General features: G+C 44.6%; 3 protein-coding genes and 1 long non-coding RNA gene across 13 annotated transcripts; 3 read left to right on the forward strand and 1 right to left on the reverse strand.

Moving 5' to 3' along the window:
* Positions 1-14,637: 14,637 nt before the first annotated feature.
* LOC141095754 (guanine nucleotide-binding protein G(T) subunit gamma-T1-like) lies at positions 14,638-60,776 on the forward strand. 4 transcript variants are annotated; one of them, XM_073582047.1, is made up of 3 exons: positions 14,638-14,779; positions 58,718-58,816; positions 60,324-60,776. In XM_073582047.1, exons 2-3 carry the CDS (start codon positions 58,721-58,723, stop codon positions 60,447-60,449), a joined length of 222 nt encoding a protein of 73 aa, XP_073438148.1. In that variant the 5' UTR covers positions 14,638-14,779; positions 58,718-58,720; the 3' UTR covers positions 60,450-60,776. The 4 variants fall into 4 exon arrangements, with proteins under 4 accessions (XP_073438148.1, XP_073438149.1, XP_073438147.1 ...); XM_073582048.1 differs by lacking the exon at positions 14,638-14,779 and adding an exon at positions 40,721-40,739; XM_073582046.1 differs by lacking the exon at positions 14,638-14,779 and adding an exon at positions 58,426-58,632.
* Positions 60,777-99,188: 38,412 nt separating this feature from the next.
* Positions 99,189-199,507, forward strand: LOC141095756 (probable acyl-CoA dehydrogenase 6). Of its 6 annotated transcripts, none has more exons than XM_073582053.1 (10): positions 99,191-99,344; positions 114,319-114,514; positions 129,339-129,459; positions 177,471-177,600; positions 182,679-182,785; positions 185,450-185,617; positions 189,862-190,035; positions 191,462-191,623; positions 194,340-194,490; positions 199,217-199,507. In XM_073582053.1, exons 2-10 carry the CDS (start codon positions 114,356-114,358, stop codon positions 199,308-199,310), a joined length of 1,266 nt encoding a protein of 421 aa, XP_073438154.1. In that variant the 5' UTR covers positions 99,191-99,344; positions 114,319-114,355; the 3' UTR covers positions 199,311-199,507. The 6 variants fall into 6 exon arrangements, with proteins under 6 accessions (XP_073438155.1, XP_073438156.1, XP_073438154.1 ...); XM_073582050.1 differs by having other exon boundaries at positions 99,193-99,362; XM_073582051.1 differs by lacking the exon at positions 99,191-99,344 and adding an exon at positions 114,094-114,188.
* A 4,456-nt stretch (positions 199,508-203,963) lies between these two features.
* On the reverse strand, positions 203,964-213,052 carry BET1 (Bet1 golgi vesicular membrane trafficking protein). The gene is made up of 3 exons (XM_073582056.1): positions 212,840-213,052; positions 206,917-206,973; positions 203,964-204,720 (listed from the first exon to the last, which is right to left on the reverse strand). The coding sequence occupies exons 1-3, from the start codon at positions 212,960-212,962 to the stop codon at positions 204,565-204,567; spliced, it is 336 nt and encodes a 111-aa protein (XP_073438157.1). The 5' UTR covers positions 212,963-213,052; the 3' UTR covers positions 203,964-204,564.
* LOC141095758 (uncharacterized) lies at positions 212,952-359,103 on the forward strand. 2 transcript variants are annotated; one of them, XR_012233467.1, is made up of 4 exons: positions 213,037-213,089; positions 331,443-331,481; positions 354,371-354,399; positions 357,272-359,103. It is a non-coding gene; the product is annotated as an uncharacterized lncRNA (long non-coding RNA). The 2 variants fall into 2 exon arrangements; XR_012233468.1 differs by lacking the exons at positions 331,443-331,481; positions 354,371-354,399; positions 357,272-359,103 and adding exons at positions 238,131-238,163; positions 246,980-247,379 and having other exon boundaries at positions 212,952-213,089.
* The last annotated feature ends 214,442 nt before the right edge of the window (positions 359,104-573,545 follow it).

Here is a 573,545-nt window from a genome sequence, read left to right on the forward strand (position 1 = left end):
GATATTGAACAGAGCCGGCCGAAGACCAGATCAAGGGTGTTACCGTCCTTGTGTGTCTCAGAGGTTGAAAGCTGTGAGAGGCCTAGAGAGGTGGTTAGTGATAGAAGCTGGGATGCAGATGTGGAAGTAGGGCTGTTAATGGGGATGTTGAAGTCTCCCAGGATAAGGGTTGGAAGTTCTGAGGACATGAAGTGCGGCAGCCAGGCTGAAAAGTGGTCAAGGAAATGGGTGGGTGAGCCTGGGGGCCGGTATATGACCGCTACTCTGAGGGAGAGGGGACGGAACAGCCTGATGGTGTGGACCTCAAAAGAAGGGAATAAGAGTGATGGAACTGGGGGGGATGACCTGGAAAGTGCATTGTGGGGACAGGAGTATGCCGACTCCACCACCATGTCTGTTTGTGGGTCTCGGGTAGTTAGAGAATTGTAAGCCACCGTAGGAAATGGCAGCAGGAGAGACAGAGTCAGAATCCTGAATCCAGGTTTCAGTGAGGGCCAACAGATTAAGAGAGTTGTTCAGAAAGTAGTTGTGCAGGAAAGGAAGCTTGTTACAAGCAGACAGTGGATTCCAGAGGGCACAATTAAAAGATGTAGATGAGGGAGTGCAAGTAATATTAATAAGATTATTATGGTTTTGATATGAGGTAGGGTAGGGATAGAGGTTGGACCAGGGTTGGGGGAGATGTCCCCTGAAATCAGTAGGAGTAGGAAGATAAAGAGGAAATAGTTGTTGGAATTGTAAGTAGTTTTTTTCTGCGATGTGTTTGGACAAGATGGGCTGAAGTTTCTCAGGAAGGTGAGGAGTGCATGGGAGCTGTACATGGGAAAGGGAAATATAGAGGGGCTGATGTGTATGAGTCGTGATGGAGGTGGGATAGGGTGGTGAATGTGGATGCAAGGGAACACAGGAGGATAGAAATAAAGCACATGGTTAAAGGGGAGAGCAAAGTGTGGGTTACCTGTCTCCTGCCCTGACTAACTGCCATGTATAACTGCCATTTTCCTGATGCTTAGCTTCTGTGATACTTTGCTTACGCAATTCTTGCGTGCTGCACCCCACACTGTGTGCTTCCCCTTAGGAACTACTACATATATAGGCCACACTACAGGGTCAGGAGAGAGGGATTGTGGGAGCTGGTTGGGTTTAATTTGGCAGCTGGGGCCAGCACACCAGGGGATGGTTAGATGATCAAAGGCACTAGACCAGGCTGTGTCAATATGCTATAGCATCTTCAACCTGATAAGATCTAGAGAGGCTCCAGTCACAGATCTAAAGCAGCAAGTATTACATACAGTGCAACAAATGAATTATACCAAAACTTTAGCAAGCACATTAAAATATGCAGCAAAATGGTAAAGCAGCAGAAGTATGGAGTTGTACCATTAGGATATATTGCAGCAGAAAAGAGAGGCAGCAGAGGTGGGAAGTTGAACCATTCAGGCTGCTTGCTAGCAGTGAATGGAGTAAATACCTGTGTGAAAAGAGAAGATGAATGTTAATTCCATGCCATGTATAACTGCCGTTTTCCTGATGCTTAGCTTCTGTGATGCTTTGCTTATGGGATTCTTGCATGCTGCACCCCACACTGCGTTATAATTGCATAACTGCACCATTTTGCCGCACTTGGAATTTTTTCCTCATTTGTCAGTACAGGTGCGTCTCACAAAATTAGAATATCATCAAAAAGTTATTTCAGTTCTTCAACACAAAAAGTGTAACTCATATACAGTCATATGTTAAAGTTTGGGCACCCCTATTAATGTTAACCTTTTTTCTTTATAACAATTTTGGTTTTTGCAACAGCTATTTCAGTTTCATATATCTAATAACTGATGGACTCAGTTATATTTCTGGATTCAAATGAGGTTTATTGTACTAACAGAAAATGTGCAGTCTGCATTTAAACAAAATTTGACGGGTGCAAAAGTATGGGCACCCTTATCATTTTCTTGATTTGAACACTCCTAACTACTTTTTACTGACTTCCTGAAGCACTAAATTGGTTTTGTAACCTCATTGAGCTTTGAACTTCATAGCCAGGTGTGTTGTGAGTTCATTTTCCCCTTCACCGTCGATGTCTGATGAACTCCCTCTTCGGGTGAAGGAAGGTAGTGAGGCTGATTACCAAACACCTGATCTGGTAGATGATCACTGGGTAACAGGAACTGCTGACTGGATATAAGGCAGCCGACGCCCTTCTGAGTCGCTGGTGATTTCTCTGCTGGATTCTTGGAGACCAGTCTGATTCCTGCTTCCCAAAGATAAGTTTTTGCTCTGCTATTGAACTTATTAGTTTTGTTTTGTTTACCTTGTTTTTTGGAGTTCAGCCATCCCCGGTCGGGGGTGTGCTGAGTTCCATTTTTGTCTCTGATCAGTTTGTCTCTTTGCTCTGTCTTCAGAATTTACCTGAGTGCTGATATGGTCATTTTGAAGTCCTAGCGACTTCAGGGCCTGTTTTTCCTATCAGACGGTTGGGACATTTTTTGGTAGGGTTTTTTGCGGATTGCAGACAGCAGCTTTTCTATCCTGTCCTTTTTAGTTAGCTTGGGCCCCATCGTTTGCTCAACCTATCTTTCTCTCTGTGTTAGTGTTTTCATCTTGCTTCACCGTCATTATATGTTGGGGGCTGCCTATTGCTTTGGGGTCTGCTCTGGGGCAGTTTAGATTTCCCCTTTCTTTCTTTAGGCCTATTTAGTTCTCTGGCTGTGATCGAGGGGTCTAGGGCATCGTAGGAAACCCCCACGGCTACTGTTAGTTGTTGTGGATAGGATCAGGGGTCTGCAATCCGATAGCTACCAACCTCTCCAGTTTTCTGGACTTAGCTTGTATTTTTGTTTTTTTCCTCCTTCGGTGACTCATTCATAACACAGGTGTATCAAATCATGAGAAAAGGTATTTAAGGTGGCCACTTGCAAGTAGTTTTCCTATTTGATTCTCCTATGAAGAGTGGCATCATGGGCTCCTCAAAACAACTCTCAAATGATCTGAAAACAAAGATTATTCAACATAGCTTTTCAGGGGAAGGATACAAAAAGTTGTCTCAGAGATTTAACCTGTCAGTTTCCATTGTGAGGAACATAGTAAGGAAATGGAAGAACACAGGTACAGTTCTTGTTAAGCCCAGAAGTGGCAGGCCAAGAAAAATATCAGAAAGGCAGAGAAGAAGAATGGTGAGAACAGTCAAGGACAATCCACAGACCACCTCTAAAGACCTGCAGCAGCATCTTGCTGAAGATGGTGTCACTGTGCATCGGTCAACAATACAGGGCACTTTGCACAAGGAGAAGCTGTATGGGAGAGTGATGCGAAAGAAGCCGTTTCTGCAAGCACGCCACAAACAGAGTTGCCTGAGGTATGCAAAAGCACATTTGGACAAGCCAGTTACATTTTGGAAGAGGGTCCTGTGGACTGATGAAACAAAGATTGAGTTGTTTGGTCATGCAAAAAGGCGTTATGCATGGAGGCTAAAAAACACAGCATTCCAAGAAAAACACTTGCTACCCACAGTAAAATTTGGTGGAGGTTCCATCATGCTTTGGGGCTGTGTGGCCAATGCCGGCACCGGGAATCTTGTTAAAGTTGAGGGTCACATGGATTCAACTCAGTATCAGCAGATTCTTGACAATAATGTGCAAGAATCAGTGACGAAGATGAAGTTACGCAGGGAATGGATATTTCAGCAAGACAATGATCCAAAACACCGCTCCAAATCTACTCAGGTATTCATGCAGAGGAACAATTACAATGTTCTGGAATGGCCATTCCAGTCCCCAGACCTGAATATCATTGAACATCTGTGGGATGATTTGAAGCGGGCTGTCCATGCTCGGCGACCATCAAACTTAACTGAACTGGAATTGTTTTGTAAACGGGAATGGTCACAGATACCTTCATCCAGGATCCAGGAACTCATTAATAGCTACAGGAAGCGACTAGAGGCTGTTATTTTTGCAAAAGGAGGATCTACGAAATATTAAAGTCACTTTTATGTTGAGGTGCCCATACTTTTGCATCGGTCAAATTTTGTTTAAATGCAGATTGCACATTTTCTGTTAGTACAATAAACCTCATTTGAATCCAGAAATATAACTGAGTCCATCAGTTATTAGATATATGAAACTGAAATAGCTGTTGCAAAAACCAAAATTGTTGTAAAGAAAAAAGGTTAACATTAATAGGGGTGCACAAACTTTAACATATGACTGTATTCTACAGAGTCATTACACACAGAGTGATCTATTTCACGTGTTTATTTCTGTAAATTAACTTTTTGATGATGTTCTAATTTTGTGAAAAGCGCCTGTATATTTTACGATAAAATGAATGCTTTTAATCAAAACACTGACCGCTAAAAAAAGAAGCTGGCAACTTTGTTGATTGGGAAAAAAAAAGTTGTGACTTTTGGAAAAAAAGAGGAAAAAAAGGGAAAGCTCAAAAATAAAAAGTGGGGTTATTAAAGAGGTTTGTCACAATATAATGTGCCCTGACTGGACAACGCAGGGGGCAAAGTTATACCCCCAATTGATTACACCCAGTTGTAAAATTTGTTTACACATTTTTTAAGGAATTCCAGAAGTCAAGTTTAAAAAAAAAAGATGCTCCAGATTTTCATTAAGGAAACAATAATTTACTAAAACACCCATATCAGAAGAGCTGACAGGCCCCTTTAGCTAATACTAGTATGTTCTCGTGTGGGAGGAACGGCCCCCGTCGAGTGTCCGGGCCGAAAACAAAGGGAGCCGTCATCTAGGTTCTGGGGGACAGAGTTCGGGGACGGACCGTTGTGACAGACAGCTGGGCTGGGGGAGGGACCAGTATAAAGGAGGCGGGGAATTCCCGGGACGATGAGTCAGCAGACCGGGACAGAAGCAGCAGGAGACCTTGGGAGCGACTGAGAGCCAGAGAGACTTACCAGTGCCAGGGGAGACGCTCACGGAGGACATCAGAGGGACGGCTTTGGGACGACCGTCCGAGACCCGCTGCCGCCTTACCTCAGCCCGTGGCCGTTGCCGCCTCGCCTCAGCCCGTGGCCTGCCGGTGGTCGCTCGTGGCCACTGCCACCTCGCCCCAGCTTGCGGCTGCGGCCTGTCTCCCGCCACCCACAGCCGCCCTGCTCTCACCCGTGGTCGCCGCAAGTCCAGTGCCTTCAGCGGTCACCACTGTCCCGCTCCGGTCCGCGGCAAGGGCTGAGCCTTTGCTCACCGCGGAGTCCCCGTCACAGCTGCTGGTTGCATAGATGGCCTATCACCCGCCACCCCGCATTGCTGCCGCTTTCCCCAGTCCAGGGGCAGTGACCCATCCATCCAAGGACTCTGCCAGGGCCTGTGGGGCTCCAGTGTCATCAGCGCGCTGGAGCGCGCGAAGACTTCGTCAACGCCTCAGCAACTGGGTCAATCATTCCGTAGTAACAACGTCAGTTTTTCCTCATGTGAACAGTCTTTTAATTCACCTACTACTTCTGAGGGTTCAATGGACTCTAATCGGGTGTTACCTTTAACATCAAATGCAAAAAACGATCAAAGAAAACAAGGCGAGGTGGACGTCGACGTAAGAAGAAAGCATCAATATGGTCTGCGGAATGTGAATCATTGGAGGAAATAAACGGTAACATTGCTGCATCTGATGAGTTTACAGTTATAAACATTTCAGCTACCATACTGAGTGAAGCTCAGCTGAGCATTTTGAAGAGAGGACTTTCCTTTGTTCCTACATGTAGAGGGGATTTGTTTCAAACATTATGTGATGTCAATCGATTCGTGCGATTATTAACAGTTAAGAGACATTTCTTTACTCCTGATTCTGGTATTGGTAATCAGTTCTCTGATATATCATCCTTGAGTTCAAACAATGTTGATTTGTTACCACTTGCTGCTCCTGTTAGAGATCAAATTTTGTTTGACATGTTGTCTAGTTTGGAGAACACAAATCAACATACAGCAGTACAATGTGACACAAATGTACAGATATCTAACCCCACTTTTTACCCCCTGATATCTAGAGTGCCCATTATGGATACTTTCCAGAGGGCAATAGAACGTGATGTTAAATCTCTGTTGGATTCAGATGTGCAGTCTTGTATGAATTTATCTGTAATTGAGCAGCATGCGCTTCATTTACTAAGTAAGAACCAACATATAGTAGTCCGCCAATCAGACAAAGGGGGGTCAGTGGTGATTCTAGACTCACTACTATATCGCAATGAAATTTTATCCATGTTATCTGATATTAATACATATCATCCTCTCAACAATGATCCTACAAGCTGTATTCAGCAGGGTTTATCTGTGATTTTGCAGGAGGGTCTTGCTTTGGGAGTATTGGACAAGCGCATGGCTGAATTTTTTTATGTGGATAAACCAGTGTGTCCTGTATTTCACGCCTTACCCAAAATTCATAAAGGCGTGTTTCCTCCACCTTTCAGGCCCATAGTGGCCGGTATTGGAGGGGTTAATGAAAAACTCTCCGAGTGGATAGACAGAAAATTACAACCTTTGGTTTTGAAAACACCAGGTCACATTAGAGACACCAAACAGCTTCTGCAGGCACTTCAGGAGGTTGCATGGGGGCCTCACCACACATGGATAACATGTGATGTTGTTGCTCTATATTCATGTATACCTCATGATTTGGCATTATCTGCTGTTTCCACCATTTTGACTGAAGAAAGTAATTTCAGTTCTGATCTTAAAAAATTTATCATTATGGCGTTACAACATCTTTTGAACACCAATTTTTTCAAATTTGACACTAAGTACTATCTTCAGGTGTGTGGCTGCCCGATGGGGTCAAAATTCTCTCCTACTCTGGCCAACTTATATATGTCCTTTTGGGAGAACAAATATATATATACTATGGATAATCCCTATTTAGACAATGTATTGTGGTGGGGGAGATACATTGATGACGTGATCCTACTGTGGTTTGATCGTTGTGATGTATCTCCCTCTCCTGGCATGCTTAAGTTTTTTGAGTATATTGGGACTAATTCTTTGAATATTAAATTCACCCACGAAATACATGGCATTTGTGCCACATATCTGGATGTTAAAATTATGGGAGATGTCAAAACGGGGAATATAAATACTTCCCTATATAGAAAAGATACCAGTGGTAATGCCATATTGCATGCGGATAGTTGTCACCCGCCACATGTGATACGAAATTTACCGTTGGGTGAATTAATCCGTGCCAAAAGATCATGCTCTAATGACGCTCTTTATGAATCCGAGCGTCGTAAAATTTGCACCAGGCTATCAAAAAGGGGTTATAAGAACTGGATGTTAAACAGGGCTATTAAGAAAGTGGATAACAAAACTAGGAGTAGTTTATTGCAGAATGACATGGTACACACTAATCAAAATAAAAATATTCCCACTTTTTCTACCGCTTTCAGTTCAGATTACAAGGGTGTTATTAAAATCATAAATAAACATCTTCCCTTACTGCATCAAGATCCAGTCTTATCGCAGATATTGGCTGGTGGACATAGGTGTGTTCCAAAGAGAGCTAAAAATTTGAGTCATTTTTTGTCCCCCTCATTGTATTTGTCTGATTGCACTAAACCTACGTGGTTAAATTACTTGGGCAATTATAAGTGTGGTGAAAAATTGTGTGGTTTGTGCCGCTATATGGATATTACAGATAGATTTGTTAATTTTAGTACACAACAAACCTACAAAATTAAAACCTACATGAATTGTAACACCACACACTAAGGCTACTTTCACACATCAGGTTTTCGGCGTCGTGCTGTGACGGATCCGGTTTTCTGCCGGATCCGTCTTTTTCTTGACAGACAAAACCGGATCCGTCTCATCCGGTTCATCCGTTTTTCTATCCGTTTTTCGACGGATTACGCCGGATCCGGTTTTTAAAATTGACCCTTGTGGCCTTCCGAACGGGATTGGCTACTGGAAAACTATATATAGCATGTTCCTACAGCCCTTCTTTGACAGGATGTAGAGGAGAAAGTGCAGGTTGGAGAGAAGAGCAAGTTACTGGCGAAGATGGATGTTGTCATTGGAAATATTTTGAAGAATTTGGCGGATTTTACAGCGGAGGCGAATCGTTTGAGGGTGATTGTTCTGGAGAAGGAGAGAGCGAGACAGCAGCGCATCAGGCATCGTAGACGACGTTTGTGGATCCACCCCATCACAGCCAAGAGAATGACGCGTGGGGTCTAATCTACACTCTGCATGGACCTTCGACGAAACCCGGATAAATTTTTTGGATATGTTAGGATGAAAATGGAGAATTTTGATTACTTGGTGGAGCGCATTGCACACCTCATAAGAAAAGCGGACACCTATTGCCGCTTCTCTGTTTCACCCGCAGAGCGTCTGATGGTGACTTTAAGGTAAGCCACATTTATTGGATATGATCGCATCAGAGCACACTTTCACTGCAATCTTGTTGGTGGTAGTTTGTATCTCCAAGTGTTATAGGTCAGTTTTGGTATGTAATGCTGTGATTTAAAACTAATTTATTGTTTTTTAATTCCCCACAGATTTCTTGCAACTGGAGAATCCCTTTCGTCACTGCATTTCCAGTACAGACTCGGGATTTCCACCATATCTGGAATAGTGAAGTACACATGCCGTGCACTGTGGGACTCCTTAGCTGAAGAGTTTTTACCAGAGCCCACAACAGAGAGGTGGATTGAAATTGCTGACAAGTTTCAACAGATATGTCAGTTTCCCAACTGCTTGGGCGCTGTGGACGGGAAACATATCCGCATTGTAAAGCCAGCTGGATCGGGATCGGAATATTTCAATTACAAGAAATATTTTTCAATTGTCCTCATGGCCATCGCTGACGCGGAATACAAATTTATTGCGGTTGATATTGGGGCCTATGGCCGCTCCAATGACTCTCAAGTTTTCAAACTGTCTGCCATGGGGCGTAAACTGTATGGAAACACCTTCCAGTTCCCACCACCTAGACCGCTGCCGCAAACATCTGGTCCACCTATGCCATTTGTCTGTGTAGGGGATGAAGCCTTCCAGCTGTCAGAACACCTTTTGAAACCGTACTCTAGCAGAGGATTGACAAGACCAAAACACATTTTTAATTACCGCCTCACAAGAGCAAGAAGAATGGTTGAATGTACCTTTGGTATTCTGACAGCCAAATGGCGGGTCCTATTGACTGCGATCAACCTCAAGACAGAAACTGTGGACGAGGTGATCAAAGCGTGCGTGGTACTCCACAATTTTGTTATCTGCAAGGAACCCATTTCCATTGAGGACACCTCTGAAGAAACCACCTTGCAAGATTACCATGACATTACCACTAGAAGTTCTGTGACGGTTTCAGTAATGAGGGACAATTTTGCACTATACTTTATGTCACCTCAAGGCAGAGTACACTGGCAGGATGACAGAGTGTGAAAGATTTGTGCCCTAACCAAACTTGTGTACCTTCTGTACCAACAGTATATACCTTTGCCAACCAAAGTTGGCTATCTTGTCATGGTCTCTATTTTTAGCTTTAGGCCACAGGTGTGTACCTGGTTGTGTTTTATGCAAAGTATTTCACCTTTTAACAAAAGTTGTGTACATTGTTAGGAAATCACCAACAATAAACACAACTTTTTAGGTGAAATACTTTGCTTCAAACACAACCAGGAACACAACTGTGGCAAAAAGCTAAAATTTACCCACAGTTATATACCTAGTTTTGAATACCATTTCACCTTTTAAATGCCCTGTATTTAACCTTTTTCGCCGCAGAAAGAAATGACAGACAACCAGTGTAAAATAATTTAACTTTTATTGAAAAATGTTTTTTTTAGTAAACTTTTTTAAAATTTTAATAAACTTGTTTAATAAAACTTTGAAACTATAAAACTGAAACCATAAAACTGGTCATTTTTATTTAAATACACACATTATAATTCTGTGTAGTGTGTGGTGGAAATACTGCTGTAGGGGCTGCGGGACACTTCGACACTGGGAGTGTGGAGAGAGGACTGGGATCGTGGTGGGGAAGGAACAGTTAGAGGTGAAGGTGTGGAAAAAACTACAGAATGGGTGGACATGTGGGAAGCAGAAGAGGTGGTGGGTGGTGGAGTGGAGGGTTGGGCAGGGACTGTAGGAGCAGATGATGTTGATGGCAAGTTGTATGGGGAAGGAGTTTGGTACGGGGCAGGTTGCTGGAAGTGGGGAGATGTCTGGTACGGGGCAGGTTGCTGGAAGTGGGGAGATGTCTGGTACGGGGCAGGTTGCTGGAAGTGGGGAGATGTCTGGTACGGGGCAGGTTGCTGGAAGTGGGGAGATGTCTGGTACTGGGGAGGTTGCTGGTACTGGGGAGTTTGCAGGTACTGTGGAGGTTGCTGGTACTGGTGAGGTTGCTATTGCTGGGGAGGTTGCTGGTGCTGGGGAGGTGGATGGTGCTGGGGAGGTGGATGGTGCTGGGGAGGTGGATGGTGCTGGGGAGGTGGATGGTATGTAATAGGAGGGGGAGGATGGAAAGTGGCTGGAGGTGGATGGTATGTAATAGGAGGGGGAGGATGGAAAGTGGCTGGAGGGGGTGTAGATGTAATAGGAGGGGGAGGATGGAAAGTGGCTGGAGGGGGTGTAGATGTAATAGGAGGGGGAGGATGGAAAGTGGCTGGAGGGGGTGCAGGTGGAGGAACTACTGTGGTGGGAGGAGGAGGTTGGGAGGTAACTTGCTGGAGAGCAGCGTGGCATGAATGCATTACATGCATCTGCTGGGCAGGAGAGAGCGTTTCCATGCGCTCCACAACAGACCTGAAAAAGGTGTGGTTTGGCGAAGATCTTGCTTCTGAATGCATGGTTTGCAGAAGTGTCTTCACCTCCAGAATGCTGGAGTTGATCTGCTGATAGCCTGCGGAGATTTGCTCTGACAAGACTTTTAGACAGTTCTGGAAAGATGCATTCAGATGCAAGAACTCTGGCGCATAAGTCTTTTCCTGACCCCTCTGCCGCTGCCGCCCAGTACCCGCAGGTGTACTAGAGGTGGCAGGGGCAGAAGGGTGGGGTAAAGGGAAAGCGATCTCCTCACCAGCAGCTTCATGTAATGTAGGCGGCCACGATGCTCCTGTGCTGGTGGATGGGACAGATGGGTCGAATGTGTTGGAAGGCTGGGAAGGTGCAGATGTACCGGGGCGGTCGAAGTGTCCCTCGGTGCCGGTCTCCTCAGGGATCGCCTCAGAAGGGTCCAATCGTGCCGGCTCCCGAGTGCTGCTCACTGTGCTGTGGAATAAAGAGAAAAAAAAACAATTAAAATACTGACATGGTATGGCCCTGGCTGAAAAAAAAATTTACATCTAACATTTTTTTTCACATGTGGTGTGTAATATTTACCTTCTGGTGACCATTGTTTCCCGGAGGAACGACAGGGCTTCTGCGTACTTGTACTTGCTCCTGCGTCCTCCAGATCCACTCGGGGCCCGCATCTCTTTATTGAACTCCTTCTTGAAACGATCTCTCACAGACCGCCACCGATTCACAATTCTGTTCCCTGAAACGAGAAAGGAGTGGTTAGTATACAACATCAGTGTTTCCCAAACTCCAGTCCTCATGGTCCCCAGGGGTCATGTTTTCAGGATTTCCATAGTAAATAGAAATCCTGAACACATGATCCGTGGGGACCACGAGGACTGGAGTTCGGGAAACACTGGTTTAAATCAAGCAACCGGTACTGTATATACTTACGCTCTGTAATCTGGGCCCGAACATCGAGGTCCTCCCAGCGGCCCACAAGGAGCGAACAGATTTCCTCCCAGAGTCGTCGGGTAACGATCAGGTCAGCGTGGCGGCGGTCAGCCATATTCCAGAGCGGCTCCCTTTCTCTGACGAGATCGATGAGGCGGTCCACATCAATCCCTCCATCCTCAACGTCAGAGTCGGGAGCACGCTGTGAAGGCTGTTAAAGAAAAAGACAAAAATAACATAATTAGCCTCCACAAAAGAAATGAAATAAAAAGTGCAAAAAAACAAAGCAAAAATATTTATACTTACACGCTGGTGACCGCCGCGTTGCTGTCGCCGACGACCCTGGGAGGCACTGCGAGGACCTCTTGGCCAAGCACCAGATTGGGAAGACTAGAGAAGAAAACAAAAAAAGTTATGTCTTTGGATGTAGGCATTTGTTTGCTGTGTGTGGTCTGCAGAACATTGTTTTCTATGTGTTGTGTGTAGTGTGATGTTGTGTTTCTGCGTTTGATGCAAAAAACTTACCAATTGTGAGCCCACTCCAGGTGTCTGTCCACCCCTTCCTTCTTCTTCTGGGAGCTCCTCTTCATCTTGTGATTCCTGTTTTGAAATAAAAGGCCATGAATAGACATATATTACAGAGATGATGGATTTTGGAAATAAAAACTTACCGTCAAACGCTGACGATGCGAGGGAGGGCTCCCAGAAGATGATGGGTCTTCCTGGTGGCCACACTCCATGCCTGTGGGTGGTGTTCCAGCTGCTGCCATTGCTGCTGCTGCTGCTGCATCTATTGGGCGGTTGTTGAATAAAGAGAAACAAAGGGCCAATGAATATATTGATATTCAATAGCCCTAGTTTGGAGGAATGGGTGATTTGATAATTACCGTCTCTCATCTGCTGCTGGACTCCCCTCCCGTTGTTCAGCATGCTGCTCCAATTGGGGTGGTGGTGGTGCTGATGGTGCTGCTGCAGATGTCTCCTGCCTTCTCCTGCGCCTGGTTGCTGTCTTGGGTGGCATGTTGGGTGTGGCTGTGGGTCCCACTGTCTTGCTTTTATATATGTCTTGTGGGCAGAGCTACTGAGCATGCTCAGACCAAAAAACCGGATCCGGCCGCCGGATCCGGCTTTCGCCGGATCCGGCGCATTGCGGCGCTCATAGGCTTTCATTGTGTGAAAAAGCCGGACGTGCCGGATCCGGCGTGTCCGGCTTTTTCACCGGAGACAAAAAACGTTACAGTAGATGTTTTTTCCAGACGCCGGATCGCGACACATTGCGACACATTGCCGGATCCGGCGAAAACCGGATGAAACGCATGGCCATCCGGCGCGATCCGGCGCAAATGCAAGTCAATGGGGGGGAAACCGGATCCGGCATTGCATTTCGCCGGATCCGGTTTCTGTCAAAAGCGCCGGATCGCGCCTGACGGCGAAAACCTGATGTGTGAAAGAGGCCTTAGTGTATATGGCAGAGTGCACATTGTGCAGTTTATATTACATTGGCTGTACCACACGCAGCCTGAAGAGGAGACTAAGTGAGCACATCACCGCTTCTAATCCAGAGTCTATGTCCAGTCGTAGGAATGTGTCTGGCTTGTCCAAACATTTCCTTGAAATACACAAGGGTAATTTATGCAGTCTTAAAGTTAAGGGAATAGAACGGGTATTGAAACCCCCCAGAGGGGGTGACTGGGAACATTTACTACACTGTCGGGAAGCCTTCTGGATACTTGCGCTTGATGCACGATATCCGCAAGGTCTAAATTATAGAAATGATCTTATGTATTTCTATTGAGTGCTGAGATTTTTGCTGTTTTTTATTATTTTTTTTATTTTTTTTTTTTTTTGTCATGTGATAGTTGCTATGTATTTATGCATTTATACGTGTGTATTGCACATGTTTTTATTTATTCTATGTCTTGTCCATTGTTGTATTGGTCTTTTCCTTTTTTTTTTTCTTTCTTCTTGCAAGGGAGTGACTCCACCAGTGATTTGAGGGCTTAGTTGTCTGCCTCTTTGATTATACACATATGTGGAGTCCCTCTGCTGATTAGGAATGTTTATAATCATTTTGTGAACTGTTTTGTTTCATGTCTCTGAGGAAGAACCTGGTGTAAGGTTCGAAACGCGTCAGGCGTGGGGGGTCTGTTTTCCCCTTTATGGTTTTATCATGAAATTATGTGAATAAAACTTATCGTGGATTTTATTAAGTCTCCAGTGCCGGATCTTCCTTCTCTCTAGATGGCCTATCACCCGCCACCCCGCATTGCTGCCGCTTTCCCCAGTCCAGGGGCAGTGACCCATCCGTCCAAGGACTCCGCCAGGGCCTGTGGGGCTCCAGTGTCATCAGCGCGCTGGAGCGCGCGAAGACTTCGTCAACGCCTCAGCAACTGGGTCCAGCGACTACTGCGCCGAAAGACCACCATCCCGAACGGCGAGGGACGTCTGGATGGCTAAGTTGACTATATACTTTAATTAAGGACCCGTAGTCGGCCTTACTGCGGCCCTATAGTGACCGGCTACTGCCGGAAGTAGTCGTGTTCTACCCGTTTGAGTTTGCTTGTATACATTAGAGCCCCTGCGAGGGCAATCCGTGTTACCCCTTTTTGTTGATCAGGCCGTGACTGAGGAAAGTTCCCTCTGGTCTTATAAACGTTATTATAGAAAGCACCAAATTGTCTCGCGACTTGTCACTGCATCCTGCGTACCTGCAAACCCCACATTCGTTCTCATTTTCCACCACTTTTCGGGGAGTGAGAGGCTGCAGTGACATCCTGGTCCAGGTGACTCAGGAAGATGGGTCCCGTCTGACAGATTTGGACAGGATGGAGATAATCCGCACTTGGCAGCAGATGTATATTTTTAATTATTTTATTACTTTATTGTAGTAATAAAGTAATAATGAATATACCTTTCCTGCTGTCTGTGAATTATCTTCATCCTTCCCAGATCTGCCAGCGAGCGGGAACTAACTGTATTTTGCTTGTATTCCTAACACTGCTCTGACGACTGACAGTCATCCAAGACTACTGAGTCCCCGAATCCCGGTCTGTATACAAGGGTCCAACACTCTGGTGCCGGAGTTTGCACAGCTGTTTCAGGTGAGCAGATATTTCATCATCGTTAAGTCTTTTTATATTTTGCATGGTAGGAGCATCTTGTGAGGTACGGTATTTTATTTTTATGCTTAGAGGAGCTATAAATGATTCCTCTGCTACCACCATGATTATTCAAAGTTCAATTGAATACAAACCCAAAGATTGTAAGGAGACATTTGATTTTGAAAGGAAAAACAAATGATACCGTTTTAGGAATAAATTGTATTAATAGAAGGATTCTCCTCCATAAGTTACAAAACCATATAGTGCCTATAATTATGTTTACTAAATACCCTTATTATTATTACCTTAATGTATTATTTGCAGTTTATTTTTTATCTTATTTTAGGATATTTGTGTTTTTTTGTTTTGTCTTCTTTGTGTAATGGTCTTGTGTTTAATATGCACTTACATTGTGCATACACATTAACTTACTTTCCCAGTTCAGATTGCAGTTTTTTATTTATTTCAGTGTGCATTCTGTGCATATAAGGGTGTGACCGCCCCTTTTTCTGAGCTGGGAAAACCATCCTGTCTGGCCTAAGCTTTTACTAGTGGTTCAGTCGCTCGATCCTTGTTCACATTCACATCACTTGGCAAGTGGAAAGGTTTTAAATACTAGAGTAGGACTGTCCCACAAGGGTTGCAGTGACGTGGCGGGAATGCTTGCACATCATTTTGATCAAAATTATGTTTACTAAATACCCTTATTATTACCTTTATGCATTATTTGCAGTTTATTTTTTATCTTATTTTAGGATATTTGTGTTTTTTGCTTTGTCTTCATAGTGCCTAACCTGTAAGTCAAAGTCTGACCCATAAAAAAGCCTTAAAATATAACAGTTCAATTCAGCCAAGCGACTCACCCAGTTGGGTGTTTTAGGGTTGTTCTGTCTGCACCGCTCTAGTTGATTGACAGGTCGCTCCCTATGTTTACATGTGGCAGATGCCTGTCAAGTGGAGTGATGAGGGGAAAAGGTGGCCAGTGGCAGCAACGGACTAGTCTCTCCATATGAGCACACGTAGGAGATGCCTGTCAGGTGGAGTGATGCAGGGTAAAGCTGGACAGTGGCAGCAACAGACTAGTCTCTCCATATCAGCACATGTAGGAGATGCCTGTCAAGTGGAGTGATGCAGGGAAAAGGTGGCCAGTGGCAGCAATGGACTAGTCTCTCCATATGAGCACACATAGGAGATGCCTGTCAGGTGGACTGATGCAGGGAAAAGCTGGCCAGTGGCAGTACCGGACTTGTCAGGTCTCTCCCTATGTGCACATATAGTAGATGACTATCAGCTGGAGCAATGAGGGGAAAAGCTGGCCAGTGGCAGCACTGGACTAGTCAGGTCTCTCCCTGTGTTCACATGTGGGAGATGCCTGTCAAGTGGAGTGATGTGGGGAAAAGTTGGCCAGTGGCAGCCCGGACTAGTCAGGTCTCTCCATATGAGCACACGTAGGATATGCCTGTCATCTGGAGCGATGCGGTGAAACGTTGGCCAGTGGCAGCACTGGACTAGTCAGGTCTCTCCCTATGTTCACATGTGGGAGATCCCTGTCAACTGGAGTGATGCGGGGAAACGTTGACCAGTGGCAGCACTGAACTAGTCAGGTCTCTCCCTATGTGCACACATAGGATATGCCTGTCATCTGGAGCAATGCGGTGAAAAGCTGGCCTGTGGCAGCAACGGACTAGTCAGGTGTCTTCCTATGTGCACACGTAGGAGATGCCTGTCAGCTCAACTCTAGAGATGAGGGGAAATGTTGGCCAGGGGTAACGACAGACTATTCAGGTCTCTCCCTATGTGCACACATGGGAGATACTTGTCCACTGGAGCGATGCAGGAAAAAAGCTAGCCAGTGGTAGCTCCAGACTAGTCAGGTATCTCCCTATAGTCCCTGGTCGGATCTCCAAACTATGTTTTTTTTCTAATTGTCCCAGAATTTAAGAGAAAAACATACCTGACTGCAATTGTGCAATTGTATCAGCTAAGCATTCATGCATTCTCTATGAGAGAGCCACTGCATCGCTGGCAGCAACTTATCTGTCAGGGAGCAAAAAGGTTGACTGTTGGGAATCCAAGATGTCCACAGACATGTTAGACTTTTGTCCAATCCGCAGATGTAAGAAGGTTCGGACAAAGTTAGTCTAATATGTATATATATATATATATATATATATATACAGTGCCTACAAGTAGTATTCAACCCCCTGCAGATTTAGCAGGTTTGATAAGATGCAAATTAGTTAGAGCCTTCAAACTTCACACAAGAGCAGGATTTATTAACAGATGCATAAATCTTACAAACCAAAAAGTTATGTTGCTCAGTTAAATTTTAATCAATTTTAAACATAAAAGTGTGGGTCAATTATTATTCAACCCCTAGGTTTAATATTTTGTGGAATAACCCTTGTTTGCAATTACAGCTAATAATCGTCTTTTATAAGACCTGATCAGGCCGGCACAGGTCTCTGGAGTTATCTTGGCCCACTCCTCCATGCAGATCTTCTCCAAGTTATCTAGGTTCTTTGGGTGTCTCATGTGGACTTTAATCTTGAGCTCCTTCCACAAGTTTTCAATTGGGTTAAGGTCAGGAGACTGACTAGGCCACTCCAACACCTTGATTTTTTGCCTCTTGAACCAGGCCTTGGTTTTCTTGGCTGTGTGCTTTGGGTCGTTGTCTTGTTGGAAGATGAAATGACGACCCATCTTAAGATCCTTGATGGAGGAGCGGAGGTTCTTGGCCAAAATCTCCAGGTAGGCCGTCCTATCCATCTTCCCATGGATGCGGACCAGATGGCCAGGCCCCTTGGCTGAGAAACAGCCCCACAGCATGATGCTGCCACCACCATGCTTGACTGTAGGGATGGTATTCTTGGGGTCGTATGCAGTGCCATCCAGTCTCCAAAAGTCACGTGTGTGGTTGGCACCAAAGATCTCGATCTTGGTCTCATCAGACCAGAGAACCTTGAACCAGTCTGTCTCAGAGTCCTCCAAGTGATCATGAGCAAACTGTAGACGAGCCTTGACATGACGCTTTGAAAGTAAAGGTACCATACGGGCTCGTCTGGAACGGAGACCATTGCGGTGGAGTACGTTACTTATGGTATTGACTGAAACCAATGTCCCCACTGCCATGAGATCTTCCCGGAGCTCCTTCCTTGTTGTCCTTGGGTTAGCCTTGACTCTTCGGACAAGCCTGGCCTCGGCATGGGAGGAAACTTTCAAAGGCGGTCCAGGCCGTGGAAGGCTAACAGTAGTTCCATAAGCCTTCCACTTCCGGATGATGCTCCCAACAGTGGAGACAGGTAGGCCCAACTCCTTGGAAAGGGTTTTGTACCCCTTGCCAGCCTTGTGACCCTCCACGATCTTGTCACTGATGGCCTTGGAATGCTCCTTTGTCTTTCCCATGTTGACCATGTATGAGTGCTGTTCACAAGTTTGGGGAGGGTCCTAAATAGTCAGAAAAGGCTGGAAAAAGAGATAATTAATCCAAACATGTGAAGCTCATTGTTCTTTGTGCCTGAAATACTTCTTAATACTTTAGGGGAACCAAACAGAATTCTGGTGGTTTGAGGGGTTGAATAATAAATGACCCTCTGAATAAACTTTTCACAATTTAAGAAAAAATTAAACAAAGAAATAACATTCTTTTTTGCTGCAGTGCATTTCACACTTCCAGGCTGGTCTACAGTCCAAATGTCACAATGCCAAGTTAATTCCGAATGTGTAAACCTGCTAAATCTGCAGGGGGTTGAATACTACTTGTAGGCACTGTATATATATATATATATATATAAGTAATTTCTTACTTAGTAGTCCGTGCTCATATTTGTAGGATCGGGATTACAAGGCTCTGCTTACTTGTAATCTGCTGCATCATTCCTGACATGTTAGAACCAGAAGGTTGGCACAATATCATGCTTAATATTACAAACTATTAAAGAAAAACAAGCTATTCCAATGAAGAAACAAGTAGCAATACGCCCGGAATAGGTGCCAGGATATCAAGGAGAGAAACACCAATGAGCATTTTTACTGCTTCCCTCAAGAAAACAATATAATGTCCAAACAGCTCCGAGAACGTTGTCCATACTTGAGACCATTGTAGACCTCACCAACAAGAACTTATGTGATTTATAGGGGCTCTCGTAGTGGACACAAGAACTTCCAAGGACTAGGAACACTTTTCCTTCCCTGAGAAAACCTTGGATGCCTCAACTGTTGAGCCGCCCAAATAGATAATCCATCAACCTAGACATTCATGGGGGTTTGTACATCTTCCACAATTAATGGGGAACTGTACACAATCAATCATCAACATAACTCAATTTCCCAGAGTTTTCTGACATAATTGAGATTTTCATATTTTATAAAAAGCACAAAAATTTTCCAATATTAGTTGAAGGAGTGATCCCAAAAGCAAAACTTATTAGTAGTGATGAACTAATCTTTTGATATTTCAATTCGCAGGGTTTGATACATTTATCCAAAAAATTAGTTTCACACTACTGCAAAGCCTCCAATTGCCCTTAAACGATGTGTATAACACTCTGAGGTCTCCTGATTCTAAACCCATTGTCATAGTACCCTCACCATAGGAACAGAAGCTAACTCCGTAGTAATCAACAGCCTGTTTAATAACACAGGACAATGACAGACTTTTCTTTTTTTTTTTTAAATAAAAAAAATGGTCCAAAAATTATCCCACTTAGTCATTTGTGATCAGGCAGACCATTCTGTGAAGAACTATGACTCAAACTGACTGAGTCGCTGACAGAGGTAACATCATTCTACTGTGACAGAGGCGAGTGATGGGCCAAATATTACATAATGCCTTTCACTTGCTCCACACTAATACGACTGCCAGAGGCAAAGGAGGCTAATTGTGACTTGTGCTTAGTAGTATTACTGCCCTGATCACTATTGGCAGTAATGGTGCTGCTGCTAGTGTCTCACTCATTCTTAGCCGAGTTATGTTTTTTTCTTTACATTTCTCCACTATTGATAATACCATATATTTTGTAAAACACTTGGATTAAGGCAAGGGCTACATGATTTCATGTCTCAGAAAAGTTATGCGACAAATACATCTGTGAAATGTGTCTGCAACGAAATGTGGCAGCAGTGAATGATTATCAAAATGGCCATCATGACGACTAAGCAGCTCTGCAGGAATCATAAGATATAGTACAACTTGCAAGTTGGCAGTTATGGTGTTTCCTTTGCTGTCGCTGGCTATCTTGCGGTGAGTTCTCCTTCAATGGAAGTCTTCAAACAGAGGCTGTACAGACATCTATCTGAGATGGTTTAGTGATACCTTCATTGAGCAGGGGGTTGGACACGATGACCTTGGAGGTCCCTTCCTATTCTAACGTTCAAGGATTCTATGATCTTCTGCCAGTGTTGAACAATTATCATGCTGCCATGGCCGGTACAGGCTTCAGCTGAGAACTAACACTGTTGAATATTTTCATGAATAATCAACATAATCCTGACAATTTATCATCTTAGTGTTAGAAGTGCACGGGGCATTATCAAATGATTTAATGTGAAAAAAACAAACCTTGTGGAATATTTGGATTGTAGAATTATTAATCATGGTCCTCTTTATTCTTCTCTTACGTCACCAGCCCGGTTTTGAACGAGACCCAAGAACATTATGATCACCTGCAAAATTCCTCCCTCTTAAGAGTTTGCCCTTTTTTGTTCTGAATCGACCTAAAGTGATATCTGTATGTAATAAGTGGAATAGTCATGAGCTGGAATATCCTGCATTACGCATGTACAGCGCCTTAAAAAGGTATTCATTCCACATTTTTTCACGTTACACCCACAAACTTAAATTTATTTTATTGGGGTTTTCTGTGATATACCAACACAAAGTAGAAAGTGTTTGTGAAGTGTAAAGGAAATGAGACATGGTTTTCTAGATATTTTAAAAATGTAAATTTGAAAATTGTGAGGTGCATTTATATTCAGCCCCCTGAGTCAATGCTTTGTAGGATCACCTTTGGCTGCGGTTACTACAAGTAAAAGTTCTGGTACTTTTTTCTTTACCTTGTAAGTTTGAAATTAGAGTAGAATCAAAGAACGTTAGAGTCGGAAGGGACCTCCAGGGTCATCGTTTCCGACCCCTCAATGCAGGAGTCACTAAACCATCTCAGACAGATGTCTGTCCAGCCGCTGTGTTAAGACTTCCATTGAAGGAGAACTCATCACCTGTAATGGCAGCCTGTTCCACTCTTTGATCACCCTCACTGTCAAAAAGTTTTTTCTAATATCTAATCTGAGTAACTTACCAAAGTAACTAAACCTTTGACACTTTTATTTATACTTTTGTGTAATTTTATTTGCAAGCAGATCTGTGGGGGTCCGGGTACTGAGACCTCTACCAGTTACTCAGAGAGGTACAGAACTCAGGTGATAGAGTGCACACAGACCGGACTGAAGAGGACGGATACAATAGAAAGCAGTGTATGATAAAATATAAATGGGAAGCATGTTAACATGTCCCACTGCACAAGGAGTTTGTATGTTCTCCCCCGTGTTTGCGTGGGTTTCCTCCGGGTTCTCCGGTTTCCTCCCACATTCCAAAGACATACTGATGGGGAATCTAGATTGTGAGCCCCATCGGGGACAGTGATGATAGTGTGTGCAGACTGTAAAGCGCTGCGGAATATGTTAGCGCTATATAAAAATAAAGAGTATTATTATTATAAGGCCCATTCTTCAGTTATTAATCATGCGTTATTAGTCATGCAATCACCAACTCAATGGCAGCCGGTCACCTATCTAATGTATATGACGGCAATTTCACACAAATCTCCTTCCAATGACCCATACACATAAGATAATATCCCACATTTATTTTAGCGATTTTCCTGAGGTTGCCCATATAATTAACTAGCTGTAATGTGACAACGCCTACGCCCTACCACCACGCAGTATACAGTGACATGTGCTGCCCAGGTGGGAGCAGATGTGGAGGCCATTCCAGCCAATGACTCAGAGGACAGATGTAAAATAGGATCTTATAACAAAGAGTCAGTAACGGGACAGTGATCCCAATATAATCCCTGTATCACCGCACAGAAGACCGTGAAGAGCTGGAATGTTGGCACAGAGAAAGAAAAAGAGTCAGCAAATAATGCAGAAAAGTATTGCATGACCCAGAAGACCTAAGGGAAGTATTGGTAGAGGCTCCATGAGCCATGGACAGGGCAGAAGAATGGGGTCAGGGGGTGTTACAACGGGCTGTTAGAAATCAAAGTAGAAATTGATACGAAACCCATTGAGCACACGGATGCGGTAACCATTCTCCTGCACCCAACTTGGTCCCTCTCACCATGGAATTCGGCATTGCCCCCAACTCCATCCAGAAAGCAAATGAGATATCCCACTTTTTAGCAGCTTTATATGAAACTTGCCCCTCTCAGCCTGAGCCATCCCAAAAATTTGCTGGAATTGTATTTGAAAAATCAGGATATTCCGGCAAATTTTGGACTTTTGGCAACAGTAACAAAGTTTATCAATTTTGCCTGGAGAATTTCTTTAAATAAGGGCATCGTTCACAAGGCAAGTCAGAGTCCACGTCCATAAACTCAGATATGATGTTGAAGCTATGCCATCTAATGGTTTATGGTCCAGTCCTTGGTGTCCAGTGGTTTAATGTCCTGTTATCAGTGGTATATATAGAAAAAAACAAGGGGCTCGGTAGCAAAGGTGAAAATGGACCTTATGTTATGGTGTCCCCCAACTCTCTGACCCCTGAACTTTACACTAATATCGCAGTTCTTCTCGCCAAGACTTATGATGTTACATTAAAAATATGTCCTATGAATAGTCCTTCTCTAGTCAGTGTGGGTGTACTTTTGGAAATCCTCTCCCCTGATTACATTTTTTTTTTAAAATGAACTGTGCTTTACACATTCTCTTAGGTCCATCACTGAGTCTTATCCTCCTGCAATGCTGAAGTCACACAACAGCGCTGCAGCCAATCGCTCAGCTCCGTAGCTCTTCTTGTGTTGACACCACAGAGTAGCTGAGCTCAGTGATTGTCTGCAGCGCTGCAGACAATGTGATGTCAGCTCTGCACACAACAGACATCAGGAGCAGTGGCAGAGACTCAGTGCTAGACCAGGGGAGGGTGAGTAAGACATATTAAAAAAAGCAAATTACAGCCAGGGGACTGGGGAGCAACCTCTGTGATGCTTAAATAGTGGCAAATTGTGAGCCCCAGTCCATTTTTTTTTGTAGTTCTCACAGCTCATGTAACAATCATGTACCAACAATGAATGTACAGTAGACAACACGAGTCTTGCGGAGACACGATCCTTCTCTGAATTTAGCATGAACGTAACATTCCTACAAATTCTTTGTGTCATCTATAGCCCCATTCTCAGCATTAATTATCATCGGGTAATTAATCTTCACCGTCGTACGAATCGCACAAGATGTCAGAGTCTCTCCCTGAGATCATGCAAAACATGTCCCTCCAGTTGTAACTAATCTATAATTCCTAGGAAAGCGTGAAACATTATGTCAGCAGTAATTGTAGAGAATTAAAGGGGATGTCCAGGAATAGAAAAATATTACTCTTTTTTCAAAAACAACACTACACTTGTCCATATGTTAGGACCTGAGTTTTCGCGGATAGCACTCATACCTATGATATTCTATGGTGCTGTGCATATGTCCGATTTTTTCCTCAGACCCAGTGATTCGTGAAAAAAAATCGGAGACCTGTCCAATTTTGATCCAAGGGGTCGGATCAAAATCAGTAATACGTCCGTGAAAAAATTAGGTAACATTTTTTAAAAAAAAAGTAATCGATGAGGTCCAGGTGTTATCTAAACCAACCAAGATTTGGGGTAGATGACCTTGTTCAGACAGTGATCTACTATAGTGATGCAGAAGGTATCCAAATTCTGCTTGTCATGCTGTGACTGTTCGTGATTAGGGAAAGGGGCCCAGCACTGTCCCTAGAGCTGGGGCCCTAACTATCCCTGCATCCGAAGGTACCTCTAAAGGTGAGGAGGTTTGGGTCACCAGCCTTACTGTTCTCCTATAATATAAAGCTGTCCCCTCCCCCTCCCTGGAGGCCTGTGACAGGTATATTGGTGTATAAACATGTAAGACAAGCAGGGAAAACAAAAAGCAGCTTACATACTAAAACACTCACCAAGGGTAGAGAGGAATAAAGGAAAGGAAAGAAAGGTACTAACCAAGTGGGAATAGGACAATGGAGAACCCATACACATAAAAATAGCATACAACAATCTCCAGCAGCAACTACGAACTCCAACTTCAGCAAGCCAGGAAGTAAACTTTCACAGGCAGGGATGAGAAGGTCTGGCCAGGTTTTATAGAGTGAGGAAATGAGCAGATCAGGAGCAGCTGTGAGATGGAGCTGCATGTCTCTAACCAGCATTCAAGGAGTTGTTAACCTCGTAAGAACCAAAAGAAAACAAAGTCCTTTTAATATGAGGAACAAAACACACAGGCTAAATGGAAAACCTGTGATTCAAAATACGTAATAATCGCCTGACCCCAGATCTCCCAGGAGGACGTGACACATTTATGATTCTACTGTAATGATAAAGTCTTGTTTCACAAGGAAGAGAACCCATCAGCTCCACTTTCTGCAAAGTCTTCTACGTTTTCCAACTTTTTTTATTATGATTTTTTCTTTTTAAAGGACTTTTCCAAACAGGGGGGAAAAAACATTTCCCATAACTTGTCAGCCATTATTTTCCAAAATAGTGGATCAATATTTGTAGAAAATTCCATCTTAGTGCTGAAAAGCTAATTTAGTGGTGTAAATGAGGAAGGACTTTGATGGCTGTTATGTCAAAAGCAGACATAAAAATTATAAAATAAAATTAGCATTCACCCTGTAGTAAGTATTGGAATAAATAGTAATAATACATGTAAATAACATAGTGAAAATAGCTGACACTGTTGTGATCAAAAAAGGGTAAAGGCTATCCCTCTATGACAAGGTGTACCCAAGCCGAGCGGTCCTATCTCTACATCTTGATCCCCTGGTTGTGTACCTAGGATCTACATCATCACATGCAATTTTCATGTCAGAGTAAAAAGAACAGTGCATAAGAGTATCCGGTCAGTGACCGGGGGACCGTGAGTGGTGGAACTCTTATGGGCGCGCACTATGGCTCTGGGACAATTATAAACAGCCCTATGAGGCTTGCAGATTGGGGAACATTACTAATTGCATCTGCATCCAATAATTTGCACAATCTGCGTCATTTCCTTGTCATAGAGGAGTCTATCAAATCAATATTGCACTCAATATATCACAACCTTTTTTTTTTGTATTTTTGCCCAAATGTTAAAAGTTACAAAAAATTCACATAATCTAGACCAGTAAGTAGTACTTGTCTTCAAAAAGACACGGAGCAAAAAATGTTTCTGTTGCTTAAAAAGTCACAATTTGCACCAAATTCAACATTAACTTGCGGCATTTGACACATGGAACTCCCAGTGTACTAAGTTTCTTAAAAATTGCATTGGTGTAATTTGTGCCCAATTTTACAATTAAAGGGGGTTGTCTTATCTTCTTCATTCACAAGTGCACCGCTCCTCTGTCTCATGCCGGCTGGCGATGCACTCCTGAAGATTGACAGTTTGGGTCACCGGCATGGCTGAACTGCTGGTGCAAAATTTGATAAATATGGATTGGAAGAGTTGAAAGGAGAACACAGCACTTTAGAAGTGGCCCAAATAACTTCATCATTAATAAATGTTAGCCATTGTCTTCTCTCAGGGGCGGCAAACAGGGGATGCCTCTATTTTCTAGATCAGTTGAAATCTCAGATGTGAATGAGACCCCCTATGGGACGTATAAGTATACTATCGATACTTGGCCAATAGTAGAATCTGACTGTGTGGCCCCTGAAACAGAGCTTGATGGTATCATCTCTTTAAACCATAGTCACCAGTTGACCAAATGTGTAGTTATGGGTACGGGGTCACATTGAGGCCGTAGCAGGGCCGGACTGGGACTAAAATTCAGCCCTGGCATTTGAAGTTACACAGGCCCACTAGTCACATGGTGACTATAGAGTTGAGCGAAACGGGTCGAACAATTTCAAAAGTCGCCGACTTTTTGCAAAGTCGGGTTTCATGAAACGAAACCCGACCCTAGGATGAGGTCGGCCACGAGGTCGGCGACTCACGCGCCAAAGTCGCGTTTCAAAAGTTTGTTTAGCGCTCTTTTTCAGCCAGTCAGGATCCACGGACACTGTGGGCAACGTGATGACATAGGCAGGGGTCACCACCATCTTTCAGAAGGGCATGCAAGTGATTGGCTTGCTTTGGTGGGCGTCACAGGGGTTATAAAAGGGCGTGCACGCCGACCGCCATCTTACTTCTGCCGATCTTAGCATAGGGAGAGGTTGCTGATTCTGTAGGGAGAGCGTTAGGCAGGGAAGAAGACAAAAAAACTGCTTCTGCTGCTAGCGATTTTGCCTGTACAACACACCAGTCACTGTGTGTGCAGTGCAAGGGGAGGCTATATTGTGGTGGATCAGCAGTGTTGGTTGTTAGGCTGCCTTCTAAGGCTTCCTGACAGCTGCATTGCTGTTTCCCCACTGCTCTGCAAACTGCTTTTTTAAAAGCAATCCCAATTTTTTTTTTTGTCCTGCTGAGGTACTGAGCGTGCATTTATTCACACCATACAGCGGTGTACGCTCCTCACACAGTACCGTGTAACGGCTGTTATCACAGCCACATTGAAGCTATCTGTGTGTCACTGTGGAAGGATAAGTGGAGGACTTGTTCCGTTCTTACAGACCTACACTCTAGGGAGATTCCTATTCTGCCCAATTCTACAATTCACTTATTTCACACCTGTGCCAGCGAGCCTGTGACATAGCGCTCTGATATTCAGTGGGCCTCACACAATCCAAAAGTGTCCAATGTCCACAAGTGTCTGCAGAAATTAAAAATCTCCCTTATCCTGTAGTCACTTTTTTCACACCTGCTGCCTCGAGCCTGTGACATAGCGCTCTGATATTCAGTGGGCCTCACACATTCCAAGTGTCCAGTGTCCACAAGTGTCTGCAGAAATTCAAAATCTCCCTTATCCTGTAGTCAATTTTTTCACACCTGTGCCATCGAGCCTGTGACATAGCACTCTGATATTCAGTGGGCCTCACACAATCCATAAGTGTCCAGTGTCCACAAGTGTGTGCAGAAATTCAAATTCTCCCTTATCCTGTAGTCACTTTTTTCACACCTGTGCCATCGAGCCTGTGACATAGCGCTCTGATATTCAGTGGGCCTCACACAATCCAAGTGTCCAGTGTCCACAAGTGTGTGCAGAAATTCAAAATCTCCCTTATCCTGTAGTCATTTTTTTCACACCTGTGCCATCGAGCCTGTGACATAGCACTCTGATATTCAGTGGGCCTCACACAATCCATAAGTGTCCAGTGTCCACAAGTGTGTGCAGAAATTCAAAATCTCCCTTATCCTGTAGTCATTTTTTTCACACCTGTGCCATCGAGCCTGTGACATAGCACTCTGATATTCAGTTGGCCTCACACAATCCATAAGTGTCCAGTGTCCACAAGTGTGTGCAGAAATTCAAAATCTCCCTTATCCTGTAGTCACTTTTTTCACACCTGTGCCATCGAGCCTGTGACATAGCGCTCTGATATTCAGTGGGCCTCACACAATCCAAGTGTCCAGTGTCCACAAGTGTCTGCAGAAAATCTAAATCTCCCCTGTCCTATAGACACCTTGTACCTTGTTTTACATTACTATATAGTTTGTTGGATTTTGTCTACATTTCTACCAAAAATGAGGAAGGCTGGTGGAAGAGGCCGTGGAATTGGGCGGGGGTTGGCAGCTGGTAATGATGGTGTTGGTGGTGGATCTGATGGTAGTGGCAAAAGCAAAATAGTACCGAATGCAGCAGGTGTTGAGCCTGCGTCATCGTCTGGCACCATAAGGCTTCGAAGGCTTAGTTTTCTAGGAGTTGGCAAACCGCTTTTAACGCCAGAGCATCAGGAAAAAGTTTTGTCTTACATTGCTGACTCAGCCTCCAGCTCTATCGCCTCCTCTTCTGAAGTTGTAAAAAGTAAAAGCACTGAGTCGTCATTGGAGGCTCATGTTCATGAACCACACCTTTCCTTGTGTCCTTCACCCCAACCAAGATTGAAGGATGACGCAGGCCATACTACTGATTACTCCATGGAGCTGTTTTCACATACCATGCCTGGATTTTCAAGTAAAATGGTGAATTACCCAGGCCAAGATGAATCTGACATGGAGTGCACTGATGCACAGCCGCTGATAGATGATTCTGCTGGTATATTCACTCAGAGCACTACATTGTCCTCGCAGTGTACAGAGCCAGATTCTGACCCTGATGAGACTCAGGTGCCCCTTCCCGCACACTATACCACCATACACGGTACACAGAGGAAGGTGCACATGACATTGAAGAGGAGGTGATGGATGACCCAGTTGTTGACCCAGATTGGCATCCATTGGGGGAAGAGGGTGCTGCTTCCAATAGCTCAGATGAGGAGCATCCACAGCAGACATCGACATCGCAACAGCTGTTATCTGGCAGGCCCGGAGCACTCCAAAGACAGGTTCCAAAAATCAAGAGTGGCTGGACAACTTGTCCAGAGGGTCAAAACATCACAGCGTGCTAGGCCGCAAAATGTCTGCCAAAGTAGGAAGAGTGCAGTGTGGCACTTTTTTGAACAAAATCCTCATGATCAGGCCAAGGTTATCTGTAAGAAGTGCGCAAAGACCTTTACCCGAGGGAAAAATCTGAAAAATTTGAATACCAGTTGCATGCTTAGACATTTAACCAGCATGCACTTGCAAGCGTGGACACAACACCAAACCTCAAGTGCCACATGTGCAACTGATCACAAAGAAGGTAGTCAGCAACGCTACATTGTTTCCCCCACTGTAAGCCCACCGGTTAGCACAGCAGCAAATGTTGAGGTGTCGTTGCAAGGCCACAGCAGTCAGGGAATCCCAATGTTATATCAACGAAATACTGAATCTAGGCCATCAGAAAGAACACCAACTCCATCACCATCATCAACCCTCTCTCAGTCCGCCCTGTCCACCGCTACTTCCACCATATGCAGCTCTCAAGTCCAGCTCACCCTCCCAGACACTATGAGTAGGTCAAGAAAGTACTCAGTCTCTCATCCGCGTACACTGGGTTTGAACGCCCACATTGCCAAACTAATCTCGTTTGAGATGATGCCCTATCGGTTGGTGGAAAGCGCAGCTTTCCGCGAACTCATGGCCTATGCAGTACCACGCTATGACCTACCCAGTCGCCACTTCTTCTCTCGCAAAGCCATCCCAGCCCTCCACCATCATGTGAAAGACCGCATTGTCCATGCACTCAAGCAGTCAGTGAGTGGAAAGGTGCACCTCACAACTGATGCATGGTCCAGTCGGCATGGCCAGGGCCGTTACGTGTCCATCACTGCGCACTGGGTTAATGTGGTGGATGCAGGGTCCACAGGGAACAGCGGTGGTGGGACAGTGCTGCCTAGCCCATGGTATAGGAAACAGTTGGCTGTAGGCATTCCACCCTCCTCCTCCTCCAGAAGCGAAAGCTCGTCCACAGAGCGCAGTCGTACGAGCACTCCATCTGCAGCTGCCACTGTTGCACACGAGGTGTCCCCCTATCGAGCAGCTAGTGGAAAGCGTCAGCAGGCTGTGTTGTAGATGATGTGTTTGGGCGACAGACACACCGCCGAGGTGCTGGCCGAGTACTTGAAGCGACAAACTGAGTCATGGCTGGGCAGTGTACATCTTGAGGCAGGCAAGGTAATTAGTGATAACGGCCGTAATTTTGTGGCAGCCATAGCCCTTTTAAAACTCAGCCACATACCTTGCTTGGCTCACACCTTGAACCTGGTGGTGCAGTGCTTCCTCAAAAATTATCCGGAGTTAACAGCCCTGCTCCATAAGGTGCGAAGACTGTGCGCACACATCCGCCGGTCGCCTGTACACTCCGTTCGTATGCAGAAGCTGCAGCGATTGCTCCACTTTCCCAACCACCGCCTCATTATCGACATTGCAACAAGGTGGAACTCCACCCTGCACATGGTGGAGCGGCTGTGCGAGCAGAGGCAGGCCATAATGCATTTGTGGGAGGATACACGGCCAGGCACTTTGAGAGCAGACATGGAGTTGACAGACGTGCAGTGGTCGAAGCTGAAAGACCTTTGTAAAGTCCTTCAGTGTTTTGAGGAATGCACACGGCTGGTAAGCGCAGACGACGCCATCCTAAGCATGAGCATCCCACTTATGCGTCTGCTCATGCAAACTTTGACGCAATGTGATAAAACACTCCGGGATCGCCTTTGCTGGGGTCAAAGGTCACGTGCATTCAGCATGAAACTCAGGCGCAGAGCGGGGATTCGTGTATAACTGACCCTGGGTCAGGTTTATTAACGGTGAAAGCAATGCAAAAGGAAATAAAACATAAAACAAATCCTTGCCTGTCCGGCACTAACTAAACAATGGACAACCTAACTACCAACTGGCGGGCTTCTCCCGTCCAGCCAAACCACAGTTGCAGTGGGCACTGCTTCCACTCACGTGTGTGTCTCTCACACAGACAGGCTCTCTGTGTTCCCAGGCTGAGACACTCACACAACCACCTTGCATCCTTATATATCCACCTCCCATTATCCATTAGTAAGCAGGTGCGATACTGACCAGACTAGGCCACATAGGAGAGGAATCTGGGCGAGATATACCTGCCCTCATCCACTATTCCCACATGATTCTCACATATCCCCCCCTTCTGCTCAGACCACTCTGGTCGAGCAATGACACCCGCCAAACAGTGCACTCGGGACAGGGCATCTGCATTCCCCATCTGTACCCCTGGGCGGTGCTCCACCGTAAAAGTGTAGGCCTGCAGGGCCAGGAACCACCGGGTCACCCGGCTATTCCGTTCCTTGTTCAAGTGCATCCATTTGAGAGGGGCATGGTCAGTGATCAGCCTGAACTTTCGGCCCACCAGGTAATATTTGAGGGCCTCTAGAGCCCACTTAATGGCTAGGCACTCTTTTTCCACGACTGCATACCTTTGCTCGTGTTTATTCAGCTTCCTGCTGAGATAGAGGACTGGGTGTTCCACTCCGTCCCTCACTTGTGAGAGTACGGCCCCGATACCGGTATCAGAGGCATCCGTTTGTACCACAAACTCGCTGCGGAAGTCTGGAGTCACCAGTACGGGCTGAGAGCAAAGTGCCCGTTTTAGGCTATGGAAGGCTTCTTCAGCCGCTAAATTCCATTTAATCATGACGGAGTCTTTCCCTTTTGTAAGATCCGTCAGGGGGGTAGCGATGGCTGCAAAATTGGGTATGAACCGGCGATAATAACCGGCGATCCCCAGGAAGGCTTGCACCTGCTTCTTGTTGACAGGTTGTGGCCAGTCCTGAACCGCCTGAATCTTATCAACCTGGGGTTTAACAACACCCCTCCCAATTACATACCCCAAATACCGGGCTTCTTCTAGCCCGATGTGACATTTCTTGGGGTTCGCGGTTAGACCTGCCTCCCACAGGTCGTCAATCACAGCTTGTACTTTCTGGAGATGAGTCTCCCAGTCCAAGCTGTAAATGACAATGTCGTCCAAATAGGCCGAAGTGTACCGCCTATGTGGCCTCAGGACTCGATCCATCAGTCTCTGGAAGGTCGCTGGTGCTCCGTGCAGTCCAAACGGCATATACACATACTGAAATAGACCTTCTGGGGTAGCAAATGCCGTCTTTTCTCTGGCAGCCTCCGCCAGAGGGATCTGCCAATACCCCTTTGTTAGGTCTAGGGTCGTAATATACCGGGCTTTTCCTAACCGATCTATTAACGCATCGACCCGGGGCATAGGGTAGGCATCAAATTTTGAGACCGCATTGCAGAACCGGATGGTGCCGTCCGGTTTAGGAATTAGCACAATCGGGCTGGACCACGCACTGTGCGATTCCTCAATGACTCCTAACTCTAACATTGCCTTCACTTCTCGGGAAACGGCTTCACGGCGCGCTTCCGGGATTCGGTAGGGCTTTACGTGAACTGTGACACCAGGTTCCGTTACGATGTCATGTTTCATTAGCATAGTCTGCCCGGGTTTTTCTGAGAAAAACTTTTGGTTGTGAAGTAGAAACTGCCTGACTTCCGTCTTTTGCCGCTCCGAGAGAGTCTCTGCAACCCGTACCTCCGGTACGGTATGCGAGCAGACAGGACGGGCCAGCTCCGCTGACAAGGCAGACCGAACCTTCCAGGGCTTTATCAGATTTACATGATAAATCTGCTCAGGTTTCCGTTTACCTGCCTGGTATACTTTGTAGTTTACTTCACCAACTCTTTCCTTGATCTCAAAGGGGCCCTGCCACTTTGCCAGGAACTTACTGTCCACCGTGGGGACCAGGATCAACACCCTATCTCCGGGTGCAAACGTACGGATCTTGGCGCCCCTATCATAGATTCTTTTTTGGGCTCCTTGAGCCTGTATCATGTGTTCTTTGACGATAGGCATAACAGCCGCAATACGGTCCTGCATTTGTGTGACGTGATCTATCACTGTTTTAAATGGAGTGACCTGACCCTCCCAGGTTTCTTTTGCAACGTCTAACAGTCCGCGAGGACGTCGGGCGTACAATAACTCGAAAGGCGAGAATCCCGTGGAAGACTGGGGTACTTCCCTGATGGCAAAAAGCAAATACGGAAGTAAATAGTCCCAGTTCTTCCCATCCTTGTCTATCACCTTTCTCAGCATCTGCTTCAGAGTTTTATTGAACCGTTCGACCAACCCGTCTGTTTGAGGGTGATACACGGATGTGCGTAACGGTTCGATTTGTGACAATCGGCAGAGCTCCTTCATTATCCTGGACATAAAGGGGGTCCCCTGGTCGGTGAGTATCTGTTTTGGTATACCGACCCGACTAAACACATGCACCAGCTCCTTGGCAATCGTCTTGGTGGCCGTGTTACGCAAAGGGATGGCCTCCGGGTAACGAGTGGCATAATCCAAGATGACCAGGATATGTTGGTGTCCACGTGCAGACCGTGGAAGGGGCCCAACTAAATCCATCCCAATCCTCTCAAACGGGACTTCAATAATAGGTAGGGGTAGCAAAGGGCTACAGAACCGGGGCTTAGGTGCAGAGGCTTGGCAGTCAGGACAAGACTCGCAATATACACGAATATCGTGATGCATGCCTGGCCAAACAAAACAGTGTAATATCCTTTCGGTGGTTTTCTGGACTCCCAGGTGACCTCCCATCACATGTCCGTGGGCCAGGTCCAGGACCTGCCGCCGGTAGGGTTTTGGCACGACTAATAGTTGCACCGTATCTTCCCCTTTTTTCTCTATCTGATAGAGTAAATCATTCTCCAGAACCATGTAAGGATATGCCAGCCTAGAGCCAGGTTCTACGGGCACCCCATTTATCACTTTCACATTTGTCCTAGCCTGAGAAAGGGGTAGGATCCTTTATTTGCTTGCTTTGGAAGTCATCTTTCTGAACTTCTAAATCCGGCAAACGGGGAGGTGGACGGCTGTCAGCCTCCTCCTCTTCCCTGGTCTCCTCATTATCACCCGCCCTGACTGAAATCGGGAACTGCAGGTCATTTCCCGCAGACTCTTCCCCCGAGTCTTCCAGGGAGACCTCTTCCAGGGATTCGGGACCCACACGCGCCCTGGGAGAAGAATCATGTACACTATTACCCGAGGGCATCAACTGATTCTCCCACAATTGCCAGAAGTGGGGAAAATCCCGGCCCAGGATAACATCATGCAATAACGCCGGGACGAGTCCCACTTTATGTTGCACAGACCCATAGGAAGTTGTAATCCATATGACTGTGGTGAGGTACGAACAGGTGTCTCCATGCACACACGTTACAGAGAATTTGTCTGATGGCCCAGTCGGGGCTGGCACCAGACTGGCCTTCACCAGAGTCACCACACTTCCCGAGTCTAACAATGCCACCACATTTTTGCCATCAACAGTTAAATCACACAAGTGTTTTTCCACATCCTTTTGACCGGCATTCACACTCACTACCCGTGCAACCATAGACATGCGGTTTTTAGAGTCTGTGACGTCGCACTGCATGGGTTCAGTAGTGACCGGACAGTTCGCAGCAATATGTCCCATCTCTTGGCAGCGGAAACACCTAACGGGCCCCTTGCTTAGACCATAGTTCGTTACTCTCGGCCTCGCAGTGCGGGCAGTCCCGTTTTCCTCCCCCACTGTCTTAGGGATTTTTCCATCTCCCCTACTCCCTGGAACAGTCTTACCGGTTCCACGTGGAGACGATGAAGAACGAGGTGGGGTAGCGTCGTCTCGGAGTCCTTCCGCCACGGAGTAACGTTCAACCAGATCCACCAGTTGATCTGCCGTCGTAGGATTTCCATGGCTTACCCACTTCCTCAGGGCTGGCGGTAGAGCTCTCAGGTACTTGTCCAGGACGACTCTCTGGATTATCTCTGGCGCTGTCAACACCTCGGGTTGTAGCCACTTCTTCGTCACGTGGATCAGGTCGAACATCTGGGACCGCGGTGGTTTATCCGGCTGATAAGTCCATTGATGCACTCTCTGTGCCCGGACAGCGGTCGTCACTCCCAGCCGGGCCAAGATCTCGGCTTTCAATTTGTCAAAGTCCTGTGCAGCTTCAGGTTCCAGGTCATAATACGCCTTTTCGGCCTCACCGGAAAGAAACGGGGCAATCAGGCCGGCCCATCGTGCCTTCGGCCATTTTTCTCGCACCGCCGTCCGTTCAAACGTGGTCAGGTATGCCTCGACGTCATCATCAGGCGTCATTTTCTGCCAGTACCGACTCACGTGAATCACTCTCGACTCGGCTTCCAGGTTAAGCTCAGGTAAGCTTGCCAAGCGCTGCGCCACCTGCTGGAGAAGCGAACGATCGGTAGCTGTCATGTCCACCAACTCCTTCAGCTGGGCCATCATCACCCGATTTGCTTCTTGCTGGACGGCGGTGGACTGTACCAGCGCTTTCACCACGTCCTCCATGCTCATGCTTGCAACGTGATGCCCGCATTCTCCACCACAATGTGATAAAACACTCCGGGATCGCCTTTGCTGGGGTCAAAGGTCACGTGCATTCAGCATGAAACTCAGGCGCAGAGCGGGGATTCGTGTATAACTGACTCTGGGTCAGGTTTATTAATGGTGAAAGCAATGCAAAAGGAAATAAAACATAAAACAAATCCTTGCCTGTCCGGCACTAACTAAACAATGGACAACCTAACTACCAACTGGCGGGCTTCTCCCGTCCAGCCAAACCACAGTTGCAGTGGGCACTGCTTCCACTCACGTGTGTGTCTCTCACACAGACAGGCTCTCTGTGTTCCCAGGCTGAGACACTCACACAACCACCTTGCATCCTTATCTATCCACCTCCCATTATCCATTAGTAAGCAGGTGCGATACTGACCAGACTAGGCCACATAGGAGAGGAATCTGGGCGAGATATACCTGCCCTCATCCACTATTCCCACATGATTCTCATAGCACCTTAAGGAGCAGGCGTCTGCAGCCAATGTTGACGAGGAGGAAGAGGTGGAATCCTTGATGACATTCAGCCATTGTCTGCTCAGGGACCTCTCCTGGACGAGTTGGAGGAAGAAGAGGAGGATGATGATGGGGATGATTACTTAGGGGAGGAGGATGCATCTCGTGGGGCAAGTGAAAATGTTGGCGTGGCAAGGTCTGGTACAGGGTTTGTGCGTGACTGGAGGGATGTGGATTTGCCAGAAAGTGGCGTTGGAGACAGGGGTTTCATGACAATGTTGTGGACTGATTTTTCAAGTACCGCTCACACAACTGGTAATACAGCATCGATGGAAAGTGACAGGAGACAGCAGTTGTCAACTATGGTTACAAACTACTTTTCCTCCCATATCAATGTTCTCCCACACAGGTCATTCCCCTTTGACTATTGGGCCGCTAAACTGGACACCTGGCCTGAATTGGCACAATATGCCTTACAGGAGCTCGCTTGCCCAGCTGCAAGTGTGCTATCGGAAAGAGTCTTCAGTGCAGCTGGATCAATCCTGACAGAAAAAAGGACCCGTCTGTCAACCCAAAATGTGGATGATCTAACCTTCATTAAAATGAACCATGCATGGGTTTCCAAGGATTTTGTCCCACCTTCCCCTGATGACACATAGGGTGACAGAAAAATGGCTTGCTTTGGTCCACCTCTTCCTGGGACTTGACCTATTTCGCCTTTTGCATCAGCTGAATGTCCAACATCAACATATGCCACTTTCTAAAACTCCCTAACTGTGCTGCCTCCCCCCCCATGGCCGGGGTCACCACCTAGCGCACGACACCATGCGAGTGCCGTTGCCCTGGACAGATGGGTAGGCCGACTCTTGGGCGCGGGCACTGGGTCCCTCATAGTGCAATCAAGTGTCTCTGACGGTGGTGGTGCACACCCGCCGTCAGACACACCGCCGTACTATGAGGGGCCCAGTGCCAGTACCGACGCCCACGAGTGGGCCCCCCTTGCTTGGGCAGGGCCCCAGCATTTGCAATCTTTACCTCTCCCTGCTCCTCCGCTGTGTAGTCTGGGCCGTCAAATCCATACTGTGCCTGACACCGTCTGAGCCTGCCTCCTGATGTATAGACATATCTTTTGAATGTGTACGCTATCCATACATGTTATCCGGGGATACGGTACCCTTTCTCACCTTTGTGCAATCACGTGCAAGCCATACTGGGCCTAACACCGTCTGAGCCTGCCTCCTGATGTATAGACATATCTTTTGAATGTGTACGCTATCCATACATGTTATCCGGGGATACGGTACCCTTTCTCACCTTTGTGCAATCACGTGTAATCCATACTGGGCGTGAGAACAGCTGGCGAGCTGTTAAGCAAGCTACAGCACCTGTGGTTTGCACACGTAAGTTTTTCATTTTTTCAGGAATGACGGTTAGGCCTAATTCCGGAACTGCGGTTGACCTGCACTTACTGGGAAATCATCGTTCGCGGGTAATAATTGTAATCAGTGATCCCCATCACTAACGTTGTTCAGCGGGTTATCTGCACCTGTATGCGACAAACGCTGGCCTTTTCAGTGTAGCGCACATGCAGCCACGGACATGTAAGGGCATGACACACCAGTTATTGGCCAATCTCATGTGCCAGAGCCTCACGTGTCCCTCTAGTAAGCCGGTCTCGGACAGCGGGGCATGACGGAGTCTCGTTCGTTAACGGAATTAAGCTTGCAATGTGTGCATCTGTTCTGTAGCTGGCATGGTTGAGGTTTCCCAGGTGGAGTCGAATTTAACCGTAGGCTCCACTCCTGGTGGTGCCCTTCTGGACATTCCTTTAAGGTTCAGCTTTGCAACCATACTGCACACGTAAAACAAACACTTTGCCTTCATGAACGCTGTTTGGAGGGTCATGACTCGTGGGAATAACGCCGCCCAATCAGTTAACCTGCTAGAGAGATCCTTCGTTGCTCTCAAGCATGACATCACACTCCCTAGGAGGAAGGTAATGCCACTGTGGCGACCGTACTCCTGGGGGCGACACAAGTGCACTTATGCCCAGCCACTGCTCGATGAATCTGCTGATACATTGACCCAGACCACTACATTCCCCTCGCACGCTACACGGCCTGAATCTGACCCTGATGAAACTCAGGTTACCCTTCCCATATACAGTTCCATCTTACACGGTGACAAAGAGGAAGCTGCAGATGAAAGTGCAGGTTCGGCCCACCCGCCATCAGACACACCACCGTACTATCAGGGGCCCTGTGCCAGTGCCGTCGCCAACGAGTGGGCCCCCCCTGCTTACCCAGGATCACAGCACTTGCAAGGTTGAAATACTGTGCAGTGAGATGGAGGATGGGGACGACGAGGAGTCCAGACTAGTACAGGGATTCCCTAGCGAGGAGACTTATTTCATTGTTTTCAATGTTGGGACAGCAATTTTTGGGGAGCACTATACTCTGGAGAATGATAGATGGGGCCCACCATACACTGGAACATTCCAAAGGTGGACATCAGACACTGGAGCAGCATGTACAGGGCCCATTATACACTAGAGCATTAGAAATGGGGCCCATTATGTTTGGAGCATTATTTGGGCCCATAAGACAGTGGAGCTTCATCCATGGGGACCAACATATACTGTAGCATTATGTGGAGCTCATCATATACTGTTTCAAATATTATATGGGACCAATGATTCTGTATGGAGAAATAGATGGGCCTCGTCATGAGATGTAAAAAGTGAAGTATTTTTCATTGTACTATACCGCTATTTCTCTGCCGTATCGGAGCATGATGAGTTGTGGTATGTGTTAAAGGGGCGCTCTTTCGCCCAGGGCACATGAAAACCTGGAGACAGCTCTACCCCCCCACAACTTTAGCCAAATAACCCCCATTTTTCAGTGCGTAACTTGTATTATGAAGTTAATTAAGGTTGACCAGCTTAAGTAAGAAGAATTGATGCTTTTGGCATTCAAATGGGCACTGTAGGTGTGTTTCCTGTCCTCCTCTCACTGCCGACTTTTATTCCCCATTGACTTACATTGGGTTTCGTGTTTCGGGACGACCCCGACTTTTCCCTATAATCGGCCGATCTTGCTCGACCCGACTTTTGGAAAAGTCGGGTTTCACGAAACGAAACTCGACCATAAAAAAACAAAAGTCGCTCAACTCTAGTGACTATATAATATTTTTGTACAGTTGTAGGTTACAAGACTGAGAGGAGATTAACACGACTATATAACATGTAGTCAGAGCTGTGCCCAGTATTTCAGCTCAGTCCTATTTATTGCTTTTAGTTGCAGTACTCCTCCCAAAGCTCTGTCCCCTTTTGTACGCACGGTGACAGAATTCCTGGCAGAACTGCTATCCATTGGGCAACCAGACCCCCTGGTCATAGCCGCCCCTATCATATCTCCCAACTGTTGAAGAAGGGAAAGAGGGACAAAGACTGCGGCGCCACGCCCGGCCACATCCATTTCGCAACTAGTCACACCCATGTCCACGCCTAATCGCACCCATTTAGCACTGCTGATCACACTGACTGATACTGAGGGCACAGTGGCTGGCATTATGGGCACACTGACTGGCACTAAGGAAGAGAGAAAACAGAGAGAAAAAAGAAAAAAGAGAGAGAAAGAAAGAACAGAGAAAGAAAGAGGGGAAAGAAAGAAAGAACAGAGAGAGACAGAGAAAGAACAGAGAGAGAAAGACAGAAGTAAAGAAAAGAAAGAAAGAACAGCAAGAAAGAGAGGAAAGAAAAAGAAAGAGGGGAAAGAAAGAACAGAGAGAGAGAGAAAGAAAAAAGAAAGATTAGAGAGAGAAAGAAAATAAAGGAAAGACAGAACGGAGAATGAGAAAGAAAAAGAGAGAAAGAAATAAAGATTCTATAAAGATACGGTACTATAGCAGCCCGGCTCCCATTGTAATGCCCACCTGAGCCTCCCGGTGCAGGACATATCATGATCCGCTCACATGGCCGGCATCCCCGATTCCAAGGCGATCCTGCTGTCTGCGCTGTCGGAGGAGGACACGGCGATGGATCTGAAGCATTCCTGGTTCCGTCACAATCTCCTCAAGAAGTTATCTCATTTCCGGTCAGCTTTCAGCACATCACTTCAGACGGAACATCATGTGTGAGTTTTAAAATGCTCCTCGGGGCTCCGCCGTGTTCCCCTGTGTCCGTGGGAAAAGTCCGCTTTGTATGCTTCGTACACACTTGACTCCGCTCCGTAAACATATGGCTCCACTCCGTACACACACGGCTCCGCTCCGTACACCAAGTACCCGTGCGGCTCCGCTCCGTACACCTCGTACACACACGGCTCCGCTCCGTACACTTCGTACACGCGGCTCTGCTCCGTAACCTCATATACACACGGCTCCTCTCCATACACTTCATACACACACGGCTCCGCTCCGTACACCTCGTACACGCGGCTGTTCCGTAACTTCATATACACACGGCTCCTCTCCATACACTTCTTACACACACGGCTCCGCTCCGTACACCTCGTAAACACGGCTCCGCTCCATACACCTCGTACATGCGGCTCTGTTCCGTACACCTCGTACACACGGCTCCGCTCCGTACACCTCGTACACACACGGCTCCGCTCCGTACACTTCGTACACGCGGCTCTGCTCCGTAACCTCATATACACACGGCTCCTCTCCATACACTTCATACACACACGGCTCCGCTCCGTACACCTCGTACACGCGGCTGTTCCGTAACTTCATATACACACGGCTCCTCTCCATACACTTCATACACACACGGCTCCGCTCCGTACACCTCGTAAACACGGCTCCGCTCCATACACCTCGTACATGCGGCTCTGTTCCGTACACCTCGTACACACGGCTCCGCTCCGTACACCTCGTACACGCGGCTCTGTTCCGTACACCTCGTACACACACGGCTCCTCTCCGTACACCTCATACACACACGGCTCCACTACGTACACCTCGTACACACACGGCTCTGTTCCGTACACCTCGTACACACACGGCTCCGCTCCGTACACCTCATACACACACGGCTCCGCTCCATATACCTCGTACACACATGCGGCTCCTCTCCGTACACCTCGTACACACATGCTCCGCTCCGTACACCTCATGCACACACAGCTCTGCTACATCTACCCTGTAAACCCCTCCTGACCCCACACATATTTTCCTCATCCAGCACCATGACAACCAGCACAGCAGAGTCTTGCAGACACCAAGAGGCAAGGCTGAGCGCACAGGACCTGTGATGAGGTCACAGGAGGGGCGGGGTCAGTGGGTCACATGATCAGGGGTCTGGACAAAGGCTCCTGATCATGTGACCCCTGACTCTTCCCCTCCTGTGACCTCATCACAGGTCCTGTGAATAGAGAAGAGAGCAGGCAAGCGACGCTGTGAGTGGATGTGGTGCGTGGGGGGGCGTGGCAGCTTATCTCCCTGCAGTGCGGGAGGGTTGGAAACTATAATCGCCGTGCCCGCAGAGGGCCAGCGGCAGGAGCAACAGCCAGGCCAGTGGCTGCATCAGCTGGCAAGCGGCCCACATGACAGCGGCCCAGCGGGAAAATGCCCGGTTGGTTATATTACCAATCTGGGCCTGGGCCGTAGTGCCTAAGGGAACTCAAAAGGCCTCTTTGGCACAGAAGACACTGGCATGACAAATGATCCATGGTGGGTTGGAGGGTGTTAGAAGACACATTGTGGCCAAGAAACTTTGACTTTCCAGTTGACCCAATGTATTCATTACTTGAAAAGTATTTCTTGAGTCATAGCTGAGAGCAAAACTTCCAGTCAGTCAAGATGCGGTCATAGGCAACCCATGATTTCACGTGGACAGTAGCAGAAATTCTAGATAAAGGACCAACGTATGTGGTTCATCTAGCGGCACAGCAGGGGAACCTCTGTCGAAATCTAGCATTAAGATGGATTACTCTTTTACGACCCAGCAAACCACAAAAATTCCTGAGGGTCCATCCATAGTACTTAAAGGGATATGTAGCCCAAAAAGTGAAAAGTTATCCAAGTATGTGTCCTAAGAATGAGAAAAAAACACAGAATAAGCAATTCTAAATGAAATTAATTTTATCTTAGGCACCGATTGCCGTCCGAGGCCTCTAGGGGCTGCTGTTCTCTTAATTAGATTCAAAAATAGTCAAAGTAATTATCTGACAGCGAGAAAGAAAAAGAGCGAGATCGTATCATATAAATAGGCAGGGAGGCCAAGGGAGGAAATCATCTGAGGCCAAACACGTAACGCCGTGGGAATCTGAAGAGAACAGGAGAAGGTTCGGGTTATAGAGGACAAGGACACAGAGGCGCAAATAATCCAGCACCTTACAGCTCCACAGGTGTCATAAGAGCCGAACCGCCGGGGGTGATACGTTACAGAAAGAAATAAGACCTTTATCAAAGCCAAGGCAGGGGAATAGGCTTGAAAAGAAAATTCTAAAATTGCTTCTATATCAAGTGCAAAAGATAATTGGATGAGCACAGAAACAATCCTCAGCAAATATAAACTTCTTTTTTTTAAAGGGTATGTGCACACATTGAGTAAAGTTTCCGCACCATTTCTGCACCTCTTGGCCTGGAAAAGTGGAGCTGCAAAAACACTCGTTTTTGGTGCATTTTTGCCCGATTTGAGTCGAAAAAGGCAGGACAAAAACGCACAGAGAATTGACATGCTGCAGATTATTTTCTGCACCAAATCTGAGAGTCAAAAATAAGCAATGTGTGCAAGGCACGTCAGGTTTGTCATTCACTTTGCTGGCATCAGGAATGCTTCGGGTTTTTCTAGAAAATCTGCATGGCAAAAACGCACCAAAAACTCACCAAATCTGCAATGTGTGCACAAGCTCTTACTAATATAGATTGTAGCTTGCGAGCTAGGCGCTCACTCCTCCTGTAACTGTTGAAATGTGTTACACTGTATTGTTTTTATTGTCTGTACATGTCCCTACTTGATTGTAAAGTGCTGCGGGATATGTTGGCTCTATTGAAGTAAAAATGATTATTATTATTATTGTTATTAATGAGCTATGTCACTTGCCATTAATATATATATATATATATTTTTTTTTAATTCAGTGTAAATGCCGCTGTTCTCCTGAATACGGCGATGTCTTTCTTTTGTTCCTGCGTCTCTCTGTTCCTGAGATATGGCCTCCTCTTCCTTGTATATAAATCTAGTCTCTTTAGGAAGTGGGTGTGGTCTTCAACTGTTCCCTGTGGGCGCTTCTTGAGGAGCACGCCCATTTGGCTAAAATACAAGATTTATAGGCAGTGAAGAGGGGACCATATCTTAGGAACAGATAGGCACAGGGACAAACTAAAAACAATACCGAATTCAGGAGAACAGCAGAATTTACCCCAAGTAAACAAAAATAACATATTTATGTCAAGTGACATCCTAGAGTGCACAGGAGGACCATGCCATCCGCGGAGGTGAAGATTGGCTGTATAATGGCTGCCATGCTTCAGTTCTGATTAGCCAGGAAAATCAAACTTGCCAATTCAAGTCTCTGGACCCGTGAAAAAAATGGGACCGCACTCGGATGACATCAGGGATCTTTTTGTTTTTCGATGACCGTTTGATAGGAGAAGATTCATAAACTTCCATTGTATTTTTTTTTCTTGAAAATGTAATGAAACTCAGACCAAACTATGATGGTCAAGAATGACTCTGATGAAACTCGGACCAAACTATGATGGTCAAGAACGAATCTGATCAAACTCGGACCAACCTACGATGGTCTAGAACGACTCTGATGAATCTTGAACCAAACTATGATGGTCAAGAATGACTCTGATTAAACCTGGACCTAACTATGATGGTAAAGAATGACTCTGATGAAACTCAGACCAATGTATGATGGTAAAGAACAACTCTGATGAAAATCGGACCAAACTATGATGGTAAAGAACGACTCTGATGAGAGTCAGACCAAACTATGATGGTCAAGAATGACTCTGATGAAACTCGCACCAAACTATGATATTCAAGAATGAATGATGAAACTTGGACCAAACTATAATGGTCAAGAACAACTGTGTTGAAACTAGGACGAAACTATTATTGTCAAGAACGACTCTGATGTAACTCGCACCAAACTATGATATTCAAGAATGACTGATGAAACTTGGACCAAACTATAATGGTCAAGAACAACTGTGTTGAAACTCGGACGAAACTATTATTGTCAAGAACGACACTGATGAAACTCGGACCAAACTATGATGGTCAAGAACAACTTTGACGAAACTTGGAGCAAACTATGATGGTCAAGAACAACTCTGATGGAACAGAGTCTGATGACTTTGATGAAACTTGGATCAAACTATGATGGTCAAGAATGACTTTGACAAAACTTGGACCAAACTATGATGTCAAGAACGACTCTGGTGAAACTTGGATCAAACTATGATGGTCAAGAACGACTTTGACGAAACTTGGACCAAACTATGATGGTCAAGAATGACTTTGACGAACCTTGGATCAAACTATGATGGTCAAGAATGACTTTGACGAAACTTGGACCAAACTATGATGTCAAGAACGACTCTGGTGAAACTTGGATCAAACTATGATGGTCAAGAACGACTTTGACGAAATTTAGACCAAACTATGATGGTCAAGAATGACTTTGATGAAACTTGGACCAATCTATGATGGTCAAGAACGACTTTGACGAAACTTGGACCAAACTATGACGGTCAAAAACGACTCTGGTGAAACTTGGATCAAACTATAATGGTCAAGAACGACTTTGACGAAACTTGGACCAAACTATGATGGTCAAGAATGACTTTGACGAAACTTGGATCAAACTATGATGGTCAAGAATGACTTTGACGAAACTTGGACCAAACTATGACTGTCAAAAACGACTCTGCTGAAAACTCGGACCGTCTTTTTTTTTTCTTTCAAAAACAAAATCATTAACGTCTGAATGAGCCTTAAATTACAGCTGGATCCTACCTGCCCTTTATATTAGCAGAGTTACGCCTTGTCTTTGCAGATGGGCACACACAGTTTGGTCAACTTGTGAGCGAAGTATTTTATGAGTATAGTCTATATGGCAGTAATGCAGTTTACATTCCATATATTCAGTGTTCACATACACCTCGGTGCACACAGTGACTGCCACTCTCTTTGGTGAGTATTTATCACATTCACAGCAGTTTGCGCCTGTTCACATTTAACTTATCTTTTCAGATTTGTTTTTTTTCCATATTACATCATTATTACAATGAATGTTATGATTATTGGTATAGACTTGTATCTTGTCGATTAAGGGACTTGTTACATTCTATGATGAACTATTGATCATTCTGAAAACTGATTAATTCGTCATCGCGGCCTGTCTGCTCCCACCTCTTTTTATGCACCATCCTGTTGACAAGGCCACTTTCAGAGCTTGTCGTACAACAATGAACAATATCCTGCGCAGGTCATCGACATAACCGCCCACACCGTGCCACTCCTTGCATGGTGTGTTTAATAATTACCAACCGTATTCCACGAGTTATTGTGCAGCGACGTAAAACTTAACTCTATTTAGTGACCTGCACACATTCCCTGGCAGTGAAATTCCTTTAATCCGGCTTCTGATAATCTGACGCTCCTTTCCAGCGCAAAACTGTATTATCATTTGTGATTTCATTAGACCGTAAGCCAAAATATAAACATTTAATATCCTAGCCCTTGTTGATTTTTTATTAAAGGCGTTAACCAAAATTAAAGAAGCCCGTTATCTTTCAAAAAATGGCGCCACACTTGCCTACTGGTTGTTTATGGTATTGCAGTATATCTCCATTCACATTAATGTAGAAAGCTGCAATACCACACTCAATTGGTTCCATTAAAAAAAAAATAATACTTTTTTCTACTTTACTTGGTAAACTGATTAAAAACATTTTCAAAATTGATATCATGTTTACTCCTTCACCCATTGACCTCAGCGATATCCCCACTGCAAATACAATATGTCTACAGATGCGTCTGCCATTACCTTTGCACAAATTTAGTTTAAAAAGTCTGTCGAGTAATGGACAACTAAACAAAATTCAAAAAGGTTATGAGTTGATATTGATGCAATATTTTGCCAATATTTTAGTATTTTTATCTACTGTAATAATATTGACATTCTCAGAATTCTACATTAATAGGATTTCTTTCATCTGTGACACATGTGGCTAATTAGAAAATGTCAGCGCACTGTGTCCTCGGCTTTCGCTTTTTCATCTGTGACATAGATATCACTCACTGACAAATAGAAGATTTCGGCATACTATGTCCTCAAAATTCACGTTTTCATTTGTGATGTAGGTATCACTCACTGCTAAATAGAACATTTCAGCATTCTAGTTTCTTGGTATTTCCCTTCTCATCTGTGACACAGATAGACTTCACTGCCAAAAAGAAAATGTTAGCATGCTAGGTCCTTGGCATTCAATTTTTTATCTCTCACTGCCAAATAGAAGATTTAAGTATATTATCTCCTCAACATTCACTTTTTCATCTGTGACATAGGTATCACTCACTGCCAAGTGGAAATTTTCAGCATACTAGGTCTTCATTATTCACTTTTTGCATCTGTGACACGGGTAGGAGACAGTGAAATTGTCAGCCTGCTCGGTCCTTGGGATTCACTTTTTTTTCATATGTGATGCTGGTGCCATTCACTGTCAAATGGAAGATTCCAGCATACTATCTCCTTGACAATTACTTTTCCTATCTGTGACACAAGTAGGGTTCACTGCAAATAGAAGATTTCAGCCACTTTGTCCTCGGCACACACAGGAAGGGCGCCCTGACAAATAGAGAATGTCAGCATACTGCAGCGTGTCCTAGGCATCTACATTTTTCATCTGTGACCCAGGCAATGCTCACTACTTAATAGATGCTGTCTGTATACAATGTCCACAATATTGCATTTTTACCATCTGTGACACCAGTAGCTTTCACTGTGTTTTTTTTTGCATTTGTGACAAGCAGGGCCGGCCCGAGAGATTACGGCGCCCTAGGCGAAACTATTTTGTTGCGCCCCTACTATTCTTGGCAGTAGATGAAAACTTGGGATATAAATTTAGGAGCAAAATAAACCACAACAACAATGATTAATTAACTCTCTCCTAACTCTTTCATCTTCTGAGAAGTCGTATAGGACAAATAAATACAAAGTAATCAATAACACAAAACAAAAACGACCATAGGTAATTAAAATTTTTGTTTCCTTTTTTTTTTTTTTTTTTTTTTTTAAAAGGATGACACTAAGTCACCGAGATTAATTTGTTTAGCAACTTCAGATTCTATCGAAATTGTTGCCAACCCAACCAACCTCTCTTGCGTCATATTTGCCCTTAGATATGTACACTTTTCTTTCCATCCCTAAAACTTTTTGCCTTTTGAAAAGATTTTTTATAATTTTTTCTATTTTTTTCTCTGGCGCCCCCTTTGGGTCGGCGCCCTAGGCGGCCGCCTAGTTCGCCTATACGTTCGGGCCGGCCCTGGTGACAAGGCCAAAACTCGCCGAGGGGAAATATTACCAGCTTGTCACCTTTAGCTGCAACTGACGTGAAAGCAAGCAGGAGATTTAAGGTGCAAAGAAAAAGAGAGACGGAGACATATTTCTATATAAAGGGAAAGTGTTGGGTTTTTTCATTTTTGAATGAATAATACGGTAATTTGTTATGTAATCAATTATTTTTAATACAAAATTAAATGTTGTGTTTTAACATTTCTTTATTATTTTTTTTCTGCAGCCGCTGAGCGGATGAGATTTTTATTTGCTGAGCATGATACTTACACACAGCAAATATGGCAGACCCTGTACATAGGAGACTGTGGTCAGTGTCCTGCTGCATCTCCTACACTGTGGCTGCCAAAGCTGTGAACTGGACAAACTGGGGGGGGAGCCACACATCATTTGATTGTAGCCCAGAGCTGTGCTTTAAGCCTGTTACCGCTCACAAAGTGTTCTGCGGAAAGCTGTGATAGGTCCGGGCTGTGGAGGTGAGCGAAGGTCAGAAGCCATACCTTGTACTACTAATCCCAGGCTATTGAGCTGTTCTCACCACTGAAAGAAGTTACCGCTGGGGAGGGATCAGATAAGGGTTAAGATAGGAACATTGCAAGGTACGAGACCCAGGCATCTCCACCATCTGGGGTAATCTGGTGGACAGGGATAGCCTTGGGTGCCGCTAGTTCGAGGAATCGGGTAGTTGCCCACAGTCCCTTTTCACAATGTGACACCTCCCTTATCCTTTTGCAAAAGCCCAGGAGAGGAGGAGAAGAGTGACATCAGACACATGTGAGAAGATCCCTCCCACATTTACTGCAGTCGTAAGGCGAGCTAGCACTACACTAGGTTTTCTTGGCAACTTTCAGCAGCTGCTCCACCTAGTGTTTAAAAGTGGAAAATTGCAAAACTTTTTAAATTATTTTTCATACTTTATACCATTAAAAAAGGTTATTTTTTTAAATAAAAACTTTAATAATTCACTTTAAAGTATGGAGTCTATTTGCTGAGCTTTTGTAGCAAAAACTGAGCAGAAACTCAATTTTTTTTATGAGTTTTAAGTTTTGGAGGAGGATTTGGAGAATTTCCGCTCAGTTTCTGTACCAAAAGTTCCTTGAAAAATTCACATGGCCTAAGTCTGGGTCGGGGCAGACAGAATTCTAGGAATAATCAGCATCAGAGGAGACAATGTTCAAAAAGGTTTTGCTGGTTATATCTTTGTTTCCATCTCACTGATTATTCTTTGAGACAAGCATAACTTAAAATACTGGGAAGAATTGAGAGTATTGACCCGTAACCCCCTCCCCTCCGTAGAAAAACTTCCTGCACTCCCATCTAAATGATAAGTCATAAGAGATGAAAGCAAAAAAATGACCGTATGACATCAAAGCGGAAAAAAAAGTTTGAGCATTGTTAAAAGTTTTTGTTAATTATTTTATATGGATAATTTTGCAGCTGAATTGTCTCTAGGAACCTGCTCTTATCTCAGTGAATGCGGAGTTGTGAGTAAACCCTCGGGGGATATTACAGTAAAGTTATGTGGAAGAAAGGGAAAAGGAAGTATTTCATTACGAGTCAGGAAAGTTCCCTGCCCCCACACCACATCCTCTGAGACAAAGCTGTGGTGGAGTCCGGTGAGGTCACGGCGCTGGTATAATTAGCCAGCAGCTGTCACAAACAAAACATTATTCAATGAATGCGAAAAAGATTCTACCATATCTTACCCATTCGAATCACATCATCACAAAATCTCGATTTGTCCAAATTCCTTTTTTTTTTCTTTGTGATTTGCTGTGAGTAGAACCCAACAAAATGGCAGCTGCAATTTTTCTGGATGATAATGTGGTAAGGGCCAGGATTGGGGGGTGGTCCACTGCTTACCGCAACCAGACGATGCAAAGACGAGACGGAGGCAGATTTCAGTTGTAACAGGTCCGAGTTTATTGGCCGTCCTCCTGACGACCGTAGCCATACACCCAGCACCTTTACAGCTCTCCGTATTCAGGCCCGGGTATCTTCACCTTCCTTCACTCGAAGTGACGTTCCTTGCAGATCTTTCGCTGGGGCTGTCCTAGACCTATCTACCGCTTGCGCTTCATCTACCCGAGGTCGTCGTCCAATCGGTACTCCCGGGGCCTCGTCTGTCCTGCGGTTCGTTGTGTCAGGGCCACCCCCCTGACTGTCTCCTCCTGTCAGTCCCCTGGTCGAGCTCTCCACCGTCTTCAGTCTTCTGTACTGAGTCTCTTCCACCTGAGCTCCTCCCGGGACTAGCATAGCCTGGAACCCCGTCCTGTCCTATTTATCCCCTTTCTTGGGAATTCCCCTCCTGGGTTCCTATCTCCCCACACCCCATGACTAAGCGGTTTCCTAAGCCCTAAGCTGATGTCAAGTCCTGAACTACGCTCCCCCCTGCCATCTTGTGGTCAATTCTAGGTATTGCACTCCCTTTTCCATCTACCCCCAGCTGTCTCCCTTCTGTCATTATTACTACCATCCGTCTCCAGTGCACAAACCATCCCTCCTCCCTCCAGTCAAGTCCGTCCATCAAATCACCTTCCCCACAATAGGAAGGGCCCTCCCTAGATGTGTTCCACCACCGCCGGTCATCCTATTGGCTTTTCTATCTTCTGTCCATCCTCTGGCCACTTCCAGTTGGGTTTTTCTTTCATTCAATACATGGGGCACGAGGTATGTGAGTGACGCGACCACAGGTGGAGCGACGCATATCAGTGATGTGCATTGTGCCACGTCATGGGTAGACTCTGCTTGGAACAAAGATAGAAGATGGAAGAAAAAGATAGAAGAGACATGCACGGGGAGGGCGGCGTAATGGTAGAGTCAATGCACATCAAATATATTTCATGGAAATCAAATTTACCCCTTTAATTTGAGAAATTCAGACAGAACCGAATTTTGTGAGATTCCCTCTCTTTATTTTCTCGTAAAGCAGTGGATTATCGTAATAGCAAATCGTTTCAGACTGTACATCCCTAGAAGCAAAAGTGAGCCCTGCTGTTGGGATCTTCTGCAACAGAATAATAATGTAGGAGAAACCCAAAAAACATCAGCGTTTTTGTCACATTTTATTAGGTAAAGAAAACAAATAATTGTATTGGTATAATAATAATAATAATAATAATAATAATAATAATAATAATAATAATAACATAGCAATAAATAATAATAACAATAATAAAAATAAAAAGTAATAGCAACAATAATAAATATTAATAGTATGAATAATACAACTAAGAATAATAATACTAAGAATAATAGATACCAATATTAATAATAAAAACAACAATAATAAAAAATAATATTGATAGTAAGAAAAAACAATAATATAAAAATAATAATAGCAACAACAATAATAGAAATCCATAATAGTAATTGTAATCAAAATTTGGTATTATTTGTCTACCATTTTATTATTATTAATATTAAAAAGTAGAAAAATTATACCAGCTTTGATTTCCAAAATAACAATGTCATACAATGCCCAAATAATAGTACTATAAACGAGATAAGACCTAATGACACCAACTACAGTTCATAAATCACAATCTCCTAAGTTTAGAAAACTGTAAAGTCATAGCAACAAATTAACAGATATAACAGCAGACAATGATACGACATGAAAATAAAACTACAATACAGTGTCCAAATAATTCAGCAGTTCAGTGTCCATGTACAGTACAGTCATGGCTGAAAGTGTAGACAATTGTTACAGAAAATGAGGAATTTCTCCCATAAAAATATTGCAATTTACACCTATTTTGATATGCACCCTGTTTATTTCCTTTGTGTGAATTTGAGAAACATAAAAAAAGAGAGAAAAAAAGGCAAATTGAACATAATTTCACAGAAAACCCCGAAAATGGGCCAGACAAAATTGTCACCTTTCCAAAATTATGGGTAAAAAACTTTGTTTCAAGCATGTGATGTTCTTTCAAACAGAACAGGTGAGGGTAATATGAAAATCACACCTGAAACCAGATAAAAAGGGGAGACGTTGACTCAATCTTTGCATTGTGTGTCTGTATTGTGCCACACTAAGCATAGAAAACAGAAAGAGGAGAAGAGAACTGTCTGAGGACTTGAGAACCAAAATTGTTGAAAAATATCAATAATCTCAAGGTTACAAGTCCATCTCCATAGATCTTGATGTTCCTTTGTACACAGTACGCAATATAATCAAGAAGTTTACAGCCCATGGCACTGTAGCTAATCTCCCTGGCAGAGAAAAAATGAAGAAGGCTTGCAATGCAAGATAGTGGTAGATAGGCAGCCCCAATCAAGTTCCAATGAAATTCAAGCTGGCCTTGTGGCTCAGAGTGTATCAGTGTCAGTGCACCATTTGAATGAAATGAAACACAGAGACATAAAAAAGTTAGACTGCAGCTTGCCAAAATGTACGTAAGTAAGCAGAAAATCCTTCTTGGAAAGTGTCTTGTTGACAGACGAGACCAAGATAGAGTTTTTTGGTAAAGCACATCATTCTACTGTTTACCAAAAACAGAAGGAGGCCTACAAAGAAAAGAATGCAGTACCTACAGTCTAATATAGTGGAGGTTCAAAGATGTTTTTGGGTTGTTTTGCTGCCTCTGACACTGGGTGCCTTGACTGTGTGCATGGCATCATGAAATTTGAATATTACCAAAGGATATGGGGTGGCAATGTAGTCCTCAGTGTCAGAAAACTGGGTTTGCGTTCTAGGTTATGGGTCTTCCAGCAGGACAATGACCCCAAACATACTTCAAGAAGCCCCCAGAAATGGATGGAAACAAATGAATCCAGATCTACATCCCATTGATCACCTTTGGAGAGACCTTACAATTGCTGTTGGGAAAAGGCGCCTTAAAATATGAGAGACCTGGAGCAGTTGGGAAAAGAAGAATCGTCCAAAATTCCATTTGAGAGGAGTTACAAGCTTGTGGATGGTTATAGGAAGCGATTGATTGCAGTTATTTATTCCAAAAGGTGTGCAAACGAATATTAAGTTCAGATTGCCAACGATTTTGTCCGTCCCATTTTTAGGGTTTTGTGTGAAATGATGTCCGATTTGCCTTTTATTCTCTGGGGTTTTTTTCTGTTTTTTTTTGTGTGTGTTGCTCCAATACACATAAAGGAAATAAACCTGTGTATAACAAATCGTGTGTAATTGCAATAACTTTCTGGGAGAAATATTTACTGTAATTTTCTGGGACAATTTTCTGGGACAATTTCAAGGGTGTCAACACTTTCGGCCATGACTGTATTCCTGTTAGGTACCAGACAGATAACAATGATCAACATGATGAAACCGTAAAGCCACAGTATCCCAACCGGTCCGCTTGCTGACAAATTTTATTTTTGTCCTTTTCACTTCTTCCTCCTCTTCTCCGAAGCGCCACAAACATTTTTATTTTTCTCCCAAGATCGCCATGAGAGGGCTTGTTTTTTTTTGCAGGATGAGTTTTAGTTTGTATGACACAATTCATTTTATCGCATAATGCACTAAAAAAGGGATGAGATATTGAGATATTATGAAAAAATAAGACTCAGACCTAGGCTTCGAGGATCCACATCACAAAGCAACCCGATATAACAGCAACGTTTTCCCCCAAAACTCCATTCCAGCAGATCACAAGTCTTTATCCAGGACCCTCCGTCCTCTTTATTTACCTTGCATCACATGAACTATCAGAAGTGTGTTCTCTCTGGAAAGTCTCATTCCTGATGCCTGTGAGTCAGGGCTGAAGTTCTCCATATCTATGGAGGTGACACTGCGGCCTCCTCACACTCCGAGCCATGGACATTGACACGGCCGTGAATCACATTTCTTGTCTCCGACCATCTGGTTCCTTCCAATGATCCCACAATCAGTTATTTCTTTTAAGCATCTGTATCTCTGTGACCACAACCATCTGAACGCTACAGAGAGAGGACCTCACTGGTCGGGGGTCCCCAGGGGACCCATATAATGATACTACTTGCTCCCTCCTCATCCTATCGGGCTGTTGGAACGTTTCCTTTTGAGGAGTTATATTGTCTCAGTTGCTTCTGCCCATGGATGAATATAGAGGAGAAAGTTCTCATAATAAAGGGATATTCCTAAGTGATCAGTGGGGGTCTGACCTCGGGGACACTTGTCCTGAGAAAGAAAGGCCCCTGCAAAAGCATCCGAATATCTGTATACAGTCTTCAAGATAAAAATGAGGTCCCTTATAGTGTCATTCAATAGCATTTTACGACAAGAAGAATTTAGGTCTAACAGGGCTGAATCATTCTCCAGGGGCCTGAAGCAGTGAGTCTCTGTTATATATACACATTTATAAAACCAGTCTCCCCTTGTGTTACATGCAGTATAACAACCCGCTCTCCATGGAATAAACTGCACATATTTTACGAAGCATTGCTAAAAGATTCTGGAGGCGTCTGTGGGAATTTTTGCCTCTTCATCCAGAAGGTCAATTGTGAGGTCTCATGTTGTTGGGGAGAGGCCAGGATCACAATCTCCATTATTGATTTGGTTTAAGGCTGAGGTCCCGGCCCTGAGGGACAGATAAGGGTCTACCCCAAACTGTTCCCACAAAGCTGAAGCTACTATTGTTCACAATGTCTTGTGCTGAAGATTAAAATTTCCCATCACTGGAACTAAGGATCTGAGGCCGCCCCTTGATAACATTACATAGCATCATCCTCCTCCACCATCTGTACAGGGGGCACAATGCAGTCAGGGGGTAACGTCCTCCTGGGATCACCAAACCCAGACTCCTCCATCAGATGCAGATAGAGAAGTGTGATCCGTCACTGCACAGAACACGTCTCCTCCAGAGTCCAGTGGTGGCGGCTTTACACCATTCCATCTGACGCTCAGCATTGTGCTTGGTGATGTACGGCTGCATGCAGCTGTTTGGCCATGAAGTTCCCAGCGGGGGGCGCACTGTTTGTGCCAATACCAGAGGAGGTCTGAACTCTGCAGTTATAGAGTCAGCCGAGCATTGGTGACTTTTCTGCCCTCTGCTCCTCAGCCCCCCCCCCCGCTCTGTTACATTTCGGGGTCTCCACTTCGTGGCTGAGTTGCTGCGGTTCCTTCCATTTCTCAATAATATCACTCACAGGTGATGGGGGAAGATTCAGCAGGAAGAAATGTCATAAACGGACTTGTTAACCCGGGGGCTCCTATTACAGGACCGCGCTGGGATCAGTGAGCATTGGACCATCAGATGATCTGTCATAAGCTAGACAGCATGGCAGGGGGCCGGAGGTTATATACAGAGGGCCGGATGTTATACACTGGGGGTAGGGGGGTGGATGTTATACATTGGGGGTAGGGGGGTGGATGTTATACAATGGGGACTGTAGGAGAAACCTGAATGTAGTGAGTAATAATAATACATTTTATTTCTATAGCGCTGACATATTCCGCAGCACTTTACATTTCAGAGGGGACTTGCACAGACAATAGACATTACAGCATAACAATAATCACATAGATCATAACAGACGTAAGACGTGAGCCTCGTATATATGTTATGAATCTAGCATACTGCACCCCTCCTCTGTCATGCCTTTTGGGCAGGGTCCTCACTTCTTGTCTGTCACTTTGTACCTTGCTTTGTTTTGCTACACATGATAATTAGAGTGTTCTCCTCATTTTCGTCTGTACATCTCGCTGCCGTTACCGGTGCTACATAACGTCCAGTAGCAGGGGCCCTCCAGCAGATTTACACACATCTATATTTGTTTTGCACTAATCTGGATTAAGGCGTCTGCTTATTAGATGGATTAGTTGGTGATGCCCATGTGACCTAATTTAACGTCCCTTAGAAAGGACTTAAGCAACTGATACTAGTTGTATATCATCGAGCTACAAGTCTCATCCTGCTCTATAAGACTATTAGCTCCATGGCGGCTAAAGAGCCCAATCATTACCCTACTGTGAGGACATGGTGAACATTGAGGAGAAATCATCGCAAATGTCAGATGGTACAAATAAGAATATTATGGAAATATCCAAAAATAACATTTTTTTCTGCTTCGATTCACATTTGAATTAAGGAAAATGTTCGGCAGGATGGGTTTCATTTTTCTGGATTCAAAAGGGCCGTACAGGGAAGGAAAAAAGTAATAATACTGGTCCCTCTCTTGTCTTCTTCGGTGACGATACAAGTGCAGTCTTCCACTTCATCCTCAGACCGGCATATTTGCCGTCTCCTTTATTAGAGAGGTGGCAACGTCCTGACATGCAACATGTGATGTGTGAGCAGACGCCAGAGATGTTGGGTGCCTTAAAACATTAAAGTTGACAAATATGATAGGGTTAAAGAGGTTGTCCACTATTTTTACATTTATGCCCCTTCCTCAGGATAGGAAAGAAAACTTGACTGACCAGCAGTGGATACCGCGTCGCTGATGACTGCTCTCCGGCACCCCCACCCACCCAGGTACTATTTGATACAGGCTCCATGCCCAGCACCTAGTACATGACCAGTCACATATAAAGTGACTGTGGTGTTACTCCTATTATTGCACTAAACACGAATAACTACTATACAGCAGTCTGTTACTGATGAAGGCCAGTGAGGCTGAAACGTCTATTATTTTCTGGCTGGATTAAAAAATCCCAAAAATATTCTAGAAGTTGAGTGCCAAGTTTTTTTTATTATACATGTATGGTGTGGAGCCCTACTTGAGCACCTTCTGAAGTAGTGCATACGTTGTTTTTCCATCCTCAGGATAGGACATCAATGTCTGATTGGTCGGGGTCCGGCACTCGGCAATCTCGCTGATCAGCTGTTATCAGTGCAGGCAGTGGCTGCCAGTCGGAAGTGCTCACTTGCGGAGCGAGGCCACCTACTTGTAGTGGCCGCCGCCAAAGGGTACTACACATCCACCTCCTATTGAATTGAATGGACCCGGTGACTACAAGTAGACGGCCAATCTCCGCAAGCAAGCGCTTCCGGATGGCTTCCGCCGCCTGCACCGATAACAGCTGATTGGCAGGGATGCCGAGTGATGGACCCCGGCTGATCAGACATCTTGAGGCTAGGGCATCAATGTAAAAGTAGTGGACATCTTCTTTAAGCCCACATGATGAGATCAAGCCTCTGATGGCACCAGCCTGGCGCAAGACTCTGTGTCAGGATTAACCTTTTTTTTACCTAAGAAAATTCTATAAATGTACATTTGATTCTTGAATTTTCTGTCCAAATTCAAGAATCGTTCAAATTCGAATCTTACCAGATTTGCTCCTCAATAATATTAGGTTAAAACGTTATCTCTTGGCATTTTAATAGAAAGCAAAAAAAATTGTATTAATAATCTTGGGAATATCTTGACCAGTTGTTCTTAACACTTGCACTTTATGTTTGGATTATGCACCTACACTCACTGGCCACTTTATTAGGTACACCATGCTAGTAAGGGGTTGGACCCACTTTTGCCTTCAGAACTGCCTCAATTCTTCGTGGCAGAGATTCAACAAGGTGCTGGAAGCATTCCTCAGAGATTTTGGACCATATTGACATGATGGCATCACACAGTTGGCGCAGATTTGTCGGCTGCACATCCCTGATGCGAATCTCCCGTTCCACCACATCCCAAAGATACTCTATTGGATTGAGATCTGGTGACTGAGGAGGCCATTTGAGTACAGTAAACTCATTGTCATGTTCAAGAAACCAATCTGAGATGATTCGAGCTTTATGATATGGCGCATTATCCTGCTGAAAGTAGCCATCAGATGTTGGGTACATTGTGGTCATAAAGGGATGGACATGGTCAGCAACAATACTCAGGTAGGCTGTGGCGTTGCAACGATGCTCAATTGGTACCAAGGGGCCCAAAGAGTGCCCAGAAAAAATTCCCCACACCATGACACCACCACCACCAGCCTGAACCGTTGATACAAGGCAGGATGGATCCATGCTTTCATGTTGTTTACGCCAAATTCTGACCCTACCATCCGAATGTCGCAGCAGAAATCGAGACTCATCAGACCAGGCAACGTTTTTCCAATCTTCTACTGTCCAATTTCGATGAGCTTGTGCAAATTGTAGCCTCAGTTTCCTGTTCTTAGCTGAGAGGAGTGGTACCCAGTGTGGTCTTCTGCTGCTGTAGCCCATCTGCCTCAAAGTTCGACGCACTGTGCGTTCAGAGATGCTCTTCTGCCTACCTTGGTTGTAACGGGTGGCAATTTGAGTCACTGTTGCCTTTCTATCAGCTCGAACCAGTCTGCCCATTCTCCTCTGACCTCTGGCATCAACATGGCATTTCCGGCCACAGAACTGCCGCTCACTGGATTTTTTTTCTTTTTCGGACCATTCTCTGTAAACCCTAGAGATGGTTGTGCGTGAAAATCCCAGTAGATCAGCAGTTTCTGAAATTCTCAGACCAGCCCTTCTGGCACCAACAATCATGCCACGTTCAAAGGCACTCAAATCACCTTTCTTCCCCATACTGATGCTCGGTTTGAACTGCAGGAGATTGTCTTGACCATGTCTACATGCCTAAATGCACTGAGTTGCCGCCATGTGATTGGCTGATTAGAAATTAAGTCTTAACACACAGTTGGACAGGTGTACCTAATAAAGTGGCCAGTGAGTGTATATTACTTTGTGACCATATGAAAATGGATTACTTGTTGTATGTTTTTTTGATTTAACAGGACTGGCACTAGGCACTTTATTATTTTTTTGTTGCTATTGTAAATATACCATAGTATATTCATTTGATAAGGTCACTTGTTAATATAGAGTCTGCAACTGCATGTGCTACTTCTTTTGGTATTAAGAACCAAAAGAATCATGAAGGAGTTTACAGTCCATACTTGTATAAAAATATATCAATTTATTAAACACATGCCAAAAAACGTAACGATACACATATATATAGACGAAGGATCAGATAGTGATGGCTAAGGTCATTCAACAAAAAATATATAAAATGCTAAAGTGCCAACATTGTATGTACACAACTATGGGGGCACAATATTAGATAACCTGCCAGCACAATCATATGCAAAACTGGCATGTATCAAATAGTACTCAAAGTGCTTACCCATAATTTGTACACGCAGGACCAAAGCCTCCCGCCACCGACGCGCGTTTCGCTGCTCTTTCTAAAGGTGCGGCTTTTGGTATTATCATTGGCCCTTGTGTTCAGCCCCCAGCCATTTTTATCCTTTTTGAGAATATTCCTTGTGATCATATGAATTTTTTGCCTATGCCTCTTTAGCTCTATTAATGATATGGGATGGTGAATATTATATATCTATTATCAGTGTAGTTTCTGCTTGAAACACTGGGTCCCTTAGGTGAATTGGAGAGTCTGAGCAATTAGATAATAGATAGATAGATAGATAGATAGATAGACAGACAGACAGACAGATAATAGATAGATGTCTTATTCTATTTGGAGATAATGACCAGTTTTTTTGTAGATTTTTTTTTTGTAGATAGGTAGAGAGAAAACAATAGAGAAAAATAGAATGGAAGCAGCACTCCAATGAAAATAAGTGAAAAAGTGGACTTTATTCACTTTATTCCCCCAGATACATGGATAGACAGGTTGGTATTGTTGTAGCAGGGGGGGCATTTACTTTCAGGGGCTGCAGCCATGAAGCAGAGCGATCTGGAGGACCCCGGGCCCCCGATTAGCTGAGATTAGCCAGGATTATGCAGATTACACAGCTCAGTGCTATTGTTTTAGAGGCTTTGGGGAAGGTAGACAGAGGAGGCTGGAGCAGAGGAAGCGGCTACTTCAGGGAGTTCAGACCACTGAGGCACAAGTAAGTCATGTAGGGAGCTCTACATGCTATGACCTGTTCCAGAAAAACTTCCTCAGCCTATATTGTACCTTTTTTCCCCCATCAGAAAATGCCGGTCATCAATATAGAAGATCTAACAGAAAAAGATAAATTAAAAATGGAAGTTGAACAACTCAAGAAAGAAGTGAAACTGGAGAGACAACTGGTAAGTGGAAAGCTCCTGCTGAGAAAGAGCAGAAAGAAACTTTGCAAACTTTGTAACCAGATGTAGCAGAGCTGAATTTGTCATTTAGTTTTTTTTTTTTTTGTTATTATTATTGTTTTTTTTTGTTGACTGAAATTTTCTGAGTTGCACAAATCCGAAAAGTTTCTTTCTGTTTCAACAGTAAAAGACCGATAAGATATGGCGATAACATGACTGCTCATAGACTCGGCTCTGCTTCATCCACAGTGTGCACAGTCTGGGATCTACACTTGTTTTTCCTGTAATGAGAGATAAATGGAGGATTCTGTGGTTTCAGCAAGTGACGTGGGAGCTCGGGAAGATAGGAGGGGAGGCAACTGGGGGGCAACACCTAGGAAATGGCTTCATGATTGACTTTACCTGGAATAGAAGGGAGGCTGCGGTAAAAGTGGAACACTGTGTGTGCAGGTGTAGGAATATATGATAGATTGATAGATAGATAGATAGATAGATAATAGAAAGATATCTATTTATTATCTATCTATTATCTATCTATCTATCTATCTATCCGTGATCTATCTATCTATCCATCATCTATTATCTATTTATTATCTATCTATCATCTATTATCTATCTAATAGATGATAGATAGATAATAGATAATAGATGATGGATAAATAGATAGAGTAATAGATAATAGATGACAGATAGATAGATAGATAATAAATAGATAGATAATAGATAATATATGGCTGATAGAAGATAGATAATAGATTTACAGATAGATAATAGGTAATAGATAGATATAGATAGATAATAGATGATAGATACATAGATAGGTAGATAATATATAGATAGATAATAGGTAGATAATAGATAGATAGATAATAGATATGTATCCATTCTCAGTCATGACCCAGCCACAGACCAGAACATTTAGGACCTGATTCATCATTGCCTTTGTGCCTGTTTTTTGTACAGTTTTGCACCTTTTATATTTGCATTATATTCATTATTGTATTTTTAGAAGTCTATTTTCTATGTGTCTCTCGCTTACTTTTTTGTTCTTTTCCGCTCTCTGGTTGAGTTTAGTGATTCCAGATATTTTCGACTGATTCATCAACTCCTCCTTTTAAAAGTTGCAAAATTTGGCACAATTCCACCCCTGTCCTCTCCTGGTGTGTTTTTGAGTACTCCAGTATTTTGGTGCAATTTTTTCAAGATGAGATACTGGTGATCTACTTGAATAAAAATGATTTTTTTTTTGTTTTGATGGGGGTGGGGTGGGGGCAAATAGTACCAGTGGTCCCAGTTGACCATAAGATCACCGGTTTGAGAACCCTTATAAACAAACCCCCTATACCTTAGCTTCCTAGTCCTCTGTGTGACATAGGGGAGTTAATTGAAGTTTGGGTAAAGTTTTCCTTTTTTTTTTTTACAATTTATGAAAACTATTTTAGGACATATACACATTCAGGAAGTCTTTTCTTCCACCAACCTGACCTTGATCATGTGTTTCTCCATTAAGGTTTCCAAAATGTGTGAAGAAATTAAGGCATATATTGAAGGTAATTCTGGAGAAGACCCTCTTGTAAAGGGAATTCCAGAAGACAAGAACCCATTCAAGGAGAAAGGTGGTTGTGTCATTGCCTAAACCCCACATTAGGACTGGTTCCTTCAGTCAAGCGATGGTGTAGATGTCTTTCTTGGCTCTCCTAGCACATGTACATCACCCAGTGAAACACTTTGTGGAATCTGGATGAAGAACATTATTATTTAATTTCCTACTGCACTCTGCGAGAACTAGCACCGACCTTGGGCTTGCGGCTCACAAAGAATGTTCTGAAACAAAAAAAAAAAAAATCTTGGCTCTAAGTGTAACATGCCACTGTATGAGCCGCGCTAGATCGTTTTCATAAAATGCGCGTTTGTTGATCCAATTAATTCCTTTTATTTTAGAATAAAACTTGATACTCTTGTATGGTTCTTGTTGATGTATTTGAACCTTCAACGGAGCTCTGATATAGCTCTGATTTCCTGCTGCATGAGTCAGTGTACGGTGAGGGGCAATGCAGCTGAGTTTAGCTGCGTCACATTATAAACCCTTCTCTCATCTCTCCACTTATCATAGCGCTGTCAAGCCTTGACAGAAGGGGCCGGAGAAGAGGAAAAAGGATCCAGAGAGAGAACTTAAAGGCATGGAAATTACTATGTATTATTGCTTATCCAGCTTGAGCAGGAGACAAATGAAAAAACTATAACTGATAACCCCTGGTAACATATTACTTAGTAAAGTCTGAACCCAGGGCCTAGGTGACGAGGATAGATGAAACTTGCTAACCTGTTTCTATCATAAAAAGAGCGGGGAGGCAGGATAGGGAAACTACTTCTGCAATTAGCAACTCCCTATTTGACTTGTGGTCCACCATGACAGCCCTGATCTCATGGCAAAGCGATTACAAGTTGCCCTTAGCACAACAGACATTTGTGGCTCTTCTCTGGTTAGGCAGTGTGGAGGAAGGATGCAATGCAGCAGAGGTGATAGTGCTATTAGAAGAGGAGAGCTGATAGAGGGGTTTGTAATGTAACATAGCTGAACTCAACTGTTCTGCCATTTCCTCCACATAAACCTTATTTGAAAGGTGTTTGTCATCTGTGCTTCACTCCCAGCATTTTCTAATCATGCAGGAGGTGAGACCAGGAGATCATATCTGTATCCTGACCTTACATCTTACACACTGAGAATTCTGCTCACAGCTACGGCGGTGGCCTGTTTTTCTTTCCTTTGAGTGTTGCTGCCTGCATATGATTGGTCAAAATCATGCAGGGAGAAAAAGTACATCATGCAGGGAGAAAAAGTACACGCCCACAGTGAGAACTGTCAGATATCATCCACTTGGTCTTGTTGCTGAAAAATGTTATATTCTGTCTTTATGCTAATGATTTCTTCCAGGCTCCGGGGAGTACGATGCCTGGAAGAAATCCCTGACTCCTGACTTCATTGTAATACTACCCCCCTCCCATGTACGTCAGTTACAGTCCCAGAATCTCGCGCCTGCGCCCTGCACTTTCTCCACAATACATACCTCTTCCTCCCTTCTGTGGTCACTGCATCCAGGGATCTTCTGCAAAGCCAACTTCCGCTCCAGTGACATCTGGTTTGCGCGCCAGTAAGGTGCTCTCCCCATTTCCTCCCTGCACATTCCATAGTGCCTGCGCAGAAGATCCCTGAATGCAGTGCCCATAGAACGGAGGAAGAGGTACATATTGTGGAGAGAGTGCAGGGCGCAGGTGCAGAATTCCGGGGCCAAAACTCACACTGATGGGAGAGGGGTAGTATTACAATGAGGACAGGAGGCAGAAATTTCTTTCAGGCACCACATGCACCGGACTCTGGAAGAAATCATTAACATAAAGAAAGAATATAACATTTCTCAGCAACAAGACCACTAATATGAGGCAGACAGGTAGAACAAGTGTAACATTTCTATTATCTGTATGCCCATATTAATAGGTCACATACGTCCTGGGGGGGGCGACAGATTCCCTTTAACCAGTTTGGGCCATTGCTGATAACTCTTCACACAAGCATTTAAAACGCAACATACAATTTCCTGTACAGCTGTCCCTCACATCACAGCAACCACGGCCATGATGTTTGTCCACATACCTCAGTTTTCCCCACAATACTGTATATTTGTGTTCTTTTTAAAGTGATAAAGATAAAACTTGCTGAGACTCGTGAATCACCCTCCTCATAGACTCATGTGAGAAAGTTCAGGACATCTCTCACGACCTTCTGCTCTCTAAAATCATTACAGCCGTCCTGTTGTACATTCAGGATACATTGTTCCCAGGCATTAATAGTTGGATCCTGTGTGTGTATAACTAAGATATCCTGGTCCTGTAGGTCACTCTCCCAAGGCTCCAGGAAGCTGACAAATGTGGAATGGTTTGGTGATGACCTCCCACTGGAGAGCTGCTGGTCATTCCACTACTGAAAGAAAATTATTGTAAAAGAAATCTAATTTTATCTCCTATTTAAAGGTGTTACAGTAAAGTATCAGTTGTATTTTTCTGTACAGGGGCAGTATTATAGTAGTTATATTCTTGTACATAGGGGCAGTATTATAGTAGTTATATTCTTATACATAGGGGCAGCATTATAATAGTTATATTCTTGTACATAGGGGCAGCATTATAGCAGTTATATTTTTGTACTTAGGGGCAGTATTATAGTAGTTATAGTCTTGTACATAGGAGCAGTATTATAGTAGTTATATTCTTGTACATAAGGGGAGTATTATAGTAGTTATATTCTTGTACATAGGGGGCAGTATTATAGTAGTTATATTCTTGTACATAGGGGAAGTATTATAGTAGTTATATTCTTGTACATAGGAGTCAGTATTATAGTAGTTATAGTCTTGTACATAGGGGCAGTATTATAGTAGTTATATTCTTGTACATAGGAGCAGTATTATAGTAGTTATATTCTTGTACATAGGGGCAGTATTATAGTAGTTATATTCTTGTACATAGGGGGCAGTATTATAGTAGTTATATTCTTGTACTTAGGGGCAGTATTATAGTAGTTATAGTCTTGTACATAGGGGCAGTATTATAGTAGTTATATTCTTGTACATAGGGGCAGTATTATAGTAGTTATATTCTTATTCATAGGGGACAGTATTATAGTAGTTATATTCTTGTACATAGGGGCAGTATTATAGTAGTTATATTCTTGTACATAAGGGCAGTATTATAGTAGTTATATTCTTGTACATAGGGGACAGTATTATAGTAGTTATATTCTTGTACATAGGGGCAGTATTATAGTAGTTATATTCTTGTATATAGGGGGCAGTATTATAGTAGTTATATTCTTGTACATAAGGGCAGTATTATAGTAGTTATATTCTTGTACATAGGGGACAGTATTATAGTAGTTATATTCTTGTACATAGGGGCAATATTATAGTAGTTATATTCTTGTACATAAGGGCAGTATTATAGTAGTTATATTCTTGTACATAAGGGCAATATTATAGTAGTTATATTCTTGTACATAAGGGCAGTATTATAGTAGTTATATTCTTGTACATAGTGGACAGTATTATAGTAGTTATATTCTTGTACATAGGGGCAGTATTATAGTAGTTATAGTCTTATACATAGGGGCAGTATTATAGTAGTTATATTCTTGTACATAGGGGCAGTATTATAGTAGTTATATTCTTGTATATAGGGGGCAGTATTATAGTAGTTATATTCTTGTACATAGGGATAGTATTATAGTAGTTATATTCTTGTACATAGGAGCAGTATTATAGTAGTTATATTCTTGTACATAGGGGCAGTATTATAGTAGTTATATTCTTGTACATAGGGGCAGTATTATAGTAGTTATATTCTAATACATAGGGGCAGTATTATAGTAGTTATATTCTTGTATATAGGAGCAGTATTATAGTAATATTCTTGTACATAGGGGCAGTATTATAGTAGTTATATTCTTGTACATAGGAGGCAGTATTATAGTAGTTATATTCTTGTACATAGGGGCAGTATTATAGTAGTTATATTCTTGTACATAGGGGCAGTATTATAGTAGTTATATTCTTATACATAGGGGCAGTATTATAGTAGTTATATTCTTGTATATAGGAGCAGTATTATAGTAATATTCTTGTACATAGGGGCAGTATTATAGTAGTTATATTCTTGTATATAGGAGCAGTATTATAGTAGTTATATTCTTGCACATAGGGGCAGTATTATAGTAGTTATATTCTTGTACATAGGGGCAGTATTATAGTAGTTATATTCTTATACATAGAGGCAGTATTATAGTAGTTATATTCTTGTATATAGGAGCAGTATTATAGTAATATTCTTGTACATAGGGACAGTATTATAGTAGTTATATTCTTGTACATAGGAGGCAGTATTATAGTAGTTATATTCTTGTACATAGGGGCAGTATTATAGTAGTTATATTTTTGGACATAGGGGCAGTATTATAGTAGTTATATTCTTGTACATAGGGGCAGTATTATAGTAGTTATATTCTTATACATAGGGGGCAAAATTATAGTAGTTATATTCTTGTACAGAGGAGCGGTATTATAGTAGCTATATTCTTGTACATAGGGGCAGTATTATAGTAGTTATATTCTTGTACATAGGAGCAGTATTACAGTAGTTATATTCTAGTACATAAGGGCAGTAATATAGGTAATTATATCCTTGTATGTAGGGGGCAGTATTATAGTAGTTGTATTCTTGTACATAGGGGCAGTATTATAGTAGTTATATTCTTTTACATAGGGGGCAGTATTATAATAGTTATATTCTTATACATAGGGAGCAGTATTATAGTATTTATATTCTTGTACATAGGAGCAGTATTATAGTAGTTATATTCTTGTACATAGGGGCAGTATTATAGTAGTTATATTATTGTACATAGGGGCAAAATTATAGTAGCTATATTCTTGTACATAGGAGCAGTATTACAGTAGTTATATTCTTGTACATAAGGGCAGTATTATAGTAGTTATATTCTTGTACATAGGGGCAGTATTATAGTAGTTATATTCTTTTACATAGGGAACAGTATTATAATAGTTATATTCTTATACATAGGGAGCAGTATTATAGTATTTATATTCTTGTACATAGGAGCAGTATTATAGTAGTTATATTCTTGTACATAGGGGCAGTATTATAGTATTTATATTCTTATACATAGGGGGCAAAATTATAGTAGCTATATTCTTGTACATAGGAGCGGTATTATAGTAGTTATATTCTTGTACATAGGGGCAGTATTATAGTAGTTATATTCTTTTACGTAGGGGGCAGTATTATAGTAGTTATATTCTTATACATAGTGGGCAGTATTATAGTAGTTATATTCTTGTACATAGGGGGCAGTATTATAGTTGTTATATTCTTGTACATATAGGCAGTTATAGTAGTTATATTCTTGTACATAGGAGCAGTATTATAGTAGTTATATTCTTGTATGTAGGGGGCAGTATTATAGTAGTTATATTCTTGTACATAGGGAGCAGTATTATAGTAGTTATATTCTTGTACATAGGGAGCAGTATTATAGTAGTTATATTCTTGTACATAGGGGCAGTATTATAGTTGTTATATTCTTGTATGTAGGGGGCAGTATTATAGTAGTTATACTCTTGTACATAGGAGCAGTTTTATAGTAGTTATATCCTTGTATATAGGGGGCAATTTTTATTATAAAAGCCAAACATAAATACAATATAATGAAACAAAAATCATCCAGCATTACAAAACACAAGTCACTTAGGTAATATATGCACAAGCACTAAATAATCAGATCATATTCATAAATAAATTAAAGTGTCCACACCTGGGGGAAAAATAAATAAATAAATAAATCATATTTCCTAACTGAATTTTACGCTTCTCCATAACGTTATGTTTCCTGGATTCCTTCCAACTTCCAGTGATTTTATCCACCGGAGTTCTGACATAACCTGATTGGCGGCAGCGGTGTGATCGAACAGCTCATTGTGCAGCGACACCCGGGTTATCATGTGCCAGTGATAGTATTTGATGACACTGATTATAATGTACATCGTCTCTCTGTCTATGTCACTAACAGTGGAGGGGACACCATAGATTATGTCGGGATACTTTAGGGTCCGCAGTCTGGGGATTTTTAGATTAGCTGACACTTCCTCCCAGATCTTCCTCCCTCCCCAGCAATCACATATAAAGTGCTCCATAGTCTCCTCCTGCTGACAACCAATGGGACAATTCCAATCAGAGACACACAGATGTTTCAGGTTCCCTCTGACAAAGAGCCGACTATGCAGTGAAAGCCAAGTGACATCAAACAGTTTAGGAGGAAGCCGTTTCCCATTTAGGAACCTAAGGCTTTCCTGCAGGGTGGTGGTGACAAAATCTCTCAGGGCCAGTGGAGAGTAGAAGAAAGTCCCACATACACGAGCATACAGGTCTCTTCTCGTACTGCTCTCAATGTAAGACTTCTCCAGTCCCCACCTCCTAACACACTTCAGACCGTAGTCCAGATACTGGGGGAGGTGGTCACCTGTCCATCTCCTCCTCTTGAGACTGCCGCCTCGCACCCAAGATTCTGCGAAAGGCAATATCCAGTACCTGATACTATTTACCCACAGGGAGCTACTGTTTGAGTCCATGTTCCCAAAATTCACCTTTAGAAACAAGGAGTCAAAGAAAACCCTTGGATTCAACATATCCAGCCCACCCTCTCTCCGCCGTAGGCACGTTATTCCCCTTTTGATTAGGTTCAACCTATTCCCCCACAAGAGCCGGAAGAACAGGCTGAAGAGCCTCGCTGAGAAAGATTCTGGCACAGGGAAATGACAGAGACATACAAGAAAACGGGGACCAGGTGCGTCTTCAACATTGTGACCCTTTCTCTGTAGGTCAGCCTCCAGTTCGTCCATTGCTGAACCTTTGCATTTCCGGTTTCCAATTTCTCCTCCCAATTTAGCGTGGCATTATCATCTCTCCCAAATTTAACCCCTAGGATCTTAATATGGGTGGAGGCTTTGGCAAACTGCGGAAGATCAAAGCTGGGCTCAGTATCTAATGTCCACAGAGCTTGACTCTTTTCAAGATTGACAAGAGACCCGGAGGCCTCTGAGTAGCTTCTGATGGACGCAGATAACATCTGCACCTCCCGAGGATTGGAGATCACCAACGTCACATCATCCGCATAGGCAACAACATTCAGAGTCAGGCAGTGGGGGACCGGCACCCCCTGAAAATTGCACTCCTGCAGTGACCTCAGAAATGGGTCTAGGGCAAAAACATACAGGAGCGGACTCAGTGGGCAGCCCTGCCTCACCCCCGCCACAACTCCAAAAGTGTCACCCTGCCAACCATTAATCAGAGGAAAGCTCACCGCCTCTCTGTACGTCTTCAGCCAATCCACAAATTGTCCCGGAATACCGTACTTTGACAAAGTGGCCCACAGATAGTCATGATCGACCCTGTCAAAGGCTTTAGCCTGGTCCAGACTAACAACATATCTCCCACACCGCAGAGCTTTACATCTCTCAAACATCTCCCGTATCGAGATGACTGCTCCAGAGATGTTCCGCCCTTTTACTGTGCCAAACTGAGAGCCTGCCAACAGTGCCGGGGACAAACAGACTAATCTAGAAAATAGGATCTTTGCCAGAATCTTCCTGTCCACATTCAAGAGGGCAATCGGCCTCCAGTTCTTGATGTCGCTCGGCTCTTTACCTTTAGACAGCAGAATTAGTGAGGACACTCTCATGGATGGAGGCATCAGGTGATTTTCTAGACAATTTCTATACACATCCACGAGGATTGGAGCCAGGAGGTCTCTGAATTTCTTATAAAATTCTGCCGTTATACCGTCTGGACCTGGTGCCTTCCTCCACCGCTAATTCTGCTGTCAAAGGAGAAAAGTCCAGATCATTAGTATCAGGCACTGGAGTTGCCTCCAAGAATTAAGCCATCTCATCTTTATCCAAAACTTTCTTCTGAAATAAGTCAGCATAGTAAGATCTCATAGTAAGAATCCTGCAATACACCCTGGGAGTCGGTGAGACCCGTGAACATTTTTTTAGCCACCCTCTCCCTGCAATTCTCAAAGGGATCAGGGGCCCCTAAGGACCCATAATCCCCTTCAAGAACCAGGGAGGTATACCTGCTATACTGATACTGTCTTAACTCAGATTTCAGCCGGTCGATCTTCACTTTGTTATCCCCGACCGCTGAATACAGTGACTCCAATTCTTTGCGCAGCTTTAGGTACTGGCTGTACTTATTCCTCCCTTTATTAACTGACAGTCTCTTTAAGAGGGATCTGATATCCTCCTTGACATCCTCCCACCAGTCAGTCATGTTGTCATAGAAGTCAACCCTGAAAACCACAGAACAGAGGAAAAAATCCTCCAATATTTGAGAAAAAAACAGGCAGAGATGCTTACTGTATAGACAGGCCTCAATACAAATGCACTATCAGGGTGCAGCGGACCCAAGTAAAATGGCAGCTGCACAGGTGCAAAAATACCAAATGAGACAGCCAGCCTACAATCAGGGATTGGCCGTGTGGCACACCAGTGCAAAAAAATAATCCGTATGAGGCAATGTTCACACAGGGAATGTAGAGCATATGGTTCACAGCCTCTTAGTAACACCATATAGGGGGCTGCCCAGTGCTAACTGTAATGCATCCCGTGTGAACAGAGGCCACAGTTTACAGAACCATTTGGGCCAAACTGCACCCTGAAAGGATAAAAAGTGCACAAAACATATAAATATATGTAAGGTATTGGTTAATATTATGGCCATAATACGTAAGCTGGCAAACCGCATCAACGTTCCTTACACTTGCCAGTCCTACTGTAACATGAAAACCACAGAAGCTGGATAAGGGAGTGAACACGGGTCTGAACATCGGCATCATCCAGGAGACTGGAATTGAGCTTCCACAACCCTCTACCAATGTCCGGACGGTTAGAGGAACCCAAAGAGAAGCACAAGGCGAGGTGATCAGAGTAAGGGACGACCTTCTCACTCAGGGCGCCGACAGCCTCAGTAGGACTCACAAAAGTAAAATCTATCCTACTGCTCCTGTTAGAACATGAATATGTGAATTTTGGCTGTCGATCACCCTGTGTGAAACCGTCAGTCAGTCCTGCCTGCATTATGATGTTATGTAGGACCTTACCGTCCCTGGTCACTGTCCTGCCTGAGGAGCTGTCACCTGATGTCATTATGGCATTAAAGTCCCCCGCCATCACCACTGGAAGAGAAGTGAAGAGGTAAGGCTTGACGTCATTAAACAGCTGGATCCTGTCAGTCACTGTCTGTGGCCCATAGATGTTAAGAAGCCGGAGTCGCCTCCCATAGATAGTGACTTCTAGGACCAGACATCTTCCCATGGCCACCTCCGTCATCCTATGCACAGTCACATCATTGGTGTTAAACAGGACAGCGACCCCCAGGGGCGTATCTAGGGGGGGGCAACCGGGGCAGTCGCCCCGGGCACAGCCGGCAGGGGGCGCAGTCCGGGCCGCCTAATGCAGCGGTCCGCAGTGTCCTCCCTGGCAGCTGTGTTCTGCCGCCCCCCTGGCCTGAGAGTCGGCGGTCTCTCTGTCAGCTGTCAAGCTGACAGCTGGCGCAGAGAAGGTGCGCGTGGCGGCTCCCAGGGAACAATTGTACTGGCATCTGTATAGACGCCAGTACAATTGCATCTCTGACCGCCGGGCCAGCGTGAATGTCATGTGATCACGCTGCTGACGTCACTCCCCGAAGCCCAGAGTGAACGCTCAGCGCTGGTGGTAAGTGTGCTCCAATGTGGATCTGAAGAAACCACCGAAGATGGGGGTGTTAATGTGTGGCGATGGGGTTAATGCGTGGGGGGGTTAATGAGTGGAGATGAGATTAATGTGGGGATGGGGATTAATGTGTGGGGGGGTTAAAGAGTGTTGATAGGGTTAATGGATGGGGGTTAATGTGTGGGGATGGGGGTTAATGAGTGGGGGGGTTACTGTGTGGGGGGTTAAAGAGTGGGGATGGGGGTTACTGTGTGGGGGTAAAGAGTGGGGATGGGGTTAATGTGTGGGGGGGTTAATGAGTGGGGATGGGGGTTAATGTGTGGGGGGTTAATGAGTGGGGATGGGGGTTAATGTGTGGGGGGTTAATGAGTGGGGATGGGGGTTAATGTGTGGGGGGTTAATGAGTGGGGATGGGGGTTGTTGAGTGGGGATGGAATTAATTTGTGGAGGGTTAATGAGTGGGGATGGAATTAATGTCTGGGGGGTTAATGAGTGGGGATGGGGGTTAATGTGTGGGGGATTTGGAGTGGGGGGGTACATAATGTGTTGGGGGATTTGGGAGTATGGACGGGGGGGTTAATGAGTGGGGATGGAATTAATGAGTGGGGATGGGGGTTAATGTTTGGGGGGGTTAATGAGTAGGGATGGGGTTAATATGTGGGGGATTTGGAGTGGGGGGTACATAATGTGTGGGGGGGATTTGGGAGTGGGGATGGGGGTTATTTAATGTGTGTGAGGGATTTGGAGTGTGAATGGGGGGTTATTTAATGTGTGTGAGGGATTTGGAGTGGGGATGGGGGGATTTAATGTGTGTGGGGAGATTTTAGGACACAGAGTATGTATGAGGAAACAGTATGGGGGTTGGGTGCAGACAGTATGGGGAGCGAACGGGTTAATGTATGTGGACACAGTATAGGGAGTCAGGGGTATGTGTGAGCAGACAGTATAGAGAGTGAGGGGGTAAATATATGATGAGACAGTATAGTGAACAGAGGGATGTTAGAGGAGGGAGGGGAATAGTGTGAGGCCACAGTATATTGCAGATATTTTTATTTAGGGGCATTATAATGACACTTCTATCTTTAAGGGCATCATGTGGAGATTTGCTGCAGAAGACCGGAGAAGATGGAAGTCTGCAGAGACAAGATGTGGATGAGAAAACTCATCATGGAGTTTGGACAAGAAGAAGAAAAGGAGACTGACTCCAGAGACGACGTCATCTATAAGGTACTTGGATGTAAATGTTATTTGTGCTACTGACTTATTCTCATGTTTTTATTTGTTAGGAACATTAAAGGGGTTGTCCAGGTTTGTACGGAGTCTGCAGTCATTGTATGTGACTGCAGACTTCTGAATTCTCACAGTGCTCACTGAACGCTGTTAGGATTCTCTCATGCTGGTAATTTACATACATGCGGTCACATGCTGACTAGACATGTGTGGCCTCACTCAATGAAAATGAACGGAGCGAGGCCGGGCACGTCTAGTCGGAGTGTGGCCAGAAGTATATAAATCACATACTTGTGCTGACATGACTGTACATTGGCAAGGGAGAATCCTAAATGTGTGCAGTGCATTCGTTGTGAGAATTCAGAAGCTGCAATGTCAGAATTCAGCTCTGCAGGTTCCAGTAGCCATCACATAGACACTTCACTCATATGCGATTTTCATACTTGACAACGAGCTTCTCTTCCTGCTTACAGTTTTTTACTGAACATTGAGAGCATTAGGGAGAGCAGCTCGTGGGTACATGGCTAAGAGTGCAAGTCGCATATGTACTTGGGGGGGGGCGCAGAACCAAATTCTTGCCCCGGGTGCCAGGAAGCCTAGATACGCCTCTGGCGACCCCGGCGCAAGGCTCCACAGCCAGTGACCAGAAAGAAGGACCAGAACGCCATTCCCTCTCAGCCTCACTCATAAGCCTCAGAGATGTCAGTTGTGTCTCCTGCAGGAAGATGACATCTGTGTCCAGATATGCGAGATGTTCATACACCGCGTGTCTCGTCCTCCTCAGCTTAATGCTATTCACATTGCTCGAGGTCACTGTCAATGAGAACCCCGCCATCACAACACAATATAGAAGGAGCAGAGTAACAGCCATCATCATGAGTCAGAGATGTTCTGTCCACCACTGGTGTCCATGTCAGACTCTACCTGAGGGTCCACAGATAAGGGCTTCCACTTTGGCGGGGGATGCTCCTCTATGTCCCTGTCACACTCAGCATCAACTTTCCTCAACTCTTCCTCATAATTGTCACCATTGGACTCAGATAAAACTCCATACTTGTTGGACACGACCATCACTCCTGCTGAATTCTGAACCTTCTTACTAGCACTCTGACCAGTGTCATATTCTGCCTCAGGTTTACGGGAGGATGTGTTCTTTTTCTTCCTGTTATTTTGATTAATGCTCCAGTCATCAGATACAGACAGCGATTCTGAAGGGGGGGCTATCTGAGGCTGCTGGACCTGATGGACGACCTCCATGTTCCCCTCTGCACCCTGCTTCTCTGGTGCTACATGAGTGGACTCCCGGTGGGCGTCTGAGCTGGTCAGCATCTCTCCTGACATTAACTTCTCCTCCCCATGTGTCCCTGCCACCACATCCTCATCCTCCTGAGCCTCTGCCCCTGCCATCACAAACTCATCAGGGAAGACTCCAGCAGATGTTGTGCCAGGCGTCTGGACAGTCCCTGTGAGGGTGGCCCATCCTACCACAGAGGTTGCACCTGACGTCCCGGCAGTCTGCAGCGACATGGCCGATTGCCCCACACAGACTACACTTCACCACAGTACAGGCGTTAGCCAGATGACCTTTCCCACCACATTTAAAGCACTTTCTGGGTTGCCCAAGATAATAACACCTTCCCTTCTCCCTCCCAATGAAGAAGGAGTTGGGTAAGTGGGCAGTGATGTTATCATATTGCCGCAATTTTACCAAGACCCGCCACCCCATTGTCCAGATACCATCCTCATCTCTGACCTTGGTGAGTCCAGAGACGAGGTCACAGTGTCTCCGGAGCCACACCTCGATGTCCTGTGGAGGAACGGCCTCATTCCAGAAGGTGATATTCACTGTGACAGTGTCTGGCCTGGAGATAGGAACCAACACAAACTTATTCCAGCCCTCAGCATCTCTGAACTTGGGGTAATTAGCCCAGAATCTATCCAGGTCAGACATGAGCTTGAAGCTGACCTCGTAGCCCTGCCTGACCTGAAGATTAGACACTGCCAGTATCTCATTTGCCACAAACCCCATCTGGCCGCAGAGCAGCTCTCTCACCACATACCTGCGTTGTGGCAGATCCTCCTTGGCACCTATGTACAGTCATATGTAAAAGTTTGAGCACCCCTATTAATGTTAACCTTTTTTCTTTATAACAATTTTGGTTTTTGCAACAGCTATTTCAGTTTTATATATCTAATAACTGATGGACTCAGTTATATTTCTGGATTCAAATGAGATTTATTGTACTAACAGAAAATGTGCAATCTGCATTTAAACAAAATTTGACCAGTGCAAAAGTATGGGCACCCTTATCATTTTCTTGATTTGAACACTCCTAACTACTTTTTACTGACTTCCTGAAGCACTAAATTGGTTTTGTAACCTCATTGAGCTTTGAACTTCATAGCCAGGTGTATCAAATCATGAGAAAAGGTATTTAAAGTGGCCACTTGCAAGTAGTTCTCCTATTTGATTCTCCTATGAAGAGTGGCATCATGGACTCCTCAAAACAACTCTCAAATGATCTGAAAACAAAGATTATGCAACATAGCTTTTCAGGGGAAGGATACAAAAAGTTGTCTCAGAGATTTAACCTGTCAGTTTCCACTGTGAGGAACATAGTAAGGAAATGGAAGAACACAGGTACAGTTCTTGTTAAGCCCAGAAGTGGCAGGCCAAGAAAAATATCAGAAAGGCAGAGAAGAAGAATGGTGAGAACAGTCAAGGACAATCCACAGACCACCTCCAAAGACCTGCAGCATCATCTTGCTGCAGATGGTGTCACTGTGCATCGGTCAACAATACAGCGCACTTTGCACAAGGAGAAGCTGTATGGGAGAGTGATGCGAAAGAAGCCGCTTCTGCAAGCCCGCCACAAGCAGAGTCGCCTGAGTTATGCAGAAGCACATTTGGACAAGCCAGTTACCTTTTGGAAGAAGGTCCTGTGGACTGATGAAACAAAGATTGAGTTGTTTGGTCATACAAAAAGGCGTTATTCATGCGCTGTATTGTTGACCGATGCACAGTGACACCATCTGCAGCAAGATGATGCTGCAGGTCTTTGGAGGTGGTCTGTGGATTGTCCTTGACTGTTCTCACCATTCTTCTTCTCTGCCTTTCTGATACTTTTCTTTGCAAAAACCAAAATTGTTATGAAGAAAAAAGGTTAACATTAATAGGGGTGCCCAAACTTTTACATATGACTGTATTTAAACCGCACCACATTAATACGTTTGAATGTCTGGCCGGTATACCTGGTGCTGGAAGTGAAGGATGGGGCGCCGCGGCTCCAGGCATTCCTGGGGGGCACCTGCCGGGTCACACTGGGCTGACTGACAGGGAGAGGGCCTGCAGCAGGGGGGGCTGTCACACCTTGTGGACTAGATGGCAAAGGGGGATAATCACACATATCATGCACATTATCATAGCAGCATCATTATCATCAGACAGTGCGACGTACATTACAGAATGTGAAACCCCTCCAACCCCCGACCCCATGGGCACAGCATCCCCAGCCACAGTCTGTGCCTCAGCCTCATCAGCACAAACAGTCTCACAAATCCTGTCCTGCTCCTGTGTGGGGCATTCTGGGACCTGTGGTGCCTCTGCTGGAGTCTGCAGTGTGTGCTCCTGTTCACACTCGGCTGCCTCAGCCTCATCAGCACAAACAGTCTCACATACACTGTCCTGCTCCTGTGTGGGGCATTCTGGGACCTGTGGTGCCTCTGCTGCAGTCTGAAGTGTATGCTCCTGTTCACACTGAGCTGCCTGCTGCTGCAGTTGTTTTCCCTCCTGGAAGCATAAGCGGGCAGCCTGTAACACTGGCCGTGTCCGCTGCTGGGGTGTCCCGTCCTGAACATCAGGGGTCCTGGCCTCTACAGCACAGCCCTGCTTATAGGAGGCGAACCGCTCGCGGTTCCTGTAGGTCTCTGCCAGGGGCCCCATGCTCTCCAGCACAGATTCAGTGTCCTGCACAACACTCGCCAGCTGTACACCCAGTGTGTTCAGTCTCAGGTCATAGGCATCATTACTGGCAGGATTAGTGGTCTTCAGGCTATAGATGAAGTCTACCTCCATTTGCAGCGCTTTTTTTTGCTGCTGTAACTCACCCAGTTTTCGGACAAGTCCCGGTATCTCATCCGCTAGCTGCAGCTCGGGTGCACGCGCCGGCCCCACAGGCTTAGTCTTGACCACGGGTACAGGGGTTTTGAAGACAGTCTTGTGCGGGTCCACCACGGATGGTTTTGTGGCTCCTTGGCTGGATGCAGGCTCCGCAGCAGGGTTATCGCTGCCACCTGCCTGTGACCGTGTGCGTCCTGACCGCGCCATACTGCCATGCTGCTGTAGGTTCTCCTGCATTGTCTGCCTTTCCAAAGACGTCCGTCTCTGCCTGGGAGCAGGAGAGGTGATCTGCACAGCTGGGGCCGATCTCACCTGTGCACCTGGCAGGAGCTGCTTACCGACTGGGGAGCTACAAGACTTCACATTCAGCTGGTTTCCATAACTCACAGACATTTTTCCTTCTTGCTTCTTTGCTGGAACTGGAGGTTTTCCTCCCAAAACTTTACTCACAGCTTTTTCCTCATTCACCGAACTGCTGCAGCTTTGACTCGCTGCATTCACTCGTCTTACAGTGGCTTTGGGATTAACATTCCCATTGGTAGAAGCCTGGGAGGCTAGTCCCAGTGTAGGCCGGGAAGCCTGGGCCTTGCCTGGGGAGCTTCCCCGCCCAGGGTGGCTCCTCCCCAGGCTTGCTCCAGACATGAGGAGATCCACAAAACATAACCTCACGGCTAGGAGGCAGTATTATAGTAGCTATATTCTTGTATATAGGAGCAGTCTTATAGTAGTTATATTCTTGTACATAGGAGCAGTATTATAGTAGTTATATTCTTTTACATAGTGGCAGTATTATAGTATTTATATTCTTGTACATAGGGGCAGTATTATAGTAGTTATATTCTTGTATATAGGAGCAGTATTATAGTAGTTATATTCTTGTACATAGGAGCAGTATTATAGTAGTTATATTCCTGTACATAGGGGCAGTATTATAGTAGTTATATTCTTGTACATAGGATCAGCATTATAGTAGTTATATTCCTGTACATAGGGGCAGTATTATAGTAGTTATATTCTTGTACATAGGGGCAGTATTATAGTAGTTATATTCTTGTATACAGGAGCAGTATTATAGTAGATATATTCTTGTACATAGGGGAAGTATTATAGTAGTTATATTCTTGTACATAGGGGTCAGTATTATAGTAGTTATATTCTAGTACATAGGAGCAGTATTATAGTAGTTATATTCTTGTATATAGGAGCAGTATTATAGTAGCTATATTCTTGTACATAGGGGTCAGTATTATAGTAGTTATATTCTAGTACATAGGAGCAGTATTATAGTAGTTATATTCTTGTATATAGGAGCAGTATTATAGTAGTTATATTCTTGTACATAGGAGCAGTATTATAGTAGTTATATTCTTGTACATAGGGGCAGCATTATAGTAGTTATATTCTTGTACATAGGGGGCAGTATTATAGTAGTTATATTCTTGCACATAGGGGGAGTATTATAGTAGCTATATTCTTGTACATAGGAGCAGTATTATAGTAGTTATATTCTTGTACATAGGAGCAGTATTATAGTAGTTATATTCTTGTACATAGGGGCAGCATTATAGTAGTTATATTCTTGTACATAGGGGGCAGTATTATAGTAGTTATATTCTTGCACATAGGGGGAGTATTATAGTAGCTATATTCTTGTACATAGGAGCAGTATTATAGTAGTTATATTCTTGTACATAGGGGCAGTATTATAGTAGTTATATTCTTGTACATAGGGGCAGTTTTATAGTAGTTATATTCTTGTACATAGGGGCAGTATTATAGTAGTTATATTCTTGTACATAGGGGCAGTATTATAGTAGTTATATTCTTGTACATAGGGGCAGTATTATAGTAGTTGTATTCTTGCACATCGGAACAGTATTATAGTAGTTATATTCTTGTACATTGTGCGCAATATTACCGTATCTATAATAATAAATGCCCTAAGCAACTTCCGGTTGTAACAACTTCCGTCCAGTTGTAACCGGTGACGACACCGCTCACCTCTTTCCATGTTAACCCTCAACACACACACTCCTCTCACCTTTCACCAACTCCACTCACTCTTTCACTCCACATACGACCCTTTCTCTCACTCCGTCTCTCATACTCACGCCGTCATCGCCGCTGATCCACGATCCCCGACATCTTCTTCCGCCGGCGCCATCCTGGATGCAGACGTCCTCCACGCCGGCGACATGTTCTTGCGGCGACGCCATTTTGGATCGGCAAAATCCTGCGATAGTCAAGATGGCATCGCCGCAAGAACATGTCGCCGGTGTGGAGGACGTCGGGATCCAAAATGGCGTCGGCGAAATATCGCAATATTTCGCCGACGCCATTTTGGATCCAAACGGCATCCACGTCGGCGACATGCTCCTGCGGCGACGCTATTTTAGATCCGCGAAATCCCGCGATACTCAAGATGGCGTCGCCGCAAGAACATGTCGCCGGCGAGGATGACGTCGGGATCCAAAATGGCGTCGGCGAAAACTCGCGAGGTTTCGCCGACGCCATTTTGGATCCCGACGTCGTCCACGCCGGCGACATGTTCTTCCGGCGACGCCATCTTGACTATCGCGGGATTTCAAGATACTCAAGATGGCGTCGCCGCAAGAACATGTCGCCGGCGTGGACAACGTCTGGATCCAGGATGGCGCCGGAGGAAGAAGATGTCAGGGATCGTGGAGCAGCGGCGATGATGGCGTGAGTATGAGAGACGGAGTGAGAGAAGGGGTCGTATGTGGAGTGAAAGAGTGAGTGGAGATGGTGAAATGTGAGAGGAGTGTGTGTGTTGAGGGTTAACATGGCAAGAGGTGTGATGCTATCGCATCCTCTCCATGCGATAGCATCGGGCCGTAATCTAGTATTAGATATTTTTCTTTACATGTAGGCAGTATTGTATCACTTGTATTATCGGTGGTGATAATGCAGTCATTTTCCTGTTTATATTGTATATTTTATTGAAGTTAGTGATAGTTTGATGAAGATTTTGTTGCACCAAACTTTGATGTCTGGAGCAATGACAGTAAAGCTTAGGCCTCTTTCACACATCAGGTTTTCTGCTTCAGGCGCGATCCGGCGCTTTTGACTAAAACCGGATCCGTCGAAATGCAATGCCGGATCCGGTTTCCCCCCCATTGACTTGCATTTGCGCCGGATCGAGCCGGATGGCCATGCGTTTCATCCGATTTTCGCCGGATCCGGCAATGTGACGCGATCCGGCGTCTGGAAAAAATGGTGACTATAACGTTTTTTGTATCCGTCGAAAAAGGCGGACACGCCGGATCCGGCGTGTCCGGCTTTTTCATACAATGAAAGCCTATGAGCGCCGCAATGCGCCGGATCCGGCGACAGCCGGATCCGCCGGCCAGATCCGGTTTCTTTGGTCTGAGCATGCTCAGTAGCTCTGCCCACAGGACATATATAAAAGCAAGACAGTGGGACCCACAGCCACACCCAACATGCCACCCAAATCAAGAACCAGGAGCAGGAGAAGGCAGCAGACATCTGCAGCAGCAGCACCATCAGCACCACCCCAAATGGAGCAGCATGCTGAACAGCGGGAGGGGAGTCCAGCAGCAGATGAGAGACGGTAATTATCAAATCCCCCATTCCTCCAAACTAGGGCTATGGAATATCAAGATATTCATTGGCCCTTTGTTTCTCTTTATTCAACAGCCGCCCAATAGATGCAGCAGCAGCAGCAGCAATGGCAGCAGCAGAAACACCACCCACAGCCATGGAGTCTGGCCATGAGGAAGACAGCACATCTTCAGGGAGCCCTCCCTCGCATCGTCAGCGTTTGACGGTAAGTTTTTATTTCCAAAATCCATCATCTCTGTAATATATGTGTATTCATTGCCATTTATTTCAAAACAGGAATCACAAGATGAAGAGGAGCTCCCAGAAGAAGAAGGAAGGGGTGGACAGACACCTGGAGTGGGCTCACAATTGGTAAGTTTTTTGCATCAAACGCAGAAACACAACATCACACTACACACAACACATAGAAAACAATGTTCTGCAGACCACACACAGCAAACAAATGCCTACATCCAAAGACATAACATTTTTTGTTTTCTTCTCTAGTCTTCCCAATCTGGTGCTCGGCCAAGAGGTCCTCGCAGTGCCTCCCAGGGTCGTCGGCGACAGCAACGCGGCGGTCACCAGCGTGTAAGTATAAATATTTTTGCTTTGTTTTTTTTGCACTTTTTATTTCATTTCTTTTGTGGAGGCTAATTATGTTATTTTTGTCTTTTTCTTTAACAGCCTTCACAGCGTGCTCCCGACTCTGACGGTGAGGATGGAGGGATTGATGTGGACCGCCTCATCGATCTCGTCAGAGAAAGGGAGCCGCTCTGGAATATGGCTGACCGACGCCACGCTGACCTGATCGTTACCCGACGACTCTGGGAGGAAATCTGTTCGCTCCTTGTGGACCGCTGGGAGGACCTCGAAGCTCGGGCCCAGATTAAAGAGCGTAAGTATATACAGTACCGGTTGCTTGATTTAAACCAGTGTTTCCCGAACTCCAGTCCTCGTGGTCCCCACGGATCATGTGTTCAGGATTTCTATTTACTATGGAAATCCTGAAAACATGACCCCTGGGGACCATGAGGACTGGAGTTTGGGAAACACTGATGTTGTATACTAACCACTTTGTCCTTTCTCGTTTCAGGGGAGAGAATTGTGAAGCGGTGGCGGTCTGTGAGGGATCGTTTCAAGAAGGAGTTCAATAAAGAGATGCGGGCCCCGAGTGGATCTGGAGGACGCAGGAGCAAGTACAAGTACGCACGAGCCCTGTCGTTCCTCCGGGAGACAATGCTCACCAGAAGGTAAATATTACACACCACATGTGACAAAAAAATGTTTAGATGTAACTTTTTTTTTCAGCCAGGGCCATACCATGTCACTATTTTAATTGTTTTTTTTTTCTCTTTATTCCACAGTACGGTGAGCAGCACTCGGGAGCCTGCACGATTGGACCCTTCTGAGGCGATCCCTGAGGAGACCGGCACCGAGGGACACTTCGACCGCCCCGGTACATCTGCACCTTCCCAGCCTTCCCACACATTCGACCCATCTGTCCCATCCACCAGCACAGGAGCATCGTGGCCGCCTACATTACATGAAGCTGCTGGTGAGGAGATCGCTTTCCCTTTACCCCACCCTTCTGCCCCTGCCACCTCTAGTACACCTGCGGGTACTGGGCGGCAGCGGCAGAGGGGTCAGGAAAAGAGTTATGCGCAAGAGTTCTTGCATCTGAATGCATCTTTCCAGAACTGTCTCAAAGTCTTGTCAGAGCAAATCTCCGCAGGCTATCAGCAGATCAACTCCAGCATTCTGGAGGTGAAGACACTTCTGCAAACCATGCATTCAGAAGCAAGATCTTCGCCAAACCACACCTTTTTCAGGTCTGTTGTGGAGCGCATGGAAACGCTCTCTCCTGCCCAGCAGATGCATGTAATGCATTCATGCCACGCTGCTCTCCATCAAGTTACCTCCCAACCTCCTCCTCCCACCACAGTAGTTCCTCCACCTGCACCCCCTCCAGCCACTTTCCATCCTCCCCCTCCTATTACATCTACACCCCCTCCAGCCACTTTCCATCCTCCCCCTCCTATTACATCTACACCCCCTCCAGCCACTTTCCATCCTCCCCCTCCTATTACATACCATCCACCTCCCCAGCACCATCCACCTCCCCAGCACCATCCACCTCCCCAGCACCAGCAACCTCCCCAGCACCAGCAACCTCCCCAGTACCAGCAACCTCCCCAGTACCAGCAACCTCCCCAGTACCAGTAACCTCCCCAGTACCAGCAACCTCCCCAGTACCAGCAACCTCCCCAGTACCAGACATCTCCTCACTTCCAGCAACCTGCCCCGTACCAGACATCTCCCCACTTCCAGCAACCTGCCCCGTACCAGACATCTCCCCACTTCCAGCAACCTGCCCCGTACCAGACATCTCCCCACTTCCAGCAACCTGCCCCGTACCAAACTCCTTCCCCATACAACTTGCCATCAACATCATCTGCTCCTACAGTCCCTGCCCAACCCTCCACTCCACCACCCACCACCTCTTCTGCTTCCCACATGTCCACCCATTCTGTAGTTTTTTCCACACCTTCACCTCTAACTGTTCCTTCCCCACCACGATCCCAGTCCTCTCTCCACACTCCCAGTGTCGAAGTGTCCCGCAGCCCCTACAGCAGTATTTCCACCACACACTACACAGATTTATAATGTGTGTATTTAAATAAAAATGACCAGTTTTATGGTTTCAAAGCTTTATTAAACAAGTTTATTAAAATTTTAAAAAAGTTTACTAAAAAAAACATTTTTCAATAAAAGTTAAATTATTTTACACTGGTTGTCTGTCATTTCTTTCTGCGGCGAAAAAGGTTAAATACAGGGTATTTAAAAGGTGAAATGGTATTCAAAACTAGGTATATAACTGTGGGTAAATTTTAGCTTTTTGCCACAGTTGTGTTCCTGGTTGTGTTTGAAGCAAAGTATTTCACCTAAAAAGTTGTGTTTATTGTTGGTGATTTCATAACAATGTACACAACTTTTGTTAAAAGGTGAAATACTTTGCATAAAACACAACCAGGTACACACCTGTGGCCTAAAGCTAAAAATAGAGACCATGACAAGATAGCCAACTTTGGTTGGCAAAGGTATATACTGTTGGTACAGAAGGTACACAAGTTTGGTTGTGCACAAATCTTTCACACTCTGTCATCCTGCCAGTGTACTCTGCCTTGAGGTGACATAAAGTATAGTGCAAAATTGTCCCTCATTACTGAAACCGTCACAGAACTTCTAGTGGTAATGTCATGGTAATCTTGCAAGGTGGTTTCTTCAGAGGTGTCCTCAATGGAAATGGGTTCCTTGCAGATAACAAAATTGTGGAGTACCACGCACGCTTTGATCACCTCGTCCACAGTTTCTGTCTTGAGGTTGATCGCAGTCAATATGACCCGCCATTTGGCTGTCAGAATACCAAAGGTACATTCAACCATTCTTCTTGCTCTTGTGAGGCGGTAATTAAAAATGCGTTTTGGTCTTGTCAATCCTCTGCTAGAGTACGGTTTCAAAAGGTGTTCTGACAGCTGGAAGGCTTCATCCCCTACACAGACAAATGGCATAGGTGGACCAGATGTTTGCGGCAGCGGTCTAGGGGGTGGGAACTGGAAGGTGTTTCCATACAGTTTACGCCCCATGGCAGACAGTTTGAAAACTTGAGAGTCATTGGAGCGGCCATAGGCCCCAATATCAACCGCAATAAATTTGTATTCCGCGTCAGCGATGGCCATGAGGACAATTGAAAAATATTTCTTGTAATTGAAATATTCCGATCCCGATCCAGCTGGCTTTACAATGCGGATATGTTTCCCGTCCACAGCGCCCAAGCAGTTGGGAAACTGACATATCTGTTGAAACTTGTCAGCAATTTCAATCCACCTCTCTGTTGTGGGCTCTGGTAAAAACTCTTCAGCTAAGGAGTCCCACAGTGCACGGCATGTGTACTTCACTATTCCAGATATGGTGGAAATCCCGAGTCTGTACTGGAAATGCAGTGACGAAAGGGATTCTCCAGTTGCAAGGAATCTGTGGGGAATTAAAAAACAATAAATTAGTTTTAAATCACAGCATTACATACCAAAACTGACCTAACACTTGGAGATACAAATTACCACCAACAAGATTGCAGTGAAAGTGTGCTCTGATGCGATTATATCCAATAAATGTGGCTTACCTTAAAGTCACCATCAGACGCTCTGCGGGTGAAACAGAGAAGCGGCAATAGGTGTCCGCTTTTCTTATGAGGTGTGCAATGCGCTCCACCAAGTAATCAAAATTCTCCATTTTCATCCTAACATATCCAAAAAATTTATCCGGGTTTCGTCGAAGGTCCATGCAGAGTGTAGAATAGACCCCACGCGTCATTCTCTTGGCTGTGATGGGGTGGATCCACAAACGTCGTCTACGATGCCTGATGCGCTGCTGTCTCGCTCTCTCCTTCTCCAGAACAATCACCCTCAAACGATTCGCCTCCGCTATAAAATCCGCCAAATTCTTCAAAATATTTCCAATCACAACATCCATCTTCGCCAGTAACTTGCTCTTCTCTCCAACCTGCATTTTCTCCTCTACAACCTGTCAAAGAAGGGCTGTAGGAACATGCTATATATAGTTTTCCAGTAGCCAATCCCGTTCGGAAGGCCACAAGGGTCAATTTTAAAAACCGGATCCGGCGTAATCTGTCGAAAAACGGATGAACCGGATGAGACTGTCTGTCAAGAAAAAGACGGATCCGGCAGAAAACCGGATCCGTCACATCCGGTTTTACTAAACATTTGCCGGATCCGGCGTTCCGGCACGACGCCGGATCGCGCCTGACGCCGAAAACCTGAAGTGTGAAAGTAGCCTTAGATTGCACGTCCAGTGTTGATTTCCAATCCGTAAGTATGTCCCTACAGCTCAGAATCTTCATGGAGTTATCTGATAATGTTCGGACAAGTATAATATCATCTTCACTTTACAGGACACCAATCAGTCAATAACTGAAAAGACTGTCCGAGCGTGGCCGCGATAATTGCACAGGTCATAGTTTATCCTTGTCTGGGATTTCTGCATGTTAAATTAAACAGAAGCCGTAGTGTGATTACTAATCAGCTCTAGAAGGACGTTTGGCCGATATTCCCTCAGAGACAAAACAAGGCAGATTTGAAGGTGCGGAGAAAAGTTTGGTGCATTTTTTTTTTTTTACAGAAAAAATGCTTAGGATTCATCAGTGAATGAAAAAATAAATGCTGACAAAAAGCAAATTGTCCTTGTTCCATTGATCTACTTTTCAGACAAAGTTTAACACAATGGGGCAGATGTATGAAACGACAAAAATAATAAGACCAGCGATATAAAGCAGACGAGATGACATAGCCCTCTCATAAAAAAAAGACTAAAATGTTTTTTTATGAGGTTTTCTGGCTTACGATTGCTTGAAACATCACAAAATGTTTGCACAGTTTTACAAAGTTTACAACTTTTGTTGTTTTTATCTCATTCCTAGGAAGCCGTGAAAATTTTGGTAACAGTGAACAGGAGCTCGGGTTGGATGTCACTGTGCAAAATATGGCCAAGAAATTCATCATAATTCATGCCACAAATGTCATGTGAATTTCAATGGCTCACGGCCGTGGAAAAATGTGCAAGATTGATAACATTTCTTTCCCTTCAGTGATTGGCTGCAGCGCAATCGACGTCACCTCGGCACCTCAGATAAACCGGGAGCAGCCGGAGACTCAAGTAGGGTCAGGTAGGGCGAGTAAAGCACAAGTTTGTTTTTTGTTTCACACTTTTAAGAGGTGCACGCCTCATGAGTAATTTGATGCATATTAATCCGGCGCATCTTCATAAAAACTGATGGGCAAAAGCCCAAAACCCCAGGCCCAAGTTTATTGGCTATTATCCATATCAAGGCTCTGTAAAGGTTTGAACATTGACTTATAGGATCATTACTTCCAGGTGGAGGCACTACAAATGTAATTTTATTTTTTTATTTTACAGAAGCTGATTTGTAATGTTTTTATTCCATGGAGTAGAAGGTGAACCTATTGGTACAAGCTGTGCAGCCGTGAAGGACCAAAGAGGTAAGGAGAGCCATGTCTCCATCTAAAGCAGGTGGGATTGTACAGTGTGATGATGTATTGGACTGCAAAGGGCCCATATACTGTTCTTACACAGGGGTCTCTTCTGTCTATGTCTGCCCTTGCCATGGAGCATTGGCAGTAGGCCTCCAGAAGAGTTAGCGGCCCACCCAAAACTTTAACCCCTTTACAACATCGGGCGTAATAGTACGCCGATGTCGGACTCCATCCCTTTGATGTGGGCTCCAGCGGTGAGCCCGCATCTTTCTAACAGCCGGGGGTGGAATCGCGATCCACCCGCGGCTATTAACCTGTTAAATGCAGCTGTCAAACTCTGACAGAGGCATTTAGCATGTGCTTCCGGCAATCGCGGCGAAAATACGCCCATCGGTGACCCCCGTCACGTGATCGCGGGTCACCGATGGGTCGGCATGACAATCAGAGGTCTCCTGCAGATTGATATAAGCGCCACCTAGTAATTCTCCTATAAATCTGCTATATAAAGGCGATCTGATCATCACCTTTATGTAGCAGAGTCGATCGGGTTGTGGCAGCTTCTATTGAAGCATGCAAAAAGTAAAAAAAAGTTTTTAAAAATATTAAAAAATATATATATATATTATATATATATATATACTGTATATTATATATATATATGTAAAAGTTCAAATCACCCCCCTTTCGCCCCATTCAAAATAAAACAATAAAAAAATCAAATATACACATATTTGGTATAGCTGAATCCAGAATCGCCAGATCTATCAATATAAAAAAAGGATTAACCTAATCGCTAAACGACGTATCAAGGAAGAAATTGAAAACTTCAGAATTACATTTTTTTCGGTCACTGCAATATTGCATTGAAATGCAATAACGGACGATCAAAAGATCGTATCTGCATCAAAATGGTATCAATAAAAACGTCAAAAATTAAGCCCTCACCCCTCCCGAGATTTTTTTTTTTTTAACAAACTTTGGAAATTTTTTTCACCACTTAAATCAGAAAGTAACTAGACACGTTTGGTGCCTACGAACTCGTAATGACCTGGAGAATCATAATAGCAGGTCAGTTTTAACATTTAGTGAACATGGTGAAAAAAAAAACAACTGTGGGATTGCGCTTTTTTTTTTTTGCAATTTCACCGCACTTGGGAATTTTGTTCCCGTTTTTGAGTACACGACATGGTAAAACCAATGGTGTCTTTCAAAAGTAAAACTCGTTCTGCAAGAAACAAGCCCGACATGGCCATTTTGACCAAAGAGTAAAAAAAAGTTATGGCTCTGGGAAGAAGGGGGGCAAAAAATGAAAATGCAAAACCAAAAATACGTCTGGTCGTTAAGGGGTTAAGTTTATTTTAGCACTGTAGTGCTCCGCTTTGGAGAAAAGTATTGGGCCCACTTTTTAACTATTGAATTCAGGGATTTTATCTGCGATCGTCCGGTGGTGCAGAGCTCACTGATCCCACCGCGGTAACAAGTCCGTTCATGACATTTCTTCCTCCTGAATCTTCCTCCATCTCTTCTTATTGAGAAGTGGAAGGAACCGCAGCCATGCAGTGGAGACCCCGTAACAATACAGCGCGGGGGGCCGAGTGCTGAGGAGCAGAAGGCAATAAAAAAAAAATTGCAGTAATTGCTCTTTAATATAAATCAATTAGAGGGACTCGGTGGGGGGGGAGGGTGCGAAGAGTTGTGTCACTTAAGTTGCATTTACTACTCATTTCACACTAAACCTGCTAGTTCAAGGTATTTTTTACAAAATTTGGCAGCTGTGGTTATATGAGAGCAGAACGCACCATAACATTGCATATGTTCAATAATAGCAAAGTAAAACTAAGCATCACAGAAAAAAATACAATGGAAAGTTCCCAGGACTCAGCATGAAGGAAGTATGGAGCATAACCCTCATCCTTTGCTGTTTTTGAGGTACCATCTGGAGCCTGAAGCCTAGGGAGTGACCAGCGAGATCTTCCTCCTGCTGACCCAGTCATGGGTAAAGCATGACCTTCATGGCTTCCTGTGGATAAAATGTATGGGTTATCCTTTCATCATGTGTATACAGACATGTACTCGGAGATCCATGCTGCTGCTGGTGTCTTTCAGGTTCCTGTTAAATACTTGTGGGCTCATAAAAGTTAATACAGGCCATATGTTCTGTTCGGTAGAGGTGTGAGTAAATGAGACGCGAAACGGGTCAGTCGTGGTTCGCACCCCCTGTAATCGAGGTCAAAGTCCAGTGGATCAAGGTCAACTAGTAAACATGGTCTCTTACTAGAACTGGTGGGAACTTCTAGAAATATGAGGGTATAATAGGAGTGTTGTCGGTGCACCGATTCCTCTGTTGTTGCTTGGTTTTCCTGGTTTGGCTGTTTTTGGTTCTGTCCATGTTGAATTGTCAGTGAAGGTTTCCAGTTGTGTTTGAGTTGCTGCGGTGAAGGGTCTTATGTGAGTGATGACGGCGCGGAGAATGAGGCGACAATGGTTCTTAACACCAATATATAATAATATATATTATGTACTTAGCACCTACAATACAATCTCAAATGTAAAGAAAATACAGTGAATTACGGCAAGTTAAGAACACAGTAATACGTCTAAAGCAGGGTATTTATACAATATCATTTACACACTGCTGCTTTATATTCACAACTAGGCAACTATTGTTCTCAGTAACGTCTTGGTCCTCATCCCTTAACATATGGTACGTCACTAATGGGCCCGTCGCCATCACCAGTCCCAAAGCAATATGAAGCGCCATACAGGCCCCATCATAAGTCTACGTTATTCCGCTTTAACCAGCAAGTCCCGTATCGATGACTCACTTGGCACACCCAAACGCTGGCCACTTCTGTTTCCTGAAGCATGGCCCCACTCTTCCCCCCCCTGTACCATACATTTGCGCCATGAGGTGAATTTCATACAAATGTCCCTCTCCAGCGGACAGATTGCCTCTCCCATATCTGGCTCTGCTCACATTACAAGCATCGACCAACTTGGGTCTCTCGTCCCCGAGTCTAGTCTCTTAGGTCTTCACTCAGGTCTCGTTTCTCAGGTCTTCACTCATGTCTGATCTCTCAGGTCTTCAATTGTGTCTGATCTCTCAGGTCTTCACTCAGGTGTGGTCTCTCAGGTCTTCACTTGGGTCTGGTCTCTCATAATAGCGGTTTTAAGCCAACTCCACTGCTCACACAACCATCCTGCTTCAGGTCTAGCTGTCTTGGCCTTGCTAGGCCTTTTATAATTACTAACTGCACCACAGCTGTCACCTGGCGTCTCCCGCACATCTCTTCCCTCAGGGAACGTATACTTCGCTCTTCAGTTCCTACTAATGTAGTATTCTCTGCCTTTTCTTTTCATCTTTGGTCAGCAGATTATTATTATTTATTTATATAGAACCATTAATTCCATTGTGCTGTACATGAGAAGGGGTCACATCAAAATGCAAATATCACTTACAGTAAAGAAACTAACAATGACAGACTGGTATAGAGGGAAGAGGACCCTGCCCTTACGGGCTTACATTCTACAGGATTATGGGGAAGGAAACAGTAGATTGGGAGTTGCATTAGCGCCGATGGCATTGAGATGGCCGCGTGGTCATTGCAGGCTGTAAGCTTTCCTGAAGAGGTGGGTTTTCAGGTTCCGTTTGAAGGATCCAAATGTGGTGGATAACAGGACGTGTTGGGGCACAGAATTTCAGAGGATGGGGGATATTTGGGAGAAATCTTGGGAGGCGATCGGGTGTGGAGCGGATAAGCGTTGAGTAGTCTTGGGAGGACCGGAGATTACGTGAGGGAAGATATTGAGAGATTAGTTCGGAAATAAATGAAGGAGAAAGGTTATGGATGGCTTTGTAGGTCCGTGTGAGTAGTTTAAACTAGATACGCTGGGAAATTGAGAGCCAGTGAAGGGTTTTGCAAAGAAAAGAAGCAGGAGTGTAGTGAGGAGAGAGATTAATAAGTCAGGCAGCAGAGTTAAGGACGGACTGGAGGGGTGTGAGAGTGTTAGAAGGTAGGTGTCAGGATCCTGTCAGCGCCGACGTGCAGCCTCCGCTGAGCAGGGACTCACCCGCACTGTAGGGGGGCCCAGGGTCAGGTACAGCCTGAAAGTACAGATACACAGGACCTGTGGACGCTGAGGTTAGCAAGCAGTCACAGGACCTACGGTCATGTGACTGCAAGGGGGCGGGGCTTAGCGTCCTTCTTTCAGAGATGGCAGGACACTATACAGAAATACTCAGAGTCAGGCAAAACGGAGATCATACACAGACATATCAGTAAAGTACCAGGGATGAGACAGAATGGATAGTCAGGGCCAAGGAGAAGTCAAAACCAAACAGACATAGAAGGTACCAAGCAGAATCCAAAGCGATATCCAGAGAACAGACCGAGTCGTACACAGAGAATCAAGTAACCAGAACACAGCACAAACACACTCAGGGGTCACCACACAATGCCAAGGGCAAGAGTATAACTGACGGGGGATGGGAGCTTCCTGAGGCTATAAGAAGCTTTCCCAGAACCAATGAGAGGCCACCATAATAGGTCCCAGGTGTGCAGGTGAGAGTCTGCACTGAGATCAAAACATTAACCCCAGAAGTGCCGGTCACCCAGCACTGGTATCATGACAGTAGGTCACAGAGGAGGATGTTGCAGTTGTCAAGGCGGAAGATGATTAGGGCATGTAAAATCATTTTGGTAGAGTGAGGGTTGAGGAAATGACGGATTATGGAAATATTTTTGAGCTGGAGGTGACGAGAGCTTGGATGTGCGGTGTGAAGGACAGAGCAGAGTCAAGGGTTACTCCGAGGCAGCGTATTACTGGGATGGGGAAAGTGTGACTTCATTTATTGTGATAGATCAGATAGGGAAGGTATGCGAGATGGAAGAAAGATAATTAGTTCAGATTTGTCCACATTGAGTTTGAGGAAGCTATGACACTCTGGGCAAGCAGATGGCAATATACACTTGCAGACATTAATGTGTGTGTCTTCTCACTTATTCACACGATTACATGAGGATCTCTTCTGCGAAAGTCTTGACCAGGACATTGTCTCAACCTTTTGACCAGTTCCTCACTTGTTTCTGGTTCACTAGTGGATGCTGAAAGCTGTCACCACAGCTCTTGCTAAGTCACCACAGTGCCTCACAAGAACATCAAACACATTCTCTGGCCTCTTCAGGTTCTTACTCAAATACTTCCCCCAGAAGACAGCTTGCCTCTAAGGTACGGTGTGTTAGGCGTCAGATTTCTGTCAATGCACAGCGAGAATCCCGAGCCTTACTTCCAGCGGTCTCCCATTCCTCTCCTGCCGCAGAGGAGGTTGCTCAGCAAACTCATCGGTCCAGGAGCTCTGCCCAGACCAGCTCCATGGGTTTGCTTGCTGCTGCCACCTCTGGCACAACTATGGCAATACATTCGGCTCAGCAGCGAGATTCTCCAGGGACTAAGTTCCCATGTCGGGCCACTGAGCATGCCCATGGAGTGATCTCCCATTGGAGATCGAAGGTCATGTGCTCAGGTCCTGCTCCTGTTCGGATTGGCCCATCCGAGAAGCCAGGCAGGTCCTGGACGCTCGCGGCTATAAAAGGTTCACATGGCCGCTCGGCCATGCGCTAGGATAAGACTGTATTTACAGACTATGTGGAGTGAGTGATGTATGCACGTATGATTGTCTCTGGTGAATGACTCATTCAGAAACCCCTACCCTTGGAAGGCATGTGTTGTGCAGCCTAGCCTGCTAGCGCCCAGGCTTAGGCGTAGGTAGATCAGAGGTTGAGTCAGGCATCTGTCCTCACCAGGGACTTGGCATGCCTCAATGCACATGCTCCATAGCCAGCGTCTATAGCGGCGTTCGCAGCTTTATCATCTCCCTTCTGTCGGGCAGGGCCTTGGAGTGGGCCACCCCGTTGTTTGAGCGTGGGGATCCCCTGGTACAGAGTGCCACCCATTTTCTGGTCACTTTGAAGCAGGTGTTCCTGGGGCCTCGGGTCACGCACGACACTGCAGTACAGTTGCTGGCCTTAACCCAAGGTTCGTCTCTGGTCAGTCAGTATGCCATCCTCTTCAGGACTCTGGCCTCAGAGCAGGAGTGGCCAGACAAGGTTCTCATACCTATTTTCTGGAGAGGCCTGGCTGACCATGTCAAAGACGCCCTGGCCACCAGGGAGGTGCCTACCACCTTGGAGGAGCTCATTATGGTCTCCACCAGGATAAACATTCGCTTCACTGAGCGAGGGCTGGAGCGCACCAAGTCCCGCCAACAATTTAGATTGGCTCCAAACATTGTTAGGCCGCTGGAACCCCTCAGTCAGCCGCCTGAGCCTCCAGAGGCCATGGAGGTGTCTCGCACGGGGTCCAGGGCCCGGTCAGCGCGGGTACCTTCAGTCTGCTTCCATTGTCGGCAGACTGGGCACCTAGCTAACCAGTGCCCACAGGGTCCGGGAAATGCTCCCATCTAGTGGTGATCAGAGGGGGCCTACTAGACACAGCGACTTTCTCCTCCAAGCTCCTGTCTAAAGGGGCGTTAGAATTGAATTCTTCCACTCTGGTGGTGGAGGTTTGTGTGGACTCTGGAGCGGAGGGCAATTTCATGTCATCTGCCTTCGCCCTACAACACGCAATCCCTCTGGTCCTGCTACCTCAGCCAGTCACTATCAGAGTGGTGAATGGTGCTACTCGCCCATCCCAAATCACCCACCAGACGGCTCCACTGAGACTCTCACTGTCTCCTTCCCTTCAGGAGATGCTGTCTCTTCTGGTCATGCTCGAAGGTATCGACCAGGTCCTCCTAGGAGTTCCCAGGTTACGAGCTCACTCTCCTCACATAGAGTGGTCCTCGGGAAAAATCCTCGGTTGGAGCAAGTCCTGCGAGGGAGGTGTTTGAGGGACTGCATACAGGTCGCTACCTCTGAGGTTCCCGCAGATCTCGCCTCGCTTCCCAAGCCTTACCAGCAGTATGCAGACGTTTTCTCCAAGAAGGCGGCGGAGACCCTTCCGCCGCACTGCCCTTACGACTGTCCTATTGACCTCTTGCCCGGTGCTGAGCCTTCCCGGGGTCGAGTCTACCCTCTATCTCTCCCAGAGACAGAAGCCATGTCTCAGTATATCAGGGAGAATCTGGCAAGAGGATTCATTAGGAAGTCGGTGTCTCCGGAGGGAGCGGGATTCTTCTTTGTCCAAAAGAAGAATGGTGAATTACGTCCGTGCATCGATTACAGGGGTCTTAACGCCATAACCGTTAAGAACAAGTATCCTCTACCCCTGATATCGGAACTGTTCGATAGGCTACGGGGAGCGAGAGTGTTTACTATGCTTGATCTGCGAGGAGCCTATAACCTGATTTGCATCCGTGAGGGGGACGAATGGAAGACGGCATTTAACACCAGAGATGGGCACTATGTATACCTGGTGATGCCCATCGGGCTATGTAATGCGCCAGCCGTCTTCCAAGACTTTGTGAACGATATCTTCCAGGATATGCTTACCACCTCGGTAGTAGTCTATCTGGACGATATTCTCATTTACTCTCCAGATATCGACTCCCACCCGAGAGATGTTCGCAAAGTTTTCGATCTCTTGCGGGCAAACTCCCTTTACGCCAAGTTGGAGAAATGTGTGTTTGAGCAGGAGTCCTTGCCTTTCCTGGGCTATATCATCTCGGCCCAGGGGTTGGCCATGGATCCTGCCAAACTACAGGCGGTGATGGATTGGCAGGAGCCCCATTCTCTCAAAGCAGTGCAGCGCTTTATGGGGTTCATAAATTACTATCGCCAATTCATCCCCCATTTCTCAACTTTGGTAGCGCCCTTGGTAGCCCTCACCAAGAAGGGTGCAAACCCCAAACTGTGGTCGGAAACTGTCTCCAAGGCCTTCGCCGCCATTAAATCCCACTTCGCTAGCGCTCCCATTCTACATCGCCCCAATGTAAATAAGCCCTTCATTCTGGAGGTGGATGCCTCTTCCGTCGGTGCTGGAGCGGTCCTGTTCCAGAAGGACTCGCAAGGTCGGAAGCACCCATGCTTCTTCTTCTCTAAGACCTTCACACTGGCGGAGAGGAATTATTCCATCGGGGACAGGGAGTTGCTAGCAATGAAGCTGGCCTTCTCAGAGTGGAGACACCTCCTGGAAGGGGCTTGCCATCCTTTCCAGGTGTTCATCGACCACAAAAATTTGGTCTATCTACAGATTGCCCAGCAGCTGAATTCTCGCCAGGCCAGATGGTCCTTGCTCTTCTCCTGATTCCATTTCACCCTGCATTTTCTCTCCGGGAAGAATGTCCGGGCCAACGCTCTTTCTCGCTCCGTGGTGTCATCAGAGGAGGAGGAGCCTCTGCTGATAGTTCTATCGGAGAGTCTGAGGACCGTGGCTCCGGTTGCTCTCGAGTCGGTACCTCCGGGCAAGACTTTTGTCCCTGCCCATCTGCGACCGGAGGTCCTCTCTTGGGCTCATTCGTCCAGGGTGGGGGGACATTTTGGGACCAAACGAACCTCTGATCTCCTGGCGAGGACGTACTGGTGGCCGCATATAGTTCGTGACGTCAGGGACTACTTTATATTCAGACATATGTCTCTTGCGCCCAGAATCGGTCCTCTCGGCAGCGGCCCGCTGGGTTACTCTATCCCCTGCCGGTTTTGGACAGGCCCTGGGAGATGTTCGGTATGGACTTTGTGGTGGGTCTGCCCAAGTCCAGTGGCAGCACCGTCATTTGGGTGGTCACCGATCATTTCTCCAAGATGGTACATCTTGTACCACTCTCTCGGCTACCTTCGGCATGGGGCCTGGCAGCGTTGTTTATTAAACATGTTTTCCGTCTACACAGCATGCTGGACAAGATTGTCAGCGACCGGGGTCCTCAGTTTGCTTCTCGGTTCTGGAGAAAGCTCTGTTCTCTGCTCAGTATTGAGCTAAATCTCTCCTCGGCCTATCACCCCGAGACGAATGGGTTGGTTGAACCAACCAGACCCTGGTGACATACCTGCGACATTTTGTCTCGGCCAGGCAGGATGATTGGGCATCTATGCTGCCGTGGGCGGAGTTCGCCTTGAACAACGCTGTGGCCGACTCCACCGGTCAGACTCCATTCCTCCTAAATTACAGTCAGCATCCGCGCGTTCCCGTGCCCATGCCCGTGTCATCCACCGACTCTAGGGAGGCAGACTGGGCGGTGGAGGCACGTGACATTTGGGATCGCACGCAGGATGCTATTCGGGCCTCCAAGGAGAGAATAAGGTCCTCCGCTGATACTCGCCTGTGCCCTGCTCTGACCTTCACCCCTGGCGACTTATTGTGGCTCTCCGCTCGAAACATCAGGCTGTGAGCGGAATCCGCACCGCGCTATGTTGGCCCTTTCAAGGTCCTCGAGCAGATTAACCCTGTGGTCTACCGTCTGGCCCTTCCACCACACTTGGCTATCTCGGACACGTTTCATGTGTCTCTCCTTAAGCCGGTTCACATGTCCCGGTTTTCTGAGCCATCCGCCGGGACATCAGACCTGTCGTCTGATGAGTTTGAGGTCAATGCCATCGTGGGATGCAAGGTGATGCGGGGCAAAAAGTTTTACTTGGTGGATTGGAAGGGTCATGGTCCAGAGGCTCGGAACTGGGAGCCGGTGGAGAACATCCACACTCCTTTTCTCATTGCGGAGTTTAAGCAGAGTGAGGCCCCAGGAGGGGGGGTAATGTTAGGCATCAAATTTCTGTCGCTGCACAGCGAGAATCCCGAGCCTTACTTCCAGCGGTCTCCCATTCCTCTCCAGCCACAGAGGAGGTTGCTCAGCAAACTCGTCGGTCCAGGCGCTTTGCCCAGACCAGCTCCGTGGGTTTGCTTGCTGCTGCCACCTCTGGCACAGCTATGGCAATGCATGCTGCTCAGCAGCGAGATTCTCCAGGGACTAAGTCCCCATGTCGGGCCACTGAGCATGCCCATGGAGTGATCTCCCATTGGAGATCGAAGGTCACGTGCTCAGGTCCTGCTCCTGTTTGGATTGGCCCATCCGAGAAGCCAGGCAGGTCCTGGACGCTCGCGGCTATAAAAGGTTCGCATGGCCGCTCGGCCATGCACTAGGATAAGACTGTATTTACAGACTATGTGGAGTGAGTGATGTATGCACGTATGATTGTCTCTGGTGAATGACTCACTAAGAAACCCCTACCCTTGGTACCCATGTGTTGTGCAGCCTAGCCTGCTAGCGCCCAGGCTTAGGCGTAGGTAGGTCAGAGGTTGAGTAAGGCATCTGTCCTCACCAGGGACTCGGCACGCCTCAGTGCATGTGCTCCATAGCCAGCGTCTATAGCAGTGTTCTCGGCAGTGACGCCGCGCGCTCAGTGGGCCTAGAAGGACTCTAACCCCGTGTCCTTGGGGTAGAGTTCTGTGGCCGTACACTGTGCGCTCTTTTGGCCGGGCTCTGTGAGCTTAACAGGATCCGGCATCTACGTTCAGCGGTTTTGCGGCTCTGCGCATTAACAGAGTTCGCCCCTGTTCACACTGGGTGACGTAACACATGTGTGACTGGTTTCACACCGCTAGATTCTCCCGCCATTATTTAGCAGCAGTGTACTACCTCTGCACGGTGGACCCCGGGCTGCGAACGCACCTACTATTATTTTATAATTTGGTGCGTTCCGCCAGCCCTAACATGGTGTTAAGGGTTAGGTGAATAAAAATCCAATTTAAACATCACTGCATAACTGTAAGTGCGAGTTTACACCTTCAGACTTGTTTGACGATCGCGGCCATTTAATTGCGTGGTTAGACAAAGCAGACCATGCTTAGGATGAGCACAGATCCATAGTCATACATGTTGACATAGGCTGCCATTGTTCTCAGCAGTACAGGCTCTGTTTACACTGAATGGCGTGCTGCCGAGAATGATTATTTCTAAGCTTGCTTTAAAATAATTTCTCTAGACAAGCAAGTGGTTAGCTCATTCGTCTGGTGGTCGGCACTCAAGATTATCATGAGACGAGTGTTACTAGGAATGTACTGTCCCAATTATCAGCCAGTGTAGATTGAGCTTAAAGGGAACTTGTCAGGTCCAGAAATGTGATTTACCTGCATATATAGGGTTATTCTGTCTGGCTGATTTACAGGAACAGCGACTACAGGAAGAATATTAAGTTTTATCCTACTTAAGCCACTCGATTCTAGTCATAGGGTCGGTGCAGTCTCCAATCGCTATACCGTGATCACTGTAAGCAGTCCCTAAGACTTTGACAGCCTGCTCTACAATGAGTGTGTGCAGCACGTACAGTATATGTATGTGTGTGCTTGCAGAGCTGGCTGTCAGTCAATATGCCGGGGAGTGATTATAGCGACTTTGTAGTGATTGGAGACTATTATCGTTCCCTGCACCGCCCTGATGACTAGAGCCAGGCACCCTTCCCCATAGCCGCAGCTTCAGTAAAAAAGGCAGACATTAGTTTAACAATATTTTCAGATTAACCCTATATTTGCAGTTACAGTTGTGGCCAAAACTATTGACACCCCTGCAATTCTATCAGATAATACTCAGTTTCTTCCTGAAAATGATTGCAAACACAAATTCTTTGGTATTATTATCTTCATTTAATTTGTCTTAAATGAAAAAACACAAAAGAGAATGAAGCAAAAAGCAAAACATTGATCATTTCACACAAAACTCCAAAAATGGGCCAGACAAACGTATTGGCATCCTCAGCCTACTACTTGATTGCACAACCTTTAGCCAAAATAACTGCGACCAACCGCTTCCGGTAACCATCAATGAGTTCCTTACAATCCTCTGCTGGAATTTTAGACCGTTTTTCTTTGGCAAACTGCTCCAGGTCCCTGATATCTGAAGGGTGCCTTCTCCAAACTGCCATTTTTAGATCTCTCCACAGATGTTCTATGGGATTCAGGTCTGGACTCATTGCTGGCCACCTTAGAAGTCTCCAGTGCTTTCTCTCAAACCATTTTCTAGTGCTTTTTGAAGTGTTTTTTGGGTCATTGTCCTGCTGGAAGACCCATGACCTCTAAGGGAGACCCAGCTCTCTCACACTGGGCCCTACATTATGCTGCTAAATTTGTTGGTAGTCTTCAGACTTCATAATGTCATGCACACGGTCAAGCAGCCCAGTGCCAGAGGCAGCAAAGCAACCCAAAAACATCAGGGAACCTCCGCCATGTTTGACTGTAGGGACCGTGTTCTTTTCTTTGAATGCCTCTTTTTTTCTCCTGTAAACTCTATGTTGATGCCTTGGCCCAAAAAGCTCTACTTTTGTCTCATCTGACCAGAGAACATTCTTCCAAAACATTTTAGGCTTTTTCAGGTAAGTTTTGGCAAACTCCAGCCTGGCTTTTTTATGTCTCGGGGTAAGAAGTGGGGTCTTCCTGGGTCTCCTACCATACAGTCCCTTTTCATTCAGACGCCGATGGATAGTACGGGTTGACACTGTTGTACTCTCGGACTGCAGGGCAGCTTGAACTTGTTTGGATGTTAGTCGAGGTTCTTTATCCAACATCCGCACAATCTTGCGTTGAAATCTCTTGTCAATTTTTCTTTTCCGTCCACATCTAGGGAGGTTAGCCACAGTGCTGTGGGCTTTATACTTCTTGATGACACTGCGCACGGTAGACACAGGAACATTCAGGTCTTTGGAGATGGACTTGTAGCCTTGAGATTGCTCATGCTTCCTCGCAATTTGGTTTCTCAAGTCCTCAGACAGTTCTTTGGTCTTCTTTCTTTTCTCCATGCTCAATGTGGTACACACAAGGACACAGGACAGAGGTTGAGTCAACTTTAATCCATGTCAACTGGCTGCAAGTGTGATTTAGTTATTGCCAAAACCTGTTAGGTGCCACAGGTAAGTTACAGGTGCTGTTAATTACACAAATTAGAGAAGCATCACATGATTTTTCGAACAGTGCAATACAAAGGAAACATGAGTTCGTTTTGGAATCCTGGGATAATTTTACTCAGGGCAACCATTTATAATTCTTCACAGTAGAGGAGAGGTAACGGTTTACAGGCACACAGCTACGACACAGTTCTGAGCTGGAGTTGATCACACAGAATCATTTCTCTTCAAGCAATGCTTTATCAACATATATGAAAGTCTCTTCACAGATAACATCTCTTCACACACAGTGTTTTAACCTAAGCAGAACTGTCCCTTGCTCATGCAGTGAGGTTGGGTGAGGGGGATGAGTCCGGTTCTCTAGCTCTCTCACTTCTATCTTAAGGTAATAAAGATGCTCCTGGTTGTCCTGACTGCTTCTATGATTACAGCAATCGCTTCCTAGGAAGAACTGGTCTATACAGCGTGCCTGACTTCAGTCTGACAGTACACTCTCTAGCACACACCTTACTCTTGGATGTCCAAGACACAATAACAGCTTTCCCAGTTTCCCCTGGGGCTGAGATAACCACACCCTGTGCTTTAACCATTTTGACCCCTATAGCTGCTGGATGACTCAAAATCAACAGTGCAGCTTCTGTCACATAGATGAATAGTCTGGAGTTAACACTTTATAGGAAAACCAAACGTCCTCTCTGTGTGTCTCTTCCTTAACAAAGAGATGCAAAGGAGCAGGTAAAGTGAGCTGCCCCCGCACCTTGTATCTCACAATGGGAAATATAAATGTAATATTTCAATTCCATTCCTGTAGTAAAACAGAATCAAAGCAATCCGCCATGTGTGATATCGGTAATCACTTCTCTGGTTTCAAGCGCTGGGATTTTCAGCCTTGGAAAACACAAGAAATATAACAACAACCCAATGATGGATATGCCATAGTCATGTTTGCAGGATGGTATAAAATTAGTTTGGAAACATGGTGGACATATTATTCCACTAGTAGGATCCATGGGAAAATATGATATACAGTAAAATAGAAGTATATGCAATGGAAAAACGAAGGATTTAATCCGTCACACCCATTCTGGTAGAAATGTTGAAGTTTATTAGTTTATGCTAAAACATGTTTTAGCATGAACTATTAAACTTCACAGATTTTACCAGGATAGGTGTGCCTTTGTTTATTTCTTGCTGCTTTTTTCCCTGTGAATGTCAAAGAGCTAGACATTGACCCGTTTAATGCTAGAGAGCCAAGGGTGCGTGTGTACTGGTGTATATTGGTGGGTTACCCAGTGTAGGCGTCTCGCTGGTGTAGCAAAATGTTGAGTTGTGGCATCAAGAAGTTTGATGTGGAGGAGTGAACCGATTTTGGTGAGTGCTCATTTTCAGGTGAGTAAACAAATGATTTTGAGAAGCACAGTAACCCTTTAAGGCACAGTCAGACGGCCGTAATAAATCAGACTGAGATTGTAACACAATGTATGGACTGGCTGGCGGCTCTCCCGACATGAAAGTGACAGCTGTATAGAACCTTCGGTTGGGAGAGTCGCACTGTGTACCGATCTCGGCCTGATTTATATGGCCGTCTAATTACGCCCTTATAGTGACAGCCAAAGGGCAATTTGTGACATAGAATGTAATTCCATTTAAAGGGTTCCTTTTTATAAGGGATTCTTTAAAAACTGGATGCAGCTAAAAGGATAAAAGATATATTCACCATGGGAATTTGCTTCTTACTCTACGAGTTACGATGGTCTCTCCTGGATCTGAAGACATGATGTCCTGACTACCAGGCTCCTGATCTTGGAGCAAATTAACAGCCGCGGTAGTCAGGTGTCTCGTGGTCATGACGTCATTGCTAGCGGCCCACCGGAGACCTACAGAGAGGCAGCCCTGGAGAGGGCAGCGGATTCCCGATTTTCTTTCCTCTACTAATCCCATTCTAGTCACTTTCGTTTTTTTAAACAAATTGACAACCCCCTTCAATTTTATTATGTGTCCTACACGCCCGTAGCACTAGTGTTTAGGAGCACCCCATTTGTATTCTGGACTCTCTCAGAGTTGCTCCATGTAAATGAACGACACACTCTTTGTGATCACCGATGTTACCAGCAATCATTTAACAACCTATCCTGATATTGGCAGTCTGAACTTTACGAGGCAACTGAACCTTAAACCTAGTGAGGGCCATCTCACACGTCCAGATAATTCCGGTACCAGAAAAAAACAGTACCGGCGCTATCCGATAAGTGGTACCTCCATGTGGCACATGTGTGGCAACCGTGTGCCGCATCAGGATCACATGGACGGCCGCTGGGGAAGAAGCGCTACAGTAAGCGCTGATCCCTGGTGGCTGGTGCTGAACGTGTCATTGTTCTCTCCTGCTCTGCCGGCAATAGCGAGCAGGAGAGAATGAATGAAAGAAAACCCGACGTGGGGTCCCCCTCTGTTTGTGAACCAAACCGGCAAAACTCACAGCTGGGGGCTGCTATTCTCAGGCTGGTAAGGGGCCATTGATCTTGCCCCCCCGAGCCTAATAACAGCAGCCCCCAGCTGCCCAGAAAAGGCACATCTATTAGATGCGCCTATTCTGGAGCTTTGTCAGGTTCCTTCCACTTGCCCTGTAGTGGTGGCAAGTGGGGTCATAAGGGGTTAATGTCACCTTTCTATTGTAAGGTGACATTAAGCCCAGATTAGTAATGGAGAGGTGTCAATAAGACACCTCTCCATTACTAATCTTAGAGTTATTCAAGGATTAAATAAACACCCACAATAAGAACAAAGTCTTTTAATGAAAGAATACACTACACACAGTGTTTAAAGCTTTATTATACTCCTAATTCCATATCGATGCCATCGTTCTCCTGTAAAAAATAATAAAATAATAAACCAACAATATCCATACCTGTCCGGAGATCAGTACTGTCCCAGGGCGTAATCCATCTCGGGGGGTTAATCAGTTTACAGGCGGAGCGAAGCTAATGCGACTTCTCCAACTGTAAACAACTGGGGAATGAATGGAAGCAGCGGGCGCAGACTCAGTGAAGAGCGGTGACCAGCCTGAGAATAGCAGCGCCAGCTGTGAGTTTTGCCGGGTTGGTTCACAAACAGAGGGGGACCCCCACATCGGGTTTTCATTCATTCTTCTCTCCTGCTTGCTGTTGCTGGCAGAGCAGGAGAGAAGAATGACCGCTGCATTCAGCTCCAGCCACCGGGGAACAGCGCTTACAGTAGCGCTTCTTCCCCCGCGGCCGTCCGTGTACACGGAGGACAGTGTGAACTGTTCTCCGTGTGCTGTGGTCAGCACGTTTTGTGGACCATGCGCTCTCGCAAACACTGACATGTCTAGGTGTTTTGCACACGGACCGTGTGTCCTTGAAAACACGCTGATATGTGCAGAGACACATTCATTTAACCCCTTCACCCCCAAGGGTGGTTTGCACGTTCATGACCGGGCCAATTTTTACAATTCTGACCACTGTCCCTTTATGAGGTCATAACTCTGGAACGCTTCCATGCATCCCGGTGATTCTGACATTGTTTTCTCGTGACATATTGTACTTCATGTTACTGGTAAAATTTCATTCAAATAACTTGCATTTATTTGTGAAAAAAACGGAAATTTGGCAAAAATTTTGAAAATTTTGCAATTTTCCAACTTTTAATTTTTATGCCCTTAAATCACAGAGATACGGCACACAAAAAACTTGATAACTAACATTTCCCACATGTTTACTTTACATCAGCACAATTTTGGAACCAAAATTTTTTTTTGTTAGGAAGTTATAAGGGTTAAAAGTTGACCAGCGATTTCTCATTTTTACAACACCATTTTATTTTTAGGACCACATCACATTTGAAGCCACTTTGAGGGGTCTATATGATAGAAAATACCCAAAAGTGACACCATTCTAAAAACTGCACCCCTTAAGGTGCTCAAAACCACATTCAAGAAGTTTATTAACCCTTTAGGTGCATCACAGGAATTTTTTTGAATATTTAAAAAAAATGAACATCTAACTTTTTTTCACAGAAAAAATACTTCAGGTTCAATTTTTTTTATTTTACCAAGGGTAACAGGAGAAATTGGACTGCAAAAGTTATTGTGCAATTTGTCCTGAGTACGCTGATACCTGATTTGTGGGGGGGAACGACTGTTTCGGCGCATGGCAGAGCTCAGAATGGAAGGAGCGCCGTTTGACTTTTTCAATGCAAAATTGGCTGGAATTCAGATCGGACGCCATGTCACGTTTGGAGAGTCCCTGATGTACCTAAACAGTGGAAACCCCCAACAAGTGACCCCATTTTGGAAACTAGACCCCCCAAGGAACTTATCTAGATATGTGGTGAGAACTTTGAACCCACAAGGGCTTTACAGAAGTTTATAACGTACAGCGGTACAATTAAAAAATCATATTTTTTCCACAAAAATGATCTTTTCACCCCAATTTTTATTTTCCCAAGGGTAACAGGACCCTAAAAGTTATTGTGCAATTTGTCCTGAGTACGCTGATACCCCACATGTGGGGGTAAACCACTATTTGGGCGCATGGCAGAGCTCGGAAGGGAAGCAGCGCCATTTGACGTTTTTGGCTGGAATTGAGATCGGACATCATGTCGCGATTGGAAAACCCCTGATGTACCAAAACAGTGGAAACCCCCCACAAATGACACCATTTTGGAAACTAGACCCCCTAAGGAACTTATCTAGATGTGTGGTGAGAACTTTGAACCCCCAAGGGCTTCACAGAAGTTTATAACATAAAGCCGTACAATTAAAAAATCATATTTTTTCCACAAAAATGATCTTTTCACCCTCAATTCTTATTTTTCCAAGGGTAACAGCACCCTAAAAGTTATTGTGAAATTTGTTCTGAGTACGCTGATACCCCACATGTGGGGGTAAACCACTATTTGGGCGCATGGCAGAGCTCGAAAGGGAAGCAGCGCCATTTGACGTTTTTGGCTGGAATTGAGATCGGACACCATGTTGCGATTGGAAAACCCCTGATGTACCTAAACAGTGGAAACCCCCCACAAATGACACCATTTTGGAAACTAGACCCCCTAAGGAACTTATCTAGATGTGTGGTGAGAACTTTGAACCCCCAAGGGCTTCACAGAAGTTTATAACATAAAGCCGTACAATTAAAAAATCATATTTTTTCCACAAAAATGATCTTTTCACCCTCAATTCTTATTTTTCCAAGGGTAACAGCACCCTAAAAGTTATTGTGCAATTTGTCCTGAGTACGCTGATACCCCACATGTGGGGGTAAACCACTATTTGGGCGCATGGCAGAGCTCGGAAGGGAAGCAGCGCCATTTGACGTTTTTGGCTGGAATTGAGATCGGACACCATGTCGCGATTGGAAAACCCCTGATGTACCTAAACAGTGGAAACCCCCCACAAATGACACCATTTTGGAAACTAGACCCCCTAAGGAACTTATCTAGATGTGTGGTGAGAACTTTGAACCCCCCAGTGCTTCACAGAAGTTTATAACGCCCGGGCGTGAAAATAAAAAATTCGTATTTTTTCCACAAACATGATCTTTTAGTCACCATTTTTTTTTTATTTTCCCAAGGGTAACAGGAGAAATTAGACCCCAAAAGTTGTTGTCCAATTTGTCCTGAGTATGCTGATACCCCATATGTGGGAGAAAACTACTGTATGGGCACACGTCGGGGCTCGGAAGGGAAGTAGTGACATTTTGGAATGCAGACATTGATGGAATGGTCTGCGGGTGTCATGTTGCCTTTGGAGAGCCCCTAATGTACCTAAACAGTGGAAACACCCACAAATGACGACATTTTGAAAACTAGACCCCCTAAGGAACTTATCTAGATGTGAGGTGAGCACTTTGAACCCCCAAGGGCTTCACAGAAGTTTATAATGCCAGGGCATGAAAATAAAAAAATCATATTTTTTCCACAAACATGATCAATTAGTCTCCAATTTTTTTATTTTCCCAAGGGTAACAGGATAAATTGAACCCCAAAAGTTGTTGTCCAATTTGTCCTGAGTAAGCTGACACCCCATATGTGGGAGAAAACTACTGTATGGAACACACGTCAGGGCTCGGAAGGGAAGTAGTGACGTTTTGGAATGCAGACTTTGATGGAATAGTCTGCGGGTGTCATGTTGCCTTTGGAGAGCCCCTAATGTACCTAAACAGTGGAAACACCCACAAATGACCCCATTTTGGAAACGAGAACCCCTAAGGAACTTATCTAGATGTGTGGTGAGCACTTTGAACCCCCAAGGGCTTCACAGAAGTTTATAATGCCCGGGCATGAAAATAAAAAAATCGTATTTTTTCCACAAACATGATCAATTAGTTCCCAATTTTTTCATTTTCCCAAGGGTAACAGGAGAAATTGGACCCCAAAAGTTGTTGTCCAATTTGTCATGAGTACGCTGACACCCCATATGTGGGAGAAAACTACTGTATGGACACACGTCGGGGCTCGGAAGTGAAGCAGTGCCATTTTGGAATGCAGACTTTGATGGAATGGTCTGCGGGTGTCATGTGCGTTTGGAGAGCCCCTGATGTACCTAAACTATTGAAACTCCCCACAAGTGACCCCATTTTGGACACTAGACCCCCCCACGGAACTTATCTAGATGTGTGGTGAGCACTTTGAACCCCCAAGTGCTTCACAGAAGTTTATAACGCTCGGACGTGAAAATAAAAAAATCATTTTTTTTCCACAAAAATGATATTTTTGCCCCCAATTTTTTATTTTCCCAAGGGTAACAGGAGAAATTGGACCCCAAAAATTGTTTTGCAATTTGTCCTGAGTAGGCTGATACCCTACATGTGGGGGTAAAACACTGTTTGGGCGCATGGCAGAGCTTGGAAGGGAAGGAGCACCATATGACTTTTTCAACTCAGAATTGGCTGGAATTGAGATCAGACGCAATGTTGCATTTGGAGAGCCCCTGATGTGCCCAAACAGTGGAAACCCCCAATTCTAACTCCAACCCGAACCCCAACACACCCCTAACCCTAATCTCAGCCCTAACCCTAGCCCTAACCCTAACCCTAACCCTAGCCCTAACTCTAACCCTAATGGAAAAATGGAAATAAATACATTTTTTTAATTTTATTATTTTTCCCTAACTAAGGGGGTGATAACGGGGGGTTTGATTTACTATTTATGGCGGTTTTTATGTTTGGCGGCTGTCGCACGCTGAAAGACGCTTTTTATTGTAAAAATAGTTTTTGCATCACCACATATTGAGAGCTATAATTTTTCCGTATTTTGACCCACCGAGTCATGTGAGGTCTTATTTTTTGCGGGACGAGTTGACGTTTTTATTGGTACCATTTTCGTGCACGTGACATTTTTTGATCGCTTTTTATTTCGATTTTTGGGACGCAGAATGAACAAAAACCAGCGTTTCATGAATTTCTTTTGGGGGGGTGCGTTTATACCGTTCTGCATGTGGTAAAATTGATAAAGTGGTTTTATTCTTCGGGTCAGTACGGTTACAGCGATACCTCATTTAGGTCGTTTTTTTATGTTTTGTTGGTTTTATGCAATGAAAACTATTTTATATAAAAAATAATTATTTTTGCATTGCTTTATTCTGCGAGCTATAACTTTTTTATTTTTTCGCTGATGATGCTGTGTGGTGGCTCATTTTTTGCGTGACAAGATGACGTTTTCAGCGGTACCATGGATATTTATATGCGTCTTTTTAATCGTGCGTTATTACACTTTTTGTTTGGCGGTATGATAATAAATCATTATTTTTTGCTTCGTTTTTTATTTTTATTTTTTAAGGGGTTCGCTAAAGGGGTTAACTAATGGGACAGTTTTATAGGGCGGGTCGTTATGGACGCGGCGATACCTAATATGTGTACTTTTATTGTTTTGGGTTTTTTTTATTTTCAAAAAATGAATTTATTGGGGAATATTTTTTTTTTTTTTTACTAATTTATTTGGCGATTTTTTTAAAATTATTTTTACACTTTTTTTTTATTTTTTTTTACTTTATTACATAGTTCCAGGTGGGACATCACTGTCCTGTGACAGATCGCTGATCTGTCACATCACAGATCACTGTGACAGATCAGCAATCTGTCACAGGCATTGAAGAAGACTTCCTCTTGCCTGCGCTTTGCAGGCACTGAGGAAGCCAGCTTCCTGCAGGCCCCCGAAGGCCCCCGTCGCCATCTTGGATTCGGGGGCCTGGAGGAAAGGAGTCCCCTGCAGCAGCGCTGCACATTGCGCTGCCGTGGGGGGCTCAGGGAAGCAAGGAGGGAGCCCACTCCCTGCCGATGCTTCCCTTTAACTCCTGGTACACCGCGATCGTGTTTGATCGTCACATTGTGCCGGGTGTCAGCTGTGATAATCAGCTGACACCTGGCCGCGATCAGCGGCGCTCACCACGTGGGCGCCGCTGATCGCGGTAGACGTATTATCCCGTCCATGGGCATAGGGGCCCGGGTCCCATGGACGGGATAGTACGTCTCATGTCGGGAAGGGGTTAAAGTGTCTACATGTGTCAATGTCTCCGGTACATGAGGAAACTGTCACTACATGTACAAGAGCCACTGACATGTGAAACCGGCCTGAATGGGGGGGGGAATCAACTCTATACTACTTAGTCAGGACACTGGCAGGACGTCAGTTGACTTTTTCCACGAACGACAAGTTGCATGACACCAAGCCTGATATAGGAGAGACCAGGAAAGTATTCCAGAGATCCATTTTAATTATTGCCATATGGAGCTGGAGAAAAACCTCTTTATAACATCTGAGCCACTGACAGATCCAAAGTTTCATAGAAAAGGACTTTGAGTGTTTTATGTCTACCGACCGAGGTCTGGTCCATGGTTGTGATGCCTCCACGAGGTCTGAGGAGCACATTGCTTAACTGATGTAGAAAGACATAAATTTATGCGACACATTCATCCCAGATCTGAGGGGGGTAACAAGTTGCCATTAGTTTGTATTCCAGACTCTTCTGTCTTTTTAGGATGTGAAGTTTCCTTCCAATAGCAGCAATTTCATGTCCATAATTGTTTGATCAGGGCTACGAAAATGTTTGGCCACAGGTAGATCTATTCTTTTTTTTTTTGTTTTTGTTTTTTTGTTTGATGATAAGAATCAATCCCTCTCCTAATATCCCACAGATATAAGAGACAAGAGAGATAAGGGAGCAGAACCGAGCTTACTACAGAGATAAGGGAGCAGAACCGAGCTTACTACAGAGATAAGGGAGCAGAACCGAGCTTACTACAGAGATAAGGGAGCAGAACCGAGCTTACTACAGAGATAAGGGAGCAGAACCGAGCTTACTACAGAGATATGGGAGCAGAACCGAGCTTACTACAGAGATAAGGGAGCAGAACCGAGCTTACTACAGAGATAAGGGAGCAGAACCGAGCTTACTACAGAGATAAGGGAGCAGAACTGAGCTTACTACAGAGATAAGGGAGCAGAACCGAGCTTACTACAGAGATATGGGAGCAGAACAGAGCTTACTACAGAGATAAGGGAGCAGAACCGAGCTTACTACAGAGATAAGGGAGCAGAACCGAGCTTACTACAGAGATAAGGGAGCAGAACCGAGCTTACTACAGAGATAAGGGAGCAGAACCGAGCTTACTACAGAGATAAGGGAGCAGAACCAAGCTTACTACAGAGATAACGGAGCAGAACCGAGCTTACTACAGAGATATGGGAGCAGAACCGAGCTTACTACAGAGATAAGGGAGCAGAACCGAGCTTACTACAGAGATAACGGAGCAGAACCGAGCTTACTACAGAGATATGGGAGCAGAACCGAGCTTACTACAGAGATAAGGGAGCAGAACCGCGCTTACTACAGAGATATGGGAGCAGAACCGAGCTTACTACAGAGATAACGGAGCAGAACCGAGCTTACTACAGAGATAAGGGAGCAGAACCATGCTTACTACAGAGATATGGGAGCAGAACCGAGCTTACTACAGAGATATGGGAGCAGAACCAAGCTTACTACAGAGATAAGGGAGCAGAACCGCGCTTACTACAGAGATATGGGAGCAGAACCGAGCTTACTACAGAGATAACGGAGCAGAACCGAGCTTACTACAGAGATAAGGGAGCAGAACCGCGCTTACTACAGAGATATGGGAGCAGAACCGAGCTTACTACAGAGATGGGAGCAGAACCGAGCTTACTACAGAGATAACGGAGCAGAACCGAGCTTACTACAGAGATATGGGAGCAGAACCGAGCTTACTACAGAGATATGGGAGCAGAACCGAGCTTACTACAGAGATAAGGGAGCAGAACCGAGCTTACTACAGAGATAAGGGAGCAGAACCGAGCTTACTACAGAGATAGGGGAGCAGAACCGAGCTTACTACAGAGATATGGAAGCAGAACCGAGCTTACTACAGAGATATGGGAGCAGAACCGAGCTTACTACAGAGATAACGGAGCAGAACCGAGCTTACTACAGAGATATGGGAGCAGAACCGAGCTTACTACAGAGATATGGGAGCAGAACCGAGCTTACTATAGAGATATGGGAGCAGAACATAGCTTACTATGTCTACTACAAGATACAGAAACAGAACCAAGCTTATGGCATACATATTGTACCAGAATCTAGATTACTACATCAATACGCTACCAGAACCAAGGTTACTGCTTAGATATGGTACCATAACTGAGCTTACTTACAAACGTACATACAACTCCAGAAACACAGACATGTAAACACACAGTATGGCAGTGGAATTGCTAGGGTCATTAAAGATCAAGGGCCCAAGCCGCAAAGTGCATGTCTCCCCATAAGACCAACCTTTAGCCATTTAAAATAGCATGTATATATAATTGCAGTACACCACTGTTGCTACCCAAAAACACACAATGTAAAGACCAATATGATCAATATTACTACTATAAAAGGCCAAAACAATACGGCTGCACAATGCCCACTACTATCACCACCACACCGCAAATAATATAATATGACCATTACCTCTACATAACAGAACACTCTATACAAAGACCAATGACACCACCATACACCTTCTACTACAAAATGACCGAAACACATAAAGATGTTACTAAATAAATTAAAAAAATAACAAAAGCTACTAAAAAGAGCACTAGTCCCACCTTACAGGAACCGTATATTGGTAGATACCAGTCGAGGAGAACACACACATGATTACAGTCAGGGCTGCCACTAGAAATTTTCGACCCCCTTGAGACTCCACCCAGGCTCTACCTCAGTTCCACCTCCACACCTCGAGCCTTCCACAGTCCCACCGCCCGCTCTTGGAAAAAATCATCTTCTACACCACGTCCTCACCAATCTGATATTAACAGTTCCCATCAAACATCAGATCACATACATAACCAGCAGCTTTTGTTTTGACCAAAAGAATTTTTAAGCCACCACCACAACAAGGTAAACTCTTTTGGCCGGGCCGTATTTTACTCTTACCTATTAAACATTTCCTAAAATATCCAATACTCTTTTTAGGTTTATTTTTATTTATTTTTCTTTAAGGAAATGAGTTGCATATATTTTTTAGAATGACCATTAATACCACATACAAGGGACAAAAACTGTCACACCATGACCAGACCATATATTACCACCACATAGCGACCGAATAATACCATATAAAAGGAACAAATACCTCCACACCATGACCAGGCTACATATTACCATCACATAATTACCAAATAATACCACATACAGGGAGAAATACCGCCACACCATAACCAGATCACATACTACCACCATATACAGTAGTGACCGAATACTACAATAATACAGATCATTAATAAAATAAAACACACAACACTAATGCCATTATACACAGGAGCTTTGTATATACTGTATAGTGTACAGATGACACAGAGATCACCAGTGACATTATACACAGGAGCTCTGTATATAGTGTCAGTGTACAGGTAATACACCGATCACCGGTGACATTATACATAGGAGCTCTGTATATAGTGTCAGTATACAGGTAATACAGGGAGGTAATACAGGGATCACCAGTGACATTACATACAGGAGCTCTGTGTATAGTGTCACTGAACAGACAATACAGCGATCACCAGTGACATTATACACAGAAGCTTTGTATATAGTATCAGTGTACAGATAATACAGTGATCACCAGTGACATTATATACAGGAGCTCTGTATATAGTGTCAGTGTACAGGTAATACAGTGATCACCAGTGGCATTATACACAGGAGCTCTGTATATAGTGTATAGTGTACAGGTTGTACAGTGATCACCAGTGACATTATACATAGGAGCGCTGTATATAGTGTCAGTGTACAGGTAATACATTGATTACCACTGACATTATATACAGGGGCTCTGTATATAGTGTCAGTGTACAGGTAATACAGTGATCACCAGTGACATTACACACAGGAGCTCTGTATATAGTGTCAGTGTACAGGTAATACAAGGATCACCAGTGGCATTATACACAGGAGCTCTGTATATAGTGTCAGTGTACAGGTAATACAGTGATCACCAGTGACATTATACATAGGAGCTCTGTATATAGTGTCATTGTACAGGTAATACAGGGATCACCAGTGGCATTATAAACAGGAGCTCTGTATATAGTGTCAGTGTACAGGTAATACAGTAATCACCAGTGACATTATACACAGGAGCTCTGTATATAGTGTATAGTGTCAATGTACAGGTAATATAGTGATCACCAGTGACATTATACACAGGAACTTTGTATATAGTGTCAGTGTACAGGTAATACAGTGATCACAAGTAATATTATATACAGGAGCTCTGTATATAGTGCACAGTGAACAGGTTATAGTGTATAGTGTCAGTGTATAGGTAACACACTGACTCACCAGAGAAGTCTCTAGCTGAAGTCCATCATCTTTGCTTTTCTTTTTTATGCAGCGCAGACCACCATCATTTCTTTCAGCCAGGACTCGTCTCTGCATAAAACAACACAAAGTTACCTAGAGCACCGCTTCCAGAGCAAATTCCCCATTTTTCCCTTCTTCTACACTACACATCTAAATACAGACGTGCACCCACCATTAATATATAATTAGTTATTATGCAATCCACCATTCCAAACATAAATTATAATTTACCACTGCGCCCCATCAACAATAAATAGCAATTTCCCCACCTAATATATACATACTCTTCCTCCAATTCATTACCAGCCACTGCATCCTCAACGTCCCCCACTATGTGCCTCCCGCTCCCCCAATTCATTATATTTACATGCCCCTTCCGCCCCAATTCATTGTCATGTCTTCTCTCTCTTCCACCCTCTATTCATTATTAATTGCTCTCCCCCCACATTCAATACATCACTTACTTCCATCACCCTGAAAATTCATTATTTGCTCTCCCCCAGGTCCTCATTTGTTCTCCCCATCCCCCACCTTTAATTCAATTACTGTCCCCCGTCCCTTACTTCATCATTCGCTGTCCCCCTTCTCTTCATCATTTGCAGTCCCCCATTTTCCCATTTCATCATGTGTAATGTGCAGTCCCCTGTCCCCTCCCTCACATCATCATATGCAGCCCCCTCCATCATTTGCAGCCCCTTCCAACATTTGCAGGCCCCATTCCATTATCATTTGCAAATTGCAGCACCCCCTCCATCATTTGCAGCCCCCTTTATCATTTCCAGCACCCCCTCCATCATTTGTAGCCTCCCTACATCATTGGCAGCCCTGCTTTCATCATCTGCAGCACCCCCTCCATCATTTGCACTGCAGCACGCCCTCCAACATTTGCAGCCCAGTTCCATCATTGGCTGCCCCGCTTTCATCATTCGCAGTACCCCCTCCATAATTTGCACTGAAGCACCCCCTCCATCATTGCAGTCCCCTCCATCATTTGCAGCCCCCCTCCTTCATTTCCAGCCCCCCCTCCATCATTTGCAGGCTCTCTCCATCATTTGCAGCACACCCATCATTTCCAGCACCCCTCCATCATTTGCAGTCCCATTTTATCATTTCGAGCACCCCATCCATCATTTGCAGCCCCGCTCCATCATTTGCAGCCTCCCTCCATCATTAGCAGCCCCCTCCTTCATTTCCAGCACCCCCTCCATCATATTCAGCCTCCCTCCATCATTTGCAACCCCCCTCCTTCTTTTCCAGCACCCCCTCCATCATTTGCAGCCCCCCTCCTTCATTTCCAGCACCCCTCCATCATTTGCAACCCCCCTCCATCATTTCCAGCACCCCCTCCATCATTTGCAGCCCCCCTCCATCATTTCCAGCACCCCCTCCATCATTTGCAGGCTCTCTCCATCATTTCCAGCACCCCTCCATCATTTGCAGCCCCACTTTATCATTTCGAGAACCCCATCCATCATTTGCAGCCCCGCTCCATCATTTCCAGCACCCCTCCATCATTTGCAGCCCCCCTCCATCATTTCCAGCACCCCTCTATCATTTGCAGCACCCCCTCCATCATTTCCAGCACCCCCTCCATCATTTGCAGCCCTGCTCCACCATTTGCAGCCCCCCATCCTTCATTTCCAGCACCCCCTCCATCATATGCAGCCCCGCTCCATCATTTCCAGCACCCCCTCCATCATTTGCAGCCCCCTCCATCATTTGTAGCCCCCCTTCATCATTGGCAGCCCTGCTTTCATCATTTGCAGTACCCCCTCCATAATTTGCACTGAAGCACCCCCTCCATCATTGGCAGCACCCCTCCATTATTTGCACTGCAGCCCCCTCCATCATTGGCAGCCCCCTCCATCATTTGCAGCCCCCTCCATCATTGGCAGCCCACTCCATCATTTCCAGCATCCCCTCCATCATTTGCAGCCTCCCTCCATCATTGGCAGCCCACTCCATCATTTCCAGCGCCCCCTCCATCATTTGTAGCCCCCCTTCATCATTGGCAGCCCTGCTTTCATCATTTGCAGTACCCCCTCCATTATTTGCACTGCAGCCCCCTCCATCATTTGCAGCCCCCTCCATCATTGGCAGCCCACTCCATCATTTCCAGCACCCCCTCCATCATTTGTAGCCCCCCTTCATCATTGGCAGCCCTGCTTTCATCATCTGCAGCACCCCCTCATCATTTGCACTGCAGCACGCCCTCCAACATTTGCAGCCCAGTTCCATCATTGGCTGCCCCGCTTTCATCATTTGGAGTACCCCCTCCATAATTTGCACTGAAGCACCCCCTCCATCATTGGCAGCCCCCCTCCATTGGCAGCACCACTCCATTATTTGCACTGCAGCCCCCTCCATCATTGGCAGCCCACTCCATCATTTGCAGCCCCCTCCATCATTTGCAGCCCCTCCATCATTTGCAGCCCCTCCATCATTTGCAGCCCCACTTTATCATTTCGAGCACCCCATCCATCATTTGCAGCCTCCCTCCATCATTTGCAGCCCCCCGCCATCATTTCCAGCACCCCTCCATCATTTGCAGCCCAGCTCCATCATTTGCAGCCCCGCTTTCATCATTTGCAGCCCCCATCCTTCATTTCCAGCACCCCCTCCTGTGCGATGTCTGGGGCCCCTGTACAATGTCTGAGGCCCCTGTGCAATGTATGGGGCCTCGTTCTTGAGTATATCACTCAATCCTGTGCGATGTCTTGGGCCCCTGTGTGATGTCTGGGGCCCCTGTACAATGTCTGAGGCCCCTGTGCAATGTATGGGGCCCCTGTGCGATGTCTGGGGCCCCGTTCTTGAGTATATCACTCAATCCTGTGCGATGTTTGGGGCCCCTGTGCGCTGCCAGGGGCCCCTGTATACTGCCTGGGCCCTTGTGTGCGGCCTGGGGCCCGTTCGCTGTCTCTGCCCCCCCCCCCATGTGCTGCCTGGGACCCCGTTATTCACTATATCACTCAATGGTTCTGAAAAGCCTAAAAAATCTGATCTACAGCAGCTGGGGTATATTCTGGCCCAGAGGGGTATAATCTGGCCTAGGCCACTTTAACCCCGGCTATATTCTGGGCGGGGGGTTAATCTGGCCTGTTACACTGGATACTTTCTTCTATAGAAGAGACCAACCGGGTGTCTCTATCTGTCCTTCTGTACTGCATCTAAAGAAGTGAAAGAAAGTAAAAGTTTCTGCACTCCCTCCCCCATTGTGCAATACAGCCAGTGGCCATGTCACCAGTAAGGCCCCCTGCTTTGTGCAGAGTTTATATGGGCGGACCAGTGATTTGCCGGAAGTGGAGCCTTGGTTACTCTCTACAGTGAGTGCCTGAAGCTGAATCCAGACATTGATTGTATTATACAAAGTGACAACTGAGCTAACTACAATTTGTATCAGTCACGGCACATGTGATAGACGTGTGTGTGAATGATTGTGTCCTTTGTTTGCAGGTCATAGTCCCCGGCACAGATCACTGTGGCTGCAGTTATGGCTCTTAGACTGTGCTCCTGGCAGCTTTTGAGGTGCAGATCGGGATTTCCATGCAGACTCTTCTCACTATCAGCCCCCGCCAGCCAGGCAGGCAACCAGGCTGTGAGCGTCCTGTATACCCCGGAGCACGATGCAATAAGGCAGTCACTGAGAAAGGTACAGCTCTCCGCCGTGGCCTTGTATACACTTACATTTTTGTAAAATAACCAATATTTTTTTAGAAATTAGCAGAAAGATTTGCAGCATTTAGTAAGACATGACTTGTGGACCTGGGTCCTGAGAACTTCCTTGGACGGCACTCGAATGCCGGCATCCTGGGCGGCCCCGGTGTTTACAAGGTTCCCGTGACATCATGATTTAACATCGCGCTGCTATGTAATGACATCGACTGGATCCAGGGCCGGTTTTAGGCAAAGTGGGGCCCTAGGCAAAGTTTAAAATGGGGCCCCAAATGCTAACATACTGCACATCACACAGAAGCATTTCGGTTGTATTTACATGCACTGAGTTCGGGCCGCTAAATGATCGTCAAAATTGAAGTTGTTCAATGCTTGTTTCCCGGCCTCTTTCCACCATCTGAGAAAGAATGATGGGAACAGAACGATCACTAAGGGTGTGTGCACACGTTGCGGTTTTTGCTGCGGTTACGCCGCAGTTTCCATGCAGTTTACAGTACAATGTAAACCTATGGAAAATCAAATCCGCCGTGCACATGCTGCGGAAAATTCCGCGCCGATTTGCTGCGGTTTATTTTCCGCAGCATGTTACGTCTTTTTTGCGGGACCGCAGCTGCAGTGTATGTTCCGGGACATACAAATCAATCTCTCTCTCTCATTCACACTGCCAAACCGCACTAGAACCTGCATCAAATCCGCTGTACACATGCTAGGAATCCGCAGAAAAAATGCATGTGTTTTACCCTGCAGTTTCTGCCAAGAGATATGGATTCTCTGCAGAAAAAGCCGCAGACTAATCCGCAACGTGTGCACACACCCTAAGGGTGGTTTCACATTAGCGTTTCAGGCCGCAGCATCGGCCTGCACACGGCCGCCGCTAAGCCCCGCCATCTGCCGCGCCTCCTCCAGTAGCTCCGCCTACGGGCGCATGACGCTGCATGCGTCCTGCGTCCCCTATCTTTAGCACTGGGGACGCAGGCCGTGCGCAGATATGCGTTTGGCGGCGCATGCGTCCTTTTGACGGTGCGCCGACCAGCGCCAAACGCAACCTGTTGCAATTTGGTGCGCTCGGCGCACCGTCAAAAGGACGCATGCACCGCCAAACACATACCTGCGCACAGCCTGCGTCCCCAGTGCTAAAGATAGGGGATGCAGGACGCATGCAGCGTCATGCGCACATAGGCAGAGCTACCAGAGGAGGCGCGGCAGGTGGCGGGGCTTAGCGGCGGCCGTGTGCGTCCCCAGTGCTAAAGCGTCATGCGCCCGTAGGCGGAGCTACCGAAGGAGGTGCGGCAGAGAGCGGGGGGCTTAGCGGCCTGCAACGTTAATGTGAAACCACCCTAACAGATCACCATACAGTATCATGTTATCAGCAGGACATCTACAGTTTACACCCCATAGTCCTCCATATAATATAATCTGCCCCAAAGTCCTCCATATAGTATAATACACTCCTTATAGCTCTCCATATATTAAAATACACTGCTCAGTCCTCCATATAGTATACTACACTCCTCATAGCCCTCCATATATTAAAATACACTGCTCAGTCCTCCGTATAATACACTCCATATAGTATAATGCACCGCCATAGTCACCCATGTAGTACAAATCACTTCCCATAGCATAATGCACCCCATAGTTCTTCATATAATGTATTCCCCATAGTCCTCGATACAGCATAATGCAGCCCACATATAGTATAATGCTGCCACCCCACAGAGTATAATGCAGCCCCGCCATACAATATAATGTAACCCCCATAGAATATAATGCAGCCACTCCACAGAATATAATGTAACTCCCCATAGTATATAATGCAGTCCCACCCCCCATATAGTATAATGCAGCCCCTCCATAGAATATATGGCAACCCCCTCATGGGATATAATGAAGCCCCTTATATAGTATAATGTAGCCCCTCCATAGAATACAATGTAGCCCTCCTCATATAATAACTATAATACAGCGTCCCCCATAGAATATAATACAGCCCACCTCCCCATAGAATATAATGTAGCCCTTCATATTATTTAACACAGCCTCCCCCTATAGAATATAGTGTAAAATGTACCCTACATGGTATATAACACACCGCATAGTATACAGCCCAGCCCACCATGGTATACAGCCCACCATGGTATACAGGCTGTATACCATGCTGGGCTGTATAATACAGCCCAGCATTGTATAATATAGCCCGCCCAGCATGGTATAATACAGCCCAGCATGGTATAATACAGCCCAGTATGGTATAATACAGCCCAGCATGGTATATATCCCCCCAGCATGGTATAATACAGCCCAGCATGATATATAGCACCCCAGAATGGAATAATACAGCCCAATATGGTATAATACAGCTCAGCATGGTACTGTATATAGCCCCCCCCAGAATGGTGTAATACAGGCCAGCATGGTATAATACAGCCCAGCATGGTATATAGCACCCCAGAATGGAATAATACAGCCCAGTATGGTATAATACAGCCCAGCATGGCATATAGCCCCCCAGCATGGTATGATACAGCCCAGCACGGTATATAGCACCCCCCAGAATGGTGTAATACAGGCCAGCATGGTATAATACAGCCTAGCATGGTATATATCCCCCCACAGAATGGTATAATACAGCCCAGCATGGTATATAGCCCCCCCAAAATGGTATAATACAGCCCAGGACGGTATAATACCGCCCAGCATGGTATATAGCCCCCCCAGCATAGTATAATACAGCCCTGCATGGTATATAGCCCCCCCAGAATGGTATAATACAGCCCTGCATGGTATATAGCCCCCCAGAATGGTATAATACAGCCCAGCATGGTATAATATAGCCCAGCATTGTATATAGCCCCCCCAGGCTGGTATAATACAGCCCAGTATGGTATATAGCCCCCCCAGCATGGTATAATACAGCCGAGCATGGTATGATACAGCCGAGCATGGTATATAGTCCCCCCAGAATGGTGTAATACAGCCCAGCATGGTATATAGCCCCCCCCCCAGCATGGTATGATACAGCCGAGCATGGTATATAGTCCCCCCAGAATGGTGTAATACAGCCCAGCATGGTATATAGCCCCCCCAGCATGGTATAATACAGCCCAGCATGGTATAATACAGCCCAGCATGGTATAATACAGCCCAGCACGGTATATAGCCCCCCCAGAATGGTATAATACAGCCCAGCATGGTATATAGCCCCCCCCAGCATGGTATAATACAGCCCAGCATGGTATATAGCCCCCAGCACGGTATAATACAGCCCAGCATTGTATATAGCCCCCCCAGCCTGGTATAATACAGCCCAGCATTGTATATAGCCCCCCCAGCCTGGTATAATACAGCCCAGCATGGTATATAGCCCCCCCAGCATGGTATAATACAGCCCAGCATGGTATATAGTCCCCCCAGCATGGTATAATACAGCCCAGCATGGTATATGGCCCTCCCAGCATGGTATATAGCGCCCCCCCAGCATGGTATATAGTCCCCCCAAAGTGGCCCCACAGTCTAGTACTCGCACTGATTTAAAAAAAAAAAAAAAAAACAACACTCCTCACCTTCTCCTCATGCCCGCGCTGCTGGCTGCTCCTGTCTCCTCCTGCACACAGTGAGAGCGCGATGACGTCATTGCGCCCCCGCTGTGTCAGAGGCAGAGCGGGGAATGATGGGAGAGGGAGCGTCAGCTGACGCTCTCTCCCCCATCACTGCCTCCTTCAGTGCAGCGGCGGGAGTCGGCGCTGGGGGCAGGCGGGCCCTCCTGCCTCACAGGGGCCCCATAGTGGCTGTGTGATGTGCCGCTGGCTGGGGGCCCCTGGAGGAGCGGGGGCCCTAGGCAGCTGCCTGGTCTGCCTGCCCATAACGCCGGCCCTGACTGGATGTCCAAAACCCCAGAGGTGCCCAGGATGCTGGCACTCAAGTCCCAATCCATCCGGCTAGCACTAAGTACCAAGGTGGACACCTGTCCAATTTCCTGCAAACTGCCTCGGCCGCCACTCAAATACTGACATCCTGGGTGGCGCTGGCATTTATAAGGTCCCTAGGACATCATAATCTAGCATAGCATCATTATGTCATGACATCATGGGGACTTAGGAAACACTGGGATCCAGACATTCCAGTGGCAGCCAAGGAAATTTGCCGGATCGGCTCTAGCTGCCACAAAGTTCTAGCATGGATATCTAAACAGGGTCCTGCGGACTTCCTTGGTCGGCACTTGAATGCTAACATCTCGGGCACCTTTGGTGTTTCCATTGTCTGTTCAATGTCATGACATCCCAGTGCCATGCTAGAGCATGACATCTCAGAGATCATGTAAACGCCAGGAAGCCGGCAATCAAGTGCCAGCTAAGGTGTTTCTCCAGACCCTGATCCGGCTGACAATGTGGACACCTGACCAGAGTCCTGTGAACTACCTTGGCTGGCACTCGAATGCCGACATCCTGGCACCTTTTGCGCCTCCATGGTCCCCTTGATATCATGATATCATAGTGCGATGCTAGATCATGACATTGTAGGAACTGTGAAAACGCTAATGCTACCCAGGATGCCGGTATTTGAGTGCCAGCCATATTATATGTCCCATTAAGGGCAAACTGGTCTAAGCATTGGGTTGTAATGAGTGAAATCTCCGGTAAAAATCTGCTCCGATTTTGCATCAATTTTGCTAACACTGTGAATGAATGGGGTTTTATTGAAAACCTATACACTAACATTGTGCAGAACTTTGAGACAAAATTCCCCAACCAAGACACCAAGGGCTTGATTTATTATTGCTTTTGAGCCTTTTTTTGTGTGTTTTTTTGCCTGTTCTTTATTTGCACCATATTGTTCTTTTAATTTTCACCCTTTTAAATGTCTATTTTAGGCTACTTTCACATTAGCGTTTTTTTTGCACTGCGCTGCGTGTGCAATCCAAACGCATACAAAAAACGCATCAAGCGTTTTGCATGCGTTTGCTTATTTTATGCGCATGCGTTTTAACCAGTTTGACTCTTAAAATGCATGCGATTTTAAATGCTGACGTGCGCATGTCCATGCGCACGCCTGCATTCCCATAGACTGTAATGTGGGGGTTTTTGCGCATTCCGTACACATTTGTGCTCATGTGTTTTTTTGACTCAGGTTGGGCGCACAAAAAATACAACAGGGTGCGTCCGGCGCACATAGCCGCACACTGCAAAAAAACGCATGCGCACAAAAACGCTTACAAACGCTAGACAATGCGCACCCATGTTAAACATAGGGGCGCTTTGCGCATGTACACGCATGATGCGCTGCACTAAAAAACACTAGTGTGAAACCAGCCTTACATGAGTTCACCAGTTTTTTTTTTTTGTTTTTTTATGTGAACGAAGTTTGGGGTTTTCAGATCTTTTCTCTGGTTCATCAATTACGACTTTAAAAAAAAAAAAAAAGTTTCAACATTGTTGCACAAATGTGCTCCGGTCCCCACCGGCTCCCTCGGAGACATTTCATGTTGTATGCCAGATGTTTTTGCACAGATGTTTCAACATTTGAGCGCAACATTAACTTTTATAAATGCCTAAATTTTAGTGTATTTTTGATAATGCAGAATTTTTATGAACCCGTGAGCACCATCTTGGATAACTTGGAGCACAAAACATTAACGAATTCCGTAAGACTAGTAAAAAAGAAAAGAGGTGTGGAAAAAACAAGCACAAATGATGGAAAATCTCTGAAAAGGGGATGCGACTTGCATGGGAAGCAGCTTTGAAGTTTATCAGTGGTTTGAGGAGATGACACGTACGGGCATATCCTGACTTTCTCTACAGAGGAAACTGTCACTATGGCCAGTGTAAATATTTTCCTTACAGAACAATACACATACTGGGTCAGATTCATCAAGATTGTTTAGGAAACTGTCTTTGCTTCCCAATCACAGCCCAGCTTTTATTTTAATAATAGTGCTGATTGTGTTATTATTGCTAAATAGTGATAAAAAAATTATCTTTACAAAGGGGGTGTGACTCACAGGATCCTCGGGGGCGTGACTTTAGAAGCGCTGCCCATTTACCATTTGAGCCACGCCCACTTTACAAAGACAATAAAAATTAGCCTGCATCTCTGGAAGCGTATGATGGATTTTAAAGAAAAATCAGAAGACTTAGGGGGAATAAAATAAGAGCAGAAATTGCACACTTTTGTCTGGTGACAGGTCCTCTTTAAAGGACTCAACAACTCCTTTTTTACAGGCTCTCAGCATCTACCCCTGGCAAAGATACTTAGCGCTTAAATTGCTTCTGGTCACATACGACTCATTTTGCCAGTTAGTCATTACTGATGTCCTCACCCAGAGGGGCAGCTTAATGGTATATGGTATAATGCAGGAGAAGGGAAAAAAAATCAGTGAGCGCTGATCTATCGGCTCCATATAAAGGGACGTGAATCAGGAGGCGGCCGAGGAGCGGGAGGAATAAATGGGCACAGAAAATAAAACAATGGAGACAGCAGAGGACTGGATAGATGGAAGTCAGGGAGGATGACAACACAGAACTTGTGTCTTATCCCATCAAGAAATCTGTCTAGGCAAAAATAGACAATTTATTCAATGCTGCTGTCCCCCACTGCTGTCATAAACCACTGTCCCCCGCCGCTGTCAGCCACCACTGTCATCCACACCTGTCACCCTCCACTGCCATCAACTGCTATACCCATCACAGTCACCCACCCCTGTCACTCCCACTGTTACCCACCACTGTCACTCACCGCTGTCACCTCAACTACCACCGCCAGTCACCCACCGCTGCCATCCACCACTATCACCCACCACTGCCACCCACCAATAGTCCCCTCACAATTTCCTACAGTCCCTGTAGACTCTACAGTGATAACCACAACCAGATCACTGGCAGTCATGTCGTTAGCTGTCTGCTCTGTGACACATGGACCTGGTCATACTGCTCTCTGCTCCCTATTAGGCATAAGGCCGCCCTCCTCTGTTCCTCACAAGCTTCTCTGCCACCATCGACCGACCACCTTTTCACCACCTATGCAGCCAAAGCCTTCTAGTCTCCCCTCCTCTTTGTTCTTCCAGTCCAGCATCACAAGCAGTAAGTCCTGACTCTCCATCAATGGTACCAGACCTTCTCCTTACATGAGTCATCCACAACTAGATTCTTCATGGGCTGCGCCATCCCCCTGCACCACCCCAGGACCTGTCACCCAGAAGACTATTGTTTCTTCTATCGAGTCACAGCAGCAAACATGCAATGGTGCTGCAGGTTGCGAAGGCCGATCTCCACCGGATCGACCACAAATACTATCTACACAGCGCTCCATGTTGGGTTGTGCCTTAAGAATTAATTCTAAACCAATCAAATTTGTTTAGTATTTCCCCAAATTCACAGATTCTTGGAAATTTTTATGGATTCGACTTGTGCGAGTTCAGCATAACTGCAGCCAGTTGGTTTCAATTTTTGTGGATTCACCCCCTCCCCCTGCTGCTCCAGCTTCCCGCCGGTCCTCTTCTCACATCCTCGCCTTCTCTTCACTCGGCACTGGAGCATCCAACGCCCACTAGGCCTCGACAAACAATATGACATCATGATGTGCAATGAGACAACTCAAATCAATATTGCTATGTGGTGTCCTTACATTTAGGACACTAATGTGCCGGATTTGAGGACAACTCATCCACTGATCTGTGTGCTGTGCTGTGGTAAGTGGTGCAGCCACAGATGTTTGAAGAAAGTGTTGGCTGGAAATATGCAAATGTAACAACCCTGCTGGCATCACTGCATGGCCTCCCATCCCCCGCACACCAACTTACTTTCTGCTTCAAGCCATGCTGTGAAATCTGTCTGTTGCCAGTCCTGTGCTCTGTGCCTCTGCTCTCCATGTTTCCTGACTGTGTGTATAGGGGGCGGCGCCTGAACGCTCTGGTTCTTATGCAGTCAGGGTGCACCTGTGTAATATGTCCCTGACCAATCACCTAGAGCCCTTGACTATTTAGTTTCGCCACACCCACTGACCTGGGCCTGTGCAATGTCTATACTCAGTTAGTATCTTGCTGCTGAGGAAGCCAGGCCCTGTTCTGTGTATCTCCTTCTCTGTAGGAATACTCTTAGTCTCGCTTTGTACCTTGTCCGCCTGCCAGGAGGCAGAATATCCTGGCCCTTGAGTCTTGTTCCCTGAGTCTCTGTCTGAACTCAGTTTTACCTCTGTCTGTCAGTCTCCTTGTCTGTGGTTCCTTCTCTGCTGTGTCTGTCCTTGAGTCCTCCCTAGCCGCTCTGCCTGCACGGCTCCCTAGCCGCTCTGCCTGCACGGCTCCCTAGCCGCTCTGCCTGCACGGCTCCCTAGCCTCTCTGCCTGCACGGCTCCCTAGCCTCTCTGCCTGCACGGCTCCCTAGCCTCTCTGCCTGCACGGCTCCCTAGCCTCTCTGCCTGCACGGCTCCCTAGCCGCTCTGCCTGCACGGCTCCCTAGCCGCTCTGCCTGCACGGCTCTCTAGCCGCTCTGCCTGCACGGCTCTCTAGCCGCTCTGCCTGCACGGCTCTCTAGCCGCTCTGCCTGCACGGCTCTCTAGCCGCTCTGCCTGCACGGCTCTCTAGCCGCTCTGCCTGCACGGCTCCCTAGCCGCTCTGCCTACTCCACACTCCAGCCTATATCCGTACCTGCACCTCCTGTGTGAACAGGTCCAAATCCTGTTCCAACATACACCACTCCTTCCTGCCTACATCTGCTGTGTGAACAGGTCCTTACCTGTCCCTTCTCATACCACGCCCGCCTGTCCTGTGTCTCCAAGCCGTGCCCGCCTGTCCTGTGTCTCCAAATCGTGCCCGCCTGCCATTGTATCAAGCCGTGTCCGCTTTCCCTGTGTCTCAGCCTGCTTGTCACTCACACCTGTCCAGGTGTCCTGTTCCCGAGTGGGATCAGCAGCCACAGCCAGACACCACCCGACAGCTACCTGCTGCACAAGCCTGACCTCACCATCAGAGGCTCCAGCGAAGACCGAGGTAGCTGCCGTAGTCATGCCCCTTCCAGGGTAGCCTGGTTTGTGGCACAGTGGGGCCACAACCCCCCGGCTCACGCCATTCAGCCAAGGCGTGAGCGTGACAGCAAACAAGGGTCAGATAACATTTGCATGTAGAGTAGCTGTAGACTGAAATCATTTTATTGGTGGTAGCACCTCCTGATGAAACCACTATTTCCTAGCGGTGAAACGCGCATCGAGGCCGCTCTTTGCCCTCACCTCCATATGCACCATGACCACAGGTAATTTATCTATATATAATTATTTTATCTATAGCCATGTTTTACTCTTATCTAATGCAATACTTCTTATGCCATAAGCATGGTTGCAGTGTTGTGAGGTGTATATATGTAGATCCTTTACTTTAAACACATTTAAAGGCTCAGTCAGATATAATTCTATAGATAATTATTTACAGCCTTATGTTTGTGATTCTTATGATTACCCAGATGGTCTTTGACAAAAGAGGTGCAGAATAGGGAGGCAAAGAGCTTCTTGTGCTTCTGTCCCATTAGAATCTGTGTTACTTCCAATAGATCTTTATCTTAGGCCTGTTTCACACATCAGGTTTTTCCCATCAGTCAAGATCCGCCAATTTTTGTAAAAAACGGATCCGCCAAAAAAGGGGCGGATCCGTTTTATACACCCATAGACTTACATTATTGGCGGATCCCGACTGACGGTCGTCCTTCACACCCGTTATTGTACGGATCTGCCAAGATTTTAGTGGCTCCCGGGCGGATGAGACGGACCCTGCAACTTTTTTTTGCAGTGACGGTCCACTATTTTCACTCCGGGAGGCAATTTAACCCTTGACTACCATCCTGGGAGCCGCTAAAATCTCTCTCTCCCCGCGCTGATATCTTCTCGCGGCCATCTCTGCTATGCCGCGAGATCGCGCCGATCTCTTCTTGCGCCCATCTCTGCAATCGGGAGCGGGTTCCTTTAAATTCTAACCTTCCCCGGATCCGTCCATCCGCCACTCCGATGACACCCGTTGCTGTCAGTCCGCCTGCGGATCCATTTTCCGCTATTTTGGCGGATTTCGACTGACCTTAAAAACTGATGTGTGAAACAGGCCTTACCTGTGTCATTAGGTGTAACATTGTATCTTATGATTGGTAAATGAAATGTTTTTGATATTTGTATTTGCAATCATTTAGATCCCAGTATCTCTTTGTTGTACTCATTAGGCTTCATATGACTTTTATTCATGAGGGGATTATATTTGTTTTGAGAGGATTATTATATGTATGAACATTTGCATGTACAGTAACTGTAGCGTGAGCTCCCGGAATTTTATTGGTGGGACTATCGCTCCCCAGTATGACACTAATTATATCTCTGGTGGTGTAAGGAAGTAAATGTGGTAATGTCTGCATCCCTGGTGGTCTAGGGAAGTAAATGTGGGACTGTCTGTATCCCTGGTGGTCTAGGGAAGTAAATGTGGGACTGTCTGTATCCCTGGTGGTCTAGGGAAGTAAATGTATTAATGTCTGTATCCATGGAGGTCTAGGGAAGTAAATGTGGTAATGTCTGTATGCCTGGTGGTCTAGGGAAGTAAATGTGGTAATGTCTGCATCCCTGGTGGTCTAGAATGGAGTACTGGTCACTATTTTGTTCCTGATAAGCATGGGTTTAGTTACAGGTACCTGGACACTGATTGTGACTGTCACGCTGATTCTCCTTATGTGGCAGCCTGACTATAAGGGTCAGTGACTCTTGACCACCAGGGTCCGCATTGTGGCAGAGATACATTCTGTACTTGTGCTCTCCCGTCCACCTGGTGCCTGATCTCATTTCTGTAGAATCTTCTCTGGGGACTTTTCTCTTAGTGAAGCTGCAGTATTTCTCTGATTCCCCGTGTGCCTGGGGAGTGACGGGCAGCGCCGTCCCCCGGTGTAAACCTCCTGACAACATTCACTCCAGCTTTCCTCCACTCACCTATAAATAGTGCAGGGAATATGGCTGTCGCCGACTGGAAGGTGACTTGTCAAAGGAGACAAGGTGAAAAATGTCGAGGGAAAACATGGAAAATTATGCAAAATTAATATTGTGCCATCTGCATGGGCTTCTGGAGCGCGGCGCTGTCAGTGGCATCTGGCACTTCAGCAGGAAAGACTAAAATATTCTTCGTTAAAACTTAAATATATCCTGACCTGCAAAGAATGAAATATTCTCCCTGACGAAATGATAAAGTGTCATTATGATAGTCTGGCATTTATAGGCCGCGGTGATGCCGGGATGTTAGATTACCGGCCCAAACAGTCATTCTACTTTCATGGCGTCATAGTTTATAAGGTTGAATTTAATAATCTTAATCCTATCTATTACACTGGTCAACAGCATTTTTGGTGCCAAAGATATTTCATCGAATTTAGGGTATTTTTGGGGTGCTGATTCTGAATATGTCATCAGTTTTGCCAGATTGGCTCAAGTTTTTGAGATTTTTGGTATCTTATTTATAGCACTTGTTGGTAAATGCGACGCATCATCTCATTAATTTCTTTGGATTAGTACTTGAACTGAGCAGTTCTCAATATAGTTTTGTGTTAATTAGTGTTCTAAAAGTTTGTTCATAGCTTGATTTTTGCACTAACTTTATGTTGTTGTCTGTTTTCCAGTGAAAAGCATGAACTCATCATGAAGAAGTTGTCTTAACGATCCAGACTCATTCTGTTACATTTGTGGTGAATATACACTGCCAAAACATAGAAGAAACATAACACACTTCGTAAAAAAAGTGTATTTTGCCTATTTTGGGGTTATGCTTGGGGACCAAGACAAGTTTTGGGCACCACACATAGTGTGCAAAGCATGTATCGAATTATTACGAAAATGGAGCAAAGGACAAAGAAAAAGCTTCAAATTTGGTGTTCCAATGGTGTGGAGAGAGCCAAAAAATCATCATGATGACTGTTATTTCTGTGCAGTGCAAGTGCAAGGATTCAATAAGCATAAGAAACGAAAATGGGAGTAACATGGAATCTGCAAGAAGGCCTGTCCCTCATTGTGAAGATGTGCCTGTACCTGTGTTTACCATAAATAACAGTCATCATGATGATTTTTTGGCTCTCTCCACACCATTGGAACACCAAATTTGAAGCTTTTTCTTTGTCCTTTGCTCCATTTTCGTAATAATTCGATACATGCTTTGCACACTATGTGTGGTGCCCAAAACTTGTCTTGGTCCCCAAGCATAACCCCAAAATAGGCAAAATACACTTTTTTTACGAAGTGTGTTATGTTTCTTCTATGTTTTGGCAGTGTATATTCACCACAAATGTAACAGAATGAGTCTGGATCGTTAAGACAACTTCTTCATGATGAGTTCATGCTTTTCACTGGAAAACAGACAACAACATAAAGTTAGTGCAAAAATCAAGCTATGAACAAACTTTTAGAACACTAATTAACACAAAACTATATTGAGAACTGCTCAGTTCAAGTACTAATCCAAAGAAATTAATGAGATGATGCGTCGCATTTACCAACAAGTGCTATAAATAAGATACCAAAAATCTCAAAAACTTGAGCCAATCTGGCAAAACTGATGACATATTCAGAATCAGCACCCCAAAAATACCCCAAATTCATTAAAATATTTTGGACACCAGAAAAAAAATTTTTTTTCGTTGACCTGTGTTATCTAACATGTTAATCCAGAAGAAAAGCAAAAGCGCCATGAGGCAGATGCTAATTACCTCACATTAGGGGAAAAATTATTTTCAGACACGTGGCAATCAGACTAGTTCCCTGGATCAGCGCCCCATCACAGGATCTACTGCCCGTAACCTGTAATATCATATTTATCAACAAAGGCATCCGGACCCTCACTGAATATTTACAGTGTACTGACTATTACAACATCAGGTGGCAGAGTTCCATAGTATCCCTGCTCGTACAGTAAATAATCCATAGTGTAACTGCTTGTACAGTAAAGAATCCATAGTGTAACTGCTTGTACAGTAAAGAATCCATAGTCTCACTGCTCTTACAGTAAAGAATCTATAGTCTCACTGCTCGTACAGTAAAGAATGCTGTCTCACTGCTTGTACAGTAAAAAATCCATAGTCTCACTGATCTTACAGTAAAGAATTCATAGTCTCACTGATCTTACAGTAAAGAATCTATAGTCTCACTACTCGTACAGTAAAGAATCTATAGTCTCACTGCTCGTACAGTAAAGAATCCATACTCTCACTGCTCTTACAGTAAAGAATCCATACTCTCACTGCTCTTACAGTAAAGAATCCATAGTCTCTCTGCTCATACAGTAAAGAATCCATAGTCTCTCTGCTCATACAGTAAAGAATCCATAGTCTCTCTGCTCATACAGTAAAGAATCAATAGTCTCTCTGCTCATACAGTAAAGAATCCATAGTCTCACTGTACAGTAAAGAATCCATAGTCTCACTGCTAGTACAGTAAAGAATCCATAGTCTCACTGCTCTTACAGTAAAGAATCCATAGTCTCACTGCTCATACAGTAAAGAATCCATAGTCTCTCTGCTCATACAGTAAAGAATCCATAGTCTCTCTGCTCATACAGTAAAGAATCAATAGTCTCTCTGCTCATACAGTAAAGAATCCATAGTCTCACTGTACAGTAAAGAATCCATAGTCTCACTGCTAGTACAGTAAAGAATCCATAGTCTCACTGCTCTTACAGTAAAGAATCCATAGTCTCACTGCTCATACAGTAAAGAATCCATAGTCTCACTGCTCTTACAGTAAATAATCCATACTCTCACTGCTCGTACAGTAAAGAATGCATAGTCTCACTGCTTGTACAGTAAAAAATCCATAGTCTCACTGATCTTACAGTAAAGAATTCATAGTCTCACTGATCTTACAGTAAAGAATCCATAGTCTCACTGCCCTTACAGTAAAGAATGTATAGTCTCACTGCTCTTACAGTAAAGAATCTATAGTCTCACTGCTCTTACAGTAAAGAATCTATAGTCTCACTGCTCGTACAGTAAAGAATCCATACTCTCACTGCTCTTACAGTAAAGAATCCATAGTCTCACTGCTCTTACAGTAAAAAATCCATAGTCTCACTGCCCTTACAGTAAAGAATCTATAGTCTCACTGCTCTTACAGTAAAGAATCTATAGTCTCACTGCTCGTACAGTAAAGAATCCATACTCTCACTGCTCTTACAGTAAAGAATCCATACTCTCACTGCTCTTACAGTAAAGAATCCATACTCTCACTGCTCTTACAGTAAAGAATCCATAGTCTCACTGCTTGTACAGTAAGGAATCTGCATCTGTGATTATGATTGTTATTAACCCAGTTACACATTTTCTCCTAGTCCCGTTACTCTCATTTTACATATTCAAAATTTTGTGTGGCGCCGTGTCAAACGCCAGTTTCTTCCTTCTGTTTTTGGTTACTTCAGGTGCAGTTATTTGATCCTTGTTGCCTCCTACCTGCAACCGACACTGGCGCTCTGTAATTCACACTTAATGGATAGAAGTTAGCCCATAAATAACCATTGTCTCCCCTTTTAGAGTTTTCTGGGCAGCTGACATTAACTCCTAAGCTGCTGCAGCGTTAGCACGGCTCAGCACTAATCACAGACACACAGCATGCACCGAATACATTGCTGGAAATTACCAGACAAACCATAAACAAGTGCACTGAACATAAATCCTCACGAGGGCTCGGAGCAGAAACATCTCACAGCTCAATAAAATAAAATGAGATTGACTACAGATACAACAAGTTTCACAGGGTATAGCAATTCTACGGGGCAAGAAAAAGAATGAAAATAATTTTGAATTCTCTTCCTACAGATAATAGACACGGAAATTAACCCTTATGTAGATCAGTGGGAAAAAGAGGAGCAGTTTCCAGCTCATCATGTGTTCAAAATTCTTGGACAGGCTGGGATGCTGGGAGTGAGCAAGCCGACGGGTAAGAAATTGTAGAAGAGACGATTATGGTTATCTATCTATCTATCTATCATCTGTCTATTATCTATCAATATTGCACCCTTTTCCCAATTCTCTACAAATTAGTGGCTATATACCAATTTTCCCGAATTTGCACAAAGCAAGTCACAAAAACGTTGGATTCAGTAGAATCTAAATATTATGTAAAAATGTAATGTAGCAATCTCTAGTGTTCTCTCAATCACCAGAGTCTTTGGTTTTCTCTGCTCATTATCCTTTTTATATCTGGAAAACTTTTATATTTATAAATTATTTCTACGTTCTATTCCATGAGCATCCAGCAATTTATAATATCTGGTAATCTGGCACTTTCCGGTTACAATGGATGATGGAATCTTTCGGGACATCATTTTCTGTTTTTCACCCATTTTGAACGAATTCTCCATCGCAGTCGTTCCGACTTGTACGTAAAGAACATTCTGGATGAGCAAAAGCACAAATCACTCCGTAGATCTCTCCGACGGGGACGTCGTCAATGTAGCGGCCTCATAGTTTGCTGGACAGACGCAGCGGACTGTGCACAGGGGATTTGCTGCAGAGATGATGGGGATTTTCTGTGATATATGAACCATATGTGACAGGAGGTTGCATTGAGTAATTGAGTGATGAGTCTTCTCCCGCTGATGTCACCACAAACAGATAAGTCTCACAAATCCGGTTACATCCACAATGCAGGAAAAATGCCGACAAAGCTAAAAGTGCCGTAGATTATAAGATAAAAAGGATTACACCGAGCACATTGTTATCCGGAGACTTCAACCCAGTGACCAGCCCAGATCTCCTCACGTCTATCTTTCTCTCTGTCTGTCTAGCTTATCAATTATCTACAGTATCACACAAAAGTGAGTACACCCCTAAGTGAAAATGGCCAAATTGTGCCCAATTAGCCATTTTTCCTCATGTGACTCATTAGTGTTACAGGGTCTTAGGTGTGAATAGAGAGCAGGGGTGTAAATCTGGTGTTATCGCTCTCACACTCTCCCATACCGGTCACTGGAAGTTCATCATGACGGCTCATCACAAAGAACTCTCTGAACATCTGAAAAAAAAAAAGTATCATTGCTCTACATAATGATGGCCGAGGCTATAAGATCGCCGACACCCTGAACCTGACCATGCAGCGGTGTAACAAGACAGGTCCCACTTAAAACTGTCCTCGCCATGGTCGACCAAGGAGATCGAATGCGTCATATCCAGAGGTCGTCTTGTCACAATTGACGTAGGAGTGCTGCCAACATTGCTGCAGAGCTTACAGGGGTGGGGTGTCTGTCTATCAGTGCTCAGACCATACACCGTACACTGCATTAAATGGGTCTGCATAGCTGTCGTCCCAGAAGGAAGCCTCGTCTAAAGATGATGCAGAAGAAAGCCCACAATTAGTTTGCTGAAGACAAGCGGACTAAGATTACTGGAGCCATATCCTGTGATCTTATGAGACTACAAGCAGACTAAGGATATAGATTACTGGAACCATATCCTGTGATCTTATGAGACTAAGATAAACGTAGTTCGTTCAGATGGTGTCAAATGTGTGTGTTGACAACCAGATGAGGAGCACAAAGACAAGTGTATCCTGCCTACAGGCAAGCATGGTGGCAGGAGTGTCATAGTTAGGGGCTACATGAGTGCTTCCAGATGTGGGGAGCTACAGTTCATTGAGGGAACCATGAATGCCAACATGTACTGTGACATGTTGAAGTAGAGCATGATCCCTTCCCTTCAGAAACTGGGCCACAGGCCGGTATTCCTACATAACTATCCCAAACACACCTCCAAAATGACCACTGCATTGCTAAAGAAACTAAGGGTAAAGTTTCTGGACTGGACAAGCATGTCCCCAGACCTTAACCTTATTGAGCATCTGAGGGGCATGCTCAAACAGAAGGTGGAGGAACAAAAGGTTTCTAGCATTCACCAACTCCATGATATCGTCATGGAGGAGGATTCCAGTGGCCACCGGTGAAGCTATAGTGAACTCCATGCCCATGAGAGTTAAGGCAGTGCCTGAAAATAATGGTGGGCACAAAAAATAATGACACTTTGGGCACAATTTGGACATTTTCACTAGCGGTGTACTCAGTGGCGTAACTACAAAGTTATGGGCCCCAGTGTGAACTTTCAAATGGGGCCCCCCCCATGACAAAATACATGCACATCTACACCTCGTACATACGCGGCTCCGCTCCGTACACCTCGTACACACGCGGCTGTGCTCCGTACACCTCGTACACACGCGGCTCCTCTCCGTACACCTCGCACACACACACACGGCTCTGCTTCGTACACCTCGTACACACACGGCTCCGCTCTGTACACCTTGTACACACGCGGCTGTGCTCCGTACACCTCGTACACACGCGGCTCCGCTCCGTACACCTCGTACACACGCGGCTCCGCTCCGTACACCTCGTACACACGCGGCTCCGCTCCGTACACCTCGTACACACGCGGCTCCGCTCCGTACACCTCGTACACACGCGGCTCCGCTCCGTACACCTCGTACACACGCGGCTCCGCTCCGTACACCTCGTACACACGCGGCTCCGCTCCGTACACCTCGTACACACGCGGCTCCGCTCCGTACACCTCGTACACACGCGGCTCCGCTCCGTACACCTCGTACACACGCGGCTCCGCTCCGTACACCTCGTACACACGCGGCTCCGCTACATCCACACTGTAAACCCCTCCTGATCCCACACATACACTTGCCCTCATCCAGCACCATGACAACAGCACAGCAGACTCCTGCAGACACGGAGGCCCCTGATCATGTGACCCTTGTTTCCTCCCCTCCTGTGACCTCATCACAGGTCCTGTGTGCGCAGAAAAGAACAGCCTAGGACGTCATTGCAGGCTGTGGGGGGCTGCGGCGGGTCTATCTGGTAGGGCGAGGATGGGGTGCATGGGCGGGCGTGGCGGCTCAGTGCAGTGCAGGAGGGAAGAATAGACTCCTGGGCGGGGCTCGGGGGGGGGGTCAAAAACAGGACTGTCCCGCGAGAATTGGGATGGTTAGGAAATATCATGGTCTGACCTGCCGGGCCCCTGACTCCCCCCAGGCCCGGTCGCAGTGGAAACTTCTGTGACCCGTAGTTACGACCCTGGGTGTACTCACTTTTGTTGCCAGCTGTTTAGACATTAATAGCTGTGTTGAGTTATTTATAGAACACCAAATTTAAACACTGAGGGGTGTACTCACTTTTGTATCTATCATATGGCAATGTTTCGGTTTCACAGGTCTATATGTGCCAAAAGTTAATACAATCATGTTACAATTAACTAAATATATGAACAATTTCATATGAATATTCCAGTGATTAAACAGTGTTACTATTATACATACAGTCATGGCTGAAGGTGTTGGCACCTTTGAAATTCTTCCAGAAAATGAAATATTTCTCCTAAAAATTATTGCAGTTACTCATATTTTCTTATACACATGTTTATTTCCTTTCTGTGTATTGGAGCAATCCCAAAATAGAGAAAAAAATTACAAATTGGACATCATTTCACACAAAACAACAAAAATGGTCGGATAAAATTGTTGGCACCCTCAACTTAATATTTGGTTGCACCATTTGGAATAAAAAAAAGTGGAATCAATCGCTTCCTATGACCGCCAACAAGCTTCTTACACCTCTCACCTGGAATTTTGGACCATTCTTCTTCTGCAAACTGCTCCCGGCCTCTCATATGTGAAGGCGCCTTCTCCCAACAGCAATTGTAAGATCTCTCTCCACAGGGGATCAATGGGATTTAGATCTGGACTCATTGATGACCACTAAGCCTATGCTAAAGCTTTTGTGCTGCGAAACCCAGCCTCCTCTGTGTGTGGTGGTTGGACATCTTATTGGAGCAGGGATAAGTACAACATATAAGACAGTCGTGGGAATCAGCACAGCCACATCTGCTAAATGTTAAAACTTCTGTATCAAACAAAATGCTAAGAATTACTCAAGTCACTCTGAATTTAATTCTCCATAAACATGAAATAATATCAGATAATTCTGCTTTTTTTTCTCTACTTATGAGCCACTTCTTTCCTACCACTCTCATTCCTGAATTTACCATCCACGCTGAAAAAAACAGCTTAATCCTCATGGACTGTCAACACAGTGAGGTGTTAGTTTACACCTCCAATTATTCTCTATGAAGTTCGGAGAGGTGAGAAGGAGAGAGAAGCAGGATGAGGAAACAGGCAGAGAGAGAGAGACAGCAAGATCGTGCTGAGCTTTCTAGTGAGTCTCTTACCTCACCACAGGGCTGGATTCCCATCTACACTGCTCAATAGTGCTGTATATTATTTTGCTCCATGTTACTGCTGCTGTTTCTGTCTGAATGCTAACTAAGAAATGAAGAGCAGGAATCCCTCTCTATGTGCTGAATATGGTTGAGAATTCTGTATATTGTATGATCTCGATTGATACCTGCCACTAATGAGTCAGGAAACCCTGTCTAAGAGGGATTTCCTCCTACTATGAGATGAGACCAACGGAGAACTGCTAACAGGGAGTGGGTCCACATTAAGGGTTTTATTAAGTTACCGTCTGATTATCAGGAGATGAATGGAGATAGAACTAAGAAGTTCACCCATTAGTTATTACTATGTTCTTACTTACGGAGAAGTCCCAAAATAAGAAAAAAAAACTCCTGTTGTAGATTTAGAAGGTTTCAATTTAAAAAAAAAATTAATCCATTAATTTCCGTTTTTTTTTTTTTTTTTGCTTACACGGTCATTCAGCAAGAAAACAACTGATGTTGCTGTTTATCCTTCCCACACATGAGCCCAGAGGTGAACTACATAAGTACGTCCCGTCATTTCTGGAACTCCAGTAATGTCTTCTGGAAAGTTAGTGTCAGGAAGATTGATGTGCAAAAATAAAGTCACCCCCACAGGCTCAGGCTGCACCTTGTTAAAAAAAAAAAAAAAATATATATATATATATATATATATATATATATATACAGTTGTGTGAAAAAGTGTTTGCCCCCTCCTGATTTTCCTATTCTTTTGCATGTTTGTCATACTTACATGTTTCAGATCACCAAACAAATGTAAATATTAGACAAAGATAACACAAGTAATCACAGAATGTAGTTTATAAATGAAGGTCTTTATTATTATGGGAAAAAGAAATCCAAACCTACAGTGCCCTGTGTGAAAAAGTGATTGCCCCCTAAACCTAATAACTGGTTGGGTCGCCCTTAGCATCAACAACTGCAATTAAGCGTTTGCAATAACTGGCAATGAGTCTTTTACAACACTCTGGAGGAATTTTGGCCGCTCATCTTTACAGAATTGTTGTAATTAAGCCACATTGGAGGGTTTCCAAGCATGAACCGCCTTTTTAAAGTCATTGCACAGCATCTTACTCGGATTAACCCCTTAATGTCTAGTGACGGACAGATTCCGTCATTGGACCCCTCCCCCTCTTTGGTGCAATGAGCCCGCACATTTTCCGGGACATGACAGCTGATCTGATCAGCTGTCATGTGCCCGAAACAGCTGCAGGTGGAATCGCAATTCACATGTAGCTGTTCACATGTTAAATGCCGCTGTCAAACTCTGACGGGCATTTAACATGCACACGTAGGAAGCGTGTCATTACCTCCTCCCGTCGGCGCCCGTGTCACATGACCGCGGGTCACTGATGGATTGGCATGACAATCCAGGGTCAGGAGAACACCCCTCTGTGGTTGTCATTGCTGTATCGCTAAGCGCGCTGCCTGGTGGTCGGCGCTCATAGCAAGTGAGTATTTCTGCTACATGGAGCAGGGCTGCAATAAAACAAGCCATCACATGGCCATTTTGATCAAAAAATAAAAAAGTTATGGCTCTGGGAAGAAGGGGAGCAAAAAATTAAAATACAAAACCAAAAGTACCCTTCATCATTATGGGGTTAAGGTCAGGACTTTGACTAGGCCACTCAGCTTCTGCTTCTCCACGCCTTGGCACCCCATAAACAATTAGTGTCCCGGTTCATTAGTCTCGTGCTCCGCATTGTACTCACTTGCAGGCCAGATGCCTCCGCTGCATCCACGTCCTTAGGTCCAGGATTAGCTGCACACACATCAGGGGACACCTGGTTCATTATATCAAGTTCAACTTTAATGGACAGTTCAATTACATCAGCCTTTAAAACGCAGTATTGGGCACAACATCCTCCAATTCCATTTTCATCAGCACAGTACACTTCGAGCTGTTGCTTACATTCAGCTCGGACTATCCCTAAGCTTGTTCCTTCTGTCAGTGACTTCCCATCCAACACCACAGCACTCCCGAGATCTGTTACATTTCCCTCACGCATTTCCCCATCTGGCTTCCTCTGTATGGAAGGGATTAAGGCACGCTTTCCAGTGCCTAATTCAGGCCATAGGTCCCAAACATTACATGGAAAGTTCGTAGGAAATTCGGTATGACCTGCTGCCAGAATAATATGTAGTTCACATGCCTCCAGCCCACTGCCACTTGATCTTGATAGGAACCTCACACACTAACTCAGATTGACTAAACCATGAAATACTACCCCTGGTAACTTGATCATTCCTCCTTCTCTCCTGGGCTGATCCCAAACATTTAACTTGTATAGTACACTAAAAAGGCCCATCACTGCCTATCTGCCCAAATGTTCCTTTATATCACTAACTAAACCATGTTCTATACTGTCCCTAACCCTGAGCTGAGCTGAGTGTACCAGGCTACCTCAGGCATTACCAATACAGTACCCACACAGGAGCATCAGTACCTATAACACTCCATGCACTTTACATTACATGTTACGCATTTCCCCTCATACAATAAAACGCACTAAAACGAAGTCAGTATTCACACCACAATTGCCGTCTTCAGGGGCAGGTATATGACAGTCTTTGTCACACCCTTACAAGAACATGGTACCACAACAAACCTGCCGAGAGAGGGCCGACCACCTAAACGCTCAGCCCTGGCAAGGAGGGCATTAATCAGAGAGGCAGCACAGACACCAAAGGTAACCCTGGAGGAACTGCAGAGTTCCCAAGCAGAGACTAGAGTATTTTTCCATCCCCAATAAGCCGTACACTCCATAGAGGTGTCCTTTATGAAAGAGTGGTCAGAAAAAAAGACTTTAATTTCACACAGAAATTGTAAGGTTGGTCTTAAGTTTGCCAAGAGACATGTGGGAAACCCTCAAATGTGTGGAACAAGGTGCTATTGTCAAATGAGACCAAAATTGAACTTTTTGGCCACCAAGGTGAGCGCTATGTCTGACAACAAGCCAACACATCTTAAGAACACCGTACCCACAGTGAAACATGGTGGTGGCAGCATCATGCTGTGGGGATGTCTTTCAGCAACAGGGATAGGGATTATTTTCCAAATCGAGGGGAACATGGATAGCGTGAAATACAGGGATATTCTGGAGCAAAACCTGTTTCAGTCAGTCTTGTGATTTGAGACAGGGGCAGAAGTTCACCTTCCAACAAGACAATTACCCATAGCATACTGCTAAAGCAACACTTGGGTGGTTTAAGGGGAAATGTGTAAATGTTTTAGGGGTGGCCTAGTCCAAGCCCGGACCTTAATCCAAAAGAGAATCTATGGTCAAACTTGAAGATTTCTGTTCACCAGAGGAAACATCTAACCTGAAGGAGCTGGAGCAGTTTTGCATTGAGGAATGGGCAAAAATCCCAGTGGCAAAATATAGAAAGCTTATAGAGACTTATCCAAAGTGACTTTCAGCTGTAATTGCCACAAAAGGAGGCTCTACAAAGTACTAACTTTAGGGGGTGAATAGTTATGCTAATGAAGTTTACAGTTTTGTCCTATTTGATGTTTGCTTCATAAAGAGAAAACCAAATGTTTATACTTGTAGGCATGTTCCGGACATGAACTGATTAGAGTTGAGCGAAACGGGTCGAAAAAATTCAAAAGTCGCCGACTTTTGGCAAAGTCGGGTTTCATGAAACGAAACCCGACCCTAGGATGAGGTCGGCCACGAGGTCGGCGACTTACGCGCCAAAGTCGCGTTTCAAAAGTTTGTTTTGCGCTCTTTTTCAGCCAATCAGGATCCACGGACACTGTGGGCAACGTGATGACATAGGCACGGGTCACCACCATCTTTCAGAAGGGCATGCAAGTGATTGGCTTGCTTTGGTGGGCGTCACAGGGGGTATAAAAGGGCGTGCACGCCGACCGCCATCTTACTTCTGCCGATCTTAGTATAGGGAGAGGTTGCTGCTGATTCTGTAGGGAGAGCGTTAGGCAGGGAAGAAGACAAAAAAACTGCTTCTGCTGCTAGCGATTTGGCCTGCACAACACACAAGTCACTGTGTGTGCAGTGCAAGGGGAGGCTATATTGTGGTGTATCAGTGGTGTTGGTTGTTGGGCTGCCTTTTAAGGCTTCCTGACACGCTGGCATTGCTGTTCACCCACTGCTCCGCAAACTGCTTTTTTAAAAGCAATCCAATCTCCCTTATCCTCTCGTCACTTTGGTCACAGGCAGCTGTGCCATCGAGCGTGTCACATAGCGCTCAGATATCAGTGGGCCGCACACAATCCACAAGTGTCCACTGTCCACAAGTGTACGCAGAGATTCAAAATCTCCATTATCCTCTCGTCACTTTCGTCACAGGCAGCTGTGCCATCGAGCATGTCACATAGCGCTCAGATATCAGTGGGCCGCACACAATCCACAAGTGTCCAGTGTCCAAAAGTGTACGCAGAGATTCAAAATCTCCATTATCCTCTCGTCACTTTGGTCACAGGCAGCTGTGCCATCGAGCGTGTCACATAGCGCTCAGATATCAGTGGGCCGCACACAATCCACAAGTGTCCACTGTCCACAAGTGTACGCAGAGATTCAAAATCTCCATTATCCTCTCGTCACTTTGGTCACAGGCAGCTGTGCCATCGAGCGTGTCTCACAGCGCTCAGATATCAGTGGGCCGCACACAATCCACAAGTGTCCACTGTCCACAAGTGTACGCAGAGATTCAAAATCTCCATTATCCTCTCGTCACTTTGGTCACAGGCAGCTGTGCCATCGAGCGTGTCACATAGCGCTCAGATATCAGTGGGCCGCACACAATCCACAAGTGTCCACTGTCCACAAGTGTACGCAGAGATTCAAAATCTCCATTATCCTCTCGTCACTTTGGTCACAGGCAGCTGTGCCATCGAGCGTGTCACATAGCGCTCAGATATCAGTGGGCCGCACACAATCCACAAGTGTCCACTGTCCACAAGTGTACGCAGAGATTCAAAATCTCCATTATCCTCTCGTCACTTTGGTCACAGGCAGCTGTGCCATCGAGCGTGTCACATAGCGCTCAGATATCAGTGGGCCGCACACAATCCACAAGTGTCCACTGTCCACAAGTGTACGCAGAGATTCAAAATCTCCATTATCCTCTCGTCACTTTGGTCACAGGCAGCTGTGCCATCGAGCGTGTCACATAGCGCTCAGATATCAGTGGGCCGCACACAATCCACAAGTGTCCACTGTCCACAAGTGTACGCAGAGATTCAAAATCTCCATTATCCTCTCGTCACTTTGGTCACAGGCAGCTGTGCCATCGACCGTGTCACATAGCGCTCAGATATCAGTGGGCCGCACACAATCCACAAGTGTCCACTGTCCACAAGTGTACGCAGAGATTCAAAATCTCCATTATCCTCTCGTCACTTTGGTCACAGGCAGCTGTGCCATCGAGCGTGTCACATAGCGCTCAGATATCAGTGGGCCGCACACAATCCACAAGTGTCCAGTGTCCAAAAGTGTACGCAGAGATTCAAAATCTCCATTATCCTCTCGTCACTTTGGTCACAGGCAGCTGTGCCATCGAGCGTGTCACATAGCGCTCAGATATCAGTGGGCCGCACACAATCCACAAGTGTCCACTGTCCACAAGTGTACGCAGAGATTCAAAATCTCCATTATCCTCTCGTCACTTTGGTCACAGGCAGCTGTGCCATCGAGCGTGTCACATAGCGCTCAGATATCAGTGGGCCGCACACAATCCACAAGTGTCCACTGTCCACAAGTGTACGCAGAGATTCAAAATCTCCATTATCCTCTCGTCACTTTGGTCACAGGCAGCTGTGCCATCGAGCGTGTCACATAGCGCTCAGATATCAGTGGGCCGCACACAATCCACAAGTGTCCAGTGTCCAAAAGTGTACGCAGAGATTCAAAATCTCCATTATCCTCTCGTCACTTTGGTCACAGGCAGCTGTGCCATCGAGCGTGTCACATAGCGCTCAGATATCAGTGGGCCGCACACAATCCACAAGTGTCCACTGTCCACAAGTGTCTGCAGAAATTCTAAAACTCCCCTGTCCTATAGACACCTTGTACCTTGTTTTACATTACTATATAGTTTGTTGGATTTTGTCTACATTTCTACCAAAAATGAGGAAGGCTGGTGGAAGAGGCCGTGGAATTGGGCGGGGGTTGGCAGCTGGTAATGATGGTGTTGGTGGTGGATCTGATGGTAGTGGCAAGAGCAAAATAGGACCGAATGCAGGAGGTGCTGACCCTGCGTCATCGTCTGGCTACATAAGGACTCGAACGCTTAGTTTTCTAGGAGTTGGCAAACCGCTTTTAAAGGCAGAGCATCAGGAAAAAGTTTTGTCTTACATTGCTGACTCAGCCTCCAGCTCTATCGCCTCCTCTTCTTCAGTTGTAAAAAGTAAAAGCACTGAGTCGTCATTGGAGGCTCATGTTCATGAACCACACCTTTCCTTGTGTCCTTCACCCCAACCAAGATTGAAGGATGACGCAGGCCATACTACTGATTACTCCATGGAGCTGTTTTCACATACCATGCCTGGATTATCAAGTCAAATGGTGAATTACCCAGGCCAAGATGAATCTGACATGGAGTGCACTGATGCACAGCCGCTGATGGATGATTCTGCTGGTACATTCACTCAGAGCACTACATTGTCCTCGCAGTGTACAGAGCCAGATTCTGACCCTGATGAGACTCAGGTGCCCCTTCCCGCACACTATACCACCATACACGGTGACACAGAGAAAGGTGCACATGACATAGAAGAGGAGGTGATGGATGACCCAGTTGTTGACCCAGATTGGCATCCATTGGGGGAAGAGGGTGCTGCTTCCAATAGCTCAGATGAGGAGCATCCACAGCAGACATCGACATCGCAACAGCTGTTATCTGGCAGGCCCGGAGCACTCCAAAGACAGGTTCCAAACATCAAAAGAGTTGCTGGACAGCTTGTCCAGAGGGTCAAAAGATCACAGCGTGCTAGGCCGCAAAATGTCTGCCAAAGTAGGAAGAGTGCAGTGTGGCACTTTTTTGAACAAAATCCTCATGATCAGGCCAAGGTTATCTGTAAGAAGTGCGCAAAGACCTTTAGCCGAGGGAAAAATCTGAAAAATTTGAATACCAGTTGCATGCTTAGACATTTAACCAGCATGCACTTGCAAGCGTGGACACAACACCAAACCTCAAGTGCCACATGTGTAACTGATCACAACGAAGGTAGTCAGCAATGCTATATTGTTTCCCCCACTGTAAGCCCACCGGTTAGCACAGCAGCAAATGTTGAGGTGTCGTTGCAAGGCCACAGCAGTCAGGGAATCCCACTGTTATATCAACAAAAGACTGATTCTAGGCCATCAGAAAGAACAACAACTCCATCACCATCATCAACCCTCTCTCAGTCCGCCCTGTCCACCGCTACTTCCACCATATGCAGCTCTCAAGTCCAGCTCACCCTCCCAGACACTATGAGTAGGTCAAGAAAGTACTCAGTCTCTCATCCGCGTACACTGGGTTTGAACGCCCACATTGCCAAACTAATCTCGTTTGAGATGATGCCCTTTCGGTTGGTGGAAAGCACAGCTTTCCGCGAACTCATGGCCTATGCAGTACCACGCTATGACCTACCCAGTCGCCACTTCTCTCGCAAAGCCATCCCAGCCCTCCACCATCATGTGAAAGACCGCATTGTCCATGCACTCAAGCAGTCAGTGAGCGGAAAGGTGCATCTCACAACTGATGCATGGTCCAGTCGGCATGGCCAGGGCCGTTACGTGTCCATCACTGCGCACTGGGTTAATGTGGTGGATGCAGGGTCCACAGGGGACAGAGGTGGTGGGACAGTGCTGCCTAGCCCACGGTATAGGAAACAGTTGGCTGTAGGCGTTCGACCCTCCTCCTCCTCCTCCAGAAGCGACAGCTCGTCCACAGAGCGCAGTCGTACGAGCACTCCATCTGCAGCTGCCACTGTTGCACACGATGTGTCCCCCTATCGAGCAGCTAGTGGAAAGCGTCAGCAGGCTGTGTTGCAGATGATGTGTTTGGGCGACAGACACACCGCCGAGGTGCTGGCCGAGTACTTGAAGCGACAAACTGAGTCATGGCTGGGCAGTGTACATCTTGAGGCAGGCAAGGTAGTTAGTGATAACGGCCGTAATTTTGTGGCAGCCATAGCCCTTTCAAAACTCAGCCACATACCTTGCTTGGCTCACACCTTGAACCTGGTGGTGCAGTGCTTCCTCAAAAATTATCCGGAGTTAACAGCCCTGCTCCAGAAGGTGCGAAGACTGTGCGCGCACATCCGCCGGTCGCCTGTACACTCCGTTCGTATGCAGAAGCTGCAGCGATTGCTCCACCTTCCCAACCACCGCCTCATTATCGACATTGCAACAAGGTGGAACTCCACCCTGCACATGGTGGAGCGGCTGTGCGAGCAGAGGCAGGCCATAATGCATTTGTGGGAGGATACACGGCCAGGCACTTTGAGAGCAGACATGGAGTTGACAGGCGTGCAGTGGTCGAAGCTGAAAGACCTTTGTAAAGTCCTTCAGTGTTTTGAGGAATGCACACGGCTGGTAAGCGCAGACGACGCCATCCTAAGCATGAGCATCCCACTTATGCGTCTGCTCATGCAAACTTTGACGCACCTTAAGGAGCAGGCGTCTGCAGCCAATGTTGATGAGGAGGAAGAGGAGGAGGGAATCCTTGATGACATTCAGCCATTGTCTGCTCAGGGACCTCTCCTGGACGAGGTGGAGGAAGAAGAGGAGGAGGAGGAGGAGGATGATGGGGATGATTACTTAGGGGAGGAGGATGCATCTCGTGGGGCAAGTGAAAATGTTGGCGTGGCAAGGTCTGGTACAGGGTTTGTGCGTGACTGGAGGGATGTGGATTTGCCAGAAAGTGCTCCTCCACCCAGCACTCGCAGTGCATCATTGACACCGGGAACATTGGCCCACATGTCAGATTAGAATCATAGAATCATAGAATCATAGAATCGTAGAGTTGGAAGGGACCTCCTGGGCCATCTGGTCCAACCCCCTGCTCAAAGCAGGATTCGCTAAATCATCCCAGTCAGATGTCTGTCCAGCCTCTGTTTGAAGACTTCCATTGAAGGAGAACTCACCACTTCTCGTGGCAGCCTGTTCCACTCATTGATCACTCTAACTGTCAAAAAGTTTTTTCTAATATCTAATCTGTGTCTCCTCCCATTCAGTTTCATCCCATTGCTTCTAGTCTTTCCTTGTGCAAATGAGAATAAAGTTGATCCTTCTACAATGTGACAGCCCTTTAGATATTTGTAGACAGCTATTAAGTCTCCTCTCAGTCTTCTCTTTTGCAAACTAAACATTCCCAAATCCTGCAACCTTTCCTCATAAGACAGGGTTTGCAGACCGGTCACCATTCTGGTCGCTCTTTTCTGAACTTGCTCCAGTTTGTTGATGTCTTTTTTAAAATGTGGTGCCCAAAACTGGACACAATATTCCAGATGAGGTCTGACCAAAGAGGAGTAGAGGGAAATAATGACTTCACGTGATCTAGACTGTATGCTTCTGTTAATACATCCTAGAATTGCATTTGCCTTTTTTGCTGCTGCATCACACTGTTGACTCATATTCAGTCTGTGATCTATTAGTATACCCAAGTCTTTTTCACATGTGCTGTCACTTAGCCCTATTCCTCCCATTCTATATATGTTTTTTCCATTTTTATTGCCCAGATGTAGTACTTTGCATTTCTCCCTGTTAAAAACCATTCTGTTAGTTGCTGCCCACTTCTCCAGTTTATTTAAATCTTTTTGAATCCTCTCTCTCTCTTCTCTAGTATTAGCTATCCCTCCTAGCTTTGTGTCATCAGCAAATTTAATCAGTTTACCCTCAATTCCTTCATCTAAATCGTTGATAAAGATGTTGAACAATACAGGGCCCAGGACAGAGCCCTGTGGTACCCCACTTGAGACATTCTTCCAACTGGATGTGCAGCCATTTACGACCACTCTTTGGGTCCGATCACTAAGCCAGTTATGAATCCACCTAACAGTTGCCTTGTCCATTCCATACTTAATCATTTTTTCAATAAGGATTGTATGAGAGACTTTGTCAAATGCTTTGCTGAAGTCAAGATATACTATATCTACAGCATTTCCTTGATCCACCCAATCAGTGATACCGTCATAGAAGGAAATTAAGTTAGTCTGACATGACTTATTAGTTACAAACCCATGCTGACTCTGTTTAATCACTTCATTCTTATCCAGGTATTGACATACATGTTGTTTAATAATTTGTTCAAAGATCTTTCCTGGTATAGAAGTCAGACTCACCGGCCTATAGTTACCTGGGTCCACCTTCTTCCCCTTTTTGAAGATAGGAACAACATTTGCTCTTCTCCAGTCTTCTGGCACTTCTCCTGTTCTCCAAGAATTTTCAAAGATTATAGAGAGTGGTTCATAAATTTCTTCTGCTATCTCCTTCAGTACTCTGGGGTGTAATTCATCTGGACCTGGAGACTTGAATTCATTTAGGCTAGCTAAGTGTTTCCTCACTATCTTTCTGTTTATAGATATCCTGGATTCTTCTATTCCCTTAATAGGACAGTGAATAACAGTTGATGTTACATTTCCTTTCTGAGAGAAAACAGATGCAAAATAGGAATTTAAAAGTTCAGCCTTCTCAACATCCTGTCTTACCATTTCATCATTTTCATCCTGTAAAAATCCTATAGCATCTTTGACTTTTCTTTTACTTTTGACATATCCCCAAAATCCTTTATTATTGCTTTTGACATCTCTTGCAAGCCTCAATTCATTTTCAGCTTTAGATAATCTGATTTGTGCCCTGCAGGTTCTGCAGACAGCATTATATTCTTCTTTAGATATGCCTCCCTCTTTCCATTTTATAAACATTTTTTTCTTCCTTTTTAGCATGTGCTTAAGTTCTGTGTTCATCCATCCTGGTTTCCTTAACTGCTTCCTATTCTTCCCTCTTTTCGGAATTGTTAACAACTGTGCTTTGAGAATTTCATTTTTCAAGATTTCCCATCCTTCCTGGACATTTTTGTCTTTAAGGATATCCAGCCATTGGATCCCTCCAATTCTCTTTCTGAATCCCTTAAAATCTGCCTTTCTGAAATCTAACCTTGATGTCTGAGTCTTCACAGGTCTTCCGCCTCTAGTTATCCAAAATTCTAAAATAGCATGGTCGCTACCTCCTAGGGTCCCAGCCACTTTTACCTCCTCAACCATTTCCTCCCTGTTTATAAGGATTAGATCCAAGGTAGCAGTTCCCCTTGTTTTCTCCCTTACCTTTTGGAAGATAAAGTTGTCAGCAAGAGAGGATAAGAATTTCCTTGACCTGTTAGTTTTGCCTGAGAGAGATTCCCAACAAATGTCTGGATAGTTGAAATCTCCCATGACAACTATGTCATATTTTTTGGAGAACTTGGCCATTTGATGCATAAAGAGTTCATCCATAGCTTCAGCTTGCACAGGCGGCCTGTAGTAAATGCCTACAATGGTGTCCTTTCCATTGTTCTGTCCTTGTATTCTTACCCAAACAGTTTCCACAGAACTCCCAGTCTCTGAAGCTTCAATCTCTGTGCAGATATACGCGTTTCTAACATACAATGCGACACCTCCTCCTCGTTTATCAAGTCTGTTTCTTGCAAATAAGTTGTATCCTTCTAGTCTTGTATTCCAATCATGTGTATTGTCCCACCAAGTTTCAGTGATTCCAATGACATCATATTTCTTTTCCTGTGTTAGTAGTTCCAATTCTCCTTGTTTGTTGCCCATGCTTTGTGCATTAGTATAGAAACATTTTAGTTTGTGATTGGTTTCTCTTTCTCCAATATTTTTATTAATTAGATTCTTTTGTCTTTGTTCTTCCTTTCCACTTCTAATAGCAGAGTTCTCAATAGCATTTGTCAGGTGTATGGCTTTTTCTGGTCTTTTGCTTCCCTTCCCATGTTGTTCTAGTTTAAAGCTCTCCTTACAAGTGTAGCAAGGCGACTTCCAAATACATGTTTTCCAGTCTTCGTAAGGTGCACCCCATCTCTAGCAAGTAGTCCATCGTATAAGTAGTTCACTCCGTGATCCAGAAATCCAAATCGTTGCTGACGGCACCATCGACGTAGCCAGTTATTCACCTGCAGAATCTTATTCCACCTCCTTGTTCCATGGCCATCCACTGGGAGGATGGAAGAGAAGACCACCTGCGCTCCCAGTTCTTTCACTTTCTTGCCTAAGTCTTCAAAGTCTCTGCAGATGGTTTCCAGGTCGTTTCTTGCAGTGTCATTTGTCCCCACATGTAGTAGCAGGAATGGGTAGTCATCTGTAGGTCTGAAGAGTCCTGATATCCTGTCAGACACATCTTTAATTTTTGCACCTGGAAGACAACACATTTCTCTTGAAGTTATATCCGGTCTGCAGATAGCGGCCTCAGTTCCTCTCAACAGGGAATCCCCCATGACCACCACTCTCCGTTTCTTCTTCACAACATTTTTCTTTCTCCATCCAGGAGGACTCTGAAGGCGTACAAGGTTGCTGCTTGTTGGCAAAGTCTTATCCTGATGTATTTCTTCATTGTTTTCCTGCGTGAGAGCCTGGTACTGGTTTCTGAGCAGTATGGGTGCTGACTGCCTCCTGATCCTCCTGCTTCTCTGGGTCACATGTCTCCATTCCTCTGTTTCTTCAGGTGCACTTCGAATTTCTTCTCTTTCTGTAACATGAAGAGATAATTCTGCTCTGTCCAAGAACTCTTCACCTTCCTTAATGATCTTCAACGTAGCTAACCTCTCTTCGAGATTTTGCAACTTTTCCTCCAACAGGGACACAAGCTTGCATTTGTGGCATGTGAAGTTTGGCTTTTCCACTGGTAAGTCTGTGAACATGTAGCAAGAAATGCAGCTCACCAAATGGCTCCTGGCCTCTTCCATCTTGAGATTTCTTAAAAACGATGAAAGATGAGCCCAGATTCGCGCGGTTTTTCCGATTTCCTCTTTTCAGCTGCAACGGCCAAAACCCAGTGATCGTTGAGCTCGCGGAGACTCTTCACTTATCCCAGAAGGCACTGGGAATATGCAAATGATCTCCTCAAGACTCTTCCCCTGGTTTTCCGATTTCCTCTTTTCAGCTGCAACGGCCAAAACCCAGTGATCGTTGAGCTCGCGGAGACTCTTCACTTATCCCAGAAGGCACTGGGAATATGCAAATGATCTCCTCAAGACTCTTCCCCTGGTTTTCCGATTTCCTCTTTTCAGCTGCAAGATTATGCCTTGCGGATCCTAAAAAGGGACCCCCGCATTGCCAAAATGATGAACGATGACGACTACTGGTTGGCCAGCATCCTGGATCCACGCTATAAAGGCAAATTACAAAACATCATGCCACAGGAGAACCTTGACCTAATATTGGCTAATAAACAAGCAACTCTGGTAAATCGGTTGCTTGAGGCATTCCCAGCACACAGCAGCGGTGATGGTTCTCACACGAGCCGTACGGGCCGGGGGCAGCTTGGCAGAGGTGTTCGTGGTGCACACAGCAGAAGTGGCGTTGGAGACAGGGGTTTCATGACAATGTTGTGGACTGATTTTTCAAATACCGCTCACACAACTGGTAATACTGCATCGATGGAAAGTGACAGGAGACAGCAGTTGTCAACTATGGTTACAAACTACTTTTCCTCCCATATCGATGTTCTCCCACACAGGTCATTCCCCTTTGACTATTGGGCCGCTAAACTGGACACCTGGCCTGAATTGGCACAATATGCCTTACAGGAGCTCGCTTGCCCAGCTGCAAGCGTGCTATCGGAAAGAGTCTTCAGTGCAGCTGGATCAATCCTGACAGAAAAAAGGACCCGTCTGTCAACCCAAAATGTGGATGATCTAACCTTCATTAAAATGAACCACGCATGGGTTTCCAAGGATTTTGTCCCACCTTCCCCTGATGACACATAGGGTGACAGAAAAATGGCTTGCTTTGGTCCACCTCTTCCTGGGACTTGACCTATTTCGCCTTTTGCACCAGTTGAATGTCCAACATCAACATATGCCACTTTCTAAAACTCCCTAACTGTGCTGCCTCCCCCCCCATGGCCGGGGTCACCACCTAGCGCACGACACTGTGCGAGTGCCGTTGCCCTGGACAGGTGGGTAGGCCGACTCTTGGGCGCGGGCACTGGCACAGGGTCCCTCATAGTGCAATCAAGTGTCTCTGACGGTGGTGGTGCACACCCGCCGTCAGACACACCGCTGTACTATGAGGGGCCCAGTGCCAGTACCGACGCCCACGAGTGGGCCCCCCTTGCTTGGCCAGGGCCCCAGCATTTGCAATCTTTACCTCTCCCTGCTCCTCCGCTGTGTAATCTGGGCCGTCAAATCCATACTGTGCCTGACACCGTCTGAGCCTGCCTCCTGAGACATATATTTTGAATGTGTACGCTATCCCTACATGTTATCCAGGGATACGGTACCCTTTCTAACCTTTGTGCAATGACGTGCAATCCATACTGGGCCTAACACCGTCTGAGCCTGCCTCATGCTGTATAGACATATATTTTGAATGTGTACGCTATCCATACATGTTATCCGGGGATACGGTACCCCTTCTAACCTTTGTGCAATGACGTGCAATCCATACTGGGCCTAACACCGTCTGAGCCTGCCTCATGCTGTATAGACATATATTTTGAATGTGTACGCTATCCATACATGTTATCCGGGGATACGGTACCCCTTCTAACCTTTGTGCAATGACGTGCAATCCATACTGGGCCTAACACCGTCTGAGCCTGCCTCATGCTGTATAGACATATATTTTGAATGTGTACGCTATCCATACATGTTATCCGGGGATACGGTACCCCTTCTAACCTTTGTGCAATGACGTGCAATCCATACTGGGCCTAACACCGTCTGAGCCTGCCTCATGCTGTATAGACATATATTTTGAATGTGTACGCTATCCATACATGTTATCCGGGGATACGGTACCCCTTCTAACCTTTGTGCAATGACGTGCAATCCATACTGGGCCTAACACCGTCTGAGCCTGCCTCATGCTGTATAGACATATATTTTGAATGTGTACGCTATCCATACATGTTATCCAGGGATACGGTACCCTTTCTAACCTTTGTGCAATCACGTGCAATCCATACTGGGCCTAACACCGTCTGAGCCTGCCTCATGCTGTATAGACATATATTTTGAATGTGTACGCTATCCATACATGTTATCCGGGGATACGGTACCCCTTCTAACCTTTGTGCAATGACGTGCAATCCATACTGGGCCTAACACCGTCTGAGCCTGCCTCATGCTGTATAGACATATATTTTGAATGTGTACGCTATCCATACATGTTATCCGGGGATACGGTACCCCTTCTAACCTTTGTGCAATGACGTGCAATCCATACTGGGCCTAACACCGTCTGAGCCTGCCTCATGCTGTATAGACATATATTTTGAATGTGTACGCTATCCATACATGTTATCCGGGGATACGGTACCCCTTCTAACCTTTGTGCAATGACGTGCAATCCATACTGGGCCTAACACCGTCTGAGCCTGCCTCATGCTGTATAGACATATATTTTGAATGTGTACGCTATCCATACATGTTATCCGGGGATACGGTACCCCTTCTAACCTTTGTGCAATGACGTGCAATCCATACTGGGCCTAACACCGTCTGAGCCTGCCTCATGCTGTATAGACATATATTTTGAATGTGTACGCTATCCATACATGTTATCCAGGGATACGGTACCCTTTCTAACCTTTGTGCAATCACGTGCAATCCATACTGGGCCTAACACCGTCTGAGCCTGCCTCATGCTGTATAGACATATATTTTGAATGTGTACGCTATCCATACATGTTATCCGGGGATACGGTACCCCTTCTAACCTTTGTGCAATGACGTGCAATCCATACTGGGCCTAACACCGTCTGAGCCTGCCTCATGCTGTATAGACATATATTTTGAATGTGTACGCTATCCATACATGTTATCCGGGGATACGGTACCCCTTCTAACCTTTGTGCAATGACGTGCAATCCATACTGGGCCTAACACCGTCTGAGCCTGCCTCATGCTGTATAGACATATATTTTGAATGTGTACGCTATCCATACATGTTATTCGGGGATACGGTACCCCTTCTAACCTTTGTGCAATGACGTGCAATCCATACTGGGCCTAACACCGTCTGAGCCTGCCTCATGCGGTATAGACATATATTTTGAATGTGTACGCTATCCATACATGTTATCCAGGGATACGGTACCCTTTCTAACCTTTGTGCAATCACGTGCAATCCATACTGGGCCTAACACCGTCTGAGCCTGCCTCATGCTGTATAGACATATATTTTGAATGTGTACGCTATCCATACATGTTATCCGGGGATACGGTACCCCTTCTAACCTTTGTGCAATGACGTGCAATCCATACTGAGCCTAACACCGTCTGAGCCTGCCTCATGCTGTATAAACATATATTTTGAATGTGTACGCTATCCATACATGTTATCCGGGGATACGGTACCCCTTCTAACCTTTGTGCAATGACGTGCAATCCATACTGGGCCTAACACCGTCTGAGCCTGCCTCATGCTGTATAGACATATATTTTGAATGTGTACGCTATCCATACATGTTATCCGGGGATACGGTACCCTTTCTAACCTTTGTGCAATGACGTGCAATCCATACTGGGCCTAACACCGTCTGAGCCTGCCTCATGCTGTATAGACATATATTTTGAATGTGTACGCTATCCATACATGTTATCCGGGGATACGGTACACTTTCTAACCTTTGTGCAATCACGTGCAATCCATACTGGGCCTAACACCGTCTGAGCCTGCCTCATGCTGTATAGACATATATTTTGAATGTGTACGCTATCCATACATGTTATCCAGGGATACGGTACACTTTCTAACCTTTGTGCAATCACGTGCAATCCATACTGGGCGTGAGAACGGCTGGCGAGCTGTTAAGCAAGCTACAGCACCTGTCCAGACAAGTACAGGGATTCCCTAGCGAGGAGACTTATTTGATTGTTTTCTATGTTGGGACAGCAATTTTTGGGGAGCACTATACTCTGGAGAATGATAGATGGGACCCACCATACACTGGAACATTCCAAAGGTGGACATCAGACACTGGAGCAGCATTTACAGGGCCCATTATACACTAGAGCATTAGAAATGGGGCCCATTATGTTTGGAGCATTATTTGGGCCCATAAGACAGTGGAGCTTCATCCATGGGGACCAACATATACTGTAGCATTATGTGGAGCTCATCATATACTGTTTCAAACATTATATGGGACCAATGATTCTGTATGGAGAAATAGATGGGCCTCGTCATGAGATGTAAAAAGTGAGGTATTTTTCATTGTACTATACCGCTATTTCTCTGCCGTATCGGAGCATGATGAGTTGTGGTATGTGTTAAAGGGGCGCTCTTTCGCCAAGGGCACATGAAAACCTGCAGCCAGCCCTCCCCCCCCCACAACTTTAGCCAAATAACCCCCATTTTTCAGTGCGTAACTTGTATTATGAAGTTAATTAAGGTTGACAAGCTTAAGTAAGAAGAATTGATGCTTTTGGCATTCAAATGGGCACTGTAGGTGTGTTTCCTGTCCTCCTCTCACTGCCGACTTTTATTCCCCATTGACTTACATTGGGTTTCGTGACGACCCCGACTTTTCCCTATAATCGGACGATCTTGCTCGACCCGACTTTTGGAAAAGTCGGGTTTCACGAAACGAAACGCGACCCTAAAAAACCAAAAGTCGCTCAACTCTAGAACTGATGCAAACCCTCAAAAATCCAGTGAAATTCCAGGTTGTGAGGTTGCAAATCATGAAAACTTCTAAGGGGGAATACTTTCGCAAGCCACGATAGATAGATAGATATGAGGAGATCTGAGCTGGCAGATGGGTGTGTGTATATGTATGTATATATAATATACCGTATTTATACCGTATTTTTTGGACCAGAAGACACACCCCAGATTTTCAGAAGAAAAATAGGGAAAAAAATTAATGTGTCAAATAGGGGTCCGTCTTACAGTCCGAATTCAGCTTACCCGGGGGGTGGGGGGATCAGCAACGCTGGTGGAGCGGGGTCACAGGGGGTGTTCAGTGGTCCGGCGATATGGCTCCCATTCCAGGCTGGTGCAGCAGGTTCGGCGGTGGTGCACAGGGCTTCACCAGCATCTTGCAAAAGCCCGGAGTCCCCGCATATCCATTGCTGCGATGCGGTGGCCTCCTGGAAATACCATGCCAGGCTGGTGTGGCAGGTTTGGCTGTGGTGCTCTGTGGTGCGACGGGCACCGCTGGCATCGTGTGAAAGACCGGAGGCCCCGCATATTCATTGTTGTGATGCGGTGGCCTCCAAGAAAATGGCTGCCGGGGGCGGCGCATCCTCAGATTGAGATTTCGGCAACGATACAGCACCAATTCTTAAAGCTTCGAGAATGAAAAGTAAAAGCTTGAGTAATAATTTGGTGCTGTATAACGAAGATGAGGATAGGGCACTGAATGCTGGGGTCCCACTACGGGGGTAGTCATCAATCTCAAAAACGGGGGGGGGGGCACATGTTACATCAATAATGAATGGAGAAGAAATTTGCATGATTGAACTCCAGTCTATTCTCCAGGGATCGAACTCCCATCAATAAGCAAGTGTTACCTAACCACAAACTTGGGGATAACCCTTAAAGCCCTGTATATAGCCCTCCCAAATAAAAAAATAAATAAAAAAAATCAAAGGTGCGAGATTACTTTTAAAAAAAAAAAAGTAATAATGTAAATTAAAATAGTTTGAGTTCAGTTTAAAAGTTTTAAAAAAGTTTTAAAAAGTTTGAGTACAGAATAAACCTAAAACTGAGAATAAATGAAACAAATGTGAAGAGATAACAAAGACCACAGAATTATTTATCATGACCTCCAACATGGAGAAAAAAAGAAAATAATCTATATCTGACATTTCGGGTTTGGTTTGGATACAACTTCATTGTTGTGATGTATTTTACAGCCATCCTGTAATGAGAGAAATATGTTCTTCCTATCTTGCTTCCAACTATCCGGTTTCGTTTTTCTTGGCCGTCAGACGATCTCATCTTTTGTTCTTCCGATCCTGTTATTTTCTTCGGTCAAGTGTCAGCGGTTAGAGGTGTATAAAGCTTCCTTTACACTCCGAATATTTGTACCCAATGTCAGAACATTTTTATGATCAAAGGAAACATCTGCGAACATCTGATACAAACGCACAGAATAAACGTAAAGAAATAAACAAAAATTTAAAAAAGGTTAAAAAAAAAAAAATTAGAGTTTAAAAATAAAACAAAAAATAGGTAGAAAAGATGATTACAATTTATAAAGGAAATAAAAGTGTAAAATAAGAAAATTGAAAATGTGAGAAAAGCACATAGCAAAAAAATATATAAAAATAAGAAAAATGAAACAAAAATGTGAGAAAAGCAGAGTAAAAAACAAATCAAAGTGGTAAAAATAGGTAAAAACAAGTATAAAAAATAAAAATTCTCGTTACAAAAAATGAATAACTTTTATAGTGATTTATGCAATAATAATAATAAATTATGGGTAGAAAGCAGGAGAATGTTTTCTGATTTTGGGCTTCACTGATGCTTTGAAACATTACATCACCATCCAGGTGTCAGAAACATGAGCCAAAAAATATGGTTCACTCCTCTCATCGCTCCCTCCGAGGCTTATGAATATGGAAGATGACAATCTGCACTGGATATTATACAGCCAAGTATTATATAAAGATGGAAGAGATTGATATAATATGCAGGAGGGGAGATACAGAGATCTCAACATGCAGGGTGGATTTACTAACATTCATATCACAGCCTTAGACTGAAATGCGTCGGGATAACAGGGTAGACAGGATAGGTGATCACCTGTGTATTCATGGGGTCTTACTACCACCGGGACCCCCAATGATACTGAAAATGGAGGTCTGAAATACCCTGTCGGAATTTAAACTTTTTTTTATGTTTCAATGTTTGTAAAAGAAAAAATAAAGCTTTGCAGCAATGGTAGTAGGGGCGGAAGGGCTGTCATTTTGGAGATGCATAGGTCTGCATAAGAGCTGTAAATGCAAAACGGTAGGCATTTCAGTTGAGATCTATTTGCAAAGCTGATTCAGTTTTGAAGGTGTAGATACTCAAAAAATAAGTTCAGCATCTGTCAGAATCTTATTCAGGGGGAGAGCCTTCTCTAATTTTTGGTACAAATCTTTGATTTTTTTTTTTTTTTTTAAATATATCTAAATGATAATCTAATACGAAGCTCAAAATCACCTGCAAAGTCCTAGGTTTAAAATATAATATTCCAACTGTTTACTGCCACCACTAGGGGGAGCACAGGAGCTTACTGCATACTGTGTTATCATTGAGTTCAATGTATAGGCAGGATGCAGTAATCTTCTGAGCTCCCCCCTTGTAGTGAAGGCTGGAAGTTATTTTAATTTTTTTTTTTTTTTTTTTTTTTAGTCCCTTGGGTATACAGGAGATTAGGAGTTGTGTATCACAAAATTAAAGCTCTGACTGCTAGAAAATTTTATTAAATTGATGAACGATTAAAAAAAATGTTTAGTTTCGAACTATAATTTATTTTAAATTAGACAACATCAGAATTCAATCATCTAACCCTGCCTGTAAGTTATATGAAATTAAGAAAAACAAGGGGTTAAATTAATTTTCACAAAAAAATGAAAAAAATCCTAATAATTTATTACGTTTCATAAAATTAGCTAACTGCCACCTCACTCACTGCGTGGACTTTACAGCGGACTAAAAGAGGGTAATTGTCTTCAATGATCAGTGAAAGGTCAGGTATTTCCAAAGAGACTGAGTCAGGAAAATAATAACAAAAGCAAAACTTTCCCCTTTGTGGTGCGCAGTTCTTTTCTCGCTGTCATTTATGCATTTGGCCTTGAAACGCGTTTCATTCATTTGTTTCTGGTGTCACTTTCTTGTAACATATTCTATCATTGAAGAAGAAATTGATTTTATGGAGTTTACGGTGCTGGGATTTTGCTTTATTGTGTTTAGCGGATGATGGGAAAATCCATTTGCTTTTATGTAGCGGACTGGTTTTACCTACTTTGTGTGATTTACTACAGAGCGTGTTGGGAAATGGCCAGCGGCAGCCGCAGCCGGTCTCCTGCTCATTCGTACTTCTTGTACTTCTTCGCTTTCATCCTTATCTTCAGAGTGCAGAATCCTATAAAAAGGCTGCAACCGGATATAAATGCATCTGTACAGCTAGGGTGGGCACACTGATCTTACCCCGGGCCGTGGGGAGCTACAATTCCCTGCATGACCCACCATTTGGGTTTTTTTTTGTTTTTTTTTTGTGGGGGGATTTATTTCAGCCATTTTGCTGGATTCTGAAGACCAGGAGAGGGTAACTAAACTATTATGTGCACCACTCCCAGTCCCACTGCCACACCAGTCCTCCAGTCGGCTCATCTTCAGGCAAGGATGGGCACACTGATCATACTGGGCTATGGGGAACTACAATTCCCTCATAACTCACCATTTGAGGGTGTTTTGGGGGATTTAGTTCAGCCGTTTTGATGGATTCTGATGTCGAGGAAGGGGTAAAGTAAACTATTATGTGCACCACTCCCAGTCCGGTCCCATTATCACACCAGTCCTCCAATCAGCTCATCTTCAGGCTTCTCCAGCAAGGACGGGCACCCTGCTCTTACCTGTAACTGGAGAACTACAAGTCCCTGCATGATCTACCAAGTGTGTGATATCTGTGTGGACACATTGATAGATTATAGAATAGTGTCCAGAGACAGTGCACTTCTAAGCCAGGGGTGCACAAACTTTTCTAGTTCATGGGTCTAGATAAGAGAAAATTCGATTTGTAAAAAATCAAATTTCCCCAAAAATTCACATCTGAATTTTTTGTGGCTTCAATTGAGCCATTTTGCTGGATTTTGAAGACCAGGAAGGGGTCACATATACTCTTATGTGCACCACTCCCCATTCCTGTCCCACTGCTGCACAAGTCCTCGGCTCATCTTCAGGCATCTTCTTCTGTACATTTTTAGGTCTTCTTTCTCCTGGTGCTACCGTTCACTAGCCCCACGTGGTCAAATCGGGTGCAGCACACGTTACTAACGTCAATGATGGGCAACACATCCCACGTGATTGTGAGGCTCCTTATGAATGGCAGCGCCAAAAGAGAGACGACCTGGAAGCTGTAGGTAGAAGAAGGCGGCTTAGGAGAACCCAATCAGAGGTACAGGCAGGGAAAGGACACGTATGGAGGATGGACGGGGAGAGGGGAGTATCGAGAATTTTTTTTTTTTTTCTTAAACCTACCTGGAACATTAGATGCACAATCAATTCAATGCAAATTAAGCAAATGTGCCCAAAATAAAATTTTGTGAAACTTGCTCAATTTTAAGAGAGCCACATTGTCAGATTGCACCATTCCCTACGGCCACGACAAAACTTAACGGGTTATTTCCATCTCAGTACGTGAAGTTGCATCGCTAGTATATGTAACCTCTTACTGATCGCAAGGAGGTCCAACCTCTGGAATCCCACCAACCCTGAAAATGAAAATACAGAAACACTGCATCCCTCCACCCTACGGTGCTGCTCTCCGATCCGTCGAGCTGCAAAGGTTGCGCAGCCAGCTCCATTCACTTAAAAGGAGCAGGTGGGTGGTACCGCCAAGGTGTAGAGGAAAAATAAGGCAGGGAATGCAGCGCTGCAGATGGGTGGGGTTCTCAAGGTAAAACGCCAGCAATCGTTAAAAGGTATTTAAGGTGTTTCCTAACACTAAAAGTTAGGAGATAACTTTCTGGTTGGCACAGATCCTAAGAATAGGTCTCCATTGCCATGAAGGGAAGAAAGGGGGTTAAAAACAATTTTATAACATGTAGCTTTCCTCATCTATTCTTTAACACCACTTCCTCCGTAGCTTCCCAGTCCTCTGCCCTTTACTTGTGCTAAGACCATTCTGAGGTCTGAGATTGGCCTCTCATGGTCACTTAGGGATCGAAATAAATCTGACTCTGATTTTGATGAATTTGTGACAATAAAACACTGAAAATTTCAGATTTTGATGTAGCTGAAATTCATAACAAATTGTATTCATTTATTAATCAATTTACTAGAATCAGCTGAGATTTCTATGTCCGTTGGTGCTCGTATTCTTCATGACCCCACAGTTCTGCTCTGTGTGTTCTGAGAACCTTGTGGGTCCTTCTCTTTCCTCCCGTCAAGAGGGCGTGTCTCTGCACTGTCAGCACTGATTGGATAATGTCAGACCAGGCAGGGACACACCCCTAACTAGTAACACATGGGACACACAGCGACACACCCCTAACTAGTAATACATGGGACACAGCGACACACCCCTAACTAGTAACACATGGGACACATAGGGACACACCCCTAACTAGTAACACATGGGACACACAGGGACACACCCCTAACTAGTAACACATGAGACACACCCCTAACTAGTAACACATGGGACACACAGCGACACACCCCTAACTAGTAACACATGGGACACACAGCGACACACCCCTAACTAGTAACACATGGGACACACAGGGACACACCCCTAACTAGTAACACATGGGACACACAGGGACACACCCCTAACTAGTAACACTTGGGACACACCCCTAACTAGTAACACATGGGACACACAGCGACACACCCCTAACTAGTAACACATGGGACACACAGGGACACACCCCTAGCTAGTAACACATGGGACACACAGGGACACACCCTTACCTAGTAACACATGGGACACACAGCCCTAACTAGTAACACATGGGACACACAGGGACACACTCCTAACTAGTAACACTTGGGACACACAGAGACAAACCCCTAACTAGTAACACTTGGGACACACAGGGACACACCCCTAACTAGTAACACATGGGACACACAGGGACACACCCCTAACTAGTAACACATGGGACACACAGCGACACACCCCTAACTAGTAACACATGGGACACACAGCGACACACCCCTAACTAGTAACACATGGGACACACAGCGACACACCCCTAACTAGTAACACATGGGACACACAGGGACAAACCCCTAACTAGTAACACTTGGGACACACAGGGACAAACCCCTAACTAGTAACACTTGGGACACACAGGGACAAACCCCTAACTAGTAACACTTGGGACACACAGGGACACGCCCCTAACTAGTAACACATGGCACACACAGGGACACACTCCTAACTAGTAACACATGGCACACACAGGGACACACTCCTAACTAGTAACACATGGCACACACAGGGACACACTCCTAACTAGTAACACATGGGACACACAGGGACACACCCCTAACTAGTAACACATGGGACACACAGGGACACACTCCTAATGAGTAACACATGGGCCACACAGGAACAAACCCCTAACTAGTAACACATGGGACACACCCCTAACTAGTAACACATGGGACACACAGCACACAGCCCTAACTAGTAACACTTGGGACACACAGGGACACACTCCTAACTAGTAACACATGGGACACACAGCAACATGTAGCTTTCCTCATCTATTCTTTAACACCACGTCCTCCGTAGCTTCCCAGTCCTCTGCCCTTTACTTGTGCTAAGACCATTCTGAGGTCTGAGATTTTCCTCTCATGGTCACTTAGGGATCGAAATAAATCTGACTGTGATTTTGATGAATTTGTGACAATAAAGCACTGAAAATTTCAGATTTTGATGTACCTGAAATTCATAACAAATTGTATTCATTTATTAATCAATTTACTAGAATCAGCTGAGATTTCTATGTCCGTTGGTGCTCGTATTCTTCATGACCCCACAGTTCTGCTCTGTGTGTTTTGAGAACCTTGTGGGTCCTTCTCTTTCCTCCCATCAAGAGGGCGTGTCTCTGCACTGTCAGCACTGATTGGATAATGTCAGACCAGGCAGGGACACACCCCTAACTAGTAACACTTGGGACACACAGGGACACACCCCTAACTAGTAACACATGGGACACACAGGGACACACCCCTAACTGGTAACACATGGGACACACAGCGACACACCCCTAACTAGTAACACATGGGACACACAGCGACACACCCCTAACTAGTAACACATGGGACACACAGCGACACACCCCTAACTAGTAACACATGGTACACACAGGGACACACCCCTAACTAGTAACACATGGGACACACAGGGACACACCCCTAACTAGTAACACATGGGACACACAGGGACACACCCCTAACTAGTAACACATGAGACACACAGGGACACACCCTTAACTAGTAACACATGGGACACACCCCTAACTAGTAACACATGGGACACACAGCGACACACACCTAACTAGTAACACATGGGACACACAGGGACACACCCCTAGCTAGTAACACATGGGACACACAGGGACACACCCTTAACTAGTAACACATGGGACACACAGGGACACACCCCTAACTAGTAACACATGGGACACACAGGGACACACCCCTAACTAGTAACACTTGGGACACACCCCTAACTAGTAACACATGGGACACACAGCGACACACCCCTATCTAGTAACACATGGGACACACAGGGACACACCCCTAGCTAGTAACACATGGGACACACAGGGACACACCCTTACCTAGTAACACATGGGACACACAGCGACACAGCCCTAACTAGTAACACATGCGACACACAGGGACACACCCTTAACTAGTAACACATGGGACACACAGGGACACACCCCTAACTAGCAACACATGGGACACACAGCGACACACCCCTAACTAGTAACACATGGGACACACCCCTAACTAGTAACACATGGGACACACAGGGACACACTCCTAACTAGTAACACATGGGACACACAGGGACAAACCCCTAACTAGTAACACATGGGACACACCCCTAACTAGTAACACATGGGACACACAGCGACACACCCCTAACTAGTAACACATGGGACACACAGCGACACACCCCTAACATGTAACACATGGGACACACAGGGACACACCCCTAACTAGTAACACATGGGACACACAGGGACACACCCCTAACTAGTAACACATGGGACACACAGCGACACACCCCTAACTAGTAACACATGGGACACACAGCGACACACCCCTAACATGTAACACATGGGACACACAGGGACACACTCCTAATTAGTAACACATGGGACACACAGGGACACACCCCTAACTAGTAACACATGGGACACACAGGGACACACCCCTAACTAGTAACACATGGGACACACAGGGACACACCCCTAACTAGTAACACATGGGACACACAGGGACACACCCCTAACTAGTAACACATGGGACACACAGCGACACACCCCTAACTAGTAACACATGGGACACACCCCTAACTAGTAACACATGGGACACACAGGGACACACTCCTAACTAGTAACACTTGGGACACACAGGGACAAACCCCTAACTAGTAACACTTGGGACACACAGGGACACACCCCTAACTAGTAACACATGGGACACACAGGGACACACCCCTAACTAGTAACACATGGGACACACAGCGACACACCCCTAACTAGTAACACATGGGACACACAGGGACAAACCCCTAACTAGTAACACATGGGACACACAGGGACAAACCCCTAACTAGTAACACTTGGGACACACAGGGACAAACCCCTAACTAGTAACACTTGGGACACACAGGGACAAACCCCTAACTAGTAACACTTGGGACACACAGGGACACGCCCCTAACTTGTAACACATGGCACACACAGGGACACACTCCTAACTAGTAACACATGGGACACACAGGGACACACTCCTAACTAGTAACACATGGGACACACAGGGACACACCCCTAACTAGTAACACATGGGACACACAGGGACAAACCCCTAACTAGTAACACATGGGACACACCCCTAACTAGTAACACATGGGGCACACAGCCCTAACTAGTAACACTTGGGACACACAGGGACACACTCCTAACTAGTAACACATGGGACACACAGCAACATGTAGCTTTCCTCATCTATTCTTTAACACCACGTCCTCCGTAGCTTCCCAGTCCTCTGCCCTTTACTTGTGCTAAGACCATTCTGAGGTCTGAGATTTTCCTCTCATGGTCACTTAGGGATCGAAATAAATCTGACTGATTTTGATGAATTTGTGACAATAAAGCACTGAAAATTTCAGATTTTGATGTACCTGAAATTCATAACAAATTGTATTCATTTATTAATCAATTTACTAGAATCAGCTGAGATTTCTATGTCCGTTGATGCTCGTATTCTTCATGACCCCACAGTTCTGCTCTGTGTGTTTTGAGAACCTTGTGGGTCCTTCTCTTTCCTCCCATCAAGAGGGCGTGTCTCTGCACTGTCAGCACTGATTGGATAATGTCAGACCAGGCAGGGACACACCCCTAACTAATAACACTTGGGACACACCCCTAACTAGTAACACATGGGACACACAGGGACACACCCCTAACTAGTAACACATGGGACACACAGCGACACACCCCTAACTAGTAACACATGGGACACACAGCGACACACCCCTAACTAGTAACACATGGTACACACAGGGACACACCCCTAACTAGTAACACATGGGACACACAGGGACACACCCCTAACTAGTAACACATGGGACACACAGGGACACACCCCTAACTAGTAACACATGAGACACACAGGGACACACCCTTAACTAGTAACACATGGGACACACCCCTAACTAGTAACACATGGGACACACAGCGACACACCCCTAACTAGTAACACATGGGACACACAGGGACACACCCTTAACTAGTAACACATGGGACACACAGGGACACACCCTTAACTAGTAACACATGGGACACACAGGGACACACCCTTAACTAGTAACACATGGGACACACAGGGACACACCCCTAACTAGTAACACATGGGACACACAGGGACACACCCCTAACTAGTAACACTTGGGACACACCCCTAACTAGTAACACATGGGACACACAGCGACACACCCCTATCTAGTAACACATGGGACACACAGGGACACACCCCTAGCTAGTAACACATGGGACACACAGGGACACACCCTTACCTAGTAACACATGGGACACACAGCGACACAGCCCTAACTAGTAACACATGCGACACACAGGGACACACCCTTAACTAGTAACACATGGGACACACAGGGACACACCCCTAACTAGCAACACATGGGACACACAGCGACACACCCCTAACTAGTAACACATGGGACACACCCCTAACTAGTAACACATGGGACACACAGGGACAAACCCCTAACTAGTAACACATGGGACACACCCCTAACTAGTAACACATGGGACACACAGCGACACACCCCTAACTAGTAACACATGGGACACACAGCGACACACCCCTAACATGTAACACATGGGACACACAGGGACACACTCCTAATTAGTAACACATGGGACACACAGGGACACACCCCTAACTAGTAACACATGGGACACACAGGGACACACCCCTAACTAGTAACACATGGGACACACAGCGACACACCCCTAACTAGTAACACATGGGACACACAGCGACACACCCCTAACATGTAACACATGGGACACACAGGGACACACTCCTAATTAGTAACACATGGGACACACAGGGACACACCCCTAACTAGTAACACATGGGACACACAGGGACACACCCCTAACTAGTAACACATGGGACACACATGGGACACACCCCTAACTAGTAACACATGGGACACACCCCTAACTAGTAACACATGGGACACACAGGGACACACTCCTAACTAGTAACACTTGGGACACACAGGGACACACTCCTAACTAGTAACACTTGGGACACACAGGGACAAACCCCTAACTAGTAACACTTGGGACACACAGGGACACACCCCTAACTAGTAACACATGGGACACACAGGGACACACCCCTAACTAGTAACACATGGGACACACAGCGACACACCCCTAACTAGTAACACATGGGACACACAGCGACACACCCCTAACTAGTAACACATGGGACACACAGCGACACACCCCTAACTAGTAACACATGGGACACACAGGGACAAACCCCTAACTAGTAACACTTGGGACACACAGGGACAAACCCCTAACTAGTAACACTTGGGACACACAGGGACAAACCCCTAACTAGTAACACTTGGGACACACAGGGACACGCCCCTAACTAGTAACACATGGCACACACAGGGACACACTCCTAACTAGTAACACATGGGACACACAGGGACACACCCCTAACTAGTAACACATGGGACACACAGGGACAAACCCCTAACTAGTAACACATGGGACACACCCCTAACTAGTAACACATGGGGCACACAGCCCTAACTAGTAACACTTGGGACACACAGGGACACACTCCTAACTAGTAACACATGGGACACACAGCAACATGTAGCTTTCCTCATCTATTCTTTAACACCACGTCCTCCGTAGCTTCCCAGTCCTCTGCCCTTTACTTGTGCTAAGACCATTCTGAGGTCTGAGATTTTCCTCTCATGGTCACTTAGGGATCGAAATAAATCTGACTGTGATTTTGATGAATTTGTGACAATAAAGCACTGAAAATTTCAGATTTTGATGTACCTGAAATTCATAACAAATTGTATTCATTTATTAATCAATTTACTAGAATCAGCTGAGATTTCTATGTCCGTTGGTGCTCGTATTCTTCATGACCCCACAGTTCTGCTCTGTGTGTTCTGAGAACCTTGTGGGTCCTTCTCTTTCCTCCCATCAAGAGGACGTGTCTCTGCACTGTCAGCACTGATTGGATAATGTCAGACCAGGCAGGGACACACCCCTAACTAGTAACACATGGGACACACAGGGACACACCCCTAACTAGTAACACATGGGACACACAGCGACACACCCCTAACTAGTAACACATGGGACACACAGCGACACACCCCTAACTAGTAACACATGGGACACACAGGGACACACCCCTAACTAGTAACACATGGGACACACAGGGACACACCCCTAACTAGTAACACATGGGACACACAGGGACACACCCCTAACTAGTAACATATGAGACACACAGGGACACACCCATAACTAGTAACACATGAGACACACAGGGACACACCCTTAACTAGTAACACATGGGACACACCCCTAACTAGTAACACATGGGACACACAGGGACACACCCCTAACTAGTAACACATGGGACACACAGGGACACACCCCTAACTAGTAACACATGGGACACACCCCTAACTAGTAACACATGGGACACACAGCGACACACCCCTAACTAGTAACACATGGGACACACAGGGACACACCCCTAACTAGTAACACATGGGACACACAGCGACACACCCCCTAACTAGTAACACATGGGACACACAGGGACACACTCCTAACTAGTAACACATGGGACACACAGGGACACACCCCTAACTAGTAACACATGGGACACACAGGGACACACCCCTAACTAGTAACACATGGGACACACAGCGACACACCCCTAACTAATAACACATGGGACACACCCCTAACTAGTAACACATGGGACACACAGGGACACACTCCTAACTAGTAACACAGGGACACACCCTTAACTAGTAACACATGGCGCACACACAGCAACACACCCCTAACTAGTAACACATGGGACACACCCCTAACTATTAACACATGGAACACACAGGGACACACTCCTAACTAGTAACACATGGGACACACAGCGACACACCCCTAACTAGTAACACATGGGACACACAGCGACACACCCCTAACTAGTAACACATGGGACACACAGCGACACACCCCTAACTAGTAACACATGGGACACACCCCTAACTAGTAACACATGGGACACACAGCGACACACCCCTAACTAGTAACACATGGGACACACAGGGACACAATCCTAACTAGTAACACTTGGGACACACAGGGACAAACCCCTAACTAGTAACACTTGGGACACACAGGGACACACCCCTAACTAGTAACACATGGCGCACACACAGCAACACAGCCCTAACTAGTAACACATGGGACACACAGGGACACACTCTTAACTAGTAACACATGGGACACAGAGGGACACACCCCTAACTAGTAACACATGGGACACACCCCTAACTAGTAACACATGGGACACACAGCGACACACTCCTAATGAGTAACACATGGGCCACACGGGGACAAACCCCTAACTAGTAACACATGGGACACACCCCTAACTAGTAACACATGGGACACACCCCTAACTAGTAACACATGGGACACACAGGGACACACTCCTAATGAGTAACACATGGGCCACACAGGGACAAACCCCTAACTAGTAACACATGGGACACACCCCTAACTAGCAACACATGGGACACACAGGGACACACTCCTAATTAGTAACACATGGGACACACAGGGACACACCCCTAACTAGTAACACATGGGACACACAGGGACACACCCCTAACTAGTAACACATGGGACACACAGCGACACACCCCTAACTAGTAACACATGGGACACACCCCTAACTAGTAACACATGGGACACACAGCGACACACCCCTAACTAGTAACACATGGGACACACCCCTAACTAGTAACACATGGGACACACAGGGACACACTCTTAACTAGTAACACTTGGGACACACAGGGACAAACCCCTAACTAGTAACACTTGGGACACACAGGGACACACCCCTAACTAGTAACACATGGCACACACAGCAACACAGCCCTAACTAGTAACACTTGGGACACACAGGGACAAACCCCTAACTAGTAACACTTGGGACACACAGGGACACACCCCTAACTAGTAACACATGGCACACACAGCAACACAGCCCTAACTAGTAACACTTGGGACACACAGGGACACACCCCTAACTAGTAACACATGGGACACACTCCTAATGAGTAACACATGGGCCACACAGGGACAAACCCCTAACTAGTAACACATGGGACACACCCCTAACTAGTAACACATGGGACACACAGCGACACACCCCTAACTAGTAACACATGGGACACACCCCTAACTAGTAACACATGGGACACACAGGGACACACTCCTAACTAGTAACACTTGGGACAAACGCCTAACTAGTAACACTTGGGACACACAGGCTTGTTCGCAAACATGCTGCGAGTATTAATGACAGGAGAGGCGACAGATCCTCTTTAACAATGTAAATTTACGTTAATTGCAGTCCCTCCAAAGAGCCGCGAATAAAGCGTTACTCTCTGCTCAGGGTCATTGTGTAGCATGCAGACGTGATCCTCTGGAGATTATGGCTAATACATGGATGATGACTACAGGAGTGTCAGGTTATTCACAGATACATTGTATAGAAAGTGAAGCTGCCAATGGTAATTACTGGATTATGTAGATAAATATAGAGACTGGGCTATAAATCCTGAGCGCTGTGTAACTCTACAATAAAGAAAGTGACCCATAAATATATCCGAAAATGAATGGACGATAGATAGATAATAAATAATAGAAAGATAATAAATAGATTATAAATAGATAGATGGCTCAATGGATGGATGGATGATAGCTGGATTCATTGAATAGATGGATGGATGAATGGATAGATGGAAGGATGGATGATAGAAAGATAGATAGGTAGATGAATGGATGGATAAAATATGGAGGATGGATGGATAGAAAGATGAATAGAATGTTGGATTGATTGGTGGATGGATAGAAATATAGATAGGTAAATATAGAGAAAAAGATAGATGAATGGATGGACAAAATATGGTTGGATGGATAAATTATAGATGGATGGATAGTAAGATGGATGGCTCAATGGGTGGATGGACAGAAAGATGGATGAATGGATGATAGAAAGACAGATGATGGAAAGAAAGATGGATTGATGGATAGAAATATAGATACAGTAGATGGATAATAGATGAATGGATTGATTGTATGAAAAAATAGATATAAAGTTTTTGTAGCTGTGATCTCACATATGATGTGTATATTGCAAGATTCAGTTAGAAAACGGCAGAGTCTTTGGTGTTTTGTAGCGGTGGATTTTCCTGTTTTATGCTCTGCACACTGACTTGTCATTTTTCACATTCATGGTAATTAGCAGTAATTTCCCTGTCAGTACATTATCATTACTACATTATTACGATTGATGCTGGTTCAGACAGTTAAAGTGGAGATGATTTCCGCTAGTGACTGTCTGACCTTTTTTGCTAGTATCTTGATCCAGTTTCCCTTCCTTGCTTCTTAAAGGGACCACGCAGGGCAGGATCCTTTAAAAGAGGACGTATAAGATCTTAGTGAACTTTTGTACTTTCCATAGAAAATAAATTTGGTAAAACTTTTAAGTTGTTTGTTGCGACTGCTGTCTATCACATTTGCCTCCGATATGTGCTGCAATCACTGTAAAATTATAACCTTTATGTTACAAGGTGAGAAAGGGGGAAAAGTGGCCGAAAATGGAGAAAACGATGATCCTGGCTGATAAACATTCTGAATTCACATTTTCACAGAAGGAGGCAGACTCACTTTATCCTCACTTTACAAACTACATTAGGTTAAACCCCTTTAAAAAAAATTATGTTGAATATAAAATAGAAAGAATAAGCGTGATTATTGCTAATTAAATCTTTATTGTTTAAGTAAAAGTAATAAAACATGAACATTTTCACCCTTTTTTTTATAGCAACCTTTAGACTAAATTTTAAAACCTAATTTTAAAGAACTTTTAAAATTAATTTTGATGAATTTATATAAAAAAAAATAGAGATAAACAACAAAAACCCTCACTGTCGCATTGATCCACTCCCGCCTGGAGTACTGCAACGCTCTATTAATTGGCCTCCCCGCTACTCAACTATCCCCTCTCCAGTCCATACTTAATACAGCAGCCAGGGTCGTCCATCTGGCTAATCGGTACTCGGACGCATCCGCTCTTCGTCAGTCACTACACTGGCTGCCCATTCATTATAGGATCCAATTCAAAGTACTTGTTCTCACCCACAAAGCTCTCCACAGTGCGGCAACCCCTTACATCTCCTCCCTCATTTCTGTCTATTATTATTATTATTATTATTATTTATTGTTATAGCGCCATTTATTCCATGGCGCTTTACATGTGAGGGGGGTATACATAAAAACAAGTACAATAGTCTTAAACAATACAAGTCATAACTGGTACAGGAGGAGAGAGGACCCTGCCCGCGAGGGCTCACAATCTTCAAGGGATGGGTGATAATACAGTAGGCGAGGGTAGAGCTGGTCGTGCAGCGGTTTGGTCGATCGGTGGTTACTGCAGGTTATAGGCTTGTCGGAAGAGGTGGGTCTTCAGGCTCTTTTTGAAGGTTTCGATGGTAGGTGAGAGTCTGATATGTTGTGGTAGAGAGTTCCAGAGTAGGGGAGATGCGCGAGAGAAATCTTGTATGCGATTGTGGGAAGAGGAGATAAGAGGGGAGTAGAGAAGGAGATCTTGTGAGGATCGGAGGTTGCGTGCAGGAAAGTACCGGGAGACGAGGTCACAGATGTATGGAGGAGACAAGTTGTGGATGGCTTTGTATGTCATGGTTAGGGTTTTGTAATGGAGTCTCTGGGCAATTGGGAGCCAGTGAAGGGATTGACAGAGGGGAGAAGCTGGGGAATAGCGGGGGGACAGGTGGATTAGTCGGGCAGCAGAGTTTAGAATAGATTGGAGGGGTGCGAGAGTGTTTGAGGGGAGGCCGCAGAGCATGAGGTTGCAGTAGTCAAGGCGAGAGATGATGAGGGCATGGACTAGGGTTTTTGCAGATTCTTGGGTGAGGAATGAACGGATGCGTGAAATATTTTTGAGTTGAAGTCGGCAGGAAGTGGAAAGGGTTTGGATATGTGGTTTGAAGGAGAGATCAGCATCAAGGATTACTCCGAGGCAGCGAGCTTGTGGGACTGGGGAGAGTGGGCAGTCATTTACTGTAATTGATAGGTTCGTAGGGGGGGTCACGTGAGATGGGGGAAAGATGATGAATTCTGTTTTGTCCATGTTGAGTTTCAGATATCTAGTGGAGAAGAAGGATGAAATAGTGGACAGACATTGAGGGATTCTGGTTAGTAGGGAGGTGATATCTGGTCCAGAGATGTAGATCTGTGTGTCATCAGCATAAAGATGATACTGAAAGCCATGAGATTCTATGAGCTGTCCCAGGCCAAAGGTGTAAATAGAGAACAGCAGGGGCCCTAGGACTGAACCTTGTGGGACTCCGACAGATAGGGGGCGAGGTGAGGAGGTGGTGTGTGAGTGGGAGACGCTGAATGTCCGGTCTGTTAGGTATGATGAGATCCAGGAGAGGGCCAAGTCTGTGATGCCGAGGGATGAGAGGGTCTGTAATAATAGGGAATGGTCCACTGTGTCAAAGGCAGCCGACAGGTCCAGGAGGAGGAGGACAGAGTAGTGTCGCTTGCTCTTGGCAGTTAAGAGGTCATTGGTGACCTTAGTAAGGGCAGTTTCAGTGGAGTGGTGTGACCGGAAGCCAGATTGTAAGCGGTCGAAGAGGGAGCAAGAAGAGAGATGGGAGGACAGTTCAAGGTAGACGTGTTGTTCCAGTAGCTTGGAGGCGTATGGGAGAAGTGATATAGGGCGATAGCTAGATACAGAGGATGGGTCAAGAGAGGGCTTTTTGAGGATAGGTGTGATGGAGGCATGTTTAAAGCTTGAGGGGAAAACACCAGTTGTTAGTGATAGGTTGAAGAGATGGGTTAGGGTTGGGATGAAGACTGTGGTGAGGTTTGGGATGAAGTGGGATGGGATCGGGTCGAGTGCACAGGTGGTGAGATGTGATCTTGAGAGTAGAGTGGAGAGTCGATCTTCTGTAATGGTGGAGAAGTTGGTTTTGAAGGTGGAGGGCTGGGAAGTCGGGAGGAAGGGCTCTGGGGGTTGTTGACCAAAACTGTCCCTGATGTTATCAATTTTCTGCTTGAAAAATGAGGCAAAGTCTTCAGCTGAGATGAGTGGGGAGGGAGGAGGTGCTGGGGGGCGGAGGAGAGAATTGAAGGTGTTGAATAACTGTTTAGGGTTGTGAGACAGGGAGGATATGAGAGATGAGAAGTAGGTTTGTTTAGCTGTGGCGAGTGTGGTCTTGAAAGTAGTGAGGGACTGTTTGAATGCGATGAAATGCTCGTTGGAGTGGGATCTTTTCCATCTGCGCTCAGCAGCCCTGGAAGCTCGCCTCAGCTCTTTGGTCAGGCTGGTGTGCCAGGGCTGTCTGTTGATTTTGCGAGTTTTGGTATGTGTAAGTGGGGCAGCGGATTCCAAAGCTACAGCTATTGTGGTGTTATATAGAGCGGCAGCGTCATCCGCATTGTGTAAGGAACTTATATCTGTAAGAGGGAGGAGGGATTCGGAGAATGAGTGTAGGTCAAGGTGTTTAAGATTCCTGCGAGGGTGTGAAAGTTTGTGGGGTGGGGATTGTAGACATGGAGTGAAGAGGGAAGAGAATGTGAGCAGGTTGTGGTCAGAGAGAGGAAGAGGTGAGTTAGAGAGGTTAGATAGGGAGCAGAGGCGGGTGAAGATGAGGTCCAGTGTGTGGCCATCTTTGTGGGTGGCTGTAGAAGACCATTGAGTGAGGCCGAAGGAGGAAGTGAGAGATAGAAGTTTAGTGGCAGCTGAGAGGGAAGTGTCAATGGGGATGTTGAAGTCGCCCATGATGATAGTAGGGATGTCCGCGGAAAGGAAATGAAGTAACCAGGTGGTGAAGTGGTCAAAGAAGGTGGTGGCTGGCCCTGGGGGGCGGTAGATGACAGCCAGTTGGAGGTTGGAGGGGGAGTAGATGCGCACAGAGTGCACCTCAAAGGAAGGGAGGGTAACAGAGGGTGGCAGTGGGATTGGGGTGAAGGAGCAGGTATCTGACAGGAGAAAACCAACTCCTCCACCATGTTTGCTGCTGGGGCGGGGGGTGTGAGAAAGGTGGAAGCCGCCATACGAAAGTGCAGCAGGAGAGGCTGTCTATCGGCCTAACCGACCGCTGCACTCTGCAAAAGACTTTCGACTACCCTCTGCACTAATCCGCACCTCCCACTCCCGACTCCAAGACTTTTCCCGCGCTGCGCCAATCCTCTGGAATGCTGTACCCCAAGAAATTAGGACTATCCACAATTTGCACAGTTTTAGGCGCTCTCTCAAAACACATCTATTCAGAGCGGCCTATCACGTTCACTAATCAGTCATTTTATGTGCAAGTGTGAGTACGTAGCCCACTCACTATCTCTGTCCCCCACCTTCTCAAGATGGCTGGACCATCATTGTAAGTGCACCATTGTAAATACACACCTGTACTCTGTATCTCCCCCACCTCATTGTAGATTGTAAGCTCTCACGAGCAGGGGCGGCTTATTTTACTTTACTGTATTGTTAATGTTGTTACTTATGACTTGTGTTTTGAAACTGTTAAACTGTAAAGCGCTGCAGAATATGTTGGCGCTATATAAATAAAGATTATTATTATTATTAGATAAAAAAAAACAAACAAGACATTTCAGAGCAACGTCAGCCAAAAAAATACCTTTCAGACCAGGGTGAAGCAAAAACTGAAAAATATGTTGCAGCCTGAAGACCAAAATGACTTTTTCCTTGATATATAGTTTTCTTTCTCCATTCCTACGAGGGCACGCACTGTTTGTGCTCGGTGACATTTGTAAATCATTTTTCGCAATCCGCTGAAATGTGTTTGTTTTTCGAAGGTGATTGAAAAATGATCTTGTTTTCATCTAAAGTTTGTGAATTGCTGATTGTGCATCTGTTAGGAAAGCTCTAAAATACATTTCTATGGGATTAGACGCCAAGGGAAGACGTTTACCGGCATCTGAGCAGCTGCTTTATCTCCGGCGCATCTCGAGGAAGCTCCATGATTATATTCTGATATTGTGTTTTCCCAGCAGTAAAAACTTTCATAAAGACGAATATTCTACTGTATCGGAAATCATCATGCTGTGTCCACATCTTGCACACATGGTCTATGGGTGATGCATTCAAAAAACTCTAAAGAAAAGCTTAGAAGAAAAAAATGAAAAGCTCTAAAATAGAAACAGTTAACATAAAAAAATCTATGAAAATCTACGGCTTTTCAATATCTACTCCGGGACTGCTGTGATTATCTTAGGTGAGGGATGCTGCACTTTGCCTTCAGTCTTCGGGTGCTCTTTCAAAGTGTTTCAAAACTTTTCCACAATTTCGCCTCGATGATGGACAGCTAATCGCGGTGGGTTTGGGTCTAGACACCTTCTGATTTTTGCAGGGAATACCATAAAGTATTTCACGGTGGCCATTCAGTTAGGCGACTCTCTGTTCTGGCCCATAGATGGGTCATTACTAGTGGGAGATCTTCTAGTTTGGACCTTCTAGGTTCTAGTCTTAAGGTCCCCATACATGTTGGAAAAAGTCTGAAAGACCAAAATTTTGGTGGGACCGGCTCTGAACACAGAAGTACATTATTTATACGATTGTTCCTTCATGGAGGAGTTGTGAAAGATACCTGTCAGCTAGAGTTAGGCGGATCGATTCACGGGATTCCAATCCATCAGTCAGGTCAGTAGTCTGTCTCCTGGAAGGGAGGATCGCAAAGCTCTTTCCTTCTGAGATCTCTGACGCGGCTTTTGAGTAGTCGGGTTGGAGCAATGTCATTATTGTGGTGTGGCGCACAGATGATGTCGTGCCAGCCCAACTAATCAAAAAGATCCCGTAAGGTAAGAGATTCGCAAGACTTCCATCCTGGCCGATGGACCAGAGTCCTAAGGCTACTTTCACACTAGCGTTTTTTAGCGCTGCGCTTCGTGCACAATAGAAACACATTCAAAAAACGCATCATGCGTTTGCTTTTTTTAGACACATGCGTTTTAACCAGTTTCTCTCCATATTAACTCTTAAAACGCTTGCGATTTTAAACGCAGGCGTGCGCTTGTCTATGCACACGCCTGTGTTCCCTTAGACTGTAATGTGATTTTTTTTTCTGTGCGCACGCGGTTTTTTGAGACTGGTCAGACGGACCAAAAATGCAACAGGTTGCGTCCGGCGCGCCTGGCACACACTACAAAAAAACGCATGCGCACGAAAACGCATACGAACGCGTGCAAACGCTAGACCATGCGCCCCCATGTTAAAGATAGGGGCTCAGGATGCATGCGCATGTACGCACACGATGCGCTGCTTCAAAAAACGCTAGTGTGAAACCAGCCTAAGAATTGATCCACCCAACTCTACTGTCAACTAAAAGATGGTTTGGCCAACAGCCATCTAATGTGTATGATCAGCCTTGGCTTGCTTTGGCTCGATTGCAGACAATACAGCGGAAAGGGAGGTTTCTCTTACAGCAAGCTGCCTCCCAGCCAAAGACGAACCAGCCTACAGATGATTATACACATTAGATGAATGTGGGCTGAAAGTTTCAACAGAATCGGCCAACTATCTAATGATAATGGTGACCTGACTCTCACTCAGTGGCAGATGTCAAGGGAAAGAAGGAAAAGTCGGACATGTTGAGATCAAAATACCTGATTCTTTAGTTCTTAAGTTCTGTCAGCAGCTTATTTCCGTCTCCTTTTTGAGAATGCATGCACACTTGGCCAGCTGAGCATGCACGTGTCCCGAACATTAGCTATGCAAAGTATCTTGCTATCTTAAAGGGGTTCTTCTAATAATGCAATTTATCATCTATCCATTGGGTAGGAGATAATTTTCTGATTGGCTGGGACCCCCAGCGATCTGGAGAATGGGGCTCTGGGGTCCTGAGAACCTGGTTTTGTAGAGCACGATCTTGAATAGAGCGGAGGTGCTCAAGCTTGACCTCCTTGCCATTCACTGTCTATGGGACTATGAAAAAGCTGAGTACAGCTCTCCGGTGTTTACAACAGTCCCATAAACAATGAATGGAGCTGGGGCAGAGCATGCGCACGTCCACTCCCTTCAAGGCTCTACAGGGTTGTTTTAATGATATCTTGGTGTCTAAATAGTTGGATCTCCAGCAATCAGCAGGCTAACCTCTTATCTATGAATTCACTTTTTGATTTTTGGAGAACCCTTTAAAAAGCAATACTTTTCCCCAAGTATCGGCCTCCTAGAAGATATATAGATTAATTATGTAAAGGAAAAGTAATAAAAAAGTAAATGTAAAAAAAATCTAAACTATATAATATCTTATTTTTTATTCCTTATCGCTTTAAGCGCTAAAAACAACAACTCCCAATGCAGTAATAAAAAATTAAAATTGGCACCTATGGATAAATTTCACGCAAACACTGGGATCCCAGTTTTATAAATGGTGAGTGGTGGTTCTGATACAGTGTCATTTTTGTCTTACCCTGAAAATGTAAATTGGAATCGGAAGGTTAATCCCATTAGCTCCTCTGTCAATCATTTCAATTACAAGACCTCTTGATATCTACGGATATACCACCGGATGTCTCCTGATAATTTATCGCCAAGTCTCGTCTTTTGAGAGCTGAATTTTAAAAAATTGCTAATTAAATATCCTGTTCTGCAGACTGTCACCTTCATTCTCATCCTCAGGGCAGTAGGTGTATTGCTGATTCCAGCAGAAGAAAAAAAGACCTGGTCTCCAAGGCAGCTTGACCCGACCCCGATCTATGAGGGGATGATTAGAAACTCGAAAAAAAACTCCTCTCTCTCAACACTCAGATTTTCCATACTGTAGGTTTTTTCCAAAAATGTCATGACCCCTTCTCTTTCCATTCACACACAAAGCAATTTTTGTACGTTTCAGTTATTCCTTTCTATGGGCGAGGGGGAAAATAAGAAGTGTCGCGAGGTGTAAATCAAGAAGTGGTAGTCCTGGGCGTCGTGCACACGGTATAAGGTGACTTGCAAAAGGACTTCCGACCTTACATTCCATGTCCCTCCAAAAGGGCACAAAAACTAAACTTCTGTACACATCGTCATCGGATCAAAGACCTGGGAATCCTGTTGGATCCTGTCCTCTTGCGACAAGATTCCATTGGGTTTCCATTTTTTTTTGGTAAAAGAATAGAGCTATAAACTTTTTGTTTAGTAAAAAGCACGAGAGACCAGATAGAAGGGATCTCGATGCCAAACAAATTTCTGCATCAAAAAGATACCAGAATATACTTAAGAATACAGGATAGGAACTCTAAGCACCATGTAATAATTATTAATCATTTTACAAGAATAAAAAATGGCGTTAGTAGGTAAAAGGCAAAAAAACCCAAAACACATGGAGTGGAGCCATATGGGCAAGGTGAACAAATAAAACTTTTTCCAAAAATATTGACCCATGGCACTAAGTAAATTTTAAAATAAACTTCCACATGACGCATTCAAGACAACTCACAAGGGTCATCACTTTGCCTTTACAAGGTCCATTCACCTATTTTCGGTGGTGCCCATACACCATACATCAGGGACGTAACTATAATAGGTGCAGGGATTTCAATCACACCCGGGCCCTGGAGCCTAAGGGGCCCGAAAAGTCCCTTTGGCCTTTATGAAAAGACTAATACTAGTAAAATCTTGCAATAATTGGAGCCCCATTGGCAATTTTTGCTTTGAGGCCCATGAGCTTCAAGATACGCCATAAATGTGACCAATATCTCTTCCAATTTCCCCATGCACTTAAATTCATGGTTCATAAGGGGTTTGTATGGTTTCGGTGGGGAAAGAAATGTAAGCTGCTGTCAGACACCTCAACAGTGCATAATGTTCCATGTTGACAAAAGGACTGGGCGTTAAAGGGAAGCTGACAGGAGATTCATGGTGCCCAAAACCACTGGCCTCTTGAATCAGACATTGGCTTCTCTATTGCAGCCGGATATGTTTTGCTCTGAAATTCTGTAGCAATTTTGAGACAACATACATTGAAAAGACTATCTGTCTTGGATGACCAGTCCAAGGCAGGTCCTCAGTGGCTTCATCCTGACTTACCAGCCCAGCAGAGAAAGGCACACAGAAGCCAGACCAGACCCCCATTGGGTCCTTGATGATAAAGCCACCGACTGACACACTTATCCCAGGTAGAACAATGCAATTGGCAGTCCGAAAGTGAACATGTGTGATGACATTTCTCCCAACCATTCGTTGGCCTGGTGTAAGGGGGTGAGATTTGATGTCTTGCTTCCCTTCCTCTGATTGTTTTCTGGTTGTTAAAGTTTACAAATGTGTCTATGATAAATGTCTGCAGTACTTCTACATATAAAACTATGTATTATCGCTTATCTTTAATGGTATCGCCACATGTATGTGTTACCATTTTGTAGTAAGCTGTAATGTATTGTCTTGTGTTCCTGTTTCATATTATTGCTTAATATAATATGTCTGTGTATATAGTTAGGGTAAGCTAGTGCATCCTTCTTGGGGACATTACATAGTTCCCATAGATACGGGTAAATGTAGTTCTGTTGAGGGCCACTAGATTGGGGCATACTAGTGAGGCCTGATAGGATGTTCATAGAGGGTTGTAGTGTAGGAGGGGCTGCCGGGAGTTAAGGTTAGTGCAGAAGAGGAGTTTAGGGAGACTGGGCCAGGGTGCCCAAGTGTCCACATGGGCTATAGGCCCAGACAACTCGGCAGCCACAAAACTTTGTCATTTTAGCCCACGTTACCCATGGCCACAGCGTGTCCTAGCAGTGGGCCAGAACAGGAAAGATGTGGCGTCTTATTGCCTGGGCAAATGCTTTTAGGGCAGAAGTTGGTTGGACTAAAGAGATGAAGAAGTTGGAGCTTCGACGAGATTGGTATAGGCAGGCCGGATGCTTCACCAGAGGCCACCAAACGTAGTGTCTCATGAATTCGTGTCTGGGGCGAAACAGGCTGAAGGAAATGTTATTATAGTGAGGTCAGGCTAGGAAGGAACTCGGGAGCAGTCTAAGGTGGTCCGGTCCGGGCGCGTACTGCACAGAAGCGACAGCCAGAAAGGGGAAGATAAGGAAGCAAGCAAATGTCATGATGTACCAACTGTGGATGTAATGTGTGAAATCCTAAGTAAAGAAAATGTTAAAGTTAACTCGGACTGTATTTCCATTGATGGGGGTTGCCTAGAAGAGAGACCGTTATGACCTCGGAAGTGCCTTGGTGAAGATGAATCTGTAGATGCAGGTATGCCAAAGAGAAGAGTATTGTTTTCTGTAGAGGGAGGACTGGACACAGATGTTACAGTAATATAGGTCACTACTATAGTCCTGTCCCTCCCTTACACTGGTGAGTCCAAGCATTAGACTGTCGGCCGAACCCATCAATATCAGTAGATTCAGACGATAATAGTCTAATGTGTACAGGAAGGGCCTTATCTCATACAAACCAGAAGATGGACTCTCTCGGCACCCCTTCATGTCAACTTGTCTGTAGACTACCTTTAACTAAACCAAACAATTAGCCAAATTCAAAACATATGGAAGTTGTAAATATTTCGGATACATGCATACTTTATGAAGCCTATAGGGTACACTCGATATCTGTTGGATTGCCGTGGATAGAACGTTGAGGGCTAAAAATGTTTGTCATGGTTTGCACCCTTTAATATTTTTTGTTTTTTTTCTACAAATTTTTTGATCTGGCTGTTCTGTTTTGCTTTTTTTCTACATTAGAGTATGGTGGAATGGGATTGGACTTCTCCTACAGCATGGCCATTGCCGAAGAGCTTGGGAATATTCACTGCGGTGGCATACCCATGGCCATAGGAGTTCAGTCAGACATGGCCACACCAGCTCTCACCAGGTAATGTCGTGGTATATCTCTGCATTAAATGAGGCCGGCCTCCACATTCTCATCTACTACAAGTATTGTCTTGACAGTAGACTGGTTTACAAAAATGTCCAATCAATATTTGCAACCTTAATTTAGTCCACTATTCTGGTGAAACCCAGGTCAAGGAACCATGAAAGTGAACATGTAGAACTGTGTTGGTGGCTTGAATGCAATACCATTATACATTGGATTATAGTCTAGAAGACAAAGTCCATGAGGGCTCCATGAGTACCGATTATATCGTTGACTACCAGCTGGTAATCTTGGCCATGAGAACATTGATTACATCACTAAACAACAGGTGCAAACATCGCTAAATTTATTCTTGACCACTATGTACCTTGGGTTACCAGAAACACTGATTATATTGTTAACCACCATGCACATCTGGCTACCAGGAGCACTGATTATGTAATTGATGACCATGTACTTCTGGCCACCAAGAACACTGATGATCACGATGTATCTTTGCCCACCAAGAGCATTGATTATATTATTGACAACTGGCTGGTACCCATGGCTACCATGAATGTGTTTGTCAGTGGCCACTCGATACTTCTAGCCATGAAGAAAACATATTACATAATTGACCATTGGTTACATGTGGCCACCATGATCTCTGATTACATTACTGACCACAAGAAACCACAAGACTACGAACCATTCTAGAACATGTAAATTGTATTCCACATCCCGAGTTTGTAGAAAAGTGCCGCTACCCACCAAGACTTTTATTTGGCTCATTTATTGAATTATTGAAGCCATTGCAGTGGCTGCTCATATATCAGCACTGGATCTCGGGTTCTCAAGGAAATTAATCAAGTCTACGGTTTAGGAATTATGCCAGGCTGCTGGTCTTTGAAAATGCCCATCGTACCAGTAATAATATTCTATAAAGCCGACCGCCTAAAGAGCCAAGTGACTAATGGTGTACTGTACATAAAAAGATTGTTTGGCTTCATTAAAGAGATTGCTCCATTCCTCTTTGCTGGAGCTGAGAAGACTCCTCAAAACTCTGCACATGTTTCATCATTGCTAAAATAATTCTAAACAAAACCTATTACTTAGTAGGTTGTGTAGTCTGGAGCCCCCCTATAACAGCAGTCTGGGTGCCTAGTCTGAAGCCCCCTTTAACAGCAGTCTGGGTGCACAGTCTGGAGCCCCCCTATCACAGCAGTCTTGATGTCTAGTCTGGAGCCCCCCTATAACAGCAGTCTGGATGTCTAGTCTGGAGCCCCCCTATAACAGCAGTCTGGATGTGTAGTCTGGAGCCTCCTATAACAGCAGTCCGAATGTGCAGTCTGGAGCCCCCTATAACAGCAGTCCGGATGTGCAGTCTGGAGCCCCCTATAACAGCAGTCTGGGTGTGTAGTATGGAGCCTCCTATAACAGCAGTCTGGATGTGTAGTCTGGAGCCCCCTATAACAGCAGTCTGGATGTGTAGTCTGGAGCCCCCTATAACAGCAGTCTGGGTGCCTAGTCTGAAACCCCCTTTAACAGTAGTCTGGGTGCCTAGTCTGGAGCCCCCTATAACAGCAGTCTGGGTGTGTAGTCTGGTGCCCCCCTAAAACAGCAGTCCGGATGTGCAGTCTGGAGCCCCCTATAACAGCAGTCTGGGTGTGTAGTCTGGAGCTCCCCTATAACAGCAGTCTGGATGTGCAGTCTGGAGCCCCCTATAACAGCAGTCTGGGTGTGTAGTCTGGAGCCCCCTATAACAGCTGTCTGGATGTGTAGTCTGGAGCCCCCTATAACAGCAGTCTGGGTGTGTAGTCTGGAGCCCCCTATAACAGCAGTCTGGGTGTGTAGTCTGGAGCCCCCTATAACAGCAGTCTGGATGTGCAGTCTGGAGCCCCCTATAACAGCAGTCTGGATGTGCAGTCTGGAGCCCCCTATAACAGCAGTCCGGATGTGCAGTCTGGAGCCCCCTATAACAGCAGTCTGTGTGTGGTATGGAGCCTCCTATAACAGCAGTCTGGATGTGTAGTCTGGAGCCCCCTATAACAGCAGTCTGGATGTGTAGTCTGGAGCCCCCTATAACAGCAGTCTGGGTGCCTAGTCTGAAGCCCCCTTTAACAGTAGTCTGGGTGCCTAGTCTGGAGCCCCCTATAACAGCAGCCTGGGTGTGTAGTCTGGAGCCCCCTATAACAGCAGTCTGGGTGTGTAGTCTGGAGCCCCCCTATAACAGCAGTCCGGATGTGCAGTCTGGAGCCCCCTATAACAGCAGTCTGGATGTGCAGTCTGGAGCCCCCTATAACAGCAGTCTGGGTGTGCAGTCTGGAGCCCCCTATAACAGCTGTATGGATGTGAAGTATGGAGCCCCCCTATAACAGCAGCCTGGGTGTGTAGTCTGGAGCCCCCTATAACAACAGTCTGGGTGTGTAGTCTGGAGCCCCCTATAACAGCAGCCTGGGTGTGTAGTCTGGAGCCCCCTATAACAGCAGTCTGGATGTGTAGTCTGGAGCCCCCTATAACAGCAGTCTGGATGTGTAATCTGGAGCCCCCTATAACAGCAGTCTGGATGTGTAGTCTGGAGCCCCCTATAACAGCAGTCTGGATGTGTAGTCTGGAGCCCCCCTATAACAGCAGTCTGGATGTGTAGTCTGGAGGCCCCTATAACAGCAGTCTGCATGTGTAGTCTGTAGCCCCCCTATAACAGCAGTCTGGGTGTGTAGTCTGGAGCCTTCTATAACAGCAGTATGGATGTGTAGTCTGGAGCCCCCTATAACAGCAGTCTGGATGTGTAGTCTGGAGCCCCCCTATAACAGCAGTCTGGATGTGTAGTCTGGAGGCCCCTATAACAGCAGTCTGGGTGTGTAGTCTGGAGCCCCCTATAACAGCAGTCTGGATGTGTAGTCTGGAGCCCCCTATAACAGCAGTCTGGATGTGTAGTCTGGAGCCCCCTATAACAGCAGTCTGGATGTGTAGTCTGGAGCCCCCTATAACAGCAGTCTGGATGTGTAGTCTGGAGCCCCCTATAACAGCAGTCTGGATGTGTAGTCTGGAGCCCCCTATAACAGCAGCCTGGATGTGTAGTCTGGAGCCCCCCTATAACAGCAGTCTGGATGTGTAGTCTGGAGCCCCCCTATAACAGCAGTCTGGATGTGTAGTCTGGAGCCCCCCTATAACAGCAGTCTGGGTGTGTAGTCTGGAGCCCCCTATAACAGCAGTCTGGGTGTGTAGTCTGGAGCCCCCCTATAACAGCAGTCTGGATGTGTAGTCTGGAGCCCCCTATAACAGCAGTCTGGATGTGTAGTCTGGAGCCCCCTATAACAGCAGTCTGGGTGTGTAGTCTGGAGCCCCCTATAACAGCAGTCTGGGTGTGTAGTCTGGAGCCCCCTATAACAGCAGTCTGGATGTGTAGTCTGGAGCCCCCTATAACAGCAGTCTGGATGTGTAGTCTGGAGCCCCCTATAACAGCAGTCTGGATGTGTAGTCTGGAGCCCCCTATAACAGCAGTCTGGATGTGTAGTCTGGAGCCCCCTATAACAGCAGTCTGGATGTGTAGTCTGGAGCCCCCTATAACAGCAGCCTGGATGTGTAGTCTGGAGCCCCCCTATAACAGCAGCCTGGATGTGTAGTCTGGAGCCCCCCTATAACAGCAGTCTGGATGTGTAGTCTGGAGCCCCCCTATAACAGCAGTCTGGGTGTGTAGTCTGGAGCCCCCTATAACAGCAGTCTGGGTGTGTAGTCTGGAGCCCCCCTATAACAGCAGTCTGGATGTGTAGTCTGGAGCCCCCCTATAACAGCAGTCTGGATGTGTAGTCTGGAGCCCCCCTATAACAGCAGTCTGGATGTGTAGTCTGGAGCCCCCCTATAACAGCAGTCTGGATGTGTAGTCTGGAGCCCCCTATAACAGCAGTCTGGGTGTATAGTCTGGAGCCCCCTATAACAGCAGTCTGGGTGTATAGTCTGGAGCCCCCTATGATGTAGAATGTCCCCTCTTTCCTCTATTGTTCCCATTCTGTGATGTTTCCCAGTTGCTCTCAGACACATTGTTGGAGGCGACATAACATTTCAGTCTTGTTAATGGTCTCGGAGACGTCGGAGGGAAATACTTCGGCTCTTTTTTGTGCGACCGGTTAATTCATGAGCCACAAAGAATCTCAAAATGTGAAAATAGAGTGAGGCTGCGGGGTGCGGATGCGTAGAACGCCGGCCCCTATAATCCCCATCGCTGTCACGCTGCTCCCTGGAAAAGAGCTGACAAGTCTCATCCTCTAATTTAGACATTATCCGTCCCTTCACTTATTTTAAAGGTCAAATCCGCAATGTAATTTGCATAAAACCACTGACACTGCCGACTAAGTGAAAATGACTTTTTTTTTCCCTGTTTTTTTTTTTTTTGCTTATCCCATATAAAATGTAAAAAAAATCAAGGGCGCTGGTAATAAATTGCAGGGGGTGCAGGGATATTAGGCTGTACCTTTTTTTTTTTTTTTTTTTTTTTTTTTAAACTCATGTTTTTTTGTGCAAGATGAATTTCACACTGTGCTACAGAGACATCCACACAAATAACTGCAGTTACATGGAAAAAATGGCTTCCGGAACTAAATTCAAATTTCAGAAATGTTTTTCCTTTTTTTAATGCTTCTCACGGGCTCCTGCTCATATCTCAGAGCTAGTTGCAGGTCCCCTTCTCTCTGTGTAAAGGAAGCCGATGTTCCAATCGGGCACATGAGCGGAGGTCGCAGAGCTTCATCGCGAGTGCAGCCGAGGTCACATGTGATTTTGGAAACTACGGAATAAAATAATATATGGGATTTCGATGGCTGGCGGGAAGTCATGCTACTCGTGCAGAGATTCGCGCATTGGCGGCTCATACAAATTAGAAATATATAGAAAATATTATTTATCAATTGGTTAAAGGCAAACAGGGAAACCACTGAGCTTTATTGCTATCATTGTAATTTTCCTTATGACTTATTTTTTAATATGTGAGAATCTTCTATTGAGGCATCTAGGGTCACACTGTTACTATAATATATATAACTGTGGGTAATTCTATGTCGTTATAGGGTAGGTGCTGATTCTGTTCCTCTTATTTCCAGGTTTGGCAGCGATGAATTGAAGCGTCAGTTCTTGGCACCAACTATAGCTGGAGATGTAGTTGCCTGTCTGGGAGTTAGTGAGACTGGAGCAGGATCTGATGTAGCAAGTAGGTAATGAGGCCAGATTGTGTATCCATCCGGGGTAATGCTCTGTGTATCGATCCGGGGTAATGCTCTGTGTATCCATCCAGGGTAATGCTCTGTGTATCCATCCGGGGTAATGCTCTGTGTATCCATCCAGGGTAATGCTCTGTGTATCCATCCTGGGTAATGCTCTGTGTATCGATCCGGGGTAATGCTCTGTGTATCCATCCAGGGTAATGCTCTGTGTATCCATCCAGGGTAATGCTCTGTGTATCCATCCGGGGTAATGCTCTGTGTATCCATCCTGGGTAATGCTCTGTGTATCCATCCTGGGTAATGCTCTGTGTATCGATCCGGGGTAATGCTCTGTGTATCCATCCAGGGTAATGCTCTGTGTATCCATCCGGGGTAATGCTCTGTGTATCCATCCGGGGTAATGCTCTGTGTATCCATCCGGGGTAATGCTCTGTGTATCCATCCTGGGTAATGCTCTGTGTATCCATCCTGGGTAATGCTCTGTGTATCGATCCGGGGTAATGCTCTGTGTATCCATCCAGGGTAATGCTCTGTGTATCCATCCGGGGTAATGCTCTGTGTATCCATCCGGGGTAATGCTCTGTGTTTCCATCCTGGGTAATGCTCTGTGTATCCATCCTGGGTAATGCTCTGTGTATCGATCCGGGGTAATGCTCTGTGTATCGATCCGGGGTAATGCTCTGTGTATCGATCCGGGGTAATGCTCTGTGTATCGATCCGGGGTAATGCTCTGTGTATCGATCCGGGGTAATGCTCTGTGTATCCATCCAGGGTAATGCTCTGTGTATCGATCCGGGGTAATGCTCTGTGTATCGATCCGGGGTAATGCTCTGTGTATCCATCCGGGGTAATGCTCTGTGTATCCATCCAGGGTAATGCTCTGTGTATCCATCCAGGGTAATGCTCTCTGTATCCATCCGGGGTAATGCTCTGTGTATCCATCCAGGGTAATGCTCTGTGTATCCATCCAGGGTAATGCTCTCTGTATCCATCCGGGGTAATGCTCTGTGTATCCATCCTGGGTAATGCTCTGTGTATCCATCCTGGGTAATGCTCTGTGTATCCATCCGGGGTAATGCTCTGTGTATCCATCCGGGGTAATGCTCTGTGTATCCATCCGGGGTAATGCTCTGAGTATCGATCCGGGGTAATGCTCTGTGTATCCATGCAGGGTAATGCTCTGTGTATCCATCCGGGGTAATGCTCTCTGTATCCATCCGGGGTAATGCTCTGTGTATCCATCCAGGGTAATGCTCTGTGTATCCATCCTGGGTAATGCTCTGTGTATCCATCCGGGGTAATGCTCTGTGTATCGATCCAGGGTAATGCTCTGTGTATCGATCCAGGGTAATGCTCTGTGTGTATCCATGCAGGGTAATGCTCTGTGTGTATCCATCCGGGGTAATGCTCTGTGTGTATCCATCCGGGGTAATGCTCTGTGTATCCATCCGGGGTAATGCTCTGTGTATCCATCCGGGGTAATGCTCTGTGTATCCATCCGGGGTAATGCTCTGTGTATCCATCCGGGGTAATGCTCTGTGTATCGATCCAGGGTAATGCTCTGTGTATCGATCCGGGGTAATGCTCTGTGTATCGATCCAGGGTAATGCTCTGTGTATCGATCCAGGGTAATGCTCTGTGTATCGATCCGGGGTAATGCTCTGTGTATCCATCCGGGGTAATGCTCTGTGTATCCATCCGGGGTAATGCTCTGTGTATCCATCCGGGGTAATGCTCTGTGTATCGATCCAGGGTAATGCTCTGTGTATCGATCCAGGGTAATGCTCTGTGTATCGATCCAGGGTAATGCTCTGTGTATCGATCCGGGGTAATGCTCTGTGTATCCACATTAGACTATGCCACGACTTACTGATCACCACCAGGATTCCCACCGATCCTGGAATCGGCTCTGTTGAGTTCCATCATGGTGTCTGTCATTTTACAGATGTGAAATTTAACAGAAGTAAATCGAACTCACAGAGCATTGTCCAGACTGAATACAATTATAGTCATTTCTCACTTTGGACAGGTTTACTGCGTCTTGAAGGAAACAAGATTGTTCTGATTCACAGATAGCAACCTAACATCTAGAAAGCTGTGAAGAATTGAAGCATAAATTCTATTAGAAAGTTGTTCCTTCTGTGAGGATTGGAGGGGGGGATGAAGCTTTAATGAAGACTTGATGTGTGGATTGCTTGTCCTGGGTTGGTAGCAGAGGAAACTGTCCTAGTCTCTAAGTGCTGAGCAATATGACCAGGAATATTAGCTGAGACAAACACCCATCTGTAGACTCCTGTTTCGTGTTACTTGCCTCTCATTAGTGCAGAGCAGAATTTGTTTGGCTAAATGCTAGATGCGCTTGATTGGACTTTGACTTACTAGGTAGCTCTCTTCGATAGATGATAAAATCAGATTTTCTTTGCTTCCAGGAGAGATTTTCATTCCTTTTTTCCCATGAATCACCGACAATAAGACGAGGCTGAGCGCTGCGCTGTATATTTAGCTCACAGAGCATTGTCTGTACTGGACACAGAGGAGAGCCATAATTACTAACCAGCTGGAAACCTTGTTTGCCGCAGCGTGTCACAAGTCTATCACTACACGGGATAATCTGATGCCAATTTGTTTTTTTTTTTGTTTTTTTTTTTCAGGTATTAAAACCAAGGCTGTCAAAAAGGGGGATGATTATATTATCAATGGAAGCAAGATGTGGATCACCAATGGATGCCAGGCCGACTGGATGTGTCTTCTTGCAAACACAAGCGACGGACCCGCTCACAAAAACAAGTCACTCATATGTCTCCCCATGAAGACACCCGGTCAGTTCTAAAAAACGAGGGAACTCAAGAGATATGTGCCATATTCTCTAATGAGTACAGACAGTATCCAAAAAGGGTATACCCACAAGTATTTACTAATTATCAACTGCATTGTCGGGGGGTCCGACCTCTGGGACCCCCACTGTTTGCCTGAAGAGGGTCCCTTATTCTGGCGATTGCCAAAACAACCGTCAGTAGAACGTGGATTCCAGACAAAACACTATGTATCTCCTACTACCTGTCGGCACACCCCGTGCCTCTTCTGGTTGGTAGGGGGAGTGTGACATCATGTGTGCAACGTAATGATGTCATGGGAACTATTAATCAGAAGAGGTACCGGGAATGTCGACAGGAAGTTGGAGATACGTCATGGACTACTGACGTGGTCGCTGGACTAGGGATCTGGAAATCTTTTTTTTCAACTCTAGTTGTTGTTCTTAACAATTGGATCCTTCACCAAATTCAGTGTAAAAAGGATAAATTCTTCTGGATGAAATACCTCCCTAAATGGATGACTTTATAAAGTACGTGGCTTCTTTTTGGCGAAGGCTCTACTTGCAAAAGATATTTTTCAGTTTTGGCCATTTTAGCTCTACTCCATGAGATAAAGCTATGATCCATTACTCCGATCTAACTGCATTGTCCAGTGTGTGTTTCCCAAACTCCAGTCCTCACGATTTCCTTGGTATTACAAAAGTGGTGAAAGTATCATCAAGAATTCTCTCACCTGTGCAACACTATGGAAATCCCGAAAACATGACCTGTGGGGGACCGTGAAGACTGGAGGTTGGGAAACACTGGTCTAGTGGAATCGGTGGTTGTCTAAAATCTCATTTCTGGTATCTATTGTCTAGACCTGTTTGGCAGCTCACCAGCGATCATGTAGCAACACACCAGCGATCCTGACAAGTTCATATCGTTGTCGGGATCACTGGTGAGTCGCTATGTGTGACGGGGCCCTAAGACTATAATCATCCACAATGCCTCCGGTCAACTGTCCATTGAATATAGATCTGTCCATCAGCATGCCCGACAAAACTGGCAGATCAATGAGAAGGTTTAAAATAAAAAACATTGGCCAAAGTGGTAAAAGATTGGCCAAATCCTTTCGGTTGTGCAATGCACTTATATCTTCAGCTGACGACATCTGAAAAATAATCCACCAAGACAGATCCCATTTTTGGTCGACAGCGTTTTTGGTCAACGGCAGGTTGCCATCGCGAATGACCATGTTTGGTCTAGTTTTTGGGTGATGGCAGCTTTCTTCCTAGATCTTCTATACTGCAGCTCTTGCTGTCCAGATTGGCTGCTGTGTAAAAGCGGGAGCCCTCCAGAAAGTTACAGCATGAAGTGCTGATGTCAATCACAAGGAAAGAATCATGAGAAGCTACGAGCAACTGAACACAACGTCTCTTGTGTCCGATGAGTGACATATTAATCCCTCACGTCAGCTCCTTACTAAGCTGATTATTAACTGCAGGTAACAGGAGAGACTTGTGCTAATGTCTGTGCCGCATTGTCTTCCCTCGTCCCGCCTCTCGCTCACCGCCGCATGATTAATAGTGACTCCTAAATAACGGGATATCGATACGCGGACGACGCTGGAGGCCACATGAGAGGGCTACCTATACTTTCCCAGAATGTGGCTTATCTGCTGACTTCTCTGTTCTCACGTCTCATTTATATTCTGCCAACTTCTTCTCTGATGATGACACATCGCCCGGAAATGTTCCACATCAACCTCTAGTTTTATGGGCCAGAACTTTATTCTATAGCAAGATATCTTTGTATTGTATCACATGTGGGGAGCCTGGGATTCTGGAGATATTCAGCCATATTTACATCCAAGGGATTATTAAAGGGGGTTTAACATATTGATAACCTAACTGTAAGATCTCAGTAGGACTAGTGTAATACCAGCAGCCCACAAATCTGCTGTTTATAGCAATGGCCATAAGGCTACAGTGAACAGAGAGCACCACAGCGCCACTCACTGTGCAGTGGTCGTTCCTTGCTACAGCAGCTCAACTCCTATTGCAAAAAAAATAAGATGCTGGGCATAGATGGCGCACTCCATAATTTGTGATTTTTTTTTTTTTTTTTTCATGCTTTTGGTTTTTGGTACGGGGTTTTGTAATTGTTTTTAATATATAAATCTGAAAATTGTGAGGTGCATTTGTATTCTGCCCCCCTGAGTCAGTTCTTTGTAGGACCACCTTTGGCTACAATTTCTGCTGCAGTATTTCGGGGTCTGTCTCTACCAGCTTTGCACATCTAGAGGTGACATTTTTGCCCCTAGTTCTTTGCGCACTTTCATGTCTACCACAGATTCTCAATGAGATTTCTGTCTGGACTGTGACTGGGCCGTTCACACACATGAATATGCTTTGATCTATACCCTCCATTGTAGCTCTGGCAGGATGTTTGGGGTCGTTGTCCTGCTGGAAGGTGAACCTCCACCTCAGTGTCAAGGCTTTTGCAGCCTCTAACAGGTTTTCCTCCAGGATTTCTCTGTTTTTAGCTCCATCCATCTTCCCATCAACTCTGACCACTTGGCAAATGAGATTAAATGTAGAGTAATGCACTTGGGACGGAGTAATCACATAGATACATTAGATGGGAGAATACTCGGGATACAGAACAGGACAAGGACGGAGGGTTCTGGTTACAAGTAAGCTGAGCAGCAGCACTCAATGTCAGGCAGCTGCCGCAAAAGCAAACAAGATTTTAGGATGTATGAAAAGAGAGAGAAAATCCTGCTATCCCAACATTTTATTACCACTTTATACATCACTGGTGAGGCCACATCAGGAATATGGGATCCAGTTTTTGGCTCCACATTTTAAAAAGGATATTCAGAAATTACAGTCAGTTCATTGACGGAAAACTAAATTATTACACGGTATGGTGAAAGGTTGGAAAAGTTGGGCTTGTTTAGCTTAGAAAAAAGACACCTCAGAGGAGAAATCATTTACATGTATAAATATGTGTGTAATCAGTACAGAGGACGGCACATTACTTATACCTGCCAAAGACCGTACTGAGGACCAGGGGGCATTCATTGCGGGTGGAAGAAAGGCGATTCTGGCAGCTAAATAGGAAAGGGTTCTTTACAGTTATAGCAGTCAGACTGTGGAATGCCGACCACAAGAGATAGTAATGGCCGACACTATAACAGCTTTTATACGAGAGCTGGATGATTTCCTTAGTACACATAACATTGTGGGAGGTGGCTCAGTGGTTAGCACTGCAACCTTGCAGCGCTGGGGTCCTGGATTCAAGTCCCACCAAGGACAACATCTGCAAGGAGTTTGTGTGTTCTCCCCGGGTATGCAGGGTTTTCTCCAGGTTCTCCGGTTTCCTCCCACACACAATATGTGTAAAGCGCTGCGGAATATGTTAGCTCTATATAAAGATTATATAGTTAATTTAGTGACAAAATGTAGAGTTGGTGGAGAAAGCTTGAACCTGATGGACTGTGGTCTTTTTTCAACCTAATGTAACTAAGTAACTGCTTTACTTTTCTCCACAACTTTATCCCTGACCTGTCTGTTGTGCTCCTTGGTGCGGTTTGATCCCTAATGTTCACAAACCTCTGAGGCCTTCACAGAACATCTGTAGTCTTACCGAGAAGAAATTACACACAGATGGACTCGATTTACTAATTATGTGATTTCTGGAGACTATTGGTCACTCGGGATTTTATTTAGGGATATCAGACTGAATAGAAGAAGTCACAATTTACAGATCTTATGTTTTCTAAATATTTAGAAAACCAAGTATCATTCCAATTTATACTTCACAAACACTTGCTACTTTGTATTGGGATCATGTAAAATTCCAATAAAGAACATTTAGGATTGTGGGTATAAAGTGAAAAATGTGGAAAAATTGACAGGTTATAAATACTTTTTCAAGGCACTGTGTATATGTGTGTGTGTGTGTGTATATGTGTGTATATATATATATATATATTAAAAAATATATGAAACTGAATGGGAGGAGATACAGATTAGATATTAGAAAAAACTTTTTGACAGTTAGAGTGATCAATGAGTGGAACAAGCTGCCACGAGAAGTGGTGAGTTCTCCTTCAATAGAAGTCTTCAAACAGAGGCTGGACAGATATCTGTCTTGGATGATTTAGTGAAACCTGCTTTGAGCAGGGGGTTGGACCAGATGGCCCAGGAGGTCCCTTCCAACTCTACGATTCTATGATTCTATTATGTCTTTTTTCATTCTAGGTGTGCACGTCACTAAGAAAATTGACAAAATGGGCATGAAGTCGTCGGACACGGCTCAGATATTTTTCGAAGACGTCAGGGTGCCCAGTAAACATCTGATAGGCGAGGAAGGCATGGGGTTCATCTACCAGATGCTGCAGTTCCAGGAGGAGAGAATGTGGGGTGTAGCTAATGGTAAGTAGCCATCACTTTGGGCATCTGCACACTGAGCTTTTTTTAGCTGGTTCTTTGGAGCGGAAACTGAGCAGAAACTCCAAATTTTTTTTTATTCTTGAAGAGGATTTGGAGAAGTTTCTGCTCTACAAACTCCTCAAAACACTGAGGGTGCACATAGCCTTAGATGGAGAACTACAACTCCCAATATGACCTGATAGACTGTGGATGTCAGGACATGCTGGGAGTTGTAATTTTCCAACATCCTCTGGTCAATTCTTAGTAATAAATGATGTGATTATGACCCATAGTGCAGTTTTTGTCATTCCCGTGCATGAAATATTCTAAAGTAGCAGAAGGGAATGAGACGTTCCCTAATTACAAAGGGGAGTTAGACATTTCCTCTTCCAGGTTGGTTATAAATAGGAGCTTGGTGTTTCCAGCAATGACGTGCACGGCCGGCGCTTTACACTGAGCTGTCTGCGACCGGGGAATAAGTGTCTGATTAAGTTGGAAAAATATGAAGTCGTAAGACGTCTTAAAGGGCACCTCGTCACAGCGAGACGGGGCTGAGGATCCCGCGAGAGACGTGGATCCAATACATGATGTCCGGCGTAGACCGGAGGTGACAAGTATCCGTCACCGGGAGAATTACTCAAACTATTCCCCCTTCTCTGCAGATGTGCAGGCGGCCGGGCGCACCCAGCCGGTCCTTACTCAGGATTAACCCTTAACACTGCTGACGACGCTGATCTTTTCGCATCTGGTTGATTTTACCCAACAAAAAAAGTTAGATATAGAAATATTAAAAAGTAATAAATAAAAAATTGAATAAACATTGCCCCCTAAAAGTATTTACCCTTTCTTTATTGATTGAATTTTATTTTATATTTTCTTCTTTTTTTTTTTTTTGGTGTGAACGGTGCAGTACTATATTTTCTCATTTGTTTTTTTTTTATTAATTATTTTTTAAAAACTAAATTTTTGTTACCATTCAACAATGAACCAGTCAGGTGACCGCAAGTATGTGATTTCCCTACTTCCGGCCACATTCCGACTAGACGTGCGCGGACACGCCCAGTACTGGTTAATTGAGCGAGTCTGAGCACGTCTAGTCAGAATGTGGCCAAAAGTATGCAAATCGCATACACACGGTCACACAACCGCTTGGTCTCACCAGCAATACCCGGATATTCCTGATAGCGTACGGTGCGAGCGCTGTGAGGTTTCCGAAGTCTGCACTTCACAGAGAGTGTGACTGTAGACTTTTAGTAGAAAGCCGGACACTTCCTTTAAATGTATCCTAAAATGGTGCCTTTAAAATGTGCAACTCATTACACACACAAAAAGCAAGCCCTACACACTCAAAAAGCAAGCCCTACGATGGTGGAGAAATGAAAAACGTATAACCCTCTGAAATGAGTTCACTTTCTTATTCCATCTTTAGTTTTGACTCCCATGGAAAATCTAATAGAAGAAACGGTGAAATACACGCGTGAGAGGAAAATCTTCAGTCAGCCGCTGCTAAATTACCAGGTGGTGCACTTTCGTCTGGCCGAGCTGAGCACTGAGCTGGAGCTCCTGAGGTCTCTGCTGCATCGCACCATCGGTGAGTCCCCATCTAACGCCAGACAGGGTTGTTTGTTGGATCATGTATGACTGTGCCGTGTCGTCAGAACATTATCTATAGCTTAAATCAGGATTTTACGGCAAATGTATTTTAAAAAAAAAATTAATATTGTTTTTAATTAACAAAATGCAAAGCGAATGAACAAAAGAGAAATGTAAATAACATCAATATCTTAATATCTTCATCCGTTTTTCTAGGTGCACTGGCACAAAGTCAGTGATTTTGTAGGATTGTCGGGTGTAACTACTTTACAATAGACAGGTGATACAGATTTTTGGAAATACTATTACTCTGCAGCGTGTCTAAAAAGGAAAATCTTGTCTTTTTCAAACTGGCAACTAGAGCTACTAGTGAAATCTCACTTCCTGTTCTGTACAGTAAACTTTTCTGCAGCCTTATTATCATCACAGACAGAATTACAATAAAAAGTAACACATACATATAGTAGAGAAAACAGAATTACACACAGTTCACCTCCTCCTGTACAACACCTCTATATACAGTAGATAACACAGATCCACCATTCACAATAGGTGATATCACAGCTCACCTCCGCCTCCTGTATAATGACTGATAACACCTCTATATACGGTAGATAACACAGGATCCACTATTCACAATAGGTGGTCACAGCTCACTTTCTCCCCCTCCTGTACAATGACTGATAACACCTATACAGTAGATAACACAGGATCCACCATTCACAATAGGTGGTCACAGCTCACTTTCTCCCCCTCCTGTACAATGACTGATAACACCTCTATATACAGTAGATAACACAGGATCCACCATTCACAATGGGTGATGTCACAGCTTACATCCTCCTCTTGTACAATGACTGATAACACCTCTATATACAATAGATAACACAGGATCCACCATTCACAATATATTATGTCACAGCTCACCTCTTCCTCCTCCTGTACAATGACTGATAGCACCTCTATATATGGTGGATAACAGGATCCACCATTCAGGTGACTCTCCCTCCTTCATCATTCTTCCTCTGCGTCTGACGTCTCATCACAGCGGGCGCTATGACGTCACTACATGACGCCCTCTGCGCTGAGATGTGCGGCGTTTCAGAACGCTGGCTGCCGACACCAAAGCAGCAGAGGAACGATGAGCAGAGGTGAGTATTATAGTATATTTTTTTTTAATCAGTGAATACATTGTGGTGACCATAATAATGAATGGAGGACTATGGGGTACATTATACTATATAGAGGACTATGAGGAGTACATTATACTGTATGGAGGACAATGGGCTGTGCATTATACTGTATGGAGGACAATGGGCTGTGCATTATACTAAATGGAGGACTATGGGCTGTGCATTATACTATATGGAGGACTATGGGGTGCATTATACTATATGGAGGACTATTAGCTGTGCATTATACTATATGGAGGACTATGTGGTGCATTATACTATATGGAGGACTATGGGCTGTGCATTATACTATATGGAGGACTATGTGGTGCATTATACTATATGGAGGACTATGGGCTGTGCATTATACTATATGGAGGACTATGTGGTGCATTATACTATATGGAGGACTATGGGCTGTGCATTATACTATATGGAGGACTATGGGCTGTGCATTATACTATATGGAGGACTATGTGGTGCATTATACTATATGGACTATGGGCTGTGCATTATACTATATGGAGGACTATGTGGTGCATTATACTATATGGAGGACTATGGGCTGTGCATTATACTATATGGAGGACTATGTGGTGCATTATACTATATGGAGGACTATGGGCTGTGCATTATACTAAATGGAGGACTATGGGGTTCAATTAAAATTATTTTATCGCATTATACTTGAGTGCCAAGTTCTTATATTGCATTACGAATTGGGCCTCTACTTGTCCACCTTCATCCAGGAGTGCCTTTCTCTACTCTTCACATACTACTGTTGCTAATGTCCATGTGAAGACCAGAAAGTACAAGTCTAACAAGTCTCATATTAGTCTGAGTGGCCAGTGTGAAAATGAGGTAAAAATCTGCAGCCAGTGGTGTAACTACTGCGATCGCAGAGGTCACCACCGCGACCAGGACCGGCGGGTGAAGGCCTGCCAATGCCTGCAATTACTTCAGCTTCAGGATATATATATCGGGATGGGGGCCCAGGAAAAGGAATATATATTCCACGATGGGGGATATATATACCAGGATAAGTGACATGTATACCAGGATGGGGGGTATAGATATACCAGGATAAGGGACATACAAGTATATACCAGGATAAGGAACATACAAGTATATACCAGGATAGTTTTGAATTATACCAATATTCTAATTCGTTAGTGCAGTATATATCTGGCCTTCGTCACACATATGGGTATTTTTTAAAAGGACAATTTTACTAATGAATCTAGTGATACGGCTGTATACGTCCTAGTATAACAACTGAAATCACACCTGTCTTGTAGTAATCCGATATTCCAGCGCTGAGTAACCAAGAGTTAAAAACCGGATGCAAATTAGCCTGGAAGTGCATTGTAGGCGTGTCATTGCATGATGCTTATATCGACATGCCCCCAATGCACTTCTAGGCTAATTTGCATGTGGCTTCAACTCTCGATTTCTCCGCGCTGGTAATGCTTGTTACTCAATATTTACTTTGTTGATAAATGTTTTTTTATTTTTTTTTAAATTGACTTTTTTTTTCTGTAGGATTATATATCGAAGGGAATGATGTCACCAGATTAGCTTCCATGGCCAAGTTAAAGGCCGGGCGTTTGGCAAGAGAGTTGAGTGACAGCTGCCTCCAGTTCTGGGGAGGGATGGGATTCACCAATGAAGTTCAAATCAGCAGGTTTTATAGGTGAGTCCGGCGGATCCTGACATCCGACTGTGAAGATTTATAGAGCTGGGTTTAGTTTTTCTATTCTGTTTCCATCAGTAAATTAATGTTGACCCTTAATCCCTCAGCGGAACACTGAGGACACCTGACACATTATGTTTACTTGCAGGTTCCGAGTGGGCGGAGCTCAGTCGCTCTTCACTGTTCTTTGTCTCCCTGTGTCATGCTCAGTGGCCTCAGGTTTTGGAAGAACACAATGTACCTACTTTGCCTACAGTGTTCCGTTCAGAGACAAATCTAAGTTAAAGGGAATCTGTCAGAAGGATCAACCCTCCTAAGGGTGGTTTTACACTTACCGCGTTTTTTTCGCGGTCCGTTATTGCGGTCCGTTTTTGCGGGCCTTATCGACGCATTTTTTGTGGTCTGCTGCAATAACGGGCCGCAAAAAATGTTTGCGGATCGCCATTTTTTCCAATAGTATTCGAGAGAAAAACTGGCGTTCAGCAAAACTGGAAGTGACGGCGTGGTTTGTTTTTGCGGCCCCGTTGATTTAAATGGGCGCCGTGTCCGTTTGCCGTGAAAAATATCGAGCAAGCTTGATATTTTTTCACAACAGTATGTACGGCGCTCACGGCCGTATGGCACACGGCGCACCATTGATTTTTTTGCGGGGCGATTTTGCGGCCCTATAGAAATGCATTGGGGGTCGCAAAACCTCCCTAAGCTGTGTATATGGACGGCAGGTGATAGAAAGTAACATACTTGTTGACGCCCCTCTGGAGGCAGATTCTCAGGGAGATCTGTGTCCCACCCATAGATCTTAACAGCTCATTGACATATTTAAAAAAAAAATGTGGATTTCTCTGGATTGAGACATCGGATCGCAGATATCAAGGTATCATTTTATTCAACTTTCTATAACCTATAGACCCATGTAGATGGCTTAGGAGGTTTGATCATACTTACAGAAAAAAAAATCTATATTATACGGTATAGTAGCGGTCAGGTACCATTCTCTCTCTCCTCTCTCTTTCCTCTCTCTCCTCTCATCTCTCTCTCTCCTCTCTCTCTCCTCTCTCTCCTCTCCCCTCTCTCCTCTCTCTCTTCAGGTTTCCCCACAGCTGATCGCTGGGGTTCCAGCAGGAAGATAATTTGCGATCAGTGTATTTTAAAAGGAGGAGGAATTATTCTAAGCAGAGGAACCACTTTAATATAGTGATAAAAGTTTCCATATTCTGACTGGGGATTTTCTTCATTGCTGTGAGCCGGGGTCCATAAATCCGGGGGAGACGTAGATCAAGTTTCTCACCTTGACAGATCCTTTTTTTATACTTCGGAGGAAAAATTCCACGTTTCGATGCCGGTTGCGCAATGGCACGAGTTATGTTACAGTCTGGGATTTGCTGGACAGTATCTCAGCTCATGATACATTCCTACACAGCTGCACACAGGTGGTGCCCGGCACGGCCGCGCCCGCTCAGCCCGTCACCCACAAATATTTCCATCTCCTTTCCCTGTAGATGACTCCATCCCGCCTGTTTATTTTTACTATGACACATGATGCAACCTGGGACTGTTGCTGCCCGTTGCGACCCAGGCAGCCGCGACCGCTGCCCGCACTGACGATGGCCTTTACTGATAATTAATAGGAGGTATTTTCGATGAGACTCATTTGTCGGATTTTATCACAGGACATTCGAATGAGGGCAGGAAACTTGGATTCTTCTTCTTTTTTTCCAATAATTAAATGTTCTTTTCACATTTTGTACATTTCCGGAAAGTTGTGACCTCAGCAAGACCCCGCTTGTACGCCGCTTGGCTTCTGTGTCTGGACAAGAAATGAGTATCTCGTAAATGTGAAGTGACTGCTTTATAACGAGAGCCTCCGTCTGCCATGGCGGGGGACGGACTGATGCTGTTATAAAATAGCAGCACTATTTAAAGAGTAACCGTCGCTTTTATTTTGATTTCATGAATCAATAAAATACAGGAAAATAAGAAACTTTGTAATAGATCTTATCAGAGGAATATGCTTCTTTCTCATCCTAAACGGATCTTTTATTCTCAATTTACGTGTAAAATTTGTTCAGAGACAGATTTTACCACTATGTAGATAAGAGATGACAATTGGTGCTTATAAAAGTCTATGGAGAGGGGCTGACACAGACCTTCTACTGCAAATTCTCCTGAAATGACAGCTACTGTTCTCCATAAAACTTTATGGGCACCAACTGCCATCTCCTATTCCCCTCTGCTCCTCCTTGGTCAGGCCGCATCTGGAATACTGTGTCTAGTTCTGGGCACCACAGTTTAAAAAAGACATCAACAAACTGGAGCAAGTTCAGAGAAGAGCTACCAGGATGGTGAGCAGACTGCAAAGTATGTCCTACGAGAAACAAAGGATTTGGGAATGTTTAGCTTGCAAAAAAGAAGGCTAACAGGAGACTTAATAGCTGTCTACAAATATCTGAAGGGCTGTCACAGTGTAGAGGGATCAGCTTTGTTCTCATTTGCAACTGGAAATAAGTAATTTTTAATGAAAGTGAATGGGAGGAGACACAGATTAGATATTAGAAAAAACTTTTTCACAGTGAGGGTGATCAATGAGTGGAACAGGCTGCCACGAGAGGTGGTGAGTTCTCCTTCAATGGAAGTGTTTAAACAGAGGCTGGACTGACATCTGTCTGGGATGGTTTAGTGAATCCTGCATTGAGCAGGGGGTTGGACGCGAGGACCCTGGAGGTCCCTTCCAACTCTACCATTCTATGATCTCAGTAATGGGAAAATCTGTATTCACTGAAGATATAGGAGTATATTCCATTCGTTGACAGCACGTGTACACAGGAAGCCTTTAACCCGCAGCTGTTAACTAGTCAACTCTGACAGCGGCATTTAACACACGCTTCTGGCCATCGGGACAGAAATCCCGCTTGGCAGACCTCTATGGTTGTCACTGCCGGATTGCTATGAGCGCCGCCAGGTGATCGGCGCTCATAGCAAGTCAGCAATTCTGCTACATATAGACGATCTGATCATCGCCTCTATCTAGCACGGGCGATCGAGTTATGGCAGCTTCTAGTCTTCCATGGAGAATATTGAAGCATGCCAAAAGTTAAAAAAAAATGTCAAAAATATTGAAAAAATAAAAAAAAAATTAAAAGTTCAAATCACCCCCCTTTCACCCATTCAAAATAAAACAAAAAGAAATTAAATATAAACATATTTGGTATCGCCACACTCAGAATCGCCCGATCTATCAATATAAAAAATATCTGCACCAAAATGGTATCACTAAAAACATCAGCTCGGCACGCAAAAAATAAGCCCTCACCCAGCCCGAGATCATGAAAAATGGAGACACTACGGGTATCGGAAAATGGCGCAATTTTTTATTTATTTTTTTTAACAAACTTTGGAATTTTTTTTTTTCACCACTTAGATAAAAAAAAAATCTAGACATGTTTGGTGTCTACGAACTCGTAATGACCTGGAGAATCATAATGGCAGGGCAGTTTGAGCATTTAGTGAACATAGTAAAAAAGCCAAACAAAAAACAATTGTGGGATTGCACTTTTTTTTGCAATTTCACCGCACTTGGAATTTTTTTCCCGTTTTCTAGTACACGACATGGTAAAACCAATGGTGTCGTTCAATAGTACAACTTGTCCTGCAAAAAACAAGCCCTCACACACCCATATTGACCAAAAAAAAAACAAAAGTTTTGGGTCTGGGAAGAAGGGGAGCAAAAAATGAAAATACAAAAACTAAAATACTTTCGGGGGATAAGCAGGTTACGCAATTCTCTGATATTGTTTGCATTAATAATAAAGAAACTCTCCGGGAAAAACTGATATATACTGTTAGCGTAGGGCCTTAGGGGGTGGCCTATGACTTAGGAGTTAAAAAAAACACCCTATAACAGGGGAATTCTGAATACCAGGGAAGGTCTATGGTTTGCGGAAGGTCCTCAGGACAGACTCCTAAAATGTTTTCAGATACTGCAGCAGATCCCTAAAATTAATCATACCCTAGGCAACGAAAATTAATTGGACCCCAGGCCAGGCCCAAAAATTAATTCAGATGCCAAAATGAATCAGATCCCAAATTAATCACTAAGTTGGTTTTTTTTCAAGCCTAATACCTGAAATAATTCAGACCCCCAAACCAGACTTTAAATGAATCAGACTCCAGAAACTTGTACCCTTAAAAAAAATCCAGATCTAAAGACCAGACTCCAAAAATGATTTGGGACTCCACACCAATTTGGATTACAACTCCAATTAATAAGACGCCAGACGGGTAAAATTAGACCCAAGACCAGGGCCAAAAACTAATTTAGACCCCAGATCAGAACCAAAAATGAATTAGATACCAAACCAAACCCCTAACATTTTTTCAGATATTGTACTTGGCCCCTAAAATGAAACAGACCTCAAACCACCCCTTAAAATAATTAAAATTAACCTGTCGTGTCCCAAAACGCTATTAGGATATGTGCCCAAAAAAAGCAACAAATCTGCATCAGGTGCACATTCCCATAAGATCATAGCCACCGCCCTGAACTTTATTCCTCTCGGCAGCCTCCGGCTTTCAGTGACAGGGGTTGGCAGGTGGGCTTTCAGTCACTGCTCAGTACATACCGAGCGGAAACTGTACATGTTTTTTTCTTCTTGTTACTTTTTTTTTTAACGTGTTGACAATCAACTTGTCACAAGCCCTTTAATTCCGTGTATTTTCTTTTCCGCAGAGACTCCAGGCTGCTCTCGATCGGAGCCGGAGCGGATGAAGTCATGCTTGCAATTATATGCAAATATATGGGAACCCTTCCAAGTAAAAAGTAAATCCATCTAATATCATTAACGTCCTTCCAGAAAAATATCTAAAAAAAAAAAAAAAAAGAATCTGAAGTGAATGTAAAAAAAAATGTGAATAATGTCAGCGCAGATCTGTGTATTTTATTCTGTAACTTTGTTCCTCAAGATAGTAATAATGTTTTGTTAAAAAATAACAATAAACGTTGATTTTGAAAATTCGGAAAGTATTTTGTCTACGTGATTTTATGGTGGAAGAAATCTGACGTTTGATATTCAGATCAGCAGAGACATCTGTAGGATGTTGTGCATAAATGTATTAATTTACTAAGTTGTGCTGAAACAAAAAGTTCCACAGGTTCCTATAACAAGACCCCCTGATGAAGGCAAAATGCCGAAACGCGCGTTGGGGAGGACGCCATCCAGGAGTCTGAGAGCCATATCTCCACTGTGAGTATTCCCACATATGGTCATTATTTTACTCTTATTTTTTCACTTGGTTCTCTGCTCCGCTGTACAACTTTGATTGTGATTCAATGTGCACACTACCTTTTGGTATATTTGTATACCCTCTACACTGAATACCCCTTGCTCACAGTTTTTTGCACACAATTTGTGTGGGGTTTTTTAACAGCACACTTATACTAGTTATTTCTGCTATTTGTATACTTTTACCAGTTATATTGCACTGGCACTTTGTCACTTGTTGATTGTAAATTCTTTTTATCATTTTATATATTTCTGTATAAGTGTATGTGGCAGCATTATTTTGCACATTTCACCCAGTTTTTCATGCAATATCTATACCTGGGTGTGCGTCAGTTTGTAACTACCTGTATTTGTTTTACCAATTATACTTAATAAAAGATAATTTTATTGGACGTATCTGGTCGGTTTATGTTCTTCACCCTCCCCTTTTCTTAGTATACGTCCGACTGTCCATAATATTCTACTTAGGTCCGGCTTCTTGGTAAGAGGGTTCTAGTTTTCTCACTGCAGATCACACTATTTTTTTGGGATAGTTTGTACCCTTACTTCCTTGCAGCATATCCTTTATTGTTCTTGTTCATAGTTTCCTATAACAGTAAGGACTACCCACCAAATTCATCAACCTCAGGTGTGCCCTTTTTAGGAGCCTGTTTTGGCTAATCTACCTGCTTTAATTTCCCTAATTAGGCTTCTTTATGTACCTGCCATGATTAAACCTGCTAAGTTGCATGCCTCTTCCTGCACCTATCTTCAGTATATCTCCTTACTGTCCCTGCCTTTGTGTGCCCCCTCTTATGTGCCTGCCTTTAAGTATGCTTCCTTTTTGTGCCTGCTCCAAGTGTACCCTTTCTGTTCCTGTCCTTGATATGCCCCTTTATTTGCCTGGCTTGCCCCATGTGTGCCGTCTCTCTGTGCCTGTCCTAGATGTGCACCCTGTCTGTGCCTGTTCCAGGTGTTCTCCTTTTTTGTGCCTGCATCCTTTCTGTGCTTGTTCCATGAATTCCCACCTTCTGTACCTACTTTGTGTGCCTCCTTTCAGTGCCTGTACCATGTGTCCCTATTTTTGCCTGCTCCAAGTGTGACCCTTTTCTGTGCCTGCCCCATGTTTGCCCACCTTGTCTGCTCCTGTGTACACCATTTCTGTGCTTGCCCAAGTTGTACCCCCTCTATGTATATTCTGCAGTTGTGCACCCCTTTTCGTGCCTGCCCCATATATGTCCACCTTCTGTGCCTGCTCCTCTATGTGCCTGCCTCCGTTGTGCCCTTTGTGTCTGCTCCATGAATGCCCATCCTCTGTGCCTGCTCCAGGTGTGCCCCTTTCTATGCCCTTTTTTTCTATTTTACCACATTATATTCCTTGAAGAAGCTCACCGTGAAACGCTCGCAGGAGTTGTGACACTGGTCCGTTCCCCACTTACACTAGTGAACACTACAATATGGTTCCGCCTGGTTGGTAACGTTGCTCTTACTTGGTTCATTTTGTTTTTGCTCTTTATTATCCACAGCTGTGTATTGTGTTTATGACACTTGTTGGTTTTACATGAACTGAATTTCTTACTATTCTTTAGCCATCGAATTCCTTGCGACCACAACTTGTTAATCATGCCTCTCCTGTGCTTTATACGCACGCTGTCTTTGATATATGACTTCTAATAAAGTTTTCACTTACATTAACTTTCTCCTGCCTTGTATGAGACTCATGTTTGTATCATTATGTGTACAGAAGCCGCAGATGAAGCAGACTCCGTACATCCGGAGAAAACTTCACTTTCCACGTATCGGTACCAGATGTCTGACCGCTTACAGCAGTAACAGAACAATTCACGGCCACAGCACAAAGGTTTCACCTTCAGATCGATCTCAAGCAGAATTTACACAACATAAAAGGAGAATTTTGTCTGGAAATAAATGGGGTTTCTGGTAGGAGGAAGCCGGGCCGCGCTGGAGAGACCATTCAATCAGAGTTATGGCCTGAAAGCCTCCTCAGCAGTGCACCCCGGGGTCTGCTTACTGTGACACTCAATCAGCCGGTAATGGCTCTGCAGAAGCGGGATTACAGAAGTGGCCGGAGGATTCTGCAACCAGGACGATATTGTAATAGAACCGCAGCTACCGAGCCGTGAGTGGCTATAGACTGTGAGCTACGTGAAACCAAGCGGGGTAAGACGTCGCTCAACCTTAGGAGACCTCAAGGTCCTTTATAGGGGGTGAATGTTGTCATCACTCAGATCGTATCACCAAAAAGTCCGGAGATACAATCATTGGGGAGAAATGTCCCCTTACATGATACAATTGTCCCTACTAATTGTGGTACTCAAAGAGTTAAACAACTGGTTTCTCCGATGAAGAACATTAAATATTCAGATCTAATCGTGTCATCCAAGTAGTTAATTGACGAAAATTGAAGTTTTTAATTATCAAAGCAATCAACTAAAATGAGCATCTTGTTTCAGCGCTTATTCCCACCATATAAATCAATGCACAGTCCAGATTCGCTATATGGAGAAAAGTTTAGGGTCACACGTCTTAATCACCAAATTCTGGTTTCTCATTAATAAAAATAATATTTTATTTCCGCAGCACTTTACATTCAGTCCTAACGCCCCCCGGTGTACAATATCCGGGCCTTCGACCCCCACTTCACGGTGTATAACATCCGGCCCCTAGATAAATTCACAGCGTATAATATCCGGCCCCTCAACCCCCTTCATGGTGTATATAATCCGGCCCCTAGATCCCCTTACACAGAGTAAAACATCCATCACCTAGACCCCCCCCCTCTTCATGGCATATATCTGGCCCCTTCACAGTGTACAATATCCGGCCCCTCGACTGCCCCCCTTCAGGATGTATAATATCCGGACCTTCGACCCCCACTTAACGGTGTATAACATCCGGCCCCTAGATACCCCCCCACCTCATGGTGAATATAATCCAGCCCCTAGATCCCCCTTCACAGAGTGTAACATCAATCACCTAGACCCCCCCTTCAAAGTGTATATCATCACCCTCCCACCATGCCGTCTTACATGTGACAGAGCGGCTGATGGCGCAGAGCTCACTGATCCCAGCACGGTCCTGTAATAGGAGCCTCCGGGGTAACAAGTCCGCCCATGACATTTCTTCCTCCTTAATCTTCCCCCATCACCTGTGAGTGATATTATTTAAAAGTAAAAGGGTGTTGTTGTTTTTTTTTTTAAATTACAAATAAAGGACTTTATTCTGGCTGTGTCTTTATTTACCATATAACTATACGATTAGTAATGGATAGGTGTCTTATAGACGCTTCTCCATTACGAACTTGTGGGCTTAATGCCATCTAACAATACAAAGTTGAGAACAATCCCACAAATATGAACCCCACTTGCCACCGTTACAGGACAAGTAGGAAGAGCCAGGCAAATTTAATGGATTAACCTTTTCTGGGTGGCAGTGGGCTGCTATTTTTAGGTGGGGGGGGATATCCATGGCCCCTTACCAGCCTGAGAATGCCAGCCCTCAGCTGTCTGGATTAGTTTGGCTGGTTTTCAAAAATCTTGGGGACCCCATGCTGTTTTTTCAAATTATTTATTTAAATAATTTAAAAAAAAAAAAAGGCATGGAAATCCCTCTATTCTTCATAACCAACCTTGCTAAAGCTGACAGCTGAGAGTTGCAGCCTGAAGATGTCAGTTTTGCCTGGCTGGTTATCAAAAATACAGGGGAGCCCAAGCGAATGTATTTTTTTTAAAATTTATTTAGAGCGCAGGCGCCAGCTGATGATTACTCCCCTCAGCCGCCACTTGCTCTTGCTGTTATTATCCGCAGCAGTCGTAGGCTGATGGGAGTAGAAGTTCCATCAGCCGACGCCAGTGACCGGAGGTAGACTTTTTACCTGTGATCGCAGCTGCGGGCTCACACTGTCATTTGACAACATGAGAACCACGGCTGTCAGACCGACGGTAATGATTTCTCCGCCGATCAGAGGCAGTGTTTGCCGTGCTGTCATACACATGACAGTGTGCCAAACACTGGATATTTGGGTCCCCCATTCAAGTGAATCAGGTCTGGGTACTGTTCTGGTACCCGAACCTGAACTTTTTTTTTAACTGTTCGGCCAAACCCGAACATCCAGGGGTCCGTCCATCTCTAATCATGATGATAATACAAATAAAATTAAAAGAATATAAAAAAATACACGTAACATACAAAACCTGATTTTTACAATATGTCATTTTCAAATAACAGATTGATTCCCTTTAGCAGGTAATGGCCACATATGTCACGTGTAGCTTAAAAGTGCTGTTTAATGTCCATCCAAAATATTAATTTAAGACGAATGAACGCTTTATCTTTTGACAATGGAATTTCCAAGAGGAGGAGGGTCAGAAGTGTCCGAGCCTGGAGATATACGGTAGATGGAAATGCACAAAGCATGAATCCTCCTTGTGATGGTCTCATAATTAGAAAATGATTAACAGAGTGCGTTCCTCCATAGCTCTTCTTGGATCATTAACTCTTCTGCTGGGAGTCTCTGCTTTCATTGTATGCCTATGGATTTACTGGAATGAATGTCAGGGAATATGAAAGATCCGGATTACCGTTAGATAGACCGGTCATAAAGTGCCTCACTATCTCATTAAGGAGAATACCGCCATCTTCCAGTAAGTGAAACGTATGCACCAGTAGAGTGGTCACTATCCTGTTGTTAAGAACTACAACTTCCAGCATAGCCTGGAAAACTGCTCAAAATATAAGAAATTAAACTTGATAATTGAGGCACAAAAAAAAAAAAAAAAAAAAGATCCAAGTCTGATCATCTGAGTTTTATATACCAGTAAACGACGAAAAAAACAAAACAGGCGAACAGCATCATATACAACAGCAGCTTGGCCTGGCTGCCCCTGGAGAGAACCTTAAGTCTGCCCATTGTGGCCCCCAGGAAACCACCGGTAGAGTCAAAATCGGAGTCCTAAAAATAATAACAAAAACACACAATAAAACAAATGAAATATAAATTGTGTAGTGACAGTAAGGAACAAGCAATATATAAAGCACATGAATATATCTCCTATAGTACTGCCCCTATGTACAAGAATATAACTACTATAATACTGCCCCCTATGTACAAGAATATAACTACTATAATACTGCCCCCTATGTACAAGAATATAACTACTATAATACTGCCCCGATGTACAAGAATATAACTACTATAATACTGCCCCTATGTACAAGAATATAACTACTATAATACTGCTCCTATGTACAAGAATATAACTACTATAATACTGCTCCTATATACAAGAATATAACTACTATAATACTGCTCCTATGTACAAGAATATAACTACTATAATACTGCTCCTATGTACAAGAATATAACTACTATAATACTGCCCCTATGTACAAGAATATAACTACTATAATACTGCCCCCTATGTACAAGAATATAACTACTATAATACTGCCCCGATGTACAAGAATATAACTACTATAATACTGCCCCCTATGTACAAGAATATAACTACTATAATACTGCCCCCTATGTACAAGAATATAACTACTATAATACTGCTCCTATGTACAAGAATATAACTACTATAATACTGCTCCTATGTACAAGAATATAACTACTATAATACTGCCCCCTATGTACAAGAATATAACTACTATAATACTGCTCCTATGTACAAGAATATAACTACTATAATACTGCTCCTATGTACAAGAATATAACTACTACAATACTGCTCCTATGTACAAGAATATAACTACTATAATACTGCTCCTATGTACAAGAATATTGCTACTATAATACTGCCCCCTATGTACAAGAATATAACTACTATAATACTGCCCCTATGTACAAGAATAACTACTATAATACTGCCCCCATGTACAAGAATATAACTACTATAATACTGCCCCTATGTACAAGAATATAACTACTATAATACTGCCCTCTATATACAGGAATATAACTGCTATAATACTGCTCCTATGTACAAGAATATAACTAATATAGTACTGCCCCTATGTACAAGAATATAACTACTATAATACTGCCCCTATGTACAAGAATATAACTACTATAATACTGCTCCTATGTACAAGAATATAACTACTATAATACTGCTCCTATGTACAAGAATATAACTACTATAGTACTGCCCCTATGTACAAGAATATAACTACTATAATACTGCTCCTATGTACAAGAATATAACTACTATAATACTGCTCCTATGTACAAGAATATAACTACTATAATACTGCCCCTATGTACAAGAATATAACTACTATAATACTGCTCCTATGTACAAGAATATAACTACAATACTGCCCTCTATATACAAGAATATAACTACTATAATACTGCTCCTATGTACATGAATATAACTACTATAGTACTGCCCCTATGTACAAGAATATAACTACTATAATACTGCCCCCTATGTTCAAGAATATAACTACTATAATACTGCTATGTACAAGAATATAACTACTATAATACTGCCCCCTATGTACCAGAATATAACTACTATAATACTGCTATGTACAAGAATATAACTACTATAATACTGCCCCTATGTTCAAGAATATAACTACTATAATACTGCTCCTATGTTCAAGAATATAACTACTATAATACTGCCCCTATGTTCAAGAATATAACTACTATAATGCTGCTCCCTATGTACAAGAATATAACTACTATAATACTGCCCCCTATGTACAAGAATATAGCTACTATAATACTGCTATGTACAAGAATATAAATGCTACCAAAATATTCCTCTATATCTTGTCTTTCGTTCACATTTTGGGCTTAATGCATAAAAAGGTGGATATGTTACTATAGCAACCAATCAGATCTTGTAATTTTGAAATCTGTCCTTGAATAAGGAATACAGTGATCTGTTGCTATGGCAGCAATGATGAAAACTTTTCATGTTTTTCTCTACATTCCTATGGAGTTGTACAGCCCACCTGGTATAATACTATATTATCTCACAATTGGCAACAGTCGCATTCTTAAAAAAAAAAAAAAAAATCCAAATGATGCGAACACAGGGGCACTTTTCAGGCACATTGAGGGTGAGGCTTAGATGGATGCCACAATTCATTTTTGATATCACTGCTGCCTTTGTTCGTGAATACTCACCATTTGAGAAAGCAAATTATTGTGATATTTTACTTCTGTTCCAATATCGATAGAAAGCTGAACAAAAAAAAAAAAAAGAGAAAATTAGTGTGCGACTGAAGAAAATGCAAATTTACAGTCTTTACAGAATTCTTCAAAGCATAAATTTAAAGAGGACCTGATATCAGGTCAGACGTGGACAGTTTTTACTCTTATTTTATTCCTGCCGTTCCTCTGAGCATTCTGGCTTTTGTTTTTTCTAAATCCGCCGTACGTTTCCAGAGAAACGGAACCTTTTTATCTCAGTGCTGCTTTTCACAGTCTGTACCAAGGGGGCAGTGCTCAGAGGATCCTCTGGGGCGTGTCTTTAGGATCATTTGCATAATTACTCCCCCTTATTTATGGCAAAGGCAATAACAATCAGCAGTAAACAAAACAGCTGATATACCTGGAGCCGTATGGCCGATTTATAAAAAAAACAAAAACTGGAATACATAAGGGAACAGAGGGCATAAAGTAAGAGCCAGAAAACCACTTTTTTTAAGGGGGTTTTCAACTACACAATGAAAAATTCTACAACTTTCTAATAAACTTTAGCCCTGTTTGTTTTGAGGATTTTTTACGGTCTAGTTTTATTAAAGTCTATTTTGTGTTCACCTGTTTATTTTCATTTTTGTTTATTTCATTTCTGGTCAAGGTTTATCAATTGCAACTTTAAAAAAATAAAAATAAATGAGAACTCTTGCCCTAAATGTACCGCAGTGTATCCCTGGAGTGTTTTCATTTGGGCCCCAATTATTTGTGCAAATTTTGAGACATTTTATAGGAACATGCAGAAAGTTGCCAGAATTGAAAAAAGAAATAGCGCCCCTCTTGTTCATAGGCTTTGACTGGTATTGCAGATATTCAGTTGAATGAGTTGCGATGGCAAAAGCCAGACCTCGGGGTGCGGTTCGCTGTTCAGCTAGGCGTCAGGTTTTCCTACAAATAGAAATTATCAAAGTCCAGGAACCAGATGAAGACGAGTCCAACATATTTTGAGAAATATTGGGATTTTACCATCATAAACTTGGGTGCGAAAAAAAAGAATCCTGAAACCCCCAAAATAACAAGTCGTTTTCTTCTTCTTTAGGTGTAATGAAGCAGCGACGTTTCTAATCCACAACCCTGATCCAAAAAACCTTCCCTGATCCTTCTAAAATGAACAGTTCAGCTGCGGACATTTCCATCCTCGTCTTTGTACTTTGTCGCTGCTTCTTTCATCTTTATTCATCTTCTGCTCCACAAACCAAGGCTCCGAGTCATCACTTATAAGTCAGTTTTTGTCTTTTTTTTTTTTTATTCTTCCACTGGTGGATTTTGTGCTAAATTGACATTTATTTGATGAACTTGCCTCAGAGTTCAATGATGCTTATTTGCACTTTTGCTTTATTTATTCCTTTTTGGGAGTGAAATGTCTCGAGTCCCTTTAAATAAGCTTTAAAAAAAAAAAATGAAAAAGGTGCAAATGAAAAAAAAAATACTAAGTATGTTCACATCGCAGAGTTTTTTAGGTGGATTTTAAATTAGATCTGCTTTATAAACTAAGTGTGAACAGAATATATTACAATAAATAAAAAAAAGACTACATTTTGCAGTTTTCACACTGGTTACTGGGGCTTTTTTTAGACTCAAACCTCCTGCCCTTTAAAGAAGAGTTTTCAGCTGTTATCATCAGAGGCAGGATTACAATGACAGGTAACCTCTATATACAGCAGATAACACAGGATCCACCATTCACAATAGGTGATGTCACAGCTCACCTCCTCCTCCTGTACAATGACTGATAACACCTCTATATACAGTAGATAACAGAGGACTCACCATTCACAATAGGTGATGTCACAGGTCACCTCCTCCTCCTGTACAATGACTGATAACACCTCTATATACAGTAGATAACACAGGATCCACCATTCACAGTAGGTGATGTCACAGCTCACCTCCTCCTCCTGTACAATGACTGATAACAGCTCTATATACAGTAGATAACACAGGATCCACCATTCACAATAGGTGGTCACAGCTCACCTTCTCCCCTCCCTTCACAATGACCTTTGCACACACTCATTAGATTATTCAATACAAAAGAGTCTGAAACAACAAGAGGTTCGAATCTAAAAAAAGCCCCAGTAGCCACTGTGAGAATCACAAGTTTCCTATATTTTTTTAATAATTTTTTTATTCAGCTTAAGATATATAAAAAAAGTCCAAAAAACAGTAAAAAATGTACCGAAACATTATTTAAATAACTAGATGTGTATTTCCTGAAGGAAGTACAGATAGTGCTTTGAAATGGTGCCCGGGCTGCCCCTTTAAGAGAGACTTGCCTGCTGCCCCTGCAAGACTTTCAACTCAGGATCCGTTTTAACTGTTGGTGCCTCTCAGGAGCCACTTTGGCCTGTGGGGCCCCTCAGGGTCTGATTTGGTGGGTGGGCCCCTCAGGAATCGATTCGGTGGCCTGGGCTCCTCAGGGCTTGAATTGGTGGACGGGATCCCTCAGGGTCCGATTTTGTGGCCGGGGCCCCTCAGGGTCCGATTTGGTGGGCGGGGCCCCATAGGGTCCAATTTGGTGGGCGGGGCCCCATAGGGTCCAATTTGGTGGGCGGGGCCCCATAGGGTCCAATTTGGTGGGCGGGCCCCCATAGGGTCCAATTTGGTGGGCGGGGCCACTCAGGGTCCGGTTTGGTGGGCGGGGCCCCTCAGGGTTCGGTTTGGTGGGCGGGGCCACTCTAGGTCCGATCTGTTGGGCAGGGCCCCATAGTGTCCGATTTGGTGGGCGGGGCCACTCTGGGTCTGATTTCGTGGGCGGGGCCACTCTGGGTCCAATTGGACAGGGCCCCTCAGGGTCCGGTTTGGTGGGCGGGGCCCCTCAGGGTCCGATCTGTTGGGCAGGGCCCCATAGTGTCCGATTTGGTGGGCGGGGCCACTCTGGGTCCAATTGGTGGACGGGGCCCTATAGGGTCCGATTTGGTGGGGGGGCACCATAGGGTCCGATTTGGCGGGCGGGGCCGCTCTGGGTCCGATTTGGTGAGTGGGGCCACTCTGGGTCCGATTTGGAGGCCAGGGTGGCTCAGCCTCCGATTTGTAGGCCAGGGTCGATCAGCCTCCGATTTGGAGGCCGGGGTGCCTCAGCCTCCGATTTGGAGGGCCGGGGTCAACCAGCCTCCGATTTGAAGCCTGGGGTCACTCAGCTTTCGCCGGCCCTTTAAGACTCATTTTGGTGCGCCGGCCCTTTAAGAATCACTTTGGCGCACTGGGCTTCTCAATCCACTTTGGCACACATTCTCTCTCAGGGGCATGCGTCATGTGATGAAGCTAGATTTGCATTTGTGCTGTGGGTTTCGCTTTACGAGCTGATATTATCTGGCAGAATCTGTGTCCTGGGGGCGTCATGTATAGTTCGTAGGCGTTGGCATAGTAACTGGGTCTGCCTGCGCATATCAATGAGCTTAACTGCCATTTGAATCGCCTCACGACTGCCCAATGTATTACTATGGCAAAATTTTCCCATTGAAATGCATTGAGACAGTGCATTCCAATGACGGGAAAAAAAAATTTCAAACGCAAATTGCGCAAAAACTACAAATCCAATCGACACAAAAAATTCTTAGCACACCACTCGTGGACGCTTCGAAACGACGCCTCAACGGAGTCTGTGCATGTAGCATGTAACAGTTCGGGCCGCATTAATTGCGGAAATCAACTGAATAAGAAGAAGAAGGAAGTTAGCAGCGTTCGGATTACATGATAGTGCTTTTTCAAAGCACTATAATGATGAGCGCAAGTGCTCGTTACTGGAGTTTGCCTAAGGAGTAGGAGGACGGATAGGAGGACGTGTAGGAGGACGGATAGGAGGACGACGTGTAGGAGGACGGGTAGGATGACTACTCCCAGAGGTAGGTCCCTGGCAGCTTCTCATCAAAGCAAATAGGGTTCTACCAATGCACGTGTCAGTGTAGGGAAGCGGAGAGGCCTCAGACTAGTGATCCGAGACACATGGTCCCCGATCAGTCATCAAAGTAGGTTTTCTCCAGTACACGACCTCAATAACGGAGTCGGTCTCTGCTTCCTGGTGGCAGTGTGGATCCGCTGTCAGGTTCACAACCAGTTACCGCTGCCCTCGGCAGTCCTTTGACAATGCATGACGAGGCTGCAGAGACCATGGTTTAGTAGGTCACCCCTAACCATATACCTAGAGTTTAAAGGGGTTGACCCACTAAAAGAACTTGTCGATTGCTGGCGGTCTGATGGCCGGCAGAGATACCAGGGTGTTGTCTTGTGGTAGTTCCTACAGTCCCACAAGACATTAATGGGGAGGTGGATGCTTGACCGGAGGTCTCCAGACCCTCATTACTACATGCACCCGTGTGGACGACATCCAAGAGATCACAGAAGCCAATCTGGCTTAGTGTCCACCGACAAGGGTTCTTATAGGCATCAAAAAGGACAAAACTGGGAACGAGGACAAACCTTAGAGGGGAACCCACAAAATCAGTGGCGGACCGCCTCATTGCTGCCAACATGGAGGATAACATTACCCAGGACTAGGAGCGAGGCCGGGGGGCGCCGGACACCGTACACACAGCCGAATACCCAGACGGAATACTTTCCAGGTGTTTACATCCAAAGTCAGTGATTCTTTACCCCTTTACCATTTCTTTTTTATCTTTTCTTCTTCTTCCAAGAGCCATCATTTTTTGTATTATTCTAGCATTTTGATTTTTTTTTTTTTTTTTGCCTTTTTTTTTCCAGCAGGAGGAATAGTTTTAATTGGCACCATTCGCTTCACCAAATGGGGTGGAATTGAAAAAAAAAAAAAAAATATAAGCAATTTTACTTTTTTATGGGTACTTGGTTCTTTGTTTCAACAGCATCCAATGTACGGGAAATATAGTGTGTATATATATATATATATTTATTTATTTTTTAAAGTAAAAAAAAAAATCAGTATACCGTAAGTATAATTATATTCAAATAATTATAATATATATAAATAAATACGTTTAAATAAAAACATCAGCTCGGCCTACACAGAAACTTAAAAAAAAAAGAATAAATTACCATTACCATTTTCTGGCACCCGTAATTTTTTTTTCTCTAATTTTCTGTGTGACGAGCTCTGGATGTTTTTATTTATATCAATTTGGAGTAAATATTACTGATTTTTTTTTTTATTTGCTTTTTTGAATTGGGAAAAGAGGTGATTTTAGTTTTTATATATTTTTTTTCAGAATTATTTTTTTTTTGTTCCGTACGGTATTGCAGTGTATAGGAAAATGAATGATCTCCGATCGGATCAGCCTGTGATCGGGACCCATAGAAGAGCAAATATGGCAGCAATCATCTCCGAGCTGCCATGACAACCCATTGGCGCCCCACATTGCATCGTGGACATGGGAGGGGGCCAAAATCACGGTCATCTCACCAAGCCAGGATTACAGAGTGGAAATTAAGAGGGGACTTTTCCATATGGGGGCTCATTAATAAGATTTTCCAGCAGGCACACAGAGTAGATCCATAACCGCGTCTTGATAGGGGAAGGTTCCTAATTTCCAGAGCCCCCCTAATACTACATCATTTAGTGGCTCAAAATTTGGGTATAATTTAAAATGTTATTGTCCCCCTCTCACCCCACTCCCAGTTCTAGCCTTTAATAAGAATGGAAACCCCCTTTAATACAATCTGTAGCTCTCCTGAGGCCTCACAGAGACAATTTTTACACTTTCACGATCGAAGAAATAGAGGAATAAACAGAAAAACAAGCGAAGGTTAAAACTACAACTCCCATGATACTTGAGCGCCTGTGACCCATTAGAAACTGTCACAGACGCATGATGGGATTTGAAGTCCAACAACAACTGTGGGGACTACGGAGGCCCAGGCGGGTCATTTTTATACTCACAGATTTCAGCGCATTGGCTTTGAGGTGGAGGGTTTCGGTGAGTTTTTCGTTATCCTCCTCGTACACGCTATAACCGCTCATCTCCGGGCGTCCTTCCCGGTGCTTCATCCCTCCCCGGTCCATGCTGGCGACGCGGACTCCTCACATCCAACACACAGTGATTACGTGTACTGTACTGGGCTAATGAAACCGGCAGTGTACGGTGCGCAGCGCGGGTCAAAATTCCTCCCTTGTCGTGATTCATTGCCTGGTAGGTTTAGTACATTATTATTATTATTATTAGCGTGTACTGTTTTATTATTATAGTTTTATAAAGGGTTTTACTTCTTCAGATCCTTTTAAGAAAGAAGTTACTGGTTCAAATAAGAAATATACAAAGAAATGAAGATACAAAATAAAAATGTATTATTTTATTAGATTAGACAGTTACACATTATGCGATTCCCAAAATATTTATTTATTTTTATTGTAATCTTGGCTCTATCAAAATGGAGCAACATAGTTTTTTGTTTTTTACACTTTCTAGTGGTCCCCATAGGGGACTTGATCATGTGATCGCATGTAGAGCTCACAGTAATGCTGCAGATATTGTAACATTTCTTTCTTGCGACGTTTTTGCAGGAGTGCACAAGGGACCACCGCCTCTCCGACTGCCTACAGGAGCATCCAAAAGATCAATCTGCTGTGATCATCGTCAGCTGTTCTTAATCACTTGGGGTGGGGTCGCTCAATGATGTCTCTGCTGCTGCTACACCACCCCCCGACCTCTGCTGCCGCTACACCCCCCCTGACCTCTGCTGCTGCCGCACCCCCCCTGACCTCTGCTTCTGCTACACCCCCCCTGACCTCTGCTTCTGCTACACCCCCCCTGACCTCTGCTGCTGCTGCACCCCCCCCTGACCTCTGCTGCTGCTACACCCCCCCTGACCTCTGCTGCTGCTACACCCCCCCCTGACCTCTGCTGCCGCTACACCCCCCCTGACCTCTGCTGCCGCTACACCCCCCCGACCTCTGCTGCCGCTACACCCCCCCGACCTCTGCTGCTGCCGCACCCCCCCTGACCTCTGCTGCCGCTGCACCCCCCCGACCTCTGCTGCCGCTACACCCCCCCGACCTCTGCTGCTGCCGCACCCCCCCCGACCTCTGCTGCCGCTGCACCCCCCCGACCTCTGCTGCTGCCGCACCCCCCCTGACCTCTGCTTCTGCTACACCCCCCCTGACCTCTGCTTCTGCTACACCCCCCCTGACCTCTGCTGCTGCTGCACCCCCCCCTGACCTCTGCTGCTGCTGCACCCCCCCCTGACCTCTGCTGCTGCTACACCCCCCCTGACCTCTGCTGCTGCTACACCCCCCCTGACCTCTGCTGCTGCTACACCCCCCCGACCTCTGCTGCTGCTACACCCCCCGACCTCTGCTGCTGCCGCACCCCCCCGACCTCTGCTGCTGCTACACCCCCCCGACCTCTGCTGCTGCTACACCCCCCCGACCTCTGCTGCTGCTACACCCCCCCGACCTCTGCTGCTGCTACACCCCCCCGACCTCTGCTGCTGCTACACCCCCCGACCTCTGCCGCTGCTACACCCCCCCGACCTCTGCCGCCGCTACAGCCCCCCCGACCTCTGCCGCCGCTACACCCCCCCGACCTCTGCCGCCGCTACACCCCCCCGACCTCTGCTGCCGCTACACCCCCCCGACCTCTGCTGCCGCTACACCCCCCCGACCTCTGCTGCCGCTACACCCCCCCGACCTCTGCTGCTGCCGCACCCCCCTGACCTCTGCTTCTGCTACACCCCCCCTGACCTCTGCTTCTGCTACACCCCCCCTGACCTCTGCTTCTGCTACACCCCCCCTGACCTCTGCTGCTGCTGCACCCCCCCTGACCTCTGCTGCTGCTACACCCCCCCCTGACCTCTGCTTCTGCTACACCCCCCCTGACCTCTGCTTCTGCTACACCCCCCCCTGACCTTTGCTGCTGCTACACCCCCCCTGACCTCTGCTGCTGCTACACCCCCCCTGACCTCTGCTGCTGCTACACCCCCCCTGACCTCTGCTGCTGCTACACCCCCCTGACCTCTGCTGCCGCTACACCCCCCCGACCTCTGCTGCTGCTACATCCCCCCGACCTCTGCTGCTGCTACACCCCCCCGACCTCTGCTGCTGCTACACCCCCCCGACCTCTGCTGCTGCTACACCCCCCGACCTCTGCTGCTGCTACACCCCCCCGACCTCTGCCGCTGCTACACCCCCCCGACCTCTGCCGCCGCTACAGCCCCCCCCGACCTCTGCCGCTGCTACACCCCCCCGACCTCTGCTGCCGCTACACCCCCCCGACCTCTGCTGCCGCTACACCCCCCCGACCTCTGCTGCCGCTACACCCCCCCGACCTCTGCTGCTGCCGCACCCCCCCTGACCTCTGCTTCTGCTACACCCCCCCTGACCTCTGCTTCTGCTACACCCCCCCTGACCTCTGCTGCTGCTGCACCCCCCCCTGACCTCTGCTGCTGCTACACCCCCCCTGACCTCTGCTGCTGCTACACCCCCCCTGACCTCTGCTGCTGCTACACCCCCCCTGACCTCTGCTGCTGCTACACCCCCCCTGACCTCTGCTTCTGCTACACCTCCCAACCCCTGACCTCTGCTGATACTTCATTGCACCCTTTTGACAATGTCAGGCTTAGTTATTGCAGGAAAGCGCAAAACCAAAGAGCAGTGAGCGAGGCGTTGGGCGGGGAGCAGCAGTGGGACAAATGAGAGGGGAGTATAAGATTGTATGGATTATTTTTAAAAACCTTCCCATTGACATTTGAATTCACCCCAAATTTATCCAAAATTAATAGAATTTTGCCCTCCAAATTGGGCAAATTTTGAGAGATTCAATCAACTTTATTAGTCGCTAAAAGTGTTATTCGTGTTGCTCGTAAAAAAAAAAAAAAATTAAATACCAGAAATTTAAAGTGCAAAAAACAGAAGAATTTTTTTTTTATCCAGTAAGGCCGGGATGTGTTCACAAAAGACAGAATTGTGAGTTGTGAAGCCCCTTAAATCATAGGAAGGAGACAAAACTGAGGCTACGTGAAAAGCCTGAGCTCTGGGTAAGAAGTGAGCTGGCTCAAAGTGGGCGAGGTGAATTTTTAATCCACAGGGGGGATAGTGGCCCGATAATGGTGGGAGCTTCACCGCCTTGGTACCTGCTTGCTTCATTCCTATAATATTAGTGGTCTGGTGCATGAAAGAGTAAGATGATCGCTCAAGGAGATCATGGAAGTTAGAGGCTATGGACACTCTTGACATGAAACAACTGATTGATACATACGTTAGTGGTTTGGATAAGTTGCCATCTTCATTCATTTTCAATCCTGCTGACATTTAGTTTGCACCCTGCTCCTAGGTTCAGATTTTTTTTCATATGGTCATGTTCCTCCCGGTAAAGATGCTGGAGATTATATCTGTGCGACCTGGAGACTTCTGTGTTCACTTGCTCTAATGTATCATTACGGGGTTATTCCTCCAAGGTTTCCCTTGTCGTATTCTTCCCTATCTACAGCTTGTTTTTTTTCTGTCCTCCCTGAGAACATAGCTGCTTTCACTACTCTCCACACTATGATCTGCCATGAACAGCCCACCCTGTTCCATGGAGCTTTTGGGAAGGAAGAAGGAGAGGAGAGAGAAGTAGGGCAATCCTTTAAAAGACTATTTCAAGCATTTTTTTAAATTTAGGAAATAAATTGAAACAATAAATATTCAAAAGTGTAAAGAGCCAGTAAGTCATGTGAATAGTCAGTATCCCTTCTCCTGAACGTGGTAAAAGGACAAGACACAAATTGTGTTCCATTCAATGGTCCGTTGCCATATTCTTTTGCGCGGAGAGTTGGATGGTGGGTACGTTTGTGAGTAAGGCTGAGAACAGACAACCCTCGATAACGGTCCGAGTACTGTCTACCCGAGGGTCTCATGACCCAAACTTGAAAGCCTCATATATGCTTACGAGGCTGACAAATTCAGGTGAATACACTCACCATCAGGTCGTACTTCGACCGTGATACATGGCCGTCTGAATTCGTCCCAAGGTTGGTTAGGACAAATTTCATGCAAGGTGTGATCTATTAGTCATGAGACCCAGATCTTAACTAAGTGGCTCTTGAAACCCTGCGATATACGTCTAGATGGGGTCAGATCTGGCTTGTGCAATGTCACACTCCAATGGTCTATTTAACCCCTTCCCTCCTGGGCCTGTCTTCACCTTCCTGTCCAGGCCAATTTTTTTTTTTTTTTACAATTCTGACCACTGTCACTTTATGAGGTTACAGCTTTGGAGCGCTGCATCGGATCCCGCTGATTTGAGATTGTTTTCTCGTGACATATTGTACTTTATGATGGTGGTGGTGACATTTCTTTGATATGACTTGTTTATTTCTGAAAAAATTCAGACATTTGGCGAAAACTTAGAAAATTTTGCAAATTTTCAAAACTTTTAACTTTTATGCCCTTAAATCAGAGAGTCATATCGCACAAAATAGTTAATAAATAACATCTCCCACATGTCTACTTTACATCAGCACAAATTTTGAAACATAATTTTATCTTTTAGTAAATTATAAGGGTTAAAAGTTGACCAGCGATTTCTAATTTTTCACATTTAAAGGGGCTTTGAGGGGCCTATACGATAGAAAATACCCAAAAAGACACCATTCTAAAAACCGCACCCCTCAAGGTGCTCAAAACCACATTCAAAAAGTTTATTAACCCTTCCTGCAATTAATGGAATGTGGAAGGAAAAAAATAAACATTTCCCTTTCTTTCACAAAAATTTTCACTTAGACCCAATTTTTTTACATTTCCAAGGGTATCAGGAGAAAATGGACCCCAAAATTTGTTGTGCAATTTCTCCTGAGTACGCCGACACCCCATATATAGGGGAGAACCAATGTTTGAGCGCACGGCAGGGCTTGGAAGGGAAGGAGCGCCATTTGACTTTTTGAATGTAAAAGTTGCTGGAATAACTGGCGGATAGCATGTCACGTTTGGAGGGCCCCTGATGTGCCTAAATAATAGAAATTATCCACAAGTGACACCATTTTGGAAACTAGACCCCTCAGGTAACTGATTTAGATGTGTGGGGAGCGCCTTAAGCCCCCATATGCTTCACAGAGGTTTGTAAGATTGAGTCGTGAAAAAAAAATCTAATTTTTCCCACAAAAATGTTTTTTAGCCCCAAATATTGCATTTTCACAAGAGTAACAGGAGGAAATGGACCCTCAAATTTGTTTGCTGTGCAATTTCTCCTCAGTACGCCGATACAGTATGTGATCGAAAACTACTTTTGAGGCACAGGGCAAAGCTCAGAAGGGAAGTAGAGCCATATTACAGTGCAGATTTATCTGGACTGGTTTGAGGGTGCCATGTCACATTGGCAGAGTCCCTGAGGTAGCAGAACCCCCCCCATAAAAGGCCCAATTTTACAAACCACCTCTCAGTGAATTCATCTAGGGGTGCAGTGATTATATTGACACCACAGGTGTGTGTCAGAATTTTATACCATTGGGAAGTGAAGAAAAAATAATTACATTTTTATCACCAAGATTTTGTTTTAGCCTCAGATTAAACATTTTTACACGGGGAAATGGGTAAAAATGACACCAAAATTTGTCCCACAATTTCTGCTGAATGTAAAGAAACACTATATATGGCTGTACAGTACTGCTTAGCCACATGGCAAGACTCAGGAGGGACAGAGAGATATTTGCTTCCTGGAGCGCAGATTTTCAGTTTGAGGTATATAGAGCCTCTAAGTGCTAGACAAGCAGAATCTACCTTCAAGTGACCCCCTTTTGGAAATTATACAAGCAGTAGTGGATGTTGCCGAGTAAAAATTGCAAACTGCTATTGTAGTGACCAGTACATTGTAGTGACCAGTACATTGTAGTGACCAGTACATTGTAGTGGCCAGCTTGTTCTTCTGGATACACGCACCCGTAAATTAGGCTTGCTCTCATCGTTACAGAAATGTCAAACGTGGACGCTAAATGTGGTTTAGACACACTGGGACTTGGAAGGGAGGTGGCATTTGGATTTAGGAACACAGAATTTGGAGTATTTATTTTGGGGGCCGAGGAGCCATTTCGCTTTTCCAGAGCCTTTGTACTATTAGTAACGTGGAAGCCCCATATATTTCTGTTAACAGATGAGGCATTTGAGTGGGGACTCTTTTTTTTCTAGATTGAGTTGAAGCTTTTCTTGAGAATATTTTACATAACGTTTGGGATCACATTTATCCGGTGCTCTTCACTGAGCACTTACTTTGGAGTTTCCATCTAAATCTCTGAGTGACGTGACCAGCAGAAGGGTTACTCTGGACTCCATCTGGTATCTATTCAGAGGTGTCCTCAGAATTGCACATAACTGAAAAGACATACACCGCCGGATCATAGACAGCAAGACGGGGCCCACAGTTCATCCATCTGCCTCATTATAAGGAATCTTCCAGGGGGGATTCCATTTGAAACATGTATTTCAGAGATTTACACAGAAACCCCGGTGTAAGCGCTCAGTATAGCGCGCAGGATAAATGTGTGCTGAGCCTTACTTTGATCTTTGGGAGGCAGAATGAACAAATCAGCAGAATGCAAAGAATTGTTTTTATTTATTTTTTACCCTGTTACTTTTTCACCCTGGGAGCAGACAGCGAGCTTACTCCCTGTGCGATGCTCCTCAATGTCACTGTGACTATTGACTGCGGCATCAGAGGGGTTAAACGTCCACAATTGGTGCTGGCACTCGATCGCGGCAGTGTTCAGCATATGAACCCATGCGATCGAGAAGAAGTATATGTACAGCGGTTAGCGGAAACGCAGCTACATATGCGGCTCATGTTGGGAAGGGGTTAAAGGACACCCTGAAGTAATAAAGTTGAGTTTTGTAGTGTCGGACTACATAGTTTGATCTGTCACTGCTGAGCATTTTTGTGCCACTTGTAGCAATGTATTCATACCCTGTGAACTTTTCCTGGTTTTTTTTCATGTTACCGCCATAAAACGTAAATGGTTTTTATTGAGATTTTATGTGATATATCAACACAAAGTCAGAAGTATTTGTGAAGTGTAAAGAAACTGATACCAGGGTTTTCTAAATATTTTAAATATATCAATTTGAAAATTGTGAGGTGCATTTGTATTCAGCCCCCTGAGTCAGTGCTTTGTAGGACCACCTTTGGCAGCACTTACTGATGCAAGTCTCTACCATCTAGAGGTGACATATTTGCCCCTTCTTCCTTGCACACTCGGTCTCGCTCAGTGACATTGGATGGAGACATCTGTGAACAGCGATTTTCACATCTTGTGACAGATTCGACTGTGACTGGGCCGATCACACACATGAATATGCTGTGATCTAAACCCTCCATTGTAGCTCTGGATGTTTGTCTTACTGGATGGTGAACCTACACACCCCAGTCTCAAGTCTTTTGCAGCCTCGAGATTTCTTCCAGGATTGCCCTATATCTTGCTCCATCCATCTTCCCATAAACTCTGATACAGCTTCCCTGCCCCTGCTGGAGAAAAGTCTCCCCACAGAGAACAGTTGTGTGAGCACAACTTTACCACGTTAGCAAAATCTTTTATTTACTTGGCATTTTTAAAGCGGATAAGACCCTATTTGTGCTTTTATTTTCGCTCTTTAGCTCCTTCACTAAACGGCGCAGTCACAGTCTAAACCTAAATCCCATTGACAATCTGTTTCAATATTTGAAAATTGCTGATCACAGACGTCTCCATTCAATTCACTGAGCGAGAGCGAGTGTGCAAAGAACAAGGGGCAAAAATGTCACCTCTACATGGTAGACACAGACCCCGAAAGATTACAGCAGTAATTGCAGCAAAAGGTGGTCCTACAAAGTACTGACTCATGGGGCTCAATACAAATGCACCTCACAATTTTCAGATTTATACTTTTAAAATATATTTTGAAAACCTTTTTTATAATTTCCTTTCCACTTCACAAATACCTGCTACTTTTGTGTTGGCATCACAGAAAATACCAAGAAAATACATTAAAGTTTATGGGTGTAACGTAAAAAAAAAGTGGAAAAGTTTACAAGGTATGAATACTTTTTCAAGGCGCTTTACATGCAAAACGGACAAAGGTTTCATCCTTGTATTTATTTTTTGTGAACACTTATGGCACACCTATGTGCTGTAACCTGGCAGCATCTGTGCCGTACAGGGGATGATGATTTGTGTGGGAATGAACAATATATGTATAAGAGCACATATACTGTATAATGCATGAGTCATGTAAGAACATGTGCAAAACATCTTCATAAATAAACATTTATAATGTTCCAAGAAAACTTCTACATTCTCTTCTCATTATTCTCAGCATCTGGAAACCAGCACATTTTATTATTTAAATGAAAATGGAATGCTTTTGATCAGGTAAAATACTTGTATATAACCTTGTCAAGTGAATCAATATAACAAGACTATATATACTATAATACTGCCCCTATGTACAAGCGTATAACCACTATAATACTGATCCTATATACAAGAATATAACTACTATAATACTGCCCCTATGTACAAGACTATAACTACTATAATATTGCCCCTATGTACAAGAATATAACTACTATAATACTGCCCCTATGTACAAGAATATAACTACTATAATACTGCCCCTATGTACAAGAATATAACTACTATAATACTGCCCCTATGTACAAGAATATAACTACTATAATACTGCTCCTATGTACAAGAATATAACTACTATAATACTGCTCCTATGTACAAGAATATAACTACTATAATACTGCTCCTATGTACAAGACTATATCTACTATAATACTGCTCCTATGTACAAGAATATAACTACTATAATACTGCCTTCTATGTACAAGAATATAACTACTATAATACTGCCCCTATGTACAAGAATATAACTACTATAATACTGCCACTATGTACAAGAATATAACTACTATAATACTGCCCCTATGTACAAGAATATATCTACTATAATACTGCTCCTATGTACAAGAATATAACTACTATAATACTGCCCCTATGTACAAGAATATAACTACTATAATACTGCTCCTATGTACAAGAATATAACTACTATAATACTGCCACTATGTACAAAAATATAACTACTATAATACTGCTCCTATGTACAAGAATATAACTACTATAATACTGTCCCCTATGTGCAAGAAAATTACTATAATACTGGCCCTATGTACAAGAACATAACTACTATAATACTGCCACTATGTACAAAAATATAACTACTATAATACTGCTCCTATGTACAAGAATATAACTAATATAATACTGCCCCTATTTACAAGAATATAACTACTATAATACTGCCCCTCTTTACAAGAATATAACTACTATAATACTGCTCCAATGTACAAGAATATAACTACTATAATACTGCTCATATATACAAGAATATAACTACTATAATACTGTCCCCTATGTGCAAGAAAATTACTATAATACTGGCCCTATGTACAAGAACATAACTACTATAATACTGCCACTATGTACATAAATATAACTACTATAATACTGCTCCTATGTACAAGAATATAACTAATATAATACTGCCACTATTTACAAGAATATAACTACTATAATACTGCCCCTCTTTACAAGAATATAACTACTATAATACTGCTCCAATGTACAAGAATATAACTACTATAATACTGCCCCTATGTACAAGAATATAACTACTATAATACTGCTCCTATGTACAAGAATATAACTACTATAATACTGCCCCTATGTACAAGAATATAACTACTATAATACTGCTCCTATGTACAAGAATATAACTACTATAATACTGCCACTGCCACTATGTACAAAAATATAACTACTATAATACTGCTCCTATGTACAAGAATATAACTACTATAATACTGTCCCCTATGTGCAAGAAAATTACTATAATACTGTCCCTATGTACAAGAACATAACTACTATAATACTGCCACTATGTACAAAAATATAACTACTATAATACTGCTCCTATGTACAAGAATATAACTAATATAATACTGCCCCTATTTACAAGAATATAACTACTATAATACTGCTCCTATGTACAAGAATATAACTACTATAATACTGCTCCTATGTACAAGAATATAACTACTATAATACTGCTCCTATATACAAGAATATAACTACTATAATACTGCTCCTATGTACAAGAATATAACTACTATAATACTGCTCCTATGTACAAGAATATAACTACTATAATACTGCTCCTATGTACAAGAATATAACTACTATAATACTTCCCCCTATGTACAAGAATATAACTACTATAATACTGCCCCGATGTACAAGAATATAACTACTATAATACTGCCCCCTATGTACAAGAATATAACTACTATAATACTGCCCCCTATGTACAAGAATATAACTACTATAATACTGCTCCTATGTACAAGAATATAACTACTATAATACTGCCACTATGTACAAGAATATAACTACTATAATACTGCCCCCTATGTACAAGAATATAACTAGTATAATATTGCCCCTATGTACAAGAATATAACTACTATAATACTGCCCCCATGTACAAGAATATAACTACTATAATACTGCCCCCTATATGTAAGAGTATCTATGAATGATTCAGGATGGAGTATTTTTATAACTGACATTTCGCTTGTCCTTGTCTGTCGCAGTAATTATGTTCGTGCTGGGTACTGTAAAGCTATTATTACTTCTTCCTATGAATTACTGTTCACGTCTACGGTGGCTCTAAAAAATCTGAAAAGTATTTGTCCTCTGAAGCAGAAGGAAGTCTTGTAGAAAACGGAGTGGATTTGTGTAAATGTTACTGACCTTTGATAAATCAGAAAGATTGTGAAGTATATTGGAAAGGGCTAAAAGACATTCTTCTAAATCCATTACGTCTTATCCGTTTATTTTATGTTGCGCCGTTGTGTTTATTGATGGCACGACGACAGTGGCACCTTTACGTCGTGTCCTTTTGTGCTTGCAAAGCTGAAAGCTGATTTTATTTTAAGTAAAGATACTGACATCACTCTAACAGCTACTAAAATCTATAAAGATTTACAAAAGGACAAGTCCAAGGGTTACAGATGTGGCCAAAATTATTGACACCCCTGCAATTTTGTCAGATAATACTCAGTTTCTTCCTGAAAATGATTGCAAACACAAATTCTTTGGTATTATTATCTTCATTTAATTTGTCTTAAATGAAAAAACACAAAGAGAATTGTCCTAAAGCCAAATTGGATATAATTCCACACCAAACATAACAAAGAGGGTGGACAAAAGTATTGGCACTGTTCGAAAAATCATGTGATGCTTCTCTAATTTGTGTAATTAACAGCACCTGTAACTTACCTGTGGCACCTAACAGGTGTTGGCAATAACTAAATCACACTTGCAGCCAGTTGACATGGATTAAAGTTGACTCAACCTCTGTCCTGTGTCCTTGTGTGTACCACATTGAGCATGGAGAAAAGAAAGAAGACCAAAGAACTGTCTGAGGACTTGAGAAACCAAATTGTGAGGAAGCATGAGCAATCTCAAGGCTACAAGTCCATCTCCAAAGACCTGAATGTTCCTGTGTCTACCATGTGCCGTGTCATCAAGAAGTTTAAAGCCCACGGCACTGTGGCTAACCTCCCTAGATGTGGACGGAAAAGAAAAATTGACAAGAGATTTCAACGCAAGTTTGTGTGGATGTTGGATAAAGAACATCGACTAACATCCAAACAAGTTCAAGCTGCCCTGCAGTCCGAGGGTATAACAATATCAACCCGTACTATCCATCAGCGTCTGAATGAAAAGGGACTGTATGGTAGGAGACCCAGGAAGACCCCACTTCTTACCCCGAGACATAAAAATGCCAGGCTGGAGTTTGCCAAAACTTACCTGAAAAAGCCTAAAACGTTTTGGAAGAATGTTCTCTGGTCAGATGATACAAAAGTAGAACTTTTCGGGCAAAGGCATCAACATAGAGTTTACAGGAGAAAAAAAGAGGCATTCAAAGAAAAGAACACGGTCCCTACAGTCAAACATGGCGGAGGTTCCCTGATGTTTTGGGCTTGTTTTGCTGCCTCTGGCACTGGACTGCTTGACCGTGTGCATGGCATTATGAAGTCTGAAGACTACAATCTCAATTATTAATACAAGAAGGGTTTAGAATATTATCATGAATGTATATCCCCTAAAATTGGTACTTTATTAATAAAAAAAAACCACTAGTGTGGTCATACACCAAAAGAAAACGTGACAAATACACAACAAAAGAAAAAGGTGTTCAAACAGAAAACCCACATTTGGGACAACTAGGAATCCCTGATAATTCTGAGCTTGTACCTGCCTGGCCGCGGAGGTTGGCACCCTAGGGGGGAACGTTGTGGCGCCCCCACTCAACGATGGCTATCCTTAGGGGCCCTGATATACCCTGCAGCCGCTAATGACACCCTCTACCCGATAGCTGAGGGGACCCCTAATGCTAGACAGAGATATAACTGCTCTAAAGAGGATCCTGTGTCCCACAAGGATTAAAAGCAATAGTAGAACACACTTGGCATCTGGTGGTACATATGGGAATTATCCTGCATAAAGCTACTCCACATGAGATTTCAATCAGATAATATAATGTATCGATGGAATGCATATATAATAATGCTAACGAGATTAATCACCAAATCCATGTAGTTCATTCAGTGATACCCCAGCCTCACATAAAGATACTAATATACTGATGCAAACAGAAATCCACCTTCAACATCACCAGCGGCTTAGTTCACTGGCATCTCATTAATTAGCATATCTTTAATGCCCCGTTACAATCTGGCATAACTAATGGAGCATTTACTATTCCCATCCATGAGTAATGTACACAAAATTGCAACAGCGATACTCATCTTGTGTCACCTGCCACCTGCCATCAATTGGTTAACGCCTCAACGCGTTTCGCCTGCTTAGGCTCATCAGGAGGACAGATAGTACGATATTATGTGTCCCATACAAGGTGCAATATCAAATGATGCTCAGCTCAACTCCTCTTTTTATAACCGCCGCCATAAGGCGTATATGTTACACCCACTCACGTGACATGGCGTCCCCGCGGTCTCAGGATGCCTCTATTAGACATTACCCCTGAACCACCAATCAGATATCTCAAGACAAGCGGTCTCACCTCGCTCTCCAATGGCTGAGGACAACTCCAACTTCCGGGTTTGTCGTGCAGCGCACACACCGCGCATGCTCCCCTCTCCCCCACTGGGATCAGCGCGTCTCATATCAATCTTACGGCATCCCCGCGGTCTCAGAATGCACTACCAATCAGATACCTCCAGACAAACAGTCCCACCGCGCTCTCCAATGGCTGAGGCCGATTCTAACTTCCGTGTTTGACATGCAGTACACACACCACACATGCTCCCTTCTCGCCCATTGGAATCAGCGCGTCTCACGTTAACGCCGTCAGATGTATATGTTAGGTTTGTAACATTATATCCCCACTCTCATTGTGTCACATATAATTCGTGGCCGTCACATTGAAGTCTTTTATTTAAGTGACCAGAGCGTCCACTCCGGTATTTCTCACACTCCGGATCCCCACAGGAGTATCCAATATTGTACCCATAAGCGCATTTTACATCAGATGCGTAATTGAGAATCACAGTATATAATCGCATCAAAAACTGGCAGTGTGAACATGCGACCAAGGTTGATAAACCTGTTTGAACACCTTTTTCTTTTGTTGTGTATTTGTCACGTTTTCTTTTGGTGTATGACCACACTAGTGGTTTTTTATTATTAATAAAGTACCAATTTTAGGGGATATACATTCATGATAGAAGTCTGAAGACTACCAACAAATTTTGCAGCATAATGTAGGGCCCAGAGAAAGCTGGGTCTCCCTCAGAGGTCATGGGTCTTCCAGCAGGACAATGACCCAAAACACACTTCAAAAAGCACTAGAAAATGGTTTGAGAGAAAGCACTGGAGACTTCTAAGGTGGCCAGCAATGAGTCCAGACCTGAATCCCATAGAACACCTGTGGAGAGATCTAAAAATGGCAGTTTGGAGAAGGCACCCTTCTAATATCAGGGACCTGGAGCAGTTTGCCAAAGAAGAATGGTCTAAAATTCCAGCAGAGCATTGTAAGAAACTCATTGATGGTTACCGGAAGCGGTTGGTCGCAGTTATTTTGGCTAAAGGTTGTGCAACCAAGTATTAGGCTGAGGGTGCCAATACTTTTGTCTGGCCCATTTTTGGAGTTTTGTGTGAAATGAACAATGTTTTGCTTTTTGCTTCATTCTCTTTTGTGTTTTTTAATTTAAGACAAATTAAATGAAGATAATAATACCAAAGAATTTGTGTTTGCAATCATTTTCAGGAAGAAACTGAGTATTATCTGACAGAATTGCAGGGGTGTCAATACTTTTGGCCACAATTGTAGGTTCATCCCTCATGGGGGGGGGTTTAAGTCGCTTTTCTTTTTTCGTCTTGTGGTATTAATTTTCTTTTTTTCTATTGCAAATTCTTGAAAATGGCAAATGTGGTTTATTATGAACTTTTTGCGAAATCAAAGCTGCTTTGTTTTTGTCTTTTTATCTTTTATTTTTTGTGACTTTTTAGCTCAAGAAGTTTCATTTTCCTCTTAAATGTCACAAAACTTTGGGCAAAAATTTCAGGCTTAGGTCAAATCATTCCTTATGTTCTCTGGAGGACAATAGTGTCAATGGATTGTGAATTTTTAAAAGTCTCAATGAATCTGCAGTAAAAATGTGGAAACCCGTCAGAGAACCACATATTGAATAGAATGTAAAAAAAAGGCACAAATTTAAAAATTGCAAAAAAAAAAATACTGAAAACTAGACAAAAGAGTCGCAAATGCTATAATAAATCAGGTCCAATGTCAGTAACCTAAACATACCCATATAACTTAAAAAAAAAAAATAGAACCATCTTTGGAGGAGCCGACACATTGGATATTATAAAGAACACTCTTTGATTTATGTAATACTACACTTTTCCTGTGGGGGCACTGTAGGTAAATTGAACAGAAGGTGCCAGCAGCAAATAAATTTCATCAGATTATGGCGGCATCCTTCTAAGAAAAAGGGATTTTCTGAGGTGGTGAACACTTAAAAAAAAAAAAAAAACAGCAAAGGTCAGTTAAATGGAGGTCACTTAGGGACTAAGTGCAACTGCAAACTCTGCTCTACTGATAGTTACATCCTAAGACAGAGACCTCTCACCTAGCCAAATCGGATCTGCTGCTTTGCACTGATGAGGGGCAAACACCCCAAAATGTGTGTAAATGGAGTTTCTGGCTTGGTTTCTTACCCTAAGTCAACTAACAAGGCACGTTTGGTTAGGGCTGTCTCAGTGGAGTGATGGGGGCGGAAACCAGATTGTAGATTGTCAAAGAGCAAGTTAGATGATAGGTGGGAGGAAAGTTCAGTGTGGACGTGCTGTTCCAGGAGTTTGGAAGCGAATGGAAGCAATGATATTGGGCGATAGCTGGACATAGTGGTTGGGTCGAGGGTTTTCTTTTTAAGGATAGGCATGCTTGAAAGCAGAAGGGAAGGTACCGGACGTTAGTGATTGGTTGAAGAGGTGGGTTAGGGATGGGATAAGTGTGGTGGTGAGGTTGGAGAGGAGGTGGGATGGGATGGGGTCGAGTGCACAGGTTGTGAGGTGCGATTTGGAGAAGAGACGATTAAACTCCCCTTCAGTGATGTTGGAGAGTGAGGTTATGGGGTTTGGGCATTGGTCTGGTATACAAAGGGGTTGTGGTGGTTGAGTGATGAAGACTTGCATTGTTTGGCCAATCTTATTTTTGAAGTGTGTGGCAAAGTCCTCGGCAGAGAAGAGGGAGGTTGGAGGAGGCAGTGGTGGGCGGAGGAGGGAGTTAAAAGCTTTGAATAACTGTTTTGGGTGGTAAGATAGAGAAGATACGAGGGTTGTGAAGTAGGCCTGTTTAGCAGAGGTTTGAAATCAAGTGTTGCCTGTTTGAATGTGGTGAAGTCATCTTGCGAATTTGTTTTCTTCCAGCGCCGCTCTGCAATCCTGGACACTTGCCGTAGCTTTTTAGTGGTGTTATTGTGCCAGGGTTGTCTGTTGGTACGTCGCATTCTGCCATGAACGAGAGGGGCAACCGCGTCAATAGCTGATGCGAGAGTGGTATTGTAGAAAGCAGTGGCACCGTCTGTGTCATGGAGTGAGGATATGGATGCCAGTGGTAGAATAGAGTCAGAGAGCGCGTGGGTGTCTAGGTGTATGAGGTTTCTGCGGGGGTGTGCGTATTGCTGGACATGGGTGCCAGGTGAGGAGGACAGGGATGAGAAATTGAGTAGATGATGGTCAGATAGAGGGAGAGGGGAGGTGGTGAAGTTAGAAAGAGAGCAGAGACGGGTGAAGACCAGGTCTAATGTGTGTCCATCTGTGTGGGTGGCTGAGGTGGACCACTGAGTATGAATGTAACTTTATGTGTTTCTGTCTGTCCCTTGGACCTAAAGGAACCCGAAAGCTCCATTTTCCCTATATGAATCAACCCATAGTATAGATAGCCAATGAACATTGAGGACCCGGTTACAAATTTTTCATTGATGCATTAATTGGACCTTCGAGGTGCAGCATTATTCTAGAGTATGTTCTTTAGTGAATAAAACTAGGCTCCTCAATATTGAAATTACAACACCAAGAAGTAAAAGTCGTGGAATAATGAAAATGAAGACGTGTTACTGATCTGCAAATGGTTCAAGACATGGAAACAAATTTTTCAAAACCTTTTGATTTATTCAGTCTTTAGTTTGAGCATCACACGCAGAAATCCCCTAATTTACAGCCTCGGCCGCTATCAGCGGGGTTATTAATGGGGGTCCGAGTGCCACACTTTATGGCACCCCACACCGTAATCTCAAAGTAGCACCGGTGTGACGTTCCCTTGAGAAGGCCTGTTCATGTGGTTTCAACAGAATCAAAGAATGGCGCATAGTGATCCAGTCTGTACTATCAATTAAATTGGAATTCCTATACTAGAGCTAAATAGTATATGGATGTAAAATGCGCCACTGAGATAGGATGGGATGAACGGATGAAATGTATTCAAACAATTTAATAGCTCCAGAATAATAATGTTTCAGTCTTATACCTGGACCTTCATCAGCATGAGATGGATTGCGTGGAGTGGTAGAAAAATGAAAGTAGCATTGTGGACCGTCGCTGTCTGAAATGTGTCAGTCGTGCCCTCTACAGTGCTACTTTCATCCTACATAGTTATATAGGGTGAAAAAAGACCCCGGTCCATCAAGTTCAACCTTTCTCCACCAATTGTTCATTTTATCACTAAATTATCTGTAACCTGCAATGTTATGTGTACTGAGGAAATCATCCGGCCCTTGTATAAAAGCTGTCAGTGTCGGCCATTACTACCTCTTATGGTCGGCATTCTACAGTCTGACTGCTCTAACTGTAAAGAACCCTTTCCTGTTTAGCTGCCGGAATCGCCTTTCTTCCACCAGTAATGAGTGCCCCCTGGTCCTTAGTATGGTCCTCAGAATGAATAAGTCATGCGCTGTCCTCTGTACTGATTACACATATATATACATGTAATTGAGATCTCCTCTGAGGCGTCTTTTTTTCTAAGCTAAACAAGCCCAACTTTTCCACCCTCCCATCATATGAGAGGCCTGAATCCTGAGTTTAATTATTTGTCATCTGTCTTCAATCTATTTATGTCTTCGATGGTCTGGTATGGCAGATACATCGATGATACCCTCATCATTTGGAGGGGGGGGATGTATCTGCCATACCAGATTTCATTAATTATCTTAATTCTAACAGTCTGAATCTTAGATTCACACATGTTATTGACAATCACCAAATTTCATTTTTAGATTTGAAACTTGTCGGTGTACATAATGAAAAGATTTTGACACAAGTCTATTCTAAACCAATAATTGAAAACATGATTCTACATGCTAGCAAAAGTCACGCCAAGCACACAATCAGGTCCATCCCCGTAGGGGAATTTACTAGATTTAAAAGAAACTGCAGTGACAACAAAAATATGGATGAGGAATCAACCATGCAGAAAACTTAAAAAACAAAGAAATTACCCCAATTGGATGTTTAATAGGGCTTTAAATGTGGTATCATTCAAAAATCATGAGCAATTAATCTCTCCTCAGTGTGATCACCGCTCTAGAAGAAAAAAGTGAATTCCTTGGATAACAAACCATTTTTATGTCATCAATATAACCCTCAATGTTATCAAATCAGGCGCATTATTAATGAGTTTTTGCCAATACTTCATGAAGATCCCATCCTGGATTCTATTTTGAAATCAGGATGTAATGTAGTTGCAGGAGGAGCCCTACTTCGGGGAACATGCTCTCCCCTGGCATGGTTCTATCCAAAACGCCGCAAGGAATGTGGCTGCTGGATATTAAGGGAAACTACAAATGCGGTACTACAAATTGTAAAACTGGCAAGTCAATTATCAATACCAAGTTCTTTTATAATTATGATAATACTCAGAAATTTTCTATAAAAGAATTCATCAGCTGTAACAAAAATCAGGTTATTTACAAAATTGATTGTGTTGCATGCAGTTTAGCATCTGTAGGATGTACATCAAGGAATCTGAAAACTCGCATTGCTGAACACCTAAATTACATCAATAATACTACGAGTACTAATAGTAATCCTAATATCTCTTCAGTGGCCAAACACTTTATACACAAACCTTCATGTATTTTTTCTCTTCGGGTTTTCGGACTGGAACAGGTTAGTAACCCTTTGCGGGGTGGCGATACTAGACGCCGCTTACTGACTCGTGAAGTCTATTGGATTGACAACGTAGGCACCAGGTCTCCAAATTGGTTAAACAGACACAATGAAATTATGTTTCACTATTAACCCCTTCCTGACATCCGACGTACTATCCCGTCCACGGTACCCGGGCCCGTATGACCGTGGACGGGATAGTACGTCGGGCCCTTTAATGCGATACCGCGACTAAAGTCGCGGTGATCGCACTAAAATTCCGACGCCATCTCACCTTACAAAAGATGGCGTCGGCATCCCGGGCTGCGATCCCGCCCCCCGGCATCCAGAGCGCTGTGATTGGCTGTTCAATTCTGAACAGCCAATCGCAGCGTTTCTCATTGTTTCAGCCATCCGGCAAAAAGCACCCGGATTGGCGCGAGGAGTTGCAGGAGTTGGCTGGCGCGATCGATTAGATCGGCGATCGCGCCAACCACAGGGCACAGCTGCGGTCACCATGTGACCGCTCTGTGCTCTGCTAGTGACCTGGGCATGACCTGCCTAGTAATCGGAGCTGTGAGCTCCGATTCTAGGCAGTTGCCATGGTCACCAGGCAGATCAGGGATTGGTGGGATCGATGTAATCATTCGATCCCACCAATGACAGGTCACAGCAGCGATGTGACAGCTCTGTGACCTGCCCCCTGACCTGCCTCTGACCTGTCTGACCTGTCTGCAGGGGTCCTCACTCTAGCTGAGGATTCCTGCAGAGAGGTCAGACGCAGCAAGAGCTCCTGTGCTGGGTATTGTGGTGCCACAGCTTGTAGCATCACAATCCCTGCAGAAGAAAGAAAACTACAACTGTAAGTGCTAATTGATCCCTGATCCCCTGCCCAATCTATCTTCACCCCCCCAATCTATCTTCAACCCCCCAATCTATCTTCATCCCCCCATCCCCTGCTCCACCCCCCCTCTTACCCCCCTTCACCCCCCTTTTACCCCCCTCCACCCCACTTTTGCGCCACCTCCGTGCGCAGCCGGCGAGCGTTGATCGGTGACGCAGTTCACCGATCAACACTCGAGCTCGCTTTTTTTCCTTAGCCCCCTTTGCGCCACTTCCGTACACCCATCCCGCAGCCGCAAAAGTTGGATAAGTGACACACGTCACTTATCCAAGCTTGTGCCTGCCGTTTTTCATTTTTTTCACCCCCCTTTGTGCCACCTAACTACAACCCTAACTGTTGATCCCTGCCCAATCTCTCTTCATCCACCCCAATCCCCCATCCCCCTTCCCCCTATTTTTACCCCCCTCCACCCCACTTTTGCGCCACCTTCGTGCGCAGCCGCCGAGCGTTGATTGGTGACGCAGTTCACCGATCAACACTCGAGCTCACTTTTTTTCCATAGCCCCTCCGTACACACATCCCGCAGCTGCGAAACTTGGATAAGTGACACAGTTCACTTATCAGAGTTTGTGCCTGCCGTTTTCCCTTTTTTTTTTTTTTTTTTTCCCACCCCCCCCTTGCGCCACCCCGTGCGCACATCCAGCAGCCTAGTTTTGATAAGTGACACTTATCAGCTAGGGCCTGCTGTTTTAGACTTTTTTCCACAGCTTTTTCTTTACAGAAAGTTTACACCAATCACTCCCCCCTCACGTACACATACAGTTTTCAATAAAGTGTATACCCAAGCACCATATTTACACAAAAATGTCATCAAATTCATCCCAACAGCGCTATTCAGTGGAGGAGGCATATGCTTTACTTGCCTCCGACACTGATAGGGATTTGGATGGCGATCCGACTTTTCTTTATTTTTCGGATTCTTCATCCTCTTCTTCTTCCTCTTCCCCCTCCTCATCTTCCTCCTCGGGTCCTGCGGAACCGCCACGCAGACGCTCCAGGGCAGAAGATGAGGCAGCGCCCACCATGCCCACAGCTGACCCAGTGCTCCCCGTATGGACCTCACCCCCCGAAAATTACGAGCCACTGATTCCTGATTTTGTGGCAGAATCAGGAATCAAGTTTGACACCACCGGCCTCACAGAAATTGACTTTTTCAAAGTCTTTTTCTCTGAGGATTTTGTTAACCTCATGGTGGAGCAAACTAATTTGTACGCTCGTCAATTTTTGGAGCAAAACCCGCGTTCAACATTTTCAAACTGGTCTCCTGTAGACGCAGTTGAAATGACGCAGTTTTGGGGCCTGGTCCTCCATATGGGGATACTGAAGAAGCCGGAAATTCGGCAATATTGGAGTGTTGATATTTTATACAACACTCCAGTGTTCCGAATGGTCATGGCCCGGACGCGTTTTGAGGCCATCCACAAGTTTCTGCATTATACTGATAATGCAGAGTGTCCCGCACAAGATGACCCCAACTTTGACCGTCTGTTCAAAGTTCGGCCGGTCATCGAACACTTCAACAAAAAGTTTGCTGAAGTGTACGTGCCCCAAAGGGACATCTGCGTGGATGAGTCCTTGGTTCACTTCAAGGGAAGGCTGCAATTCCGTCAATACCTGCCTAGTAAGAGGGCCAGGTACGGAATCAAACTCTATAAGTTGTGTGAGAGTACCTCAGGGTACACCCACAAGTTTAGAGTTTACGAAGGGAAGGACACCCGGATTGAACCCCCTGAGTGTCCTCCTTTCCTGGGAGTGAGTGGGAAAATTGTGTGGGATTTGGTGCACCCACTGCTGGATAAAGGTTATCACCTCTACACTGATAACTTTTATACCAGCATCCCACTCTACAAATCCCTCTCTGAGCGACGTACCGCAGCCTGCGGTGCTGTCCGCAAAAATCAGAGAGGCCTCCCGAAGACGCTACTTGGGCAGATGCTCCGAAAAGGTGAGAGCAGAGCCCAATGTAGCGACCACCTGCTGGTGGTCAAGTACAAGGACAAGAGAGATGTCCATCTCTTGACCACCATACACGGTGATGGCAGTACCCTCTGCACTGTACGGGGTACCTCTACACAGGTCCTCAAACCGACATGTGTAGTGGGGTACAACAAAAACATGGGGGGAGTTGATCTCTCCGATCAACTCCTCCAACTGTACAATGCATTGAGGAAGGCCAAGGTGTGGTACAAAAAGCTGGCCGTGCACATCGTCCAAATGGCAATGCTCAACGCATTCCTGCTGCCACAATGTGCATGCCCCAGCGATACGGCATACCTTCATTTCCAGGAGGTAGTGGTTAAGGCCCTGATGTTTGGCGCTCAGGAAGGAGCGGGCCCCAGTACTTCTGGTACTGAAGGTGCTCGTATTGTCCCAGGTCAGCACTTTCCGGGGGTGGTCCCGCCAACCCCAAGAAAAGGTAAGCCACAAAAAAGGTGTCGAGTGTGTTACAAAAAAGGAATACGCAGGGACACCACTTATCAATGCGACACCTGCCCCGAAAAACCTGGCCTGTGCATGAAGGATTGCTTCAAATTGTACCACACGTCCATGCACTACTAATTTACATTAGATTAGTTGGGGGCACATCTAGATTTGTTCTTTGGGGGTCTAGTATCCAAAATGATGTCATATGTGGGTTTTTTTCCTGTTTAGGCACATCAGGGACTCTGCAAATGGAACATGACGCCAGCAGACCATCAAAGTCTGCATTCCAAAACATCATTACTTCCCTTTCGAGCCCTGACGTGTGCCCAAACAGTAGTTTTCTCCCACATGTGGGGTATCAGGGTACTCAGGACAAATTGGACAACAACTTTTGGGGTCCAATTTCTCCTGTTACTCTTGGGAAAATTAAAAATTGGGGACTAAATGATCATTTATGTGGGAACAAAACAGGATTTTATATTTTCACGCCTGGGCATTATAATCTTTAGTGAAACACTTGGGGGTTCAAAGTGCTCACCACACATCTAGATAAGTTCCTTAGGGGGTCTAGTTTCCAAAATGGGGTCACTTGGGGGTTTCTACTGTTTAGGAACATCAAGGGCTCTGCAAATGGAACATGACGCCCGCAGACCATTCCATCAAAGTCTGCTTTCCAAAACGTCATTACTTCCCTTTCGAGCCCTGACGTGTGCCCAAACAGTAGTTTTCTCCCACATGTGGGGTATCAGGGTACTCAGGACAAATTGGACAACAACTTTTGGGGTCCAATTTCTCCTGTTACTCTTGGGAAAATTAAAAATTGGGGACTAAATGATCATTTATGTGGGAACAAAACAGGATTTTATATTTTCACGCCTGGGCATTATAATCTTTAGTGAAACACTTGGGGATTCAAAGTGCTCACCACACATCTAGATAAGTTCCTTAGGGGGTCTAGTTTCCAAAATGGGGTCACTTGGGGGTTTCTACTGTTTAGGAACATCAAGGGCTCTGCAAATGGAACATGACGCCCGCAGACCATTCCATCAAAGTCTGCTTTCCAAAACGTCATTACTTCCCTTTCGAGCCCTGACGTGTGCCCAAACAGTAGTTTTCTCCCACATGTGGGGTATCAGGGTACTCAGGACAAATTGGACAACAACTTTTGGGGTCCAATTTCTCCTGTTACTCTTGGGAAAATTAAAAATTGGGGACTAAATGATCATTTATGTGGGAACAAAACAGGATTTTATATTTTCACGCCTGGGCATTATAATCTTTAGTGAAACACATGGGGGTTCAAAGTGCTCACCACACATCTAGATAAGTTCCTTAGGGGGTCTAGTTTCCAAAATGGGGTCACTTGTGGGGGGTTTCCACTGTTTAGGCACATCAGACGCTCGTCAAACGTGACATGGCGTCCGATCTCAATTCCAGCCGATTTTAGGTTGAAAAAGTCAAACAGGGCTCCTTCCCTTCTGAGCCCTGCCATGTGCCCAAACAGTGGTTCCCCCCACATATTGGGTATCAGCATACTCAAGACAAATTTGACAACAACCTTTGGAGTCCAATTTCTCTTGTTACCCTTGGGAAAACAAAATATTGGGGACTAAATGATCATGTTTGTGGAAAAAATATGATTTTTTATTTTCACGCCCGGGTGTTATAAACTTCTGTGAAGCCCTTGGGGGTTCAAAGTGGTCACCACACATCTAGATAAGTTCCTTAGGGGGTCTAGTTTCCAAAATGGGGTCACTTGTGGGGGGTTTCCACTGTTTAGGCACATCAGACGCTCGTCAAATGCGACATGGCGTCCGATCTCAATTCCAGCCAATTTTAGGTTGAAAAAGTTAAACGGGGCTCCTTCCCTTCTGAGCCCTGCCATGTGCCCAAACAGTGGTTCCCCCCCACATATTGGGTATCAGCGTACTCAGGACAAATTTGACAACAACCTTTGGAGTCCAATTTCTCCTGTTACCCTTGGGAAAACAAAATATTGGGGACTAAATGATCATGTTTGTGGAAAAAATATGATTTTTTATTTTCACGCCCGGGTGTTATAAACTTCTGTGAAGCCCATGGGGGTTCAAAGTGGTCACCACACATCTTGATAAGTTCCTTAGGGGGTCTAGTTTCCAAAATGGGGTCACTTGTGGGGGGTTTCCACTGTTTAGGCACATCAGACGCTCGTCAAACGCGACATGGCGTCCGATCTCAATTCCAGCCAATTTTAGGTTGAAAAAGTCAAACGGGGCTCCTTCCCTTCTGAGCCCTGCCATGTGCCCAAACAGTGGTTCCCCCCCACATATTGGGTATCAGCGTACTCAGAACAAATTTGACAACAACTTTTGGGGTCCAATTTCTCCTGTTACCCTTGGGAAAATAAAAAAATTGTTGCTAAAATATTATTTTTGTGACTAAAAAGTTAAATGTTCATTTTTTCCTTCCACGTTGCTTCTGCTCCTGTGAAGCACCTGAAGGGTTAATAATCTTCTTGAATGTGGTTTTGAGTAGCTTCAGGGGTGCAGTTTTTAGAATGGTGTCACTTTTGGGTATTTTCTGCCATATAGACCCCTCAAAGTGACTTCAAATGTGAGGCGGTCCCTAAAAAAAATGGTTTTGTAAGTTTTGTTGTAAAAATTAGAAATCGCTGGTCAAATTTTAACCCTTATAACTTCCTAACAAAAAAAAATGTTGTTTCCCAAATTGTGCTGATGTAAAGTAGACATGTGGGAAATGTTATTTAGTAACTATTTTGTGTCACATATTTCTCTGTTTTAAGGGCATACAAATTCAAAGTTTGAAAATTGCAAAATTTTCGCCATATTTCTGTTTTTTTCATAAATAAAAGCAAGTTATAGTGAAAATTTTTTACCACTAAAGTGAAGTACAATATGTCACTAGAAAACAATCTCAGAATCGCCTATATCCGTTGAAGCGTTCCAGAGTTATAACCTCATAAAGGGACAGTGGTCAGAATTGTAAAAATTGGCTCGGTCATGAACATGCAAACCACCCTTGGGGGTGAAGGGGTTAATAGCAATCATCAGCTTTGTTTTAATAATATCATTATGCACTTAGGTATATTGTTCTGTTATAATTTTATTCATTCACTTGTTTTTCTGTTTTTCTGTCTCTTTTTCATGAACGCCTCTGTCAGGACCTTATTTATACATCATGTGACAAGTTTCAGGTGTGTAATTAGCTTAGTTTTCCTATAAACGTGTATGTCCTAAGGATAGCAACTTTGATAAAGATTGCTCTTGCGATCGAAATGCGTCGCTCTGTGTCCCTGTGAACATTATAGTGCGGTATACAGAATATAGCTCCAAGTAAATCAAACTTAGGAAGCAACACTGATTGACAATCAATTTCACATGCTGTTGTGCAAATGGAACAGACAACAGATGGAAATTATTGGCAATTATCAAGACACCCTCAATAAAGGAGTGGTTCTGCAGGTGGGGACCACAGACCACATTTCAGTACCAATGCTTTCTGGTTGATGTTTTGGTCACTTTTGAATGTTGGTTGTGCTTTCACAGTCGTGGTAGAATTAGACGGACTCTACAACCCACACAAGTGGCTCAGGTAGTGCAGCTCATCCAGGATGGCACATCAATGTGAGCTGTGGCAAGAAAGTTTGCTGTGTCTGTCAGCGAAGTATCCAGAGGCTGGAGGCGCTACCAGGAGACAGGCTAGTACTCCAGGAGATGTGGAGGGGGCTGTAGGAGGGCAACAACCCAGCAGCAGGACCGCTACCTCAGGCTTTGTGCAAGGAGGAACAGGAGGAGCACTGCCAGGGCCCTGCAAAATGACCTCCAGCAGGCCACAAATGTGCATGTGTCTGCACAAACGATTAGAAACCGACTCCATGAGGATGGTCTGAGGGTCCAACGTCCACAGATGGGGGTTGTGCTCAGCCCAACACTCTGCAGGACGCTTGGCATTTGCCACAGAACACCAGGATTGGCAAATTTGCCACTGGCGACCTGTGCTCTTTACAAATGAAAGCAGGTTCACACTGAGCACATGTGACAGAGTCTGGAGACGCCGTGGAGAGCCATTTGCTGCCTGCAACATCCTTCAGCATGACCGGTTTGGCAGTGGGTCAGTAATGGTGTGGGATGGCATTTCTTTGGAGGGCCGCACAGCCCTGTACTCGCCAGAGGTAGCCTGACTGCCATTAGGTACCAAGATGAGATCCTCAGACCCTTTGTGAGACCATATGCTGGTGCGGTTGGCCCTGGATTCCTCCTAATGCAGGACAATACCAGACCTCATGTGGCTGGAGTGTGTCAACAGTTCCTGCAAGATGAAGGCATTGAAGCTATGGACTGGCCCGCCCATTCCGCAGACCTGAATCCGATTGAACACATCTGGGACATCATGTCTTGCTCCATCCACCAACGTCACGTTGCACCACAGACTGTCCAGGAGTTGGCAGATGCTTTAGTCCAGGTCTGGGAGGAGATCCCTCAGGAGACCATCCGCCCCCTCATCAGGAGCATTCCCAGGTGTTGTAGGGAGGTCATACAGGCACGTGGAGGCCACACACAATACTGAGCATCATTTTGACTTGTTTTAAGGACATTAAATTCCACTTTAATTTTGTGTGTGACTCCAAATCCAGGCCTCTGTTGGTTAATAAATTTGATTTCCATTGATGATTTTTGTGTGATTTTGTTGTCAGCACATTCAACTTTGTACAGAATAAAGTAATCAATGAGAATATTTCATTCATTCAGATCTAGGATGTGTTATTCGAGTGTTCCCTTTATTTTTTTGAGCAGCGTAGTTTCCCCCAGTCCTTGGTTCTGTAGGTTCAGTATAAGGCTATTATGTGGTACAGTATCAAATGCCTTTTATAGAGTCCAGATAAATCACATCAGCCGCATTACAAACATCCAGATTTGCATTTACCTCCTCATAAACTGAACATGTTGGTTAGACACAACCTATTTTTTATGAATCCATGCTTGTTATCAGTTATTACATTACTAGATGTGTGCCTGATGCTATCGCATCGGGAGGGCAGTAACATCATGATGGGGGCATTTTTGTGGTTCTTGGGGTGGCGGCCCACCCACTTCCGTCAGTCACAACCGGCAGGAAAGACAGTGTTTTGCGGCCTGTGCTGGAGATGGTGTGCAGCGCCACCAGAGGGTGGCCGCAGCCAATCTCCAGCACAGGCCTCAAGCCGCGGTCTTTCCTGCCGACTGCACGGAGGTGGGTGGGCAGGCAGCTGCAGGATCCGGCACGTATAGTCAGGCGGTGGGTCCTGGCGGGGGTCCAGCGGTGGAATCCTCCTTACTCCCCTGTTATGAACGGGTAGCCGAGGAGGAAACAAAAAACAACACAAGCTAAGTCTCAGAAAACCAAAGAGGTTGGTAACTATGCAGACTGCAGACCCCTGATCCTAACACGCAACTAGCAGCAGTCGTGGAGTGTTCCTACGGTGGTCCTAGACGCCTCGTCACAACCGGAGACCTAAATAAGCCTAAAGCAGGAAAAGAGGAAAACTAACTGCCCCAGAGCAGACCCCAAAGAAGCGACAGCCCCCCACATGTATTGATGGTGAAAAATGATGAAAACATAAACAAAGGCAGGAAAATAGGCTGAGCAAACGATGGGGCCAAACTAACTAGAAAGGACAGGAAAGGAAAGACACTGTCTGCAGTCTGCCAAAAAACCCTACAAAATGTCCAACACAACTGATAGCAAAATTAACCCTGAAGTCACTAGACTTCTCCCACTATATCAGCACTCTGAAATATTCTGACAGAGCAAAAAGAGGCCAATTTAATAAGGGACAAAAAAAAGGCAATTTGGCAAATAAGAGTGGAAATTCAGCACAGCCCAGCCGGGCTGGCTGACCACACAAAAAACTGAAAAGACCAACAAGAGCAAGTGTGAACATTAGCAAAAAACAAACTTATCTTGAGAAGACTGGAACAGAGCTGAGTCCTAGACCTGAGAAGCAGACTGAATCACCAGCACCAGGATAGGGTGTCGGCTATCTTATATCCAGTCTGATACTCCAGAGATCCAATCATTATCCTCCTCACCAGGTGGCAGATCACTACCAGTTAAACCAACCTCACTACCTCCTGTCACCACCAGAGGGAGAACGGAAGGGGAACTCTCAACTGGTGGAGCAGAAAATGAGCTCATAACACTCCCCCCTCATTACACCCTCTCGTTACACCCCTCTCACAGCCGGCAGGAAAGACAGTGTTTTGCGGCCTGTGCTGGAGATGGTGTGCGGCGCCACCAGAGGTTGGCCGCACCCAATCTCCAGCACAGGCCTCAATCCGCGGTCTTTCCTGCCGGCTGTGACTGCACGGAGGTGGGTGGGCAGGCAGCGGCGGGATTCGGCGCATGTAGTCAGGCGGTGAGTCCTGGCGGGGGTCCGGCGTGGCATCCCTTTCATTACTTCCCCTTTATTACACCCTCTCATTACACCCCCTCATTACACCCTCTCATTATACCAGCTTCTTTACACCCCTCTCATTATGCCCCCTCGTTACACCCCTTTCACAGCCTCGTGATCACAGTGGCGGCCTGGATCCGAGCGTCAGCTGGGATCCGAGCAGCGGCTGGGATCCAAGCAGCGGCCGGGATCGCAGCGGCAGCTGGGATCCCACCGGCAGTCTGGATCACAGCAGCGTTCGGGATTGCAGCAGTGGCCTGGATCCGAGCGGCAGCTGGGATCCCAGTGGCGGTTGGGATCGCAGCTGCATCCTGGATCGAGCAGTATCACTTTGGTGTTCTAAAATGGTGGTCGGCGAACATCCGGTGCAGCACAGTGGATTGTGGGATTCAGGGAAATCCAGATGGAAATTTACTTTCATCTTAAAAAAACACCTTGGATCACTGAGCAACAGTCCAGATCTTTTTCTCCTTGGCCCAGGTAAGACGCTTCTGGCGTTGTCTATTGGTCATGAGTGGCTTGACACAAGGAATTTGACACTTGTAGCCCATGTCCTGGATATGTCTGTGTGTGGTGTGAAGCAATGACTCCAGCAGCAGTCCACTCCTTGTGAATCGCCCCCAAATTTTTGAATGGCCTTTTCTTAACAATCCTTTCCAGGCTGCGGTTATCACGGTTGCTTGTGCACCTTTTTCTACCACACTTTTTCCTTCCACTCAACTTTCCATTAATATACTTGGATACAGCACTCTGTGAACAGCCGGCTTCTTTAGCAATGACCTTTTGTGGCTCACCCTCCTTGTGGAGTGTGTCAGTGACTGCCTTCTGGAAATCTGTCAAGTCAGGAGTCTTCCCCATGATTGTGGAGCTACTGAAAGAGATGGACCTTTTTAAATGCTTAGGAAGCCTTTGAAGGTGTTTTTTGTTAATTATTCTAATTTACTGAGATAATGGGTTTTCATTGGCTGTAAGCCATAATCCTCAACATTAACAGAAATAAACACTTGAAATAGATCACTCTGTGTGTAATAACTCTATAGAATATGAGTTTCACCTTTTTGTATTGAAAAACTGAAATAAAATAACTTTTCTATGATATTCTAAATAGTGAGAAGCACTTGTATGTTACACACTATTGATGTCAGACTTGCCTGGATCCATCTTCTTACCTTTCTTAAATATCAACACCACATCAGCCATCCTCTAATCTTGTGGTACCACCCGTTACAAGAGTCTAAGAATATGGCTACGGCCACACTATCAGTATTTGTTCAGTATTTTTTTCTCAGCATTTGTAAGCCAAAACCAGGTGAGGAGCAATCAGAGGACAAGGTTTAATAGAAACAAGTGACCAACTCCGGGTTTTTTGCTTACAAATACTGATGTGAAATACTGACTAAATACTGATAGGCCTATGAGATATATCCATCTGTCAATTACTGAGCTCAATTCCTTCAGTATCCGTGGTTGAATGCCATCTGGGCTGGGAGATTTGTCAATGTTTAATTTGCTCAGACCCAGCTGTACTTCTTGTGTTAAACTAGTTATATCAGGTGGTGAACTTTGATTTTTGCCTTGTTGAAAGATCCCTGTAACAGTCAGTTCGTTGGTGAATACGGATGAAAAGTACCTGTTTAATATCTCAGCCTTTTTTTTGTCCTCTATAATTATCTTGTTATTGTCTTTTAAGGGGCCAAAACAATTTGTTTTTTTCTTTTTGGCATTGATGTATTTATAAAAATTTTGGGGATTTATTTTAGTATCATTGGCGGTTTGTTTCTTTGTAGATAACTTTATTGCTTGATTTCTTTTTACATTTCTTATTGAGATCTTCATACTCCGAAAATGCTATTTCTGTATTCTTGGGATTCAAGTTTTTGAATGCCCTTTGTTTTAGTCTTATTAAACTTTGTATTGTCTTATTTATCGATAATGGTTTAGTTTTCTACCACTTCAAGCAATCTACCTCATTCTGATGAAGGTCCGTGTATAGGACTGATAATATTCTGGATCTATTGGATTGTTTGAACATCTACTGTTAAAGATTGAAACTCTGCTTGGGCACCATTCACATTTTTCTGAGTGCTGTATATTATTGATTACTTCGTACTGAGGCTAAGCTGTCAATCTATGGCTACACACACCATCAGAAGGTGTTTGCACGACATTTGGCTTCGAGCCAGATGTCTAGCTACAGGTGTCACCTGACTTCACACCACCAATCTCAAAGACTATCATGGTGCAGAGCAATACTGGAATGGAGGACTGTCCTCTTTTTGACGTAATAATAACTGGAGATTGGTCTGGAGACAACGTGGGCAAAGCCAGGAAAAGATCTCCTCCACAAGGTAACGTTAAATTGGGGATCCAGTTTTCAACACACCAGACAGCATGCTGTTTATGCTTTTGTGAACAGTCTGTGTGGCCTAAATGTGCTCCAAGGGTTGCAGCATCTCCGGTCTTGTTTCCCATTGAGCACTTCATTGGTCAGTAATTACACAGGATCTGCCAGCAGCAGATCTTGATGATTTGCCAAAGTGCATTCAGTGTAGCAGAACCTTCCCCAGACGACCATTAATAACCTCAGTGATAGACGCCTAGGCTGTAAGTCCCGAATTTTCCTTTTTCTTCTTCATTTGCAGATCAGTAAAATTTTCATCCTGTGATTTTCATCACTCCACGACTTTTCCTTCTTGCTTTTACAATTTCAATGTTGAGGAGTGTTTATAAAAAAAAAAGATACAGCCTCCTCAACAAAACTGATCACATAAGAGTGTAGTGATGTTACCGGGCCTCAGATGATTCCACACTCCATAGTCTTATTTTTTATTTTTACTTGAAAACTTATCTTATGCAACCTTAATGGATGGTCATGAAGTTAAAAATGGGAAATGGCGGCAACGCAGCCTAAAGGAGGGGCCTGGTTTTAGAAGGAAAAAAATATGAAAATTTCACTCTAAAACCTCTTGGCATTAACTCCAAAAAGGTGTTATTCTTGCAAATGCAAATATTACCAGGAGTCCCAGACTATTAGTCGGATGCAGGTTTGTAGCCAATCACTGAATACTAGGGGTTGATTATTTGTCATGTGACAGGCTAATCACCGGCGGTAGAGATGGACTCCTCTCGGAAATAAGACAAATAAATTTGTTGGCTCCAATCTTAGTTATAAAGTTACCCGTTTTATTGCTAGAAATTCCCATATGCTGCCCGTATGTTTTTTTTTTTTATTATTGGTGGGTAACTGGTGAGAGTTCCCCTTAAAATAAAGTTAACTTTCCTAATTTTGCTAATAATTTTGCTTTGCTGTCACACCGAACAAACTTTTTGTATTTCCTCCATTATCACATAATTAGTGCAATGTGAAGATGCAAGAAAAAAATGTTTTGAGTAAAGTAATTGACCTGATTGCATCTCGAAAGTTCTGCCGGCTCTTGAGTAACATAATGAACGGTGCCGTTGGCGGCGCAGCTTAATATGCATAGCGGTAAATGCAATACAAAGCAATTACATTGTCCACAGCTCCTGTTCGCACGTCTCTTACCTGTCATGTATCAATATTTATATACTGTAACGCCGACGCTTTGGAACTTAAATGCGTTGAAATTAATGTTAGAGGTTCCGGGCAATTAAGAGGCCGGGGCGTCGCTTCCTTTCATCTTCCCCAGTCGGTGTGGCCATTTATGTTTTTTTAGAATCCGGTGGTTTAAATTATCATATAATGTATCCATGGCAGTGAAGTCCTACTGTCTCAGATCTTCGGATGTGCGGAATGGGGCCGGCTGCGTGAAAGCCTATTGTTATTCTCAGCTTTGATCTGGCTTTTTACTGCAGGTTTGACTGAATGTAATTTGTAATGTTTATTCCAATCTCTTCGGCAGAAGGATAGCGCTGAGCAGGACGAGGAGAGGTACACTCAGCATCACATGTACATAGTAGGTTTGGAGATTACGGAATTTGCAAAAAAAAAGCTTTTAAAAATTTACCTTAATTTTATTTTAACTGCTCGTAAAAACTATGCTTAAGCTCAGAAGATGCTATACATTGCTCAAAAAAATAAAGGGAACACTAAAATATCACATCCTAGATATGAATTAAATATTCCAGTTGCAAATCTTAATTCATTATATATTGGAATCTTTTGAGAACAATAAAACATAAAAGTGATCTCTGTAAATCAAAATTAATATCCCATGGAGGTCTGGATTTAGAGTGAAAAATCAAATTACAGGCTGATCCAACTTCAGTGAAAATGCCTCAACACAAGGAAATGATGCTCAGAAGTGTGTGTGGCCTCCATGTGCCTGTATGTCTTCCGTACAATGCCTGGGCATGGTCCTGATGAGGCAGCGGATGTTCTCCTGAGGAATCCCTTCCCAGACCTGGATTAAAGGTTCAGTCAACCCCTGGACAGTCTGTGGTGCAACGTGGTGTTGGTAGATGGAAGGAGGCATGATTCAGTTGGATTCAGGTCTGGGGAATGGGCAGACCAGTCCATAGCATCAATGCCTTCATCATGCGGGAGCTGCTGACACACTTCAGCCACATGAAGTCTAGCAGTGTCATGCATCAGAAGGAACCCAGGGCCCAGTGCACCTGCATATCGCCTAACAATGGCTCTGAGGATTTTATCTCGGTACCTAATGGCAATCAGGGTAGCTCTGGCTAGCACATGGACGACTGTGCAGCCCTCCAAAGAAAAGCCTCCCCACACCATTACTGACCAACTGCAAAACTGGTCAAACTACAGGATGTTGCAGCCAGCAGAACATTCTCCACGTCGTCTCCAGACTCTGTCACGTGCTCAGTGTGAACCTGCTAACATCTGTGAAGAGCACAAGGCGCCAATGTTGAATCTGCCAGGCTTGGTGTTCTCTGTCAAATGCCGATCGCCCTGCACGGTGTTGGGCTGTAAGCACAACAACTACTTGTGGACGTCAGGCCCTCATACCACCCTCATGGAGTCTGTTTCTGACAATTTGATCAAACACATGGATGTTAGTGGCCGCTGGAGGTCATTTTGCAGGGCTCTGGCACTGCTCCTCCTGTTCGTCCTTGCACAAAGAAGGGGGTAGCAGTCCTGCTGCTGGGTTGCTGCCCTCCTACGGCCCCCTCCATGTCTCCTGGTGTACTGGCGTGTCTCCTGGTATCGGCTCCATACTCTGGACACTGTGCTGACAGACACAGCTACCCTTCTTGTCATAGCTCGCATTGATGTGCCATCCTGGATGAGCTGCACTACCTGAGCAACTTCTGTGGGTGGTAGACACTGCCTCATTCTACTGTACAGTGCCTCTAGAGGAGAGAGCAATGACAAAATGCGAAAGTGACCAAAACGGCCAAAAAGGATGAGAACAGAAAAATGGTCTGTGGTCACCCCCTGCAGAACAACTCCTTTATAGGGATTGTCTTGCTAATTGCCGATCATTTCTACCTGGTATCTGTTCCATTTGCGCAATAGGAGAAATTGATTCACAATCAGTTTTGCTTTATAACTGGATTGGTTGATTTCACAGATTGTGATTGACTTGGAGCTACATTATATTGTTTAAGTGTTCCCTTTATTTTATGAGCAGTGTGGAAACTCCTGGCCTACTGATTTCAAGCCCGTAAAGGACTCTCAGTCAACAAAGTCAAGTTTCTTTGTGGAAGAGGAAAGTTGCTGGTAATTTATGGGTTTTCGATGCAACCCTACACACTTCTATGATGTCATTCTCTGTGGCTTGGCTCATGAGGTGGGGACATGTCTGAGAATTCAGAGAGTTGGCAATCAAGCCTCTACTGTTGACTTCATGACTGCTCTGTCATAGGATTCTGTGGCACATCTAGCTCTGCTTCCCCTGTTCTTAAATTGATGGGTCAACTCTGCTTTTTTGCTCTGCCAGCTTTGCAAATATTGGACTTTGCAGCAAACATAGCTCTACTGCATCGCTGAGTCAATCTGCTGTATTTTGTTTAGATAATAAATGGAATGTTGATAAGTGCAATAGAGTCTTACCTGGCTTACAAAGGAAAGGCTAAATGGGGATTTGCTCACCTGGCGTTTTTAGCTTTTAAGCAAAGACAGCTGCTGCAGATCCACCAAACAGATAGTGAGCAAACTTGGAGAGGAAAGTGGATATAAAACCTTTGCTGACGGGGATTCAATATACAATAGGAGACCAGATGCGGTATGGATGCGGTTTTATTTGTCAATGTGTTTCATTGTGGTTTGTCCTGATGAAGAGGTATGATCACCTCGAAACGTGTTGACAAATAGACCTTCACCCACACCGCATCTGGTCTCCTATTGTATATTGAATTCACGGCACCGCAGGTTTTATAATAAGTTTGGTAATAGGGTCCTTTGGGTTTCTCCATGGTAATGATGGAAATAACAACGCTGCACGCAGCGCAGTTTTAGTTACGTGAAATATAATGGAATCTGTGGTGAATGACTAAAGCAGAAAAAGAACAGATCCAAAGTGAATGAGTGGAGAGTAGTGAAAAGTGCACTTGACTTATTCTTTAAATCGGGTTTTTATGTTGTGTATTTTTTTTTGCAAATTTGTTTTTTTTTGTCATATTTAAGATTTTCACACTTGGCCTCTTAACATACTTTATTTATTACTATCGCATCGGGAGGGCGGTAATGTCACGATGGGTCAGGCTTTGCAGCATTGAGAATTCCCCCCCCCATGTGCTCACCCACCTATCCACTCTCTCTTTCTCCATGTGCTGACTTCTCCCGTCTGTTCTCTCTTCTTTGACCTGTCTACCCCATGTGCTATCCCCCTTGTCTGGTGTCTCTCCTTCCTGTGCTGTGTTCTCCCCTCATGTGCTGTCCCATTTGAGCTGTCTCCCCCCTGTGCTCTGTCTATCTCACTCCTGTGCACTTTCTTTCTTCCCCATCTGCTGTCTTCTCCTCTCATGTCATCACAGAGGATACATTTTGTGAGGTAAAATATTGTTTAAAAACAGTCAGTGAAATATTTTACCTCACAAAATGAATCCTCTGTGATCCCCTGCTGTAATGTCAGTATTGTCTTTTGCTTCCTCCCCTGCCCAGGAGCTGTGGTATGCTCCGTACACGGTCAGACACAGTTTTTAAAATGAACTTTCGTTCGTGGGAAAGCCCCTTTAATGTGATCGGCTTAATCTGCCTGTAGACACGTTGCGCTTCTGCCGCCGGGATCAGCCGAATGATTCACTGCGACTGCGAGGAGCATCGGTGTTCTGCTGGTGGTACTGCACAAGAGGCTGCGTGAGTGTGTGAGGTGCCATGGTGTTCTGCTGGTGGTACCGCGCAATAGGTTGGTACCAGCAGCAGTTTCCATATTGAGACACCCATCACTTGGGTGTCCCAATATGGCGGTCGGTTAACTTCCTCCGCTTGGAATTCTGGGATATCTGGACAGAACAGGAAATGCAAACATTACAAGGCAATTATATAAATAGATGCTTACTTATAAAGCTCTAACATATTCTGCATTGTTTTACGTCCATTGCCATTCCAATAGGGAATTTAGATTGTGAGTCCCAATCAGCATGTCGGCTCTCAGACCTTATTTATTTATATAGAATAATTATATAATATTATCTCCCTCTCTAATATATACCAGAGAGGGAAAGGAGGTGAGCTGTGACATCAGCTATTGTGAATGGTGGATCCCGTGTTATCTACTGTATATAGAGGTGTTATCAGTCATTGTACAGGAGGAGGAGGTGTGAGCTGTGACATCAGCTATTGTGAATGGGGTATCCTGTGTTATCTACTCTATATAGAGGTGTCATCCATCATTGTACAGGAGAAGGTGTGCTGTGTCATCACCATTTGTGAATGGTGGATCCTTTACTGTATATACAGATGTTATCTGACATTGTACAGGAGGAGGAGGTGAGCTGTGACATCACCTATTTTGAAGGGTGGAGCCCATGTTATCTTCTGTATATAGAGGTGTTATCAGTCATTGTACAGGAGGAGGTGAGCTGTGACATCACCTATTGTGAAGGGTGGATCCCGTAGCTGGAGCCTGATGATACAGGAGTAGAGATTCATGGGAGGGTAAGTGTAAAAAGTGTAACTCCATGCGGGAAGTACACCATAGGCTTGATCGTGGACCCCTGCAGTAAAACGTTCAGTCTTGGGTAGTAGATGTGTGGCACCCCTGAGGGTCCAGTCGCCACAGAGGTACTGCACCTCATCCAGAGGTGTGGTATCCCACCCTTAGGTAAGGAGCGACGAGCACCACCCAGGACTCTAATACTTGCACCCAACACACACCAGTTCAGTCTGGGCATCTGGGTGTACCCTGCGGGAGGATAGCCTCATCCCAGGCTGGCTAGGAAAGGGTGTTGGTAAGTGAGTGGGGAAAGGTAGAGAAGGGGCAGAGCTTGGTGAGTGGTGTGAGAGGTGACAACCAATGAGTGACAGTTAGTGGGAGGAGTTAGTGCTGAGGTAAAAAGATTGTTCTAGAAAGAGTCAGTCAGTCGGTGACGGAACAGCGGAGGGGCAGGACTGACGTAGGAAAAGAAAGGGTCCGAAAGGTGTGAGGAACATCTGAAAGAAGCTCCTAGACAGAGGAGCAGGGGTCCTTGGGGCACGGGAAATGCGGAAGCCACCCGTGGGGCCCGTATTGGAGGGATCAGGTCACAGTGGGGGAGCCGGCCCCTGAGACAAGTGGAGAACTACAAGGCTCAGCTAGCAAGCCGGAGGCTGAGATGACTTCAAGTACCTCAGCCACATTCACAACTAGCCATAGAGGATCCCAGGGCCTGACCCACATCGCCCGACAAGGTCCGCGGCATGCATAAAAATCATTCCGGAAGGGATGTTTTCAAAAAGTCTCAAATAATGAAGCAGGCAAAAACTTTCAAAGCCTTAATCTGCATCCAGAGTGGTGAATTAAAAAAAAAATACACAAATAACGACGAAAACATAAATCGCTTGTAAGATAAACTTCTAAAAGGCGCAAATGGAAAAATGAATATGGCGCAAATAAACAAAAAAGGCAGAAAATGCAAAAACTACAAAAAAAGAAGCAAATGCAATAATTAAGAGCCCATTGCACCCATAAGATGTATTTGAAAAAGGATTGTAGAAAACAAGATAATCTTTTGTATAAAACATTTTTTGCTATTTTAAACCGTGAAATAAAATATATAAGATGGAAATTACAAATGTTCTATGAAAATTAATTTGCGGGATCCCAGTGTGCATTACATTGTGATAATTCCCATTCCAAGTAACTAGAGAATAATACATTCAGTTCCAGGTAAAACTCCGACAAGGTCAAATCAAGCTGCAGCCATATTATTCATCAAGACCTGTTTCATTACTGTTGTATGAAGCAATAGTCATCCCCTTAATGATTCTTCAGTGATATATTTGGCGACTGTTCATTGGGTACAATTGGATAGTGTGGAATGCATAATAATAATAATAATAATAATAATAATGTAATAATGGAAAATTAAAAAAAAACAAAACTCCAATTGACCACCATTAAGGCAGCATTTTTCAGCATTAATTTTGGCACATGTTGGTACCACATACTACTATGTCATTTATGATTATAAATATTAGCCCATACACCATAGGACATTAGATAATATACCAGACCTGGCTCTGAATATCGAGTTGGGCTCATAACAGGAATCAGAATATTTACTTGACACTAGAGATATCGTGAAACCTCACCGACACACCAATCCGTACTGAGACTACACTGTCCTGTGGACGATTCTTAACCTATGTATACATTGATCACTTCCTAGAAGTTGTCTGAAGTGGTTTATTTTTTCTTTTTGCTTGTTTTTTTTCTAGAATTTTGGGTACAGGTATCAAAGTAGATTCCTTGGCACCAGATACAGCGGATGAAATAAGTATTGAACCAGTCACCAATTTTCTAAGTAAATAATTTCTATTGACATGAAATTGTTACCAGATGTCAGTAACAACCCATCCAATCCACACGGGCAAAGAAATCACCATAGATATCCATAAATTATGTATAATAATGAGAAATTACTCAGGAAAAAAAGAATTGAACACATGAAGAAAGAGAGAAGCAAAAAGCCATGGAAAGTCCTGACACCAGCTGAAATCTATCAGTAATTAGAAAGCAATCCTGCTACTTAGTGAAAAATAATATCAGCTGGTTCAACTGATGGCCTATAAAAAGGTGCCTAATTACCAAGGTGCCACATTTATTTATTTATTTTACTCGCTTATATAGTGTAATTAATTCCACAGCACTTCACAGGCATTATCGTCACTGTCCCTATTAGGGCTCACAACCTTGGTCCCCTATCAGTATATTTTGGAGTCTGGGATGAAACCCACGCAAACATAGGGAGAACATACAAACTCCTCAAGAAACATCTCATTATGGGAAAGTAAGTGAGCTATCTCAAAACCTTCACAGCCTTATTGTTGTAAAACCTACTGATGGCATTGATTGCAAAAGAATTTCTAAACTATTGAAGGTTCCAGTGAGCACTGTTGGGGCTATAATCCGGTACTGGAAATAATATAATTTCACCATAAACCAGCCAAGACTAGGTCTCCCCTCAAGATTTCAGATATAGGAATGAAAGTAATTGTCAGAAAAGTTGTCCAAGAGCCATGGACCACCAGTGAAGAGCTACAGAAAGACCTAGAATCAGCAGGTACCACTGTTTCAAAGAAAACTATAAGCAATGCACTCAACCTCCATGGCCTGTATGCACGCTCACCACACAATACTTGAATGCTGTACAAAAAGCATATTCAAGCACGTTTAATGTTTGCTCAACAACATTTAGACAAGCCTGTGAAATACTGAGAAAATAGTCTGGTCAGATGAGACCAAAATTATACTTTTTGGATGCCATAATACACACCATATTTGGAGGCCAAAAAGCACAGCATATCATCCTAAAACCACCATACCAACAGAAAAGTTTGGAGGTGGGAACATCATGGTGTGGGTCTGTTCTTCAGCACTGGCAAACTAAAAATAATTGAAGGAATGATGAATGGACAAATGTACCGAGACCTTCTTTATAAAAATTTGTTGCACTTGCCATCGACCAAACTGATGAAGATAAAATGAGGGTGGACAAATAGCAAGACAATGATCCCAAACACACAGCCAAGGAAAGTCTCTCTCAGAGAAAGAAAATAAAGCTGCTAGAATGGCCGAGCCAATCACCGGACCTGAATCCAATAGAGATTTACGGAAGGAACTAAAGCTCAGAGTTCATAGAAGAAGCCCACGGGACCTTCAGGATTTGAAGACTGCTTGTGTGGAGGAATGGGCCAAAATCACACCTGAGCAATGCCTGCAACTAGTTTCTCCATACAGGAGGCATCTTGAAGCTTCATCACCAACTAAGGCTTTTGTACAAAGTATTAAATAAACTCAGTAATAGGATACAGCTCAGGATCAGTACAGGGTAAGTAATGTAATGTACAGTTGAAACCAGAAGTTTCCATACACTATAGACATACTATATATGCATGTTTTTGTCAATATCTGACATGACATCAGGACAATTAGGATTACCATAATTATTAATATTTGCCAAATGCCAGAATAATGAAAGAAAGAGAATTTTTAAGGCATTTTTATTACTTCCTGCAAAGTCAAAAGTTTACATACATTTCATTAGTATTTGGTACCATTGCCTTTAAACTGAATGACTGAGGTCAGTCGTTTGAGATCTCCTTCTACAAGCTTCTCACAATAGTTGGTCGGAATTTGGGCCCATTCCTCCTGACAAACCTGGTGTAACCAATCCAGGTTTGTAGGTCGCCTTTCTCGCATCGGCCTTTTCAGCTTTGCCTGTACATTTTCTATAGTATTGAGATCAGGGCTTTGTGATGGCCACTCTAAAACATTGACTTTGTTATCCTTAAGCCACTTTGTTACCATTTTGACAGTATATTTCAGGTCATTGTCCATTTGGAAGACCTATTTCCACCCAAGCTTTAACTTCCTGGCTGATGTCTTGAGATGTTGCTTCAGTATTACCACATAATCTTCTTTTCTTATGATGCCATATATTTTATAAAGTGCAATAGTCCCTCCTGCAGCAAAACAACCCCACAACATGATGCTGCCACCACCGTGTTTCACAGTTGGGATGGTGTTCTTAGGATTCCATGCTTCTCCTTTTTTCCGCCAAAAGTAATGATCGTCATTATGGACAAAAACTTCAATTTTAGTTTCATCAGACTACAGGACATGTCTCCAAACATTAAGGTCTTTGTTCCTGTGTGCATTTGCTAATGTTAATCTTGCTTTTTTATGTTTCGTTTGGAGTAATGGCTTTATCTTGGCAGAGTGGCCTTTCAGCTCATGTTGATACAGTACTTGTTTCACTGTGGATAGTGACACAATCTTACCAGCTTCCGCCATCATCTTCACAGTCTTTTGCTTTTGTCCTCGGGTTGATATGCACATGTCAGACCAAAGCACGTTCATCTCTGGGACACAGAACTCCACTCCTTCCTGAGCGTATTATGACTGGACATTCCTATCTTGTTTGTACTTGCGTATAATTGTTTGTACAGATGACTGAGGCACCTTCAAGGATCTTGAAATTGTACCCAAGAATGAACCAGACTAGTGAGTTCAGCTCTGGGGTACAATACAGGATGTAACACAGGATCAGTACAGGATAAGTAATGTAATGTACATACATACTGACTGCACCAGCAGAATAGTGAGTGCAGCTCTGGAGTATAATACAGGATGTAACTCAGGATCAGTAATGTATGTACACAGCGACTGCACCAGCAGAATAGTGAGTGCAGCTCTGGGGCATAATACAGGATGTAACTCTGGATCAGTAATGTAATGTATGTACACAGCGAATCCGCCAGTAAAATAGTGAGTGCAGCTCTGGAGTATAATACAGGAGGTAACTCAGGATCAGTACAGGATAAGTAATATAATGTATGTACACAGTGACTGCACCAGCAGAATAGTGTTGTCACAATATAGCTGTCGGTTTACCTGGGACTATTGGCCGGCCTAGCTCGCCCTGCTCCCCGGGATACTTCAGATGGCAAACATGCCGTCGCCTCCGCCTTATCTCCTGAGTTATTCCTCCGTCTGTTCTCTTCCCCCACCCAGGGAAGAGGGGCGCTACTGTGCATCGAAATACCCCAACCCGAAAAGGCAACACAAAGTTTAAACGAAAACTCCAGGCATACAAAATATTCACTCCCAAATATCAGAGGAAAGCATCGGGTTGCGGAGATAGGGGAATAAACCAAAATAGAGAAGGATAGGGAATTATCACACACACAAGCCAAGCAACAATCACTGATAACTCCTCCAACTCTCTTTTTTTATATGAACTCCTCTCCCTCCGTTAGCCATGCAGCAAATGCCAACTCTGACAAGGATTAGTAGCAGAGCCCAGATTATATAGGGGAAAGGAGTGGCTAACCGAGCTCAGCTGTGAACACAGCGAATCCCAACATGGCTGATTAACCCCTGTTCTTTCAGAAGAAATAAACACATTTAAAATGAAGGAGAAGCGCTTCTCGGAGTAGGAGCAATCAGATCTGCGGTCTTCTGGTTCCACAGTGTTGCGGTAACCCCGCAACAAGTGTGTGCAGCTCTGGAGTAAAATAACAAAAACAGAAAGGTGTAGAAAACATGAGAAATCCTATTTCCAGCCCATGTAAGTATTATGCATAATGTAATGACTACTTAATCGGAAAATATCTATTTCCGTCTTCTGGTAGGAAATGTTTCAAAAACACATAGTAACCAAATCTAGTGATAAACAGATGCCGCCGGGTCATAGTAACCCTCATGTTCTGAAGATGTTGATCTTCGTTGTTTTTACCATACATAATGAATTTTTAATGCATAAATGCAGTTAATGTTCTTGGTGCCTCTATGTATTATTTTTATTTTGGACAACCTCTTTAAATAGATTCGAAACATGAGAGGAGAAGATGATGTACTGCAGCATTGACCACGTGGCATTCAGAGAATCCCTTATGGATGGGAAAGTCACCTACAAAATACCATATATTCGCAACATACTTTTTAGTTTTAATATGTTCAGATGTGAAAGTTGAGCGATTAGCATTAACCGTATTTTTTGGGCTATAAAACGTACCGAACCATAAGATGCACCCCAAATTTTCAGAAGGAAAATAGGGGTAAAAAATAATGCGTCAAAAGGGGATCCATCTTAGGCCATGTGCACACGCTGCGGTTTTGGCCCTGCAGAACTGCAGCAGTTCCGCAGACATGGTACTTTACCATGTTAGCCTATGGGTTTTCAAAACCGCAGTGCTCACGCTGCAGTTTTTTCGCGCGGTTTTGCTGCGGTTTTTTTCCGCAGCATGTCAATTATTTCTGCGGATTCTGCTGCGGTTTCACACCTTTAACATAGTAGAGGTGTGAAACTGCAGGGCAAACCGCAGCAAAAGCGTAGGAAAACCGCAGGTCACTTTACCTGCGGTTTTACCTGCGGTTCCGCAGGAAAAAACCCGCAGGTGAAAGTGTGTGCACATAGCCTTACAGTCCTGAATTCAGCTTACCCAGGGGGCATCGGCAACGCTGGTGGCAGCAGGAGTTGGGTGATTCTTCTGGTGGTCCGATGCTGCAGGGCGATGATTTTGCTCCCATCCCAGCCTGGTGCAGCAGGTTCGGCGATGTTCGGTGGTGTGGGGGACTCCAGCGACATTTTGTGAAAGTCCAGAACCCCCACACTTCTATTGACTCGATGCTGTGGCCTTCGGGAAAATGGCCGCCGGAGGTGGTGCATGCACAGACTGAGATGTCGGCAACGAGATCTCGGGAAATGAGATCTCAGAACTGAGATCTCAATCTGCTCATGCACCATCTCCGGTGGCCATTTTCCCGGAGGCCAGATTAATTCCCCAGGTGCAGATTGAGATCTCGGCACTGAGATCCCGAGAAATGAGATCTCGGAGCCAAGATCTCAATCTGTGCATGCGCCACCTCCGGAGGCCACAGCGTAGAGGCAATAGAACTGTGAGGCTCTGGGCTTTCAGAAAATGTTGCCAGAGCCCCCGACACCACCATGCTCCGCCACACCAGCAGCACCATCATCGCCCTGCAGAGTCGGACCAGGACCACCGAAAGCATCACTTGACTCCTTCTGCCACCACGATAAATGTAAGTACTGTACATTCCGACTATAAGACGAACCCCCTTTTCCCCAAAAATTTTGGAGGGAAAAACTGCGTCTTATAATCCGAAAAATACAGTATTATTTTTTATATGGCCAATTTTCATATATTTGTTTGATATATTGCCCTCAAGGTATGTGCACACAGAGCTTTTTTTCTAAGCTTTTTTTGTAACAAGTCTGCTAAAAAAATAAAAGCCTGAAAAATTGTTCAAAAAACGCCTCAAAGACTCTCAGTTCATTTCTATTGTGAGAGCACTTTGCTGTTCATATGTTTTGTCTTTGGAACGTTTTTTTTTGTCTTCATGTTTTGAAAAAAGCGACTAGCAAAAACAAAGAAAGTACATGTTTAAAGTGCTGGTCGAATCTTCACCAAACTAGGCACTGTCCAATTAAAAGGCTGCAGAAAACACTTCAGAAAAAAAAATCTTCGAAAACACTTTAAAAATTTTTCAGAAAGCTAAGAACTCCTCCAATTACTCCCCATAGGACAATCTCCTGAAGTGGTCTCTACTACAAAATCTGTTGATTTTGACCAGCTAAAAAAAAGAAAACAAAGGCAAAGGTGTCCTTCCAAACAATCTGAGGAGATATGTGCATGGTCATCACCTCTCGACAGTCACTTTGGGGACACCCACCACTTTGAAGAGTCCTATAAGATGCACAAGTGTCAGCTGGACGGATACCAGGGTACAGGATAATGTTAGTATTGGTCGATCAATAAAACTAGGCTTGGAGGTCTAGGGATTTTCGTGGAGAACTTCTCCATTTTATAAAGCATTATTTTCGTGGGGATCTCATTTTATGAAGCATTATTTTTTTTGTGGAGATCTTCTCACCTTATGAAGCACTATTTTTCATGGAGATCTTCTCACCTTATGAAGCATTATTTTTCATGGAGATCTTCTCACCTTATCAAGCATTATTTTTCGTGGCGATCTCCTCTTATGAAGCATTTTTTTTCTTGGAGATCTCATTTTATGAAGCATTATTTTTCGTGGAGATCTCATCTTATGAAGTATTATTTTTGTGGAGATCTCACCTTATGAAGCATTTTTTTCTTGGAGATTTCATCTTATGAAGTATTATTTTTGTGGAGATCTCACCTTATGAAGCATTTTTTTCTTGGAGATCTCATTTTATGAAGCATTATTTTTGTGGAGATCTCATGTTATGAAGCATTATATTTTGTGGAGATCTTCTCCACTTTCTGAAGCATTATTTTTCGTGGAGAACTTCTCATTTTATGAAGCATTAGTGATGAATGACACAAACCCTGATGTTTCACATGTTGAATACGTTATGTTACATGTTGAAGTGTCGTGCACTTATCGAGCCAGCAATCTACGTTTTTCATGATGACGCATAAAAAGGAACGCAATCCACCCAGCTCTATGATCAAAGATCATGGCCTAATGGTTAGAAACTGAAAATGTTACACTGAAGTGAATTGAATTACTTCTCGACCTTGATAGAAGGAACATCGCTGACTATGCAAGGTGACAGGTTGTGTGGAAACAAAGCATAGACCTTCAGTTAATGGATGCTCTTCTCTGTTACTCATGATGTAGCTGTTGTCAAGGTTTACTTAATGGAAGCTTGTTCTGTTTCTTGTGCTATTATGAAGTGTATCCTTGTTATGTTGTAATTATCAGTATTATTTGGACTTGTATTATGGTAACCCCCATTAATAACCTTAAATTGTTCTTTGTCTTCTGGTAGGGACATTACATTCTAGTTGTCATATTCTCTGTATTTTTGTGTCCCTTACTCTAAGTAAGATGGTCTTTCCAAACATCTGGGTCTTCTCATGAAATGTTCAGCATAAGATAGTCCTCATCAAGTTGCTGATTTGTGCTTCGGGTGGAAGATATGACTTGTTTTGGTCAAAGTTCCAACTTTTTGTTTCCTTGGATATTCTCCACCAATGAAAAAGCCATTTCCAGTTTCCACATCCACAATTTGGCCAATTCAGATTAAAGTGTTTTCTAGGTGTTTCATCTCTGCTTCTTGTTGGAGTTCATTGCACCAAGTAGGCAAAAACATTTTTTACGCTATATCTTGATATCCTCCAGGGTTGAATTGGCAAATTGAGGATCCTCTGGGGTAGTCCTGGTTGAGCCAAGGTAGTGAGCACCCAGGTCCCCAAAAGCCCAAGACTATATCAATACGATATTTTGTAGACTCGATCACTTAGTGCAGGGGTCTATTTATTAAGTAAGCCATTAAACATCAAAGATTTTGTTCCTGGTCGCAATATGTTGGTTAGTGGAATTTAGCTTGGTTTGTGATTTTTAACTTTAGATTGCTTCCTGACCACAAGGTCATAAATAAAGAGGTTAAAAAGAATCAGTCCTAGCACAGATCCCTGTGATCCCCACTGCTCCCATTACAGATCGCTGCAGTCCCCACTGCTCCCCGTAGAGATCCCTGCGGTCCCCACTGCACCCTGTACAGATCCCTGTGGTCCTCACTTCTCACAGTACAGTTCCCTGCGGTTCCCACTTCTCCCAGTACAGATCCCTGCGGTTCCCACTTCTCCCAGTACAGATCCCTATGGTCCTCACTTCTCACAGTACAGATCCTAGCGGCCCCCACTGCTCCCATTACAGAGCCCTGCAGTCCCTACTGCTCCCAGTACAGATCCCTCCGGTTCCCACTGCTCCCAGTACAGATCCTTGCGGTCCCCACTTCTTCCAGTACAGATCCATGTGGCCCCCGCCGCCCCCTAGTACAGATCTCAGCGGTCCCCGCTGCTCCCAATACAGATCCCTGTGGTCCCCTGATGCGCGTTTCACCTGGTAAATTGGGTTTTTCTAAGGCCCTTAGAAAAAGCCGGTTTACTCTGCGAAACGTGCGTCAGGGATGATATCCCAGCTGACATGATTTCAGAATGTCAGAAACCATTCATGCCATGATACCATCAATCCCGCCTGGTCTCACAAGGAGACGCAGGTGCTGACCTTAGAAGCAGGGCAGACTGCTGACAGAAATTTAGGGACGCGATCTATTACCCAGGGGAGTTAGCATGCCTGATCAGCGCGCTCTCTCCCCTCGGAGCGTGTATCAAACGTGCAGCAGCAGTCCTTGGACATCCGCCGCAGCTCTGAGGATTATATCAACCTGCAGAGCATTGTGCCGCCGATCCCCCTAGCTTATACTGGCTTAGTCCAGATGGCAGATCGCAGGCACTTGTGATACGCATTTGATCACGTCCTTTTGGATATAAGATCAGGTACCAACCTGATTTACAAGAAAACCAGTTTGATACTATTAATAACTAGGTGGATACACCGCAATTTGGGGTCAATTAATTTTAAGGACTGTCTCAACAACACAGAGCTTTTCTAACTGATAGGGTTTATGTGGCATGAATTTAAATAAGGTGTACAGCACCATAATTTATTAACTCTGACAATTAAGAGAGTGTCTTATTGGGATTTGACTCCAGCCTGAGTGGCTGAGACTCCGCCTCATTTACTTTAATATGAGGTCTAATGTCTTGGGTCTTATTGGGTTACAGTGGTGAATACAACAATTAAATTACACACTGTGATCCTATATACATATTTCCATGTATGAATTTGCATTTTAAATCAAACATTGTGTTTAATATCTCAGCCTTTTCTTTGTCTTCTATAATTATCTTATCATCTTTTAATGGTCTATACAATCATCTTTTTTCTTTTTGGCATTGATGTATTTATAACATTTTTTGAGATTTATTTTAATGTCTCTGGCGATTTGTTTCTCTGTGGATACTTTATAGCTTGATTTTTTTTTTTACATTTCCTATTGAGATCTTCATACTCCTGAAATGCTATTTCTGAATTCTTGGCTTTTAAGATTTTGAATGCTCTTTGTTTTTTATCTTATTAAACTTTGTACTGTTTCTTTTTATTCCTGGACATTTTATTACCAGAGGGTATAAGTTTTCTACAGGATACTAGTAGTACTGTATATACTCGTGTATAAGCCGAGTTTTTGAGCACTTTTTTTTGTACTGAAAACGCCCCCCTCAGCTTATACAAGAGTCATTGTCCCAGAAAGATGGCACAGTGGAGCAGCGGGTCACAGAGGCAGGAGCCGGCGGCTGTGGCTACAGCCTGTGCCGCTTTTAAGAAGAAATGAATATTCACTGCACTGGCAGTGAATATTATTATTATTATTATATATTGTTATAGCGCCATTTATTCCATGGCGCTTTACATGTATGGAGGGGTATACATAATAAAAACAAGTACAATAATGTTAAACAATACAAGTCATAACTGGTACAGGAGGAGAGAGGACCCTGCCCGCGAAGGCTCACAATCTACAAGGGATGGGTGAGAATACAGTAGGCGAGGGTAGAGCTGGTCATGCAGCGGTTTGGTCGATCGGTGGTTACTGCAGGTTATAGGCTTGTTGGAAGAGTTGGGTCTTCAGGCTCTTTTTGAAGGTTTCGATGGTAGGTGAGAGTCTGATATGTTGTGCTAGAGAGTTCCAGAGTAGGGGTGATGCGCGAGAGAAATCTTGTATGCGTTTGTGGGAAGAGGAGATTCATTTCTCTTCTAGCGTGCACAGTTACAGCCGCCAGCTTCAAGCACACATCCTACTTACCTTCCCTGAGCGCCTTCACCGCATCTCGTTGGTTCCGGTGCCAGCAGCTCTTCTGGCCGAACGATCACGTGGCCCTGCTCATTAAGGTAATGAATGTTCACGCCTCGCCACTCCCATAGGCGTGGAGTGAATATTCATTACTTTAATGAGAAGGGCCACATGATCGCTCGGCCGGAAGAGCTGCAGGCGCCGAAACCAGGCGCAGTGATGGCGCACAGAGAAGGTAAGTAGGATGTATTTTTTTTATACGAACCATGCATGCAAGGATAGGGGATAAGGAGCCATGCAGACAGGGACAGGGGAGGCATGCATGCAAGAACAGGGATGGGGGAGTCATGCATACAAGGACAGGGACGTGGAGCCATCCATACAAGGACAGGGACAGGTAGCCATGCCTACAAGGACAGGACGGGGAGCCATGCATACCAGGATAGGGATGAGGGGACAATGCATACCCCAGCTTATACTCGAGTCAATAAGTTTTCCCGTCTTTTCGTGGCAAAATTAGGGGCCTCAGCTTATACTCGGGTTGACTTATACTCGAGTATATACGGTACATCCTTAAACATGCCCCATTTATGTTCGGTATCCCCAGTTACCATGACCTGATTCCAGTCTATGCGATTAATCTCTTACCTTAATTTGTTGAAATTGGCTTTCCTAATGTTCCAGGTTTTGGCATTTCCCCTTTGAAATGTTTTATTGAATATTATATTGAAACTTACCATGTTATGGTCACTGCATCCCAAATGCTCCCAAATAGCGAGTATATGTCACTTACTGGATCCTGTAGTATATTAACCATTGATTCCTAGGACTACAACATAGGCAGTACCCTGAAGCAAAGAAGTAAAGAGAAGGCCTTCAAGGTGAGTCTGCACAAATCTGATTGTCATGGAGGATTTTCCACCAACGTAGGTAACAGTTGCCTGTAGTTTACTTCCATCTTATATAATCCAGCTGATGGAGCATGTCTTTCTCAAGTTGGAAGCTGTCGGAGATACCACCAAGCCACTTCACCTTATCCAGGGTATTTAGATACAGAGCTAGGTAAACCATCTCAATATTTTCCCGGGTGAAGGAAAGACCTTGCTACAACTCTGGTTAATCAGACAAGATCTGCCATAAATGCAGAAATAATACAGATCCACCTGCATCTGTCTCAAGAAAGGGGTCATGGACTGTCAGAAATGGAGAGGTGGTTATGTATGTGTGCCTCAAATTGTCGAATCCTTCACCTTTATCACACAATTCATTGCAAAGGCAGAATATATGTCAGAAATGTCCCAAATGAAAAAACCCTTTCCTTTCCCAGCCCTGAAGACTTTTTTTTTTTTTTAATTCGTTTATTAAACTTCGAAACAAGAAAAGGAAGGATGTAATGTACAGCATACATATTCGCTTGTGGTTATGAACATTGTACAGAGCATAAACACTCTTATTAATATACGGGTAATACATGTGTAATCCCCCAAGCATATACAAATAACAACGGCCTATATATTATAAACATGTACATCAATCATACCTCACAGGCCTTTATCATATAGATAATGCAGATCGATTATGAATTCCTAAACTAAACTACAACTACGTCAACTATTTACCGTATTTTTCGGACTATAAGACGCACCGGACCATAAGACGCACCCCAATTTTCAGAAGGAAAATAGGGAAAAAATAATGTGTCAAATCGGGGTCCGTCTTACAGCCCGAATTCAGCTTACCTGGGAAGGGATCCGGCACAGGTGGAGTAGTGGTCACAGGGGTCATTCAGTGGTCCAGGCTCGTGCGGTGGCGGCTCTGTGCTGGGGCAGGTTTGTTGTGCTGGAGCAGCTGGGCTGTGCTGGGGCAGGTGGGCTGTGCTGGGGCAGCTGTGCTGAGGCTGGGGCAGCTGTGCTGTGCTGGGGCAAGTGGGCTGTGCTGGGGCAGCTGGGCTGGGGCAGCTGTGCTGGGGCAGCTGTGCTGTGGTGGGGCAGCTGTGCTGGGGCAGCTGTGCTGTGCAGGGGCAGCTGGGCTGGGGCAGGTGGGCTCTGTGGGGTGAGGGTGGCGGCTCTCTGTGCTCCGGTGCAGGGGCGGCGGCTCCGCCGGCATTTCCTCCAAGCCCGGAGGCCCCCGCACATCCCTTGCTGGCCGCCGCCATGTTGCGGTGGCCTCCGGGAGCATGGAAGCCGGAAAGATGGCCGCCGTTCCGGGGACGGCGCATGCGCAGGTTCAGATCTCGTCCCGAGATCTCTGGGGACGAGATTCAAATCTCGGCAACGAGATCTCGTCCTTCGAGATCTCGGGACGAGATCTGAACCTGCGCATGCGCCGTCCCCGGACCGGCGGCCATCTTTCCGGCTTCCATGCTCCCGGAGGCCACCGCAACATGGTGGCGGCCAGCAAGGGATGTGTGGGGGCCTCCGGGCTTGAAGGAAATGCCGGCGGAGCCGCCGCCCCTGCACCGGAGCACAGAGCCGCTACCCCTGCACCGGAGCACAGAGAGCCGCTACCCCTGCACCGGAGCACAGCCCGCTGCCACCACCGCACTACAGAGCCCCGCGGCACCCGCACCAGCCTCGGAGGTAGGAACATTGCGACCATAAGACGCACCCCCCACTTTCCCCAAAAACTTTGGGGAAAAAAAGTGCGTCTTATGGTCCAAAAAATACGGTACCAATTCGCAGCCTACTATCCTTCACCATAGTGTCTCACATGCATTGTCTCCATTCTACAATGTAATATGAGAAGAATTCAACTTCTCCCAGATCTTTTCAAATTTACCCGGGCATCCCCTGTTCTGATATAATGTGCGCTCGTATGGAACAATCGTGTTTACTAGGTCAATCCAGGTTCTGAGAGAGGAACATTAATTACCCATTCACCGTAGTACCAATACTTTCCATGCCATAAACAGCGTTTCACGTAGAAATATCCCAACATGGTGACCCCAAATCTCCTCCTCCCATACCCCAAACAAGCAGACCAGTAGTTCAAGAGGGACCGGAGCAGTGTCAGACTGAAGAACATTAGGCCCACCAGAGAATTTGATTCTGAGGGCCCACCTTTCTCCCCCACTGAAGAACCCCATAGCAACTGCAAGGTTTGCACTATGAACTCTTCTGAAGGAGAAGCCAGGGCCCACCGGAGGATTCTCTGGTTCTCTGGTGGGCCAGTCCAACCCTGGACAGGAGTTTGCACCAGTGATGACAAGAATAGCGTCGCCTCTTTCCAGTACTGTAGGATAGTGGGACATTGCCACATCATGTGGATAAAGTCTGCATCTGGTGCATGACAACGCAAACATTCTGATGATTGGAATCGATCCATCTTAAAAAGTCGTATCGGAGTCAAATATGATTGGCTTATTATATAGAGCTGTATCATTCTAATATTAATAGATGGTGATACGCCGATCGGAGACTCCAGGATCTCTTCCCACTCCTCTTCCTGCGTATTAGGGATGAGTCTTTCCCACTTCCCTTTAACTGAGCTTATGGCAGACTCTGCTCCCACCGACAACATGTATGTATATAAAGAGGAGATAAGGCCCTGGGAATTAAGTATTCCTATCAAAGGTAGGGATGAAATGGCACGGCCCCCACCTACACACCTTATGTGCGACTGAAGAGCAGATCTTAGTTGTAAATAGCGGAAAAATTGAGATCTCGGGACATCATATTTAGCCTGTATCTGCTCGAAAGACATTAAAGTCCCATGATTGGACAGGTCTCCTATCAGGGAGACATTATGTTGAATCTAAAAATCAGTGGACGGGTGATTTAGTAATATCGGAAAATAAGCGTTTTTCCATAGGGGCATTTCAGCTATGATATCCTTAAATCCAATCACTTTCTTAATTTGCCTCCATGCTAATCGTGCCAGACGGAGCAGTGGCAGTAAACAAGGGGCACTAGGCTTCTCCAACTCCAGGAAACCCAGTGGGCAATCAGTTCTTGCAGCGTGAAGCAAGTGACTTTCAGAATTACAGAGATCACTACCCGGCATCCATTTACTGAGAGCTTTAGCCTGTCCAGCCAAATAATATAGGAAGAAATCTGGTAGCGCCGCCCCACCTCCCTTTTTAGGCCTCTGTAGAGTGGACAATTTAAGTTTAGGTCTGGTTTTCCCCCATATAAAAGACGTGACCTGAGAATTAAGATTCACAAAAAAGGACTTTGGTACCATTACGGCACTGTGCTTAAGGGAATAGCTAAGTTTGGGAAGTAATATCATTTTAATCAGGTTGATGCGTCCGGCCACAGACAGCGGTAATTTGCTCCAGGTTGCAAATTTAACTTTAACCAATTCCAGCAATGGGCAGATATTAAGTTGTAAGTCGAGCGCGCTGTTATGGGATACATGAACCCCCAGGTATTTAAAGCTAGATACAATAGCCAACGAGGAGAGAGCCTCTAGTCGGGACATCGGGGCATGGGATAGGGGTAACAAGGCAGACTTTTCCCAATTTATATATAAGCCCGAATATTTACTGAATCTATCTATGGCGGCAATCACTTGAGGCAAAGTTTCCTCCGCCTCGTCCATAAATATCACCTGCGTATAAACCTATGGTATCTACCCGACCCGCTATATCTATACCTTTAATGCCAGGGGAAGACCTTATGCGTATTGCCAGTGCCTTGATCGCAAGGGCAAAGAGGGCCGGGGAAAGGGGGCACCCCTGATGGGTCCCCCTATGTAATGAAAAGGACTCAGATATGGAATTATTCATAATAATACGGGCTTTAGGTTTCATATACAGTAGTTTAACCCATTTTATAAACATATCACCAAAGCCATACCTCTGTAGGCATGCGGAGAGGAAAGGTCACTCAAGAGAGTCAAAAGCCTTGGCGGCATCTAACGACGCCAGTGCCCATTTGTTGTCTGGCATTAGAGAACTATATTGGACTATTGACTGGACTCGTCTGATATTAATTGAAGTACTCTTACCAGGCATAAAGCCTGTCTGGTCAGGATGTATAAGGTAGCCCTGAAGACTTTGTTGAAGCTAATATTCATCATCCCCTTTTTTAAAAAAAAGTATTAAATTAGATATATAGAGTTATATTAGGACTGAGAAAACTTGCTTAATTAATTCTATTTATTTTTGGTTTTGAATTACAATTTTCATCCTATTCCTAATGCATCTTTTGTTGAGTTCGGGCAATACAGTACATTACTTATCTCAACAGATATGTTTACCAGAATAAATACTAGCCTGCCATTACTGAAAAGGTCGCACCGGCGGGGAACATATACAGCTCTATTAAATATGCATGGCCGACCCCAGCATACAGCGGCATCTTTGTTTTAATTAAGCCTTATGAAAACACTAAATGTGTGATGTTTTGTACCATTTACGTCCTGGGGAGTGAAATTAAAATTTAAAAAAACTGACCGTCACAAAAAAACTAAAGGTGTTAATCTATCAAGGTACAGTGCCTAATTGATAAAAGCATACCAAGTATGTACATAAAACGTGCAAAAAAAATTACGAAAGAGAAAAAGGAAGAGATGAAAAAAGTCAAATATTTATTAATTCACTGTAATAAATTCCTTTGGAATTGTGAAAGACAGATACACAAACCCGATTTGATTTGGGTCTACAAATTGTGTCATTTAATATGGATTAGACCTTCATTTTTCTTTAAGTAAAATAAGTTTGTCTTCCTTCTCCCTGGGGAAAAAAAAGTTTATTTTCATCTCTGCAAACTATGTAACCTCTCAAAGGTACTTGAATAGTCTAAAAATTAACTCTACTGTGAAAATCGAGATTTATCCAAGAAAGCACGTTATGGTTTTAAACCAATGGACCCGCCATTTTTTAAAAATTTTGGGGATTTCTTGAATAGTAAGAAGGTAAAGATTTCCCTCACGTTTTAGGATTTAATTTTGAAGGTATCTACACAAGGAGAAGAAAAATATTAATTGCGGATTTCTTTGGACCTTCATATTGGGAAGCAATTAGGGATGGAAGAAGAAAACTTTAGGGCTCTTCTTCCTTTAGCTTTCTTCATGGAAGACGAAGAGGAGACAATACAATTTGTAAACTAATATTAAGAAACTAGATGGTGGCCCGATTCTATCGCATCGGGTATTCTAGAGTCTCTGTTAAAATAAAAAATAGTTATATACTCACCTCCCGACGGCCCCCGGACTCTTTCTCTCCTCTCCATGCTCCCGGCATCTTCCGGTCCCGGTAATGCTTTGCGCGAAACACCGCTGATGACGTCGCGCTCTCGTGAGAGTGACGTCATCTCCGGCCCTTCTCGCTAAGCATTACTGGGACCAGAAGATGCCGGGAACGTGGTGAGAGGCGAGACAGAGTCCGGGGGCCGTCGGAAGGTGGGTATATAACTATTTTTTATTTTAACAGAGACTGTAGAATACCCGATGCGATAGAATCGGGCCACCATCTAGTATATTATACTCCTGCTACACCCGGAGCTACTGTCACTGTTCTGCTGTTACCTAATTTATTGTACTCCAGTTACACCCAGAGCTGCTGTCACTGTTCTGCTGTTATCTAATGTATTGTACTCCAGTTACACCCAGAGCTGCAGTCACTGTTCTGCTCTTACCTAATGTATTATACTCCTGTTACAGCCAGAGCTGCAGTCACTGTTCAGATCTTACCAAATGTATTGTACTCAAGTTACACCAAGAGCTGCAGTCACTGTTCTGCTGTTACCTAATGTACTCCTATTACACCCAGAGCTGCAGTCACTGTTCTGCTGTTACCTAATGTACTCCTATTACACCCAGAGCTGCAGTCACTGTTCTGCTGTTACCTAATCTAGTGTACTCCAATTACGCCCAGATCTGCAGTCACAGTTCTGCTGTTACCTAATGTATTGTACTCCAGTTACACCCAGAGCTGCTGCCACTGTTCTGCTGTTATCTAATGTATTGTACTCCAATTACTCCCAGAGCTGTAGTCACTGTTCTGCTTTTACCTAATGTATTGTAGTCCAGTTACACCCAGAGCTGCAGTCACCGTTCTGCTCTTACCTAATGTATTATACTCCTGTTACACCCAGAGCTGCAGTCACTGTTCTGCTGTTACCTAATGTATTGTACTCCAGAATATGTACAGGACTGTGCCTATGTAGTGAGCGATGCAGCAGTGATGCCTTTTAACGGCTGTAATGTGCCTGTACAATAAGCAATGCAGCCGTGTTGCCGCGACGACTAAGCAATTGTCTCTGATTGGTCGCGGGCCTAACTGCCGCGACCAATCAGCAAGGCGGGATTTCCATTACAGACAGACAGAATTAGACAATTATATAGTAGATTATACCTTGAAAAAAACCCAGGAAATGTTATTTCAAGAAAGAAAATCCAAGTATTAGTGGGGGGGAATCTACCGTGATTCGAATTCATCAGATCCCTTGAATCTGGCAAGGAAATTTGGTTTCCATTGAAGTTAGTTGATGCCAATGGAAAGTTCCTTCTTATGCTGTAGGGTCTTTCCAGACCTCAGGACCTAAAAAATAAAAAAAATAATTAATACTCCCGTCTCGGCTCACCTGTTTGTCCATTTCCACAGCCCACCGTCCGGTCCTCTACTTCATGCAGTCCTCCTTTCCATCAGTCTTTATTTATGGTTGCGACAGAGTGAAGATAATGGATGGAAACGTTGAATCTCAGAGAACAGAAGAGGATGGATGTTGGAAATTTTTTTTTAAAATTTTATTTGCACAAAGTGAATTGCAAAAAAAAAAAACTTGGTTCGGTAGAATCATAATTTTTCCTAAAATTCAAACAAGATCTACTTTACCTTCAACATTATTTGCTCATCTCTACCAAATATAAAGAAGAAAGAAATTGAAGGCAATTCACCAAGTACTTTTGTCAAGTAAAAAGTTTTTGCAGATGTCGTCTTGAGAAAAAGTTTCCAACTGTTGGATAAGTAACGTGTTCTGTAAAGATAAACATTAAGAAGCGGCAATTTATATGGTTATATCTCCCACGTTGAGCTCTTGCCTTCTCTTTGTAATGGAATTATCCTTGACGAGATTTTCAGAAAGTAGTTGAAATATTCAACAGCCTCTTAAGATAACATCTTAGAGGCAATATTCATTAATGTTCCATCCTTAAGTAGGTATATTTATCCGGCTGATTTATCAGGCAGTATCTCATTATACTGCTCCTTTGTGGACAGGAGCCGAGCCTGGCTTATATAATTAGCATCCATTATAGAGTAAATTAAGGAATCCTAGCTTTCCCATTAATCAAAACATGTAAGTGGTGTCGACTCTCATAGGCCCCTTTTTTTGAGAACTTTTACATTTTAAATCTGAAAATCATTATTTTATCATTTATTTTACAATTTTATATAATTTAATGTTGAAATTATTCAACATTGTATATTGAACCAACTTGCATAAAAAGTTGAGTGACTTTGTAATTATTTCACTTCCTGTATAATATCCACAGCTGCACTCACTATTCTGCTGGTGCAGTCACTGTGCACATACATTACATTACTGATCCTGAGTTACATCCTATATTATACTCCAGAACTGCACTCACTATTCTGCTGGTGCAGTCACTGTGTACACACATTACATTACTGATCCTGAGTTACATCCTGTATTATCCTCCAGAGCTGCACTCACGATTCTGCTAGTGCAGTCACTATGTACATGGATCACCCCCAGGGCTGTGGGGTTACTCGGTACCGGGCCGGTGTCTCAAGGGATGTATCGCGGTGTTAGTGACCCGGTCCGTGGTCCTGGGTGTCCATGTAAAATAGGTGAAATGGAGCTGAATAAAGTTTATAGGTAGATGATTCGTGACGCCACCTGTGGTACTCGGCAATGAAGGTGTTAAGCCGACACTGCAGTGCAGATCCTTTGGAACAGATGGTATAAGGCAGCAAAGATGGAATAGCTCCCCACTGGTAGAGCTGTAGTCCCAGGGCAGTAATAGAAGGTGTTGAGGTAAATGGTGTAGTGTTAGGCACAGGGATGTAGCAGTGGTGAGTAGGTTGGCGCAGGAAGAAGGCAATGACACAGCTGAGTGCAGTTCCAATTTTTTTACTCACGTTTCTGGTACAGATAGGTGCCCGCTTCAGTGCTGCGGTCTCCAGGTCAGGGACTCAGCCAACTCCAAGGCAGATGGAATTAACCCTTCCAGCACTCCCTTTCGTGTGTCTGTTCTGAACGTCCTTTCTAGCGCTAATCTGAAGTACTTGTAATTCTGAATTACACTCAAGTTCCTCCTTCTTGATGTTACTTATAACTACATCGTACAGTATGACGTAGCCTGCTTCAGGGACTCCATACAATCATGTCCCGGCTCACACACACGGTGCTGCTGCGACTTCGAGTCTTAGGTGGGAATAAAGTGGTCACAACTCCTATTCCTCCGGTTTCTGCTGCAGGATCATTAGTATCACACAACCTCGGATATCGGCGCCCGGTCTTGGCGCATTAAACTTAGGAAAGGTCTCCGCTCTAGCCCCAATTCCCAGTCTCTCTCCTCCTCACTTTCCGTTCTTATCTATCTTCCTTCTGAACAACTGATCCTTCTTTCTTCCTCTTTCCTTGCCAACAGCTTCAGCTCACAGGAGACTGCTGCATCTACGTCCTTTCCCTCCTTCCCCCGTAGGGGAGTCTGACTGCAGAGAGGTCTTCTCCCTGCTTCCCCCTGCAGGGAACTAACTAACTTCCTGTCAGCTTTCCCCTCTAGTGTTTCTAAGCTCCACCCACCACCCAGCACCCTTCATGAACCAAAGCAGCTGCCATAAAGGGTGCTCTGCTGTTCTAAGGTGTCTGTGCTGTGTGTAGGTGCTGGAGTCTGGTCAGGTGTTACCATCTTACCTGGGGAGTGGGATACTACACCTCAGGAGGAGGTGCAGTACCTCTGTGGCGACTGAACCCTCAGGGGCGCCACATACATACATTACTGATCCTGAGTTACATCCTGTATCTCTTTTATTATAAAAATATCAAAAACACAATACATAATACATAAGACAGACAAAAACAACATTCCAGAACTAAAAAACAAGACAAAACCATACAGAAACATACAACGCCTGTGCAAAACTTGCAATGTCCTTTGTGGTCCTCAAGCTTTCCAGCTTGGAAGGCCCCCAGCAGGAACTCTCCACCAACACTATACAATTTAAAAAATAAAAAACCCCAGATTTAATCCATTCATCCTCATGCATACCCGTTCACACCCCATTCACGTTTCCCACCCATACCTATATACAAATAACTAAAGAAATACTTCCGGCCCATACTGCCTCAAAACTAGCTTTAGCCATTAACTTGGCAAAAAGAACCGCCACCGAGCTTACCACCCCTATCCTCTTTTTTTTTTTTTTTTTTTATTATATATTTTTTTTTATAATTTTTTTTTGTTTGTTTTTTTTATTTTTTTCCCCCCACCTTTTTTCCTCACCACAGGTCCATATACGTCCATGGCCTATCACTCCACAAGGTCCATAACAGTTCGTGGCCTATCACATCTACTTGAGGAGCACGAAAGTTTTATGCCCCTCAAGAAAAAAAAACCCTCCACCATTTGCCTCCGATGTGCTCCAGCATGCCTTCTTCCTCCATGGTCCATGGTATATCTCCACTTGCCACTTCCCTTGACTTGGGGTCCTTTGATTTTTCCATTCTCACCTCCCCCATTCACCCCCCTCCCAACCTCACTATACCCTCCCATGCCCTCTAACTAAAAGAAAATAATAACACATACACATAATAACATACAATACAATACATAATACAATATAACACCAATTAAATATAATTAATTACTAAATACACCATACCCTTCAAAACGTTTCTTACAGGCCCAAGTTCAGTGCCTGCAAGCCCAATATCCATTAATGCTCTATGTTTCCAAAACAAAAGACTAGAGTGGCATGCTTTTAGCCCACCACCAGGAAAAGGAGTTCTCGAGGCCCTGTCCCTCACTAACTCATTCACCCTGTCCCTTAACAACTAAGACTGTCCCTGCTTCTGTCCCTAAAGAAACTGTCCCTATCTGTCCCTTCCTGTCCCTACTCCACCTAACTTAACATAACTAACTCTCTATCTGTCCCTCAGTGCCTGTCCCTCCCTGTCCCTATCTGCCCCTACTTCTGTCCCTAACACACCCAGTGAAACTTATACTATCCCTACCCTCATTCACACGGAGCTAGCCCTCCCTTGAGTGCGTTTTTAAAAGGAGAGGCCTCTCCAAAGCCAAGAGGCCTTCCTCACACCCAACCTTTCGAACTCCAAAGAACGGACCTTCACCAGGTCACCCAAGATGTTTCCTACCACCTCATCCCTTGGGAGGGTTTTTTTCCGCGTCGAAACTAGGCACCGTGCATTCCAAGTGTAGAGCCTAACCACTACACTGACTAGGAATAAAGTGCACGGGTCCCGGCCACCCAGGGATCTGAACGCTCCATAGGCCCACTCAGCGTAGGAGAGGGACGCCAGCCGCGGCCAGCGTATGGAAGCACCCACCCTGTTGTACACCTCTGCATTAAAGGGACACTGAAGCAGGAAGTGCTCCATGCTTTCCAGCACGTCGCCACACTCCTCACGGGGACAACCCCGATCATCGGATTTCCTGCACTTCAAGTTATCCTTTACATACAGCCTCCCGTGGAAGCAACGCCAGGTCAAGTCCCAAAACTTCATGGGGATCCTCTTAGAATTTAAAAGCCCCAGCCCGACCTCCAGATCCCGGCCTGGGCAATCCTTAAGGGCCAGGGGCTTCTGGAAATGGGTCAACAGGACCCTCCTGTCAAGGCATTGCCTCGACATGGTCCTGATTTCCCACATTCCCAGACCCCACCGGCGGATCACCTTCAGAACCGGGGTAGCGTAAGCCGGGAGATGCCCATGAGGTGTGCGTAGGTCCTTCACCTGCCCTCCTGTCTCCCATTCCTGGAAGAAAGGCCAAAGCCAACCCTTGCAGGAGACTACCCACGGAGGAGCCCTCTCTAGCCAGAGGTTGGAGATGTTAGTCTTAAGAAAGGTGTTTACTAGAAACACCACCGGGTTGACCATACCCAACCCGCCTAGTCTCCTCGTACGGTATGTAACCTCCCTCTTGATTAGGTTAAGCCTATTCCCCCATAACAATTGGAAGAACAGGCTATAGACCCGTGTCCAGAGAGGTTCCGGCAAGATGCACACACTGCCCAGGTATATTAATAAAGGTAGCAGAAAGCCTATAGCCAGGGCAACCCTTTCCCTCAGGGTTAAAGACCAACCCTTCCATTGGTCCACCTTTTGGGCGGCGATCTTAAGTCTGCCCTCCCAATTTTGCTGGGGGTAATCCCCGGGGCCAAATTCGATGCCTAGAATTTTGGCGGTGGCCTGGGGCCCTGGAAGGGTGTCCGGGAGATCAAACCTGGGATCTCCCCCTCCCAGCCAGAGACTTTCACACTTATCCCGGTTGATCATGGACCCGGATGCCTCCGAGTAGCGCACTACCTCCGACATGACCCAATCCGCCTCCCCTCTCGAGGACACGAAAAGGGAAACATCATCAGCATACGCCACCACCCTCAGAGAGGACCCAGAGCCCGCCTGGTCCATCCCGACTCCCGCCAACGGTCCACGATCTACCCTCCTTAGGAAGGGATCGATCGCAAACACGTATAAAAGCGGGCTCAGCGGACAGACCTGACGGACCCCAGAACCCACCTCAAAAGGGCGACCTGACCAACCGTTCACCAGCGGAAAAGTCTCAGCCCCTTGGTACAAGATCTCTAACCATTTTACAAACCTCCCAGGCAGACCATACCTCAAAAGAACGGACCAGAGGTACTCGTGGTTGACCCGGTCAAAGGCTTTCGCTTGATCTAATGACAGCAAGTACCCCCCCCAGTGACCTGCCCTACCCTGCTCCACTGCCTCTCGGACACCGAGCACAGCACTAAAAGTACTGCGGCCTGGAACAGAGCAATGCTGGGCCCCTGACAGGAGCCGGGGTGCAAACTTCACCAGCCGATTAAACAGCACCTTGGCCAGAACCTTCCGGTCCGTATCGAGAAGCGCTATGGGACGCCAATTCTCGATATGGGACGGATCCTTACCCTTTGACAGAATAATGAGGGCTGACTTCCTCATTGAGTCGGGAAGAGTGCCCGAGGAGAGACACTCATTGAATACCCCTGTCAAGAGGGGGACCAAGGAGTCCCTAAAAGTCTTATAGAACTCGGATGTTAAGCCATCCGGACCTGGCGATTTCTTGGGCCGAAGCCCATCAATGGCCAGTCTCACTTCCTCTTCCCTGATTTCTTCTGCCAAAACACCAAGAGAGGGATCACCCCCTGGCTCAGGGACGGTTTCAGCCAGGAAAGCCGACATCCTGTCCCGATCCAGATCCTTCTTTTCCAAGAGGTGTGAGTAGAAGGATCTGACCACCTCCAGGATCCCTGATTTGGATCTGTTCAGGGACCCCGTACTGTCGATCAGTCCTGTCACCATCTTACAATTCACTGACATCTTACAGTTTCTGTAAGGGTCGGGCGAGCGGTACTTCCCGAAGTCCCTCTCAAAAACTAAAGATGTGTGTCTATCATACTGACACCTCTTGAGCAAAGATTTCACTCTGGAGATTTCCTCACGGTCACCTCCAGTCGAGACAAGCTGCTCGAGTTTCCTCCCCAGGGCCTGGTACAAGCGGTGCCTGTTCAGACTCCTGAGGCTCGAGAGCTGACGGAAGAACCCCGCCGCCCGCTTTTTGAAGATCTCCCACCACTCTGACTTTCTACTACAGAGATCCAACAGTGGTACCTGGCTCTGAAGAAAATCCTCGAAGGATTGTCTCACCTCCGCTTCTTCCAGCAGGGAAGAATTGAGCTTCCACAGCCCTCTTCCCATCCGATGAGTCTCTGCAACATTCAGAGAAAAGAAAATTAAACAGTGGTCGGAGAACTCCACCTCAACTGCGGACACAGCAGAAAAGATGGCGTCCTCCTTCAAAAAAAACCTGTCTATTCTAGACCTACTGCTACCCCTATGGTAGGTGAAACCCCCGTGACCTGGGGTGTGCCGGATGTGGACATCCACCAGGCGAGCTTCACTGGCTATGCTATTCAACGCGACGCTATCATAAGCCAGGCGATCTCCGGGACCCCCCCCGGTCACGGGACCTCGTAATGGTGTTGAAGTCCCCACCGAAGACCACCTGCCGGCTCGTAAAAAGAAAGGGCTTGATCCTCAAGAAGAGACATTTGCGGTCCCACTTGGATTGTGGGCCGTAGATGTTGATGAGCCGGAGCTCTTGTCCCCTCATGAAGACATCTAGGATCAGGCACCTCCCCATTTCCAACTCAGTAACCCGTCGGCATTCAACAGCTGCAGTCTTAAAAAGGACTGCCACCCCGCTATACGGCTCGGCCGCAAGAGACCAGTATGAGGGCCCGCACCTCCACTCCCTCCGTGCTTTATAGATGGCCCCCATGTCCGTTAGTCTGGTCTCTTGCAAGAATAAAATTTCTGCCTCAATCCGGGAGAAAAAATCAAAGGCCGTGAAGCGAGCCGCATCTGACTTAATGCTGGCGATATTAATGGACGTCAGCGTCAACGGGGCGAGTTCAGCCATCATGGGTGATCGAGTTGGATGGCCAGTTTCTTCCCTGCCCCGCTATCACCTCCACCTGGGGAGGGGTCAGACACTTTCCTTTTCAGGGAAGCTCCCGACGTATCCATCCCACCCCCCCGGTGTCCTCGCCCCCGGGTTCCAGGTCTGTCCCCCCCTCAGGAGGAACAGTGCCCCCTGAGGGACGGACTCCGCCATCCCCTGAAGGACCCTCCAGTGTTGCCCCCGGCCCAGCACCCTCGTCTGGCGGCTCATCATCTGAACCTCCGAGGGCGCTGAACCGGTTGGAGAGTCTGATCAGAGGGGGGTCAGCGGGCCCTTCCGTGTGCACCCTGGTGGTCGGGGGCGGGGGAGACTTTGAAGGCTTGTCAGCCTTCTTCCCCCCCGTTTTGCGCTTGGCACGCCTGGTTTTGCCACCTGATGCTGTAGGCTGCTCTCTGACATCCTCGTCGACACTTTCATAACGAGAGGAGTCGTCTGAGTCAGCGGCTTTCTCCTCTCTCTCCATCCTCCTGATCTCCTCACTCACCACTCTCTCCCCCAGGGCCTCAGAGGCTTTGGCCACGGGCCTGGAGGGAGGAGCAGGCATCACCCCGGTTGCCCGAGGCTCCACCTGTCCCCTACCACCCTGGCGCTTTTCCTGCCTCCGCTGGTACGCGGGGCCCCTTGCAGCATTGCCCTTCCTCACTGGCCCCTCAGCCCTTCCTCCTCCGCCACCACCTGTCACAGCAGAAGAAGCGCCACCGGGGGTTGCCCCCCCACGGTCTCCCCCCACCGGGCCTGCGGCGGCATTAGAGAAAGAGCAAGGGCAGCGGCTGAGAGGGTGACCTAGGTCACCACACAGGTGGCACCGAATATCCTTACACAAGGCGGCCAGATGACCCACCCCACCACACAAGGCACATTTCTGCACCTTGCAGTTGGCGCTGAAGTGGGTGGGGTCGCCGCACCTGTGGCAGACCTTCGGTTGCCCCTGGTAGAAGACCAGGATCCTGTCCCTTCCCAGGAACGCCGAGGAAGGGATGTGGGTGACCGTGCCGCCGGAAACCTTCAATTTAACCATGAAAGTCCAGCCCCCCGACCAGATGCCAAATTCGTCCCTGTTCTTTTTTGGGACCTCGGTGACCTCCCCGTAACGGGAAAGCCACGTCATGATGTCCACGCCTGCGAGTGACTCGTTACATGCAACCACGGTCACTCGCTTGACGGAATTTTGGCGAGACACCGCTTGAGCCACGAAGTCTCGCCATCCGGGCTCTTCTCGCACCAGCTCGTAATTCGACCAGAAGAGCTCAAGCCCCTCGGGCCGCACGAAGCTGACATCGAAGAAGCGGGACGCCGAAGGATGTATCAGGGCAAAGATGTCATTCGCCCCGAAGCCCATCTTAAGGAGGAGCTCCACCACCTTGCTCCTAGGTGGACAAGCTTCACTGCCCCCCCACCTAAGACGGACCACATTCCTTCTTGGCGGCCCCTGCCCGGCTGTGGGGAGAGACCAAACAGTCCCTCCCTCCCTTTGATTTTGGAAGGCGGCAAGGCCGTGTCTCTCTATCCAGAAAGACAAGTCCACTGTCCTCCCCTCTACCACTATTGATCTATCTCCCCTTTTGAGAGCCTCCAGGAAACGGCTGTGCGAAACGCCGTCCCTGGAGCCCGGAGGCGAGGAGACCCCCCCAGGACCACCCCGACCCCCAGCCGCGGCCCCCGCATAATTGCGTTGAGGTCTCGCGGCCGGAGTGGCAGATGGGCCAGCCCTCCCACCACTACCACCACTTGTGCCAGCACCCTCATTCGTCCTCCCATTCACTCTTTTATTATTTGCATTCACCCCAGCACTTTCACCCACATTCACAGTAGCACTCACTCCCTCATCCATGTCACTCATGTCACCATTCACTTCAGCAAACATCTCCTCAAATATGTCCACTCCGCTTTCGTACTCACTCTCACTCGCACAATTGGTGTACATAGCAAAATTATTTACATTTTTTACATTATTTACGTTTCCTGAACCTGTGCAGTTACTCTCTTTGCCTGCTGGGGGCCCTGAGCTCTCTTGCTGGGAGCTACTCCAGCTCCTGTCCAGGAGCGCCGCTGCCCCTTTAAATGCCTCAGTGCTGATGACATCATGCACTCTGCCCTGGCTGGGCCTAGGAGCAGCAGCAGCTCCTGGTTTCAGCTCCATTTTTTTTTCTTTTGTTGAGTTTTCATTGCTCTGGGCAGGGACGGCCACTGGCACCGCTCCCTGCCCTGCACTTTTCTTCACCCCCGCCGCCGGCTTGCCAGGGAGCGCCAGAGTCCCCGCACCCTCAGATGAAGGTAGGTGGGCCGGGGACCCCGACAACTCCCCGCCAGCTTTTGGGGGCAGCACAGCATTACTTGGAAGGGTGGGTGGGACAGAGGGCAGCGGGCCCGCCGTGGCCACGCCCCCCCCGCCGGTCACAGCCATCTCAGGCAGAGCCGCGGCCCCCTGCGAGGCCATGGCCCCCCCGGGTGACGCGAGCACAGCGGGCGGAGCCGCGACCGCTGAGGCCACGCCCCCCGCCAGTCACAGCCACCACGGGCAGAGCAGCGACCCCTTGCGAGGCCACGCCCCCCCGGGCGACGCAGACGCAGCGGGTGGGACGACGGCCGAGGAGGACATGCCCCCCCGCACGCCGCAGCCTTTGCAGGCCGGGCAACACTCGGGGAGGCCACGCCCCCCTCATGGACCACCGCCGCCACCCTATGCCCACCACTTGAGATGGGCAAGGCCGGCCACTCCCCCTCGTCGCCCAGCGGCAGCGGAGCCCCCTGCACGGACCCCTTTTTGAGTCGACGTGCCGGAGACCCCGCTCTCACCACAGGCGCCGACATGGGAGCGACCAGCACTTTGCACCGCCTCAGCTGCTGCTTGATGTTCTGTTCGCCCTTCCTAGGCTTCTGGACCCCCACTAGCGATCCAGACTTAGCGGATCCATACGTGGGGGGTCCAGAAGCCCCAGCACTCGCCGCCGGAGGTGCGGCCCTGGCTTTACCAACTTTGCCTGGTGCCAGGCCAGCCCCCCCTGCCACCGAGGGCTGAGCCTGGACACCACCACCAACACCACAACCAGCACCGACCTCCATGTCGCTGCCCTGGTCTGAACTGTCACCAGATGCGACAGTCAGGTCACAACAGTCATCTCTCTCCCCGCTCCCTTGCTGCGGACCCACCACAGGGCCCGAGCCGGGGTGGGTAGCAGGTTCCACACAGCGGGACAGAGGGGCCCCGGGAAGAGGAGCAAAAACCAGTTGTTCCTCCACGCCTTCAGAGGCCTTACACCTGCGCCTCCTGTTTCTCCTCTTCCCGGTTGCCTCATCCTCCGGGCAGACTTCATACCCAAACAACAGCGTGCCAAACCGTGCTGGGGATTCAGTCTGCCGTACTTGTTTAAGGATGAGGCAGCCCCCCTCAGAACTACTCCCGCTCCCTCCATCCTCCCCCTTGCTCCCGCTTTCCTCCGCGTTACTGGAGTCCAGCGGGAGGGCCACCTGCTCAGGGGCTATCTCGCTGCATGTTACCTGGCTCACGCTGGTGTCCGCCAGGTCTTCAGGTGGAGGCGGCCCGGGTGTGGTGTGGGCGCCATCTTGCTCTTCCTCCTCCTCGCTTTCCTCCACCTGGATGGGGACTCCTGACCCCCCAGGAGACCCACCGGCCATGGCCCTGAACCGGTCCTCGTTCTGCAGCTTTTCCTGGAAGGGGCCACTGCCGGCCATGATGGAACTTCGCCTGTCCTCCAGGGCCCGAATCTCCCCTTTCAGCCGCTTGACCGTGGCGGTGACCTCCGCTCTCTTTGAGGCAGGGAGCCTGTTTTTACTGATGACCCGGGCTCCCTCCAACTCCCCCCGGAGTCTCCTGAGCTGCTTGCCGGCCTCCTCGTACTCGGAGAGGTGGGCATGAATGCGGGAGGCGTAGGTGGTAGCTGGCTCTCCCGCAACCTTGGAGCCCCAGATGTTAAGGGGGGGCCCCGCCTCACCTCTGCCGGCTGCTGCACCTCCGGGGGAAGGGCCCGCCACAGCCTTCACTTCGGGGGTCCCAGACCCTGGAGCCTTGCGGCCCCCTGGGGTCCGCTTTTTCCCCATCCCTGGGACTGGCTGGCTGTGCCTTGGGCCTCCTGGTGTTGGATGAGGCCCCCCTCCCCCAGCTGGCTTGCCGGAGGGTGGGAGCCAGGGGCACAGCCCCGGCGCTCAGTCCCAAGGAGAGTCCTCTTTCCTGGGAAGGGGGCAGATGGAAAGTCCTTGCAGGAAAAAAAAACCTCCCTTCCCAGGAGCTTAGCAAAACCCCAGCCTGCAGAGGCTCAGCTGCGACGCTCCTCCTCTTCCAGGGTGTGTCCAGAGCTGCACTCAGTATCCTGCTGGTGCAGTCACTGTGTACACACATTACATTACTGATCCTGAGTTACATCCTGTATTATACTCCAGAGCTGCACTCACTATTCTGCTGGTGCAGTCACTGTGTACACACATTACATTACTGATCCTGAGTTACATCCTGTATTATCCTCCAGAGCTGCACTCACGATTCTGCTAGTGCAGTCACTATGTACATGGATCACCCCCAGGGCTGTGGGGTTACTCGGTACCGGGCCGGTGTCTCAAGGGATGTATCGCGGTGTTAGTGACCCGGTCCGTGGTCCTGGGTGTCCATGTAAAATAGGTGAAATGGAGCTGAATAAAGTTTATAGGTAGATGATTCATGACGCCACCTGTGGTACTCGGCAATGAAGGTGTTAAGCCGACACTGCAGTGCAGATCCTTTGGAACAGATGGTATAAGGCAGCAAAGATGGAATAGCTCCCCACTGGTAGACCTGTAGTCCCAGGGCAGTAATAGAAGGTGTTGAGGTAAATGGTGTAGTGTTAGGCACAGGGATGTAGCAGTGCTGAGTAGGTTGGCGCAGGAAGAAGGCAATGACACAGCTGAGTGCAGTTCCAATTTTTTTACTCACGTTTCTGGTACAGATAGGTGCCCGCTTCAGTGCTGCGGTCTCCAGGTCATGGACTCAGCCAACTCCAAGGCAGATGGAATTAACCCTTCCAGCACTCCCTTTCGTGTGTCTGTTCTGAACGTCCTTTCTAGCGCTAATCTGAAGTACTTGTAATTCTGAATTACACTCAAGTTCCTCCTTCTTGATGTTACTTATAACTACATCGTACAGTATGACGTAGCCTGCTTCAGGGACTCCATACAATCATGTCCCGGCTCACACACACGGTGCTGCTGCGACTTCGAGTCTTAGGTGGGAATAAAGTGGTCACAACTCCTATTCCTCCGGTTTCTGCTGCAGGATCATTAGTATCACACAACCTCGGATATCGGCGCCCGGTCTTGGCGCATTAAACTTAGGAAAGGTCTCCGCTCTAGCCCCAATTCCCAGTCTCTCTCCTCCTCACTTTCCGTTCTTATCTATCTTCCTTCTGAACAACTGATCCTTCTTTCTTCCTCTTTCCTTGCCAACAGCTTCAGCTCACAGGAGACTGCTGCATCTACGTCCTTTCCCTCCTTCCCCCGTAGGGGAGTCTGACTGCAGAGAGGTCTTCTCCCTGCTTCCCCCTGCAGGGAACTAACTAACTTCCTGTCAGCTTTCCCCTCTAGTGTTTCTAAGCTCCACCCACCACCCAGCACCCTTCATGAACCAAAGCAGCTGCCATAAAGGGTGCTCTGCTGTTCTAAGGTGTCTGTGCTGTGTGTAGGTGCTGGAGTCTGGTCAGGTGTTACCATCTTACCTGGGGAGTGGGATACTACACCTCAGGAGGAGGTGCAGTACCTCTGTGGCGACTGAACCCTCAGGGGCGCCACATACATACATTATTGATCCTGAGTTACATCCTGTATTATACCCCAGAGCTGCACTCACTATTCTGCTGGTGCAGTCACTGCGTACATACATTACTGATCCTGAGTTACATCCTGTATTATACTCCAGAGCTGCACTCACTATTCTGCTGGTGCAGTCACTGTGTACATACATTACTGATCCTGAGTTACATCCTGTAGCTCTTTTTATTATAAAAATATCAAAACACAATACATAATACATTAGACAGACAAAAACAACATTCCAGAACTAAAAACCAAGACAAAACCATACAGAAACATACAACGCCTGTGCAAAACTTGCAATGTCCTTTGTGGTCCTCAAGCTTTCCAGCTTGGAAGGCCCCCAGCAGGAACTCTCCACCAACACTATACAATTTAAAAATAAAAACCCAGATATAATCCATTCATCCTCATGCATACATACCCTTTCACGCTTCCCACCCATACCTATATACAAATATCAAAAGAAATACTTCCGGCCCATACTGCCTCAAAAATAACTTTAGCCATCATTAACTTGGCAAGAAAAACCCCCACCGAGCTTAACACCCCTATCCTTTTTTTTTTTATTATTATTATATATTTTTTATATTTTTTTTAATTTTTTTTTTTTCCCCCCCCACCTTTTTTCCCTCACCACAGGTCCATATACGTCCATGGCCTATCACTCCACAAGGTCCATAAAAGTTCGTGGCCTTATCACATCTACTTGAGGAGCACGAAAGTTTTATGCCCCTCAAGAAAAAAAACCCTCCACCATTTGCCTCCGATGTGCTCCAGCATGCCTTTTTCCTCCATGGTCCATCTCCACTTGCCACTTCCCTTTGACTTGGGGTCCTTTGATTTTTTCCACTCTCACCTCCCCCTCCCAACCTCACTATACCCTCCCATGCCCTCTAACTAAAAGAAAATAATAACACATACACATAATAACATACAATACAATATAACACATAATACACCAATTAAATATAATGTCATAACATCCTTATTCATCATTACTAAATACACCATACCCTTCAAAACTTTTCTTACAGGCCCAAGTTCAGTGCCTGCAAGCCCAATATCCATCAATGCTCTATGTTTCCAAAACAAAAGACTAGAGTGGCATGCTTTAGCCCACCACCAGGAAAAGGAGTTCTCGAGGCCCCGTCCCTCACTAACTCATTCACCCTGTCCCTCAACAACTAAGACTGTCCCTGCTTCTGTCCCTAAAGAAACTGTCCCTATCTGTCCCTTCCTGTCCCTACTCTACCTAACTTATCATAACTAAGGCTACTTTCACACATCAGTTTTTTGCCGTCAGGCAGGATCCGGCTTTTTTTAGAAAAAACGGATCCGGCATAAATTTTGGAGAACTGTAGAAACGGATCCGTTTTTTTGCTGGATCCGTCTCTGTTCCTGGCGGCTGGCCAATTGGATCTGAGCATGCGCAGACTTAAAAAAACCGGATCCGGTTGCTGGATCCGTCTTTTTCTGGATCCGGCGCATTCCGGCGCCCATAGACTTTCATTGTAGCAAAAAGCTGGAAGCGCCGGATCCGGCGCTTGGGGCTTTTTCGCCGGAGACAAAAAACGTTACAGTAGACGTTTTTTCAAGACGCCGGAATGAGACAAGTTGCCGGATCCAGCAAAAAACGGATGAAACGCAATGCCATCCGGCGCGATCCGGCGCTAATGCAAGTCAATGGGGAAAAACCGGATCCGGCATTGCATTTTGCCGGATCCGTTTTTTCCAAAAAAAGCCGGATCGCGCCTGAAGGCAAAAAACTGATGTGTGAAAGAGGCCTAACTCTCTATCTGTCCCTCAGTGCCTGTCCCTCCCTGTCCCTATCTGCCCCTATTTCTGTCCCTAACACACCCAGTGAAACTTATGCTATCCCTACCCTCATTCACACGGAGCTAGCTCTCCCTTGAGTGCATTTTTAAAAGGAGAGGCCTCTCCAAAGCCAAGAGGCCTTCCTCACACCCAACCTTTCGAACTCCAAAGAACGGACCTTCACCAGGTCACCCAAGATGTTTCCTACCACCTCATCCCTTGGGAGGGTTTTTTTCCGCGTCGAAACTAAGCACCGTGCATTCCAAGTGTAGAACCTAACCACTACACTGACTAGGAATAAAGTGCATGGGTCCCGGCCACCCAGGGATCTGAACGCTCCATAGGCCCACTCAGCGTAGGAGAGGGACGCCAGCCGCGGCCAGCGTATGGAAGCACCCACCCTGTTGTACACCTCTGCATTAAAGGGACACTGAAGCAGGAAGTGCTCCATGCTTTCCAGCACGTCGCCACACTCCTCACGGGGACAACCCCGATCATCGGATTTCCTGCACTTCAAGTTATCCTTTACATACAGCCTCCCGTGGAAGCAACGCCAGGTCAAGTCCCAAAACTTCATGGGGATCCGCTTAGAATTTAAAAGCCCCAGCCCGACCTCCAGATCCCGGCCTGGGCAATCCTTAAGGGCCAGGGGCTTCTGGAAATGGGTCAACAGGACCCTCCTGTCAAGGCATTGCCTCGACATGGCCCTAATTTCCCACATTCCCAGACCCCACCGGCGGATCACCTTCAGAACCGGGGTAGCGTAAGCCGGGAGATGCCCATGAGGTGTGCGTAGGTCCTTCACCTGCCCTCCTGTCTCCCATTCCTGGAAGAAAGGCCAAAGCCAACCCTTGCAGGAGACTACCCATGGAGGAGCCCTCTCTAGCCAGAGGTTGGAGATGTTAGTCTTAAGAAAGGTGTTTACTAGAAACACCACCGGGTTGACCATACCCAACCCGCCTAGTCTCCTCGTACAGTATGTAACCTCCCTCTTGATTAGGTTAAGCCTATTCCCCCATAACAATTGGAAGAACAGGCTATAGACCCGTGTCCAGAGAGGTTCCGGCAAGATGCACACACTGCCCAGGTATATTAATAAAGGTAGCAGAAAGCCTTTAGCCAGGGCAACCCTTTCCCTCAGGGTTAAAGACCAACCCTTCCATTGGTCCACCTTTTGGGCGGCGATCTTAATTCTGCCCTCCCAATTTTGCTGGGGGTAATCCCCGGGGCCAAATTCGATGCCTAGAATTTTGGCGGTGGCCTGGGGCCCTGGAAGGGTGCCCGGGAGACCAAAACTGGGATCTCCCCCTCCCAGCCAGAGACTTTCACACTTATCCCGGTTGATCATGGACCCGGATGCCTCCGAGTAGCGCACTACCTCCGACATGACCCAATCCGCCTCCCCTCTCGAGGACACGAAAAGTGAAACATCATCGGCATACGCCACCACCCTGAGAGAGGACCCAGAGCCCGCCTGGTCCATCCCGACTCCCGCCAACGGTCCACGATCTACCCTCCTTAGGAAGGGATCGATCGCGAACACATATAAAAGCGGGCTCAGCGGACAGCCCTGACGGACCCCAGAACCCACCTCAAAAGGGCGACCTGACCAACCGTTCACCAGCGGAAAAGTCTCAGCCCCTTGGTACAAGACCTCTAACCATTTTACAAACCTCCCAGGCAGACCATACCTCAAAAGGACGGACCAGAGGTACTCGTGGTTGACCCGGTCAAAGGCTTTCGCTTGATCTAATGACAGCAGGTACCCCTTCCAGTGACCTGCCCTACCCTGCTCCACTGCCTCTCGGACACCGAGCACAGCACTAAAAGTACTGCGGCCTGGAACAGAGCAATGCTGGGCCCCTGAAAGGAGCCGGGGTGCAAACTTCACCAGCCGATTAAACAGCACCTTGGCCAGAACCTTCCGGTCCGTATCGAGAAGCGCTATGGGACGCCAATTCTCGATACGGGATGGATCCTTACCCTTTGACAGAATAATGAGGGCTGACTTCCTCATTGAGTCAGGAAGAGTGCCCGAGGAGAGACACTCATTAAATACCCCTGTCAAGAGGGGGACCAAGGAGTCCCTAAAAGTCTTATAGAACTCGGATGTTAAGCCATCCGGACCTGGCGATTTCTTGGGCCGAAGCCCATCAATGGCCAGTCTCACTTCCTCTTCCCTGATTTCCTCTGCCAAAACACCAAGAGAGGGATCACCCCCTGGCTCAGGGACGGTTTCAGCCAGGAAAGCCGACATCCTGTCCCGATCCAGATCCTTCTTTTCCAAGAGGTGTGAGTAGAAGGATCTGACCACCTCCAGGATCCCTGATTTGGATCTGTTCAGGGACCCCGTACTGTCGATCAGTCCTGTCTAGAGTTGAGCGATACCGTCCGATACTTCAAAGTATCGGATCGGAATGGATCGGCCGATCTTAAAAAAAAGTATCGGTATCGCCGATTCCGATACCGGAAGTCCCATTCAAGTCTATGGGACTTCCGGTATCGGAATAAGAAAAATCCTGTTTTTCCCTTGTACAGCCTCTCTGGGGTCTGTACGGGCCTTTCGGGGGGCTGTGCCGGCCTGCCAGGGGGTCTGTGCAGGCTCCGGTGGGCTGTGCCGGCCTGCCGGGGGGCTGTGCCGGCCTGCCGGGGGGCTGTGCAGACTCCGGTGGGCTGTGCCGGCCTGCCGGGGGGCTGTGCCGGCCTGCCGGGGGGCTGTGCAGGCTTCGGGGGTCTGTGCAGGCATCGTCCGATGGGACTACAAGTCCCATCGGGCGATGCCTGCTACCATGACAGTGATTGACACATTAGCCAATGATGGGACAGTAGTAGTCCCATCATCCGGCTAATGTGTTGAATGTAAAAAAAAAAATAAAAAATTACATGCTACATACATACAACATGCATACTACATACATGCTACATTCATACTACATGCTACATTCATACTACATATATACTACATGCAACATACATACTACATATATACTACATGCAACATACATACTACATATATACTACATGCATGCAACATGCATACTACATATATACTACATATATGCTACATACATACTACATATATACTACATGCATGCTACATACATACTACATACATACTACATATATGCTACATACATACTACATATATACTACATATATACTACATGCATGCTACATACATACTGCATGCTACATACATACTACATGCTACATACATACCACATACAGTGGGGCAAAAAAGTATTTAGTCAGTCAGCAATAGTGCAAGTTCCACCACTTAAAAAGATGAGAGGCGTCTGTAATTTACATCATAGGTAGACCTCAACTATGGGAGACAAACTGAGAAAAAAAAATCCAGAAAATCACATTGTCTGTTTTTTTTTCATTTTATTTGCATATTATGGTGGAAAATAAGTATTTGGTCAGAAACAAAATTTCATCTCAATACTTTGTGATATATCCTTTGTTGGCAATGACAGAGGTCAAACGTTTTCTGTAAGTCTTCACAAGGTTGCCACACACTGTTGTTGGTATGTTGGCCCATTCCTCCATGCAGATCTCCTCTAGAGCAGTGATGTTTTTGGCTTTTCGCTTGGCAACACGGACTTTCAACTCCCTCCAAAGGTTTTCTATAGGGTTGAGATCTGGAGACTGGCTAGGCCACTCCAGGACCTTGAAATGCTTCTTACGAAGCCACTCCTTCGTTGCCCTGGCGGTGTGCTTTGGATCATTGTCATGTTGAAAGACCCAGCCACGTTTCATCATCAATGCCCTTGCTGATGGAAGGAGGTTTGCACTCAAAATCTCACGATACATGGCCCCATTCATTCTTTCATGTACCCGGATCAGTCGTCCTGGCCCCTTTGCAGAGAAACAGCCCCAAAGCATGATGTTTCCACCACCATGCTTTACAGTAGGTATGGTGTTTGATGGATGCAACTCAGTATTCTTTTTCCTCCAAACACGACAAGTTGTGTTTCTACCAAACAGTTCCAGTTTGGTTTCATCAGACCATAGTACATTCTCCCAAAACTCCTCTGGATCATCCAAATGCTCTCTAGCAAACTTCAGACGGGCCCGGACATGTACAGGCTTAAGCAGTGGGACACGTCTGGCACTGCAGGATCTGAGTCCATGGTGGCGTAGTGTGTTACTTATGGTAGGCCTTGTTACATTGGTCCCAGCTCTCTGCAGTTCATTCACTAGGTCCCCCCGCGTGGTTCTGGGATTTTTGCTCACCGTTCTTGTGATCATTCTGACCCCACGGGGTGGGATTTTGCGTGGAGCACCAGATCGAGGGAGATTATCAGTAGTCTTGTATGTCTTCCATTTTCTAATTATTGCTCCCACAGTTGATTTCTTCACTCCAAGCTGGTTGGCTATTGCAGATTCAGTCTTCCCAGCCTGGTGCAGGGATACAATTTTGTTTCTGGTGTCCTTTGACAGCTCTTTGGTCTTCACCATAGTGGAGTTTGGAGTCAGACTGTTTGAGGGTGTGCACAGGTGTCTTTTTATACTGATAACAAGTTTAAACAGGTGCCATTACTACAGGTTATGAGTGGAGGAAAGAGGAGACTCTTAAAGAAGAAGTTACAGGTCTGTGAGAGCCAGAAATCTTGATTGCTTGTTTCTGACCAAATACTTATTTTCCACCATAATATGCAAATAAAATGAAAAAAAAACAGACAATGTGATTTTCTGGATTTTTTTTTCTCAGTTTGTCTCCCATAGTTGAGGTCTACATATGATGTAAATTACAGATGCCTGTCATCTTTTTAAGTGGTGGAACTTGCACTATTGCTGACTGACTAAATACTTTTTTTCCCCACTGTATATACTACATACATACTACATGCATGCTACATGCTACATACATACTACATACATACTACATACATACTACATATATACTACATGCATGCTACATACATACTACATGCTACATACATACTACATATATACTACATGCATGCTACATACATACTACATGCATGCTACATACATACTACATGCTACATACATACCACATATATACTACATACATACTACATGCTACATACATACTACATATATACTACATGCATGCTACATACATACTGCATGCTACATGCATGCTACATACATACTACATACATACTACATGCTACATACATACCACATATATACTACATACATACTACATACAATACATTCATACAATACATACATAGACATACAGTACATATAACATAGAGTAACATACTTACCAATACTTGTCACATTGTTCCCCGAAGCTATTGTCTTTTACGGAATAAATATTAACATAACAAACCACAAAAATACTCACCCACGATCCGAACCAGTCCACGAGTGTGTCCCACGACGATCTTGGGTAGAGAACTGCAGCATCAGCTGTTGCTGCCGTTCTCTACGGGCTGCAGGAATCCAATGACGGAAGGTAGGTATCCTTCCGCACTGTATTCCTCCGCCACTTAAAAAATTTCCCACACAGCAATGGCATAAAGTGAGACTAGGGACTTTTTTTTTTTTAAGTGGCGGAGGAATACAGTGCGGAAGGATACCTACCTTCCGTCATTGGATTCCTGCAGCCCGTAGAGAACGGCAGCAACAGCTGATGCTGCAGTTCTCTACCCAAGATCGTCGTGGGACACACTCGTGGACTGCTTCGGATCGTGGGTGAGTATTTTTGTGGTTTGTTATGTTAATATTTATTCCGTAAAAGACAATGGCTTCGGGGAACAATGTGACAAGTATTGGTAAGTATGTTACTCTATGTTATATGTACTGTATGTCTATGTATGTATTGTATGTAGCATGCATGTAGTATGTATGTAGTATATATGTGGTATGTATGTAGCATGTAGTATGTATGTAGTATGTATGTAGCATGCATGTAGTATGTATGTAGCATGTAGTATGTATGTAGCATGCATGTAGTATGTATGTAGTATGTATGTAGTATGTATGTGGTATGTATGTAGCATGTAGTATGTATGTAGCATGCATGTAGTATATATGTGTTATGTATGTAGCATGCATGTAGTATGTATGTAGTATGTATGTAGCATGCATGTAGTATGTATGTAGCATGCATGTAGTATGTATGTAGTATGTATGTAGTATGTATGTGGTATGTATGTAGCATGTAGTATGTATGTAGCATGCATGTAGTATATATGTGTTATGTATGTAGCATGCATGTAGTATGTATGTAGTATGTATGTAGTATGTATGTGGTATGTATGTAGCATGCATGTAGTATGTATGTAGTATGTATGTAGTATGTATGTAGCATGCAGTATGTATGTAGTATGTATGTAGTATATATGTAGTATGTATGTAGCATGTAGTATGTATGTAGCATGTAGTATGTATGTAGCATGCATGTAGTATATATGTAGTATGTATGTAGCATGTAGTATGTATGTAGTATGTATGTAGCATGTAGTATGTATGTAGTATATATGTGTTATGTATGTAGTATGTATGTAGTATGTATGTGGTATATATGTGGTATATATGTGGTATGTATGTGGTATGTATGTGGTATGTATGTAGTATGTATGTAGCATGTAGTATGTATGTAGCATGCATGTAGTATGTATGTAGTATGTATGTAGTATTTTTTTTTTTTTTTTTTTTAACATTTAACACATTAGCCGGATGATGGGACTACTACTGTCCCATCATTGGCTAATGTGTCAATCACTGTCATGGTAGCAGGCATCGCCAGATGGGACTTGTAGTCCCATCGGACGATGCTTGCACAGACCCCCGGACATCAGCACAGCCCCCCGGCAGGCCGGCACAGCCCCCCGGCAGGCCGGCACAGCCCCCCGGCAGGCCGGCACAGCCCCCCGGCAGGCCGGCACAGACCCCCACAGGGTGCACAGACCACCGGCAGGCCGGCACAGCCCCCCGGCAGGCCGGTACAGACCCCGGGCAGTCCACACAGCCCCCCGGCAGGCCGGCACAGCCCCCCGGCAGGCCAGCAGAGACCCCCGGAAGGCCCGAAATGACGGCGCATCATGATGCGCACACACCGCGCATCATGATGACGTCAGGCTGTCAATCAACTTTGAACTTCCGATTCCGATGCCGACTTCCGATATTGAAAAAATATCGGAAGTCGGTATCGGAATTCCGATACAGCAAGTATCGGCCGATACCCGATACTTGCGGTATCGGAATGCTCAACACTAGTCCTGTCACCATCTTACAATTCACTGACATCTTACAGTTTCTGTAAGGGTCGGGCGAGCGGTACTTCCCGAAGTCCCTCTCAAAAACTAAAGATGTGTGTCTATCATACTGACACCTCTTGAGCAAATATTTCACTCTGGAGATTTCCTCACGGTCACCTCCAGTCGAGACAAGCTGCTCGAGTTTCCTCCCCAGGGCCTGGTACAAGCGGTGCCTGTTCAGACTCCTGAGGCTCGAGAGCTGACGGAAGAACCCCGCCACCCGCTTTTTGAAGATCTCCCACCACTCTGACTTACTACTACAGAGATCCAACAGCGGTACCTGGCTCTGAAGAAAATCCTCGAAGGATTGTCTCACCTCCGCTTCTTCCAGCAGGGACGAATTGAGCTTCCACAGCCCTCTTCCCATCCGAGGAGTCTCTGAAACATTCAGAGAAAAGAAAATTAGACAGTGATCGGAGAACTCCACCTCAACGGCGGACACAGCAGAAAAGATGGCGTCCTCCTTCAAAAAAAACCTGTCTATTCTAGACCTACAGCTACCCCTATGGTAGGTGAAACCTCCGTGACCTGGGGTGTGCCGGATGTGGACATCCACCAGGTGAGCTTCGCTGGCTATGCTATTCAACGCGATGCTATCATAAGCCAGGCGATCTCCGGGACCCCCCCGGTCACGGGACCTCGTAATGGTTTTGAAGTCCCCACCGAAGACCACCTGCCGGCTCGTAAAAAGAAAGGGCTTGATCCTCAGGAAGAGACATTTGCGGTCCCACTTGGACTGCGGGCCGTAGATGTTGATGAGCCGGAGCTCTTGTCCCCTCATGAAGACATCTAGGATCAGGCACCTCCCCATTTCCAACTCAGTAACCCGTCGGCATTCAACAGCTGCAGTCTTAAAAAGGAATGCCACCCCGCTATATGGCTCGGCCGCAAGAGACCAGTATGAGGGCCCGCACCTCCACTCCCTCCGTGCTTTATAGATGGCCCCCATGTCTGTTAGTCTGGTCTCTTGCAAGAATAAAATTTCTGCCTCAATCCAGGAGAAAAAATCAAAGGCCGTGAAGCGAGCCACATCTGACTTTATGCTGGCAACATTAATAAATGCCAGCGTCAACGGGGCGAGTTCCGCCATCATGGGTGATCAAGTTGGATGGCCAACTTCTTACCACTGCTATCACCTCCACCTGGGGAGGGGTCGGACACCTTCCTTTTCAGGGAAGCTCCCGTTGTGTCCATCCCACCCCCCCCCGGTGTCCTCGCCCCCGGGTTCCAGGTCTGTCCCCCCCCCAGGAGGAACACTGCCCCCTGAGGGACGGACCCCACCATCCCCCGAAGGACCCTCCGGTGGTACCCCCGGCCCAGCATCCTCGTCTTGCGGCCCACCATCCGAGCCTCCGAGGACGCTGAACCGGTTGGAGAGATCAATCAGAGGGGGGTCAGCGGGCCCTTCCGTGCGCACCCTGGTGGTCGGGGGCGGGGGAGATTTTGAAGGCTTGCCAGCCTTCTTCCCCCCCGATTTGTTACGATTGGCACGTTTACTTTTTCCACCCGCTGCTGTAGGCTGCTCCTGGACCTCCTCATCAACACTTTCATACTGTGAGGACCCGTCCGAGTCAGCCGCTTTATCCTCCCTCTCCATCCTCCTGATCTCCTCTCTCACCACACTCTCCCTCAGGACCTCAGAGGCTTTTGCCACGGGCCTGGAGGGAGGAGCAGGCATCGACCCGGTTGCCCGAGACTTCACCTGCCCCCCACCCCCATGGCGTTTTTCTTGCCTCCGCACATACGCGGGGCCCCTCACCTTGGCATTGCCCTTCCTCACCGGTCCCTCAGCCCCTTCCCCTCCGCCACCACCTGCCACAGCTGCAGGAGCGCCGCCAGAGGTTTCTCCCTCACGGACTCCTCCCGCCGGGCCTGCAGCGGCATTAGAAAAGGAGCGAGGGCAGCGGCTGAGAGGGTGACCTAGGTCACCACACAAGTGACACCGAATGTCCTTACACGAGGCGGCCAGATGACCTACCCCACCACACAAGGCACAATTCTGTACCTTGCAGCTAGCGCTGAAGTGAGTGGGGTCGCCGCACTTGTGGCAGACCTTCGGTTGCCCCTGGTAGAAGACCAGGATCCTGTCCCTTCCCAGGAACGCCGAGGAAGGGATGTGGGTGACCGTGCCGCCGGAAACCTTCAGTTTAACCATGAAGGTCCAGCCCCCCGACCAGATGCCGAATTCGTCCCTGTTCTTTTTGGGGACCTCGGTGACTTCCCCGTAACGGGAAAGCCACGTCATAATGTCCACGCCGGCAAGTGACTCGTTACAAGTGACCACGGTCACTCGCTTGACGGAATTTTGGCGAGACACCGCTTGCGCAACGAAGTCTCGCCATCCGGGCTCTTCCCGCACCAGCTCATAGTTAGACCAGAAGAGCTCAAGCCCCTCTGGCCGCACAAAGCTGACGTCGAAGAAGCGGGACGCCGAAGGATGTATCAGGGCAAAGACATCATTCGCCCCGAAGCCCATCTTAAGGAGGAGCTCCACCACCTTGCTCCTAGGTGGACAAGCTTCACTGCCCCCCCTCCTAAGACGGACCACATTCCTCCTTTGCGGCCCCTGCCCGGCTGTGGGGAGAGACCAAACAGTCCCTCCCTCCCTTTGGTTTTGGAAGGCAGCAAGGCCGTGTCTCTCTATCCAGAAAGACAAGTCCACTGTCCTCCCCTACCACTATCGACCTTTCTCCTTTTTTGAGGGCCTCCAGGAAACGGTGGTGCAAAGCGCCGTCCCTGGAGCCCGGAGGCAAGGAGACCCCCCAGGATCACCCCGAGGACCACCCCGACCCCCAGCCGCGGCCCCCGCATAACTATGTTGGGGTCTTGCGGCCAGGGGGGCAGACGGGCCAGCCCTCCCACCACTACCACCACTTGTGCCAGCACCCTCATTCGTCCTCCCACTCACTCTCCCATTCACTCTTTTATTATTTGCATTCACTCCAGCGCACTCACCCACATTCACAGTAGCACTCACTCCCTCATCCATGTCACTCATGTCACCATTCACTTCAGCAAACATCTCCTCAAATATGTCCACTCCACTTTCGTACTCACTCTCACTCGCACAATTGGTGAACATAGCAACATTATTTACATTTTTTACATTTCCCGAACCAGTGTAGTTCCTCTCTTTGCCTGCTGGGGGCCCTGAGCTCTCTTGCTGGGAGCTACTCCAGCTCCTGTCCAGGAGCGCCGCTGCCCCTTTAAATGCCTCAGTGCAGATGACATCATGCACTCTGCCCTGGCTGGGCCTAGGAGCAACAGCAGCTCCTGGTTTCAGCTCCATTTTTTTTTCTTTTCCTGAGTTTTCCTTGCTCTGGGCAGGGACGGCCACTGGCACCGCTCCCTGCCCTGCACTTTTCTTCACCCCCGCCGCCGGCTTGCCAGGGAGCGCCAGAGTCCCCGCACCCTCAGATGAAGGTAGGTGGGCCGGGGACCCCGACAACTCCCCGCCAGCTTTTGGGGGCAGCACAGCATTACTTGGAAGGGTGGGTGGGACAGAGGGCAGCGGGCCCGCAGTGGCCACGCCCCCCTGCTGGTCGCAGCCACCCCAGGCAGAGCCGCGGCCCCCTGCGAGGCCACGGCCCCCTCGGGTGACGCAAGCACAGCGGGCGGAGCCGCGACCGCTGAGGCCACACCCCCCGCCAGTCACAGCCACCACGGGCAGAGCAGCGACCCCTTGCGAGGCCACGCCCCCCGGGCGACGCAGACGCAGCGGGTGGGACGACGGCCGAGGAGAACATGCCCCCCCGCACGCCACAGCCTTTGCAGGCCGGGCAACACTCGGGGAGGCCACACCCCCCTCACGGACCACCGCCGCCACCCTATGCCCACCACTTGAGACAGGCAAGGCCGGCCACTCCCCCTCGTCGCCCAGCGGCGGCGGAGCCCCCTGCACGGACCCCTTTTTGGGTCGACGTGCCGGAGACCCCGCTCTCACCACAGGCGCCGACATGGGAGCGACCAGCACTTTGCACCGCCTCAGCTGCTGCTTGATGTTCTGTTCGCCCTTCCTAGGCTTCTGGACCCCCACTAGCGATCCAGACTTAGCGGATCCGTACGTGGGGGGTCCAGAAGCCCCAGCACTCGCCGCCGGAGGTGCGGCCCTGGCTGTACCAACTTTACCTGGTGCCAGGCCAGCCCCCTCTGCCACTGAGGGCTGAGCCTGGACACCACCACCACAACCAGCACCGACCTCCATGTCGCTGCCCTGGTCTGAACTGTCACCAGATGCGACAGTCAGGTCACAACAGTCATCTCTCTCCCCGCTCCCTCGCTGCGGACCCACCACAGGGCCCGAGCCGGGGTGGGTAGCAGGTTCCACACAGCGGGACAGAGGGGCCCCGGGAAGAGGAGCAAAAACCAGTTGTTCCTCCACGCCTTCAGAGGCCTTACGCCTGCGCCTCCTGTTTCTCCTCCTCCCGGTTGCCTCATCCTCCTGGCAGACCTCATACCCAAACAACAGCGTGCCAAACCGTGCTGGGGATTCAGTCTGCCGTACTTGTTTAAGGATGAAGCAGCCCCCCTCAGAACTACTCCCGCTCCCTCCATCCTCCCCCTCGCTCCCGCTTTCCTCCACGTTACTGGAGTCCAGCGGGAGGGCCACCTGCTTGAGGGCTATCCCGCTGCATGTTACCTGACTCACGCTGGTGTCCGCCAGGTCTTCAGGTGGAGGTGGCCCGGATGTGGTGTGGGCGCCATCTTGCTCTTCCTCCTCCTCGCTTTCCTCCACCTGGATGGGGACTCCTGACCCCCCCCAGGAGACCCACCGGCCATGGCCCTGAACCGGTCCTCGTTCTGCAGCTTCTCCTGGAAGGGGCCGCTGCCGGTCATGATGGTACTTCGCCGTTCCTCCAGGGCCCGAATCTCCCCTTTCAGCCGCTTGACCGTGGCGGTGACCTCCGCTCTCTTTGAGGCAGGGAGCCTGTTTTTACTGATGACCCGGGCTCCCTCCAACTCCCCCCGGAGTCTCCTGAGCTGCTTGCCGGCCTCCTCGTACTCGGAGAGGTGGGCATGAATGCGGGAGGCGTAGGTGGTAGCTGGCTCTCCCGCAACCTTGGAGCCCCAGATGTTAAGGGGGGGCCCCGCCTCACCTCTGCCGGCTGCTGCACCTCCGGGGGAAGGGCCCGCCACAGCCTTCACTTCAGGGGTCCCGGACCCTGGAGCCTTGCGGCCCCCTGGGGTCCGCTTTTTCCCCATCCCTGGGACTGTCTGGCTGTGCCTTGGGCCTCCTGGTGGTGGATGAGGCCCCCCACCCCCAGCTGGCTTGCCGGAGGGTGGGAGCCAGGGGCACAGCCCCGGCGCTCAGTCCCAGGGAGAGTCCTCTTTCCTGGGAAGGGGGCAGATGGAAAGTCCTTGCAGGAAAAAAAACCTCCCTTCCCAGGAGCTTAGCAAAACCCCAGCCTGCAGACGCTCAGCTGCGACGCTCCACCTCTTCCTGGGTGTGTCCAGAGCTGCATTCACTATTCTGCTGGTGCAGTCACTGTGTACACACATTACATTATTGATCCTGAGTTACATCTTGTATAATACTCCAGAGCTGCGCTCACTATTCTGCTGGTGCAGTCACTGTGTACATACATTACATTACTGATCCTGAGTTACATCCTGTATTATACCCCAGAGCTGCACTCACTATTCTGCTGTTTGTTACTGAAAATAATAATTGTTTGTTGTAAGCTATATTGCAGGGTGATGGTTAATTTCTCCACGGTTATTTCACTAGTGAATAATTTACACTTTTATAATGCAAATCCTGGGACAATTTGCCTGCAAACACTGAATAATTAAAAGGAAACTAAGTTCAGAGTCCTCCTTTAGGCAGATGTCAGGACCAGAAAGTGTAAAATGGTCCTGACAACTTGTGCCACATAGCTGCGTCCCTGAAGCCTTTTCCTACACTGATATACAGTTGAAACCAGAAGTTTCCATCCACTATATAAAGAGACACATCTGCATGTTGTTCTCAAAATCTGACATGAAATCAGAATATATCTTTCCCGTTTTAGGACAATTAGGATTACCATATGTTATGGTTTACTGGGTTCTCGGATTAGGTTGTTGCAGGGTTAACGCTGATGGCCTCTTTCTGGGTCCTGGGAGGCTTTTTATAGCCTCACTGTGAGACCATTCCATATAGTTTATACTCTGACCCTTGGCTGAGTGTGTCTGACCCTGCTGTGCTTTGTGGCTGTGCTATTGTCTGTTTGTCTGGTTTTGATCTGGTTCCACCCTCGTTGTGATTCTTGCCTGCTGTGTTTGTACTGTTTATTGCCCGTCCTGGTTATCTGATCTCTTGCTACATTCTGACTACCCTTCTGACTGCTCCTGTGTACTGCGCCGCCCTCGCTGTGTTTGGACCTTGGATTGTGCGACTACGTAATCTCTGCTTCCCCTTTAACATCCCTGGGACCTAAACTCCTTCCTGCAGGTGCCCCTGAAGCTGCAGCAACCCCGTCTTTCCTTACAGCAGTGCTAGGCTCCACTCATCTCCTCTGACTCTCTGTCACGTGACCGCAGGTCCTGTCTGCCTTCTGCGAACAACTAGCTGCCTCAGCACCGCTAGTACCGCTCGCTTTCGCTGCTCGCCGGTACCACGGGCTTACCCAGTGGCGTAACTACAAAGTTATTGGCCCCGGTGCAAACTTTCAAATGGGGGGCCCCCCATGCCAAAATACACGCACATCTCCGCTCCGTACACCTCGTACACACGGCTCCGCTCGGTACACCCCATACACACACGGCTCTGCTCCGTACACCTCGTTCACACAGCTCTGCTCCGCACACCCCATACACACACGGCTCTGCTCCATACACCTCTTTCACACAGCTCTGCTCCGCACACCCCATACACACACGACTCTGCTCCATACACCTCGTTCACACGCCGCTCTGCCCCGTAGACCCCATACACACACAACTCTGCTCCGCACACCTCGTACACACACGGCTCCGCTCCGTACACCTCGTACACATACGGCTTCGCTCCGTACACCTCGCACACACACGACTCCGCTCCGTACACCTCGTACACACGCGGCTCAGCTCCATACACCTCGCACACACACGACTCCACTCCGTACACCTCGTACACACGCGGCTCCTCTCCGTACACCTCGTGCACACGCGGCTCCTCTCCGTACACCTCGTGCACACGGCTCCACTCCGTACACCTCGTACACACGCCACTCTGCTCCGTACACCTCGTACACACAGCTCTGCTCCGTACACCTCGTACACACAGCTCTGCTCCGTACACCTCGTACACACACCGCTCTGCTCCGTACACCTTGTACACACGCGGCTCCTCTCCGTACACCTCGTACACACGCGTCTCCTCTCCGTACACCTCGTGCACACGGCTCCACTCCGTACACCTCGTACACACGCCACTCTGCTCCGTACACCTCGTACACACAGCTCTGCTCCGTACACCTCGTACACACAGCTCTGCTCCGTACACCTCGTACACACACCGCTCTGCTCCGTACACCTTGTACACACTCGGCTCCGCGCCGCACACCTCGTACACATACGGCTTCGCTCCGTACACCTCGTACACACGCCGCTCTACTCCATACACCTCGTACACACGGCTCTGCTCTGCACACCTCGTGCACATGCCGCTCTGCTCCATACACCTCGTACACACGGCTCTGCTCTGCACACCTTGTACACACACAGCTCTGCTACATCCACACTGTAAACCCCTCCTGACCCCAAACAGAAACTTTACCTCATCCAGCATCATGACAACCAGCGCAGCAGAGTCCTGCAAACACCGAGGCTTCTGATCATGTGACCCCTGACTCCTCCCCTCCTGCGACCTCATCACAGGTCCTGTGTGCACAGAAAAGAACAGCCTAGGATGTCATTGCAGGCTGTGGGGGGCTGCGGTGAGTCTATCTGGGAGGGCGAGGATGGGGTGCATGGGGGGGCTCAGTGCAGTGCAGGAAGAATAGACTCCCGGGCGGGACGCGGGGGGGTCAAAAACGGGACAGTTGGGAGATATCATGGTCTGACCTGCCGTGCCCCTGACTCCCCCCCCCCCCCCCCCGGGCCCGGTCGCAGTGGCGACTGCTGAGACCGTGGTAGTTACGCCCCTGGGCTTACCCCCAGCACCAGACGTCCAGGTCAGCCTCCTGCGCTGCTGCCGGTGAGTTCCAATCATTAATATTTGTCTAATGCCGAAATAATGAGAGAGAGAGAATGTTTTAAGGCATTTTTATTACTTGCTGCAAAGTCAAAACTTTCCATACACTAAGACTACTATGCCTTTAGACAATTCTGGACTGCCCATATGATGATGTCATGTGTTTGGAATCTTATGATAGCTTTTGTCTACATCCGAGTTCTTTAGAGGCATATCTCTGGATGTATTTTAATGCACACCTGAAACACACTGCTTCTTTGTGTAGCGCCATGGGAAAGTCTCAAGAAATCAGCTAAGATATCAGGAAGAGAATTGTGGACTTGCACATGTCTGGCTTCTCCTTGGGTACAATCTCAAGATACCTGAAGGTTCCTCGTTCATCTGTACAAACAATTATATACGCTAGTACAAACAAGATGGCAATGTCCTGTGCTGCTGAGAAAAGATGCAGCTTGTGGGCAGTGAACGATCTGTTACAGATTATTTAGGCACCTTACATCATAAAAAAAAATAATTCTTTACAGTATATGATGTGGCAGCGTCAGTGTATCCCTAATATACCTTTTCTGTAATTTCAGTAGTTTTCCCCCCTGACAGCAGATGTGTGGGGGTGGGGGAGAAGGACTGGACATGTTGGTTTTCAATATGTCTGATCTTTTGTTCCTGCAGCAGAGAAGAGCCGAACATGCTGGTGTCTGCGGTGATGTGGAAGACTCGCTCCTTGACAACCAAGTGTTCCTCCGACAAAGATTGTAGTTTTCTGTCCCGCTTTATTTAACAGGGCACCGCCTAAAGTTTAGTGTATCTTCTATTTCTGTGTATCCGGCGTCGTTAAATATTCATTCATCTGATCGCTAAAACACTGCCACAAAGGAGTCACTGTTTAATCAACGTGTCAGGCTTTCGTAATTAGTTTATGACGTACAGACGGGCCGGAGAACAAATCCATTTAATTTCCTGTTACATAGTGTATCTTAGGTGGCAGATGAATGATATCATTCCACGAGGTTTAATTATCTCTTTAATTAGCATAGGGCCACTAAACGAACCCAAACTAAATACTTCATGTCGCTTTAAGGCCAATAATTGCCAAGAAATCATTTGTTCTTGGGAATATAACAAAGGAACGGATCGGGTCTCGTACACGAGCTTTGATGGAGAGAAAGGTCTGAGAGAAAGGCAGAGAGAAGAAAAGAGCTGGCTGATTATTTATATGTATCACTGACCTGGAACCTATTCATGTTCTCAGCAGGGACATAATACTAGAAATAAAGAAAAATTCTAAAAAAAAAAAAAATCCACAGCTATTTTGGGTGAAATTTACTAAGCCTGGCCTTTCATTCTTCATTCCTAAAGGAAAAGGTCGCTCTCTGGTCCAATATCTAATCTGCTAATTCCGTGACGCTTGCAAGGAAGTCAATGGTTCCAATTCATCATCTGGGTTTTGTTTGTATTTTTAACTGTTTTTTTTTCTTCTTTTTTTTTTGTCTTGTGTTATTCGTTGGAATTGCTGCTCCAAATTTTTCAAAATTGAGCAAGCGGGTCGATGAATTTTGCACCATATCAAAAATGCTTTTTTTTTCTTCCCTTTTATCTATTTTGCATATTTTTGAAACCCAAAAAAAAAATAAATCACATACTCCTTTGAAATGTAACACTCAACTCGTAACATTTGCTCCAAAACAAATTCTGGCAAATGAAAAATGACTCTGAGGAAAGGAGGACTGGAGTACATGGGCATAAAAATTGACCAATTTTTTAAAATGTCACAAATAACAAAACGGCACTGAAAAAAAACACTCAAATCATGACCACGATGGCAAACAGACAAAATAAAACAAAACAGACAAACAAGTAGAAGATAGTCTTCAAAGTATGCGCAACTGATAAGTAGAATTTGGCCCGAAAAAAAAAACCCACAGGAAAAAGAGCCAATAAATAGGCGCAAAAGAACATGTGGTCAAAAGAACACGCATAATTCACGTTTACTTGGGGGACAAAAATATAAAGTAAAAAAAAATAATGTTTTTAAATATATATATAAAAAAATAAGAATTTGAATCAGCTTTCCTTCCTTTGAAAATAAACATCTTTGTGTCATGATCCAGTGTTGGATCTGGCGGTATTAAAAGCACAAAGTGAACTTTTTTTACTTTGGTTAAGTTCAAAGGTGTTTTGACTGTCCCCGGTGGTGGTTGTGGTATTGCACTTTGGGTTTTTGTGCACTTAATTAGGTATCAGGTGTGACACCCTATAAAGGTGTGCTAGAGGTGTGCAATCACTGCCTGTGATATTGTGAGTTTGTGTTTCACTCTGGTTTGGAGAGCCTGGAGGAAGGATGGAGCTGGTGAGGAGTCCTGCGCAGCTTAGCCAGGGGGGACGTGTTGCAGCTATGGTGTCTGGACGAAGGGCTCGCATGGCGTGGTGGGGTCGCAGTAATGGTGTCAGCGGGAAGTGTCTGCATGGGCTGGTGGAGTGGCGACTATGGAGAGTGGCACTCACCATGTGGGACTTGGCCGCTGAGCTGGACTCAAGCATGCTTGACTTCGTGGCAGAAGCTGAACACTTCCTTGGGACTCTGGTACTAAGCAGCTGCAACTGGTGTTGGACTCTGCTCCAAGGCTGCACTAAGGTGAAGGATCCTGTTATGGTGATGGATCCAGGTGGAGGAGAAGATGCACTCAGGTGGAGGGCTCTGTTGCTAGGAGCGCACGCAACAGAGCAAAGCTAAGTGGTGTTTCCCCTGTATTGTCTCTTTCCTCATGTGTGTTATTAGTGCAGTGGTGGGATTAGTCTCCGCACCGACCCATTCCCTAGTGAGGGTTTAGGGTCAGGGTGAGCAAGGGCGTTAAGGTACGCGTGCGGCGACAGGTGCGGAGCCTGTTTAGGGAATGTAAGGAGTGCAGGGACACTGGCTCAGGGGAGCTTAGGAGGTCTCCTTTTCCCCATTCCCTATCGCAGGGCCCACCATTGTTATAGTTTCCCAGGTTCCCCCTTTATTATTTGATTATTGTATGTATAACGTGTAATACCCAAATTCGCCAGGTGGAGGCGGCGTATCCACCTGCACGTTTTATTATTTAAATTCGCCCCACTGGAGGCGGTGTATCCAGGGTCACGTGTGTCACATGGGTTCGCCTTGCGGAAACATCTGCGTCCTGACACACGTGACCATGACATTTTGGTATTGCCTCTTCCATAATATAGAAGATAAAGAAAAATCACAGTAAATGTTATAAAGCAAAAAAAAAACCTTAAAATTCCAGAATTGCCTTTTTTCAGTTGCCACCCCTCCTCAAAAAATGCAATAAAAAGAAATCAAAACTTAATTTTCACCCCAAAATGGTACCAATAAAGACACTAAATCACCACGCAATAAACAAAACAAAAAAGCTCACAAAGCTCCATTGATGAAAAATTACAATACCCAAATTATTTATTTGCAAATTTCACTATTTTTTCACCACTTAAAGAAAAAAATAACTTTACAGGATTGGTATGGTTCTGATTCCACTAACCTAGATAATCCTATTTCCTGCTCATTTTTATTCTACAATGATTGCTGCAAAAATAAAAATACCAAAAAACAATAGCGGAATTGTGCTTTTCATTTTTATTTTTTTACCATTTTACTCCACTTGAAATTTTGTATCTGTTTTTTTTTCCCCTATACATTATATATGAAAGTGAGTGGTGTCAGAGGAGGGACACATTTAAAATGTAACATTTTTTAAAAATTGTCTCTGCGGGAAAAGGATAAAGGGAACCTGTCACCAAGTTTGGCCGATATAAGTTACGGCCACTGCCTTTCAGGGCTGATATATAACATTATATAATGCTGTATATCTGCCCCCAACCCAACATGCAAGATAAGAAAAAGACCTTTTATTATACTCATCTGCAGGGCGGTCCGGTCCAGGGGGCATCGCTGGTCCTGGTCCGGCACCTCCCTTCTTCTTGCGATGCCATCCACTTTTTATTATACTCACCTGCAGGGCGGTCCTGTCCGAGGGGGGTGACTGGTATTGGTCCTGCACCTCCCTTCTTCTTGCGATGCCATCCACTTTTTATTATACTCACCTGCAGGGCGGTCCTGTCCGAGGGGTGTCACTGATATTGGTCCGGCACCTCCCTTCTTCTTGTGATGCCATCCTCTTTCTTGCTTCGTGTGGATGACGCGTCCCTACGTCATCAACACAGTCTTCACAGCATCAAGCTCCTGCGCAGGCGTACTTCTCTGTCATGATGAGGGTAGAGCAAAATAATGCAGTGCACATGCGCCGGGAAAGGTCAAAGAGCGCCGACACAGTACTTTACTTACTCTGCACTAGTTAGGACAGAGAAGTACACCTGCGCAGGAGCGTGCTGCCGGGAAGACTGTGAGGACGACGTAGGGACAAGTCTTCCACGCGAAGCAACAAGGAGGATGGCATTGCAAAAAAAGGGAGGTGCCGGACCAATATCAGCGACACCCCTTGGACAGGACCGCCCCACAGGTGAGTATAATAAAAAGTCATTTTCTTGTCTTACAGGTCGGTTTGTGGGCAGATATACAGTACAACATTATTAAATGATGTATACCAGAGCTCAAAGGTGGTGGCCGTTTCTCATACCGGTCAAACTTAGTGACATGTTCCCTTTAAAGGTGCCATGCGATCATGGAGGTATGGCCTGTAGAGCTATACAGTCATCCTATGCGGCACGGTGGATCGGAGCTGGTATTTATGACCCAGGAGCAGTAACGGAGGCGGCTCTAACGGGCTCTTACTTACAAAACTCTTATTTTTTAATACACAGAGGAGACACCGTTCCAACTCCATATCCTACTACTAATATGGTGGCTATCGTGGCGGCCTGGAAATCTTATGTGGTTGCATATGAGGATTAAGTAAATGATGAGGAATGGTCCCAAAGAACGAGGAGAAACCCGGATTTTCAGGAATTGGCGCACCTCTCTGACTTTATATTCTGGCCCCAAAAGGAAAACCAGAAGATCCCCAAGTAGAGGAGTTTTCCGCAAGGTGGAGGTCCTCTGTAATCCGTGCTAGGGCTCACTTTTACAGAGAGGTAATAAATATATTACATAATAGCCTATTCCTGTGGATCAGTATATAGCAAATAATTAAAAAAGATTGTAAAACTCACGAGAGCGATGGGAATAAAATATGTGAAATATTTGCGTATCTGATTTACTCATCCTATTTTATGGTCAATTTTATTTTTTTATTGTTCTAACATATATTTTATATTATTAAAAAAAAAAATTTAACATTTGCAAAGCCTGATTTACAACTCCTATTTATTAACAGTTTTTATTTTATTCCCACTGCTTCCCTGAGTTTTTCATTCTTTTTGACCCGATGACAGGGCCTCTTCAAAAAAAGAAAAGAAGTTCACGTATTCTTTTGAGGGTCTAGAAGAGATTAAAAAATAATCAGAGATTCTACTCGCCCATCTTCTTACTAACCCTCACGTGTTCCGCTACTACAGATTCCCACCTTCTTCTACTGTTGACCCCGCCTGTCTTTAGAGCTTCTCATTAACCCTCACAAGGACCAATAGGGATCTATGCAGGTCATAGACGTCAATGAAGTGCATACTGTCTAGGTGGCATGGGATGTGCGGGAGGCCTAGGAGTCAGTGGCGGGAGATCAGGGGAAGCACGTGAAATATCGGGTGAGGACCAGCGTTGGCAAAACAGTTGAGAAACAAAGGGAGTATAATTTTTTTTTTAAGGGGGTTAACCCCTTTAAGGACCCCAGATTATGCTGCTTTAGGGTCTGGAGCATAATTAAACATCTTTAAAAAGCAATCGGAGCACTTTTTGATTCCCAGTGAATACATTTGATGCAAATTGAATTTCCAAGCCAAATTCAAACAAATCTCCCAAATTTTAATTTTGGAAGATTCGCTAATCTATAATTCTCCAAAATATAGAAGGGTCCACTATCTGCCTTTTATGTATGGATGGTACAGATCACTAGTTTAGAAGCGAGAAACTCGTTCACCTGATGTTGGAAACTTCTATGCAGTTAATTATTTAGTAGAAGCTTTTAATTAACGGGACTAAATGAAATGAGACGACATCCTTCATAAGGGGAAAGATATGTAGATGTGATATGAAATGCAAAACGACAGTCATTTAATTAAAGTGAAAGGAAACATTAGATGCATAACGATTAGATTATTTCCCAGTAAATATAATTTTCTAATTATTTTCTAATAAATTTCACTGCTCTATTGAATAATATTTAATTTTAATGAATATTTTCCTAATCTCCTCCTACACACAATTTACTGTTTAATTTCTACCAAACTGAAGAATTCACAACTAAGGAATGTCAAACTTACTGTGGAATCCCAGACTAATATAACTCTACAACTTTTTCAATTTAACATTCTTGTACATAGGAGCAGTATTATAGTAGTTATATTCTTGTACATAGAAGCAGTATTATAGTAGTTATATTCTTGTACATAGGGGCAGTATTATAGTAGTTATATTCTTGTACATAGGGGCAGTATTATAGTAGTAATATTCTTGTACATAGGAGCAGTATTATAGTAGTTATATTCTTGTACATAGGGGCAGTATTATAGTAGTTATATTCTTGTACATAGGGGCAGTATTATAGTAGTTATATTCTTGTACATAGGGGCAGTATTATAGTAGTAATATTCTTGTACATAGGGGCAGTATTATAGTAGTTATATTCTTGTACATAGGGGCAGTATTATAGTAGTAATATTCTTGTACATAGGAGCAGTATTATAGTAGTTATATTCTTGTACATAGGGGCAGTATTATAGTAGTTATATTCTTGTACATAGGGGCAGTATTATAGTAGTTATATTCTTGTACATAGAAGCAGTATTATAGTAGTTATATTCTTGTACATAGAAGCAGTATTATAGTAGTTATATTCTTGTACATAGGGGCAGTATTATAGTAGTTATATTCTTGTACATAGGGGCAGTATTATAGTAGTTATATTCTTGTACATAGGGGCAGTATTATAGTAGTTATATTCTTGTACATAGGGGCAGTATTATAGTAGTTATATTCTTGTACATAGAAGCAGTATTATAGTAGTTATATTCTTGTACATAGAAGCAGTATTATAGTAGTTATATTCTTGTACATAGGGGGCAGTATTATAGTAGTTATATTCTTGTACATAGGGGCAGTATTATAGTAGTTATATTCTTGTACATGGGGCAGTATTATAGTAGTAATATTCTTGTACATAGGAGCAGTATTATAGTAGTTATATTCTTGTACATAGGGGCAGTATTATAGTAGTTATATTCTTGTACATAGGGGGCAGTATTATAGTAGTTTTTTTCTTGTACATAGGGAGCAGTATTATAGTAGTTATATTCTTGTACATAGGGGCAGTATTATAGTAGTTATATTCTTGTACATAGGGGCAGTATTATAGTAGTTATATTCTTGTACATAGGGGCAGTATTACAGTAGTTATATTCTTGTACATGGGGCAGTATTATAGTAGTTATATTCTTGTACATAGGGGCAGTATTATAGCAGTTATATTCTTGTACATAGAGAGCAGTATTATAGTAGTTATATTCTTGTACATAGGAGCAGTATTATAGTAGTTATATTCTTGTACATAGGGGCAGTATTATAGTAGTTATATTCTTGTACATGGGGCAGTATTATAGTAGTTATATTCTTGTACATAGGGGCAATATTATAGAAGTTATATTCTTGTACATAGGGGCAGTATTATAGTAGCTATATTCTTGTACATAGGGGCAGTATTATAGTAGTTATATTCTTGTACTTAGGGGCAGTATTATAGTAGCTATATTCTTGTACATGGGGCAGTATTATAGTAGTTATATTCTTGTACATAGGGGCAGTATTATAGTAGTTATATTCTTGTACATAGGAGCAGTATTATAGTAGTTATATTCTTGTACATAGGAGCAGTATTATAGTAGTTATATTCTTGTACATAGGGGCAGTATTATAGTAGTTATATTCTTGTACATAGGGGCAGTATTATAGTAGTTATATTCTTGTACATAGGGGCAGTATTATAGTAGTTATATTGTACATAGGGGCAGTATTATAGTAGTTATATTCTTGTGCATAGGGGGCAGTATTATAGTAGTTATATTCTTGTACATAGGAGGCAGTAGTATAGTAATTATATTCTTGTACATAGGGGCAGTATTATAGTAGTTATATTCTTGTACATAGGGGGCCGTATTATAGTAGTTATATTCTTGTACATGGGGCAGTATTATAGTAGTTATATTCTTGTACATAGGGGCAGTATTATAGTAGTTATATTCTTGTACATAGGGAGCAGTATTATTGTAGTTATATTCTTGTACATAGGGGCAGTATTATAGTAGTTATATTCTTGTACATAGGGAGTGGGTCGTCCTCCCAGGGCCGTGGGGTACTCGGTACCGGGCCGGTGTCAGCGGGATGTGTCACAGCAGCAGTGACCAGGTCCGTGGCCCTGGGCGCCCAAGTAATGGGGGAGTAGAAATGGTGGATTATAGTTAATGGAATAGTTCGTGACGCCACCTGTGGTGCTCGGCAAGGGAGTTGATAAGCCGACACTGCATGCAGATCCGCTGGGACTGGTGGTATGGCGCAGCAAAGATGTGAAAGCTCCCCACAGGTGAAGCTGTAGTCCCAGGGCAGTGTAGATGCGGTTGGCACGGAGATGTAGCGGTGCTGGAAAGGTAGGAAGCAGACAAGACACAGCGGGGTGCAATTTCTGTACGTTTACTTGATAACTGCAGTCCAGGTCCTGATTACAGATGGTATTGGAGCAGGCTAGCCTGAAAGCAACTCAGGGATTCTCTCTCAGCAGATGGGTTGTGCAGTCTCCTTACTAGGGCTTATTCGAATGAAGTACTCCCAGTACTGAGTTACACTGGAGTTCCTCCGGACAGATGTTCTCAAGAACCTCACTTGCACGGCATACAGCTGTAGCCTATCTCGGGGACTCCTCTCTCCTGAGTCCCGGCTCACTATCCAAGCTGCTGTTGTGCCCTCAAGTCTTAGATGGGAGTAGGGCATTTACAGTCTCCTACTCCTCTGGTATCTGTTGCAGGACCGTTAGTATCCGTACAACCGTGGAGACCAGGCTCCAGTTCATGCGCTCTCTCCAGAGATGAGCTCGTCCTCTCTGCTCTATCTCAGCGCTCCTTCCACACATCTGCACACTTCACCCTCCGCAGACTAACTAACCACACCTTCCTCTTGGCCCTCAGAGAGCACTCCTCCCCTTAATCCCGGTTCAGAGTTCCCCCTGCTGGCCTGGAGTGGAACTGTGTTGCATGCATAGATTGACTGCGAGAGAGACCCATCATTGCCTCCAAGCCTGGCATTACCCTCCCCTGGAGGAAGGCAAAGCCACTGTGGCGACCATACCCCTTGGGGCGCCACAGGAGCAGTATTATAGAAGTTATATTCTTGTACATAGGGGGCAATATTATAGTAGTTATATTCTTGTATATAGTGGGTTACATTATAGTAGTTATATTCTTGTACGTGGGCCAGTATTATAGTAGTTATAATCTTGTACATAGGGGGAAGTATTATAGTAGTTATATTCTTGTACATAGGGGTAGTATTATAGTAGTTATATTCTTGTACATAGGGGCAGTATTATAGTAGTTGTATTATTGTACATAGGGGCGATATTATAGTAGTTATATTCTTGTACATAGGGGCAGTATTATAGTAGTTATATTCTTGTACATAGGGGCGGTATTATAGTAGTTATATTCTTGTACATAGGGGGCAGTATTATAGTAGTTATATTCTTGTATATAGTGGGTTGTATTATAGTAGTTATATTCTTGTACATGGGGGCAGTATTATAGTAGTTATATTCTTGTACATAGGGGCAGTATTATAGTAGTTATACTTTTGTACATAGGGGCAGTATTATAGTTGTTATATTCTTGTACATAGGGGGCAGTATTATAGTAGTTATATTCTTGTCTATAGTGGGTAGTATTATAGTAGTTATATTCTTGTACATAGGAGCAGCATTATAGTAGTTATATTCTTGTACATAGGGGCAGTATTATAGTAGTTATAGTATTGTACATACGATCAGTATTATAGTAGTTATATTCTTGAACATAGGGGGCAGTATTATAGTAATATTCTTGTACATAGGGGCAGTATTATAGTAGTTATAGTGGTTGTGATGGTGTGATATGCTATGTGGATGTCATTTTTTGTATATTCCTATTTTTCTATTTCAGTTATTTTCATAGTGTTTTTCTTATTACATTGTAAGTCTACAGCCTCACTGTATCTGTCTCTTGATGACCCCCTGTAGTGCATTAATCCCTAAGGCCCTTTGTTCTCCTCTGGGAGGCCTGGAAACCGCCTCAACTTGTTTGACTTTCCCTGGACAAGGAAGGGGGTCGGGGGAGAACAGGAGCTGGGCAAGTCAGTTCCGGAGTGGACAGGATCGTGTAAAGACTGCATTTCAGAGAGAATGACTCATTTTATCCTCTGGTGCTAGAGCTTTGGAATCTCGTTTCCCTGGACATTTTATCCTGTTACTGGACTGCATTCTTGTTCTGGACTATCTTATCCTTTGTGTTGTGGACTGAATATGGACCTTTTCGTATTTTTGCCTGAATAAAGGTCTTGGAATTGTTCACTCTTCGCTTGCTCTGTTGATTGTGTGATACCAGAGAAGGACCCCGTGACAACTGGTGGCAGCGGTGGGTTCAACAGAGCGTAACCCAATGGAGAACCACCCACAGAGTGAGTACAGAAATTGGACTGTATGCAGTTTACAGGAGAGAGCCAGAGACCTGGGCCTGGAGTACCAGGGACTGACTAAAGAGGCCTCAATCGATCTACTGGTGGGCGCTAGCCCGGCCACCTCCTTCCAGATGTCTGAAGGACGAGCACTGAAGACAGGGATCCCCTTCCAGAAAAGCCAGTGGTTGGTGTGGTACGAAGAAGAGATGGCGGTTCTGGGCCCCGGCGTCTCTCAGGAGTACAAGGAGGAGGCTGCCCGCCGGGCACAGCGGAGACAGGAAGCAATGGAGCTTGAAAGAGGGAGTAACACAATGTGGAGTGTAACCCCAACAATCCGGGAGCCTGTACGGATCACCCGGACAGAGTTTAAGCCATTTAATGAGGCTTCCGGAGATGTGGAGGGGTTCTTCAAGGACTTTGAGCAGCAGTGTGCTGTGATGGAGGTGCCCCACTCTAGCTGGATGCGTTTGTTAGTGGGGCTCCTGAACGGAAGCATGGCGGAGGCTTACCGACCCATTGATGCACTGCGGAATCGGGATTATAACATTGTAAAGCGGACTATCCTGGATTACCATGCTATCACCCTAGACTCATATAGGGCCAAGTTCCGAGACCTCCCATGCACCACGGGGGGATCGTTTAGGATATATGCACATAAGATGTCCGAGGCATGTCGGAGATGGCTGGAAGCAGAAAATGCCTTTACTGTGGAAGATGTTATACAGGCGTTCCTTATAGAACAATTTCTTGCCAAGTGTCCTGCAGAGGTACGGGAATGGGTCCGGGAGCGCACGCTGTGTACCGTGGATAGAGCTGATAGACTGAATATGGACCTTTTCGTATTTTTGCCTGAATAAAGGTCTTGGAATTGTTCACTCTTCGCTTGCTCTGTTGATTGTGTGATACCAGAGAAGGACCCTGTGACAGTATTGTACATAGGAGCCGTATTATACTAGTTATATTCTTGTACATAGGGGCAGTATTATAGTAGTTATATTCTTTTATATAGTGGGTACTATTATAGTAGTTATATTCTTGTACATAGGAGCAGTATTATAGTAGTTATATTCTTTTATATAGTGGGTAGAATTATAGTAGTTATATTCTTGTACATAGGAGCAGTATTATAGTAGTTATATTCTTGTACATAGGGGGCAGTATTATAGTAGTTATATTCTTGTACATAGGAGCAGTATTATAGTAATTATATTCTTGTACATAGGGGGCAGTATTATAGTAGTTATATTCTTGTACATAGGAGCAGTATTATAGTAGATATATTCTTGTACATAGAGGCAGTATTATAGTAGTTATATTCTTGTACATAGGGGCAGTATTATAGAAGTTATATTCTTGTACATAGGAGCAGTATTATAGTAGTTATATTCTTGTACATAGGAGCAGTATTATAGTAGATATATTCTTGTACATAGGAGCAGTATTATAGTAGATATATTCTTGTACATAGGAGCAGTATTATAGTAGTTATATTCTTGTACATAGAGGCAGTATTATAGTAGTTATATTCTTGTACATAGGGGGCAGTATTATAGTAGTTATATTCTTGTACATAGGGGCAGTGTTCAAGTATTAAATAGACATTCTCGGTAAGGCAACCAGTAGAATTCTGTACACTGTGTGCACAATTATTAAATAACTTGTATTTTTGATACACTCCCATGTAAGTTTTTATCCTCTTAATATATGGACCTGTCGGCTGCCTTTGACACAGTGGACAATTCCCTATTATTACAGACCCTCTCATCCCTCGGCATCACAGACTTGGCCCTCTCCTGGATCTCATCATACCTAACAGACCGGACATTCAGCGTCTCCCACTCACACACCACCTCCTCACCTCGCCCCCTATCTGTCAGAGTCCCACAAGGTTCAGTCCTTGGGCCCCTGCTGTTCTCTATTTACACCTTTGGCCTGGGACAGCTCATCGAATCTCATGGCTTTCAGTATCATCTCTATGCTGATGACACACAGATCTACATCTCTGGACCAGATATCACCTCCCTACTAAACAGAATCCCTCAATGTCTGTCCACTATTTCATCCTTCTTCTCCGCTAGATTTCTGAAACTCAACATGGACAAAACAGAATTCATCATCTTTCCCCCATCTCACGTGACCCCCCCTACGAACCTATCAATTACAGTAAATGACTGCCCACTCTCCCCAGTCCCACAAGCTCGCTGCCTCGGAGTAATCCTTGACGCTGATCTCTCCTTGAAACCACATATCCAAGCCCTTTCCACTTCCTGCCGACTTCAACTCAAAAATATTTCACGAATCCGTTCATTCCTCACCCAAGAATCTGCAAAAACCCTAGTCCATGCCCTCATCATCTCTCGCCTTGACTACTGCAACCTCATGCTCTGTGGCCTCCCCTCAAACACTCTCGCACCCCTCCAATCTATTCTAAACTCTGCTGCCCGACTAATCCACCTGTCCCCCCGCTATTCCCCAGCTTCTCCCCTCTGTCAATCCCTTCACTGGCTCCCAATTGCCCAGAGACTCCATTACAAAACCCTAACCATGACATACAAAGCCATCCACAACCTGTCTCCTCCATACATCTGTGACCTCGTCTCCCGGTACTTTCCCACACGCAACCTCCGATCCTCACAAGATCTCCTTCTCTACTCCCCTCTTATCTCCTCTTCCCACAATCGCATACAAGATTTCTCTCGCGCATCCCCCCTACTATGGAACTCTCTACCACAACATATCAGACTCTCACCTACCATCGAAACCTTCAAAAAGAGCCTGAAGACCCACCTCTTCCGACAAGCCTACAACCTGCAGTAACCACCGATCGACCAAACCGCTGCACGACCAGCTCTACCCTCGCCTACTGTATTATCACCCATCCCTTGAAGATTGTGAGCCCTCGCGGGCAGGGTCCTCTCTCCTCCTGTACCAGTTATGACTTGTATTGTTTAAGATTATTGTACTTGTTTTTATGTATACTCCTCCTTACATGTAAAGCGCCGTGAAATAAATGGCGCTATAACAATAAATAATAATAATAATAATAATAATAATATTGCAGCCATCACAGTATTCTGCACTATGTATTTTACAATTGCTCATTTTGCCTTTCTACACAGGTAATTCTTCTGCTTTTTATTACGTCTATGACATCACATGATTAAAAAATGACTAGCTGAATCCTATGTCCCTGTAAGGCTGTGTGCCCACGTTGCATTTTCTATGCGTTTCCGCCGCATTTTTAAAAAAAATTCTTTATAGAACTAAGAATACAGGAAAAACATAACCATGTCAAAGTTACAGTCGCATCAAATAACATCAGTTGAATCAAATGACATGGGGGGTGCGGTAAGGGACGGGGGGAGGACAATATGAGGGAAAGGAGCAAGGATACATAAAAATTGGGGTTGACAAAAAACCAATGTGGGTACACAAGTCTTAAGGGCCTGTTACACTAAGCGATATCGCTATAAAATCACTGGTTTTTGTGACGTAGCAGTGATATTGCTAGCGATATCGCTATGTCTGATACTTACCTCCGACCGCTCCCCCGCAGGTTATCGCTGATCGCGCGAGAACATCCTGGACCGTTTCTCGTCGTCAGCTTCCTGCTGGGCTTCCTGCTGTGACGACGAGTGACGCGTGGACGCGGGCGGGAGGACGTCAGGATCGCCTCGTCTGACAGGTAAGTAGCGACCCCTGTCCCCAGCGATGTCACTGGTGAGATCTGCCTGTGTGGCAGCTCACTAGCGACCACTTAGCGATGTACCAGCGATCCTGACCACGTTATATCACTGGTCGGGATCGCTGGTACATCGCTAAGTGTGACAGTACCTTAAGTCTTATATATCAATGCCAACCAAGTGTTCGGGTATTATATAGCCTGGTGAGGTGAACTCACATCAGATAATTTAATCTTTACCTTTGTTTTGTAATTCTTTCCGTGGAGCCCAGGTGCCTACATATGAGTCATGATTGTGGATCTCCCAGCTTGAGAGTTCCTCAAGATGGGAAATCTGGTGCACTTTAACTTTCCATTCAGATATAGATGGGGGGACTCATCCTTCCAGTGTAGGGTTATTAAACGTTTTTCTGCACCAACCAATAACGGGAGAAGCCCATGTTTTTTTGGCTTAAAATTTTTTGATGGGCATGAAAGTAGAGCTTCAGAGGCTTGTAGGTCATGTTTGATTAATTTTAAATCCTTAATGATAAGACTGATCCCATCCCAAAAGTCCCTGATCATAGGGCATTCACAGAATATATGAGTATGGTGGCCTCTCAAATTATGGCACCTCCAGCAAATGTCAGAGTCAGACAGCCCCATATGGTGAATAGAGTTGAGCGAAACGGGTCAGTCAATTTCAAAAGTCGCCGACTTTCGCAAAAGTCGGGTTTCATGAAACGAAACCTGACCATAGCGTGAGGTCGACCACGAGGTCGGCGACAATGGCGCCAAAGTCGCGTTTCAAATGATGCTTCAGCGCCCTTTTTCAGCCAATGATGGAGGACGCACACTGTGGGCAACGCGATGACATAGGCAGCGGTCACCACCATCTTTGAGAAGGGCATGCAAGTGATTGGATTGCTTTTTGTGGCGTCACAGGGGCTATAAAAGGGCGTGAACGCCAACCGCCATCTTACTTCTGCTGATCTCAGAATAGGGAAAGCTGCTGCTGATTCTGTAGGGAGAGCGTTAGGCAGGGAAGAAGATACAAAAAACTGCTTCTGCTGTTAGCAATTTTGTCTGTGCAACACACCAGTTAGTGTGCAGTGCAAGGGGAGGCTATATTTTGGTGCATCAGCTCTGTTGGTTATTAGGTTGCCTTATAAGGCTCCCTGATAGCTGCATTGCTGTTTTCACACTGCTGGGCAAACTGCTTTTTTTAAAAGCAAAAATACTTTTCATCCTCTTTTTTGCCCAGTTACCAAGCGTTCATTTTTCCACACTTTTGTGTGCAGCAGTCCTGCTTATTAGACTGCCTGCTGCCATACTTGGGACTGAGAGTATCATTGTCAGCTTGCTAAAATCTCTAGGGAGATTCAAATTCTCCCCAGTCCTATATAGACATTTTATACACCATCCAATTTCAGCCTGTTATATTGAGGTGTAATCTACACTGGGCCTGAGATAATAGTTCAGTGTACTCAAGTCTGTAGGGAGATTCAAATTCTCCCCACTACTATATACACCTTGTACCTTGTTTTACAGTACCATATTGCTGGTGGTATTTTGGGTACATTTTCCCAAAAATGAGGAAGTGTGTTGGAAGAGGTCGTGGAATTGGGCGGGGGTTGCCAGCTGGTAATGATGGTTGTTATGATTGAGTCACCGAGGAGGAAAAAACAAAACACAAGCTCAGCCCAGAAAATCAGAGCGGTTGGAAACTAGCGGATTGCAGACCCCTAATCCTATCACACAACTAGCAGTAGCCGTGGAGTGTTCCTACGGTGATCCTAGACACCTCGTCACAGCCGGAGATCTACATAAGCCTAAAGAGAGAAAATGAAAAAACTGACTGCCCCATAGCAGACCCCAAAGCAATAGGCAGCCCCCAACATATAATGATGGTGAAGCAAGATGAAAACACTAACACAGATAGAAAGATAGGTTGAGCAAACGATGGGGCCCAAGCTAACTAAAAAGGACAGGACAGAAAAGCTGCTGTCTGCAATCCGAGAAAACCCTGCTAATAATATTACCAACACAACTGATAAGCAAAAAGGACCCTGAAGTCACTAGACTTCAAACCCTATATCAGCACTCAGAATATTCTGAAAGCAGAGCAAAAGAGAACACTGATCAAGGAAAAAGAATCTAGCACACCCCCAGCCGGGGATGGCTGAACTCAGAAAACAAGGAAAACAAAACCAAAACTAATAAGTACAATAGCAGAGCAAAAACTTATCTTTGGGAAGCAGGAATCAGACTGGTCTCCAAGAATCCAGCAGAGAAATCACCAGCCACTCAGAAGGGCGTCAGCTGCCTTATATCCAGTCTGAAGTTCACGTTACCCAGTCACAATCCACCTGATCAGGTGTTTGGTTTCTTTCAACCAAATCAGCCTCTCTACCTTCCTTCACCAGAAGAGGGAGATCCTCGGACACAAAAGGTGAATGAACAGATGAGGCCACAACAGATGGTGTTGGGGGTGGTGGTGGATCAGCTGGTAGTGGCAAAAGCACAATAGCACCTAATGCAGGAGGTGTTGAGCCTGCGTCATCATTTGGCTCCACAAGGCCTTGAAGGCTCCCTTTTCTGGGAGTAGGTAAACCGCTTTTAAAGACAGAGCTTCAGGAGCAAGTTTTGGCTTACATTGCTGACACAGCCTCCAGCTCTATCGCCTCCTCTTCTGAACTTTCAAAAAATAAAAGCACTGAGTCGTCATTGGAGGCTCATGGTCAGGAACCACACCTTTCCTTGTGTCCTTCACCCCTACCAAAAGTAAAGGATGCGGCAGGCCACACTACAGATTACTCCATGGAGCTCTTTTCACATACCATGCCTGGGTTATCAAGTCAAATCGTGAATTACCCATTCCAAGAAGAATCTGACATGGAGTGCACTGATGCACAGCCACTGCTAGATTTATCTGCTGGTATATTCACTCAGAGCACTACATTGTCCTCGCAGTGTACTGAGCTAGAATCTGACCCTGATGAAACTCAGGTGCCCCTTCCCGCATACTATACCACCTTACATGGTGACACAGAGGAAGGTGCACATGACATTGAAGAGGAGGTGATGGATGACCCAGTTATTGACCCAGATTGGCATCCATTGGGGGAAGAGGGTGCCGCTGCCAATAGCTCAGAAGAGGAGGAGGAGCATCCGGAGTAGGCATCGACATCGCAACAGCTGTTATCTGGCAGGCCCGGAGCAGTCCAAAAACGGGTTACAAAAACCAAAAGAGTTGCAGGACAGCTAGGCCAGATGGTCAAATTAGCACAGCGTGCAAGGCCTCAAAATGTCTTCCATAGTAGGAAGAGTGCAGTGTGGCACTTTTTTGAACAAAATCCTAATGATCAGCCAAAGGTTATCTGTAAGAAGTGCGCAAAGACCTTTAGCCGAGGGAAAAATCTGAGAAATTTGAATACCAGTTGCATGCTTAGACATTTAACCACCATGCACTTGCAAGCGTGGACGGACTACCAAACCTCACGTACCACATGTGCAACTGCTCCCAATGAAGGTAGTCAGCAACGCTACATCGTTTCCCCCACTTTAAGCCCACCGGTTAGCACACCACCAGCAGCAAATGTTGAGGTGTCGTTGCAAGGCCAAAGCAGTCATGGAATCACAATGTTATTGCTACGAAAGACTGAATCTAGGCCATCAGAAAGAACACCAACTCCATCACCATCATCAACCCTCTCTCAGTCCGCCATGTCCACCGCTAGTTCCACCATATGCAGCTCTCAAGTCCAGCTCATCCTACCAGAGACTATGAGTAGGACAAGAAAGTACTCTTCCTCTCATCCGCGTACACTGGGTTTGAACACCCACATTGCCAAACTAATCTCGTTAGAGATGATGCCCTACCGGTTGGTTGAAAGCGAAGCTTTCCGCGAACTCATGGTCTACGCAGTACCACGCTATGACCTACCCAGTCGGCACTTCTTTTCTCGCAAAGCCATCCCAGCCCTCCACCTTCATGTGAAAGACAGCATTGTCCATGCACTCAAGAAATCAGTGAGTGGAAAGGTGCACCTCACAACAGATGCATGGTCCAGTAGACATGGCCAGGGCCGTTACGTGTCCATCACTGTGCACTGGGTTAATGTGGTGGATGTAGGGTCCACAGGGGACAGCGGCGGTGGGACAAAGCTGACTAGCCCACGGTATAGGAAACAGTTGGCTGTAGGCGTTCGACCCTCCTCCTCCTCCTCCTCCTCCAGAAGCGAAAGCTCGTCCACAGAGCGCAGTCGCACGAGCGCTCCATCCGCAGCTGTCAGTGTTGCACACTCAGTGTCCCACTATCGAACAGCTAGTGGTAAGTGTCAGCAGGCTGTGTTGAAGATGATGTGTTTGGGCGACAACAGACACACCGCGGAGGTACTGGCCGACTACTTGCAGCGACAAACTGAGTCTTGGCTGGGCAGTCTACATCTTGAGGCAGGCAAGGTAGTTAGTGATAACGGCCGGAATTTTGTGGCAGACATAGCCCTTTCAAAACTCCGACACATACCTTGCCTGGCTCACACCTTGAACCTGGTGGTGCAGTGCTTCCTCAATAATTATCCGGAGTTAACAGGCCTGCTCCAGAACGGCCGAAGACTGTGCTCGCACATCCGCCGGTCGCCCGTACAGTCCAGTCATAAGCAGAAGCTGCAGCGATTGCTCCAACTTCCCAAGCACCGCCTAATTATCGACGTTGCAACAAGGTGGAACTCCATCCTGCACATGGTTGAGAGGCTGTTCAAACAGAGGCAGGCTGTAATGCATTTGTGGGAGGATACACGGCCAGGCACTTTAAGGGCAGACATGGAGTTGTCGGGTGTGCAGTGGTCGAAGCTGAAAGACCTCTGTAAAGTCCTTCAGTGTTTTGAGGAATGCACACGACTGGTAAGCGCAGACGACGCCATCATAAGCATAAGCATCCCACTTATGTGTCTGCTCATGCAAACTTTGACGCACATTAAGGAGCAGGTGTCTGCAGCCGAGGAGGATGAGGAAGTGGAGGAGGGAAGCCTTGATGACAGTCAGCCATTGTCTGCTCTGGGACCTCTCCTAGACGAGGTGGAGGAAGAAGAGGAAGAGGAGGAGGTGGATGATGATGGGGATGATTATTTAGGGGAGGAGGATGCTTCTCTTGGGGCAAGAGAAAATGTTGGCGTGGCAAGGTCTGGTACAGGGTTTGTGCGTGACTGGAGGGATGTGGATTTGCCAGAAAGTGCTCCTCCACCCAGCACTTGCAGTGCATCATTGACACCTGGAACATTGGCCCACATGTCAGATTATACCTTGCAGATCCTAAAAAGGGACCCCGCATTGCCAAAATGATGAACGATGATGACTACTGGTTGGCCAGCATCCTGGATCCACGCTATAAAGGCAAATTCCAAAACATCATGCCACAGGAGAACCTTGACCTAATATTGGCTAACAAACAAGCAACTCTGGTAAACCATTTGTTTGAGGCATTCCCAGCACATAGCGGCGGTAATGTTTTTCCAATGAGCCGTAGAGGGCAACATGGAAGAGGTGTTCGTGGTGCACACATCAGAAGTGTCGTTGGAGACAGGGGTTTCATGACCATGTTGTGGACTGATTTTTCAAGTCCCGCTCACACGACTGGTAATACTGCATCGATTGAAAGTGACAGGAGACAGCAGTTGTCAACTATGGTTACAAACTACTTCTCGTCGCATATCGATGTTCTCCCTCACAGGTCATTCCCCTTTGACTATTGGGCCTCTAAACTGGATGCGTGGCCTTAATTGGCACAATATGCCTTACAGGAGCTCGCTTGCCCTGCTGCTAGTGTGCTATCGGGAAAGAGTCTTCTTCAGTGCTGCTGGCTCAATCCTGATCGAAAAAAGGACTCTTCTGTCGACCCAAAATGTTAATGATCTAACCTTCATTAAAATGAACCATGCATGGGTTTCAAAGGATTTTGTCCCACCTTCCCCTGATGACACATAGGTTGCCAGAAAAATGGCTCGCTTTTGTCCTCCTCTTCCTCGGACTTCTCCAGTTCCTCCATTTGCAGCTGCTGAATGTCCAACATCAACATATGCCATTTTTTAAACCTGCCTAACTGGGCTGCCTCCCCATGGCCGGGGTCACCACCTAGCGCACGCAACCGTGCAAGTGCCATTGCCCTGGACAGGTGGGTGGGCCGACTCTTGGGCGCCGGCACTGGCACAGGGTCCCTCATAGTGCAATCAAGTGTCTCTGATGGTGTGGGTGCACACCCGCCGTCAGACACACGGCGTACTATGAGGGGCCCAGTGCCAGTACCGACATCCATGAGTGAGCCCCCCTTGCTTGGGCAGGGCCCCAGCATTTGCAATATTTACCTCTCCCTGCTCCTCCGCTGTGTAGTCTGGGCTGTCAAATCCTTCCCTAGGACTGCCACTACAAATTTGGTGAACTGATAGATGATGGTTAAGACGTAGCTATGCCCTGTCCTGCTGGCCGGGCTCTAGCTTCAGATGATCAATGGCTTCCATTTCTTATGGACATCGACTCACAAGGTACATTTTCTAAACCTAATAATATCAAATCTACATTGTCCTGGTCCCTTTTTTCATAACTATGTACTACTTTTAGCCATCTGCTCAAATGTATAGCTTTATAGTAGAAAAGTGGGTCCGGGACTCCCAAGCCCCCCGAGGAACCCAAGTATGAGAGGAGTTTATAGGGCAGCCTTGCAGGCTTTTGCTTTCATAGAAAACTAGAAATTAGGGTTCTTAGATTCTTAAAGAAGGTTTGCAGCACACTTACAGGGACCATAGTCATAGTATATAAAGTTACTGGCATTACGTAAGTTTTGAAAACATTAATGCGTCCCAACCAGGATAAAGTAGGTAGATTGTATGATTTCATCAATTCCTCCACTTTCTCTAGCAAGGGTGAGTAGTTAGCACTGAACAGATCTATAGGGTCTCTAGTGAGATCAGTATTCCCAGGTATTTTAAGGAATTTGTGGACCAGGGGAAATGTTTTTGTTTGCGGAGATCAGCCAGCTGATTGTCTGTAATGGTTATGTTGAGAGCTTCTGATTTTGTGGCATTAATTTTAAAATTAGACTGTCGTCCAAATTGATGAAGTATATTAAGGATATTTGGGAATGCCTGTGAAGGGTTGGTTATGAGGAAGAGTAAATCATCCGCAAAGGCTAAGGGCCCCGTTACATTTAGCGATGCACCAGCAATCCCGACCACGATAGGACCCGATCAGGTTCGCTGGTGCATCGCTAAATGGTCTCTAGTGAGCTGCCAACAGGCAGATCTCAGCAGCGATGCAGCCGCGGTCGGCGGTTTATACTTACTGTCAGACACGGCGAGGTTGACCATCTTCCGCCTGCGTCCATGGCTCGCTCGTCGGCACCAGCAGGAAGCCGACGACGAGAAATGGACCAGGCCGATATCGCGCGATCAGCGATAACCAGCGGGGGAGCCGATCGGAGGTAAGTATCACATGTAGCGATATCGCTAGTGATATCGCTATGTGTAAAAGGCCCTTAATGTTTTTATCTCTAGTGTGTTTATTTTCAGCCCCTCAATCTGGTCTTCCTGCCTGATCTTCTGAATTAGTGTTTCAATGACTAAGATAAACAAGGATGGGGACAATGGACATGCTCAAAAAACGCTAATAAAATGCATCCCCATGCAATTGTGGCGCCCCCAGGAGTATGGTTGCCACAGTGGCATTACCTTCCTCCTAGGGAGTGTGATGTCATGCTGGGAAGCAATAAAGGGTCTTTCTATCAGTTAAACACAACACACAGCACAGTTCCCACTCCAGGCCAACAGAGAGAGCTCTGAACCAAAACTGGGGGAGGAGCTGCTCTCTGGGGGCCAGAAAGGGGAAAATAGTTAGTTCGTGTGAGGAGGGAAACGTGTGTGGACGTGAGGAGAAGAGCTGGAAGATTGAGCAGAGTTCAGGCTCACTTCTAGCTGTAGCGCATGATCTGAAGTCCGGTCTCCAAGGTTGTACGGATACTGATGTTCCTGCAGCAGAAACCGGAGGAATAGGAAGCTGTAAATGCTCTGTTCCCACATAAGACTCAGAGGCACAACAGCAACGTGTGAGCCAGATGAAGGAGGCTACAGCTGTCTGCCATACAAGGAGGTTCTAAAAGAGAATAAGCAAGAGGAACTTCAGTGTAACTCAGTACTGCATGTACCTCAGATAAGCGCTAGAAAGGAGACGACACAACCCATCTGCATAGAGAGATTCCTGAGTTGCTTCCAGGCTGGCCAACTCCTGTTCCATCTGTAATCTGGATCCTGGACTGCACTTGCAAAGCAAAGTAAAGGTAACGGAAACTGCACCCTGTTGTGTCATTGCATTCTTCCTGCAAACCCTCCAGCACTGCTACATCTCTGTGCCAGACACTACACCCTCTTCCTCAACATCTATTATCACTGCCCCTGCCCTGGGACCACAGCTCTACCTGTGGGGAGCTATTACATTTTGCTGCCTAATACCATCTGTCCCAGAGGATCTGCCTGCAGCGTCGGCTTAACCCCTTCATTGCCGAGCACCACAGATGGCGTCACGTATCATCCACTTATAAACTTTAGCCAGCCACTCTTAACCCCTTTTACATGGACACCCAGGGCAATGGACCGGGTCACCGCTACTGTGACACTTCCCTCTGAGATACCGGCCCGGTACCGAGTACCACACTGCCCTGGCGGGCGATCCATTTTGGCGTCACAAACAGGATTTATGAAGCTCGGTGTTCCTGGGTCCTGTGTGCCAGAGACTGTGTTGTGTGCCATAGACTATTTGCACAATTGCCGCCATTACACCACTGCTTGGCGCGCGCGGGAAGCCAAAGGGGAGTGCCGCCGTGGGCGGAGCCAGCCGAAAAGCGAGAAAAAGTGAAGTGCTGCGCGGGAAGTGAGGAGCAGAGGCCTGCAGTCCAGCCTGCAGAGCGGTAGCCGGTAAGCCAGCGCAACCCAGGGCCTGGCCAAACGTTAACTGGGGGTGAGGAGAATGTCTGAGGCAGAAGAAGATGCAGCGGTGGACGCCAACACCCCCCCACAGCGCCGCAAGATGCAGGGGCCAGCGCAGCTGGGCTCCAAAGCACCGCAGAATCCAGCAGCCAGTGCTGCCTCCAGAGCACCGCAAGAATCAGCGCCCACCGCAGCAGTCCCCATAATGCCGCTGTCTATGCCCTACATACTGGGAGCGGCCTGGTTACCGCAGTACTCAGGGGAGTCACATACCCTGAGTGAATTCAAAGAGAGACTGTGCAGTTTGTTTGAGGTGTATCTTCTGTCTGAAAACCAAAAGGTGAACCTCCTTATTGGGCAGCTAACTGGTGCAGCGCAAAGAGAAGTAAAAGCCTGTCAGGACACTGATAAAGAGATTGTTAAAAAGATCCTGGCTAAGCTAAGAAGCACCTTTGACACTCGCACTGCAGCTGAAATAAAAATGAGATTCTTTGGGCATAAGCAGAGAGCGCAGGACAGTATACAGGACTATGCTCTTAACCTGCAGGAGGCGCTGCGAGCCATAAAGCAGATTGACCCAGACAGTGTGAAAGATGGAGACAGGCTGTTAAAGGAGCAATTTATTGAGGGCCTCCTATCCAGTACCCACAGAGCACAGCTGCGCATCATAGCCCTACAAAACCATGACCTAGACTTTGCAGACTTCAAAGACAGGGCTATCCGGGTGCTGCAGTAACCAAATGTCAGCCGTCCAGCGCCCCCTAGGCGCCCAGCGATCACATACCACCAAGAAGCAGCATCTTTCCCTCAGAGCCCTGTGGAGGCTGACGCACAGACTCTGGATAATGATCCATCTACAGAGCTGCGCCTTCAGGTCCAAGAGCTGACCAAAAATATGGCTGCACTTGCCAAAACTGTGCAGTCCATACAGGTGTCCTCAAAGAAGATACAGTTGGCCTCCAGTCCAGAGGATGTCCCGTGGCTACGGAAGAAGAGGATCCCGCCACTCCGAGGGAGAAACAACGATCGCTATGACCAGGACGGACGTCCCATCTGTCACCGCTGCAACAAGGCAGGCCACATCGCAAGATTCTGCCACCCTGGGGCAGAGGGCCAACCCCCAGGAGTAGGACCACACGGCCCAAAGAACTGGCGAGCCAAGTATGTTGGAGGGCGACTGGTCCTCCCAGTGGTGATTGACGGCATCCCCATGAACGCTTTGCTGGACACTTACTCTCAGGTGACAACTATGCCATATATCCTTTACAAGCGGTATTGGGCTGACTCTGAACTTACTCGCGGCCCAAGTGATGAACTGACAGTAGTTGCCAGCAATGGTCAGTCTTTGCTGCAAGTAGGATGTAAAGAGATTACCATTAAAGTGGGGCGAGTAGAGTTGAGTTAAAATCGCAATGTCTGATAGTTGTAGACGTTGATCGACGAGAATGTAACCCAATGATGGCCTTAGGTACTAATGTGATTGAAAATTGTCTTGCCGAGGTTATTGTTGTGTTGCAACAGGTGGCTGAGACTGCTGGTTCCAGTGCACAATGAGTCCTGCAGAAGGAGATCAAGGCCCTGATGCAAAGACAGCAGGTAGAACTGTCTGGCGGAGAAATTGGCAGCGTCAGAGTGAGTGATCCTTTCCCCATTGCGATACCCCCCAGATCTGAAATGTTAATTTGGTGTCTGGCAGCCATCGGCCTCAGAGGAAAAGATTACCAAGCATTGGTAGAGCCAGTGTACTCTGATAGCAGGCCCACTGTCCTGACAGCCAGAGGGGTAGTTGATGTCCGCAAAGTGAGAGTACCTGTACGCCTCTTGAATTGTGGGGAGGAGGAGGCCACAATACCTCGGTATGCCACAGTTGCTGAGCTGCTTACTGTCAGTAACAACGCAATACAGGCAGCAGAGCCCTTGGTCTCATCTGACCAGGTGGAGGACAATGGCTCTGTAAAGTAGCTGGAAGAGTGGTGTCAGCAGCTGCATGTGGGAACTGACTCCACCCCTTCATACCAAAAGAGTGGGGTTTACCGAGTGACTCAGGAGTATGAGCGGGTATTCAGTAAACACCCTCTAGACTTTGGTAAGGCAAAAGGGGTTCAACACCATATCCCCACTGGAGATCATCCACCCATTAAAGGAAGGTACCGGCCTATACCCCCAACACAATATCAATGTGCCAAAAGTATGTTGCGGGAAATGAAGGAGGCTGGGGTGATCAGAGACAGCTGTAGCCCCTGGGCAGCCCCAATAGTCTTTGTGAAAAAGAAAGATGGTACCATGAGAAAATGTGTTGATTACAGAAAAATTAACAGCATTACACATAAGGATGCCTATCCGTTACCCAGAATTGAAGAGTCATTAGCTGCACTTAAAACTGCTAACTGTTTTTCCACCTTAGATCTCACTAGTGGGTATTGGCAGGTTCCCGTGGCAGAGGCAGACAAGGAGAAAACAGCGTTTACCACACCAATGGGTCTCTGCGAGTTCAACTACATGCCGTTCGGGCTCTGCACCGCCCAAGGGACATTTCAACGGCTAATGTAGTGCTGTTTTGGACACAAGAACTGCGAGACAGTCCTGTTGTACCTTGATGATGTCATTGTTTTCTCCAAGACTTATGAAGACCATCTGAAGCACCTGGCTGAGGTGTTTGAGGCCCTGTCCAACTTTGGCCTGAAAGTGAAGCCATCCAAATGCCACCTCCTGAAGCCCAAGGTACAGTACCTCGGTCATGTAGTGAGTGCAGAAGGTGTGGCACCGGTTCCTGACAAAGTCACTGTCATCCGAGACTGGCAGAAGCCCAGCAACCTCCATGAAGTATGTCAATTCCTCGGGTTGGTAGGATACTACCAAAGGTTCATCAAAGGCTTCACTGAGATAGCCACGCCTATGCAAAATCTTCTGGTGGGCCAGCCCAAGAAAGCCAGGACGAAGAGTCCTACATTTGAATGGAATGAGGAACTAGAGAGGTCATTCACTCGACTGAAGATGGCTCTCACAGGAGATTAAGTTCTGGCCTACCCAGATTATGACCAACCATTTGTGTTGTATACTGATGCCAGCAACGTGGGACTGGGAGCAGTACTGTCACAGGTACAGAATGGCAAAGAAAGAGTGATCTCCTACGCCAGCAGGAAGCTTTGTCCTACTGAAAGGAACCCTGACAACTACAGTTCCTTTAAACTGGAGTTCCTCGCCATAGTCTGGGCTGTGACTGAACGATTTAAGCATTACCTAGCTTCAGCCAAGTTTACCATCTTCACAGACAACAACCCGTTGACTCACTTGGAAACTACCAAACTAGGTGCACTGGAGCAGCGATGGATGGCCCGGCTGTCTAACTATGAACTTACCATCAAGTACCGAGCGGGGCACAAGAATGCCAATGCTGATGCGCTGTGCAGAATGCCCAATCTGCCAGATGCAGGAGAAGACCCTGAGGCACTCGAAGAAATGGAGTTACCTGCCTTCCACCGGCCAATTGCGACCCAACGTGCCCAAGGAGTGAGAAGCAGACGGTCTATCATGAAAGAAGCCACCCTAAATCCATTGCCTCATCATGACTGGGCAAAATCGCAGGATAGTGACCCCGCAGTCCGCCTGGTAAAGGAGCTACTGTCACAAGCTGACTCACGCCCAGGTCCAGATGCTCCTGAAGAAACCCAGCAGTTGTGGAAGGAAAGAGGCAGGCTATTCATCTATGAGGGAAAGCTGTGCCGGAGTAGTATCAATGCCCGCACTCTTGAGTTGGTCTGGCAAGTGGTAGTTCCAAAGAGGGAGGCATCAATGGTCTTGGAAGCATACCACAATGGAGCTGGACTCTTCGGATGGAAGAAGTTGCAGGTCTTGCTCCGGGAGAGATTATACTGGGCTGGTATGAGGAAGGCCATTGAAAATTGGTGCCGGGAGTGTGGACAATGCAACCTGCGCAGGAAGGACCGTAACAGCCAGTGAGCTCCTTTGCAGCCATTAATAACCAAACAACCCCTTGAGTTGGTCGCCCTGGACCATGTGAAGCTGGTCCCAAGCCATTCAGGCTACGTTTATGCTCTTACTGTCGTTGACCACTATTCAAGATTCCTGGTAGTTGTGCCTGTCAAGGATCAAACAGCCAGGACAGCAGCCAGAGCATTCCAACAGCACTTTTGTCGACCACATGGATATCCCGAGCGAGTGCTTACAGATCAAGGTCCAGCCTTTGAGGCAGAAGTGTTCCGGGAATTCTGTAACTTGTACGGTTACAAGAAGATCAGGACAACACCGTACCATCCACAAACCAATGGCATGTGTGAAAAGCTGAATCAGGTGGTGATCGATCTACTGAAGACCTTGCCTTTGGAGGAGTGGAATCTGTGGCCAGAGAAGTTGCCAGATCTGTTCGACCTCTACAATCACATTCCTGTGAATTCCACCAACTGCACTCCAGCCTACCTAATGAGTGCGAGGCCTGGCAAGCTGCCTATTGATTTGGATATGGGAGTCCTGACACCTGAGGTAACATCACCAGATGCTGACTGGGATACAGAATGGCAGCAGCAGTACCGTAGAGTACAAGAGTGTGTAGAAAAGAGTCTAGCTCAAAAACAAGAAAAGTACTACAATCAACATGCACCTGCAGTCCCCTTGTCATGAGGAGAACAAGTCCTAAAGAGGAAAAGAAGTATGCATAAATTGGATGACCAATGGGAAGCTGAACCCTACACCGTCCTACCATCAAAATTTGACAACACCAATGTGTTTATTATCAGTAAGGATGGAGGAGAAACCTCATCAGCAGTATCGAGGGATCATCTGAAATTGTGCCCTGACCAACTAAAGGACAGAATATGCAAATAAAGTCCCGTGTTTGAGACTCTTAAATGAGGCTCGACGGACTTTATTTGCATATTCGTATTTCCCAGGAAGCAATGCACCTAGGATTTCACTGATTGAGCGCCTTTGCCGGCTGCCGCAGTGTTTTCTTTGACTGGTCTCCCTGAGGTCAGTGATTGTTTCGTGATAAAGGACAGAATGGAAGAGCAAAACAACCTTCAACCCATAGAAGAAGAAGAAAAGGTCAACACTGTACTCGGAGAATTTCCTAAAACCTGGACAAGAATGGATCAAGCCATCGTAGTTCCTGTCCTAATCTTTCCCCAGCCTACTGCAACTGAAGTAGCAGAGACTCAAGAGAACCATGAAAATCAGTAAGTTCAGGCAGCGGATGCCACACCAGCAGTGGAGCCAGAGAATCCTCGCCCTGCCAGTGGTGAATCTGTCATGCCCACAGTAAGTCCAAGAGTTCGTAGACGGCTACTACCCAGTTTACCAACAGCAGTAACAGGTCCACTAAACCTAAATAGGCCATTAGAAGTACCCATGCTATGCAGATCTACCTGTAGTACAAAAGGTGAGATCCCAGTTAGATATAGAGAGTAAAGTGCAAATAGAAAATGTAAACTGTACCTGTAAATATGCAACTTTTCAAGTTTATGTGCCTACAGAGTCTCTGTACGAACTTTTGAACAATCTCAGATTGTTTTTGATGGACAATTTGACCACAGGACTATGTGTGGTCAAAACTACATTTGTACATAGTTTGCCAACTGCTCAGGAAATGGACCATGGACATTGACGCATGGACTAATCGTCATCAGGACTATTTTTGAGCTTTGGCTTTTGTAAATTTTCATTTTTGAAATCTTGTTACAGTTACAATTGTTCGTTTGTTAATATGTTTGCATGTTTTCTTCAGTCCGGGAGTGGTGAATTGCACTAGGGGGGAATGTGGCGCCCCCAGGAGTATGGTCGCCACAGTGGCATTACCTTCCTCCTAGGGAGTGTGATGTCATGCTTGGAAGCAATAAAGGGTCTCTCTATCAGTTAAACACAACACACAGCACAGTTCCCACTCCAGGCCAGCAGAGAGAGCTCTGAACCAAAACTGGGGGAGGAGCTGCTCTCTGGGGGCCAGGAAGGGGAAATTAGTTAGTTCGTGTGAGGAGGGAAACGTGTGTGGATGTGAGAAGAGCTGGAAGATTGAGCAGAGTTCAGGCTCACTTCTAGCTGTAGAGCATGATCTGGAGTCCGGTCTCCAAGGTTGTACGGATACTGATGTTCCTGCAGCAGAAACCGGAGGAATAGGAAGCTGTAAATGCTCTGCTCCCACATAAGACTCAGAGGCACAACAGCAACGTGTGAGCCAGAAGAAGGAGGCTACAGCTGTCTGCCATACGAGGGGGTTCTAAAAGAGAGCAAGCAAGAGGAACTTCAGTGTAACTCAGTACTGTATGTACCTCAAATAAGCGCTAGAAAGGAGACTACACAACCCATCTGCATAGAGAGATTCCTGAGTTGCTTCCAGGCTGGCCAACTCCTGTTCCATTTGTAATCTGGATCCTCGACTGCTCTTGCAAAGCAAAGTAAAGGTAACGGAAACTGCACCCTGTTGTGTCATTGCCTTCTTCCTGCAAACCCTCCTGCACTGCTACATCTCTGTGCCAGACACTACACCCTCTTCCTCAACACCTATTACCACTGCCTTGGGACCACAGCTCTACCTGTGGGGAGCTATTACATCTTGCTGCCTTATACCATCTGTCCCAGAGGATCTGCCTGCAGCGTCGGCTTAACCCCTTCATTGCCGAGCACCACAGGTGGCGTCACGTATCATCCACTTATAAACTTTAACCAGCCACTCTTAACCCCTTTTACATGGATGCCCAGGGCCACGAACCGGGTCACCGCTACTGTGACACTCCTCTCTGAGATACCGGCCCGGTACCGAGTACCCCACTGCCCTGGCGGGCGATCCACAATCCTATGGGATTCCGCAGTTGCTGTGCCCATGCTGTGGATATTACCTCTGCGGAATCGCATAGAGGTAAAATCCGCAGCAATATCCATTATTTCTGCGGAATCACGGCAATTCCGCACCCATAGGATTGCATTGAAACGCTCATTTTACACATGTGGCTATGCCCACCATGCGTAAAGTGAGCGCTTCATGTGCGGATGGTACCCAGGGTCTGGAGTAGGGGAGACTGTTCTCCATGCCCTGGGTACCATATCCCTGTAAAAAATAGAATAAAAATAAAAAATAGGGACATACTTACCCTCTGTCGGCCCCCGGAGTCGGCCCGCCTCTCAGCCATGCTGCCAGCATTTTCCGTTCCCTGGGATGCATTGCGCAAATGACCTCTGATGACGTAGCGGTCTCACATCATGCTACGTTATCAGAGGTCATTGTTGCAAGGCATCCTTGGGAACAGAAGTTGCCGGCAGTGCCAATGAGGGGCGGGATGACTCCGGGGGCCGATGGAGGGTAAGTATATCTCTGTTTTTTATTTATTTTTTTTAAATTATTTTTAACATTCTATCTTTTACTACTGATGCCGCATAGGCACCATCAATAGTAAAAAGTTGGTCACACTAGTCAAGCGCTATGCTTGACAAGCGTGACCAACCTGTCAATCACTTTTCAAAGCAATGCTTCAAATCGCTTGGAAAAGCGCAAGCATTCTGCAAGCTAAAAACGCTTGCAAAACGCTAGTGTTTTCCGGGAAAACGCATGCAAATTTCGCATGCGTTTTACCCACGGCAGGGAGTTGTGGAAATGCTGCGGACATTTCTGCAGCATTTCTGCAACGTGGGAACATAGCCTTAAAGTCCCTGGCAGGAAAAAGAGACTTCCTGTTTTTACATCGAGGAGGAAAAAGCGAAGCATAGTCTGGGTAGAAAAGCAATTGTGCGTATAATATTGTGTGTATATATATTGTGTGTGTATATTGTGTATATATATTGTGTGCACTCTCCTTTATTTTTTCATAGAGTAATAAGCAATGCAATGATATGGGAGCACATAAACAAGCCGGGATAACCTTTCTGCCCAGAAGCTGTTGTTATTATTATTATTATTATTATTATATTGTTATGTTCATAGACCTCTTCAATAATACTGCTTTCTGTGTCTTGAAATACATATACCGTATTTTCTTGTATATGGGTGAGGACATACATTGTAAATATCCCACACCAGACAGCGGGCGCTCCGAGTCTACACGTGGCCTCATTCCGCATCCCCCTAATTTGCAGTGTCTGTGTGCAGCACTTTTCTTGCTCCATCCATTCTCATTTGTTATGTGTCAGCTCAGTAATTTTGTTCCGATCTCTCCTGGCTCTTCAGAATGATAATCTAACCTCCACTAACCCTCGGTCACACAGAGTTCTGCCGGGAAACCAACAAACAAGATGTCGTGGGCGCAGTGCTATCTACAAACTAAATTGGATCTAAATACTTGATGCACCTTCTTGTTAAAGCCTCCCTGCTCTTAAAGGGAATATAAGTTTTTGCTGAGACAGCTTTGTACGACACGCCCGCCGATTAGCTGTTCCCAGTGTTGGTGGCGGCTGGAACTGCTCAGTTGTGGAGCTGCACAGCTCCGTGGATGGGATACTGGACGTGGCCGGATACTGCACGTTCTCTCCCCGATTGATTTGAATAGGAGCAGTTTCCAGCCTCGGCCAATATACAGTCCATGGAGCTGTGCAGCTCCAACACGGGCAACAGCTGATCGGTGGAGGTGTGGGTGTCTCACCTGGCATTAATGACCTATTCTAAGGCAATCAATATCTGGTCACTTGCATTACATAATAGATCATTGATGCAACTGAAATATTAGGGGTTCAATGTTTACATTAATTTGAAAGCTCAGGATCTTAGGTTTCAAATAATACCGTATTCATAGGCACAGTACTTTGCTAAACTTGGCAGGCAGGCAAAAAGCTTCCTGGGTGTGTGTCTATGTAGAGCAGACAATACAGAAACTTTTCTTCATGTTATCACCCTCCTCACCAATCATAGTGTGTTATTGTCACCTCTCCATCTATTCTCTATTCAGTCTACATTAACCCCAGGTGAAAATTTTCTTAATTTTATCATCACTCTTACAAATTGCAACTTGTTGTCATTTCTCTCTCTGTACAGCCTCTAGAGAGCCCAGTGGACTGGACGAGACAGCAACTTTCTTTTCTTCATGTTATCACCCTCCTTGCTAATCACAGTCTGTTTCTGTCACCTCTTCCCTTGTAGAGCCTCCATTGACCCCAAGTGAAATTACAGGAACTTTTTTTCATGTTATCATCTATTTTACAATTTGCTAATATTATGTCTCTCTCTGTACAGCCTACAGTGACCCCAGAGGGTGATACAGGAACTTTTATTCTTCACACTCTTTAATTGTACTTTGTTACTGTCACCTCTCCACCTGTAGATCCTGCAGTGACCCCAGATGAGCCAACAGTGACGTCAGGTGAGATTCCAGAAACTTTTCTACATGTTGTCACCCTCCTTATTAATCACAGTCTATTACTTTCACCTCTCCACCAGTAGAGCCTCCAGTGACATCAGGTGAGATTCCAGGAATTTTTCTACATGTTGTCACCCTCCTTACTAATCACAGTCTATTACTTTCCCCTCTCCACCAGTAGAGCCTTCAGTGACGTCAGGTGAGGTTCTAGAAACTTTTCTTTATGTTGTCACCCTCCTTACTAATCACAGTCTATTACTTTCCCCTCTCCACCAGTAGAGCCTCCAGTGACGTCAGGTGAGGTTCAAGAAACTTTTCTTTATGTTGTCACCCTCCTTACTAATCACAATCTATTACTTTCACCTCTCGACCAGTAGAGCCTCCAGTGACCTCAGATGAGATTTCAGGAACTTATCTACATGTTGCCACCCTCCTTACTAATCACAGTCTATTATTTTACTCTCTTCACCAGTAGAGCCTCCAGTGACCTCATTTGAGATTCTAGGAACTTTTCTTTGTATCTGGGTCATTAAGAATTTTTGTTTCTTTATTTCTGGTGACTATGTCATGATATATCTATATAGACCTAAGCGTGAGTGGCATGTGTAAAGTATGCACACCCTGAGCTTTGATTTTTAGGAACTTTTGTACGTCTTTATGTTTACTTGGGTCAATCTTTTAACAATAAGCATAAATATTTTGTGCAAAATGCATAAAAATTCAAGATGATAAATGGAAGATGTGCAATCTCACTGCAACTATGTAAATGTATAGATGACCATGTAAGACATGTATGATGTACACAGCTTCACCTATTGGAGTGCTATAAATGCACATGCAGCTAGCTCCCCCTACAGGTAGCTGTGATCAGCATTTTGCAAATGTGCATGTTTTGTTCAGAGTAATGTAACAGAATTTTCACCAATTTTGTGGATTTCTGCCCATAATTTGCTGCCATTAACACTCACAGTTCATCTATACATATTCATAAAAGTAATATTATAAAGGTAAAAAACTTTAACATCTTGCTTTAGTCCTGGAAATGGGGTAAGGTGAGCACATTCCATTGCCTCCTATGTGCTCCGGCTTGTGCTGGTATCATTCCTCAGCATTTCGTGCGCATCTTGGATGTTCTTAGTGGCCGTCCCCTTGGCCGCCGCACATATGCTGCCACCTCATGCGTCCTCATTTAGCTACTAGGAGGAACAGAACGTGGCTCGGATCTAAATTTGTTCCGTGAGGCTGCGGGCGAATCTCATCCTCGCACAAATGTTTGAGCTTCACTGGCATCCCGAATGTAATTACATGAAATTCATAAAGTGGATAAGAGTCACTGGGAAGAAAATGAAGAAGTCCCTCTGCTCGATAATTTGGTAAATGATGCAGCTTCATGCTTCCCTATTGCAGATGATAAATAAGGAGCTAGAGATGTAGCAGTGCTGAACTCGTCAATGCAGCAGGGCAGAGGTAATCATTGTGCAAGGCATTTAGGCAATCAGGGTGAGTGCACACAGTGCGGATTTGCCTGCGGTTTGCCCCAGCGTTTTGACACCTGGACAATGGAACAGGTGTCAAACCGCTGCGGAATCCGCAGAAAGAATTGACATGCTGCAGATTTGAAACCGCAGCAAATCCACACGGAAAAATCCGCAGCATGTGCACAGCAGTTTTTAAAATCCATTGATTAACATTGTAATGTACATTGCCTGCGGATATGCTGCAGATCCACACCGTGTGCACATACTCTAAAGGTCCATATGCAGCAAAACTCTATTTGCCAATGGTCACGCCTGGATTCATGACATAATGTCATGTTATGATGTGTGATCTGTGGTTTAACTACCATGGAAGCAGGATAAAGCCGTGTTATGGCTATCTATTTCTACATCACTGGGTGTATTATCCCTGTACTGTCAGGAAGGGTCTTTTCTCTTTAGTGTGCAGGGGCGGGTCTTTTTTCTTTAGTATGCGGGGGCGGGTCTTTTTCTCCATACAGGGAGAGGGGGCGGGTCTTTTTCTCCATACAGGGAGAGGGGGCGGGTCTTTTGCTCTATACAGGGAGAGGGGGCAGGTCTTTTTCTCCATACAGGGAGAGGGGGTGGGTCTTTTTCTCCATACAGGGAGAGGGGGCGGGTCTTTTTCTCCATACAGGGAGAGGGGGCAGGTCTTTTTCTCCATACAGGGAGAGGGGGCAGGTCTTTTTCTCCATACAGGGAGAGGGGGCGGGTCTTTTTCTCCATACAGGGAGAGGGGGCGGGTCTTTTGCTCTATACAGGGAGAGGGGGCAGGTCTTTTTCTCCATACAGGGAGAGGGGGTGGGTCTTTTTCTCCATACAGGGAGAGGGGGCAGGTCTTTTGCTCTATACAGGGAGAGGGGGCAGGTCTTTTTCTCCATACAGGGAGTGGGGGCAGGTCTTTTTCTCCATACAGGGAGTGGGGGCGGGTCTTTTGCTCTATACAGGGAGAGGGGGCAGGTCTTTTTCTCCATACAGGGAGTGGGGGCGGGTCTTTTTCTCCATACAGGGAGTGGGGGCAGGTCTTTTTCTCCATACAGGGAGTGGGGGCGGGTCTTTTGCTCTATACAGGGAGAGGGGGCGGGTCTTTTTCTCCATACAGGGAGAGGGGGCAGATCTTTTTCTCCATACAGGGAGAGGGGGCAGGTCTTTTTCTCCATACAGGGAGTGGGGGCAGGTCTTTTTCTCCATACAGGGAGTGGGGGCGGGTCTTTTTCTCCATACAGGGAGAGGGGGCAGGTCTTTTTCTCCATACAGGGAGTGGGGGCAGGTCTTTTGCTCTATACAGGGAGAGGGGGCAGGTCTTTTTCTCCATACAGGGAGTGGAGGCAGGTCTTTTTCTCCATACAGGGAGTGGGGGCAGGTCTTTTTCTCCATACAGGGAGTGGGGGCGGGTCTTTTGCTCTATACAGGGAGAGGGGGCAGGTCTTTTTCTCCATACAGGGAGAGGGGGCAGGTCTTTTTCTCCATACAGGGAGAGGGGGCAGGTCTTTTTCTCCATACAGGGAGAGGGGGCAGGTCTTTTTCTCCATACAGGGAGAGGGGGTGGGTCTTTTTCTCCATACAGGGAGAGGGGGCGGGTCTTTTGCTCTATACAGGGAGTGGGGGCGGGTCTTTTTCTCCATACAGGGAGAGGGGGCAGGTCTTTTTCTCCATACAGGGAGAGGGGGTGGGTCTTTTTCTCCATACAGGGAGAGGGGGCGGTTCTTTTGCTCTATACAGGGAGAGGGGGCGGGTCTTTTTCTCCATACAGGGAGTGGGGGCGGGTCTTTTGCTCTATACAGGGAGTGGGGGCAGGTCTTTTGCTCTATACAGGGAGTGGGGGTGGGTCTTTTGCTCTATACAGGGAGTGGGGGCGGGTCTTTTGCTCTATACAGGGAGGGGGGCGGGTCTTTTGCTCTATACAGGAAGTAGGGGCAGGTCTTTTGCTCTATACAGGGAGTGGGGGCGGGTCTTTTGCTCTATACAGAGAGAGGGGGTGGGTCTTTTTCTCTATACAGGGAGTGGGGGGCGGGTCTTTTGCTCTATACAGGGAGTGGGGGCGGGTCTTTGTCTCTCTTCTCCTGGTCTACTGCCTCTCAGATGGCATACATTTATAACGTAGAGTCAGCTTTCAGCTGTGGGAAGGCACATCATAGGGATGGTGGCAGGAGCAATGCATTATGAGGTAAAGGAAGGTGCAGTACCTACAGTGCTGACAGAATGCTGAGGAATAGTGAAAGTGTTAATTGAATATTAGGGAGCATATTAGATTGCCATGTGCACCTAAAGCAGTTTTAACTTGTAGGTGACAAGGGTAGCACGTTCGTGCTTTTCTATAGGTTTTGTGTAAAAAGAGAAGATCACCTTGAGGCCAAAATAAACCCAATCTATTTAGTCAGTATTTTCATATGAGCATTCTGCACACGACACGTCCCACCTCAGCTTCCCGGACCCTAGTGAATACGTTTTGAAGTAAATCGGAGATGTGGCGGTTACCTAAAATTGAACATCAATCTAGTTCTAGTCCAATGTAAAGTAATGAGTTATGTCAGATACCAAGTGGGCTCTGCTACATCAGCGTATGTGACTGCGTAAAGCAGGACTGAGCCATAAACAAATTTCCACCCTCAATTTTTGTTTTTAATATCCTGGAAATCATAAAGGAGACGTGCGTTAGATCCAGGTCATTATGGGAGCAGATTGCTCTGAAATGCCGCTACATGAACCCTCCTGGCGATTGTTTCTATATACACATATACTATGGTTGCCGCTATTAGGATGCTAATATTATGTATGAAATGGAAGCTGAAACCCCGCTGTGCAAATACATCAATATCTCCGACTGTTCCCAGATTGACGTAAAATGTAGTACAGGATGAAATCTTTGTGTGTGATGGATGTGTGCGCGCCGTCTGTACATAGATGCAAATGTATCACTCAAAGCCGGGGAGCAATCATTCTGCACAGTTACCATCATTCCCAAGGACAGTGAGGATGTATCATGTGCGGAGCAGTTATGGAGACCCATGTAGGACGGCATACTCGGTCATCAAGTGACTATCGGCCTCTTTAAAGGACAGTTCTTCCATAAAAAAAAAAAATGTCCCAGGAAAGTCTTCAGTGCATTTCTCACATACAGGATATCATTTGAAAACGAAAAATAGTCAAAAATAAGCATATGTAAACTATAATAAATGCTGAAGAAAATAACTTCCATCCAAAAAGTAAGGCCAAGGCCTAACAGCAATAGGGAATGGAAATGCTCCCATTAGGAATAGACACAGAAAAAACGGAGCAGAGAACACCATCCAATAAAAAACATTAATTTATTGATTCAAATAATTGACAATACAAAAGTGTGCATACCAATAATGGCTTATATAGTAAAAAGGAAAAGGAGGGATACTAAGGCCAAAACAGAGGTACACATGGTGATCCTGTGACCAAGGGTTATAAAGTGTATAAAGCGACAATATGGTACAACATGGTAAGTCCCGGGCAAAGTACCCGTACAAGGTACGTTGAATGATTTTGAGAAAGCATTCAACGCAAAACGCGCGTCAGGGGTCACAGAGGGGCACATTGGCTTACTGGCGATCATGGGTAAGTGACATTATTTAGATACTGAAGGGCATTTGACTTGCTTAATGCTCTAGACAATATCCATTACACCTTGCACGGGTACTTTGCCCGGGACTTACCATGTTGTACCATATTGTCGCTTTATACACTTTATAACCCTTGGTCACAGGATCACCATGTGTACCTCTGTTTTGACCTTAGTATCCCTCCTTTTCCTTTTTACTATATAAGCCATTATTGGTATGCACACTTTTGTATTGTCAATTATTTGAATCAATAAATTAATGTTTTTTATTGGATGGTGTTCTCTGCTCCGTTTTTTCTGTGTCTATGCAGGATATCATTGTACAAGCTGTACCCTAAATATGTGCCTGGCCCTTGGAGCTCAACCCAATGATGAAGTATCTTGGCTCCAAAGACAGAAAACCTTCAATGAGGTCCTAGGAGGCTTTTTCTGTGCCGTGGAGATTTACCAACCCCTCCAGAATCCTAGAGGTCCCCCTTTTTTCTTCTAGGGCACTAACTATTGAGCTATAGAAAATCTCTGTAGCATTCTTCACAAGTGTGCCATTTTGGAGCTCGAATATGCCCCAAATTTGAGGATTTCTGAGAACTTTACAGGGGGGGGATCTTAAAGTCCACTGAATTGGGATACAAATTTTGTGAGTAAGTGTGTAGCGAAACTAGGGCAAGATTATAGGGAGTGCAGCAAGGGCAATTACGCAGAGGCGGTTCATGTTTTTTTGCCATACACATCAGTCATGGAGTCAAGTGACACCATCAGATGCCCAATGAACCCTGAAATATAGTTTTATTTTTTCAAAACGTCCCTACTTTCTGTGTCTGGGTGGATGTACCATAGGTGCAACCCATGCTTAGGCAAGGGGTCCACCACCTTAAACATATTGCGGAGTAGCCATAGGCTGCACAGGGGCTCTGATGCTAAACCAATGAATTAGCTTCTGGCTCTCAAATACCCCAGTAGAGAGCCAGTAATTGTGAGCCATGGGACTCCTCAGCTCCGTCTCTCACCTCAATCCCACAGACAGTAGGATAGCAGCTATTTATGAGGTATTCCCATGTCATGATATGATGGAATATCTCTGGGATTTACCATCACTTTATGACAAGGGGGGTTCCATCCTCTGAGAAAGAACGGAACGTAGAACTGTGTCAGCGGCTGTTTTTCCCTGCACAGCAGAACTCCTGACCAGCCGGTTCTGTGCTCAGAATTTCATCCAACCCCATTCCCAGATATCTCCTTTATCAGGATCGGTATGAATCCCAGAGATCAGACCCACCACCGATCATAGCATTGGGGTGCAGTACCCTAGCAATATGTCATCATTTAATTAGGTAGTAATAACTATTTAATGGCATTGTCAATTTTTCTACAACAGGTTCCAGGTTCCAGCCATCCAAAACCGTAGTGCTGCCAAGATCGCCTGCTGGCCTCCGAGCTTACACTTCCGGCTTGGACAATCACTTGATTCTAGTGTTGAGCGAACGTGCTCGGGTCGGGTGTTTTCCTGCACATGCTCCGGTGCTAACCGAGTATCTTCGGCGTGCTCGAAAAATATGTTTGAGTCCCCACGGCTGCATGTCTCGCGGCTATTCGACAGCCTCAACACATGCAGAGAATGCCAACAGCTGTGAAACATCCAGGCTCGAGGACTCGAACATATTATTTGAGCATGCCAAAGTCACTCGGGTAGCATCTGAGCATGACAACACCTTATCCGAGCACGTTCGCTCAACACTACTTGCCGCATCTATGTCCGCGCCTATGGTGGAGCAGCATTATATCAGCATTATAGTTTTACATTATGCAAGACACTGATAGAAAAATAGGTAGACAACTCTTTAAATGTCGTTTTCCACTTTCCAAAATGTGGTCCCCAAACAATTGGATACCTGTTAAAAAACAATTAAGATGGTTCTCACCCTCCCTTCTTCGAGCGCTGGTTCTCCTCCACTGCTCCAGTTTCTATGTTTGGGCTGCAGCAGTCCTGACTACAGTGGATGTCACCGCTGCAGCCAATCATTTTTTTATGTGGCTACATCTGCAGTGATGATCATGACTGCTGCAGCCAAAACCCAGAGACTGGAGTAGTTTCTGGAAGCCAGGGCTGGAATGGGGAAGTGTGACAACTATCGGAATTTTTTATTATTGAAACGTTTAGGGATTACTTTGTTAGAAAAAAAATGCAACCTCATGCGTAACTGTAAATGCACTGTTTGCGAATATGGTAAATCCACTTTTTACTTAATAAGGACATGCATTTTTACAAACTGCCGCCAATAGTAAACTAATGCCGCGCATGTGGCATAAAGTGCCCTGGGCACCCGTATTCCTGGAAAGCTGACCTTTAAAATCCTGCATCTGCGTCTTAACGGACAGATGTCCCAGATGCCGTTCCTTTTACTGTCCGCTGTCATCTATTCAGCGTTGCATCCTGATGATTGTATCCAGGGCATTGCAATGTATCTTCAAAGGGAACAGCAATTAATAACGCTCTGGCCTTCTGCCAACACGACGGCGGCGGCGGGCACCCACTGATTGGCACAGCTCATCTCCGGGCTCTTGAACCTCTTCCTACAGGTGAGCGGCTTTCTTCGCTGCGTTACAATGTGCGCCTCCATATTATGCAGATCACAATCCTAATTTTATCAGTGTGACTTCAGGAGTGACAGCTATTGCTCGCGGTCTCTTCCTTGGTAGATTTTCAATAAAGTGCAATAATTTTTTTTTCTTTCTTTCTTTTTTTGGAGTCATTTATTTTTCATCAGGCAATAAATAGAGACGCTTCAGCGCCGTATGCTACGACGAGATGAGATCCGAGCACGCAGGCAGCGACTTGTACGGAAGGTTTTTTTTTCATTAAAGGGGAGAAGAAATATTTTATGAGGTGTTAATATAACGGTAGCGATCTATTATCTGTTCTTACACGTTTCGTGGGATGAAACGCGTGTCACACCGAGCTGTCAAAATGAGTCTAAACTGAGTTTCCATTTAATTCTGGATGTGCGCAGAATAATGAGAAGGATGAATCAATATGGAAAGCGGATAAAATCTATAGAGATACAAAGATTTTATTGTCATTTGCATGTAGCCGTTCATCCAGCATCATTTCTTCTATCTGTCAGTAAAGGGTTTGTAGACTATTGCACCAGGTTTTGCATCGGTCCAATGCATTTAATATAAAGAAGAGCAACTTTCTATATGTCTTCATTACAAGTCTCGTAGTGATAATAGAATAGTGGGCGCACACCTATCAATCAGTGAAGTAAAGATATGCAAATGGGGTGCAAAACCTGGTCTCCATACAAACGTGAGAAAAGGAGAGAAAAGCTGTGACCAATAATGGTATGCACAACCACATAAGGCAAAAAAAAAAAAAAAAGTGTGATATTCACCCCCCCCCCTTTTCCTCTTATTGTGGACCCACATCTATACGGCTTTATTATAAGCCTCTTTTTGAGCTACTATTGTGACTGGGATTATCCTTATCCTTTTCATGGCTATTATGACTTTTTTCATTCACCTGCATTAGACCGTCAGTTACCAGGTTGTATACCTATTTCCTCTTGTGAATGCAAGAGAATCTTTTGGTATTTTGGTCTTTGGTGGTGTGCTTATATATTGGTTCATTTTATATAGATAATTGTTAGCCTTTTGTTCATATTACTATAGGTTATCACCATGGAACCTACACTCACGGCACGCCACATGCGGCCATATAACTTGGCATTATTGCTATAACGGCATATTTGTAATCATTGCTAGGACTTAGCATTGACACATGGTTTGCACATATGAATATCACACTTTTTTTTTTTTTTGCATTGTGTGCTGATTTCCATATGTACCTCTATGTATTAGTTAGCTCAACTATCATTGTTATTGATGGTGGATTTTCCTCAGATTCGATTCATACTAGGGGGTGTAGTTTGATTGCTATTTATCCATATTTTTAATTGGTTTTAATGTTTGGTCATGTTTGCGGTGCAATAAAGGTTTTTCTATTTTACATTGTGGTTGTGCATACCATTATTGGTCTCAGCTTTTCTCTCCTTTTCTTTCATTACAAGTCTCCTGATGGCTTGTGTATCCAGCTCCCATGCAGACCGATGTGTCTCCGTACAGACTACAACCACAGAATGTGTAGTCTGATCCTTGCAATCGTATTTTACAGTCTTTCTTCTGTATCCTTTTCTTTCTGTCTTAGGCCGGGATCAGACTGTCCATACCTTAAGCAAACCTGCCTACCTTCTTTTTCCCCCCGACGCAGAGAAGACACTCCGAAACAATATTTTCAAACAAAAAAAGACTTTATTAGCGAGTGATCAGTCACAACAATGCCAATCATTTAACACCCAACGTTGGAGGGGTAAGGTCGCAGCTTATCAGGTTAAACCAACCAAACTTCTTGTGGGGTTATGTCACCGGACTCCCGGCACATGTTACCCAGCCTTGTTTTCTTCCGCCAGCACTGCGACTTTCCATTAATAAAACCAAACCACCAAAATATACCACCAAAATAACAAAAAAGGGGAGGGAGGGTGGGCCGCTCTCGATCCTCAAGGTCAAAGAGGGAGGGATCCTGGGAACACACCAATTAATACCCCTTAAGAGGGGAGGAACAATCACCGGAGTAGCCATCTCCTGGCCAATGACAAACAAAAAACCCCTCAGGTAGGAACCACCCCTTATTAACCCGTTCCTTGCATCGCCAGAAAAAAAAGAAGGCGGCAGAAATCACTGTTAACCAGTTGCTGCCCAGTCAGGAGTACCCAGCAAATAAAGCCGGGCCCCCTCAGACTGTCCATACCTTAAGCAAACCTGCCTACCTTCTTTTTCCCCCCGACGCAGAGAAGACACTCCTAAACAATATTTTCAAACAAAAAAAGACCTTATTAGCGAGTGATCAGTCACAGCAACGCCAATCATTTAACACCCAACGTTGGAGGGGTAAGGTCGCAGCTTATCAGGTTAAACCAGCCAAACGTCTTGTGGGGTTATGTCACCGGACTCCCGGCACATGTTACCCAGCCTTGTTTTCTTCCGCCATGGAGTAGCGACCCTTAGCGAGCTACGACCCCCCACCAAAAGAAAAAATTGCCTACTCAATGCCGTCCTGTAAACCTGAAAGAAAAATGTCCAACCCCAACTCTGTCAAATGTACCCCATCCGGATGCAAAAACCTACCGCTATTACACTCTAATTGCCTGTGCCTAACTATGATCCCACCCTTAAAGTGAATAAAGCGAGATATGCGTTGGTTTGCTATTCTTCGTGCTCTTTCTATAGCTGCCCCATCTTGTGCCCCACGCCACACCAATCTGGGAATTATCTCCGACCAAACCATAACATGCTATTGGAATACACCCGGAAACTTATCCATATCCGCACACATCAACGTGTTAAGTTCAGACAACTGTATTGACCCTAAATCATTTCCCCCGGCATGCAATATCAGGATGACTGGAGATGCCGCTGCTCTGGCTATATTTACTGGGTCGCCCTCCCAGGGCTGCGGGGTTACTCGGTACCGGGCCGGTCTCAGAGGGTGGTGTGTCACAGCAGCGGTGACCCGGTCCGTGGCCCTGGGCGCCCAAGTAATGGCGGGATAATGCTTATGGTGGAATGTAGTTAATGGAATAGTTCGTGACGCCACCTGTGGTGTTCGGCAAGTGAGATGTTAGGCCGACGCTGCATGCAGATCCTCTGGGACTGGTGGTGTGTTGCAGCCAAATGGTGAAGCTCCCCACAGGTGGAGCTGTAGCCCCAGGGCAGAATAGGTGAAGTGACACTTAGATGGTGTAGTGTCCGGCGCAGGGGATGCAGCAGTGCCAAGCAGGCGGACGCAGGAAGGAATGGAGGACACCAGGGCATGTAGTTCCAAAGCTTTACTCACAGTCTGTAGTGCCCGCTTCCGTGCCGTGTCCTCCGGGTCAGGGACTCAGTCAACCTCCAGGCAAGATGGAATGCTCCCTTCCAACACTCCGCCAACTTATGTACCTTTTCTGAACGTCTCCTCTATAGCGCCTTTAAGTGTGAAGATCTCCTAGTACTGAGTCATACTGGAGTTCCTCCTATCAGATGTTCCCAAGAACTTGTACGGCAGACAGCTGTAGCCTGCTTCGGGGACTCCTTACTCCTGAGTCCCGGCTCTCTATCCGTGTTGCTGTTGTGCCCCCAAGTCTTAGATGGGAGTAGTGCATTTACAGCCCACTACTCCACCGGTGTCTGCTGCAGAACCATTAGTGTCCATACAACCTCGGGGACCGGGCCCCGGCCTTGCGCTTAGAACTTCTAGGCAGGGTTCTCTCCTAACCCACGTCCTCTGTGTTCCCTCTTCTCCTACGTTCCGTACTTGTCTTTCTTTCCTGTGGAAGCTCAAGCTTCAGTTCATTGTCTTTCTCTCTCTTTCCATTCCCGTGCCAGCTGACCTGGGTCACTCAGGCCTGCTGCAGCACTCCTTCCTCCATCCCTCTTCCAGGGATCTCCTTTCCTCACTCCTCTCTGAGTGACTTTCTCTGACTCTCCCGTCTGACTGACTGACCTCTAATCCTAAACCTTCCCACTCTTTTATGTATTCTCAACTCCACCCACCTCCCAGCACGTTTAGTGTTCCGAACAGGGAACCACCAAAGGTGCTCTGCTTCTCTCTAAGCAAGGAGCCGCAATGTGGTTTTGCTGAACTACTCTATTGTGCGGGGTGTGAGTGTTGGAGTGTGGTCAGGAGTTCCCACCTTACCTGGATGGTGGGGCACCACACCTTAGGAGAAGGTGCAGTACCTCTGTGGCGACTGAGCCTCAGGGGCGCCACATTTACCACCTCTAAAAGCACCCGTGCCCACCTCGAATACCTCTCCAATTTGCATCCAAATTGTAGAAACCAAGTTCCTCCCACCAGGGCGCATCTCTGCCCTCTGCTCGGCCCAAAAAAGTATGAATGTCCTAGAATCCAGACACTGGGTCTTGAATGACCTAAAAGAGAAAAAAAAATAAATACCCAAACTTATAACGTTAACAATTCTTGCCTAATGTAGCCGAAAAAATCAGAACGCCACCTGCCTATCCTCCTTATATCCTTATCACTAAGGCCCACCCGCACGAGCTGCTTCCGTCGCTGCGCCAATCCAAAATGAGTGCATACCAAATTCGCCCGGAGAAAGACCTAAAAAGAATATGATTCTACGCAGCAACGCAAGGAACTGAAACCTAGTTAATGGAAAACCGTCAGCGTGCACGAAAAACGAAGGACTGTTTGGTCTTAACTCAAAATACCGAGCCAGCAGCAAAATGGGACATACAGGGCCATGTATTGAGGATAAAGAAAACCATAACCCACTACCCGTGGAATCAGTCTTTGATCTCCTAATATGAATCCGAATACCTCCATTGCACCAGACTACGTCGTTATGCTGTAAACCACCAGCAGCGCGGCCAGACTGTGGCACCAGCTCACTGACACGCAAAGCCCCGAAAAACGCCACTCCAAAAGCTGCTGAAAACAATATTGCTTCAAAAAAACTGCATACTGCATGCGTGCTGCTGATAATTCTGGCCAAAAGTGAAAAAGAAATAGGCCTCCGGATCTGAATCGGAGTCCTCAATCTTTCCCACCCTTTTAAAGCTTGTCTAAGGACAAAATGCTTTGTGACATCTTCCCATCCACGAAGTTTAAAATGAAAAGCCAGACCTGATATCCTGTTCCTGGCAAGAGTTGACCACTATCATACAAATGTCAAACATAAGCGAAAGTCACCTCTAACCTCGCCTCCTTAGAAAAACCCACCGGTAATTCACCCACAAATCCCAACCACTCCTTCCACGCCTTACTATATGCATTCCACGTTGACGGATTTATTTACACCCTGACCATCGGCATCAGGATGTTTCCGGTATCTTCCAAATGTACTCTGGGCACCTCATTCCTTCCGGATTGGCATCTGGAGCGAGTTCTCGAAACTTCTGAAATTCAAAACGTGACAGTGAATCGGCAATAGCATTTTTTATACCTGGAACATGCCGAGCACGAAACCAAATATTAAGCTTCAGACATTCCAAAACTAAAAAATGAATCAACTTAATAACCGGAATGGAAGATGAAGATAAGTGATTCACCACATGAACCATGCTTTCGTTATCCGGCCAAAAACATCCTAGAATTTCGTAGCTGTTCCCCCCCATATACCCAATGCCACTGCCATTGGAAACAACTCCAAAAGAGTCAAATTTTTTGTCCATTCTTCTTCCACCCATTCTTCCGGACATCTTTCAGCACACCAATGATTTTTAAATATGACTCCAAATCCAACTGAACCAGACGCGTCCGAAAATAGCGACATCTCTTGGCACGACTTTTCCGCATCCTGAAAAAAGGTGACTCCATTATACTTACGCAAAAACCTCTTCCAGACCCTTAAATCTTCCAGTAAAGGGATGCCCAAACGAATCCTGTGATGAGCCCTCTTCACACCTCTAGTCGCCATCGCCAGACGCCTAGAAAAATCCTGCCCATAGGCATGACCCTACAGGCAAAAGCTAGCAAACCCAGCAAGGATTGCATTTGAACCAACGTGACTTTTTTTACAGACAGAAAACCTTCAATTAACCCCAAAAGTTTTGAGATCTTATCAAGAGGTAAATGAAAAACCATGCCGACTGTGTCAATTTCAATGCCCAAAAAAGAAAGGCATGTGACTGGACCGACCGTTTTTTCCTCATTCAAGGGAACCCAAAAAAAGGCCATGAGTTCCCGAAACTTATGCAAAATTTTACTACAATTGTCTGATTCTGCTGGACCTACAAACAAAAAATCATCTAAATAATGTGTCACCAACTGAGATCCAGTTTCAAGCTTTATAACCCATTCCAAAAAACTGCTAAATAACTCTAAATACCTGCACAAACAACCCATTGGGAGGCATGTATCATAATAATACGTCCCTTCCAAGTAACATCCCAATAAATGATGGCAATCCGGGTGCACTGGTAACAAACGGAAAGCAGACGAAATGTCTGACTTTGCCAATAACGATCCACGCCCAACTTGCCGCAACAGAACCACCGCCTGATCAAAAGAAGCATATACAACCGAAGACTCCTCTGAACTAATGCCATCATTAACAGATGAACCTTTTGGGTGCGATAAATGATGAATCAGCCTGAACTCCCCCGGCTCCTTTTTGGGAACAATCCCGAGAGGGGAGACCCTAAGATTAGGAAAAGGAGGGGAAGCAAAAGGTCCCAACATGCAGCCCAGCGCAACCTCCTCTATTTTTTTTTTAACAAAACTGCCCGGAAACTCCTTGGCTGACTTCAAATTCAACTTTTCAACAATCTGAACGGGATGAAGAAACCATCTTTGAAACCACATCTCAACTGCTCAGCGGCCACTTTATTTGGGTACCTGCTTAACCATTGTTCCATCACGTTGATTTTCACCGGAGTCCTTAGTTTCTTGTTGTGATGCTGCTCTAGCACTACCTCCTTTCGCGTTAATCCGCAAACACTTTGCGGCTGCATGCGAACCCCCGCATGATGAGCACTCATGCTTGTATTTGCATAGACCATAGAACCTGCAGTGACCTTCATTAAACAACCAGCAAGTGCCTGGCCTTCGGACTGAGATTGGCCCCAAGCCGGTTTGTTGGCCCGGGGCCCCCGCTTGAAAGGGGTGACTATTCCTCTGTGACATCATGAGATGCAACCAAGAATCCGTGGCTTTAATGCCCCAACCCAAATGCGGGTTGACGGCAAGCCGCCGCCGAAAATCCTCATCATATCTCCACCACGCTGTCCCCCCATGTGTCTTTTAAGAATTGTAAATGGTATCCATATAAAGGAACAATTCCGAACAACGCTCAGGATGCTTTTCTCCATGACACAACCGAACACAAAAAAGGCTTGCAGCCAATTATTTATAGCTTTTGCCACCTTCGGCCGCCTTTCATAAGGCCTGTCATTCTGACGCCGCTCCCGATCCACAGTGCTTTGATCAACGTCCCAGCGACGATACCGCTGACAGGATTCTCTCCTCTTCAACATTCCCCCTCCCCTCACTGATACAGCCGCGCGGCTCACCCGAGCCACACCGCGCATCCGACCATGCTGAGGAGAAGCAGGGCTCCACCGCTCCCGAAGGAGGGGGCTTCGCCCAGACCTCCGACCACCCTTTTCACCCTTATCTCCCCCTGAACTAAGCGCTGCCCCTTGTCGCCCCTCAGGCTCCTGTATAAGAGCCTTTAACCAACCCACGCCCTCCCTGTTAACCCTCTCACAGATTGCAGCGTCCAAATCTGCCATCCTTGCTTCCTCCTCACGGACCGTTCCGCTCTCGATCCTAAAGGTCAAAGAGGGAGGGATCCGGGGAACACACCAATTAATACCCCTTAAGAGGGGAGGAACAATCACCGGAGTAGCCATCTCCTGGCCAATGACAAGCGGAAAACCCCTCAGGTAGGAACCACCCCTTATTAACCCGTTCCTTGCGTCCCCAGAAAAAAATGAAGGCGGCAGAAATCACCGTTAACCAGTTGCTGCCCAGTCAGGGGTACCCAGCAAATAAAGCCGGGCCCCCTCACACTACCATGTGTGACGCGATAAACTCACACGAGTCTCTCGCATCAACACCCGGCACTCAGGACCGGAGCTGCTGCATAGAAATACATGCAGCCGCAGCTACGGTCCAGAGTGCCGGTGGCAGCACCGGGTGTTGATGCGAGAGACTCGTATGAGTTTCTTGCTTCACACACAGTAGTGTGATCCCAGCCTTAGAGTTGTTCCGGCATCATTGTTGAGGTCTGTTTATAATGGCATTAGCTCATATTTCTCCGAGAAAGTTCAGAAGGCTTCCTAAAAAAGGCAGGACTTACTAAGCTCCCGGATGGGCCGGCAGTAGTGATGAGCAAGCGTGCTTGCCTAACAAACAGGAAATCCCTGCATGTGTTGCGGCTGCTGAAAAACCTCGAAAGATGCAGCGTTGACGATTCGAGAATTTTTATCTAGCACACTGAAAATACTGGCATATAACTGGATTGGGGAATGCGTAGCGATGCACTAAGGTGGGCAAACTTATCGGGGGGCTGGGGAAGGGTGTGGTCAGGCACAAAGGAGGGCTGTGGAAATAGTGATCTCACACATAGGTGGGCAGTGGAAGCAGTGATCCGGCATATTAAAGGGCTGAGGAAGGAGTTATTTGGCACATTGGTTGTCTTAAGGAGTGATGTGGCCTGACACATAGTATGGCTGAAAAAGGAGAGGTCTGGGGCATCGGAGAGCTGAGGAATCGGTGATTTGTGACATGGAAGAGATGAGGAAAGAGTGGTTTGGGACAAAGGAGAGATGAGGTAGGAGTAATCCGGGATATAGAAGAGGTGAGGAATGAATGGTCAGGGACATTTGAAGCACAGCTTGCAACCGTCCTGGATTCAGCGTGACTGTCCCGATTTGAGTGGTCAGTCCTGTGTGGTACTTGCAGGTACGCAGGATGCAGTTACGAGTCACGAGACGGTTTGGTGCTTTTTATAATAACGTTTATCCTCAGTCACAGCCTGACCCACAAAAAGGGGTAACAAGGGTTGCCCTCGCAGGGGCTCTATACAAGCAAACACAAACGGGATAGAACACGACCACATCCGGCAATAGCCGGTCACTATAGGGCCGCGGGATGGCCGACTACGGGTCCTTAATTATATAGTCAACTTAGCCGTCCAGACGTCCCTCGCCGTTCGGGAGGGTGGTCTTTCGGCGTAGCAGTCGCTGGGCCCAGTTGCTGAAGCATTGACAAAGTCTTCGAGCGCTCCGGCGCTCTGATGACACTGGAGCACCACAGGCCCTGGCGGAGTCCTTGGACAGATGGGCTGCAGCCCCCGGACTGGGGCAAGCGGCAGCGATGTGGGGTGGCGAGGGGCAGGCCTCCTGCACAGCTAACAGCTGCGTCGGGGAATCCGCGGCAAGCAGAGGCTTGGCCCCTGCCGCGGACCGGGACAGTGGTGGCCGCCGATGGCACTGGACTTGCCGCAACCACGGGTGAGGGCAGATCGGCTGTGGGTGGCGGGAGACAGGCCACAGCCGCTGGCTGGAGTGAGGCGGCAGCAGCCGCTGGGGTCCGCGGGCAGGCCGCAGCCGCGGGCAGGAGCTAGGCAGCAACAGCCGCTGGTGACCGCAGGCCGCAGCCACGCAGGGCAGCGGTTCTCGGACGGTCATCTCGGCGCCGTCCCACTGATGTCCAGGGGAAGTATCTCTCCTGTCTCTGGCCTCCTTCCTGGCTCGGGTGAGTCGCTCTGGCTCTCAGTCACTCCCACGATCTCCAGCTCCTTCTGTCTCGTTCTGTTGACTCACTGTGGCTCATGTTCCCCGCCCCTTTTATATTGGCTCCTCCCCCAGTCCACCTGTCAGTCTCCACGGTCCGTCCCTGAACTCTGTCCCCCGGAAACAGTTTCCCCCGGAACTCAGGTGACGGTCCCCTTGGTTCCGACCCAAACACTCGATGGGGACCCTCTCTCCCATACTTGAGCCCCGTCAAGTCGGAGTTTTTGTCCCAACTTCTGATACCTCTCTCCAGTGTCTTCGTTGCTCTGCAGCTCCTCTCTGAGGGTGCTGATGCTTCTGTCTACTCAGTGCATAAATTAAGTTATACATTCCATTCTTTTTCTCCTGTGATCAGCTCTCATTGGGACGTTCTCACGTCTCCATGTTCACGAGCTGCGGCTCTACCAATGTGCCACAGCTTATAATGATGTAGATAGAATTATGTAATCTTGACCTCTATTGCAGGCAGTAAACCCAGGAGCAAATTATACATACACAGTTTGGGGAAAGCATTTATGCAGGGGGCATTTATGCACACTTTATCGAAGTACAGTTTATCAAAGTACTGGCAGTTATAACATGGATGAATGTGACACGCATCTCTATTCTCTTCATACAGGTAACCAGCTTTTCCAATCTCTGCTCTGAATCCACTCCTGTGTCTCCATTCAATGTCAGCAATCAGTTAATCCTGAATGCTATCTCTGTGTTTTCAACTCTGCAAGCTTATATCTGGTAACCAGCTTTTCCAATCTCTGCTCTGAATCCACTCCTGTGTCTACATTCAATGTCAGCAAGCAGTTAATCCTGAATGCTATCTCTGTGTTTTCAACTCTGCAAGCTTATATCTGGTAACCAGCTTTTCCAATCTCTGCTCTGAATCCACTCCTGTGTCTCCATTCAATGTCAGCAAGCAGTTAATCCTGAATGCTATCTCTGTGTTTTCAACTCTGCAAGCTTATATCTGGTAACCAGCTTTTCCAATCTCTGCTCTGAATCCACTCCTGTGTCTCCATTCAATGTCAGCAAGCAGTTAATCCTGAATGCTATCTCTGTGTTTTCAACTCTGCAAGCTTATATCTGGTAACCAGCTTTTCCAATCTCTGCTCTGAATCCACTCCTGTGTCTCCATTCAATGTCAGCAAGCAGTTAATCCTGAATGCTATCTCTGTGTTTTCAACTCTGCAAGCTTATATCTGGTAACCAGCTTTTCCAATCTCTGCTCTGAATCCACTCCTGTGTCTCCATTCAATGTCAGCAAGCAGTTAATCCTGAATGCTATCTCTGTGTTTTCAACTCTGCAAGCTTATATCTGGTAACCAGCTTTTCCAATCTCTGCTCTGAATCCACTCCTGTGTCTCCATTCAATGTCAGCAAGCAGTTAATCCTGAATGCTATCTCTGTGTTTTCAACTCTGCAAGCTTCTATATGGTATATAGTTTTTTCAACTTACTCTGCTTGTCACCTTATGTTGTGAGGTCAAGAAACTTTTCAAAGTGCTTTATGATCCATGTAGTGCTGGACATGTGTTTATTTGACCACAACATTTTATTGGGTCCTGGTGTCTCAATTTAGTGTGATTGATTAACGAGAAGAGAGAGAGCCAACAAAAAAAAAAAACTTAGCCTTAACCTCCTATATATTCAGACATAGTTTGGGGAAAGCATTTATGCAGGGGGCATTTATGCACACTTTATCGAAGTACAGTTTATCAAAGTACTGGCAGTCATAACATGGCAGTTAGACAGGGCAGGAGACAGGTAAGCCATTTATATACATCTACTGCCTTTACATTTGGAGCACATCAAATATATACCATATGCATTTGTGTAATTTTTATCCTGGCCGCTGCATTCACACACATCCACCGCCCTGGCATTAACTCTCTACACTCCATCCATATTGGCCCCTCGCTTCTTTCCTCTCCTATGTATAGCACTCACGCTCTTTTCACGTTGTTAAATTGCACAGATCCAGTCAGTCCCACCATTCAACATCAGAGACGCTCTCACAAATCACTTAACCATCTGCTCACTCTTTCTATCCTCCTTCTCCTAGTCGCAGGACACATTGCTCCCAACCCTGGTCCCCCATGTTATAGAAAGTCAAACCCCCCGACTGCTACACTCAGAAACCCCTCTAATCTTATTAATATTCCCTGCATGCCATCTGTCTCTCTTAATTGTGCACTTTGGAACTCTCGCTCAGTGTGTAACAAACTCTCCTTCATCCATGACTACTTCCTTTCTAATTCTCTTAACCTCCTGGCTCTTACTGAAACCTGGATCCAGCAGTCAGACACTACCGCTGCTGCTGCTCTTTCATACGGGGGGCTACACTTCTCTCATACCCCAAGATCAGACAATAGAGCTGGTGGAGGCGTTGGTCTGCTCCTATCACCAAAATGTACCTTTCAGGTTATCCCTCAAGTACCTTCACTTGTCTTCCCTTCTTTTGAGGTCCATGCCGTCAGACTCTACACCCCCTTCTCCATGCGAGTGGCGGTGGTATATCGTCCTCCCGGCCCCTCCCATCAGTTCCTGGATCATTTTGCCACTTGGCTTCCGCATTTTCTCTCCTGTGACATCTCTACCCTCATCATGGGAGATTTCAACATCCCCATTGCTCTTCCCCTCTCACCATCTGCTACTCACCTTTTATCTCTAACCTCCTCATTTGGCCTTTCGCAGCTTACTAATTCTCCAACGCATGAAGACGGAAACTCCCTCGACTTGGTCTTCTCTCGGCTTTGTGCAGTGGATGATTTTGCAAACTCCCCTCTCCCGCTCTCTGACCACAATCTTCTTTCATTCTCTATTAAGAAATGCCAAGCTGCTCAGGTCACCCCCACTGTCCAGACTTATAGAAACACACAGGCCATTAACACCCAGAAACTTATAAAGAACTTGCAGTCTTCATTGGCCCCTATCTCCTCCCTCTCATGTCCTGATTCTGCATTGAAGCATTACAATGAAACACTTCAAAGTGCCCTGGATGAATTTGCACCCCCTATAAATAGAACACCACAACGCAGACGGCGACAACCCTGGCACACGGTGCAAACACGTTTCCTGCAGCGGTGCTCCAGGTGTGCCAAACGTCTGTGGAGAAAATCCAATCTACATGAAGATTTCATCCATTTTAAGTTTATGCTTAGAACATACAACACTGCCCTTCACCTCTCCAAACAAACCTATTTCAACACCCTCATCACCTCACTGTCCAATAACCCGAAACGTCTCTTTGACACTTTTCATTCTCTACTCAATCCAAGAGTACAGGCCCCAACCACGGAGCTCCGAGCTGACAATCTGGCCAATTACTTCAAAGAAAAAATTGACCATATTCGACAGGAAATTATCTCCCAGTCACCTCATACCATGCACTGTCCTCCCTCCCCCACTGCATCTAACTCACTCTCTGATTTTGAACCAGTCACAGAAGAAGAAGTAAGCAGGCTCCTTGCATCTTCTCGCCCAACTACTTGCACCAGTGACCCATTTCCGTCACATCTCCTCCAGTCCCTTTGCCCTGCTGTCACCCCTCACCTAACTAAAATATTTAACCTCTCTCTCTCTTCTGGTATTTTTCCCTCCTCATTTAAGCATGCCATCATACATCCACTACTTAAAAAACCATCCCTCGACCAAAACTGTGCCGCTAACTATAGACCTGTCTCTAATCTTCCCTTCATCTCTAAACTCCTGGAACGCCTGGTCCACTCCCATCTTATCCGCTATCTCTCAGAAAACTCTGTTCTCGACCCTCTCCAATCCGGTTTCCGCTCTTTACACTCCACTGAAACTGCCCTCACTAAAGTCTCTAATGATCTGCTAACAGCTAAATCAAATGGTCATTACTCCATGCTAATTCTCTTGGATCTCTCTGCAGCATTCGACACTGTGGATCACCAGCTCCTCCTCACTATGCTCCGTTCCATTGGCCTCAAGGACACCGTTCTCTCCTGGTTCTCCTCCTATCTCTCCGACCGCTCCTTTACTGTATCTTTTGCCGGTTCCTCCTCCTCTCACCTTCCCCTTACTGTTGGGGTCCCCCAAGGATCGGTTCTAGGCCCCCTCCTCTTCTCCTTGTACACTGCCCCTATTGGTCAAACAATCAGTAGATTTGGTTTCCAGTACCATCTCTATGCTGATGACACCCAATTATACGCTTCTTCTCCTGACATCACGCCAGCCTTTCTAGAAAACACCGGCGATTGTCTAAACGCTGTGTCTAATATCATGTCCTCACTATATCTGAAACTGAACCTGTCAAAGACTGAACTTCTGGTGTTTCCTCCCGCTACTAATGTACCTATACCCAACATTGCTATTTCTGTGTGTGGTTCCACTATTACTCCCCAGCAACATGCCCGCTGTCTTGGGGTCATACTTGATTCCGAGCTTTCCTTTGCCCCCCACATTCGATCACTGGCTCGCTCTTGTCATCTGCACCTCAAAAACATTTCTAGAATTCAACCTTTTCTTACTTTTGACTCTGCAAAAACTCTTACTGTTTCTCTTATTCATTCTCGTCTCGACTATTGTAACTCTCTTCTAATCGGCCTCCCTCTTACCAAACTCTCCCCTCTCCAATCTGTCTTGAATGCTGCAGCCAGGATCATATTCCTCACCAATCGTTACACCGATGCCTCTACCTTGTGCCAGTCATTACACTGGCTACCCATCCACTCCAGAATTCAGTATAAACTTATTACCCTCACCCACAAAGCCCTCCATGGCTCAGCACCACCCTACATCTCCTCCCTTGTTTCAGTATACCACCCTACCCGCGCCCTCCGTTCTGCTGATGACCTGAGGTTAGTATCCTCAATAGTCAGAACCTCCCACTCCCGTCTCCAAGACTTTACACGTGCCGCGCCAATTCTTTGGAATGCACTTCCCAGGTCAATACGATTAGTCCCCAATCCCCACAATTTTAAGCGTGTCCTGAAAACGCATTTATTCAGACTGGCCTATCGCCTCAACACATTAACCTAATCTATCCCTGTGTGGCACAGCCAAAAGTTTTACCCTAACCAGGTTCCCCGCATCATGTTCCCACATGCTTTATGCATCCATTAGCCCTCTGTGTCTGTACTGTCAAACACTTAACATTATGGCTGGTCCTTACAATCAGGGCAACTGTTACCACCCACCTTTCGTGTCTCCCTCTTTCCTCATAGACTGTAAGCTTGCGAGCAGGGCCCTCATTCCTCTTGGTATCTGTTATGATCTATGTGATTATTGTTATGCTGTAATGTCTATTGTCTGAAATGTAAAGTGCTGCGGAATATTTCGGCGCTATAAAAATAAAATTTATTATTATTATTATTATTATTATACATGTCCATAGAAGTACATTGTATATATAACACTGTATTTCTATGGTCCATGTATACTGAAGTGAACAAGATTTTTTTATCTTATAAAAGGAGTAAAAATATTAAGCAGCAATTACAAAAATATCATTTTCTCTATTTTCCCCAGGTCTTGAATGCACAAACTCAACTTTACAGGTAGGAGCTTAAGTTACTGAGCCACAAGCTCTGATGATGTAATGGGGAGAATTTGGGGCACTTAAATGGAATCTGTCACCCTTTTTTTGGCCTTTCAGCTGCCGGCATAGACATCGGGGGCTTATCTACAGCATTCTGTAATGCATTCTGTAATGCTGTAGATAAGCCCCCGATGTAATCTGAAAGAGAAGAAAAACACGTTATATTATACTCACTGAGGTGGCCGGTCCGGTCCGATGGGTGTTGCCGTCCCGTCCGGCGCCTCCCTTCTTTATGCGATGACGTCCTCTTCTCCCGTCCTGTAATGGCTCCGGCGCAGGCGCATTGCTCTGCCCTGTTGAAGGCAGAGCAGAGTCCTGCAGTGCGCAGGCATCGAGAGAGGTCTGGCGCCTGCGCACTGCAGAATTCTGCTCTGCCCTCAACAGGGCAGAGCAATGCGCCTGCACCGGAGCCATTGCAGGACGGGAGAAGAGGACGTCATCGCATGAAGAAGGGAGACGCCGGACGGGACGGCGACACCAATCGGACCGGACCGCCCACCTCAGTGAATATAATATAACGTATTTTCTTCTCTTTCAGGTTACATCGGGGGCTTATCTACAGCATTACAGAATGCTGTAGATAAGCCTCCGATGTCTATGCCGGCAGCTGCAAGGCCAAGAAAAGGGTGACAGATCCCCTTTAATCTGTACTTCAGGCCCTGACTCTATAGGCAGATTATACTGATACATAGAGATACATTGTGTTTAGCAGTTGATTTCTATGTATTTTTTATTCTAGAGGGAGAATAAGAATTCTTTTCATCCTAAAAAATTACAAAAAAAATAATAAAGAATAACACTTGATAATGAAAACATTATTGTCATTTTAATGCATTGTTTTACATAATAAACATCACAAATCAGCAAATAACATAGGAGAGATGAGGAAGGAGTGCTCTGGGACACAGGAGAGATGTGGAGGGAGTGCTCTGGGACACAGGAGAGATGAGGAGGGAGTGCTCTGGGACACAGGAGAGATGTGGAGGGAGTGCTCTGGGACACAGGAGAGATGAGGAGGGAGTGCTCTGGGACACAGGAGAGATGAGGAAGGAGTGCTCTGGGACACAGGAGAGATGAGGAAGGAGTGCTCTGGGACACAGGAGAGATGAGGAAGGAGTGCTCTGGGACACAGGAGAGATGAGGAGGGAGTGCTCTGGGACACAGGAGAGATGAGGAGGGAGTTCTCTGGGACACAGGAGAGATGAGGAGGGAGTGCTCTGGGACACAGGAGAGATGAGGAGGGAGTGCTCTGGGACACAGGAGAGATGAGGAGGGAGTGCTCTGGGACACAGGAGAGATGAGGAGGGAGTGCTCTGGGACACAGGAGAGATGAGGAGGGAGTGCTCTGGGACACAGGAGAGATGAGGAAGGAGTGCTCTGGGACACAGGAGAGATGAGGAGGGAGTGCTCTGGGACACAGGAGAGATGAGGAGGGAGTGCTCTGGGACACAGGAGAGATGAGGAAGGAGTGCTCTGGGACACAGGAGAGATGAGGAAGGAGTGCTCTGGGACACAGGAGAGATGTGGAGGGAGTGCTCTGGGACACAGGAGAGATGAGGAAGGAGTGCTCTGGGACACAGGAGAGATGATGAGGGAGTGCTCTGGGACACAGGAGAGATGAGGAGGGAGTGCTCTGGGACACAGGAGAGATGAGGAGGGAGTGCTCTGGGACACAGGAGAGATGAGGAGGGAGTGCTCTGGGACACAGGAGAGATGAGGAGGGAGTGCTCTGGGACACAGGAGAGATGAGGAGGGAGTGCTCTGGGACACAGGAGAGATGAGGAGGGAGTGCTCTGGGACACAGGAGAGATGAGGAGGGAGTGCTCTGGGACACAGGAGAGATGAGGAGGGAGTGCTCTGGGACACAGGAGAGATGAGGAGGGAGTGCTCTGGGACACAGGAGAGATGATGAGGGAGTGCTCTGGGACACAGGAGAGATGTGGAGGGAGTGCTCTGGGACACAGGAGAGATGAGGAAGGAGTGCTCTGGGACACAGGAGAGATGAGGAAGGAGTGCTCTGGGACACAGGAGAGATGAGGAGGGAGTGCTCTGGGACACAGGAGAGATGATGAGGGAGTGCTCTGGGACACAGGAGAGATGAGGAGGGAGTGCTCTGGGACACAGGAGAGATGAGGAGGGAGTGCTCTGGGACACAGGAGAGATGAGGAGGGAGTGCTCTGGGACACAGGAGAGATGAGGAGGGAGTGCTCTGGGACACAGGAGAGATGAGGAGGGAGTGCTCTGGGACACAGGAGAGATGAGGAGGGAGTGCTCTGGGACACAGGAGAGATGAGGAGGGAGTGCTCTGGGACACAGGAGAGATGAGGAGGGAGTGCTCTGGGACACAGGAGAGATGAGGAGGGAGTGCTCTGGGACACAGGAGAGATGAGGAGGGAGTGCTCTGGGACACAGGAGAGATGAGGAGGGAGTGCTCTGGGACACAGGAGAGATGAGGAGGGAGTGCTCTGGGACACAGGAGAGATGAGGAGGGAGTGCTCTGGGACACAGGAGAGATGAGGAGGGAGTGCTCTGGGACATATAAGAGCTGAAGAGGAAGTGGTATTTTACATAAGATGGCTGGGATAGGCATGATCTAGCACATACTTAAGTGATAAGTGTCTGGGGCTTACATAGTGATATGACCTATCCTTGCATAGAGAAAACCAAAAACAAAAAAACAAATATCCTAAAATAAAAGATAATAAAGATATTTTGTTTTTGGTTTTTGGTTTTCTCTGTGTAAAGGTCATGTGTTTATATGCATTTACATTTTGCATACACATTAATTTACTTTTCAGCTCAGACCTAGTTTTTCATCTATCCTTGCATAGGTCATCAATGAGTTTGGTTGGGATCCACCACCCGGCAGATCCACTATCTGACCTCTGCTCGGACAGTGGCTGGATGCAAACATTATACAGAGTGGATCACAGCACCTCTGTACACTGTTCAGTGACCACAGCGAAGTGAAGAAGTCACAAATATCTGAGAAGAATGACAAGGGTCCATTATAAACCTATCTGGAAAAGCAGATTACTCATTAGGAACTTCAGGGGCCGGTAGTGAGAGCGTCCAGTGCCAGCTGATTCCATGGAATACATGAGTATGTAGAGGCTGGTATATTTTACTATATCTAACGTGCAGGGGCGTAACTACTGTAGCTGAACACAGGTTCTAAGCCTTAGGAGCCCAAGAGGTCCCTTTGGCCTATATGAAAAGGCCAATAATATTAAAGACTTGCAATAATTGGGGGCCCCATTGGAGCTTCTGCATTGTGGCCCATGAGCTTCAAGTTACGTCACTGCTAACGTGGCCCTTCTTTATACCAGCTTCATATGCCTTTCTACTGTCCTGCTAGCTTTTTTGAGTTATTTTTTAATTGGTATATAGTGTAAACATTTTCTGCAATCGTGTACGGAGATCGTCACCATTCACTGCACAATAGAGAGGACGCATTGGCCGGAAATGTTAGCAGATTAAATTCCAGCTGTAAAATTCAGAACCTAAACTCTGCAGTTTGGAAGCAATTGTCAAAGCAAATTAAATCAGAATGCGAAATGGTCGTCCAAGCAAAGCTCATTAAAATCTTCATTATGCAGCTGTTGCCCAGTAAATGGAGCTGGCCGGTGGATCCAGCAAGATGCATGTGCCCATATTACTATCATTAGCGGAGCGATATCTGCACTAGTAATGTAAGGGCGTATAGATGTAGATGTAGTCCTCCAAAGTGTAAAACTTGTGTCATATAATGTGATTACTGAGAATAATTTACCAGATGAGAGGCCGGCGCTGCCAACAGTCTACTGCGCTGTGAAATGAATACTTCACATTAATACCCAATGGTTCAATGGAGATAAATGCCGATCCAACAGCAGAGACGTCTGGAGGTATCACTGCCTCACACCATTTCATTCACTTACTATTCAATGCTGCAAATGTGGTAAGGGGCCGGGATTGGGGGGTGGACCACTGCTTACCCTGTCCGGATGACACAGACACCAGGCAATGCAAGAACGAGGCGGAGACAGATTTCAATAGTGACAGTTCCGGATTTATTCGTCGTCCTCCTGACGAACACAACCACGCACCGCAGCCTCCTTACAGTTCTCTGTCTCCAGGCCCGGGTACCTGCACCTTGCTCCAGTCGAAGTAACGTCCCTCGCGGATCTTGCACTGGGGCTGTCCTAGACCAATCTACCGCCAGCGCTTCAGCTGCCCGAGGTCGTCGTCCAGTCGGTACCCCCAGGGCCTCGTCTGTCCTGCGGTCCGTTGGGTCAGATCCACCCCCCCTTCTCTCTCTTCTTTTTGTCCCTTTTTTTCTTATTTTACTTCCTTTCTTTCGCTCTACAGTTTGGAAAAAAGTAGTTTTCTCATTTTGGCTCTCATAGTTGTGGTCTACCTATGATGTCAATTACAGGCCTCTCTCATCTTTTGAAGTGAGAGAACTTGCACAATTTGTGGCTGACTAAATACATTTTTTTCTCCACTGTATCTTCCTTTCCTTTTCACTCTTTCTTTCTCTCTCTGTCTCTTTCTCACTCTCATTTTTTCATTCTCTTTCTCTCTTAATTTCTCCGTCTTTGTTTCTTTCTGTCTGTCTCCCTCGTCCTCTCCGTCTTTTGCTCTCTCTTTCTCTATCTCTCTTTTCTCTCTTTCTTTCTCTTATGCACTTTTTCTCTTTCTCCTTTTTGTTAGTTTCTCTTACTTTTTTTATTAAACCTGTCCTTCTTACCTTTCCTTTATTTTATTTATTCTTCCCTCTTTTTCTCTCTCACTTTCGTTTATTCTTTCCTTTGCTCTATTACTTTTCTCCCTTTTTCTCTCTCTTTTTCCTTCTCTTTCTCTTGCTATTTCTCTCTTTTATTCAGTCTGTAATTTCCCTTGCTCTATTATTTATTCTCTCCCTCTCTTTCTTCCTCTCTTTCTTTTATTTTCTCCTCCCTTCTTCCCATTTTAGCATATCTTCCTAATATATCTTTCTCTTCTCTTTCTCTTACTTTTTCTTTATCTCTTTTTCTCTCTCTTTCTAATTCTTTCTCTCTTTCTCTTTTATTCAACCTGTCCTTTTCTTTACTCTATTTATTCTCTCCCTCTTTTTCTTTCTCTCTTGCCCTTGTTTTCTCTCTTTTATCTGTCCTTTTTCCTTTGCTCTATTATTTATTCCCTCACTTTTTCTCTTTCTTTCTTTTGCTTTCTTTCTCTTTTATTCAGTCTGTCCTTTTTCCTTTGCTCTGTTATTTATACTCTCCCTCTTTCTTCCTCCCTTTATTTTTTCCTCCCTTCTTCCAATTTCAGCATATCTTCCTTTATTCCTCGCTTTGGCCTTACTTTCTCTGCTCGCTTTCCTTATCTTTATTCTTTCAGTTCCTCTCGCCCTCGCTCATCTTTCTACTTCCGTTTCTCTTCTCCATATTTTTGCTGTCGTAAGGCTAAAATGACCAATTCAAACCCAGTAGATTAAAAAATGTATTTTTATTTTTTAAACCCCAGGATCGTTTGCATACTTTTTTTTTTCGCTTTGGGAAGACCCTGTACCTCTACTCATCTTAATCTTCCTGGTTCAATGAAATACTAGAACTTCAGTAAAGACTGACCCATGCATTGCAGTCATGGCAGAGTAGGGGAGCGATGTATATATTTATTTGCTATTCAGGTCTTCTCACATTCCATCCAATAATCTGAAATGTCTGGTATTCTGACGAAAAGCACTTTCCATATTCCCTGGGTGATAGATAATTAGATGGAAGATGCATATTGTCAGTATCTATGATTAATTCATAAGGTTTGTTAGTTCTGTGATGGTGGGAGAAGTTCTGATGTCATTTAGCATTTCTAATTAACTCATTCCCTTATGTGTTGTTTCACAAGTTACCTGGTAATCTCCGGGCATTTAAGGTTCACTGCTCTAATCAGTTTTATTTGTACATAGAGGCAATTTTCATCCATAAAATAAATGGTATGTAACTGCCCTTTACCCCCTATAAACAGAATGTCAATGAATGGAAGAACCGATAAATCTTGAACAATGTGGTACATATCTGTGTTTTTGTTTCACTACAATCAGTGTTTTATCAGCAGGAGATTATCACTACAGGACTAGGTATTTTGTGCCTCCTGGTCCAACCACGCCTCCACCACTGATTGGCAGCTTGCTAACAGTGTATACAAGAAGCTGCCAATCAGTGGTGTAGGCGGGGTTATACACAGCTCAGCATTAGAGCTTTGCTAGATCTGTAGCAGAGAAAACAGGGATTGTATCACAACTGCTGCATCCAGTAAACGAAGTGATCACTGGAATCAGGATCTCTGTCCCTACATCATGCTGCCATCAGATTGCTTAGGAAAAAACGTCTGACAGATCCACTTTAAGGTGCAGACAAAAAATGGTTCCTTGGTGTTGCAATTCCTAATTCCAAAAATTTGGGAAAATTAATTTATTGTTCATGTTCAGTAACATAGCAGGTAAATGATGATCCACAATTTAGGCTATTGCTAACTTTAGGTGCTTGAGCAAATATTTTCTCAAACATTAGATGTTCCTCCCCTCCATAGCAGCGATGTGAAGTGACATAGCAGGGGCCGACAATGAGCAAAGTAGAAAATTCTTGCAGAGTAAAATGAATATCACATCTGTGCTCCACCTCCTAGTAAGAAAGTTTTTCGTTTCATTCTGTAAGCAGAGTTGTGCAGCTTTTCATTATACTTAAATTACTAATCTATTTGAGATCTCCGCCTGCTGTATGTGAATACAAACATTATGATTTAAAATTGGACGCTGAAAACCCGCTTACATACAGTCATGTCTGAATGTGTTGGAACCCTGGAAATTGTTCCAGAAAATGAAATATCTCTCCTAGAAAATTATTGCAATTGCACATGTTTATTTCTTTTGTGTGTATTCGAAGAACACAAAAAACACTGTGGGGGAAAAAAAAAGGCAAATTGGGCATAACTTCACACAAAATCCCCAAAATGAGCCGGACAAAATTGTTGGCACTCTCAACTTAATATTTGTTTACACGTCCTTCACAATAAATAACTGCAATTAGTCTCCTCCTGTAATAACCAACCAGCTTCTTACATCTCTCAACTGGAATTTTGGAGCACTCTTCTTTTGCAAACTGCTCCAGGTCTCTCATATGTGAAGGCACCTTCTCCCAACAGCAATTTTAAGATCTCACCACAGGTGTTCAATGGGATTTAGATCCGGATTCATTGCTGCCACTTCGGAACTCTCCAGCGCTGTTTCCATCCATTTCTGGGTGCTACTTGAAACATGTTTGGAGTCATTGTCCACATGACCTAGGATGAAAACCCAGCTTTCTGACACTGGGCACTACATGGTGACCCAACCCCCCAAAAAAAATCTTTGAACCTCCACCATATTTGACTGTAGGTACTGTGTTCTCTTCTTAGTAAACAATAGAATGATGCACTTTACCAAAAAAGCTCTATCTTGGTCTCATCTGTCCACAATGCACTTTCCCAAATTTATTTTGACTTACTCATGCACATTTTTACAAACTGTAATCTATCTTTTTTATGTCTCTGTATCAGCAGTGGGTTTCTCCTGGGTCTTCTGCCATAGTGTTTAATTTCATTTAAATGTCGATGGATAGTTCATGCTGACACTGAGCAGTACATTGTAACCCAAAATCCTTTTGCAATCTTCAGATTTCATGATGCCATGCACACAGTCAATGCATCCAGTGCCAGAGGTATCAAAACAACTCCAAAACATCTTTGAATCTCCACCATATTTCACTGTAGGTACTGTGTTCTTTTCTTTCTAGGCCTCATTCCGTTTTCGGTAAACAAAAAAAGATGTACATAACCTAAAAGCTCTATCTTGATGTCATATGTCCACAAGATGCTTTCCCACTCACGTATATTCTGACAAACTGCAGTCTAGCTTTTTTATGCTTCTGGGTCAGCAGTGGGGTCTCCTGCCATAGCGTTTCATTTCATTCAAATGTCGACAGATAGTTTGGCGCTGACACTGATGCACCCTGAGCCTGCAGGACAGCTTGAATTTATTTGAAACTTGATTGGGGATGCTTATCCTGCATCTGGACTATCATGCATTGCAACCTTTCATCAATTTTTACTGCCGTCCAAGTCCAGAGAGATTAGCTACAGTTCTATGAATTGTAAACTTCTAGATTATGTTGCGCACCGTGAACAAAGGAACATCAAGATCTCTGAACATGTACTTGTAATCATGAGATTGCTGATATTTTCCAACAATTTTGGTTCTCAAGTTCTCAGACTGTTCTCTTCTTCTCTTTCTGTTCTCCATGCTTAGTGTAGCACATACAGACACACAATGCAAAGACTGAGACACCTTCCCCCTTTTTTATCTGGTTTCAGGTGAGATTTTCATATTGACCACACTGGTTAATTGCCACAGGTGAGTGTGAATGAGCATCACATGGTGGAAACAAAGTTTTTTACCCACAATTTTGGAAAGACCTCTACTGATTTAACATTTATCTCTTTTCCCAATGGATATGTGATATATGTTCCTTGTTGAAAGTCTAATTTATTATTACATATAACTGTGAAGTAAAATACATAACAGATTTGTGGCCTCGGAGGATTTCAACTCCTAACACTAAGTATAGTTTTGTTTCCAATCTGCTTTCTTGAGAACCACAGACTTTGATCTCATGTGTAACTTTGCTGTCATAAATGACAAATGCTTCACACAAATATAATTTGAATAATTTGCAATATATATCCATCATGCCCCCCGTCGCCGCTCTGCAGCAAACAGAAGACAGATGTGTATGAGTGACACTTGCTATACTTTATATTCCTGGATGAATATGGTAACTGTAGAACTATGAGGCCCTTGTAGAGAAGGGGTACAAGTCTGGCTGATCTCATTCCCTTTGATATTGGGTGTGGAATCACTGTGCAGGACCCTCCAGAAGTATTCCCAACCTATACGTTTATGGCATCTACAGGGACCCTGAAAATGGGGCTCCATTGCGCCGCTGTCCTCTCATTTGCTCAGAACTCCAATACTCCTAGTTGGAAAAAACCTTACATGAACAATGGCGCATGAAGATAGATTCAAGTCCATAACATACAAATTGTTACACACTTGTCCCTTGGTTCAGGCTCTTCTCCCCTCGTCCCGGCCATCTCAACTCTGTATTTCTCTACGACGTGCTCCCATGTGATCGTCTGCCTAGGCCTGTATAAGACCCACCAAGAAACACCTCTTTCTTGGTATTAAGTCTGTGTTCTGCTGCCTGTGACTCCCACAGTGGTTCCGGTACCCGCTCCATATCCATGACTGATTTCCGGTGTCTGGTCTGTCCGCAGTCCCAGTGCCTCCAGTCCTTGTGTCCTGCGTTCCTTACCTGCTGCACCAGGGCGGTGGAGGCTTCATCCCTTTTCAGAAATACTTTTTGCTTTGGAAACACTTCAGGTTTATTCGCAGCTAAATCTGAAAAAAACATTGTTGTGCAGATCTCCAATAAGGCAGAACCGGAGGAGGCCACTGTGTCGCCGCGCTGCTCTATAATCCGTATCATTATCTGCTGTCTCTAATTGTCTGTAAAAACATTCTGCAATGATGCGATAATGGTCCGGAGCAGAGGTTGTGCCAATGGCAGCTTGGAAAATTTGTACCGAAGCTCGGGGAGGCTGAAAACTGCGCAATATATACATTGTACTGTAGTGACATAATGTTGTGACACATTATGAGGCGGCTGCACCCCCGACCTTCTGTCTCTTCCCCACTATCCCGTAGAATGTAAGTCCGCAAGGAAAAGGGTCCTCTCCCCTCTGCACCAGTCCGTCATTGTAAATTTGTTTACTGTTAACGATATCTATAACTTTGCATGTAACCCCCCTTCTCATGTACAGCACCATGGAATTAATGGCGCTATATAAATAATAATAATAATGCAGGTGTAGCATTGTGTCTGTTATATGGCGTATCACTAGGACATGATAATGAGCAGCTCTCGGGGTACTCTGCAGTAGTATATGGCTGGCGTATCGTGCAGGGCTCCATTCTCCAGACCTTTCAACTTTTAATTACAGGAAAGAGGGACACATACACACGTGGTCAAAATTGTTGGTACCCCTCGTTTAATGAAAAAACCCACAATGGTGACAGAAATAACTTGAATCTGACAAAAGTAATAATAAATCAAAAAAATTTATGAAAATGAACAAATGAAAGTCAGATATTGTGTAAAGGTTCGTCGGACGCAGTGAGCAGCCGGAGGCAGAGAAGGGGTTAACAAAATTTACTAAAGCAATTATCAAATATGTATTGAAGGAAACCTTCCACGCAGGGAGGTGTTGAGACAGGCAGTGAAATATACAAGAATACACAACAAGAAGTGAAAGGTGAAGATAAAGACTTATCGCTTGAAGATCTTATTGGAGAAGGGTTGGAACAGTTTCCGACGGCGTCGCAGTCCGTGAACAAAGTCCTTGGTTCTGTGGCGTAAGAATGAGATGCACTGTCTCCTCTCCGTGCTGAAGTATCCTGATCCATTGGTCCTGGGGTCGTTAAACTTGGGTCCGTTGAACTCGGGGTAAAGTTCCTGTTGTGGGTCATTGAAGTGTGACGCGACTCTCCGGGAGCACGATGCCGTACAGGCCGCAGGTAAGACAAGGCCTCATGCAGAGTCACAGCATCCAGGGAAAGTCAATAAGTCGGCAGCACTACCCGTTACAGGTTTCGTACGTGGGGAGACACTAGATAGCGTGCTCGAGAAGAGTACAGTCTGAGAAAGGCTAGCGTCAGTGGCGGTAGTAGAGGAGAGGGAGTCAACCTTCGCCCTGCTCTGTAGTCACCTTCCCGCCAAGTCTCTCCCCTTCCGGTGCTCTGCTCCTTTTAAGCCAGCCATGCCCCCTTCAGTCTGGTGCTCGAGCTCTTCCCGCCCAGTCAAGTCAGGCACGTCAGACAAGTCATCCCGCTGCAACAGCGGTGACGGCCCCGGTAGTTCCAGCTCCAGAGCGTATATTTCTGTCCGATGACATTATTCCTGTTCACCCCCTTACACTTGCTTTTCAACCATGCTTCCACAGAATTTTAAAAAAAATAAAACTCATGAAATAGGCCTGGACAGAAATGATGGTTCCCCTGAAAATTATGCAATTTTTTTTAACAGACTTTGGATTTTTTTTCACCATATAAATAGAAAACAACCTATACATGCTTGGGGTCTACGAACTCATAATGACCTGAAGAATCATAATGGCAGGTCAGTTTTAACATTTGGTGAACATGATAAAAAATCAAATTGAAAAAAACAGTTGTGGAATTGCAGTTTTTTGCAATTTCACCACACTTGGAATTTGTTTCTCGTTTTCGAGTACATGATATGGTAAAACCAATGGAGTTGTTCAAAGGTACAACTCGTCCCGCAAAAAACAAGCCTTCACATGGCCATATTGACGGAAAAATAAAAAAGCTATGGCTCTGGGAAGAAGGTGAGTGAAAAACAAGCGCAAAAATGAAAAAGGGCTGCGGGGCTAAGGCTACTTTCACACTTGCTTTGTTTTGCAGCGCGTTTTTCCAGCAAAAAAACGCATTGAAAAAACGCATACAAATGCTGTGTTTTTTTCAAGCATTTTTATGAGCATGCATGAAAAAAAGCAGCATTTTTATGCGTTTGTATGCGTTTTTAGTGCGTTTTTACCGCATTTGCGTTTTTTTCCAACATTAGGTGGCCCCTCACACTAACCCAAACCATGACTTTACTAACCCTAACCCTGACCCTAACCCTTAACCAAACCATACCCTAACCCTAACCCTGACCCTAACCCTTAACCAAACCATACTAACCCTTAACCAAACCCTACTAACCCTAACCCTAAACCCTAACTAACCCTAACCCTAAACCCTAACTAACCCTAACCCTAAACCCCCTTAACTAACCCTAACTCTAACCCAAACCCCTAAATTCCATTGTCTAACTAATGGTTAACAAAAAACGCATGCGCAAAAAAACGCATACATAACCATGCCAATGCGCACATATGCGCACCCATAGACTTATAATGGGTGTCTTGCTGTAAAAAAACGCATTGCGCGCGCATGCGTTTTTTTGAGGCAAGTCGGACGCCCAAAAAATGCAACAGGATGCATTTTGTGCGCCCGAGCGCATACCACAAAAAAACACATGCGCGTAAAAACGCATACAAACGCATGTGTATGCGCACATAAGCGCATCCCATGCAAAATATAGGGGAAAAAAGTGTGAAACCAGCCTAAGGTAGGACTTGCTTGTATTTTGCTCCTTAGTCAAGTGTTTTCCAGCCTATTTAGGCTGGGTAATAGCTGTGAAGGGAAGTTCCTAAGATCACTTGTTCCCTCAATTATTAGATCATCTAAAATTAACCTTTACCATTTAGATATAATTTTACATGAAAACGATGGTTTGGAGACTTAAAGGGGTTGTCCACTACTAGGACAACCCCTTCTTGATGGAAATATTTGGCCACCATAAAATAATAAAGCCTGTACTCGCTTCCCGTGCTGACACTGTTCCAGCGGCATCGGCACTCGTTTTCCCGGGGCTCTCATGCGGTATTGTGACACATGACGCCGGTGCCCAATCAGAGCTGGCATCACTGTCTCTACCTTCGGACGTTTTGAACATGAAGAGGAAGTCTGGGCTGCAGCTGATCTCTAACGAGAGCCCTGGGGAGAGTGAGTGCTGGCACCGCAAGAACCGCGGTTTAACACCGGCCCGGGAGGTGAGTATAAGTTTTATTATGTTATTGGGGCCATATGAGGGGTATGAGAAGAAGTTGTCCAAGCAGTGGACAACTTCTTTAAGAAAACCATAGATATAAAAGACTGTGCAAAAGTTTTAGGCAAGTGTGGAAAAATGAGGAAAGTAGGAAAGCTTTGAAAAACAGAAGCGTTAATAGTTTTGTTTAATCGATTAACAAAAAGCAAAGTGAGAGAACAAAGAGAAATGTAAATCAGATCAATATTTGGAGAGAGGTTTTTGCCTTCATCAATTCTTTTAGGTACACTTGTACAAAATGAGGGACTTTGTAGAATTATAATCAGGTGTCTGCGTAACCAATTCTACCAAACAGGTGATAATGATCATCATTTTCATAGGCAGGTTGTAACCAAACTGTTAACTAAAACAAAAACAGCTGTGCAGGAGGCTTAAAACTTGTTGAGGAACAGCGAATCTCTGCTGCAAAGGTGAGGCTGTGGAAGGCCGTTTCATACCAGAGCTCATACATCATGGCAAGACTGATCATAGTAGCAAGACACAAGGTAGTTATATTGCATCAGCAAGGTATGTACCAGGCAAAGATTTCAAAGCAGACTGGGGTTTAAAGATGCACTGTTCAAAAATCTTCCTAAACTCTACAAAGACATCAAATTCATATCATCATACCATTACTTTAGATAGGCATTTTAACCCTTGCTGTTTAATTGCTCAGAAAGCTACATGTAGATAAGGGAACTTCATCTTTCCCTCTTGATTGAAGATATGCAACTGCCAGAGCTTTTATCTAGCTCCAAGATAATGTTTTGTGCTCAAGGAACTCATGTAGACAAACATAAATGTACCTAGATATTTAGATCAGCAATTAGGCAATTGATCTAGATGGATCCATTACAACTATGGGAAACGGTTTAGCTTGATATCTTGAAAGGCAGAAAGATTAAATAACTAATGACCCATGTCAAAGTCAGGACATCATGAAGAATGATCTTCAACATGTGGACCATTAGAATCGTTGTAGATGTGACATTTCCACAATCACCTCCAAAATCTTGTCGAAATCCTTCCCAGAAAGAAAAGCGGGGGCTGTTATATCTTCAGACCCGCCAACGCCATATTAAAGAAGCACTCCCATGCAAGTTTTTATCCTCTTAATACATTGCAATCACATTTTACAGCACTGTGTACTTACAATTGCTTATTTTTCCCTTCTACCCAGCTAATCTTTCTCTTTTCTCTGCTCTACGTAGAAACAGGAAGTGTCTTGTGCCTGCAGAAATCATTCCCCTCTTCACCTACTGACCCAGCTGCTCCATCCCTCCCACCTGCCATTGACTTTTGCAGTGTTTCATGAGTCATATAGGAAAGATTGACCTTCTGTTTTTATATAGAGCTCAAAAGGATTCAGATAGTCAGTTAGTAATCATGTGATATAGACCTAATGGGTAGAAAGGCAAAATGAGCAATTGTAAGTACACAGCGCTATATAATATGATGACTGCAATATTTTAAGAGGATAAAACCTTTGATAGCAGTGCTTCTTTAATGTCCATGGATGTAGAATGGGACCTCAGGAAAGTTCCTCTAGGTGTAATTTATAGGCCCTCCAATGCTTTTCTTCATAGAGTGTACTTTTAATGTATTTTTTTTTTTACTGATACCTCTGGTGTTTTTTTTTTACAATACATAAACTACCAAGTCTCTTCGAAGTAATAAACAATTACAAAAGTTCAAAGGATGGTGACGTTCCCCAACAAGGCCTAATTAAGCCTTTCTATTCATCCTCATGAACAATTAACTGGTAAATGTACAGGTCCTCCCCGTGCTAATTAAACATGTAAGTATTTAGAAAATGTTTAAGAGAAGTCAAAAAGTTAATAGCCGAGTGGTTGCCGGTACGTTTTGTTTAATTTGGAAAAAAAACAACAACAATGTATTTGACTAATGTAAATTGCTTTGATGCTCGGGGACTGATGTACTGAGGGGGCACTTCATGAGAAAACTATAGGAATGTCATTGGCACCTGACAACAAAAGGTTGGGCATGTGCGTATGAGATGTGCATTCCCAGGAGGAGCAGTCGTAGGTTCTAATTAGTAGTATTTACAATGATAACAGGTTTGACTTCAACAATACATGTTCTCTTTAGTTTAGGTAAGTTTATATTTACTATAATGTGAGTGCCATGTCACAAAATTTATAACAGTCCCCCAACAATTTCTATATATGTATTGTAGGATAAGCACAAGCAGCCGGCAAACCAAGGCAAGTGCCGGGGCACACTCTTGCCAGGTTTCAATTTGAAACACTGCACACTGTATGTGTAAGGGGGGTGGTGCTGTTATGGACAGTAAGAGACACGCTGCCACTTTAAGAGACAGCACCCCCTTGTTTGGTGTGATGGAATGTTCTGCTCCCCCTAAAAAAGACTGCGCTATGAACTGCCCAAGACTGAAGAGGGGAGGAGTTCAGCCAGTGAGAGTGGGTGAGAAGGAAGCTGCTGCTGAGAACGGCTGTACATGTAGCTGTGTAAAAGGTCTCACAACCTGGGACGTAGTGGACTTGTGAAATTGAACAGACCCTTCAGGTGTAGCAAAGATGGCTGTCCTGTGATATTTTGAGAAGCCACGAAGAGACCGAGAAAGGGATTTGCAGTTTCCAGGAGCACCTCCAGGACCCTGAAGCAAGGAGAAGACCACGTTTCACGTATCTGCCAGACAGTCGTGCGCACCACCGTACAGGACTGTTGTGGGCCCCCAGAACTGGACCTGAGTCCCCAACATTGCAATATTAAGCCTAACAATTTTAATTAGCAAATGGGGCCTCCTAATTCCTGACTGCAACACAGTTTTAGTCTAAACTATTTGGATTAGCAAATGGGGCCTCCTGGCTGAACCCCAATATTAGGCCTATCGATTTTGATTAGCAAATGGAGCCTCCTGATTCCTGAGTGCAACTCAGTTTTAGCCCAAATGATTTGAATTAGCAAATGGGGCCTCCTGGTTGAACCTCAATATTATGCCTAACCATTTTGATTAGCAAATTGGCCCTCCCGATTCCTGACTACAACACAGTTTTAGCCCAAACTATTTTGAGTAGGATTTGTGGACTCCTGCTTGCACAACACTATTAGCACAAACTAGTTAGATGCTGGAAGATCGCTTTCACGCAGAACAGGATTCTATCTAACTAAATGACAAGATCACTTGCTGCAGCAGCAGGAGTGACCTCTATGCACTGTTACATTGAGAAAATGGCTCCAGCACAAGATGTCCGTTTTTATGGAGAGTGACAAGTGACTTTGGTAGTCAATCACAGAAGCCCTTGTGTTATGATGTTGTGGATGGTTTCTGTGCCCTGATTGGCTGCCAGAATGTACAGACATTAAATTATTTTTTTTTAAATTACACTTTGTGGCTCCTCTGACCTTTACTCATAAAGCGCGTCCCCCTTTCTCATCATACAGCACCACCATCCTAGACAAGGTAAAAAAAAAAGCATTAGTGGAAACGTGATGATTTACCGATCTTTGACCAAATTTTGATGACTTTGAGGAAAAATGCTCGGGAAACCGAACATGAATCCGAATGTGCCAAATTTGAGATTAGTGAAGATTTTCCAAACAAGTTCTCTCATCTCTTATCTTGAAGACCTTGTACCAAAAAAGCCTCCAAAAAGGATACCAGACCATCAAGTCGATGGTTGACAATTTCTACGTATTTATAGTATTCTACTAGTTAGGAATTCCTGTATCTTTCTTGCTCTCTCCACAATTCTTGTCCTATTTTCTATATTTTTTTTTACTGAACTATTACATTAGTTTTGCAACAGATTTCGCGATATAAATCAAGTAAAAAAAAAAAGTATCTGTCACCACGCAGCTCACGCACAGCAATGAATTGTAATATCACTTTGCTGATAACATTCATCTGAGCTGCAGATGGTATAATACCTCTCAGCTTTTCATTTCTTGTTTTGTTAAGGGCGAGTTTCATTATTCGGGAAAGCTGCTCTTGTTATTCCATACGGCTAAGCAATCGTCCTTATCTATCTGATATTTATGCGCTTATAGCCCTCCATTGTCCTATCTTTATATACGCCTTGACCTTAAAGGACTAGAAAATATTAAGTAAAAGTTGGTGCAATAAGAACAGAAAACTTTTCACAGTTATTTATTCTCTTAAAAGGTTTTGACGGTGCTCAAACTATTGGCAATTTTATTGGAGGAGTTGTAGCAAAATTAAAGCAGCATTTCACCACAATGCCGTTGTTTACGGGCTCTTGGGTCCCATTCTAGGCGACAATAATGGCTGCAGTACATTGATGGAACTGTGGAAATTCTGAACGACGTCTTCCTTGCTTTTCTACTGCCATAGGATAGAGCCATCTAACATGTATGGAGACCCCGGACAATTGATTGTCGAGTTGTAGGTGGGAAGAACATGTTAAAGATGATGTGCACTATGCTTCATTATATGTGTGTGGTAAACAGCTGGAAATTGGGACAGGATGATGTAGTACCGGGGTTTTGGCCACAAGATGGAGACAGAGAGCAGTGAGAAAAGGACTCAACAGCAGGCCTTAGGCTATGGAAACTGTATAGTCATGGTGGGTGGAGTTACGGGACTGGAAAGGGGATTTCCAGAAGGAAGAGATATAAGGAAGGAGAGTCCCAGGGGAGGGCAGACACCCAGGAGGAAGAGAGAATCTGGAAGAGCTCAGGAGAGGACAGAGAAAGGAGAAGCTCCGGGAAGGCAGAAGAGAAAGAGATAGTTACGCGGAGAAGGGGGTGGCCCTGAGAAGACAGCCGCAGGACAGGACAGCAGTGACTGACGGAAGGTCTGGGTACCGGACAGCTGGACACCGAAGAGTGAGTTAGTGTACAGTGGGCAGACTCAGCCAGGGGGAAGCACTGTGGCCGTGGGCCTTACGGCAGCCATGGTGAAGGAACCTGGAGGGGCTTTGCCAATAGTAACAGCAGGAGGTGACGGGTATCCGGGTCTAGGGGCAGAAGCTGTCGTGCATGCCGTGGATGTCAGGAGGACACCCAATAAAGTTTGGACCTGATTGAACGGATTCCTGTGTCTGTCTCCAGTCTGTTCCGCAGCTGAAAGCCTTTTGTGCAGACATGCCCGACACCTGGGACTGCATGATTTGTGGCTGTTAGAGAGCCTCAACAAGTGTGGGGGCACACTTGTGTGGAGGCTGTCTAACAGCCGCAAATCATACAGCCAGGGCGGGGACTTGAACATAATATACGAGCACTACCAGATAATTGGATAGCACCCGAGCATTCCCAGATAAGATGTTATTCAAGCATGTTTGCTCATCACTAGATGCTAGCAATCGGTGTCGGACTGGGGTACCAAGGGCCCACCACTGACAATGACTTTGGGGAGGCCCACTTTTCACTTGCCTACAAATATTACACTACCCTCATTCACAAATGTATCTATGTCTAAATAAATCAATAAACTGGGTAGTTTAGGAAATGAATGGTGAGATGCTGCTTTTTTTCTGTACAGAGTAAATCAAGTGAATTATGCCAAGTATTGCCCATACAGTGGGGTTGGGGGCCCAGATCTGCACAGGGGCCCACCGGATGATTCCCCTTTTCACCTATGGGCCAGTCTGAGCCTGCTACCAATTGGTGGTACCAGCAGACAAAGTGATTAAAGCTCAATTCCTATGAGAGATACAGTGGTAACTACTAGGAAAGGGCTTTTCATTCCGTGACATCACACGTTGAGAGGTGCCTTTTAACTTGTTTTGTCCACTATTGATTCTACGTGATTCCTAATGAAATTGATCTATAATACAGCAGCAAGATTTTATTTGTTTACTATGGAAATATTAGATAAAAAAAAATCTTGTGTTTTTCTGACTCTGAACATAGTTAAAATGTCAGGCGCAAAGCAAATTAAATGTTCTCTGCGGATGAGAGTACACACACAAAGTAATAGTGTGAGTCATGGCTGAAATTTACATCAACTTCTTGTTTGTTCATTTGCTTCTCTATTAATAATGTATGTCTCCTTAGTACACCGGAGTCGGTGTGAGACGTAATGCAACTTAGAAGAATATTCACATTCTACGGACAGTCTCTTTGTAAGAATATAAAACAGCTGCAGGCTTATGCTGTAGGGGACCAAAAAAAGGAGAGAAAAGACTAGGCTAATAATGGTATGCACCTCCATATATAAAAAAATGAAAAACCTTTATTTCATCATGGACATAATAACTTTAAAAACATTTAGAATACACACACGTACCGGAGACACTGACACACGTAGACCCATTCAAATGAATGGGTCTATGCAGATGTCAGCGTATTTTCACGGACCATGTGTCCGTGTGCAAAACATGGAGACATGTCCGTTTTAATACGGACACATGGTCCGCAACACGTGCTGCACACGGAGAACAGTTCACACTGTCCTCTGTGCTCACGGACGGCCGCTGGGAAGAAGAGGCTACTGTAATTGCTGTTCCCGGCAGCTGGTGCTGATTGCAGCTGTCAATGAATGAAAACCCGATGTGGGGTCCCCCTCTATTTGTGAACCAACCACAGACTAAACTTACAACTGGGGGCTGCAGCCCTCAGCTGTCAGCTTCATCAAGGTTGGTTGTGAAGAAGAGAGGGGTCCCCACGCTGTTTTTTTAAATTATTTAAATAATTTAAAAAAAAACGGCGTGGAGTCCCCTCTATTTTTGACAACCAACCTGACTAAAGCAAACAGCTGAGGGCTGATAGTCTCAGGATGGTAAGGGGCCATTGATCTTGGCCCCCCAGCCTAAAAGCAGCCCCCAGCTGCCCAGAAAAGGCGCATCTATTAGATGCGCCTATTCTGGATCTCTTGGACATTTAGAACGGGATGGACTGATATGTATAGCTAATGGGATTTGTTTATTCCATGTGAGAGTAATAGCATTGTACATATTGTGTTAATATAGGTCTTTTACATCATTATGGAGGGGTATTATAATAGGATTGCTGTACCTATTTAGAGGTTGGAGACCATGTGATATTATAGACATGGGACATACATATCGGTATATTATCGTATTATTCTTAAATTGTCTGTCCTCTTTGTTGGCATATAACCCATCCTTGTATATATTCCACCACCCTTATCCACAGTGTCCCTATAGTCCAGTGGTATAATAAGCTAGGTATTTGTGTACGTCATCCCGATCGTTTTAGGGATTCATTCATTTTTCTTTATAAGCAGTTAAATCAGTTTGGCTGCGCATATATGCTTTTGCTTGATTTTTTTCTTTTTTTGCTGGTACCAGCGCGCGCATATTTGCAATATATTGAACCGCACTGCATAAAAGCGCTATGTGTTGAGTCGGAGCTATTGCACATGTGCGGTCATCACCATAGTTACCACAGCTACATCCAGGGCCTATGCCTTGGCGCACATTCTTTTCCATTGCAACTAGTGGCGATCAGCGCGCATGCGCAGTCGTTACCATGGTTATGATAACAACTTCCTGTGGCTAATGGCGAACAGCACGCATGCGCAGTCGCCACTATGGTTATGACAACCACTTCCGGTGTTGGAGCTCTGGTATCGGCGTGCTCGTCAGGTTCAGGTGTTTCATCCTCGCATCCTCTTCCGTTGGGATTACCGCTACATGTATATAAACCTGTTCATTTCCTTTTTGGACTCACTTCCCCTGACGAAGCCACTTGTGTAGCGGCGATACGCGTGGGGCCTTCCCTCACCCTCCTCTTTGCCCCCATTGGGACCTTTGCTGCCCCTGCCTGTGTCAGGTTGTTTGATATCTGGTGATCATGCACTGATTGCATTATGGTATTTTCACCTATTTTCAGCTACTCCTTGGCGATATTTCTATTGGTATTTTTATATTCTTTTGACTTCCATGAGGGTATATATACGCTTTGGAGTATATAGGAACTCCTATTTTTTTTACATTGTCAGATGATGCCTATTTATCATATTTTGCTTGCATGATTACCTATCTCATCTGTGTTATTGTATGTTGTTATTGTATTATTGTTATCATTTCTGAATTCTGTACTCTGTGACCTCTTCTCTTCGGTCTAATTGTGCCCGCCTTGCCCGTTCTCTTCATGTGTCCTCCATGTTAAAGTGAAGTAGATAATGATTTTTGTATATCCCAATTAAAACAGTGTATTCTCTCACAATGAGTGAGTGATTCTACTGAAAGCTGAAATCTGCAATACTTTTTATTAGCCGTGCCCTTTGATATCCAGTATTGTTATATCCGCAAATTAAGCCTTCTGCCTAAATTGTCATAAATGTAATGCTAAAATAGGACCAATCTCTTAAACCATCTCTTGAGAGGGGACGTGTCACCCTGATATTGAGCATACAAGCCTGGCTTCATTATACAACCCCACTGCTGTGACTAGCTAAGTGAAGTAGGTTATCTGATGGAGAGCTGTCTTTGAATCTTTACACAGAGAAAACAGATTGTGGGGTGATGCTTTTCTCTCCGGTGTAAATAAGTATTTTTGACTTCAAAGCAACATTTAACCAATGATGCCAGACTCTTTGGAGTCGGACACCGAATATGAATACTGGGTTTTTTGTGATCGGTGTAGGTCTTATAGTTATGATAGACATATTTTCAACATCATGACACAGATGCAAATACAACGCACTTACTTGCATTGCTGTGCATTCTGCGCATCAGCCAAGGATTAATATCGGTAGGATGGATAATGTTGTATATGCTAAGTCTCATATCTATAGAAAGCTAAAATCATGATCGTAAATATGACATTAATATCTCCCGCCTGGGACCTCGAGGGGGGCATATATCCTTAAGATCGGGGATCCTAATTTTTGGTACTTGAGCTGCATCTCATTTATTGGCCTGCAAGTGAGGTCACCAATGAGACTGACTTTTACTTCTTAAAAGAAAATTCTGGCTTAGAATCCACGTTCAGTTCTGGGAGATACAGCGTGCTACAATGACTGAACCATTTTCCAAACGGAGTGCTCCACTTCGCAAGATCTGTGCCATTCCTATGACAAAAGGTTTAGCAACGTTCTTTTTTTTACCCCTTTTATCCCTTATATTTTATATGACTATATATACTGTATTGTCTTGTCCCCTTTGTAATATCTTTTGTATATTTTTAGAAGCATTGTCTAAATGTTGGATTAAATATATAAAATTGAATGGATTAATGGAAGTGTATGTATCTATCTATCTATCTATCTATATATATATACGCAGGGGTGAAAATTTACAGCTTGGTGCCTCTGTGCAAGAAATGTGTTTCAGACCAACTCCTTTGTTGGGGAGCAAGCTACAGATATATATATATATATATATAAATTACATAGTCTCCATTATGTACAATGCCGTCCCTTATTACATAGTGCCCTCTCTTATTATGTTCAGCACCATTCCTTAGATATCGGATTCTCGTTATTTTTGTAATTTATAGCGTCCTGTTCTTTATTACATACCATTCTCTCTTGTTAGATATATATAATAAACGGACTGCTGATGGAGCATGGGAATACTTTTCTGATGGAGGCAGCTGATGGACTGGTCTTCTGGTCAGATGCTTCATCAACAGTCATTTTATATCTAACAAGAGAGGACTATTTAAGAAAGAGAGGAAGCTGTGACTAACACAAACAAAAAAATACGCTATGCAAGAGACTGTGCTATACATAACAAGATATGATTCTATGTAATAATGGATGGCACTGTACATAACAGAGGACCCTATATAATAAGGGACAGTGCTATACATAGCAACAGAGGACACTATATAATAAGGGATGGTGCTATACATAACAATAGTGGATGCTATGTAATAAGGGACAGTGCTATACATAACAGAGGACACTATATAATAAGGGACGGCTCCATAAATAACTGGAAAGGAAGGTATGTAATAAGTGACAGTGTTATATATAGTAAAGTAGGAAACTGTAAATTAAGAGCGGCAGAATGTATAACAAGAATGTACACTATATACTAAGCAATGGCACTGTGCATAATATGAAATTACATTATATACTGAGGGACGGGCTATGCATGCCCAATTTTTTTCTCGGACAGTACACCGTCCAAATGAGTATATCCTAGTTTGATCCTCAAAATATGGACATGCTCCGAGTTTTGCGGAACTCATTCTCTTATCTGTGATTTCCATGAAATACTGTGTGTACCGTTCAATAAAAAATCAGGCAGCACACTGACATATCACTCAATTGTGAGAATGTGACCTAAGGCAAGTGGTTTTACAAATAACAGAATTACTCCAAGTCATACGATATAAAGAATAAATATTTACATCCAGTGACCGCTGACGTCTCGTCTGATTAGAGCCGTTTGCTGTTGTTTCTTCTCCATCTGATCAGACCTTCATGTCGACATCTCCGAGCCACGACTTGTCTTGACAGACTGATTACTGCAGCCCTAAAAATACCAAGGTCACATACTGTAGCTTTGTAAACAGCACATGCACTCCTGCTGACGATGATATCCCATGTGCATAGAGCAATTATATTAATGATCGTTCTGAGTGCGTAGAATTTTGGCCTATCTGTGGAGAAAAAAAAAACTATTAACCCCTTCTTCACAGGACGATTTTCCAATTTTGTATTTTCCTCCCCTTCTTCAAAGGACTATAACTTTTTTTTTTTTTTAAATTTCATCCATATAGCCATATGGTTTTTTTGTGGGATAACGTGTAATTATCAGTTACATCATACATGTACTGGAAAATGGGGAAAAAAATCCAAATGCAGCAAAAATGGCAAAAAATACACCATTAAACAATTTTTTTTTTGGCTTTTGTCTTTGACGTCTTCATTATGCAATAAAAATGATCTGTCAGTAGGCTTTTCCACTTTAGTACAAATATGAAGATATCAAACATGAAAAATAATTGGGAAATTTGTAAAAAAAAAAAAAAAAAAAATTGTTTGTCTCGGGAACTGTACGAGATCCATAATGTTTTCATTTTTCTGTAAATGGAGCTGTGTAATGGCTTGTTGAGGAACAATTCTGGCCCAAAGTTCTTCCTAATTCTGCGGCCCAAAGTTATTCCTAATTCTGCTCCAAAGCTGACCAAATATCTAAATCCGATGCTATAAAGGCACAACTGTCTCTGCTTGCAGCATGGGAGAGTGCACAGTTTGGGCAAGACTCGGCTCAGCAATGCCACCAACTCAAACTATTAATGGTCAGGAGCGCACTGCCCTGCCGCCAATTGGGAAGCCGAGAGGCATTGAAGCAGTTGTCCTCTTGAAGGTAAAAGACAAGACACCCTTTTAACTTGACCGCCTAACATAATAATGAGATGACTATGGTTATTCTTTCCCAGTATATACAGTAAAGCTGAAAAGAAAAAACAGCAGGAAATGTCACTGTATTTATAATATTTTTATATATTGATAATCACAAAAAGTATTTCAGTGAACTCCACTATTCTTTACATGGGACAAAAAGTTTACAGTGCTGCTTTCACCTTGCATCTAAATATTTTGTCATAGGCACAAGGTGGCTTGTTGCAACCCCCACCTCCCTGTCACCTAGTAAATTCCCCTGCGTATACATTGTTGAATCAGTTGTGAGGCAATGCCGTCTCTCAGGATCAGGACAAGAAGACTGATGAGTAATATTGTACAATCTCTTTAAGTTTTAGCAGGTGACGCATTGCCTGCATAATAACAATGAGATATGTAGTAATGGCATCGATGAAATATGGACGCAGTGCTGCGTATTCCCACAGTATGACCGCGCTCTCTTTCCACCTACACACAGCCTACACATAGCGTGGGCCCACACACCACATACACACATAATGCGTGCTCCTCTCTGCTGCAGACTCGTATTATCAAGGAATTCATGACCGTCTTAATGCTAATAATCATTAGCGGCTGCGTTAATGAGGCAGATCAGTTCACAGTATGGCATCTCTCGGCCGATGACAAATCGCCTACAGTAGGTTGGAATCCAGAACCGTCTTACTGGCACCGTTTTCACTTATTTTCCCAAAAGCAAGACCCTTTCGATGAGCCCCTTCTCCGGTTGCAGGGTTGTCCTCCTTTATAAGGAGTCATCCAAACAATGGAGCCCTGTCTCTGACTTATGTTACCCCTGCGAATCATACCTTTAGTGAACACTCTCTTTTAGGAACACAGATTCGTAAGACTATATGTAAGTGCAAAATATGTAAGGGTTGAAGTAGGTTCCTATCATGTACGTCTAAGCCTGTATTGATGCTATTTGCCTTTGCGGCAGCTGGCTGACATTGGTTACTGAGTGTCATTTTGCCATGTACTGATATCTCCAAGTCTTGAAGGGGTCGATAAACCCTCCTGAATCCCAGTGTTTCCCTCCAGTAAAATAATAACAGTTATGCTCACCTCCGGTGCCAGAACTGTTCCAACGGTGTCGGCACTGGCTCTCCTGGGGCTCATGTGACATGACAATGAACATGCAACTAGAGATGGGTTAACCCAAAAAGGTAAAGTTCAGGGTCCTTGCTGGACACCTAGTGTCCATACACAGACCCTGAACACGGACTTCTTACAGAAGTCCATGTTACTGTTTGGGTTCAGTGGCATAAACAAAGCTTGTTGAAAAGCTGCAGCGCAGCCAATCATTTTTGATAACCAGCCAAGCTAAAGCAGACTGCTGAGGGCTGATATTCTCAGGCTTTGAAGGCCATGAATATTTAGCCCTCCCCCAGCTAAAAATAGCAGCCTGCAGCCACTTAGAAAAGGTGTATCCATTACGCCATGGTACGTTGGCATGTGGGGTACTACTTTGGGGTTGATGTCAGCTTTGTAATGTCAGCTTACATCAAGCCCAGGGGTTAATAATGGAGAGGCGTCTATCAAACATCCCCATCATTAATCCAATAAGTAATAAAAACACACACAGAAAAAAGTCATTTAATTGAAAAAAAACACTTTCTTACTTTTGACTACAGGGTTAGTAATGGGTGTGTCTGATAGACACCTCTTCATTACTAACCCCTTGACCTGATGTCAGCAGACATAAAACATCTGATTTCAACCCCAAAACCATTACCCCACTTGCCAACACACCAGGGCAAATGGGAAGAGCCAAGGGCAAGTGCAAAAATGTATCTAATGGATGAGCCATTTATGTGGAGGCTGAAGGCTGATGTTATTAGTCTGGGAGGGGGTCAATATCTTGTCAGCCTATTAAGATCAACCCTCAGCTGTCTGTTTAGCCTTTGCTTGTTATTAAAATTAGGGCACATCCCACATCTATGGAGTTTTGTCAAGAGGAAGATGAGAGACACCAGACCCAACAATGCAGACGAGCTGAAGGCTGCTCTCAAAGCATCCTGGGCTTCCATAACCCCTCAGCAGTGTCACAGGCTGATCGCCTCCATACCACGCCGCATTGATGCAGTAATTGCTGCAAAGTAGGGATGGGCGAATCTACTCGTTAGGACTCGTTACTCTGCGAGTAGTAGGGGACTCGCAGGAGTCGGTACTCTGCGAGTTTCCAAGCGATTACTCGCACAGTAACGAGTCCAATGCAAATAAGGCTAAGTGCACACGTACCGGAACTCTTGCGGAAATTACCACGAGAATTCCGGAATTCCATTCCGCGGGAAAATCGCATTTTAAATTCCCGCGATTTTCCCGCGGAAAAACTAGCATTTTGCAAGCGTAATTAGCTCGTAAAATGCTAGCGTTTTCCAAGCGATCTGTAGCATCGCTTGGAGAACTGATTGACAGGTTGGTCACACTCGTCAAACATAGTGTTTGACTAGTGTGACCAACTTTTTACTACTGAGGCCGCCTATGCGGCATCAGTAGTAAAAGATAGAATGTAAAAAAAATAAAAAATGGTGTTATTCTTACCCTCCGACGTCCCGCGCAGCCTTCCCGCCTCTCCATGCATCCGTTCCCAGTAATCCTTTGCGAAAATGCCCGTGATGACGTCTGTTCTCGCGGGATCGCGATGTCTCGCGGTCATTTGCGATGACGTCGCACGAATGACCGCGAGACTTCGCGATCCCGCGAGAACGGACGCCATCGCGGGCATTTTCGCAAAGGACTACTGGGAACGGATGCATGGAGAGGCGGGAAGGCTGCGCGAGATGTCGGAGGGTGAGAATAACAATATTTTTTATTTTTAAATTCTATTTTTAACAGGGATATGGTACCCAAAGCCCGGAGGACAGTCTCCTCTCCTCCGGACCGTGGGTACCATCCGCAATTGTTCTGCTTACTTTCCGCATGGTGTGCACAGCCACATGCGGGAAGTAAGCGGAACAAAAAAAATGGCAGCACAGGAATCGCTGCAATACTCGCATCCCCATTCATTAACATTGGACTCGCTAGACTCGCAACGAGTAGCGAGTTTCCGAGTCGGACTCGTTAGAGTCTAGCGAATCCGAGTATTTCAGGATTCGCCCATCCCTACTGCAAAGGTGCCCCGACCAAGTATTGAGTGAATTTACTGAACATACATTTCAGTAGGGCAACATTTTGGATTTTAAAATCATTTTTCAAGCTGGTGTTATAAAGTATTCTAATTTACTGAGATAATGACTTTTGGGTTGTCATTGGCTGTAAGCCATAATCATCAACAGTAACAGAAATAAACCCGTGAAATAGATCACTCTGTGTGTAATGACTCTATAGAATATAGGAGTTTCACTTTTTGAGTTGAAGAAATGAAATAAATTAACTTTTTGATAATATTCTAATTTTGTGAGAAGCACCTGTACCGCTACCTCCGTATGTCTTGATTTGTCCAAGGGAGGTGAGAGAGAAGCCAGTCCTGATTGCCCGCATGCTCCATGTCACGCAAGCCATGGGAGAGCCAGTGCTGACTCTGCTGAAACAGCACTGGCAACGGTGGTTGAGTATAAGTGTTATTATATGTTACTGGGGGGGAAACCTAGGAATTGAGAATGGGTTGTCCGAGTAGTGGACAACCCTTTTAACTACTATAGATGAGCAAATCAATTTAATGCAAATCAAATTGGTATTGAATTTTTGGAAATTTGCAGGACCTGACGAATTTTCAATTCGCTTTGTGCAAATCGTCTAAAATTCCCCCACCACTATACACAGGGCCGGATTAAGGTTGGTGGGGGCCCCTGGGCAGAAAATCTGGTGGGGGCCCCCATATCATTAACATTTTAGCCATAACAGTAGAGCGCGAACTGTAGCACTTAGATGTACAATCTAATCTTATCCTCTTGTTCTGCCACATTTCCACCACCACCATCATTGCATTCTCACCCACCACCCCATCATTGCCCTCTCGACCATCACCCCATCATTGTCTTCTCCCCATCACTGCCTTCTCCATCACCCCATCACTGCTTTCTCCCCATCACTCCCATCATTGCCTGCTCCATCACCCCATCACTCCCATCATTGTCTGCTCCATCACCCCCATCATTGCCTGCTCCATCACGCCATCACTCCCATCATTGCCTTCTCCATCACCCCATCACTGCGTTCTCCATCACCCCATCACTGCCTTCCCCCATCACTCCCATCATTGCCTGCTCCATCACCCCATCATTGCCTGCTCCATCACCCCATCATTGCCTGCTCCATCACCCCCATCATTGTCTGCTCCATCACCCCATCATTGTCTGCTCCATCACCCCATAATTGCCTGCTCCATCACCCCATCACTCCCATCATTGCCTTCTCCATCACCCCATCACTGCGTTCTCCATCACCCCATCACTGCCTTCCCCCATCACTCCCATCATTGCCTGCTCCATCACCCCCATCATTGTCTGCTCCATCACCCCATCACTGCCTGCTCCATCACCCCCATCACTGCCTGCTCCATCACCCCCATCATTGTCTGCTCCATCACCCCATAACTCCCATCATTGTCTGCTCCATCACCCCATCACTGCCTGCTCCATCACTCCCATAATTGTCTGCTCCATCACCCCATCATTGCCTGCTCCATCACCCCCATCACTCCCCTCATTGCCTGCTCCATCACCCCATCACTGCCTTCTCCATCACCCCCATCATTGTCTGCTCCATCACCCCATCACTGCCTGCTCCATCACCCCCATCATTGCCTGCTCCATCACCCCATCACTGCCTTCTCCATCACCCCCATCATTGTCTGCTCCATCACCCCATCACTGCCTGCTCCATCACCCCATCACTGCCTGCTCCATCACCCGGCCCCATCACTGCCTGCTCCATCACCCCCATCATTGCCTGCTCCTTCACCCCATCACTGCCTTCTAGACCATCACTCCCATGTCCCATCACTGCCTCTGCCTGCTCCATCATACACACAGATATACACACACACACACACAGACATACATACATACATACACTGATACACACATACATACACACACAAGACACCACCTCTCTCCTCTCACCTGTCCTCCGCAGCATCGCCAGCGCTTCCTCCCTCACACAGCAGCGGCCGCTGAATGATGACGTGTGAAAACAGGAAGCGCGGCCTCCGGGCAGGAAGCAGGACGGACCCTTGCCGGCCGCTCCGTTCCTGCTATTCACTGACGGCGTCTAATATTTATCCTCGCGCTGCGTTGGCGGTCGCTGCCCAGTGGTGGGGGCCCCCTTAGAAGCTCTTGTGGTGGGGGCCCCGGGGCTGAAGCCACGCCTGCCCCTCCTATAATCCGGCCCTATACACAAAGCAGAAGATTGAATCAGCCAGAGAAGAGGCAGCAACATAATTTCTCATAAACATAAGGCCTTGCCACTACCCCATCACATGGTGTAGTACAACCAAACAGGAGGGACTATAATAGGCTGTCTAAAAGTCAAGGCAAGAAATGTGGCAACATTTCATGGTGAATCTTGATAGGGAAAGGACGTCACAGCTCATACCCTAGCCAAAGTGTTCAGCATAGAATGCCATGAAGAAACTGTACAGATGGTGTGTGACAGCACAGCAGTGCAAAACAAGTGCCAACCCAATCCACAGATCACTTTGACATTACTAAAGAACTTGAAAAGGGTTGGATACAGTGGTAGGAGACTTCAGATATTGTCATACACATCTTTTCAGGGCAATTGGAGGTTTTGTTGTACTTGCAATTTGCGTCGGATTGACTTTCCATTAGTCAAATTTATTTTTCTTAAATTCAGCAAATCTAGTGAATTAGAATCTCAAAATATTAACTCATCTCCACTAACTACCGTCCGTGATAGGTATTAGGCTATGTGCACACGCGCAGAAATGCTGCGGAAATTCGCATGCGTTTTTCCTGCGAAAAACAAGCGTTTTGCAAGCGTTTTTCGTTATAGATAGGATGTTAAAATAATAAAAAAAATATTGTTATTCTCACCTTCCGACGGCGCCCGATCTGCTCTGCAGCGCTCCCGGCATCTTCCGGTCCCTGTAATGCTTTGCGCGAAGGACCTGAGATGACGTCACACTCACGAGAGCGAGACATCATCAGCGGTCATTCGCGTAAAGCATTACTGGAACCGAAAAATGCCGGGAGCGTGGTGAGAGGTGGGAAGGACTTTGGGGGCAGCCAGAGGGTGATTATGTATCTATTTTTTATTTTTATTCTATCTTTTACAGGATTATGGTACCCAGGGCCTGGAGGACAGTCTCCCCTCCTTCTGACCCTGGGTACCATCCGCACATGATCCGCTTACTTTGCGCATGGTGGGCATAGCCACATGCGGAAAGTAAGCAGATCAATGCATTCCTATGGGTGCGGAATCGCTGCAATTCTGCAAAAAGAATGGGCACACAGCCTTAAGGAAAGAGAGAGAGAGATGATTATTCTATGGTTTCTCTGTAGCAATAACCTCTCACCAGTCTTCACATTATACTTCCAACCATAGCACATTAATAATCCAGAAAGGGACACACTGATAATCTGCAAGTTTTTGTCTCGAAAGAAAGTGAATTTTGAGCGTTTGAAAATGGGAGGCATGCTGTAATTTTAGTGGGGATTTTTTTCTCAGTTTTTGAAAACCCCAGTTATGTATATTCAATATAACAGTAGACTTATGATGCGGGATCCTTCAGGGATTTTCCCCTACTTTGATATTGACGGGCTTAGGTCATAAATATCAGATTGGTGGATTTTCGGCACCCCCACCGTTATCATCTCTTGTGGAGATACAGCATTGTATCCTAATTAACCAGACATCTATTTTTAGCAAGCTAGGAAGAATAGACTGTTATCTATATGTTGACTTTTAAATGTATGTGTTTCTTTTTTGTTGGTCAAGGAAACAGCCTTTTGCAAGTCTGTAATATTGACTTGTAAGTTGACATTTGATGTAACATTGTGCACTTATCCTTGATTACTAGCGATGTTTACTGATATGCTAATTACGCATTGTCTAGGCCAGAGTTTGTTGACTTTTAAAATATAGGAGGAAAATGTATACAAATAGATTACATAATCAAACAATGTGAATTGGTCTTATCAGCACTACTAGTAAATACTGAATGAAGGACACAAGTTAAAAATAAAAAGAGGTGATATGCCTCTGGAAGAGACAGACAGAGATTCAGCCAAGACCTCCAGACATCCAGAGAGTCTCTACAGGACTCATGACAACAAGACATTTGGAGGCAAGACATCATGACTCCATCACGAGTGACACAGATTTGTCATTCTACAGGATACCAGCTTAAGAGACTTCTGCCCTGGATGGAAGAATACAGATCTGCTCCATTGACCATTGCTGAACTATGGATACATTTGTGAAACCAAGGTTGAGACCATCCAGTCACCTGGAACCTATGGATACGTTTGGAGAAACCAGGTTGGGACCATCCAGTCACCTGGAACCTATGGATACGTTTGGAGAAAGCCAGGATTGAGACCCTCTGGTTGCCTGGCTCCATGGAAATGTTCAGAGAAGCCAGGTTGTGAAACTCGGGTCAACTGGCCTTATACCTCAATGAACTGTTATCTTCCTAAGCTTGTCATTACCTTCTCTCTGTGAGTTCCACAGGTTGGGTAGTCGGCCCTAGAAGATAAAGCCAGGTTGTGACCCTCCAGTCCATTGGCCTTGTATCTGAATGGACTGTCATCTTCCTACACTTGCTGCTACCTCCTCTCTGTGTACGTGCCACAGGTGCAGTATTCGGCTTTGGAAGATCTGAAGTAACAGCTCCTCTTATCCCAGCGAGTCACAGGAAGGGTGAGACTGTAATGGGTATTAGGGTATTTTGCTGGGATTGTTCTATGTATTATCTGCCTGTTTTGTGATTTAATAAAGCATTGCCACATTGTTTTACCCTCATCCTGTGTTGTCTGAGTAGCGTTACGTCCATGTTAAAAGGAGAGCGGGTCTTTGGTGGGAAGATGCCTGGTCCATGCGTTTTTGGCTAGCAGACCGGGGCGCCCGCCAACCCCCCCGTGTCTCAACATTATGAAGGCAGCAGTGGGATACTACTCAACCCGGTGGAACCGGAGGAGCTGCAGGGGCCTGGTGTCCAAAGACACCGTCCAGGGCTCCATAACCAGGGAGATATGCTGACAGACCCAGCAGACCATTGATGAGGCACATTACACGAGGAGAAACAGGGGGTCGGCGGGCACTCTGATCCGCTAGCTGAAACCACATGGACCAGGGATCATCCCACCGAGCACAGATTTGTCATTCTACAGGGGACCACGGCCCTGCTGGAAGAATACAGATCTGCTCCATTGACCATCTCTGAACTATGGATATGTTGGTGAAGCCCAGGTTGAGACAATCTGGTCACTTGGAAACTATAGATAAGTTTGGAGAAACCAGGTTGGGACCATCCGGTCACCTGGCACCTATTGATACATTTGTAGAAAGCCAGGATTGGGACCTGCTGGTCGCCTGGGTCCATGTAGATGTTTGGAGAAGCCAGGTTGTGACTCTCCGGACAACTGGCCTTGTTCCTCAATGAACTTACCTCTTCCTAAGCATGTCGTTACCTTCTCTCTGTACGGATGTGTCTATCTTTTTCCACAAACGTTCAATAAGACTCCAATCATGCGACACAACCCCATTACAATGTTGCGACAGAGCAGCAAAACCTTCGACAGGCTGCAATTCCCATCACAGCCACTGGGATGCCACATATGACAAAAACATCTCCCAACAGAGTGTCAGGTAACAATGTTTTGTTTCAAAGATGCTCTTCTCGGGCTATGTCCATTCTAGGGGAAAGGGCTGTAACCCAAGGGTTTGTTACACCCATCATGGTCATGGGATACCCATATGTTTCTATTACTGGGCCATTATCTTCGCTCTACTACGACTGATGTATTCTTGTTTTATTTTATTATTATTATGATCAGAAAAATAATTATAGCAAGGTTATTTTATTAATTTTCTATCAATTTTTTTTAGAAAGTAAACTCACTTTCCGAGCGCGGTTCAGCGCGTGGGTTGAATATTTAATAAACAGGTCGCTGCTGGTTATATTTTAATATGACAGTAAAATAGCTAAGCGGGAGAACATGCAATCTAACGGAACAAAGCCAATCCACGCAACGGGGTCACAATTTCCTCCCACATTTGAAATGCATACTGGCTGGTTAATTAGTTTACAGTATAATTAGCCAATGCATATGTATGCGCGTGGGGGAGGGGGACATCGTAAGGTCGAGTGAGGGCAAGGAAGGATGAGACGGAATAATTTCTGTAAAATATGTTGGCATGAGAAAATAATTAGAATTAATGATCATTATACCTGCACAACCCTGTAGTCACATACTGTACAGCAGTGGTCCTCAAGCACGTGCTCTCCTGCCTCTGCAAAGCTACAAATCCCAGCGTGTCCTGGTAGTTTTGCAGATTGGACATGTCTTTCAATATATAGGCATTGCATTCGGGGGCCACAGTGGGGTTCCTAGTAACTTTAAATTGATCCATTTCTAGAGCAAAAACATGATCAAATTTTGCTGGTTTTCAAAGCACCTAAGAAAATGTCCTGTGGATGTCCCGAGACGAGAGATTTTCAGTGCATGATATGGTGAAATGGATGGCGTCATTAAAAAATGGAACTCGTCCTGCAAAAAAAAAAAGTTCATGTATGACTTTATCAACAGAAAAATAAGATGGTTACAACTTTTGGAAAAAAAAACAAGAGGGCTTAAAAAATAAAAAAAAAAATCCGGGCTTAAAGAGAATCTGTCGACCCTCCTAATCCATCTATATAAGCATGTAGGTCATAGGAAGCTGAATAAAATGATTCCTTGATGTCTGCGATCAGATGTCGTATTCCAGAGAAATCCATGTTTTTTTTAAATATGTAAATGAGCTGTTAAGATCTATGGGCCGGACATAGATCTCCCCAAGGATCGGCCTCTAGAGCTTATTGTAAATTAAAGGAGAGTTACCAGTGTGAGTCATGTAATGACTGACAGTCCGGTCTTCTCATCTACATGTCTCATACTGGTAACTGGTTTACAAGTAGCTCTGGAAGAACATTGTCGGGGAGATCTATGTCCGGCCCATAGATCTTAACACCTCATTTACATATTTTAAAAAAGTGTGGATTTCTCTGGAATAAGACATCGGATTACTTTTTTTTATGGTGTTACTGTCAAGCCAATGTCAGCTCCAGTGCCTCCATCCATGCTATCATCCCACCTACAGGTATATACCTCACTATACACTCCTACAACATGGACTGGAGTCTATTGCAGTAATCTGCTTTCTGTCTGCTTTCTGTTATGCCACTTTTCCATAAAATTCGTGAATCTCTGGCACGTTTAGGCAGGGGAAGATTCCAAGAGGTCGCTCGTATCCTCTGCAAGACCTTGCGAGTGCCCTTTAGATGAGAATTGATGTTCCCTATTGCCACAACGCACATATTATCTTTTCTGCTGACTGTCAAACCCACTTTACACTTCATGGTAGAATATTAAAGAGTGACAGACAACTGTACGACGCGGCACGTCAATCCTGCACACGGCGGCACGGTGCCAATGTAACGTCTTATTTCTCTATCTCCCATGTGGGCAGCATTTAAAGCCTTGTAACCCACTGATATCTGTTCATGGAAAAATATATTCTACAAATGCAAGAAATGAGTATAACTCACTTTTATAAAGAGAGAGTGAACATAGCACCGTATTTTTCTTTAGAATTATATCAGTATTTAGTTGTGTATAGAAAAAATAAATCTGATCGCAGTGATTTAGTGCGTGTGCGGGGTGCAGAGAAAGGGAACAGTGCCACCAAGTGGTGGAGAGAGGGAATGCGTGTGCAGGACAGTTCTATTTATGAACTGAGTATATGAATATTTCATGTATATAAATGTATACATGTAATGTTTAGGTGAGCGGATTTGTTAATTGGAAACATGAGCGTCAATGACTTACAAAGGAAATGAGAAATGTTAGCGGCTTTTACCTAACGTAAAGCCATGAATACAGAGTGTTGAAGGAACTGTAATCAGACCTCGTGAATTTTAATCTCCATGCCATGTTATTTGATCACAGATAGGAACATGTCATATAGTGGTGCAAAGCTCGGGGCTCCTTTTCATTTTGGCAACTACAACGCCCCGCAACAACAAAAAAAAGACAACAGCTATATAGATAAATTATTCCATATATTGTAATTGTTGCTCCCTAGTGTGCTTGTATATCAGATGATAGGATTAATTGACTATATACTGAGCTGCAGTGTAAAGCATGGTGCAATGACAGATCAGCAGTGGATTTCAGATTCTAATAGTCTATGACGCTGCCGATGTATTCCGGTGGAGGAAAGAGGCGGAGGGAGAAGGGGACAGGCGCAGAGATCCTCACTGCGAAGGTGCCAGATTCCCAGCCCTGTAGTGTGAATACATCATAACACACTGCGGGTTGGGATCTGGGGCCTCCGCTACACGCAGGCGTGATATCCTTACATCACCTGATGTAAGTTCCCGTGCAGCGCGCACGGAACATGCCCGAGAACTGGTTGCAGAGCACAGGCGCCGGTGACGTCACGAGAAAGAGAGGAGGCGGCGCCCGGAGGCCAGAGGGTGATGATGGACGGCTGCGAGGCGGTTGAGTCAGGGGGAGAAGACATACCTCCATGATGCAATAGAGGTATGGCGGGAAATTAATAAAACTCATTATTTCAGCGTTCCTAGGGATAATAAACATAAGAGCCACCTTCACAGAATGCAGCCTTTGTGTTGCTGAAGGTGGCTCTTTTACTTTAATAGGCCCTGGGGGGGGTGACAGGTTCCCTTTAATACTGAAATCCTTATCCTGTAAGCACATGTATTTTAAGAAAATACTGATGTAATTATAGTTTACCATTTTTCTAGTTTTTCTCTGCTTTTTTTGCTGCAATCCAGCATAAAATGTTAAAAATAAAAAGTTATGCATGGGGTTTTTTATGCTTTTAAAACATTTTTATGTAACTACAGTGCTGTGCAAATTAATTGGGACAAAGCATTTTTTTAAGTTAAATCGTAAGCTGGTTACCAGTCAGTGATTCAAACCAGCTTTAACTGCTTTCATCAGGCACTCACACCTGATCAAAGCAGGTAAAACTGGTTTGAATCACTGACTGGTAACCAGCTTACGATTTTACTTAAAAAAATGCTTTGTCTCAACTAATTTGCACAGCACTGTATATTGTTACATTAGTCCTAGCCCTAGCCCTAACCTTAGTCCTATACCTAACCCTATCCCGAGCCCTAACCATAATCCTAGCCCTAACATTAGTAGTATCACTAAGGCCGGAGTCACACTCGCATTAAATACGGACGAGTGTTATGCAATAAAACTTCGCATAGTACTCGGACCACTGTTAATCTATGAGGTAGGACCCATCACCGTTTTTTTTTCTCGGGCATATTCTATGTGTGAGTGAAATTGCAGTATGCTGTGACTGGCACCGAGACTCGGAGGAGTCTCGGCTCACTTACACCCACTCGCACCCATATGAGTCTAAGGATGCGAGTGACACAGCGCACGTCACTCAGATACCCTCCGAATACTGTGCGATATACGCTGACCTGTTATGAATGAGTCACCGTAGGAGGCAAAAACAGAAATACTAGCTAAGTCCAGAAAACCAGAGAAGTTGGCAGCTATCGGATTGCAGACCCCTGAACCTATCAACAACAACTAGCAGTAGCAGTGGGGGGTTCCTACGATGCCCTAGACCCCTCGATCACAGCCGGAGAACTGCCTAGCCTAAAGACAGAAAGGGAAATCTAAACTGCCCCAGAGCAGACCCCAAAGCAATAGGCAGCCCCCAACATATAATGACGGTGAAGCAAGATGAAAAAACACTCACACAGATAGAAAGATAGGCTGAGCAAATGATGGGGCCCAAGCTAACTAGGTAGGACAGGATAGAAAAGCTGCTGTCTGTAATCCGCCAAAACCCTATCAAAACAAGAGCCAACAGCTGATAGGGAAAAAAGCCCTGAAGACGCTAGGCTTCAAAAAGACTATATCAGTACTCAGGTATTTTCTGAAGACAGAGCAAAAAGGAATTCAGCTCACCCCAGCAGGGAATGGCAGAAATCAAGGAAAGCAATGCAAAACAAAACCAAAACACAAATGCAAAAAATAGAACAGAAAACTTAGCTTTTGAGGAGCAGGAATCAGTCTGGTCTCCTAGATTCCCTCAGAGAGATCACCAGCAAGGCAGAAGGGCGTCAGCTGCCTTATATCCAGTCAGTAATTCCCGTCACCCAGTCATCATCATCCTGCCCAGGTGTTTGGTAATCAGCCTCACTACCTTCCTTCACCAGAAGAGGGAGTTCATCAGACCTCAATGGTGAAGGGGAAAATGAACTCACAACACTGACCCCTGCAATGGAGGAGATGGAGAAAGTAGTTTCTCTGCCTCCTCCACGGCTGTGCTCCGATCCTCTCTGTGCGAGAGGCTCGGAGCACAGTCGCATGACACTCAGCTCCCGCTCGCGGCAGAGCAGGGAGCCGAGGGTCATTAGCATATCGCATCCGATGCTCTCTCATCGGATGCCATACGCAAGTGTAACCCCGGCCTAACTCTAACCCTAGTCATATCCTTGCCCCAACCCAACGTCTCTCCCTAACCATTGTCCTCTGCCAAACCCTAACCCTAGTCCTATCCCTAGCTCAAACCCTTGTGCTAGCCACAGCCCTAACCCTATCCCTCACACTAGCCCTATCCCTATCCCTAATCCTAGTCTTATCCTTATCCCTAAGTCTACTGTAGTCCTATCCCTAACACTATCCCTATTCTTAACCCTAATCCTAGTCCAATCCTTATCCTTAACCATAGTCATATTTCTAGCCCTAAAACTAGTCCTGTCTCTAGCCCTACCCCTAGCCATTTACCTATCCCTATCCCTAGCTCTAACCCGAGTCCAATCTCCAGTCCTAATCTAATTCAGGGTTGCAAAAAGTGTAAAAATGTAAAAGCAGCTCTTGATAATGACATTCACATGATTCATTACTGACTTCATGCATCAGCTGCCTAGCTTTTTTCATCTTGGTCACTGCTTATGCAGAGTGCAACATTCAAAATGAGTTTGTCATCAGCTGCTGAGCTCTGCATAGGCAGCAGCTGAGAAGACAAAGCTTTGTTATTTCGGCAGCACTGAGGTAAGAACTCACTGTGGTGTTCTAAGAAGAAGCAACATTGGTCGGCGCTACTCATCTGACTGTGAGATTGGGGGTGGGTGGCAAAATTTGAGGCACCCATAGACTTCAGCATTCAAGGCAACTGCTTTTGTGCCCCACCTCCCCTCCTTACATTGTGCCAGTGGCACACAGTAGAATAATAAATTTCCAGGTTCATGATGCCCTAAAAAACTTTTATGTGGGGGGAAACTGGCCAACAACTAAGTCTTCGCCTCTAAAATTCTTACATAGGGGTCCCTAGGTGTGTGCATGTGTGGCGCCCCTGAGGGTTCAGTCGCCACAGAGGTACTGCACCTCCTCCAGGTAAGGTGGAGGCACCTGACCACACTCCAACCACCTGCATCCCACACAACACAGTAGTGTAGCAAAGCACCTTTTCGTTGCTCCCTGCTTGGAACTCGAAGAGTGCTGGGAGGCGGGTGGAGTTTAGTTTGCGCTAAAAGAGCAGGAAAAGGATAGGAATTAGGTAGTCAGTCACAGGAGTCTGACAAGGTCAGTCTGTGAAAGGAGATCCCCTGAGTGGGATGGATGAAGGAAGTGCTGCAGCCGACCTCAGTGACCTGGGTCCGCTGGCACAGGAAAGGAACATTAATAGAAAGCCTGACTCTTCATAAGAAGGAAAGGATTAGTACGGAACGTGAGGAGAAGAAGAGAACCAAGGATCAGGATTAGAGGAGAACCCTTCCCAGGTTCTAAGCGCAAGGTCGGGGTCCAGTCCCCGAGGTTGTATGGATACTAATGGTCCTGCAGCAGACACCGGAGGAATAGAAGATGTCACCGCTTTATTCTCACACAAGACTTGGGGGCACAACAGCAACGTAAGCGAGCCGGGACTAGGTAGCAAGCAATCCCGAAGCAGGCTACAGCTGTCTGCCGTACAAGTAGAATTCATAGGAACATCTGACAGGAGGAACTCCAGTGTAACTCAGTGCTGGAGTACTTCACTAAAGGCGCAAAAGGGAGACGTTCAGAAAAGGCACATACAGTATGTTGTCGGAGTATTGGAAAGGAGCACTTCATCTTGCCTGGAAGTTGGCTGAGCTCCTGACCCGGAGGACACGGCACGGATGCGGGCACCTGTACCTGTAACAGACTGTGAGTAAAGCTTTGGAACTACATGCCCTGGTGTCCTCCACTTATTTCTGCGTCAACTTGCCCAGCACTGTTACATCCCTTGTGCCCGACACTACACCATCTAAGTGTCACTTCACCTACTCTGCACTGGGACTCCAGCCCTGCCTGTGGAGGGCTATAACATCATTGCTGCACCACACCATCTGTCCCAGAGAATCTGTCTGCAGCGTCGGCTTAACATCTTCATTGACGAACATCACAGCTGGCGTCACGAATCACATAAACTTTCACCACCATAAGCACACTGAAACATTCCCCTTTTACAATGGGCGCGTGGCCGGGTCCCAGCAGCCGTGACATCTCCCATTGAAGCTCATTGGGCCCGGTACCGAGTACCCCACAGCCCTGGGAGGGCGACCAACATGCAGTTGCGGTTCTGTTGCAGACACCTTCAGGTTTAGTTCTGGCACAATTTGTGCGCCACCAGATCCCATTAGCTTCACAATGGATGGCGGCACAGTACTTGAGAAGAACATTAGATATGCATAGCAGGTTACGCTGGGGGCCTCCACCTTCCCGCTACAGGGACAATGTGTTACGCTGTTACGGTGTAAAGCTAAGTTCACACGTAGCGGAATTCCCGTGAAAGTTACTGCGAGAATTCCGGAATTCGATTCTGCAGGAAAATCGCATTTTAAATTATTGCCATTTTCTCGTTTTGCAAGCGTAATTAGCTTGCAGAATGAAAGCGTTTTCCAAGCGATCTGTAGCATCGCTTGGAGAACTGATTGACAGGTTGGTCACACTCGTCAAGCATAATGTTTGACTAGTGTGACCAACTTTTTACTATTGAGGCTGCCTATGCGGCATCAGTAGTAAAGATATAATGTTAAAAATAATTAAAAAAAAAATAAAAAATCGGGTTATATTCACCTTCCGACGTCCCGCGCAGCATCCGCAGGCCTCCGCGATGCTCCGGCAGGTCCCATTCCCAGTGATGCATTGCAGCAATGACCTTTGATGATGTCGCGGTCTCGCGAGACGGCTCCAGCATCGCGAGACGCGACGTCGGCAAAGGTCATCGCAGTGTATCAATGGGAACGGGAGCTGCCGCGTGTATCGCTGAGGCCTGGGGATGCTGCGCGGGACATCGGAAGGTGAATATAACCCGATTTTTTTATTTTAATTCTATTTTTTACAGGGATATGGTGCCCGCAGCCTGGAGGACAGTCTCCTCTCCTCCGGATCGTGGGTACCATCTGCAAATGTTCTGCTTACTTTTTGCATGGTGGGTACAGCCACATGCGGAAAGTAAGCAGAACAATATATTCCTATGTGGGCGGAATCGCCGCGATTCCGCAAATTAATGAGCATGCTGCGGATTTTTCCGCGATGCGATTCCACCGTGGGAAAATCCGCATTAGCACAGCTTTGCAGAATCCCATAGGATTGCATGGGATGCTGTTTATTCGCGTTTTCACAGCAAAATCTCGCAATAAAAACCGCCGCTAAAACACTGCGACGTGTGAACGCAGTCTAAGGGAGCTCTCACTAGCTACCACCTTACGGACGTGCCCCGGCCTGGCTGACCCCATATTCTTTCACTGTGGACTTTCAGTTCTGGCTAACACTGAGACTTGATTTAACTCTTCCTTCTTTGGTGCCCCAACTTCACAGCTATGAAGAAAACTGCCAACACTGTAGAGTACTTGCTGAAATGTGCCACCTTACAGTCTGTTTTTTCACACGCTCCCAATGATGACAGAAATTCTTTGAGCGTGTACTTTCTTTTTCTCCAGCTCTCTTTCAACTAAAAATCAGGAACTCAAACATTAGAGCCCATTACTCATCCCCAAATCGGGACAGGCCCTACAGTTAACCCTGTCACCCTTGACTAACAGGAACTGCAGCCTTCAGGAGGATAACACACAAACAAAGTACAGTTTGCATACAATAGTCCTAAAGACACAGGGGTCTTCAGAGCCATCTTCTCCACCTTCACACCCGGTAAGTATCAGACACAGAGATATCGCTAGCAATATCGCTCTAACGTCAATAGTTATAGCGATATAGCAATATCGCTATAACGTCAATAGTTATAGCGATATTGCTAGCGATATCTCTTAGTGTGACATGCCCTTTACAACATATTAATTGCCACCTAGCACCCAATGCAATCGTCCCTGTAGGTTAAACACTACACAGTCTTGGTGGTCTAAGGACGAATATAATACTCCATGTGGTTTATTGGTTTAAATTAATAATAACCCGAGTTGTGTAGGGATTTTAGAATTAAAGTTGATCATGTAATTGCCTATGGTAGGGCCCTTTTCGTGGTCTACAGCAGCACTTCGCAAACTGCAAGGAGCCCCCTAGTTGTTGGAGAGGCAGTTTTCATAGATCAGATTCTGCACAGTTGTATCTCTGGCTCCAGCAATCTCTAATTTAGCAACATAATTTATTAATTTTGTACTTATGTACACCATTGTACAGGAAGAATTTTTAATTGTTAATTTAGTTTTTAAATGCAAAGTTAAATACTTTTCTGGGTAGACTTCTTTAAAAAAAAACAAAAAACTTTGTTTTGCTGCTCCAGAATGTTTTTAAGCTGTTTATCTAGCCTGCATTGTAACTCATGCTAATGGTTCTTTAGGCTGTCTCCACTCTTCCCCCTCCAATCTCTAAGTTTAGAGATAGCATGAGAATGGGTAGGGGATTGTACACAGATATTCACAATGTGCTGAGGGGAGAAAGTAGCTACAGTTTCAGGGATAGCAGAGAAACCAAGCTACAGATAAGGAGGGAATGAAGTGAAGAGGAATTGAGTGCAGTATAGAAGTTATGCTGATAGATGAGCTAATGAAGACAGCAACACCCTGAAGACACACAAAAACTCACATCCTGCTTATATTGCTGGGAGTGAGACACAAAACTCACATCCAGCCTCTTATTACTGGGAGAGATGCACAATACTCACATCAAGCCTATATTGCTGGGAGGGACACATAGAACTCACATCCAGCCTATATTACTGGGAGACACACAGACCTCACATCTAGCCTATATTATTGGGAGAGACACACAGAACTCACATCTAGCCTATATTATTGGGAGAGACACACAGAACTCACATCCAGTCTACATTACTTGGAGACACACAGACCTGACATCCAACCTATTTTACTGGGAGAGACACACAGAACTCAGATCTAGCCTACACTACTTGGGGAGACTCACAGAACTCATATCCAGTGTCCATTAGTGGGAGAGACACACAGAGCTCACATCCAGCCTACATTACTGGGAGAGACACTCCCATAATAACCTCTTCTGAAACTTGTATCACGCTACTAAACTGCATGTCCGGGGGTTTGACAATATTTTTTTCAATTTCTGAAGTGTCCTAAGACTTTAACATTATATTAGCAAAAAAATAATACAAAAAAGAATTATTATTAATTTAGCATTGACTTCCACCTTAGATGGATGTCCTTGCTTAGTAGCGTCATTCTAATCTCGCTCATCCATCTGTTCTTGTGGTGTAGACACCACTACAATCAGAGGAAGGAGCTAAAGAGAACTGTGCAACCACATATCAGCCGCAAAGTTGTCGGCATGGCAGGATGAGTCAGATAATGACCGTTCTGTATATAAACCCTTACCTACATCTGCCGTACTTGTGCATTGGATGTCGGCTACACATGCACTTAGTGGGGTCAGAAGCATAACCATCTCGATACACTATGGTGTCGGCTGTGTTGCTTCAGCAGTAGAGTTGAGCGAAACAGGTCGAAAAATTTCAAAAGTCGCCGACTTTTGGCAAAGTCGGGTTTCATGAAACGAAACCCGACCCTAGGATGAGGTCGGCCACGAGGTCGGCGACTTACGCGCCAAAGTCGCGTTTCAAAAGTTTGTTTTGCGCTCTTTTACAGCCAATCAGGATCCACGGACACTGTGGGCAACGTGATGACATAGGCAGGGGTCACCACCATCTTTCAGAAGGGCATGCAAGTGATTGGCTTGCTTTGGTGGGCGTCACAGGGGGTATAAAAGGGCGTGCACGCCGACCGCCATCTTACTTCTGCCGATCTCAGTATAGGGAGAGGTTGCTGCTGATTCTGTAGGGAGAGCGTTAGGCAGGGAAGAAGACAAAAAAAACTGCTTCTGCTGCTAGCGATTTGGCCTGCACAACACACAAGTCACTGTGTGTGCAGTGCAAGGGGAGGCTATATTGTGGTGTATCAGTGGTGTTGGTTGTTGGGCTGCCTTTTAAGGCTTCCTGACAGGCTGGCATTGCTGTTTACCCACTGCTCCGCAAACTGCTTTTTTAAAAGCAATCCAATCTCCCTTATCCTGTAGTCACTTTGGTCACAGCTGTGCCATCGAGCCTGTCACATAGCGCTCAGATATCAGTGGGCCTCACACAATCCACAAGTGTCCAGTGTCCAAAAGTGTGCGCAGAGATTCAAAATCTCCCTTATCCTCTCGTCACTTTGGTCACAGCTGTGCCATCGAGCCTGTCACATAGCGCTCAGATATTCATTGGGCCTCACACAATCCAAAAGTGTCCAGTGTCCACAAGTGTGTGCAGAAATTCAAAATCTCCCTTATCCTCTAGTCACTTTGGTCACAGCTGTGCCATCGAGCCTGTCACATAGCGCTCAGATATTCATTGGGCCTCACACAATCCAAAAGTGTCCAGTGTCCACAAGTGTGTGCAGAAATTCAAAATCTCCCTTATCCTCTAGTCACTTTGGTCACAGCTGTGCCATCGAGCCTGTCACATAGCGCTCAGATATTCATTGGGCCTCACACAATCCAAAAGTGTCCAGTGTCCACAAGTGTGTGCAGAAATTCAAAATCTCCCTTATCCTCTAGTCACTTTGGTCACAGCTGTGCCATCGAGCCTGTCACATAGCGCTCAGATATTCATTGGGTCTCACACAATCCAAAAGTGTCCAGTGTCCACAAGTGTCTGCAGAAATTCAAAATCTTCCCTGTCCTATAGACACCTTGTACCTTGTTTTACATTACTATATAGTTTGTTGGATTTTGTCTACATTTCTACCAAAAATGAGGAAGGCTGGTGGAAGAGGCCGTGGAATTGGGCGGGGGTTGGCAGCTGGTAATGATGGTGTTGGTGGTGGATCTGATGGTAGTGGCAAGAGCAAAATAGGACCGAATGCAGGAGGTGTTGAGCCTGCGTCATCGTCTGGCTACATAAGGCCTCGAACGCTTAGTTTTCTAGGAGTTGGCAAACCGCTTTTAAAGCCAGAGCATCAGGAAAAAGTTTTGTCTTACATTGCTGACTCAGTCTCCCGCTCTATCGCCTCCTCTTCTTCAGTTGTAAAAAGTAAAAGCACTGAGTCGTCATTGGAGGCTCATGTTCATGAACCACACCTTTCCTTGTGTCCTTCACCCCAACCAAGATTGAAGGATGACGCAGGCCATACTACTGATTACTCCATGGAGCTGTTTTCACATACCATGCCTGGATTATCAAGTCAAATGGTGAATTACCCAGGCCAAGATGAATCTGACATGGAGTGCACTGATGCACAGCTGCTGATGGATGATTCTGCTGGTACATTCACTCAGAGCACTACATTGTCCTCGCAGTGTACAGAGCCAGATTCTGACCCTGATGAGACTCAGGTGCCCCTTCCCGCACACTATACCACCATACACGGTGACACAGAGGAAGGTGCACATGACATAGAAGAGGAGGTGATGGATGACCCAGTTGTTGACCCAGATTGGCATCCATTGGGGGAAGAGGGTGCTGCTTCCAATAGCTCAGATGAGGAGCATCCACAGCAGACATCGACATCGCAACAGCTGTTATCTGGCAGGCCCGTAGCACTCCAAAGACAGGTTCCAAACATAAAAAGAGTTGCTGGACAGCTTGTCCAGAGGGTCAAAAGATCACAGCGTGCTAGGCCGCAAAATGTCTGCCAAAGTAGGAAGAGTGCAGTGTGGCACTTTTTTGAACAAAATCCTCATGATCAGGCCAAGGTTATCTGTAAGAAGTGCGCAAAGACCTTTAGCCGAGGGAAAAATCTGAAAAATTTGAATACCAGTTGCATGCTTAGACATTTAACCAGCATGCACTTGCAAGCGTGGACACAACACCAAACCTCAAGTGCCACATGTGCAACTGATCACAACGAAGGTAGTCAGCAACGCTACATTGTTTCCCCCACTGTAAGCCCACCGGTTAGCACAGCAGCAAATGTTGAGGTGTCGTTGCAAGGCCACAGCAGTCAGGGAATCCCACTGTTATATCAACGAAAGACTGATTCTAGGCCATCAGAAAGAACACCAACTCCATCACCATCATCAACCCTCTCTCAGTCCGCCCTGTCCACCGCTACTTCCACCATATGCAGCTCTCAAGTCCAGCTCACCCTCCCAGACACTATGAGTAGGTCAAGAAAGTACTCAGTCTCTCATCCGCGTACACTGGGTTTGAACGCCCACATTGCCAAACTAATCTCGTTTGAGATGATGCCCTTTCGGTTGGTGGAAAGCACAGCTTTCCGCGAACTCATGGCCTATGCAGTACCACGCTATGACCTACCCAGTCGCCACTTCTTCTCTCGCAAAGCCATCCCAGCCCTCCACCTTCATGTGAAAGACCGCATTGTCCATGCACTCAAGCAGTCAGTGAGCGGAAAGGTGCACCTCACAACTGATGCATGGTCCAGTCGGCATGGCCAGGGCCGTTACGTGTCCATCACTGCGCACTGGGTTAATGTGGCGGATGCAGGGTCCACAGGGGACAGCGGTGGTGGGACAGTGCTGCCTAGCCCACGGTATAGGAAACAGTTGGCTGTAGGCGTTCGACCCTCCTCCTCCTCCTCCTCCAGAAGCGAAAGCTCGTCCACAGAGCGCAGTCGTACGAGCACTCCATCTGCAGCTGCCACTGTTGCACACGATGTGTCCCCCTATCGAGCAGCTAGTGGAAAGCGTCAGCAGGCTGTGTTGCAGATGATGTGTTTGGGCGACAGACACACCGCCGAGGTGCTGGCCGAGTACTTGAAGCGACAAACTGAGTCATGGCTGGGCAGTGTACATCTTGAGGCAGGCAAGGTAGTTAGTGATAACGGCCGTAATTTTGTGGCAGCCATAGCCCTTTCAAAACTCAGCCACATACCTTGCTTGGCTCACACCTTGAACCTGGTGGTGCAGTGCTTCCTCAAAAATTATCCGGAGTTAACAGCCCTGCTCCAGAAGGTGCGAAGACTGTGCGCGCACATCCGCCGGTCGCCTGTACACTCCGTTCGTATGCAGAAGCTGCAGCGATTGCTCCACCTTCCCAACCACCGCCTCATTATCGACATTGCAACAAGGTGGAACTCCACCCTGCACATGGTGGAGCGGCTGTGCGAGCAGAGGCAGGCCATAATGCATTTGTGGGAGGATACACGGCCAGGCACTTTGAGAGCAGACATGGAGTTGACAGGTGTGCAGTGGTCGAAGCTGAAAGACCTCTGTAAAGTCCTTCAGTGTTTTGAGGAATGCACACGGCTGGTAAGCGCAGACGACGCCATCCTAAGCATGAGCATCCCACTTATGCGTCTGCTCATGCAAACTTTGACGCACCTTAAGGAGCAGGCGTCTGCAGCCAATGTTGATGAGGAGGAAGAGGAGGAGGGAATCCTTGATGACATTCAGCCATTGTCTGCTCAGGGACCTCTCCTGGACGAGGTGGAGGAAGAAGAGGAGGAGGAGGATGATGATGGGGATGATTACTTAGGGGAGGAGGATGCATCTCGTGGGGCAAGTGAAAATGTTGGCGTGGCAAGGTCTGGTACAGGGTTTGTGCGTGACTGGAGGGATGTGGATTTGCCAGAAAGTGCTCCTCCAACCAGCACTCGCAGTGCATCATTGACACCGGGAACATTGGCCCACATGTCAGATTATGCCTTGCAGATCCTAAAAAGGGACCCCCGCATTGCCAAAATGATGAACGATGACGACTACTGGTTGGCCAGCATCCTGGATCCACGCTATAAAGGCAAATTACAAAACATCATGCCACAGGAGAACCTTGACCTAATATTGGCTAATAAACAAGCAACTCTGGTAAATCGGTTGCTTGAGGCATTCCCAGCACACAGCAGCGGTGATGGTTCTCACACGAGCCGTACGGGCCGGGGGCAGCTTGGCAGAGGTGTTCGTGGTGCACACAGCAGAAGTGGCGTTGGAGACAGGGGTTTCATGACAATGTTGTGGACTGATTTTTCAAATACCGCTCACACAACTGGTAATACTGCATCGATGGAAAGTGACAGGAGACAGCAGTTGTCAACTATGGTAACAAACTACTTTTCCTCCCATATCGATGTTCTCCCACACAGGTCATTCCCCTTTGACTATTGGGCCGCTAAACTGGACACCTGGCCTGAATTGGCCCAATATGCCTTACAGGAGCTCGCTTGCCCAGCTGCAAGTGTGCTATCGGAAAGAGTCTTCAGTGCAGCTGGATCAATCCTGACAGAAAAAAGGACCCGTCTGTCAACCCAAAATGTGGATGATCTAACCTTCATTAAAATGAACCATGCATGGGTTTCCAAGGATTTTGTCCCACCTTCCCCTGATGACACATAGGGTGACAGAAAAATGGCTTGCTTTGGTCCACCTCTTCCTGGGACTTGACCTATTTCGCCTTTTGCATCAGCTGAATGTCCAACATCAACATATGCCACTTTCTAAAACTCCCTAACTGTGCTGCCTCCCCCCCCATGGCCGAGGTCACCACCTAGCGCACGACACCGTGCGAGTGCCGTTGCCCTGGACAGGTGGGTATGCCGACTCTTGGGCGCTGGCACTGGCACAGGGTCCCTCATAGTGCAATCAAGTGTCTCTGACGGTGGTGGTGCACACCCGCCGTCAGACACACCGCTGTACTATGAGGGGCCCAGTGCCAGTACCGACGCCCACGAGTGGGCCCCCCTTGCTTGGGCAGGGCCCCAGCATTTGCAATCTTTACCTCTCCCTGCTCCTCCGCTGTGTAATCTGGGCCGTCAAATCCATACTGTGCCTGACACCGTCTGAGCCTGCCTCCTGAGACATATATTTTGAATGTGTACGCTATCCATACATGTTATCTGGGGATACGGTACCCTTTCTAACCTTTGTGCAATCACGTGCAATCCATACTGGGCCTAACACCGTCTGAGCCTGCCTCCTGAGACATATATTTTGAATGTGTACGCTATCCATACATGTTATCTGGGGATACGGTACCCTTTCTAACCTTTGTGCAATCACGTGCAATCCATACTGGGCCTAACACCGTCTGAGCCTGCCTCCTGAGACATATATTTTGAATGTGTACGCTATCCATACATGTTATCTGGGGATACGGTACCCTTTCTAACCTTTGTGCAATCACGTGCAATCCATACTGGGCCTAACACCGTCTGAGCCTGCCTCCTGAGACATATATTTTGAATGTGTATGCTATCCATACATGTTATCTGGGGATACGGTACCCTTTCTAACCTTTGTGCAATCACGTGCAATCCATACTGGGCCTAACACCGTCTGAGCCTGCCTCCTGAGACATATATTTTGAATGTGTACGCTATCCATACATGTTATCTGGGGATACGGTACCCTTTCTAACCTTTGTGCAATCACGTGCAATCCATACTGGGCCTAACACCGTCTGAGCCTGCCTCCTGAGACATATATTTTGAATGTGTATGCTATCCATACATGTTATCTGGGGATACGGTACCCTTTCTAACCTTTGTGCAATCACGTGCAATCCATACTGGGCCTAACACTGTCTGAGCCTGCCTCCTGAGACATATATTTTGAATGTGTACGCTATCCATACATGTTATCCGGGGATACGGTACCCTTTCTAACCTTTGTGCAATCACGTGCAATCCATACTGGGCCTAACACCGTCTGAGCCTGCCTCCTGAGACATATATTTTGAATGTGTACGCTATCCATACATGTTATCTGGGGATACGGTACCCTTTCTAACCTTTGTGCAATCACGTGCAATCCATACTGGGCCTAACACCGTCTGAGCCTGCCTCCTGAGACATATATTTTGAATGTGTACGCTATCCATACATGTTATCTGGGGATACGGTACCCTTTCTCACCTTTGTGCAATCACGTGCAATCCATACTGGGCCTAACACCGTCTGAGCCTGCCTCCTGAGACATATATTTTGAATGTGTACGCTATCCATACATGTTATCTGGGGATACGGTACCCTTTCTAACCTTTGTGCAATCACGTGCAATCCATACTGGGCCTAACACCGTCTGAGCCTGCCTCCTGAGACATATATTTTGAATGTGTACGCTATCCATACATGTTATCTGGGGATACGGTACCCTTTCTAACCTTTGTGCAATCACGTGCAATCCATACTGGGCCTAACACCGTCTGAGCCTGCCTCCTGAGACATATATTTTGAATGTGTATGCTATCCATACATGTTATCTGGGGATACGGTACCCTTTCTAACCTTTGTGCAATCACGTGCAATCCATACTGGGCCTAACACCGTCTGAGCCTGCCTCCTGAGACATATATTTTGAATGTGTACGCTATCCATACATGTTATCTGGGGATACGGTACCCTTTCTAACCTTTGTGCAATCACGTGCAATCCATACTGGGCCTAACACCGTCTGAGCCTGCCTCCTGAGACATATATTTTGAATGTGTATGCTATCCATACATGTTATCTGGGGATACGGTACCCTTTCTAACCTTTGTGCAATCACGTGCAATCCATACTGAGCCTAACACCGTCTGAGCCTGCCTCCTGAGACATATATTTTGAATGTGTACGCTATCCATACATGTTATCCGGGGATACGGTACCCTTTCTAACCTTTGTGCAATCACGTGCAATCCATACTGGGCCTAACACCGTCTGAGCCTGCCTCTTGATGTATTGACATATATTTTGAATGTGTACGCTATCCATACATGTTATCCGGGGATACGGTACCCTTTCTCACCTTTGTGCAATCACGTGCAATCCATACTGGGCCTAACACCGTCTGAGCCTGCCTCCTGATGTATAGACATATATTTTGAATGTGTACGCTATCCATACATGTTATCTGGGGATACGGTACCCTTTCTCACCTTTGTGCAATCACGTGCAATCCATACTGGGCCTAACACCGTCTGAGCCTGCCTCCTGAGACATATATTTTGAATGTGTACGCTATCCATACATGTTATCCGGGGATACGGTACCCTTTCTAACCTTTGTGCAATCACGTGCAATCCATACTGGGCCTAACACCGTCTGAGCCTGCCTCTTGATGTATTGACATATATTTTGAATGTGTACGCTATCCATACATGTTATCCGGGGATACGGTACCCTTTCTCACCTTTGTGCAATCACGTGCAATCCATACTGGGCCTAACACCGTCTGAGCCTGCCTCCTGATGTATAGACATATCTTTTGAATGTGTACGCTATCCATACATGTTATCTGGGGATACGGTACCCTTTCTAACCTTTGTGCAATCACGTGCAATCCATACTGGGCCTAACACCGTCTGAGCCTGCCTCCTGATGTATAGACATATATTTTGAATGTGTACGCTATCCATACATGTTCATCTGGGGATACGGTACCCTTTCTCACCTTTGTGCAATCACGTGTAATCCATACTGGGTGTGAGAACGGCTGGCGAGCTGTTAAGCAAGCTACAGCACCTGTGGTTTGCACACGTAAGTTTTTCATTTTTTCAGGAATGACGGTTAGGCCTAATTCCGGAACTGCGGTTGACCTGCACTTACTGGGAAATCATCGTTCGTGGGTAATAATTGTCATCAGTGATCCCCATCACTAACGTTGTTCAGCGGGTTATCTGCACCTGTAAGCGACAAACGCTGGCCTTTTCAGTGTAGCGCACATGCAGCCACGGACATGTAAGGGCATGACACACCAGTTATTGGCCAATCTCATGTGCCAGAGCCTCACGTGTCCCTCTAGTAAGCCGGACTCGGACCGCGGGGCATGACGGAGTCTCGTTCGTTAACGGAATTAAGCTTGCAATGTGTGCATCTTTTCTGTAGCTGGCATGGTTGAGGTTTCCCAGGTGGAGTCGAATTTAACCGTAGGCTCCACTCCTGGTGGTGCCCTTCTGGACATTCCTTTAAGGTTCAGCTTTGCAACCATACTGCCCACGTAAAACAAACACTTTCCCTTCATGAACGCTGTTTGGAGGGTCATGACTCGTGGGAATAACGCCGCCCAATCAGTTAACCTGCTAGAGAGATCCTTCGTTGCTCCCAAGCATGACATCACACTCCCTAGGAAGAAGGTAATGCCACTGTGGCGACCGTACTCCTGGGGGCGACACAAGTGCACTGATGCCCAGCCACTGCTCGATGAATCTGCTGGTACATTGACCCAGACCACTACATTCCCCTCGCACGCTACACGGCCTGAATCTGACCCTGATGAAACTCAGGTTACCCTTCCCATATACAGTTCCATCTTACACGGTGACAAAGAGGAAGCTGCAGATGAAAGTGCAGGTTCGGCCCACCCGCCATCAGACACACCACCGTACTATCAGGGGCCCTGTGCCAGTGCCGTCGCCAACGAGTGGGCCCCCCCTGCTTGCCCAGGATCACAACACTTGCAAGGTTGAAATACTGTGCAGTGAGATGGAAGATGGGAACGACGAGGAGTCCAGACTAGTACAGGGATTCCCTAGCGAGGAGACTTATTTGATTGTTTTCAATGTTGGGACAGCAATTTTTGGGGAGCACTATACTCTGGAGAATGATAGATGGGGCCCACCATACACTGGAACATTCCAAAGGTGGACATCAGACACTGGAGCAGCATTTACAGGGCCCATTATACATTAGAGCATTAGAAATGGGGCCCATTATGTTTGGAGCATTATTTGGGCCCATAAGACAGTGGAGCTTCATCCATGGGGACCAACATATACTGTAGCATTATGTGGAGCTCATCATATACTGTTTCAAACATTATATGGGACCAATGATTCTGTATGGAGAAATAGATGGGCCTCGTCATGAGATGTAAAAAGTGAAGTATTTTTCATTGTACTATACCGCTATTTCTCTGCCGTATCGGAGCATGATGAGTTGTGGTATGTGTTAAAGGGGCGCTCTTTCGCCCAGGGCACATGAAAACCTGCAGCCAGTCCCCCCCCCCCACAACTTTAGCCAAATAACCCCCATTTTTCAGTGCGTAACTTGTATTATGAAGTTAATTAAGGTTGACAAGCTTAAGTAAGAAGAATTGATGCTTTTGGCATTCAAATGGGCACTGTAGGTGTGTTTCCTGTCCTCCTCTCACTGCCGACTTTTATTCCCCATTGACTTACATTGGGTTTCGTGTTTCGGGACGACCCCGACTTTTCCCTATAATCGGACGATCTTGCTCGACCCGACTTTTAGAAAAGTCAGGTTTCACGAAACGAAACGCGACCCTAAAAAACCAAATGTCGCTCAACTCTATTCAGCAGCAGTCAAACATTAAACGTTGCTGTCAATCACTGATCCTGGGGAAAATCCGTTTTGTTTTGGAATGGCAGCCAGGGGGCCTGCTGAAGACCCTCGTTGCTGCCATCTTTGTACTCCTATAAAGCCTAGTCCGTGTTTGGGCTTACTAATAAATCATTAATTTTATATAGTACTGCAATACCGAAACAATAGCAGGTTAAAAAATAAATAAAATTATGTACAATAAAAATGTAAAAAATTTTTTAAAAAAGTCTTCTCTTACTGGTAAAATAAATAAGAATAAGCATAATAATGAAAACCAGATTTAGTTCTGCCAGGACCACAGAAGTCCAGATTTCAAAATATAAAATTATTTAACTCATATAATTATCATCCATAAAGAAAAAGTAAAATGCACTTTATTTCATGCTCTGCCTAAAATATCTGAGATATTCTCCGGAATGCCTCCCTGCATTCTAGCTTTGTTAATGTACAGATTACTTGTTTTAATTTAAGATTGACTAAAATGTAAATTGTAAAGAGCAACACTGCCCCCTACAGGCAAATGCCAATCCCTCATACAAGTTGTTTCCCTGCATATAAAGTGTTAAGAGATTTGTTTTACATTTGGCATCAGAATATATTAGGACATCAGCTTGTGTGGTTATCTGTAGACTTGTATCTAAGGTAAATGTAGGATCCTGTACACCCACCTTAAATATCTGGGCCATTTATAGCATCATTCTATATGTAGTTTTTATAGTATAGTAAATATATTACTATTATATTGCTGGTGGAGTCGCTGTGTACATGGCGTCATTAATGAGCAAAGGGGTCAAAAAAAAGTTTTGCACTTTTGACTTTCAGGCTCCATATCTCTCCATCTACTACTGCATTGACGGTGTGACTACCATCATTTTATAGACAATCCTCTTGGCTATCTCATACATAAATGTGACTTGCAGCTATTTAGCACATGATTAGTTATGCAGATCCTCGTCATGTCGCTGCATTGCTACTGTTTTGCTCCTGGAGGTGGATAAATCTTTTTCTTCCTGAATACTACAAAATACAACCCGTTCTCACATTCCCTAATAGCTCAGTGTGTTATTAGATTGATTCCCAAGTGGAAGTCACTGGTTCGAATCGAGGAACAGCCATGAAGAAAATTTCCCAAGAAAAGGGAAACGGCATCATCCAGCTCATAGATAGCCGTCTCTTGGCCAAGAAAATGGCCAAACTGCATCATGTGAGCACCATGATAGCTGGAAGAGTATGAAAATAAAGGACGTCCAATGTCCATCCATTCCAAAGCCAAGAGGTGGTCATCAACAAGTCGGCTCATCACAAGGTCTATCAGTTCTGGCGCGGCAAACACGGCAGTGGAGGAGGCTCATATGCTTCATAATAGCTAAGAGCACCAAACAACCCCAAGATGTCGTTACAAAAGGTCAAACTGTCGACATGGTTGAAAAATTAAGGTCTTCTTGACGACTGCAAAAAACAGAAACTCTTATTCCTGGTAATAAGAGATTCCGTTCTTGTAGCCTTGATCCCAATAATTCTGCCTTCCTCTTTGACAATTTCAAATCTCTGACCAAGTCACTCAGATCAGCTTGACTGAACAGATGTGGATTAGATGTAGAAGGCTCAAAGTCTGGGTCTGCAGCAGTTTCATTTTCCACTGACATTGTTGGTTCATCTTCGTTGTCCTCCATTGTCCATACTTTGGGCAGCTTTGGAACATGAAGACTTTCATCGCGTGGCACTGGTCTTATGGCTGAAGGAAGATTAGGATATTCTACTGATTTCTTGTTCTTTGCTAAATATCCTGTTACATTTGTAAGGCAGAATTAGCAATCTGTTACATGATCTCTGCTCTGTCCAGATCATTGGGATAGCGAATGTGTCACGGTCACGTGTGTCTGGACACAGCGAGTACCACAAGGTGAACCCATAAGACACCCGTGACCCTGGATACACCGCCTCCAGTGGGGTGAATTTAAATAATAAAACGTGCAGCTGGATACGCCGCCTCCAACTGGCGAATTTAGGTATTACACGGTATACATACAGTAGTCTGGAAACCCCGCCTCCAGTAAGGCGAATTTAAATAAAGGGGAAACCTGGGTAACATTAACAATGGTGGGCCCTGCGATAGGGAAAAGGGAAGTGGAGACCTCCTGTACTCCCCTGAGCCAGTGTCCCTGCACTCCTAACGTTCCCTATGCCGGTTCCGCAGCGGGCGACGCACAGGATACCTTTTAACCCTAGCTCGCCCTGGACCTAAACCCTCACTAGGGAATTGGTCGGTGCGGAAACTAATCCCACCAGTGCACTAAACACACACAAGGAAAGATGACAATACAGGGGAAACACCACTTAGCTTTGCTCTGTTGCGTACGCTCCTAGCAACAGAGCCCACCACCTGTGTGCATCTTCTCCTCCACCCGGATCCATCACCATAACTGGATCCTTCACCATAGTGCAGCCTTGGAGCAGAGTTCACCACCAATTTCAGAAGTCCAGTAACAGAGTCCCAAAGATGAGTTCAGCTCCTGCCCAAAAAGTCAAGCATGCTTGAGTCCAGCTCTCAGCAGCCAAGTCCCGCATGCTGAGTGCAACTCCCTCCATAGTCGTCACTCCACCAAGCCATGCAAGCACTTCCTGCCGATACCATAAACTGTGACTCCACCACGCCATGCCAGCCCTTCTTGCAGACCACATAGCTGCCACTCGTTCCCTCTGGCTGGGCTGCGCAGGACTCATGTTCAGCTCCTTCATTCACCCAGGCTTCCTTGTGAAAGACTAACACACAATATCACCAACAGTCATCAAACACACCTGAACTCTTTTATAGAGCCTCACACCTGATTTATAATTACGTGCACTAAACCAAAGAAACTAAAGTGCACTACCACTCACCACCACCGGGGCAACTTAGAATGAACGACACCATGTGTAATAATTCTAATGGCCACCGGAGGCAATCACATCACTTTGGCACCTAGCCAAAGGAAAAAAAGTTCACTTATCCATTTAATCTGTCAGATCCACGCTGGATCATGACAGAATGGCATTGAAAGTCGTGATCCATTCAGCCATGCTTTAAGCATGTCAATATTGATTCCTCCCCTGCCCAGGAGATGTGGTATGCTCCGTACACGGTCAGCCGAATTATTCACTGCGCCTGCGCGAAATTCACATAATAAGTGCTTGCATATGTTTAGATCAGTGATTTATGTTATTTCAGTGGAAAGTTCAGAATATACTGTTTCAGTAAGTTCATATGAGTTTTTAGAATTATAGCAGAATATTATAATGTTTCGTATCATTTCTCAGAAACCTTACGTGATAGAAAAAATCTGAAGTCAATTCTGAAATCAGCATTAAAAAAAACTATCAGGAACACTCAAAATTGTCCGAGGGACAAAACCTTGGTAACACACTGTTACAGATGTAGAAGTATTGAAATATAACTATTATTGTGATTATTAAAAATATTAGATTTACTATTCCTAACTATTAGTTCAGTATATTATGAAAATAATTATATCATAAGCTAAAGTCCCCAATATATTACATTAGCCCCTGGAAAAAGCTAGGAAACCGGCGAAACGCGCATTTGACATCAGTCTTGCAATTAGCATAGGAAGAAATCTGTTCGTTACATAGACTATACAGCCAATTAATACTACACTATAACAGTCTAATTTATATCTGCTCCCTTAGTCTCAATGGGACAATCATAAAAAGAGACTATAATATATTATTTTGTTAATTAGCAGACTGGGTAAAGTAATATACTGGGGATCCCAGCCTAGGGTATAATTATTTCCTCCCTGTTGATAATATATTATACTAATAGTCTGGAATAGTAATTTCAGTATTTTAAATATTTCTAATTATAATAAAAGTATTTATTTTAATATTTATACAGTCAAACTATTTCTCTCGTCTTTCCCCTTCCTTATTCATAATTAAAACATACTTTTTCATTACTTTTCGCCATAAAAGTGCATTGTTAAAAAAAGAAAAAAAAATGTTACCAGGAACCCTTGGCTTTTCAGTCGGGCTAGGAGCTGGAATTTTGGAACAAATCAAGTCAGACATGTCAGTCGAATCAAGGGTCACCAAACTACGACTTGCTTTCTTTGGACACATCTTACGGAAAGAGTGATCACTGGAGAAGGACAACTTGGTCGGAAAAATAGAAGGAGCAAGAGGAACAGGAAAACCAGCAACCCGATGGGTTGATAATATCAAGATAATGGTGGAGAAGACCTTGGTGGACCTATCTAGGCTGCACAAGATTGATCCTCCTACAGATCGTTCGTCCATCAAGTTGCCATGGCCCAAGATCGAAGTGAAGGACACTAAAAAAAAGGAACTGGCTTAAGTTTGCTGGAGCAATGAGAACTCAACATTTTGAAAGAACTCTTCACTCCAGAGGGAGGTATCACAAAGGGTCAGAGAGATTTTATGGAGATGCATTTCCCTATAAATGACTTTGACCAGTTTTTAGCTGTATTCGGTGGGCAAATTTGCTTCTCTCATTATTGTATCCAAATTGAAGAATATTTTTGATCAGAGCAATTTCATGGAATTTCTGAAGTTGGACCCAACTATGAAAAACCTGACCTGAAAGCCTGATCTAATATTTAGTCCACTGGGTTCTCTCCCATCAATGGTCCCTCCTGCCTCGCTGCTAACAGACTACTTGCCTCAATGAGTAATAGTATAGAGGAAATCCTAATAACATATCCACTGTGGTGTAATGGGGAGTATTTCAGCCTCTACCTTGGATGAGTGATACCAGGTCCAGCTAAACACTTACTCAAGGCAAAGGCTCTATTGTTCTTATTTTGCCTGACAAAATCCAAAATATTAGATTGTAATGCCTGAATCACATCATGCTATCTCTTTCATAGAAAAATGACAGCTGAAATAATTTATGGCATATTTTTATTGATCCTTTTTTCTGTAAGTCTCAGAATGTCTTTCAGGCTCCTTATAAATTAAGAATGATAATGGAAAGCACAGGTACACCTTTTCTTTACCCATATGAGTATATTAGGAAACTACATGGAAAACAACAGATGATATTGTGGAAGAGAAGGATCGTGTTGTTAAAGAATTATTCCAATTGAAAATGATCCCCTTCTCGTAGGATATGGGGGTAACTTAAAGGTGTTCGCCGAGAATGTGCTAAAAATGACCGTTGTCACATATTTCAAGCTGCAACCCATCCTATTCACATATCAGGGTGGGTTGTAGCCTCAAGAAACACTACTTGAGAGGCATCTCAACTGTCAGAGGAGCAGCATTGTGAACAAACATATCTGATCGACTCACTCATCCGTGGAGCATCGTGAACAAATATAACTTATTTTCTCGCTCTTTCAGCCGCTGAGCATGGCTGTAACAGGAGAAAAACAAATCTTCTCCTCAGCTGAATTGGGCACACTGCTTCAGTCCTGCTACATATTAAGTCATTCTCCATGTCCTGCTGTAAAGCTTTTAATCAGCAGAGTGGATTTGCAAATGAGAATGGAGCAGGATGAAGCTGGAGAGAAAAAAAATATTATACTCAGTCAGCCAAGAAGAAGATTTTTTTTCTTCTTCTCCAGCCCTGCTGCAAAGCTGAGTGGGCGGATCAGGTATGTTTGTTCACAATACTGCTCCACTGACAGTTGGAAAAACAGCCAAGAAATGTACTGACACCCTTTAGGTATTGATTTGTACAGAGAATACTGTATATTGTTTATGCAGCAAAGAGAGAAGTATTAAAATATAACTTTTGATGTTTATTAGCATAAAAATAAACCTTAGCAGGGCCGGACTGGCCATTTGGCAATGCTGACAAATGCCAGATGGGCTGGTCCAGGTGAGGGATGCATATATTGCAACTTAGTTAAAGGGAATCTGTCACCCTATTTTTCGCCTATCAGCTGTTGTAAAGGGCCTGTCACACTAAGAGATATCGCTAGCAATATCGCTATAACATGTGACGTTATAGCGATATTGCTAGCAATATCGCTGTGTCTGATACTGACCACCGACCGCTCCCCGCTGGTTATCGCTGATCACGCGAGAACGTCCTGGACTGTTTCTCGTCGTCTGCTTCCTGCGGCGCTTCCTGCTGTGACGACGAGCGACGCGTGGAGCCGGGCGGGAGGACGCAGGATCGCCTTGTGTGACAGGTAAGTAGCGACCCCCGTCCCCAGCGATGTCGCTGGTGAGATCTGCCTGTGTGGCAGCTCACTAGCGACCACTTAGCGATGTACCAGCGATCCTGACTGCGTCATATCGCTGGTCGGGATCGCTGGTGCATCGCTAAGTGTGACAGTACCTTTACCGCCATCAGGGGTTTATCTACAGCATTCTGTAATGCTGTAGATAAGCCCCCGATGTAACCTGAAAGATAAGAAAAATGAGTTAGATTATACTCACCCAGGGGCGGTCCGGGTCCGGTTTTTGTCCGGAGGGAGTTGCTGGACCTCTTCCGCCTGCGCACTGTTGTAATCTGCACTGCCCTCAACAGGGCAGAGCAGTGCGCCTGCGCCGGAGCCGCAACGGGCAGGAATGAAGAGGACGTCATTGCTGCAAGATGGGAGGCGCCGGACCGGACCTCGACTCCCTCCGAACCCGAACCGCCCCTGGGTGAGTATAATCTAACTCAATTTTCTTCTCTTTCAGGTTACAATGGGGGCTTATCTACAGCATTACAGAATGCTGTAGATAAGCCCCTGATGGCGGTGCCCGCAGTTGATAGGCGAAAAATAGGGTGACAGATTCCCTCTAACAGTATCGGCATCCTCGGAATTCTAGTACTGTTAGCAGCTGTGGTGGAGCACGGACCCGCCGGCTCCATAATCCATTACTTGCTACGGAAGGCCTCCGGTTGCTTGCGGCCTGCTGGAGGCCAGACTCACAAAGCTATGGGGGGGACCCTCATACTGGATTGGGGCTGTGGGTGACAAATATACTATGTAGGAGGATGTGGGGAGTCCATCATACTATATTGGGGCTGTGTTGGGGAGCATCATACTGTTTGAGGGCTGTGGGGGAACTATCATGCTATATGAGGGACTGTGGAGAACCGTCATACTATATGAAAGGCTGTGAGGGGACCATCAGACTGTATAAGGGATGTGGGGGATCAATATACTATATGTTAGGATGTGGGGGACCATCATGTATTCATGCTATGATGTGGGCACATAATACTGTGTAGGGGTCCATAATACTGTATTGGGGTTGTGGAGGGACCATCATACTATATAGGGGCCTGTGGGGGACCATCATATTATACAGGGGCGTGGGAAGACTATCATACTATATGGGAGTATTGGGGAACCATCATACTGTACTGGGGCTGTGGAGAACCATTATACTAATATGAAGGCCCATGTTAGGACCATTTTATTGTGTGGGGGATCATACTATATGGAAGGCTATGGAGTGGACTAGCATACTGTGTGTGGTGACCATCATATCATAATGTGTGTAGTGATCATTAAACTGTGTTGGGGACTCAAAGTTAACCATTATAATGTGTGGGGGACCCATCATACTGTGTTGGGGGTTGTTGAGGCCATCATGCTGTGTGGGGAACACCATACTGTGTTTGGGGTTGGGTTGACTATAATACTGTGTGGGGCGGCAGGGGTGATCATCTTACTGTGTCGTGTATGTGGAGGAATGTGGGAACATTATTCTGTGTTGGGGCTTTTTTTGTGTATCATACTTCATGGCGACAATGGAAAGGGTAACATAGTGGGCAAGAGCGCTATGGGGCTTCAATAGGGGCAAAATAACTGTGTAGTTGCTGCAATACAAATGTATTTCCTAAAGTTGTGAAGTCTGCCCTTCTGTGACTGAGCCTATGTTCTGCGATAGGACTTTTGCAAAGGGATCCTGTGATTTCTATAAGAATGCACAGGGGAGTTTGTACTATAAGGGGTCAAGTACAATTATTATAAGGAGGCACACGGGGCCATAATTCCTATTGGGTGCTGTATAACTGTAAGAAGGCACAGGGGACATTATTACTACGAGGAACTCCAGAGGGATATTGTAATGTAAAATGTCTGTAAGATCTGTATGTTAAAGTAAAGTATGATGTTTCTAGAACCTTCTAGAAATCTCACATTGCTACACACTGAGGAGACGAGCCTGTCATGTAGCTGCAACCCCCCCTCCTTATCAGCTCTGTGCTTGCTGGTAACATGAAACCGTCCATTTCCTCTCGCAGCCTTGCCTCCTGCAAGGGAAAGCATTGCTTTGTTCTGAAACCATGAAGCTTGAATACAGGTATAGGAAATATTAAAAAAAAGCCTAGCGCGCACTTCGCTTGTGACAGAGATATGAAACTCACATTTCTGCAAAGGGCACGAAGCCAGCTTTCTACACCCCTAAGTTTCACGATTCTTGGACTTCCAGAAATTGAGATATGGATTGCTCCCAAATGGAGTGTCCTATCTAGTGCATTCTTGATGTTTTCTTGTTGGGTTCGTTACACTGGGAAACGTGATACCCTTGGTGAGCTCATACGAGCTTCCCCCATTAAGATATGGTTATCATAACCTTTTTAGTTAAGTTATAACTGAGAGAGAAGGGGGGTTGGACATCACCAGACAGCCCATTTCGTGAGGTTACAGACCCTAGGCTATAGGTATTCCCTACCAAATTCCAGGCAGTTCAGCTGGAGTCCTCCTGCCAGAGAGACGTGCCGATGAGTGGGGACGTTTGGTGAAGCGCCCCTCCCCCAGCCACATGGTCTGCCTAATACCAACTACACACATGTGAGTGTTACTTTCTGCTCTTTCATCCACTTTGTTTTACATTTGTATTTGTACATATGTAATGTCTCAACTTTATAGCAACTTTTATCTATGTAATCACTGCCCGAATTCTTTTGGGAATAAATGATAAAATCTATTAGCTCTGTCTCCATGCTCTAAGAAACGAACTATGCGCCTTTTCAGATAATCGCTACTAATTTGGGGTTTGTCACGGACCCTCTTAATTAACTCTGTGATTGAGTAAAGCGTGGCTGGTGGCAGTGTGGTGTATGCGGTTGGTTAGGCTAGTTGGCAGTCCAGAAGGGTCTAATATTGCTGTATGAGGGGCTGTGGCCATGGCATTGATAATTCCCTTACTGCAGTAGTCTAATTGGCCGTGCACAACAAGCAGCCCATTCGGCGACTAATTATCCTAGGTGCAGTTCCCTGACTGACCTGAGGGTAAGGGGGGCGCCGGAGAGCTGCGAGTTCCAAAGTGGAACTGAGAAAGTGGAATATACATAAATCCCCGCAGTTCTTGGAAGGTTGTTAGCAGTGGTGGGGCATCCAAAATACCCCCTGCCGTAAATTTTTAGAGCGAGATTAGCTTGCTGTATATTTTTGTCACATGGTGCCAGTGGTGGGATAACTAAGATAAGCCCCCACTGTGCCTGTGATAGCCGTGTGCCGGCAGTGCGTCGCATCCCTCCGTCCGCTGACCTACTGGTGCCAGTGGTGGGATCGTAACGTTTTGGTGGCACCGGCCATGCCGTTTGTCACAATTTGGTGGCAGCGGCGTGCCTCCTGCTTGCGTTCATCACAGATATTATTACTGTGTACGGGCACAGAGGGGGCACTTTTATTGTGTGAGGTGCAAAAGGAGAGTAATATTACTGTACAGGGCACAGAGGGGCATTATTACTGTCTGGGCACTAGTTGTACCACTATGTGGCTTGTGTAGAGGTGGAGAATGTGAGGAGCGAGCTTGAAAAGCAGTAAGTCAAAGATGTATCTGTGTTACATTTTGCAGAAATGAGTTATGGATGGAAGAAGATGCCATGGCGGTCTGGCCGTATAAAAAAGAAAAAGCAAAATGAATTATAACAATCAGCAAAAACGAAACTGGTGACAACCTCTATACAAGGCCACCATCAGTGCATTACTGCCCTTACTGTTGTATGAGGCCTGGTGAGCAGAAGTAAAGGGGAGGGGCTAGACCCAGGTAAGGCCCTCTGTCTTGGGCTTCTTGCTCACCGGGACTCAGGGTATAACAATGTAATGTGCTGTCGGCGACACGCAAATCTCTACGCAGGAAGTCTTCCTTGAAGCTCCACGAAATAGCCGTCCAGCTCCAAGGAAGTCCCTCCATCTCTACTGTGACGCTCTGGTTATGGATCCTGAATTATGACAGGAAAGTGTAATAATCACCTCCCATGTCACTAGAAACCCAAAAAAGAGATTAAATCTGTGTCTTCTCTACCTATCTGATAACAAATTTCACCGATCACAATAAATAAGTTGCCGGCTGTGGCCTTCATGTTTCCAGCACATCCCACAGATGATCGATCTGGTTGAGATCTGGAGAATTTGGAGCCAAGTTGTCACCTTCATCCAGCTGAAAGAGGGCACTGCTATTAGTGATTACGACAAATCCTGCAGAAGATTGAACTGTATTGTATAAGTGATCACAGTAGTAGGACTAAACTTTAAAAAAAAAATAGATAAAGGGGTTGTGCTGCTAATTACCGCGTAAGAAGGTGATCTTCTCTAAGGACGTGGCATCTGCACCTGCCAGGACTTGTGCAACAGCATGGGGGCCGCTCAACACCCTATGGGAAAGCGAGTGGCTACAAAAAAAAATGTCAAAAATAAAAAATACTCTCTTTTTCCCCATGTAAAAATAATACAAAAATTACAAACAATAAAAAAAATCATATTTAACTAACAACCTAACACTGTAGCAATCTATTTTTTTCAAACTGTTCCTCATCCTGCAAAAACAAGAGAAAAAATATGTTTGTAACAGTGATAAAACATTAAAAAAATTCCTTTCACTGGAAAAGAAAAAAAAAATGCCGGACTGCTGTTTCTTCCATTTCACCTATCAAAAAAATTAGAAAACGTTTTCCAATGAATTAATATGGATTTCGGAACAGTCGTAAAATATAAAGAAAAAAAAAGCTATCAGTGCAAAACGTACTGACCCGTAGAATAAAGTTATTGTTCCATTTTCAGACTGTAAATGCCGTAAACGTGGGAAAAACAACTCAAAATGTTGCCTAAAGAAAAAAATAAAATTCGTTTAGCCAAATGCGTGGCTAAAAAAAAAAAATGGCGAGGAAAACAAAAAAAATTAACTGCCTCTCAAGGTAGGAATCCTGCGGCGGTTGAGGTCAGTAGATGCTGGGAGTTGTAGTTTGCTTGTAACAAGAAACTTGAATTTTCCTTGAAATTTACTCTGAATAGCATATTCTACAAAGGAATTTAGAGGAACTAACCATTAAGGGGCGACCAGGGTAAGTCCCACTGATGAGCGTGCATTGTCCATGCAATCAGTGGGACTGCCAGCAGAGCACAATGAGAACACTAGAGGGTCCCTGTGATCCACCGCTCAGCTCATTAGAGGATTTGCTATTGCAGGAGCCAAACATAATTATAGACAGTACGAAAAAAAAATCCTGGCAATGCAAAGTATCCTCCTGAAAAAACCCACAGAAGCAGAAACGTCTGTCTAGATCGTTATAGACAGGTCTCTACGTGGCAGTTTTCATCCCTGGGGTGAACGCTACTGTCCAGAATAGGAATTTTCTTTCTTGCATGCATTCAATAAGTGTTTAAGAGTTTTAAAAGGGATTTTATGGTTAAAAAAAAAAATATGTATATATATAAAGGAGTAGCCCCCTATCCAGCCCTATTAGCCAGAACACAAATCAACTAGAAAGAACATCTCTGACTCTGGCGGACCTGACTTGGCAATGCATCTATTAAAGGGAATCTGTCACCCCATTTTTAGCCTATGAGCTGCCGGCACCGTCATCATTCTGTAGTGCTGTAGATAAGCCCCCAATGTAACCTGAAAGATAAAAAAAAAGAGTTATACTATACTCACCCCGGGGCAGTTCGGGTCCGGTTTTGGTCCGGTGGGTGTCGCGGTCCAGTCCAGCGCCTCCCATCTTTATGCAGTGACTTCCTCTTCTTTGATGCCTCTCCCGGCTCCGTCGCAGGCGTACTGCTCTGCCCTGTTGAGGGCAGAGCAGTGCGCCTGCGCTGGAGCCACGACAGGAAGGAAAGAAGAGGACGTCACCGTTAGAAGATGGGAGGCGCCAGACCGGACCGCGACACCCATCGGACCAAGACTGGAACGCCCCTGGGTGAGTATAGTATAACTTGTTTTTCTTCTCTTTCAGGCTACATTGGGGGCTTATCTACAGCATTACAGAATGCTGTAGATAAGCCCCTGATGGCGGTGCCGGCAGCTTATAGGCTAAAAATGGGGTGACAGATTCCCTTTAAATAGAACCGTGTAATACTTCATTTTCCCTGTGGTGGCGCTGCAGAGAAACCGATCGTTCTTATGAAGAAAGTAATCAAAAGTGTAGTAAATAAATATAGTGCTAATTTTCCAAGTAATTTTCTAAGACTGATGGCTCATGGATGGTGGAAACTCTAATTCATTATGTCATTGGTTTCCCATCTTCTCTTCCAATCAGTAGTGTTGAGTCTGTCTTTCCATAAGCCACTGCTTATAGACATGAATGTCTTGTTCACCTTCAAAAGTAATATTACAATTTACATAATATATAGAATCTATCTACACGAAAACTTTAGTCACTTTTTAAATTCATCCCATAACTAATCCTATGTAATATCCTGCATTATACTCTAGAGCTGCACTCACTATTCTGCTGGTGAAGTCACTGTGTACATACATTACATTACTGATCCTGAGTTACATCCTGTATTATACCCCAGATCTGCACTCACTATTCTGCTGGTGCAGTCACTGTGTACATACATTACATTACTGACCCTGAGTTACATCCTGTATTATACTCCAGAGCTGCACTCACTATTCTGCTGGTGCAGTCACTGTGTATATAATTACATTACTGATCCTGAGTTACATCCTGTATTATACCCCAGATCTGCACTCACTATTCTGCTGGTGCAGTCACTGTGTACATACATTACATTACTGATCCTGAGTTACATCCTGTATTATACTCCAGAGCTGCACTCACTATTCTGCTGGTGCAGTCACTGTGTATATAATTACATTACTGATCCTGAGTTACATCCTTTATTATACTCCAGAGCTGCACTCACTATTCTGCTGGTGCAGTCACTGTGTACATACATTACATTACTGATCCTGTACTGATCCTGAGTTACATCCTGTATTGTCCTCCAGAGCTGCACTCACTTTTCTGCTGGTGCAGTCACAGTGTACATACATTACATTACTGATCCTGAGTTACATCCTGTATTATACTCCAGAGCTGCACTCACTATTCTGCTGGTGCAGTCACTGTGTATATAATTACATTACTGATCCTGAGTTACATCCTTTATTATACTCCAGAGTGGCACTCGCTATTCTGCTGGTGCAGTCACTGTGTACATACTGTGAGAATCATGTGGGAATAGTGGATGAGGGCAGGTATATCTCGCCCAGATTCCTTTCCTATGTGGCCTAGTCTGGTCAGTATCGCACCTGCTTGCTAATGAATAATGGGAGGTGGATATAAAAGGATGCAAGGTGGTTGTGTGAGTGTCTCAGTCTGGGAACACAGAGAGCCTGTCTGTGTGAGAGACACACGTGAGTGGAAGCAGTGCCCACTGCAACTGTGGTTTGGCTGGACGGGAGAAGCCCGCCAGTTGGTAGTTAGGTTGTCCATTGTTTAGTTAGTGCCGGACAGGCAAGGATCGGTTTTATGTTTTATTTCCTTTTGCATTGCTTTCACCGTTAATAAACCTGACCCAGGGTCAGTTACACCCGAATCCCAGCTCTGCGCCTGAGTTTCATGCTGAATGCACGTGACCTTTGACCCCAGCAAAGGCGATACCGGAGTGTTTTATCACATTGTGGTGGAGAACGCGGGCATCACGTTGCAAGCATGAGCATGGAGGACGTGGTGAAAGCGCTGGTACAGTCCACCGCCGTCCAGCAAGAATCTAATCGGGTGATGATGGCCCAGCTGAAGGAGTTGGTGGACATGACAGTTACCGATCGTTTGCTTCTCCAGCAGGTGGCGCAGCGCTTGGCAAGCTTACCTGAGCTTAACGTGGAAGCCGAGTCGAGAGTGATTCACGTGAGTCGGTACTGGCAGAAGATGACGACCGAAGATGACGTCGAGGCATACCTGACCACGTTTGAACGGACGGCTGTGCGAGAAAAATGGCCGAAGGCACGATGGGCCGGCCTGATTGCCCCGTTTCTTTCCGGTGAGGCCCAAAAGGCTTATTATGACTTAGAGCCTGAAGCCGCGCAGGACTTTGACAAATTGAAAGCCGAGATCTTGGCCCGGCTGGGAGTGACGACCGCTGTCCGTGCACAGAGAGTGCATCAATGGACTTATCAGCCGGATAAACCACCGCGGTCACAGATGTTCGACCTGATCCACGTGACGAAGAAGTGGCTACAACCCGAGGTGTTGACAGCGCCAGAGATAATCCAGAGAGTCGTCATGGACAAGTACCTGAGAGCTCTACCGCCAGCCCTGAGGAAGTGGGTAAGCCATGGAAATCCTACGACGGCAGATCAACTGGTGGATCTGGTTGAACGTTACTCCGTGGCGGAAGGACTCCGAGACGACGCTACCCCACCTCGTTCTTCATCATCTCCACGTGGAACCGGTAAGACTGTTCCAGGGAGTAGGGGAGAAGGAAAAATCCCTAAGACAGTGGGGGAGGAAAACGGGACTGCCTGCACTGCGAGGCCGAGAGTAACGAACTATGGTCTAAGCAAGGGGCCTGTTAGGTGTTTCCGCTGCCAAGAGATGGGACATATTGCTGCGAACTGTCCGGTCACTACTGAACCCATGCAGTGCGACGTCACAGACTCTAAAAACCGCATGTCTATGGTTGCACGGGTAGTGAGTGTGAATGCCGGTCAAAAGGATGTGGAAAAACACTTGTGTGATTTAACTGTTGATGGCAAAAATGTGGTGGCATTGTTAGACTCGGGAAGTGTTGTGACTCTGGTGAAGGCCAGTCTGGTGTCAGCCCCGACTGGACCATCAGACAAATTTTCTGTAACATGTGTGCATGGAGACACCTGTTCGTACCTCACCACGGTCATATGCATTACTACTTCCTATGGGTCTGTGCAACATAAAGTGGGACTCGTCCCGGCGTTATTGCATGATGTTATCCTGGGCCGGGATTTTCCCCACTTCTGGCAATTGTGGGAGAATCAGTTGATACCCCAGGGTAATAGTGTACATGATTCTTCTCCCAGGGCGCGTGTGGGTCCCGAACCCCTGGAAGAGGTCTCCCCGGAAGAGTCTGTGGGAAATGACCTGCAGTTCCCGTTTTCAGTCATGGCGGGTGATACGGAGGAGACCGGGGAAGAGGAGGAGGCCGACAGCCGTCCACCTCCCCGTTTGCCGGGTTTAGAAGTTCAGAAAGATGACTTCCAAAGCGAGCAAATAAAGGATCCTACCCTTTCTCAGGCTAGGACAAATGTAAAAGTGATAAATGGGGTACCCGTAGAACCTGGCTCTAGGCTGGCATATCCTTACATGGTTCTGGAGAATGATTTACTCTATCAGGTAGAGAAAAAGGGGGAAGATACGGTGCAACTATTAGTCGTGCCAAAACCCTACCGGCGGCAGGTGCTGGACCTGGCCCACGGACAAGTGATGGGAGGTCACCTGGGAGTCCAGAAAACCACCGAAAGGATATTACACTGTTTTGTTTGGCCAGGCATGCATCACAATATTCGTGTATATTGTGAGTCTTGTCCTGACTGCCAAGCCTCTGCACCTAAGCCCCGGTTCTGTAGCCCTTTGGTACCCCTACCTATTATTGAAGTCCCGCTTGAGAGGCTTGGGATGGATTTAGTTGGGCCCCTTCCACGGTCTGCACGTGGACACCAACATATCCTGGTCATCTTGGATTATGCCACTCGTTACCCGGAGGCCATCCCTTTGCGTAACACGGCCACCAAGACGATTGCCAAGGAACTGGTGCATGTGTTTAGTCGGGTCGGTATACCAAAACAGATACTCACCGACCAGGGGACCCCCTTTATGTCCAGGATAATGAAGGAGCTCTGCCGATTGTTACAAATCGAACCGTTACGCACATCCGTGTATCACCCTCAAACAGACGGGTTGGTTGAACGGTTCAATAAAACTCTGAAGCAGATGCTGAGAAAGGTGATAGACAAGGATGGGAAGAACTGGGACTATTTACTTCCGTATTTGCTTTTTGCCATCAGGGAAGTACCCCAGCCTTCCACGAGATTCTCGCCTTTCGAGTTATTGTACGCCCGACGTCCTCGCGGACTGTTAGACGTTGCAAAAGAAACCTGGGAGGGTCAGGTCACTCCATTTAAAACAGTGATAGATCACGTCACACAAATGCAGGACCGTATTGCGGCTGTTATGCCTATCGTTAAAGAACACATGATACAGGCTCAAGGAGCCCAAAAAAGAATCTATGATAGGGGCGCCAAGATCCGTACATTTGCACCCGGAGATAGGGTGTTGATCCTGGTCCCCACGGTGGACAGTAAGTTCCTGGCAAAGTGGCAGGGCCCCTTTGAGATCAAGGAAAGAGTTGGTGAAGTAAACTACAAAGTATACCAGGCAGGTAAACGGAAACCTGAACAGATTTATCATGTAAATCTGATAAAGCCCTGGAAGGATCGGTCTGCCTTGTCAGCGGAGCTGGCCCGTCCTGTCTGCTCGCATACCGTACCGGAGGTACGGGTTGCAGAGACTCTCTCGGAGCGGCAAAAGACTGAGGTCAGGCAGTTTCTACTTCACAACCAAAAGTTTTTCTCAGAAAAACCCGGGCAGACTATGCTAATGAAACATGACATCGTAACGGAACCTGGTGTCACAGTTCACGTAAAGCCCTACCGAATCCCGGAAGAGCGCCGTGAAGCCGTTTCCCGAGAAGTGAAGGCAATGTTAGAGTTAGGAGTCATTGAGGAATCGCACAGTGCGTGGTCCAGCCCGATTGTGCTAATTCCTAAACCGGACGGCACAATCCGGTTCTGCAATGACTTCAGGAAACTGAATGCGGTCTCAAAATTTGATGCCTATCCTATGCCCCGGGTCGACGAGTTAATAGATCGGTTAGGAAAAGCCCGGTATATTACGACCCTAGATCTAACAAAGGGGTATTGGCAGATCGCTGAGGCTGCCAGAGAAAAGACGGCATTTGCTACGCCGGAAGGTTTATTTCAGTATGTGTATATGCCGTTTGGACTGCACGGGGCACCGGCGACCTTCCAGAGACTGATGGATCGAGTCCTGAGGCCACATAGGCGGTACGCTTCGGCCTATTTGGATGACATTGTCATTTACAGCTTGGACTGGGAGACTCATCTCCAGAAAGTACAACCTGTGATTGACGACCTGTGGGAGGCAGGTGTAACCGCGAACCCCAAGAAATGTCACATCGGGCTAGAAGAAGCCCGGTATTTGGGGTATGTAATTGGGAGGGGTGTTGTTAAACCCCAGGTTGATAAGATTCAGGCGGTTCAGGACTGGCCACAACCTGTCAACAAGAAGCAGGTGCAAGCCTTCCTGGGGATCGCCGGCTATTATCGCCGGTTCATACCCAATTTTGCAGCCATCGCTACCCCCCTGACGGATCTTACAAAAGGGAAAGACTCCGTCATGATTAAATGGAGTTTAGCGGCTGAAGAAGCCTTCCATAGCCTAAAACGGGCACTTTGCTCTCAGCCCGTACTGGTGACTCCAGACTTCCGCAGCGAGTTTGTGGTACAAACGGATGCCTCTGATACCGGTATCGGGGCCGTACTCTCACAAGTGAGGGACGGAGTGGAACACCCAGTCCTCTTTCTCAGCAGGAAGCTGAATAAACACGAGCAAAGGTATGCAGTCGTAGAAAAAGAGTGCCTCGCCATTAAGTGGGCTCTAGAGGCCCTCAAATATTACCTGGTGGGCCGAAAGTTCAGGCTGATCACTGACCATGCCACTCTCAAGTGGATGCACTTGACCAAGGAACGGAATAGCCGGGTGACCCGGTGGTTCCTTGCCCTGCAGGCCTACACTTTTACGGTGGAGCACCGCCCAGGGGTACAGATGGGGAATGCAGATGCCCTGTCCCGAGTGCACTGTTTGGCGGGTGTCATTGCTCGACCAGAGTGGTCTGAGCAGAGGGGGGGATATGTGAGAATCATGTGGGAATAGTGGATGAGGGCAGGTATATCTCGCCCAGATTCCTTTCCTATGTGGCCTAGTCTGGTCAGTATCGCACCTGCTTACTAATGAATAATGGGAGGTGGATATAAAAGGATGCAAGGTGGTTGTGTGAGTGTCTCAGCCTGGGAACACAGAGAGCCTGTCTGTGTGAGAGACACACGTGAGTGGAAGCAGTGCCCACTACAACTGTGGTTTGGCTGGACGGGAGAAGCCCGCCAGTTGGTAGTTAGGTTGTCCATTGTTTAGTTAGTGCCGGACAGGCAAGGATTTGTTTTATGTTTTATTTCCTTTTGCATTGCTTTCACCATTAATAAACCTGACCCAGGGTCAGTTACACCCGAATCCCAGCTCTGCGCCTGAGTTTCATGCTGAACGCACGTGACCTTTGACCCCAGCAAAGGCGATCCCGGAGTGTTTTATCACAATACATTACATTACTGATCCTTTACTGATCCTGAGTTACATCCTGTATTGTCCTCCAGAGCTGCACTCACTTTTCTGCTGGTGCAGTCACAGTGTACATACATTACATTACTGATCCTGAGTTACATCCTGTATTATACTGCAGAGCTGCACTCACTATTCTGCTGGTGCAGTCACTGTGTATATAATTACATTACTGATCCTGAGTTACATCCTGTATTATACTCCAGAGCTGCACTCACTATTCTGCTGGTGCAGTCACTGTGTATATAATTACATTACTGATCCTGAGTTACATCCTGTATTATACTCCAGAGCTGCACTCACTATTCTGCTGGTGCAGTCACTGTGTACATACATTACATTACTGATCCTGTACTGATCCTGAGTTACATCCTGTATTGTCCTCCAGAGCTGCACTCACTTTTCTGCTGGTGCAGTCACAGTGTACATACATTACATTACTGATCCTGAGTTACATCCTGTATTATACTCCAGAGCTGCACTCACTATTCTGCTGGTGTAGTCACTGTGTATATAATTACATTACTGATCCTCAGTTACATCCTGTATTATACTCCAGAGCTGCACTCACTATTCTGCTGGTGCAGTCACTGTGTACATACATTACATTACTGATCCTGTACTGATCCTGAGTTACATCCTGTATTGTCCTCCAGAGCTGCACTCACTTTTCTGCTGGTGCAGTCACAGTGTACATACATTACATTACTGATCCTGAGTTACATCCTGTATTATACTCCAGAGCTGCACTCACTATTCTGCTGGTGCAGTCACTGTGTATATAATTACATTACTGATCCTGAGTTACGTCCTGTGCTATACTCCAGAGCTGCACTCACTATTCTGCTGGTGCAGTCACTGTGTACATACATTACATTACTGATCCTGAGTTACATCCTATATTATACTCCAGAGCTGCACTCAGCAGAATAGTGAGTGCAGCTTTGGAGTATAATACAGGATGTAAGGGTACCGTTACACCTAGCGATGGACCAGCGATCCCGACCAGCGATATGACGCGGTCAGGATCGCTGGTGCATCGCTAGGTGGTCGCTAGTGAGCTGCCACACAGGCAGATCTCACCAGCGACATTGCTGGGGACAGGGGTCGCTACTTACCTGTCAGACGAGGCGATCCTGCGTCCTCCCGCCCGGCTCCACGCGTCGCTCGTCGGCGCCACAGGAAGCCCAGCAGGAAGTGACTGACGAGGAATGGTCCAGCAGCTTCTCGCGCGATCAGCGATAACCAGCGGGGGGAGCCAGTCGGAGGTAGGTATCATATGCAGCGATATCGCTAGCAAAATCGCTGCAACGTCACAAAATCGGTGACGTTACAGCGATATTGCTAGCGATATCGCAGTGTGTAACGGGGGCTTAACTCGGGATCAGTACAGGATCAGTAATGTAATGTATGTACACAATGACCACTAGCAGAATAGTGAGTGCAGCTCTGGAGTATAATACAGGATATACAGTATCTCAAGATAAATAATGTATGAACACAGTGACTCAACTATTTATGTAGATTATAGATATACACTGCTCAAAAAAATAAAGGGACCACTAAAACAACATTACCAAGACACCCTCAATAAAGGAGTGGTTCTGCAGGTGGGACCACAGACCACATCTCAGTACCAATGCTTTCTGGCTGATGTTTTGGTCACTTTTGAATATTCGTTGTGCTTTCACACTCTTGATAATTGCCAATAATTTCCATCTGTTGTCTATTCCATTTGCACAGCAGCATGTGAAATTGATTGTCAATCAGTGTTGCTTCCTAAGTGGACAGTTTGATTCATTTGGAGTTATATTCTGATGTTTAAGTGTTTCCTTTATTTTGTTGAGCAGTGTGTATATTTTCTATAAAATTGTCATTGGTGAAGACACTATTTTTTGGATTCTAATATACAGCATAATAATACGGTATATATTTGTCACATCCATTATTATTTATGATGGGAGGGATTTTCCGTTTTATAAAAAGTATTATTTTTCCAATAACCATGATCATCGGCATGTAACGTGAACAAGTCCCTGCCAGCTCATTAGTGCTCTAGAAAATCGCCTCCAGACAGGAGGACGTTACAGAATGTAATTGTCTGTCACCTCCTCCTCAATACAAAGGTAAAGTGATAGCGCCTCGATCCTCCCCCATCCTGTAATTTTGAAGGTGAGACTGTAGTCCAATATTATCAAACTACATACACAATTATTGAAGGGTCGGAAAATTACCATCCATGCCACCACATAGGTCTATAATATGAGACGTTGGCCAGTGCTGCCATGTGATGCCAATGTGATGGTGCATCCAGCTTGCATGTTCAATAGTTTAACATTTCTGATAATCCATCACTTCTCCGGTTTTAGGGATAGCAGATTATCAGAATTTTACTGTGCTATTATATGCCATCATCCCTGATCTGGTGATCATGCGATCAGTTCCCTTACAGCGCCCCCAGCAGGGGGAACTACACAGTGTAAAGATTAGTGGGCTGTTTATGTCATGCATGACAGGACAGATCCTACAGAAAGTGACACTCTTTGTACCCTCTATACACTTTGGCCAAGAAATAAGGATCCTGTGCAGAGAATTCAGTGATATGGTATATAAAATGGGTTTCCTAAACTACATTATCCCTTTAAGGCAGGGGCGTACCTATATTGAGTGCAGGAGTTGCAGTCACACCCAGATCCTCAAGCCTTTTCGTCCATATGAAAAGATTAATACTATTAAGCCCCTTCTCAGCATAGGATGTATTGGTATGTGGGGAACAGGTGAATGAAGCAAAACAGCAGCAACCAGAGCTGGCTCCGATTGCTGCTGCTGTTTACCTAATTAAATGCCACCATCCTGATGTTCCTATGAAGCCCAGCCTGTAGAGCAGACCTTGGTGAAGTGCCACCCGCGGGCCATATGCTGCCCTTTGGTTGTTCTGGTTTGGCCCATGAACCGAGACAAAGTTTTTGATACAGTGGTATTCCGCATCACCTGGCCGCCCCCTTACTGACATCTCACTCTCATCGATATCTGCATATTCAGGATGCAAATACTAGTGAATAAACTGAGGGAGCAGGAAGCCTTCGGCTCCGTGTTCCATCATTTAGCCTGTGCGACTGAGTCTCTGCTTGGTGCGATGATATCAGATCAGATCAGATCACGCCTGCTGTACAGAGATTCAGTACAGGGTGTACAAAGCAGATCAGCACATTTATAGGTCAGAACTTGTGTGGGGGAAATGTGGGGGCCATAATACTGTGTGAGGGAGTGTGGGGACATCGTACTTGTGTTTGAGGGGCTGTGATACCATTATACTTTATATGTCAAACCCTAGAAGAGTATGTTCTCGGTTGAGGAGATCCCTTTCCTAGGATATATGTTGTCTACCACCGGTTTCCGCATGGATCCGGCGAAAGTCCGGGCGGTATTGGATTGAGATCGACCGAGGAGTTGAAGACGTTACAAAGGTTTTTAGGTTTCACCAACTACTACCGTAAGTTTATAAAGATCTTTTTGGGGGTAGCCAAACCTCTTGCGGATATGACCAGGAAGGGGACGGACGTCTCCAAGTCCAGTCCTGCCAGGGAGGTATTTGATAAGTTGAAAAGGTGTTTTTCTTCTGCGCCCATCCTTATACAGACCTGACAATTCTCATCCTTTTATCGTTGAGGTTGATGCGTCTGAGGTGGGAGTAGGGGCTGTATTGTCGCAGGGTGCGTCTCCTGGTAAATAGCAACTAATTTTTCTAAGAAACTGTCACTGGCTGAGAAAAATTATGACATTGGTAACAGAGAACTCTTAGTTATCAAATGGGCTTTTGAAGAGTGGCGTCATTTTTTGGAGGGAGCGGTTCACCCAGATATGGTGATCACGGATCATAAGAATCTGGTATACTTGGAATCGGCGAAACATCTAACACATTGACAGGCAAGATGGACATTGTTCTTTATCAGATTTAACTTTTTTGTAACATATAGGCCGGGAAACAAAAACATTAAGGCAAATGCCTTATCCCGTTGCTTTCCTGGGGGAGGAAATAAGTGCAAACCAGTACCGATTCTTCAAAAAGGGGTGGTTTGGGCATTTATAAGCTCCGATTTGGAAAGAGAGGCTGTTGACGCTAAGGGGGACGTGCCTGCTGCCTGTCCACTTGGTAAACTGCTTGTTCCAGTTAATCTCCGTCTCAGAGTCCTCAGCGAACATCACGATTCAGTGGTAGCCGGACATCCTGGTAATAAATCCACTGCTGATCTGCTTACTTGGCGTTTTTTTGTGGCCAGGTACTCATAAGGATGTCTGGGAGTATGTAGCCACCTGCAGTGTCTGCGTGCATTGCTAAGACCTCTCATACTCGTCCATCGGGGGCTCTCCAACTATTGGAGTTTCCCAGTAGACCTTGGACACACTTGTCGGTCGATTTTATCATGGATCTACTTGTGTCGGAAGGGAATATTGTGATACTGGTGATGGTAGATAGATTCAGTAAAATGTCTCATTTTATCGCTTTGCCAGCTTTACTGGATGCCAAATCCTTGGCGTAAGTTTTTGTCAGGGAAATAATTAGATTACATGGGATCCCGACCAATATTGTTTCTGAGCAGGGGGTTCAGTTTGTCTCCAAGTTTTGGAGGGCATTTTACACCCGTCTGGGGATCCATTTGTCATTTTCTTCTGCATTTCATCTGCAGTCTAATGGGCAGACGGAATGGGTTAACCAGAATCTAGAGACGCAGCTCAGGTGTTTTGCATCTGAAAATCATGAGGTCTGTGTTACCTATTTACCATTAGCCGAATTCACTGTAAATAATCGTTGTCAGTACTCGACCGGTAAGTCCCCATTTTTTGGGACATATGGGTTCCATCTTCCTTTTAGTTCATTTAATAGTAATCGCCCTTTTGGATTATCGGAGGAGGAACGGTTTTCATCTTCTATTACTACTATATGGCAGGGGGTTACGAATAATTTGCAGAATATGGAATCCAAATATAAGAGTGTGGCTGATCGGAGACGTTTGGTGGGTCAGACCTGTGTGACTTGGTGTGGCTGTCCTCTAGGAACATTAAGCTGAAGGTTCCGTCTTGGAAACTGGGTCCCAGGTTTATCAGTCCTTATAAAATTGTAGCCATTGTCAATCCCATAGCATTTCGCCTTGCCTTACCGGCTACTTTTAGGATCCATAATGTATTTCATCGTTCTCTCCTCAAAAAATATGTTGTGTCTTCAGTACCATCACTTCTACCACCGTATCCTGTCATTGTCAATGGAAACTTGGAGTTTCAGATTGCGAAGATCTTAGATTCTTGTGTTGTTTGGTGATTGCTTCAGTATCTGGTACATTGGAGGGGTACAGTCCTTAGGAGAGTATGTGGGTACCAGCATCTGATGTTCATGCTGCCAGAATGGTCCGGGCTTTTCACGTGGCTCAGACTAATGTGACCCAGGGTTAAACCCCAATAGTATTTCCTCTGCCCCACTTATCATAATAAATCACTCTCAGAAACCAAATGATGGGTGAAGGTCGGTCACAGCTTTATTGAATATTTTCTTAAACAACCATTTTAGAGGCACTTAACTTCTCTTAAAGCGCGCTCGCCACCAAAGGCCCTGCTCTGTAATCGCAGGCAAGTCAGCCAGTGAGCCGTAACTTTGTGCCATTCCTTCTTTCACCGCTGTGACTTGAAAACTACAATAAACAGAACAGAATGAACATTAGTAAACAAGCATAACAAAAAAGGGGAGGGAGGGTGGGACAAGCACTTCCAGGATCTGCTCAGGAGGAAAGAGGGAGGGCGGCCTCAGATCTAGTGATATATAACTACAGGAAGGGGCTGTGCTAACCCCTTCCTGATCCCATTGGCCCCATAAGATTAAATCCCCGCCCCAGCACGACGTGGGTGGGCAAGCTCCATTAACCTATAAGGGAAGGGGAGGGGAGGAAAGGGACAGTCAGTGGCACTCTCCTTATTCAGTACAGTGCCCACCAGACTGTTGTGACCCAGGGTTAAACCCCAATAGCATTTCCTCTGCCCCACTTAACCATAATAAATCACACTCAGAAACCAAATGATGGGTGAAGGTCGGTCACAGCTTTATTGAATATTTTCTTAAACAACCATCTTAGAGGCACTTAACTTCTCTTAAATCGCGCTCGCCGCCAAATGCCCTGCTCTGTAATCGCAGGCAAGTCAGCCAGTAAGCCGTAACTTTTTGCTAATCCTTCTTTCACTGCCACGGAGGATCCTGTTTTTTAAACAGGACTCCGACCCCCACCCATCAATAGCAAAGCTTGCTCTACTCCATCTTGCAGACCAGATAAGAAGATATCGAGCCCGATATCGTTCAAATGCACCCCGTCAGGCCTTAGCAGGGCACTATTATCCCCTTCCAGTTGTCTGTGTCGAATGACCACACCGAACCTCTCGCGCACAAACCTAGATATAAGGGCATTGATTGACCTCCTTTGTGCGTTCAACCGCCATACCATCACGAGCCCCCTGCCACACCGCACTCAGTACAATCTCAGACCAAACTAGCACCAGTTCCTGGAAAAAACTATGAAAGCGCTCCATATCAGCCAGCATCATAGTTTAAAGCTCCGCCACCTTGTACGAGCACAGATCGTTTCCCCCCGCGTGTAAGACCAAAATAATCGGCCCCCGAGCTCCTCTTGCGATCGAAACAACCTCTGGGAAAACTTGCGGCCACTGCAAACCCCTAATGCCTCTCCACATGAAAGCAACGTCCCGAAAACCAAGGTGCCGTCCACCTGGGCAACACTCGGCCCATTGTGCAGCCCAGAAAATGTAGGAGTGTCCCAGCAACCAGACAGTCGGTCTGACGGAATCTGCGGGAAAAAAAAAACATTAATACAACAAATCCGGATGAATATAACGAGCAAAGCATGTTGATCTCCACCTCCCTATCCTCTGAACTTCAGCATCAGGAAGACCCTCCTTAGCTGCCTCCGTAGCAGCCCCAATGCGGAATGAATGAGTGCCATACTCACCAGCAGGAACTCCTAACCCCTTCAAACATCTGTTAAACACGGCCTGGAATTGGTACCTAGTTAAAGGTGAAAAATCTGCATGCGCGAAGAAAAAACTACCCCCTTTTCTCATGGCGACATATGCCTTGAGCAAAGCGACCGGACACATCGAGGATTTGGGAGCATGCAGCAAAACCCAGGAACCCCTACCGAAAGGATCAGTCTTTGATTTACGAATTCTTACGCGCACCGACTCCTCCAAAAAAACCCACATCCTCAAACCGCAAACCACACCCCAAATGGAGCTTTGAACGTGGAACCAACTCCCCAACCCTTAGGGCCCCAAAAAACGCTAATCCAAAAGCAGCGGACACAAGAGCTGTTCAAACGCGGAACTGAACACCATATCCACAATAGCTATGAGTCTGCTAAGGAGAACCAGGGACACCGGACGCCTAGACTCATTACTAGGCTTGACCCTCCTACAACCCTTCATAGCCTGCCTAACAATAAAACATTTCATAACATCAGACCAGCCCAATAACTGAAAATGAAAAGCAACACCTGACAAGCGCTGCTGTGCTGACGTACCCGATAAACCCTTACTATTCAACTGACACAAGTACTCAACCGTAACCTGCAATCTCGAAATCTCACATGCCTGAACCGGCCTGTGACCCGCCAACTGGCACCATTCCGTCCATGCCTTACCATATGCTCGCCATGTCGACTGGGACACAGAGGAACGAACAAGGGACATCAACTGTTCCCGACCACGTCCCACAGAGTCGGCATGCAACTGAAAACCTCCGGAAGGGCATTGAGACCATGATCCGTGCAAACCTGCAAGTCAGAAAAATCAGAAAGGTTAGAAGACAAACCATCATGTACAAGTTGAGCCCAAAGCCAAATGTTGAATTTCAAACATAGCAGAGCCAGTCTACGAAGAAGGCCCAAAACCGGCGGAGACCTGGACGACATGTGATTGATACAGCGAGACACCCCTGGATTAACCGTCCTCAATTGAATCTCCTGATTGCACAGCAAATTACCCCACAACTCAATTGAGACGACGATTGGAAAAATCTCACAAAGGGTCCTGTCATGACCAAAACCTAACCTGTCCCAAAACTCTGGCCAAGTCTCGCGACATAGTCGATTCCTAAATCTTGTCATGAAACCCTCAACTCCGTCCTCTGCTGCTAACAAATTCAGGTCCTGTGCCGTCTAGCACGATAACATGAAGCAAGTGTGACCATTGAATGTTTGCAAAAAGAAAGCCACACCTCCAAATCGGCCTTCATGGCCCTTGTAACCTGCACCCTGTGGTGGGGGCTAGAGACTCCTTTCGTAGCCAACGACAGCCGTCGTGAGAACACCCTATCTACTGGCATGACTGCGCACAAAGACCAACAACCCCAACAGTGATTGCATCTGCAAAAGGGTAACCTTCCGAACCGACATAAAACCCTCAATCAACGAGACCAATTTTTGAATCTTTTCAGCAGGTAGTCGATACACCATTGCTACCGTATCAATTTCGATGCCCAAAAATGACAAAATTTTAGCCGGACCAATGGTCTTCTCCGGTGACAAAGGCACGCCAAATTTCTGCGTGATTGACGTGAACGTGGAAAGCAACCTGTCACATACATCTGAGTCATTTAGGCCAACAAAAAGGAAATCATCCAGGTAATGAGTGACGGATCTGTTCCCCGATTCCCATCTCACTACCCACTCCAAAAACGAACTAAAAAGTTCAAAATAATAGCAAAAAATAGAACATATGTCAAAACAAAATTCCCCTTCTACCTGACAGCCCAACAAATGAAAACAATCCGGATGCACCAGTAACAAACGAAATGCTGAATCGATATCAGACTTCGCTAACCATGCTCCTTCCCCCGCACTCCTAATCAAAGCCACAGCCCTATCGAAAGATGCATAAGATACTGACGCATTATCGGGAGAAATACCATCATTCACCGACAACCCCTTTGGGTGCGATAAATGGTGAATCATACGAAAGGAACCCGGATCTTTCTTCGGAACCACTCCCAAAGGTGATACTCTAAAATCCTGAAAAGGTGGGGATAAAAACAGACCGGCCATCCTACCCAGTGCTACCTCCTTCTGCACCTTCGCCAACAGAACATCCGGATGCTCACAAGCAGACTTCAAATTTGCCGAAAAACCGGGGGACCTATGCAATTTAACCCCTTAATCCCATATGACGTACTATCCCGTCCATGTGCCCTGGGACTTAATTCCCAGGGACGGGATAGTACGTCATAGTGATAAGCGGCGCCCACGTGGTCAGCGCCGCTGATCGCGGCCAGGTGTCAGCTGACACCCGGGACAATGTGTCAGGGGCGGTCACGACCGCCCCCGACACGTTAACCCCTTGCACACCGCGATCAAACACGATTGCGGTGTACCGGGGGTTAAAGAGAAGCATCGGCAGGGAGGGGGCTCCCTCCATGCTTCCCTGAGCCCCCCACGGCAGCCCAATGTGCAGCGCTGCTGCGGGGGGCTCCTTCCCTGCAGGCCCCCGAATCCAAGATGGCGACGAGGACCTTCGGGGGCCTGCAAGGAGCCGGCTTCCTCAGTGCCTGCAAAGCGCAGGCACGAGGAAGCCTGCTGCACTGCCTGTGACAGATCGCTGATCTGTCACAGTGATCTGTGATGTGACAGATCAGCGGTCTGTCACAGGACAGCGATGTCCCACCTGGGACAATGTAATAACATTAAAAAAAAAAAAGTGTTAAAATAATTTAAAAAAAAAAAAATCGCCAAATAAATTAGAAAAATAAATAAAAAAAATATTCCCCCACTAAATTCATTTTTTGGAAATAAAAAAAACAAAAAACAATAAAAATACACATATTTGGTATCGCCGCGTCCGTAACGACCTGCCCTATAAAACTGTCCCGTTAGTTAACCCCTTTAGCGAACCCCTTAAAAAATAAAAATAAAAAACGAAGCAAAAAATAATGATTTATTATCATACCGCCGAACAAAAAGTGCAATAACGCGCGATCAAAAAGACGCATATAAATTTCCATGGTACCGCTGAAAATGTCATCTTGTCCCGCAAAAAACGAGCTGCCATACAGCATCATCAGCGAAAAAATAAAAAAGTTATAGCTCGCAGAATAAAGCGATGCAAAAATAATTATTTTTTATATAAAATAGTTTTCATTGCATAAAACCGACAAAACATAAAAAAAGGCATAAATTAGGTATCGCTGTAACCGTACTGACCCAAAGAATAAAGCAGCTTTATCAATTTTACCTCACGCGGAACGATGTAAACACACCCCCCCAAAAGAAATTCATGAAACGCTGGTTTTTGTTCATTCTGCGTCACAAAAATCGGAATAAAAAGCGATCAAAAAATGTCACGTGCCCGAAAATGGTACCAATAAAAATGTCAACTATTTTTACAATAAAAAGCGTCTTTTAGCGTGTGACAGCTGCCAAACATAAAAACCACCATAAATAGTAAATCAACCCCCCCCCCCCCCCCCCCCGATATCACCAACTTAGGGAAAAATAATAAAATTAAAAAAATGTATTTATTTCCATTTTCCCATTAGGGTTAGGGCTAGGGCTAGGGTTAGGGCTAGGGTTAGGGCTGAGATTAGGGTTAGGGGTGTGTTGGGGTTAGGGTTGGAGTTATAATTGGGGGGTTTTCCACTGTTTGGGCACATCAGGTGCTCTCCAAATGCAACATGGCGTCTGATCTCAATTCCAGACAATTCTGAGTTGAAAAAGTCAAATGGTGGTCCTTCCCTTCCAAGCTCTGCCATGCACCCAAACAGTGTTTTACCCCCACATATGGGGTATCAGCCTACTCAGGACAAATTGCAAAACAACTTTTGGGGTCCAATTTCTCCTGTTACTCTTAGGAAAATAAAAAATTGGGGGCAAAAATATCATTTTTGTGGAAAAAAATTATTTTTTTATTTTCACGCCCGGGCGTTATAAACTTCTGTGAAGCACTTGGGGGTTCAAAGTGCTCACCACACATCTAGATAAGTTCTGTGGGGGGTCTAGTTTCCAAAATGGGGTCACTTGTGGGGAGTTGCAATAGTTTAGGTACATCAGGGGCTCTCCAAACGCACATGACACCCGCAGACCATTCCATCAAAGTCTGCATTCCAAAACGTCACTACTTCCCTTCCGAGACCCGACGTGTGCCCATACAGTAGTTTTCTCCCACATATGGGGTATCAGCGTACTCAGGACAAATTGGACAACAACTTTTGGGGTTCAATTTCTCCTGTTACCCTTGGGAAAATAAAAAAATTGGGGACTAATTGATCATGTTTATGGGAAAAATTTGATTTTTTATTTTCATGCCCAGGCATTATAAACTTCTGTGAAGCCCTTGGGGGTTCAAAGTGCTCATCACACATCTAGAGAAGTTCCTTAGGGGGTCTAGTTTCCAAAATGGGGTCATTTGTGCGGGGTTTCCACTGTTTAGGTACATTAGGGGCTCTCCAAAGGCAACATGACACCCGCAGACCATTCCATCAAAGTCTGCATTCCAAAACGTCACTACTTCCCTTCCGAGCCCCAACGTGTGCCTATACAGTAGTTTTCTCCCACATATGGGGTGTCAGCATACTCAGGACAAATTGGACAACAACTTTTGGGGTCCAATTTCTCCTGTTACCCTTGTGAAAATAAAAAAATGGGGACTAAAAGATCATGTTTGTGGAAAAAATACGATTTTTTTATTTTCACGCCCGGTGGTTATAAACTTCTGTGAAGCACTGGGGGGTTCAAAGTGCTCACCTCACAACTAGATAAGTTCCTTAGGGGGTCTAGTTTCCAAAATGGGGTCACTTGTGGAGGGTTTCCACTGTTTAGGTACATCAGGGGCTCTCCAAAAACAACATGACACCCGCAGACCATTCCATCAAAGTCTGCATTCCAAAACGTCACTACTTCCCTTCCGAGCCCTGATGTGTGCCCATACAGTAGTTTTCTCCCACATGTGGGGTATCAGCGTACTCAGGACAAATAGGACAACAACTTTTGGGGTCCAATTTCTCCTGGTACCCTTGGGAAAATAAAAAAAATTGGTGACTGAAAGATCATGTTTGTGGAAAAAATATGATTTTTTTATTTTCATGCCCGGGCGTTATAAACTTCTGTGAAGCTCTGGAGGAGTCAAAGTGCTCACCACACATCTAGATAAGTTCCTTGGGGGTCTAGTTTCCAAAATGGTGTCATTTGTGGGGGGTTTCCACTGTTTTGGTACATCAGGGGTTTTCCAATCGCGACATGGTGTCCAATCTCAATTCCAGCCAAAAACGTCAAATGGCGCTGCTTCCCTTCCGAGCTCTGCCATGCGCCCAAATAGTGGTTTACCCCCACATGTGGGGTATCAGCGTACTCAGGACAAATAGCACAATAACTTTTAGGGTCCTGTTACCCTTGGGAAAATAAAACTTGGGGGTGAAAAGATCTTTTTTGTGGAAAAATATGATTTTTTAATTGTACCGCTGTACGTTATAAACTTCTGTGAAGCCCTTGTGGGTTCAAAGTTCTCACCACATATCTAGATAAGTTCCTTGGGGGGTCTAGTTTCCAAAATGGGGTCACTTGTTGGGGGTTTCCACTGTTTAGGTACATCAGGGGCTCTCCAAACGTGACATGGCGTCCAATCTGAATTCCAGCCAATTTTGCATTGAAAAAGTCAAACGGCGCTCCTTCCCTTCTGAGCTCAGCCATGCGCCGATACAGTGGTTCCCCCCCCACATATCAGGTATCAGCGTACTCAGGACAAATTGCACAATAAATTTTGCAGTCCAATTTCTCCTGTTACCTTGGTAAAATAAAAAAAATTGAACCTGAAGTATTTTTTTTGTGAAAAAAAGTTAAATGTTCATTTTTTTAAAATATTCAAAAAATTCCTGTGACGCACCTAAAGGGTTAATAAACTTCTTGAATGTGGTTTTGAGCACCTTAAAGGGTGCAGTTTTTAGAATGGTGTCACTTTTGGGTATTTTCTATCACATAGACCCCTCAAAGTGGCTTCAAATGTGATGTGGTCCGTAAAAATAAAATGGTGTTGCAAAAATGAGAAATCGCTGGTCAATTTTTAACCCTTATAACTTCCAAACAAAAAAAAATTTTGGTTCCAAAATTGTGCTGATGTAAAGTAAACATGTGGGAAATGTTACAAGTTTTTTGTGTGCTGTATCTCTGTGATTTAAGGGCATAAAAATTCAAAGTTGGATAATTGCGAAATTTTCAAAATTTTCGTCAAATTTCCATTTTTTCACAAATAAACGCAAGTTATTTGAATACAATTTTACCACTAACATGAAGTACAATATGTCACAAGAAAACAATGTCAGAATCACCGGGATACATGGAAGCGTTTCAGAGTTATTACCTCATAAAGGGACAGTAGTCAGAATTGTAAAAATTGGCCGGTCATGAAAGTGCAAACCACCCTTGGGGCTTAAGGGGTTAAACGGGATGAAAAAACCTTCTGAAAACCCAAAACGCAGCTGACCTGCAGCCTCCTTGTTAGGATACCGGTCTAACCACGGCTCCATCGCAACTACGTTCACCGGTGTCTTTCCTCTGTTTGCTGCGGCTTGACTAGCAGCTTTCCCGCGGGGCGGGAACACCGGGACGCCGGGTGGGAACCTCCACATGATGAACACTCATGCCTAAATTTGCAGAGACCATAAAATCGACAGTGTCCCTCATTGAACAACCAACAGGTACCGGGTCTCCGCATGACCACTGAACCGGAACCTGTTGAGCTTTGTCCAGCAGCCGCTGATAGAAAGGGATATTGCTTTGGCGTCATCATAAGGCGCAACCAAACCTCAGTCGCCTTTACCCCCCACCCAGTTTCCGGGTGGAGAGCTAAACGCCTGCTAAATTCCTTGTCATACTTCCACCATGCTGACCCCCCATGAGCTTTGTATGAGTTATAAATCATATCCTGATAAATAAACAACTCAGAGCATCGGCCTGGTGCTTCTGCCCCATGATGCAACCCAGTACAGCAAAAGCTTGCAGCCAATTATTCATAGTTTTCGCCACCTTCTGGCGCACTCTCTCCGAAAACCTCTCAACAGGCTTTCGTTCCTTCTCCACGGTGTGTTGATCCACCGAAATCAATGACCAAATATCTATATAATCGTTGATCCAAATCTTCTTTTTTGTATCCTCATCTATGTGCGACCCTAGCGCACTAACCCCACAAAACATAGTATCCTTGTACACCCCCGCAAGCGGGGAATCCACCTTATTACACTCCTTTTCCGAACTACCTGTGAGGGGCAATTGCCCGATCAACGCTCTCAACACGGATATCACAGCTGCGGTATCCACACTTGGAGAACCCAACAAGGAACACTCACCCGGATTCACCGTTGGAGGAGGGACTCCCATAGATGGAGGAACTCCGGCTCCCGGAAAACCCGCCTGAATATTGATGCAGCGACTTGTAGCCTCGGGAGGTGCGCCCATCTCAACCAGGCTGGAAGTCCTCGATCGAACCCTCGACTCCCGACGTGCGGGAGGAGGACCACGTGCATGCTCGGGACTCACAGACACGCTTGACACCTCTGACACTGAAGATGGAGAGCCACGTCTCGAGGACCGGGGGTGGCGGTGTCCACGAGAGGACGCACTGTGGCCAGAATGCCTAGATTTCTTGTGCCTCTGTGAAGCATGATGCCCGTGATGACGCGACTGCGAGGATTAGGAATAAGAGGAAGAGGAGGAGGATCTTCGCCGTCTACGCCTGTCCCGCCTCCCCCTCGAGGGGTAACCATCTACAGCCTCAGACATGGAAACCACCCTGCTACCAACGGCAACAGCAGGAACCGGAGCCGTGCTCTGGCCCAAATCCCCCTGCACTCCACTAACATATGGGGCAGAGCCAAGCACGGCAGTACTTGGCGAAACCAAACCAGTGAGGGGAGGTGTTAACTGAGCGACCCCTGATACAAGTGCCTGTGATCCTACAGGCATTATCTGTTTCCCCCCTAGCCGCAATAGGCTGCTCAGCTCCCTGCTCCCCTGCTGAAGCCGAGGAGGACGCGCTGTGCCTCCCACCCATTCTGAATCCCCTATCCCCTAAGGAGTTAACCCCCCCCACTGGCACACCCAACCCGCTCCCCACCACTGCCGCTATAGAGGGCGCCTGCTCCGCACCCCTGGTCAGCTCCAGCCCCCGCCGCGGCTCAGCAATGATTTGGCGCGCTCTGCCTGCACGTGCAGACGCCGCCGCTCACTCAGGGACACAAAACCGGAAGTCGGGGGCGGGGACTTCTGCCTCGCCGCGCGCTGCTGAGAAACAGCAGCCGACACCGGCGAGGCGTCACGCAGCAGCAATGGAGGGTGGGAGCGCCACGCGGACCGCCTACCTCCCTGCGGCCCTGCCGCAGCCGGCTGCTCCTGATGACCCACCGCAGCGGCGGCCGGACCAGCCTGTCGTGAAGCGGTAACCAGGTCAGGCACCCCAAGGAGTCAGGAATCTCAGACGCCGACAGGTGAGTGCCGATCCCCACTATGAAACTATGCAGCCAGAGCTCCCCCTTCTGTTGTACCCACAAGCGCAGAGCCTCCAGAAGAGGATCAGCCATACTAACAACCAGACAGCGCTTTCTCAAGCACTTCCAGGATCTGCTCAGGAGGAAAGAGGGAGGGCGGCCTCAGATCTAGTGATATATAACCACAGGAAGGGGCTGTGCTAACCCCTTCCTGATCCCATTGGCCCCATAACAATAAATCCCCGCCCCAGCACGACGTGGGTGGGCAAGCTCCATTAACCCATAAGGGGAGGGGAGGAAAGACCCCACAGTCAGTGGCACTCTCCTTATTCAGTACAGTGCCCACCATTCTGATAGGCCTGGACCTGAGGTTCCTGAGATCCCTCGTCGAAGAGGAGGTACTATAACGGGGCTACCACAACAGTGTGGAGCCAGAAGACCACAGCGTCTAATTGCTCCTACTCCAGCGCTGAGAAGAAGCACTTCTCCTTCATTTTAAATGTGTTTATTCCTTCTGGCAGAACAGGGGTTAATCAGCCATGTTGGAAATCCCTGTGCTTACAGCTGAGCTCTGTTAGCCACTCCTTTTTCCTTTATAATCTGGGCTCTGATACTAATCCTCATCAGAACTAGCATTGGCTGCATGGCTAACGGTGGGAGAGGAGTTCATATAAGAAGGAGAGTTGGAGGAGTTATCAGTGATTGTTGCTTGGTTTGTATGTGTGGTAACTCCCTATCCTTCTCTATTTTGGTTTATTCCCCTACCTTGACAACCCAGTGCATTCCTCTGTCATATGTAAGTGAATATTTTGTATGTCTGGAGTTTTCTGTTAACCCTTGTTTGTGTTGCCTTGTTTGATGGGTTGGTGTACTACGGTGCACAGTAGCGCCCCCCCTTCCCTGGGTGGAGGAAGAGAACAGACGGAGGGCTAACTCAGGAAATAAGGCAAGGGCGGAGGCCCCGGCATCTTCACCTTCAGAAGTATCCCGGGGAGTAGGGCGCCCCCTTGTGTTAGGGACAGGGAAGGAGCCCCTGGTCCTGGGTCACCCGACAGCTGTGTAGTGACACCGACCCTGTAAATATGAACTCCTGCTCAACTTACTTAAATCTGCTATATTAAGTTATAAAAATATAAAATCATCAGAATCAAGTTCGGCCTGCTCATTCGGCCCTGCGCAACAGTCAGTGTCTCTCTTCTGGCCCTTTGGGAAAATTAATTGCAAATATATATATATATATATATGTGGGTTCACCCCTACTAGCGTATAAAAAAAATCGGCCCCATTCTCATCTAGAAGAGTCGGACAATTTTTTTCTCACTTGTCAGCCGTTTGCTGTCCGTGCACAATGTTTTTTGACTCAGCAGCTATTAATCTTTACAGAACCATTCACAGTTCCCATCTTACAGAAACGTAATGTATCTGATAAAAATCGGATGTCATACTAATGGTCGGTTTTTCATGCGATTTTGCATTGCCTCATTGAATAACATTGGTCCGAGTGCAATCCGACTTCTTTATTGATTTGTACGCTAATGTGAACGAGCCCTAAGAGTTTAAATTACTCACCTTTTCGCAATTAAAAATAATAATGAAATTTTAAAAAAATAAATAAATACACATAATGGGTATCATCGTGTCTGGAAAAGTCCAATCTACCAAAATATAAAATTATTTAACCCGTATGTTGAACACCGACAAGAAAAAAAATAAAATAACATTTCAGAAGTGCCGTTTTTGTTTGCTGCACTTCTCTCAAAAAAGGCAACCAAATAGTGATAAAATGTGCGTGTACCCTAAAATGGCATAAACAAAAACTGCACAAAATAGGAGCAACACACAAGGTAGAGGAGGAAAAAAAATGATGACTTCAAAAACAAGAAAAACGCTTGGTTGAAGGGGTTCATGACCCGTATTTGGGGACCCGTGATGGAGATTTCTCTTTGTTTCCCACAAGATTCAAGTTGCGTTGCTGTCTTTAAGGACATGTCCACTCATCGGACACAAGAATCTGACAGAACAGCCTCGAATTTCCGCTGCATTTTTGCTCTGGGGATGCAGCAGATTTACACAAGGATTTACCCTATTGTGAATTCTTAGTGTCTTTGTCTGAAATAAGGAGTATGATAAATAAGGGGAATGATACTTATTTCCAGGATAGGTTTTATTTTGTCACGTAGTCAGAAATTTGCATGAAAATTTGCCAATTTATTTGGTTACGTAGACCCAATTCACATGAATGCAATGTAAATTTTCATGGGATTTAGTCAAGGGGTCTCCTACTACTGCATTCAGTACTATTATAAAACACCAAATAACAGGATGCATAAATATTCACACACCCCCAGTTATTACCATGTGCCACTTTGGTTTAATTCTCAAGTCGGTTTGGGTAAATTTTTTACTAATTCTTCTATGCAAAAAGTGCTGCCCTCAATCCATGGGCACCAGTGATGAGCGAACATGGTCAGAAAAGGTGTTATCATGCTTGGGTGCCAACCGAGTGTCTTCCTCGTGCTCGAAAAATATGTTCGAGCCGCCGCGGCTGTTTGACAGCTGCAACCCATACATGGATAACACCTTAGGCTACTTTCACATTTCAGTTTTTGAAATCCGGCGGGCTGCGGCGAAAAGTTGTCAAACCTGATCCGGTAGAAGCCACGGCCCGCTGGATCATCTGTTTAGGCCGGAGACGATGCAGGAGAGGGAGAGGGAGTCTTCGGGCATGCGCTCTGCTAAAAAGCGGTCCGGCGCTGTCAAAAAACGTTGCAGGGAACTTTTTTGCAGACGCCGGACAGACATTTTTTGCCATATCCGGCAAAAGCCGGACACGCCACATGGCCATCAGGCGCAATGCGGCGATCATGCAAGTCTACGGGAAAAAAGCCAGATCTGGTGGCAACCGGCGCCGGATCCGGTTTTTACATTTTTCGTTGCATCGCGCCTGATGCTTAAAAACGGAAACGTGAAAGGAGCCTTACCGAGCATGTTCGCTCATCACTATTTACCACCATAAAGGATTGCTAGTTTCAAGTCTCCAAGTCTCATTTGGATACAGAGAGAACTCCACAACTCCAGGACATAAATGTACGCGTAAAATGACAGTGGGCAAAAGAGGGGCGCAGTATTTTTGAATATCATTGAATTATATAATATAGTATTATATGTAGGAAGGACTTTAGTTAATTAGATGGAGGAGGCAAGGAAGAGAAACACTGCGGGTCCATATAGATATTCAGACGTCTTAAGAGCCCAACAAATCTGAAAACCACATGGAATTGTTGCTCCTGACTCTGAGCTCCGAGCAAACTGTACTTGTGGCAGATATTACTGAGACGATGACTACACAGGGAAAAAATCTGCTGTAAAAAAAAAATATAGACATTAAAGGAAAGAGCTGGGGTGTGACTGCGGTAAATGAAATGTTATGGATGTATGAAGTTATTCAATTAATAAATGCACTAGAATAAATTCAGATTTATCAACACATTGTTACTGATTGACTAATTAGAGATGTTTTTCCCCGTAAGCAAATTACTAGCTCATACACCTCAATAGAAAGCAAATTCTGAAGGTATGCCAGGTCAGCAAATTCTAACATAAAAACTGGTCTAGTATCTAAAAATACAACCACGTGGTGCCCAAATAATTACCGTATACTGTATCCACACAGTAATCAAAAAACAGCATAACACAATACTAGTGTTCAGTGCCTAAATAGTACCACCATACACTACTCAAGTAATACAATCCATACAGTGCTCAAATAATACCACCAAGCATTGTCCAAATAATACTGCATAACATATGACTATACAGTGCCCATAATTTACAGTCAACCAGCATAGGAATAATACTAATAATATTAACAGTGACTAATGCGTTAATAATGTGCCCAGGTAAAACCCACTATAGAGTGCTCAAAAATACCACCACAGGTGCCAAAGTTCTAGCATCATACAGTGCCCAAATATTACCAATATACATTGTCCAAATAATGCTCTCATGGATTGCTCAATAATACCACCACACAGTGCTTAAATAATACTGACTAGACAGTAAAAACGCAACAAATGTATTTCCTCATAAATATTCTACTATTAAATGTGAGTAATATCATTGAAAAGTGGAAGGAACCGCAGCAACTCAAACACAAAACCACACAACATTGCAGTCCAAATCTGCTCTGGTATCAGCATGCAGCTGTACATCACCAAGCACAAAGCTGAGAGTCGGATGGAGTGGTGTAAAGCCGCCACCACTGGACTCTGGAGGAGACGTGTTCTGTGCAGTGACGGATCGCACTTCTCTATCTGCGTCTGATGGAGGAGTCTGGGTTTGGTGATTCCAGGTGGATGTTACCCCCTGACTGCATTGTACCCCCAGTACAGATGGTGGAGGAGGATAATGCTACGGGCTGTTATCAAGGGTCGGCCTTGGAAATCTTCATCTTCAGCACAAGACATTGTGGACAATTGTATCTTCAGCTTTGTGGGAACAGTTTGGAGAAGACCCTTATCTGTTCCCCATGACTGTGCCCAGAGCCCGAACCTCAGCCCCATCCAACACCTTTGGGATGAACTAGTACAGAGATTGTGATCCCGGCCTCTCCCCAACATCAGGATCGGACCTCACAAATACTCTTCTGGATAAAAGGGCAAAAATTCCCACAGACGCCTCCTAGTAGAAAAAAGTCCCAGAAGAGTGGGAGCCGTTATATCCGCAGAGGGTCCGACCCCATATCACTGTCTTTGGTTGTAGAATGAGAGGTCAGAAAATCTCCTGTAGGTGTAATGTGGAGGTGTACTGACACTGCTGACCTTATAGTCTAGATCAGACCTGGGTAATCTGTGGTGTACGGACCAGGAGAGCCAAAAGTGCTGGATGCCTCTGTCTTGATGTCAATGGAACCTGCATCCTCAGCCTGCAGATACAGGTGAATGCAATGGTGGAGAAGAGAGCAGACTGAATCTCAGCGCAGCAGGTGCAGTAATGTCAGTAGATTGCTCCTGCTATGCGAAGCTTTAGTCCACACATTGCAGTGAGTGGAGCAGGGAATCAGGGGAACAGGGCGAGCTGAGTATTTTTTTTTATTTTGACAGTCATTACTTGTGGAAGGCTGTGGGGGCATCAAACTGTGAGGGGGAGGTGGGGGTATCACACTGTGTGGCAGGAGCTGTGGGGGCCATCATGCTGGGTAGGGTTTGCCGTGGGGTTATTATACTGTGAGGGGGATGTGGGGCATCAAACTATGTGAGTGGGCTGAGGTTGCATCATACTGTGTGGGTACTCTGGAGGCATCATAATGTGTGGGGTGCTGTAGGAGCATCATACTGTTTGAGGGGCTGTGGGGGGCATCACATTGTGTTGCAGGCCTATGGTGAACATTATACTATGTGAAGGCATCATGATGAGTGAGGGGCGCTGTGGGGGCATCATACTGTGTGGGGAACTTTGCTCATCTTATTGAGCATCAGACTCTGTGGCTAGAGCTGTTGATGAAGGTACCATACATCTATACTTTAGATATACTTGGACGAGAAACTCGGACGAGTCTCGCACATCAGTACCCGGCACTGCCACCGGCACTCGGGAGCGGAGCACTCAGCTGCTTAGAAATACATGGAATGCTCCGATCCGAGTGCCGGCGGCAGTGCCGGGTATTAGCATGTGAGACTCGTCTGAGTTTCTCGCATGTGAGTATGCGCCCTGAGTGTGAATAACAGAAGCAAAATTAAGTTTGTCCTGTTGGATCGACCTTCAACAGTCACCTTCTCTCATGTGGCCCCTTAGGAAGAGGAATTGCCCACGCCCGGTCTAGATAGATAAGTAAATAGAGAAATAAGCAGAACTTTATCAGCCCATAGCAGAATGTTTCTCACATTATGGAACGGAAACATTGCCACATGGGCTAATAAAAAAGTCCTTCACTTTTTTCAGATCAATAGCGGGGCTGCTTATTTTTCTAATTATATAGTATTGGGCTAAGGCTGGAGTCACACACAAGGTATAAAAATACCGTCCGTTTTCTACGGACGAGAATCGCAGAAATGTTCCCTGAACAGTGATCCGTATGTCATCCGTGTGCAATGCGAGGATGCAGCTTTCTCGCCCCCATAGACTTGCATTGGTGAGTCTCGGCGGTAATACGGTGCAGCACGCTGCGATTTCCTCCGCACGTATAATACAGGCGAGAAAAAAACGCATGATGGGAGCTGCCCCATAGATTAACATTGGGACGAGTGCTCTGCGATTCTTTTTATAGCACACATCCGTATTTCTCTCTAGTGTGACTCCGGCCTAAAAGTGTAAATGTCCAAGAAGCTTTATACCTGCTTTTTAATTTCATATTATTATTCTATAAATTGATACAACTTTCCAAACCAATTCTGATTGTCTAATAATGTAAACAGCAGTAACACATCACAAATACCGACTCCGATTACAGATGAAAATACTACTTACTCCTTTCTCTTTAAAAGAAAAAAAAATCCCTAATGGCTCCCAGCTGTTCTCCTTTTATGTCTCTGTTCTGGCACGGCTCGCAGACAAAATGTTGGATCAGTTAGTAAGACGCTGGAAACAAAATCCCACGCAGAGCAACAGAATCCAGAACCACACGAGTGGTATATAATACATACAGTATATAACAGACCCACACCAGTGGTATATAATACATACAGTATATAACAGAACCACACGAGTGGTATATAATACATACAGTATATAGCAGACCCTCACGAGTGGCATATAATACATACAGTATATAGCAGACCCACACGAGTGGTATATAATACATACAGTATATAGCAGACCCACACGAGTGGTATATAATACATACAGTATATAGCAGACCCACACGAGTGGTATATAATACATACAGTATATAGCAGACCCACACGAGTGGTGTATAATACATACAGTATATAGCAGACCCACACGAGTGGTATATAATACATACAGTATATAGCAGACCCACACGAGTGGTATATAATACATACAGTATATAGCAGACCCACACGAGTGGTATATAATACATACAGTATATAGCAGACCCACACGAGTGGTATATAATACATACAGTATATAGCAGACCCACACGAGTGGTATATAATACATACAGTATATAGCAGACCCACACGAACGGTATATAATACATACAGTATATAGCAGACCCACACGAGCGGTATATAATACATACAGTATATAGCAGACCCACACGAGTGACATATAATACATACAGTATATAGCAGACCCACACGAGTGGTGTATAATACATACAGTATATAGCAGACCCACACGAGTGGTATATAATACATACAGTATATAGCAGACCCACACGAGTGGTATATAATACATACAGTATATAGCAGACCCACACGAGTGGTATATAATACATACAGTATATAGCAGACCCACACGAGTGGCATATAATACATACAGTATATAGCAGAACCACACGAGTGGTAAATAATACATACAGTATATAGCAGACCCACACGAGCGGTATATAATACATACAGTATATAGCAGAACCACACGAGTGGTATATAATACATACAGTATATAGCAGACCCACACGAGCGGTATATAATACATACAGTATATAGCAGACCCACACGAGTGGTATATAATACATACAGTATATAGCAGAACCACACGAGTGGCATATAATACATACAGTATATAACAGACCCACACGAGTGGCATATAATACATACAGTATATAGCAGACCCACACGAGCGGTATATAATACATACAGTATATAGCAGAACCACACGAGTGGTAAATACATACAGTATATAGCAGACCCACACGAGCCGCATATAATACATACAGTATATAGCAGAACCACACGAGTGGCATATAATACATACAGTATATAACAGACCCACACGAGTGGCATATAATACATACAGTATATAGCAGACCCACACGAGTGGCATATAATACATACCGTATATAGCAGACCCACACGAGTGGTATATAATACATACAGTATATAGCAGACCCACACGAGTGGTATATAATACATACAGTATATAGCAGAACCACACGAGTGGCATATAATACATACAGTATATAGCAGAACCACACGAGTGGTATATAATACATACAGTATATAACAGACCCACACGAGTGGTATATAATACATACAGTATATAGCAGACCCACACGAGCGGCATATAATACATACAGTATATAGCAGAACCACACGAGTGGCATATAATACATACAGTATATAGCAGACCAACACGAGTGGTATATAATACATACAGTATATAGCAGAACCACACGAGTGGCATATAATACATACAGTATATAGCAGAACCACACGAGTGGCATATAATACATACAGTATATAGCAGAACCACACGAGTGGCATATAATACATACAGTATATAACAGACCCACACGAGTGGCATATAATACATACAGTATATAGCAGACCCACACGAGCGGTATATAATACATAGAGTATATAGCAGAACCACACGAGTGGCATATAATACATACAGTATATAACAGACCCACACGAGTGGTATATAATACATACAGTATATAGCAGACCCACACGAGCGGCATATAATACATACAGTATATAGCAGAACCACACGAGTGGCATATAATACATACAGTATATAACAGACCCACACGAGTGGCATATAATACATACAGTATATAGCAGACCCACACGAGCGGTGTATAATACAGTATATAGCAGACCCACACGAGTGGCATATAATACATACAGTATATAGCAGACCCACACGAGTGGCATATAATACATACAGTATATAGCAGAACCACACGAGTGGTATATAATACATACAGTATATAGCAGACCCACACGAGTGGTGTATAAGACAGTATATAGCAGACCCACACGAGTGGCATATAATACATACAGTATATAGCAGACCCACACGAGTGGTATATAATACATACAGTATATAGCAGACCCACACGAGTGGTATATAATACATACAGTATATAACAGACCCACACGAGTGGTATATAATACATACAGTATATAGCAGACCCACACGAGTGGCATATAATACATACAGTATATAGCAGACCCACACGAGTGGCATATAATACATACAGTATATAGCAGACCCACACGAGCGGTATATAATACATACAGTATATAGCAGACCCACACGAGCGGTATATAATACATACAGTATATAGCAGACCCACACGAGCGGTATATAATACATACAGTATATAGCAGACCCACACGAGTGGTATATAATACATACAGTATATAGCAGACCCACACGAGTGGTATATAATACATACAGTATATAGCAGACCCACACGAGCGGTATATAATACATACAGTATATAGCAGAACCACACGAGTGGCATATAATACATACAGTATATAACAGACCCACACGAGTGGCATATAATACATACAGTATATAGCAGACCCACACGAGCGGTATATAATACATACAGTATATAGCAGACCCACACGAGTGGTATATAATACATACAGTATATAGCAGAACCACACGAGTGGCATATAATACATACAGTATATAACAGACCCACACGAGTGGCATATAATACATACAGTATATAGCAGACCCACACGAGCGGTATATAATACATACAGTATATAGCAGAACCACACGAGTGGTAAATAATACATACAGTATATAGCAGACCCACACGAGCGGCATATAATACATACAGTATATAGCAGAACCACACGAGTGGCATATAATACATACAGTATATAACAGACCCACACGAGTGGCATATAATACATACAGTATATAGCAGACCCACACGAGTGGCATATAATACATACCGTATATAGCAGACCCACACGAGTGGTATATAATACATACAGTATATAGCAGACCCACACGAGTGGTATATAATACATACAGTATATAGCAGAACCACACGAGTGGTATATAATACATACAGTATATAACAGACCCACACGAGTGGTATATAATACATACAGTATATACAGTCATGGCCAAAAGTATTGACACCCCTGCAATTCTGTCAGATAATATTCAGTTTCTTCCTGAAAATGATTGCAAACACAAATTCTTTGGTATTATTATCTTCATTTAATTTGTCTTAAATGAAAAAACACAAAAGAGAATGAAGCAAAAAGCAAAACATTGATCATTTCACACAAAACTCCAAAAATGGGCTGGACAAAAGTATTGGCACCCTCAGCCTAATACTTGGTTGCACAACCTTTAGCCAAAATAACTGCGACCAACCGCTTCCGGTAACCATCAATGAGTTTCTTACAATGCTCTGCTGGAATTCTAGACCATTCTTCTTTGGCAAACTGCTCCAGGTCCCTGATATTTGAAGGGTGCCTTCTCCAAACTGCCATTTTTAGATCTCTCCACAGGTGTTCTATGGGATTCAGGTCTGGACTCATTGCTGGCCACCTTAGAAGTCTCCAGTGCTTTCTCTCAAACCATTTTCTAGTGCTTTTTGAAGTGTGTTTTGGGTTATTGTCCTGCTGGAAGATCCATGACCTCTGAGGTAGACCCAGCTTTCTCACACTGGGCCCTAAATTATGCTGCAAAATTTGTTGGTAGTCTTCTGACTTCATAATGCCATGCACACGGTCAAGCAGTCCAGTGCCAGAGGCAGCAAAGCAACCCCAAAACATCAGGGAACCTCCACCATGTTTGACTGTAGGGACCATGTACTTTTCTTTGAATGCCTCTTTTTTCTCCTGTAAACTATATGTTGATGCTTTTGCCCTAAAAGCTCTACTTTTGTCTCATCTGACCAAAGAACATTCTTCCAAAATGTTTTAGGCTTTTTCAGGTAAGTTTTGGCAAACTCCAGCCTGGCTTTTTTATGTCTCGGGGTAAGAAGTGGAGTCTTTCTGGGTCTCCTACCATACAGTCCCTTTTCTTTCAGATGCCGACGGATAGTACGGGTTGACACTGTTGTCCCCTCGGACTGCAGGGCAGCTTGAACTTGTTTGGATGTTAGTCGAGGTTCTTAATCCAACATCCGCACAATCTTGCGTTGAAATCTCTTGTCAATTTTTCTTTTACGGCCACATCTAGGGAGGTTAGCCACAGTGCCATGGGCTTTAAACTTCTTGATGACACTGCGCACGGTAGACACAGGAACATTCAGGTCTTTGGAGATGGACTTGTAGCCTTGAGATTGATCATGCTTCCTCACAATTTGGTTCCTCAAGTCCTCAGACAGTTCTTTGGTCTTCTTTCTTTTCTCCATGCTCAATGTGGTACACACAAGGACACAGGACAGAGGTTGAGTCAACTTTAATCCATGTCAACTGGCTGCAAGTGTGATTTAGTTATTGCCAACACCTGTTAGGTGCCACAGGTAAGTTACAGGTGCTGTGAATTACACAAATTAGAGAAGCAGCACATGATTTTTAGAACAGTGCCAATACTTTTGTCCACCCTCTATTTTATGTTTGGTGTGGAATTATATCCAATTTGGCTTTAGGACAATTCTTTTTGTGTTTTTTCATTTAAGACAAATTAAATGAAGATAATAATACCAAAGAATTTGTGTTTGCAATCATTTTCAGGAAGAAACTGAGTATTATCTGACAGAATTGCAGGGGTGTCAATACTTTTGGCCATGACTGTAGCAGAACCACACGAGTGGCATATAATACATACAGTATATAGCAGACCCACACGAGTGGTATATAATACATACAGTATATAGCAGAACCACACGAGTGGCATATAATACATACAGTATATAGCAGACCCACACGAGTGGTATATAATACATACAGTATATAACAGACCCACACGAGTGGTATATAATACACACAGTATATAGCAGACCCACACGAGTGGCATATAATACATACAGTATATAGCAGACCCACACGAGTGGTATATAATACATACAGTATATAACAGACCCACACGAGTGGCGTATAATACATACAGTATATAGCAGAACCACACGAGTGGTATATAATACATACAGTATATAACAGACCCACACGAGTGGCGTATAATACATACAGTATATAGCAGAACCACACGAGTGGCATATAATACATACAGTATATAGCAGAACCACACGAGTGGCATATAATACATACAGTATATAGCAGACCCACACGAGTGGCATATAATACATACAGTATATAACAGACCCACACGAGTGGCGTATAATACATACAGTATATAGCAGAACCACACGAGTGGCATATAATACATACAGTATATAGCAGAACCACACGAGTGGCATATAATACATACAGTATATAGCAGAACCACACGAGTGGTATATAATACATACAGTATATAGCAGAACCACACGAGTGGCATATAATACATACAGTATATAGCAGACCCACACGAGTGGCATATAATACATACAGTATATAACAGACCCACACGAGTGGCGTATAATACATACAGTATATAGCAGACCCACACGAGTGGCATATAATACATACAGTATATAGCAGAACCACACGAGTGGTATATAATACATACAGTATATAACAGACCCACACGAGTGGCATATAATACATACAGTATATAGCAGAACCACACGAGTGGTATATAATACATACAGTATATAGCAGAACCACACGAGTGGCATATAATACATACAGTATATAGCAGAACCACACGAGTGGTATATAATACATACAGTATATAACAGACCCACACGAGTGGTATATAATACATACAGTATATAGCAGAACCACACGAGTGGCATATAATACATACAGTATATAGCAGACCCACACGAGTGGCATATAATACATACAGTATATAACAGACCCAGACGAGTGGCGTATAATACATACAGTATATAGCAGACCCACACGAGTGGCATATAATACATACAGTATATAGCAGAACCACACGAGTGGTATATAATACAAACAGTATATAGCAGACCCACACAAGTGGCATATAATACATACAGTATATAGCAGAACCACACGAGTGGTGTATAATACATACAGTATATAGCAGACCCACACGAGTGGCATAAAATACATACAGTATATAGCAGAACCACACGAGTGGTATATAATACATACAGTATATAGAAAACCCACACGAGTGGTGTATAATACATACAGTATATAGCAGACCCACATGAGTGGCATATAATACATACAGTATATAGCAGACCCACACGAGTGGCATATAATACATACAGTATATAGCAGACCCACACGAGTGGCGTATAATACATACAGTATATAGCAGAACCACACGAGTGGTATATAATACATACAGTATATAGAAAACCCACACGAGTGGTGTATAATACATACAGTATATAGCAGACCCACACGAGTGGCATATAATACATACAGTATATAGCAGACCCACACGAGTGGCATATAATACATACAGTATATAGCAGACCCACACGAGTGGCATATAATACATACAGTATATAGCAGACCCACACGAGTGGCGTATAATACATACAGTATATAGCAGAACCACACGAGTGGTATATAATACATACAGTATATAGAAAACCCACACGAGTGGTGTATAATACATACAGTATATAGCAGACCCACACGAGTGGCATATAATACATACAGTATATAGCAGAACCACACGAGTGGTATATAATACATACAGTATATAGCAGACCCACACGAGTGGCATATAATACATACGGTATATAGCAGAACCACATGAGTGGTATATAATACATACAGTATATAGCAGACCCACACGAGTGGTATATAATACATACAGTATATAGCAGACCCACACGAGTGGTATATAATACATACAGTATATAGCAGACCTACACGAGTGGCATATAATACATACAGTATATAGCAGACCCACACGAGTGGCATATAATACATACAGTATATAGCAGACCCACACGAGTGGCATATAATACATACAGTATATAGCAGACCCACACGAGTGGTATATAATACAGACAGTATATAGCAGACCCACACGAGTGGTATATAATACATACAGTATATAGCAGACCCACACGAGTGGTATATAATACATACAGTATATAGCAGACCCACACGAGTGGCATATAATACATACAGTATATAGCAGACCCACACGAGTGGTATATAATACATACAGTATATAGCAGACCCACACGAGTGGCATATAATACATACAGTATATAGCAGACCCACACGAGTGGCATATAATACATACAGTATATAGCAGAACCACACGAGTGGCATATAATACATACAGTATATAGCAGACCCTCACGAGTGGCATATAATACATACAGTATATAGCAGACCCACACGAGTGGCATATAATACATACAGTATATAGCAGACCCACACGAGTGGTATATAATACATACAGTATATAGCAGACCCACACGAGTGGTAAATAATACATACAGTATATAGCAGACCCACACGAGTGGTATATAATACATACAGTATATAGCAGACCCACACGAGTGGCATATAATACATACAATATATAGCAGAACCACACGAGTGGTATATAATACATACAGTATATAGCAGACCCACACGAGTGGTATATAATACATACAGTATATAGCAGACCCACACGAGTGGTGTATAATACATACAGTATATAGCAGACCCACACGAGTGGTATATAATACAGTATATAGCAGACCCACACGAGTGGCACATAATACATACAGTATATAGCAGACCCACACGAGTGGTATATAATACATACAGTATATAGCAGACCCACACGAGTGGTATATAATACATACAGTATATAGCAGACCCACACGAGTGGTATATAATACATACAGTATATAGCAGACGCACACGAGTGGTATATAATACATACAGTATATAGCAGACCCACACGAGTGGTATATAATACATACAGTATACAGCAGACCCACACGAGTGGTATATAATACATACAGTATATAGCAGACCCACACGAGTGGTATATAATACATACAGTATACAGCAGACCCACACGAGTGGTATATAATACATACAGTATATAGCAGACCCACACGAGTGGTGTATAATACATACAGTATATAGCACACCCACACGAGTGGTATATAATACATACAGTATATAGCAGACCCACACGAGTGGTGTATAATACATACAGTATATAGCAGACCCACACGAGTGGTATATAATACATACAGCATATAACAGACCCACACGAGTGGTATATAATACATACAGTATATAGCAGACCCACACGAGTGGTATATAATACATACAGCATATAACAGACCCACACGAGTGGTATATAATACATACAGTATATAGCAGACCCACACGAGTGGTATATAATACATACAGCATATAACAGACCCACACGAGTGGTATATAATACATACAGTATATAGCAGACCCACACGAGTGGTGTATAATACATACAGTATATAGCAGACCCACACGAGTGGTATATAATACATACAGTATATAGCAGACCCACACGAGTGGTGTATAATACATACAGTATATAGCAGACCCACACGAGTGGCATATAATACATACAGTATATAGCAGACCCACACGAGTGGTATATAATACATACAGTATATAGCAGACCCACACGAGTGGTATATAATACATACAGCATATAACAGAACCACACGAGTGGTATATAATACATACAGTATATAGCAGACCCACACGAGTGGTATATAATACATACAGCATATAACAGAACCACACGAGTGGTATATAATACATACAGTATATAGCAGACCCACACGAGTGGTGTATAATACAGTATATAGCAGACCCACACGAGTGGTATATAATACATACAGTATATAGCAGACCCACACGAGTGGTGTATAATACATACAGTATATAGCAGACCCACACGAGTGGTATATAATACATACAGTATATAGCAGACCCACACGAGTGGTATATAATACATACAGTATATAGCAGACCCACACGAGTGGTATATAATACATACAGTATATAGCAGACCCACACGAGTGGTGTATAATACATACAGTATATAGCACACCCACACGAGTGGTATATAATACAGTATATAGCAGAACCACACGAGTGGCACATAATACATACAGTATATAGCAGACCCACACGAGTGGTATATAATACATACAGTATATAGCAGACCCACACGAGTGGTATATAATACATACAGTATATAGCAGACCCACACGAGTGGTATATAATACATACAGTATATAGCAGACCCACACGAGTGGTATATAATACATACAGTATATAGCAGACCCACACGAGTGGTGTATAATACATACAGTATATAGCACACCCACACGAGTGGTATATAATACAGTATATAGCAGAACCACACGAGTGGCACATAATACATACAGTATATAGCAGACCCACACGAGTGGTATATAATACATACAGTATATAGCAGACCCACACGAGTGGTATATAATACATACAGTATATAGCAGACCCACACGAGTGGTATATAATACATACAGTATACAGCAGACCCACACGAGCGGTATATAATACATACAGTATATAGCAGACCCACACGAGCGGTATATAATACATACAGTATATAGCAGACCCACACGAGTGACATATAATACATACAGTATAAAGCAGACCCACACGAGTGACATATAATACATACAGTATATAGCAGAACCACACGAGTGGTGTATAATACATACAGTATATAGCAGACCCACACGAGTGGTATATAATACATACAGTATATAGCAGACCCACACGAGTGGTATATAATACATACAGTATATAGCAGACCCACACGAGTGGTATATAATACATACAGTATATAGCAGACCCACACGAGTGGTATATAATACATACAGTATATAGCAGACCCACACGAGTGGTATATAATACATACAGTATATAGCAGACCCACACGAGTGGTATATAATACATACAGTATATAACAGACCCACACGAGTGGTATATAATACATACAGTATATAGCAGACCCACACGAGTGGCATATAATACATACAGTATATAGCAGACCCACACGAGTGGCATATAATACATACAGTATATAGCAGACCCACACGAGCGGTATATAATACATACAGTATATAGCAGACCCACACGAGCGGTATATAATACATACAGTATATAGCAGACCCACACGAGCGGTATATAATACATACAGTATATAGCAGACCCACACGAGTGGTATATAATACATACAGTATATAGCAGACCCACACGAGTGGTATATAATACATACAGTATATAGCAGACCCACACGAGCGGTATATAATACATACAGTATATAGCAGAACCACACGAGTGGCATATAATACATACAGTATATAACAGACCCACACGAGTGGCATATAATACATACAGTATATAGCAGACCCACACGAGCGGTATATAATACATACAGTATATAGCAGACCCACACGAGTGGTATATAATACATACAGTATATAGCAGAACCACACGAGTGGCATATAATACATACAGTATATAACAGACCCACACGAGTGGCATATAATACATACAGTATATAGCAGACCCACACGAGCGGTATATAATACATACAGTATATAGCAGAACCACACGAGTGGTAAATAATACATACAGTATATAGCAGACCCACACGAGCGGCATATAATACATACAGTATATAGCAGAACCACACGAGTGGCATATAATACATACAGTATATAACAGACCCACACGAGTGGCATATAATACATACAGTATATAGCAGACCCACACGAGTGGCATATAATACATACCGTATATAGCAGACCCACACGAGTGGTATATAATACATACAGTATATAGCAGACCCACACGAGTGGTATATAATACATACAGTATATAGCAGAACCACACGAGTGGTATATAATACATACAGTATATAACAGACCCACACGAGTGGTATATAATACATACAGTATATACAGTCATGGCCAAAAGTATTGACACCCCTGCAATTCTGTCAGATAATATTCAGTTTCTTCCTGAAAATGATTGCAAACACAAATTCTTTGGTATTATTATCTTCATTTAATTTGTCTTAAATGAAAAAACACAAAAGAGAATGAAGCAAAAAGCAAAACATTGATCATTTCACACAAAACTCCAAAAATGGGCTGGACAAAAGTATTGGCACCCTCAGCCTAATACTTGGTTGCACAACCTTTAGCCAAAATAACTGCGACCAACCGCTTCCGGTAACCATCAATGAGTTTCTTACAATGCTCTGCTGGAATTCTAGACCATTCTTCTTTGGCAAACTACTCCAGGTCCCTGATATTTGAAGGGTGCCTTCTCCAAACTGCCATTTTTAGATCTCTCCACAGGTGTTCTATGGGATTCAGGTCTGGACTCATTGCTGGCCACCTTAGAAGTCTCCAGTGCTTTCTCTCAAACCATTTTCTAGTGCTTTTTGAAGTGTGTTTTGGGTTATTGTCCTGCTGGAAGATCCATGACCTCTGAGGTAGACCCAGCTTTCTCACACTGGGCCCTAAATTATGCTGCAAAATTTGTTGGTAGTCTTCTGACTTCATAATGCCATGCACACGGTCAAGCAGTCCAGTGCCAGAGGCAGCAAAGCAACCCCAAAACATCAGGGAACCTCCACCATGTTTGACTGTAGGGACCATGTACTTTTCTTTGAATGCCTCTTTTTTCTCCTGTAAACTATATGTTGATGCTTTTGCCCTAAAAGCTCTACTTTTGTCTCATCTGACCAAAGAACATTCTTCCAAAATGTTTTAGGCTTTTTCAGGTAAGTTTTGGCAAACTCCAGCCTGGCTTTTTTATGTCTCGGGGTAAGAAGTGGAGTCTTTCTGGGTCTCCTACCATACAGTCCCTTTTCTTTCAGATGCCGACGGATAGTACGGGTTGACACTGTTGTCCCCTCGGACTGCAGGGCAGCTTGAACTTGTTTGGATGTTAGTCGAGGTTCTTAATCCAACATCCGCACAATCTTGCGTTGAAATCTCTTGTCAATTTTTCTTTTACGGCCACATCTAGGGAGGTTAGCCACAGTGCCATGGGCTTTAAACTTCTTGATGACACTGCGCACGGTAGACACAGGAACATTCAGGTCTTTGGAGATGGACTTGTAGCCTTGAGATTGATCATGCTTCCTCACAATTTGGTTCCTCAAGTCCTCAGACAGTTCTTTGGTCTTCTTTCTTTTCTCCATGCTCAATGTGGTGCACACAAGGACACAGGACAGAGGTTGAGTCAACTTTAATCCATGTCAACTGGCTGCAAGTGTGATTTAGTTATTGCCAACACCTGTTAGGTGCCACAGGTAAGTTACAGGTGCTGTGAATTACACAAATTAGAGAAGCAGCACATGATTTTTAGAACAGTGCCAATACTTTTGTCCACCCTCTATTTTATGTTTGGTGTGGAATTATATCCAATTTGGCTTTAGGACAATTCTTTTTGTGTTTTTTCATTTAAGACAAATTAAATGAAGATAATAAAACCAAAGAATTTGTGTTTGCAATCATTTTCAGGAAGAAACTGAGTATTATCTGACAGAATTGCAGGGGTGTCAATACTTTTGGCCATGACTGTAGCAGAACCACACGAGTGGCATATAATACATACAGTATATAGCAGACCCACACGAGTGGTATATAATACATACAGTATATAGCAGAACCACACGAGTGGCATATAATACATACAGTATATAGCAGACCCACACGAGTGGTATATAATACATACAGTATATAACAGACCCACACGAGTGGTATATAATACACACAGTATATAGCAGACCCACACGAGTGGCATATAATACATACAGTATATAGCAGACCCACACGAGTGGTATATAATACATACAGTATATAACAGACCCACACGAGTGGCGTATAATACATACAGTATATAGCAGAACCACACGAGTGGTATATAATACATACAGTATATAACAGACCCACACGAGTGGCGTATAATACATACAGTATATAGCAGAACCACACGAGTGGCATATAATACATACAGTATATAGCAGAACCACACGAGTGGCATATAATACATACAGTATATAGCAGACCCACACGAGTGGCATATAATACATACAGTATATAACAGACCCACACGAGTGGCGTATAATACATACAGTATATAGCAGAACCACACGAGTGGCATATAATACATACAGTATATAGCAGAACCACACGAGTGGCATATAATACATACAGTATATAGCAGAACCACACGAGTGGTATATAATACATACAGTATATAGCAGAACCACACGAGTGGCATATAATACATACAGTATATAGCAGACCCACACGAGTGGCATATAATACATACAGTATATAACAGACCCACACGAGTGGCGTATAATACATACAGTATATAGCAGACCCACACGAGTGGCATATAATACATACAGTATATAGCAGAACCACACGAGTGGTATATAATACATACAGTATATAACAGACCCACACGAGTGGCATATAATACATACAGTATATAGCAGAACCACACGAGTGGTATATAATACATACAGTATATAGCAGAACCACACGAGTGGCATATAATACATACAGTATATAGCAGAACCACACGAGTGGTATATAATACATACAGTATATAACAGACCCACACGAGTGGTATATAATACATACAGTATATAGCAGAACCACACGAGTGGCATATAATACATACAGTATATAGCAGACCCACACGAGTGGTATATAATACATACAGTATATAACAGACCCACACGAGTGGTATATAATACATACAGTATATAGCAGACCCACACGAGTGGCATATAATACATACAGTATATAGCAGAACCACACGAGTGGTATATAATACATACAGTATATAACAGACCCACACGAGTGGTATATAATACATACAGTATATAGCAGACCCACACGAGTGGCATATAATACATACAGTATATAACAGACCCACACGAGTGGCGTATAATACATACAGTATATAGCAGACCCACACGAGTGGCATATAATACATACAGTATATAGCAGAACCACACGAGTGGTATATAATACAAACAATATATAGCAGACCCACACAAGTGGCATATAATACATACAGTATATAGCAGAACCACACGAGTGGTATATAATACATACAGTATATAGCAGACCCACACGAGTGGCATAAAATACATACAGTATATAGCAGAACCACACGAGTGGTATATAATACATACAGTATATAGAAAACCCACACGAGTGGTGTATAATACATACAGTATATAGCAGACCCACATGAGTGGCATATAATACATACAGTATATAGCAGACCCACACGAGTGGCATATAATACATACAGTATATAGCAGACCCACACGAGTGGCGTATAATACATACAGTATATAGCAGAACCACACGAGTGGTATATAATACATACAGTATATAGAAAACCCACACGAGTGGTGTATAATACATACAGTATATAGCAGACCCACACGAGTGGCATATAATACATACAGTATATAGCAGACCCACACGAGTGGCATATAATACATACAGTATATAGCAGACCCACACGAGTGGCATATAATACATACAGTATATAGCAGACCCACACGAGTGGCGTATAATACATACAGTATATAGCAGAACCACACGAGTGGTATATAATACATACAGTATATAGAAAACCCACACGAGTGGTGTATAATACATACAGTATATAGCAGACCCACACGAGTGGCATATAATACATACAGTATATAGCAGAACCACACGAGTGGTATATAATACATACAGTATATAGCAGACCCACACGAGTGGCATATAATACATACAGTATATAGCAGACCCATACGAGTGGTATATAATACATACAGTATATAGCAGACCCACACGAGTGGCATATAATACATACGGTATATAGCAGAACCACACGAGTGGTATATAATACATACAGTATATAGCAGAACCACACGAGTGGTATATAATACATACAGTATATAGCAGACCCACACGAGTGGCATATAATACATACGGTAAATAGCAGAACCACATGAGTGGTATATAATACATACAGTATATAGCAGACCCACACGAGTGGTATATAATACATACAGTATATAGCAGACCCACACGAGTGGTATATAATACATACAGTATATAGCAGACCTACACGAGTGGCATATAATACATACAGTATATAGCAGACCCACACGAGTGGCATATAATACATACAGTATATAGCAGACCCACACGAGTGGCATATAATACATACAGTATATAGCAGACCCACACGAGTGGCATATAATACATACAGTATATAGCAGAACCACACGAGTGGCATATAATACATACAGTATACAGCAGACCCACACGAGTGGTATATAATACAGACAGTATATAGCAGACCCACACGAGTGGTATATAATACATACAGTATATAGCAGACCCACACGAGTGGTATATAATACATACAGTATATAGCAGACCCACACGAGTGGCATATAATACATACAGTATATAGCAGACCCACACGAGTGGTATATAATACATACAGTATATAGCAGACCCACACGAGTGGCATATAATACATACAGTATATAGCAGACCCACACGAGTGGCATATAATACATACAGTATATAGCAGAACCACACGAGTGGCATATAATACATACAGTATATAGCAGACCCTCACGAGTGGCATATAATACATACAGTATATAGCAGACCCACACGAGTGGCATATAATACATACAGTATATAGCAGACCCACACGAGTGGTATATAATACATACAGTATATAGCAGACCCACACGAGTGGTAAATAATACATACAGTATATAGCAGACCCACACGAGTGGCATATAATACATACAATATATAGCAGAACCACACGAGTGGCATATAATACATACGGTATATAGCAGAACCACATGAGTGGTATATAATACATACAGTATATAACAGACCCACACGAGTGGCGTATAATACATACAGTATATAGCAGAACCACACGAGTGGCATATAATACATACAGTATATAGCAGAACCACACGAGTGGTATATAATACATACAGTATATAGCAGAACCACACGAGTGGCATATAATACATACAGTATATAGCAGACCCACACGAGTGGCATATAATACATACAATATATAGCAGAACCACACGAGTGGCATATAATACATACGGTATATAGCAGAACCACATGAGTGGTATATAATACATACAGTATATAACAGACCCACACGAGTGGCGTATAATACATACAGTATATAGCAGAACCACACGAGTGGCATATAATACATACAGTATATAGCAGAACCACACGAGTGGTATATAATACATACAGTATATAGCAGAACCACACGAGTGGCATATAATACATACAGTATATAGCAGACCCACACGAGTGGCATATAATACATACAGTATATAACAGACCCACACGAGTGGCGTATAATACATACAGTATATAGCAGACCCACACGAGTGGCATATAATACATACAGTATATAGCAGAACCACACGAGTGGTATATAATACATACAGTATATAACAGACCCACACGAGTGGCATATAATACATACAGTATATAGCAGAACCACACGAGTGGTATATAATACATACAGTATATAGCAGAACCACACGAGTGGCATATAATACATACAGTATATAGCAGAACCACACGAGTGGTATATAATACATACAGTATATAACAGACCCACACGAGTGGTATATAATACATACAGTATATAGCAGAACCACACGAGTGGCATATAATACATACAGTATATAGCAGACCCACACGAGTGGCATATAATACATACAGTATATAACAGACCCACACGAGTGGCGTATAATACATACAGTATATAGCAGACCCACACGAGTGGCATATAATACATACAGTATATAGCAGAACCACACGAGTGGTATATAATACAAACAGTATATAGCAGACCCACACAAGTGGCATATAATACATACAGTATATAGCAGAACCACACGAGTGGTATATAATACATACAGTATATAGCAGACCCACACGAGTGGCATAAAATACATACAGTATATAGCAGAACCACACGAGTGGTATATAATACATACAGTATATAGAAAACCCACACGAGTGGTGTATAATACATACAGTATATAGCAGACCCACATGAGTGGCATATAATACATACAGTATATAGCAGACCCACACGAGTGGCATATAATACATACAGTATATAGCAGACCCACACGAGTGGCGTATAATACATACAGTATATAGCAGAACCACACGAGTGGTATATAATACATACAGTATATAGAAAACCCACACGAGTGGTGTATAATACATACAGTATATAGCAGACCCACACGAGTGGCATATAATACATACAGTATATAGCAGACCCACACGAGTGGCATATAATACATACAGTATATAGCAGACCCACACGAGTGGCATATAATACATACAGTATATAGCAGACCCACACGAGTGGCGTATAATACATACAGTATATAGCAGAACCACACGAGTGGTATATAATACATACAGTATATAGAAAACCCACACGAGTGGTGTATAATACATACAGTATATAGCAGACCCACACGAGTGGCATATAATACATACAGTATATAGCAGAACCACACGAGTGGTATATAATACATACAGTATATAGCAGACCCACACGAGTGGCATATAATACATACGGTATATAGCAGAACCACATGAGTGGTATATAATACATACAGTATATAGCAGACCCACACGAGTGGTATATAATACATACAGTATATAGCAGACCCACACGAGTGGTATATAATACATACAGTATATAGCAGACCCACACGAGTGGCATATAATACATACAGTATATAGCAGACCCACACGAGTGGCATATAATACATACAGTATATAGCAGACCCACACGAGTGGTATATAATACATACAGTATATAGCAGACCCACACGAGTGGCATATAATACATACAGTATATAGCAGACCCACACGAGTGGCATATAATACATACAGTATATAGCAGACCCACACGAGTGGCATATAATACATACAGTATATAGCAGACCCACACGAGTGGTATATAATACAGACAGTATATAGCAGACCCACACGAGTGGTATATAATACATACAGTATATAGCAGACCCACACGAGTGGTATATAATACATACAGTATATAGCAGACCCACACGAGTGGCATATAATACATACAGTATATAGCAGACCCACACGAGTGGTATATAATACATACAGTATATAGCAGACCCACACGAGTGGCATATAATACATACAGTATATAGCAGACCCACACGAGTGGCATATAATACATACAGTATATAGCAGAACCACACGAGTGGCATATAATACATACAGTATATAGCAGACCCTCACGAGTGGCATATAATACATACAGTATATAGCAGACCCACACGAGTGGCATATAATACATACAGTATATAGCAGACCCACACGAGTGGTATATAATACATACAGTATATAGCAGACCCACACGAGTGGTAAATAATACATACAGTATATAGCAGACCCACACGAGTGGTATATAATACATACAGTATATAGCAGACCCACACGAGTGGCATATAATACATACAATATATAGCAGAACCACACGAGTGGTATATAATACATACAGTATATAGCAGACCCACACGAGTGGTGTATAATACATACAGTATATAGCAGACCCACACGAGTGGCGTATAATACATACAGTATATAAATACCCACACGAGTGGCGTATAATACATACAGTATATAGCAGACCCACACGAGTGGCGTATAATACATACAGTATATAGCAGACCCACACGAGTGGTATATAATGCATACAGTATATAACAGACCCACACGAGTGGTATATAATACATACAGTATATGGCAGACCCACACGAGTGGTATATAATACATACAGCATATGGCAGACCCACACGAGTGGTATATAATACATACAGTATATAGCAGACCCACACGAGTGGTATATAATACATACAGTATATAGCAGACGCATACGAGTGGTATATAAAACATACAGTATATAGCAGACCCACACGAGTGGTATATAATACATACAGTATATAGCAGACCCACACGAGTGGTATATAATACATACAGTATATAGCAGACCCACACGAATGGTATATAATACATACAGTATATAGCAGACCCACACGAGTGGCATATAATACATACAGTATATAGCAGACCCACACGAGTGGTATATAATACATACAGTACATAGTAGACCCACACGAGTGGCATATAATACATACAGTATATAGCAGAACCACACGAGTGGCATATAATACATACAGTACATAGCAGACCCACACGAGTGGCATATAATACATACAGTACATAGCAGACCCACACGAGTGGCATATAATACATACAGTATATAGCAGACCCACACGAGTGGCATATAATACATACAGTACATAGCAGACCCACACGAGTGGCATATAATACATACAGTATATAGCAGAACCACACGAGTGGCATATAATACATACAGTATATAGCAGACCCACACGAGTGGCATATAATACATACAGTATATAGCAGACCCACACGAGTGGCATATATTAAATACAGTATATAGCAGACCCACACGAGTGGCATATAATACATACAGTATATAGCAGACCCACACGAGTGGCATATAATACATAAAGTATATAGCAGACCCACACGAGTGGTATATAATACATACAGTATATAGCAGACCCACACGAGTGGTATATAATACATACAGTATATAGCAGACCCACACGAGTGGTATATAATACATACAGTATATAGCAGACCCACACGAGTGGCATATAATACATACAGTATATAGCAGACCCACACGAGTGGTATATAATGCATACAGTACATAGCAGAACCACACGAGTGGCATATAATACATACAGTATATAGCAGACCCACACGAGTGGTATATAATACATACAGTATATAGCAGAACCACACGAGTGGTATATAATACATTCAGTATATAGCAGACCCACACGAGTGGCATATAATACATACAGTATATAGCAGACCCACACGAGTGGTATATAATACATACAGTATATAGCAGACCCACACGAGTGGTATATAATACATACAGTATATAGCAGACCCACACGAGTGGTATATAATGCATTCAGTATATAGCAGACCCACACGAGTGGTATATAATACATACAGTATATAGCAGACCCACACGAGTGGTATATAATACATACAGTATATAGCAGACCCACACGAGTGGCATATAATACATACAGTATATAGCAGACCCACACGAGTGGTATATAATGCATTCAGTATATAGCAGACCCACACGAGTGGTATATAATACATACAGTATATAGCAGAACCACACGAGTGACATATAATACATACAGTATATAGCAGACCCACACGAGTGGTATATAATACATACAGTATATAGCAGACCCACACGAGTGGTATATAATACATACAGTATATAGCAGACCCACACGAGTGGTATATAATACATACAGTATATAGCAGACCCACACGAGTGGCATATAATACATACAGTATACAGCAGACCCACACGAGTGGTATATAATACGTACAGTATATAACAGACCCACACGAGTGGCATATAATACGTACAGTATATAGCAGAACCACACGAGTGGTATATAATACGTACAGTATATAACAGACCCACACGAGTGGTATATAATACATACAGTATATAGCAGACCCACACGAGTGGTATATAATACATACAGTATATAGCAGACCCACACGAGTGGCATATAATACGTACAGTATATATCAGAACCACACGAGTGGTATATAATACGTACAGTATATAACAGACCCACACGAGTGGTATATAATACATACAGTATATAGCAGAACCACACGAGTGGCATATAATACATACAGTATATAGCAGACCCACACGAGTGGTATATAATACATACAGTATATAGCAGAACCACACGAGTGACATATAATACATACAGTATATAGCAGAACCACACGAGTGGCATATAATACATACAGTATATAGCAGACCCACACGAGTGGTATATAATGCATTCAGTATATAGCAGACCCACACGAGTGGTATATAATGCATACAGTATATAGCAGAACCACACGAGTGGCATATAATACATACAGTATATAGCAGACCCACACGAGTGGTATATAATACATACAGTATGTAGCAGACCCACACGAGTGGCATATAATGCATACAGTATATAGCAGACCCACACGAGTGGCATATAATACATACAGTATATAGCAGACCCACACGAGTGGTATATAATACATACAGTATATAGCAGACCCACACGAGTGGCATATAATACATACAGTATATAGCAGACCCACACGAGTGGCATATAATACATACAGTATATAGCAGAACCACACGAGTGGTATATAATACATACAGTATATAGCAGACCCACACGAGTGGTATATAATGCATACAGTATATAACAGACCCACACGAGTGGTATATAATACATACAGTATATAGCAGACCCACACGAGTGGCATATAATACATACAGTATATAGCAGACCCACACGAGTGGCATATAATACATACAGTATATAGCAGACCCACACGAGTGGCATATAATACATACAGTATATAGCAGACCCACACGAGTGGCATATAATACATACAGTATATAACAGACCCACACGGATGGTATATAATACATACAGTATATAACAGACCCACACGAGTGGCATATAATACATACAGTATATAGCAGACCAACACGAGTGGCATATAATACATACAGTATATAACAGACCCACACGAGTGGCATATAATACATACAGTTTATAGCAGACCCACACGAGTGGCATATAATACATACAATATATAACAGACCCACACGAGTGGCATATAATACATACAGTATATAGCAGACCCACACGAGTGGCATATAATACATACAGTATATAGCAGAACCACACGAGTGGCATATAATACATACAGTATATAGCAGACCCTCACGAGTAGCATATAATACATACAGTATATAGCAGACCCACACGAGTGGCATATAATACATACAGTATATAGCAGACCCACACGAGTGGTATATAATACATACAGTATATAGCAGACCCACATGAGTGGTATATAATACATACAGTATATTGCAGACCCACACGAGTGGTATATAATACATACAGTATATAGCAGACCCACACAAGTGGCATATAATACATACAGTATATAGCAGAACCACACGAGTGGTATATAATACATACAGTATATAGCAGACCCACACGAGTGGTGTATAATACATACAGTATATAGCAGACCCACACGAGTGGCGTATAATACATACAGTATATAGCAGAACCACACGAGTGGCATATAATACATACAGTACATAGCAGACCCACACGAGTGGTGTATAATACATACAGTATATAGCAGACCCACACGAGTGGCATATAATACATACAGTATATAGCAGACCCACACGAGTGGCATATAATACATACAGTATATAGCAGACCCACACGAGTGGTATATAATACATACAGTATATAGCAGACCCACACGAGTGGTATATAATACATACAGCATATAACAGACACACACGAGTTGTATATAATACATACAGTATATAGCAGACCCACACGAGTGGCATATAATACAAACAGTATACAGCAGAACCACACGAGTGGTATATAATACATACAGTATATAACAGACCCACACGAGTGGCATATAATACATACAGTATATAGCAGACCCACACGAGTGGTATATAATGCATTCAGTATATAGCAGACCCACATGAGAGGTATATAATACATACAGTATATAGCAGAACCACACGAGTGGCATATAATACATACAGTATATAGCAGAACCACACGAGTGGTATATAATACATACAGTATATAGCAGACCCACACGAGTGGCATATAATACATACAGTATATAGCAGACCCACACGAGTGGTATATAATACATAGAGTATATAACAGACCCACACGAGTGGTATATAATACATACAGTATACAGCAGACCCACACGAGTGGTATATAATACATACAGTATATAGCAGACCCACACGAGTGGTATATAATGCATTCAGTATATAGCAGACCCACACGAGTGGTATATAATACATACAGTATATAGCAGAACCACACGAGTGGCATATAATACATACAGTATATAGCAGAACCACACGAGTGGTATATAATACATACAGTATATAGCAGACCCACACGAGTGGCATATAATACATACAGTATATAGCAGACCCACACGAGTGGTATATAATACATAGAGTATATAACAGACCCACACGAGTGGTATATAATACATACAGTATACAGCAGACCCACACGAGTGGTATATAATACATACAGTATATAGCAGACCCACACGAGTGGTATATAATACATACAGTATATAACAGACCCACACGAGTGGTATATAATACACACAGTATATAGCAGACCCACACGAGTGGCATATAATACATACAGTATATAGCAGACCCACACGAGTGGTATATAATACATACAGTATATAGCAGACCCACACGAGTGGTATATAATACATACAGTATATAACAGACCCACACGAGTGGTATATAATACACACAGTATATAGCAGACCCACACGAGTGGCATATAATACATACAGTATATAGCAGACCCACACGAGTGGTATATAATGCATTCAGTATATAGCAGACCCACACGAGTGGTATATAATACATACAGTATATAGCAGAACCACACGAGTGGCATATAATACATACAGTATATAGCAGACCCACACGAGTGGTATATAATACATACAGTATATAGCAGACCCACACGAGTGGTATATAATGCATTCAGTATATAGCAGACCCACACGAGTGGTATATAATACATACAGTATATAGCAGAACCACACGAGTGGCATATAATACATACAGTATATAGCAGACCCACACGAGTGGCATATAATACATACAGTATATAGCAGACCCACACGAGTGGTATATAATGCATTCAGTATATAGCAGACCCACACGAGTGGTATATAATACATACAGTATATAGCAGAACCACACGAGTGGCATATAATACATACAGTATATAGCAGACCCACACGAGTGGCATATAATACATACAGTATATAGCAGACCCACACGAGTGGTATATAATACATACAGTATATAACAGACCCACACGAGTGGTATATAATACACACAGTATATAGCAGACCCACACGAGTGGCATATAATGCATACAGTATATAGCAGACCCACACGAGTGGTGTATAATACATACAGTATATAGCAGAACCACACGAGTGGCATATAATACATACAGTATATAGCAGACCCACACGAGTGGCATATAATACATACAGTATATAGCAGACCCACACGAGTGGTATATAATACATAGAGTATATAACAGACCCACACGAGTGGTATATAATACATACAGTATACAGCAGACCCACACGAGTGGTATATAATACATTCAGTATATAGCAGAACCACACGAGTGGCATATAATACATACAGTATATAACAGACCCACACTAGTGGCATATAATACATACAGTATATAGCAGACCCACACGAGTGGTATATAATACATTCAGTATATAGCAGAACCACACGAGTGGTATATAATACATACAGTATATAGCAGACCCACACGAGTGGTATATAATACATACAGTATATAGCAGACCCACACGAGTGGCATATAATACATACAGTATATAGCAGACCCACACGAGTGATATATAATTTACAGTCATGCCTTAGAGTTTTGAGATTAATACAAATCTTGGTTTTCACATTTTGCTGCTTTATCGTTTTTCTATCATTTAGTCGGATGTTCTCTAGTTACTGAAGGACAATTAAAAAGTGTCATAATTTTTTATACTTTTATTTACAGGAGGTGAGCTGTGATATCACCTAGTGTGGATGGTGGATCCTGTGTTATCTACCGTATATAGAGGTGTTATCAGTCATTGTACAGGAGGGGGAGGAGGTGAGATGTGACATAACACAGGATTCACCAATCACAATAGTTGATATCACAGCTCACCTCCTTCTCCTCCTGTACAATGACTGATAACAGTTCTATATACAGTAGATAGCACAGGATCCACCATTCACAATAGGTTATCTACTGTGTATAGAGGTGTGTTAAATGAAGTAGAGATGCATTCATCTACACCGATAAAAATTCCTGAAGTTTTATTCATACATATTAAAAATTCCACAGAACATTCATTTCAGTCCAAAAGTTGAAGCACCACTGACGCATTTCTGGTGCATGTAACACCCTAGGAGGAGGAGGTGGAGGTGAGCTGTGACATCATCTAGTGTGGATGGTGGATCCTGTGTTATGTACTGTACTGTATAGAGGTGTTATCACTCAGTCATTGTACAGGAAGAGGAGGAGGTGAGCTGTGACATCACCTATTGTGAATGGTGGATCCTGTGTTATCTACTGTATATAGAAAAATATTCAGAATTGAGAGTCCTCAGTGGTTGATACCTTTTAATGGCTAACTGAAAAGATGGTAACACATTGCAGCTTTCCAGACTACTCAGGTCTCTTCATCAGGCATTGACTAATGCAAAATCTGAAGAGTCACATATTTATGCACAATACAACACAGAAAAAATGCAATAGATAAGACAAGTGACGTGAAGCAGAATTATGATTATGGGAGAGGGAGAAACATAAATATTGGACCAGTTCATAGATAAGGAGTCCGGATGTTTTATTGTCCTCTGATTGGGGTCTCCTAATGTGTTTTGATGCCCCCACAAGGTCTTAGGAGCAAATTCCTTAATTGATGTAAAAAGACATAAATCCATGCGACACATTCATTCCAGCATTGAGAGTGTCAAAGGTCGTCATAAATTTATACTCACAGACTCTTCTCTCTCTGAGATGTGAAGTTTCCCTGGTGTTGTGGGTCCATCATACAAAAATGTTTTGCCACAGGTAGCACATTAGGAGACCCCAATCAGAGGACAATAAAACTTCCAGACTCCTTATCTATGAACTGGTCCAATATTTATGTTTCTCCCTCTCCCATAATGATAATTCTGCTTCACATCACTTGTCTTGTCTATTGCATTTTTTCTGTGCTGTATTGTGCATAAATATGTGATTCTTCAGATTCTGTATTAGTCTATGCCTGATGAAGAGACCTGAGTAGTCTGGAAAGCTGCAATGTGTTACCATCTTTTCAGTTAGTCATTAAAAGGTATCAACCACTGAGGACTCTCAATCCTGAATATTTTTCTATCTACTGGCTAACACGGTACAAAGATATACATCTCTACTGTATATACAGGTGTTATTAGTAGAGATGAGTGACTTTGCCTTCTTTAGGGTCGAGTCGGGTTTCATGAAACCCGACTTTCTCAAAAGTCGAGTCGAACGAAATCAGGCCGACTGTAGGGAAAAGTCGGGAAACACGAAACCCAATTCAAGTCAATGGGGAGAAAAGTTGGCAGTGAGTGGAGGACTGTAAACACACCTGGCATGATTTTTAACCCCAGAGGCGGCAAAATCTCTCTCTCTCTCTTCTCTCTCTCTCTCCCTCTCCCACTCCCACTCCAGCTACGCTACGCACCGCTTCTCTCATTGGCTGAAAAAAGTCATGTGCAAGCATTCGGCGAAACCCGACTTTGGCGCTTGGGTCACCGACCGCATGGCCAACTTCACACTGTGGTTGGGTTTCGTTTCATGAAGCCCGACTTTGGCAAAAGTCGGCGACTTTTGAATCTGACCGACCTGTTTCGCTCAACTCTAGTTATTAGTCATTGAACAGGAGGAGGAGGTGAGCTGTGACATCACCTATTGTGAATGATGGATCCTGTGTTATCTACTGTATATAGAGCTGCTATTAGTCATTGAACAGGAGGAGGAGGTGAGCTGTGACATCACCTATTGTGAATGGTGGATCATGTGTTATCTACTGTATATAGAGGTGTTATCAGTCATTGTACAGGAGGAGGAAGTGAGCTGTGACATCACCTATTGTGAATGGTGGATCCTGTGTTATCTACTGTATATAGAGGTGTTATCAGTCATTGTACAGGAGGAGGAAGTGAGCTGTGACATCACCTATTGTGAATGGTGGATCCTGTGTTATCTACTGTATATAGAGGTGTTATCAGTCATTGTACAGGAGGAGGAAGTGAGCTGTGATATCACCTATTGTGAATGATGGATCCTGTGTTATCTACTGTATATAGAGGTGCTATTAGTCATTATACAGGAGGAGGAGGTGAGCTGTGACATAACACAGGATCCACCAATCACAATAGGTGATGTCACAGCTCATCTCCTCCTCCTCCTGTATAATGACTAATAGCACCTCTATATACAGTAGATAACACAGGATCCATCATTCACAATAGGTTATCTACTGTGTATAGAGGTGTTTTAAATGAAGTAGAGATGCATTCATCTACACCGGTAAAAATTCCTGAAGTTTTATTCATTCATATTAAACATTCCACATTCATTTCAGTCCAAAAGTTGAAGCACCACTGACACATTTCTGGTGCATGTAACACCCTAAGTCATGGCAGTATTATTTTTGTAGGGTGCTGTTATTTCTGATGTGTGCAATAGTATTATTGGAGTATTATAATATACTAGCTGAAGAGCCCGGCACTGGACTATGGGATGGCGAATATGTATGATGGGTATATGGGCATGGGACTATGGGATGGAGGATGTGTGATGGGTATATGGGCATGGGACTATGGGATGGAGGATGTGTGATGGGTATATGGGCACTCGACTATGGGATGGAGGATATGTATGACGGGTATATGGGCACGGGACTATGGGATGGAGGATGTGTGATGGGTATATGGGCACTCGACTATGGGATGGAGGATATGTGTGATGGAAATATGGGCACTGGACTGTGGGATGGCGAATATGTATGATGGGTATATGGGCACTGGACTATGGGATGGAGGATGTGTGATGGGTATATGGGCATGGGACTATGGGATGGAGGATGTATGATGGGTATATGGGCATGGGACTATGGGATGGAGGATGTGTGATGGGTATATGAGCACTCAACTATGGGATGGCGAATATGTATGATGGGTATATGGGCACTGGACTATGGGATGGAGGATGTGTGATGGGTATATGGGCATGGGACTATGGGATGGAGGATGTGTGATGGGTATATGGGCACTCGACTATGGGATGGAGGATATGTATGACGGGTATATGGGCATGGGACTATGGGATGGAGGATGTGTGATGGGTATATGGGCACTGGACTATGGGATGGCGAATATGTATGATGGGTATATGGGCACTGGACTATGGGATGGAGGATGTGTGATGGGTATATGGGCATGGGACTATGGGATGGAGGATGTGTGATGGGTATATGGGCATGGGACTATGGGATGGAGGATGTGTGATGGGTATATGGGCATGGGACTATGGGATGGAGGATGTGTGATGGGTATATGGGCACTCGACTATGGGATGGAGGATATGTATGACGGGTATATGGGCATGGGACTATGGGATGGAGGATGTGTGATGGGTATATGAGCACTCCACTATGGGAGTGCAATAAACTGTATGGAGGACTATGGGGAGTGCAGTATACTGTATGGCGGACTGGGGAGAGCAGTATACTGTATGGAAGACTGGGGAGTGCAGTATACTGTATGGAGGACTATGGGGAGAGAAGTATACTGTGTGAAGGACTGGGGAGAGCAGTATACTGTATAGAAGACTGTGAGGAGTGCAATATACTGTATGAAGAGCTGGGGAGAGCCTTATACTGTATGGAGGACTATGGGGAGTGCAGTATACTTTATGGAGGACTATGGGGAGTGTAGAATACTATATGGAGTACTAGGGATAGCAGTATACTGTATGGAGGACTATGGGGAGTGCAGTAAACTGTATGGAGGACTATGGGGAGTGCAGTATACTGTATGGCGGACTGGGGAGAGCAGTATACTGTATGGAAGACTGGGGAGTGCAGTATACTGTATGGAGGATTATGGGGAGTGAAGTATACTGTATGGGTGACTATGGGGCGGGCATTATACTATATAGAGAACTATGGGGAGTGCACTATATTGTATGGAGGAATATTAGGAGTGCACTATACTGTATGGAGGACTGGGGAGAGTAGTATACTGTATGAAGTACTATGGGGAGTGCATTGTGCTACATGAAGGGCTATGGGGAGAGAATTGTACTGTATGGATGACTATGGAGTGTGTATCATACTGTATGGAGAACTATGGAGAGTGCATTATTAATGGATGCTTTTCTTGTGAGTAACAGTATAGAAGGTTACGAATAACAGAATATTATAGGTAGATGGCTGACCCAGCTTAGGGGAAGGAATTTTTTTCCCTATGGAGAAAATTGGCTTCTACTCTGTGGGTTTTTTGCCTTCCCCAGGATCAACAATGCAGAACAGCTGCACTAAAAATAGGCTGAACTAGATGGACATAAGGTCTTCCTTCAGCCTTCAAAACTATGTTACTATGTATGTTTGTGGGACTATGGAGAGTGCATTGTACTGTATGGGAGACTATGGAGAGTGCATTATACTGTACTAGCTGAAGACCCCGGCGCTGCCCGGGCATAGTAACTAACTGTGGATAGTCATAGCAAATTATAATTATCCTCCATCCCATAGTCCCGTGTCCATATACCCATCATACATATCCACGATCCCATAGTCGAGTGCCCATATACCCATCACACATCCTCCATCCCATAGTCCCGTGCCCATATACCCATCATACACATCCTCCATCCCATAGTCCCGTGCCCATATACCTATCATACACATCCTCCATCCCATAGTCCCGTGCCCATATACCCATCATACATATCCTCCATCCCATAGTCCCATGCCCATATACCCATCATACATATTCGCCATCCCATAGTTGAGTGCCCATATACCTATCATACATATCCGCCATCCCATAGTCCCGTGCCCATATACCCATCATACATATCCTCCATCCCATAGTCCCGTGCCCATATACCCATCATACATATCCTCCATCCCATAGTCCCGTGCCCATATACCCATCATACATATCCACCATCCCATAGTTCCGTGCCCATATACCCATCATACATATCCACCATCCCATAGTCGAGTGCCCATATACCCATCATACATATTCTTCATCCCATAGTCCCATGCCCATATACCCATCATACATATCCACCATCCCATAGTCGAGTGCCCATATACCCATCACACATCCTTCATCGCATAGTCCCGTGCCCATATACCCATCATACATATCCTCCATCCCATAGTCCCATGCCCATATACCCATCACACATCCTCCATCCCATAGTCGAGTGCCCATATACCCATCACACATCCTCCATCCCATAGTCCCTTGTCCATATACCCATCATACACATCCTCCATCCCATAGTCCCGTGCCCATATACCCATCACACATCCTCCATCCCATAGTCCCGTGCCCATATACCTATCATACACATCCTCCATCCCATAGTCCCATGCCCATATACCCATCATACATATTCGCCATCCCATAGTCGAGTGCCCATATACCTATCATACATATCCGCCATCCCATAGGCCCGTGCCCATATATCCATCACAAATCCTCCATCCCATAGTCCCGTGCCCATATACCCATCATACATATCCACCATCCCATAGTTCCGTGCCCATATACCCATCATACATATCCACCATCCCATAGTCGAGTGCCCATATACCCATCATACATATTCTTCATCCCATAGTCCCATGCCCATATACCCATCATACATATCCACCATCCCATAGTCGAGTGCCCATATACCCATCACACATCCTTCATCGCATAGTCCCGTGCCCATATACCCATCATACATATCCTCCATCCCATAGTCCCATGCCCATATACCCATCACACATCCTCCATCCCATAGTCGAGTGCCCATATACCCATCACACATCCTCCATCCCATAGTCCCGTGTCCATATACCCATCATACACATCCTCCATCCCATAGTCCCGTGCCCATATACCCATCACACATCCTCCATCCCATAGTCCCGTGCCCATATACCTATCATACACATCCTCCATCCCATAGTCCCATGCCCATATACCCATCATACATATTCGCCATCCCATAGTCGAGTGCCCATATACCTATCATACATATCCGCCATCCCATAGGCCCGTGCCCATATATCCATCACAAATCCTCCATCCCATAGTCCCGTGCCCATATACCCATCATACATATCCACCATCCCATAGTCGAGTGCCCATATACCCATCATACATGTCCTCCATCCCATAGTCCCGTGCCCATATACCCATCATACATATCCTCCATCCCATAGTCCCGTGCCCATATACCCATCATACATATCCTCAATCCCATAGTCCCAGTGCCCATATACCCATCATACATATTCGCCATCCCATAGTCCCATGCCCATATATCCATCATACATATTCGCCATCCCATAGTCGAGTGCCCATATACCCATCATACATATTCGCCATCCCATAGTCGAGTGCCCATATACCCATCATACATATCCTCCATCCCATAGTCCCAGTGCCCATATACCCATCATACATATCCTCCATCCCATAGTCCCGTGCCCATATACCCATCATACATATCCTCAATCCCATAGTCCCAGTGCCCATATACCCATCATACATATTCGCCATCCCATAGTCCCATGCCCATATATCCATCATACATATTCGCCATCCCATAGTCGAGTGCCCATATACCCATCATACATATTCGCCATCCCATAGTCGAGTGCCCATATACCCATCATACATATCCTCCATCCCATAGTCCCAGTGCCCATATACCTATCATACACATCCTCCATCCCATAGTCCCATGCCCATATACCCATCATACATATTCGCCATCCCATAGTCGAGTGCCCATATACCTATCATACATATCCGCCATCCCATAGGCCCGTGCCCATATATCCATCACAAATCCTCCATCCCATAGTCCCGTGCCCATATACCCATCATACATATCCACCATCCCATAGTCGAGTGCCCATATACCCATCATACATGTCCTCCATCCCATAGTCCCGTGCCCATATACCCATCATACATATCCTCCATCCCATAGTCCCGTGCCCATATACCCATCATACATATCCTCAATCCCATAGTCCCAGTGCCCATATACCCATCATACATATTCGCCATCCCATAGTCCCATGTCCATATATCCATCATACATATTCGCCATCCCATAGTCGAGTGCCCATATACCCATCATACATATTCGCCATCCCATAGTCGAGTGCCCATATACCCATCATACATATCCTCCATCCCATAGTCGAGTGCCCATATACCCATCATACATATTCGCCATCCCATAGTCGAGTGCCCATATACCCATCATACATATCCTCCATCCCATAGTCGAGTGCCCATATACCCATCATACATATCCTCCATCCCATAGTCCCATGCCCATATATCCATCATACATATTCGCCATCCCATAGTCGAGTGCCCATATACCCATCATACATGTCCTCCATCCCATAGTCCCATGCCCATATATCCATCATACATATTCGCCATCCCATAGTCCCAGTGCCCATATACCCATCATACATATTCGCCATCCCATAGTCCCATGCCCATATATCCATCATACATATTCGCCATCCCATAGTCGAGTGCCCATATACCCATCATACATATTCGCCATCCCATAGTCGAGTGCCCATATACCCATCATACATATCCTCCATCCCATAGTCGAGTGCCCATATACCCATCATACATATCCTCCATCCCATAGTCCCATGCCCATATATCCATCATACATATTCGCCATCCCATAGTCCCAGTGCCCATATACCCATCATACATATTCGCCATCCCATAGTCCCATGCCCATATATCCATCATACATATTCGCCATCCCATAGTCGAGTGCCCATATACCCATCATACATATTCGCCATCCCATAGTCGAGTGCCCATATACCCATCATACATATCCTCCATCCCATAGTCGAGTGCCCATATACCCATCATACATATCCTCCATCCCATAGTCCCATGCCCATATATCCATCATACATATTCGCCATCCCATAGTCCCAGTGCCCATATACCCATCATACATATTCGCCATCCCATAGTCGAGTGCCCATATACCCATCACACATATCCTCCATCCCATAGTCGAGTGCCCATATACCCATCATACATATCCTCCATCCCATAGTCGAGTGCCCATATACCCATCATACATATCCTCCATCCCATAGTCCCATGCCCATATATCCATCATACATATTCGCCATCCCATAGTCCCAGTGCCCATATACCCATCATACATATTCGCCATCCCATAGTCGAGTGCCCATATACCCATCATACATATCCTCCATCCCATAGTCGAGTGCCCATATACCCATCATACATATCCTCCATCCCATAGTCCCATGCCCATATATCCATCATACATATTCGCCATCCCATAGTCCCAGTGCCCATATACCCATCATACATATTCGCCATCCCATAGTCGAGTGCCCATATATCCATCACACATATCCTCCATCCCATAGTCCCATGCCCACATACCCATCATACATATCCTCCATCCCATAGTCCCAGTGCCCATATACCCATCATACATATTCGCCATCCCATAGTCGAGTGCCCATATACCCATCATACATATCCTCCATCCCATAGTCGAGTGCCCATATACCCATCATACATATCCTCCATCCCATAGTCCCATGCCCATATACCCATCATACATATTCGCCATCCCATAGTCGAGTGCCCATATATCCATCACACATATCCTCCATCCCATAGTCCCATGCCCACATACCCATCATACACATCCTCCATCCCATAGTCCCAGTGCCCATATACCCATCATACATATTCGCCATCCCATAGTCGAGTGCCCATATACCCATCATACATATCCTCCATCCCATAGTCGAGTGCCCATATACCCATCATACATATCCTCCATCCCATAGTCCCATGCCCATATATCCATCATACATATTCGCCATCCCATAGTCCCAGTGCCCATATACCCATCATACATATTCGCCATCCCATAGTCGAGTGCCCATATATCCATCACACATATCCTCCATCCCATAGTCCCATGCCCACATACCCATCATACACATCCTCCATCCCATAGTCCCGTGCCCATATACCCATCATACATATCCTCCATCCCATAGTCCCAGTGCCCATATACCCATCATACATATTCGCCATCCCATAGTCGAGTGCCCATATACCCATCATACATATCCTCCATCCCATAGTCGAGTGCCCATATACCCATCATACATATCCTCCATCCCATAGTCCCATGCCCATATACCCATCATACATATTCGCCATCCCATAGTCGAGTGCCCATATATCCATCACACATATCCTCCATCCCATAGTCCCATGCCCACATACCCATCATACATATCCTCCATCCCATAGTCCCAGTGCCCATATACCCATCATACATATTCGCCATCCCATAGTCGAGTGCCCATATACCCATCATACATATCCTCCATCCCATAGTCGAGTGCCCATATACCCATCATACATATCCTCCATCCCATAGTCCCATGCCCATATACCCATCATACATATTCGCCATCCCATAGTCGAGTGCCCATATATCCATCACACATATCCTCCATCCCATAGTCCCATGCCCACATACCCATCATACACATCCTCCATCCCATAGTCCCAGTGCCCATATACCCATCATACATATTCGCCATCCCATAGTCGAGTGCCCATATACCCATCATACATATCCTCCATCCCATAGTCGAGTGCCCATATACCCATCATACATATCCTCCATCCCATAGTCCCATGCCCATATATCCATCATACATATTCGCCATCCCATAGTCCCAGTGCCCATATACCCATCATACATATTCGCCATCCCATAGTCGAGTGCCCATATATCCATCACACATATCCTCCATCCCATAGTCCCATGCCCACATACCCATCATACACATCCTCCATCCCATAGTCCCGTGCCCATATACCCATCATACATATCCTCCATCCCATAGTCCCAGTGCCCATATACCCATCATACATATTCGCCATCCCATAGTCGAGTGCCCATATACCCATCATACATATCCTCCATCCCATAGTCGAGTGCCCATATACCCATCATACATATCCTCCATCCCATAGTCCCATGCCCATATACCCATCATACATATTCGCCATCCCATAGTCGAGTGCCCATATATCCATCACACATATCCTCCATCCCATAGTCCCGTGCCCATATACCCATCATACATATTCGCCATCCCATAGTCGAGTGCCCATATACCCATCATACATATCCTCCATCCCATAGTCGAGTGCCCATATACCCATCATACATATCCTCCATCCCATAGTCCCATGCCCATATACCCATCATACATATTCGCCATCCCATAGTCGAGTGCCCATATACCCATCATACATATCCTCCATCCCATAGTCGAGTGCCCATATATCCATCACACATCCTCCATCCCATAGTCCCGTGCCCATATACCCATCATACATATTCGCCATCCCATAATCGAGTGCAAAATGCAACACGTTGCGTTCGGCGCAGGTCACCGCACCGTCAAAACGACGCATGCGGCGGCATCCGCATACTGCGGCACGGCCTGCGTACTGAATGCTAAAGCTAGGGTATGCAGGCAGCAGCATGCCGACGGAGGAGGAGATGCCCGAAGGCGGTGCGGCCGTGGGCGGAGCTTCACAGAGGATGTCTGCATCCCTCCGCAGCTCCAGGGTACGCAAATGTGAAACTGGCCTTATCATACAGTACAGTGGAGGCTAATGTGGAGATAGGTGGTGGTATCATATACCGTAGTGTTTGTGGGGCACTTTTGTTGGCATCATACTTTATGGGGGCATTTAAAGGGGAATCTAGGGGCTTCAGTCGGAGGAATATTATCTTGTAAAGGTTGTAAAGTTGTGAGATATGCTCCTCTGTGACCTCACCAAATATTTTTTTTTTTTTTTTTGTAGGGGGGGACTTGTGCTATGGGGCCCCATGATTTCTGTGTATACCCATGAGCCCCATCCCATCAGCAGGGCAGGTTCTGGTTGAGGTCCGCTGTCTCCGGCAGCATTGTTCCACATGGACACGACACCAGCTACATAATTCACTCCCCGCAGAATCATTTGCAGCCAGGACGGCCCAATAATCTTCTGTTTTAAGGCTCGGACTCACATTCCTGAGGATTTTCATCTGTTGTACACATGAAGATACACGATTCTGCAGCCAATCATTCTCCACAATCTGCTCGACCTTCAAAGGCTGCGTTATTGCTTCTCTATGGGCTCTATACGTTGGGTTTATACCGGGAGATGCTGGTTTGTTACTGACGTGGATCCGAAATCGGCCCCTACATCTTTTCACTCTCATTGGTTCTATTCTCAGAAACTATATAGCATCTCTATACATTAAATACAAAATACATATTCTGCTACCTGGAAACCATCAACAAGCAGGCCAGGTACTAATGAAAACAGAGTATCATCATGAGTGCAGGAAACCAGAGAAAGATTAGCTTAAATCCATAAAAGCAATAAAAACAGAAAATTAGCGAGACGCGCTGTGTGTAGGCGGTGAGCGCTCTACGTCAGTCAGAGTTCTATGGGCCACAAATGGAAATGTACATCTTATTACAAAAGAAGCCACTTCCCTTTTGGAAACATAAAAAAATCAGTATCTATTACATTTGATACTCAATAGGGAAACATAAGAAGCATTGCACCAACTTCTTGACGGTTTCCATGGAACAGCAACTCTTAAAGCTTTTCTCTTTTCAATACATATATATATTTATATTTTTTTTTTCTTAGTTATATTAGTGTATGGTAAAGCTCGGAGCCAACTGGATTTTTTACCGGCATAAGAAGGGTCAAAGAAAAAAGGGGCAGTTGCCAAGTGGCCCCTACCACCTGTATTGTTTGTAGGTGAAGGATGACAGGTCATTGGCAGATACTTATCTTCCATTAAGGAGGTAGAATCCAACATGTGGGTCTTTATTCTTTACCAATAGTAGACATTGGGGAACAATTCATGATGACATCACATTCTGATGAAATCACATCTTGATGACATCACATCCTGATGACATCACTTCCTGATGACATCACATCCTTATGACATCACAGACAGATGATATCACAGCCTGATGACATCACTTCCTGATGAAATCACATCCTGATGACATCACACCTTGATGACATCACAGCCTTATGACATAACATCCTGATGACATCATATCCTGATCATATCACATTTTGATGAAATCACACCCTGATGACATCGCATCCTGATGACATCACAGACAGATGATATCACAGCCTGATGACATCACTTCCTGATGAAATCACATCCTGATGACATCACACCTTAATGACATCACAGCCTTATGACATAACATCCTGATGACATCATATCCTGATCATATCACATTTTGATGAAATCACACCCTGATGACATCACATCCTGATGACATCACAGACAGATGATATCACAGCCTGATGACATCACTTCCTGATGAAATCACATCCTGATGACATCACACCTTGATGACATCACAGTCTTATGACATAACATCCTGATGACATCATATCCTGATCATATCACATTTTGATGAAATCACACCCTGATGACATCGCATCCTGATGACATCGCATCCTGATGACATCACATCCTGATGACATCACATCTTGATGACATCGCATCCTGATGACATCACATCCTGATGACATCACATTTTGATGAAATCACATCCTGATGACATCACATCCTGATGACATCACATATTGATGACATCGCATCCTGATGACATCACATCTTGATGTCATCACATTCTGATGACATCATCAGAATACCCCGCCATGCTTTATGTGTATGTTAGCCATATACTATGACACTGGCATTGGGGTAGAACCAACAACCTTGATCTGACCCCGGATCCTTTTCACTCCATCGTCCATATCTATAAATTTTCCATCTTGCACCGTTATTGGCTCATGCAGCCATTTGCAGATGACCTGAATTCTTGCTACGTTGCAGCTATTATGCTTAGAACTCCTCCTGCCACATCAGCAAAGCCCTGATAATACGTTACACTCGGCAGAGAAATGACAGATCACTCCCAGCTCTCGCTTTCTTTCTACTTTTAACTTCCCCAAATTGTTGCTTTCGACCCTTCGGTTTTGCAGACCTGCTTATTATGTAACCACAGTGGCGGAGGAAGGGATATTTCTTTTACAGTCCCGGTCATCATAGATATCATTTAAACTGTAGGAATTATTATTACTGTAAAGTGAGGGAAGGGATTTTTTTTTAATAATTATTTTATAACTTTTTATTGTAATCTCCGTCCTACCTTCTTATTAGGACAGCATGTGAGGAAAGGAGGGAACACTCTGTAATAGGTTAAGCCAAGGTCCTTGTCCTAGAATGAATCAGTGCCTACGATTTTAGCACATTCATGCAATGCTTCATTATTCCTGAAGGGGCGCTGTAGCAAACAACAGTCACTCCCCGGGTTACAAACTGCATAGGTTTGTTCTTAACTCAAATTTGTGTGTAAGTTGGAACAGGTGAAAGTCCGTCAAAGAGAAAAACTAATACTTCATCGTTGACCTCTCCGGCCACCCTTCTGCTCTCTGCCCGCCCTCCGATCCACCTCTTTCCGCCATAGCATTACTTCCCGCTACTTCCAGGCCTCGAGTTCGCTGGGTGTTGGAAGGTTGCAATGCCGTGATGTCAAAACATGCGCCATGACCTTATGACCTCCAATGCCTGGAACGGTCAAAAGTCATGGCCTACAGTGAACAGGTCATCTAAGCGGTACACAACGGCAGAACAATGACCGGATGAGAGGCAGTAAGCAGGAGGGCAGCTGGGCAGCGGAGTATTAGTTGTTTTTTTAACTTGCACCTCATTTCTCACCTCTCGCCTCGCTGCCTACTGTCTGGTCTTCTTCTTTCCGATCTTCTGTGTCACGTCTTCAGCCTCTTTCCTATAGCCTACGACTTTTTACTGCAACCAGACCTTGGAGCTCACTGTGCGCCAGGTTGTGGTGCACATTTTGACGTCACAACGTCGCGACCTTTGAAGCCTGGATATGGCTGGAAATCCTGGGCTATGGTGAATAGGCCGGAGATGCAGCTCCTGGTGGTGGAAAGAAGTGAACTGGACAGCAGGTAGTGAACATTGGGGCAGTTGGAGAGGTGAGTGGTGAATTGAGTATTAGTTTTGGGGGTTCTACATTTTGAAACTGTTAGTCGTACATTAGCCGGATGTTCGTAAGTTGGGCTCTGCCTGTACCTGTGACTCTGATCATGCCGGTGATCAGAGAAGATGGACTGCTCCTCTTTTTCAATCTCTTATTTTTACAAAATGGGACATGGGCATTGGAAAATATTTGAATGGTGTTTGAAATCTGGTCCATAAATATTTGGTGCAAAGATATTAAAAATTTCAACATGTACATGTACAAACACTCCTGTCTGATGTCCAATACTGACAACCTAATGATGTATCTGCACATCGTTGATGGAGAGTTTCCATGATGGGACTTCTGGTGCCACTTACAGAAGGTACGCATGCTGACTGCAAATTTATTAAAGGGTCTGTGCCCACATTAGTCCTCTTCTCCAGCCGATGCTCAGCTGATCAAGGACACTTAAAGGGTCCTATCTCAAGAGTTCTTGCTTGAGCAATAATGTACATTTCCTACCTGTGTGTTCTTCTAATTACCCACCATGTTTGCATCTTGATCTTGAATCTTGTCTGCCGCCTGCCCCGATCTTCTGTAAATGTACCGTATTTAACTTAGCCTGCCCTGATCTTCTACCTGAACGTTTTATTGACTGATCTCTTTTTCCACCTTTCATCTTGTTGCTAATTGTGTCCACTGAAGTCCAGACCTCTTTGTACGGATACAAGATATAACACTAGAGGTTCCCATTCCTCAGTTTAGAATAAGCCAAGTATTTTGCACGCTAAAGGGACCACTACTGGTCCCTCTTAACGAATGTTCACGTAATCTAGGATACTTATGAGAACATCCTACAAAACTTCTTGCCTCTGTACCCTGACTATGATTCTTGTCTGCTGCCTGCCCTGACCATCTTCTAGTCTACTGGAATGAGTGAACTCTGCCTTCCCTGACCTTTTTCTTGATCACTTTTATGGCACAACTCTGCCCTGAGACCGATTTAGCTAACTGGGCTTCAGATCTCTTCTTTCCTCTACGCGTTGGTTTCCATTTTCTGAAAACTATTGCTAATGGCAACTTTTGGAGGACTTTGTCCAAATCCCTTTGCAGGGATAAAATATACCAAGAGCCCCAAGGTTTCCAATTCCTCAGTTTAGCCCAATTCAAGTCTGTTTCAACCTAACGGGTTCTCTACTTCCATGTAGACCTCATGTCACAGACCATCTAGAGAAAGGCAAAGTACAAGTTGCTACTGCTCTAGGGGACTTATTTTGGAGGTATATAATGCCACATTTTCCCTGCAGCAGTTCTATGTGTCTGGACTTTATGTTCTTAGCTATATAATACATTTTTCAAAGTAATGCAATTAATATAATTGCTTAATATTTAAGCAATCTCAAAATATTGCAAACTCACAGTGAAACTTAGAATCCAACATGGCTCCCTGTCTGCTTAACAGCCAGCTATTGGGGGTGCTGGGACAATCTAAATTCTGAATCCTAGATGCTGTTTGCTCATATGATGTGGGGACCCAGATGTCTAAAGAAGGAAAAGAGACCATCAGCACTGTTGGAACAAACTGTATATTATGTGAAGCTTGGGTGACTGGCTGGAGCTGAGACTCATGGTGGACCCATGGCCACAAAAAGTGCTTAGAATAGACCTCATAATGGTTCCAGGCTGAAAAAAATACATCTTAGTGCAGGGAAGCTGTCGCGAGTGTGTCTTTTCCTCCTGGGAGATCTGGGGTTAGGCAATCACTACTTACTGTGGATCTCAGCTTTTCCACTTAGCCTGTGCGTTTTGTTCCCCATATTAAATGGAATTTATTTCCTTGGTGCTGAAGAGGTTAACAACTTTTTGTATGCTGGTTAGAGACATGCAGCTCCATCTCACAGATGCTCCTGACCTGCTCATTTTCTCTCTCTATTAAACCTGGCCAGACCTTCTCATCCCTGCCTGTGAAAGTTTACTTCCTGGCTTGCTAGAGTTGGTGTGCTGAAGTTGGAGTCTGTAGTTGCTGCTGGAGATTGTTATCTGTTTTGGGTATATGCTTTCTCCATTATCCTATTCCCATTTGGTTTGTACCTTCCTATCCTTCCCTTTATTCCTCTCTACCCTTGGTGAGTGTTTTTGCATGTAAGTTGCTTTTTGTCATCCCTGTTTGTTTTATGTGTTTATACACGAACATATCTGTCCCAGGCCTCCTGGGGGAGGGGCCGGGGACAGGTAAGGACATTAATAGGAGCCTAGTAAGGTCAGAGACTCGGGCTTCTCTACCTTCAAGAGTACCCACGAGATAGGGATAGTTAGGGTCCCAGTTTCAGGGATCATTTGAGGCCCTATTTCTTTACTGAAGACCGTCATAGCGTGACAGCTACTTAGCCTGGATGTTGCACTCAACCTAGCCTAAAGTAAATGCAAATAGGCTTGTTTCTCTCAATATTTGCTGATGCTGAATGGTTGGGGTGAAAGGATAATAGTAAGGAGAGAAGAGATCTGAGGCTGCATGATTCTGCAGAAAGTGGGATAGCCGCCTAAAGAGGGGGGGTGATGGTGGGCTGCCAGTATGGTGGTTGTTGTTGGTAGTAGCTAAGGTTCCTCAGGAACACTGGCAGAAGCTGGTGTCTGACAATGCATCACATCTATAGCAGGTCACAACAACCAGAAGTGCCCTACAGTCATGGCCAAAAGTTTTGAGAATGACACAAATATTAATTTTTACAAAGTCTACTGCTTCATTTTTTCTAATGGCAATTTGCATATACTCCAGAATGTTATAAAGAGTGATCAGCTTAACAGCAATTACTTGCAAAGTCAATATTTGCCTAGAAAATGAACTTTATCCCCAAAACACATTTCAACATCATTGCAGCCCTGCCTTAAAAGGACCAGCTAACATCGTTTCAGTGATTGCTCCATTAATACAGGTGTGGGTGTTGATGAGGACAGGGCTGGAGATCAATCTGTCATGATTAAGCAAGAATGACACCACTGGACACTTTAAAAGGAGGCTGGTGCTTGGCATCATTGTTTCTCTTCTGTTAACCATGGTTATCTCTAAAGAAACACGTGCAGTCATCATTGCACTGCACAAAAATGGCCTAACAGGGAAGAGTATCGCAGCTAGAAAGATTGCACCTCAGTCAACAATCTATCGCATCATCAAGAACTTCAAGGAGAGAGGTTCCCTTGTTGCCAAAAAGGCTCCAGGGCGCCCAAGAAAGACCAGCAAGCGCCAGGACCGTCTCTTAAAAGTGTTTCAGCTGCGGGATCGGGCTACCAGCAGTGCAGGGCTTGCTCAGGAATGGCAGCAGGCAGGTGAGTGCAACTGCACGCACTGTGAGGCGGAGACTCTTGGAGCAAGGCCTGGTGTCAAGGAGGGCAGCAAAGAAGCCACTTCTCTCCAGGAAAAACATCATGGACAGACTGATATTCTGCAAGAGGTAGAGGGAGTGGACTGCTGAGGACTGGGGTAAAGTCATTTTCTCTGATGAATCCCCTTTTCGATTGTTTGGGACATCTGGAAAACGGCTTATTTGGAGAAGACCAGGTGAGCGCTACCACCAGTCTTGTCTCATGCCAGCTGTCAAGCATCCTGAAACCATTCATGTGTGGGGTGGCTTCTCAGCCAAGGGAATGGGCTCTCTCAGTCTTGCCTAAAAACACAGCCATGAATAAAGAATGGTACCAGAATGTCCTCCGAGAGCAACTTCTCCCAACCGTCCAAGAGCAGTTTGGCGATCAACAATGCATTTTTCAACATGATGGAGCACCTTGCCTTAAAGCAAAGGTGATAACTAAATAGCTCAGGGAACAAAACATAGAGATTTTGGGACCATGGCCTGGAAACTCCCCAGATCTTAATCCCATTGAGAACTTGTGGTCAATCATCAAGAGACGGGTGGACAAACAAAAACCTTCAAATTCAGACAAAATAAAAGCATTGATTTTGCAAGAATGGACTGCTGTCAGTCAGGATTTGATCCAGAAGTTGATTGAGAGCATGCCAGGGAGAATTGCTTAGGTCCTGAAGAAGAAGGGTCAACACTGCAAATATTGACTTGCTGCATTAACTCATTCTAACTGTCAATATAACCTTTTGTTACTCATAATATGATTGCAATTATATTTCTGTATGTGATAAAAACATCTGACAAACACACATAAAAACCAGAGGCCAGCAGATCATGTGAAAATATAATATTTGTGTCATTCTCAAAACTTTTGGCCATGACTGTACTAAGTACTAAAGATGCTGGTCGTGAAGGGGGTATATAATTCTGAGACTGAAGTAATCACTAAAAATGGCATTTTATGCTGAATTTGGAGAAACCACTTGTTAGACTTGAGATATTTGTATTTCTCTTGTTTTTGTAAACAGCCGACACTGATAAATATTATCTGGGAAGTAACGTTGTAGGTGATCTTCCCTCCATCTAGTAAGCCCCTGATGTATCTGCTACCCGGGCGGTGATCAGTTGTGTTTCCATTTTTTTGTTTTCACAAATTTTTCTAAAAAAAATAAAGAAATAAATGAAAATATATTTGATCCTGTGAAAAATTGAATAAAATGAATTTCAATATTTTTCTTCTGTTTCTCTATATTACATTCGGTTATTGAGGCTTCTCAGATAGAAGTTTACATTTATGGTGCAGCATCTGCGCAGAGGATTCCACACTTCCTGCGTCTAATGGCCTCTTACTTCTGCTCACAGTAACGGCTCGGCTCGGCTGACATCACTGTTATTCCTGGATCAGGTCCAGGTCCAGATCCCCGGAGTCTCCTTATACCATGTTTCCACTAAACATAATTTTCTCCTAATGCCGTCTGCTGATGACACCTGCAGAACCTGCAGAACGAACCTACGGGGAAAGGTTCTTGTTATGTTAAAACGTTTTTCTCCCGTTTTTGGTCATTTTGTTGCATGAAAGATGTTCATCACCATTCCACCAGTTTCTGAGACAAAAGACAACATAAGCGCAAAACACATTGGTTTTAACTCCATTTTTTTTTCCAGTTCTTACCTCCTTAGACATAAAAAGTTTTTTCATTTTCAAAAAACTTCTGTGTTAAAAAAAAAAAAAAACAGCCTTCCTTGGTCCAGCACTAATTCTCCACCGCTGTTCCTGGTGTATTTTATTCTCTGCAGCACTAACTTCACATCAACAGCGCTGCAGTCAGTCCGTGAGCTTAAAGGGAATCTGTCACCGGAAGTTGGCGGCCTATGTAAATGGCCTGTGTCCTGTCCGATGGGCGGTGTTTCTTCTTTCTCCACCCCATCCGTGGCCCCCATCCGCGATCTTTGCCGGTATTAGAGAAGTTCAACTCCATAGTTTGCGCATGCGTAAAGCAATCTTGCTTCGTGCATGCGCAGTATGCTTTGCCCAACTGCGGGCTAAACCAAAAATCATTACTGCGCATGCGCCGGTACACTATGTCCTGGAAGTATTTCGCTGTGTTCTGGGACATAGTGTACCGGCGCATACGCAGTAATGATTTTCGGCTTTGCCTGCAGTTGGGCAAAGCATACTGCACGTGTGCGAAGCAAGATTACTTTGCGCCCACGCGAACTATGGAGTTGAACTTCTCTAATAGCGGCAAAGATCGCGGACAGCGGCCACGGATGAAGAAACACCGCCCATCGGACCGGACACAGGCCATTTACATAGGCCGCCAACTTCTGGTAACAGATTCCCTTTAAGCCCAAGTTGATTGCACAGGTCACTCAAAAATACTAAGATCCAGCATTATTGATGTGAAGTCAGTGCTGCAGACAACACCAAACACCGGGAGCAGCAGCAGAGATTCAGTGCCGGACCCAGGGGCCCGTTAATAATATTAGAAAGCTGACAGATTCTGATGGACACCTATTTAGTGAATAGGGTCTATCAGCGTCATTTTGCATCTGCCATGACTTCCTGGACTGAGCGTCCATGCACAAGGTACTGCAGTAAGACCAGACACTGAATGGAATCATACAGAGTTCCTACAAACCCATGGGAACGCTAAGCACCAGACTAATATATGTTTCATATAATTGCACAAATTACTAGATGTGAAGACATGTCTTTGTCTCTCTAAAAAAAAATGGGTCTGGGTCTTTGTCTCCCTGCAGGAATTAGGAGCCAGTTTTTGGCTCTCTGCTCCTGCTCTCCTGTCTGTCAATGTGTGTGCAGGCATAAAAGAGTGGAAGGCACTGAGCTCAAGGCGGGCAAATCTTGGGACGATAGTATAACGTGTGCCTACTAAGAGGTAAGAAAAAAATTGGTCTGGGTCTTTGTCACTTTGCAGGAATTAGGGGCCAGTTTTTGTCTCTCTGCTCCTGCTCTCCTGTCTGTCAATGTCAGTGCAGGCATAAAAGAGTGGATGGCATTGAGTTCAAGGCAGGCAAATTGTGGGACTATTGCATAATGAATGCATACTGAGGGGTGAGGGAAAAAAAGAAAATTTGTCTGGATCCTTGTCACACTGGGGCCAGTTTTTGTCCCTCTGCTCCTGTTCTCCTGTCTGTTAATGTGCGTGCAAGCATAACAAAGCAGAAGGCACTGCATTCAGGGCAGGAAAATGATTGGACAATAGCAAAAGTAATGCATACTGAAAAGTGAGGGAAAAGAAGTACCTGCACCCATTGTACTGTCAGAATTCTGATGAAGACAAACCACCCACTAGGAAATAATGGATGACAAACTACAGATACATAGGAATCAGCACGGTTCCTAGATATTTTATACAGGCTGTAAGTGATCAATCCTAGCCAGCTGCAACCAGGACACCCATTAATCAGAATTCATAAGAGGAGACCTTTCAATTAATAAAACAACATTCCCAGATGGCTGGTCTCATAGACAATTAGCTGAAGCAATTTTTTTCATATCAGTAAATTGTCACCCCCATCACTCTAGGTCCTCATCCAGATGATCACGATGGGGCGTAAGACAAATCTAGACATAAGAGAGAAGAAAGGAATCAAGCAAAATTCTGCTGAGCCAACACAGTTAGTACAACATCTTGCAAGTCTAGTATCACCAAACTGCAGGAGGCCAAGATTTCTAAGCAGCTGTGGAAAATATTATCACCGTGCAATGACCAGGAAAAGACGTTACTGCAAGCAGAAATGTCTATACAAGCAGCAGTGTAGTATGGACAACGGCCACATACTGACAATATATACAGTATAGAAGTTATATTCTTGTACATATAGGCAGTATTATAGTAGTTATAGTCTTGTACATAGGGGGCAGTATTATAGTAGTTATATTCTTGTACATATGGGCAGTATTATAGTAATTATATTCTTATACATAGGGAGCGGTATTATAGTAGTTATATTCTTGTACATATGGGCAGTATTATAGTAATTATATTCTTATACATAGGGAGCGGTATTATAGTAGTTATATTCTTGTACATATGGGCAGTATTATAGTAATTATATTCTTATACATAGGGAGCGGTATTATAGTAGTTATATTCTTGTACATATTGGCAGTATTATAGTAGTTATATTCTTGTACATAGAGGGCAGCATTATAGTAGTTATATTCTTGTACATAGGGGACAGTATTATAGTAGTTATATTCTTGTACATAGGAGCAGTATTATAGTAGTTATATTCTTGTACATAGGGGGCAGTATTATAATAGTTATATTCTTGTACATAGGGGCAGTATTATAGTAGTTATATTCTTGTACATAGGGGCAGTATTATAGTAGTTATATTCTTGTACATAGGGGCAGTATTATAGTATAGAATCATAGAATCATAGAATCGTAGAGTTGGAAGGGACCTCCTGGGCCATCTGGTCCAACCCCCTGCTCAAAGCAGGATTCGCTAAATCATCCCAGTCAGATGTCTGTCCAGCCTCTGTTTGAAGACTTCCATTGAAGGAGAACTCACCACTTCTCGTGGCAGCCTGTTCCACTCATTGATCACTCTAACTGTCAAAAAGTTTTTTCTAATATCTAATCTGTGTCTCTTCCCATTCAGTTTCATCCCATTGCTTCTAGTCTTTCCTTGTGCAAATGAGAATAAAGTTGATCCTTCTACAATGTGACATCCCTTTAGATATTTGTAGACAGCTATTAAGTCTCCTCTCAGTCTTCTCTTTTGCAAACTAAAGACTGTAGTTAGTAGTTATATTCTTGTACATAGGGGCAGTATTATAGTAGTTATATTCTTGTACATAGGGGCAGTATTATAGTAGTTATATTCTTGTACATAGGGGGCAGTATTATAATAGTTATATTCTTGTACATAGGGGCAGTATTATAGTAGTTATATTCTTGTACATAGGGGCAGTATTATAGTAGTTATATTCTTGTACATAGGGGCAGTATTATAGTAGTTATATTCTTGTACATAGGGGCAGTATTATAGTAGTTTTATTCTTGTACATAGGGAGCGGTATTATAATAGTTATATTCTTGTACATAGGCGCAGTATTATAGTGTTATGCCGCGCTCACCAGGAGGCGGGGCTTCGGCCCCGACGTCACTCCCTCCGGTACGGCGGTCCCTCGGGGGTCCCCGTCGGGTGCGCACGCGCAGCTCTCGTCCCCGGGTCTCCTCCTCCATGTCACGTTTACGCTTGCGCGCTCCTGTCAGTGCTGTATAGGGCTTGGTCCTCTCTATGGTAATGGAGGACCTGACCCGGAACCAGTAGTAGTCATGTGCTTTCTGGCTAGGTCCTGACCCGGAACCAGTAGTAGTCATGTGCTATATCAGATGACCTCCCCCTAGGGGAGGTGCCTGATTATTGTTGTGCTTCCTGGCTGGGTCAGTTGTGTCCCAGCCTGGCTGTGCGCTGTTCTCAGGTCCTCTGCTCTGTCTGCTATTCTGTGGTGCTCCTAGCACTTGCTCTGAACCCTTGTTGCTTCATGCTCAGTTGTGCCTCCTGGCACATCCTCTCGTGTCCTGTCCCTTGTTTCTTGCTCAGTGGTGCCTCCTGGCATTCACTCTATTCCTGTGTTCTGTTACACCTCCTGGCATGACTGCTGCCTCATTCTGTACCCTGTCGTGCTCCTTGCACGTGTCCTGCTTTGTCTACCTCCGGATGTGTTACTCGCTACACGCCTGAAGTGCCCACGTGTACCCGTCTTGCACTATCCCGTATTCAGCGCACTCCCGTGTATTCTCCTGTGTTTCCTAGTATCCTGCACCCTCCAGTCACACAGTCTCCTGTGATCCGGCCGCCTGGTTACTAGCAGTCGTAGTATCGTATCCCCTGGGGCTTGCTCCTGACACTCCCTGTATAGGGGGTGGTCCTCACTAGGCTAACTCGCCCTGGGAGGGTTGGTGCCGCGACCCAGAGTGTCCAAACCAGGAGTCGCTAACACTCTAACAGTATAATCAGGCCATGGACCCCGCTGGTACTGCGGCTTCCGTCCAAAAGGAGCTGACGTTCCTCCGGGAAAACCAGATTAGGATTATGGCATTTCTCAAGTCCATGGAGTCCGGTTTATCTGCCTCTCAGTTCTCTGAGCCTGGGAATGCTGCCCAGTTGGCTAGTCTCCAGCAGGAACTTGCGCAGCAACGCGACTCCCAGGCTCAGATTCTCAACTATATAGCATCGGTAGATAATCGGCTCCTTTCCATACAATCTGCCCAGGCCATGCTTCCACACTCGCTTCCGCGCCTATGCAAGCCACCCCGGTATAGTGGTGACCCTGTGTTGTGTCGCGGGTTCTTGAACCAGTATCGTTTGCATTTTGAGTTTTTGCCGCAGCATTACCCCACCGATCGTGCTAAAATAGCATTTATAGTTTCTCACTTAGAGTGTAAGGCGCTTGCATGGATGAATCCCCTTTGGGAGCGTGATGACCCACTCGTCACTCAGCTTTCCATCCATCTTTTTGGACACTTTCCGTAAGGTGTTCGACGAGCCGGGTCGCCTTGCTTCCACCACCGAGTCCCTCTTTAATCTTCGTCAAGGTTCTCTATCGGTTGGACAATACGCGATATGTTTTCGCACTTTGTCCTCTGAGCTAGGTTGGAATAATGATGCCCTCGTAGATGCCTTTTGGCGTGGTCTGTCCGGTCGGATCAAAGACGAACTGGCGGACCGAGATACCCCTACCAATTTGGAGGATCTTATCTCTCTCGCAACACGCATTGATTTGCGCTTCCAGGAGCGCACCCACGAGTCAGCCAGAGAGAGAGGGTCCTCTCGCCTCTCTTCATCCACTCGCAGTTTTTCTCAGCCGTTACCCGAGTTATCTTTGGCTGATCCGGTACCTAAGCCTATGCAGGTGGACCGTCTCCAGATAGCTCAACGGCGTCGGGTGAAAAGGCAGGCACAAGGGCTCTGTTTCTATTGTGGGGATGCCTCCCACTTTCTACGCTCATGTCCCAAGAGACCGGGGAAGTCTCTCCGCCTGGGACTGTTAAGTGAGGTCTCCTCAAGTGTATGTGATTCCTCTCTACCCCTGACCGTGCCTGTTTCCCTGAATTTTGGTTTCGAGACTTTTACTGTGAAAGCTATTGTGGACTCTAGCGCAGTGGGTAACTTTATTAGTCTCGAGGCAGTTAAGAAGTTTCGTATTCCTGTCAGATCCCCGGAGTCTCCTAGGTCAGTAGTTCCGGTCGACGGTAAGCCCTTGCAGGACACCGTTAACCAGGTCACTGAGGAAGTTGAGTTGCAGATTGGCACATGTCATCGGGAGCGGATCTCCTTCCACGTATTGCCAACTTCGCCTCATACCCTTCTTCTTGGCCTTCCTTAGCTACGTACTCATGGGCCGACCCTGGACTGGCAATCCGGTGACATACTCCGTTGGGGGCCGTCCTGTCAAAAGAGTTGCCTGTTGTTCGTTCATCCGAAGAACCCTGCTTGCTCGTCTTTGACGGTTACAGGTCCGCCGTCCGCCATCCTGTCTGTGACTTGTGACTTTGTCGAGAAGGAGGCTGAGAGTCAGTCTCCACATCCGTCAAGCAACCCGTCTGTGACTTGTGACACTGTCGAGAAAGGAGGCTGAGAGTCAGTCTCCACATCCGTCAAGCAACCCGTCTGTGACTTGTGACTTTGTCGAGAAGGAGGCTGAGAGTCAGTCTCGACATCCGTCAAGCAACCCGTCTGTGACTTGTGACATTGTCGAGAAGGAGGCTGAAAGTCAGTCTCCACATCCGTTAAGCAACCCGTCTGTGACTTGTGACTTTGTTGAGAAGGAGGCTGAGAGTCAGTCTCCACATCAGTCAAGCAACCCGTCTGTGACTTGTGACATTGTCGAGAAGGAGGCTGAGAGTCAGTCTCCACATCCATCAAGCAACCGGTCTGTGACTTGTGACATTATCAACAGGGGGGCTGAGAGTCAGTCTCCACCTCCGTCAAGTGACCGGCCCAAGGTAATTACCGTGGCTTCTGTCAAGTTGACGCCTCAGCGCCCAGGGGAGACCTTTTTTGTCTAAAGGTAACCGTAAAGGTGTGTTATCCTGGGGACATTCTTCTCCGGCTGCCGGCCATGTTGGTGCCAAGAGGACACTCTCCCGTTTATCCCACGATTACTGGTGGCCGTCTATTGCTCAGGACGTCAAAGACTTCGTGGCTGCTTGTCCATCGTGTGCCAAGAAGAGACTTCCCAAGCAGCCATCCTCCGACAGCTCACCTCTTAAGGATGAATTGACTTCCAATGACTGCACCACCGCTTCGGCCTCCGTGCATGTCAGTGTGCCTCTGCCGGTTCGACCTGTCTCGGGAATACCTGCCTCCGACTCTCTGTCCGTGGAGTTCTCCAGGGTATGGCAGGAGACCGAATTTTCTCGTATTGAGACTCTGGATCTGATTGATCCTCATGCAGTTAGGAAGTGTCTGGATCCCGCTCCTAGTGTCAAGGTGCTATTTTCCAGTTCTAGAGAGAGGGGGCTTAAAGGAGGGGGTACTGTTATGCCGCGCTCACCAGGAGGCCGGGCTTCGGCCCCGACGTCACTCCCTCCGGTACGGCGGTCCCTCGGGGGTCCCCGTCGGGTGCGCACTCGCAGCTCTCGTCCCCGGGTCTCCTCCTCCATGTCACGTTTGCGCTTGCGCGCTCCTGTCAGTGCTGTATAGGGCTCGGTCCTCTCTATGGTAATGGAGGACCTGACCCGGAACCAGTAGTAGTCATGTGCCATATCAGACGACCTCCCCCTAGGGGAGCTGCCTGATTATTGTTGTGCTTACTGGCTGGGTCAGTTGTGTCCCAGCCTGGCTGTTCGCTGTTCTCAGGTCCTCTGCTCTGTCTGCTATTCTGTGGTGCTCCTAGCACTTGCTCTGAACCCTTGTTGCTTCATGCTCAGTTGTGCCTCCTGGCACATCCTCTCGTATCCTGTCCCTTGTTTCTTGCTCAGTCGTGCCTCCTGACATTCACTCTATTCCTGTGTTCTGTTACACCTCCTGGCACGACTGCTGCCTCATTCTGTACCCTGTCGTGCTCCTTGCACGCGTCCTGCTTTGTCTACCTCCGGATGTGTTACTCGCTACACGCATTAAGTGCCCATGTGTACCTGTCTTGCACTATCCCGTATTCAGCGCACTCCCGTGTATTCTCCTGTGTTTCCTAGTATCCTGCACCCTCCAGTCACACAGTCTCGTATCTCCTGTGAGTCGGCCGCCTGGTGCCAGCAGTCGTGGTATCGCATCCCCTGGGGCTTGCTCCTGACACTCCCTGTATAGGGGGTGGTCCTCACTAGGCTAGCTCACCCTGGGAGGGTTGGTGCCGCGACCCAGAGGGTCCACTCCAGGAGTCACTAACACTCTAACATATAGTAGTTTTATTCTTGTACATAGGGGCAGTATTATAATAGTTATATTCTTGTACATAGGGGCAGTATTATAGTAGTTATATTCTTGTACATAGGAGCAGTATTATAGTAGTTATATTCTTGTACATGGGGGCAGTATTATAGTAGTTATATTCTTGTACATAGGGGCAGTATTATAGTAGTTATATTCTTGTACATAGGAGCAGTATTATAGTAGTTATATTCTTGTACATAGGGGCAGCATTATAGTAGTTATATTTTTGTACATAGGGGCAGTATTATAGTAGTTATATTCTTGTACATAGGAGCAGTATTATAGTAGTTATATTCTTGTACATAGGGTGCAGTATTATAGTAGTTATATTCTTGTACATAGGGGCAGTATTATAGTAGTTTTATTCTTGTACATAGGGGCAGTATTATAATAATTATATTCTTGTACATAGGGGCAGTATTATAGTAGTTATATTCTTGTACATAGGGGCAGTATTATAGTAGTTATATTCTTGTACATAGGGGCAGTATTATAGCAGTTATATTCTTGTACATAGGGGCAGTAATATAGTAGTTATATTCTGTTACATAGGGGCAGTATTATAGTAGTTATATTCTTGTACATAGGAGCAGTATTATAGTAGTTATATTCTTGTATATAGGGGCAGTATTACAATAGTTATATTCTTGTACATGGGGCAGTATTATAGTAGTTATATTCTTGTACATAGGGGCAGTATTACAATAGTTATATTCTTGTACATAGGGGCAGTATTATAATAGTTATATTCTTGTACATAGGGGTAGTATTATAGTAGTTATATTCTTGTACATAGGAGCAGTATTATAGTAGTTATATTCTTGTACATAGGGGCAATTTTTATTATAAAACCCAAACATAAATACAATTATAATAAAACAAAAATCATCCAGTATTACAAAACACAAACCACTTAGGTAATATATACACAGCACTAATAATCAGATCATATTCATCAATAAATTAAAGTGTCCACACCTGGGGATGGAAAAAAAAGTTAGAGGGAAAAAAAACAAAAAAAAAACAAAAAACACAAAAAAAAAAACAAAAAAACATTATCATATTTTCTAACTGAATTTTACGTTTCTCCATAACGTTATGTTTCTTGGACTCCTTCCAACTTCTAGTGATTTTATCCACCGGAGTTCTGACATAACCTGATTGGCGGCAGCGGTGTGATCGAACGGCTCATTGTGCAGTGACACCCGGGTTCTCATGTGCCAGTGATAGTATTTGATGACACTGATTATAATGTACATTGTCTCTCTGTTGATGTTACTAACAGTGGAGGGGACACCATAGATTATGTCAGGATACTTTAGAGTCCGCAGTCTGGGGATTTTTAGATTATCTGACACTTCCTCCCAGATCTTCCTCCCTCCCCAGCAATCACATATAAAGTGCTCCATAGTTTCCTCCTGCTGACAACCAAGGGGACAATTCCGATCAGAGACACACAGATGTTTCAGGTTCCCTCTGACAAAGAGCCGACTATGCAGTGAAAGCCAAGTGACATCAAACAGTTTAGGAGGAAGCCGTTTCCCGTTTAGGAACCTAAGGCTTTCCTGCAGGGTGGTGGTGACACAATCTCTCAGGGCCAGTGGAGAGTAGAAGAAAGTCCTACATACACGAGCATACAGGTCTCTTCTCGTACTGCTCTCAATGTAAGACCTCTCCAGTCCCCACCTCCTAACACACTTCAGACCATAGTCCAGATACTGGGGGAGGTGGTCACCTGTCCATCTCCTCCTCTTGAGACTGCCGCCTCGCACCCAAGATTCTGCAAAAGGCAATATCCAGTACCTGATACTATTTACCCACAGGGAGCTACTGTTTGAGTCCATGTTCCCAAAATTCACCTTTAGAAACAAGGAGTCAAAGAAAACCCTTGGATTCAACATATCCAGCCCACCCTCTCTCCGCCGTAGGTATGTTATTCCCCTCTTTATCAGGTTCATCCTATTCCCCCACAAGAGCTGGAAGAACAGGCTGAAGAGCCTCGCTGAGAAAGATTCTGGTAAAGGGAAAATGACAGAGACATACAAGAAAACGGGGACCAGGTAAGTCTTCAACATTGTGACCCTTTCTCTGTAGGTCAGCCTCCAGTTCTTCCATCGTTGAACCTTTGCATTTCCGGTTTCCAATTTCTCCTCCCAATTTAGCGTGGCATTATCATCCCTCCCAAATTTAACCCCTAGGATCTTAATATGGGTGGAGGCTTTGGAAAACTGCGGCAGATCAAAGCTGGGCTCAGTATCTAATGTCCACAGAGCTTGACTCTTTTCAAGGTTGACCAGAGACCCGGAGGCCTCTGAGTAGCTTCTGATGGACGCAGATAACATCTGCACCTCACGAGGATTGGAGATCACCAGCGTCACATCGTCCGCATAGGCAACAACATTCAGAGGCGGGCAGTGGGGGACCGGCACCCCCTGAAAATCGCACTCCTGCAGTGACCTCAGAAACGGGTCTAGGGCAAAAACATACAGGAGCGGACTCATTGCGCAACCCTGTCTCACCCCCGCCCCAACTCCAAAAGTGTCACCCTGCCAACCATTAATCAGAGGAAAGCTCACCGCCTCTCTGTACAACGTCTTCACCCAATCCACAAATTGTCCCGGAATACCGTACTTTGACAAAGTGGCCCACAGATAGTCATGATCAACCCTGTCAAAGGCTTTAGCCTGGTCCAGACTAACAACATATCTCCCACACCGCAGAGCTTTACATCTCTCAAACATCTCTCGTATCGAGATGACTGCTCCAGAGATGTTCCGCCCTTTTACTGTGCCAAACTGAGAGCCTGCCAACAGTGCCGGGGACAAACAGACTAATCTAGAAAATAGGATCTTTGCTAGAATCTTCCTGTCCACATTCAAGAGGGCAATCGGCCTCCAGTTCTTGATGTCACTCGGCTCTTTACCTTTAGACAGCAGAATTAACGAGGACACTCTCATGGATGGAGGCATCAGGTGATTTTCTAGACAATTTCTATACACATCCACGAGAATTGGAGCCAGGAGGTCTCTAAATTTCTTATAAAATTCTGCCGTTATACCATCTGGACCTGGTGCCTTCTTCAGATATAACTTATCAATAGCCTCCTTAACTTCTTCCACCGTTAATTCTGCTGTCAAAGGAGAAAAGTCCAGATCATTAGTATCAGGCGCTGGAGTTGCCTCCAAGAATTGAGCCATCTTATATTTATCCAAAACTTTCCTCTGAAACAAGTCAGCATAGTAAGATCTCACCACCTCCAGGATACCCTCCCGTGAATCCTGCAATACACCCTGGGAGTCAATGAGACCCGTGACCATTTTTTTGGCCACCCTCTCCCTGCAATTCTCAAAGGGATCAGGGGCCCCTAAGGACCCATAATCCCGTTCAAGAACCAGGGAGGTATACCTGCTATACTGATACTGCTTTATCTCAGATTTCAGCCGGTCGATCTTCACTTTGTCATCCCCGCCCGCCGAATACAGTGACTCCAATTCTTTGCGCAGATTTAGGTACTGGCTGTACTTATTCCTCCCTTTATTAACTGACAGTCTCTTTAAGAGGGATCTGATATCCTCCTTGACGTCCTCCCACCAGTCGGTCATGTTGTCATAGAAGTCAACCCTGTCTAGATGAAGCTGGATAAGGGAGTGAACACGGCTCTGAACATAGGCATCATCCAGGAGACTGGAATTAAGCTTCCACAACCCTCTACCAATGTCCGGACGGTTAGAGGAACCCAAAGAGAAGGACAAGGCGAGGTGATCAGAGTAAGGGACGACCTTCTCACTCAGGGCGCCGACAGCCTCAGTAGGACTGACAAAAGCAAAATCTATCCTACTGCTCCTGTTGGAACATGAATACGTGAATTTTGGCTGTCGCCCACCCTGTGTGAAAACGTCGGTCAGTCCTGCCTGCATTATAACGTTATGTAGGACCTTACCGTCCCTGGTCACTGCCCTGCCCGAGGAGCTGTCACCTGATGTCATTATGGCATTAAAGTCCCCCGCCATCACCACTGGAAGAGAAGTGAAGAGGTAAGGCTTGACGTCATTAAACAGCTGGATCCTGTCCGTCACTGTCTGTGGCCCATAGATGTTAATAAGCCGGAGTCGCCTCCCATGGACAGTGACTTCCAGGACCAGACATCTTCCCATGACCACCTCCGTCATCCTATGCACAGTCACATCATTGGTGTTAAACAGGACAGCGACCCCGGCGTAAGGCTCCACAGCCAGTGACCAGAAAGAAGGACCGGACCGCCATTCCCTCTCAGCCTCTCTCATAAGCCCCAGAGATGTCAGTCGTGTCTCCTGCAGGAAGATGACATCTGTGTCCAGATATTTGAGATGTTCATACACCGTGTGTCTAGTTCTCCTCAGCTTAATGCTATTCACATTGCTCGAGGTCACTGTCAATGAGAACCCCGCCATCACAACACAATATAGAAAGAGCAGAGTAATAGCCATCATCATGAGTCAGAGATGTTCTGTCCACCACTGGTGTCCATGTCAGACTCTACCTGAGGGTCTACAGATAAGGGCTTCCGCTTTGGTGGGGGATGGTCCTCTATGTCCCTGTCACACTCAGCATCAACTTTCCTCAACTCTTCCTCATAATCGTCACCATTGGAGTCAGATAAAACTCCATACTTGTTGGACACGACCATCACTCCTGCAGAATTCTGAACCTTCTTACTAGCACTCTGACCAGTGTCATATTCTGCCTCAGGTTTACGGGAGGATGTGTTCTTTTTCTTCCTTTTATTATTATTAATGTTCCAGTCATCAGATACAGACAGCGATGCTGAAGGGGGGGCTATCTGAGGCTGCTGGACCTGATGGACGACCTCCATGTTCCCCTCTGCACCCTGCTTCTCTGGTGCTGCCTGAGTGGACTCCTGGTGGGCATCTGAGCTGGTCAACATCTCTCCTGACATTAAACACTCCTCCTCATGTGTCCCTGCCACCACATCCTCATCCTCCTGAGCCTCTGCCCCTGCCATCACTAACTCATCAGGGAAGACTCTGCAGATGTTGTGCCAGGCGTCTGGACAGTCCCTGTGAGGGTGGCCCATCTTACCACAGAGGTTGCACCTGACGTCCCGGCAGTCTGCAGCGACATGGCCGATTGCCCCACACAGACTGCACTTCACCACAGTACAGGCGTTAGCCAGATGACCTTTCCCACCACATTTGAAGCACTTTCTGGGTTGCCCGGGATAATAACACCTTCCCTTCTCCCTCCCAATGAAGAAGGAGTTGGGTAAGTGGGCAGTGATGTTATTACATTGCCGCAATTTTACCAAGACCCGCCACCCCATTGTCCAGATACCATCCTCATCTCTGACCTTGGTGAGTCCAGAGACGAGGTCACAGTGTCTCCGGAGCCACACCTCGATGTCCTGTGGAGGAACGGCCTCATTCCAGAAGGTGATATTCACTGTGACAGTGTCCGGCCTGGAGATAGGAACCAACACAAACTTATTCCAGCCCTCAGCATCTCTGAACTTGGGGTAATTGGCCCAGAATCTATCCAGGTCAGACATGAGCTTGAAGCTGACCTCGTAGCCCTGCCTGTCCTGAAGATTAGACACTGCCAGTATCTCATTTGCCACAAACCCCATCTGGCCGCAGAGCAGCTCTCTCACCACATACCTGCGTTGTGGCAGATCCTCCTTGGCACCTATGTATTTAAACCGCACCACATTAATGCGCTTGAATGTCTGGCCGGTGTACCTGGCGCTGGAAGTGAAGGATGGGGCGCCGCGGCTCCAGGCATTCCTGGGGGGCACCTGCCGGGTCACACTGGGCTGACTGACAGGGAGAGGGCCTGCAGGGGGGGATGTCACACCTTGTGGACTAGATGGCAAAGGGGGATAATCACACATATCATGCACATTATCATAAGCAGCATCATTATCATCAGACAGTGCGACGTCCAATACAGAATATGAAACCCCTCCAACCCCCGACCCCATGGGCACAGCATCCCCAGCCACAGTCTGTGCCTCAGCCTCAGCCTCGGCCTCATCAGCACAAACAGTCTCACAAACACTGTCCTGCTCCTGTGTGGGGCATTCTGGGACCTGTGGTGCCTCTGCTGGAGTCTGCAGTGTGTGCTCCTGTTCACACTCGGCTGTCTCATCAGCACAAATAGTCTCACATATACTGTCCTGCTCCTGTTTGGGGCACTCTGGGACCTGTGGTGCCTCTGCTGGAGTCTGAAGTGTATGCTCCTGTTCACACTGAGCTGCCTGCTGCTGCAGCTGTTTCCCCTCCTGGAAGCAGAAGCGGGCATCCTGTAACACTGGCCGTGTCCGCTGCTGGGGGGTCCCGTCCTGAACATCAGGGGTCCTGGCCTCTACAGCACAGTCCTGCTTATAGGAGGCGAACCGCTCGCGGTTCCTGTAGGTCTCTGCCAGGGGCCCCATGCTCTCCAGCACAGATTCAGTGTCCTGCACAACACTCGCCAGCTGTACACCCAGTGTGTTCAGTCTCAGGTCATAGGCGTCATTACTGGCAGGATTAGCGGTCTTTAGACTGTAGATGAAGTCTACCTCCATTTGCAGCGCTTTTTTTTGCTGCTGTAACTCACCCAGTTTTCGGACAAGTCCCGGTATCTCGTCCGCTAGCTGCAGCTCGGGTGCACGCGCCGGCTCCACAGGCTTAGTCTTGACCACGGGTACAGGGGTTTTGAATCCTGTCTTGTGCGGGTCCACCATAGATGGTTTTGTGGCCCCTTGGCTGGATGCAGGCTCCGCAGCAGGTTTATCGCTGCCACCTGACTGTGACCGTGTGCGTCCTGACCGCGCCATACTGCCATGCTGCTGTAGGTTCTCCTGCATTGTCTGCCTTTCCAAAGACGTCCGTCTCTGCCTGGAAGCAGCAGAGGTGATCTGCACAGCTGGGGCCGATCTCACCTGTGCACCTGGCAGGAGCTGCTTACTGACTGGGGAGCTACAAGACTTCACATTCTGCTGGTTTCCATCACTCACCAACACTTTTCCTTCTTGCTTCTTTGCTGGAACTGGAGAAGGTTTTCCTCCCAAAACTTTACTCACAACTGTTTCTTTCTTCATAGAACTGCTGCAGCTTTGACTCGCTGCATTCACTGGACTCACAGTGGCTTTGGGATTAACATTCCCATTAGTAGAAGCCTGAGAGGCTAGTCCCAGTGTAGGCCGGGAAGCCTGGGCCTTGCCAGGGGAGCTTCCCCGCCCAGGGTGGCCACTCCCTGGGCTTGCTCCAGACATCAGGAGAACCACTGACACACAACCTCACAGCTAGGAGGCAGTATTATAGTAGTTATATTCTTGTACATAGGGGCAGCATTATAGTAGTTATATTCTTGTACATAGGGGCAGTATTATAGTAGTTATATTCTTGTACATAGGAGCAGTATTATAGTAGTTATATTCTTGTACATAGGGTGCAGTATTATAGTAGTTATATTCTTGTACATAGGGGCAGTATTATAGTAGTTTTATTCTTGTACATAGGGGCAGTATTATAATAATTATATTCTTGTACATAGGGGCAGTATTATAGTAGTTATATTCTTGTACATAGGGGCAGTATTATAGTAGTTATATTATTGTACATAGGGGCAGTATTATAATAATTATATTCTTGTACATAGGGGCAGTATTATAATAGTTATATTCTTGTACATAGGGGTAGTATTATAGTAGTTATATTCTTGTACATAGGGGCAGTATTATAGTAGTTATATTCTTGTACATAGGGGCAGTATTATAGTAGTTATATTCTTGTACATAGGGGCAGTAATATAGTAGTTATATTCTTGTACATAGGGGCAGTATTATAGTAGTTATATTCTTGTACATAGGGGCAGTATTATAGTAGTTATATTCTTGTACATAGGGGCAGTATTATAGTAGTTATATTCTTGTACATAGGGGCAGTATTATAGTAGTTATATTCTTATACATAGGAGCAGTATTATAGTAGCTATATTCTTGTACATAGGGGCAGTATTATAGTAGTTATATTCTTGTACATAGGGGCAGTATTATAGTAGTTTTATTCTTGTACATAGGGGCAGTATTATAATAATTATATTCTTGTACATAGGGGCAGTATTATAATAGTTATATTCTTGTACATAGGGGTAGTATTATAGTAGTTATATTCTTGTACATAGGGACAGTATTATAGTAGTTATATTCTTGTACATAGGGGCAGTATTATAGTAGTTATATTCTTGTACATAGGGGCAGTATTATAGTAGTTATATTCTTGTACATAGGGGCAGTATTATAGTAGTTATATTCTTGTACATAGGGGCAGTAATATAGTAGTTATATTCTTGTACATAGGGGCAGTATTACAATAGTTATATTCTTGTACATGGGGCAGTATTATAGTAGTTATATTCTTGTACATAGGGGCAGTATTATAGTAGTTATATTCTTGTACATAGGGGCAGTAATATAGTAGTTATATTCTTGTACATAGGGGCAGTATTACAATAGTTATATTCTTGTACATGGGGCAGTATTATAGTAGTTATATTCTTGTACATAGGGGCAGTATTACAATAGTTATATTCTTGTACATAGGAGCAGTATTATAGTAGTTATATTCTTGTACATAGGGGCAGTATTACAATAGTTATATTCTTGTACATGGGGCAGTATTATAGTAGTTATATTCTTGTACATAGGGGCAGTATTACAATAGTTATATTCTTGTACATAGGGGGCAGTATTATAGTAGTTATATTCTTGTACATAGGGGCAGTATTATAGTAGTTATATTCTCTTGTACATAGGGGCAGTATTATAGTAGTTATATTCTCTTGTACATAGGGGCAGTATTATAGTAGTTATATTCCTGTACATAGGAGCAGTATTATAGTAGTTATAATTATGTACATCTGTTACACTTGTATTCTTGAACACAAGTGATAGTATTATATTAGGTATATTGTTTTACAGAATGGGCTGTATTGTAGTAGTTATATGCAGATTTTTTCAATTGCCACATTTTATGTTATATATATATATATATATATATATCTATATTGTTTATTCGTATTTTAAAAAAAGCATGCAGATGTAGCAAAGAAAGCTGTGACTGTCACTTTATACTAGTTGTTGATGTTTTTAAATTATTATGGCAGATGAAACCTACTTTATTATTAAGCTTTATGAAGAATTATCGTTCTGCACAATTAATAAAACATGTACAAAATATACAGCTCTGGCAAAAATGAAGAGACCGCTGCACAATGCTCAGTTTGTCTGATTTTTCTCTTTATATTTTTGAGTAAAATGTAAATTTCTCTTTTATTCTATAAACTACTGACAACATGCCTCCGAATTTCCAAGCACTAAATTTTGTATTTATTTTCAGAAAATGAGAAATGGTCAAAAGAACAAAACAATGCAGTGCTTGCAGACCTCAAATAATGGTAAGAAAACAAGTTCATAATCATTTAGAAACAAAAATACTAATGTTTTAACTCAGGAAGAGTTCAGAAATCAATATTTTGTGGAATAACCATGATTGTTAATCACAGCTTTCATGCGTCTTGGCTGCTTTCCACCAGTCTGTCACACTGCTTTTGGGTGACCTTATGTCACTCCTGGTACAATAATGTATGCAGTTCTTCTTTGTTTGATGGCTTGTGACTATCCATCTTCCTCTTGATTACATTCCAGAGGTTTTCAATGGGGTTCAGGTCTGGAGATTGGGCTGCCCATGACAGGGATTTGATGTGGTGGTCCTTCATCCACACATTGATTGACCTAGCTGTGTGGCATGGCGTATTGTCCTGCTGGAATAACCAGTCCTCAGAGTTGGGGAACATTGCCTGAGCAGAAGGAATCAACTATTTTTCCAGGATAACCTTGTATGCGGCTTGATTCCTACGTCCTTCGCAAAGATTAACCTGCCCAATTCCAGCCTTGCTGAAGCATCCCCAGATCATCACTGATCCTCCACCAAATTTCACTGTGGGTGCAACACACTGTGACTTGTACGCCTCTCCAGGTCTCCGTCTAACCATTAGACAACAAGGTGTTGGGAAAAGCTGAAAATTAGACAAGAATCAGAGAAGATTACCTTACTCCAGTCCTCTATGGTCCAATCCTTATGGTCTCTGACAAACTTCAGCCTGGCTCTCCTGTGCTTCCCATTGATGAAAGGCTTTTTTCTATCTTTACATGACTTGAGCCCTGCCTCTAGGAGCCTGTTACGAACTGTTCTTGCCATGCACTTCACCCCCGCTGCCATTTGCCATTCTTTTTGTAGGTCACTTGATGTCATCCTGCGGTTGCTGAGTGACATTCGAATAAGATGACAGTCATCCCGGTCAGTGGAGAGTCGTTTTCGCCTTTTGCCAGTCTGTAGCTTTGTTGTCCCCAATGTCTGCTGCTTGACCTTGTTGTAATGGACTGCCATCTTAGAAATTTTAAGGATGGAGGCAACATTACGTTCACTGTATCCCTCTGCTAGTAAGCCAGAATTGAGCCCTTCTTTTCCTCACTCAAGACTTTTCTTTTAAACTCCTTTGGCACGGTTAAAAGTTATTTTTTCATTCCTATTACTTTTGGGGTATTACTAGCACTTGTTTTGCCATCCAGCTTGTCCTATTGCAAGAGGATTGTGAACAGCACAGCAGGGTTTTTTATACTTTCCTACGTTAAATAAGCTTTGGTTCAGGTGATCACCTAATCAGAAGCACATTAAGTAGAGTGAGGTGCACTCTGGTTGGAATTCAACCGACACTAGAATGGAATGGCCGTCAGACATGGAGAGAAGCTGATTTTTATAAAACTGTGCAGTGGTCTCTTAATTTTTGCCAAAGCTGTATAATTATACAGATAATAAAACAGCTCTGCCAGTCCTGTCCGCTTCACTATTGTGGCTGCTTATTTTGCTAATTATCCCTTATTAGTAGTTTTCACAAATAGTGTAAATGGACCATAAAATAATCTGTGTATACAACATTTGGCTAGAAGGTTCTTGTCTAAGTGTGAAGACTGAGTTCAGGGAGGATGCAGTTAATAAGCCACTGCTGTAGCCCCCTGGCTGTAGATTATAAGGAATGTACAGCAAGGAGAAGGGGCCTGGAGAATGAGTCACCTAAACTCTATTCCAGCTGCTGGAGGTGGGAGACTTTGCTGTTGCTGCAGAGAATAAAACTTGAGAACTAGATGTGGTGGGAGGGTAAAGCCGAAAATTACAGGGCTGGCACTTTTCTCCATCCAGGATACACTTCACCTCTACAGCATTTCTAAAGCTTTATTACTTATTATTTTATGCCTCCAATAACTCTGAAAATGTTATTTTATTTCTTGACATGGCAGAGATACATTTCTTTAAGTTTACAGGGCTGTCACCTGGGATTTCAGGACCCCATACTGGCAAAATTTTTGGGGCCCCCTTGAGGCTCCACCCAGGTTCCACCCCTCGAACCTTCCACACTCATATCGCCCTCTCTTGGAAAAACTCCACTTCTGCATCACGTCCTCACCAATCACACATTAACAGTCCCAATCTAACACCAGATCACACAAATAGCCATCAGCTTTTGTTTTGGCCAAGAAATTTTTTTTTAATCTCCCACCACAGTAAGGTAGACTTTTAGCCGTGTCCTACTGTAACTTATTAAACATTTGTTAAAATATCCAATACTCTTTAGGTATATTTTTATTTATTTTTCAATTTTTTAAATGACTAATAATAACACATGCAAGGGACAAATACTACCGCACCATGACGAGACCACATATTACCACCACAGTGACCAAATACTACAACACTGATCATAAATAAAAAAAAACCCACAATACTAATACCACCATATGTGCCATTATACACAGGAGATTTGCACTTTACTTTGTCAGTGTACAGGTAATACAGTGATCACCAGTGACTTTATACACAGGAGTGCATAGGGGCTGCATAATAGTGCTTATACTCTTGTACATAGGGAACAGTAATATAGTAGTTATATTCTTGTACACAGGAGCAATATTATAGTAGTTATATTCTTGTACATAGGGGCAGTATTATAGTAGTTATATTCTTGTACATAGGAGCAGTATTATAGTAGTTATATTCTTGCACATAGGGGCAGTATTATAGTAGTTATATTCTTGGACATAGGGGGCAGTATTATAGTAGTTATATTCTTGTACATAGGGACAGTATTAGAGTAGTTATATTCTTGTACATAGGAGCAGTATTATAGTAGTTATATTCTTGGACATAGGGACAGTATTAAAGTAGTTTTATTCTTGTACATAGGGGGCAGTATTATAGTAGTTATATTCTTGTACATAGGAGCAGTATTATAGTAGTTATATTGTTGTAAATAGGGACAGTATTATAGTAGTTATATTCTTCTACATAGGGGGCAGTATTATAGTAGTTATATTCTTGTACATAGGAGCAGTATTATAGTAGTTATATTCTTGTATATATGAGCAGTAGTATAGTAGTTATATTCTTGTACATAGGGAACAGTAATATAGTAGTTATATTCTTGTACACAGGAGCAGTATTATAGTAGTTATATTCTTGTACATAGGGGCAGTATTATAGTAGTTATATTCTTGTACATAGGAGCAGTATTATAGTAGTTATATTGTTGTAAATAGGGACAGTATTATAGTAGTTATATTCTTCTACATAGGGGGCAGTATTATAGTAGTTATATTCTTGTACATAGGAGCAGTATTATAGTAGTTATATTCTTGTATATATGAGCAGTATTATAGTAGTTATATTCTTGTACATAGGGAACAGTAATATAGTAGTTATATTCTTGTACACAGGAGCAGTATTATAGTAGTTATATTCTTGTACATAGGGGCAGTATTATAGTAGTTATATTCTTGTACATAGGAGCAGTATTATAGTAGTTATATTCTTGCACATAGGGGGCAGTATTATAGTAGTTATATTCTTAAACATAGGGGGCAGTATTATAGTAGTTATATTCTTGTACATAGAGACAGTATTATAGTAGTTATATTCCTGTACATAGGAGCAGTATTATAGTAGTTATATTCTTGTACATAGGGACAGTATTATAGTAGTTATATTCTTGTACATAGAGGGCAGTATTACAGTAGTTATATTCTTGGACATAGGGGGCAGTATTATAGTAGTTATATTCTTGTACATAGAGACAGTATTATAGTAGTTATATTCCTGTACATAGGAGCAGTATTATAGTAGTTATATTCTTGTACATAGGGACAGTATTATAGTAGTTATATTCTTGTACATAGAGGGCAGTATTACAGTAGTTATATTCTTGGACATAGGGGGCAGTATTATAGTAGTTATATTCTTGTACATAGGGACAGTATTAGAGTAGTTATATTCTTGTACATAGGAGCAGTATTATAGTAGTTATATTCTTGGACATAGGGACAGTATTATAGTAGTTTTATTCTTGTACATAGGGGGCAGTATTATAGTAGTTATATTCTTCTACATAGGGAGCAGTATTATAGTAGTTATATTCTTGCACATAGGGGCAGTATTATAGTAGTTATATTCTTGGACATAGGGGGCAGTATTATAGTAGTTATATTCTTGTACATAGGGACAGTATTAGAGTAGTTATATTCTTGTACATAGGAGCAGTATTATAGTAGTTATATTCTTGGACATAGGGACAGTATTATAGTAGTTTTATTCTTGTACATAGGGGGCAGTATTATAGTAGTTATATTCTTGTACATAGGAGCAGTATTATAGTAGTTATATTGTTGTAAATAGGGACAGTATTATAGTAGTTATATTCTTCTACATAGGGGGCAGTATTATAGTAGTTATATTCTTGTACATAGGAGCAGTATTATAGTAGTTATATTCTTGTATATATGAGCAGTATTATAGTAGTTATATTCTTGTATATATGAGCAGTATTATAGTAGTTATATTCTTGTACATAGGGAACAGTAATATAGTAGTTATATTCTTGTACACAGGAGCAGTATTATAGTAGTTATATTCTTGTACATAGGGGCAGTATTATAGTAGTTATATTCTTGTACATAGGAGCAGTATTATAGTAGTTATATTCTTGCACATAGGGGGCAGTATTATAGTAGTTATATTCTTAAACATAGGGGGCAGTATTATAGTAGTTATATTCTTGTACATAGAGACAGTATTATAGTAGTTATATTCCTGTACATAGGAGCAGTATTATAGTAGTTATATTCTTGTACATAGGGACAGTATTATAGTAGTTATATTCTTGTACATAGAGGGCAGTATTACAGTAGTTATATTCTTGGACATAGGGGGCAGTATTATAGTAGTTATATTCTTGTACATAGGGACAGTATTAGAGTAGTTATATTCTTGTACATAGGAGCAGTATTATAGTAGTTATATTCTTGGACATAGGGACAGTATTATAGTAGTTTTATTCTTGTACATAGGGGGCAGTATTATAGTAGTTATATTCTTCTACATAGGGAGCAGTATTATAGTAGTTATATTCTTGCACATAGGGGCAGTATTATAGTAGTTATATTCTTGGACATAGGGGGCAGTATTATAGTAGTTATATTCTTGTACATAGGGACAGTATTAGAGTAGTTATATTCTTGTACATAGGAGCAGTATTATAGTAGTTATATTCTTGGACATAGGGACAGTATTATAGTAGTTTTATTCTTGTACATAGGGGGCAGTATTATAGTAGTTATATTCTTGTACATAGGAGCAGTATTATAGTAGTTATATTGTTGTAAATAGGGACAGTATTATAGTAGTTATATTCTTCTACATAGGGGGCAGTATTATAGTAGTTATATTCTTGTACATAGGAGCAGTATTATAGTAGTTATATTCTTGTATATATGAGCAGTATTATAGTAGTTATATTCTTGTATATATGAGCAGTATTATAGTAGTTATATTCTTGTACATAGGGAACAGTAATATAGTAGTTATATTCTTGTACACAGGAGCAGTATTATAGTAGTTATATTCTTGTACATAGGGGCAGTATTATAGTAGTTATATTCTTGTACATAGGAGCAGTATTATAGTAGTTATATTCTTGCACATAGGGGGCAGTATTATAGTAGTTATATTCTTAAACATAGGGGGCAGTATTATAGTAGTTATATTCTTGTACATAGAGACAGTATTATAGTAGTTATATTCCTGTACATAGGAGCAGTATTATAGTAGTTATATTCTTGTACATAGGGACAGTATTATAGTAGTTATATTCTTGTACATAGAGGGCAGTATTACAGTAGTTATATTCTTGGACATAGGGGGCAGTATTATAGTAGTTATATTCTTGTACATAGGGACAGTATTAGAGTAGTTATATTCTTGTACATAGGAGCAGTATTATAGTAGTTATATTCTTGGACATAGGGACAGTATTATAGTAGTTTTATTCTTGTACATAGGGGGCAGTATTATAGTAGTTATATTCTTCTACATAGGGGGCAGTATTATAGTAGTTATATTCTTGTACATAGGAGCAGTATTATAGTAGTTATATTCTTGTAAATAGGGACAGTATTATAGTAGTTATATTCTTATACATAGGGGGCAGTATTATAGTAGTTATATTCTTGTATATATGAGCAGTATTATAGTAGTTATATTCTTGTACATAGGAGGCAGTATTATAGTAGTTATATTCTTGGACATAGGGGCAGTATTATAGTAGTTATATTCTTGGACATAGGGGGCAGTATTATAGTAGTTATATTCTTCTACATAGGGACAGTATTATAGTAGTTTTATTCTTGTACATAGGGGGCAGTATTATAGTAGTTATATTCTTCTACATAGGGGCAGTATTATAGTAGTTATATTCTTGTACATAGGAGCAGTATTATAGAAGTTATATTCTTGTACATAGGGACAGTATTATAGTAGTCTGCATTGTGATTGCTATAAGTGTGTGCTAGAAGTGTGAAGATTAATTTAAGAATTAAAACCAGAAGGATGAATACAGACTGTGCCCTGCTACCTGCCACCATCGCACTCTAACAAGCATCTCTATTCTTCCGACAGGTATGTCCATCCACCCAGCTCTCCTGCTCTCCTGCTGTCTGTCTATGAAGGACACACAGTGCGTCACCCAGCTTTGCACATAGACTTGCCTCTGCACCTAGCATTCACATGGTATGCCTTTCAGCTAACCCCAGTGTTATTTATGACCTTGTTTACTCTGGCTTGATCATATACATCTGGTCCACTCTTAATTGTCTGGCCAAGATGAGCAGAGACCACTCCTCTCTGCTTCACACCTGACTGCACTTAGTTGTACATATATTGCAGAGTACAAGTCTGCATAGACTTCAGTCTGCATTGTGATTGCTATAAGTGTGTGCTAGAAGTGTGAAGATTAATTTAAGAATTAAAACCAGAATTGAACCAGAAGGGAACTGAAGGTAATTGGACACAGTCACTGTAAACAATGTTTCTGTTTGTTTTCACTTTCACCCCAATAATCCTTCACTTTCTGCTAATTCCCCTAATCCCTACTCCTAGTAAGGAACTGTTCATCTCTTCTTCAATCCTCCCCATCCACCTCACCTCCGCCTCAAAACTGTTCCTTAACATACAATCCTCTGTCTCCAAACACAGACAGCCCCCTCATGCCCTCTCCTGCTCCCACCTGCTAACACTTTCTCTGCTCCTTCTCACTGCTGGTGATATCTCTCCAAATCCTGGTCCTCCTCACCACATTCCCACAGTCATTTCTACCTCCCATCCACGCTCTATCACAACCTTCCGTAACCTCTCCAACCTTATACCCATTCACCCAGCCCCCGCTTCCCCAGTCCCACTAACAGGAGCTCTGTGGAACGCTCGCTCTGTCTGCAACAAGCTTTCCTACATCCATGATCTTTTTGTTACTACCAAACTCTCCTTCCTCGCCATCACCGAAACCTGGCTCACCCCTTCTGACACAGCCTCTCCTGCTGCACTTTCGTATGGCGGCTTCCACCTTTCTCACACCCCCCGCCCCAGCAGCAAACATGGTGGAGGAGTTGGTTTTCTCCTGTCAGATACCTGCTCCTTCACCCCAATCCCACTGCCACCCTCTGTTACCCTCCCTTCCTTTGAGGTGCACTCTGTGCGCATCTACTCCCCCTCCAACCTCCAACTGGCTGTCATCTACCGCCCCCCAGGGCCAGCCACCACCTTCTTTGACCACTTCACCACCTGGTTACTTCATTTCCTTTCCGCGGACATCCCTACTATCATCATGGGCGACTTCAACATCCCCATTGACACTTCCCTCTCAGCTGCCACTAAACTTCTATCTCTCACTTCCTCCTTCGGCCTCACTCAATGGTCTTCTACAGCCACCCACAAAGATGGCCACACACTGGACCTCATCTTCACCCGCCTCTGCTCCCTATCTAACCTCTCTAACTCACCTCTTCCTCTCTCTGACCACAACCTGCTCACATTCTCTTCCCTCTTCACTCCATGTCTACAATCCCCACCCCACAAACTTTCACACCCTTGCAGGAATCTTAAACACCTTGACCTACACTCATTCTCCGAATCCCTCCTCCCTCTTACAGATATAAGTTCCTTACACAATGCGGATGACGCTGCCGCTCTATATAACACCACAATAGCTGTAGCTTTGGAATCCGCTGCCCCACTTACACATACCAAAACTCGCAAAATCAACAGACAGCCCTGGCACACCAGCCTGACCAAAGAGCTGAGGCGAGCTTCCAGGGCTGCTGAGCGCAGATGGAAAAGATCCCACTCCAACGAGCATTTCATCGCATTCAAACAGTCCCTCACTACTTTCAAGACCACACTCGCCACAGCTAAACAAACCTACTTCTCATCTCTCATATCCTCCCTGTCTCACAACCCTAAACAGTTATTCAACACCTTCAATTCTCTCCTCCGCCCCCCAGCACCTCCTCCCTCCCCACTCATCTCAGCTGAAGACTTTGCCTCATTTTTCAAGCAGAAAATTGATAACATCAGGGACAGTTTTGGTCAACAACCCCCAGAGCCCTTCCTCCCGACTTCCCAGCCCTCCACCTTCAAAACCAACTTCTCCACCATTACAGAAGATCGACTCTCCACTCTACTCTCAAGATCACATCTCACCACCTGTGCACTCGACCCGATCCCATCCCACTTCATCCCAAACCTCACCACAGTCTTCATCCCAACCCTAACCCATCTCTTCAACCTATCACTAACAACTGGTGTTTTCCCCTCAAGCTTTAAACATGCCTCCATCACACCTATCCTCAAAAAGCCCTCTCTTGACCCATCCTCTGTATCTAGCTATCGCCCTATATCACTTCTCCCATACGCCTCCAAGCTACTGGAACAACACGTCTACCTTGAACTGTCCTCCCATCTCTCTTCTTGCTCCCTCTTCGACCGCTTACAATCTGGCTTCCGGTCACACCACTCCACTGAAACTGCCCTTACTAAGGTCACCAATGACCTCTTAACTGCCAAGAGCAAGCGACACTACTCTGTCCTCCTCCTCCTGGACCTGTCGGCTGCCTTTGACACAGTGGACCATTCCCTATTATTACAGACCCTCTCATCCCTCGGCATCACAGACTTGGCCCTCTCCTGGATCTCATCATACCTAACAGACCGGACATTCAGCGTCTCCCACTCACACACCACCTCCTCACCTCGCCCCCTATCTGTCGGAGTCCCACAAGGTTCAGTCCTAGGGCCCCTGCTGTTCTCTATTTACACCTTTGGCCTGGGACAGCTCATAGAATCTCATGGCTTTCAGTATCATCTTTATGCTGATGACACACAGATCTACATCTCTGGACCAGATATCACCTCCCTACTAACCAGAATCCCTCAATGTCTGTCCACTATTTCATCCTTCTTCTCCACTAGATATCTGAAACTCAACATGGACAAAACAGAATTCATCATCTTTCCCCCATCTCACGTGACCCCCCCTACGAACCTATCAATTACAGTAAATGACTGCCCACTCTCCCCAGTCCCACAAGCTCGCTGCCTCGGAGTAATCCTTGATGCTGATCTCTCCTTCAAACCACATATCCAAACCCTTTCCACTTCCTGCCGACTTCAACTCAAAAATATTTCACGCATCCGTTCATTCCTCACCCAAGAATCTGCAAAAACCCTAGTCCATGCCCTCATCATCTCTCGCCTTGACTACTGCAACCTCATGCTCTGCGGCCTCCCCTCAAACACTCTCGCACCCCTCCAATCTATTCTAAACTCTGCTGCCCGACTAATCCACCTGTCCCCCCGCTATTCCCCAGCTTCTCCCCTCTGTCAATCCCTTCACTGGCTCCCAATTGCCCAGAGACTCCATTACAAAACCCTAACCATGACATACAAAGCCATCCACAACTTGTCTCCTCCATACATCTGTGACCTCGTCTCCCGGTACTTTCCTGCACGCAACCTCCGATCCTCACAAGATCTCCTTCTCTACTCCCCTCTTATCTCCTCTTCCCACAATCGCATACAAGATTTCTCTCGCGCATCACCCCTACTCTGGAACTCTCTACCACAACATATCAGACTCTCACCTACCATCGAAACCTTCAAAAAGAGCCTGAAGACCCACCTCTTCCGACAAGCCTATAACCTGCAGTAACCACCGATCGACCAAACCGCTGCACGACCAGCTCTACCCTCGCCTACTGTATTATCACCCATCCCTTGAAGATTGTGAGCCCTCGCGGGCAGGGTCCTCTCTCCTCCTGTACCAGTTATGACTTGTATTGTTTAAGATTATTGTACTTGTTTTTATGTATACCCCCCTCACATGTAAAGCGCCATGGAATAAATGGCGCTATAACAATAAATAATAATAATAATAATAATAATAGTTATATTCTTGTACATAGGGGCAGTATTATAGTAGTTATATTCTTGTACATAGGAGCAGCATTATAGTAGTTATAGTCTTGTTCATAGGAGCAGTATTATAGTAGTTATATTCTTGTACATAGGGGGCAGTATTATAGTAGTTATATTCTTAAACATAGGGGGCAGTATTTTAGTAGTTATATTCTTGTACATAGAGACAGTATTATAGTAGTTATATTCCTGTACATAGGAGCAGTATTATAATAGTTATATTCTTGTACATAGGGGGCAGTATTACAGTAGTTATATTCTTGTATATATGAGCAGTATTATAGTAGTTATATTCTTGGACAAAGGAGGCAGTATTATAGTAGTTATATTCTTGTACATAGGAGCAGTATTATAGTAGTTAGGGATCAGTATTATAGTAGTTATATTCTTGTACATAGGGGCAATTTTTATTGTATAAAACCAACAAATACAATTAAAATAAACAGAATTCTTCCTTAATACAAAACATAAATTCTCATGAATGCATCAGACAATAATTATACAACTAAATTAATACATTAGGAATAAAGGTAACTTAGAGTTCACTCCTGTGGAAGGAAGAATATGAAATAAACACTTTTAGTAACATGATCATGTTATTATCCCACAGACACATTCCTCCATAGTTTCTCATTACTCTGACTTTTCTTTATCTCTATCGCTCTTATCCATCTGAGCTCGGACAGTATCTTTGTGGCTGCGGTGACGGGATGGAAGGGCTCGCTGTGGAGGGACACTTGGGTTCTCATGTGCCAGTGGTAATATTTAATGGTGATAATGATCAGGTACATTGTCCCCCTGTCGATGTTACCATCAGTGGATGGGACTCCATAGATAATGTCAGGGTATTTCAGGGACAGCAGTCTGGGGATTTTCAGCTTGGTCGATACTTCCGTCCATATTTCCCTACCTCCCCAGCAATCACAAATAAAATGCTCCATGGTTTCCTCCTGCTGACAACCAAGGGGACAGTTCCGATCCGAAACACTTAAATATTTTAAGTTCCCCCTCACAAAGAGCTTCCCATGTAGCGACAGCCAAGCAATGTCAAAAAACTTTGCTGGAAGTCGCCTCCCATTGAGGAATCGGAGACTGTCCTGAAGGGTACTAGTGGCACAATCTCTTAGGGCCAGTGGAGAGTAGAAGAAAGTCCTACATATATGAGCACACAGATCTTTCCTCGTATTACTCTCAATGTAAGACTTCTCCAGTCCCCACTTCCTGACACACTTCAGACCATATTCCAGATACTGGGGGAGGTGGTCACCTGTCCATCTCCTCCTCTTGAGACTGCCGCCTCGCACCCAAGATTCCGCAAAAGGCAATATCCAATACCTGATACTATTCGCCCACAGGGAGCTACTGTTTGAATCCATGCTCCCAAAATTTACTTTCAGAAACAAGGAGTCAAAGAAAACCCTTGGATTTAACATATCCAGCCCGCCCTCACTCCGCTGTAGGTACGTTATACCCCTCTTTATGAGGTTCATCCTGTTCCCCCACAAGAGCTGGAAGAACAGGCTGAGGAGCCTCGCCGAGAAGGATTCTGGCAAAGGAAAAACGACAGAGACATACAAAAAGACGGGGACCAGGTAAGTCTTCAACATAGCAACCCTTTCTCTGTAAGTCAGCCTCCAGTTCTTCCATCGCTGAACCTTTGCATTTCCGGTCTCCAATTTTTCCTCCCAATTTAGGCTGGCATTATCGTCCCTCCCAAATTTAACCCCTAAGATCTTAATATGGGTGGAGGCCTTAACAAACTGCGGCAGATCAAAGTCTGGGTCAGATTGCAATGTCCACAGAGCTTGACTCTTCTCAAGGTTGACCAGAGACCCGGAGGCCTCTGAGTAACTTCTGATGGCCGCAGACAACATCTGCACCTCATGAGGATTAGATATCACCAGAGTCACATCATCCGCGTAGGCAACCACCTTCAGAGGCAAGCAGTGGGGGACCGGCACCCCCCAAAAGTTACACTCCTGCAGTGACCTCAAAAACGGGTCTATGGCAAAAACATACAGGAGTGGACTCAGCGGGCAGCCCTGTCTCACCCCCGCCTCAACTCCAAAAGTGCCACCCTGCCAACCATTAATCAGAGGAAAGCTCACCGCCTCTCTGTACAAAGTCTTCAGCCAATCCACAAATTGTCCTGGATTACCGTACTTTGACAAAGTGGCCCACAGATAGTCATGATCAACTCTGTCAAAGGCTTTAGCCTGGTCCAGACTGACAACATATCTCCCACACCGCAGAGCTTTACATCTCTCAAACATCTCCCGTATCGAGATGACTGCTCCAGAGATGTTCCGCCCTTTTACCGTGCCAAACTGAGAGCCTGCCAACAGTGCCGGGGACAAACAGACTAATCTAGAAAACAGGATCTTTGCCAGAATCTTCCTGTCAACATTCAAGAGGGCAATTGGCCTCCAGTTCTTGATGTCGCTCGGCTCCTTACCTTTAGACAGCAGAATTAATGAGGACACTCTCATGGATGGAGGCATCAGGTGATTTTCTAGACAATTTTTGTAAACATCCACAAGAATTGGAGCCAGGAGGTCTCTGAATTTCTTATAAAATTCTGCTGTTATACCATCCGGACCTGGTGCCTTCTTCAGATGTAAATTATCAATGGCCTCCTTAACCTCCTCCACCGTTAATTCTGCTGTCAAAGGAGAAAAGTCCAGATCATTAATATCAGGTGTTGGAGTTGCCTCCAAGAATTGAGTCATTTTATGTTTATCCAAAGCCTTCCTCTGAAACAAGTCAGTATAATAAGATTTCACAACCCCCAGGATACCCTCCCAAGATTCCTGCAATACACCCTGGGAGTCAATGAGACCTGTGACCAATTTATTGGCCACCCGCTCCCGGCAATTCTCAAAGGGATCAGGGGCCCCTAAGACCCCATAATCCCGTTCAAGAACCAAGGAGGTATACCTGCTGTACTGATACTGCCTTATCTCAGATTTCAACCGGTCGATCTTCTCTTTGTTACCCCCGCCCTCCGAATAGAGTGACTCCAATTCTTTGCGCAGCCTTAGGTACTGGCTATACTTACTCCTGCCTTTCTTAACTGACAGTCTCTTCAAGAGGTATCTGATATCATCCTTGACGTCCTCCCACCAGTCGGCCATGTTGTCATAGAAGTCCACTCTCTGTAGATGACCCTGCAAAAGGGAGTGGACACAACTCTGGACAGAGACATCATGGAGGAGGCTATAATTGAGTCTCCATAACCCCCTACCAACGTCAGCTCGCTTAGTGGCCCCCAGGCAGAAATATAGGGCAAGATGGTCTGAGTATGGGACGACTCTCTCACTCATGGCACCAATGACTTCCATGCGACTTACAAAAGCCAGATCTATTCTACTGCCTCTATTGGAGCAGGAATAGGTTAATTTTGGCTTTCGTCCTCCCCGTTTAAAGGCGTCCCCTAATCCGGCCTGCAGGACTATGTTATTCAAGATCCTACCATCCCTCGTCACGGTTCTACCTGAGGAGCTGTCACCTGATGTCAGTATCGCATTAAAGTCCCCTGCCATTATCACTGGAAGAGAGGTGAACAGATAAGGCTTGACATCATTAAATAACTGTATCCTGTCAGTCACTGTCTGTGGCCCATAGATGTTAATAAGCCGGAGACGCTTCCCATGGACAGTGACTTCCAGGACCAGACACCTTCCCATTACCACCTCTGTCATCCTATGTACTGTCACATGCCCGGTGTTAAACAGAATGGCGACCCCGGCGTACGACTCCACAGCCAGTGACCAAAAAGAGGGACCAGACCGCCATTCCCTCTCAGCCTCCCTCATGAGCCCCTGAGTCGTCAGACGCGTCTCCTGCAGAAAGATGACATCTGCGTCCAGGTATCGGAGATGGTCATAGACAGCGTGCCTCGTCCTCCTTACCTTAATGCTGTTCACATTACTGGATGTTACTTTTAATGAGAAATCTGCCATCACAATACCACAACAGAGATGCAAAAGCCGCCATCATAAGTCTGGGTCACAGATGTTCTGACTACCACCGGTCTCCATGTCAGACTGTATCTCAGTGTCAGCAGGTACAGGCTTCCGTTTTGTAGGGGGAAGGTCCGCTACGTCCCTGTCATACTCAGTCTCTATTCTTTTTATCTCTTCCTCCAAGTCCCCATCAGACTCAGACAAAACTTCAAACTTATTGGACACGACCATCACACCTGCCAAACTCTGGACTTTTTTCCTGCCACCCTGGCTAGTGACATACTCCTCCTCAGGTTTACGGGAGGCTTTGTCCTTTTTTTTTTTCTTTTAACCTGATTACAGCCACTTTCTTCAGCTAGAGATGGTGATACTGAAGTGGCTACATGTGGCTGCTGGACCTGAGGGACGACCTCCATGCTCCCCTCTGTACCCTCTGTACAAAGCTGCTCTGATGTTACCTGAGCGGACCCCTGGTGGACCTCTGACCTGGTCAGTACTGTCCCTGACATTAAAGCCTCCTCCTCCTGAGCCTCTGTCCCTGTCACTAACTCCTCATCAGGAAGGAGCTTGCATATATTGTGCCAGGCATCTGGACAGTCCCTGTGAGGGTGGTCGACCTCCCCACAGAGGTTGCACTTGATGTTCTGGCAATCTGCCGCTAAGTGGCCGACTTCCCCGCACAGGCTGCACTTTACCACGGTACAGGTGTTTGCCAGGTGACCCACTTTACCACACTTAAAACACTTTCGTGGCTGCCCAGGGTAGAAGCAAACTCCCTTCTCCCTCCCGATAAAGAAGGAGTTGGGTAAGTGAGCCGTGATATTGTTGTGCTGGCGCAATTTCACCAGCACCTTCCATCCACCAGTCCATATACCGTCCTCATCCCTGTTTTTGGTGAGGTCGGAGACAAGGTCACAATGCCTCCGGAGCCACACCACAATGTCCTGTGGGGGAACAGCCTCATTCCAAAAGATGATATTAACCGTGGCGGTATCCGGCTTAGATATTGGAATGAAGCTGAACTTGTTCCAGCCATCAGCGTCCCTGAACTTGGGGAAATTGGCCCAGAATCTGTCCAGATCAGACATAAGCTTAAAGCTGATGTCATAGCCCTGTCTGTCTGGCAGATTGATGACCGCCAAGATATTAACCGGCGCAAACCCCATCTGGCGGCACAGAAGCTCCCTGACCACCAGCCTCCTCTCCTGCAGATCCTCCTTGGCACCTCTGTGCCTGAACCGCACCACATTCCTCCTTTTGAAAGCCTGCCCGGTGTAATTGGCGCCGGAGGTAAAGGACGGAGTGCCGCGGCTCCAAACATTACTGGGAGGGACCTGTGGGGCCACACTGGGCTGACTGACAGGGCGAGGGTCTGCAGCGGAGGGGCCTGTGGCACCTTCTGTGCTGGAAACCAAAGGGGGGAAATCACAGACATTTTGCACATTATTATCATCATCATCATCATCAATCTCAATAGCATCATCAGGATGCGCAATGTCCACCACAGTCTCTGTACCCCCTTCAGCCCCCAACCCCACATGAACAGTATCAATATCCCCAGAATTAGTGCTCTCCTGGACACCAACAGTAGATGCAGTCTCATGTCCACTGTCTTGCTGTTGTGCTGGGCATGCTGGGACTTGTGGTACTGCTGGGATCTGAGCCTCTTGCTCCTGCTTGGGGTCTGCCGCAGGTAGTTGCGGCTGCTGGTGCAGTATCTGACCCTCCTTAAAACAGAAGCTAGCAGGCTGCAGCACCGGCCGTACCTGCTGCTGGGTCCCCCCTGGGACAATGTCTGTGCGGGAACCAGCAGAGTCCTGCGCGCAGGACCTAAACCGCTCCTGGTTCCTATATGTCTCTGCCAGGGGCCCCATCCTCACCAGCACACAGTCTATGTCCCGCACCACAGTCGCCAGCTCTACCCCCAGTGCATTCAGTCTCTGGTCATATACAGAGTGATCCCCAGGATTAGCAGCCTTCAACTTGTAAATACACTCAATTTCCATTTGCAGAAGATTCCTCTGCTGCTGCAACTCACCCATCCTCCTGACCAGTCCTGGTATCTCCTCTGCCAGCTGTAGCTCCGGGGCACGCGGCGGCTCCTTCTGGGGTCTTGCTTTAGGGGTCGACACGTTAGTTTTTAATGTCGCTGGTTTTGTGGCTCCAGCCTCCGCAACACTTTTACCACTGCCACCAGCCTGCAACCTCGTGCGTCCAGAGCTCGCCATGCTGGTCACCACATGTCCCAGCTGAAGGTTCTCCTGGAGTGTTTGCTTCTCCAGAGATGTCCGTCTGTGTCTGCCTGGAGTGAGCTGCACACCTGAAGCTGATGATGGACTCTGCCTCACCTTCCGTGCAGCCACCTGCCCTCCAGCACTCAGGGTCTCAGCAGAAGATGCCTTCTGGGATTTCCTTCCAGGCTCTGGACACTGTTTGCCTTGACTGGCCGACTGTTTAACAGAAACATCCTTGCACACAGACAAAGCTTTCTCCTGTTTCTTTACTGTGCTGAACTTCAACACATGATCTTTCTCCATGCTGCTGGGACTTCCATTCTGAGGTTTATTTTCCCCAGAGGCAACTCTGGGATTTCCATCCACATGAGAAGGTTGAGAGTTTACTCCCAGTGTAGGCCTGGAAGCCAGGGCCTTGCTTGGGGAGCTTCCCCGCCCAGGTTGGCCCCTCCCTGGGCTTGCTCCAGACATGAGGAGAACCACAGACACACAACCTCACAGCTAGGAGGCAGTATTATAGTAGTTATATTCTTGTACATAGGAGCAGTATTATAGTAGTTATATTCTTAAACATAGGAGGCAGTATTATAGTAGTTATATTCTTGTACATAGGGACAGTATTATAGTATCATAGAATCATAGAATCGTAGAGTTGGAAGGGACCTCCTGGGCCATCTGGTCCAACCCCCTGCTCAAAGCAGGATTCGCTAAATTATCCCAGTCAGATGTCTGTCCAGCCTCTGTTTGAAGACTTCCATTGAAGGAGAACTCACCACTTCTCGTGGCAGCCTGTTCCACTCATTGATCACTCTAACTGTCAAAAAGTTTTTTCTAATATCTAATCTGTGTCTCCTCCCATTCAGTTTCATCCCATTGCTTCTAGTCTTTCCTTGTGCAAATGAGAATAAAGTTGATCCTTCTACAATGTGACAGCCCTTTAGATATTTGTAGACAGCTATTAAGTCTCCTCTCAGTCTTCTCTTTTGCAAACTAAACATTCCCAAATCCTGCAACCTTTCCTCATAAGACAGGGTTTGCAGACCGGTCACCATTCTGGTCGCTCTTTTCTGAACTTGCTCCAGTTTGTTGATGTCTTTTTTAAAATGTGGTGCCCAAAACTGGACACAATATTCCAGATGAGGTCTGACCAAAGAGGAGTAGAGGGAAATAATGACTTCACGTGATCTAGACTGTATGCTTCTGTTAATACATCCTAGAATTGCATTTGCCTTTTTTTGCTGCTGCATCACACTGTTGACTCAAATTCAGTCTGTGATCTATTAGTATACCCAAGTCTTTTTCACATGTGCTGTCACTTAGCCCTATTCGTCCCATTCTATATATGCTTTTTTCATTTTTATTGCCCAGATGTAGTACTTTGCATTTCTCCCTGTTAAAAACCATTCTGTTAGTTGCTGCCCACTTCTCCAGTTTATTTAAATCTTTTTTGATATAAAGTTATATAAATATATAAGTTGTATTCTTGTGCATAGGGGGCAGTATTATAGTAGTTATATTCTTGTACATAGGAGCAGTATTATAGTAGTTATATTCTTGTACATAGGAGCAGTATTATAGTAGTTATATTCTTGTACATAGGGGGCAGTATTATAGTAGTTATGTTCTTGTACATAGGGGGAAGTATTACAGTAGTTATATTCTTGTACATAGGGGGCAGTATTATAGTAGTTATATTCTTGTACATAGGGGGCAGTATTATAGTAGTTATATTCTTGCACATAGGGGGCAGTATTATAGTAGATATATTCTTGTACATAGGAGCAGTATTATAGTAGTTATATTCTTGTACATAGGGACAGTATTATAGTAGTTATATTCCTGTAAATAGGAGCAGTATTATAGTAGTTATATTCTTGTACATAGGGGCAGTATTATAGTAGTTAGATTCTAGAATATAGGGGCAGTATTATAGTAGTTATATTCTTGTATATAGGGGTCAGTGTCATAGTAGTTATATTCTTATACATAGGGGCAGTATTACAGTAGTTATATTCTTGTAACTAGGAGGCAGTATTATAGTCGTTATATTATTGGATACAGGGATCAGTGTTATAGTAGTTATATTTTTGTACATAGGGGCAGTATTATAGTAGTTATATTCTTGTACATAGGGGCAGTATTATAGTAGTTATATTCTTGAACATAGGGACAGTACTATAGTAGTTATATTCTTGTACATAGGGGGCAGTATTATAGTAGTTATATTCTTGTACATAGGAGCAGTATTATAGTAGTTATATTCTTGTACATAGGGACACTATTATAGTAGTTTTATTCTTGTATATAGGAGCAGTATTATAGTTGTTATATTCTTGTACATAGGAGGCAGTATTATAGTAGTTATATTCTTGGACATAGGGGCAGTATTATAGTAGTTATATTCTTGGACATAGGGGGCTGTATTAAAGTAGTTACATTCTTGTACATAGGGACAGTATTATAGTAGTTTTATTCTTGTACATAGGGGACAGTATTATATTAGTTATATTCTTCTACATAGGGGGCAGTATTATAGTAGTTATATTCTTGTACATAGGGGCAGTATTATAGTAGTTATATTCTTGTACATAGGGACACTATTATAGTAGTTTTATTCTTGTATATAGGAGCAGTATTATAGTTGTTATATTCTTGGACATAGGGGGCAGTATTATAGTAGTTATATTCTTGCACATAGGGACAGTATTATAGTAGTTTTATTCTTGGACATAGGGGGCTGTATTAAAGTAGTTACATTCTTGTACATAGGGACAGTATTATAGTAGTTTTATTCTTGTACATAGGGGACAGTATTATATTAGTTATATTCTTCTACATAGGGGGCAGTATTATAGTAGTTATATTCTTGTACATAGGGGCAGTATTATAGTAGTTATATTCTTGTACATAGGGACACTATTATAGTAGTTTTATTCTTGTATATAGGAGCAGTATTATAGTTGTTATATTCTTGGACATAGGGGGCAGTATTATAGTAGTTATATTCTTGCACATAGGGACAGTATTATAGTAGTTTTATTCTTGTATATAGGGGGCAGTATTATAGTAGTTATATTCTTCTACATAGGGGGCAGTATAATAGTAGTTATATTCTTGTACATAGGAGCAGCATTATAGTAGTTATATTCTTGTACATAGGAGCAGTATTATAGTAGTTATATTCTTGTACATAGGGACAGTATTATAGTAGTTATATTCCTGTACATAGGAGCAGCATTATAGTAGTTATATTCTAGTACATAGGAGCAGTATTACAGTAGTTATATTCTTGTACATAGGGGGCAGTATTATAGTAGTTATATTCTTAAACATAGGGGGCAGTATTATAGTAGTTATATTCTTGTACATAGGAGCAGTATTATAGTAGTTATATTCTTGTACATAGGGACAGTATTATAGTAGTTATATTCCTGTACATAGGAGCAGCATTATAGTAGTTATATTCTAGTACATAGGAGCAGTATTACAGTAGTTATATTCTTGTACATAGGGGGCAGTATTATAGTAGTTATATTCTTAAACATAAGGGGCAGTATTATAGTAGTTATATTCTTGTACATAGGAGCAGTATTATAGTAGTTATATTCTTGTACATAGGGACAGTATTATAGTAGTTATATTACTGTACATAGGAGCAGTATTATAGTAGTTATATTCTTGTACATAGGGGCAGTATTGTAGTAGTTATATTCTTGTACATAGGGGCAGTATTATAGTAGTTATATTCTTGTACATAGGGACACTATTATAGTAGTTTTATTCTTGTATATAGGAGCAGTATTATAGTTGTTATATTCTTGTACATAGGAGGCAGTATTATAGTAGTTATATTCTTGGACATAGGGGCAGTATTATAGTAGTTATATTCTTGGACATAGGGGGCTGTATTAAAGTAGTTATATTCTTGTACATAGGGACAGTATTATAGTAGTTTTATTCTTGTACATAGGGGACAGTATTATATTAGTTATATTCTTCTACATAGGGGGCAGTATTATAGTAGTTATATTCTTGTACATAGGAGCAGTATTATAGTAGTTATATTCTTGTACATAGGGACACTATTATAGTAGTTTTATTCTTGTATATAGGAGCAGTATTATAGTTGTTATATTCTTGTACATAGGAGGCAGTATTATAGTAGTTATATTCTTGGACATAGGGGCAGTATTATAGTAGTTATATTCTTGGACATAGGGGGCTGTATTAAAGTAGTTATATTCTTGTACATAGGGACAGTATTATAGTAGTTTTATTCTTGTACATAGGGGACAGTATTATATTAGTTATATTCTTCTACATAGGGGGCAGTATTATAGTAGTTATATTCTTGTACATAGGAGCAGTATTATAGTAGTTATATTCTTGTACATAGGGACAGTATTATAGTAGTTATATTCTTGTACATAGGGGGCAGTATTATAGTAGTTATATTCTTGTACATAGGAGCAGTATTATAGCAGTTATATTCTTGTACATAGGGACAGTATTATAGTAGTTATATTCCTGTACATAGGAGCAGTATTATAGTAGTTATATTCCTGTACATAGGAGCAGTATTATAGTAGTTATATTCTTGTACATAGGGGGCAGTATTGTAGTAGTTATATTCTTGTACATAGAGGCAGTATTATAGTAGTTATATTCTTGTACATAGGGACACTATTATAGTAGTTTTATTCTTGTATATAGGAGCAGTATTATAGTTGTTATATTCTTGGACATAGGGGCAGTATTATAGTAGTTATATTCTTGGACATAGGGGGCAGTATTATAGTAGTTATATTCTTGCACATAGGGACAGTATTATAGTAGTTTTATTCTTGTATATAGGGGGCAGTATTATAGTAGTTATATTCTTCTACATAGGGGGCAGTATAATAGTAGTTATATTCTTGTACATAGGAACAGCATTATAGTAGTTATATTCTTGTACATAGGAGCAGTATTATAGTAGTTATATTCTTGTACATAGGGGGCACTATTATAGTAGTTATATTCTTGTACATAGGGACAGTATTATAGTAGTTATATTCCTGTACATAGGAGCAGTATTATAGTAGTTATATTCTTCTACATAGGGGGCAGTATTGTAGTAGTTATATTCTTGTACATAGGGGCAGTATTATAGTAGTTATATTCTTGTACATAGTGACACTATTATAGTAGTTTTATTCTTGTATATAGGAGCAGTATTATAGTTGTTATATTCTTGTACATAGGAGGCAGTATTATAGTAGTTATATTCTTGGACATAGGGGCAGTATTATAGTAGTTATATTCTTGGACATAGGGGGCTGTATTAAAGTAGTTATATTCTTGTACATAGGGACAGTATTATAGTAGTTTTATTCTTGTACATAGGGGACAGTATTATATTAGTTATATTCTTCTACATAGGGGGCAGTATTATAGTAGTTATATTCTTGTACATAGGAGCAGTATTATAGTAGTTATATTCTTGTACATAGGGACAGTATTATAGTAGTTATATTCTTGTACATAGGGGGCAGTATTATAGTAGTTATATTCTTGTACATAGGAGCAGTATTATAGCAGTTATATTCTTGTACATAGGGACAGTATTATGGTAGTTATATTCCTGTACATAGGAGCAGTATTATAGTAGTTATATTCCTGTACATAGGAGCAGTATTATAGTAGTTATATTCTTGTACATAGGGGGCAGTATTGTAGTAGTTATATTCTTGTACATAGGGGCAGTATTATAGTAGTTATATTCTTGTACATAGGGACACTATTATAGTAGTTTTATTCTTGTATATAGGAGCAGTATTATAGTTGTTATATTCTTGGACATAGGGGCAGTATTATAGTAGTTATATTCTTGGACATAGGGGGCAGTATTATAGTAGTTATATTCTTGCACATAGGGACAGTATTATAGTAGTTTTATTCTTGTATATAGGGGGCAGTATTATAGTAGTTATATTCTTCTACATAGGGGGCAGTATAATAGTAGTTATATTCTTGTACATAGGAGCAGCATTATAGTAGTTATATTCTTGTACATAGGAGCAGTATTATAGTAGTTATATTCTTGTACATAGGGGGCAGTATTATAGTAGTTATATTCTTAAACATAGCGGGCAGTATTATAGTAGTTATATTCTTGTACATAGGGACAGTATTATAGTAGTTATATTCCTGTACATAGGAGCAGCATTATAGTAGTTATATTCTAGTACATAGGAGCAGTATTATAGTAGTTATATTCTTGTACATAGGGGGCAGTATTATAGTAGTTATATTCTTAAACATAGGGGGCAGTATTATAGTAGTTATATTCTTGTACATAGGGACAGTATTATAGTAGTTATATTTTTGTACATAGGGGCAGTATTATAGTAGTTATATTCTTGTACATAGTAGCAGTATTATAGTAGTTATATTCTTGTACATAGGGACAGTATTATAGTAGTTATATTCTTGTACATAGGGGGCAGTATTATAGTAGTTATATTCTTGTACATAGGAGCAGTATTATAGTAGATATATTCTTGTAAATAGGGACAGTATTATAGTAGTTATATTCCTGTACATAGGAGCATTATTATAGTAGTTATATTCTTGTACATAGGGGCAGTATTATGGTAGTTATATTCTTTTTATATAGGAGCAGTATTATAGTGGTTATATTCTTGGATATAGGGGCAGTATTATAGTAGCTATATTCTTGGATATAGGGGCAGTATTATAGCAGTTATATTCTTGCACATAGGGGGCAGTGTTATAGTAGTTATATTCTTGTACATAGGGGCAGTATTATAGTAGTTATATTCTTGTAAATAGGAGGCAGTATTATAGTCGTTATATTCTTGGATATAGGGGCAGTATTATAGTAGTTATATTCTTGTACATAGGGGCAGTATTATAGTAGTTACATTCTTGTACATAGGGACAGTACTATAGTAGTTATATTCTTGTACATAGGGGGTAGTATAATAGTAGTTATATTCTTGTACATAGGAGCAGTATTATAGCAGTTATATTCTTGTACATAGGGACAGTATTATAGTAGTTTTATTCCTGTACATAGGAGCAGCATTATAGTAGTTATATTCTTGTACATAGGAGCAGTATTATAGTAGTTATATTCTTGTACATAGGGGGCAGTATTATAGTAGTTATATTCTTAAACATAGGGGGCAGTATTATAGTAGTTATATTCTTGTACATAGGGACAGTATTATAGTAGTTATATTCTTGTACACAGGGGGCAGTTTTATAGTAGTTATATTCTTGTACATAGTAGCAGTATTATAGTAGTTATATTCTTGTACATAGGGACAGTATTATAGTAGTTATATTCTTGTACATTGGGGGCAGTATTATAGTAGTTACTGTATTTTTTGGACTATAAGACGCACTTTTTTCCCAAAATTTTTTTTGGGGAAATGGGGATGCTTCTTATAGTTAGAATATACTTACAAGTAGTGTGGCGGCAGCAGGAGTCGGGCGATTCTGCGGCGGTCCGACGCTGAGGGGTGATAATCACACTCCCATCCCAAGCTGGTGCTGCAGGATTCGGTGGTGCGCAGTGGTGCGGGGGCACCGTCGACATTTTCTGAAAGCCTGGAGCCTTTGCACTTTCATTGCTGTGATGGGTGACTTCCGCGAAATTGACTGCCGGAAGCGGCGCGTGCGCAGATTAGGATTTCGGCAACGAGATCTCGGTGCCGAGATCTCAATCTGCGCATGCGATAACCCGGCTGCCATTTTCCCAGAGGCCACCACATTGCGGCAGTGGGGATGTGCGGGGCTCCGGGTTTTCACAAAATGTCAGCGGAGCCCCGCACCACTGGGCACCGATGAACCTGCTGCACCAGCCTGGGATGGGATTTTCCGGAAAGGCCACTGCTTCACAGTTAGTTATATTCTTCTACATAGGGGGCTGTTATGAATGAGTCACCGGAGGAGGAAAAAACAAAAATGCAAGCTAAGTCCAGAAAACCAGAGAGGTTGGTAGCTAGCGGATTGCAGACCCCTGATCCTATTCACAACAACTAACAGTAGCCATGGAGCCTTCCTACAGTGGTCCTAGACGCCTCTTCACAGCCGGAGAACTAAATAAGCCTAAAGAAAGAAAGGGGAAATCTAAACTGCCCCAGAGCAGACACCAAAGCAATAGACAGCCCCCAACATGTATTGTCGGTGAAAACAGATGAAAACACAAACACAGACAGAAAGACGGGCAGAGCAAACGATGGGGCCCAACTAACTAGATAGGAAAGGACAGAAAAGATGCTGGCTGCAATCCGCAAAAACCCTACCAAAAATGTCCCAACACGTCTGATAGGAAAAACGGCCGTGAAGTCACTAGACTTCAAAATCCCTATATCAGCACTCCGATATATTCTGAAGACAGTGCAAAAGAGATTTAACCGATCAGGGACAAAAATGGAAATTCAGCAGAGCCCCAGCCGGGGCTGGCAGAACACAAAACTAAGAAAATCAGACAAAATCTCATGGAACAATAACAGAGCAAAACTTAGCTTTAGAAGACAGGAACTTAACTGGAGGCCAGAGCTCAGAGCAGAAAAATCACCAGCAACCCTACAGGGCGTCAGCTGCCTTATATCCACTCAGAGATTCCGGATGTCCAATCGCAATCCACCTGTTCAGGTGACAGGTTTCTCCCATCCAAATCAGTTTCACCACCTCCTTTCACCAGCAGAGGGAGTTTATCGGACATGAAAGGTGAACGAGAAAATGAGCTCACAACAGTACCTCCCCCTTGAGGAGGGGTCACCGTACCCTCATCCACGCCACCAGGCCGATCAGGATGGGCCCGATGAAAAGCACGAACCAATCTTTCGGCATGAATATCAGATGCAGAGACCCAAGAATTATCCTCCTGGCCATAACCCTTCCACTTAACCAAACACTGGAGTCTCCGTCTAGCCAGACGAGAATCCAGTATCTTCTCAACTTCAACCAATACAGGGTCAGGAGGTGCCACCACAGGAACTACTGGCTCAACAAACCTCTTCAACAGAGACTTATGAAACATGTTATGGATCTTAAATGTAACAGGAAGAGCCAATCGAAAAGAGACCGAATTAAGAATCTCCAAAATCTTGTAAGGTCCAATAAATCTAGGTTTAAACTTTGGAGAAGCCACCTTTATAGAGATATTCTTTGATGACAACCAAACCATATCACCCACCTTAAACCGGGGACCAATGGTCCTATGCCGGTTGGAAAACCGCTGGGCCTTTTCCTGGGAAAGAGACAACTTATCCACCACTTGGTCCCAAATCTGGTGCATTCTCTCCACCACAGTGTCAACACCTGGGCAGGCAGAAGACTCCACCTGCCCTGAAGAGAATCGAGGATGAAACCCAAAGTTACAAAAAAAAGGTGACATCAAAGTGGCAGAACTAGCTCTATTATTTAAAGCAAATTCGGCCAAGGGCAAACATTAGACCCAATCATCCTGATCAGCAGAAATAAAACATCTCAAATAAGACTCCAAAGTCTGGTTTGTTCTCTCCATCTGCCCATTGGTCTGAGGGTGAAACGCAGAGGAAAAGGACAACTGAATTCCCAGCTTGGAACAAAAAGTCCTCCAAAATCTAGAGACAAACTGAACTCCTCTGTCAGATACAATGTTCTCAGCAATCCCATGCAAGCGAACCACCTGTTGCAAAAACAAGGGCACCAACTCTGAGGAAGATGGCAACTTAGGGAGTGGTACAAGATGGACCATCTTAGAGAATCTATCACAAATCACCCAGATAACAGTCATTCTCTGAGAGACAGGCAGATCAGAAATAAAATCCATTGAAATATGGGTCCATGGCCTCCTGGGCACCGGCAAAGGCATCAACAACCCACTAGAGCAAGAACAAGGTTTAGACCGGGAGCAAGTCCCACAGGACTGCACAAAATTCCTGACATCACGAGATAAGGCGGGCCACCAAAAAGACCGACTTACCAAATCTCTAGTACCAAAAATACCTGGATGATCAGCCAATGCGGAGCAATGAACTTCAGACATTACTCTCTTCCTCCACTCGTCAGGAACATGCAATTTTCCAATGCGACAACGCTCAGGTTTGTCCTCCTGAAACTCTTCCAGAGCACGTCTCAAATCGGGCGAGATGGCAGAAAGAACTACCCCCTCACCTAAGATGGTAGCAGGCTTGGTCATAATAGGAGAATCAGCAAAGAAACTCCTAGAGAGGGCATCTGCCTTGACATTCTTAGTGCCCGGAAGAAAAGAGACCACAAAATCAAAACATGTGAAAAACAAGGCCCACCTAGCCTGTCTAGGATTCAAGCGCTAGGCCGACTCAAGGTAAATCAAATTCTTGTGGTCAGTGAGGACCATGACTTGATGTCTAGCTTCCTCCAACCAATGTCTCCACTCCTCAAATGCCCATTTCATGGCTAACAGTTCCCGATTCCCCACATCATAGTTGAGTTCAGATGGGGAAAACTTTCGGGAAAAGAAAGCACAGGGATTCATTTTAGATGTTACAGGATCTTTTTGGGACAAAACAGCTCCTGCACCAATCTCAGAAGCGTCCACCTCTACCTGGAACGGGAGTGAGACATCAGGTTGCCGCAAAACCGGAGCAGAAGTGAACCTCCGCTTCAGCTCCTGAAAGGAAGAAACAGCCTCTGGAGACCAATTCAGCACATCAGCACCCTTCTTAGTCAAATCAGTCAATGGTTTGGCAATACCAGAAAAATTAGCTATAAATTTACGATAAAAATTAGCAAAACCCAAAAACTTCTGGTGGGCCTTCAAAGAAGTGGGCTGAACCCAATCATAAATGGCCTGTACCTTGGCCGGGTCCATTTCAATAGTTGACGGAGACAAAATAAATCCCAAAAATGAAATCCTCTGTACACCAAAAAGGCATTTCGACCCCTTAACATACAGGGAATTCTCCCTCAAAATCCGGAACACAGTCCGAACATGTTCCACATGAGAGTCCCAATCCATGGAAAAGATCAAAATATCATCCAGGTAGATGATCAAAAATTTATCCACAAAGTTCTGGAAAATATCATTCATGAAGCACTGGAAGATAGAAGGGGCATTAGTGAGCCCAAAAGGCATCACCAGGTACTCAAAATGTCCCTCCAGAGGATTAAACGCCGTCTTCTATTCATCCCCATGCTTAATGCGAATAAGATTATACGCCATCTGAGGTGAAGCTTGGTAAACCAGCAAGCACCTTTAACTCTGGAGAATAGATCAGAAATCAGGGGTAACGGATACTGATATTTAACAGTAATTTTGTTGAGGGAACGATAGTCAATACAAGGCCTTAATGAACTATCTTTCTTGGCCACGAAAAAAACCCAGCACCCAAGGGTGAAGAGGATGGTCTAATGTGACCCTTCTCCAACAACTCCTTAATATAAGATCGCATAGCCTCATGCTCGGGTACAGATAAATTGAAAAGTCGACCCTTGGGAAATTTACACCCAGGGCTCAGCTCAATTGCACAGTCATAACTCCTATGAAGAGGCAAAGACGCAGACTTATTCTCACTAAATACATCATAAAAATCAGCCAAATAGTCAGGAACATCATGCGACTGGGGAGAGGTGGAGAAAACAGGAGTGTCACTAAGAGCACACCGACAACCCCAACTCACCACAGACACAGATTTCCAATCCAAAACTGGATTATGGATTTGCAACCAGGGAAACCCCAGAACAATGGTATCATGCAAATTATGCAACACCAAAAATCTGCAATTTTCTTGATGGTCTGGGGCGACCCGCATTACCACCTGGGTCCAAAACTGAGGTTTATTCTTCGCCAAAGGTGTAGCATCAATACCCCTCAAAGGGATAGGCGTCCGCAGAGGTGTCATAGGAAACCCATAACGTTTAGCAAAATCCAAGTCCATCAGGTTCAGAGCCGCTCCTGAATCCACAAAAGCCTTAGCGGAAAATGTGGACAGGGAGCAGATCAGATTAATTGCCAGAAGAAACTTAGGTTGTACACCACCCACAGCAAATGTGTGTGCAAAACGTTTCTCTCATTTAGGGCAGACAGAAATATTATGAGAGGCATCTCCACAGAAAAAACACAGCTTATTAGGCCTTCTGAACTCCTGACGTTGCGCCCTAGACAAAGCTCTCTCACATTGCATAGGTTCAGACATTTGTTCAACAGGTGGCAACATTTCTCGTGTAATTTTACGTTCACGTAAACGCCGATCAACCTGAATGGCTAATGACATAGAATCGTCAAGACCAGAGGGAACAGGAAATCCCACCATAGTATCTTTTACGGTTTCTGACAAACCCCTCCGAAAGGCACTACCACCCACTTTCGGAATTTTTGACAGTACAACTCTGCAGAATCCTGACCCTGGCTCAATGCCAACAGGGCTTTTTCAGCTTGATCAATAGCATTTCGTCATACAACAACCCCAAGGCTTGAAAAAATGCGTCCACATTAGTTAGAGTAGGATGATCAGGTGTCAAAGAAAACGCCCAATCCTGGGGATCGCCGAGCAGCAAAGAGATGACAATTTTAACCTGCTGCGCAGAGCTCCCCGATGACCTAGGCTTCAAGGCAAGAAATAATTTACAATTATTCTTAAAATTCAAAAATTTAGACTGATCCCCAAAAAACACATCAGGAGTTCAGCTGCATGTGAATGAGCAAGATAGGCAGAAATTCCCTGCACTTCAGCAGCGAGCTGCTCCACACGATCAGACAATTGCTTAATCTCCATTAAGAAAAAATTCCTCCTACGGCCCCAGAGAAAAAGAGGAAAAAATATACATTAAAAAAAAATAAAAAATTCTGACACTTTTTTCCCTTTTTTTTTTTTACAATTCTTTCCTGCTATTGAGTTCCCTAGATTCTGTGGTATGGCTGGTGATTCTGTTATGAATCAGTCACCGGAGGAGGAAAAAACAAAAATGCAAGCTAAGTCCCGAAAACCGGAGAGGTTGGTAGCTAGCGGATTGCAGACCCCTGATCCTATTCACAACAACTAACAGTAGCCGTGGAGCGTTCCTACGGTGGTCCAAGACGCCTCTTCACAGCCGGAGAACTAAATAAGCCTAAAGAAAGAAAGGGGAAATCTAAACTGCCCCAGAGCAGACAACAAAGCAATAGACAGCTCCCAACATGTATTGTCGGTGAAAACAGATGAAGACACAAACACAGACAGAAAGACAGGCAGAGCAAACGATGGGGCCCAACTAACTAGATAGGAAAGGACAGAAAAGATGCTGGCTGCAATCCGCAAAAACCCTACCAAAAATGTCCCAACACGTCTGATAGGAAAAACGGCCCTGAAGTCACAAGACTTCAAAATCCCTATATCAGCACTCCGATATATTCTGAAGACAGAGCAAAAGAGATTTAACCGATCAGGGACAAAAATGGAAATTCAGCAGAGCCCCAGCCGGGGCTGGCAGAACACAAAACTAAGAAAATCAGACAAAATCTCATGGAACAATAACAGAGCAAAACTTAGCTTTAGAAGACAGGAACTTAACTGGAGGCCAGAGCTCAGAGCAGAGAAATCACCAGCAAACCTACAGGGCGTCGGCTACCTTATATCCACTCAGAGATTCCAGATGTCCAATCGCAATCCACCTGTTCAGGTGACAGGTTTCTCCCATCCAAATCAGTTTCACCACCTCCTTTCACCAGCAGTGGGAGTTCATCGGACATCAAAGGTGAACGAGAAAATGAGCTCAAGCTCACAACAGGGGGCAGAATTATAGTAGTTATATTCTTGTACATTGGGACAGTATTATAGTAGTTATATTCTTGTACATAGGGGGCAGTATTATAGTAGTTATATTCTTGTACATAGGGGCAGTATTATAGTAGTTATATTCTTGTACATGGGAACAGTATTATAGTAGTTATATTCTTGTACATAGGGGAAGTATTATAGTAGTTATATTCTTGTACATGGGAGCAGTATTATAGTAGTTATATTCTTGTACATAGGAGCAGTATTATAGTAGTTATATTCTTCTACATAGGGGCAGTCAGTATTATAGTAGTTATATTCTTGTACATAGGGACAGTATTATAGTAGTTATATTCTTCTACATAGGATAAAGGGCGCTATTATAGTAGTTATATTCTTATACATAGGGACAGTATTATAGTAGTTATATTCTTGTACATAGGGGCAGCATTATAGTAGTTATATTCTTGTACATAGGAGCAGTATTATAGTAGTTAGATTCTTGTACATAGGAGCAATATTATAGTAGTTATATTCTTCTATATAGGGAGCAGTATTATAGTAGTTATATTCTTGTACATAGGGGGCAGTATTATAGTAGTTATATTCTTGTACATAGGGGCAGTATTATAGTAGTTATATTCTTGTACATAGGAGCAGTATTATAGTAGTTATATTTTTCTACATAGGGAGCTTTATTATAGTAGTCATATTCTTGTACATAGGAGCAGTATTATAGTAGTTATATTCTTCTACATAGGGAGCAGTATTATAGTAATTATATTCTTGCACATAGGGGCAGTATTATAGTAGTCATATTCTTGTACATAGGGGCAGTATTATAGCAGTTATATTCTTGTACATAGGGGCAGTATTATAGCAGTCATAGTCTTGTACATAGGGGGCAGTATTATAGTAGTTATATTCTTATACATAGGGACAGTATTATAGTAGTTATATTCTTGTACATAGGGGCAGCATTATAGTAATTATATACTTGTACATGGGAGCAGTATTATAGTAGTTATATTCTTGTACATGGGAGCAGTATTATAGTAGTGACATTCTTGTACATAGGGGCAGTATTATAGTAGTTATATTCTTCTACAATGGGAGCAGTATTATAGTAGTTATATTCTTGTACATGGGAGCAGTATTATAGTAGTGATATTCTCGTACATAGGAGCAGTATTATAATAGTTATATTCTTGTACATAGGAGCAGTATTATAGTTGTTATATTCTTGTACATTTGACAGTATTATAGTAGTTATATTCTTGTACATAGGGGCAGTCTTATAGTAGTTATATTCTTGTACATAGGAGGCAGTATTATAGTAGCTATATTCTTGTACATAGGAGCAGTATTATAGTAGTTATTTTCTTGTACATAGGGGAGTATTATAGTAGTTACATTCTTGTAAATAGGAGCAGTATTATAGTAGTTATATTCTTGTACATAGGGGCAGTATTATAGTAGTTATATTCTTGTACATAGGGGCAGTATTATAGTACTTATATTCTTGTACATAGGGGCAGTATTATAGTAGTTATATTCTTGTACATAGGGGCAGTATTATAGTAGTTATATTCTTGTACATAGGGACACTATTATAGTAGTTTTATTCTTCTACATAGGATAAAGGGCGCTATTATAGTAGTTATATTCTTATACATAGGGACAGTATTATAGTAGTTATATTCTTGTACATAGGGGCAGCATTATAGTAGTTATATTCTTGTACATAGGAGCAGTATTATAGTAGTTAGATTCTTGTACATAGGAGCAATATTATAGTAGTTATATTCTTCTATATAGGGAGCAGTATTATAGTAGTTATATTCTTGTACATAGGGGGCAGTATTATAGTAGTTATATTCTTGTACATAGGGGCAGTATTATAGTAGTTATATTCTTGTACATAGGAGCAGTATTATAGTAGTTATATTTTTCTACATAGGGAGCTTTATTATAGTAGTCATATTCTTGTACATAGGAGCAGTATTATAGTAGTTATATTCTTCTACATAGGGAGCAGTATTATAGTAATTATATTCTTGCACATAGGGGCAGTATTATAGTAGTCATATTCTTGTACATAGGGGCAGTATTATAGCAGTTATATTCTTGTACATAGGGGCAGTATTATAGCAGTCATAGTCTTGTACATAGGGGGCAGTATTATAGTAGTTATATTCTTATACATAGGGACAGTATTATAGTAGTTATATTCTTGTACATAGGGGCAGCATTATAGTAATTATATACTTGTACATAGGAGCATTATTATAGTAGTTATATTCTTGTACATGGGAGCAGTATTATAGTAGTTATATTCTTGTACATAGGGGGCAGTATTATAGTAGTTATATTCTTGTACATAGGGGCAGTATTATAGTAGTTATATTCTTGTACATAGGAGCAGCATTATAGTAGTTATAGTCTTGTTCATAGGAGCAGTATTATAGTAGTTATATTCTTGTACATAGGGGGCAGTATTATAGTAGTTATATTCTTAAACATAGGGGGCAGTATTTTAGTAGTTATATTTTTGTACATAGAGACAGTATTATAGTAGTTATATTGCTGTACATAGGAGCAGTATTATAATAGTTATATTCTTGTACATAGGGGGCAGTATTACAGTAGTTATATTCTTGTATATATGAGCAGTATTATAGTAGTTATATTCTCGGACAAAGGAGGCAGTATTATAGTAGTTATATTCTTGTACATAGGAGCAGTATTATAGTAGTTAGGGAGCAGTATTATAGTAGTTATATTCTTGTACATAGGGGCAATTTTTATTGTATAAAACCAACAAATACAATTAAAATAAACAGAATTCTTCCTTAATACAAAACATAAATTCTCATGAATGCATCAGACAATAATTATAGAACTAAATTAATACATTAGGAATAAAGGTAACTTAGAGTTCACTCCTGTGGAAGGAAGAATATGAAATAAACACTTTTAGTAACATGATCATGTTATTATCCCACAGACACACTCCTCCATAGTTTCTCATTACTCTGACTTTTCTTTATCTCTATCGCTCTTATCCATCTGAGCTCGGACAGTATCTTTGTGGCTGCGGTGACGGGATGGAAGGGCTCGCTGTGGAGGGACACTTGGGTTCTCATGTGCCAGTGGTAATATTTAATGGTGGTAATGATCAGGTACATTGTCCCCCTGTCGATGTTACCGTCAGTGGATGGGACTCCATAGATAATGTCAGGGTATTTCAGGGACAGCAGTCTGGGGATTTTCAGCTTGGTCGATACTTCCGTCCATATTTCCCTACCTCCCCAGCAATCACAAATAAAATGCTCCATAGTTTCCTCCTGCTGACAACCAAGGGGACAGTTCCGATCCGAAACACTTAAATATTTTAAGTTCCCCCTCACAAAGAGCTTCCCATGTAGCGACAGCCAAGCAATGTCAAAAAACTTTGCTGGAAGTCGCCTCCCATTGAGGAATCGGAGACTGTCCTGAAGGGTACTAGTGGCACAATCTCTTAGGGCCAGTGGAGAGTGGAAGAAAGTCCTACATATATGAGCACACAGATCTTTCCTCGTATTACTCTCAATGTAGGACTTCTCCAGTCCCCACTTCCTGACACACTTCAGACCATATTCCAGATACTGGGGGAGGTGGTCACGTGTCCATCTCCTCCTCTTGAGACTGCCGCCTCGCACCCAAGATTCCGCAAAAGGCAATATCCAATACCTGATACTATTCGCCCACAGGGAGCTACTGTTTGAATCCATGCTCCCAAAATTTACTTTCAGAAACAAGGAGTCAAAGAAAACCCTTGGATTTAACATATCCAGCCCGCCCTCACTCCGCTGTAGGTACGTTATACCCCTCTTTATGAGGTTCATCCTGTTCCCCCACAAGAGCTGGAAGAACAGGCTGAGGAGCCTCGCCGAGAAGGATTCTGGCAAAGGAAAAACGACAGAGACATACAAAAAGACGGGGACCAGGTAAGTCTTCAACATAGCAACCCTTTCTCTGTAAGTCAGCCTCCAGTTCTTCCATCGCTGAACCTTTGCATTTCCGGTCTCCAATTTTTCCTCCCAATTTAGGCTGGCATTATCGTCCCTCCCAAATTTAACCCCTAAGATCTTAATATGGGTGGAGGCCTTAACAAACTGCGGCAGATCAAAGTCTGGGTCAGATTGCAATGTCCACAGAGCTTGACTCTTCTCAAGGTTGACCAGAGACCCGGAGGCCCCTGAGTAACTTCTGATGGCCGCAGACAACATCTGCACCTCATGAGGATTAGATATCACCAGAGTCACATCATCCGCGTAGGCAACCACCTTCAGAGGCAAGCAGTGGGGGACCGGCACCCCCCAAAAGTTACACTCCTGCAGTGACCTCAAAAACGGGTCTATGGCAAAAACATACAGGAGTGGACTCAGCGGGCAGCCCTGTCTCACCCCCGCCTCAACTCCAAAAGTGCCACCCTGCCAACCATTAATCAGAGGAAAGCTCACCGCCTCTCTGTACAAAGTCTTCAGCCAATCCACAAATTGTCCTGGATTACCGTACTTTGACAAAGTGGCCCACAGATAGTCATGATCAACTCTGTCAAAGGCTTTAGCCTGGTCCAGACTGACAACATATCTCCCACACCGCAGAGCTTTACATCTCTCAAACATCTCCCGTATCGAGATGACTGCTCCAGAGATGTTCCGCCCTTTTACCGTGCCAAACTGAGAGCCTACCAACAGTGCCGGGGACAAACAGACTAACCTAGAAAACAGGATCTTTGCCAGAATCTTCCTGTCAACATTCAAGAGGGCAATTGGCCTCCAGTTCTTGATGTCGCTCGGCTCCTTACCTTTAGACAGCAGAATTAATGAGGACACTCTCATGGATGGAGGCATCAGGTGATTTTCTAGACAATTTTTGTAAACATCCACAAGAATTGGAGCCAGGAGGTCTCTGAATTTCTTATAAAATTCTGCTGTTATACCATCCGGACCTGGTGCCTTCTTCAGATGTAACTTATCAATGGCCTCCTTAACCTCCTCCACCGTTAATTCTGCTGTCAAAGGAGAAAAGTCCAGATCATTAATATCAGGTGTTGGAGTTGCCTCCAAGAATTGAGTCATTTTATGTTTATCCAAAGCCTTCCTCTGAAACAAGTCAGTATAATAAGATTTCACAACCCCCAGGATACCCTCCCAAGATTCCTGCAATACACCCTGGGAGTCAATGAGACCTGTGACCAATTTATTGGCCACCCGCTCCCGGCAATTCTCAAAGGGATCAGGGGCCCCTAAGACCCCCATAATCCCGTTCAAGAACCAAGGAGGTATACCTGCTGTACTGATACTGCCTTATCTCAGATTTCAACCGGTCGATCTTCTCTTTGTTACCCCCGCCCTCCGAATAGAGTGACTCCAATTCTTTGCGCAGCCTTAGGTACTGGCTATACTTACTCCTGCCCTTCTTAACTGACAGTCTCTTCAAGAGGTATCTGATATCATCCTTGACGTCCTCCCACCAGTCGGCCATGTTGTCATAGAAGTCCACTCTCTGTAGATGACCCTGCAAAAGGGAGTGGACACAACTCTGGACAGAGACATCATGGAGGAGGCTATAATTGAGTCTCCATAACCCCCTACCAACGTCAGCTCGCTTAGTGGCCCCCAGGCAGAAATATAGGGCAAGATGGTCTGAGTATGGGACGACTCTCTCACTCATGGCACCAATGACTTCCATGCGACTTACAAAAGCCAGATCTATTCTACTGCCTCTATTGGAGCAGGAATAGGTTAATTTTGGCTTTCGTCCTCCCCGTTTAAAGGCGTCCCCTAATCCGGCCTGCAGGACTATGTTATTCAAGATCCTACCATCCCTCGTCACGGTTCTACCTGAGGAGCTGTCACCTGATGTCAGTATGGCATTAAAGTCCCCCCGCCATTATCACTGGAAGAGAGGTGAACAGATAAGGCTTGACATCATTAAATAACTGTATCCTGTCAGTCACTGTCTGTGGCCCATAGATGTTAATAAGCCGGAGACGCTTCCCATGGACAGTGACTTCCAGGACCAGACACCTTCCCATTACCACCTCTGTCATCCTATGTACTGTTACATGCCCGGTGTTAAACAGAATGGCGACCCCGGCGTACGGCTCCACAGCCAGTGACCAAAAAGAGGGACCAGACCGCCATTCCCTCTCAGCCTCCCTCATGAGCCCCTGAGTCGTCAGCCGCGTCTCCTGCAGAAAGATGACATCTGCGTCCAGGTATCGGAGATGGTCATAGACAGCGTGCCTCGTCCTCCTCACCTTAATGCTGTTCACATTACTGGATGTTACTTTTAATGAGAAATCTGCCATCACAATACCACAACAGAGATGCAAAAGCCGCCATCATAAGTCTGGGTCACAGATGTTCTGACTACCACCGGTCTCCATGTCAGACTGTATCTCAGTGTCAGCAGGTACAGGCTTCCGTTTTGTAGGGGGAAGGTCCGCTACGTCCCTGTCATACTCAGTCTCTATTCTTTTTATCTCTTCCTCCAAGTCCCCATCAGACTCAGACAAAACATCAAACTTATTGGACACGACCATCACACCTGCCAAACTCTGGACTTTTTTCCTGCCACCCTGGCTAGTGACATACTCCTCCTCAGGTTTACGGGAGGCCTTGTCCTTTTTTTTTTTCTTTTAACCTGATTACAGCCACTTTCTTCAGCTAGAGATGGTGATACTGAAGTGGCTACATGTGGCTGCTGGACCTGAGGGACGACCTCCATGCTCCCCTCTGTACCCTCTGTACAAAGCTGCTCTGATGTTACCTGAGCGGACCCCTGGTGGACCTCTGACCTGGTCAGTACTGTCCCTGACATTAAAGCCTCCTCCTCCTGAGCCTCTGTCCCTGTCACTAACTCCTCATCAGGAAGGAGCTTGCATATATTGTGCCAGGCATCTGGACAGTCCCTGTGAGGGTGGTCGACCTCCCCACAGAGGTTGCACTTGATGTTCTGGCAATCTGCCGCTAAGTGGCCGACTTCCCCGCACAGGCTGCACTTTACCACGGTACAGGTGTTTGCCAGGTGACCCACTTTACCACACTTAAAACACTTTCGTGGCTGCCCAGGGTAGAAGCAAACTCCCTTCTCCCTCCCGATAAAGAAGGAGTTGGGTAAGTGAGCCGTGATATTGTTGTGCTGGCGCAATTTCACCAGCACCTTCCATCCACCAGTCCATATACCGTCCTCATCCCTGTTTTTGGTGAGGTCGGAGACAAGGTCACAATGCCTCCGGAGCCACACCACAATGTCCTGTGGGGGAACAGCCTCATTCCAAAAGATGATATTAACCGTGGCGGTATCCGGCTTAGATATTGGAATGAAGCTGAACTTGTTCCAGCCATCAGCGTCCCTGAACTTGGGGAAATTGGCCCAGAATCTGTCCAGATCAGACATAAGCTTAAAGCTGATGTCATAGCCCTGTCTGTCTGGCAGATTGATGACCGCCAAGATATTAACCGGCGAAAACCCCATCTGGCGGCACAGAAGCTCCCTGACCACCAGCCTCCTCTCCTGCAGATCCTCCTTGGCACCTCTGTGCCTGAACCGCACCACATTCCTCCTTTTGAAAGCCTGCCCGGTGTAATTGGCGCCGGAGGTAAAGGACGGAGTGCCGCGGCTCCAAACATTACTGGGAGGGACCTGTGGGGCCACACTGGGCTGACTGACAGGGCGAGGGTCTGCAGCGGAGGGGCCTGTGGCACCTTCTGTGCTGGAAACCAAAGGGGGGAAATCACAGACATTTTGCACATTATTATCATCATCATCATCATCAATCTCAATAGCATCATCAGGATGCGCAATGTCCACCACAGTCTCTGTACCCCCTTCAGCCCCCAACCCCACATGAACAGTATCAATATCCCCAGAATTAGTGCTCTCCTGGACACCAACAGTAGATGCAGTCTCATGTCCACTGTCTTGCTGTTGTGCTGGGCATGCTGGGACTTGTGGTACTGCTGGGATCTGAGCCTCTTGCTCCTGCTTGGGGTCTGCCGCAGGTAGTTGCGGCTGCTGGTGCAGTATCTGACCCTCCTTAAAACAGAAGCTAGCAGGCTGCAGCACCGGCCGTACCTGCTGCTGGGTCCCCCCTGGGACAATGTCTGTGCGGGAACCAGCAGAGTCCTGCGCGCAGGACCTAAACCGCTCCTGGTTCCTATATGTCTCTGCCAGGGGCCCCATCCTCACCAGCACACAGTCTATGTCCCGCACCACAGTCGCCAGCTCTACCCCCAGTGCATTCAGTCTCTGGTCATATACAGAGTGATCCCCAGGATTAGCAGCCTTCAACTTGTAAATACACTCAATTTCCATTTGCAGAAGATTCCTCTGCTGCTGCAACTCACCCATCCTCCTGACCAGTCCTGGTATCTCCTCTGCCAGCTGTAGCTCCGGGGCACGCGGCGGCTCCTTCTGGGGTCTTGCTTTAGGGGTCGACACGTTAGTTTTTAATGTCGCTGGTTTTGTGGCTCCAGCCTCCGCAACACTTTTACCACTGCCACCAGCCTGCAACCTCGTGCGTCCAGAGCTCGCCATGCTGGTCACCACATGTCCCAGCTGAAGGTTCTCCTGGAGTGTTTGCTTCTCCAGAGATGTCCGTCTGTGTCTGCCTGGAGTGAGCTGCACACCTGAAGCTGATGATGGACTCTGCCTCACCTTCCGTGCAGCCACCTGCCCTCCAGCACTCAGGGTCTCAGCAGAAGATGCCTTCTGGGATTTCCTTCCAGGCTCTGGACACTGTTTGCCTTGACTGGCCGACTGTTTAACAGAAACATCCTTGCACACAGACAAAGCTTTCTCCTGTTTCTTTACTGTGCTGAACTTCAACACATGATCTTTCTCCATGCTGCTGGGACTTCCATTCTGAGGTTTATTTTCCCCAGAGGCAACTCTGGGATTTCCATCCACATGAGAAGGTTGAGAGTTTACTCCCAGTGTAGGCCTGGAAGCCAGGGCCTTGCTTGGGGAGCTTCCCCGCCCAGGTTGGCCCCTCCCTGGGCTTGCTCCAGACATGAGGAGAACCACAGACACACAACCTCACAGCTAGGAGGCAGTATTATAGTAGTTATATTCTTGTACATAGGAGCAGTATTATAGTAGTTATATTCTTAAACATAGGAGGCAGTATTATAGTAGTTATATTCTTGTACATAGGGACAGTATTATAGTATCATAGAATCATAGAATCGTAGAGTTGGAAGGGACCTCCTGGGCCATCTGGTCCAACCCCCTGCTCAAAGCAGGATTCGCTAAATTATCCCAGTCAGATGTCTGTCCAGCCTCTGTTTGAAGACTTCCATTGAAGGAGAACTCACCACTTCTCGTGGCAGCCTGTTCCACTCATTGATCACTCTAACTGTCAAAAAGTTTTTTCTAATATCTAATCTGTGTCTCCTCCCATTCAGTTTCATCCCATTGCTTCTAGTCTTTCCTTGTGCAAATGAGAATAAAGTTGATCCTTCTACAATGTGACAGCCCTTTAGATATTTGTAGACAGCTATTAAGTCTCCTCTCAGTCTTCTCTTTTGCAAACTAAACATTCCCAAATCCTGCAACCTTTCCTCATAAGACAGGGTTTGCAGACCGGTCACCATTCTGGTCGCTCTTTTCTGAACTTGCTCCAGTTTGTTGATGTCTTTTTTAAAATGTGGTGCCCAAAACTGGACACAATATTCCAGATGAGGTCTGACCAAAGAGGAGTAGAGGGAAATAATGACTTCACGTGATCTAGACTGTATGCTTCTGTTAATACATCCTAGAATTGCATTTGCCTTTTTTTGCTGCTGCATCACACTGTTGACTCAAATTCAGTCTGTGATCTATTAGTATACCCAAGTCTTTTTCACATGTGCTGTCACTTAGCCCTATTCGTCCCATTCTATATATGCTTTTTTCATTTTTATTGCCCAGATGTAGTACTTTGCATTTCTCCCTGTTAAAAACCATTCTGTTAGTTGCTGCCCACTTCTCCAGTTTATTTAAATCTTTTTTGATATAAAGTTATATAAATATATAAGTTATATTCTTGTGCATAGGGGGCAGTATTATAGTAGTTATATTCTTGTACATAGGAGCAGTATTATAGTAGTTATATTCTTGTACATAGGAGCAGTATTATAGTAGTTATATTCTTGTACATAGGGGGCAGTATTATAGTAGTTATGTTCTTGTACATAGGGGGAAGTATTACAGTAGTTATATTCTTGTACATAGGGGGCAGTATTATAGTAGTTATATTCTTGTACATAGGGGGCAGTAGTATAGTAGTTATATTCTTGCACATAGGGGGCAGTATTATAGTAGATATATTCTTGTACATAGGAGCAGTATTATAGTAGTTATATTCTTGTACATAGGGACAGTATTATAGTAGTTATATTCCTGTAAATAGGAGCAGTATTATAGTAGTTATATTCTTGTACATAGGGGCAGTATTATAGTAGTTAGATTCTAGAATATAGGGGCAGTATTATAGTAGTTATATTCTTGTATATAGGGGTCAGTGTCATAGTAGTTATATTCTTATACATAGGGGCAGTATTACAGTAGTTATATTCTTGTAACTAGGAGGCAGTATTATAGTCGTTATATTATTGGATACAGGGATCAGTGTTATAGTAGTTATATTTTTGTACATAGGGGCAGTATTATAGTAGTTATATTCTTGTACATAGGGGCAGTATTATAGTAGTTATATTCTTGAACATAGGGACAGTACTATAGTAGTTATATTCTTGTACATAGGGGGCAGTATTATAGTAGTTATATTCTTGTACATAGGAGCAGTATTATAGTAGTTATATTCTTGTACATAGGGACACTATTATAGTAGTTTTATTCTTGTATATAGGAGCAGTATTATAGTTGTTATATTCTTGTACATAGGAGGCAGTATTATAGTAGTTATATTCTTGGACATAGGGGCAGTATTATAGTAGTTATATTCTTGGACATAGGGGGCTGTATTAAAGTAGTTACATTCTTGTACATAGGGACAGTATTATAGTAGTTTTATTCTTGTACATAGGGGACAGTATTATATTAGTTATATTCTTCTACATAGGGGGCAGTATTATAGTAGTTATATTCTTGTACATAGGGGAAGTATTATAGTAGTTATATTCTTGTACATAGGGACACTATTATAGTAGTTTTATTCTTGTATATAGGAGCAGTATTATAGTTGTTATATTCTTGGACATAGGGGGCAGTATTATAGTAGTTATATTCTTGCACATAGGGACAGTATTATAGTAGTTTTATTCTTGTATATAGGGGGCAGTATTATAGTAGTTATATTCTTCTACATAGGGGGCAGTATAATAGTAGTTATATTCTTGTACATAGGAGCAGCATTATAGTAGTTATATTCTTGTACATAGGAGCAGTATTATAGTAGTTATATTCTTGTACATAGGGACAGTATTATAGTAGTTATATTCCTGTACATAGGAGCAGCATTATAGTAGTTATATTCTAGTACATAGGAGCAGTATTACAGTAGTTATATTCTTGTACATAGGGGGCAGTATTATAGTAGTTATATTCTTAAACATAGGGGGCAGTATTATAGTAGTTATATTCTTGTACATAGGAGCAGTATTATAGTAGTTATATTCTTGTACATAGGGGCAGTATTATAGTAGTTATATTCTTGTACATAGGGACAGTATTATAGTAGTTATATTCCTGTACATAGGAGCAGCATTATAGTAGTTATATTCTAGTACATAGGAGCAGTATTACAGTAGTTATATTCTTGTACATAGGGGGCAGTATTATAGTAGTTATATTCTTAAACATAAGGGGCAGTATTATAGTAGTTATATTCTTGTACATAGGAGCAGTATTATAGTAGTTATATTCTTGTACATAGGGACAGTATTATAGTAGTTATATTACTGTACATAGGAGCAGTATTATAGTAGTTATATTCTTGTACATAGGGGCAGTATTGTAGTAGTTATATTCTTGTACATAGGGGCAGTATTATAGTAGTTATATTCTTGTACATAGGGACACTATTATAGTAGTTTTATTCTTGTATATAGCAGTATTATAGTTGTTATATTCTTGTACATAGGAGGCAGTATTATAGTAGTTATATTCTTGGACATAGGGGCAGTATTATAGTAGTTATATTCTTGGACATAGGGGGCTGTATTAAAGTAGTTATATTCTTGTACATAGGGACAGTATTATAGTAGTTTTATTCTTGTACATAGGGGACAGTATTATATTAGTTATATTCTTCTACATAGGGGGCAGTATTATAGTAGTTATATTCTTGTACATAGGAGCAGTATTATAGTAGTTATATTCTTGTACATAGGGACAGTATTATAGTAGTTATATTCTTGTACATAGGGGGCAGTATTATAGTAGTTATATTCTTGTACATAGGAGCAGTATTATAGCAGTTATATTCTTGTACATAGGGACAGTATTATAGTAGTTATATTCCTGTACATAGGAGCAGTATTATAGTAGTTATATTCCTGTACATAGGAGCAGTATTATAGTAGTTATATTCTTGTACATAGGGGGCAGTATTGTAGTAGTTATATTCTTGTACATAGAGGCAGTATTATAGTAGTTATATTCTTGTACATAGGGACACTATTATAGTAGTTTTATTCTTGTATATAGGAGCAGTATTATAGTTGTTATATTCTTGGACATAGGGGCAGTATTATAGTAGTTATATTCTTGGACATAGGGGGCAGTATTATAGTAGTTATATTCTTGCACATAGGGACAGTATTATAGTAGTTTTATTCTTGTATATAGGGGGCAGTATTATAGTAGTTATATTCTTCTACATAGGGGGCAGTATAATAGTAGTTATATTCTTGTACATAGGAACAGCATTATAGTAGTTATATTCTTGTACATAGGAGCAGTATTATAGTAGTTATATTCTTGTACATAGGGGGCACTATTATAGTAGTTATATTCTTGTACATAGGGACAGTATTATAGTAGTTATATTCCTGTACATAGGAGCAGTATTATAGTAGTTATATTCTTCTACATAGGGGGCAGTATTGTAGTAGTTATATTCTTGTACATAGGGGCAGTATTATAGTAGTTATATTCTTGTACATAGTGACACTATTATAGTAGTTTTATTCTTGTATATAGGAGCAGTATTATAGTTGTTATATTCTTGTACATAGGAGGCAGTATTATAGTAGTTATATTCTTGGACATAGGGGCAGTATTATAGTAGTTATATTCTTGGACATAGGGGGCTGTATTAAAGTAGTTATATTCTTGTACATAGGGACAGTATTATAGTAGTTTTATTCTTGTACATAGGGGACAGTATTATATTAGTTATATTCTTCTACATAGGGGGCAGTATTATAGTAGTTATATTCTTGTACATAGGAGCAGTATTATAGTAGTTATATTCTTGTACATAGGGACAGTATTATAGTAGTTATATTCTTGTACATAGGGGGCAGTATTATAGTAGTTATATTCTTGTACATAGGAGCAGTATTATAGCAGTTATATTCTTGTACATAGGGACAGTATTATGGTAGTTATATTCCTGTACATAGGAGCAGTATTATAGTAGTTATATTCCTGTACATAGGAGCAGTATTATAGTAGTTATATTCTTGTACATAGGGGGCAGTATTGTAGTAGTTATATTCTTGTACATAGGGGCAGTATTATAGTAGTTATATTCTTGTACATAGGGACACTATTATAGTAGTTTTATTCTTGTATATAGGAGCAGTATTATAGTTGTTATATTCTTGGACATAGGGGCAGTATTATAGTAGTTATATTCTTGGACATAGGGGGCAGTATTATAGTAGTTATATTCTTGCACATAGGGACAGTATTATAGTAGTTTTATTCTTGTATATAGGGGGCAGTATAATAGTAGTTATATTCTTGTACATAGGAGCAGCATTATAGTAGTTATATTCTTGTACATAGGAGCAGTATTATAGTAGTTATATTCTTGTACATAGGGGGCAGTATTATAGTAGTTATATTCTTAAACATAGCGGGCAGTATTATAGTAGTTATATTCTTGTACATAGGGACAGTATTATAGTAGTTATATTCCTGTACATAGGAGCAGCATTATAGTAGTTATATTCTAGTACATAGGAGCAGTATTATAGTAGTTATATTCTTGTACATAGGGGGCAGTATTATAGTAGTTATATTCTTAAACATAGGGGGCAGTATTATAGTAGTTATATTCTTGTACATAGGGACAGTATTATAGTAGTTATATTTTTGTACATAGGGACAGTATTATAGTAGTTATATTCTTGTACATAGGGGGCAGTATTATAGTAGTTATATTCTTGTACATAGGAGCAGTATTATAGTAGATATATTCTTGTAAATAGGGACAGTATTATAGTAGTTATATTCCTGTACATAGGAGCATTATTATAGTAGTTATATTCTTGTACATAGGGGCAGTATTATGGTAGTTATATTCTTTTTATATAGGAGCAGTATTATAGTGGTTATATTCTTGGATATAGGGGCAGTATTATAGTAGCTATATTCTTGGATATAGGGGCAGTATTATAGCAGTTATATTCTTGCACATAGGGGGCAGTGTTATAGTAGTTATATTCTTGTACATAGGGGCAGTATTATAGTAGTTATATTCTTGTAAATAGGAGGCAGTATTATAGTCGTTATATTCTTGGATATAGGGGCAGTATTATAGTAGTTATATTCTTGTACATAGGGGCAGTATTATAGTAGTTACATTCTTGTACATAGGGACAGTACTATAGTAGTTATATTCTTGTACATAGGGGGTAGTATAATAGTAGTTATATTCTTGTACATAGGAGCAGTATTATAGCAGTTATATTCTTGTACATAGGGACAGTATTATAGTAGTTTTATTCCTGTACATAGGAGCAGCATTATAGTAGTTATATTCTTGTACATAGGAGCAGTATTATAGTAGTTATATTCTTGTACATAGGGGGCAGTATTATAGTAGTTATATTCTTAAACATAGGGGGCAGTATTATAGTAGTTATATTCTTGTACATAGGGACAGTATTATAGTAGTTATATTCTTGTACACAGGGGGCAGTTTTATAGTAGTTATATTCTTGTACATAGTAGCAGTATTATAGTAGTTATATTCTTGTACATAGGGACAGTATTATAGTAGTTATATTCTTGTACATTGGGGGCAGTATTATAGTAGTTACTGTATTTTTTGGACTATAAGACGCACTTTTTTCCCAAAATTTTTTTTGGGGAAATGGGGGTGCTTCTTATAGTTAGAATATACTTACAAGTAGTGTGGCGGCAGCAGGAGTCGGGCGATTCTGCGGCGGTCCGACGCTGAGGGGTGATAATCACACTCCCATCCCAAGCTGGTGCTGCAGGATTCGGTGGTGCGCAGTGGTGCGGGGGCACCGTCGACATTTTCTGAAAGCCTGGAGCCTTTGCACTTTCATTGCTGTGATGGGTGACTTCCGCGAAATTGACTGCCGGAAGCGGCGCGTGCGCAGATTAGGATTTCGGCAACGAGATCTCGGTGCCGAGATCTCAATCTGCGCATGCGATAACCCGGCTGCCATTTTCCCAGAGGCCACCACATTGCGGCAGTGGGGATGTGCGGGGCTCCGGGTTTTCACAAAATGTCAGCGGAGCCCCGCACCACTGGGCACCGATGAACCTGCTGCACCAGCCTGGGATGGGATTTTCCGGAAAGGCCACTGCTTCACAGTTAGTTATATTCTTCTACATAGGGGGCTGTTATGAATGAGTCACCGGAGGAGGAAAAAAACAAAAATGCAAGCTAAGTCCAGAAAACCAGAGAGGTTGGTAGCTAGCGGATTGCAGACCCCTGATCCTATTCACAACAACTAACAGTAGCCATGGAGCCTTCCTACAGTGGTCCTAGACGCCTCTTCACAGCCGGAGAACTAAATAAGCCTAAAGAAAGAAAGGGGAAATCTAAACTGCCCCAGAGCAGACACCAAAGCAATAGACAGCCCCCAACATGTATTGTCGGTGAAAACAGATGAAAACACAAACACAGACAGAAAGACGGGCAGAGCAAACGATGGGGCCCAACTAACTAGATAGGAAAGGACAGAAAAGATGCTGGCTGCAATCCGCAAAAACCCTACCAAAAATGTCCCAACACGTCTGATAGGAAAAACGGCCGTGAAGTCACTAGACTTCAAAATCCCTATATCAGCACTCCGATATATTCTGAAGACAGTGCAAAAGAGATTTAACCGATCAGGGACAAAAATGGAAATTCAGCAGAGCCCCAGCCGGGGCTGGCAGAACACAAAACTAAGAAAATCAGACAAAATCTCATGGAACAATAACAGAGCAAAACTTAGCTTTAGAAGACAGGAACTTAACTGGAGGCCAGAGCTCAGAGCAGAAAAATCACCAGCAACCCTACAGGGCGTCAGCTGCCTTATATCCACTCAGAGATTCCGGATGTCCAATCGCAATCCACCTGTTCAGGTGACAGGTTTCTCCCATCCAAATCAGTTTCACCACCTCCTTTCACCAGCAGAGGGAGTTTATCGGACATGAAAGGTGAACGAGAAAATGAGCTCACAACAGTACCTCCCCCTTGAGGAGGGGTCACCGTACCCTCATCCACGCCACCAGGCCGATCAGGATGGGCCCGATGAAAAGCACGAACCAATCTTTCGGCATGAATATCAGATGCAGAGACCCAAGAATTATCCTCCTGGCCATAACCCTTCCACTTAACCAAACACTGGAGTCTCCGTCTAGCCAGACGAGAATCCAGTATCTTCTCAACTTCAACCAATACAGGGTCAGGAGGTGCCACCACAGGAACTACTGGCTCAACAAACCTCTTCAACAGAGACTTATGAAACATGTTATGGATCTTAAATGTAACAGGAAGAGCCAATCGAAAAGAGACCGAATTAAGAATCTCCAAAATCTTGTAAGGTCCAATAAATCTAGGTTTAAACTTTGGAGAAGCCACCTTTATAGAGATATTCTTTGATGACAACCAAACCATATCACCCACCTTAAACCGGGGACCAATGGTCCTATGCCGGTTGGAAAACCGCTGGGCCTTTTCCTGGGAAAGAGACAACTTATCCACCACTTGGTCCCAAATCTGGTGCATTCTCTCCACCACAGTGTCAACACCTGGGCAGGCAGAAGACTCCACCTGCCCTGAAGAGAATCGAGGATGAAACCCAAAGTTACAAAAAAAAGGTGACATCAAAGTGGCAGAACTAGCTCTATTATTTAAAGCAAATTCGGCCAAGGGCAAACATTAGACCCAATCATCCTGATCAGCAGAAATAAAACATCTCAAATAAGACTCCAAAGTCTGGTTTGTTCTCTCCATCTGCCCATTGGTCTGAGGGTGAAACGCAGAGGAAAAGGACAACTGAATTCCCAGCTTGGAACAAAAAGTCCTCCAAAATCTAGAGACAAACTGAACTCCTCTGTCAGATACAATGTTCTCAGGAATCCCATGCAAGCGAACCACCTGTTGCAAAAACAAGGGCACCAACTCTGAGGAAGATGGCAACTTAGGGAGTGGTACCAGATGGACCATCTTAGAGAATCTATCACAAATCACCCAGATAACAGTCATTCTCTGAGAGACAGGCAGATCAGAAATAAAATCCATTGAAATATGGGTCCATGGCCTCCTGGGCACCGGCAAAGGCATCAACAACCCACTAGAGCAAGAACAAGGTTTAGACCGGGAGCAAGTCCCACAGGACTGCACAAAATTCCTGACATCACGAGATAAGGCGGGCCACCAAAAAGACCGACTTACCAAATCTCTAGTACCAAAAATACCTGGATGATCAGCCAATGCGGAGCAATGAACTTCAGACATTACTCTCTTCCTCCACTCGTCAGGAACATGCAATTTTCCAATGCGACAACGCTCAGGTTTGTCCTCCTGAAACTCTTCCAGAGCACGTCTCAAATCGGGCGAGATGGCAGAAAGAACTACCCCCTCACCTAAGATGGTAGCAGGCTTGGTCATAATAGGAGAATCAGCAAAGAAACTCCTAGAGAGGGCATCTGCCTTGACATTCTTAGTGCCCGGAAGAAAAGAGACCACAAAATCAAAACATGTGAAAAACAAGGCCCACCTAGCCTGTCTAGGATTCAAGCGCTAGGCCGACTCAAGGTAAATCAAATTCTTGTGGTCAGTGAGGACCATGACTTGATGTCTAGCTTCCTCCAACCAATGTCTCCACTCCTCAAATGCCCATTTCATGGCTAACAGTTCCCGATTCCCCACATCATAGTTGAGTTCAGATGGGGAAAACTTTCGGGAAAAGAAAGCACAGGGATTCATTTTAGATGTTACAGGATCTTTTTGGGACAAAACAGCTCCTGCACCAATCTCAGAAGCGTCCACCTCTACCTGGAACGGGAGTGAGACATCAGGTTGCCGCAAAACCGGAGCAGAAGTGAACCTCCGCTTCAGCTCCTGAAAGGAAGAAACAGCCTCTGGAGACCAATTCAGCACATCAGCACCCTTCTTAGTCAAATCAGTCAATGGTTTGGCAATACCAGAAAAATTAGCTATAAATTTACGATAAAAATTAGCAAAACCCAAAAACTTCTGGTGGGCCTTCAAAGAAGTGGGCTGAACCCAATCATAAATGGCCTGTACCTTGGCCGGGTCCATTTCAATAGTTGACGGAGACAAAATAAATCCCAAAAATGAAATCCTCTGTACACCAAAAAGGCATTTCGACCCCTTAACATACAGGGAATTCTCCCTCAAAATCCGGAACACAGTCCGAACATGTTCCACATGAGAGTCCCAATCCATGGAAAAGATCAAAATATCATCCAGGTAGATGATCAAAAATTTATCCACAAAGTTCTGGAAAATATCATTCATGAAGCACTGGAAGATAGAAGGGGCATTAGTGAGCCCAAAAGGCATCACCAGGTACTCAAAATGTCCCTCCAGAGGATTAAACGCCGTCTTCTATTCATCCCCATGCTTAATGCGAATAAGATTATACGCCATCTGAGGTGAAGCTTGGTAAACCAGCAAGCACCTTTAACTCTGGAGAATAGATCAGAAATCAGGGGTAACGGATACTGATATTTAACAGTAATTTTGTTGAGGGAACGATAGTCAATACAAGGCCTTAATGAACTATCTTTCTTGGCCACGAAAAAAACCCAGCACCCAAGGGTGAAGAGGATGGTCTAATGTGACCCTTCTCCAACAACTCCTTAATATAAGATCGCATAGCCTCATGCTCGGGTACAGATAAATTGAAAAGTCGACCCTTGGGAAATTTACACCCAGGGCTCAGCTCAATTGCACAGTCATAACTCCTATGAAGAGGCAAAGACGCAGACTTATTCTCACTAAATACATCATAAAAATCAGCCAAATAGTCAGGAACATCATGCGACTGGGGAGAGGTGGAGAAAACAGGAGTGTCACTAAGAGCACACCGACAACCCCAACTCACCACAGACACAGATTTCCAATCCAAAACTGGATTATGGATTTGCAACCAGGGAAACCCCAGAACAATGGTATCATGCAAATTATGCAACACCAAAAATCTGCAATTTTCTTGATGGTCTGGGGCGACCCGCATTACCACCTGGGTCCAAAACTGAGGTTTATTCTTCGCCAAAGGTGTAGCATCAATACCCCTCAAAGGGATAGGCGTCCGCAGAGGTGTCATAGGAAACCCATAACGTTTAGCAAAATCCAAGTCCATCAGGTTCAGAGCCGCTCCTGAATCCACAAAAGCCTTAGCGGAAAATGTGGACAGGGAGCAGATCAGATTAATTGCCAGAAGAAACTTAGGTTGTACACCACCCACAGCAAATGTGTGTGCAAAACGTTTCTCTCATTTAGGGCAGACAGAAATATTATGAGAGGCATCTCCACAGAAAAAACACAGCTTATTAGGCCTTCTGAACTCCTGACGTTGCGCCCTAGACAAAGCTCTCTCACATTGCATAGGTTCAGACATTTGTTCAACAGGTGGCAACATTTCTCGTGTAATTTTACGTTCACGTAAACGCCGATCAACCTGAATGGCTAATGACATAGAATCGTCAAGACCAGAGGGAACAGGAAATCCCACCATAGTATCTTTTACGGTTTCTGACAAACCCCTCCGAAAGGCACTACCACCCACTTTCGGAATTTTTGACAGTACAACTCTGCAGAATCCTGACCCTGGCTCAATGCCAACAGGGCTTTTTCAGCTTGATCAATAGCATTTCGTCATACAACAACCCCAAGGCTTGAAAAAATGCGTCCACATTAGTTAGAGTAGGATGATCAGGTGTCAAAGAAAACGCCCAATCCTGGGGATCGCCGAGCAGCAAAGAGATGACAATTTTAACCTGCTGCGCAGAGCTCCCCGATGACCTAGGCTTCAAGGCAAGAAATAATTTACAATTATTCTTAAAATTCAAAAATTTAGACCGATCCCCAAAAAACACATCAGGAGTTCAGCTGCATGTGAATGAGCAAGATAGGCAGAAATTCCCTGCACTTCAGCAGCGAGCTGCTCCACACGATCAGACAATTGCTTAATCTCCATTAAGAAAAAATTCCTCCTACGGCCCCAGAGAAAAAGAGGAAAAAATATACATTAAAAAAAAATAAAAAATTCTGACACTTTTTTCCCTTTTTTTTTTTTACAATTCTTTCCTGCTATTGAGTTCCCTAGATTCTGTGGTATGGCTGGTGATTCTGTTATGAATCAGTCACCGGAGGAGGAAAAAACAAAAATGCAAGCTAAGTCCCGAAAACCGGAGAGGTTGGTAGCTAGCGGATTGCAGACCCCTGATCCTATTCACAACAACTAACAGTAGCCGTGGAGCGTTCCTACGGTGGTCCAAGACGCCTCTTCACAGCCGGAGAACTAAATAAGCCTAAAGAAAGAAAGGGGAAATCTAAACTGCCCCAGAGCAGACAACAAAGCAATAGACAGCTCCCAACATGTATTGTCGGTGAAAACAGATGAAGACACAAACACAGACAGAAAGACAGGCAGAGCAAACGATGGGGCCCAACTAACTAGATAGGAAAGGACAGAAAAGATGCTGGCTGCAATCCGCAAAAACCCTACCAAAAATGTCCCAACACGTCTGATAGGAAAAACGGCCCTGAAGTCACAAGACTTCAAAATCCCTATATCAGCACTCCGATATATTCTGAAGACAGAGCAAAAGAGATTTAACCGATCAGGGACAAAAATGAAAATTCAGCAGAGCCCCAGCCGGGGCTGGCAGAACACAAAACTAAGAAAATCAGACAAAATCTCATGGAACAATAACAGAGCAAAACTTAGCTTTAGAAGACAGGAACTTAACTGGAGGCCAGAGCTCAGAGCAGAGAAATCACCAGCAAACCTACAGGGCGTCGGCTACCTTATATCCACTCAGAGATTCCAGATGTCCAATCGCAATCCACCTGTTCAGGTGACAGGTTTCTCCCATCCAAATCAGTTTCACCACCTCCTTTCACCAGCAGTGGGAGTTCATCGGACATCAAAGGTGAACGAGAAAATGAGCTCAAGCTCACAACAGGGGGCAGAATTATAGTAGTTATATTCTTGTACATTGGGACAGTATTATAGTAGTTATATTCTTGTACATAGGGGGCAGTATTATAGTAGTTATATTCTTGTACATAGGGGCAGTATAATAGTAGTTATATTCTTGTACATGGGAACAGTATTATAGTAGTTATATTCTTGTACATAGGGGAAGTATTATAGTAGTTATATTCTTGTACATGGGAGCAGTATTATAGTAGTTATATTCTTGTACATAGGAGCAGTATTATAGTAGTTATATTCTTCTACATAGGGGCAGTCAGTATTATAGTAGTTATATTCTTGTACATAGGGACAGTATTATAGTAGTTATATTCTTCTACATAGGATAAAGGGCGCTATTATAGTAGTTATATTCTTATACATAGGGACAGTATTATAGTAGTTATATTCTTGTACATAGGGGCAGCATTATAGTAGTTATATTCTTGTACATAGGAGCAGTATTATACTAGTTAGATTCTTGTACATAGGAGCAATATTATAGTAGTTATATTCTTCTATATAGGGAGCATTATTATAGTAGTTATATTCTTGTACATAGGGGGCAGTATTATAGTAGTTATATTCTTGTACATAGGGGCAGTATTATAGTAGTTATATTCTTGTACATAGGAGCAGTATTATAGTAGTTATATTTTTCTACATAGGGAGCTTTATTATAGTAGTCATATTCTTGTACATAGGAGCAGTATTATAGTAGTTATATTCTTCTACATAGGGAGCAGTATTATAGTAATTATATTCTTGCACATAGGGGCAGTATTATAGTAGTCATATTCTTGTACATAGGGGCAGTATTATAGCAGTTATATTCTTGTACATAGGGGCAGTATTATAGCAGTCATAGTCTTGTACATAGGGGGCAGTATTATAGTAGTTATATTCTTATACATAGGGACAGTATTATAGTAGTTATATTCTTGTACATAGGAGCAGCATTATAGTAATTATATACTTGTACATAGGAGCATTATTATAGTAGTTATATTCTTGTACATGGGAGCAGTATTATAGTAGTTATATTCTTGTACATAGGAGCAGTATTATAGTAGTTATATTCTTGTACATGGGAGCAGTATTATAGTAGTGACATTCTTGTACATAGGGGCAGTATTATAGTAGTTATATTCTTCTACAATGGGAGCAGTATTATAGTAGTTATATTCTTGTACATGGGAGCAGTATTATAGTAGTGATATTCTCGTACATAGGAGCAGTATTATAATAGTTATATTCTTGTACATAGGAGCAGTATTATAGTTGTTATATTCTTGTACATTTGACAGTATTATAGTAGTTATATTCTTGTACATAGGGGCAGTCTTATAGTAGTTATATTCTTATACATAGGAGGCAGTATTATAGTAGCTATATTCTTGTACATAGGAGCAGTATTATAGTAGTTATTTTCTTGTACATAGGGGAGTATTATAGTAGTTACATTCTTGTAAATAGGAGCAGTATTATAGTAGTTATATTCTTGTACATAGGGGCAGTATTATAGTAGTTATATTCTTGTACATAGGGGCAGTATTATAGTACTTATATTCTTGTACATAGGGGCAGTATTATAGTAGTTATATTCTTGTACATAGGGGCAGTATTATAGTAGTTATATTCTTGTACATAGGGGCAGTATTATAGTAGTTATATTCTTGTACATAGGAGCAGTATTATAGTAGTTATATTCTTGTACATAGGGACAGTATTATAGTAGTTATATTCTTGTAAATAGGGGGCAGTATTATAGTAGTTATATTCTTGTACATAGGAGCAGTATTATAGCAGTTATATTCTTGTACATAGGGACAGTATTATAGTAGTTATATTCTTGGACATAGGGGGCAGTATTATAGTAGTTATATTCTTGGACATAGGGGCAGTATTATAGTAGTTATATTCTTGGACATAGGGGGCTGTATTAAAGTAGTTAAATTCTTGGACATAGGGGGCTGTATTAAAGTAGTTATATTCTTGTACATAGGGACAGTATTATAGTAGTTATATTCCTGTACATAGGAGCAGTATTATAGTAGTTATATTCCTGTACATAGGAGCAGTATTATAGTAGTTATATTCTTGTACATAGGGGCAGTATTATAGTAGTTATATTCTTGTACATAGGGACACTATTATAGTAGTTTTATTCTTCTACATAGGATAAAGGGCGCTATTATAGTAGTTATATTCTTATACATAGGGACAGTATTATAGTAGTTATATTCTTGTACATAGGGGCAGCATTATAGTAGTTATATTCTTGTACATAGGAGCAGTATTATAGTAGTTAGATTCTTGTACATAGGAGCAATATTATAGTAGTTATATTCTTCTATATAGGGAGCAGTATTATAGTAGTTATATTCTTGTACATAGGGGGCAGTATTATAGTAGTTATATTCTTGTACATAGGGGCAGTATTATAGTAGTTATATTCTTGTACATAGGAGCAGTATTATAGTAGTTATATTTTTCTACATAGGGAGCTTTATTATAGTAGTCATATTCTTGTACATAGGAGCAGTATTATAGTAGTTATATTCTTCTACATAGGGAGCAGTATTATAGTAATTATATTCTTGCACATAGGGGCAGTATTATAGTAGTCATATTCTTGTACATAGGGGCAGTATTATAGCAGTTATATTCTTGTACATAGGGGCAGTATTATAGCAGTCATAGTCTTGTACATAGGGGGCAGTATTATAGAAGTTATATTCTTATACATAGGGACAGTATTATAGTAGTTATATTCTTGTACATAGGGGCAGCATTATAGTAATTATATACTTGTACATAGGAGCATTATTATAGTAGTTATATTCTTGTACATGGGAGCAGTATTATAGTAGTTATATTCTTGTACATAGGAGCAGTATTATAGTAGTTATATTCTTGTACATGGGAGCAGTATTATAGTAGTGACATTCTTGTACATAGGGGCAGTATTATAGTAGTTATATTCTTCTACAATGGGAGCAGTATTATAGTAGTTATATTCTTGTACATGGGAGCAGTATTATAGTAGTGATATTCTCGTACATAGGAGCAGTATTATAGTAGTTATATTCTTGTACATAGGAGCAGTATTATAGTTGTTATATTCTTGTACATTTGGCAGTATTATAGTAGTTATATTCTTGTACATAGGGGCAGTCTTATAGTAGTTATATTCTTGTACATAGGAGGCAGTATTATAGTAGCTATATTCTTGTACATAGGAGCAGTATTATAGTAGTTATTTTCTTGTACATAGGGGAGTATTATAGTAGTTACATTCTTGTAAATAGGAGCAGTATTATAGTAGTTATATTCTTGTACATAGGGGCAGTATTATAGTAGTTATATTCTTGTACATAGGGGCAGTATTATAGTACTTATATTCTTGTACATAGGGGCAGTATTATAGTAGTTATATTCTTGTACATAGGGGCAGTATTATAGTAGTTATATTCTTGTACATAGGGGCAGTATTATAGTAGTTATATTCTTGTACATAGGAGCAGTATTATAGTAGTTATATTCTTGTACATAGGGACAGTATTATAGTAGTTATATTCTTGTAAATAGGGGGCAGTATTATAGTAGTTATATTCTTGTACATAGGAGCAGTATTATAGCAGTTATATTCTTGTACATAGGGACAGTATTATAGTAGTTATATTCCTGTACATAGAAGCAGTATTATAGTAGTTATATTCTTGTACATAGGGGGCAGTATTGTAGTAGTTATATTCTTGTACATAGGGGCAGTATTATAGTAATTATATTCTTGTATATAGGAGCAGTATTATAGTAGTAATATTCTTGTACATAGGAGGCAGTATTATAGTAGTTATATTCTTGGACATAGGGGCAGTATTATAGTAGTTATATTCTTGGACATAGGGGGCAGTATTATAGTAGTTATATTCTTGGACATAGGGGCAGTATTATAGTAGTTATATTCTTGGACATAGGGGGCTGTATTAAAGTAGTTATATTCTTGTACATAGGGACAGTATTATAGTAGTTATATTCCTGTACATAGGAGCAGTATTATAGTAGTTATATTCCTGTACATAGGAGCAGTATTATAGTAGTTATATTCTTGTACATAGGGGGCAGTATTGTAGTAGTTATATTCTTGTACATAGGGGCAGTATTATAGTAGTTATATTCTTGTACATAGGGACACTATTATAGTAGTTTTATTCTTGTATATAGGAGCAGTATTATAGTTGTTATATTCTTGGACATAGGGGCAGTATTATAGTAGTTATATTCTTGGACATAGGGGGCAGTATTATAGTAGTTATATTCTTGCACATAGGGACAGTATTATAGTAGTTTTATTCTTGTATATAGAGGGCAGTATTATAGTAGTTATATTCTTCTACATAGGGGGCAGTATAATAGTAGTTATATTCTTGTACATAGGAGCAGCATTATAGTAGTTATATTCTTGTACATAGGAGCAGTATTATAGTAGTTATATTCTTGTACATAGGGGGCAGTATTATAGTAGTTATATTCTTGTACATAGGGACAGTATTATAGTAGTTATATTCTTGTACATAGGGGGCAGTATTATAGTAGTTATATTCTTGTACATAGGAGCAGTATTATAGCAGTTATATTCTTGTACATAGGGACAGTATTATAGTAGTTATATTCCTGTACATAGGAGCAGTATTATAGTAGTTATATTCTTGTACATAGGGGGCAGTATTGTAGTAGTTATATTCTTGTACATAGGGGCAGTATTATAGTAGTTATATTCTTGTATATAGGAGCAGTATTATAGTAGTAATATTCTTGTACATAGGAGGCAGTATTATAGTAGTTATATTCTTGGACATAGGGGCAGTATTATAGTAGTTATATTCTTGGACATAGGGGGCAGTATTATAGTAGTTATATTCTTGGACATAGGGGCAGTATTATAGTAGTTATATTCTTGGACATAGGGGGCTGTATTAAAGTAGTTATATTCTTGTACATAGGGACAGTATTATAGTAGTTTTATTCTTGTACATAGGGGACAGTATTATATTAGTTATATTCTTCTACATAGGGGGCAGTATTATAGTAGTTATATTCTTGTACATAGGAGCAGTATTATAGTAGTTATATTCTTGTACATAGGGACAGTATTATAGTAGTTATATTCTTGTACATAGGGGGCAGTATTATAGTAGTTATATTCTTGTACATAGGAGCAGTATTATAGTAGTTATATTCTTGTACATAGGGACAGTATTATAGTAGTTATATTACTGTACATAGGAGCAGTATTATAGTAGTTATATTCTTGTACATAGGGGGCAGTATTGTAGTAGTTATATTCTTGTACATAGGGGCAGTATTATAGTAGTTATATTCTTGTACATAGGGACACTATTATAGTAGTTTTATTCTTGTATATAGGAGCAGTATTATAGTTGTTATATTCTTGTACATAGGAGGCAGTATTATAGTAGTTATATTCTTGGACATAGGGGCAGTATTATAGTAGTTATATTCTTGGACATAGGGGGCTGTATTAAAGTAGTTATATTCTTGTACATAGGGACAGTATTATAGTAGTTTTATTCTTGTACATAGGGGACAGTATTATATTAGTTATATTCTTCTACATAGGGGGCAGTATTATAGTAGTTATATTCTTGTACATAGGAGCAGTATTATAGTAGTTATATTCTTGTACATAGGGACAGTATTATAGTAGTTATATTCTTGTACATAGGGGGCAGTATTATAGTAGTTATATTCTTGTACATAGGAGCAGTATTATAGTAGTTATATTCTTGTACATAGGGACAGTATTATAGCAGTTATATTACTGTACATAGGAGCAGTATTATAGTAGTTATATTCTTGTACATAGGGGCAGTATTGTAGTAGTTATATTCTTGTACATAGGGGCAGTATTATAGTAGTTATATTCTTGTACATAGGGACACTATTATAGTAGTTTTATTCTTGTATATAGGAGCAGTATTATAGTTGTTATATTCTTGTACATAGGAGGCAGTATTATTGTAGTTATATTCTTGGACATAGGGGCAGTATTATAGTAGTTATATTCTTGGACATAGGGGGCTGTATTAAAGTAGTTATATTCTTGTACATAGGGACAGTATTATAGTAGTTTTATTCTTGTACATAGGGGACAGTATTATATTAGTTATATTCTTCTACATAGGGGGCAGTATTATAGTAGTTATATTCTTGTACATAGGAGCAGTATTATAGTAGTTATATTCTTGTACATAGGGACAGTATTATAGTAGTTATATTCTTGTACATAGGGGGCAGTATTATAGTAGTTATATTCTTGTACATAGGAGCAGTATTATAGCAGTTATATTCTTGTACATAGGGACAGTATTATAGTAGTTATATTCCTGTACATAGGAGCAGTATTATAGTAGTTTTATTCCTGTACATAGGAGCAGTATTATAGTAGTTTTATTCTTGTACATAGGGGGCAGTATTGTAGTAGTTATATTCTTGTACATAGGGGCAGTATTATAGTAGTTATATTCTTGTACATAGGGACACTATTATAGTAGTTTTATTCTTGTATATAGGAGCAGTATTATAGTTGTTATATTCTTGGACATAAGGGCAGTATTATAGTCGTTATATTCTTGGACATAGGGGGCAGTATTATAGTAGTTATATTCTTGCACATAGGGACAGTATTATAGTAGTTTTATTCTTGTATATAGGGGGCAGTATTATAGTAGTTATATTCTTCTACATAGGGGGCAGTATAATAGTAGTTATATTCTTGTATATAGGAGCAGCATTATAGTAGTTATATTCTTGTACATAGGAGCAGTATTATAGTAGTTATATTCTTGTACATAGGGGGCAGTATTATAGTAGTTATATTCTTGTACATAGGGACAGTATTATAGTAGTTATATTCTTGTACATAGGGGGCAGTATTATAGTAGTTATATTCTTGTACATAGGAGCAGTATTATAGTAGTTATATTCTTGTACATAGGGGCAGTATTATAGTAGTTATATTCCTGTACATAGGAGCAGTATTATAGTAGTTATATTCTTCTACATAGGGGGCAGTATTGTAGTAGTTATATTCTTGGATATAGGGGCAGTATTATAGTAGTTATATTCTTGTACATAGGGACACTATTATAGTAGTTTTATTCTTGTATATAGGAGCATTATTATAGTTGTTATATTCTTGTACATAGGAGGCAGTATTATAGTAGTTATATTCTTGGACATAGGGGCAGTATTATAGTAGTTATATTCTTGGACATAGGGGGCTGTATTAAAGTAGTTATATTCTTGTACATAGGGACAGTACTATAGTAGTTATATTCTTGTACATAGGGGGCAGTATAATAGTAGTTATATTCTTGTACATAGGAGCAGTATTATAGCAGTTATATTCTTGTACATAGGGACAGTATTATAGTAGTTTTATTCCTGTACATAGGAGCAGCATTATAGTAGTTATATTCTTGTGCATAGGAGCAGTATTATAGTAGTTATATTCTTGTACATAGGGGGCAGTATTATAGTAGTTATATTCTTAAACATAGGGGGCAGTATTATAGTAGTTATATTCTTGTACATAGGGACAGTATTATAGTAGTTATATTCTTGTACACAGGGGGCAGTTTTATAGTAGTTATATTCTTGTACATAGTAGCAGTATTATAGTAGTTATATTCTTGTACATAGGGACAGTATTATAGTAGTTATATTCTTGTACATTGGGGGCAGTATTATAATAGTTACTGTATTTTTTGGACTATAAGACGCACTTTTTTCCCAAAATTTTTTTTGGGGAAATGGGGGTGCGTCTTATAGTTAGAATATACTTACAAGTAGTGTGGCGGCAGCAGGAGTCGGGCGATAATCACACTCCCATCCCAAGCTGGTGCTGCAGGATTCGGTTGTGCGCAGTGGTGCGGGGGCACCGTCGACATTTTCTGAAAGCCTGGAGCCTTTGCACTTTCATTGCTGTGATGGGTGACTTCCGCGAAATTGACTGCCGGAAGCGGCGCGTGCGCAGATTAGGATTTCGGCAACGAGATCTCGGTGCCGAGAACTCAATCTGCGCATGCGATAACCCGGCTGCCATTTTCCCAGAGGCCACCACATTGCAGCATTGGGGATGTGCGGGGCTCCGGGTTTTCACAAAATGTCAGCGGAGCCCCGCACCACTGGGCACCGATGAACCTGCTGCACCAGCCTGGGATGGGATTTTCCGGAAAGGCCACTGCTTCACAGTTAGTGATATTCTTCTACATAGGGGGCTGTTATGAATGAGTCACCGGAGGAGGAAAAAACAAAAATGCAAGCTAAGTCCAGAAAACCGGAGAGGTTGGTAGCCAGCGGATTGCAGACCCCTGATCCTATTCACAACAACTAACAGTAGCCATGGAGCCTTCCTACAGTGGTCCTAGACGCCTCTTCACAGCCGGAGAACTAAATAAGCCTAAAGAAAGAAAGGGGAAATCTAAACTGCCCCAGAGCAGACACCAAAGCAATAGACAGCCCCCAACATGTATTGTCGGTGAAAACAGATGAAAACACAAACACAGACAGAAAGACGGGCAGAGCAAACGATGGGGCCCAACTAACTAGATAGGAAAGGACAGAAAAGATGCTGGCTGCAATCCGCAAAAACCCTACCAAAAATGTCCCAACACGTCTGATAGGAAAAATGGCCGTGAAGTCACTAGACTTCAAAATCCCTATATCAGCACTCCGATATATTCTGAAGACAGTGCAAAAGAGATTTAACCGATCAGGGACAAAAATGGAAATTCAGCAGAGCCCCAGCCGGGGCTGGCAGAACACAAAACTAAGAAAATCAGACAAAATCTCATGGAACAATAACAGAGCAAAACTTAGCTTTAGAAGACAGGAACTTAACTGGAGGCCAGAGCTCAGAGCAGAAAAATCACCAGCAACCCTACAGGGCGTCGGCTGCCTTATATCCACTCAGAGATTCCGGATGTCCAATCGCAATCCACCTGTTCAGGTGACAGGTTTCTCCCATCCAAATCAGTTTCACCACCTCCTTTCACCAGCAGAGGGAGTTTATCGGACATGAAAGGTGAACGAGAAAATGAGCTCACAACAGTACCTCCCCCTTGAGGAGGGGTCACCGTACCCTCATCCACGCCACCAGGCCGATCAGGATGGGCCCGATGAAAAGCACGAACCAATCTTTCGGCATGAATATCAGATGCAGAGACCCAAGAATTATCCTCCTGGCCATAACCCTTCCACTTAACCAAACACTGGAGTCTCCGTCTAGCCAGACGAGAATCCAGTATCTTCTCAACTTCAACCAATACAGGGTCAGGAGGTGCCACCACAGGAACTACTGGCTCAACAAACCTCTTCAACAGAGACTTATGAAACATGTTATGGATCTTAAATGTAACAGGAAGAGCCAATCGAAAAGAGACCGAATTAAGAATCTCCAAAATCTTGTAAGGTCCAATAAATCTAGGTTTAAACTTTGGAGAAGCCACCTTTATAGAGATATTCTTTGATGACAACCAAACCATATCACCCACCTTAAACCGGGGACCAATGGTCCTATGCCGGTTGGAAAACCGCTGGGCCTTTTCCTGGGAAAGAGACAACTTATCCACCACTTGGTCCCAAATCTGGTGCATTCTCTCCACCACAGTGTCAACACCTCGGCAGGCAGAAGACTCCACCTGCCCTGAAGAGAATCGAGGATGAAACCCAAAGTTACAAAAAAAAGGTGACATCAAAGTGGCAGAACTAGCTCTATTATTTAAAGCAATTTCGGCCAAGGGCAAAAATTAGACCCAATCATCCTGATCAGCAGAAATAAAACATCTCAAATAAGACTCCAAAGTCTGGTTTGTTCTCTCCATCTGCCCATTGGTCTGAGGGTGAAACGCAGAGGAAAAGGACAACTGAATTCCCAGCTTGGAACAAAAAGTCCTCCAAAATCTAGAGACAAACTGAACTCCTCTGTCAGATACAATGTTCTCAGGAATCCCATGCAAGCGAACCACCTGTTGCAAAAACAAGGGCACCAACTCTGAGGAAGATGGCAACTTAGGGAGTGGTACAAGATGGACCATCTTAGAGAATCTATCACAAATCACCCAGATAACAGTCATTCTCTGAGAGACAGGCAGATCAGAAATAAAATCCATTGAAATATGGGTCCATGGCCTCCTGGGCACCGGCAAAGGCATCAACAACCCACTAGAGCGAGAACAAGGTTTAGACCGGGAGCAAGTCCCGCAGGACTGCACAAAATTCCTGACATCACGAGATAAGGCGGGCCACCAAAAAGACCAACTTACCAAATCTCTAGTACCAAAAATACCTGGATGATCAGCCAATGCGGAGCAATGAACTTCAGACATTACTCTCTTCCTCCACTCGTCAGGAACATGCAATTTTCCAATGCGACAACGCTCAGGTTTGTCCTCCTGAAACTCTTCCAGAGCACGTCTCAAATCAGGCGAGATGGCAGAAAGAACTACCCCCTCACCTAAGATGGTAGCAGGCTTGGTCATAATAGGAGAATCAGCAAAGAAACTCCTAGAGAGGGCATCTGCCTTGACATTCTTAGTGCCCGGAAGAAAAGAGACCACAAAATCAAAACATGTGAAAAACAAGGCCCACCTAGCCTGTCTAGGATTCAAGCGCTAGGCCGACTCAAGGTAAATCAAATTCTTGTGGTCAGTGAGGACCATGACTTGATGTCTAGCTCCCTCCAACCAATGTCTCCACTCCTCAAATGCCCATTTCATGGCTAACAGTTCCCGATTCCCCACATCATAGTTGAGTTCAGATGGGGAAAACTTTCGGGAAAAGAAAGCACAGGGATTCATTTTAGATGTTACTGGATCTTTTTGGGACAAAACAGCTCCTGCACCAATCTCAGAAGCGTCCACCTCTACCTGGAACGGGAGTGAGACATCAGGTTGCCGCAAAACCGGAGCAGAAGTGAACCTCCGCTTCAGCTCCTGAAAGGAAGAAACAGCCTCTGGAGACCAATTCAGCACATCAGCACCCTTCTTAGTCAAATCAGTCAATGGTTTGGCAATACCAGAAAAATTAGCTATAAATTTACGATAAAAATTAGCAAAACCCAAAAACTTCTGGAGGGCCTTCAAAGAAGTGGGCTGAACCCAATCATAAATGGCCTGTACCTTGGCCGGGTCCATTTCAATAGTTGACGGAGACAAAATAAATCCCAAAAATGAAATCCTCTGTACACCAAAAAGGCATTTCGACCCCTTAACATACAGGGAATTCTCCCTCAAAATCCGGAACACAGTCCGAACATGTTCCACATGAGAGTCCCAATCCATGGAAAAGATCAAAATATCATCCAGATAGATGATCAAAAATTTATCCACAAAGTTCCGGAAAATATCATTCATGAAGCACTGGAAGATAGAAGGGGCATTAGTGAGCCCAAAAGGCATCACCAGGTACTC

This window comes from Dendrobates tinctorius, unplaced genomic scaffold, assembly GCF_039654945.1.
Source record: "Dendrobates tinctorius isolate UK_male_01 unplaced genomic scaffold, ASM3965494v1 ptg000070l, whole genome shotgun sequence".
Lineage (NCBI taxonomy): Eukaryota > Metazoa > Chordata > Amphibia > Anura > Dendrobatidae > Dendrobates > Dendrobates tinctorius.

Coding starts and splice junctions, on each gene's coding strand:
- LOC141095754 (XM_073582045.1), top strand. CDS start 58,661: ATGACCTGTTCCAGAAAAACTTCCTCAGCCTATATTGTACCTTTTTTC. Junction 58,817..60,323: donor TGAAACTGGAGAGACAACTG/GTAAGTGGAAAG, acceptor TTCTCCATTAAG/GTTTCCAAAATGTGTGAAGA.
- LOC141095756 (XM_073582053.1), top strand. CDS start 114,356: ATGGCTCTTAGACTGTGCTCCTGGCAGCTTTTGAGGTGCAGATCGGGA. Junction 177,601..182,678: donor GCCACACCAGCTCTCACCAG/GTAATGTCGTGG, acceptor TCTTATTTCCAG/GTTTGGCAGCGATGAATTGA. Junction 191,624..194,339: donor TCTGCTGCATCGCACCATCG/GTGAGTCCCCAT, acceptor TTTTTTCTGTAG/GATTATATATCGAAGGGAAT.
- BET1 (XM_073582056.1), bottom strand. CDS start 212,962: ATGGACCGGGGAGGGATGAAGCACCGGGAAGGACGCCCGGAGATGAGC. Junction 206,974..212,839: donor AAGCCAATGCGCTGAAATCT/GTGAGTATAAAA, acceptor TTTTTTGTTCAG/CTTTCTATCGATATTGGAAC. Junction 204,721..206,916: donor ATAATTTGCTTTCTCAAATG/GTGAGTATTCAC, acceptor TATTATTTTTAG/GACTCCGATTTTGACTCTAC.